Source organism: Dromiciops gliroides, chromosome 1 (assembly GCF_019393635.1).
Source record: "Dromiciops gliroides isolate mDroGli1 chromosome 1, mDroGli1.pri, whole genome shotgun sequence".
NCBI classification, from domain to species: domain Eukaryota; kingdom Metazoa; phylum Chordata; class Mammalia; order Microbiotheria; family Microbiotheriidae; genus Dromiciops; species Dromiciops gliroides.
In genome coordinates, this window is record NC_057861.1 from 642396191 (window position 1) to 642972906 (window position 576716).

Below are 576716 nucleotides of genomic sequence, written 5' to 3' on the forward strand. Positions count from 1 at the left end.
TTTATTTGTCTGTCCCTGTGGTTTCATCAGTGAAGGAAGCTCATAAGAAAACTTCTTACACCATTACAGATAGGCTACAGCTGTTGTACCATTTATAGTTTTAAAAAGTTGCATGGGGCAGATAGGTGGCGAAGTGGATAAAACACTGGCCCTGGATTCAGGAGGACCTGAGTTCAAATCCACCCTCCAAACACTTGACACTTACCAGCTATGTGACCCTGGGGTAAATCACTTAACCTTCATTGCCCCCACAAAATTAAATAAATAAACAAACAAACAAACATTTTTAAAAGATGCCTGGGGATCTGAGATGTTAATTGAACTTTCCGGAGCCACATAGTGAGGGTGCTCCAGTCCAGAGACTTAACCCAACACAGGTTATGTAAGGCTGACTCCAAGGCCAGCTTTCCATCCAATATGGAAAACTAAGCTCCTGTAACTCTATGGTCGTCATTATGCCCATTTTATAGATAAGGATTTTGCAATTTGTTCCCGTGAAGTCCTCCCTTTTATCTTAGATATAATGCAAGGTCCCTCCCCCATCTGGGTTCACATTCTTCTGGACACTTCTAAACATGTAGACCCCCCCAAAATGTAGCGCCACTGCTGCCGCCCCCCCCCTCAGCCCCCGGAGCACTAGGCCCTGAGTTTTTACAATCCTTTATTCTCTGACTTTAGAAAACCTCTGTTGACTCAGCAGGGAAAAGGAAGGGAAATTTTGGGGAGTGGGAATAAGCTTTTAGGGCTTGGAATGGTGGAGATGGGCCCACAGGACTTGAATAATGTATCCTGCCAACTGAGGTAGACACACCATTCCTATCAATGGGCATCCCCTCAATTTCCAATTCTTTGCCACCACAAAGAGAGCTGCTATAAATATTTTTGTACATGTGGGTCCTTTTCCTTTTTTTATGATCTCTTGGGGATACAGACCTAGTAGTGGAATTGCTGGGTCAAAGGGTATGCACAGTTTTATAGTACTTTGGGCTGAATGGTTGGATCAGTTCACAATGCCACCAACAATCTGTTAATGTTCATATTTTTCCACATTTTCTCCAACATTTATTATTTTCCTTTTTTGTCATCTTAGCCAATCTAATAGGTGTATTTTGTATTTTGTGTATTTTGGTAAATCATCTTCTAGATATATGATGTATTTTTTAATTATAAAAAGAATTAATCTTTCTATCTTTTTCTAATTTTTGTTACTGATATAGAAAAATGCCTATGATTTTTTGCATTGTTTTGGTATCCTACTATTTTACAGAAGTTATTTCTAGTCTTTTTGTAGATTCTCCAGGGTTTTCTAAGAAAACCATTATTATTGTCCAGAAATGGAGATAGTTTTGAATCCTCTTTGCTTATATTTCTTTTCTCAATTTCTTTTGTTGTTGATTTGTTTTTATTGCTATAGGTAACATTTCTTGTACTATGTCAAAAATAATAGACTTCTTTTTTCAATGAACTGAGGAAAATCCATCAATGTTTTTTCCATTGTCTTCACCACCTATTTTAAATAATTATCTTGTCAGTTCCCTAATGAGAATGACATTCTTCCTTATCACCTGAGCCTGTTTATTTAGGGCTTGGGTCAGTAATAAAAGCTGATTTAGCATCATGTGTTCCCTAAGAACCTTCACAGATATGCCAGATGGTGTCCTCAGCTTAAACAAAGATATATAATTAATTACACATTTTCTAGTCAAATTTGAGTTTTCAGAGAGTCATTTGGGTATTTGGGGTTTGACTTAGTTTGTTCTATCCTTGTTTTTCCCATTTCTAGTTCAAAAGTTATATTGGGAGGATTTTGTTTTTCTTTCTTTTTATGTTCTGAACTTAATAAACATCAACACACATCAACATCCATATGCAAAGAACAGATAAGAGGATTATATATAATACACTGAATCTCTAGTAGGCACATAGTTTTAAAAAATACATATATGCATATGTCTGTATATAATTTATCACAATAATACCAACATTATCTTTTTCATCTTTCTCCTTTTTTTAAAAAAAAATTTGTCTTTGGCTTCTCCTTAACTTCCTTCTTTTGATGTATTTTGAAAAATGCTTCACTGATACTTTCTTTTTTTTTGGCATCATTGGTTCCCCCCGCCCCATTTCCCCCATAAATCTACCCCCCCAACCCAATAAAAGCCCTCCTTTGTAATAAATAAGTATTGTTGCACATACCAAATTCACACAGTTTAGGTCCTGTCTGAAAATGTAGGCCCTTTTCTGTACTTCCAAACCATCTTCTCTCTTCCAAGAGATGGGTAGATTGCTTCATTATTCTTCTAGTATCATGATTGGCTATTGTATTGATCAAAGTTCTTAAGTCTTTCAAAATTGTTTTCCCTTAAACTATTTTGTCACAACATAAATTGTTTTCCTTATGCTGCTCATTTCACCATGCATCAGTTCATGCATGTTGTTGTAGGTTTCTCTGAATCTGTCTTTTTGTCATTTCTTATGGCACAATAAAATTCCATTACCTATATATACATATATAATTTGTTTATCCATTCCCCAGTTTATGAGTATCTCCTTTATTTCTAGTTCTTTGCTAGAACAAAAAGTCTAGCTATAAATATTATTGTACACATGGGTTCTTTCTGTCTTTGACTTCTTTGGGAGTGTATGCCTCACAGCAGTATTACTGGGTAGCAGGGTATGTACAGTTTAGTGACTTTTGGAGATGGTGAGATTTTCCTCACCCCTTTAGTTATAAGAGATTTAAAGAGATTTAATTATGATAATAATCAGTATATCAACTAAAAATTGTGATTTAATATATTTAGATATTTTATTGTATTGTATTTTATTAGTATATTAAGTCAATAATAGTAGATACCAGTAGAGCTAATTCCAATTTCCTAAGATTAGTAATGTCAGATGATATTATGGTCAGCAATATGACATGACTAAGTCTTGCTAGAAATTGAGTTACATGTTCAACAAAGGGTCATGTTTCAGATTTGCAGAAATGTCTCTTTCAAAAGGTACATTGTGAGGGGCAGCTAGCTAGGTAGCGCAGTGGATAGAGCATCTGCCCTGGATTCAGGAGGACCTGAGTTCAAATTCGATCTCAGACACTTAACACTTACTAGCTGTGTGACCCTGGGCAAGTCACTTAACCCCATTTGCCTCACACACACACACAAAAAGGTACATTGTGTTTAACCAGAACACTGAAAATAGCATCTACTGAGCTGAAGGAACCAATCAACATCGAGAGTTATGACCTGTTGTTGCTAGAACACAAAAAGATGGATAGGACTGTTGGCTGGGTGGGGGGCAACTCCAGCAAGAAGATTGAGAAGATTGATGACAAATTGTTATGCGTAGTTTGTCTATACTGTGCTTATTAGCAAGTAAATTAAGTAATAAGTTTGACTTCTCAACTTATGTTTGATAATTAACAGAAAATTGTCTAAAATTAGTAAGCCCTGTTGGGGTATAAAACCCTGTTGAGTCCCTAACTTGGGGTCTTTCAGGTCCTACCCCTTTGACTGACCAGCTTTATTGTGAAACTAGCCCTCTCTCAATAAACCTATTTTCTTCAACTTGGAGACTTTGCTATTTCTTTCCTTCGTAGGACTTAGAAATTTTCACAACAGGATGTAGCTCCAAATTGCTTTCTAGAATGGCTGTACACTTTCCCAGCTCTACCAATAATACATTATATAAGGGCAGCTAGGTAGCACAGTGGACAGAGCACCAGCCCTGGAGTCAGGCGTACCTGGGTTCAAATCCAGCCTCAGACACTTAACACTTACTAGCTGTGTGACCCTGGGCAAGTTACTTAACCCCAATTGCCTCATTAAAAACAAAACAAAAAATTCATTATATAGCATTTCTTTTCTCGAATAGCCCCTCCAACAACTACCATCTTTCTTTATTGTTATCTTTGCCAATGTGAGAGGCATGTGGTAGAATTTCTGTGTTTTAATTTTTGTTTCACTTCATTGTGATTTGGAGCATTTTTTGGTATGGTTGTTGAGAGGTTGCATTTCCTCTAAAAACTACCTGTTCATGTCATTTTACCATTTGTTTTTTGAGGAAGAGGGATTTTCAATATTATTGGACATATTTCTTAACATATACAGAAACTAAATATGTCCTAATTCATTTAGTCTCTTTCAGGGTATGTCTTCATATTTAGAATGTAGCAAAATGGGACAGCTAGATGGCACAGTGGATAGAACACCAGCCCTGAAGGCAGGAGGACCTGAGTTCAAATCCTGCCTCAGACACTTAACACTTACTAGCTGTGTGACCCTGGGCAAATCACTTAACCCCAATTGCTTCACCAAAAAAAAAAAAAGAATGTAGCAAAGTAACATCCATTCTTACCCCTCCAGTTGTTAGTGTTCCCATAACTCCAAATTACTGTTTTTACCTTGTATATATATATATATATATATATATATAATACTTCCTCTGGGCTATTTCCTTATATTCACATTTGGCACTCTCAGGTTAGGTCCCCAGAGGGGATGACTGCTACTTTGGGTTCTAGAGGGTAATCCTATGGGGAGTTACTTCTATTCTGTGTCTCACCGAGCCTCCCCTCCCCCAAACTGGTGTTTTCCATTAATGATCAGCCAGTAGACTTAATTAGCTCTAATCCAGGGTTAACCTGGGATCTGTGAACTTGTTTTATTAAAAAAAAATTATGACGACTACATTTTGGCATAATTGGTTTCCTTTTGAATCCAATGTATTTTATGCATATAAAAACATCAATCTGAGAAGGGCTACAAAGGTTCCACCAGACTTTCTTTTTGTTTTTTGGTGAGGCAAGTGGGGTTAAGTGACTTGCCCAGGGTCACACAGCTAGTAAGTGTCAAGTGTCTGAGGCCAGATTTGAACTCAGGTACTCCTGAATCCAGGGCAGGTGCTTTACCACTGAGCCATCTAGCTGCCCCCACTAGACTTTCAAAAGAGGGTTCATGACACAAAAAAAGGTTAACCCCTGCTCTAATCAAAGGCAATTAATTCAAATGTCATGGCAAGAACAATGATTGCAAAAACATTTCCATAAACTGGGGTGCACTTTTCCCACAAATAAACAGCATCCATTGGAAGAGTAGGTTCAAACTTAGGGTATAACGCTAGTAAGATACATATGTTTTTTGTTTGTTTGTTTGTGAGGCAAATGGGGTTAATTGACTTGCCTAGGGTCACACAGCTAGTAAGTGTTAAGTGTCTGAGGCAGCATTTGAACTCAGGTATTCCTGACTCCAGGGCCAGTGCTCTATCCACTGCACCACCTAGCTGCAGGTCAGTGCATTGCCCTGGAGTCAGGAGGACCTGAGTTCAAATATGACCTCAGACACTAGACACCTACTTGCTGTGTAACCCTGGGCAAGTCACTTAACCCCAACTGCCTCACCAGAAAACAAACAAACAAACAAAAAAATAGATGCTGTATCCTCCAATAGAATGTAAGCCACTTGAGGGAAGGAAATTGTTCCCATTTTGTCTTTGTAATTATAGGACCTATCACAATGCATTACATATACAAATGATGTGGGATGGCAAATTAATCATGAGGCATCCCAAAAGAATTACAGGACTCAGTGACTCAGTTTCCCAAGTTTTATTAAAAAGACTGTTGACCACAGGGAGAGAACTAGAAGAGATATAGAAAGGTATCTCTCAAATAGGGAAAGGAAAGACAGTAATATTTATAGTATGGATAAATTGATTATCAGTCTCATTATAATAATCCCCACCTTAGGGAGGTACATGGGAGGGCTTATCCTAATTTGGAGTTCCTAGGGACTTGAGCCAACTCCTGAGGTGGGTACCTTTTTCTGTGGAGGTGTGTTTTGGGGGTTTACACGTCATAAAGTAAATCTGGGGCCAAATCTGGCCTTTTCTCTGCATGTCACCTTTTCATTCCCATGCCTAGTTTCAAACTATTTTCATTTATCAGTTAGAATTTCTATACCCTGTCTGTTTAAGGTCTCTATGACCTGCCTCTTTATGTTCTTGTTATGGGTGGTGATTAATGTGGGTAATGAGAACCTAGGCCCTGACTTGTATTAATGAAGACTCAAGTCTTAAGTTATCCATTAACTGGGGTCTGAATCCCTCTTAGAGCTCAGATCTAAATTAGAGCTTGGATCTTGGGTTTTTCTATTAACCCCTTTTAGGTACTATTGACAGCTACTATTTTAAAAAATCAATTAATCCATCAATTAATCAATCTATTTATTTTTTTTTTGTGGGGCAATGAGGGTTAAGTGACTTGCCCAGGGTCACACAGCTAGTGTTAAGTGTCTGTATTCAGATTTGAACTCAGGTCCTCCTGAATGCCACTGAGTGCTTTATCCACTTTGACACCTACCTGCCTGGCCCCGCCCCCGCCCACCCCCCCTACTATTGATAGGTTGTCTGTTAACTCTTTTGGCCTCCTCCATCACATTGATGGCACCTACTAAATACTTAATGGAGAGAGAAGAGGGCGGACCTTGGGAGTAATGAGGAGAAAAGAGGGTTGACAGTGTCAAAATCTGCCAAGAAGTCAAGAATTTTGAGGACTGAGAAAAAAAATCAGGCTTTTTACTCCTGACCAGCTTGCCTTTTCTGATTTTCTTCAGATTCCGGAGTAGTTTTTGCCACCACCATACTTGGTCTTTAAAGGCTCAGTGAATTTGCCTTCCCAGCATCCATTCTGAGTAACTTATTGGAAAATTTCTTTTGAGTTTATTCAAGATAAAGTTGGCATTTTTCAATAGAAACTTTTAGTAGTGCGCTAGTGAAAAACAAACCAAAATACAAAAGAAGAGACACAAATTAATTTGTAGCACACAGGCATCTGATCCTAATTCTAATGTTTACCTGAAGTTGACTAGGCCGGCACAGAGTGAGACTTCCAACTCTTGATTCCTTTCTCTCACCACAATTTTGTCCGGCCAGGAAGTTGAAAATACTAAAACTTGGGGCAGCTAGATGGCGCAATGGATAAAGCACCAGCCCTAGAGTCAGGAGGACCTGAGTTCAAATGTGACCTCAGACACTTAACACTTACTAGCTGTGTGACCCTGGGCAAGTCACTTAACCCCAATTGCCCAGCAAAAAAAAAAAAAAAAAAAGAAAATACTAAAACTTTTAGCCCAAGGTGGAGTTTTGCTTTGGCAGAGCTTGCTGCCAGGTCAGATGGCATCCTTAAACTTTCTTGGAACCTATTTTCATGTTTTCTCTCCAACTATGGGGCCCTGAGCTCATCTTGCTTTTGTCTCATTTCTACTGTGAAGTCACTCTTGGTCTCTGTCCTCTCTGACCTCTCCAAATCCTTTATAAAGATTTTTCTTTTGAAATTTAGGCAGTCTTGCACTTCTAACCTTATAGTAGCCTTCTCCCCTACTCCTGTAGCAGGCTTTTCAAAGTCCTATTCTTATTCTTCACCTATTTATTTCTGACAAATTTAGTTTACCCTAACAGTATTCACCAGATGGCTGATTCTACCCCTTTGTGAAGCTGTAATTTAGTCACCTATTGTTCTTGGGTAAAACTTTCACTGGCAGGCACTACCTTTATTTTGTGAAAGTATACTATGGGGGCAGCTAGGTCTAGCTTATGGGGAGGCTAAGTGGCACAGTGGATAAAGCACGGGCCCTGGATTCAGGAGGATCTGAGTTCAAATCCAGCCTCAGATACTTGACACTAGCTGTGTGACCCTGGGCAAGTCACTTAACCCTCATTGCCCTGAAAAAGAAAAAAAAGAAAGAAGGAAAAAAAAGAAAGTATGCTATGTACCTCTCAAAACCCCACCTCCCATTTAGGTGTTTTGTGGTTGTTCTTTTTTTAGTCCTGTCTCTTTGTGACTCCATTTGGGGTTTTCTTGGCCTAGATACAGGAGTGGTTTGCCATTTCCTTCTCCGGCTCTTTTTTTTTTTCTTTACAATTGAGGAAACTGAAGCAAACAGGGTTGTGACTTGCCCAGGGTCACCCAGCTATTCTGTCTGATGCCAGATTTAAACTCATGAAGAGAAGCCTCTTCTTCTTCTTCTTCTTTGGGGCAATGAGGGTTAAGTGACTTGCCCAGGGTCACACAGCTAGTAAGTGTCAAGTGTCTGAGGCCGGATTTGAACTCAGATCCTCCTGAATCTAGGGCCGGTGCTTTATCCGCTGTGCCACCTAGCTGCCAGAGAAGTCTCTTCTTGACTCCAGGCCCAGGCTCTATTCACCATGCCATCCAGCTGCCCCCAAAGTATGTGTCCCCTCCCCCCCACCTTTTTAGGTTATATAGTACAAATAGGCAGATAGGTGGTGTGCTGGATAGAGGGCTGGGCCTAGAGTCTGGAAAACCTGAGCTCATATCCAGCAGAGATTTTCCATCTGTAGCAGAGTGCCTTTTCTGATTTTCATGAGCGAATTCCCAATGCAATGGATAGGGCACTGGTCCTGGATTTAGGAGGACCTGAATTCAAATGCAGACACAGACATTTGACACTTATTGCAAGTCACTTAACCCCAATTGCCTCACCAAAAAAAAAAAAATCCCAATGCAAAGTCTCTGTTACTTTTTGTTTCAAAATACAATCCTTTGGGCAGCTAGGTTGCACAGTGGATAGAGCACTGGCCTTGGATTCAGAAGGACCTGAGTTCAAATCCAGATCAGACACTTGACACTTACTACCTGTGTGACCCTGGGCAAGTCACTTAACCCCAATTGCCTCACCAAAAACAAAACAAAAACAAAAACAAAATACAATCCTTTGGAATCATCTTCTTACTTTTCATTTCTTGTTTTAAGAAATTCTCAAGTACTCAGATTCAATTCAATTCAACAAACATTTATCAAGTACTTGCTAGGTTAAAGGCCCCTCTGAGGTGCTAAGGATATAAAAATAAAAACAACAAAACAGACCTTGCCCAGGAGAAATTTACATTTAAAAGGGGAAAAAATGTAAATACAAAAGAAGTAAATACAAGATATTTGAGGAGGTTATGAGCCTTTGTGAGGGTGGGAATGTAGAATGAAGGAGGTACCAGACCTGCTTTGATAGGTGGCAGAAAGGAAGAGATATTCATTGGTAATACTGGAATAAAAAATGTACTTGGGGGCAGCTGGGTGGTCCAGTCAGATCACCTGCCTTGGAGACAGGAGTACCTGAGTTCAAATCCGGCCTCAGACACTTAACACTTACTAGCTGTGTGACCCTGGGCAAATCTCTTAACCCCAACTGCCTCACTAAAAAAAAAAAAGTACTTGGGATACATTTTTGGTTTACCCCTGTATTAACATATTCTCTATCACTTTCTTAAGTATAAACAGTCAACAAAACAACAAATTAATCCCAGATTTGTAGTTTGATGATTTCTGAGGTGTTAAATGCTCATGCTGAAAATTTAACTATTGTCTTTTTTCTTTTTTTTTTTGGTGGGGCAATGAGGGTTAAGTGACTTGCCCAGGGTCACACAGGTAGTAAGCCTCCTGTCTGAGGCTGGATTTGAACTCAGGTCCTCCTGAATCCTGGCCCCATGCTTTATCCACTGTGACACCTAGCTGCCCCCAACTATTGTCTTTTGAAGAGCTAATATGAACTGGCTCCAGCTTAACCCTTTCATGCATCCTGGGTATGGAGAATAGCCTGTGCGAAGGCATGGAAAGAGGAGTTGGAGTGTTAAGTTTAGGAAACAGTGAGTAGGCCAGATTGGTTGTAAGTTTATGAATGGGAGTAATGCAAAATATATCTGAAAAGATGGGTTGCTTTTTTTTTTTTTTTTTTTTTTTTTTTTTTTGCGGGGCAATGGGGGTTAAGTGACTTGCCCAGGGTCACACAGCTAGTAAGTGTCAAGTGTCTGAGGCTGGATTTGAACTCAGGTACTCCTGAATCCAAGGCCGATGCTTTATCCACTGCGCCACCTAGCTGCCCCGATGGGTTGCTTTTTAAGGTCAGGTTGAGGAGTTTATATTTAATTCCAGAATCAATTGGGAGCTCCTGAAGATTTTCGAGCAGGGTCATAATGTGGAGCTATAGTTTGGGAAGAAAATTTTGGAAGTTGAGGGTAAATGGTAAGGGGAGGAGATTGGAAGCTGTTGTTCCTTCTTCATTTTCAGAGGACAAATGAAAAATCAGGGTGTTGTCTTGACTTTCCTGTGAATTAATCATCCAAATGCAGTGGCAGGGCTGCTAGGTGGCACAGTGGATAAAGCACCGGTCCTGGATTCAGGAGGACCTGAGTTCAAATCCAGCCTCAGACACTTAACACTTACTAGCTGTGTGACCTTGGGCAAGTCACTTAACTGCCATTGCCCCTCCCCCCCCAAAACAACCCAAAAAAACAAAAACAAACCCCAAAACAAAAAATGCAGTGGCAGGGCAAGAATTAGGACAACTACTGTCCTACTGATGGGATGCAGTGGGTGATTTTGGCTTTTTTAAATTAAGGTCATTCCCAAGTATTAGCTTCTGTGAAGCAATTCAGATTCTACCACTAAGGGTAAGATAAGAACTGAGACAAAAGATGGCTTAGTTTAACATAAAAACAGTATCCATCAAGGGAGGGGAAGACCCTTAGAATTTCTGGAAAACAATTGCTATTCACTCATTCTAAGTGATCAAAACCTAAACAAAGAGTAATTTAGGGTTCAGCTGAGGGCTATTATTGTACATTCACTGAAAGCCAGTGTGATTTGATTTTAAAGGAATAGTGAAATAGTTGCATTTGAATCACAATGGATATTTTAAAAGCCCATTTTTTCCGAGCTATATTTTAAGAAATCATAAATGAAAACTGCTCTGGACAAAAGTAAATTGTCCTAGCTTTTTGTTCTGTTTAAAAAGAGATTGGAGGGGGCAGCTAGGTGGTGCAGTGGATAAAGCAACAGCCCTGGATTCTGGAGTACCTGAGTTCAAATCAGACCTCAGACACTTGACGCTTACTAGCTGTGTGACCCTGGGCAAGTCACTTAACCCCCATTGCCCTGCAAAAAAGAGAGAGAGAGAGATTGGAGGCACAGTTAGGTGGTGCAGTGGATAAAGCACTGGCCCTGGATTCAGGAGGACCTGAGTTTAAATTCGGCCTCAGATACTTGACACTTAGTAGCCATGTGACACTGGGCAAATCACTTAACCCTCATTGCCCCACCAAAAAAAGAAAAGAAAAAACAAGAGATTGGAAACAGAAAGACCAATTAATAAGTTATTGTACTAACTGTGTGACCTAGGGCAAGTCATTTAACCTTCATGGCCCTGAAAAAAAAAGCTATTGCAAATAGCACAGGTAAGAGTGCCTGAAATAAGATGATGGTTATGGGAATATAAAGTAGGGGACAAATGGAAGAGATGTGGAGGTAGGCTAAATTCTTTGAGAGAAAGGATTGTTTGTAAACCTGGAACTTAAGGAAACAATCCATATAGGAGAAATAAGGTCTTTAATTGGGGCAGAGGAACTATGGCTCATGGTATCGCTAAGCTCAGAAGGCTAGAAATACCCAAATATAGAAACTGAGGACAGGGTTTTTATGGGGTAACAGAATAGAAGGGAAGCAAAAGATTGCTACAGAGTGTCACAACTACTTAATGTAAATGAAACTTTAACAAAAGAAACAATAGAACTGACCCAGAGTTAAGTATAGAAGCTATTAATTCTAAATAGAAACTACTTAATGTAGGTGGACCCTTTTTATGTAATAACAAAGTCCCTGGAGTAAGGTGGGGAAACATTGGGAGAGGATAAGTTGCTTGGGGGGAAGGTGGGGGAAGTCCATAAGTCTATCAAGAGTCTGGAAATGACAAAGATTTGTTAGCCCCAGGCAATTCAACCTGCCTGGCTAGGGGGAACTGGGTGGGGAATCAGTTCTCAGTAAATTTTATAGTTATCAAGTTACTGTATTTGTATCTTTAGATGTTGGTGTAGTGTCCAGCACATAGTAAGCACTTAATCACTGTTTATTGTTGATCCTAAGTGACTGGGAGCATAACAGTATTTTATTTTATTTTATTTTATTTATTTTATTTTTTTTTAGTGAGGCAATTGGGGTTAAGTGACTTGCCCAGGGTCACACAGCTAGTAAGTGTTAAGTGTCTGAGGCAGGATTTGAATTCAGGTACTCCAGACTCCAGGGCCGGTGCTCTATCCACTGCGCCACCTAGCCGCCCCTATAACAGTATTTTAAACAAAAATAAAGAAGTTTGGAGGAGGGCTAGTTTTAGTGGGAAAGATATTTTGAGCAAGCTGAGTTTGAGAAAACTATCTGATACCAAGGTCCATCAAACAGTTGTCAATGTGGGATAAGAATTCAGGAAATACACAGATTTGAACTTCATCTACTTACTGGTTATAATTGAAAATTGAGGGGCAGCTAGGTGGCGCAGTGGATAGAGCACTGGCCCTGGAATCAGGAGTACCTGAGTTCAAATCTGGCCTCAGACACTTAACACTTACTAGCTGTGTGACCCTGGGCAAGTCACTTAACCCTAATTGCCTCACTAAAAAAAAAAAGAAAGAAAAGAAAATTGAACCTATGTAAGCTAATGATATCATTGAAAGAACAAGAAAGGTAAAGAAAGACAAGTGAATAGGAACCAAGACAAAGCCTCAGGTAATACTGATAGTTAAGGGGAATAAGTAAACCATAGGTCCAGCTCCCACAAAGCAAGCAGGACAATTGTTTTCTTCCACCTCTCAGATTTACTGTTTCACAGACTGTGCTCCTCTTAGCCTAGAAACACCTCCTCAGACACTTACATTTCTCTGGTTCCCTGCAAACTGACTTTTTTGCTGCTCTTCATATGTGACATTCCTAACCCCCCTCTTTGTGCCTTTGAATAGGCTTTCCCACAGTGCCTGGATTGTACTTCCTCCTTACCTCCCCTTCTTAGAATCCTCAGTTTTAAAGGAATAAGATCATAGATTTAGAAATGGAAGGGACCTTTGAGGCCATCTGGTCTAATCTCCTTTTCTTTTCTTTTTTTTCCTGGGCCATGAGGGTTAAGTGACTTGCCCAGGGTCACACAGCTATAATCTCCTTTTTATTGATAAGGAAAGTAAGGCACCAAACAAGTGAAGAGTCACATGATTACTAAGTTTCTGAGGTGTGATTTCAGTGCAAATGTCCTATCCTATCCACATTGCCTCTCATTTCCTTCAAAAGATTTAGCTTAAGCAACATCTTACCTAAAGCTTTTCGCATAATTCACCTAGCTGCCTATGGCTCTGAAGGGGCCCTACCTACCCATCTTCACACCATGCAAATTACTTTGTGTCCCTTTTCCAACATATTTTGTATGTATACCTATGAACTTCCATGTTTGCCTCCTAGAAAATATAAAGCTATGACACCTACTGGCTGTGTGATCCCAGCAAATTACTGAAACTCTCAGTGGCTCAAATAATTAAAAAAAAAAAAACGTTTTTAAATAATTAATTAATCAATTATTTTGTGGGAGCAATGGGGGTTAAGTGACTTGCCCAGAATCACACAGCTAGTAAGTGTTAAGTGTCTGAGGTCAAATTTGAACTCAGGTACTCCTGAATCCAGGGCCGGTGCTTTATCTACTGCGCCACCTAGCTGCCCCCAATTTTTTTTTAAATAAACATTTATTTATAGTTTTGAGTTCCATTTTTTTATCCCTCCTTCCCTCCATCTCCTTGCCCCTCCCTGAGGCAGTAAGCAATCAGATATGGGTTATACATGTGCAATTATGTAAAAATTACCATATTAGTCATTTTGTACAAGAAAACTTGAATAAAAGAAAGAAATGAAAGGAAGTGAAAAATAGCCATGCTTCAGTCTGTGTTCCATCAATATCAGAACTTTCACTGAAGGTTGATAGTATGTTTCATCAATAGTCCTTTGGGATTGTCTTGGATCATTGTATGGCTGAGAATAGCTAAGTCATTCATAGTCAAACAGCTCTTTAAGATGATAAATTAGAGGGGCAGCTAGATGGGGCAGTGAATAAAGCACCGGCCCTGGACTCAGGAGTACCTGAGTTCAAATCCGACCTCAGACACTTGACATTTACTAGCTGTGTGACCGTGGGCAAGTCACTTAACCCCCATTGCCTAAAAAAAAAACCAAAAAAAAAAAAAGATGATAAATTAGAGAAAAGGGTGCCAATTTTCATTGGTAGAGGGAGTTTCCTGGGTATTCCAGACACTTATGCAATTATAGGTAGGAAAAAACCCAACCAAACACCAGACACTTAGGTACTGTTGGTGGAGTTGTGAATTGATCCAATTATTCTGGAGAACAATTTGCAACTATGCCCACATACTTTTTGATCCAGTAATACCCACTACTAGGTCTGAATCCCAAAGAGATAATAAAAAAGGAAAAATTATGTATGTATACAAAAATATTTATAGCATTTCTTTTTTGTGGTGGCTGTTAACCTGGAAATTAAGGAAACAATCAATATAGGAGAAACAAGGTCTTTAATCTGGGCAGAGGAACTATAGCTCCTGGTATAGCAAAGCTCAGAAGCTAGGAATACCCAAAGATGGGAACAGAGGACAGCGTTTTTAATGGGGTAACAGAACCAAAAGGGAACCAAAAGATTGCTCCGGAGTGACAAATAGCTAATTAATGTAAATGAACCTTTGACAAAAGAAATAATAGAGCAGCCCCTAATTTAAGTATAGGAGCTACTGACTCTGAATAGAAATTACTTAATGTAGGTGGACCCTTTTTACATAATAACTTAAAGTCCAGGGAGTAAGGTGGGGAACTTTGGGAGGGGATAAGTTGCTTGGGGAAAGGTCCATAAGTACATCTAGAGTCTGGAAATGACAAAGACAGTCAGCCCCAGGCAATGCATTTGCCTGAGAAAGAGGGGACTGGGTGGGGAATCAGTTCTCAAGGCAAAGAATTGGAAACTGGGAGATGTCATTCAATTGGGGAATGGCTAAAAAAGTTGTGGTGTATGAATGTAATGGAATACTATTGTGATGTAAGAAACAATAAGCAAGCAGATTTCAGAAAAACCTGGAAAGACTTACATGAACTAATGCAAAGTGAAATAAGCAGACCAGGATACCATTGTACACAATAACAGCAACATTGTGTGATGATGAACTATGGATAATTTAGCTCTTCTCGGCAATACAATGATCCAAGACAATTTCAAAAGACTCCTGATGGAAAATGCTATCCACATCCAGGGAAAGAACTGATGAAGTCTGAATGCAGATCGAAACATACTATTTTTACTTCCTTTATTTTTATTTTGTTTTTGTTTTTGATCTTCTTTCACAACATGACTAAACATGAAAATATATTTGACACTATTGTACATATAAACCTATTTAAAATTCTTACCTTTTTAGGGAGGGAGAAAATCTGGAATTCAAAATTTAAAAAAATGAGCGTTAAAAATTGTCCTTATATTTAATTGAAAAAATTAAATAATATTTAAAAATTTAAAAAACCCACAAACCACCACTTTAAAATTTTTCCTTTCTGAAAATTTTGTCTTCATCTGTGAGATAGTTAGAATTACAGGCATGGAATCATTGGAATTGAAAAGACCTTAGCAATGAGTCCAACACTCTCATTTTACAGATTTAATCAGAAAGGTTAAATAACTTGCCTCAGGCCACATATCGAGTCTCCTCAGGTCTTTCACTATGATTTTCAGCTTGGAATTGAGTGAATATCTGTCATTAAAGGCTATTAAATATATGAATAGACTTTGGAATCTTCCCTGTAGGATTTTAAAAACAGAATATATCATCACTTCCTTGTGGGCAAACACTGTCTTATTCATCTTTGTATCTCTCCTCATCACCAAGCTCAGTGCCCTGTATATGTAATATATGCTCAATAAATATTTGTTGAATGAGTAAAATGAATAACTGTTACTTTAAGTGTGGAATGGCAGAAAGCCTAGGGGATGAGCTAGATTACCTTCCAAGGGCTCTTCCAATATTCTATAAAAGATGAATTCAAGAACTGTACTGCTCTAATTTCCAATTGTAGAAATTCTGGTGTTGCTCATACTCATTACATACACCAGAACAAAATGAGCACTCTTGCTGTTTGGTAGAAATAGGCCTTAATGGTGCGAGAAAGTCCCTAGAATTAGACAGGCATTTTATTAAACACAGATAGTCTGGCCAAGCTATTTCCATTGCCTTTCTACATGAATAAAAATGTGTTCATTATTCTTTTTGAGTTTATTGAAAAGAAATCTGATGGAGGCAAAAAGGGGTTAACAGATAAACTGAGACTTGAGTCCTAATAAATAGTAATGGGAACCGCAAAATTTACTGAGAACTGATTCCCCACCCAGTCCCCTCTTTCCCAGGCAAATGCATTGCCTGGGGCTGACTGTCTTTGTCATTTCCAGACTCTAGATGTACTTATGGACCTTTCCCCAAGCAATTTATCCCCTCCCAAAGTTCCCCACCTTACTCCCTGGACTTTATGTTATTATGTAAAAAGGGTCTACCTACTTTAAGTAATTTCTATTCAGAGTCAGTAGCTCCTATACTTAAATTAGGGGCTGTTCTATTATTTCTTTTGTCAAAGGTTCATTTACATTAATTAGCTATTTGTCACTCCGGAGCAATCTTTTGGTTCCCTTTTGGTTCTGTTACCCCATTAAAAACGCTGTCCTCTGTTCCCATCTTTGGGTATTCCTAGCTTCTGAGCTTTGCTATACCAGGAGCTATAGTTCCTCTGCCCAGATTAAAGACCTTGTTTCTCCTATATTGATTGTTTCCTTAATTTCCAGGTTAACAGTACCTGAAAGGATTAACAGGTTTGTAATCTTACAGTAACCAGAGGGTTTGTCGACCCTTCACCATTAACAGAGACTAGTCACAGAGACCCTAATTGGTAATCAACAATTGAAATGTTTTAAATTAGATGACAGGACACGAAGAAACCAGACCTAAGTAAAGAGATCAAAAAGGAGACACTGACATTGGCAAGTTGAGGTATCTTTTTAGGAACATGTGCAGCAAGGACCAAATGTGTCCTCAGGTTCACCTTATGACATGGAAACCCCCAAAACACATGTCCAGGGAAAAAGGGACATGCCTTGGGGGTTAGCTTAAGCCCCCAGGAACTCCAAATTAGGATAGGCCCTCCCTTCTAACTCCCTAAAGTGGAGATTATTATAATGAAGAGATGATCAATTATTTTTTTATTATAAATATAACCATTTTCATCCCCTCATTTGAGACACCTCCATGATGCGCTCTCTGTGGTCACTCACAGTATTGCAATAAAACTTGGGAAACTGAGTAACTGAGTCTTATAATTCCTTTGGGATGCCTCACGATCAATTTGATCACCTTAATTTCATCCCACATCAAAATCAATGTAATTTTTCAAACTTTTCAAAACATTTGGAAGGGGCAGCTAGATGTCGCAGTGGATAGAGCACCGGCCCTGGAGTCAGGAGGACCTGAGTTCAAATCTGACCTCAGACACTTAACACTTACTAGCTGTGTGACCCTGGGCAAGTCACTTAACCCCAATTGCCTCACTAAAAATTAAAAATTAAAAAAAAACATTTGGAGAGACGGAAGACTATAGAGACAAAAAAAAAATGTGGAATTCCTTTACAGATATATCCATATCATTCAAAGTAAAACAAAACCAGAATAGAGGATATAGACAGTTATTGTTTCTTAATCTGTTCTTTGAGGCAATTAAAGTATTGATCATTGAATGTCTCATTACCTTAAATTAAAATTAGGAAATTAAAAAATAGAAATAGATAAAGCAGTCTTTCACTTCACATTTGTGCCTATGTGCACAATGGATTCTCATCTTATAAAAACACTACAATGAAAATGACATATACAGTTATAAACTTTCCCATTTCTTCAGGAAGGTGATGCAACATTTAACTCTTTTTGCTGGGCAATGAGAGTTAAGTGACTTGCCCAGGGTGGCACAGTAAGCTTCAAGAGTCTGAGGCCGAATTTGAACTCAGGTCCTCTTTAATCCAGGGCCAGTGTTTTATCCACTGTGCCACCTAGCTGACTCCAGGCTATTTTTTTTTTTTTAAGTAATAGACTTGGTTGTTTTGATTGTTTCTCTCTTAAACTCCTCTTCCTGATGCCCCACCATAGAATGGAGGTGCCTCTGGATTCTGGAAGACAATGACAATAGAATAAAAGATGGCTGTTAGATCAGCCTTAAATCCTAGAAGGTTTGACTATTCCAGGGCAGGTCTTTATCCACTAGGGCCATGATGTCACTGGGCTAAGCTCTTGCTTTAAAGTGACTTTCCTCTAAGTTCCACTTTCTGACAAGTCTGGTCTCCATATCAAGGCTAGTTATATAATATTTTATCACCACAGCTTGTTTAGCCATTCCCCAATTGACAGGAATTCAAGGGGGCTAATTTAAAAACCATTATTTGGGAATGTTAGCTCAGCTATTTGCAAATATTTTGCATCACATAGAAAGGCATACATGCCTCTGGGATCACATAACTAGTAAAGAGTCTGATCCAGTACTTGAACTCAGGTCTTCTGGAAAGCTAATGCTCTTTTTTTTTTTTACCACACCAAACTTTAAATACTTTTATTAGGGTATAGACTAATTAAAGATGAAAACATGGCAACCTTAAGAACTGAAAAACCATCAGAAAAATGAGATGCAAATTTTCTTTCATTATCAGAACCAGACTGTGAGATAGGCAGTGGACATATTATTATATCTGCAGGAAACAGGCACAAAGAAATTAAGAAATTAGCTGGAGTTTACCCAGCTAATAAGTGGCACAGCTGGTATTATAACATGGGTCTTTTACTGCAGAATACAAATACTCTTTCCATTATACTATAGCTGCTTCCCCTCTCAGTGCATTTTTTGCCTCATTGAAGAACTCCTATCATAAAACCTTAAGGTGAGAACTGCTAGTAACATTTCTTTTTTAAAAAAAATTAATTATTATTTTATTTAGTTTTCAACATGTTTAGATAGATTTCTTTTTTTTTTTTTTGTGAGGCAATTGGGGTTAAGTGACTTGCCCAGGGTCACACAGCTAGTAAGTGTTAAGTGTCTGAGGCCGGATTTCAACCCAGGTACTCCTGACTCCAGGGCCGGTGCTCTATTCACCTAGCTGCCCCTAGATAGATTTCTAATTTCAAATTTTTCTCCCTCCCTTACTTCCCCCCCCCCCCCTAGATAGCATGTAATCTGATATAGGTGTTATATATATATATATATATATATATATATAATAGCATTAAACATATTTTTGCATTAGTCATGTTATAAGAGAAGAATCAGAGCAAAAAGGAAAAACTTCAAAACAGAAAAACAACAGCACCAAAAACAGAAGAAATAGTATGGTCCACTCAGCATCCATATTCCACAGTTCCTTTTTTTTTTTTCTGGATTTGGAGAGCCTTTTCCATCATGAGTCCTTTGGAACTTTCTTGTACCATTGGATTGGTGAGAAGAATCTAGTCTATCACAGTTGATCAACACATAATATTGATGATACTGTGTATAATGTTCTTCTGGTTCTGCTCATCTCACTCATCATCAGTTCATGCAAGTCCTTCCAGGTTTTTCTGAACTCCTCCTGCTCATAGTTTCTTATAGCACAATAGAATTCCATTACATTCATATACCATAACTTGTTCAGCCATTCCCCAATTAATGAGCATCCCCTCTGTGAGAAAATAGGTAGTTGTCTCCTCTCAATTACCATATTCCTCCTGACCTGTTTGTAGGACAAAGGTCTCAGATCCCCTCCTCCCCCTCAGGCTAGCAAGGTCACATGGTTCAAGAAGCCCTGGTCTCAGTAAGGTCCCCTCCAGAGTTGTGTCCATATAAGGAAGTATAAGGTCACTCCTGAGTTATGCCCATACAAGGAAGAGGGGTGAGAATACTGCATTCCAATTTGCTAGGTTTTCAAGTAGTTTGTAACCCTTGAATAATTGGACTAGTGATGAAAAAGGGGAGGGTCCATTTGCATTAGGGACTAGGGTATAAAAGAGGGCCTGTGAGCCCCCTTTCTTTGCACCCACTAGCTGCACACTAGGGTGCCTCCTTCTCATGAGAAGGAAAAAAGAGCCTTTGTCACATCCCTGTTGAGTTCCTGAGAACTATTGTGAAGAGGCTGTTTTTTTCCCCTAACACCCTCAATTTCCTTTCTTTTTTTTTTTTTTTTTTGCAGGCAATGGGGGTTAAGTGACTTGGCCAGGGTCACACAGCTACTAAGTGTCAAGTGTCAGAGGCCAGATTTGAACTCAGGTACTCCTGAATCCAGGGCCGGTGCTTTAACCACTGCGTCATCTAGCTACCCCCACCCTCAATTTCCAATTCTTTGCCACCACAAAAAGAGCAGCTATAAATATTTTTGTACATGTGGGTCCTTTTCCCTTTATGATCTCTTTGGGAAAAAGACTCAAAAGTGGTATTGCTGGGTCAAAGGATATGCACAGCTTTATAGCCCTTTGGGCATAATTCCAAATTTGTTCTCCAGAATGGTTGGATCAGTTCACAGCTCCACCTACAATGCATTAGTTTTTGTTTTTTGGTTTTTTTTTTTGCAGGGCAATGAGGGTTAAGTGACTTGCCCAGGGTCACACAGCTAGTGTCAAGTGTCTGAGGCCGGATTTGAACCCAGGTACTCCTGAATCCAGGGCCAGCACTTTACCACTGCGCCATCCAGCTGCCCCCAGTTTTTTTTACCATTACATGTAAAGATAGTTCTCAACTTTTGTTTATACAAGCTTTTCAGATTTTTCTCCCTCCTCCCCCCTCCCCTTGACAGCAGGTAATCTGATATAGGTTATATATACACACACATAATAACATTAAACATATTTCTGCATTAGTCATGTTATAAGAGAAAAATCAGAGCAATGACGAAAAACTTCAAAATAGAAAAACAACAGCACCAAAACCAAAAGAAATAGTAACAGTAATAGAAACAGTTCTTTTTTTTTTTCCCTGGATTTGGAGATCCTCTTCTATCATGAGTTCCCTGGAACTCTTCTGTACCATTGCATTGGTGAGAAGAATACAGTCCATCACAGTAGATCAACACACAATGTTAATGATACTGTGTACAATGTTCTTCTGGTTCTGCTCATCTCATCAGCAGCCCACGCAAGACCCAGGTTTCTCTGAACTCCTCCTGCTCATCGTTTCTTTTTTTTTTTGGCAGGGCAATGGGGGTTAAGTGACTTGCCCAGGGTCACACAGCTAGTGTAAAGTGTCTGAGGCCGGATTTGAACTCAGGTACTCCTGAATCCAGGGCCGGTGCTTTATCCACTGCGCCACCTAGCCGCCCCCTGCTCATCGTTTCTTACAGCACAATAGTATTCCATTACATTCATATACCACAATTTGTCCAGCCATTCCCCAATTGATGGGCATCCCCTCAACTTCCAATTCCTTGCCACCACATAAAGAGCAGCTATAAATATTTTTGTACATGTGGGTCCCTCTCCCCTTTCCATGATCTCTTTGGGAAAAAGACCCCAAAGTGGTATTGCTGGGTCAAAGGGTATGTACAGCTTTATAGCCCTTTGGGCATAAGTCCAAATTGCTCTCTGGAATGGTTGGATCAGTTCACAGCTCCACCAACAATGCATTAGTGTTCCAATTTTTCCACAGCTTCTCCAACATTTATTATTTTCTTTTTTTGTAATTTTTGCCAATCTGAAGGTGTCAGGTGGTACCTCAGAGTTGTTTTAATTTGCATCTCTCTAATCATTAGAGATTTAGAGCATTTTTTCATATGGGAATAGATAGTTTTGGTTTCTTCATCAGAAAACTGCCTGTCTGTTCATATTCCTTTGACCATTTCTCAATTGGGGAATGACTTGGATTCTTATAAAAGTTTGATTTAGTTCCCTTTATATTTTACAAATGAGGCCTTTATCAGAAGTACTGGCCATAAAAATTGTTTCCCAGCTTTCTGCCTCCCTTCTAATTTTGGATGCATTACTTCTGTTTGTACAAAACCTTTTTAATTTAATGTAATCAAAATCATCCATTTTGCATTTCATAATGTTCTCTATCTCCTGTTTGGTCATAAACTGTTCTCCTTTCCAAAGATCTGAAAGGTAGACTATTCCTTTCTCTCCCATTTTGACCTTATTTTAGTATAAGGTGTAAGATGTTGGTGTATGCCTAATTTCTGCCATACTATCTTCCAGTTTTCCCAGCAGTTTTTGTCAAATACTGAATTGCTATCCCAGAAGCTAGAGTCTTTGGGTTTATCAAACAGTACATTACTAATGTCATTTACTACTGTGTCTCCTGCTAGTAATATTTTTTTTTTGGTGTGGCAATTGGGGTTAAGTGACTTGCCCAGGGTCACACAGCTAGTAAGTGTGTAAAGTGTCTGAGGTCAGATTTGAACTCAGGTCCTCCTGAATCCAGGGTCAGTGCTCTATCTACCATGCCACCTATTTGCCCTGCTAGTAATATTTCTAATGGCTTTTATTTATTTTTTTCTTAGTTCCATTAAACATTAATTTCCTTGCTTCTGATGCCCAGTTCTTACCGACTTAATGAAAAGGGTGGACTTATTGTGTTAGAAACAATAGCTTTGGCAAAACTGAGTAACACTTTTGAATTAGAGGGCACCTGTACTTTACTTTCATTTACTGTTTTTAGGTAAAGGAATTTCTTCAATACCAAAGTTTATGAGAATTTTTCAGACTGTTTTCCATGTCGGTTACTTCTAGTTTTCTTCATTTTATTTTATTTTTTGGGGGTGAGGCAATAGGGGTTGTGACTTGACCAGGGTCACACAGCTGGTAAGTGTCAAGTGTCTGAGGGTGGATTTGAACTCAGGTCCTCTTGATTCCAGGGCCAGTGCTCTATCCACTGTGCCACCTAGCTGGCCCTGGTTTTCTTTATTTTAGGGGGCAGCAGCCACCCAACCCTGAAGGAAGTCCAAGAGTTTACAACATAATAGAATGAGGGCATACTCATCCATATGAATCATTTGTAATTGTGCTTCCAGCAATATGGAATCTTTTAAATTAAAAAAAAAATTATTATAAACATTGGTAACAAATATCAACAGTAATATATGGAGTAAAGTTTTCATGCAAAAAATCTTAAATGTAAGGAAAAAAAATTGGAAATCCTTTTAATCTCTCTATTTAGTGTTTCTTTTGTTGTTAATATGGCTGCATTTAATGTGTATGTTCTTTGCATCGTCACTTCATATAGGTTTTCCCATGTTTCTCTGCATTCACAATTGTTTATTTTGCCACATTTTACAAAACTCAATCACAATTTACTGAACTTTTTCCAAAACACTTGGTACATTTCCCTGTACAAATCAGCATTCCTACAGATTGTTTTTTTTCCCCCTTTTAGCAATTTCTTTATACATAGTTCCCACCACGGGATCACTGGTTCAAAGGATAAGCAGAGTTTTATGACTTCATGTTTATTTCCAAATGGCCCTTCAAATACTTTGCACTAGTTAATATCAACAATGTAACTAGACTGCCCATTTCCTTGTAGCAAATGCTACATTTTAAAATCATTTAAGTAAAAAGGTATTGGTTTTACTCCCAAAATTCATTGAAGGATTGTTACATATGGGAATTGCACAGGGAAACCCTGACTTTCTACTTCTCCCATGACCCAGGAAGGTTCCATTAAAGTTCTTTTTGAGCTCTGATGGCCTTTTTAGGTCATTTGCATCATAATAAGTTTCAATGCATCTCTAAATACCAGAGTTGGAACTCAAAGGTTACATAGTCTAAACCTTATCTGAAGAGAAAAAACAAAACATCCCCCTTTATTCTAATATCCCTTGAGAAAGGGTCATATACCACCTTAGCAGGATCCCATCACCACATCTTTTCTTTGTCTCTCCGGAGCTTACCTAGTACGCGTCTGACACACTTAACAAGTGCTCTTTGACGGCTGACCTTCTGAGGCCGCCCAGTATAGGATCTCACAACTCTAAAAGGGACTTGGTTTTAACATTGAACCTAAGCCCTTTGCCCTTGAAGACAGGAGCTCTGCCAAAAGGAGCCAAGCGGAACAGGACCAATCAATTTCAATAAGACACTCTGAGGGGATAATTAGGAGGAATAGCAGCAATAGCAACTACAGATGTGACTCCGCCCGAACATGAGGAGGTCACTCAGAAGGGTCTTTCAGAAGCCTAGATGAAGTTGCACCGGCTCTGACGTCACAAATCTGCAGCCAATAGGCTCGCGCTGGAGGCTATTATTATGACGCGTGGTCTGAAGACTGTTAGTCCGGTCTGGTGTGGAGGGGGGCTCCACCATTGCTGACGTGCAACGCCCCAGGGCCCTCTCACTGCCTACCTCCTCTTGCCCCATCTCGCCCCAAAGGGGCCGGGACTGGGACTGGTGAGGCTTCTGGGTAGGAGTGAAGGAAGTTTGGGGAGGAGGGGGGGCAAAGTGCAAGAAAACTACGGATCAGCGAGGGTCACGTGAATCACCGGCTCATTTGCGCCGCCCTTAGCCCTGGGCCCTGTGTGGGTGGGCGGACCACGTGACCTCCCCACCTAGCTGCCCAGACTGGGCCAGTCACGTGACCCCGCACGGTCCGAGTGTGCGTGCGTGTGTGTGTGTGTGTGTGTGCGCGCGTGTGCGCGCGCGCGCGCGGTCCTGGGAAGACAAGCTTGTGTATATGTGTATGTGTGTGTGTATGTGTATGTGGGTGGCAAGGGGTGCGCGCTCCTTCCTCCTCCCACTCCATTTCTTTCCCCTCCCCATTCCCCCACCTCGGTGTGTAAGAACTAGCGAGAGATTTGGCTTGCGGCGGCGGCGGCGGTGGTGGTGGTGGTGGTGGTGGGGGCCGGGCGCGCCTGCGCAGGAAACAGCTGTCACCCTGTGCGGAACAACAAGTCATACAAACCTCCCCCCTCCCCCCTGAGCCGGTAGGCGACCTTCCTCACTCCTCTTCCTTCTCCTCGGGGGTCCCGGCCCCTCCCCCACCCCTCCCGCTGTGCCCGCGCGCCCAGGTAACCGCTCTGGCCGGGGCGGGGAGGTGGGGGGGGGCGGGGAGGGGATGGCGCTGCGGTCGTAGAGGAGGCTCCCGAGGCCGAACGTCTCGCTTCCCACAACTGCTCCACTGCACCCCGAGAATGCTGGGGGTGGCGGCTGCGGGGTCCTGTCGGCCTAGGGGAAATGGTGGGGGCTGGGGAGGATGGAGTGAAATGGGGGGAGGGATGGTGGATCCAGGTGAGCAGCGGTGTCTTCTATTACGACAGTCGTGATCGAGAAATAGGGAGAAGGAGGGGGGAAAGGATGTGACAGTCGGGGCCACCTCTCTCAACGTGCTCTTCTTCTAGCCCCTTGACCGGATCGCCCCGAGGGGGGCGTGGGTTGCTCCCGTAGTCTGAGCACTGGGAGGAGATGGCGGTGCTGGGCGGCCCCCGGTGTCGTCCTCCTTTTGGCCGGAGGAGGCTGGAGGTTCGGCGTCCTCAGGCCCCAGGCGTACGCGCTTCTTTCTGGGCCTCAGTTTCCTCAGTCTAAAATGATGGTTGGGGTGAACAGTGGAATGGGGGCTACCTCAGGAGGTAGGTTCCCCATCTTGTAGAGATCCTAGTGGATGGAATGACCACATGTCTGGGATGGTATAGAGGATGCTTCCTGTTGCTGGTGGGGGTCGACTAGATGGCCCCCTGAGAGCTTTTTCAACTCGAGTTTGGGAGCCTAGGCTCTTACCTTGTCCTGCTCCCTTCCTGGACCCCACTAGAAGGACGATAGTGGAATGCCTTCCTTCGACTAACTAAACTTGGATATGGCCCTGCAGAGTCCCATTCTATCCTACCCTGTTTCGTTTTTCACCCTTCCAGCATCCTTCCTGGCATGTTCCATTTTATCTTTCCCCTGCTTCTCCACTGCCCTACTTCTCATACGTGACTGCATGGAAAAGGTGGGGAAGTGGAGGTAGGAGACAGGCAAGTTGGTACTTTTGGCTGATGCTCGATTGTTTACTTTTTGGTTCGACCAGTGCAGCCATCCGTAGCAATACCTTTGGCAAACCCAATATGGAGTTGTTGGCCGCCCCCCCGCTTTTTCGTGGAGTTGGTTTTTGTTGTACGTGGGGAGCTTAGAGTGATTAGGTTCCTCTCCCTGGAAGCACTGCAAACTTTCGATAATTGATGAGTTCCCCCTCCCAATCTTGTTATTTCTAATGTTCAGTTCATTTATAAAATTCTGCCTCTTAAGGTTTGTCCAGAGGTTGTAGTTTATGAGCTTGTGTTGGGTGTCTCCGATTGCTTATTTTAGAGGCTACTAAATGCATCTAGCATTTCATTTGAAAGTTTTCTTCATTGCACCTGCTGTAATTTGACTTTTCTTATTTTTTAAACCATGACCAAATTTTCTGCTCTGTATGAATAGTCATAACTATTTTAATATTGAGACCATAGTGAAGAAGTGGAAAGTGCAGTCGCAGAAGGACTGCTTTATTTGGAGTCATGGGACCTGAATCGAAATCCCAGCTCTGGCACTTAATTGCTACTTGTGCAGCTTTGAAAAAGTGGATTAACCTCTCTGGTCCTCAGTTCCATTATATGTAGATCAATGGTTCTAGTATTAGAAACTACTAAGGATGTGATTCATAGTGCTTGATTTGGAGTTGGAAAATGTAGTTTCTCATTTTAAAGAAAAGTAAAAATCCCACCAAAAGTCCAAATAAGGTTGTTTTATTGAAAGTTTCACACTAGTTACTTTAAAACGTTTCAGTTCCCCCAGCTAGAAGGTTTGTTCTAGAATATCTTTTAATATTTGCTTCTTAAAAGGGATTTTGTATAGTCTTTACAGCATTCTAATGAAGGTAATAAAAATAAAAATATTACTAAGCAAATTTGCCTCAAAACAAAAAAAGATTTACTTTTTCATTAGGTTTTATATATATATATATGTATATATATATCTCAGTTCAAACTACTGATTGAGATAGTTCTTTTCTAAATTAATCTTTAGGTAATAATCTTCAGCAAATATTTTTCAGTTTAAAGTTTTTCTCATCTCAATTCAGACATTTTAAAATCACCTATATGAAGGTACTGAGTTATGACTGGAGATACAAATATTTAAAAAAATTTCTTGCCCCCAAGAAACATTCTACTAGGGGAATGCAAAATGAAAATAATTAAATATTAGGAATTTGTGGAGGGAGAGAACACAATTTGAAGAAGGGGGAGGGGGGCACCGGAGATTAGGATTAGCTCTTTACAGAAAGTAGCACCTCTCTTAGCTGAGAAGCTAAGGATTCTAAGAGCATATTATGTTCTAGGTGTGGGGGTGGGGCTCACAGGGAGGAAAGGGTAAATTGGCCAGTTTGGCTGTAATTGAGTTCCTGAGGGCAGAGTAATAGAAAGATAGTGTGGGGCTAGATTATGAAGGGTCATAAATTCAAGGCTAATAAGTTTGGATTTTACCTTAGATGCAGTAGGGAAGACACAAGATTTTTGAGCAGAGCAGTCATACCTGTGCTTTTATTTTGGTTGAAGTGGAGTAGATAGATTGAAGAGGGGAGAAGATGGATGCACACCAGTCAAGAAGCATTTATTATTTGCCCACCATGTGCTAGGCACTGTGCTAAGTAAGCATTAGGTATACAAAGAAATGCAGAAAACCCCTCAAAAATAGTCCTTGAAGGGGCAGCTAGGTGGCACAGTGAACAAAACATTGGCCATGGAGGACCTGAGTTCAAATACAGCCTCGGACCCTGAGCAAGTCATTTAACCCTTATTGCCCTGCAAAAAAACAACATCTTGGTGACAGTCAATTGAAATAGGGGACTTTGGAGAAGTGGTGGGTTTAGATTTTTCTGGGGGGCAGAAGACTTTTGAGTTTAAGTGACACCCAGGATCACACAGTGTCAAGTATCTAACGTGGGATTTGAATTCAGTTTCTCCTGACTCCAGGGCTAGTGCTCTATTCACTGTACCACCAGCTACACATAAAGTGGTGGTTTTAGAAGATAAGTTCTGTTTTGGACCTGTTGAATTGGTTTTGTGGGATTAACATTCAGGTGGAAGACTAGGGCTGATTTAGATTTGGGAGGAATATGCATAGAGGTAATTGAACTCCTGGGACCTGAAGAGATCATTGAGAAAGGCCTAGGGCAGAGTCTTAGGGGGGAACATGCTTGATTTTAGTGGAAAGGAGATTATCCTGTAGGAGACTGGACTGTCCCGGGAACCTAGAGAGCAAAGTGAGGGAGGAGAGAGTATTGAGGTAGGTTGAGGGGGGGGGGGTGGTCAAAATTGTAAAGATAAGTCAGGAAATGCCATCTTGTTAATATGTGCATATTGGTTATAAATATATTTACTATTTTAAATCATCATTTTCTCTTTATAAAGGAAAATTAGACTCATCTCTTAAACTATTCTTTTTTGGTTTGGTTTTGTTTTTTTAGTGAGGCAATTGGGGTTAAGTGACTTGCCCAAGGTCACACAGCTAGTAAGTGTTAAGTGTCTCAGGCTGGATTTGAACTCAGGTACTCCTGGCTCCAGGGCCAGTGCTCTATCCACTGCGCCACCTAGCTGCCCCAAACTATTCTTTTTTTAAACCAGAAATCTGATTATTTTGATCAGAGCCAAAATTTCTTTAGATCATAGAGTTTAAAGAGACCTCAGAAATCATTTATACCCACCCCTTTTTAAAGATAAGGAAATTGAGGCCCATAAAAATAGTGACATACCTAAGAACACACAGGTTAAACTCACACTTGAAAGATGATTTATTTAAAATTAAAATAAATTTAAAATTTATTTAAAATTATTTAAAATACCATACCATAAACTTTTTTTTGCTCTAGACAATGAGGGTTAGGTGACTTGCCCAGGGTCACACAGCTAGTAAGTATCAAGTGTCTTGAGGCTGGATTTGAACTCAGGTCCTCCTGAATTCAGAGCCAGTGCTTTATCCACTGCTCTTCCTAGTTGCCCTTATACTATAAACTTCTAAGATAATTCCAAAAGAATTCAGAAATTCATCCAGTGATGGCAGTATTCTTAGAACAAGGATATAACATTCATTTAGATACATAATTTCCAGCTATAGTATATTTCTTTTAATGTAACTAAGTGGTTTTAAAGTAAGATTTCTTTCTTTTTTTTTTTTTTTGCGGGACAGTGAGGGTTAAGTGACTTGCCCAGGGTCACACAGCTAGTAAGTGTCAAGTGTCTGAAGCTAGATTTGAAGTCATGTACTCCTGAATCCATGGCCAGTACTTTATCCACTGTACCACCTAGCTGCCCCCTAAAGTAAGATTTTTTTTTTTTTTGGCAGGCCAATGAGGGTTAAGTGGCTTGCCCAGGGTCACACAGGTAGTGTCAGGTGTCTGAGGCTGGATGTGGACTCAGGTCCTGAATCCAAGGCCAGTGCTTTATCCACTGCGCCACCTAGCTGCCCCCCTAAAGTAAGATTTCTAAAACCTATGAGGAGTTAATGGGCCTTTAGAATACTTCCTAACTCTGTAGATTAGATTAAAAGAATGTGTTCAGTTAGTGTTCTTGGGATATGGTAGGTTCTAATAGCTACACACATACATAGGAGAGTTTGAATATATAACATTGGTCTTGTTTAGAAGAGCTTTGACATTGGTATCAAACTTTAAGAGCAGATAATCTAGTATCTGAGAATGTTACATTGTTTGAATTAAAAATCCTTGTACAACAAAACCATACCTTTTTTTAAACATGGTGTTTTGTGTCTATGTAACAGGAGCACGACAAATTTTATAGTATAAAACTTGCCTGAAGGGCGATTTATTTCCCCATTGCTGTTGGTTTCATACTTAGTGCTTTAAAAAGTATAATTTATGGGGCCAGCTAGGTGGTGCAGTGGATAAAGCACTGGTCCTGGATTCAGGAGTACCTGAGTTCAAATCCGGCCTCAGACACTTGACACTTACTAGCTGTGTGACCCATGGCAAGTCACTTAACCCCCATAGCCCCGGCCGCCAAAGTATAATTTACTACCACAAATTTAATTCACAGATATTAAGTTCCTATCTTCAAACAGGTCCAGATTCCTCCTTTTCCCTTAAAAAAAATCATCTGCCCTATCTGTTGAAACTATCATCTTATATCTCTTTTCTTTCTCAGTTAACTTAGAAACTGTTTACATTCTTTGCCTCCAAATTGTCTCTTCAGCCTTTTGCAAATCTCCCTTTTTGACCACATATTCAGCTGAAACTCTTCTCTCTAAAGTCACCAACATTCTTTTATTTATTTATTTATTGATGTGTTTGTTTTTTTGTGGGGCAGTGGGGATTAAGTGATGATTGGAATGACCTTGCCCAGGGTCACAGCTAGTAAGTGTCAAGTGTCTGAGGCAGGATTTGAACTCAGGTCCTTCTGAATCCAGGGCCAGTGCTCTATCCACTGGGCCACCTAGCTGCCCCCAACCAACATTCTCTTAATTGCTAAATTTGGTGATTTTTCTCAGTCCTTATTCTCCAACTTCTCAGTTGATTTGACACAATTGAACAAGATTCGGTAAACTGTCCTCACTGGGTTTTCTTCTTTCCTAGTTATCTTTTTTAACTTGCTGTTAAATAATCTAGATCAAGTGCAGGTGTACCCATCGGTTCTGTCTTAAACCTCCTACTCTTCTCTCAGCTGTACTCTCTGCAACCTGATTAGCTCCTTGGAGAGAGCTTCATTCTTCTTACTGTTTATATTCAGTGGGTTGCCATGTCTTGTCAATTCTGCCTCTACAACATTTCCTTTATGGGTCTCCTTTTCACTGAAAGCTGCCAGTGTAGTCCCTAATTTCCTTTCATCCTAGATTTCAATAGCCTCCTAAAGTGTTCTCCTTTAGTCATTCCTTTTTTTTTTTCTTTTTCTTTTGCAGGCAATGAGGGTTAAGTGACTTGCCCAGGGTCACACAGCTAGTAAGTGTCAAGTGTCTGAGGCTGGATTTGAACTCAGGTCCTCCTGAATCCGGGGCTGGTGCTTTATCCACTGCGCCACCTAGCTGCCCCCTAGTCATTCCCTTTTAGAAATCATTTTCCACACAACTACTCAAGTGATTCTTAGAACACAGGTCTGACCATGCCATTTTCCTGCTCAAAAAGCCCTAGTATCTTCCTATTGCTTTGAAGGTCACATAAACTCTTCTATTTGACATTTAAAGCCCTTCTCAACTTGGCTTTAGCTTTCCACTGCAGGATTGTTTTCTCCTCCATAGTGTGTGATTCAGAGTGTTCAGCCACATTGGCCTACTTGCTGTTTTCTTCTACAGGATGAAAATCAATCTTCCATGCCTGCCATGTACTCCATGTACTAGTTTTTAGAATCCCTAGTTTTCTTTTAAACTAAGCTGATGTCTTTATGAGGCCCTTTCCTATTCTCTTCCCCAATCCTTCCACCATATGCCCAGCCTTCTCTCTCCTAAATTACTGTGCAATTTGTATATACTTTTATATGTACTTGTCTCCCTCAGTAGAATATTTATTTTCTTTGAGGGCAGGTACAATCTCACTTTTGACTTTGTATCTTTTGTATCCAGGGCAACATAGGCACTTAATGAGTGCTTATTGATTTGTAGTCTGGGTTAACTGCAGAATAACGGCTTCCATAAATTTTTTTTCCTATGTCATGGCCTTTTATTATTTATCGGACAGTTAATATCAGATAATTTGCTCTTTTGTGTCTAAAATAACATACGAATAATAGCCTGCCAATTACTAATTTTTTTTGTTATCAGGGTATAATTTTCTATTTTAACTATTATAATATCCTGTTCAGGTGATTAAAAATGCTCAATTAGAATTTTATACAGGTTGGAATGGAAGCATGGGGCCAAACAGTGGAGGGTCTTGAGAATTTATCCTCTGTATTTTGTTTGCACATAGTTGTTTGAATGTTGTCTCCTATATTAGACTGTGAGCTCCTTGAGATCAGGGACTGTTTTTTGCCTTTCTTTGTCTCCCCAGTGCTTAGCACAGGGTTGGGCATACATTTGGTGCTTAATAATTGCCTTTTGACTGACTAAAGAGCTTGAATTCTACTTTTTGGAGAAGTTGAAGGTTTGAAAAAGAGAATTAACAGCAGAGTACATTGAAAGACTAATCTGGAATATTGAAGCAGGGAGAGACTAGGTCTTTGTTTGAACTATTTCCTTATTAAAATTTGGAAGTATGTCTGCAGATGTATTTTATAATTTAAGTGGTATAAGTTACCACTGAGCCTTTTATATGCTACTGCAGTATACCATATTGTTTATAGTTCATAATAGTTGAATATTGGATTTGTGTTTATTATGTATTATTTGCTAGTATTTAAAGTACCTGATATCTAATAACTGGTATCTAGACTTACTCAATGTGTTAAGTTGTATCGTGGTAAACTTTATGCAGTCCAGAAAGAAGGATTATTCTGACAAGGTAGCTTGGAGCCTTGTGGTAAGCTGGGGATTTGGGATTTTATTCAGTAGGCAGGAGATGTTCAGCATTTCTGAGCAGTGGAATGAAGTGCTGAGTATACATTAGAAAGATTATTGATGTAGCTGACAGATAACATCAAGTGGTATGGACTTTTTTTTGGAGGGAGGAAGAAAACTCACAGGAATTTAGGATAGAATTGTTTATTTTCATTTTTATGTGACCTTCATTTAGATGTCAAAATATGTGGGGCAGCTAGGTGGCACAGTGGATAGAGCCCTGGCCCTGGAGTTGGAGTCAAGAGGATCTGAGTTCAAATGTCACCTCAGACACTAGCTTTGTGAACCTGGGCAAGTCACTTAACCCCAATTGCTTTATTATTTATTTATTTAAAATTTTTTTTTATTTTTAATTTAAATTAAAAAAATTGGGGGCGGGGCAGGCAATGAGGGTTAAGTGACTTGCCCAAGGTCACACAGCTAGTACATGTCAAGTGTCTGAGGCTGGATTTGAAGTCAGGTCCTCCTGAATCCAGGGTGGGTGCTTTATCCACTGCGCCACCTAGCTACCTCCTCCAATTACTTTAAAAATCTGTGGCCATCTCCAGCCATCCTGATTCTTGCCATTTGACCTGGATGGCTGTGGAGGACAGAGTGAGGTTGGAGACCTTGCACAGCCCTCTCTCACTTAAATCTAATACAGTGCAAGTCATATCACCCTGATGTCATGGTGTCCTCTTCTAGAAGGAAGGACAAACAACAACAAAATATGTAATTAGTTAGTAAACTAAATCAGTAAAGAAAAAAATGATTTTGAGAATCTTAGAATTACCAAACTTTGAAGCATAGCATATATATTTGAAACTGACTGTTCATTCACTCATTCAACTTGTGATTTCCAAATTTATTCAAGACTTGGGTGACTCATAGTGTGTCACAAAATATGACAGGATCAGGCCCTCAAGGCACTTGTAATCATGTTGAAAAACTTTGAACTAGAAGAGAAATAGTTATACAATATTATAAGACTATGGTAAGTACAATATTAAAAATAACCAAGTTACCAGAATGTCCAGATAGTGCTTGTACTAACTGCCTCTCAAGGCTATTGGGTATGCAGGAGGGAAATGTTTTGTAAAATGTAAGAAATATTATAAATGTGAGCTATTTAAAAAGTGTGGTAGGAAAAAAAAGTGTGGTAGAGTAAGGCAGTATTTATCTAAACTCTTCTTTACCTTATCTGAAAGTTTCCCAAGGCACCCAGTTACTCTTTTTTTTTTTTTTAACCCACCAACTCTTGATAGCCCAGAATCTTTAACCCAGCATGGGCTGATCTTACTATCAGGGGACCATCACATAATGTTGTATATTGCAATTATTTTGATTGTATCTTATCATTTTACTCACTGTACTGCAAGTATCTTAAGGGTGTAGTGACCTTGTCTTATCTAAACTTTGCGTTCCTCCCAGGGCAGAGTCCTGCATATAATATGTACTTGATAAATACTTGTGGAATGAATTAAAGCATGAATGGAACTGAAGATATGGCCTAAAAATACAGTACCCAGACAAGTCTCTAGCTCCAGAATTTGTGAGACATTTTCTCTCTAGTCTTCATTTCCCAAGGACTAGGGGGTTCTTGGGCAACCTGTCTGTGTGTGTGTTTGTAAATGATGAGAACTAGCATAGCATAGATAGGAAGTTGACCTTAGAGTGAGGAAGACTTGGGATCATGTCTTGCTTCTAGTATCTACTGATTTTGTCATCGTAGAAGTCACTTTAACTGCATGATTGGAGGGAGTTTCCAAACTGGGATTTCCCCATACAGATGCAAAACTTGTTTTTTTCCCTATACCTCCCTTCCCTACTCCCTTCATGACTTAGCTACAAGGGAAAGGAACACTTCTTATAGATAGACAGACATACTTTTTTTTTTTTTTAGTGAGGCAGTTGGGGTTAAGTGATTTGCCCAGGGTCACACAGCTAGTAAGTGTTAAGTGTCTGAAGCCAGATTTGAACTCAGGTACCCCTGACTCCAGAGCCCGTGCTCTATCCACTGCACCATCTAGCTGCCCCAGTTTGGTTTTTTAGAGGATCATGTAATACCTGGTTTTAAAAGCTACCACAAGAATTTTAATCTTGTACATATACAGCCTGTGTCAGATTGCTTTCTGTCTTGGGGAAGGGAGAGGGAAGGGGGAGGGAAGGGAGGAAGGGAGAAAAATTTGGAACTGAAAATTTTATGAAAACAAATGTTAAAAACTATATTTACATGTAACTGGAAAATAATAAAATACTTTTATGATTAAAAAAATAATTTTAATCTCACGGTGAGTGATTGCAATTATTCACTGTACCTCGGGTTTCAGTTTCCAGATTGTACAATTTTTATTTTGTGACTTTTAGTTTGGATGATCTAAAGCGTTTCGTTGCTCACCCTTTTACCTTGTAGCAAAAAGAACAAAGCTTTTGCCTAAGGACCTTAATATTGAACTCCCTGACTTTTACAGTTCAGATATTTGTTTGTAATTGAATGAAGCACTAGTCACTGAGCCTTAGTTTCCTCTTCTATAAAATGAGGGTGTTAGACTAGATTATCATTAAGGACCTTTCCAATACTAAATCTTATCTGCATTACTGATAACAACGATTACATACAGTACCTCTGTCCCTTTTTTGACAGGCTGATAATATCTAATTGTGATTGTCTAGTCCTGTATTTTGCTAGGGCTAAAGAGCCCTGTCATAATCTGCCATCTGGTAAAAGATAGGAGATGAACACAAGCTGAGATCTAAGAGTTAATAGGCCATTTTTGATTGATATTAAACATTTGAAAAATGTTCAGACCTGTTGGGCATTATAAATACTATGTAGGAATAAATGCATATAGAATATTTATTTTAGGTATCAGTATTCTGATACAGATGTGAAATTTAGCAAGATCAGTTCAACCCTCCAACTCTCTGGGATGATATTAAGTACTGATGATATATATCTAGTGCTGTACGAATTTGTTTTCCAGTAAGTAGACTGACCTGACTACAAGGAAAAGGAAAGGAAAACACAACCAATGTGTTTTTGTTTGTTTTTTGCGGGGCAGTGGAGGTTAAGTGACTTGCCCAGGGTCACACAGCTGGTAAGTGTCTGAGGTCGGATTTGAACTCAGTTACTCCTGAATCCAGGCCTGGTGCTTTATCCACTGCGCCACCTAGCCGCCCCCAACCAATGTGCTTATTAAAAAAAATCCAACCCTTTTTATTTCCAAGTTAACATAAGCTAATTTTTCTCCCACCTATCCTTCTGTCCCCTTATTCCCAGAAAAAAAGAAACAAAACCCTTGTTACAAACATATATAGATAAGAAAGTCAAATTCCTGACTTAACCATGTGTAAAAATATGTCTCATTCTTCATTTTAGTCCCTTATCCCTGTTGGTAGATGGGTAGCTTTTTTCATCATTGTGTTAGTCCATTTTTTGTCACCAGTAGATGACACCTTGCAATTGTGCATCATATTTGTTAACTAAATTCTGTAAATTTGTAACTCCACTTCTTTAGACCAAATGAGAAAGCCTCACCTGCTTCTATTATTTAATGTAAATTCTGCTAAAGTAATTTGCTGAAGTTACTCTGTGTAGTGATAGGGATTTTTTAATTATCAAAGCAATAAGATTAAGTAGATGAATACATTTAGAACTTAAACACTAAGTTTCTTTGGACATTAAATAATAAACATGCCTATTGTAGATATGTTTGTATAAAGTAGATTACAAGTTTGGTGTTCTGTGTTTTGTTCAGAGTATTATATAAATGGAAAATTCTCATTTACATTTCTGAATTACTTTAATTTTACTCTTTTCAACAAACATTGAAAATACAATTATATAAAATTATATAAAACATTTATAAAAATTAAAGGGAGTAAAATGCTTATGATGCATATAGACATTTCTTTAATGGAATCTTGTTAGTAACTACTTAACAATACTTCTCTAAGTTACATAGGATTTTGTATACATTCTTATTTGAAACTCACATCCACTTTGTGAGGTAGATACGATTATGATTTTTTGTAAACTTGAATGACAGCAACAAATATGATCATTTCCATATGCAAAGAATAGAAAAAGAATTATTGCTTTAAAAGTATATAGTAGGGGGCAGCTAGGTGGCGCAGTGGATAAAGCACCGCCCTGGATTGAGGAGGACCTGAGTTCAAAGCTGGCCTCAGACACTTTACATTTACTAGCTGTGTGACCCAGGGCAAGTCACTTAACCCCCATTGCCCCGCCAAAAAAAAAAAAAAAAAAAGATATAGTAAGGGGGCAGCTAGGTGGCACAGTGGATAGAGTCACTTAACCCCAATTGCCTCACCAAAAAAACCCCCAAAACCCAACCAAACAGAAAAAAAATTATATATATATATATATATATATATATATATATATATATATATATATATATATATATATATATATATATATATATATAAAGTATATACTAAAGGCAGCTAGGTGGCACAGTGGATAGAGCACCGGCCCTGGAGTCAGGAGTACCTGAGTTCAAATCTGGCATCAGACACTTAACACTTACCAGCTGTGTGACCCCGGGCAAGTCACTTAACCCCAATTGCCTCACTAAAAAAACCCAAAAACCCAAAACCAAAAAAACCAAAAAAAAAATTAACTTCCCCTTTGTATGAATATAGTCAAACAAAACAAATTTGTAGTCTGTTACCTGTACGTCAAGAGGTGGGAAGTGTGATTCATTATGTCTTCTGAAGTTTTCCCTAGGGTTCTTTGACTTTAACAATTTTTTTTTAAATGGCATAGTAATTGAGGCAGTTAGGTGGTACAATAGATCTGCAGTCAGGAAGACCTGAGTTCAAATCCTGCCTCAGACATTTGCTAACTGTGAATTTGAATAAATCATTACCCTCTGTTTGCCTCACTTTCCCCAAATGTAAAATGAGGATAATCATAGCACCTACCTCTCAGAGTTGTTGTGGGGATCAAATGAGGTGGTATTTGTAAAGTGATTAGCACAAAGCCTGGTACATAAGTAGGCACTGTATAAGTGATAATTTTTATTATATTCTATAACATCGATATGTCATACGTTTAGTCATTCTCCAGTTGATAGGTACCCACTTTGCATGTCTTTGCTAAAACAAAACATACTACTTAGATTAAAAAAAAACACCCTATATGTGGGGCAGCTAGGTGGCGCAGTGGATAGAGCACCAGCCCTGGATTCAGGAGGACCTGAATTCAAATCCAGCCTCAGACGCTTGACACTTGCTAGCTGTGTGACCCTGGGCAGGTCACTTAACCCTCATTGCCCCACCAAAAAAAAAAATCTACTTCACTGCAAGTCATGATATCACCTAGATGTCATGGTCCTCTTCAGGAATGAAGGACAAACAAACACCTAGTTCTTGGTCATTAAAGGGCTTTGACTCTAACTGAGCCTTGGTAAAGACCTTTATTTATTCATTTATTTAAAAAAAATAAACAATTTTATTCAGAGTTTTGAATTCCAAAATTCATCCCTCCCTCCCTCCCCTCTCCCCATTGGTAAGCAATCAGATAGAGATTACACATGGACAATCATGGCAAAACATCACCACGTCAGCCATTTTGCACAAGAAAACTTGAATAAAAGAAAAAAATGTAAGAAAGTGAAAAATAGCATGTTTCAGTCTGTTTTCAGTCAAAATCAGTTCCTTCTCTGGAGGTGGATAGCACGCTCCATCTTTAGTTCCCTGGGATTAAGACCTTAATTTAGAAAGGCCACTGTCACTCCAGTGGTTTTATGTTTTGTCACTGAACTGAGATGACTAGAGGAGAGAGTGAGGCTGATGACTTTGCCACAGCTCTTCCTCACTTAAATCTAATTCGCTCTCAAGTCAAGACATGTCATTGGTCCTCTCCACCAACAGGAGATAGGTAACTTGCTTTACTATGGGTCCTGTGGAGACATTGTCGGTCACTGCTTTTGATCATAGTCTTTCAAAATTTTTTAATTTTTATATAATTTTTTCTCTTGGTGCTGCTCATTTCTTTCTGTGTTAGTTTGTATTGCCTAGTATGCTCTGGAATGATCTTTTGTTATTAAGGTACAATAATATGGGGGCAGCTAGTTGGCGCAGTGGATAGAGGACTGGCCCTGGATTCAGGAGGACCTGAGTTCAAATTTAGCCTCAGACACATGACACTTGCTAGCTGTGTGACCCTGGGCAAGTCACTTAACCCTAATTGCCTCACCAAAAAAAAAAAAAAGGTACAATAATATTCCATTATATTCATATCAGTTTATTCAGCCATTCCACAATTGTCTAAGAGGTAATATAATTCTAATTCCTTCCCCTCTAAGCTCCTTGTCAGGATTAAGAATTTTTTTTTGCTTGTGACTACTTCCTTCTTGGTATCATCCCCCTTCTTAGTACCCTCCTTTCCCCATCTCAGAGTATTTCTCATTTGAGTTTGATGTATTTCCACATTAACTTTTTTCTTTTTTTTTTTTTTTAAATTTGTGGAATAAAACAAGCATTTTCACAATATAGTATAAGGTGATTGCACATGAACTCTAGATGCAGATAGCATCTTCATATATCCTTTATGGTTAATTTGGGTAATTATAATAGTCAAAATAACTTATTTGTTCAAAGTCCTTCTTAAGACAATATTGCTGTTTGTTCTATGCAATATTCTCTTGGATCTGTTCATTTCCCTCTTCATTATTTCGTGCAAGTCTTTCCATATTTTTCTAAGATCATAGAGCTAATCATTTCTTTTCTTTTTTTTTGGTAAGGCAATTGGGGTTAAGTGACTTGCCCAGGGTCACATAGCTAGTAAGTGTTAAGTGTCTGAGGCCAGATTTGAACTCAGGTACTCCTGACTCCAGGGCCGGTGCTCTATCCACTGGGCCACCTAGCTGTCCCTGAGCTAATCATTTCTTATAGCACTATTCTTACAGTGTTCCATCACAATTGTATACTACAACTTGTTCAGCTCTTCCTTAGTTCATAGGAATCCCTGCAATTTCCAGTTCTTTGCCACCACAAAGAAAACTGCTATAAACATTTTAGAACACATACATCCTTTTCTTGTTTCTTAATCATCTTTGGAAATAGACCTAGTTCTGTATTGTGTGTGCATGTGCTCCACACTAGACAAAAACACCACCACTCCCACTTCTTCATATTTGTACAGTTTTTTTTGTACAGTCTTTTAAAGATTAACTTTCATTAAAATTATCAAGCATTTATTTTAATATCTCTCATATACTCCCCCCCCCCAACCTTTTAACAAATGTGCATTGTCAAGCAAAACAAATTCCCAGTCCAGTTGTTGTCTTTGACTGGAAAATAGTCTCACTCTGTTCTTATGTGAGTTAGGCTGCTCTGTTTTTTTTTTTTTAATGGCATTATTTTGGAGTGAGTTGATGGGTTTATTGGGAGCTTGTGGAAATCACAGTGTCCCCTCCACCAACTTGCCTCCGCCCCCTCCTCCATCTTTGCCAGTTTGCAAAATGTGAGATGACATCTCAAGGGTTTTTTGTTTTTCATTTCTCTTATTGTGATTTAGAATATTCTTTCTTGCAATTGTGACTACTTTGCAGTTCTCTTTGAGAACTATTTGTTCATAATCTGTGACCACTTATCTATTGGGGAATGGCTGTTGAGCTTATAGATTTGATCATTGTTTGTTTGTTTTTTTGTTTGTTTTGTTGGTGAGGCAATTGGGGTTAAGTGACTTGCCCAGGGTCACACAGCTAGTAAGTGTTAAGTGTCTGAGGTCCTATTTGAACTCAGGTACTCCTGAATCCAGGGCCAGTGCTCTATCCACTGTGCCATCTAGCTGCCCCGATCATTGTTTATATATCTAGAATATCAATCTCATCAGAGAAATTTGATAAAAAGGTTTTTCCCCACTTAGATCACTTTCCCTCTTATCCTAACTTCATTAATTTTTTCTGTGCAGAGGATTGTTGGTTCCATGTAATCAAACTGTTTTATCTTTTGTGATTGCCTCTGTGTCTTTTTTGGTTAAGAATATGTCTCTTAAAGCTGTGGAAAAATTGGAACAATAATGCAAAGTTGGTGGAGTTGTGAACTGGTCCATCCATTCCGGAGAGCAATTTGGAACTATGCCCAAAGGGCTATTAAACTGTGCATTACCCTTTAACCCAGCAATACCACTATTTAGGTCTGAATCCCAAAGAGATCATAGAAAAGGGAAAAGGACCCACATGTACAAAAATATTTATAGCAGCTCTCTTTGTGGTAACAAAGAATTGGAAATCGAGGGAATACCTATCAATTGGGAAATGGCTGAGCAAGTTGTGGTATATGTATGTAATATAATACTATTGTGCTCTAAGAAATGATGAGCAGGTAGATTTCAGAAAAAACCTGGAAAGACTTAAGTGGATTGATGCTGAGTGAAATGAGCAGAGAACCAGGAGAACATTGTATATAGTAGTAATAGCAACTTTGTGTGATGATCAACTGTGATAGACTTGGCTCTTCTCAATAGTACAATGATCCAAGACATTTCCAAAGGACTCATGATGGAAAATGCTCTCCACATACAGAAAAAAAGAACTGTGGAATCTGAATGTAGATTGAACCATACTGTTTCTACTTTTAAAATTCATTCATTCATTCATTCATTCATTCATTCATTTTTTTGGTGGGGCAATGAGGGTTAAGTGACTTGACCAGGGTCACACAGCTAGTAAGTGTTAAGTGTCTGAAGTCAGATCTGAACTCAGGTCCTCCTGACTCCAGGGCAGGTGCTCTATCCACTGCACCACCTAGCTGCCCCCTATTTTTTATTTCTTGAAGGAACATTTTTTAATTGAATCTATATGTCTTATGTGCTTTGACAAATTGATCTCTAGATAACATGCATTTTCTAGTTACTTGGAGTGGAATTTTCTTTTCTGTTATTGTCTCTTAGATTCTGTTATTTTTATAGTGTATTAAAGTTTGAGAGACATAGTTCTGGGTAATGAATTATGCCAGCAGATAATTAATAAAAGGGGTCAGTGGCAGTCTTGAATGCCAAAGACCCCTCATGGAACCCACTCAATACTTATTTGCCTTGGAAGAGTAGGCGTTCCTGAGAGTGGAAATCAACTCTGGTTGGTTAACAATTAATGAGAAAATGAATACTATAATGAGAGGTGGGCTTATTCCAATGAGGTATTGAGGGACACCACTGATCACTCAGTCTTGGACAGAGACATCCCTTATCCACACTGTCCCAACCTAGGGCAGTCTAGACAAAAGGGATTCTACCTCTATTGAGACCTGGCTGACTAAAACACAGTGGACCAGATTTCTTTACCTTTTGATCAGATCTAAGTTTTCCCAGTGCAGTACATCTGCCTAAGATTTAATCTCTATTAGCCTTGTCCTTTGAAGGCTGACTGAATAGCCTACAGGAAATGAGGAATTAGAGGAGGGGGAAAACCTTATTCTTAATTCAATAATTGGTTATTAATATGAGAGAAAATAATCATTTTTCTCAATAGGAATTCAGTTGATGGTTTATTTATAGCCTTCAATTTTGCTGAAGCTTTTTTTTTTTTTTTGGTGGGACAATGACAAGTGAATTGCCTAGGGTCACACAGCTGAATTCTCCTGAATTCAGGGCAGTGCTTTATCCACTGCTCTACCTAGCTGCCCCATAAGTGTATTTTACAGAGGAATACCTAAGGACCCCTACCACCTATTTCCCCTGTGACATTCTTTATTTTCCTTTTTTTTTAAAATCTGTTATTGTGAGAGAGAGAGACATTGAAATCTTCTGTAACTATTGTGTTGTTATGTATTCATTTTTTAAAAAATTCAGTTCCACTTAATTTTAATTTTCAAATCCTCTCCCTTTCTCTCCCCTTCCCCACCCATTGAAAAGCAAGAGAAACAAACCCTATTAAAAATATGTACAGTCATGTAGTTCTTTTTGATCTTGTTTTCCTGTAGGGTCTTTTCTTCTCTAGAGACCATAGGAATTATTTTCCATCCCTTTGACTTGATTAGGATTTGTCACATATTCCCCCTCTTTTCTTTTTTTCCCCTCCCACTTTTTATAGGTCCTGTTCTTTTGTAATTTTGTCCTGTAGGAAACATTGACTTTACTTGTGGGTAGGGTGTTGTGAGGTTAGCCCAAGGTGTTTCAGGTCTATTTCTCTACCATTACTTCCATTTGCCTTCTGCTTTCACCTTTGTCTCCTAGTATGCATTCTGTTAATATTTTCTCTGTTATTTAGCAGTTGTCCTTTGCTTGCATTTCCTTACCTTTCTCATTGTTCCACATTTTGGTTAAATGAGAATCAAATACACAATCTCTTTAGTTCTGGTTTTCTTTCTAAGACTATTTTGAATGCTTCTTTGTTATTGGCTAACTTTTTTATTTATGATTAGGTTCAGATTTGCAGAGTAGGTCATTTTAGGCTGCATCTTGAGCTTCATTGCTCTTTTGAACATTCCTATTTTTTTTGGTAGGCCCAGAATAGTCTTGTGTTATTCAGTTTCCCTTTCCTTTGTCTTTGAAATTCTCTGGGATACTGGTAGAATTTGTTGTTTCTCAGTGGAATTGTCAAATTTAATAATTATGTGTCTTGGATTTTGCAGCCTTGGGTTCTTTTTTTGAAGGTGATCTATGGATCTTTCAAATGACATTTTCTGTGTTTATTATTTTGGAGAAGTTTCTTTGTATTATTTATTGTGTTTGTTTCTTGACTTGTCATTTTTTTTAATCTGTAATCTTTGAGACTATGAATACTGTATTTGAAATGATTATTTTTTGTTTGTTTGGAGAATGGGCTTTCTTTTAATGTTCTAGCTTTTTGCCTCTCTTTTTCCAGATTGTCCTTCGCTTCTGTGTATTTACATTCTCAGTCAGTTATCCTCTTTTTTTGTTCTGCTTTCAAAATTCTCATTTCTTTTAAAACATTATGTTTGGAGGGGCAGCTAGGTGGCACAGTGGCCCTGGCTTTATCTACTGCGCCACCTAGCTGCCCCCCCCAACATAATGTCGGGGGTTTGGGGTTTTTTTTGTTGTTTTTTTAATTGCAGGGCAATGAGGGTTCAGTGACTTGCCCAGGATCACACAGCTAGTAAGTATCTAGCATCTGAGGCTGGATTTGAACTCAGGTCCTCCTGAATCCAGGGCCAGTGCTTTATCTACTGCGCCACCTTGCTGCCTCAACAAACCATTATGTCCAAAACAGCATGTTGTGGTTCTGTGCTCTCATGCCCTTTGCCTCAACAGGTTTTGAGTCCTTTTGATGCTGCTGTTAATGTCTTCCCTGTTGGTTTTATGGGCTTATATTTCAGTCTTGAGTTTTTCTTCCTTCTCAGTTTCTTCATAATTTTAGTCTTTTTACTGGGAGAATGCATGGTCAGAGTATAGAGTTGAACTATATTATTATAACCTCAGAGAAGTGTCCTGCACTAGGCTCTTTGTATTTCTACTGTTCTGAAGAGCTCTTTTGCAGCACAGAATGCTGGTGGGGGTGCATGTCTTTGGCAAATTTCCATGTTTTGGAGTTTTTCTCTAGGTACTTGAAAGAAGGAGTAGGGGTCAGGGTGTGGGGTTGCTTTCTGTTGTAGCCCACAGGTGAGTGGTCAGGTCATCTTGTGCTGGGAGTGTCCTGGAGTTTTTACCTTTGTTCTTGGTGGCCTAGACCATGGAGACACCTGAAATTGCTTTATCTATGGTGCACAGTTTCCATTTTGAAGAGGTGTTAAGTTGTTAGTATCAGAAAATGACTAGTATTTCATCTTGCTAGTTATGTGACCTAGAGACCATAGAGGTCTCCTATGACAGTGTTGAACTGTTTTCATGTTTATGTTGTAAAGTACTTAACACAGCGCCTGGCACAAAGTAAGTGCTATATAAATGTTAGCTGTGATGATGATATGAACAGGGTATTATGTACCATTTGAGAGTAATGTTATGTCTTTATGGACATAAATGTATAATTTATATAATTTTCACATATGCTTGTAAGACATCTTTTTGATGGAAAGACTTTATTATGATGTTTTGTTCTATGAAATCAAATGTTTTATTTTTCTTCCATAGTCAGTAAACTAACTACAGTAGGAACTTGTATCCTCGACATTTTTCAGACAATTGTCTGATGGTAAATATGGGGTCTACTGTGATATCACTTTAGAAAATCTGCCTAATTTCTTCTAATATTCTCATAAAAATTATCTTTATGTGTATTCATATTAATCTTGTACAATATTATTTAGCATGGAGTGAGTAGTTATAAGGTATGAGATTCTTTTCTACACCTCTGGACATTTATTTTTCTTTAGATAACTTAAGAATTGACTGCTATACACCCTCAAAGTTTTGCTGTTTTCAGTACAGATCTCCTGTTTATACTTCATCTAGAACAAGCTGCTCTTTTCCCTTTGTTTTCTTCAGTGTTATTTCCTCTTCCTCTAGAACAGGGGTTCTTTAAAAAAAAAAAAGGTTTATTTTCAGTTCCAAATTCTCTCCTTCTCTTCACCTCCTTTCCACCCATTGAGAAGGCAAGAAATATGATACCCGTTATACCTAAGAAGTCATTCAAAACATATTTCCACATTAGCCATGTTCTGAAAAGCAATGCTTCAATGTGCACTCTGGGTCCATCAGTTCTTTATCTGGTGGTGAAAAGCATTCTGTATCATAAGTCCTTTGGGAGTTGTGGTAGATCATTGTATTGACAATTGATTATCACTACAATTGGCAATCACTACTGTAACTATGTAGATTGTTCTCTTCATTCTGCTCACTTCCCTTTGCATCAATTCATATGAGTACTCTCATGTTTTTTTGAAACTTTCCCCTTCATCGTTTCTTTTTATCATTTCTTATAGTACAATTACAGTGCAGGACACTTCTTTCATCACAATCATATACCATAAGTTGTTGAGCCATTCCCCAGTTGATGGGCATTCCCTCAGTATCCAGTTCTTTGCCACCACAAAAAGAGCTGCTATCAATATTTCTGGACATGGGTCCTCTCCTCTCCTCTTTGGGATACAGACTTACCAGTGGTATTCTCTGGGGCAAAGGGTATACAGTTGTATAGCCCTTTAGGAATTGTTCCAAATTATTCTCCAGAATGGACTTGTCAGAGTTCTACCAACAGTGTATTAGTGTAATTATTTTCCCACATCTCCAACATTTGTCATTTTCCTTTTCTATCATGTTAGCCTTATGGATGAGTATGAGGTGATAGTACCTAGGAGTTTTAATTTGAATTCCCAAATTATTAGTGATTTATAACTTATTTCATATAATTATTTATAGCTTTGATTTCTTCCTCTGAAAACTGTTTAGAATAGGACTTCTTGACATTTTTTTGTTTCACAGACCCCTCTGAAAGTCTGGAGAAGTCTATGAACCTATTCTCAGAATAGTGTTTTTAAATGCATAAGATAAAACACATAGGACTTGAAAGGAAACCTTCTGCCATGATGTTGTGGCTTCACCATGCTTGATGCTACATATAGTTTAGCAAATTTCACCAAATTTTCTTATCTGTTTCTCACACACTGTGCTTGATAGCCATTCTCTGTGTCTTTCATGCATGAAATGCACCCCATCCTTATGTATACCTCATAGAATTCCTTTCTTTAAGATGCAACTCAAATTCTCCCTTCTTTCTGAGTCCCCTCTCCTGCTTTTGTCTCCCTCTCCCACTGTCTGGTATTGATATTTTCGTACTTATTTGTATTTATTCTCTTCATATTCTGTATATGCTTTGGTTTGAATGATAATTATTAAACATTTACTGTGTCAAGCACTGTACTAAATGCTGAGGATACAAATACAAAATTAAGGCCAGTAACTGCCCTCAAGAAGTTTACATTATAATGAGGTGATATAGGCATTATTGTTTCCATTTTAGTGTTGTAAAAACTGATGTCCAGAGAACTTAATGTGATTTATTTGTCTATGGATATGTAGCAGGTAAGTATTCGAAGGGGCTCTGAACCCAGGTCTTCATTTCTCTAGCCCTAACCCTTTATACTTTGCATTTACACTTATGAAATCACAAATATTCTAAAGTATTGAAGGTTTCCTGTAATTAGGTCAGAGGAAATGTTTTTTAAAAAACAATAATCATTCTTTATCACTTTAATGTGTGTAAATGCCAGTTTTTTTCTGTGTAATTTCCTTAAGTTTAAGGGAAAAAAAGGGAAAAAAAAGTCATGTCCAGGTGTAAATGAACTGAAACATTATTTTGTTTAGTCTCACTAGAACTAGAGAAATTTGAATAAGACCATTGCTAAACAAACAAACAAGAAATGATGCAGAAAACCTGTCTTACAGAAAGAAAGTCTAGGGCTGGAATAGTAGTATTAGCCTTTTCAGTAGAATTGAGTTCTTCAGGATGGCAGGAAAAACTTTGATTATAGATGGGAACTGATCCTTTTCCCTCTCTAAATGCTTGGTTTTTATTCACTCCCTAAGAACGTGTTCTTATCATTTGAATAGTCAGGAAGACTAACCAGAGTAAGAACAAGTAGGAAACTTCATTATAAGAGGAAGGACATTTGCATCACTTACAATTTAACTTAAGTAAATGCAAAATTTTCTAAGTTTTTTTTTTTCAAAATTTCCTATGTTGAGGACTGATTTGATGTCAAAACTGTTTTTACTTCTTGTTAGTCTAAACTTGAAACAAACAGCAGAGAACAGGAAAAGGATCACATATGAAACTTAATTTCTATTGCAGAGTTGTTATACATTGGGTCTGCCAATCACAGACTGAACCGGATTAAAGTGTGATTGGGAAATACTTAACCAAAGTAAATAAAAATAGTATAGAACAACCAAAATAAATAGAAATAGGGAACATAAATAATGTTAATATGTGGTTTTCCAAGTCAGTATCTGTTGGAGTTTAGTGGTGCCTTTCTGAGTTTGATATCAGTGCTTTATTGTATATAGCTTGCTCTTTAAAAAAGATGTATCAAAAATTAAGCATGTTAGTTTCCAGGATGTCGTTGCTCATCTGTCTCTTTCTCTGAACTTTGGTTCTCTTTTGTGTATTAAAAAAATTCACTAGTTATCCTCTTCTCTTTTTTGGGTCATCACCAGAAGTCTTCTTTACCACTATTCTCTTTCCTATAGAAGCAATTGGCAAAACAAATCCAAATATCAGTCATTTCAGAAAAAATGTATATCTCATTCTGCACCTCTGAGGACTGGCATTGTTAGAGCATGTATAGTGGAATTTCTTTTGCAAAATGCTTTGGAATACAGTCTTTTTAAAAACAGTCTTTAGAGGCCATGTTCCCAATTTATAAAAAAAGTATTGTATCCTTTTAAAAATATAAAGAACACTGTGATTTTTCCAATAAAATATACTTCCTTTAAAAGCAGAAATTGAAAAGTCTGTGCAGTGAGTATTTTAAACTTAATTTTATTGTCATTCATGTGAAACGAGATTGATAATAAGAGCTTGAGTTGAATAAGGGAGAAGTAGAAATGAGCAAATTTTAGGTATGATGGAATTTAATGAAAGCAAAAATATTTCCAGTACAGAAAAATTCTAGGTGGAGGGGGAGAGGAGAAGGCTGGGCTGGGGTGTGCGGGGGAAGGTAGAGGGAAAAGCAAGTTGCGTGGCATTGCACCCACTTTTACTAATTTCTAGGCACTGCCAGGCAGTTGGGGCCAGGGCCATGCAGAAGCCTATGGTGGCAGAATCTGAGCCCAGATGGTCAAGTGGGGTGAGGGTGACCTCCGATAGATTATGGAGGAGCGGGCAAATGCTACTAACATCAGTAACTGTCACTGGACTGAGAGGGATGGTTCAAACTGGTCTACTGATAAGCTGAAATCCCTGTTTCTGGCAATCCAAGTGCAAGGTGAAGAGGGCAACTGTAAGATAATAGAAGTGAGCAAGCTCAATGGAGAGGCATCAATCAACAATTGCAAAGGCAAGCTCATCTTCTATGAGTGAACCATCAAATTGAACTGGACAGGTACTTCTAAGTCAGGGGTATAATACAAGGGACATGTGGAGATCCTCAGCTTGTCAGAAGCAAACAGCATCAATGAAGTGGTTAGTGTGAGCCTGGCACAACCCTGTTGGCCTTAATGAAGTAAGAAGGTGTGACAGAGATCTGAGATGCAGTAGAAACTTATATCAGGATTCTCAAAATAGAATTTTATCTTACCTGCTCTGAATGGCGAGACAGTAGATCCAGCTCCCCAGCTGCCAATGAAAGCAGTGGAGTTCAGAGTCAAACCTGGTACTTTGACAAGTCAGCCTAAAACTGTTGCTGTCAAGATCCCTATGTGCAACATCATTTTGGAGGATACTTTCTTCACATCACCAGAGGAGCTCTTTAGGGTATTTGTCACTGTGGAGATGGTTCTGCTGTGTTAGAAGCTGATAAGGGGGGAAAGTTCCACTTGCTGGTTGGCATTATCACTGGAGAATACTCAGATTTGGTCCTGAAAACAAGATTGGGATGAAATGGATGTTTAAGTCCTGGCCTGATGGACACTTTGCTACCATTACCTTGACCTTTATTGACAAAGATGGAGAGACAGAGTTCTTTCCTCATGGAGGGCAAAGGCATCCAATTGCTGGAGGAGGAACAGACAAGACAAGGCTGGCAGCAGTACTATTCTGAGAGCATCAAACAGACCTTTGGCTATGTCGCACAGTTACTCTAATGTTAATTTCTACAGGGCTGTGGCCCACCCAGCAGCTCAGTCCAGCTTCTACTGTCCTGCCGCTGTGACTGGCTGGATTGCACCATCCCAACCACCACTGTGGGGGGCCTATGCCCCCTCCCCATTCATATATCATGGGTTTGTGCATGTTTTCTGCTTGGCAGGATTAGACAATGAATTTTATTTTATGTGTACATACTCTAAATATAACTTAAAGGGATCTTTTTGAGTTACTAGAATTTTAATCTTTTTTTTGTTGTTTGTTTTTTGGGTTGTTGAAAAAGACCATTTGCTATGGCTAGTGAGTGATCTTGACAAGACTATTAATCTCTGCTCTGCTTCATTTTGTACTCCAAGGCCAAAGTTGCCTGTTAGACCAGTTATTTTTTGATTTCCTACTTTGGTATTCAATCCCCCATGGTCAATGCTGCATCTTTTTTTTTTAAAGTGTTATTTCTAGAAGATGTTGTAGATCTTCATAAAACTGATTAACTTTGGCTTTTTTCGTGTCATTGTTTGGAGCATAGACTTGTATTGCTGTGATGTTTAACATTTTGCCTTGGATTTGAGCAGATAAATTGTTATTTTTGAGATTATATCTCAGTACTGCATTTCTCATCCTTTTATTGATTTTGAGGACTATTCCATTTCTTCAAAGGGTTTCTTGCCCAAAGTAGTATATGTAATGATAAATTAAATTCTATCCTTCTCATCCATTAAAGTTCACTGACACCCAAGATAACAATTTTTAAACTTTCTATCTCCTGTTTGACCACATCCAACTTACCTTGGCTTATAGAACTTATGTTCCATGTTTCTATACAATATTGATCTTTACTGCATCAGACTTTACTTTCTTTTCTTTTTGTTTGTTTGTTTTTGCAGGGCAATGAGGGTTAAGTGACTTGCCCAGGGTCACACAGCTAGTTAAGTGTCAAGTGTCTGAGGCTGGGTTTAAACTCAGGTCCTCCTGAATCCAAGGCCAGTGCTTTATCATCCACTGCGCCACCTAGCTGCCCCCAGACTTTACTTTCATCACCAGACACATCCACAGTTGATCTTCCTTTTGGTTTAGTCCCAGCTGGTTTCATTAGTCCTGGAGCTACTTGTAGTTATCTTCCACTCTTCTCCAGTTGTTGGACACCTTCTGACCTGAGGGGCTCATCTTCTGATGTCATATCTTTTATCATTTCAGTCCTGTCTATGGGGTTTTCTTGGCAAAGATACTGGAGTGCTTTGCCATTTCCTTTTCCAAAGGGTCACTTTTTGTCAGAACTCTCCTTTATGACCTGTGTATCTTGAGTTGTCCTGCACAGCATAGCTCCTCATTGTTCCATTAAGCTACACAAGCCCCTCTGCTATGACAAGGCATTGATCCAGGAAGGGACAGCTTTGCTGTGCATAATTGTAAGTAAGTTATTTACCATTGCTTTCCCTCAGTTTCTAAGTTGGAATAGAATATTTACTTAAATGTTATCATACTAATATTAATACAATAATCTGTATAGTACATAAATAGCGTGGTAGGTGAGTTTATATCTTCTAATTTGCAGGCAAGGATAGCTTCTTAGGTTAGCGATAGAAGGGGTCTTAGAGGTCATATAGTCCAACCTTTTCCTCATTTTATAGATGAAAAAAGGTCAGATGACTCATCCAAGGTCAAAAAGTAGCAAAACAGCATAGGTGGAATTCAAGCCCAGGTTTTCTGACTCCGAACTTGTACTGTTTTTGCTGTAGAACATTTCCCCTTTAAGAATCTAGGAAGCATGCTTACTTATAGCCTGCCTTTGAGGGAAATGATAAAAGGATGGCAGTCTTAAAGGGTGGTATGAAGGTACGGTGAAATTGTATTTTGCAGGATTTTTACTAAAATAATAAGATTCTTTGTAATAAAATCAGTGGCAAAATAATTAGTATTTCATGAATAATAAATTATGATAATTTGAAACTTATTGCTATGTATATGTAGCACTGTGCTATTGCTGACAGATTTGTACAAATCCGAAATGGGACAATTTAAAAAAAGATTTCTTAGGTAGTTGAATGCTACATTATTATAAGCAAAATGCTGTTTGCTGACTTTGTTTTGGCAATAGCTATAGATAGATATATCCTAGAGAAGTGTTTTTTGGTTTTAATTTTTTGTAGGAGCATTTGAATTAGACATTTTATCTTTAGTTAAAATTATTATTAAATCATTATTAAAATGTATTAGACTTGTCAGATGGAGTTATAAATAGGTGAAACTTAATAAACAACTGTGAGTAAGTAATGCCTAAAAGTTACTGAGAAGGAAAAATCATCTTGGAACAGAAGACTCTGTGATAATATGTAAAGAATGTTGTGTTTGGTGTCTAAGGATTTGAGTTTCAATCTCTATTCTACCCCTTATTACCAGTGTGACCTCAGGCAAGTTTAATATCTCTAAGTATCAGTTTCCTCATGCATTAAATGTTTTTTTGTTTTTTTGTTTTTGCGGGGCAATGGGGGGTTAAGTGACTTGCCCAGGGTCACACAGCTAGTAAGTGTCTGAGGTCGGATTTGAACTCAGGTACTCCTGAATCCAGGGCCAGTGCTTTATCCACTGCGCCACCTAGCCGCCCCCCTCATGCATTAAATGTAGGTATTGGTCTGTAAGGTCTCTTTCAACTCTAAATCTTATCCTATGGAAGTTGAAATCACAGAAAAGACTTTTTTCAGTCTTTTTTTTTTTTTCAGGGCAGTGAGGGTTAAGTAACTTGCCCAGGGTCAAAGTGTCAAGTGTCTGAGGTCAGATTTGAACTCAGGTCCTCCTGACTTCAAGGCCAGTGCTCTATTCACTGCATCACCTAGCTGCTCCTTGTAAGGATTGTCATTTTGTGTGTGTGTGTGTGTGTGTGTGTGTGTGTGTGTGTGTGTGTGTGTGTGTGTGTATGTATGTGTGTATGTATGTATAACAATCTATAGGAACTTAGGGACCGCATTTTTCATAGCTTTGGCCATTACTGAGTATTCAAGGGTGTTTTCAAACTATAGAGAATGTTGGGTTTGATGTCTGAGGATTTGAAACTGGAAGGGCCAGAGTCATGTGGAAATAGGGATATGCTTTCAGTGAGTCTGTGGAATATGAGTTTACATCCCAGTACTTTTGTTTAGCTAATAAAACCAGTTCATCAAAAAACCTTTGCAATATAATCCATAGAGCATTAAGTATAAAAGAATAATAGGATAGTGACTTGTTTCAGGACTGTTTTTATCTGAATTCCATTGAACAAGATGATAATAAGATAAAAATAGCTTATACAGGCTTTAAGGTTTGCAAAACACTATATAAAAGGGACAAGGCCTTTGATATTTGTGTGATAGCAAGAATGTCTGTAGCACTCACTGCTTATGCCATTCCATCTCATCAATTTTTTACCTCCATGATGGGAGTTGAAAGGAACAATGAAGGATATGTGTGTGTATGTGTATCCGTAGCTTCAAAAAAACAAAATATGAATGCATGCAGGCAGGGTAGAGGCATTTTGTTGCTTTTGAGTTAGGAAACAGGAAAGGTTACTAATCCGTAGACTAGTAAAGGCTTTGGAGGCTCTTTGTGGAAAGGGTGAAGGAAGTATTTCATAGCATTTGCCTGAGGAGTCTTTTTGGACTAGGTGGGGCTATGAGGCAGGTGAATTATAGATTTAAAAAAATGTGTTGAGGGGAAGCTAGATGGCGCAGTGGATAGAGCACTGGCCCTGGAGTCAGGAGGACCTGAGTTCAAATGTGGCCTCAGACACTTGACACTGACTAGCTGTGTGACCCTGGGCAAGTCACTTAACCCCAATTGCCTCACTAAAAAAAAAAAGTGTTGAATAGATCCAAGCTTGTGTAGAAAATCTGACTCTGAGAGTAATAAGACATCTGAGGCATAAATTTCAAATGACTTGAATCTAAAAGATCATTAAATAGTGGCTCAGTAATATAACTAGAAAGTGTCAAACTAGAAGAACGCTTATGGGAAACTCAAGCAGCAGCAGATAGTAATTTTTTTGTGTGTGTGTGAGGCAACTGGGGTTAACTGACTTGCCCAGGGTCACACAGCTAGTGTCAAGTGTTTGAGACCGGATTTGAACTCAGGTCCTCCTGAATCCAGGGCCAGTGCTCAATCCACTGCGCCACCTAGCTGCAGATAGTAATAAACCAAACTTCTTTGGATGGCAGCTAGGAAGACAGGTAAATGTGACTTTAGAACAAAGTGACAACTGGAAAGGGGAAGAAATCAGTGATTGACAGTACAGAAGGTGCAAATGAAGTATCTGAAAACTAGGACCCACAGTTCCCTGGGGTTCATAGTAGAGCCAGATCTTCATTGAAGGACAGTTGAAGGGGTAAAAAGTACAGTTAGAGAGCCTAAAGGGGGTAGATTCCCACTCCAAAACCAATGGAAGGAGGGTTGCTGTGAGTTTCTGCTGGAGCTGCTCTATGAATTTATTTCATTTCTTCCCCCCCCCCCCCCCCGGCAAGAGTTATTGTGGGGAGTTGTTGGCCATTGACTTTTTTTTTTTTTGCAGAGCAATGAGGGTTAAGTGACTTGCCCAGGGTCACACAGCTAGTATGTGTCAAGTGTCTGAGGCCGGATTTGAACTCAGGTCCTCCTGACTCCAGGGCTGGTACTTTATCCACTGTGCCACCTAGCTGCCCCTGGCCATTGACTTTTGCATGGTATGTTTCCTTGTCTGGGAAGCAGATATTCCCCAAATTATGTTGTGGTGTTCAATTAAATGCTTTGTTATTTGATCTCATTTTCCTGGTTTTTGAGTAGGGTTTGCTGTGGCTAGGGGCTAAGAATGTATTTCCACCTTGAACCAAGTTGTAACTTTGAGGTCCTTTAGGAGTAATGGGCATTAGTTTGCTAGAAATTCAATAACCTGAACACATCAGTGTGATATTCCTGGTTTACAGTTAGGGAAGCTGAAGCTCGGCGGGGTTAAGCTACTTGTCCATGTCCACATAGCAGGAAGTAGCTGAGATGAGATTAGAGCCAGGAACCTCCTGACTCCAGATTCATTCAGAGTACTGTATGCTTCAAATTTTCCTAAAAACAAAGGGAAATCTTTCTACTATATGATGCCTATATTTACATTTATATCCATTTACATGGAAATGGACATTTATATCATAAATATCAATATGTTCTATACATGAGTATATGCATTATATAAAATAAATGCATTTCGAAGGGCAATGTGTGAAATAGCTCAAATAATAACATTGTCAAAAGAGAAGAAAATTCCATGCCTCCTACTTGTGTTCTTTAAAAAAATCATACTTCCAAAATGCATGTTTTTTTAAATGGAGGTTAGAGATTAGATAGATCATTTATTAAGTTCTCACTGTGTGCCACATCTGTGCTGGGCATCCAAATACAAACAAGAATGACAGTTCCTTCCCTCAAAGAGGTTACAACAAATAGAGAGGTGCCGAAAGGAGAAAATTGAAGGAAGAAAGAAGTTAGTTAGCCATTCAGGGGCAAGGAAGTTTTGGAGAGAATATCATGAGTTGTAGGAAGAGGTGTTGCCATCTTTTGGAGGATGCTGTACCTGAGTGATTATTTCATAAGGTTTTATCAGGAGTGTTTTTGCTCTTTTTTTTTTTTTTTTACTGGACCTGTATTTTCTCAGTGTAAGGATCTGGTGAGAATCCCATCTACCAATATAGATCGTAATTTCTCTCAAATTTTTAGTTGTTTTGAGAGTTACTTGGGGATGCTGAGAGGTTAAGTGGCAATTAGGAAGCCAGTATCTGCCTCTTTCAGCTTGGGTCTTTCTGATTGGAAGACAAACTCTTTTTCCACTACACATGCTGCCTGTCTCTATATCAGGGATAGAACTCTTAAATATATTTACATGTTCTGTCTGAAGCACCTTTATTTGATTTGGTCTTAAAGGAATATAACATTACTAATGTAGGATTTATTCAGACAGTATTTCAGAATCTTATATTATGCAATGGAAAGGAAGGAAATAATCAACTGAAAGATCCTAAATATAGTTGATAAAGCATATATGACATTGAATGGTTACTCAAGGGGAAAATTACACCATATTTCACTTTCACGTTTAGATTGAATAAGAGTTGCTATAGCCCCAAGTTTTTGTTCTCTCTTCCCATATTATATTTTTTGGGGGAGAGAAGGACACACTGTTTGTACTTTTAGCTTGTACAAAATAATTGGCATCAATTGACCAGAATGCATTTGCAAGGAGATTGATCTCACCCTAAACCAGATTTAGACATTCTGCTTTCTTAAGAGAGTTTCCTGTGACCAGATGCTGCCTATCTTGTGATGTTGCTTTGACATTTGTAGAATAGACAGATGCTAAAGATGAATCTATTTCTGTAAGAGTTACCTATTCTCATTTTAATTGCTGAAGGGCCTGAGCTAATTGCCTTGTAAAATGTTCATAATAATCTTCTAAGAATGTCAGACTATGTCAAAAGGATTATAGTAAATCATAACTAATATGTGTTTATAGTGGAACAATTTGCATATCTAAAGAGTCATTGTTAAAGACGGTTAGTATTCTTACAAGACTGACTTGTCTTTTGCCCAATTTCACCTTCAATTAAGAAATCCATCCCAAAGACTGTAGTAAGGACTCACTGTGTCCCAGGTACCTTGCCAAGTCATGGGTATAATCAACAAATACAAGTATGACATGCTGCTTGTAAGGAACTTATATTGTACTGTGGGGACACATGTTCACATGTAATTATGGGACATATACAAAATAAATGTGTACATGTGTGCATTACCATATCTGTTCACAAATAAGTAAATATAAGTTATATACAAAACAAATACAGTTATTTGGGGGAGAGGAGACCCTAACTACTTGGGGGGGAGGAAAGGTGTCTTGGAGGCCTTGAGATAGTGCTCAAGCTTCAGCCTTGAAGCTCCAAGAGCTGGAGGTGAGAGGATGGAAAGCATTTCAGACATAGGTAGAAGTCTTCACAAAAACACAGAAGTAGGAGATGCACTGTTGTGTATGATAAACAGTAAATAGGCCAATTTAACTGGAATATAGAATGTATAAAGGGGAGTAAGAGGTAAAGAAAATGAAAAGTTAGAGTTTTAAGTGCCAGATAAAGTAGTTTGTATTTTATCATAATGGCACTAGTAATCTACTGAAGCTTTTTGAGTAGATGGTCAGACATAGAGGAAGATTGACAAAAATCCTTTGGATTTAGCAATAAAAAGGTCATTAGTGACCTGGGAGAACAATTTTAATTAATAGGTTACAGCAAGATTGTGGAAGGTTGAAAAAAGTGAGAGGTAAGAAAGCAGAGGTAACAAGTGTTACCTTTTAGTTATAGTTATAGTTTACAGTTAGTTACAGTTATAGACTGTAAGCTCCTTGAGCAGACTGCTTTTTGTTTTGTTTTGATTAAGTGGATCAATACTTTTTGATTCCCCCCCCCCCCCCCCACACACACAGTTTGTCTGTGAATGGAAAGCTCTAGAAGTGGTTTGAGGGGATGGTAGATGTGATTTTTATTTCTAGGATTGAGAGAAGTCTCAGTATATTTGTAGGTAGCAGAATGAATCAATAGACCAAGAGATTAAAGACTAGAAAGTGACAATGCAAAGTGAAATAAACAAAGTCATGAGAACAATTTATGGATGAACACAACAATAATGTGACAGAAAACACTGAAAGACCTTTGAGCAGCAACTAATTTTGACTCCAAATTACCTTTGATGTAATTTTTGTCAAAAAGGTGGTGGACTAGAGGTGCTTAACCAGATATTCATTCTCAGTCATGGCCAATGTGTTGATTTGTTTTACCTGAGTATTTACTATAAGGGAATACTTCAGTTTAGGCATGGGGAGGTGAGTTGGTTAGTGATGAGAGCAATGGGGAAAAATGGAAAAAAATAGTCATGACATTTTTTTCATTGAAATTTAGCTTTGAATAGTAACTGAACAATTTTAGGTGGTTGTACTGATGCTCACTATGAAGATGACAGTAAATCATTTAATTAAGATTAGAAAGAAGGGTAACTAACATGGGCCTACTCTTTGAAGAGATAAGAGTTAATGTGATCAAAGATGCCTATTGGTAGAGTTGAACTTGACTAGGAGGACCTCCTCTTTAGTACTAGAGTCAAGGAGGAGAGAATTAGGGGATGAAGTTGAAATTATTTGAAATATGGAATGGGGGAGGAAAGAGAACTTGGGAAGAGTAGCTTCATTTTTGGCCATGAGCAAGTCACATCCTGCCAGGGCCTCAGTTTCTTCATCAGCAAAAATAAAGGGGGCGGCTAGGTGGCACAGTGGATAAAGCACCAGCCCTGGAGTCAGGAGTACCTGAGTTCAAATTCAACCTCAGACACTTAACACTTACTAGCTTTTTGACCCTAGGTAAGTCACTTAACCCCAATTGCCTTACCAAAAATAAATAAATAAAAAAAAATAAACAAAAAAATAAAGAAAGAAAGAAAGAAAGATATGAGATAATGTGACCATTTAGGTTGCTCTCTGCTTGAGATCTATAATACATAACATTTTTGGCCGAAGGGAAGGATAAGAATAAAGATATGGGTGTCTAGGGAAAGTTTCAAACAGTGGTGATGAGGAGTATTGATAGTTGTTCAGAAGTTGGGGGATTGGAGTAGTGAGGGCCCAGTTGAGATGGAGTATTGTATTCAGTCATCACAGAATGTGTGATTTTCTCTGGAGCTTTCTATAGCACATTAGCAGGAGAGGAGTAGGTAGATTGTGGGAATAATCTAAAGATGGTATTTGAAAATTGATGAGCAGTACTAGGACTTCTGATGGGCCAAGGAATTTAAGGGTAGACAACAGTGCAAAGTTGAGTTGGTTACTTCATGGGGAAAAGTGAGGCTAGAGCTGGAGTGAATACTTGGAAAATCAATGAGTGAGTGGGATTAGAGTTTGTGGTGAGGACAGAGAATAGGTTTAGAAAAGGTAAAGTACACAGAGATGGAAGGACAGGAAGTTATTAATGGTCAGAAGAATTTCAGAGTTATGAATGGTGGAAGTGCAACATTTGTGTGTTGATCAGATCCAGGGTATGACCATCTTTTAAGGTGGATGTAAAGTGAAGTTGTGAATCAATAAGCATTTATTAATGTCTGCTGTGTGCCAAATGCTAAGCACTTGGGGATACAAAGAAGGCTAAGAGGATAGTCCCTGTCCTCAACTCACAATCTAGTGGATGAAGCAACAAGCAAATAAATATGTACAAACAAGGTACATACAGAATAAATAGGAAATACAGTCCAGTCTTGTTATTAATGGTACTTATGTTCTATAGTTGCCATGAACACTGAATTAGCAAATAATGGACCATTGCTCCAAGGGGAAACATAGGTTTAGGTTCATGCAGGCTTTTTTTTTTGGTGGGACAATTTGGGTTAAGTGACTTGCCCAGGGTCACACAGCTAATAAGTGTCTGAGGCTGGATTTGAACTCAGGTCCTCCTGACTCCAGGGCCAGTGCTCTATCCACTGCACCACCTAACTGCCCCTCATTCAGGCTTTTGATCACAACATTTACTTTAGCACTTTCTGGAGCAGCCTCATGTACACGCTGTAGAATTTCCTTTTTTCTGCATGTACTATATTGTTAATATTGAATTCAAAGGCAATAGCACTATAAAGAGTGAAATTACCAATAGAAAGCATAAAGGCCAGCCCCCCCCCCCCCCCCCCCCCCCCGCCAATGTAGCACTAAATAAAGCATGAAAAGTCCACTTATTCTTCACACAGGAAGACTAAAGAAGGCACCTTGTTTGAACTCAGCTGGTACCATATGTGTCAGGAAGCTCAAATTTTTTGCCACACTGCATGTGATGGTGAATGATTGTGAAAGTGCTTACACTTAGTCTTGATTTTGGGGTTACAAAGAAATTTTAGTGAGTAGGGGAATTCCCAAATATGGAGGGATTGGGAAAAGGCTTGTAGAAGGTAGAATTTTAGTTTGGACTTGAAGGAAGCCAGAGGAGGCAAGGATGAAGAGGGAGAACATGTGGTTTTAGGTTACATGGGAAGCAAGGTTATTGGCAGGGACATTAACTTATAAAATTGAAGTCTTCAGGTTTAGGGGCAGGGGGGAGGGATAGGGAGATTCTAAAGTTATTAAACTCCTTGAAAAAGCTGTAGGCATGAGAATCTGGCATTATACGGATGGAGTGAACCTCAAAGGAGGAGAGGTTGGTTAGTGGCAATTGTAGGGGGTGGACTTGGAAGTCAAAGTGAGGGGCAAAAAGGCCTCTTCTGGTCCACTATGGTATGGGGCATGAAGTACTCCTAGTACTACTAGAGAAGGTAGCCAGAGATGCAGAATTCCTTAGGGAGAGTCAAGTTTCTGTTATTATAAGGAGATGGAAAGAATATAAGAAGAGGTCTTATATGAAGGATATTTTGTTATTAGTAAAATGGGTTCCAGAGAACACAATACTAAGATAGTTCATTGTGTTTTCTTTTGGTTTTTGGTTTTTTTGTGGGACAATGAGGCTTAAGTGACTTTCCCAGGGTCACACAGCTAGTGTCAAGTGTTTGAGGCTGCATTTGAACTCAGGTCCTCCTGAATCCAGGGCTGGTGCTTTATCTACTGCACCACCTAGCTGCCCCTTAGTTCATTGGTTTTTAAGTACTAGAGTGAGAGCTTAGAGTTTCTAAATTCTATTTCCAATTGTTTCTAGCTCTATAAAGTCCTACTATGATGTTTCATCATGATACAGAGTTGACTTTGGCTTCCCAAAGGCTATGCAAGTGAAGTATAAGCTCTGGCAGATTTTACTTTGATGGGTATATATTGTTTTGTCAATAGACTGCCTTCTTTCCTGAGGAGCAGCCAGGATAAGTGTAGAGAGGTTCATATTAATAGTGTGGTCATTTGTCCATTGCAACCCAAGAAGCAAAGAAAAATACAAAATGGTCTCGGTCCTGTGTGACTCCCTTCCAGTTCTGCAATCATGGTGTTAAGAATGGCATAAGTGGAGGCAGAGGGCCCTAAGAATTACCCAATTTTTAGGCCACTATAAATATTAACTAGTGCTTGGTACTCCAAATAGAAGATTATCATTCAGTGACTACTTGAGATGTTGAAGTGTATTAGGATTTTCTTACCATAAGTAAAACCACAACACAAAGAAAGTTGCAGTTAAATGGAAGATTAGCTCATAGGCTTTATTTGGAGAGGCAAATAGAAGTTTTGTTTTCATCACATGTCCAGAGGCAACAAGAAATATAATATTATGGGACATTTGGTTTAGAAATATATATGGATTCAGTTTGGAGGGCTTTATTAGCTTGTTCTAAATGTTTACCATGAGATATGAGCACTATAAATTCTTCCCTAAAAACCTTCCTCTAATAAGGTATTCTCTATGCACAAGTTTAAAAACACATTTCCTTGGAGAATACAACACAATTTAACCTTCTGATAATAATATTTAGTGATGCATAAGTGCATTTACTACTGTCATAAAAGATGCCCAATGCAAAAGCCAGTTAGAAGAGGGATCCTGTATAAATGGTGGTGTCATTTTGGGGGGTAAAATGACATTTGGATGATTGCATCAAGACCTACAACACTGCAGAATCTTCTAAAAGAGATTCTTAATTACTAAAAAAATAATTCCCTAACTATTCATGAATACTGTCTCTCCAGATTATGATGTGTAGCCATATAGACAATTTGTAGCGCTAATCCATCAATGTCTATGTTTTGGACCCATAGTTGTCGAGTCAATAGATGAAGAACTAAGCTAGACTCAGAACCAAATAGAAAGAAGAGTGGGTTAGCTTTCATTTGTGCAGAGTAAATTGTAGTGTTTCAAATGATCCTCACAGTGAAGCAGTCTCATGTTTTTAATACTGATATTCTTCTGGTAATGCTGTGAGTCACAGAATGCCATAGTATCCAAGGAAAGTCAGCCTAAAAGCAGTGGAGAAGCTCAAGGAAGTTGTGAGCAGGTTGCAACACATTAGAAATGAAATTAGAAATTGCACAAGAGAAGCAGCATAAAAATCTATTATCAGGAAAAAAAAAATCTATTATCTGACTGGAAAAGGAAGCTAGTTGGAGGGATGACTAGAGCACAGCCTGCATGATCAAATGATATTTATGCCATGTTAAGATTAACTAGAGGGGCGGCTAGGTGGCACAGTGGATAGAGCACCGGCCCTGGAGTCAGGACTACCTGAGTTCAAATCCAGCCTCAGACACTTAACAATTACTAGCTGTGTGACCCTGGGCAAGTCATTTAACCCCAATTGCCTCACTAAAAAAAAAAAAAAAGATTAACTAGAGAAAGTCTCCCTCCGTTTTGGAGATTTTTGGAGTCACACAAAATGAAGTGTGTGGGTGGATTGTGATCTACACTATTATTTCCCACATTCATGAAATCTCTGGTCCATTGACGTGTATGTTATTTTCACTCATATGGCAATGCCTTTTTTCCCCTATATCTTTCTACCCTATTATTGAAAGAAATCCACTTAAAGAATGCAATTTGATTTATAGCAATTAGAGTTTCTGAAGTGTTTGTGCTTCCTCCCTATCCAGTTTGTCCACATTGTCATAGCAATGAAGATATTGGTTTTATGACTGAGAGGTGTTATCTGTGTTCAACTTATAATTTAGTTTTTCTTAACTTTTATTTTTTGTTCAACTGTCCTCCTTCTAGTGCTCCTGTCTCAGAATATGAAGTGTTCTTTCTAACACTCTTTTTCTAACAGTCTTTTATGGATGGGATATTCTGTTAAAAGTAATATGTATAAATTTCTGCAAGGCGTTTGACAAGTCAATCATGGTTTCTTTGTGTACTGAATGATAGTATAATTAAGAAGATTTGTTGTTGGTTGAATGGCAGTACCAAAAGTGTATTAATGGAGCTCTAGCCGCTTGGAAAGTAGTGTCCAACTTCATTTTTATTTTCATTTTTTGAGTTTGTAATAAATGTATAACAGGCTTCATAGTTACCCCTCAACATCACAGTTTTCCCCATTGTGGTTTTAATAATATATGACAGGTTGGCAAAAGAAATTAAATGGGAATTTTTTGGGACTTTTGTGGAAGCCCAAGACAACATGAGAAGGCTGGTAGACAATAAAGAAAAAGTTTGCAAACTCAGAAATGCATAAAATAACATATATTGCTTATGACCAAATACTTAACCCAAATTTACAATAAAGTACAGTAAACACACCATAAAAGAAAAAGAAAAAAAATTCAGACATCTCTGGTAAGAAGGGAAGGCCAAAATTTTTATGCAGATTTTCCAGATTGTAGAAGCACTGAGATGCTAACCTTTGTGATGTGTAAGGGATAACTGTAAATACTTGGTTGAATCCTTGTTCCAACCTGCAGTTACATTGACAAGTTGGGTTCCTCAGTTTAAAGCTGACTATATCTTTTCCTCAGAATTCTTGGCTTACCCCTATGAGGGTTGTGGAGCTTTCTTCCTTGTTTTATTTTAATGAAAAAAAATAATATTTCCCCCAATTGCATATTAAAACAATTTTAAACTTTTTAAAGTTTTGAATTCCAAATTTTATTCCTTTTTCTCTCCCTCCCCCCCCTGCCCTTTCTGAGACAGCAAACAATCTTATTTAGGTTGTACATGTGCAATCATATAAAACATTTCCACATTAATCATTTTATACAGGAAGACTCAAACAAAAAAAAAGAATGAAAGTGAAAAACAGTATACTTTAGTTTTTATTCAGACTGGATCAATTCTTTCTCTGGAGGAGGATAGCATATTTCATCATGAGTTCTTTGGGATTGTCTTGGATCATTGTACTGTTGAGAAGAGCTAAGTCATTCACAGTTCTTCAGTTGGATAATTTTGCTGTTGCTATGTACAATGTTATACTGGTTTTCCTCACTTCACTTTGCAATTTTTAACATTCATTTTTTTTTAGTTTATTATATTTATTTATTTAAGTTTTCAACCTTTGTTCAGATAAGATTTCCAATTTCAAATTTTTCTCCTCCCCTTCCTTCCCCCCCTCCCCTAGACAGCAGGTAATCTGATATAGGTTTTATATGTGTGTGTGTGTGTGTGTGTGTGTGTGTGTATGTGTGTGTGTGTGTGTGTGTGTGTATATATATATATATATATATAAACATTAAACATATTTCTGCATTAGTCATGTTATACAAGAAGAATCAGAGCAAGAAGGAAAAACCTCAAAAAAAAGAAAAACAAGAGCACCAAAAACAAAAGAAATAGTATGGTCCAATCAGCGTCCATATTCCACAGTTCCTTTTTTTTTTTTTTCTGGATTTGGAGAGCCTTTTCCATGAGTCCTTTGGAACTTTCTTGTACCGTTGGATTGGTGATACTGTGCACAATGTTCTCCTGGTTCTGCTCATCTCACTCATCATCAGCCCATGCAAGACCCTCCAGGTTTCTCTGAACTCCTCCTGCTCATCGTTTCTTACAGCACAATAATATTCCATTACATTCATATACCACAACTTGTCCAGCCATTCCCCAATTAATGGGCATCCCCATAACTTCCAATTCCTTGCCACCACAAAAAGAGCAGCTATAAATATTTTTGTACATGTGGGTCCTTTTCCCTTTTCCATGATCTCTTTGGGAAAAAGACCCCAAAGTGGTATTGCTGGGTCAAAGGATATGCACTTTATAGCCCTTTGGGCATAATTCCAAATTGCTCTCCAGAATGGTTGGATCAGTTCACAGCTCCACCAACAATGCATTAGTGTTCCAATTTTTCTACAGCTTCTCCAACATTTATTATTTTCCTTTTTTGTCATATTAGCCAGTAGGGTAGGTGTGAGGTGGTACCTCAGAGTTGTTTTAATTTGCATCTCTCTAATCAATAGTGATTCAGAGCATTTTATCATATGGGAATAGCTAGCTTTGATTTCTTCATCAGAAAACTGCTTGTTCATATCCTTTGACCATTTCTCAATTGGGGAATGACTTGGATCCTTATAAATTTGATTTAGTTCCCTATATATTTTAGAAATGAGGCCTTTATCAGAAGTACTGGCCATAAAAAATGTTTCCCAGCTTTCTGCCTCCCTTCTAATTTTGGATGCATTTGTACAAAACCTTTTTAATTTAATGTAATCAAAATCATCCATTTTGCATTTAATAATATTCTTTATCTCTTGTTTGGTCATAAACTGTTCTCCTTTCCAAAGATCTGAAAGGTAGACTATTCCTTTCTCTCCTAATTTACCTATGGTATCACCTCTTATGTCTTAATCATGTATCCATTTTGACCTTATTTTAGTATAAGGTGTAAGATGTTGGTGTATGCCTAATTTCTGCCATACTATCTTCCAGTTTTCCCAGCAGTTTTTGTCAAATACTGAGTTCCTATCCCAGAAGCTGGAGTCTTTGGGTTTATCAAACATTTCATTACTAGTGTCATTTACTACTGTGTCTCCTGTGCCTAGCCAATTCCATTAATCCTCCACTTTATTTCTTAGCCAGTACCAGATAGTTTTGATGACTGCTGCTTTATAGTAAAGCTCCAGATTTGGTACAGCTAACCTACCTTCCTGTGCATTTTTTCATTATTTCCCTTGATATTCTTGACTTTTTGTTTTTCCAGATGAATTTTGTTATTATTTTTTCTAGCTCTATAAAATAATTTTTAGGTAGTCCGATTGGTATGGCACTAACATTAATTTTTAAATAAAATTGTGAGTTCCCAATTTTATCCCTAAGATGGTAAGCAATTTGCCATAGGGGTTATATATGTGCAATCATGTAAAACATTTCCATATTAGTTATGGAAAAAATAAAGTGAAAATAGTATGCTTTGATAGTTTTCAACGTTCATTTTTATAAGGTTTTGAGTTCCAAATTTTTCTCCCTCCCTTCCCCTCCCTCTCCCCAAGAAACAAGTAATCTGATATAGGTTATACATATATAATCATGTTAATAAACATATTTCAACATTAGTCATGTTATGAAAGAAGAATCAGAACAAAAGGGAAAAACATGAAAAAACAAATAGTGAACATAGTATACTTCAATCTGCATTCAGATTCCATCTGTTCTTTCTCTGGATGTGGATGGCATTTTCCATTATGAATCTTTTGGAATTGTCTTGGATCATTGTATTGCTGAGAAGAGCTAAGTGGTGCAGTGGATAGAGCACTGGCCCTGAGGTTGGGAGGACCTGAATTCAAATCTCACCTCAAGACACTGACTAGCTATGTGACCATGGGCAAGTCACTTAACCCCAATTTCCTTAAACATCTGGGGCTATCTCCAGTTGTCCTGATATACATATTTTGACACTGGACCCAGATGACTCTGGAGGAGAAAGTGAGATTGGTGACCTTGCACAGCTCTTCCTCACTTAATTCCAGTTCACTGCAAGTCATGACATCACCCTGCTGTCATGGTCCTCTTTAAAAAACGAAGGACAAGCAACAACAATCACAGTTAATCATTGTACAGTGTTGTTACTGCGTACAGTGTTCTCTTCTCATTTCACTTTGCATCAAGTCATTACAGGTTTGTTTTTTTTTTAAATCTTCTTGCTCATCATTTCTTATAGCACAATAATATTCCATTACATTCATATGCTATAACTTGTTCAGTCATTCCCCAGTTGAGGGGCATCCCTTCAATTTCCAGTTCTTTGCCACCACAAAAAGAGCTGCTATAAATACTTTTGTACATGTAAGTCAGTCCTTTCCTCTGTTTTATGATCTCTTTGGGATGCAGACTTAGTAGTGGTATTGCTGGGTCAAAGGGTATGTACAGTTTGATTGTCCTTTGGATATAGTTCCCATTTGCTCTTCAGAACAGTTGAATTCAGTTCACAGCTCCACCATCAGTGCATTTGAGTCCTAATTTTCCCACATCTTCTCCAACATTTATTATTTTCCTTTTCTGTCATATCAGCAAATCTGATAGGTGTGAGGAGGTATGTCATTGTTTGAATATGCATTTCTCTGATCAATAGTGATGCAGAACATTTTTATATGACTATAGATAGCTTTGATTTCTTTGTCTGAAAACTCTTCATATCCTTTGATCATTTTTTGATAGGGGAATGACTTGTATTCTTATAAATTTGAATCAGGTTTCTGTATATTTGAGAAATGAGGCCTTTATCAGAGATAACTTGTTGCAATCCTCCCCTTCCTGTTTTCTGCTTTCCTTCTGATTTTGATTGCATTAGTTTTGTTTGTGCAAAAACTTGTAATTTTATGTAACCAAAATGATTTATTTTACATTTTTAAATACTCTCTATATTATTTTTGATTCTAAGTTCATCCCTTAACTATAGATCTGACAGGTAAACTATTCCATACTCTCCTAATTTGCTTATGGTATCAACCTTTTATGTGTAAATCATATACCCATTTTTGATCTTGGTATACAGTTTGAGATACTAGTCTATAGTTAGGTTCTGCCTTATTGTTTTCCAGTTCCCAGCAGCTTTTGTCAAATAAGGAGTTTTGTCCCAAAAGCTTGAATCTTTTGGTTTATCATATACTAGATTACCACGGTCATTTACTACAATGTATTGTATACCTAATCTAACCCATTGATCCACTACTCTATTTCTTAGCCAGTACCAGATTGTTTCTGATAATTAGTACTTTATGAGTTTGAGATCTGGTATAGATAGACCATCTTCCTTCTTCCTTCATATTTTTTTTCCATTGAATTCCTTTTTATTCTTTTAGCATTTTTATAGATAACTGGATAATGGTTATTGATAAAGTACTATTCTGTTTTTTTTGTTTTGTTTTGTTTTTTGGTGAGGCAATTGGGGTTAAGTGACTTGCCCAGGGTCACACAAGTAGTAAGTGTTAAGCATCTGAGGCTGGATTTGAACTCAGCTACTCCTGATTCCAGGGCCGGTGCTCTATCCACTGCGTCACCTAGCTGCCCCACAATAAAGTTCTATTCTGACATCTTATTGCGAGTGAAATTTTTGCAAGTTTTTACAAGCTAGAAAGGCTTTTTGACTTTTCATTCAGTGATGAAATATAACTTCTTTTATCTAAAGGCCAGCATAAGTAAGGCTCTTCAGTAGGTTTTTGTCACTAGACAGTTCTTCTTTTGGGCCATGGGGATGGTGGTGGTGTTTGTTAGAGAAACTCTTGAAAACAATTTGTAATAATATAGAGGCAATGTAGATAATAAAGTTAGCTGGAATTGGAACTGGTTGGATGATTAAAACTAAACAGAAGTGTTTAGTGGGTCAGTGTTACCTTGGAGGGAGGGTTCTAATCGAGTGCTTCATACATTTTTTCTTAGTCCAATTTTTATTAATGATTGGAAGAAAGTTATAGAAAGATCTTAGCAGGCTATACTAATAGATTAAACCTAACAACGTGTGATTTATGATTGATAAATGTAAAGTCCTACCTTTGAGTTAAATCAACTTTACAAACGCTATATAGAGAATGCATATCTTGACAACCATGTGGGTGAAAAAAATCTAGGGTACTTTTCCCTAGTCCTGGTTCAGCCCTGGCATGTGGTTCTAAAAACAACCTGAACAATGTAGCAGCACCAAAACACTGGATTCTGGATAAATTACTGGGGCATTTTTGTTTAAAGACAGTCTACAGGCCCCCACAAATTGGGGGAATGCCTTCTATTCATCTTCCTTTGAAAAAATACTCAAGTATGCCTAGGTGCCTAGGTGGATGGTAAATTTAGAAAGATGCACATAGTAATTTCTCATGATTGATGGCAATACTGCTTTTTTTTTTTTAAAGTGAGGCAATTGGGGTTAAGTGACTTGCCCAGGGTCACACAGCTAGTGTTCAGTGTCAGGCCGGATTTGAACTCAGGTCCTCCTGACTCCAGGACCGGTGCTCTATCCACTGCGCCACGTAGCTGTCCCAATACTTCTTCATGATTGATGACCCTCACTGATTTAGACTCTTGGTTTTATGGATGTTATCAGCATTGAGAAGACTGAATATTCCTTCTGGAATATGACGCTTAAGTGCTCTTTTGCTGTTCACTGTATCCTAGCTGAAGAGGGAGATCTTTTGGGGGCACAAATGATCTGTTAGCTATATTATCCTTTGCCCAAATTCTCTCATCAAAGCCAATCCCGAGAGGTTTAGTGACTGGCAAGATTACTGAGGTCATCAAGTTTAACACTGGTGAATTTTAGTAAAGCCATCTGAAGTACCATTAAAACAGCAATTCAGAGTATACACAGTGAACTTTTGGTTTAAAAAAACCATTTTCTATAATGTATAATATTTAAAAATTAAATGTCAAGACAGTTTTTCCTACTTTACTACCTCAAGGATCTGTGATATCACTGATTTTGGTGCTCTCTCATGCCAAACAAATTGCAAGTTTCTTCCTACTTAGCATTGTAATGATTGGAATGATGCCACCTACTGGAGACTTGCTGTGGGAAAGCTCCGCTTGAGGAAAATGCCTCAGAGGCATTGTGGCTTTTCCTTGGCGTCAGGAAATGATGTTTACTCATGGGTGCTGTCTATCAAGGCTACCAGCCAATCAACTTGAGGAGCCTCCTATTTTCTGGGAGGAGACAGGAAGGAGGAAAGGGAGCCTGCGGGTAGAGCTCCCGAGCTTTTGGGTTCCTGACTTGATGGTGGTGGTGGCAGCAGAGGACTTCACAGGAAATTTGAGGAAAGATAGGAATGCCAGGCTGTTGGAATTCTGTTCTCAATCTTTTCCTTTCTATTTTCCAATAAACCCTTAAAAACCTAAACTCGTTTTATCAGTGATTTTAGTCAATTTCCCCCAAAACTGGGGGAACAGATTAGAATCCACATTTAGAATCTTAAATTACACAGCATGTAGTAAAAGAAATAGAGATAAATGGGGGAGCAGAGTATTATTATGTATATATAAAAAAGATATAGATGTGAGGAAGTCTCAGAACCAGAAAGCGGGGCATTGTAGGTACAAGGCATTGGAGTGAAGATCAGTGGAGACAGCAATAGAAATAATGTTGTCATCAGAACACACTTATGGTTTACCTGGCTTAATAGAGAAAATAGATGAGAAGTTGGGTAAATGAATCAAAACTATGACACAGAGGCATGATGGGAAACTTGACGTTTTTGGATATCTGTTGGAGCTCTCTCTGCCAAAAGAACAGCTAATGCTATCTTGACTTGCCTTAAAGATAACTTTATTCTTTAAAAGGTGGAATAAATCTGTCCTGCATCTGATTATCACCAGCAACTGCTAGGTTGTAAATAATGGGAGCTTTAGGGAGGAAGTTGATTAATACACATGGGTCCTTGGCTTATTCTTTTGGATCTATTTAGGGAATAAGTTTAGAAATAGAACTCCTGGGTCAAAGGGTTTGCACAATTTAGTCACTTTTTGGGAATAGTTTTAAATTGCTTTCCACAATGGTTGGATCAATACACAGTTCTACCAGTAAGGTTTTTTCTGCTTTCCCGTCATTTTCCTTTGCTGTCATTTGATGGACGTGAGGTAGAACCACAGAGTTGCTTAGGTGATTCTCTATCTATCTAGCTATTCATTTATTTATTTATTTTTGGGTGAGGCAGTTGGGGTTAAGTGTCTTGCCCAGGGTCACACAGCTAGTAAGTGTCAAGTGTCTGAGGCCAGATTTGAACTCAGGTCCTCCTGAATCCAGGGCCGGTGCTCTATCCACTGCGCCACCTAGCTGCCCCGATTATTTATTAATATTAAAAATTTGTGGAATGGCTTTTGTTTTCATAAATTTTTTTTCTCTCTCACATTGAGATCATTATCAAAAAAACTTGCCATGAGGATTTTATTCCCATTTACCTATATTTCCTGTCTAATTTTAGCTTTATTTTGTGCAAAACTTTAAAATAATCAGAACCTGTTGAGTTATATGAGCCTCTCATCTCTTATTTTGTTATGACCTCTAGCCTAGTTTATTTATTTATTTGTTTTTTTAAAGTGAGGCAGTTGGGGTTAAGTGATTTGCCCAAGGTCACACAGCTAGTAAGTGTCAAGTGTCGTAATTGAACTCAGGTCCTCCTGAATCCAGGGCTAGTGCTCTATCCATTGTGCCACCTAGCTGCCCCATCTAGCCTACTTTATAAATCAAAAGTAATTTTTTTCCTTCCATTTATTTATGATGCCATTTAAAAAATCTGAGTCATCTATCCAATGGATCTTATCTGGGTATATGGTGTGAATGTTGCTCTAAACCTAATTTCTGCCACACTGCTTTCCAATTTTCTGAGGAGTAGTTTAATAATGAGTTCTTTATCATTTATTTATTTGAAGTTTTGAGTTCCAAATTCTATTCCTCTTTCATTCCCTCCTTCCCTTCCCTCCCCCCTCCTTGAGGTGGCAAGCAACCAAATATTGGTTATACGTGTACAATTAATAATGAGTCCTTACTGTAATATTTGAAATTTTTGCATTTTCTGAACACTGTGTTATAGCCTTTTCATCTTTATAATGTACATGTAATATTTTCCACCGATTAAACTTTCAATTTTTGAACCCTTATCAAATATTTTTGAGGATTATTGCTTATTGAATAGTTTGAGATATGGTACTGCTAAGCTATACTCTTTTTCACTTTTTTTCATCATTTCCCTTGAGATTCTTTTTTTTTTTTTTTTTTTTTTTTTGGTGAGGCAGTTGGAGTTAGGGTTAAGGACTTGCCCAGGGTCACACAGCTAGTAAGTGTTAAGTGTCTGAGGTCGGATTTGAACTCAGGTACTCCTGTCTCCAGGGCCAGTGCTGTATGCACTGTGCCACCTAGCTGCCCCTTCCCTTGAGATTCTTGACCTTTTGTTTCTCTAGATCCAGGAGTAAGCAGACTACAACCTGGGGGCCAGATCTGGCCCACTGACTGATAATGTGTGGTCTTTGAACCAAGAATGATTTTTTATATTTTAAAATTCTCTTTAGGATAATTTTAATATTCTGTTTAGAAATTTAAAAATTTCTATTTAAAAATATAAAAACTAGGGCTAGCTAAGTGGCACAGTGGATAAAGCACCGGCCCTGGAGTCAGGAGGACCTGAGTTCAAATCCGGCCTCAGACACTTGATACTTAACTAGCTCTGTGACCCCGGGCAAGTCACTTAACCCCAATTGCCTCACCAAATAAATAAATAAATAAATATAAAAACTACCTTTAGCTCATAAACTGTAAAGAAACAGATAAAGCCTAGATTTGGCCGACAGGCTATAGTTTGTTCTAGTTGAATTTTATTATTATTTTTTCTAGCTTTTTTTTTTTTTTTTGGTGGGGCAGTGAGGGTTAAGTGACTTGTCCAAGGTCACACAGCTAGTAAGTGTCAAGTGTCTGAGGCTGGATTTGAACTCAGGTCCTCCTGAATCCAGGGCTGGTGCTTTATCCACTGTACCACCTAACTGCCCAGCTTTTTTTTTTTTTAATGAAAATTTTTATTTAAAGTTTTGAGTTCTAAATTCTATTCTTCCTTCCCTCCTCTCCTTCTTCCTTGAGGCGGTAAACATTTAGATATAGGTTATACATGTGTAATTATTTAAAACATTACCGTATTAGTCATTTTGTACAAGAAAAATCAAATAAAAATGACAAAAACATAGCATGCTTCAGTCTGTTCAGTCAATATGAGTGCTTTCTCATTAGTCCTTTGGGATTGCTTTGGATCATTGTGTTGCTGAGAATAGCTAAGTGATTCACAGTTCTTCAACAAACAATATTGCTGTCACTGTGCATGACTTTGTCCTGGTTCTGCTCACTTCACTATGCTTCAGTTCATACAAGTCTTTCCAGGCCTATCTGAAATCATTCTGCTTCCACCACCATCATATACCATAGCTTGTTTAGCCATTGCCCAATTGATGGGCATCCCTTTGATTTCCAATTCTAACCACCATAAAGAGAGCTGCTATAATGTGAAGTGAAGAAAACTAGGAGAATGCCTGAAGCCTTTTCTGTATCTCTTGATATAATTGTAGGTTCAATTTACCTTGCCAGGCCTATTATTTTTTACTTACTTTCATGTGTTTTACAGTCCAGCCAAACTAGCCTGTTTTTTGTTTTTCACACCAACATTTGATTTCCCATGTCCTTGTTTGTATAAAGGTTGCCCCCTATGCCTTTTATAATCCTTGGTTTCCTTGAAAAATTCAGCTCAAACACTACTTCCTATATGAGGCCTTTCCCAATCCCCCATGGCCCTCTTTTTAATTGTGTGTGTGTGTGTGTGTGTGTGTGTGTGTGTGTGTGTGTGTGTGTGTGCACGCGTGCGCCCGTGCAGTTAGGGTTAAGTGACTTGCCCAGGGTCACACAGCTAGTAAGTGTCAAGAGTCTGAGGCCACATTTGAACTCAGGTCCTCCTTGACTCCACAGCCAGTGCTCTATCCACTATGCCACTTAGCTGCCCCTCTTTAAAATGTTGAATGTATTAAAATGTTAGATATTAGGGGTGTGTGTGTGTGTGTGTGTGTGGTCTGCTCAGATAGAACATAAGGTTCTTGAGGGCAAAGACTTTTTTTCGTTTTTGTCTTTATATCTATAGCACCTAGCACACTGCCTGGTATGTAGTTTTCACTTACTAAAATACTTATTGATTAGTTGATAACTACTAGTACAATGGTACATAGGACTATATATGGTCATTAAAGAAGTATGAAACACAGTGCTCTGTGAGGGTTGGGATATTGAATCTGAAAGGCCTTATTGAGCAAGAAGAGTTTCAGTTGCACTTTAAAGATTTAGCAGGTAGGGCAAAGAAAGGCAGGTATTTCAGGGTTAGGAAATAGCACCAGCAAAGATATAGAGGTAGGAAAGTATAACATTCTTGGGAAAAGTGTAAACCATTTTAGTTAGATAGGATATGACAGGAAACAGTATAATGTAAGGGTGGAAAGCTAGTGGGGCATTAGAGTGTGTAGGGCTATGCATTTCAAGTCAAGGAGCTCAAACTTTATTTGGTAAGCAAGAGGGAACTATTGAAAATTTTTGACCAGAGGAATGACTCGGCCAGACACAGTATTATGAAAGATTATAGGATTCAGAACTGGGAGGTACCCTAGGATAGACTAGAAGAAGAGTGGGGAGAGGTGCAGTATGAATGACTTAATGGGTTAGGACTTATATTCTAGTGGTGTCAATGAGATAAGAGTAAAGGTAGATATAAGAAATTTTGCAGAAGGTGAATCAAGAGGACTTGGTAATTGGCTACATATTAGAGAATAGGAGGAATCAAAATTAACACTAAGTTTTGAAAATGGGATACTGGGTGAATAAATGGTTTTATTGCCACCAAAAGAACTAGTGAAATCATAAAAAGTAGGTTTTGGGGGAAAGATGATAAAGTCTGTTTTGGACATAGTGAGTTTGAGATGTTTGTTGGGACATGGAACTGGAGATGTCCTATAGGTGTAATTCAGTTCAATACAGTAAATATTTATTAAACATCTACTATTTGTCAGGCACTGTGTTAAACCCTGGAATACAAATTTTAAAAAAGTAGGAGTTTAACAATCTAATTGACAGTGGGGTGGGGTGACAACACACAAAAGGAAACTGAAGTGTTAGGTGTAGGTGGGAGGGGGGAAGTTGGGGAAAAGCCAGGGAGTTAAAACAGAGTCAATCTGCTTGATGCTGATATTTCAGGTGTTCAGCTTGTCCTGGAGGACTCATGATGTTCCCTGGCATGTAAACCAAGCAGAAGTGCTGATAAAAAATGGAACATTACCTGGGTAACTCTTCTTTGGGACTGTTCAGATTAGGGCCAGATTAGAGATTAGGGCCAGTAGCACTCTATAGGAGCTAGCTGTATTGAAGTGATAATTGATGCTGTCAGTGTAAAGGAAATCGACCAGGAAGGAAATGGAAATTACTCAACCAATAAGCATTGATTAAGCACCTGTATTGGCCAGGTTAGGCACTAAGGATACAAAGCCAGAAATGTCTTTTTCTTAAATGATCTTATTTTGTTGGAAGACAACATGAACATATAAGCATATAGAAAACAAAACTTTTTTTTTTTTTTTTTTGAGAAAAAGACACTAGACGGAAGGAAATGAGGAAAGGTTTCATGTAGAGAATTCTTGAGTTGAACCTTAAAGAAAACTCTAGGAATTCCAAGACTAGAGGGGGAATGTGCACAGACAAGGAGAAGAGAGATGAAGTTTGTGGGAAACGGGAAGAAGGCTAGTTTGGCTGGAGCATAGCATGCATGGAAGAAGGTAATATATAGTGAGGAAAGAAGAGGAATAGCTAACATTGTCAATTGGGAGTGAATGTATTCAAGGAGATAGAAGCAGAACCAAGACAGTAATATCATCAGTCCCAAATGATACAAATAAGATCAAGAAAGATGGGGACTGAAAAAAGTCATTGGGTTTAGTTAGCAACTGGGATGTCATTTGGTAAACTGATCAGCAGATTTAGTAGATTGGTAGAGGTAGAAGCTAAGATTGCCAGGCATTGGGAGTGACTTGAATGTGAAGTTGAATATTTGGTCTAGATGACTTTTCCCAAGACAATGGGACAAAGGGGAGAGAGATGGTTCAGAAGTTAGATGGGGTAAAAGGGTTCTGGGATTGCCTTTTTTTTTTTTTTAAAGGATTAGGGAAACTTGAATTAGAATAGTAGAGTAAGATAACAGTTTACAGCTGCATATCAGATGTTCCATTGTGGTTATAGTCTAGTTGATTCTTTATAATCTACAATGCTTCAGAGATTTGTGATTTCTTCAATGCAGATATTCTTTCCAGTGATGCAGCTGGTTATGGCTGCCCGTCTTACGTGACTCTTGTTAAAACCCCCAGAGTTGTCCACCCTTTCTCTTGATGTAACCAGGATAGAAATGGACAACTCATTCTTTGCTTTTGCCACCTAAGCAGCTCACTTTTGCCACATAAACAGCTCACTTTTTCAACTTTATCTTTTTTTGATGACACCCTAACTACTACTCTTATTGTAATTTCTTACTTGTAATGTTTTTCTACCTCCTCACACACACTATGTGTCTACCTGTTGCCCTTTGGCAACATCAGTTCTTTGTAGACTATGGTGTTCCAAGACTGAGGCATATCATATAATGTTACTAAAAGAATCTTGGTATTAAAAAGATGGACCCTAGTTTCATGAGGAAGCTTGAGGTCTTTATAATTGCTGCAGTTTCTCAAAGGCTTCCCTCATCTCCCCTCTTCTCCCCCCAATCCTGCTTTGCTTCTCTCCAATAATTCCAGGCCCAAATTATTATTTACTACATTGTTCTGTCCTATCTGTCTGTCTTCATGCCTGAGACACAAATATACTTCATAGGGTCATATTAGACAACATAAAATTTTAGTATCAACTTGCTTTTTCCATATATATGGTTTGAGGAATTATAGTTCTCATTTATAGATTTTGCATTGTTAGCAGGCCTGATATAGTCTGCACAATACTAATATCCAAACAAGAGCCTATTGAAGGCTTCATCATCTGAAGGAAATTAATTTTTTTGTCTTGGATTTAGTTCTGGGTCTCTGGTGATAGTGGTGACCACCTTTGGCAAGCATATATCTCCCTATTTTCTGCCTTCTTTTGGATACTGATGGTCAGGGTCACTGGCAAAAGTTTTTTGCTATGTTTCTGTGATTCTTGTATAATTTTGATATACATATGGGGGACATCTTACTACAGCAGAGCCTCAAAAGACAGTGTTTTGCTGCACCAAATTAAATGTATTTATTTATTGCCCTAAGTACAATGGAATCTTGTTTCTTTATAACTTTCAGTCACTTGGGTGATGGTAAAGATGTGGTCTTCTATGAAATAACACTTGAGAAAGCCTACCTGTTTGCTTCTAAAACCCTCACTAATAATGCCCTTGATGCCTGTCTAGGCTTTTTCTTGTAAAAAAAAAAAAATATATATATATACATATATATATATATGAAAAATATCCTTGATAACATAGATTTTTATTGTAAAATTTTTATGTATATTGCTAGTTCTCTTGGTGGTCCCTTTTTTGGGGTTCACAAGAACTGTTTTTTTCCCCCTACAAGTTAAAATTTTCCCCTTTAAGCACTTGAATATTTATACCTTACAAAATGGACCTCCTTTGTGTACTGGACTTACAATCCAGCTCATTTTCTTATCTTTGCTTTCTTCAGTGCCATTTCTGCTTCCTCCAAAAGCACATTTGAGACTGTATTGAGTCAATGTGATACTTTCACTGTCCTTGATGGTGAAAAGTGTTTGTTGTGTAAATCTTTGTAGCTCTTTACCATCTTTCATCTCTTTGTTGTCTTCCTTTTAGTTTCATCGTTACATACTTTTATATTCTACCGGTGGTGTTATATGGCTTCAAGACATGGAACACAACAGTCTCCGAAGAACTGGAAGTGAATATCACGCAAAGGGCAATGGAGAGGTGCATGGTGGGTGTGAAAAGGCTGCTACATATAACTAATGGGGAACTTTGAAGAAGACCAGGAATAAAAGGTTTCATTGTGAAATGTATGATAGAAAAAGATGATGGACTGCTTATGTGGTGAGAGGAAGGGATGACACAGGTGGACAGCTTGAATACTCATAGATATCCTTGCTATGTTGGGAGATAACTAGAGAGGCATCCAGCACATTTGGTAGACAATTCTGGAAACCTGGAAGCCAAAATCTTACTGCAGTTTTAAACCTTAAGCCAAGTTATGTAGAATGGGCAGGCTGGAGTGGGTTACTATGTTGTTGGAAGTGACACCCAAATTAATGAGATTTCATCAACCATTTGAATATGCCTAATAGATTAATGGCTTACTTTTTTTTCCCTTTTTTCCCCCCCGTTTCCAAATGGTTATTTTATCAGATTTTGTTTGAACATTGAATTTATCCTCATTTTGCAATCCAAAATAGTTACCTGAAGTTTGTTATGATTTTTTTCTTGTTTATTTTTCTTGGTTTTTGTTTGAACTCTTGGCACAGTTTTGGAGGTGTTCAGACTGTCACAGTACAAGTTAGGAGAGAGCTTTCCCTTTGTGCTGCCAATTCTGAGCATTTAAATAATGGCTTAGTTTTTAAAACTTTTTCCCCTTAACTATATTAAGCTGTTTTTTGAGGCAATGCCATGCATTTTGTTGCACACTCTTTGTAAAGTTTTATAAATGATTTCATATTTCTAAGCAGATGTTGTCTGAACCACTTGCCAAGTAGATCAGGTATTTGCCAAGTCAGGTAGTTGTTTGGACTTTTTTTGGACTTTTTATTGTCAGTCAATTTATATCATAAAATTAGTTGTGATCTGTGTTCGTGTCTTCTGGCAATTTCCAGTATTTCATCATTAATAATTTGCTTAAATAGGTTGGGTTAGAGTTTTAATTTCATGCCATATCTTTTATTCATTTTTATACTTTTAGCTTTATATTAATTTTGATCTTTGGTCAGTTTCCTCACTGTACACAATTTATTCTGGAATGAATTTCATATTAGTAATAGATCTTTTCTTGTCTCTTAAAGTTTAATCAGTTTTACTTTTGATTTTTGGTGCTTGCCAAGGCCTGGTGTCTTCTGATTCTTTTCCTTAAAATATCCATGTTGAGTAGTCACAAATCTTATATATATCTTCTTACATGTCTTCGGCTTTTCTCATTCTGTACTCTTGAATAATGTTTACCAAGACATTTTGCTTTTTTTCCACCTTTTTTTTACCTTCGCATTGAAGTCACTGAACAACAAGGTTATTAATTTAATTTCAACAGTCTTCTTGAGTGCTTTGTAGAAGTTCTGTGCCTTTTCCTAACAGGTGTTTGTGTGTTAGCTGCTCTTCTTTTGAAGGTAGTTTTCTTTTGCAAGGAGTTGTAATGATCACTGTAACTCAAGTTGACCACAGAATCCATGAGATGACATTTCTTGTTGCTTTTATGTGCAGAATAAAATGAAATATGCCCCTTCCTCTCTTTATGTGCCTTTTTTTTTTTGTGGGGCAATGAGGGTTAAGTGACTTGCACAGGGTCACACAGCTAGTAAGTGTCAAGTGTCTGAGGCCGGATTTGAACTCAGGTCCTCCTGAATCCAGGGCTGGTGCTTTATCCACTGTGCCACCTAGCTGCCCCTTTTATGTGCCTTTCTAAGGAGAATGTGTGAGCCTTCCTGCCATGTGGTTATAGTTTCGTTTGTTTTCTAGGTTCAGTTAGAGCAGGAATACCAAGACTGATACAATTCAGTTCCTCTTGTAGTAGGTCTATTTGTTCATTGGACAAGACTTCATATTTCAAGTTCCAGCGGCCAAGTTAAAGCTTATGGATTGTCAATTCATGTGACGACCTCTGTTCCCTTTTTATCACTTGACTGTTGTTTTGTTTTCAGGACAGTGAGGGTTAAGTGACTTTTCCAGGGTCACACAGCTAGTAAGTGACAAGTGTCTGAGACCGGGTTTGAACTCAGGTCCTCCTGAATCCAGGGTCAGTGCTTTATCCACTGTGCCACCTAGCTGCCCCCCATTTTGTATTTCTTTTTAGCATGGGTTGCCCTAACCAAAGAAATCACCAATAGTTTGCCTGGCTTTTTGTGATGAGTCTTTTTGTAGTTAGGTAGGGTGTTGCTCAGAAAGTGTTCAGTCTGTTTGACTGGAATAGCACCAGAAACCCAGTGTCACCTCTGTACATGATGATGCCTGAGGGTAGGACTTTTTGAATGTTCCTTAAAACACTTTTGTGAAATAGGGCTTTTAGGTTTCCATTTTGAATGTGAGGAAACTGAGGCCAAGAAAGGTTATAGGACTTGCTCCATATCCCAGCTGTAATAGATTTGAGATAAGAATGCAGTATTCTTCTAATAAAACAATAGATTTTCATACATGGATTCCCCAAAATCTTAGTGTAGTTTTAAACCTTAATAGCCAAAAACTGCTCTAAAACTTTTGGGACACCCTAATAGTCCTTTAACGTTTTCAAAGTACTTTATGTTATCTCATTGGATCATTATGGGAAGCCTGAAGGGCAGTGTTGCAGATATTATTATTCTCCTTTTACATATGAGGAAAAAGAGGCTCAGAGAAGTGAGTGACTGGCCTCATTGTCACAAAGAGGATTTGAGCCCAGGTCATCTTGACTTCATGTCCATCACACTGTACTCTCAATGTCTAATGCAGTGAGTTCTATAGTTCACAGGAAGAAGAGACAGTTTTGGGGTGAGGATGGTCAGAGAAATCCTCATCAAAGATATGGTTATTTATTTAGGCCTTATTGGATAAATAAGATTTATTTAGGCTGAGATCATGTGAATGGTATTGAGCACAGTAGGATGATAAAAAAAAGCACATTTATGGGCATGCAATTTTCTACTTAAATTATTTTTAGCTTGGGGTACGTGGGGAATTGAACTGCACTAGGCTATGCCATTGGAGAAGGAAATCACATGGAGAGGGAAATGGCCAAGAAAACCCCACGAGGAGTTTGGACAGGAATGAAAAATGACTGAACACCAAAAAGACTGTGCATAAAAAAATCTAACCATATCATGTCAAGTCACTGAAATAAAGTAATGTATTAATAGGTACAAAATGACTGAATACTGATGATATATTAATTCATTTACAGGGCAAAACTTAGTCAACATGGAGGCAGCAGAGGTGGATAGCCCCCCAAATCTGAGTTGTAAGATCATGACTTTCAGACCTTCTATGGATGAATTTAGAGAGTTCAACAAATATTTAGCATATATGGAGTCTAAAGGAGCACATAGAGCTGGACTTGCTAAGGTAAGAAAACTTTCAACTATTCAGGCACTTTGTTGAATTCCAAATAATTTTTTGCTTATCTTCAAACTGTAGTCTTCTGTTTCTTTGTTTTTTTGTTTTTTTTTTGTTTTTTTTTGTTTTTTTTTTGTTTTTTTAGTGAGGCAATTGGGGTTAAGTGACTTGCCCAGGGTCACACAGCTAGTAAGTGTTAAATGTCTGAGGCTGGATTTGAACTCAGGTAGTCCTGACTCCAGGGCTGGTGCTCTATCCACTGCGCCACCTAACTGCTCCCTATATTATTTTTTAAATGAGCTTATACTTTAAACTCATGTTGCCTTTGGCTGCTTTTTCTTACCATTGGGAAACATCTCTGAGACTCCATTTTGGTATGACCATGGATAAATCATTTCAGTTCTTGGGTGGTCCTTTGCACATCTGTAAAGTGAGGAAATCAGATGAGATGACCTAGGTTTGTGGAACTAATTCTAAGGATTATATTATTCTCTCTATTCCCCAAAGGTTGTTTTTTTTTAAATTCCCCAAAGTTTTACAGCAAGTACCTGGTAAATAAATAGTTATGTAATCAGTATTACATTCGTGCCACTAAAAGATGAAAACAAGAGCTAATATACATGTAATGTGTTTTCTTATTGGGTTATTGAAGGATTTGAATTGCAATTGGCTAGATCTTGGGTGAAGATAGTACTGAGCATGAATTCCTATGGCCTGGGCTGCCCGTGTGTAGGGTTGTGACTATAGTTCCCAGTTAATATCCATACCTGATGCTTTGTCATTTTCCTGTCACAACAGGACTTTGAGGTAGATAAAAATGGTAAAATTGTCTGGGTGATGTTTTCTTGACTCCAGCATAAATTGGATTCAAGTTGGGCAGAGTTGTTGGCCTCACTCTCTTCCAGAGTCATTAGAATCCAGTGGCAAAACAAAGTCAAGACAATTGTCATCTCAGGATGTAGTAGATGACCATGGCATCTTAGATGTTTGGCGTCAGCTTTAGATGCTTTCATGGCCCTTGGAACAAATTGTTTTTGTTTGCTCATTCTGTTGGGAGAAGTCTTCACATGTTTGGGGTAGACATTCCACCCCCCGCCCCCTCCCCCCAAATCAATGACATGTTTGAGTCCCCTTTCTCTCAACCTGGTTTAATCTTTCTGTGGAAGTGGCTTACTGGGATTTGGTCACTGCATATGCTGTGGCTTCTTGGAGCCACAGGTGAGTGTTAGGTGAATTTGGTTGACATCAGATGTGGAAAACAGCCCTGAAAAGGGCTTGGTGATCCTCACACCAGAGGTGTATTGGTTTTCTTTCAATATACCTTACATACCCCAAAAAAGATTATAATTCATTGGGCATAGGACTAAATTTTTTTTTTGCTTAGAAAAGGGGTTTACCAAAATGGCTATTTAATGTGCAGTTTCACTGTACCATAAGTAATAATTACAGTAATAATGATGACTTGATGTATAATTTAACTTTACTTTCAGGTAGAAATTCATACATCAGTCACACCTTGAACCTTGAGATGAATTAGGCCACTCAGAGATACTAAATCAACTCTAGAATCTTATGATAGTGTTATGTGTTCTTTCCACTTCTAGTCATGTTAGTAGTTTTGCATCAGTTAAACTCCTTTAGCAAATAGTGTTATACTTTTGTCCACTTACTTTATTCCCCCCCCTTAAGTCCACAGTTTGTTTAAACAGGGAAGATTGGAGCTGCTATGATCACATAATTTTTGCCTTATCATTTTTTAATCCTTTCAGATTCTTATTTGGAGTTTATTCAGACCTTTTTTTCTGATCACCCAGCAAAATGACTATAGCTATTACAACATCTAGAGCCAGTTGGTTTCTATCTTAAAAGTTCTTAAAAGTCAGTTTCAGTTTTTGATGGTTTTGCTTTTTGCCAGCATTTGGAGGCTTTCAGGTCTATTTTCAGAGGAAGTGTTCATTATATATAGGTGTAAGGTTTCTGAATACAATCATTTGGCTTTTTTTTTGTTTCTTGGATCCTAAGCATTATTCTCTATCCCTTTTTAAAAAAAAAATTTTTTTTAGTGAGGCAATTGGGGTTAAGTGACTTGCCCAGGGTCACACAGCTAGTAAGTGTTAAGTGTCTGAGTCCAGATTTGAACTCAGGTACTCCTGACTCCAGGGCTGGTGCTCTATGCACTGAGCCACCTAGCTGCCCCTACATCCCTTTTTAATCTTTTCACTGTGCTCAGTTGTGCTCTGAAGTCATTAAGATATATGTTGGTTTAATTTGGAGAAATTTTCAAGTTCTTCTTAGGACTTTTTTACTTGCTTGTAAGCTGTGATTATTTTTATGGTAGTCTATTTGCTTGTGTGCCTCATATTACAAAAGGAGGTGAATTAAGTATCCTATTTTAAGGCCAGAGGGGTGGTGGTGGTGTTCTATTAAATCTAATCCTATACTTTGCACCAAGTGAATCCTTTTAGGAGTTTGGTTGGACTGTTTTTTCTGCTCTGAATGGTAGACTCTCTTAATTATTTCAGTTTTGACCTGGCATGCAAGGCATGATAGTGCTTACCTTAGTTTAATGAGGTTGGTCCAGTGAATAGAGATTTGCTTACCTGATAAAGATGTCTAGGCTAGATTCTCTTGGCAATTACATTAGATATAGTGAGGTCATTTTAAGTGTAGTGAGGTGATGTGCCTGGCATAATGCCAAGTGCTAGGGATACAAAGAAAGGCAAAAGATCGATACTTCTGTCAGTGAGCTCACAGTCTAATGGGAGAGAGAACATGCAAACGAGTAAGTACAGTCAAGCTCTATAGAGGGTAAATTGGAAATATTCAATAGAAGGAAGGGGGAAAGTCTTCCTATAGAAGGTAATATTTTAACTGGAACTTGAAGGAAGCCAGGCAAGTCAGGAGAAGAAAATGAGGGAGAGCATTCTAGGTATGGGGTACAGCCATTGAGAACATCCAGAGTCTGGAGATAGATTTCCTTGTTCAAGGAATAGCATGGAGGCCAGTTTCACTGGATCAAAGAGTACATGGGCATGTAAGGTGTGAGAACACTGAAAAGGTATGTGTGTATAGGGCTAAGTGATAAAAGGTTTTGAATGCCAGCAGAGGATTTTATATTTGGTCCTGAAAGTGTTAGAGAGTGGCTGTGGCTTATGGGGGGGGCGGGGAGTGAGATACTCTGTGTGTGTGTTTGTGTGTGTGTGTGTGTGACCTGCACTTTTAGAAAGATCATTTTGGCAGCTAAGTGGAGAATGGACTGGAGTGGGGATAGCCTTGTGTCAGGCAGACCAAGCAGCAAACTTTTGTAATAGGAGGCCAGGTATGAGTATGTGGTGGTAAGAGTGGTGGCAGGGTCTGGAGAAAGAAGGGAAAATACACAAGAGATATTTGGCAAGAGTTTGGTTATTGGTGGGGTTGTGAAAGAAAGTAAGGAGGTCCAGATGATACTTAGGTTATGAATTTTTGTTACTGGGAGGATGATGGTATACTAGACATTAATAGGGAAATTAGGAAGATGTTAGGATTGGGGTGTGTGTGGGGTTGATGAGACCAGTTTTGGAATGTGAATTTAAGATATCTTCAAGACATCCAGGGGCAGCTAGGTGGTGCAGTGGATAGGGGCAGCTAGGTCGTACAGTGGATAAAGTGCTAGCCTGGATTCAGGAGGACCTGAGTTCAAATCCGGCCTCAGACACTTGACACTAACTGTGTGACCCTGGGCAAGTCACTTAACCTTCATTGCCCCATCAAAAAAAAAAAAAAAGACATCCAGTATGGGAGGTCTAATAGGTAGTTAGAGATACAAGACCTGGAGTTCAGCAGAAAGCTTACGACCAAATGAGTAGAGTTGGTTGATAATGGTATCCATGGGGGCTGGTGAGGTTATTGGGTGAAATAGTATAGAAGAGAAAAGGGCGCAGAACACCCAAGAGAACACTGGGGAAGCAGTAACTTGGATAATGATCTAGCAGTTGGGGACTATTTACATGGTCATGTAAGCATTTAGAGATATAGAATTTCCCCTAAGAACTGCTTTGGCTGCATCCCATTAGTTTTGGTATGTTGTTTCATTATTGTCATTCTCTTGGATTCTCTTATTTCTATGATTTTTTGTTTGACCCACTCATTCTTTAGGATGCGATTATTTAGTTTCCAATTTTCAGTCTATCTTTCCATACTATTCTTGTGGTCATAGATAGGGGGAGAACCAGGAAGGTGTATTGTCATAAAAAAAACTCAAGGGTAATTGAAATTGGCACTTCAGAGAAAGGTGGCTATGTGGTGCAGTGGATAGAATCCTTGGTCTGGACTTAGGAAGACCCAAGCTCAAATGTGGCCTCAGCAAGAACTTTTTTCCCTTCTCTGAAGACAATTCTTTGTTTCTTGAATAATGATTTTACTGTGTTCCATTGAGATTAGAGTGATATTTGATAGGGTTATATATTTAGTAATGTTAGAAGAATCAACAGCATAGTTTTCTGGAGTTTTCCTATGTGTGGACAGTATACCTGTGCAAATGCTGATATTGTGTAACAAGAGATGGCAGGGAAGCCTACAGCTAGTTTCTTGAATGTTGAAATCCAACTGAGACCAGACCAAGTTATATTTTGAAAACTGGGACTTACAGATATTGGAGATTTAGGCTTTTAAAAAAAATTTTTTTTTTAAGTGAGGCAATTGGGGTTAAGTGACTTGCCCAGGGTCACACAGCTAGTAAGTGTTAAGTGTCTGAAGCCGGATTTGAACTCAGGTACTCCTGACTCTAGGGCCGGTGTTCTATCCACTGCGCTATCTAGCTGCCCCGATTTAGGCTTTCTTAAACCAGGTTTTCTTTAAAATAACAAGAAAGTAGATTGCTGTTTCAAATTTTTATTATATATAAAAGAAAACAGTGTCATGTTACTAAATAAACTTTTTTCTCATTTTTTTACTAAATAAACTTTTATTAAATTTACTTTAAGTTAGGGAAGCGCAATATTTATTTCTTTTCACATTCTTTTGGATTTTCCAGAAGCAACAAATTTATAGAATTGGGGAAAAAATACCTTCAGTCATATCAGTCATCCCTTTTCTTTTTTGTTTCTTTGATAGTCTTGGGGGATAGAATGTCCACATAATGCATTTTGTCACTGTCACCATTTAATGGAAGTATTGGAAATTAGTGTACACTTTAAGTTGGATAGTTTTAATAGCAGTAATTTGAGACAAAGATTGAGTGTTTTTAAAATTTTAAATTGTGTTCTACTTTCTTGTGTTTAGTTTTTTTTTTGTTTTTGTTTTGTTTTGTGTTTTTGCAGGGCAATTGGGGTTAAGTGACTTGCCCAGGGACACACAGCTAGTAAGTGTTAAGTGTATGAGGTTGGATTTGAACTCAGGTACTCCTGAATCCAGGGCCGGTGCTCTATCCACTGCGCCACCTAGCTGCCCCTAAGTGTTTAGTTTTAAATTTCAAATCTATTATGTGACAAAGGTGACATTCATGAAGGTAGATAGAATAAGACAAAAGTGGAAAAGAAAAAGATGAATAAAATGTCTTAGAGCCTAGATCCATATCTCCATTTCTGCATAATAAAGTGGGAAACATCTTATCAGGATGAATGTTTATATTGACCCAGATTGTGCTTAGTACATCAGTCAATAAATAGGTCTGGCATTAAAGTTATTCTGATTCTTTCCATAGAATCCTTGTTTTCTTTCCATCAAGTAAAGAAAAAGAAATTGTAATTTAAGGGAACCAATATTGTCTCATAGTAGTTTATATTGTTTGTGTGTTTGTGATTGGAGATTTTTTCCTTTGACATTAATATGTCATGCATTGGTAAAATACATAGTACATTTTGTTGGGATATTAGGAAAAGAAAATTGACTCTTTGAGAATAGTTTTCTATTTACTAAGACAGTACAGGAGCAGAGCTTATTTGTGGATTTTTTTTTAAACCATTCCAGACCATATTCCTTCATGAATAGAATATTCATGTTGTTACCTATGCTGAGGAAGGTGATGTAGGAGCTTATAAGGGAGCTACTAGACTTCTACAGATGGCTAGTAAGCCACCTCTTGATGGCAAGAAGTAGAAATAGACATTTTATTTTAGATAATGTTTAAATATAAATTGACTTTATTACAAGGAAGGTTTCCATCACTCTGATTGACTGAATTTAAAGGTTAAGGATAGAATTTTTTAAAAGCATTAAATTTGATGGGTCCTTCTCTTGTGTTTTTTGTGTTTTATTTGTTTTTGTGTGTGTGTTTTTTTGTTTTTTGTTTTTTTTTGTGGGGCAACAAGAGTTAAGTGACTTGCCCTGGGTCACACAGCTATTAAGTGTCAGGTGTCTCAGGTCGGATTTGAACTCAGGTCCTCCTGAATCCAGGGCCAGTGCATTATCCACTGCACCATCTAGCTGCACCAGTGTTTTTGTTTGTTTTTTTAGTGGAAATATTTTACGTGAATACTTAAAATTAGTGACAATTTAAAAACATGTAACTTTTGATTTTAGTTTGAATTGTGAAACTGATTTTTTTCATTCATTTGACACAATAAGTATATCTGATTCTTTGATATATAAAGATGAAATCAGTTCAGATATTTCTCTTGTGTGTCTGTTTGCCTTTTGGAAAAATAGTCATCACTTACCTATATCTGAAGTAAAATCTGGGCTGTGGTGTGTGTGTGTGTGTGTGTGTGTGTGTGTGTGTGTGTATGATAGGGTGAGAGGCAACCTGCTGTAGTAGTGAGAGGAAGGGTCTTGGAATAAGGAAGAACTGGGTTTAGTGGTCCCCATGACATATAAAAGCTGAATGACTATTGGCAAGTTACCTGACTACTCAGTGCCTCAGGCAATTCTTGGAAGTGATAAATTACTGATGAACTGTTTCTTTTTGTTGATAGAGAGTTTTCACACTAACATTCCTCACTGTGGCTGCATTCCCTCTGCCTGGTCCACAGGAATCATTTAATAAATACTCATTGATTGAAATATTCATGCAGATAATACATAAATTAAAAACTGTGTCTTTTACTTTGAAGACTTTGGCATGATAGGAAAAGCAGTTAATTTTTTTTGTTTTGCCAACTTGGATTTAATTATATTAATTATACTCAAGGATGTCTAAATAGAGGCCTTTGAATTAATCTAATTTCATACATGTTTTAGGATTAGATAGTATTATTTTTAGAAAAAGAAGAAGAAAGTATAATCCTCTCAGTGGGAAAAGTGCTTTCATAGTATACCTATGTATATATGCATGTGTGTACATATTGTATATAATGTATACTTTTATGTGTGTATGTATATGTGTTGCACATAGAGACTGAGTACGAGGAGAGTAAAAGTTAAGCAAAAGCATCATTTTTAGAACTTTTCATGTCCTACACTCACACACACACACACACACACACACACACACACACACACACACAAAATCTGATTTTATTCTAAAAACCCTACAAAGTTAGGAGAGGAGGTAACACTCTCCTCTTTTAGATGAGAGAAGTGAAGCTATGTATATTGATGATTATTTCTGTCATAGTTTTGCCCTTTAAATTAGATACGTGCTCATATATAGAGTCAAATAATTTTAGAGTTGGCAGAATCTCAGGAGCTACCCAACTCATGCCTAAAAAGAATTCCTTCTCTAAAATAAGGGACTAGTGGCCATGCAGTGATGTTGAGAGGAAACCAATCACTTCTAGATACATCCTGTTCCATTTTTGGACAGCTCTAATAGTAGGAAAATTTTTTTCTGACATTAACCTTAAATTTGCATTTTCAACTTCTTCCCATTGCATCTGATTCTTAGATTTAGATTTAGTTTTAAATTTAGTTTAAATCTGGAAAGGATCTTAGAGATCATCTTTTTGAGCCTCCTCGCTTTCACAACAAGGAAGTAGACACAGGATCATTCCAGGGTCACATAGTAAATAGCTAAACTGATATTCAAGCCCAGCCCCTTTGGTTTCAATGAAATGCTTTTTCATCAAGCCATATTGCCTTTTGCATACTTTACTTGCATAGTTAGCAATTTAAAAATGAAATTACTAAGACTAAAAAGAAATTTTTGTTACACCTACTTTAAAAATTTTAGATAGAAATCTGCTTCTGGCAACTTTCTAGTAAGCTTAGTTAATCTGATGTTATTGAACACACAAGTAGATAGATAACAAGACAGCGTAGTCTGCTGTACTTGAGAAAGTAGTGTTAATAAAATACAAAGACAAATAAATGGAAGGGTAAGAGGGAAAGAAGAAATAACAGTTTACAATTCTAAAATCCTATTTGTATAAGTAACTGCTGTTCTCTGTTAGAGAATAGGTCCATGTTTAAGTTGACAATAGGTCAGGAGGAAGTGGAAAAACACTTATGCATTAGTTTAAGGGAAAATTTATCCATGGCTAGATACTGGGTCTTTCCAGAGAAATTTTTTATAACTTTAATCCTACCTGGCTGTTCAATGTTCAGATAGGACTGAATCTCTCGGCAGGGGTTTTTGCCCTGGAGTCAATGAACTTTTCTTGAAAAAAAAATTTTTAATATCTATATTTCAATTGGCTTCTTTTGTAATTCTATGTAACTTATTTTAGGCCTTTAAGAACAGTATTCTGAGAAAGTCATTCCTTGACACTCAAAAAGATTTGGAACCCTTACAATAGGAGAAAGGAAAAGCATGTATGATGCTTGCTTAGTTTAATTTCTGTAGTCTTATGTTCATTTCCTTCACATTCCAGAACAAGATGAATGTTTTATATAACAAAAATTCCCTTGTCTTTATAAATGTTCTATAGAATATTTAAATTTTTTTTCCGTGTCAAAATGTTACTGGTAAGTGGAATTCTAAAGCTATTACTTTCTGTGTTTAGGTGATCCCTCCAAAGGAATGGAAGCCAAGACAACGTTATGATGACATAGATAATTTGGTCATTCCAGCTCCTATTCAGCAGATGGTCACTGGACAGTCTGGGCTCTTTACCCAGTATAATATCCAGAAAAAACCAATGACTGTGAAAGAATTCAGGCAACTGGCTAATAGTGATAAGTAGGTATATTTGATTTCCACTTGTATGTAATTTTGTTGTTTCATTTTAATACTTGTAAACCTTTGCTCCTACTGAGTTTTAACTATATGAATTTTTTTGTAGTGTATTTGCAAAACTAAGTCAAAATAATGGAAATAATTTTTATATTGAATGCAAAATATAATGTTGTTAGACAACTTTAAAATAGCTATCCTAGATGGAAAGCAGTTTGTAACACTGCCCACAAATTTAAACTGTGTCTACCCTTTGACCCACTGATACCACTCTGCACCTGGATTCCAAAGATACCAAAGAATGGGGAATATGTTCCTAGATATGCAGACATGTATATAGTAGTTTTTGTAGCGGGAAAGAACTAGAAACTAAGGAGTGCTCATCAAATGGACAATAGATGAACAAATTATTGTAGATGAATGTATACTTTAATTGCATATACGTTGATAAACATTTAATGTATAAGCTTGAATGGGATTAGATGAATGATAGCAGCATGCAGAACATTATATTCTTTAGCACAATCTTTTGTAATAGGAATCTTTTAATTGATATGAAATGCTGGAAATAGAACAACTCTAAATTGTGATTTGATTATCATGAATCTGCATTTCCTTGTTTGTAAAAGAAACTTTATTCAAAAGAAACCAAAAAATATTCATGCCTATTATGTGACCAGATCATCTTGAAAGTCAATTCCTCTTAGTAGCACCTCTTTGTGTGGTCAGAATTTAATATTACCACAACTTAAAAGTTCTTTGGAGTTCTTATAGCTGTTATGGCTCTTATTTTTATGTAAAATTTTTTTAAAATTATTTTTTATTTATTTTTGTTTAAAATTTCCCAGTCACATTAAAAAATTTTAAACATTAATTAAAAAAATTTGCCTTTCAGTTTCTCTTTAGAAGGCAAGCAGTATGATATTGATTATACATGTGAAGTCATGCAAAACATTTCCATATTAGCCATGTTGCAAAAAAAACCACACACCAAAACATAGATAGTGAAAATAAAAGAAAGTGAAAGGATTGTGCTTTAATGTATACTCAGAGTTTATTAGTTCTCTCTCTGAACCTGGATAATATTTTTCATCATGGGTTCTTTAGAATTGTCTTGGATTATTACCTTAACCCCAATAGCTCCAGTTTTCACAGTTGATCATCATTACAATATTGTCATTACTATGTACAGTGTTGTCTTACTTCTGCTCATTTCCCTTTGCATCAGTTCATATAAGTCTTCTCAGATTTTTCTGAAACCATCCTGCTCATCATTTCTTATAGCACATTAATAATGCATCCTAATTATATACTACAAATTGTTTAGCTGTTTCCCAATTGATGGGCATCTCCTCAAATTATGGCCTTTTGATAGGAAGTTTTTGTTTCTTTTTTGATTAAAGTACCATAATTTATAAAAGGAAATTATACTGGAGATTTCTTTAGTGAGATTATAGCTGATCTATATATCTGTTGTTGTTTAGTTATATCCAACTTTTTGTTCCCCCATTTGGGGACACACACACACACACACACACACGCATACACACATGCGCGCGCGCGCGTGCACACACACACACACATATATTTGTGTGAGGCAATGAGGATTAAGTGACTTGCCCAGGGTCACACAGTCAGTGCCAAGTGTCTGAGGCCGGATTTGAACTCAGGTCTTCCTGAATCCAAGGTTGGTGCTTTATCCACTGCACCACCTAGCTGCCCCCATTTGGGGATTTCTTGGAAAAGGCATTCGAGTAGCTATCATGTCCTTCTCCAGCTTGCTTTTATAGATGAAGAAATTGAGGCAAACATGGCTAAGTGACTTGTCCAGGGTCACAGATTTAGTAGGTGTCTGAGACTAGATTTGAACTCAGGAAGATGAGTCTTCATGACTCCAGGACTGATACTCCAAGTCCATTCTGCTACCTAGTTGCCCTTTGTATGCTTTATGTACTTTGAGCATATATAAATACTGCTGTGCTGAAAGAAAAACTGAAATAGATTATTTCAAGGAAATATAGAAAGACTTGCATGAATTGCAAACTGAAATGAGCAGAACCAGACAAACAATTTATACTATAGCAACACTGAAAAAAATTTGAAAAGACTTAAGGATTCTCAGTGCAGTGATCAATCATGATTTCAGAGGATTATTATTCTGTTTTTATTTTTATTTATTTTTGTTTGTTTTTGTCTTTCTAACCCCTGCAAAAAAACAAACAAAAAATCCCCCCAAAAGCGTATACTGACTTTTCTTATTTTGTGGGGCAATGGGGGTTAAGTGACTTGCCCAGGGTCACACAGTTAGTAAGTGTCAAGTGTAGGAGGCCGGATTCGAACTCAGGTACTCCTGACTCCAGGGCCAGTGCTCTATCCACTGTACCACCTAGCTGCCCCCTATACTGCCTTTTAAAATAAATTTATTTTTAATATCTTTGCAAAACTTAAGCGGTACATCCTCCTTTTGCTGTAGTCAGGGTTTAAATAATTATAAAAAATTTTCTTAACACTCACCTAATTCAATTTTGCTGTGTTCTTTTATGCATTTAAGGTTTAGACCTATTTCATTAGCCATTGAAATCGCTATATAAAGCACAAAATGCTATATTATAATTAATTGGCAATTCATTAGAAATTTCAATGAAGTTACCATTTAAATCATAAGCCGTATTTCTCTATAATCCACTTAGTCTTCTTCCTAACAACCTTACCATTTTCAGAATAGTTATGAAATTTGTGCTGAAAGCAAAATAATTTTCACAGGTAACAGGAGGTGTTCCATCTTTTTATCCATCTGTTTCTGTCCGGGAAAAGCTCTCACATAGGTAAAGGGCACGTCAGGTCTATTTCAATGGAAACAGTACAGAAGATACTCTATTTTTCTTACTCCTTAGCTAAGTCTAGCGAGTGTTGGTAGGTATTTCATATTGAACATTAATATGGAGCTGATCTTAAAAGTGTAGGTACAGTTTATAGTGATAGGTTAATGTTATTTGTAATAATCTATATCTTTATGTTAATCTTTGTTTAGCTATTGAGTACCACTGCCCCTTGCTTTAGTAAACATTATGTAATCTATAAAATACACATAGATTTTAGCAGAAAATCAAGTCAAATGGTGGTTCCTCAGGAACAGAGAAGGATTATATTGTAGGAATTTTGATTACAAATGCCTGGGGACAATTCTGCAAGAAATTCCTTTTACCAAGTTGTATTGATTTTTTTTTTAAACTGTTACATCACATTTTTTTCTTACTATGCTTTCCTCCCAAATGAGCTTTCCATTTCAGGAAAGCCAACATATTAATCGTATCTGTAATATTATATATCACCTTTTTTGTCAATAAAAGCTGCTGGTGGCACAGTGCTTAACATGGAGTCTGGTTCATAGTATGTGCTATATAAATGCTAGCTGTTGTTATTATTGTAGTGGTAGTTCCTGCTCTTGTTTTTGTTATGATTAAATTTTTCAGGGATTTGTATAGGAGGTATAAAAAATATGATATAAGGGCAGGTGTAGTTAAAAAAAGTTTATATTCATTTTATTGATTCTTGTTACAAAGAAGTACAGTTCAGCAGCATTAGACCATTAAATATGGTATTGCTGGGTCAAAGGGTATACACAGTTTGATTGCCTTTTGGGTGCAGTTACAAATTACTCTCCAGAATGGTTGGATCAGTTCACAGTTCCACCATCAATGCATTAGTGTTCAAAATTTCCCACATTTTCTCCAACATTTATCATTTTTCTTTTTTGTCATATTAGCCAATCTGTTAGGTGTGAAGTGGTACCTCAGATGTTTCTAGTCTCTTGTGGTGGCATGCTGGAGAGAATACCTGGCCTGGAGTCAAGAAGGACCTTCCTGAGTTCAAATTTGGCTTCAGACACTTACTAGCTATGTGTCCCTTGGCAGGTCATTTCACCCCAGTTGTCTCATTTTCCTTATCTGTAAAATAATAATAGCATCTTTCTCTCAGGGTTATGTGGATCAAATGAGATAATAACCATAAAACACTTACCTGGTATAGAGTACCATATTAATGTTAACTGTTACTGTTATTATCAATAATACATATTAGGGAGTTGTTGCTTTTTATCTTTAGCCCCTATTATAGTGCTTTGCACATGGTAGGTATATTATGAATGTTTGAATTGAATATTTCTAGAAAACATATGTAATGAAAAATGAGATTGGAAGGTTGAAAATTATAGTTAACTTCACATAAAGAAATGAAATTATATGATATTTGGTAATAAAACTTTCTAGAATTTATTTCAATTCTATAGATACTATAATGTTAAAAGTTAGCCAAGTAGAGGTAGAATGATTTAGAATGTATAGAAGAGGGCAGCTAGGTGGCGCAGTGGATAGAGCACCGGCCCTGGATTCAGGAGGACCTGAGTTCAAATTCAGCTTCAGACACTTTACCCACTTACTAGCTGTGTGACCCTGGGCAAGTCACTTAACCCCAATTGCCTTGAAAAAAAAAGAATAGAATGTATTAAAGATAAAACATACATTTGATGTTCATCTGAATATAGGTTACATTTAACCTTCCTACTCCTATCTTCCTCCCCCACCACAACCCCTTCCCAAAAAATTCTGGATTGTATATATAATGGAGGGTGCCTCCTATGATTGGTTCTTATTTAATTGCACATGTATAACCAATCTGATTGCTTACTGCCTCAGGGAGGGGGAAGGGGAGAAATGGAAGGAGGGATAGAATTTAGAATTTAACTTTAAATAAAAATGTTTATTACACGGAAAAAAAAGTATTGGTTCTTATTGGTAGGTTATGTAAATCATGCACAGATATGTTGCACTCCAATAACATGGTTTTCTTTTTCTTTTTGTTTTAAAATTTGGTGGAGCTGGGAGTGGGGTGGGGTGGTGGTACTTGGGGAAGAGATAGAAAGGACTCTTTCCTTCCCTGAAGAAGTCCTTCTCAGAGGCTCGGTTTAAACTGGAATCCTTAACTCCCTAATGAAAATATTTAGCAGCTAGGTTGGACCCTTTTGGATTTGGGAATATTCTCTGGTATTTAAATCTCCCATAAGCATGTTAATTTTGTTTGGTTAGCCAATCACTCTTTCTCTTCTTGAGAAATCAAAAGGACGCTAGTCAAAAGTATAAACAGACTTGTTTACATATTATATTCACTGATAAATTATTTTCATAAAATTCTCAACTTAAACATCAAACATCAAAAAAGCATTTCTATGTATGTACAGCCAAACATAAAAACATATTTTTTATGTAATATTGAGTCTCCATTTTGTACTGCTTACTTTAAAATAACTTCTGATTTCTACATATTTCTTCCATAATTGTGCTTATCTGTGCTTCCTTTGAACTTTAAGATCTCTTGTTCTTTTAAAAAAAAGTCTGATGGTTTGTTTTTTTTTTGTTTTGTTTTGTTTTTGCATTACTATTGTTAATCCCTCTTTCCTGCAGACATGGGGTTGGTGGTAGGGGGAGGAAAGAAGAAAAAAAGTCAAACAAAATGAACCTACCTAGTGCCTATATCCAGAAATGTGTATCTTTTACCAGCTCTCTGTTAGGTGTGTATGTTTCCTTATAGAGTGTCTAGATACATTGTTCATTGCTTTGATCGCAGTTTCTAAGTTGTTTTAAAAGTTTTTTTACAGTGTTGTTGTGAGTATATACATTGTTATCTTGGTTCTGCTAATTTTACTCTGTCAGTTTGTATTGCCCCAGTCACTAAAATGGTCTTTTTTGTCTTATTTTAAGGTTCAGCAATGTTCCATAGCATTTATATACCACAAATTGTTTAACATTCCTCAATTATCTAAGAGGCTCCCCATTAGAGGCCATTTCTTTTCTTCCTTCACTCCCACCCACTACCCCCTTTTAACTTCCCTTTTAGGATTAGGAAACTTGTTAAGCTTTTGAGTCTTTGCTCCCTGCTTTTATCCTCCTGCTTAATATTCTTTCTGATTCCTTGCTTATTTCACTTTTTTTTTCCATCTCCCTCACTTTATTTTTTTTAAATTTATTTATTTTTTTACATATAAGGTATTTTATTTTTTCTGTTACATGTAAAGATAGTTCTCAACTTTTGCCCATACAAGCTTTACAATTTCAGATTTTTCTCCCTCCCTCCCCTTCCTCCCCCCTCCCCTAGACAACAGGCAATCTGATATAGGTTATATCTATATATCTATAAATCTATATACATTTACACATAGATATACTATATATTTATCTATCTATATATATATCTATACACACACATATATATACACATAATAACATTAATCCTATTTCTGCATTAATCCTGTTATAAGAGAAAAAATCAGAGCAGTGATGCAAAACCTCAAAATAGAAAAAAAACCCAACAGCACCCAAAACAAAAGAAATAGTATGGTTCAATCAGCATCTATACTCCACAGTTCTTTTTTTTTTTTCTTGGATTTGGAGGTCCTCTTCTGTCATGAGTTCCCTGGAACTCTTCTGTACCATTGCATTGGTGAGAATATAGTCCATCACAGTAGGTCAACACTCAATGTTGAAGATACTGTGTACAATGTTCTTCTGGTTCTGCTCATTTCACTCATCATCAGCTCATGCAAGACCCTCCAGGTTTCTCTGAACTCCTCCTGCTCATCGTTTCTTACAGCACAATAGTATTCCATTGTATTCATATACCACAACTTGTCCAGCCATTCCCCAATTGATGGGCACCCCCTCAATTTCCAATTCCTTGCCACCACAAAAAGAGCAGCTATAAATATTTTTGTACATGTGGGTCCCTTTCCCCCCTCCATGATCTCTTTGGGAAAAAGACCTAAAAGTGGAATTGCTGGGTCAAAGGGTATGCACAGCTTTATCGCCCTTTGGGCATAATTCCAAATTGCTCTCCAGAATGGTTGGATCAGTTCACAGCTCCACCAACAATGAATCAGTGTTCCAATTTTCCCACAGCTTCTCCAACATTTATAATCTTCCCTTTTTGTTATTTTAGCCAATCTGATAGGTGTCAGGTGGTACCTCAGAGTTGTTTTAATTTGCATCTCTCTAACCATTAGAGATTTAGAGCATTTTTTCATATGGGAATAGATAGCTTTGGTTTCTTCATCAGAAAACTGCCTGTTCATATCCTTTGACCATTTCTCAAATGGGGAATGACTTGGATTCTTATAAATTTGATTTAGTTCCTTATATATTTTAGAGATGAGGCCTTTATCAGAAGTACTGGCCTCAAAAATTGTTTCCCAGCTTTCTGCCTCCCTTCTAATTTTGGATGCATTACTTCTGTTTGTACAAAAATTTTTTAATTTAATATAATCAAAATCACCCATTTTGCATTTTATAATATACTCTATCTCTTGTTTGGTCAAAAACTGTTTTCCTTTCCAAAGATCTGATAGGTAGACTATTCCTTTCTCTCTTAATTTACCTATGGTATCACCTCTTATGTCTAAATCATGTATCCATTTTGACCTTATTTTAGTATAAGGTGTCAGATGTTGGTGTATGCCTAATTTCTGCCATACTATCTTCCAGTTTTCCCAGCAGTTTTTGTCAAATACTGAGTTCCTATCCCAGAAGCTGGAGTCTTTGGGTTTATCAAACACTACATTACTAGTGTCATTTACTCCTGCATTTCCTGAGCCTATCCTATTCCATTGATCTACCACTCTATTTTTTAGCCAGTACCAGATAGTTTTGATGACTGCCGCTTTATAGTAAAGCTCCAGGTTTGGTACCGCTAACCCACCTTCCTGTGAATTTTTTTTCATTATTTCCCTGGATATTCTTGATTTTTTGTTTTTCCAGATGAATTTTGTTATTATTTTTTCTAGCTGTATAAAATAATTTTTAGGTAGTCTGATTGGTATGGCACTGAATAAATAAATTAATTTAGGCAGTATTGTCATTTTTACTATATTAGCTCTGCCTATCCATGAGCAATTGATCTTTCCAATTATTTAGATCTGATTTGATTTGTGTGAAGAGTGTTTGGTAGTTGTGTTCATAGAGTTCCTGGGTTTGTCTTGGCAAATAGACTCCCAGGTATTTTATATTATTTATCGTTACTTTAAATGGAATTTCTCTTTCTATCTCTTGCTGCTGGCCTTTGTTGGTCATGTATAGAAATGCTGATGATTTATGTGGATTTATTTTATATCCTGCTACTTTGCTAAAGTTGTTAATTGTTTCAAGTAATTTTTGAGTTGATTCTCTAGGATTCTTTAAGTATACCATCATATCATCTGCAAAGAGTGATAGTTTTGTTTCCTCCTTGCCTATTCTAATTCCTTTAATTCCTTTCTCTCCTCTGATTGCTAAAGCTAACATTTCTAGGACAGTATTAAATAATAGGGGTGATAATGGACCCCTGTTTCACCCCTGATCTTATTGGGAAGGCCTCTAATTTATCTTCATTGCATATAATACTTGCTGATGGCTTTAGGTAGATACTGTTTATTATTCTAAGGAATGCTCCACCTATTCCTAAACTCTCTAGTGTTTTTATTAGGAATGGGTGTTGTACTTTGTCAAAAGCTTTCTCTGCATCTATTGAGATAATCATATGTTTTTGGTTGGTTTTCTTATTGATGTGGTTGATTATGTTAATAGTGTTTCTAATGTTGAACCAGCCCTGCATTCCTGGTATAAATCCCACCTGGTCATAGTGTATTATCCTGGTGATCACTTGCTGTAATCTCCTTGCTAATATCTTATTTAAGATTTTAGCATCAATATTCATTAGGGAAATTGGTCTATAATTTTCTTTCTCTGTTTTTGCTTTGCCTGGTTTTGGTATCACCACCATATTTGTGTCATAAAATGAATTTGGTAGAACTCCTTCTTCACCTATTTTTCCAAATAATTTATATAATATTGGAATTAATTGTTCTTTAAATGTTTGGTAAAATTCACCCGTAAACCCATCTGGCCCTGGGGATTTTTTCTTGGGGAGTTCAGCTTATTTCACTTTTGAATTTATATGTGTTTAATCTTTCTTTGTCATTTCAGGTAATAGTGAAGTTCATTTGAAGCCTATTTCCCCACCGTTCATGTTTGTGTATTCTTGTCATGAACCCCATTATGAGAAATAGCATATACCTTACCTTTTATTTCTTCTTTCTATCATACTGTTCTCTACCTTCTACCCTCTCTTGTCTTCCCCTCTTCACACTGAAATGACTGAAAAGTCTGAGAGACAGTTTTTAGGTAATTAATAATCAATTTATTAATTTAGGCTAGCAAATAATCAATAAATTGAGGTCAGTGTTCTCTTTTGTAACCAAAGACACCTCATGGAGGTTGCTGAATGCTTAAATACCTTTGGAAAAGGGGGTGTACTCTGGATGGAAATCCACTTTGGTCAATAATTAATGAGAGAATTAATATTGTAATAGAGGTAGGCTTTTTCTAATGGTGGGCTGGGGGACTTGACTTTGATCATGTCAGCACTCGTAGATTATTCTGCCTCTAGCATCCTATACAAAAGAATCTATTTTCCACCCAGTACTAAGTGGTAAGGTAAGTACTAAGTGGTAGGGTTATGGTAGATAGATAGAATTATCTGGTGGTCTGGGTAGGGCAAATTTTTCAGCAAGGTCAGTAATGTCCTTTAGAGCCTGGACTTATTTGAATGGGAAAAAAAAAAGAGGATCTCATATATAAAACTGATTATTAATATAAAAAGAAAATAATAATTTAAAAATCCCTCAGAACAGAAGCAGTTCATGTTCAGGACCTCTGTTTCCCTTTAACTCCCTTAGTATCCAATTGAAGATGTTAAAAGTTCTGAAGGGACACTTAATTCTTTTCTCCCATTACAATCTTAGTACTATAGCTCCTCTGTTCAATTTATCTTTCTTGGTTTATCTGGACCCTTGCACTTTGCATTTATTTCAGCGTTCCTACTCGGTATTGCTCTTTAAGGCCTGGTAGTATTTTTTTTATTTTTAATTTTTTAGGGCAGGGCAATGAAGGTTAAGGAACTTGCATAGTCACACAGCTAGTAAGCATCAAGTGTTGGAGGTCAAATTTGAACTCGGGTCTTCCTGAATCTAGGCTGGTGCTTTATCCACTGTGCCTCCTAGATGCCCCTAAGGCCCAGTAGTATTATATGTAGCTTTGCAAGTAGGTTACTTTTGGTTTTAAGGCTACATCTTTTGTCTTTTGGAACATTTTATTTCAAGATCTCTGGTTTTTAGTAGAAGCTGGGAAGTGGTGTGTGATCCTGACTGTATAGTTCTTTGGTAGTTGAACTGCTTTTTTGGAGGGTGCTTTTCAGGGTTTTTCTATGACCTGAAAGATCAAGATTTTGACTGGCATTCCTGGGACTTTTTTCTTTCAGAATTCTTTTAAGGAGGTGATTAGTATTTTCTCTGTTTCAGGTTCTCATAGATCTAGGCAATTTTCATTCATGATTTCTTTATATTGAATGTCCAGGCCTTTTATTTTTTAAAATCATAGTTTTCAGTAAGTCTAGTGATTCTTAAATGATATTTCCTTTATCTATTTCCTAGGTTAATTATTATTTTTAAAAAATAAAGGTATTTTATTATTTTCCAGTTATATATAGAAATAGTTTTCAACATTTGTTTATATAAGATTTCCAATTTCATATTTTTCTCCCTCCCCCCTCCCCTAGATAGCACGTAATAGGTTATATATACATAATAACATTAAACATATTTTTGCATTAGTCATGTTATAAGAGAAGAATCAGAGCATAAAGGAAAAGCCTCAAAACAGAAAACCAACAGCACCAAAAGCAAAAGAAATAGTATGGTCCAATCAGCATCCATATTCCACAGTTCCTTTTTTTTTTTCTTTTCTGGATTTGGAGAGCCTTTTCCATCATGAGTCCTTTGGAACTTTCTTGTACCATTGGATTGGTGAGAAGAATCTAGTCTGTCACAGTTGATCAACACATAATGTTGATGATACTATGTATAATGTTCTTCTGGTTCTGCTCATCTCACTCATCATCAGTTCATGCAAGTCCTTCTAGGTTTCTCTGAACTCCTCTTGCTCATTGTTTTTTACAGCACAATAGAATTCCATTATATTCATATACCACAACTTGTTCCAGCCATTCCCCAGATGATGGACACCCCCTCAATTTCCAATTCCTTGCCACCACAAAAAGAGCAGCTATAAATATTTTTGTCCATGTGGGTCCTTTTCTGTTTTTTATGATCTCTTTGAGAAAAAGACCCAAAAGTAGTATTGCTATGTCAAAGGGTATGCACAGCTTTATAGCCCTTTGGGCATAATTCCAAATTGCTCTCCAGAATGGTTGGATCAGTTCACAGCTCCACCAACAATGCATTATTTAATTATTTTTTATATCAGATAGTTTATATTTTTCTAGCTTTTCACTCTTGATGTAGTTGCACTGGAAGAAGTTTCTTACTGGCTATTTTTTTTTTTTTTGCAGGCAATGAGGGTTAAGTGACTTGCCCAGGGTCACACAGCTAGTAAGTGTCAAGTGTCTGAGGCCAGATTTGAACTCAGGTACTCCTGAATTCAGGGCCGGTGCTTTAACCACTGCACCACCTAGCTGCCCCCTCTTACTGGCTATCTTGATAATAATTTGATTTGGTGGAAACTTTAGGCTTTTGCTAGAGTAGATAGTTTGTTATCTTATTTTGATTTTTTTGTATGTTATCTCTCCCATAAGACTGAAATCCCCTTGAGAGCAGGGACTATTTATTTTTTTATTTTTTGCCTTTCTTTGTATCCATAGAGCTTAGCATGGTACCTGGAATATAATATGGATAAAAACTTATTGACATGACTTAATATGGGAATTTAGTGTCCTTCCTCCTCTTTATATTAGTCATTACATAGAGGAGAGGTTTCTAACCTTATTTTATTATTTTCCAGGTACATGCAGAGATAGTTCTCAACATTTGTTTTTATAAGATTTATAGTTTCAAATTTTTTCGCTCTCCCTCCCCTCTGTCCCTCCTCCCCCAGATAGCAAGCAGTCTGATAAAGGGCATACATATACAATCACATCAAACACATTTCCATACTAGTCATGCTGTGCAAGAAGAATCAGAGCAAAAGGGAAAAACCTCAAAAGAGAAAAAAGAAAGAAAAAAGAAATAGTATGGTTCAGTCTGCATCCAGATTCTATAGTTCCTTTTTTCTGGATTTGGAGAACACTTTCCATCATGAGTCCCTTGGAACTGTCTTAGACCATTGCATTGCTGAGAAGAGTCAAATCTATCAGAGTTGTTCAACACACAATGTTGTTGATACTATATACAATGTTCTCTTGGTTCTGCTCATCTCACTCATCATCAGTTCATGCAAATCCTTCCAGGTTTCTCTGAACTCCTCCTGCTCATCGTTTCTTATAGCACAATAGAATTCCATTACATTCATGTACCACAAACTTGTTCAGCCATTCTCCAATTGATGGGCATCTCCTCAAATTTCCAATTCCTTGCCACCACAGAAAGAGCAGCTATAAATATTTTTGTACATGTGCGTCCTTTTCCTTTTTTATGATCTCTTTGGGGAAAAGACCTAATAGTGGTATTACTGGGTCAAAGGGTATGAACAGTCCCATAGTCCTTTGGGCATAGTTCCAAATTGATCTTCAGAATATTTGGATCAGTTCACAGCTCCACCAACAATGCATTAGTGTTCCAATTTTGCCACACCTTCTCCAACATTTATTATTTTCCTTTTTTGTCATTAGCCAATCTGAGAGTTGTGAGGTGGTACTTCAAAGTTGTTTTAATTTGCATTTCTCTAATCGATAGTGATTTAGAGCATTTTTTTCATATGGCAATAGATAGCTTTGATTTCTTCATCAGAAAACTGCCTGTTCATATCCTTTGACCATTTCTCAATTGGGGAATGACTTGGATTCTCATAAATTTGATTTAGTTCCTGATATATCTTAGAAATGAGGCTTTTATCAGATATACTAGCTATAAACAGCTTTCTGCCTCCCTTCTAATTTTGGATGCATTGCTTCTGTTTGTACAAAACCTTTTTAATTAATTAATTAATTTTTTTTTAGTGAGGCAGTTGGGGTTAAGTGACTTGCCCAGGGTCACACAGCTAGTAAGTGTTAAGTGTCTGAGGCCATATTTGAACTCAGCTACTCCTGACTCCAGGGCCGGTGCTCTATCCACTGCGCCACCTAGCTGCCCCCCTTTTTAATTTAATGTAAGCAAAATCATCCATTTTGTATTTCATAATATTCTTTTATCTCTTATTTGGTCATAAACTCTTCTCCTTTCCATAAATCTGAAAGGTAAACTATTCCTTCCTCTCCTGATTTACCTGTGGTATCACTTCTTATGTTTAAATCATGTACCCATTTTCACTTTATTTTAGTATAAGGTGTAAGATGTTGGTGTATGCCTGATTTCTGCTATACTATCTTCCAGTTTTCCCAGCAGTTTTTGTCAAATACTGAGTTCCTATCCTAGAAGCTGGAGTCTTTGGATTTATAAAACAGTACACTACTAAAGTCATTTACTATTGTGTCTCCTGTGCCTAACCTATTCCATTGATCCAGCACTGTATTTCTTAGCCAGTACCAAATTCTAACCTTATTTTTAATGTCATGGATTCCTTTGGCAGTATAAAACCTGTGGATCCTTTCTTAGAATAATCTTGGTAATAGAGTATCTTGTTAATTTAAGTAGATATATTTGATAAATTGTATTTTAGGTGATTCTTAAAACTTATTGTCCCAGATTCTTGGTTAGGCCTAGAATGGAAAGGCAATAAGTTTAAGAATCACATAAAATGCAACTCATCAAATACAAATATCTTCCTTAAAGCAGTCACACTTCAGGGGGCAGCTAGGTGGTGCAGTGGATAGAGCACCAGCTCTGGAGTCAAGAGGACCTGAGTTCAAATCTGGCCTCAGACACTTAACACTTACTAGCTGTGTGAACCTGGGCAAGTAACTTAATCCTCATTTGCCTCACCTTAAAAAAAAAAGGGATCACACTTGTGATTTTTAGTTAGCTTATGCTAACAAGACTGAAAAATCAGTAGATCTCCATGAAGAGAAGGAAAAGACTTTTGCATGTCTTAAAGGTTAAGAGAACAGTTAAATGAACAGAACAGTTTATCAGAGATGAGGACATTCCAGTCTGTCCTACAAAAATCAACGCTGGTGAATTTCATCAAATTTGTTGTCTTTCTCTCCTTCTATCTAGATCTTATTTTATGTATTTTCGCATGTCAAATTTAAGTTCTCATATTTCCCATTTAACTGTAATTCAACCTCTTACAATTAACTTCTATTCCTCTTTCCATCCTTAACTGACAACACTTCTCAATGAATACTTCTGCCAGTCTTCTGCCAAAGCCAAAGATAAGGTATATTTTGGTCTCCTTTGTAATTTCTATGTCTTCATGCTATTCACCTGTCTCTCCCTTCTTCCTCTCTTCCTTTCTCCCTTATTGGTGGGGAAGGTCACACAGACCAAGGTATTTGAAGTATAGGAAACATCTAGGAAAGAACTTTGGAAATCAATTTATTAGAAACCAGGACTGTGAGAGACTTCATAATGATCCTAGCACACAAAAGTACCATTCTGGAGGTAGCCCGTTTACATATGTAATGTATTTTGCCTTCTCAGGGCTAATGGATGTTGATGGTGAATATTTTATTTTATTTTATTTTTTGGTGGGGCAACAAGGATTAAGTGACTTGCCTATTGTCACATAGCTAGTAAGTGTCAAGTGTCTGAGGCCGGATTTGAACTCAGGTCCTCCTGAATCCAGGACTGGTGCTTTATCCACTGCATCATCTAGCTGCCCTCAGATGGGGAATATTTTAGAAAAAAATATTCCTAGAAGAGTTTATCCTTTCTTTTCTTTCCGCTCATTGTTTGTCCCCTTTAATCTTTACCTTCTATTCTCTTCCCAATATTTTTAGTCTTTTATCTAATGGTTCCTTCCTTACTATATATAAACTTTCTAGTTTCCCTTATATTTAAAAATCTTTACTTGATACTGACATCTCATAAATGTATATTTTTATTCTCTTTTTTCTCTTTTTCTCTCCCTCTCTGTCCCCCTCCATCTTCCTGTCTCCTTTTTATACTCACTGTCTCTCTTTCTTTACCACCTACTTACTTTCCAACCTGTGTTGGGTCCCACTGCCCTCTGAAGTTATCTTCAAGATTTCCATTGATCAGATGGTTTTTTTCTTTGTCTTCATCATCTTTTTCTCAGTCTGTGGCTTTTAATACTCATACTTTCCCAGCATCATCTCTCTTTTATGGGCTTCCATTGCATTATGTTGTACAAGTTTTTTACCCACTTTCCTGAATGTTACTTTACAGTCTTCTTTACCTGCCCTCTAGGCAAGGTATTCCTCGTACTCCCATCTTGGGCCCTCTTTTTTTTCTATTCTTTTTTCCCTTAGTTATTTCATTCAATTATATGAGTTTATTTCTTTATATATATGATGATTTCAAAATCAAGTCCTCTATTTCTCCCTTTATATCTACCTAGTCTGGGTTTATTTATGTGAACTCTAGTCTTACATTATTGGCTGTACACCTATGTCTGGATGTCCAGCATCATCTCAAAATCAAATCCACAAATGGTGAAGTATTGCAGTTTGAGATGGCAAGGGGATCTCAGACTCAGCATGGCCAAAATGCAGCTCATCTTCCCACCCACACTTGTTATTCTTTGAACACCTCTTTCTTCTTTGCAGTCCATAAATTTCCAGGTATGATAGATTCTTCCCTTGGCTTCACTTGTCTTATCCATCCAGTTTTCAAATCCTGTCCTTTTTCTCTCAAATTTCTTTCACATCTATCCTTTTCTGTTCATTCTCACAACTAGCATCTGGCTTTAGTCCTTACTACTTAAATAGCTTCCTGAATAGTCACATTTCTGGTCAATAACACTTCCATGCTCATTCAGCCTAAATTCAGTACTGGATCTCATTCTCATTAGCAAGGAAAAAGTTGTTTATGGGATAAAAATATTAGGAGGAAGTGACTGCCGGTTATTTCCTTTTTTTCCTAACCAGCTTCACTACTTTTGAACTTTTTCATCATGCTCCAGGAACCTTATCAGTGAGCATTATCATGATCCTGCAAGATTGATTCAGCCTTGTTTTCATATTTCATCACTGCCATCTGGCCCTCTGTTTTAATCCTCTATAGATTGGGGCAAAGAACTCCAAAACATCCATTTATGAGGGGACTCAGAGCCATAAATCTCTTCCAATTATCTGGACTGCTTTTGGCACTTCCTTGGACTTTTACATCATGCCACTGCACCAGATATCTCCCCACCTTCTTCCCCTTAGCTTACTTTGATGAGTTACCTTCATCCATTAAACTGCAAGCTTCTTGATGGCAAAGACTATCTTTGAATTAGTGTTTGTATCTAAAGTACTTGGCACAATAGAAGGTGCATAATAACTATTTATTGACTGACTTACTGACAACTTCTTGCCAGAGTTTTGGAAAGCAGAAGAAAATTGTGGCTGAATCTGACATAGCCTGGATTTTGGGAAAGCAAATTCCACAGGGTTCAGAAAAGGGATAGATAGGATGCCATGGACAAAAATTCTACAGGAAAACTCACTTGGAGTATGGGAAATTCTCAAGGGGAAATGAGAAGCTCTTTGTGGGTGTGAAACTTCCCTGCGCGGGGATGGGGATGGAAAACTTGGGGGTGAGAGTGGGGAAATGGTGAACTCTGTGAAGAAATGCTGAAGATAAAAGGGAAAACCATTCCAATTAGTTGGTTTTTTTGTTTTTTGTTTTTTGTTTTTGGTGAGGCAATTGGGGTTAAGTGACTTGCACAGGGTCACACAGCTAGTAAGTGTTAAGTGTCTCAGGCCGGATTTGAATTTAGGTCCTCCTGACTCCAGGGCTGGTGCTCTATCCACTGCGCCTCCTAGTCCGTTCCCCCCCCCCCCCCCATTAGGATTTAAAACAGGACATGTCTGAAGGCAACAATGGATATATGAAGATTCATCAGCCAACTTAGATTTTAAAAATATACCTACAGAAGATGGAAGCAATTCTAGGTAACATAAGGTAAATATAAAAAAAAAAGACAGTTGGTCCTGCAAAGTAACATCCAGAGTGCTAAAGCTCAGAATATGTAGAGGCTGGTGAGGGTAGCTAAGGACCAGAAAACAGATGTTGTTTTTGCTAGATTGAGAAGCAAGAAGGATACTTAATACTTTTAAGTCTTTACAGTTTTATGTGTTTGTGTATACACAACAGAAATGTGTGTATGATATTATCCACCATTCTTATCACTTATATATAATCTACCTCATCTACATATCCTTGATGTTTATTTTTCTATCAATCAAAAAGCAATACAATTATTTTAAAATGATTTAATATTTCCCCCAATTACATGCAAAAACAGTTTTTAACATTGAAAAAAAAATTGTGAGGACAGCTAGGTGGTGCAGTGGATAGAACACCAGCCCTGGAGTCAGGAGGACCTGAGTTCAAATCCAGCCACAGACACTTAACACTTACTAGCTCTGTGACCCTGGGCACATCACTTAACCCCAATTGTCTCAACCCCCCAAAGGAATTGTGAGTTCCAAATTTTCTCTCTCCCTCCCTCCTTCCCCCTCCCATTTAGAAGCCAATCAGTGCGATATAGGTTATAGATATGTAGTCATGTAAAACATTTCCATGTTGGTCATTTTGTGAAAGAAATCATGGAACAAAAAAAACTCCTAGAAAGAGAAAGTATCCTTTAATTTTCACCTCTCTGGAAGGGAGAAAACCTTTTTCAGCTTACATCCTTTGGAATTGCCTTGGATTATTGTATTGCTGAGAATAGCTAAGTCATTTCACAGTTGATAAACATACAATATTGTTGTTACGGTGTATAATGTTCTCCTGGTTCTGCCCATTTCACTTTGCATCAGTTCATGTAAGGCTTTTTAGGTTTCTCTTAGAGTATCCTGCTTGTCATTTCTCACTGTGCAATAGTATTCCATTAGAATCATAAAAAACTTGTTTTGCCATTCCCTGATTCCTAATTCCCACAATTTGCAATTCTTTGTGACCATTAAAAGAGCTGCTATAAATATTTCTTTACATATGAATCCTTTTCCTTTTTGTTTTTTATCTCTTTGGGACACAGATTTAATAGTGGTATTTCATGGTCAAAGGGTATGCATGGTTTTGTAGCCCTCTGGTCATAGTTCCAAATTGCTCCGCAGAATGGTTGAATCAGTATATATAACAAGAAGTAAAATTATTGCAGAAGAAAAATAACTTGTGGATTTTAATGCACTTCTGAAAGTATGTTAGAGATGTATTTGAGTGGTAGATTTTTGTTGTCATGAACATTTGAAATGTACTCATTGATTATAGAAATGTTTATTGAATTGCTTTGATTATTTTTAGGGAGATAGTAGTCAACTCAACAGATTTAAGGGCTGGCTTTGTACAACTGCTGGTGATACAAAGATGACTATTACATAGACCCTATTAGGGATCTAATATTTTTGCATGTTTGCAGGGGAAAAACATTCATTTTTGTGTACATATTGGAAAGTTTCAGGCAAAGCACTATGAAACATTTAAGGGATGAAAGAAGTTTTAGTTGATTGGGGTTGGCAAAAATGGTAATGGAAAGCTTCGTGAAGGAAAGTGGCACTTGAGTTGTGCCTTAAAAGAACAGAGGGATTTCAGTAGAAGGTGACAGGTATGGAGGGAGTCCATAACAAATTGGTGGATAGCACTGGTCTGGTGATGGGCAGCTAGATGGCACAGTGGATATAGTGCTAAGCCTAAAGTCAGGAAGACTCAGCTTAAGTTAAAATCTAGCTCAAGGCACTAACTATGTGACCCTGGGCAAGTCACTTAATCCTGTTTGCCTCAGTTTCCTCATCTGTAAAATGAACTGGAGAAGGAAATCGCAAACCACTCAAGTGTATTGGTCAAGAAAACTCCAAATGTCATTATGAAGAGTTGGACATGATTGGAATGACTGAACTACATCTGGGCTGGTGGTACATGCCTGCAATCCTTGGTACTGGGGGTGGTTGAATGGAGAATAATTCCAGCCTATATGAGATAGGGAGGCCTAAAATCAAGTACACAGGTGTGCCTTTGTTCATGTGGGTGTACACTTATGCACATCCTTTCCCCATACCTCCCCTCCTGAAGGAAACTGAAGGAAAGAACCAACACAAAGATGGCTGCATGGGAATGGAGAAGGGAAATAGAATTAGCATTTATATATTGCTTACTTTGTGCCAGGCCCTAAGCATTTTTTACAGATATTATCTTATTTGATCTTCCCAACAACCTGGTGAAATTGAGTTATTATACCCTCCCCCCCCCCTTTTTTTTTGGCAGGGCAATGAGGGTTAAGTGACTTGCCCAGGGTCACGCAGCTGGTAAGTGTCAAGTGTCTGAGGCTGCATTTGAACTCAGGTCCTCCTGAATCCAGGGCCAGTGCATTATCCACTGTGCCACCTAATTTCCCCATTGTACCCATTTTTAAAGTTGCCAAAACATAAGTAAATGGAGGTTAAGTAAGTGACTTGTGCAAGATTACACAGCTAGTGTTTTAGATAAAATTTGAACTCAGGTCTTTCTCATTCCAAGTGGAGTTTTCTGTCCACTGTGCCATCAGCTTCAGATTAGTTCATATTGTAGTTCATTTTGAAAGGAAGTAATATGAAAAAAGTTTTGAACAATAGTTTGAAGCCAGTTTGTGGTGGTCTTTGAATGCCAACATTAAGAGTTTCTACTTTATTTGGTAGTTAACTGAGATTGGTTTTTGAGTAGTGACATGAGCTAGAGAACAGTGTATTAGAAAGATTACTTAAGTAGTAGAAGTGAGAAATATATTGCTAGAATGGATGGAAAAATAGCAATTTAGAAGTTTATTATGTTATCTAGACCGAAGATAGGATTCATTTGAATAAATGACAATTTATAAATTTAAGTCATTTCAAAAAACTGTTAGACTTATTTTTATCTTTCTTACAGGTATTGCACCCCGAGATATTTAGACTATGAAGATTTGGAGCGCAAATACTGGAAGAATTTGACCTTTGTGGCACCAATCTATGGAGCAGATATCAATGGAAGCATATATGATGAAGTATGTCTGTTTTTGTGAAAGACCATTTGATATTGTCTTTTTATTTGGGGCAGTTGAGAAAAATGCTTTATATTTCCTTAGTTGATACACTATTGCTTACAAGATACAAGAAAATAACAAGATAAATATTAAGAGTGTTGCTGTTGGGGGCAGCTAGGTGGCGCAGTGGATAGAGCACCGGCCCTGGAGTCAGGAGTAGCTGAGTTCAAATATGGCCTCAGACACTTAACACTTACTAGCTCTGTGACCCTGGGCAAGTCACTTAACCCCAATTGCCTCGCTTAAAAAAAAACAAAAAACGAGTGTTCCTGTTGAGTATCTATACTAATTGATGACAAAACAATTGAGCAAATACTAGGTATTAAATAATCTTCACTTAATTATTAATTTAACTGCCTTCTAATCAAATATTATTATAAATACCTCACATTCCATTACACATTATTATGAATTACTGATTGCACGATGAATTATATATTTTATGTCAGAAGTGTCAATCATGCAGGGCTGTCTGCCATAATCCTGCATACCCAAAAGTCAAATCGAAATGTTTTTGGAAAATGTTTTTTTTTTTTTTAAAAAGAAAATACAGTTGAACATTATGTTAATATGTGGTTTTCTAAGTCATTATCTGCCACAGGGATCCTTTTGTATGGTTTGGTGGCCCCATTTCTATTTGAGTTTGACACTTTTATTCTGGAGGTTGGGCATGTGAAGATACATTAGGAGAAATAGAGTGATATTTTAGAATATTGAATTGTTTAACATTTTCAGTTACTGGTAGTATCAGTTCTGTCTAGGTGAAGCCATAGGGTGTTTATGTGTGTTCAAAGAAGGACCTCTCCAAAATGGAGTTGAAAGTTGTTTCCTGAACACACATGTTTTGGTCCTAGTTTGAATGAAGGAAGTATAACTGTATGGAAGTTACATAGAAAGGTGGAGTTAAAATTTTCACTGCTAATCACAGTTGCTATGGCTTACTTTTTTTTTTTCTTTTTAGTGAGGCAATTGGGGTTAAGTGACTTGCCCAGGGTCACACAGCTAGTAAGTGTTAAGTGTCTGAGGCCACATTTGAACTCAGCTCCTCCTGATTCCAGGGCTGGTGCTCTATCCTTTGTGCCACCTAGCTGCCCCATTGTGGTTTACTTTTAAAGGAGATCTAGGTACAGAATTTTTTGGGTAGCTGCCATTTTGGATTGTTTCCTTTTTTATTGCATATGATCAAAATGAACATGTACATGTCAAAAATGAACCGATTTAGGGTCATTTTCAAGTTGTTTGAAATAAAATGCAATGAAAATATCTCAGTATAACAAGTGAGGATTATTGAGATGTTAAGGTGAAGCTAATATTTGATTTTCAGTATTTATCCTTTTTTTTTTGTTTATAAATCATAATACCTTGATTTTATTTTGAAAGAATACTAAATTTAGGCTTTGCAACTAAGTTGCTAAAATAAAATGAAGACAAACTTTTGGTTTTTTAAACACAAAAGTTTTCAAGCATCCTTATTATTGACACATTTTGGAACAAATTCTTTTACATTTTGGTCCTCCAAGACACAGGATTCTTTTGGATTCTCCACTGGCACTTGTATATTTTTCCATAGCTGTAATCCTGTTGCTGGGAAGACTGAGGCAATTTGACAGTTTAGTTTGGGAATAGTGAACTGCCGTAGCAGTAAAGCTTATCTGGTATCCTAAGTCTGGCAATAAATATGATAAGCTCTTGAGAGGTGGTGGGCCACAAGGCTTCTTGAGGAAGGGTTAACTGGTCCAGGCTGGAAAGAGAGCAGGTCAGAAGCTTCATGAGTTTTGTAATAGTTCAGGCATGAGAAGATGAGGGCTTGTACCACCTAGTGTGGTGGCAGTATCAGAGGAGAGAAAAAGGGGTGCCAAGGGGTGCCATCCTTGGCAACAAATTGGATATGGTGAATGAGAGATTGAAGAGTGACACCTGAATTGTGAGCTTGGGTGACAGGAAAGAATGGTAGTATTGGTGCCCTTGACAGTGATAAAGAAGTTAGGAAGAGGGGAAGGTTGTTGGGAAAAAGACAGTGATTTCACTATTGGGCATGTTGAGTTTAAGATGCCTATGGGACATCCATTTAGAGATGTTCATTAGGTAGTTTGCTGGAGACACACTATTAGGTGAAATTGGAAGTTAGGAGAGAGGTTAGGGCTAAATAAATAGGTCTGAGAATCATCTGAATAGAAATGATAATTGAATCCATTGGAGCTGATGAGATCACAAAGTGAATTAATAAAGAGGGAGAAAGGAAGAAGGCCCAGAATAGAGCCTTGGGGACACCCATGGTTAGGAGATGTGATTAACGAGGCATATCAAGAATCTTCTCTTTTTAGCAGAATATATGTTATAGCAAATATTTGGCTTTCTGGGGTCTTTGTGCTGGTTTTATGATCTGCCTCAAGGAATTTATCCATTTCCTCCACCTAGCCAAGTAAACTAGTGTATTCTTATAATAATGTGACTTCTGTTTCTCCCTCCTTTCATCATAATCCAAATTTGTTTGACATTTCTACAGTTTGTAGTATATAAATATTAGAGTAGTTTTTTACAACTCTCCTAAGGGGTGTGTGTGTGTGTATGTGTATTTTTTTTTTTTTTTGGTGAGGCAATTGGGGTTAAATGACTTGCCTAGGGTCATACAGCTAGTAAGTGTTAAGTGTCTGAGGGAGGATTTGAACTCGGGTCCTCCTGAGTGCTCTATCCACTGCGCCACCTAGCTGTCCTTCTCTCCTTCTCTCCCAGCCTCCCCCCCCCCTTTTTTTTTTTTGCGGGGCAGTGGGGGTTAAGTGACTTGCCCAGGGTCACACAGCTAGTAAGTGTCAAGTGTCTGAGGCCGGATTTGAACTCAGGTACTCCTGAATCCAGGGCCGGTGCTTTATCTGGTTTGATTATTTTTAACACAGGTATATACCTTTTTGACACCAGTTCCAGCCATGCTTTCCCTTCTTTTTTGGCATTTGCCATAAAGTTGATTTGGGTCTAGCTGAACAAATTAAATTTATCACAGATCTTAAACAAAAAATACATGAATACTGAAAACACTAAAACTCAGCTTAACTTAAAATAAGACAGTCTTTGGAAATATTTTATATAATATGGATGTGGGTAGGTTCAGAGATTAATATTGTACATCTTCGAATACCATCACTTTTATTTAGTGAAGATCCCCATGAAGTGTGGCTTCATGTTGCTTAATTATCACTTAATAAATACTGAAATAATTAATGGAATGAAGTAGGGGAAAGCAGTGACTTTGCAGTTGATGTGAAGTGACTGGGAAAAAGATAAAAAATGACTTCAAAGTTTTGAATTTAGTTGCTTTGTGAGCTTGACATTATTACAATTTTAGTAGGAACCACTTTTAGTTTTGCCATAATAGCTAATCTCAAGGTACCAGGCCATGATCTTACCAGAGTATGAAGATACTGTAATGGATGCCAAAGTTAGTTTTTCTTTCTTTATCCTTTTAAAAACATTTATTGCTGGCTTTTTTTATATCACACTCACTTCCTACAGTATCTCTTCTTCCCATATCCAGTGAGCTCTGCCTTGTCACAAAGATTATAAAAAAAAGCCAAAAAGATCCTGTCTATATGCTTAAGGCTTTTGAAATAGAAGCCTCTTCACATAACAAGATAAAAGGCCATCCTATTTTTTCATACACTCAACTTTGAATTATCTAGGACACTAGTAAGTTACCCTTTGTGCTTCATATCTATTAGGTCATGTGGTTACATTAAATGATTCATAAGATAATTTCTAGCTCTAGAATTTTATTCATGATTTTGAAAAGTATTTTTTTCTATAACAAGTTACATTGACCTTTAAAGGACAATTAGAATTGTTTTAATTGGAGTAGTCGTGAATTAGATATTATCTACATTAATTAGGGGTATGGGAATCTTTTATAGTAAGACTTTTGTCCTGATAGACTAAAGTTAGTCCATATAAGGTTTTCCTTCTCTGTAATGGTTTGGCTAAAATTGTTGTGTCCACCAGATGGTGCACTTGGGCAACAAATTGTTTCCAAAAGCTTTTGTTTCTATCAGCACTAAATTTAAATAGGAATCCAGGAGTTTCCTGTTTATATATATGATCATAGGATTTCTGTTAATTCCCATACAAGGAATTAGAAATGAACAACAGAACTTTAAAATTTTTTTTAAGAAGGTATGTATAAAACTAATATCTTCTTAGCTACATTAATTGCACATTGTACACAACAAAAAAGGTCCCAATGAACTCTTTATCCTTGTTTAGGATGTTTTATTCCATTTGGGGAATTATATTTGAAGGAAAATTGACATTGGAGTCCTTTCAGTGAAGGGGTGACCAAGGATGGTCATTGAGTCAATAAGGATTTTTTAAGGGCTTATGACTATGTGCTAAGCACTCATATGATGAATCTTCCTGCCTCTATGGGGAAAAGGAGAGAAGGAGATTTTTAAATGCTGCAAATTTCTCTTGCACATCTCCAGCCTGATCTCCAACCTTTCAGACTGTGGAGTGGAGAGGTGGGCACCTTGTCACCTGGCATCTCTTGCCTGGTTTCCAGTCTTCTGTGTAAAGAGGAACCATGTCATTCCTTCTCTTGTTGATGAGGGTTGGGCAGAGGGCACCATTCTGAATTTCTAGGTTGGTTTCCTGCCTTTGGGGAAGGATAGTATCACTACTCTTTTTGCTCCAAGTTCTTGCCCTTTCACCTGCTCTGCTCAAGGCTCTAAAAGGACTCTGCTTAAGTCATTAATGCTATTGAGTTTGAAAATCTCTGAAAATTTTTCATTTAATGATGAACAAAATCCTGTTTAGTCATTCCCTTTACATCCCAGTGATGTTGAACCCATATAGTTCATCATGCAGTCCACATTCCCCATCTTCTGTACCCCTATTTTTATTCCTATCCCTTTCAACAATCCCCTCCCTTCTTGAAGCTCCAACTAGATACTACCCATCCCTTCCAGTCTGATCTCTGGAGTGCCTGTTCTATAGGCAATAAAATTGCTTTCAACTTAGATCTTTCATTACCTGCTCCTTTCTTCTGGCTTTCCTGTGAAGACACAGCTTTCCTGGCCACATTTTCATGCACTAGATTCACTTTCACTCATTCTCTTTGACTTATGCTTGGCCAGGCATTTTCCATCTGTCTGAAAGCAACCATTTCCATCTGTACCACCACAAGCCATCTCCACCTCATGCTGCCAGCTTAATCTTCCAACTGGGAGGTTGTGATCCTCTGGGTTAAAAAGCAACCCTTACCTTGACTTTAGGCCTCCCATCTCCCGCTGTGTCTTTCCTTTCAGGGTTGAAGAGTGGTGTCCTTCACTTTATGGTGCATATTTTCCCACCAAGTCATGCTCTTTACATCACAGTGACTCTGAATTCCTATAGATCATCTTTCAAACCCCACTCAACACCTTCTACCACTTGATCCTTCATTCCCATCCCCTTCAATCCTCTTGTCTCAAAATTTCATCCTAACTCCACCAAACCCTTGCACTGTGAACTCTGTAATGCCTGTTCCCGTAAGAAACAAACTTCCCTTCCTCTTAAATCTTTTCCTCTTGTATTCTTTCCATCTCTTAGCTCTTTCTGAAACCTGGCTTCCCCCTGATGGCACAGCCTTCCTGGATACCCTTTCTGGTACTGGTTGTATCTCCACTTATTCTCCTTGGCTCACTGGTCAAGGCAGGTTCTCCCCTTTCCTTCAGTACTAAGTAATCTCTCTTCCTTTACAATTCATGCTATTTATTTCTTTCAAAATACCAGTAGCTATTGTAAACAGGACCCTCTCACCCCCAGATCAATACCCTTCTTTCCTCAGTAATTTTGATATCTGGCTTAACATTTTTCTCTCCTACTTAAATCGTGCCTTCATATTGGGGGACTTCAACATACATATTGATTCTTCCATTAAATACTCTAACCAGTTCTTCAGTTCCTCAACCTATTGTCCTTCCATAGGCAACTCTTTTAAGTTTTATTTTAAGTTCCTTGCCTCCTAAGGCCAGCAAGCAATCTGATAGCGGTTTAAGCCTGAAGATGGGATACTGCCTCCCTCCCCCAAGGTGAGCAAAGCCCAACTTTAACATAAAATTCAACGTCTAGAAATTGACTAGAAAAATGAGTAAATAACAGAAAAATAACTTGACCATAAAAAGCTATTGTGGTGTGAGAGAAAACCAAGACATAAACTCTGAAGAGGACAACAGTGTGAAAACAGCTACAAGCAAAGCTTCAAAGAAAAATGCTAATTGGCCTTGGCCCAGCAAGTATTCTTGGAAGAGTTAAAGAAAAACATATGAGTGGTAGAGGAAAAGTTGAGAAAAGAAATGCGTGTGATGCAAGGAAATTGTGAAAAGAGAAATTACACCTTGGTAAAAGAGGCACAAAAATAAGCTGAAGAAAATAACACCTTAAAAATCAGAATTAGCCTATATGGTAAAAGAGGCACAAAAATTCACTGAAGAAACGAACTCCTTAAAAAGTAGAATCGACTAAATGGAAAAAAGAGGTAAAAAAAAATCTTACTGAAGAAAATGATTCCTTAAAAATTAGAATTCAGCCAGTGGAAGCTAATGACTCCATGAGAAATAAAAAATAATAGCCATTTCTCAATTGATAAATGGTCAAAGGATATAAACAGGCAGCTTTTATTTATTTATTCATTCATTTATTTATTTATTTTTCAGCAACAAACATTTATTTTATTTTCCAGTTACATGTAAAGGTACTTTTCAACATTAATTTTTGTAAGATTTAGAGTTCCAAATTTTTCTCCCTCCCTCCCTTTCCTCCCCCCTCCACAAGATTGCAACCAGGTTATATATGTACAATCTACAAGTGATGAACAGACAGTTTTGTTTGTTTTTTGGGTGTTTTTTTTTTGTAGGGCAGTGGGGCTTAAGTGACTTGCCCAGGGACACACAGCTAGTAAGTGTCAAGTGTCTGAGGCCAGATTTGAACTCAGGTACTCCTGAATCTAGGGCCGGTGCTTTATCCACTGCGCCACCTAGCCGCCCTGAACAGACAGTTTTTAAAAGAAATCAAAGCTGTCTTTACTCATGAAAAAATGCTCTAAATCATTGTTGATTAGAGAAAAGCATATTAAAACAACTACTTGACACCTATTCGAAATGATAAATGCTGCAATGGATGAGGGAAAATAGGTACACTAATGAACTGTTTATAGATTCTTAACTTGTCCAACTATTCTGGAGAACAATTTGGTACTATACCCAAAGGGCTATGAAATTGTCCATACTCTTTGATCCAGCAATATCACTAATGGGTCTATACTCCAAAGATATCAAAGAAAAAGGAAAAAGGAGCTATATGTAAAAAAATAATTATGGCTGCTCTTTTTGTAGTAGTGAAGAACTGGAAATGGAGGGGTTGTTCCTCAGTTAGGGATTAGTTGGACAAATTGTAGAATATGATTGTGATGGAGTATATACTGTCCTATATATATATATATATATATATATATATGTATCTGTATCTGTATCTGTATCTATACATGTATCTATATCTATATCTATATCTATATCTATATCTATATCTATATCTATACATACACTGTATATGCTGTGGGAAATGATGAGGGGGGTGGTTTCATATGGACACGTATATAAACCGATACAAAGTGAAGTGATCAGAACCAGGAGATGATTGTATCCAATTACAGCACTATTGTAATGATGTTTAACTGTGAAAGACTTTGCTACTCTCATCAGTCAAATGATACAAGATATTCTAAAGGACTCAAGAGGAAAAATATGCTACCCACCTCCAGAGAAAGAACTGATTGAAGTATAATTTCTTCTCTTTATTTTTCTTCTTTTCTTTGGCGTGATATGACCGATATGAAAACATGCTTTGCATGACTTCACATGTATAATTTCTATCATTGCTTGCCTCCTTAGGTGGGGGAGGGGTAGAATGGAGGGAGAGAATTTGAAACTCAAAATGAAAAAATGCTAATATTAAATAATGTAAAAAAAGATGTCTATTGGATATCCAGTTTGAGATGTATAATGGGCAAGATTGGAGATCAGATAGATTAGGGTTGATTAAGTGGGTGAGAATAATCACCATAGATATAACTGAATACCTGTGAGTTGATGAGATTAGCAAATGGAAGGATAAGAATAAGGGTCCAAAATAGAGCCCTGTAGGACATCATGGTTAACTGGAATGACATGGATGAAGATCCATCAAAGGAGATGAGGAGTGGTTAGACAGGTAGGAAAATTAGGTGAGTGGTGTTTTGAAAACCTGGAGAGAAGTTGTTTTCTTTTTTTTTTCTTTTTTTTTTTTTTTTGAGGCAATTGTTAGGAGGTGGGTAGCATGCTTCCTTAGTTCTGTGGTATCATGGTTGGTCATTGCATCTTCTAGAGTGCCTGGTACATAAAGGGGCTTAATAAATGTTTTCTTGCTTTATTGTTTGGATTTTGTTTTTTTTAAAACAAGATTCATAATTAAGCCTGTGTTTCAGGATATAGTATATCCAGTATATAGGATAGCCTACAAAGGAAGAGACCTGAGATTTCTCCCAATGAAATTGTTCTCTCCTTCATTTATTCCTGTTCTCCTTAGTTCTATTGTTCCTCCAATTTCTTGCTGGCCATTCCTTGCTCTTCTCTCTTGGTTCTTTCTCCTTTTCCATTTCTCTTTTTCATCCTCCCACCACTTTCCCTTTTGTTGGTCTATTTTTATACTCTTTTCCCACCCCCAGGGTAATGAGGGTTAAGTGACTTGCCCAGGGTCACACAGCTAGTAAGTGTCAAGTGTCTGAGGCCGGATTTGAACTCGGGTTCTCCTGAATCCAGGGCCAGTGTTTTATGCACTGCACCACCTAGCAGCCCCCTATTTTTATACTCTTTCTTGTTCTTTCTTTTCTGTTTTTTCTCAACTTATCACTAACCCTTCTTCTAAATTCTCCCCTCCTTCAAAGATCATTTAAAATAACATAATTTTTCAAAATAGATCCCTGTATTGATTGTGTCCAGAAATGGGTGACTCATTCTGCACTTCTAATTCATTATGTCTTTGTAAAGATTGTGGGATACATGCTTCACCTTTGGTCTCTTGGAATTGAATTATTCTCCTGATTCTACTTTCTTCATTTTGTATTGATTTATTTAGGTCTTTCCAGTTTTCCATGAATCTGTTCCTTTGATCATTTCTTATCACACAATGCTATTTCATTGCATTTATATTGTTTAGCCATTTCTTGGGCAACCCCTTACTGCTATGAATACTTTTGTACATATAAGTTCTTTCTTTTACCTTTTTGAGTCATAAGACTAGTAGTGTTACAGCTTTGCCAAATGGTATATAAAGTTTAATGACCTTTGGGGTCAAATTTGCCTTCCAGAATGGCTAGATTAATTCATCTAGCTGTGATATTCTCCCTAGTCTGCCTGCTCTACTTGTATCCCTCCCTTCCCTTCCCCTCCCCTCCCCTCCCCTCCCACCCCTTTGGTGGCACTGGAAACAGCTAGCATTAATTGGTAATTGTGTTGCCCATATGTTATTCTTTATCACGGGTCCATGGTGGAGAAACATGTTGAGGTTTGGTCACAAGGGAGTTGGGGCCCCAAATTGTAGTTTCAAGGTAAAGAAGAACACTAGTGCTTGTGGCTATAGGGGAATACGGGGGCCCTTCCTGGGTAAAGACCAGAGCGTAGATCAGAAGAGCAGTCACAGCATCTTGGAAACACTGAAAAGTTTGTAGCCCCCCAGAACTAGCTCTGAAAAGAGCATTATTTTAAAACTTGAAGCTTTGGACAGTGCCTTCCCACCTCACAGGTGAGCAAAGCATAACTAAAGAATTTGGTCATAAAAAGCTACTATGTTTGCAGGGAAAAGATGCAAACTCAGAAGAAAATAAGAATTAAAAACAGCTACAAGCAAAGCTTCAAAAAAAAAATGCTAATTGGACCCAAGCCCAATAAGAGTGCCTGGAAGAGTTGCAGAGATAAAAGTGGTAGAGAAAAAACTGGGAAAAGAAATGAGAGTGTAAGAAATTTATGAAAAGAGAAAAGCTTGGTAAAAGAGGCCTAAAAATTCACTGTAGAAAAGAACTCTTTAAAAAGCAGAATAGGCCAAATGGAAAAAGAATTACAAAAATTTCTTAAAAATTAGAATTGGCCAATTGGAAGCTGACTCCATGAGACATAAAAAAAAATAATGAAACTGTGCAAAGACATGAAAAAAAATAGAAGAATATGTGAAATAATCTCACAAATAGATAAGGAGAGATCATTTAAGAATTACTGGACTACCTGGAAGCCATGATCAAGAAAAGAGGCTAGGCATCATTATTTTAAGAAATTATTAAGGAAAACTCCTTCAATATTTTAGATCCAGAGGGTAGAATTGAAATTGAAGGAATTCCTCAGTCACTTCCTAAGAGAGCTTCTAAAATGGAAACTCCCAAGAATATTGTAGCTCCCAGGTTAACTAGAAAGGTATTGCAAATAGTCAGAAAGAAAGAAATAACATGGAGCCACAGTAAAGATAACAAAAGATTTAGGAGCTTCCTCATTAAAGGAGTGGAGGGCTTGGAATATGATAATCCAAGGCAAAGGAGCTAGGATTATAATAAAGAATAATCTACCTAATAGAATCTGTTTAGGGGAAAAATTGATATTTAATGACATAGATGACTTTTAAGCATTCTTGAACAGACTAGAGTGAATAGAAAGATTGACATTCAGATTCCACAATGAAGAGATGCATAAAAAAAGTATGCATGAAAGAGAAATCATAAGGGACTCAATAAAATTAAACTTTGCATTCCTATATGTGAATATGATACATGTAACTCAGGAACTTTATTATTATTAGGGCAGTTAAAAGGAGTTTACATAGACTGAAGGCATGGATGGAAGTCAATTATTCTTAAGTGATCTCCACAAAAAATAAAAGAGTGGAATGGAGTGGATAATGGGTGGGAGTGGCAATTAGTAATACTTGAATGTCATTCTCATCAATAGATATTTATTCAGCACCTACCATGTGTCAGTACTATGCTAAGCCCCTAAATCTTTTTTTTTTTTTTTTGGGTGAGGCAATTGGGGTTAAGTGACTTGCCCAGGGTCACACAGCTAGTAAGTGTTAAATGTCTGAGGTTGGATTTGAACTCAGGTCCTCCTGAATCCAGGGCCGGTGCTCGATCCACTGTGCCACCTAGCTGCCCCCCTAAATCTTTTTTAAAAAATTTAATTTTTTATATAAATATTTTATTATTTTCCAGTTACATTTAGAGATAGTTTTCAACATTTGTTTTTATAAGATTTCTAGTTTCAAATTTTTCTCCTTCCCTCCCCCCTCCCCAAGACAACTAATAATCTGATATAGGTTATGCATTAAACACACTTTATACAATCACATTAAACATTTGCCCCTAAATCTTAATATCCCATTTTGATATTATTTGTATTTTGAAAAGGGGGAAAAAATACCAGATTTAGGATGCAATCTAGTGCTACTCTCTTAAAAGTTACCAGTAGCTAGAAAATAGAACTATAATTTTTCTAAAATTGATGAATCTTGGAATGACTTATGATTATAGTTTCAAGAATCTTTTATAATCCATCCAATTTAAAAATGTCCCCTATAATAAGACTCTCATTTATTATTATAGACTTATGGTTTCAATGATGCCTTTTAAATAGAATTCCTTTATTAGAATTTATAGCTCATGAGGTCTGAATGGATTGGAATTAGGAGATTCCATCACCTAAAATAGAATGAAATATTTTTTCTACATAATTTGATTGAATAACTTTGAACTCTAATAAGTGTTTTCTTATCTCTTAGACCTATCTTTAAATCATTGGCATTTTTATTTTCAGACTTAAGTTACTGATTAGGCAGTTAAAGGGATTCTGGAATTAAATTATCTGGCCTGACACTTTGAGTTAGCTCACTTTAGGTAGTACTTCATTAACTAACTACTTCATCAATAAGTGCCCTCATGTAGCTGAAGCATTATCCATTCATTCATTCTTTAAAAGACTATTTTATTTTTTCCACAATTACATATTAAAACATTTTTTTCAATATTAAAAAAAACTTTAAATTCCAAATTCTATCCTTCTTTTCCCTCCTTTTACCTCTTCCTAAGATGGTAAGCAGTTCAGTATAGGTTATACATGTTGTTGGCATTATTTTAAGTACTACCCTTGCCCCAAGACAAACAAACTTTAAAAGTTTTCATTTTGTTTATTGAAATTTGTCATTTTTCACCAGTTGTTCTAATCAAATAGTTATCATTGACCTTTTCTATTTTTTTTTTAAAGTGAGGCAATTGGGGTTAAGTGACTTGCCCAGAGTCACACAGCTAGTGTTTAGTGTCTGAGGCCGGATTTGAACTCAGGTACTCCTGACTCCAGGGCCGGTGCTCTATCCACTGCGCCACCTAGCTGCCCCAATCGTTGACCTTTACAGTAACTTGAAAATAGTTATAAATTTAATGTCTTCATTTAGTAATGTTTTATAGTAGTCAAGTCTCATCTAAAGAGATTGTCTTCCCATCGACTGGGGAATGGCTGAACGGGTTGTGGTGTATGAATGTAATGGAATACTGTTGTGCTGTAGGAAAAGATGAGCAAGCGGAGTTCAGAGAAACCTGGAAGGACTTACATGAACTGATGCTGAGTGGGCTGAGCAGAATCAGGAGAACATTGCACACAGTATCAACAACATTGTGTTTTGATCAACTGTGATAGACTTGACTCTTCTCAGTGGTACAGTGTTCCAGGATATTTCCAGGGGACACATGACGGAACGTGCTCTCCAAATCCAGAAAAAAAACAAACAAAAACTCTGGAATTTGGATGCAGATTGAACCATACTATTTCTACTTTTTTTGGTTTTTCTTTTTTGAGGTTTTTCCCTTTTGTTCTGATTTTTTTTTTTTCACAGCATGACTAATGCAGAAATAGGTTTGATGTGGTTGTACATATATTTATGTATATGTATATATATGTGTGTGTATATGTATATATGTGTGTGTGTATATATATATATGTGTGTGTGTATATATATATATATATATATATAAACCTATATCAGATTGCTTGCTGTCTTGAGGAAGGAACGAAGGGAGGGAGGGAGGCAGAAAAATTTGAAACTGGAAATCTTATGGAAACAAATATTGATAACTATCTTTACATGTAACTAGAAAATAGTAAAATACTTTTATGATTTAAAAAAAGAGATTGTCTTTTCCCTTATTTTCCTGAAGTTCTTGAACTCAGGCTTTCCAGTTTAGTATAAGAAAATTGAGTATCCAAATTTGTTTTTAAAATTTCTAACCATTTGCCTTAAACTTTTTCCCCATTATATGTCATATAGCAATAATAAAACATCCTGTGATTGCTTCATCTACTTATTCAACATTCTTTCAACTCACCTGCTAGATTGGGTTGTTAGTTATTCCTTTACTCATTTTCATTAAATTAGGATGAATTTTTTTGTGTGCCCTTTCCATTTGTAAATTTTTCAGCTCTTCTACTGTCCTGCTCTTCTCTCTTAGTTCTTTCTCTCTTTCCATTTCTCTTTTCCATCTTCCCAACTCTTTCCCTTTTGTTGGTCTATTTTTATACTTTTCTTTTTTTTTCCAGGGCAATGAGGGTTAAGTGACTTGCCCAGGGTCACACAGCTAGTAAGTGTCAATCAGTTGTTCTAACAATTTACTTTTGTCACTGCCATGGATAAGCCAGCTTAGTAGTTTCATGAAGATGAAGGCTGCCTTCATTATCTTTGTGACCCAGTAGCAAGCATTGTGTCTTCTAACCATTCAGTCCTTTATAAATGGCCTTCGATGTTTGGATGTATTGTAAAAATTGATGGTTATTGGTGATAAATCAGTGTTTGTAGAATTTCTAAGACCCTTTGGGTTTTCTCACAGTGAGGGAAGAGGGATGGAGGGTAAAATGTGCTCTGAGATATGGCAGGCTGCAGATGGCAAAGATGACTAAACAGGTTTTCATGAATTGTGTGCCAAGGTTGAAAACTTTACACAAAAGGTGGATTAACAGTCATAGAATCTCAGAATTGTAAGGAATCCTGTAGGTCACCTAATACAATTTAAATAAGAATCTCCGCATAGTATCTCCAGCAAGTGGTCTTCCAGCTTCTATATGAAGTGATGCTTGGATTGGGACGGGGAGGGGAACAAATAACTAGAGTCTGCTCAAATTTTTGGACAATTATTAAAATAATTTTCAAATTCCATTGACAGATATTTGTTTATTTGTAACTTGTGCTCACTGGTCATCTACTCACAGGGATCAATCAGAACAAATTTCATATCTTCTCTATGTACCCTTTCCCCCCTCTTCAATTCTCCCAAGGTCTTTTTTTTTTTTTTTTTTTGGTGAGGCAATTGGGGTTAAGTGACTTGCCCATGGTCACACAGCTAGTAAGTGTTAAGTGTCTGAGGCTGAATTTGAACTCAGGTCCTACTGAATCCAGGGCCAGTGCTCTATCCACTGTGCCACTTAGCTACCCCCACCAAAGGTCTTTTTGAGGTTAAACATCCCTAGATCTGTGAACTGATCCTTATACTATGTGGTCTTCATTCTTTTTAACCATTCTAGTACTTCTCCCTTGGACATGCTATAATTTATTAGTGTCATTTCTATGATCATTAAACAATTGCTTAAAATATTCTGTTTAATCTTTACTAATATGGTCTTTTAACTTGTTTCTATCATTCTGAATCAGGCAGCCACTTGCTGAAGAACATCCCATGTTCACTAATGCTTTTCCATGCTAATAATAATCTTCAGTTAATCATGATGACTTTATGTACATGGGTTCCAAATTATCGTTTTATCAACCAATTTGAATATCTTATACATTTCCTAGATTTTGTTTTGATTAATAGCCAATTTTATACTTAGTAGTTTATTGATATTACATTTCCCCTTTGTTTCTAGGGTGTGGATGAATGGAACATAGCTCACCTGAACACCATTTTGGATGTTGTTGGAGAAGAGTGTGGTATTTCTATTGAGGGTGTAAATACTCCATATCTCTATTTTGGCATGTGGAAAACTACATTTGCCTGGCACACTGAAGATATGGATCTGTACAGCATTAATTATCTTCATTTTGGAGAGCCCAAATCTTGGCAAGTTACATATTTATTTATGATAATGATAAAGATGATATCTTGTATTAATATAGTTCTTTAAGGTTTTCAAAGTGCTTTACATATTTTAAGTCATTTAATCCTTTAACAACCCTGGGAGAGGTACATCCTGTTATTATGTTAATTTTAGAGAAACTGAAGCCTAGGGATAAGAAGTGACTTGCTCTGGGTCACTTAGCTAGTAAAAGTCTGAGGCAGAATTTAAATTTCAGGTCTTCCTAAATTGAGGGAGGGAGGGAGGGAGGGAGGGAGGGGGGGAGAGAGAGAGAGAGAGAGAGAGAGAGAGAGAGAGAGAGAGAGAGAGAGAGAGAGAGAGAGAGAGAGAGAGAGAGAGAGAGATTGATTGAGATTTTAAGTCCTTGCCCTCAAGGGCATGTACACTTTTAGGGAAAATTGAACTCAGAAATCATAGACAGTAAATAATGACTAGGAAACTGAAAGCTAATGATATACTTAAACAAATTATTTTCCTCATATCGTCAACATAGACTGGCTTAATAGAGTGCTGGACGTAGAGTCAGTAGATCTGGATTGAAATGCTAGTTTTGTTTCTGACATTTATTAAGCTTTGTAAAATTGAGTATGTAAATCTGAGCTTCAGTTTTTTCATTTATGAAATTGATATATTAATATTTCCATTATACACCTTACAGTGTTGTGAAAAAACCACTTTGTATGTCTTAAGTCACAGATTACTTATGTTGTAATCATAGTGTCTTTTTTAACGTATATCCAAACTACTTTACTTTGTTTTCTGGAAATTTACAGGGTAAATAGGATTTTTAAAACTGGAAGGGATCTAATTAATATATTATCCCTCAACCTAAAAGGGTTTGGTCTAAGGTCTGTGGGAGGAAGGCATCATGGGAATATGTTAATGAGTTCACCAGGCTTGGGGGAGAGAGATGATAAGTGAATTTTTGGTTCTTAGGCCTGCTTGATGGGGAAACATTTGAAATAAAGGTTAACCTTTAGAAATTTTTTTGATTCTCAATTCACTTTGCTTAAAGGGCTATTCTCATTTTTCACAGCATTGATTTAGGGATTTCAATTTACCATCTTGTGACTTGCAAACTTTTATTTTGCATTAGCTACATGTATGCCAAAAACCATTTATTATCTATCATTTATAATCAGTCAGCTAAATGATTGAAAATGTTTTGTTAGTCTTAATGATTATTATGTTTTTTCAGTTTTCATGAATTCATTCACCTGTAGAACAACACATATATATGAGAGTAACTTAATAGTCCAGGAAATAACTTTTCTAATATTTGCAAACAGAGTGAAGTTCTGTTCATCTTTTTACACAAGCCAAATAGCTTTTTTTTTTTTTTTTTGTGGGGCAATGGGGGTTAAGTGACTTGCCCAGGGTCACACACCTAGTAAGTGTCAAGTGTCTCAGGCCAGATTTGAACTCAGGTACTCCTGAATCCAGGGCCGGTGCTTTATCCACTTCGCCACCTAGCTGCCCCCAACCAAATAGCTTTTTTAAAAAAATAATAAAATTTAAAATGAATGTTAGTTTTCCTATCACCTCCATTCCCCTCATACCATTCCTTCTTAACTATTCATTACTTTTTGGTCAACAGAACTAACCAACCTATTGAAAAGATCTAATTTCATACTTAAAATTTCCCATTTCTCTAAAGAGGGGAAAAATCTTCTCATATCTTGCTGGGGGTCAAGCTTGGTCATAATTTGATGAGATTCAGTTTTGATCGTTTCATTGTTTTTTCCATTTACATGGACTTAAACAAAAAACCTTACAACTTTTTTCATCTTTAAAAATAACTTAATATGTGATTTTTTTTTTTTTGCTGCAATCAATTATCGCCATTTTATTTATTGTTCTAAGGCCATGTTTACTTTTTTGTATTATTTTTTAAATTCTTCCCCATGCTTCCACATTCATAGTATTCATATTTTTTCTTTTGCTTTACAAACTTGATTTTTAAAAATTCTGAATTTACCAAACACCAGATAAAATGTGCATTTACATATATATAGTAGAACAGAAAAAGAGGATATTATATTAAACTTTGGATCTCATAAAGCTTGCTTTTTCTTTCTTTTTCTTTTCTTTTTTTTTGGGGGGGCAGGGTAATAAGTGTTAAGTGACTTGCTCAGAGTCACATAGCTAGTAAATGTCAAATGTCTGAGGACAGTTTTGAACTCAGGTCCTCCTGAATCCAGGGCTGGTGCTTTATCCACTGTGTCACCTAGCTGCCTCCAATAAAGCTTGCTTTTTAAAAAATAGATATGATGAATTCATTATGTAATATTTAAAACTCCTATATGATTGGAATTTTTCTTGGACTTCTTTCTCCCTCTCTTTTTTTTGGGCAGGGTAATGAGGGTTAAGTGACTTGCCCAGGGTCACACAGCTAGTAAGTGTTAAGTGTCTGAGGCTGGATTTGAACTCAGATCCTCCTGAAACCAGGGCTGGTGCTTTATCCACTGTGCCACCTTACTGCCCCCTTTTTTTTCATTTTTTTAAAAGCTGCTTCAGTGTTCCCCTTGTCTGTCATTTTTCCACCCCAGCCTGTCCTGATCTCTCCCTCCTACCTTGGTTGAAATACTAAAAGAAAAACAAAGCTCATATAGCAAGTATAAGTAGTCTACCAAAACAATATCCCACCTTGATCATATCTGAAGATATAACTTATTCTGTATCTTGAGTCAATCACCTCTGTTGGTAGATAGATGAGTCACCTTCAGTCTTCTGGAATTTTGCTTCGTCATTGCACTGATCAGAATTGCTAAGTTGTTCCAAGTTGTTTTTTGTTATAATGTTGTCGAAGTATAAATTGTTCTATTCACTACCCTTTGGATCAGTTCATAAAAGTTTCCCTAGTTTTTCTGAAATATCCCTCTCACCATTGCCGTGATGCAAGAATTCCATTACATTTATGTGCCACAATTTGTGCAGCTGTTTAGCTATTGCTTATTACTCCATTTCCTCCAGTTATTTGGTATGACAAAAAGAGATGATTTATAGACATACAGGTTCTTTTCCTCTTTCTTTGATCTCTCTAGGTATAGGCCTAATATAGCATTGTTGGCATAAAGGACATGCAGCTTAGTGACTTTTTGAGCATGATTCCAGATTACTTTTCAGAAGTGCTAGACCAAACTCTATCAACAGAGCATCAGTATGCCTTCTTGCATGTCTCTAACAATTTTCATTTTCCGTTTTTATTATCTGCCAATCTGATGGGTGTAAGGTGATAGCTTAGAGGTGTTTCAGTTTGCATTTCAGTAATTATTAGTTATTTGGAGCAGTTTTTAATATGATTGTGTATAGCTTGGATATTTTCCCTTTGATAATTTGTTTATTGGGGAATATTTATCATTTCTTAGAGTGCAATATTATTCTGTTACAATCTTGTACTGCAGTGTATTTGGCTACTTCGCAGGAGATGGACATCTACTTTTTTTTTTCTAGTTCTTTAATACCGTAAAAGTGCTGCTATAAATATTTTAGTATATGTTGGGGTCTTTTTTATCAACCTCCTTGAGGAATATGTCTAAAAGTGAATTAATCTGGGTCAGAAGCTATGCATAATTGAATTGCTTCTTTCCCATAATTACAAATAGTTTTCCAGAATAGTAGGAACAATTCAAAGCTCTGCCAGCAGTTTCTCACTACACCTGTCTTCCAGCAGCTTTTCTATTTTTGTGTCTGTGAGGTGAAATCTTAGAAATGTTTTTATTTGTATTTCTCTTATTGTGAGTGAATTCAAGAAACATTTCAAATGCTTGTTAACAGTTCACCATTTTTCTCAGGTAATGGTTCTTTGAAGCTCTTTATTGTGCTTTACTACTAATATACTATTAAATCAGCTAAGTAGTGCTGGGCCTGGAGTCAGGAACACTTTAATTCAAATTCCATACCTGATACTGGCTAGCTGTGTGACCCTGTGTAAATCACTTAACCTCTGTCTGCCTCAGTTTCTTCACTTGTAAAATAGGGATAATAGCAATGTCTTCCATAGCCTGTTGTGAAGGTCAAAATAGATTTATTTGTAAAGCACTTTTCAAACCTTAAGGTGCTATATATGTGGTGGCTATAAACTATTTAGAACTGAAACTTAATTCTTATTATTGCCTTTTGTTCCTTTGATATGTTTCATTCACATCAAAGTTTATTTTACTTACAAGATTATAAACTTAATAAATAGCAAAATGATTGAAATTCTGATAGATTAATGAGGAAAAATCTTAGAAGGTAAAAGATGAACTATATACGTATAGTGATTGGTCAATTAACAGGGTCAAAGTAAAATAATTAAATTTATTAACTTCAATGAACCTCACAACTTTTTGCATATTTAAAAAGGTCTCAATATGCAATATGCCCTTTTTTGCTGCAGTTACTTGTCTTAAGTGATTTGATTTTTAGATTGCAGGATTTTGACACATTCTTTAATTTATTATGAAACTATACTTTTATTACAGTGGATATTGCTTGTATCAGTGACAGGCAGTCCACCTTTTAGAGTCTGTCTCTGATTTAGACTGTGAGTTTTCAATGGAGCTTAAATCAGCTGAATTCTTGGGATGTTAATCCCTATCCTGAATAAATTTCTTAACTATTCATGAAGTGTTTTATATTGGAACGTCCTGTGACACTATCGCAGCTCCATTTGTCAGTTTCTGTGACTGTGGAATCATTATATTTCATTATATTAATATATTTATCATAGTTCATAATTTCCTTAATAGTGAAAAATTTCTAGGCCCATTGGAAATGAAGAAAATCCCCAAAATATTATGCTTTACACTCTCTTAAAGATACTTCCATCTTATTGGCTAATCTGGGGTTTCTGCTAGATGTTTTGTTGAAACCTTGTATCAAAATGTGAGCTTCGGGGCAGCTAGGTGGCGCAGTGGGTAAAGTACTGGCCCTGAATTCAGGAGAACCTGAGTTCAAATCTGGCCTCAGACACTTGACACTTACTAGCTGTGTGACCCTGGGCAAGTCACTTAACCCTCATCACTCTGTAAATAAATAAATAAATTATATCCCTCTTTTAAAAAAAAAAATGTGAGCTTCACAGCTAGAATTACCTTTTCCTCTAGTGTTCAGTACAGTTCAGTTCATCCTTTGTATTGTCTTCTCAATTAAGTATATATATATATATTAGTGATTAGTATCTGTGTGTTTTTTAAACCTGGTCTTTTGACTGATCTTCCAACTTACAAAACCAATAATGTACTGTAAAAGATCAGTAATGATCCCTCCAGCTGCCAAATTTCATTGAAAGTCTTTGCTTCTTTTCTGAGGAATAATTAGACCATATCTCTGCAATGATTCATCAATTGTTGGTGTTTATTTTGTTTTTTTTTTTTTACTGCATTTTTGGGGTATGTATGGCTGATCCTGGTTCATTGTGACCTAATTGATCCTTGAAATGCTTGAATTCCTTACATTTATACCTACTGCAATTTATCTTAAAATAGCTGAACTGTATTTTTTGAGAGTTACAACTTCTACTCTTTTTCTTAGAGTTCTATAACCATTTTTGTAAATCATAAGACTTATGAAGGACAATGTATATGGCATGAAATCCATCACTCAACTTATATAGAATTAACTAAAGTTAATTTAATTTAATTAACTCAATCTGATTTCATTTTATCAGTCATTCTCAGTCTAGTTTCTGTAGAAGCACATATACACACACATTGTGATATTTAAAATTTAATGTGTGGTCACTCTATTCCTGTCCCAATTGTAGCGAAAACTACCTAGGGTTTACTTATAAATTAGTAGCTTTAGCACCAGTTTTGGGCATGAAGCATTTATTTGTGTAAAAGAGAATACCTGGGTCAGAAAGCCAAGAAAAATCCTATCTAGCCTAGTGTCTTCAATTCCTCCACCACCAGCCTGTTCCAGCAAGGAACCTGAGAGTCCCAGCTTCCTTTGCTTCCCAAGGAGAGCTGGTCCTTCCAACTGCTTCAAGCTAATTGGCTAGCATCACCCAAATCCATTGGTTCACTGGACTTGAGAATGGTTCCATGTTGAGGTCAGAGTCCATAGTCTCTGAGAACAATACCCTATTGAACACCAGGCAGGTGTGGTTTCAATTGAATTAAATTTAAGTATGTTAATTAGCAAAATCAGTCAATCTTGCTCAATCCAATCAATCTGGGGCCTTTGGGCATTGGCAAAGCTCATTATTTTCTCACAGACACCCCCACCCCCCCAATTAAGAAATATGGTTTCCTTAAATGAAGCAATAACATTACAGATACTTATGACTAACAATGTAAAGGGAATGTAAAGAGAGAAAAGAAATTAAGTGCATTGACAAAACATAAATGGGACAGTCCCCTTTAGTAGGTGGATATTACAAATAAAGAAAACTAATGGCAGCAGTCCCCTTTATGAGGTGAATATTACAGAGTCTATGCAATGGGGAAAGAAAAACAGGAAAATATCCATTTAAGTGTTTGGAAGTCTTTTCTCAGGTGATTCTTTGGTTGTCATCTGAGTGTAGTTGTAGAGTTAAAGTCTTTCAGGTGTGGATGCTGATGATCAGCCAGCAAGTCTCAGCTGGTGAGTTTTGGGTGTGGTTGTAGAGAAGTCTCTCAGGTGTTTCAGATATTGAAGATCAGCTGGAAAGTTTCCTACAAAATTTATCTTAACACAACTTTAAGGAGCTTTGTGGAGGCAGAAGAAGCTGGGACTCTTGGAGGAAGAATCGCCAGAATATGGGTCATTTGATCCCCAAACATTGAGGCATTTGCGAACAGTCCTGTGCTACATGCTCCCAAAATTTCCGCATTTACTTTATTAGGAACTCTGGAGTAAAGTGAGCAAGGAGCTGACCTAAGGAGATACAAGAGAAGGGGGATCCAAGCCCGATTTTGAATCGGAGCCAGTTTCTAAGGATAAAACACCAAATGACTCAACTTCTATCCCTTCTTCCTCTGTTTCCTCTATGCCAACCACAAAAGAATATTCACCTTTAGAGGATACAGAAAAGCCCCAAATTCTTTCCCTTCAAGAGATCCTCATCTATGGTCGAAATCATGCTATACTAAGGCTCAGACAATACTCACCTTTTGGGTGTGTAAAAAAAATTAACATTAACTAACTAATCTAACCTCGAAAAAATTATATAATTGTACTTATGAAAAATTATAAGTATATGAAAAATGATAAGTTTAGAGAAATTATAATTGGGCCGTAAGTCCTGCCACAGTCGTCATTAAAATGTAAGAATATTTTGATTTACTAGTCTAATTTGGGGGACTAAAGCTGACTGGGGTACTTAATCTGGGACTTTTGACTATTTGGCTATCTGACTGCTATTAATTTAATATGGGCTGTTTATAAAGTTCTACCACACTGCTCCACTCCCAAAATTGATAAGCAGAATATTAAGGAGCCTCTTAACTAAATAATCAAAGCAGAGTTTATTTATGAGATACTATTTAAAATTAAGAATACAGGGAAATAAAATGTACAACCTGACTGTGTTGCAGCATGTCTCTTTCTACTGCATCTCTTTCCCACCTGCTGGGCCTGGAACTTTTTTAATTCAATAAGGACCTTAGCTGCCTCTTGCCTTAGGGCACTCAGGTCCTTTATTCTAACTCCAAGCCCCTTTCACTTTGTAAATCCCCTTGCTTCTAACTTTCCTCTCCTTACTGCCACCGCTGAACCCCTGTGTTTCTCTCTCACTGACCTTCTGTCTGTCTGCTCTGTCAGTCTGCCCTTTGGCCTCTCTTTTCTCTGCTCCTAGTCCTTCTCGTCTTCTACTGCGTCCTTGTAGCCCCCTCTCTAGTCTGCTACCGTTTAGTCTTGTCTGCTGGTCCCCAGTCCTCTTCTCAGCCCCGTCTTGTCTGTCCCAACTGAGTCTAATCCCCAGGTCTATATATATATATAATCTTTCTTTTCTCCACTCAAATCTTGGGGCTTCCTGTGCCCCCACAGACCAAGCTAATCTGCCAGCCAGGGCTGAGGCTGGTGGGGGCGGGCACGCTTGAGTATCATGTACCTCAGCACAGGCTACCCCAGAGTCCGGCCTGGATGGGCCGGGTCTCTCAGATAGCTCCACTCAGGGTGGAGGGAACTGGGGGCTTTTCCCCCCCAGCTGTCTGACCTGGGGTTTCATACAGCCCACGGGGCTTTTTGGCTCAGCTGAAGCTGAGGGGGAGGGGCACCAGCTCCTCCCACACAGAAGAGAGCCTGAGGGCCTAAGGTTTTCTAATCTCAGCCCAAAGGTAGGGTCCCCAAATCAAAATAAATTTCCATAGGCGCAAAGATTTGAGTTCATGGAAATGAGCTTTCCTAAATTTGATGAGGATCCCACAACAGTTATCAACCAGTTTAAGGCAATTTTCAGAGGATATCAGCCCACGTGGGTTGATGTTATTGATCTCATGGAAATGATATTATCCCCAGGGGAAAGAGCTGATATAATAGCTGCAGTGAACTCCTTAGAAACATGAGGTAAAGCTGCTATTCAATGGCCTTTAGAAGACCCTAACTGGGACACCAATATCCCTGAGCATTTTGATAAGTGGCAGGAAGCAAGGGAAACGTTGTTAAAGGCAATGGAATCCTGTTCTAGGAAGACTGATAATTGGCAAAAATTTATAGATATTGTTCTAGAACCTAATGAAAGACCTAATTGATTCTATGATAGCTTGTGTAAGAGTGCTAAACAATATATAGATTAGACACATTAGATTCTAGAGATGCACATTTTATTTCTAATCATTTTGTTCACCAATCCTTGCTAGAATATGGAAATATTTTGAAAGGCAGTGTCCAGGTTGGAATGCCCTGAGTACTGACAGAATTAAAGAAATAGCAACATATTTATGAAGGAAAGGAGAGGGAAAAAAGGAACAGACCGCATTTTTGCTCCATTATAGGAAACCATGGGGCAGTGAGGTCAGAAAGTTGAGAATCGCTATCAACCCCTTAGATTTTGCTGTTACTACAATAGAAAGAGACACATGATGAGGGACTGTAAAATTAGGCAAAGGGAACTTATACAGATGATGACTGGTGAATTTAGAAACCCCTTCAGGGGACAAAATCAAAACAGTTATAGACCCTCTCAGAGAGGTACAGCAGGGCAGAATCAAAACAGTTATAGATCCTTTTAGGGAGATAAAGAGGACTGATGTTGTAGGGGAAGGGAAAGGACGGTGGAATCTGAAGACTTTACCTTTCCAGACCCTGAGATCTTTAACCCTCTTGTGCCAGTCTATTTGCCTCCCCAGAATAATGAACCCTATGTAACCCTTAGGGTTGGGGACACTTATTATGATTGTTTATTAGATACAGGAGCCTCAAGATCAGTCCTAGTGAGCAAACCTGACCCTGAATGTACATCTATTGGATCTCTAAATGTAGTCAGGGTCTCAGGGAAAACTCAAACAGTTGCAAAATTAATCCCTTGCATGCTATCAATGGGCCCATTAACAGTAGATTTCTACTTATGCCCGACTCTCCTGCAAATCCATTAGGTTGGGATCTCCTTTGTAAACTTAGAGCAACCATATCTTGTTCTCCAGATGATGTCATCTCCCTGGAATTGCCAGAGGACACTGTTCACTTGCTGCCAATTTCGATCACAACATACATACACATGATTATTACTATTCATAAAATCAAACCATATAAAAATTCTTACTTGTCCCAAGTTATTTGGATTTCATTGTATCATTGTATTTTTGGTAACGTTAAAATTTTTTCAAAGAAATTGATAGTCTTTAAATTGTCCCAGAAATTTTTCATGCTTCTTTTAAGGAAATGATAACATGAACTACATGTAAGAATTTTTTTGTTAAATATTTTCAGAGGAGGAGAATTTGTTTTGCTTTGGTTATATATGTGACTAGGGCTCACTTGAGTAAATTAAATCATCCCACCTCATTTAAGGTGGTTTCCTTAAAGACCCAAGAATGTCTCAACTACTCAATTAATCAGACTTTACACTAAATGAGAGAAAGTCCTTTATCAACTCAAGTTGTGAAGAATTTTTGGCTTGGCTGAGGAAGCTTGACCACTCACTAGTAGTTGTTTATAGAATAGTAAGCTATGTTAGGTTTGAGATTAGAGTGAGTGTAATCCAGGAGAATGTTCCAGCAAAATCCTTCAGGAGGATCCATGTGGCAAGGAAGGAGAGCTTTAGCTTTTGCCTTGGTCTAGTGTATACCTTCTTTCTTCCTTCCTTGACCAGAGGAGAACCAGTTAGCTTTGATGGGGATGAAGGTCTTTGGACTTTCCATTTTCCTGTCAGCACTCTAACATTGTTTTCTGAGGCATTATCTGGCAGCGGTGTCTACATTGGTACTGAGAGGAGACTGAATGCAATGTGTGAAAGGAGATTAATGACTGTAAATTGTTGTTGTTGTTTCTTTGTAAAACTGTCTATTCATATGAATCAGTAGCATACACACAGATACATATTTACATAAAATCATATGCATTTATATGCATATGTGTATGTATATATATCTTGTGTATATGTGTACATATGTATTTGTGTATGTATTTATCCATATGTATGTATATGTTTTTTAATCTGAAAAATTGTCATAATTTTTTGTCCTGGCTGCCCAATTCTTTTCTGGTTTTAACTTCTTTGTATTTGTGTAGGAACTTTCAAAAATACTTACTTTATCTTACTTGATCCTTTCTGCTAGAAAACCATTATTACTTTCTTTAGCTTTACTTTTAAATATCACTTACAAAACCCCATAGGTTTTGAAAAGGAGAGGGTGTGGATAGAATATGTCATAGTGGGAAGAACATTGGATTTATTATTTTTTATTGAACAACATTATTTATTATTAGGTTTAAAGTCAACTTCCATATAGGTTGTGTGATCCTGGGCAAGTCACTTTAATCTCATTGAATTTTAGTTTCTTCATTTATACAATGAGGATACTTTTACTAGCTACATCACAGGATTGTTGTGGAGAAAATCTTTTAAAACTGTAAAGCTGTGCACATTGATGATATCATTATTATTAATCAGGGGTGGATAGGAATAAAAATAATCATTTAGAACTATCTCCCCAATGTAAGGCATAACTGACAGTTTAAGGGAAGGTTACTTGGAGGTTGAATAAGATACTGAGATTACCTTTTAAACTACTGGTTTTGATATTCACATCAGGTCTGTAGTGTAATTAGTTTGAGAAATGGAATGGACATGTAAAGGTCATTATCAAATAAAATAGGGACCAATGAAAAGTTTAAAAAAAGACTATATTTTGTTAGATTAAAGAACAGATTATAGAAACCAAAGTCGTTTACTTTAAAGATACTGTCAATGCAAATATAATATATAAAAATTTACAGATTGCAGCCCAAACTATACTTAGAAGTAAATTTTATAAAAACCCTTAGAGAAAAGTAAGTTGTTTGTTGCTAAAAAATTTGAAAATTAAGAAGTACATATACACAAATATATATGTATGTATATATATGCACACACATACATACACACATTGTATGAGTTTGCATGAGTTTTTATTTTTATAAATAATACTGTCCCCGAATTACAGAGAAAGATAATTTTTAACATCCATTTTTTAAAAAATTGAGTTCCATATTTTCTCTTTCCCTCCCTGAGACAATAAGCAATTTGTTATATATTATGTTCAGCCAAGCCAAAAATTCTTCACAACTTGAGTTGATAAAGGACTTTCTCTCATTTAGTGTAAAGTCTGATTAATTGAGTAGTTGAGACATTCTTGGGTCTTTAAGGAAACCACCTTAAATGAGGTGGGATGATTTAATTTACTCAAGTGAGCCCTAGTCACATATATAACCAAAGCAAAACAAATTCTCCTCCTCTGAAAATATTTAACAAAAAAATTCTTACATGTAGTTCATGTTATCATTTCCTTAAAAGAAGCATGAAAAATTTCTGGGACAATTTAAAGACTATCAATTTCTTTGAAAAAATTTTAACGTTACCAAAAATACAATGATACAATGATACAATTCAAAAGGACTCATGATGAAAAATGCTATCCACCTCCAGAGAAAGAACTAATAGAATATAAACACAAATTGAAGCATACTATTTTTCACTTTGTGTATTTCTTGTGGATTTTTTCTTTCCTTTGGGATATTTCTTTTACAGCATGAGTCCTTTTGAATTGTCTTGGATCATTTTATTGCTGAGATTAGCTAACTCATTCACAACTGATCATTGTACAGTATTGCTGGTATTGTATACAATTCTCTTGGTTTTCCTCACTTCCCTTTGCTTTAGTTCATATAAATCCAGGTTTTTCTGAAATCATCCCATTCATCATATTTTATTATCATATACCACAGCTTCAGAATAAGTAACATTAAACTAAAATCAAAAGACTAAAAATCAGCAAAGAATTGGAAGAAATAAAAATATTAAAAAAACCCCCCGTGATCTGGAAAATAAGTAAAAGAGATTTAATTAAATTATTAACTTATTTATAAATCATGGCTCACCCTCATGTTCCCTGCAAAGCCTCCAGAAACCTATCCATGTACTAAATAATCAAACTCAGTATCATTCAAGACATGGCAGTTGACAACTTGAGGAAATGGAAAGTTTGGAACAGATTTCCTGTAGGGTAAAAATAGATTTTCAGTGAAATAGAAAATTTGTAAGTGCTCCTGAAAAAAGGCATGGGGGTGGAATAAGCTTTTTGAAATTGAAAAACAGGAGCCAAGAGAAATATAGCAAGATGTTCAAATGTAAGGGACTAAGTAGGGATGAAATTTTTTCATGAGAATAGAAAGGTGAGGAACAGATACATCCTTCGTACCTTAATATCTTCAAAGATCATAGAGAAACTAAATTCGATAGAGGTCATTTGGGTAGTTGATATTTGTTTTCATGATCTGAGTAGAAGACAAATGGAAGGAATAGGGGAATATAGTATAGAACAAAGGAGGAATAAGGTAAGGGAAATCATTATCACCTAATAGAGGTATACAAAATGAACAGTATTCAAACTTGGCTGGAGCAGTGGGGGGGGGGGGATGGATATCTCATGAACTTCATTTTCATCTGAACTGGACAAAGAAAAATTGAACAAAATTACAAACATTGATATAAAAGTTTTAAGTAAAGTATTTAAAAAGAACTTACAGCAACATATCAAGAAGATTGTATTTTATGACTAGGTTGGATTTATTGCAGGAAAATGAGATTGCTTCATTATCAGGAAACTACAAACATAGTAATAATAAGAAAAATCTACATCATACTAATTTGTTAATTATTTCATGATAGTAACTGTGGGTGATGCAGGGAATTGAGTATTGGTCTTGGAGTCAGAGAGACCTGAACTAAAATCCTCTCTACCATTCAGTAGTGTGACTCTGAGCAAGTCACTTAACCTGTGTCTGCCTGAGTTTTCTCATCTGTAAAATGTGAATAATAATATTGTCTACTTCCCTAGATGGTTGCGTGAATCAAATAAGATATTTGCAATGTACTTTGTAAACCTTAAAGTATTATATAATAATTATTATTATATAGCAAAAAGTTTTTTGATAAAATCAAACATTTCTGTTTAAAAACACCAAAAAAGATAGGAATTAATGGACATTTCTCTAATATGATGAATAGTATTGTGTCAAGATAATGGAATGTGATAGATGAAATTTAGCAGATACTCAGGGGCCTACCTGGAGACTGGTTTAAACTGATTGAATTGGATAAGATGACTGACTGCTGACTGGATTACTGGTTTCCAGTTTACTAGATTTGTAAGCACATCTGGCTGGTACTTAAGGATACTTAAGAAAGTAATTGTTCTCAGAAGCTAAAATCTTTGAACTTTACATGGAGACCATCTTCAGTGAACCAATGAATTTGAATGACACTAGCCAATCAGCTTGAAGAACCTCCCATTTCTGGGAGGGGAACATGAAGCAGGAAGTAAATGCTGGGGAGAGAGTTCTGAGCTTTTTGGTGGGAGAGATCAGCGTGGTGGCAGAGGACTTCAGAAGCTTAGGAAGGTTAGGATTGCCAGGTTATAGGAAATCTGTTCTCAATGTTTCTCTTTCTTTTACTGTCTTTCAATAAACCCTTAAAAAACTTAAACTCATTTATCAGTGATTTTAGTCAGTTTCCCCCAAAAATTGGGGGCACATTTAGAATTTTAAATTACACAGTATTGATCTAAGACCTAAAGACAGCAGTATATGTAATAAAAATAAACCAGAATACTTTTTGGTAAGATCAGCAGTAATGCAAGGATACCCATTTTCACCACTGTTACTTCATATAGTATCAGAAATGCCAACTACCCAAACAAAACAAAGAGATTGAGGGAATAAGCCAAACAAGAAAGAATAATTCATGCCCACTCTAGGGAGGGAAAAATGAAGGTCACCCACCAAACATGCATGTCCAAAAAAAGATTTCTTTAAGAATATTTTTTCTATATTGCTGGGCATGGGAGTAAGATGTTTCCAAATAAACACCTAACTTTCCATAGTTGTTAAGAAGATCAAATGAGGTCATATTTGCTTTAAAAAAAAAATAAAGATGCTTAGCACAGTGCTTCGCATGTGGTAAATAAAGGCTAGCTATCATCATCATCATTCTAATTTCCCATGCATGTTTGCTTCTTTTTGAAAGTATTAGGATTGTGATTAGTAGAACTTTCACTTTCAGATTTGTACTTTGACACTTTTGAGTGAAGTAATTGATTTAGTCTGACAAGAATATGAGACTGGAATGTTTCCTAATTTACTCAAGGTTAAATGTGGGTCATTAGTTCTAAAATACCCACTGATGGGGCCTCTGGACACTTTTTTTTTTGGTGGGGCAATGAGGGTGAAGTGACTTGCCCAAGGTCACACAGCTAGTAAGTGTCAAATGACTAAGGCTGGATTTGAACTGAGGTCCTCCTGAATCCAGGGCTGGTGCTTTATCCACTGCGCCACCTAGCTGCCCCCTCTGGACACTTTCTATCAGACATTTACTGGGATACAAAAAAGAGACCTTGTTGGCTGGCTTTAGTGGTGAAAAAAAAATACAAGGTGAGAGTCATAGTTACAGCAGAATTGATCTTGGACTTCAGGACTAGTGCTTGTTCCATGACACCAAACTATAGGCTCCCTTAGAAGATACAGGGTTTTTTAATGTGGGGATCCCTGGAGATAATCCATTTCTTATCCTACCTTCCTAAACATGAGACTACCCTCAGTGTATCATGTGTCCTCATTTATGGTATTTTTTCTCCATATAGTTCTCCTTGACTTATTATTCATTCTAGACATTTATTGTCATTCCTTCATGTATTTTGTCTAACATTTATTATTTCATTAGCTCTTTTGCCAGCTTTATGCTTGGTTATCATCAGTTCCTCAGTCACTTCTTCATTTAACATAGTCATCAAATCTTGCTGTTTCTACCTCCACAATATCTTTTATTCCCCTTTCTTCTGTCTACACACATTGCCATTATTGTAGTTCATTCAGACCTGTATCTCCTTTCACCTTAAATATGGTACTAGTCTCCTAATTGGTCTTTTTGCCTCAGTTCTCTGCTCTTTAAATCATCTTGCCCATACTTGCAAAAAATTAATATTCTTAGTGACAGTTCTGACCATATTTCTCTTCTTACTCAATACATACATTGCAGTGGCTTCCTATTGCTTCCAGGTTCAGATATAATTGTTTGATTTTTAATAAAGTACTTAATATCCTGGTCCCAACTGATATTTCTAACCGTATTAATCTCTTTCTAGGCTGACTGTATTGGTACTCTTCACCTGTGACACTCCTGTTTGTTGTGGTTCTCTGTTATATCTGGATTGCACTTTGAATTTAAAAGTCTTCTAGAAAATGCTTGTTTCTTTTATTTGTCTGCCCTAGTGCCACCTTCAATATTAAGTTTTTCCTAATCTCCCTAGCTGCTGTTTCTCTTTCTCTCCCCATATATTTTTGTCATTGTTCAGTTGTTTGTTACTTGTGTCTGATGCTTTGTGACCCCATTTTGGGGTTTTCTTGGCAAAGATACTAGTGTGGCTGGCCTTTTCCTTCTCCAACTCATTTTGCAGATGAGGAAACTGAGGCAAACAGGGTTAATTGACCTGCCCAAGGACATACAGCTAGCAAGTGTGTGAGGCTAGTTTTGAACTTGGGAAGAACACTCTTCTAGACACTATGCCAAGCACTCTATACACTTATTTGCTTTATGCTATTTAAAAAAATTCTTATGTACATGTAGACTGTCCTGATATAAAGTAAGCTTTCTGAGGGCAAGTACTATCTGATTTTTGCCTTTTTATCACCTGTATGGCATATCTTAAGTAGGTACTTAACAAATGCTTGTTGATGGGTTAATTATTATTAAGTATCTAACAGAGATTAGTATTAGTTTCTTTCCCCCCTCCACAAAGCTGCATTTTCATGTTACATTTTTTTTATTAGTACAAACCTTGATTCCTTTAGTTTTTCTAATTTTTCTTTGACCCTGAGCTTGCATTATTGTGCTAATTTGATTGGTTTAAGAAATGTTGTATGTACCTTGTCTCCAGCTTTTATTTGTAGATACTATGATTCCTTTGCACTGTTCATGAAAGCTTAGTGTTCATTTTAACTTTCTTTGTCATATTAGCATCAGTAATATGAGGTATGGGCAGAAAGTGCCATGCACAAAATTTCTTAGGGATAAATATGAATGGATTTAGGTTTGTTTTTTCTTTTGGCAGGGCATGAAGGTTAAGTGACTTGCCCAGGGTCACAAAGCTAGTAAGTGTCAAGTGTCTGAGGCCGGATTTGAATTCAGGTCCTCCTGAATCCAGGGCCGGTGCTCTATTCACTCCCCCTGAATTTAGTTTTAACAAGTTAATGACATACTGACTACAAATATGAAGAGGGAAGTGTGGCATCCCCTTGAAGTTCTTTCAGTGGAGTTTGGCATGAGCACATGGCCTGCTAAATTGGGGATGTGTGCATTCGATAGCAAGTAGGTAGTTCTCATTTTCAGTTGTGGCTTTTATTGCCAAATGGTGGCTGTGGGAAAACTATCATGAAAACTTTGAAGAAACAATGAAATAGACCTTATACAGCCATCATACTCTTTGTCCCATTTTAAACTTGATAAATACATGTGTTTGCCAAAAACAGGATTACCTGTAGAGGTGATTTTCTTTTTTCTTTTTTCTTGGGTATAGAAATCAGGAAAAATGTAATTAAGCTATTACTATCCTTCTTTCTTTGTAAGATGATATATGTATCATATGTACCTTATTTTATTGGAGTTGGGAGTGTATGTTTTAGTGAGGCAATGTTATGTAGTATAGATTCTTGGTTTGTTTGCTTTGTTTTGTTTTTTTTTGGTTGGGCAGTGAGGGCAAAGTGACTTGCCAAAGGTCACACAGCTAATAAATGTTAAGTGTCTGAGGTTGGATTTGAACTCAGGTCTTCCTGACTCCAGGGCCAGTGCTCTATCAACTGCACCACCTAGCTGCCCCCTGTAGTATAGATTCTTAAGCTTAGGTTTATGGGCTGGCGGAAGACAAGGTCCATGAACTTGGAAGGAAGAAAAACTTTATTTTTACTGACTCACAACTGAATTTAGCATTTCTGTAAATTACGAAGCTAAGTAACAGAATGGTATTATGAAAATGAGTATATAGGTTTTATCAGACTGCCAAAAGGTTCCAGGACAGAAAAAGAAAAAAAGGTCAAGAACACATGGTGTGTATTAAGAGGTGGCCTGCAATCCAGGAGCAATACCTTGGTATAACATTAGTTTCCTATTTGTACTGGTTGTATGAGCTGGAGCAGGTCACTGAAACTCTAAGTCAGTTCCCTGAGCAGGTGTTATTAACCCTCTGCCCTGCTCCAGGCTCGCTCTCTCCCCCCCCCCCTCCCTTCACAGACCATTTTGGTAATCTGTTTAACCTATAGACCTTTTACTCTGTTTTCAAATGCGTAAAATAAATGCATGATTACAAAGAAAATCAGTTATATTGAAAATAGTTATATGACTACTTTAAGACTCTAAATCCAATTTAAGATGTACAATTGAATTTACTATTATTTAGTTCTATAATTTCACTGAGTCCAGTTACATTTTGCACTATGTTTTCAGGAACATTAAATGCACCTGAAGTTTAATCATATTAAGAACTAATATTAATTAGGAATTCTAAGTGTAATAGGAGACTCAACCAAAAGAGATGGGAGTCTGAAAGATAAAAGAATGGATAAGTGAAACCCTGCAAACCAGAGATCTGAAACAGGTGGGATCCAAATGGGTCACCTGCATTTGAATCTTCTGGCCAGTTTGACTCATTTCTCTCATCATAGCTAACTGCTATTACCATTTATTGTTTTTTTTTATCATATATTTTATTTAGAATTTTTCGCACCTTATCTGTAAAAACAAATTGTAACATTGATTTTTATAACTTCGTATTCCAAATTTTCTTTCACTCTCTCTACCCCCTCCTTAAGAACTCAAGCAATTCAACATAAACTGTATATGTAGAGTCGTGCAAAGCGTATCAGATTAAAAAACTTTAGAAATAGGAACTAACAAGAACAACAACAAAATATACTTCCATCTTTATTCACATACTATCAGTTCTTTCTTTGTAGATGAATTGCATTTTTTTTCATAAGTCCTTCAGAGTTTTCTCAGATCACTGCACCGCTGAAAATAACTAAGTCATTTGCAGCAGATCATCTTATAATATTGCTGTTATTTTGTATGCAGTATATTTCACTTTGCTTCAGCTCATGTAAGTCTTTCCGGGTTTTTCTGATAGCATCCTGCTCATCTTTTTTTTTTTTTTAAACATAAACTACATTTATATAGTACTTTAAAGGGGAGATTTCCTTTCAAAACACCCATGAGGTTGATTATTGCAACAATAATAATAGCCAACATCTATATAGCTGACAAAGAATTTTCTTCACAGTAGCTCAGCAAAGTAAGTACCACCACCACAACCATCCTCATCCTCATATTCATCTTATATTGTTCTTGCCTCTGCTTCACATTTTTTCCCCAGTTACTATTGCAAACTGTGTTTCCTTCCATCCTAATCACTCCTCATGATATTCAGTCCATTTTCTATCTTCTTTTTCCCTATCCCTCCTCAAAGGTGTTTTGCTTCCCATTGCCCCTCCCCCAATCTGCCCTCCTTTCCTTCACCCCTCCACCCTCTCATCCCCTTCCTCTTCCACTTTACCGCAGGGCAAGATACATTAATATATCCAAATGAGTGTATATGTTACTGTTTTCAAGGAGTTGAGACAATACTGATGAGTGTGAGGTTTATTCATTTCCCCGCTCCTCTACCAATTTTCCCTCCAATCCATAAGCTTTTTCTTGCACATGCACACTCTCACACACACACACACACACACACACACACACACGCACACACACACACCACTGAAAGAAGAACTCCTTAAAAAGCAGAGTTGGGAAGCAAAGATGGTAGAGGAAAAGCAGTAAGCTTTCAGGGCTCCTGACACAATTACGCCAAAAACCTCTAAGTGATGCCATAAGACAATTCCTGGAGCAGCAGAACCCACAAACTGGAGCAGCAGAACCCACAAAAGAATAGAGTGAGATCATTTTCCAGCCAAGGACGACTTAGAAGGGAGGCAGGGAAGGTCTGTTGTACTATGGTGAGACTGGAGCCGAGCTTCAGGCTGCGCCAGAGAAAGAGGCATCCAAAGGGCTGAATCAGCTGCAGCTGTGACTAACTCAGCTCACAGTGTGGTGAGAGGGTCAAGTAGTTGGCTGTGGGGGTAAATTACAGGGGTCTCTGCAGGCACTGAGGTGGAACTCTGATGTTTTGCCCAGGCTCCCATACAGGATGGTCTTGGATGGCAGTCCCAGGTGGGGGAGGGGCACAGACACACCCACACTTGCAACCAAAGTGAACCACTGGTTAAAGAGCAAGCAGCCTCTGGTTACTTACAGATGACAACACAGGCCAGGTGAGCTGAGAATGTGCCTCTCTTTAAATCTTTACACCTTAGACCTCCTGAAGCTTGGGACAGTGCATCCAGGAAGTAGTGCCCCACTTTCAGAACGAGTCAAATGTCAAGATATAGCCTGGCAAGGTAAGCAGGCAGAAAAAGGTATTGATATAGAAAGTTTCTTTGGTAATGAGGAAGATCGAGGTACACCTGCAGAAGAGGCTAGCAACGTCAGGGCTCTTATATTCAAAGCTTCCAGGAAAAATATGAATTGATCTCAGGCCATACAAGCCATCAAAGAGGACTTTTAAGATAAAGTAAGAGAGTCAGAGAAAAAAAATGGAAAGAGAAATGAGAGTGATACAGGAAAGTTGTGGAAAAAAAAGCCAACAGCATGAAAAACCAAATGGAAAAGCTCTCTGAAGAAAATAATTTCCTAAGAATTGAACAAAGGAAATCTAATGATTTTATGAGAAACAAAGACACAGTAAAGCAAATCCAAATGAATGAAAAAATGGAGGGAAATGTGAAATATCTTCTTGGAAAAACAGCTGACCTGGAAAATAGATCCAGGAGAGATAATTTGAATATTGTTGGACTACCTGAGAACCATGATCAAAATAAGACCTTAGACATCACCTTCCAAGAGATTTTCAGGGAAAATTGCCGTGATAGTCTAGAAACAGAAGGTAAAATAGAAATTGAAAGCATCCACCGATCACCTCCTTAAAGAGATCCCAAAATGAAAACTATGAGGAATATCATAGCCAAATTCTAGAGCTCCCAGGTCAAGGAGAAAATATTGCAAGCAACCAGAAAGAAACAATTCAAGTACTGTGGAGCCCTAGTCAGGATAGCACTAAATCCATCAGCTTCTACATTAAAGGATTAGAGGGCATGGAATATGATATTCTGGAGACCAAAGGAACTGTTATTACAACCAAGAATCACCTACCCAGCAAAACTGAATATAATCTTTCAGGGGAAAAAATGGAACTTCAGTGACAGAGAGGGCTTTTAGGCATTCATGATGAAAAACCTAAATGGTGACTATTTTTTGTTTAAAAAACAAAAAATCAAAAGACCATAAAGACAAGCATTGCAACTGGATTTATTACAAGAGAAATGAACATGTATGTGGAATGCCAGGTGCCAGGTGTTCATAATCCAAACAGAAGCTTGCATATTTAGGGAATTGCAACAAAGGGACCAGGAGGAACAGAAATCTCCTAAATGGTAGTGGCATGGGAGGAGGAAGAGAGCAGTTGGGATGGGAAAAGGACTAATTCCCTTGTGAAGGGGAGAAGAAAGGCAATGACAAAAGATAGGATGGTCTGCTTCTTTACAAAGTCCCAGCTACACAAACTAGTCTCAGGCTAGTGCTGGCTGACTGGTATCTATCTTGATTTGCAAGGACACACAGGGAGTCCAGCTTAGGGGTGGAATCAACAAATTATGTCATCTCATGGTGGGCTTTGTCCTTCATGTCCTTTTATCTCTTAATCTTATGTTCTTATGTTTTTGTGCCTGTGAACGTGAGCTAATAAATTTGAGTAATTAGGGGCAGCTAGGTGGACACTTACTAGCTGTGTGATCCTGGGCATGTCACTTAACCCCAATTGCCTCACCAAAAAAAATAGAGTAATTATTAGCGTCAGAAAAACTGAAATTAAATAGTATGTTTAAATTGGGGAAATGAGAATTTTTGTTCTTTGATTTTCCTTAAACATGATAAAGTTTTTAAGATTTATTCTTTTCATATTATAGGGATATAGGTAATTAGACAGTGAAAGAATTTAAATTATATTATCTTTCAAAACTATGGTAAAATTATGGATTTACATTTTATAAGTATATTAAATGAATATGATTTTCAAAGAATTTAATAATATCGGTGGAGAGACTTTGTTCCTAAGAATGTTTTTTTTGTTTTGTTTTGTTTTGTTTTGGTGAGGCAATTGGAGTTAAGTGACTTGCCCAGGGTCACACAGCTAGTGTTAAGTGTCTGAGGCTGGATTTGAACTCAGGTCCTCCTGAATCCAGGGCCAGTGCTCTATCCATTGCACCACCTAGCTGCCCCCCTAAGAATGTTGTTAAATTATATTTGATTGAGAATTACAACATTAATAGGAAAATGTTTGCTTGTACAATTTAATTTTATTCCATCATACTTAGCAAAGTATTAAAAAGATTCTTTTAAGTCTTTTAATGGAAACATATTAATATACCAGATTCTAGTCTTAACGTAAGATAAGCAGGCTGTCTATTTTGTAAAACCAGAACGTGTATTCAGCTAAATGATCCTTTAAAAATTATTAATCAAATTGAGTTTTCTTTGAAACAAATGAAAACCCCTCTAGTCTGTTAGTCCTTTTGACTAAGATGAATTAGTTACTTGAAATTTACTTTTTGATTTATAACTATGTATTTTATTCTCTAGATCATAATCTTGAATTATAACTTTAAAAAATCTCTGTACAATTTTAGGTATGCCATACCTCCAGAGCATGGAAAGCGTCTTGAACGGCTAGCTCAAGGTAAAATTATTTTCAACATTTCTTGTCTAAATAGTTGTCAGAGCTTCCTGATTATTCTTGTGCACTTCGTAATTAAGTATAGATTGCTAGTTTATTTATTATGTCTTTTTAATACTTCTTTTATTATATATCACTGTGACATTTAACATTTTAAAAAATATCTAGCTTACACATATCTAATTCATTGAAGGGCCCTTGGGGTACCCATGTCATATTTCATTTGACCCAGTGAATCATATGACTTCAATTTTCTGATTAGAGTGATTGAAATGGTTATTTTCTCTGTCATTCAAGGGCTTCTACTTTTCTGGACCATTAGACTTTCATTGCATTGAATGAAGTTTAGGGTAAATGTGAAGTCATGTTTAAAGTTGAATCAAAATTGATAAAGTATACCTTTCTGGTTATTGATAGAATCAAGTACTAATAGCATGTTCTTTTGATAAGGTCTGTTGTGACCTCACACATGGTTTTTTTTCTGAAGCACTATTTTCAGAGAGTATAGTACTGTCTTAAGGAGAGGTGATATATTTTCATTATTACCAATATTTCAGAAAATAAATTTTATGAAGATGCTTTATTTAAGGATAATTCATGTACACTTGTTTTGGTATTTGAAATCTAATAGAACTACATGTTGATATTAGAAAAAGCATATTTTTATCATGAACATCAAGAATAGCTTTACTCAGTGAGCAAGAAATAAAATTTGATATTCACTCTCAGAAGTGATAGGAATTCCCATAAATAACCTATCATATGTTCAGAGGCAAACAGAAAGAAAAGAATTGGAGGGGGAAAACATTTTTAAAGGCAAAGATACTACTTTAAAAATGCATTTTGAAGATGATTGTTTTGTCTTTTAGAAAAACTGAATCATATACTATATATATTTGGTATGTTACAGTGTTTTCTAGCTTATGGGTTATGAAATTATTGCAAGGAATACAAAGTTCAGCAGCAAGAGAGAGAAAGAGAAATTCCATTTAAAGTAATGGTAAAGGGGGCAGCTAGGTGGCATGGTGGATAAAGCACCGGCCCTGGATTCAGGAGGACCTGAGTTCAAATCTGGCCTCAGACACTTGACACTTACTAGCTGTGTGACCCTGGGCAAGTCACTGAATCCTCATTGCCCCACAAAAAACCAAACCAAAACAAAATAAAGTAATGGTAGACAATATAAGATACTTGGGAGTCTAACTGCCAAGACAAACCCAGGAACTCTATGAACACAATTACAAAACACTTTTCACACAAATAAAATCAGATCTATGTAATTGGAAAAATATCAATTGCTCATGGATAGACTGAGCTTATATAATCAAAATGATAATTCTACCTAAATTAATTTACCTATTCAGTGCCATACCATTCAGACTACCTGAAAATTATTTTATAGAGCTAGAAAAAATAATATCAAAATTCATTTGGAAACAAAAAGTCAAGAATATCAAGGGAACTAATGAAAAAAAAAATACACAGGAAGGTGGGTTAGCTGTACCAAATCTGAAGCTCTACTATAAAGTGGCAGTCATCAAAACTATTTGGTACTGGCTAAGAAATAGAGTTGTGGATCAATGGAATAGGTTAGGCACAGGAGACACAGTAGTAAATGACTATAGTACTCTACTGTTTGATAAACCCAAGGACTCCAGCTTCTGGGATAGGAACTCAGTATTTGACAAATAATGCTGGGAAAACTGGAAGAAAGTATGGCAGAAAATGGGCATCTTACACCTTATGCAAAAATAAGGTCAAAATGGGTTCAAGATTTAGACATAGAGTGTGATACCATAGATAATTTAGGAGAGGAAGGAATAGTTTACCTCTCAGATCAATGGAGAGGAAAACAATTTATGTAATTCTATTTGCAGATAAAAATGGATATCATTGTGATAAAGTATATATTCATTTACAAGCATTCCAGATTTCATTGTCACTTTTATCCATCATTTATTTTCTTAATGGATATAAAAGTTCACTAATGTGATGGGATGGGGGCAGGGAGGATGCACAAAACCAAATACTTAATTTTTTTTTTTTAATTTCATACATTTATTTGATTTCTTCCAAGGCACCATTGTAGGCATTGGAAGTTGAGGGAGGGTTGGTTTGAAATCATCAGCAAGACAAATGACTTGCCCAGAGTCACACAGTAAATGACTGAGGCTGGATTTGAACTCAGGCTCTCTTGATTCCATCCACTGGACCACTTTGCTGTCCTAGGAGCTATTATTTTATTTAGTTTGGATATTTTCTTTAGCATCTGCTATATTTTAGAATTCCAATTTTTTCTCCCTCCCTCCCTCCTTTTAATCACCCCTCCACAAGATCGCAACCAGGTCATATATGTACAATCCACAAGTGCTCTTTTTCTTAATTCTTTCTTTGGGGGTGGATAGTAAGCTTCCTCATTAGTCCCTTGGGATTTTCTTGGATCATTGCATTGCTGAGAGTAGTTGTCATTCACCATTGCTCATTGAACAATTCTGCTGTCACTATGCACATTGTCCTCCCAGCTTTGCTCACTTCACTATATATCAATTCATGAGTCTTTCCAGGTTTTTCTGGGATCATCCTGTTTGTCATTTCCTATAGCACAAGACCATTCCACCACAATCATATAGCACAGCTTTTTTCATAATTCCTCAATTGATGGACATTCCCTTGATTCTCAATTTTTAGTCATCACAAAAGTTGTTATAAATATTTTTTGTACAATTTTTCCCCCTTTTCTCTTTTTCATGAATATTATTGTTAACTGTTTCCCTTCCATTCTATTCCCTTCCCCATGATATTTATTCTGTTATCCATCTTGTAAGATGAGAACTGCTTTGTAATATAATTTGAAATCTAGGACTGCTAGGCCACCTTCCTTCATATGGTTTTTCATTGATTCCCTTTTATTCTTGAACCTTTGTTCTTCCAGATAAATTGTTTTTATTTTTTTTAGCTCTATAAAATAATTCTTTAATAGTTTGATCGGTAAGATGAGTGAATAAGTAAATTCACTTAGGAAGAATTTTCATTTTTTTATTACATTACCTTAGTCTACCCATGAGAAATTAAAATTTATCCAGTTGTTTTGATCTGTCTTTATTTTAATTTTTTTTTTTGGTAAGGCAATTAGGATTAAGTGACTTGCCCAGGGTCACACAGCTAGTAAGTGTTAAGTGTCTGAGGCTTGATCTGTCTTTATTTGTGTGAAAAGTGTTTTATAATTGCGTTGATGTAGACTCTGGATTTTTTTGGGCATTTTAGACTCCCAACTATTTTATATTGTTTGTAGTTATTTTAAATTGAATTTATTTTTACATCTATTCCTGCTTGGTTTTGTTGCTAGTGGATAGAAATGAGGATAATTTATGTTGTTTTACTTTATATACTGTTAACTTTGCTAAAGTTGCTACTTATTTCATTTAGTTTTTTTGTCGATTCTCCAGGATACCTTAAGTATACCATCTTATCTTCTGCCAAATATGTTAGTTTTGTTTCCTTATTGCCTATTCTAATTCCTTCATTTTCTTTTTCTGATGGCTATAGCTAGCATTTCTAGTATGATACTGCATAATAGTGGTGATAATGGACATCGTTGCTTCATCCCTGATCTATTTAGGAAGGCTTCTAGCTTATCTTCATTATAGATAAAGCTTGCTTTATGGTTTTAGATAAATACCACTTATTTTAAGGAAAGTTCCATTTATTCCTATGTTCTCTACTGTTTTTAGTAGCAATGTGCTGCATTTTGTCAGAGGCCTTTTCTGTATCAATTGAGATAATCATATGATTTCTCTGTTGGTCTTACTAGTGATATGGTCAGTTATACTGATAGTTTAGCAGCTAATACTGACTGAATCAGACCTGTGTTCCTGGTATAAATCCCACTTGCTCATAGTGTATGATACCTCTGATTTATTGCTGTAATATCCTTTCTAGTATTTTATTTAAAATTTTTGCATCAATATTCAATAGAAAAATTGTTTCCATCTCTATTTTGGCTCTTCCTGGTTTAGGGGTCAGTGCCATATTTGTGTCATAAAAGGAATTTGGTAAGACTCCTCCTTTGCCTATTTTTCCAAATAGTTTATATATCCTTGGAATTAGTTGTTCTTTAAATGTTTGCTAGAATTTCCTTGTGACTGCATATTTCTCTGGGGATTTTTTCTAAGAGAATTCATTGCTGACTTGTTCAATTTCTTTTTCTAAGATGGCTTATTTAAGTAGTCAATTTTTTCTTCTGTTAATCTTGGAAATTTATATTTTTGTAAATATTTATCCATTTTGTTTATTGACATATAATTGGGCAAAATAGTACCTAATAATTGCTTTAATTTCCTCGTCATTGTTGGTGAATTTACACTTTTCATTTTTTTAAAAATACTGGTATTTTTTTCCCCTTCTGCTTTTTAATCAAATTAATCAATGTTTTATCTATTGTATTGGGTTTTTCATAAAACTAGTCCATAGTTTTATTTATTAGTTAAATGATTTTCTTTTAATTTTATTAATCTCTTTGATTTTTAGGTTTTCTAATTTGGTGTTTCACTGGTAATTTAAAATTATTAAAAAATTTTTTTTTTAGCTGCCTGCCCAATTTTTCAATCTATTCTTTTTTTTTTTTTTTTTTTAGTGAGGCAATTGGGGTTAAGTGACTTGCCCAGGGTCACACAGCTGGTAAATGTTAAGTGTCTGAGGCCGGATTTGAACTCAGGTACTCCTGAATCCAGGGCCGGTGCTCTATCCACTGCGCCACCTAGCTGCCCCTCAATCTATTCTTTATTTTGGTGATATATGTGTTTAGAGATAGAAAAATTTCCCCTAAGTACTATTTTGGCTGCATCCTACAAATTTTGGAATGTTATCTCATTGTCATTCCCTTTAATGATATTACTGATTGTTTCTATGATTTGTTCTTTTCTATTCTTTAGGATTAGATTACTTAGTTTCTAATTAATTTTCAATTTCTTTTTGTATGACTATTGAATGTAGTTTTTATTGCAATATTATCTGAAATGTATGTATTTAATATTTCTGCTTTTCTGCATTTATTTCTGAGGTTTTTATGGCCTAATACAGAGTAGTTTTTTTGGAGATGCCATGTACAGCTGAGGACAAAGGTATACACCTTTCTATTCCCATTCAATTTTTTTGAGACTTCTATCATATCTAATTTTTCTTGGGTTTTATTCATCTCTTTACCCTATTATTTATTTTATGGTTAAATTTATCTAATTCTGATAGGGGACAGTTAGGTCTCCCATTGGTATATTTTTACTGTATATTTCCTTCTATAATTCATTTAACTTTTCTTTTATGAATTTAGAAACTATGCTGTTTGGTGTATATATATCTAGTATTGATATTATGTGATAACCATTTATCAAGATGGAGTTTCCCTGCTTATCTCTGTTAAGTAGGTCTTTTTTATTGAGTCACTTAGGATTTCTTTTTCATGCATGCAGTTTTTTTTTGCTTTTCTGGAATCTTGTTTTTGAAATTCATATTTTCTATTCTTCACTGGTCTTTTCATCAGGAATTCTTGATCGGGAATATTTCATTGTAATCCTAGTTTCTTTGACTTCTGGAATAACATTCCAAGCCCTTCTCTCCTTTAATTCAGAAGCTGTGTGATACTTACTGTGGTGTTATGGTACTTGAGTAGTTTCTTTCTGGCAGCTTGCCGTATTTTCTCCTTGACCTGGGTGCTTTGGTAATTGTCTGTTTTTATTTTAGGATCTCTTTCTGGAGGTAATTGGTAGATTGTTTACATTTTTATTTTATCCTATAGATTTAGAATATAGGGGCAGTTTTCCCTTTATACTTCGTTGAAATATGATGTGTAGGCATTTTCTTTGATTATAACTTTCAGGTAGTCCCATAATAATTCCTTAATTATCTCTTTTCAATGTATTATAGAGGTCAGGTGGGTTTTTGTTTTTTTTTGATGAGCTATTTCACATTTTCTTTTTTATTCTTCTTTTTTTTTTTTTGGCAGGGCAGTGAGGGTTAAGTGACTTGCCCAGGGTCACACAGCCAGTAAGTGTGGATGGATTTGAACTCAGGTTCTCCTGAATCCAAGGCCAGTGCTTTATCCACTGTGCCACCTAGCTGCCCCCCTTTTTTAAACTATTCTTATGACTTATTGTTTCTTGTTGTTTCGTGGAGTGATTAGCTTTCACTTGCTCAATTCTGATTTTTGAGGAATGATTTTCTTCAGAGCTTTTCCACTTCTTTCTATTTGGTCCATTCTGCTTTTAAGTAGTTATTTTCATCAATGAAGTTTTGTACCTGTTTTTCCATGCTGTTAATTGTTCTTTCATAATTTTCTTGTATCACTCTCATTTTTACCCTCCAGTTGTTCCTCTACAATTCTTTTCTAGGAATTCTTATAAGGCTTGTGTTTAATTCATATTTTACTTTGAGGTTTTGCTTTTAGTATTTTTGATGTCCTTGTTTTCTTTTGAGTTAATATCTTGATCTTCTCTGTCACCATAGTAGCTTTGTAATGGTATATTTCTTTTTGTTGTTGTTTTTTCTTTCCAAAGGCATATGTTTTGGCTGAACTTTATATTAAAGTTAGGCTTTTTTCTCAAATTTTAGGACAACACTATTACAAGCTTCAGGCTTTTTTTGTGTAACATTTCAGAGTTAGTTCTGGAGGTTTAAAAATCTTTCTTTCTTTCGCAGGGCAGTGAGGGTTAAGTGACTTGCCCAGGGTCACATAGCTAGTAAGTGTCAAGTGTCTGAGGCTGGATTTTAACTCAGGTCCTTCTGAATTCAGGGCTTGTGCTTTATCCACTTAATATCACCTAGCTGCCCTGAGTTTAAAAATTTTTGATCTTTCAGGGCGGTATGATCCAGGGATATGGCTTGTCATTGCTCTCCTAGTATGAGCTCTAGTCATTACCTGATTTCTGATTACCTGAAGTGATACTGCTCCTCAGGGCCCCTGTTCCCCCTTTTTTTTTTTTGGTGAGGCAGTTGGGGCTAAGTGACTTGCCCAAGGTCACACAGCTAGTAAGTATCAAGTGTCTGAGGCTGGATTTGAACTCAGGTCCTCCTGACTCCAGGGCAGGTGCTCTATCCACTGTGCCACCTGGCTGTCCCACCCCTGTTGCCTTATGACCAAAAGTACTTCTGTCTACTTTTTTTTTTTTTTGGTCTACTCTTGAATTGTGACCCTGAAGTGGGTATTGGTAATAGAGTTGCCAAATAGCTTTTGGTCTTGTGCCTAGTGTTAACACATATGTACCTTGTAATCTCTTTCTGACCAGTTGCCAGTTCTGGTTTGAGAGCTCCTGGAGCTTCTGCCATTCAAATCCTACCACTGCTGTTGTATGTGTGCCCTGGTCCAGCCCCAGCTCAGTGTCACAGAACCTGACTTTGTAAAATTTTAAAATTTTTATTGTTGTTGTTGTTGTTATTTTTATTTGTTGTTGTTGTTGTTGTTGTTGTTGTGGGGCAATGAAGGTTAATTGACTTGCCCAGGGTCACACAGCTGGTAAGTGTCAAGTGTCTGAGGCTGGATTTTAACTCAGGTCCTCCTGAATCCAGGGCCAGTGCTCTATCCACTGTGCCACCTAACTGCCCCCAGATCTCACCTTTTGATCTCCTAAGTTGTCTTGGCCTGGAAGAATGTCTCAGGTCAGAACCTTTTGTTGCTCTGCTGTTCCAGAATTTGATTTCAGTTATTATCTTAATGTTCATTAAAGGGAATTGTTGTTTAAGCTAAGCTGAATGCTTCTTTATTCCACTATTTTTGGCTCTTCCTATCAGCTATCTTTATTATCAGTATTATTATATTATATATATTATTAACAATATTATTATTTACAAACACAGAAATATAACCAAAAATAGCCAGGCATGTGGAAGTGGTCAGTTCATATAGCTTCTAGAACAGTGTGTAATCTCTCATTTTATGTAAAAACAAAATAATTGATGAAGTCAGTAGTGTCACTCTTAGAGTCAGGAAGATCTGAATTTGAATTCTTACTCTTAACTCTTGCTGTGTGACCCAGGCAGGGCAAGTCACTTAGCTTCATTTAGTTTCAGTTTCCTCATTAATAAAATGGGTACAATAAAAGTACTTACTTCTGAGGTTCAAATGAGATAACATAGTTGAAAATCTTTACAAACCTTTAAAATTATTAATATTATTATAAAAATTATTATTGTCATTACTATTGTTATCTTTTTCTGTGGCTTTTTTTTTTTCTGTAACAAGGTTCAGCTTCTGTTGACTGGTTTTGGAGAAAGAAGGCGCATCCTTCTCTTTTCCTTATTCCATATCAGGATTTCAGAAATTTCTTTGTCTAAGTGTACCTCCTCTCATACCCTCTCAAGAATATGAAGGAGGAAAAAAAAACAAAAAAATTATGAAGGAGGAATTCTCTGGGTTATCATTACATTCAGTTTTCCAATTATGTTAGACATCCCCCTGTATACAAAAGCTTACGTTATACTGTTCTGAAATAAATAGGTCTACTACAGGAAAGCTTTCCTTTTCAGGAACACTTATCAAATACTCCAGGAAGGATATTGCATTCTAAATGAGTTGAAAATCAAGAACAGGCAGGTATTCTGTCTTCATTTATTGCTCAATCTTTTGTTATCTCTGGTTTCTCTCATTAAATGAGATAAATCAGATGTTCTTCCCTACAGTTAGGTTTTCCATCTATTACTAATTTAATAATTAGAGGGGACCTGGTAAGGCCCTGTTCATTGCCATATCAGTCTTAAAATGAAACCTAAAAGTTACTTTTGTCCAAATTAAAAAGGGATTATAAAGAAGAGTTACACAATCACACTTTTTTATGGAATTATTGAAGTTCAGGTTTCTAATAGTTACAAATCCACAGTATTTTTTATAATGTAATCAATTGCATTAAGTCCAATGTAATTGTGATCTTGAACTTTGTCTGGGACAAACTATTTTCATAAGTATTAACATGGATGAGTTCTGGGCCTGGGTGATGGATTAGAGAAGAGCTTAAAAGCTGATTACCATAATCCTTAAATACATAGGTAATGAACTTTTTGTTGAAACTATATGCTAACATCCTTCCAGTAATAATTACATCCACATTTCTTCTTATTTCATCACAGGAAAAATGTAATGAACAGGCATCTGTATACTTCATTTTGTCATTATTGAACTGCAAAAGTACTGCCAAGGTTTTTAAGTAAGCTATCTTAAAATGACATGCCATCGAAATGGTGCAATTTATTTAATCAGGAAAAGGTTAATAAACTTGAAGTTTGAATCAGACATTTAAATTTAGCTTGACTTTTAAGCAAAACTGTTTTTACTGTAGAAATGAAACAACAGAAAGCTGCCATAAGAAGAGTGGATTGTGGGTCTCACTAAGCAGCCTTCTAAGTTAACTGAATACTGCTAAATAATTAAAATGATAAAATAACAGCACATGTGACAAAGCATTGCAGGTTGTGTAGGTTAAGGCAGCACTTGATAACATAAAAATAAAGGAAGGCTAGGATACTTTCTATTATCTTGTCTATACATCATAATTATCACACTTGCCATTAATGCATGAATGCTTTCATCTTTGGTTTCCACTGGAATTTTGCTTGCCTAAGCATCTACAAATATTTTATCTCAAAGACATTAGACTTGTTTCTAATAAAGGCAGCAGTTTGATTTTGCCCTTCAGCTGCTTTCTCATTTATGTAGTTTTTTTTCAATTTTATGTAGACATAAATGTAATAAAAATCTTAAGCAAACTGTTATTGCAACTTTTAAACTCATTATGTTCTTTCACAATGCCATTGATTTCTTTAAATTTTTTTACTTTGATATCATTTAGAAAATGTAAAAGAAAATAAAATGAGAATGGATAGTATAGTAGGTTTTTAGTTAAAAAATAATTCTCCTAATAGAATTTTTATTTTGGACATGAAATTATATCTTTAGCATTCCATTATCCCAATAAATTGTGAAGCAAAGTAGTTGCATGCATATTTCAACTTAACTCACAGAGAGTTAGACACTAATATAATTAATAAACCCACTGTCAAATACTTAATTTAGTGAAAATTACTGAACTCTAGAATAGTTTATGTGTTTAAAACCTTTAAGAGCAGGTAGGTAAGAACCAAGCTATGACAGATAGGGATTTTTCTCAAGTACAATTGCCACAGTGGTCAAGAAACTGCATTTTTGTCCATCCTATATAGTACAATTTTGCTTGTATTATGTATTCCTTCCTTATTTATTGTCACACATTTTTCATTGGTTATCTTTGGCAATGACAAAAGAATTAAAGAAATAAATTCAAAACAGTCTTAAATCCATTTTACCTTCTTGGTTGTATTTTTTTGGGTAGTAATCTTAAATTTAAGCATTGTGGTGAGTAAAAATTTCCAAGAGATAATTTCTGGATTTTATTAACTACAGCTAGCAAGTAGTCAACAAAATGGGCTCATTTTTTTCCTCCGTGTGATTAAAGAGATGTAATTTGTAGAACCTTCAGTACTTATGAAGCCTATGGAAAAGGGGGTTTGCCCGAGGGTTGAAATCACCTCTGATTGGTTAAAAAGTAATGAGAGAATGAAAATTATAATAAGTATTACACAATCTTTTTTAATTTTAAAAAATTTTTAATTTTTTCTCTTTTCAAAAATGTAATAAACATTTTTATTTATAGTTTTGGGCTTCAATTTTTATCCTTCCTTCCTCTCCCCTCCCTGAGATGGCAAGCAATCAGATATAGGTTACACATGTATGATTATGTAAAACATACCATTTTTTCATTTTGTACCAGAAAACTTGATTAAAAGGAAAAAAAAGGAAAGAAAGTGAAAAATAGCATGTTTCAGTCTGTTCCGTCAATATCAGTTCTTTCTTTGGAAGTGGATAGTATGTTTCATCAATAGTCCTTTGGGATTATCTTGGATCATTGTATTATTTGGAATAGTCATGTCATTCACAGTTCTTTATCAAATAATATTGCTGTCTCTCTGCCCAATGTTCTATTGGTTCTACTTCTCCATATATCGGTTCATACAAGTCTTTCCTAGCCTTTCTGAAGTCATCCTGCTTGTCATTTCTTACAGCACAATAATATTCTATCACCATCATATACCACGGTTTGTTTAGCCATTCTCTGATTGATGGGCATTCTTTTGATTTCCAATTCTTAGCCACCACAAAAATTGCTGCTATAAATATTTTTTGTACAAATAGGTCTTTTTCTCTTTTTGGGGGATGTCTTTGGGATATAAATCTAGCAGTGGTATTGCTGGATTAAAGGATATGCAAAGTTTATAGCTCTTTGGGCATAGTTCCAGATTGCTCTCTAGAATGGTTGCATCTTTTCACAACTCCCAACTGTGGATTAGCACCCTAGCTTTCCCACATCCCCTCCAACATCCAATATTTTCTGTTTTTGTTTTATTTGCTACTCTGATAATTGTTGTAATTTGCATTTCTCTGATCAGTAGTGATCTAGAGCATTTTTTCATATGATTATAGATAGTTTTGATTTCTTTATCTGAAAACTGCCTGTTCATATTCTTTGACCATTTATCAATTGGGGAATGACTTGTATTTTTATAAATTTGATTCAGTTCTCTATATAATTGAGAAATGAGGCCTTTATCAGAGATATTTATTTCAAAAAAATTGTCTCCAGTTTTCTGCTTCCCGTGTAATCTTGGTTACCTTAGTCTTGTTTGTGCAAAAGCTTTTTAATTTTATATAATCAAAATGATGTATTGTACATTTTGTTTTATTCTCTATATCTTCTTTGGTCCTAAATTCTTCCTCTCCCCATAAATCTGACAGAAAAATGATTCCTTACTCTTTTAATTTGCTTATGGTATCATCCTTTATGTGTAAATCATATACCAATTTTGACCTTATTTCAGTATATACGGTATGAGATATTGGTCTATACTTAGCTTCTGCCATAATGTTTTCCAGTTTTCCCAGCAGTTTTGGTCAAATAATGAGTTTTTGTTCCAAAACCTTGGATCTTTGTGTTTATCACATACTAGATTACTATGGTCATTTACTATAGTGCCATTTCTATCTATTCTATTCCACCAATCTACCTCTCTATTTTTTAGCCAGTACTAGGTTGTTTTGATAATTATTGCTTTATAATACAGTTTGAGATCTGGTATTGCTAGACCACCTTCTCTCATTTTTTTCATTGATTCCCATGATATCCTTGAACTTTTTGTTTTTCCAGATGAATTTTGTTATTATTTTTTTCTAGCTCTATGAATTTTTTTTTTAATAGTTTGGTTTAGCACTAAATAAATTAATTAAGTTAGGCAGGATTCTCTGAGTCTTTTGGGGGGGGGGTGATGGGACAATGAGAGTTAAGTGACTTGCCCAGGGTCACACAGCTTGTGTCAAGTGTCTGAGGCTGGATTTGAACTCAGTTCCTCCCGAATCCAGTGACAGTGCTTTATCCCCTGTTCCACCTAGCTGTCTCTATCTCAGTATTTCTTGAAGAGACTTATCTATACCCATATCACCCTGTCTAGGACCATCTAAACAAAACGGGGTAATCCACTTCTATGGCGACCTGTCTGATTAAAACAATGAATGACCAGGAGTCCACCATTTCACTTAATCCAACTTTGTTTATCTTTTTATCAGATCTGAGATTTCCTAGGGGATGAGTTTAGTCTTGATCTTCACAGGTTGTATAACCTACAGAGGGAAAAAACCTTAGGTCCAATTTAACGATTGGCTGTTTATACAGGAGATTAATAATCATTTCTCTTAACCTGTGGAAGAAAAAACCATAGGTAGAATAGGGAAAACTGACGTAAATTTTTTAACATGTTTTTGAAAGAAATATAGGCAAAGTAGTGAAAATTCACCTTGTTTTTTGAAGAGATTCTAAATGAATTTATACCTACAGATATAACTTACACGGAACTCTCTGATTTTCAAGAAGGAAAATTTACTTTTACTGTCATCATGGTAAATACATATCCCCTTCAGCATTTATTTCACTTGGAAGTCTAAAAATAATATTAAAATGACTACTTTTGTAAAGGATAATTATAATAAAGAGAAAACTGTTCTAAATCACTAATTAGAAAGGGCCTTAAACCAGCAAAAGTGAAAAAAAATTTAACTGCCTTCTGTCACCCTTATTCTCCTCAGTACATCCTTTTGGTAAATGATAACAGTGTGTGCTATTTTATAGTATCAGTAGTCTAGTAGTGTGAAGATTGTTGAATTAAATTTATAATCTCTAAACTTAATTTTCAAGTAATTTCATCTTAGTTTGTTCTCTATCTTTCCTTTCTTGTTTTTATTTTCTCCTTGTTTTAATATAAAGCTTCTATACCATCCATACAATTGTTTGAAAATAATTATGTGTATGCCGTTAAGTACTATGTAAAGTTTAGTGGTATTGTCCTGAATATGTCTTAAGTTGAAAACTAACTTGAATGTATAGAGTTTCTATTCATCAGTAAAACAGTCAACATTGATGACAGTGGTTCATTGTGTATGTGAATGTATAAAGTGTCAATTGGACTATATGTAGGTGCTTATATATGATTTATACATATCAAGCATATATTATATATACATGTATATAATGACAGCACATCATTAATAAGTATTTATTATGGACTTATTATGTGTGAAGAACCAGGCTAAGTGCTAGAAAAGCAAAGTGAGGGAAAACCTGGTCTTTGACCTCAAGGAGCTTGCATTTTTATTTGGGAGAAGACATGCTAACAACTTTGTGGAGATGGATATATATTAGGTAAATAGGAGGTAATCTTAGAGGGAAACATAATAAGTGTGAGAGTGGGCAGTAATGGGGCATAGAATGGCCTCCCGTGAGAGGTGGGATTTCAGCTGTGTTGAAGGGAAATCTCAGGTACATGGTGATAAGTAGTGAAAAGTCAAGTGAGATGGAGTATCTGATAGGAGGAATAGGAAGAAGGCCTGTATACCTGAATCATAGAAGACTTGGAGGAAAATCAAGTGTAAGAAGACTGGAATGGGGCTGGATTGCTAAGGTCTTTGAAAAAGAATTGGATGATCCTATTTTTATATACAAGAGATGTTTCAAAGATAGAAATGACAAGTTCTGATAACAGGTTGGATGTGTTGAATGACTATGAGTGAGGGAGTTCAGCATGAGCCAGAGTGACAAGGAAGGTGCTACCACTTGATATTCATATCAAAGTTTGGAAAGGGGGAGTTTTTAGGGGGAAAGATAATAAATACATCTTTCGGATTTATTGAGTCAAGATTTCTTATACTTAAGGTTGAGACATGTAATTGGTGATCAGAAGAGGCCATTATTAGGTTTGTTTTAAGAAGATCATTGCTAACTTTGGAGAGAGCAGTTAAATGTCAGCATTTAACTTTTAGTTGGTAGCTCAACTCCAAAAGGATTAGAAGAGAAGAAGTAGAGGCCTAGAGATAGCTTTCTCAAGGAGTTTATCTGTGAAAGTGAGTAGAATAGGGTATGCAGTCATACCCTATTCTACTAACAAAGGTTTTTAAGTGCAAAGGAGACATGGACATATTTCTAAGTAAGGAAGCAGCTAGGAGACAATGCAGAGACTGAAGATTTCTCCCCTAAAGTTCTTATTTGGATGCTCTCAAAAATATAGTCACTCAAACATATTTTTTATATTCAAGTCTAAAAGTTTTGGTGATTTAGAAATAACCAGTACCGGGGCAGCTAGGTGACACAGTAGATAGAGCACCGGTCCTGGAGTCAGGAGTACCTGAGTTCAAATCCGGCCTCAGACACTTAACACTTACTAGCTGTGTGACCCTGGGCAAGTCACTTAACCCCAATTACCTCACTAAAAAAAAAAAAAAGAAAGAAATAACCAGTACCGGCCCTGGATTCAGGAGGACCTGAGTTCAAATCCGGCCTTAGACACTTAACACTTAATAGCTGTGTGACCCTGGGCAAGTCACTTAACTCCAATTGCCTCACACCCCCCCCCCCAAAGAAAGAAATAACCAAGTTGTCTTTTTCAATTAAGTTTTGAATATATATATATATATATATATATATATATATTTATATAACACTTCACAATGGTTACCTTTTTCTGACCTTTTTTCATAAGGGGAAAAAAGATGCTATTTTCCTGCAAAACATTCTTTTTTGCTGCTTAAAAATTATAGGATTACTTGCCATTTCTGTGGTATGGTGGTAGTGTGAATAGAACACAATAAAATTGTCTTCCCCATGTCTGTTACTCTGCTACTAAAGCTCTCTTTTCCCCTAAGTAAATATTCAAATCCATCTACTTTGCATATACCATATAATATCCAATTATTTTTTCTCTACATCATCTTTTTTAAAAAGAGGACAGTTTAAGGGTGTGTGTGTGTATGTGTGTGTGTATGTTTTCCTATCTTGAAAATTTAAGAATGATTATTTTTATGGGTTTATAGTTCAATTAAAAAAATTTTTTTTCCATAAAATAGTTACAAACTCATTGCTATTTTAATATGGGTAATATCACCCACCTTGTTAATTTGGATGATGTTTATTTCAGTGTGGATTGTGAGTTATTTTTAACGTGTGTTTTAATTCCTTGGTTGTATTTATTACACTTGAAAATGAGTTAAGCTAGGCTACTTTGAGTTATTTTGTATTCCTTTTTAAAAATGAAAATTCTAAAGACTTGTTTGTCTTGTTAATTGTTTGGAGTCCAGATAGAAATTTGATGTCTAAAATAGAAAAGTAAAGGAGAATAATTCAGCAACCTAAAACTCAGTAGACAATATAATGATTCCATACAATTAAAATCCAATTGCATTTGGCTCTAAAGGCTACTTTTTCATTAGAATCATGGCACCATATTTGCTTACTCTGAGAAAGATGAGCCAGGGGAAGTGGTGAGGTGAGGGCCTGGAAACCACTCATTGGCATCTAAGATAGCTTCTGCATTCTATTTCTGCTGAAATTTGGTTCTCTGTTTTGGAGAAGTGGGAGATTGATTTGAGTAAATGTGGATGAGGAAAGCTTGTAGAAATGAAAAGCAGGGTAAATATCTTATTGTTCCTACTGAATGGGGGGGGGGGATAAACAGTATTTTTTTTCCTTTAAGTTGATCAGTAAGCATTTCTTAGGTGATTACCGTGTGCTAGGTAGCCCTGTGCTCAGGGAGCCTGTAAATAATTAGGTATTTATAAGCTGTATACAGAATAGTTGAAAATCATCTGAAAACAGAAGGCACTAACAGCTGGTGGTAGGGTGGAGACTAGGATAGGCCTCTTGCAGAAGTTGGAATTGGAGCTGAGTCTTGACAGCAATCACAGAAACCAAGTGGTAGAGTTAAGGGTACCGAGGATGCAGATTTAAGATGGATTGTTGTACTCAGTGAACTTCAAGGTGGCTGGTGTAGCTGCATCATAGATTGTAAAGAGAGGTATCAGGAACAAGAGACTGGAAATATAAGAAGGGGACAGTTTATGAAGAGCTTTAAATGCCAAAGAGAAATTTATATTTGATCCTGAAGTTTACTGATTAGGGGATGGTTGGATCTAAGCTTTATGAAAATCAATTTGGTAAATGAGCAGAGGGTTGATTGGAGTGGGGCAACATTTGAATCAGGAAGACCAATTAGAATCACTTTTGTAATGATCGTCCAGGCAAGAGGTGATGTGGGCCTGTATGGGATGGGCTGAAAGTCATGAAGTGGGGTGCAGTTAGGTGGCACAGTGGACAAAATACTGGTCCTGGATTCAGGAGGACCTGAGTTCAAATGTGGCCTCAGATACTTGACACTTACTAGCTGTGTGACCCTGGGCAAGTCACTTAACCCTCATTGCCCCACTCAAAACCAAAACAAAACAAAAAAAGAAAGTCACAAAGGGGTTTCAGCATTTAATAGTTCTTTTATTTGTTGTTTCTAATTTATAATACCATGGCACCATATATAGTTTCTATAGGAATCGAATTTATACTATGTTTGAAAAATCAAATCTCAAAAATGGCAAAATATAAAGGAAAAAAAATTTTCAAAAAGTTATTAAAACATTGTGACTTGTGGCCCACCCTGTGCAAGAATGGTGGATTTGTGAGTATTAAGAAAGGGACACACACACTCTCACACACACACACACACACACACACACACACACACACACACACACACACAAGAAATGTCATGAAAGTAGAAAGCAAATTTGACAGCACATTGGAATTTTGAGGCAAGTGAAATTAAGGAGTTGAAGATGACATCTAGGCTGATAAAGAAACTAATTAATTCTGTTGGACAGCCTGTTTTGGTGGGTTGGAGATCACTATAGAATTCAAAAACATATTAGAACCTGTTGTTCTTCTCTGTCGCCCCCCCCCCCCCCAGAACATAACATCATCTGTTACATAGCAGTGACTTTGTGCATTTTTAAATGCTTTTGAAGGACTCTTAAAGATAAATTAAAAACAAAACTGCAATAGTAGCATCAGTTTGTTTATACATTTTTAGGGAATATTTTTGGAGAATTGGGCATAAAATAGATATATAATGGTAAGTTTAGTAAAAATACATTTATTATGGTGACTCCTTAGTGAGTGATTTTAAAATCATTGCTAGCCTTTAAAGAATCTTAAAAATTAGGTTAATTTATTCTCTTAAGCCTGGTGATTCTTCTATTTCTGTCTATTAATCAGATACAACATTGAATTATTTCAAGGTGCTTTAATTATTGCATGTTTGATAATACATTTAAAAATCAATCTTATGTTGTTTGATTATATTAAATTTTATTTCAAGATTGGTATGTGAGTTTTTGGAAATATATTTCAGTTGAAAGATGGCTAGCATTGAAAGTACTTGTCTAAGGATTCCACTTGTATACAGTTTTTGGGGGAGGGGCAGACAATCAAGATTAAGGGACTTGGCCATAGTCACATAGCTAGCAAGAATCTAATGTTTGAAGGCTGAATTCGAACTCAGGTCCTCCTGATTCCAAGGCTAGTGCGCTATCTACTATGCTTCCCAGCTGGCGCCCCCCCCCCTTTTTTTTTTTGGTGAGACAATTGGGGGTTAAGTGACTTGGCCAGAGTCACACAGCTATTAAGTGTCAAGTATCTTAAGGTCATATTTGAACTCAGTAGGGCTGGTGCTCTATCCATTGTGCCATCCAGCTGCTCCTCAACTATTTTGAGGTGAAATTCAGTTTTAACTCATAATTTTCATTATGCAAAATATGTTTTTTTCAGAGTGAAGTGAATCATAATTCTGAAGTTCTGTTGTAAAAAGAAATTCTAAACTATTATGAAGTACTTGATATACTGCCTATTACCTTCTTTCAGTGTATTTTTCTATTTAAGTTAACTTCTGACCAGCAATCACATTGTTCAAGCTCTTCCTATGTTTTCCAAACGTAATTTTTCTGCCTCTCTTCTTCTTCTCTGCCATTTTTACTTTCTTCTTTTCTTCTTCCTTTCTCCTCTCTATTTTTTTTTCTGTTTTTTAGTTCCAAAATGTGATGCTTGTCAGTCCTCCTTATGAGTGAGAAGTCCTAGCTAGGTGAACAGGAGAGTCAGTAAACAGGTACATTTTTCTCTTAAAGTTAATGGAGTTAATAAAGCTTTAGTTAATGGAATTCTTTCAGAGTAAGACACAAAAGATCGAAGTAGTATGGTATTTTTTGGATGTGTAATATTCTATCAAGTAAAAGTTTATTTTCCTCATTTAAAACTTACCCAAAAAGCTTTATTCGTGTTTATGAGATGTATGTACTAGGTATTTGACAGAGGCTGACACAGAAGCTGGCCTGGCTCATAATATATGCTGACCTTTCTGCCTCATTACCCTAGAAGTAGTTAGGTAGATTGGTTTTAGGTTGTGGGATCCATTGATTGACTGTATCCCTAAGACTCTCAGCTTCTTTTTAGAACTCTTCTTAGTAATATTTAACAGGTTATCTTATGCAAAAACTCATTTCAGTTCAAATTGTTACAAATGGAATCATCAAATATGATTCATTTTAAATATTTTTATGGGATCTAGTCTTAACAGTAATTTTCAGGTTAGGCCTTCATTTTATATTAGAAATGAACATATGCAGTAGAAATAGTATGAGATTTAGAATTATTTAGTTTGAATCTCATTTTTGTGACTTCTTACCTTTGTGGTATTGGGCAAGTTGCTTAACCCTGGTGGGCCTCAGTTTCTTCATCTATAAAATGATTGGATCTGAACTGTTCTATTTCTCTTAATACCACTGCCATCCTTTTGGTCACACAGGTTCACAATCCTTAGGGTTGTCCTCTAATCTTAACCTATGTAACTAGTCTGTTTTCGTTTCCACCTCCACAACATCTCTTGAAGCTCTCTCCTCATGAATCATGTAGTCATCAGATTGTATAACACGGCATTGTGTAAATGTGTTATATTTGTACTGGAATTTGGAAAAACAAAACAAAACAAACCCTTGAGCTCAGTTTCCTCAACGTAATTGAATCAGTTGTGGTTATGTTTTTTTTTTTTGCTATTTAGGATTCTTCCCAAGCAGCTCTCAAGGGTGTGATGCATTTCTTCGCCACAAGATGACGCTGATATCTCCTTCAGTACTGAAGAAATATGGCATTCCTTTTGACAAGGTATACTTCAAATCATTTAAAAATTCTACCATTATGACTTCTATTTAACATAAATTTAAAGTAGACAAAATGATATGATTTTGTACCTTTAAATTAAAAAGCTATAGTTGACATCCCAAAACAAGGCTTTTTTTAGAGAAAGTTTATCACAATTTCATATTTCAGATATTGATCAAATGTTAATTATTTTAAAGAGTTTATTTAATGTAGATTTCATGGTGCTATGGTTAAATTGAATAAAATTAAATTTGAGTAAACAGTTAAAATTTATCTTTTATGTGAGCAACATATTTTCATTTATTTGCTTTTTGGGGAGATAAAGTGTAGCAATTATTAACTTTTAGCAGTAATTCTATGATTGGAATCTTACATTTTGAAATTAGGAGCGATAAGACAAACAGCATACTTATACTTAATATGACATGAGCTTTTATTGTGCTTATACTTATAAGGAGATGTTTATTAGATATTATTTCTCCAGATTAATTTCTGCAGAATTAGATGCACACTAGACATCGTCTTTGTGCTTATAGGTTGTGTTTCACCCATTTTTTTTTTTTTTTAGTGAGGCAATTAGGGTTAAATGACTTGCCCAGGGTCACACAGCTAGTAAGTGTTAAGTGTCTGAAGCCGGATTTGAACTCAGGTACTCCTGAGTACTCCGGTGCTTTATCCACTGTGCCATCTAGCTGCCCCTATGTTTCACCCATTTTTTAAAAAGAACATTGGCATTTTAATATGAAGAAAGTAAAATAAAAAAAATTTTGCCCAGATAAATCAAATCTCTCTATGTTTGAGAATGTTTAAATACTTTACTTGCAAAAAAACATTTAAAAATTTCTGTCCTTCCACTTCTTTTTCACTTGATGTTTTTTACCACGATCCTTGCTTTTTTCTACCTTAGAAGCTTTTCATTTGTGACTAAGTCAGCATCTCTTAATTTCAGGCAGTGAAAATGCTATACTTTCTGTTGTTTTTGAAAGCAGAATTTTTCTTAGGTATGAATCATTCACTATCTTGATGTATTTTTACATAGTTTGTGTGTTTACTCAGAAACACCTAGTTCTGGGATTTTGTATATTGGGTCTACTTTGCCAATATTTTCATATTTTCTTGAAAAGTTCTTGATACGAAACCCATTTTCCTTTTCTTGTTCAATATACTTAAAAAAACAACAACACACCTGCTTGGGTATTTTGGATACAATCTTACAAATTTCCCTGCATAAAATCCCACTTTTTAAGAGGCTATATTTTTAAAAGTAAATCCCCAAGGAGAAAATAAATGATAAGAACAAGTGAGAGAAGATACATGGTGCATTATAAAATGGAATGGAATGAAGCTCAAAACCTTGAATTTGTTCCTGTTGGGTAGAGAACTGTCCAATGTGGCATGGCTACCCTTTGCTGAATCCTAATCATGTAGCACCTTAAGAATACCAGGCTCTTAGTTTGTTTGTTTTTTTCTTTTCCCCAGTCATATTTCATAGATATTGCTGTATTCTTCTTTTGGTGATGCTAAGGCCTGTGGCCATCAGGAGCAGCCTGAATATTAAAGACAATAATAATAGTAATGGTTCTATTATTAGGATACTCAGAAGGTGGTCCTTGATTACTTGGGGACCCATTGGGTACCCAAGGCAGCTTGAAATAATCAGAAACTTTTTGTGGACTAGAATGAAAAGGTGGTTCAGAGTAGGTGATCTGGCCATTCAGGATGGAGACTTTCTCATATGTTTAAATTCTGTTGTCTCTGTTATGGGGAAATTCTTGCTCTAGCTTTTGAAGACACAGAAATGGTAGGTTGCAATTTTCTAAAACCAAGTTCTTACAAGGTTGTGTGGATTCATTGGGTAGGCCATTTGATTTGATTTGATTTGATTTTTATTCTATTTGAAGGAGGTATGGGTAGTTGATATCTTATTTGTGATATCATCAAATTAAAAGAATTCCCTATATGGAAAGTCCCTTCATTGATACACAATCGTTTGTGACTTAAGTTTTAGAAAGTTGCTTGTGCCTATAAGAGGTTAAGTGATGTCACATAGCTCATATATGAATTAGAAACAGAATTTAAATCTCCAGTTCATCCTCACATTAAGAGCAGCCATTTGGTATGGTGGAAAGGGAATTCAATGTTTCTGGAGTCAGGGAACTTGGGTTTTAGTCCTCCCTTTGACTCTATATGTGTGTCCTAGGGATTGACCTTGCCCTCATTTTACTTTCCTATAAAATGAATTGTTTTGGCCTAGGTGACCTGATGGATTTATCTTTTAATTTTTTTAAGATGTGAATTAATATAGGTATGTAAACAGGATGGTATCTGTGCAGGGATGAGATGCCTCATTGGAATTTGCCTTTTAGCATTGGAACTTGGGCCTTTTTATTACTGTTAAATCTCATAATACTGGCCTTTGGAAATTAAAACTTTATGCAAGTCAACTCCTATAGAGAAGTAGCATTATGTAGTGATCAGTTTTGATGATTAGAGTTTACAGGATTTCAGTGGAATTGTTTCATGTGGTAAAGAAGTTTGTATTTCCAATAGTCTGATTTCTTGTAGTGTCTTGATTAGTAAGGTTGGGAATTACTTTGTCCTATAACAGAATCTTAGAGTTAGATTCCCTCTGACTCATACGTGTATAGGCATTGTCTCTAGATTCCCCAGACATAGCCTTTATTTTACTATATGAGAAAACTCATATGGTTTGGTTCAGGAATTTCTCTTTAGATTGAAGGCAGGAAGGGGAAGATTCATTGCACCCCTTGATTATGATATCAGATAGAATTGGAATTATCATTTGTTCTCTTGATGTGTCCTTTCTATGACTGACATTTTCACTCATAAAAATATCATCCTTGGATATACTGAGACTCTTAAAAAGTGAAAAAATAGATTTAGGGCCCCTGAGAGTAAGGTTTAAATTCCTTGACTACTCAATAAATAATCTTTTCCATTTAAAAATCCCAAAATGGAACTATACTTCATAGTTCTTAATTGCTGTAGTTTGCAAACAAAGCAGTGTTCTCTGAAGTGCCCTGATTTGGTAGGTCACTTTTATGAAAATCTCATTTCTTTATTTTACTTTGTGAGTTAATTTGTAAAATTTTAAAAATACAGAGATCTTTTTCCTGAAGTTAGATTGTAGTATATTAAGTTAAATTAAGTCCATGTGTAAACACAGCTTTTGAAATGATTTGTATTAATTCTGTGTTATTTTCTTATTGATCCCATTTACAGTTAATTGGCTTTGGTCCTATAACTGCTCAAGTTAGGGCTCTTTCAGATGGCTTGTAATGGGTTAAGTTCAGAATTCCAGTTCTCCTGCTATTCATTGACTTTTTTTTGCCTCAGGGAATTTAACTGACCTGGGGGATGTGTGGGAACTTAAGGGACTTGGGCCTAGTATCTTTATACCTCCAAGCTATTCTTCAAGGATGACTGGTTTGCTGTTCAAAAGTCTGAGCCATGGGGGCAGCTTCCTGGATCCAGGAAGACCTGAGCTCAAATCCAGCCTCAGAGACTTGACATTTACTAGCTGTGTGACCCCAGGGCAAGTCACTTAACCCTCATTGCGCTGGCGCCCGCCGCCCCTCCCCCCCGCCCCCCCCATAAGAAGAAACAAAAGTCTAAGCCATTATTAGTAACCTCTTAGGTGGACTTGAACAACGCATAATTCTTAGTCATGGAAGGAAGGAAGGGGTTGTTGCTAGACCCACACTTCTAAACTTAATGTTGTTCCTGGCAGTTCAGCTCTGTAACCATTCATATTGTTCCCTGTCCCTCAGTTATGCCATGATGTCACCGACACCGTTCTGTTCCTTTTTTGGTACTCTCCAAACCTATAAAAGAAACCCCTCTATTCAGGGTCTCAGCTTACTGAGAAATCCCTTGGTAGAGTCACACTTTACCAATAAATTGATCTTCCTGAGTACTTTTTGTGCCTTTGTTGACCTTATTTTAACTGTTACACTTTTATCTAAATCTTCTTTTGTTTGGGGTTTTTTTTGTTTGTTTTTTGTGAGGCAATTGGGGTTAAGTGACTTGCCCAGGGTCACACAGCTAGTAAGTGTTAAGTGTCTGAAGTTGGATTTGAACTCCAGGGCCAGTGCTCTATCTACTGCGCCACCTAGCTGCCCCCTAAATCTTCTTAAGGATGCATTATTTTATGGGAATGTAATTTTTGCTTTTAGTTTTATAGTATAAATGATTACTCCTTTTGTCCTTGTAGTTTGTCATAAATGATTCAGCGAAGAGGCAAAGTAAGTCAACCTTTTGTTCTGGCAACATAGTTTGACCTGGTATTTCATGCTTCTACAAACACTAGAGGATTATTATTTTGAAGTACATTCTTTTGGAACAGATGATATTTTAAACACTTGTAGGATAGGGCTTTTTTTTTTTTTTAGAGTAGGAGAACATATAAAGTTCCAATGAATAATGAAGGTGGTTTTCTAATCCTTATTTTATGAGAAGTGTTAGAAATAGTTAAGAAGAATGAATTTTGTACTGTCATCCAGTACAAGGAGCAGGCAGCCTGCTCCCAAGTGTAGTTGTAATTAATGGGATTCAGTGAGAATGCGACTATAGAGAGAATCAGTCTGTGATCTCTCTTGGCTTGGAGCAATAGAAGGAGAAACGTGCTGCACACTGATAAGCGGGCCTATGCTTACAAGGCGACAGCTGAGCTTTTACTGTTACTGCCATTGGACCCCTATTCATGTATCACTCATGAGTGGTGAGGGGCTGGGGGGATGAGGTAGATTTCAGAATTTCTGGTGATGAGATGACTTGTATTTTACTATGTTATTTTAGTGTCATTAAAATTCCATGCAGGATCACATTCTGTACACATGCTTATCATGTTATTTTTAAAACTCTAAAGAATCATGCAAGGTTATATATTTCATTTTCTTGCCTTCAGGAAGTGCTCACTTTGTTTAAATCAGTATGAAAGATGGAAATGAAGTATAAGGAAGAATTTCTTAAGATTGTAAGATAGAAAATATTTTATTGAATTGTAGTAACTTCCCCATAGTTGGGTGACAAGTTTGCATCTCATTTCCACATTCTCAAATAAAATATATGTCTGCTGATCTTTATCCTAATTATATTACTGTTCTAGTCTGAAAAATCTTCAACTTTTTATTAGGCCCCCCCAGTCAGATTTAGGCCCTAAGTTAGTTTAAAATATTTTTACAGTGATTAATGTACTTAGGCATTTTTGGTTCCCCAAAAAGTGAATGTCATTGCCCTGTTTCTAGTACTGTACTCTTGACAAATTTCGTTGTAAAAGGATATAGGTTGCTATGGAGGATAATGTGTATCTCAATAGTCACCTAGCATGGGTTAAGATTTCTAGATATGTTTAGCTTTATTTTAATTGGTGACACTGTGAGAGAAAATTTGTATGGAACTACTCATTTGACCAAAGTTTATGGCACATTCCTTCATCTATCTGGGTCAGACTAACAGAAGGCTATCCCTTCACATAAGTTCTGTGATTGTTTTGTTAGGGAATGTCTCTTCTACAGTTACTGGATTTAGAGTTGGAAAGAACCTTAGAGATCATCTAGTCTAACCCCCTCATTTTACAGGTGAGAAAATAGGCCAGTGAGGTGAATTGATATTCTAAAAGTTTGTGTGGCAGACAGGGCTAGGATTGTGACGCAAGTTCTCTGACTCCAAAGCTAGAAAAGGTTTTCCCTCTTTTTGCTCTACCATTCTGCCTGCCTCCCAGATGGGAAGTCCTTTATTATGTTACATTATATCTCAGGGTCACGTGTTTGATATGAAACTTTATACTTCCCTTTGGAGGTACCATGGATATAATCCAATTAACCTTGAGAAAGAATTCTTGATCATCAGCCAAATATTAGGTGATGTTGGGAATTTATTTTGATTTGGGGACCCTGTCTTTGGACTGAGATTAAAAAGCTTTAGGCTCTCAGGGTTTTTTTCTGTGTAAGAGGGGCTGGTACCCCTTCCCCTCTGCTTCAGCTGAGCCAAAAAGCCCTGTGGGCTTTACAGGAAGCCAGGTCAGACGGCTGGGGGAAAAAGCCCCACTTCCCTCTGCCCTGGGCAGATCTACCCCAGAGATCCCAGGCTTGTCCTGCCAGGCCCTAGCGCAGCCTGTGTGGAGGTCCCAGGCGTGCAGCAGGGGCATGGCTCCTCGAGTGCTCTGGCCGCAGCCCTAGGGTAGCTTGGTGTGTGGGGGTCTGCAGGGAGCCAGAGGTTTGAGGGGAGAAAAGGAAGATATTTACCAGGGAGTTAGAGACTGTACAAGGAGGTTGGAGAAGACAAACAGGGAGGCTGCTACAAGTACACTAAGGAGACTGAGGATATTTAAGGAGGGGGGGTGACAGAGAAAAAGCTAAGAGTGAAGAGGCTGGAGGATGCTGGAGGACTAAGAGAATGCAAGGAGGTCTGGGAGAGAGAAAAACAGGGGTTCAGTGCGGCAGTACAGAGAGGAAAGTTAGACAGTAAGGGGGGGGTCGACAAAGTGAAAGAGGCTTGGAGTTAGAAGAAAGGAGCAGAGCAGTAAAAGGGAAGCAGGGGAGCTGGAGTGAAGGAGAAAAAGAGTGAAAGTTGAAGAAAGCTGGAGCATACCCTAAGGCAAGAGGCAGCAAAGGCCCTTATTAAAAGCAGACAGGTAGTATAATTTGCATTTCTTTACCCTTATCATTTACATTGATTTTTAAAAATAAATTCTGCCTTGGTTATTTAATTAAAAGGCTTCTTAATCATTTGCTTATCAATTTGGGAGCAGTGTGGAGAAATTTTTAAATTAATAGCAGTCAGATAGCCAGCCAATCAAAAGTCCCCAGACTAGGCCCCCCAGTCAGATTTAGGCCCTAAGTTAGTTTAAAATATTTTTACAGTGATTAATGTACTTAGGCATTTTTGGTTCCCCAAAAAGTGAATGTCATTGCCCTGTTTCTAGTACTGTACTCTTGACAAATTTCATTGTAAAAGGATATAGGTTACTATGGAGGATAATGTGTATCTCAATAGTCATCTAGCATGGGTTAAGATTTCTAGATATGTTTAGCTTTATTTTAATTGGTGACACTGTGAGAGAAAATTTGTATGGAACTACTCATTTGACCAAAGTTTATGGCTCATTCCTTCATCCTAAGGTGATTATTAACACTGCTCGATAAAAGGTATAAGCCTGTGCAGTCTCTATGATTGCTTCCAAGTTGTGGCACGAGCCTTCAGTGTATGCTGGGCTCCCTCATCCAAACTCCTGCTATATAGGTTCTGGATAGTCAGAGTGCCACTTTGGACCCGGGACTGACCAATTACTTCTGATAATTCAGTACAGTAGTGTTTAAAGCCCAGAATATATGAAGAATTTTAAGCCAGTTTGATAACTTTCATTCTGATATTTATTATGATGAAAAAATATCTTTGAATAGAATAGAAAGGCATTTTTTCCTTTAGAATTGCCAAATATACTATCATCAGAAGGAAAGATAAAGTATTTACATTATTTTCAAAATTTGCACACTTATATTCTCTTTACCCAAACTTTGAATTAAACTTGAGTACATGGGTAGATTTCAGGGTGTTCTAGAACTTGGATGGAAAACACAGTTACATCTTAATTTTCACTCAAGTCTAGCTAAAATTTTTTATTTCATTTATTTAAAAACATCATTCTGAGAAGGGATCCATAGGCTTTACCAGATTGCCAAAGGAGCCTATGACACAATACTAATCTAGGTTGGTTGTTTTTTTTTTTTTTACATAGATAAAATAGATATCTATTTGTTTGTTATATTAAGCCTAGCATTGGATGCCTTATTTAAATACTTACTGCTTAGCTTTTCTATAACTCTAGATGGGGATGACATTTAGATATGAAGGGAGCACTAACAAATATAATTTATAATAATATCATTCATTTATTAAATAAAGGAATGAAATGGGCTAAATACAACTCTCTGTGGAAAAGAACTTAAATATTTTGTTAATCTAAAGGAATAAATGAAAACTTCGTAATCCAAATTTAAGTAAATTTTTCAAAATCAAATTTCTAAGACTTTTTCTTGTTCTCTTTCCCATTTTCCACATGAGTAGAACTGGTATTGACTGGTCTGATGCCAATAAAAAACTTTATTTTTCAAAACAACATTTGTCACAGCCCTCCTTGCAAAAATACCATATTTATATTGTTTTTAGAAAATCTCTTTAATTATATGCATTGTTTTGTATTATCTTTTTTTTTTAAGTGAGGCAATTGGGGTTAAGTGACTTGCCCAGGTTCACACAGCTAATAAGTGTCAAGTATCTGAGTTCAGATTTGAACTCAGGTCCTCTTGAATCCAGGGCCGGTGCTCTATCCACTGTGCCCCCTAGCTGCCCCAAGTATTATCTTTTAATAAATCTAATGATATAAAATAAAACAAATGGAATGATAAATAAAATAATAGTATAAAGTTATAATATGAAAATATAACAGCATATTATAATTATAGCATAATTAATAAAACTATAAATAAATAATAAAATACAATTGTTTAATTAATATAAAAGGAAAAATAATCTGATAGAATTATAATCAGTTTGGCAACTGAGAGAGATACATAATAGTTTATTTAGGCAGTAAGCTTTCTTATGGGATTTGAGTATATGTATACTCTATATAAATGCATACATACACAAATATGCTCACATAAACACATTTACTCTTGTATAGTTGACCTCTTGTTTAGGCATAATTGAGGACATTGTTGGGCAGCTAGGTCACACAGGGGAAGGAGTGTTGAACATGGAGTTAGAAAGACCTGAGTTCAAATTCTGTCTCAGAGTTACTAGCTGTATGACTGGACAACTGCAGTATATTGCTCAGCTTGTTTTCTTATTTGCAAAATGGAGAAAATAGCAGCACTAACTAGAGTATTGTCAGGATCAAATGAGATACCATATTTAAAGAACTTTGTAAACCTTAAAGTGCTATTTAAATATTAACTACTACTAATACTACTAAGCTATATGGCATAGTGGAGAGTTCTGGGACTGGAGTCAGGAACACCTGAGTTCAAATTTGGCCTCAGACACATACTAGCTGTGTGAATGTAGGCAAGTCACTTAATCCTGTTTGTCTCAGTTTTCTCACCTGTAAAATGAGCTGCAAAAGGGAAATAGCACACCATTTTAGTTTGTTTGCTAAGAAAACCCCACAAAAATGGGGTCACAAAAAGTCAGATGTGGCTGAAAAAGATTAACAACTACTATTACCAAGAATAGTATTATTACTAATAATAGTGGCTAGTATTTAGATAATTTAAATAATATTTAATAATAATTATTGTTATTGATTATTAAAAATGGCTTTGTGGGGGCAGCTAGGTGGCACAGTGGATAGAGCACCGGCCCTGAAGTCAGGAGTACCTGAGTTCAAATCCGGCCTCAGACACTTAACACTTACTAGCTGTGTGACCCTGGGCAAGTCACTTAACCCCAATTGCCTCACTTAAAAAAAATGGCTTTGTGGATAGCAAGGTCTAGATTATGTAAGTAGTTTAAAGCGATCAGAATTTTTCAAAATTTTCAGTGTAATAGACTTCAATTGTAGGTTCAGATCCTTTAATCAAAATCTCCCCTCTTCCATTTATTTTCTAGTTTTTAGAGTTTAAAAAATGATTTCAGGAGTTGGTTATAAAATAATTTAAAGTAATTAAGTGGATCATGTGAGCTGTAAAAGTTATATTAGCAGGAAGTTTTTCTAAACTTAAAATATACTGTGATTTGTGTTTCTTCTTGGAGATAGCCTTTTAAATTTTGACATATTACATGTTATTCTATGACGCAGGTCACACAGGAGGCTGGAGAATTTATGATCACTTTCCCATATGGATACCATGCTGGTTTCAATCATGGATTCAACTGTGCCGAATCTACAAATTTTGCTACAGTAAGATGGATTGATTATGGAAAAATGGCCAAATTGGTAAGTTATGTTACAGAAACATCATAAATTATATAATTTCTAGTAATCATGGTAACAAATTTAACATGTGAAACTTTTAAACTTTGTTATGTTTTTTAAAAAAATTTCACTTGTAGTTTATTTCAGTTTTGTTACATTTACTGCTTGCTAAATTTAGTTATGTTGAAGGGTTTTCCTATTGTCATACTTAATATACGATCTGTGTATTACACTGAGAAATAATTTTATCAAAGTAATATTTTAGTTTATTTCTGCCATTAGCCATATTCCTCCTTGATAAAAATTTTGCTTGAAGCTCTCATTCCACAAATTTTACTCTTCTAACTTACTGGAACTCCACAGTTTAGATAAATTCTTGATAGTGTAAATGGGATGTGTCTAGAAAAAATGGAGCACGTGACCAGGTTATAGAGTGGATTAAAAATTTAGGGAAAATATTGGGAAGAGAGATTTGAATGGAGGTCAAAATGTATTGATTACTCTCAGTAATATGATTTTCTCATCATTCAGGAACTGGCACATATTTTCACAACAAATCTAGTTTTATGTTATTTGGTGTGTGAAACGTTATCTTTAGCCCAGTATTTTGTATTCTAGTCACATGGTGTGTATTTTGTTCACAAGCTGCAACTTCTATTAAATTTAATTACTTCTCCCCTGCGGCTTTAAATTGAGGGTGGCTTCAAAATGATGGCTATTTCTATTAAGTTTGATTACTTTCCCCTGTGGCTTTTTTTTTTTTTTGGTGGAGGTGCATTTCTTGGCAGTGAGTAGTTTCTAAATGAATCTGTGGTCTGTATTGGATCATCTGTGTAGAATTGGCAAAAGACAAATAGGTTCTCATTTTATATAGTGTGTATTTAGTTTCCAAAGTATGGAGCATAATAATATAATTCATTGCATAGTGAAAATTGCTGAAAATCTCTTTTGAAAAACAATATGGCATTTATTTACATGCCTAATTACAGAATAAGCTTGCGAATGTTATGAAAACAAAAGACATTTTAGTTCTATAATAGTCTAATGAATTTTAAATTATTATTAGAGAAAAAAACTATTCACAGGACTTTATGTTTTAACTAATTGACTTGGAAAGATTGTTTAAAAAGCAACTACAGTTTTAGCTTTTTTAAAGAGCTAAAATACATGTGCTGATTCAGATGATACATAATAAAAATTCTGAATAGAATAAAGTTATTTGAATAATTTGAATAATTATTTAAATCATATGCTTTTAAAATTATCCACTAAAGATTTTGTTTTAATACCACACTTACATCTGCAGTGAAGTAATTGGATAGAGTCCTCATAGATATATTGAGGGTTTTTTTACATTTACTTATTTATTTAATCTGCACAATTCAATGTTTATAGAAGAATGTTTTCAATATAATCCCAACTACTGAATTCTGACCTAATTCTCATTATTCATAATGAATAATACTGTTTTTTAACTTTTTGCCTGGCTCCCCTTAGATTTGAGCTTTCCTCTCTAGGTATGATTGAGTTACTGGGCTGAGAAAGTGAAGCAGTTGCTTTAATAAAAAGCATTCTTGGTTTTATTTTGAATTCTTCAGGCTAGTAATTATTTTATTGGTTTTCTTGTTGTTTTCTAGAGTTTTCTAAGGAAAAATATGAATTATTACTTCTCCTTTTTGGCAGTGTTTGTGTCTTTCATTTCTTTTCTGTATCATTTTTATTGCTAGCATTTCTACAACTATATGGAAAAAAGAGTACATTCTTATTTTGCCCTTATGTTTGGTAGTAAAGATGCCAGTGTTTCTTTATTACAAATATTGCCTTTTGGTTTTAGTTATGATTTTTGTATTACAATAATAGTTATTTGCCTATACTTTTTTTAGCATTTCTTTATTGCCAATATTAATAGGAATTGATAGAGAAATCATAATTAAGGTAAGTACAAACCTTCACACAACATTTGGAAGTCAGTCTACAAAAATACATTTTTACAGTTAAGAGATACTTTTTGGAATTTAAAGCATATTATAATTGAGTGTATAGTCATTACTTGTTGGGATGTACCTGTATAATAATTTTTTTAAAAAGATAGTACTACTCAAAGTAATTTAAAGGTTTCGTAAAGTAAACTACAAATCAAAACTATATAAGATGTTTACTTTATAGAGCTAGAATAAGACAGATATTCCTTTGGAGGGGGAATAGGACCTAGAATCTCAAAGGATGTAATGAAGAAAATATAGAAATGTAGAGAAAATACCTCTTCTAGACATTAATCAGTAATCATCAAAATTATTTAGTACTGTGTATAGAATAGAAAAATAGATCAATGAAAGTGACTAGATTAATTAGCACCAATCAAATTGGATAACCTAGAGTTCCATAACTAGGGTCCACTAAAAAAAAGAACATAAATCTCTTAGAGAAGGATGCTTATTTCTTATAAACTGCTGGGAAAACTACTAGAAAATAGTTTGGCAAAAAATTGGTTTAGACCATTACCAAAATAAATATCAAGTTGATACTCTAATATAATGATCTCAGCATTTTAAAAAATGGAGAGAATAGATGGAGCTATCTTTCATAGTTTTTGCTAGGGAAATAATTTTTTGGGGGGCGGGGCAGTGAGAGTTAAGTGACTTGTCCAGGGTCACACAGTGTGAGATTTAAAATTGGATATTAGATCATAAATCTCCCCTACTTAACCCTTCCCTTAATTCATCTCCCAGACTAGTAAATGGAAGAAGCTTCTGGTTTTCTAGATAGAGCCTTTATTGTATATAAGGTGTTGTTGATTAGAAGGATAGGAAAACAGAAATACAGTACAAATCGTCTTAAATCTAGGCTTAGTCTATATTCCTTATAAAAACTCACCAAACCGATTTAGGCCACCTTTGGAGTGAGTCAGACCGTCTGTGCCGCGCCGCCCGGAGTCCCGCCAAACCGGCAAAAAAGGCTACTCTCCTCTTCTCCACCCCGGAAGTAAAAAAAAAACCCGGCAGGCAGTCTGACATGCGCAGCAGGCGCACTGTACCTGGCAGGCAGTCTGACATGCGCAGCAGGCGGACTGTACCCGGCAGGCAGTCTGACATGCGCAGCAGGCGGACTGTTCATCTCCTCCCCAAAAGGGTGGTCCTTGAAAAACTGGCGTCTTTCAGTTATCCTAACCGACTGTTAAAAACTTTCATATTTTACCACATTTCCCCCCTTTGCTTCCTCAAGAAACGGAATGTTTCCTTGATGGAACAGTAAAAAGAATATAATAACTTTTGCTGACTAATAATATGCGAACAACAATACAGAAAAGGAAGAGAGGAAAGTTTTGTCCAGAGGGGCGATTTTTTTTTTTTCCTCATGAACCGACGCTTTGACATTAGTCTTGCAAAGGGAGAGCCTCTGCAGAGAGTACATGTTACAGATAGTATATAACAGAAAGGAGATAGTAAAAGCTAATAAAGCAAAACAGTTCATATAAAGTCTCTGAGTTCTCTTGTCTTCTTGAAGTGGTAAGATGTCATCAGGAGGAAACTGGATTCTGGTCTGGAAAACTGGATTCTGGACTCTGGTCTGGAAAGCTGGATTATCTTCTTTAACTGTTTGAATTGCTGTATTTTTAAAACCTTAGCATAGCATTGTCAATGATCAAATTAATAAATTCCATTACATTCCCTCCTTTATATGGTTAGACTTGTAATAGAGGGTTGAGGTAGTTATGCAATGTGTAACACTTTTTACCACCATGTGTCTGGATCAAAGCCAAATTTAGTATGTGTTCATGACACCTGAAAATGTTATGGAAAGGTTATCATACCATATCTCATGGTTCTGAGACAGCCAGTGATTGTGCTAGGCCACAGGTGAATTCAACTGAGTGAGATAAAAAGATAAATAAGTTCAGTTAAATTAGGTTAAATTAGGAGGGAGAGAGGATGAATACTGGACTGTGCCTAGTAATTGTGCTCTACATAGTCACCATCATAAGCAAACCATGGACTTACGTATACCTGTCTCTCCTTTTGTTGCACATATATTCTCTCCAGGGCCTGCGTCAGAGTTCACAGCAAGTTAGTCTCTGAAATGATAAGTTTCCATATTTCTGAAATCTCATTAATTTCACCAAAGACAATATGATGGTAAAAATGTGTGCTATGCTGCATAACTGAGAATATATTAGTGATATATACAATAATTCCAAACCATACCCAGAGTATAATGACATATAAATAATAAACGAATGTAAATAGCTGATTATATTAGACATTGTTACATAATCTTCTTTTAGCAAGTAGACCACATCATCTTATACATGAATTCTCTGGTATAACAGTAGCAGATACTTAAAGTGGTGATTAATTCATCAAAAAGAAATAAGACTTCAATTAGCAAGATTCAATATTCAATGTTTTCAGTGAGGTATCAAGCAATTTCTGGTACTTTTTAGTTAAACAGAACAACATACAAGAGAAAGGAGAAAAATAAATAAATAAAACAAAACTCATTAGAACTCATGGTTCTCTCAAAAAGAAAGAGTAAATAAAAAAAAAGAAGAATTCTGGTAGCTTCTGAGGCCCGATAGCCTCACCCACAGCATATACTTAAAATGTCTTTGAATAATCACTTAGTTTACAAAATTTAGTTTTAAAGAAAAGCAAAAGAAACAAAAGTAAAAAAAAAACCAAAGCAAAACCAAAAATAAAAAATAAAAAGCAAAAGATTCGCTAAGCACCCTTTTGTGCTCTTAAAGAACTTAAAGGTGCAGTCAATTCCAGGTCTTTTCAGTGCCTTTCAAAAGTCAAAACAAAAACAAAAAAACCCAAAAATTAATAAAAAAAAAAATAGTTGAGGTAGGCCAGAAAACTAGGCCATGTACTTCAGTGCTTTTGCCTGTAGAAGGAAATGCTTGTTAAATTATAAGGTATTTAAGCTGCTAGAGTTTGGGGTATGCCACATTGTTTTAACTGGTTCCCCAATTCTCTGCATGCCAAAGTGGCAGGGGTTTCTGAATTGTCATTGATCTTTCTAATGCTGTCATAATGTTCTTTATGGTAGAAAATGTGGAGTTCTCTAGCATTAGTTTTGTCTGTGCCACTGATTTTCAATAAAGGCTGATTTAATTGATGAACCACAACATTCAGCTGATGCTGCTTAGCAAATGCTACAATTGTATCATTTCCTCCCCACTTTCCAAATTTCTTTAATTCATCAACATATTCTTCAAAAGGGGAGTCATTTACTATAAAAGACTCAAACTCTTGTCTATGGTTAATCATATAAGAAGCAGCTTCTTGTCTGTGTCTGAGATGATTTCTACAGTGACCTTCTAGCTGGTCTGCTAAAGCCCTAAAAAGGCAATTTCCGTCTCCTGATACTTTACGAAGACTGAGTCCCAAAGCATTTAACTGATCAGTGGGATTCTTAAATGGGAACTGCCTGTTTCCTCTGAACTTTCTTTGCTCTTTAACAGTTGCTATCGTTAGGGTTTTTACCTCTTTAGCGTCTACCTCAGGTCTATCTGAAATCTCTTCACCTATGAATGGTGCAGGCTTTATATGAGAGCAATGAATCCATGAGTCTTTTTCACCAATTTTAATGGCAGTAGGAGTTGTCAATAATACCTGAAAAGGTCCTTCCCAGGCAGGTTGAGTTCCACTGGTTCTCTGAAAATTCTTTACATATATTTTATCTCCTGGGTTGAAGTTATGCAATGAAAAGTCTAATGGTCCTGCCTGGACCACAGCTCCTGCCTCATGGAGTTCACGTAGCCTGGTCTGTAATTCCTGTATATAGGAAGCAACAGAAGTATCACCTCCCACCAGTGATGTATAAACTGGGGAAAAAGTTTTAGCTTGGATAGGAGGGTGACCAAAAAGCATTTCATAAGGAGATATATGAAGTTCTCCTCTTGGTCTACTTCGTAGATAGAATAATGCCAATGGTAGAACATCAGGCCATTTCAAATGGGTTTCAGTACATAATTTGCCAATCATACTCTTAAGCTCTTTATTCATACGTTCGACTTGGCCTGAACTTTGTGGATGGTAGGGCGTGTGGAATTTTGGAGTCACTCCCAAGAAAGAGTAGATTTGGGATAAAATCGAATCAGTGAAATGTGTGCCTTTGTCAGAATCGATGCGGGCTGGTGGGCCAAAACGAGGTACTATCTCTTTAAGAAGAATTTTGGCAACAAAGGCAGCTGTGGCTCGGGGGCTGGGAAAGGCCTCCACCCACCGAGTGAGCTGATCAACTATAACAAGGCAAAATTTATAATGTCCTGCTTTTGGCATAGTAATATAATCAATTTGTAAGTGCTCAAAAGGTGTATATGCTAGAGGACGCCCTCCATAAGCTTTGGCCTTAAAAGCATACTGATTATAAGACTGACATGTGGAGCAGCCCGAGCAGATTCGAGATGCTGTATTAGTCACACCTGGTGCTATCCAGGTTCTCTTAATAGAGTCTACAATGCCTTGTGTACCAAAATGGCCTTTTCTGTGAACAGAGAGGCATACCTGGTGGTAGAATTTCCGGGGAAGAAATGGCTTACCTTCCGGAGACACCCAGATGCCATTGATCTGTTTCGCCTTAAATTTCTTTTTCCACTTTTCTACTTCAGAATCGTCATAGGTTAGGTTGGAAGGAATATCCTCAGAAGGTGAAAGGTTAAATACATGTTCAGGAGCTTCTAATGCAGCAAGCTTGGCTGCAGAATCGGCTCGTGCATTTCCCTTTGAAACAGGGTCACTATTCCCTGTGTGGGCAGGGCAATGTACAACGGCTAGGGAAGAAGGCAGTTTTAGGGCATCTAAGAGGTCCTTGATAAGGTCCCCATTGGCAATAGCCTTGCCCGAGGATGTTAGAAAGCCTCGTTGACGCCAAATCATACCAATAAAGTGGCATATGCCAAAGCCATATTTCGAGTCAGTAAAAATGGTGGCACTCTTATCTTTAGCTATATTACAGGCCTGTGTAAGAGCCACAAGTTCAGCAGCCTGTGCACTAAAATGGCAAGGCAGAGAAGCTGCCCAGAGGGTGTCATAATCAGAAACTACAGCAGCTCCAGTAAAACGGGTTCCCTCTCTCATAAATGAGGAACCATCTGTATAGAGGACAAGATCAGGATTTTCTAAAGGTGTATCAAAAAGATCATCACGGGGTTTTTCAGCCATATCAACTAAAGAAGCACAGTCATGCAACGGTTCCCCCGAGAATGGTAAATTAGGGAGTAGTGTTGCTGAATTAAGAACTGTGCAGCATTTTAAAGTGATATTCTCATTACCTAACAGGGTTATTTCATACTTAGCCAGCCTTTGATCTGAAAAGGCTTGTGTCCTGTGACATAGTAAGAGAGCCTCCACTTCGTGAGGGCATTGCACAGTTAGAGGGTTACCTAGGACCAAATCAGAGGCTTTTTCTACCAAAAGCGCTGTGGCCGCCACTGCTCTAAGGCAAGGTGGCACTCCAGCCGCTACAGGGTCCAGCTGAATTGAATAGTAGGCTATAGGACGCTGGTTAGGCCCCAGTGACTGAGTCAGGACTCCAGAAGCCACCCCCCTTTGTTCATGCACAAAGAGAGTGAAAGGCTTACTATAATCTGGCAGTCCTAGGGCAGGTGCTGATAACAAGGCCCGTTTTAATTCTTTTATGGCTGAGAGATGCTGGGGATCCAACTGTAAAATGTCTGGAACAGAACTTTTTGTAAGAGCTATGAGGGGTTTAGTAATTTCACCAAAAGAGGGTATCCATTGTCTACAGTACCCAGCTGCTCCCAGAATGGCTCTCAACTGCCTCTTAGTAGTGGGGGCAGAGAGTTGTTGAATGGCCTGGACTCGCTTAGAAGAGACAGAGCGAGTTCCAGCAGCCAAAATAAATCCTAAATATTCTACCTGGGGCAAACACCATTGTACCTTTGTCTTAGAAACCTTGTGTCCTCTCTTGTGCAGCTCCAGCAGTAAGTGACGGCTATCTTCCTGACAAATTTCAGCATTAGGAGAGGCCAAAAGTAAGTCATCAACATATTGTACTAGTGTGGAGGCTTTAAAGGTAATAGAGGCCAGATCCTGCTGTAAAATTTGGGAAAATAATGTGGGACTGTCTACAAATCCCTGTGGGAGTCTAGTCCAGGTCCACTGTCTATTTTTCCAGGTAAAAGCAAATAAATATTGGAAGTCCTCATGTACTGGTATGGAGAAAAAGGCAGAGCAAAGGTCTACCACTGTGAAACATGTAGATTCATAGGGAATTGAGGAAATTATCATAGCCGGATTTGCGACTATAGAATGTCTAGGAATAACATAATTATTAATCGCTCTAAGATCTTGCACAAAGCGATAAACAGGTTTACCATCTGGCCCAGGCTTGGGTTTTTTAACTGGCAAAATGGGAGTATTGCATGGAGAGTGATGACATGGAATAATAATACCCTGGCTTTTCAAAGCCTCAATTATAGGGGTGATCCCTTCTATTGCTTCCCTAGACAATGGATACTGTGGAATGGAGGGGGGTGGTCCCCCCTTAACTTTAAAGGTAACAGGCATGGCAGACTTAAGGAGCCCCACCTCATTAGGGGATGAGGCCCATAAAGACTCAGGAATGTCAGAGGGGATTTTGGATACCTCCCCTGCTGTTCCTTGAGCTTCTGTAAGTAAAATTGGTAATAAATGAACAGTATCCTCTGGCAATTGTAAGGAGACAGCCCCATCTGGAGCACAAGATATGGTTGCTCTAAGCTTGCAAAGGAGATCACGACCTAATAAATTTACAGGGGCATCAGGCATGAGTAAAAATGAATGTTCTACTGTTAAGGGCCCCATAGATACCATGCGAGGATTCAATTTTGCCACTCTCTGGCTCTTTCCTGAGACTCCCACTACATTCAAATATCCTACAGGTCTACACCCAGCATCTGGTTTGCTTACTAATACTGATTTAGAGGCTCCTGTGTCTAGCAGACAATCATAATAAGTCTCCCCCACTTTTAAGGTGACATGTGGTTCATTACTCTGGGGAGGTGAATGGACTGGCACAAGTGCATTCAAAAAATCCGGATCTGGGAATATATGGCTTTCATTATCTATGTTCCATTCCTCCCCAAGACACCATCATTCCTGTGTCCTCTTCTGAGGGGGGTCTTGGTTACCATTATTCTGGTACTGCCTTTCTGTATTCCTCCAAAAAGATCTATTTCTATTTTGATTTCGCCTGTAATTAGAATTAGAATTTCTTCTCCAAGTCCTACATTCTCTCAATTCATGCCCCTCCTTACGACAGTAACAACACACCTTAGTGTCCTTGTTCCGGTGTCCACATGGCTGACTAGGAATCGCTGGTGCCAGAATGCTCTGTTTAGGGTGATCTGGATCTTCCTCACGTGAGTCAAAGACATAATTTGCAAGTTCCTTAATTCTATCTACTGAGAGATTTCTCCAGTCTGGACATTGTTTCAGAAAGTATCTGCGTATTTCTGGCAGTGAATTATAAACAAATGTGTTGAGAATGATACAGGAATCTCTTAAATCTACTGGATCCAATCTGGTGTACTGTCTAGCGGCCTCACAAAGTCTATCATAAAATCTGTTTGGTCTTTCATTAGCCTCCTGAGGTAGGCTTAAAAATTTCTGCCAGTTTTCCGGTTTTCTAGAGCAAGATTCCATTCCCTTCAGAAGTGTTTCTCTAGCATCTTTTAATCTTTGGAAATCCCTATCATCATTATAATTCCACTCTGGATCCTTTAGAGGCCATTCCACATCGGCCTTACCTTTCGCAACAAGGGCATTTCCTGCTGAGATAATATCTGTAATCTCAGTTGGGGACAGTAAAGTTTCCAAAAGGCAAGTAACATCAGCCCAACTGGGTTGATATGCATTAAATATAGTCCTTAACTGTGAAATTACAGTGTTTGGATTTTTCTCAAAACTAGGGATGATTGATTTCCATGCGCTCAAGTCACTTGGTCTAAAGGGGCTATATTTTCTGACTTGAATTGGCACTCCCTTCTTACTATGTTCTATAGCTTCCTGCAGAGGGAGTAGTTTCTGCTGATCTGATTCTGAATTTGGATCATCTCTAGTAGAAACAGCCATTTTGAGGTCTCTCTCCATATGTGAGAGTTTCCCCCACATCATAACAATGATAATAACAAAAACAATGATAATAACAAAAACAAAAAAAAAACAACAAAAAAAAATAAAATCCTTAGTCGTATGAACTATGGATGTGGTATTAAAAGGTATTTCAATTGCAGGCATAAAATTTCTACTTATATTAAACGTATTTTCCCAAAGATTCTCACGTATACTATTATACAAAAAACTTTTTGCTGCCTGAATGAGGAAAAAACCAATAATGTTATGAAGGACCATTGAGTAAACTATTCCTCTAAGTCGGGATGTTATGCTGTCCCAATACATTCCGATGAGAAAAATCAAAGGGATGGTAGAATATTCGAGCATCTTGCCCTTTAAACTGGGCTGGCTTTTCTGTTTAAAGCAAGACTTTTAGAGGCTTAAAGTCTTTAAGGGAGACTAGACAAAGGGAAAGTCCGCGGGGGGGGGGGGGGGGGGTATTTGGAAAATCCACCGAATTAGCCGGCTTATGGCCAAACTAGGGAGGGTGGGAGGGTCCTTAAGGTCCCTTCGGGGTCGCCAAACTGTGAGATTTAAAATTGGATATTAGATCATAAATCTCCCCTACTTAACCCTTCCCTTAATTCATCTCCCAGACTAGTAAATGGAAGAAGCTTCTGGTTTTCTAGATAGAGCCTTTATTGTATATAAGGTGTTGTTGATTAGAAGGATAGGAAAACAGAAATACAGTACAAATCGTCTTAAATCTAGGCTTAGTCTATATTCCTTATAAAAACTCACCAAACCGATTTAGGCCACCTTTGGAGTGAGTCAGACCGTCTGTGCCGCGCCGCCCGGAGTCCCGCCAAACCGGCAAAAAAGGCTACTCTCCTCTTCTCCACCCCGGAAGTAAAAAAAAAAACCCGGCAGGCAGTCTGACATGCGCAGCAGGCGCACTGTACCTGGCAGGCAGTCTGACATGCGCAGCAGGCGGACTGTACCCGGCAGGCAGTCTGACATGCGCAGCAGGCGGACTGTTCATCTCCTCCCCAAAAGGGTGGTCCTTGAAAAACTGGCGTCTTTCAGTTATCCTAACCGACTGTTAAAAACTTTCATATTTTACCACAACAGCTAGTAAGTGTCAAGTGTCTAAAATCGCATTTGAACTCAGGTCCTCCTGAATCCAGGGCCAGTGCTTTATCCACTGCGCCACCTAGCTGCCCCCAGGGAAATAATTCTTAACCAATCAAGAGTTAAAGAAGATCACAAAAGATCATAGATCTAAAACTGTAGCCATTTCTTCCAACCTCTTATTTTATAGCTGAGGACACTGAGGCTCAAGAAGGTGGTAAATTCCATAAGGTCACAGGTGTTAGAGTTGGTATCTAAACCCAGATCTTCCAATATCAGGGCCACTGTTTTTACTACTGTAGTATACTGACTCCTGGATAAAATGGTTAATTAGATAGGTAAAATAAACAATTATTATTATATAAAATTGTAAAGCTTTTGTACAAACAAAATTAGTGCAGCTAGGAAAGAGTAAATATCGATGACTATGATATTTGCAGAGTATGTTTTGTTTCTTATCATCTCTATTTTATTAATGAGGATACAAAGATTCAGAGAGAATTCATGACACAGTGAGTGTCCACAGAAGGACTCGAAGGTAATTCTATGTTGACTTCAAGTTTGGTGTACTTTTACACTGGTGCCACTCAATAATAACCCTAGTTCTACCTCTGAACTATCGTTAGAGGCTGACAATATAATATATTAAAGCTCTTTGAAAACCATAAATATCTATATAAATGGTTGCTTCTTATGATTATATTTTTAGGTTTGATCCAAACCCTCCTTTTTCATTAAATGAAATAAATATGATTTAATAATAAGAAATACAGTTTAGCAAATGCTTACTTGACACCTGGTTGTATACGAGAATTTTTTTAAAGCGCCTTCTATGTGCCAGATACTGTGCTAAGGTCTGGAGTTACAAAGAAAGGCAAAAAGAGGCCTGTCTTTAGTGAGCATACAAGATATCGAAAGGAATAGATGAAATATGAGGTGGGAAGGTAGTAGCATCTGGGGGGACTAGGAAAGACTTCTTCCAGAAACAAGGTGTGATGAGCTGCTGGAGCACCCAGCAGGCATAGAAGAGGGGACAGATCATACTAGACAGGAGGTGTAAAGATATAAGCTAAAGTCTTGTTGCAATTTAAAGACTTTTAGGATCCTCTAAATCTGTTCCTGGAAGTATAGGAGCCATTAGATTAAGGGGTTGTGGGAGGATTGTTATGCTCAGCTCTAGGTTTTAGAAAAATCATTTTGGCAGATTAGAGTAGGAGATATTTGAGACATTATGGACTAAAATCTTTTGCAGTAGTTTGGGTGAGAGATGATGAGGACCTGACCTAGTTTTGTGGTTATGTGAATGAAATGATGTATGAGAGATGTTGTAAAGGTAGAAATGACAGGATTTAGGAAGGGATTGGGCAGACACTGAATGAACACTGAATTGTGCCAGAGATTAAGGAGTAGAGCTGCCTGGCTTGACTTCGGGAAATTTCAGAGTTCTTATAATGACATGCAAGTTTCATTTCTTCCTGTAACAAGTCCCCATATTTTTCATACTGTTGTTTTTGCCTGTGATTTTGAATAGCTGTTAGTTATAGAATGCTACAGACGGCAAAGAATTGAAAGTGATTATCACACAAGAGGTCAATGGAAAGACATGTGGTCAAGATGAGCTAGGTGGCTCAGTGGATAAATTACTGGCCCTGAATTCATGAGGATATGAGTTCAAATCTGGCCTCAGACACTTCACACTCACTAGCTATGTGACTCTGGGCAAGTCATTTAACCCTCATTGCCCCACTGGGAAAAAAAAAGAGAGTTACAAAGGAGAATTACAATAAAGAATCTCATTAAAGAAGGATGTAACTGAAAAGAAGATGAATCGTTTACATGATGGAAGTGAGGGATAGCTATTATTAGACTGCTTGTTTGATCCACTGGTATTCTCATGATGTACAGGGAAAGGGTGGAAGGCATACTGACTTGATTCCTTTGAGCAAACTTATTGAAGGACATAGAGAAGTTATATGGGATGGGAAGGAATGCATGGGCTGTGATCTGTGTTTGGAGGCAGTATTCATATTGACAAAATCATAGATCCTTTCGATTAATTGAGTATTTAATGTCAGTTATATTGTGGTCTTTCTGTGGAGTCTCATTCCTTTGATGAGTTTTGTGACTTACATACTACTCATCTACATTACATTTCTGAGATGGAGATATTTTTGGCTTGGTTTGGGTTACACTGTAACAGAGTTGTATAGGAATGTTACCTTTGCAGATGGGGGCCTCATGGAGTCCTTGAGGTCTAGCAGGAGTGGAACTACATAGTAAGTAGGGATTTGAAGGCAGTGAAATATTTTCTTTTCTTGTTCATCCCAAAGTCAGAATCTCAGCTGGTGTTAGGGTGTTCCGGTAAAGGCAAACAAAAAATTAGAACTAAAATGATCAAAAATTTTGAAAATTAAATATTTGAACTTGAGGTCAATTGACATTTTGGTGTAGCCTAATCATACAGAGTGAATAGTTTTCTAGTTATACAAATTATTTTTTATTTCATTACAGAGTGTTTTGTAAATATGAGTGTTTTTTAATGGAGTTTCTTTTTACTTCATGTTTTTCAATTTTTTGTTATTGCTACAGAGAAGTACTAATAATTTTTATTGTTTTGTAGCCTACTAACTGAAAATTTACTGTAATTTTAGTTTCTTTTTTTTTTTCTTTTTCTTTTATTTTTTTTGTGAGTCAACTGGGGTCAAGTTACTTGCCCAGGGTCACACAGCTAGTAAGTGCCAAGTGTCTGAGACTGGACTTGAACTCAGGTACTCCTGAATCCAGGGCCAGTGCTTTATCCGCTGCGCCATCTAGCTGCCCCTAGTTTCATTTTTTACTTTTCCTTTCCTTAATCTTGACTACCCTCAGTTTTTTCATCTGTAAAATGGAACTAATAGAAATTACCTGATAATATAAGTGCTCTGCAAAACTTAAAGCACTATATACGTGTTATCTATCTTTATTATAATTAATGTAAATAAGTATTACATTTTGTTAAAGGTTTTTTCTGTATATATCGATTTAATATTGTGGTTTGAGTTTGTAATATGATTAATTATATTAATTAATATTGCAACATATACCATGTCTTATAGCTATTACTACCATTTTTAGGAATGTTGCATTGTAGTACAGAAATTTATGGGGAAAGCTTCTGTTATCCCATTACAAAATTGTTAGCCTTTGGGGGTGTGTATTAGCATAATGATATGGAATTGATCTGATATCATTGGTATAGGATGCTCCAATAAAGGAGTTATATATAGGGAACTTCTTATAAAGGAAAAGGAAATTCCTTCTTCTACGTACGTAGGCCAACAACTTCTTTTGCAATTTACAGTCTTAGAGTGTTGCTTAAATGATTTGTCCAAGCAGTATTGGTCAGAGGTTGGATTTTAACCTATGTCTCCCTGGCCCTGAGGTTCATTCAATTTCTACTGTGTCATCTTGTCTCTTCTTTTATCATTTTAAAAAAAGATGACCCTTCTTTGCACCTGAATTTTAGAATTTTTAGCAAAGAGGAAGATTGGTGGCTTAGTGAATAGAGTATCAGGGTTGGGGCCAAAGACCTGTCTTTGAATCCTACTTCAGATGCTTTCTTAATAACTTTGTGATCCTGGGCAAGTACCTCTGCCTCTCTTTTCTCAACTTTAAAATGGGAATGATAATAGCATCTAACTCCCTTAGATGTTGTAAAGAGAAAATGAAATAATATGTGTAAAGTACTTTGCAAATAAATGTTAGGTAATATTATGTTACATGTGTTATATTTTAAGACTTTTTCTGTATCTATTGATGCGATTAATCATATTGTTTTCCAAATATTGAAACTATATACTATTCCTTATATAAATCTAACTTGTTCATAGGAAACCCTCTTTTGGATATATTGCTGCAGTCTTTTTACAAGCATTTTGTTTAAAGTTTTTGTGTCAACATTTTTTGTAGTTTAAAAAAAGCTTTATTGAGACCTTTATGCATTTTCCCATATATTCTCCTCCTACCCCTTGATACAAAGAGAAACAGTTAAACAAAATTAGATGGCACAATGACTGTATCTTAACATATTTTAGGTTTTAGGGAGCTATAGAACTGAAGAATGGAGGAGCCAGCTTTGGGGAAAGCTTCAAGGAGGAGATAGCATTTGAGTTGGACTTTAAAGGATGGGTGTGTACGAATTTCATTGTAGATTTGAAAGTTGCTTAATTTACCTCAATTTGCTCTGCGCCTTATATATTTCATTTACCTTTATTCTTATTTAATTACAGCTCCTGTTGGTCTTGTGCTTGTTTTTCCCAAAGCTAAAGAATGAAAATAAAAATTCAGTTGAGTTCAACTCTCTGGAGGTGCATGTTCAGCAACTCTGAACTTTAGTCCTAGTATTTGGAATGACTGTCCAGTCAAGTCCTTCTATACCCTCTTGATTGTTATTGCTTCCTTATCCCATTCCCTCTCTCCTCCCCCCCCCCCCCCCCCCCCCCCGCCCATTCCCTTTTCCTGAATTCTTGTCTGGTCTTTTTACTTAATGGTAATGATGATTACTAAATCTTTTAGTGGGTTTTAATGATGATTACTAAAACTAATGGGCCTATTTGTTCTTGACATATAACTGCATATTCATCACAGACAAAATAACCCGAATTACTTAATAAATCATTTAAGAAGTCAGTGCTAAGATAGGTATTTCATCTGTTTGAAAACAACTTACCCCTGGGCTAAGGCCAAACCTATGAATAGGAATATAAACTATAGACTTCAAATGTTGCTGAGGGAATTAAAGGGAAAGCAATTATAGTTAGTTTATTATTGATATTGAGGGTTTTTTCCTTGTAAAGTAGGCTATATTTCAATATTATTTTATAGCCTCACTTTTTTGAGATTTTTAATTCATGGATTCTTGTGTGGCAACCCTAGAGAAAGTATTCTTTTTAAGTGTAATGAAAAATATTAATTCATACTATTTTATGCTAATATAAAAGCAGAATTAATAAAATTGAGATAAATTATTTGTTATTGAACTCTTTGTGATGAAACCTTTGCCATAATGTTGCTATACTTGGTGTTGTCCAAACTGGAATATTTTTTTGTGCCCTTTGGGTTGATTGAATGTGTTTCTGATATCCTTTTTTTGGGGGGGGGGTGAGGCAATTGGCGTTAAGTGACTTGCCCAGGGTCACACAGCTAGTAAGTGTTAAGTGTCTGAGGCCGGATTTGAACTCAGGTACTCCTGACTCCAGGGCCAGTGCTCTCTCCACTACACCACCTAGCTGCCCCTCTGGTATCCTTTTTAGGAACATAGGAATCAGAGATTTAGAGGTAGAAATTACCAAGATGTTATCTATTCCAATTGCTGCATTTTTTAAGTGGTAAAAGTGAGGCCCAAGATGCTAATTGAGTTACACATATTCTTGTAGGCACTAGATGACAGAAGTTGCATTTGAACCCAGGTGCTTCAACTCTCAATCCTTACTTTTTCCTCTGTAACATACTAAGGCTACAAAGATGAAAAACAAGTCGTGGTTAATTTTCACATAGCCATTTGATATGTATATAGTGTAATGTTTAAAATCTAAATGAGTGGTCACCTTAAATTAGAAGCTTTCACACCAGTCTTTGGGCATTAAGCATTTATTAAAGCATACTAGGTATTAGGGGAAAAAAAGAACACATGGAGTTAAGAAAAGGCCTATCTAGCCTAGAGTTCCAGCCTGGTTTGCTTCTTCCTCAAGCCCTCCACCACAAGTCTGCTTCAACCATGAACTCCTCTCAAACTGAGTGTGGAAGCTTTTTATAGGTCTGGAGCAGGGGCAATCCCTACACACTGCTTCAAGCTGATTGGTAGGTGGCATGCAAATCCATTGGTTCACTGGCCTGAAGGTGATCTCCAGTTGAGTTCAAAGGCCTTAGCTTCTGAGAACAATACCTTCTTAAGGCCCAGCCAGGTGTGGTTACAATCTAATTAACCTGAAGTAGGCTAATCAGCAAAGTCAATCACTATCCCTTAATTCAATAAATTTAGATTAATCTCCAGGTGAGCCTTTGAGTATCTTCCAAATCCCATTATTTTCTCACAATAAGCAGTTATGATGTATGCAGTGAGGATGGGATTAGACTATGGAGGAATGAGAATGATTGGAACAAGTGTAAACTGGCCAGGACCTGGGTACAGAGGGCTAGGCAGAATGGTATTCATTCTTCTGATTTAATGGTGAATGGTAATTGGTTTCAGGTTCTAAAAACCTGAAAATATAACCTATAAAATTCCCATTGAGAAGAATCTTGGCCTAAACCATATTACATTCTCATTTTACTTAGCATATTTTAATAAAAATGCAATTGAGAAATAATCAACAAAATAAATAAAAATACAGTAAAATACAGGCGTTAATTTGTGGTTTTCCAAGATGCAGGCATCTGTTTTTATTTGAGTTTAATCCTACAGATCTAATGAAACAATTTAACTTCTTCCCAGTTAAGTAACATTCCCCTAAAAAGATTAAGCAAAACTGCATAGGTGAATATTTGTGACTGATAGTATGTCACTTTTTATTTTTGCAATTTGTTGTGTACAGAAAGGTAGGATAGGTGTCTTAATGTTAAGAATTTTAAACTGTTGTTTATACTTCATCTGCTTTATTTGTCCTGAGTTATTGGTGGTATTTTGTGTTTTTTGTTTTTTGCCTTTTAGGGTTACCTTTAAGTGTATCCTTTAAGTTAATTGTGTCTATTGTTCTCTTGGCTCTTTTTTTTTAACCTGTTATGAGACTTGCCTGTTCCTCTTTCTTGCTTTAGGACTTCCCCCCTTTACTCTTTATAAGATCCCTTTCTTTCTTTCCCTTTGCCTTCCTATCTCTTATTTTCCTTCTCTGCTCCTTCTCCTTTCCCTACTCTTGCCCCTGCCCCTTCCCATTCCCCTTTTCCTTACCCTTTCCCTTTCTCCCTTCCTTCTTCCTTTATTACTTAATTTGAGGATCTGACCATCTTCATTTACTATAATCCTAGTCCTGTACTCGGCTAAACTCTGTGAGAAACTCATCTTCACTGGATATCTCCATTTCCTTTCCTCTCACTTCTAAATCCTCTTTAGCCTAACTCAAATGAAACTTTTCTCTACAAACTTATCAATGATCTTTAAATTGTTTAATATAAGGACTTTGATTTCTCTGAAGCCACTGACACTAGTTATCTCCTGGTGGATTCTCATTCTCTCTGACATGGCTGATGTTGGTATTCTTTTAGTTTGGTAACTGATTTTGTTTTTCTTTCTTTTTCAATGAATGAGGAAGAAGAAGGAGGGAGGGAGAGAATTTAGATTTAAAAATAAAATAAAACTGAATTAAATAAAAGAAATATGTATTGAATTGAATAAATATGGTTAGGGATAGTTTATTCCAGGAATAAGAAGCCTTGGTGATGTAATAGATCATGAGGTATGTAGAAAAATATTAACATATTTTTCATTTTGTATCTCCAGGAAGAAGGTGTGCTTAAACAAGTATTCATAAAGACAATTTGTTTGCAAGACTTTTAAATTGCATATTAGAGTTCATGACATTTTTGAAAATTTTAAAAATGAAAATGTCAAAACAGTCCATAGTGTGAAAATGTATTTTTTTTTTTAGAAAATTTTCTGTGTCTTTAGATGATCATTTAGCACCAGAAACAAGGAATATATGATCTTTCTGCATTGCTGTCTTTAGATTCTTAAACATTATTGCTTGATTGAATGAAATTAAGTTCATAATTGCTTAGCATGTTTTATTTCTGTAGTTGCTTAGAGATCTGTTTTCTGTTGAAAGGTTAGATCAAAGAGGTGGCCTGCAGGTTGTATTTCATTTTTCCCTTTGGTGGGATGAAGTGCAGTTGTTTTGATGTTAGGTTTGATGGATTTGTTTGCCACTGCATTCATTAGCTCCACATCAAAAAACTGACAGGCTGTTAAATGAAACTTTGGCTTAGATTTTCAGCTTGACTGTTTGGAGACATTCTTGAAGAGATTTTGTTTTTGTGCTGCAGTAGCCTCAAGCATTGTGACTGTCTTGAAGGGAAGAAAAATTATTTACTATACTGATTTCTGTGAGTTAAAAAAAAGAGAAACATTGTTTTGGGAACAGCCATATCTAGCTTAAACTATCAGAAGTGGTATGTATACTTATTCCTGTATATTTAGAGTGAGTGACTAAGTAAGATGAGACAAAAAAATGTATTGTTAGAAGAAATGATAATAGTTGGTGGTGACACATGAAAATGCCCCTTATTAAAAAAAAATTTAAATACCTTTTTGAATATTTTTTTTTACATCATTTATATGTCCCATTGTGTCTCTTTCCCAACTCTTCCCAAACAGCCAGTTTGAATCACAGAGAACATAGAATATGTAAACATTTTGTAAAGTCTGGCCTTATATGTATTTTTCTATACTCTAAACCCTCCGCTGTTTTAAAGAAAGGAAGATAACTTCTTATATCTTTTCCTCAGACACTTAACACTTACTAGCTGTGTGACTCTGGGCAAGTCACTTAACCCCAATTGCCTCACTAAAAAAAAAAAAAAAAGACCTTTAATTGGAACCTGAAAAAGAGTAGTAAAATAGAGGAAAACTTATCAACTATTCCTAATCAGCAACTCATCACCAAAGCTCACTACAGAAGACTGAGAAAATAGTGTCTGTAAGGTATTATTTTAGCTAAATAGTATTTCCTAATTGGGAAAATGGGTGCCTGTAATTTTCCTGTAGTGCAGCTCTGACTGTGTCATTTCTCTACACCACAAACTCCAGTAGCTCTCCATTACTTCCAAGGTCAAATATAAAGTGCATTGCCATTTAAAGTCTTTCACAACCTAGTCCCTTGCCCCCTGAATCCATGGCCGGTGCTTTATCCACTGTGCCAACCAGCTTCCCCCCCTTTCCAGTATTTTATTTCCCTCCATATAATCCATGATCCAGCTACATCAGCTTATTTATGTTGCTCTAACAGTCTAGTCTGACTCTTTTGGGCTTTTGTAGTGGCTGTCTTCCACTTATGCAATGTTTTTCTCCACTCTACCTCTGTCTTCCTTCATTCAAAATTCCATTCAAAACTCACCTTCTACAGGGAGGCCTCTCCAATGGGATCCTTCAACCTTCCCTACCTCCAGTGCCCAGTGTTCATTACATTGCATCATGGTTTTTAATGAATTTCTTAGTCTTTGGAAGCCTTAGATTCTCTGAAAGCTTCCAGTTTTTGCCTTTGGTTTCCATGGTAGCAGCTGTTAGGCCCTCCCCTTTGGTACAGAAAGCCCTCAATGTTTGTATATCTTTTTTTTTTTTCAATTTTTTTTTTTTTGCAGGCAATGGGGGTTAAGTGACTTGCCCAGGGTCACACAGCTAGTAAGTGTCAAGTGTCTGAGGACAGATTTGAACTCAGGTACTCCTGAATTCAGGGCCAGTGCTTTAACTACTGTGCCATCTAGCTGCCCCTGTATATCTTTTTAAAGTCAATTGCAGTATTGCCTATATTTATTTAAATCTTAGAATGAAAGGTAATGTATGAACTGGAGGGTCTGAGAAGCAGCAGCTGTGATACTAGTATTGGTAGTGACTGCTACTAGCATGTGGGGCAGATGGATGGCTTTATAAATTTTCCCTCACATCTCACATTTATTTAGTCTTCCTTCCACACAAATTAAGAGCAGTAAGAATAAAAAGAGTTGAAGTCAGTTGACAAAATTCAGTACTTCTGTGGTGTCAGATTGCTGAGACGAGGAATTTAAAGTAAACATCATGAATTTTTTTAGACAAGTTATAGTTCTTGGCGTTTTTGCAGCACCATATGTTGTTGCTGAAAGCCTCTATTTTCTATGCATCAAAAAGAATACCCATTATTGATGTATTCGTTGTTGATAAATGGCATGAAGTAAATTATTAATTTTAATGACATATTCCGCATATTTCATGAACTTTTTGCTTTACAAAGGCAACTAGGGGACAATGTGGGTAGTAGAGTGATGGATCTGGAGTCTGGAAAATATGAGTCCAAATTCAACCTCAGATACTAGCTGGTGACTCTAAGAAAGCCACTTCACCTTTGTGTATTTTTCCATATCTGTTATATGGGAATAATAATAGCACATACCTCTCAGGGTTGTTATGAGAAACAAATCAGATATTTGTTTTTTTTTGTTTTGTTTTGTTTTTTTTTTTGGGTGAGGCAATTGGGGCCAAGTGACTTGCCCAGGGTCACACAGCCAGTAAGTGTCTGAGGCCGGACCCGAACCCAGGCACTCCCGAATCCAGGGCCGGTGCTTATCCACTGTGCCATCTAGCTGCCCCTAAATCAGATATTTGTAAAACATTTTTGTAAACCTTAAAAGATATAAATAAATGCCATTCTTATTATTTTAGGATTTATGATTGAAATAGGTTTAACAACTAATAAAGATGTCCAGGTTGTTAAGATGCTGTTCACAACACATGTTCTAATGAAACTTGTTGAATAATTTTTAGTGTTTTTTTTTTTTAAGGTTTGTTTCTTCATATTTTTTGGGGGGCAAACATCTTAGTTTTTAAGCCTAAATGAATGAATTTTCAGGATTTTCATATGTTAAATAAATTTTTAAAATATCAGTTGACTTGTTTGTGAATTCTAGTAAATAATCAAAAGTACTGAAAAATATTATGTTTGTATCAGTTCCTTTAAAGAGAAACAAGTGTTTTAAAAGAGCTGAATGTTTATTGGAAAAAATTTCTCTTTTAGTTAAGCATAACAGGTGCTTTATAGTACAGTTTTGCTTAAGGGCAACAGAAGCACAGTGGTGTGTTAAGAGTTCACTGAACATATCTTGTTAACAAATCAAGACTTTGAAGATGAATGCGTTAGTTCACTGCTCTATTTTCATCCTTTTCATCCTTGCTGTGCACAGCAGATGGTCTAGTGGACTAGCTGTACTTTTCCATGTGACTAAAATTGTTTTGCAAAATTTCAGTTTACTTTTCTATAAGGCACTTAGTTATGAGACCCTAAAAGGTTGTTCTTTATTGTTTGCTACATCAGCAGCATGATACTTCAGATCTTATAAAGTCATTTTGGCTAAAGCAAAAGAGTTCATTGCTCTCAGTTGAAACAAAGTTCATAGATCCAGCAAATAATTAATCCATTTCACAAAGAGATAAAAAGGGAGAAAAGAAACTAAATAAATTCAGTGAGCAGCTATATGATTATATGAAATTCAAATGAGATTCTCACAATGTAAAGAAAATTCCTGGTTTTAAGAGTACCTATAAGCAATAAAAGTTGGAAAACTTTCATATACACACATATAAAATCTATGTCTATTGTGTCTTTCTGTGTATAGATAGATAATCCATAGACAATGTGTGTGTGTGTGTGTGTGTGTGTGTGTGTATAAGGGAGCGACAGACGGCTGGTTCTTTAAACATTTTTTCCTGTTAGTCTTATAAGCTCATTTTTTTGGTGATATAAGAGGGAATCTTAGAGGAAGAAATAGGTATGGCTTATCTTTACCATTTATGGCATATAGCATCGAATGAATGCTCAAGGCCAAAGACCATGAAAAATGGCACGGTAAAAAAAGCATTTCTTTAGTTCTCTTTAAATCTTATCTTTCTTTTGCAACTGAGCTCTGTTCTTCCTGATGATGATAGGTGGAAAGATTTCATGATTTACCTTATCCTATACTAGGGAATAGAAAATTTTAATGAAAAATAGGAATTTTAAAATGGTTTCATTATGTTGACCTACTAACTAGATTTTTTTGTTAGTGTAAATCAAGTTGCAGCTTATTCATACAATGCCCAGAAGGAAAGGATACTTGAATTTCATTACAGCAAGTATAATGCCATTGACTCACTTGGTATTGGTTTTCTTCAATAATAAATGTTGAGTGCTTATCTTCTGAAAATTTTGAAAATAGTCACCATGACCATCACGTTGTTTAGGGAGAATTTTATTCAGGTTCATGTATATACTTATTTTAGAATTAACATTTCATTCTTTCCAATGGAAAATTAATGTAGAACAGAGATTCTTAACCTTTTTTGTGTCATAGGCCAGTTTGGTGGTTTGGTGAATCTTATAGACCTTTCACTGGAATAATGTATTTTTTTTTTTTTTAATCATAATAGAGTGATAAGAAAATATTAGATAGAAGTTTGTGAAAATAAAGGTGTCATTTCCCTTCCTTCCACCAAATATCATGCATCCCCTGAAATCTCTCCATTGACCCTAAGTTAAGACTCTAGGTTAAAGATTCAAAACTTTCTATGATTCGACTCTTCTTGAATTTTTTTCTATCAAAATTTGATGTATTTAGAGTCGTAGACTAGCTCCAGAAAGTATGAGCTGAGGTTTCCCCTGGAATATAAAGAAAATTATATTGGTAGACTTGTTTGTAGGTTTACTCTATAACTAAGTACTTTAAGAGGTATTTTTTTTTTAAAGTGAGGCAATTGGGGTTAAGTGACTTGCCCAGGGTCACACAGCTAGCAAGTGTCAAGTGTCTGAGGCCGGATTTGAACTCAGGTACTCCTGACTCCAGGGCCGGTGCTCTATCCACTGCGCCATCTACCTGCCCCTAAGAGGTATTTTTATGTCCCTAGTCCTACATACATCCTTGAGGATGTGTTCTTCTGTCCCAAGCATTGGTGTACTTTGTCACAGAGCGTTACTTCCTCTGTGAGGGGCTAGCAAGCCTTGGTACTAGGTACCTTTGCTAAAATTGTTGAAAGCAGGCAGGGTATCAGAAGGACCAGGTTTTTAGCTATAGCCAGAAGATGAGATATTAGCATATATGTTGATCATTGTTAGTTCATAAACTGAAAATATAGGCTAAATCCAGGTATAGGAAAACTGACGGACTTTTCAGCAGTTAGATAGAAGGTAGAAAAAATTGTGGGAGGTGGAAATCTGATAATTAGACTGATTCACCTGTTTGGCCACTTGGTGTATTTGTATAAAGTGTGAATGACTACTCTTTTCCTTTAATGTTTCTTGCTAACATACTATAGCTACGCAATGATCTTAGTCAGATATAGATTCTTTCTTCCCAGTTTTTCTTTCTCAGTCATTTCCAACTCTGTGTGACCCCATCTGTGGTTTATTTGGCAAACATTTAAGTGATTTGTTATTTCCTTTTCCAGCTCATTTTACAGATGAGGACACTTGAGGCAAACAGGGTTAAGTGACTTGCCCAGGGTCACACAGCTAGTGTCTGAGTCCAGTCTGAGGCTGGATTTGAACTTAGATCTTCCTGATTCCAGGCCTGGGACTTTATTGCCGTAGTTAAGGCTTAGTGGATAAAGTGCTGAGTTTGGAGTCAGGAAGACTTTTTTTGAGTTCAAATCAGACCTTAGACACTTACTAGCTGTGTGACCCTGGACAAGTTACTTAACCCTATAATTATTTGTTGTTTTCTCATTTAGTTTAATCCAATCAATTACTAAATGAGCAACTTTCACAAGTAAACGCTGTGGTAGGAAGTATGAATAAAAATTAAGATAGGGTTCCTGCCTGCAAGACTCTTACAGTCTAATTTTGGAATGAGCTATACATAGAAACAGTGCAGAAAGAGGCAGAATGTAATACTAAGGAATATACTGGGTCTATCCTAAATACAGTAATATAAGATATAAAGAGGAAGGAACAATAACTTTCTATTAGAAATGGGTGTGGGCAGTGAAGGCTTCATGAGTAAGGTGATTCCTAAATTTTACCTTGAAAAAAGAGGCTTTAGAGAAGTGGAGATGAGGGGGCTCATGTATATCAGGTTTGGGGGTAACCAGAAAGAATTGTGTGGGTTAGAAGTGGTAGGATGATCTTAGCCAACAGTTAACTCCGGGACAGATAGGCCTGGTACTCTGTCCACCGCATCACCTAGCTGCCCTAAATGCTGGTGTTTAGGTGGCACACTGGATAGAGTGGTGACCGTGGAGTAAGGAAGACATATTCCTGAGTTCAGATCTGGCCTTACTAGCTGTGTTATGGCATGACTGACACAGAAAATACTCATCCAGGTACTCAGGAGAGAGTGTATTATGCATGGGCCTAGGGTGGAGTGTCAAACCTCCAACAATGGGCCCTGAGTCTTGTAGCCCACCTGGTTGTATACAAAAAGAGTAGGCATGGTATAGTCATCATTACAGGACAACAAGATACCTACAAGTGTATCAAAGAAGGATGAGGTCAGTGATTACTAGGGACAAAGGAGAGACAGGCCTGCAGCTGCAGCAGGAACACAGCAAGGGCAGGGCCTGTCTGGGACAGACAAGGTCAGAGTTTATGTGTGATTTTCCACATCAGCTCTGTGACTCTGGGCAAGTCACGTAACCTCGTTTGCCTCAGTTTCCTCATCTGTAAAATGAGCTGGAGTAGTGTCTTTGCCAAGAAAACCCCAGATGGGGTCACAAAGAATTGGACGTGACTTTTTGTTAAAACATAGACTGCAGGAGGGGCATAACATATGGAATATGGACATATGGAATAAACCTGGGGAAATAGGTTGGAGCTAGATCATGAAATGCCATAAGTGCTAGGGTTAAGGCTTTATATTTTGTCCTGTAGGCGTTGGGTATCAGACATACATTCAGTGGAGCCAATGTGGCTTACTTGACACTGGAGAATGAAATTATTTAGGTAAAAAAGTTTAACCTACATTTTAATAATACTTCACATGTTTAGAGTTCTGTAAGGTTAAATTCCTTTATATATACATGTCCTAGTAGGACCTAACTACTTGCCTAATATAAGTTAGTAGGCGGGGAGTTAGGTCCTACTAGGACAGAATGCCACCAAATGTCATATGAGACCAATACACATGGATATTCTGATCCTTTGTTCTACTATTGAGAAAACTTAATGTATAGGAAAATTATTCTGGAAATAATGTGTAGGATGGATTGGAGAAAGGAGAGACTTAATACAGGGAAATTAGTTGGGAGGCTATTAAAATAGTCTATTTTTAAAGAGATGACTGTTAGTGTGATAAAATGTTGAATTCGTTTTTAAAGGCAGTGTAAAATAGTAGCATGTAATAAGAACTCTGTTATTTTAATAATCCAGATGTGTATATTTATTTCAAGTGACATTTTTTGCATCATAATCATATTTTAGAATTTAACTAGTTGTGTTTTCCATTCCCTTTAGCTGGCATTCCTGAATTAATGAGCTTTCTTTTGTTCAGACTTTATTGATGTAAGATCATTCTTAAACAGAACTAAAATTTAGGTTCTGTTAAGATATTATTTGTATAATGTTTTTTTCCTCAAAATGGAGAAATAAACCTATTAGGATCCTGTTTGTTACCTTATATTAGTTCTGTACTATTTTCCAGCAGAAGGAAGTATGATTTCAGACATTTTATTGCTCTAAATATTTGAGGAGTTTATTTCCTCCCCATTCTAGCAATGCTGTCATTTAAAGACTGTGTAAATATTGTGTGATATTAAAAGAGCAACATTTTCTATTAATTTCTAATAATTCATCACTCCTATTATGTCAGTTTTTCATATGTGAGATTTTATTTATATTTTTAAATTTAGTGATGATTCAACCTTGATGTTACTGAATGGTTTCTACCCTTGTTTTACTCAAAGTTTTAATTAACTTGTAATATGCTTGATAGTTTCTACAGAGTTGGATTCTGAAAATGCTTCTGGTTAATAGATATTAAGAGTTACTTAGTAAAGGGAGAACCTCCCTTGGAACTGTGCTTGAGTAATGGCCTTACATGTTGCTGCACTGGGTGTGGTATAGCATGTATTTTTCTTTAGCCCATAGGAAAAAGCTGTAGTCCAATATCTCATTGGTAAGTTTCAGGGATGATCAATCAGTTGACAACATTTATTTTTATAGTAGCTAGTTTTTATATAGCTCTTTAGGGTTTATGAGTCACTTTAGATATTATCTTACATAAATAGAGACCTTTTAGAATTTATTCAGTAGTGGAGTAACCTGGTCAGATGTACACTTAAGGAAAATTCACCTTGGCACCAATGTTTAGGATGCACTAGAATAGGGAGAGACCTGAAGCAGGGAGACAAATTAGGAGACTGTTGCAGGTATCTAGGCAAGAGGGGATTAGGATTAAACAAAATTGGTAGTTCTTTGAATGGAGAGAACGTCAGATGAGAAAAATGTTTTGTAGGTAGAAATTAACAGGATTTGGCAGTTGGTTGGATTTAGAGAATTAAGGAGAGTGGGAAGGGGGAGGATATTGACCAGATGAGAAACCTGGGAGTAATGCCTTTGAAAGAAATAGGAAAATTTTGGAACAGTGGTGGGGTTTGGATGAGTTTTGTTTTGGTCATGTTAAATTTGATATGTCTATGACACATACAATTTGAAATACCAATAGGTCGTTTAGTATGTGGACCTTAGAAGAGACTGGGCTGGATTTATAGAGCTATGAGTCATCTGTTTGGAGATGATAATGGTACAAAAATAAACAAATTAATGTACCATCGTGATGATTAATGATTATAATAACCATTTGAATTTGTTATAACTCCTTTATTTTCCCGAAGAAGTGTATGAAAACCTAGGCTAACATATGAAAAGACCCAAGGCCAATAAAAAGCAAGTAGGAAGCAGATCTAGAGACATTTAGGAGTTTCCTTATCCACAGACACTTCCCTCCCTAAGCCATTTGGCAGTTTAGAGGCACTGTTATCTGCAACCATTCCAAAGACTTCTGCTTCACATCCTCTATCTCAAAGTTTCTTAAACTCTGGGTCGTGACCCCATATGGGTCTCGGTTGTGAAAACTTTGGCAGCAAATGTTTGATTTGCATTCCTATTTCATATACCTATATACCCGGGGTCATGTAAAAATTTCTTGGGTGAAAAGGAGTCAGCAGTGGAAGAAGTTTAAGAAGCTCTTTTCTACTCTTTGCTTTCCTGGAGGGGTAAGCTGTCAGGCTAATTTGCATTGTGCAAATGGAATGAAGAGCATCCTATTGCAAACCTGGAAGCCTGGAGTTAATCTGGACCTTGTTCAGGGACTTCATAATACAACCATCATTCTCTCTCCTCCCCCCGCCCCCATCAACATGCCTCAAAGGCTTAAAACTCACCTAAGTCTGATTTGAATTTCTCTTGGGAAATTCCCATTCATGCCTGTATTATTTGGTCATCAGAATAAAAATGGGTGTTTGTCTTGCCACACTGTAGCTCTGTCTGGTTTTCTGTGTGTGTGTGTTTATTTTTATTTATTTTTTGGGGGCAGGGCAATGAGGGTTAAGTGACTTGCCCAGGGTCACACAGCTAGTAAGTGTCAAGTGTCTGAGGCCGGCTTTGAACTCAGGTCCCTATCAGCAGAGTACCAGAAATGCATCCAAAGAGGTAGCTGACCCAACTGCATGCCTTTACCTTTGTCTAAGCTGCACAAACAATTGATAGTCAGTAGACAATAGCTAATGTCTATTTTCTTACTTAAACATGAAGCAAGATATGAAGTTGTGTTGGTGGAGATTAGAATGGTATTGAAGCTTTCAAAAGAGAATGAAAAGCTTGAATATAATGGGATAGAGAATCAATTATGAAGTGTTAAGGAATTGCCATACTTCAGTGAGTGCCCAAGTCAAATTCAGCAATATAAATTTGTAATTCATCCCGGTTGTGTGACTTTTCTTTAACTCCTATAACCTAAGAATATTGTAACAGAAAAGGGCTATCTCCTTTTATTTACCCATAAAAATATACACACATCAGCTTTGTATATATATTTGCTAAGAACTGGACCAATCTAAATTGCCTACAGTTGGTGAATGACTGATTAAATTGTGCTATATTAATACAAAAGCATACTTCAATGCCATTATAATGATAAATATGAGGAAATGTTAAATAATTTGGAAAGATCCTCATGAAAAGGAAAGAAAGTGTGTGTGCTTTGTGCATATTAAACCCTTAATTGATGTTTGGATTTAATTAAATTTATATAATGTACATAGTATATAAAAATAGAAATATGTATATATGAATATATAGACAAATGAGCAGGCAGAGAAGAAGGAAATATGGAGGAAGTAACTATTAGGCTTTTATGAATATATTATATCTAAAATTAATTTCTCTGTGCAAATTGTTATTTTATATTTATTTGGTTTCCTTGTAGTTAGGGTCAGACTAAATTCTTTAAAAATTAATTGAACTACTGTGTAATAAAGAAAGAACAATATTCTCAATGTGTATTGATTTTTACTTTCATTGATGTTGAAATAAGAGCTTAATGCTGATATACACTTTTAATGGTAAATAGTTTGAATTTTGTCACTGGAGGAAAAGGTTTAATAGTAAACTTTTGAGCTTTTTCTTATAATTCCTCCTTCCTTTTTCCTCAAAGGTAGTGGTGAATTTGATAGTGTTATGGTATAAAATCATCCCCCACTCAAAAGACATTTTTAGGTTTTAATGGTCATAAAAATCTGTTTTCTCATTGTTATGAGTGAATTTGCTTTCTCTGTGCATCACTGATTTTTGCTCAAAGTTAGTGCTTATTCTCTGCTGGAATAGACATGAAAATGTTTCATGGCATAGAGACTTGGAGAAGAATTTTTGGAGTTATTTAGACCATTTTCTTTTTTATATTTCTCTAAAAATACTGGAGCTAGGATTATTCTGGACTGTCTCTTTAGAACTTTTTATTCCATGGGTTATTGTCAGATTATAGTGTAGTGTAGTCTAGTACAGTACAGTGCTGTAGGCTCTGGAGCCTACAGTATTATAACCAGGATAATACCCAAACACAGATATCTAATAGTATACAATATTAACACCAGTAAGTACACCAGAAAATTATGAGACAAAATGTGAGGAGAGATACAGTTGATTCTAATGCACTGTTGGTGGAACTGTGAACTGATCCAACCGTTCTGGAGAGCAATTTGGAACCAAATTTCAAGCCTAAAAGGCTTGAAAACTGGGCATACCTTTTGACCCAGCAATCCCATACTAAGTCTATATCCCAAAGAGATAATGGAAAAGAGTAAAGGACCCACATGTACAAAAATATTTATAGCTGCTCTTTTCAGGATAGCAAAGAATTAGAAATTGAGGGAATGCCCACGAATTGGAGAATGGCTGAACAAGTTGTGGTATATGAATGTAATGGAATGCTAATGCGCTGTAAGAAATGATAAGCAGATGGATTGCAGAGAAGACTTACATGAATAGATGTTGAATGCAGCAGAACCAAGAGAACATTGTACATAGTATCAATAACATTTTGTGATGATCAGCTGTGATGAACTTGGCTCTTCTCAACAATACAGTGATCTAAGATAATGCCAAAAGACTTATAATGGAAAATGCTCTCCACATTGAGAAAAAGAACTATGGAGTCTGAATGAAGACTGAAGGATACTATTTTCATTTTGTTGATCCTTTTTTATTATTGTTCTGGTTTGTTTTTTCTTGCGTTTTCCCCCCTTTTGTTCTGATTAATGTGAAAATATGTTTCACATGATACTAATTTATAGCCTATATCAGATTGCTTGCTGACCTAGGGAGGAGAGAGGGAAGGGAGAGTGGGAGAAAAATTTTGGAAAAAATATCTTTACATGTAATTGAGCAAAAGTTTTTAAAGAAAGAGATAGTTAATTACCACTAAAGATTAAAGAAGCTGCCCCAAAAGGGGTGGTATGTGTGATAAACATTAATGGATGTTTGAGAATTAATCATGTGCGCATATATAGCAGGAATTGGGATTACCATAAGCAAGGCAAAGAGAAAGAACATTGCAGACTAGGTTCCAATACAGATAGTAGTCCAGTGTAGCTTTAGTAAAGGGAAAGAAGTAATATGAAATAGCACTGATGGAGGTAGACAAATTCTGACATCCCTTCTACTCTTTAAGATTCTATGATTCTGTGATTTTTTTTTTTTAAAGAAAGGTGGTTGACAGCAGATTGCAGAGAATCTATGCCAAGGAAAGAGTTGGAATTTTACTCATTGGACTACAGGAGAGTGTTGAAGATTTTTGAACAGGTGGTGCATGACCAGATTTATATATAAGGAAGATCACTGTCAGTATATAAAATGAATTAGAGAGGAAAGAAACAGGATATGCGAGTTTTTGTTAGAAGGCTGTTGTAATAATACAGGAAGATAGGGGGCAGCTAGGTGGCGCAGTGGATAAAGCACTGGCCCTGGATTCAGGAGTACCTGAGTTCAAATCCAGCCCCAGACACTTAACACTTACTAGCTGTGTGACCCTGGGCAAGTCACTTAACCCTCATTGCCCTAAAAAAAAAAATACAGGAAGATAAAAATAAGGATATATTCTTTTTTTTTCTTCTTTTTTTTGCAGGGCAATGGGGGTTAAGTGACTTGCCCAGGGTCACACAGCTAGTAAGTGTCAAGTGTCTGAGGCTGGATTTGAACTCAGGTACTCCTGAATCCAGGGCCGGTGCTTTATCCACTGCGCCACCTAGCCGCCCCTAAGGATATATTCTTGAAGGACAAATAAATACAGAGGGAAGGTGATATAAGACTTCTAGTTATTTTTCACAGTATTCATATAAGGTGCTTCCTTTCTTCCTGGTTTCATCTTTGATTTTAATATTTCTATTTCATTTTTTTAGATGTATTTTCACTTTTTATTACCAGTTACATGTAAAATTTTTAACATTCCCGTTTTTAAAAATTTGGAGTTTCAAATTCCCTGCTTTCCTCCACCTACTCCTTAGCATCTCTCAAGAAGGCAAGCAATATTATGTCACTTATACATGTGAAATCATGTAAAACATTTCCATGTTAGCCATGTTGCCAAAAAAGGCAAAAAAAAAAAAGTTTTTAAAAATTATACTTCAGGGGCAGCTAGGTGGCACAGTGGATAGAGCACTGGCCCTGGAGTCAGGAGGACCTGGGTTCAAATCCGGCCTCAGACACTTGACACTTACTAGCTGTTTCACCTTGAGCAAGTCACTTAATCCCAATTACCTCACACAAAAAAACAAACCAAAAAAATTATGCTTCAGTCTGTACTTTAGGATTTTATTAGTTCTCATTAGGTGGATAGAATTTTTTTATCATAGGTCCTTTGGTATTATGGTGGATCATTTTCTTGATCAGAGCAGCTAGTTTTCTACAGTTGCTCATCATGTGTTCTGGTTCTGCTCACTTTACTTTGTTGTATCAGTTCATATAAATCTTCCTAAGGTTTTTCTAAAACCTCTTTGAGACATGGACTTGGTTCAAAGGGGTTGTACAGCGTTATAGTCAAAGTTCCAAATTATTCTCCAGAATCATTTGACAGTCTACCACTCCACCAACAACAGTGCATTAGTGTCCTGATTTTTCCACATTCCTCCTACAATTGTCATTTTCCTTTTTTGTCATGTTAGCCAATCTGATAAGTGTGAGGTGGTAGCTAAGTATTATTTAATTTGCATTTCTTTCATCAGTAGTGATTTAGAGGATTTTTTGATGTGTCTATAGATAGCCTTGATTTCTTCTTCTGAAGAAATTCATATACTTTGACCATTTGTCAATTGGTGAAGAGCTTATATCTATAGCTAGAATTTTAGCCCCTTACATATCTTTGTAAATCTGACTCAGTTCCCTGTATATTGGAGAAATGAGGCCTTTATATGAGAAATGTACTGTAAAATTTCCCCCTCATTTTCATGTTTTCCTTCTAATTTTGGATTCAGTAACTTTTTTTGTGAAAGTTTTTTAAATTTCATGGGACTATCTATTTCTTTATTGGTCACAAACTTTTCCTATATCCAAAAATCTCTTCTTCTTCTTCTTCTTTTTTTTTTTAAGTGAGGCAATTGGGGTTAAGTGACTTACCCTGGGTCACACAGCTAGTAAGTGTTAAGTGTCTGAGGGTGGATTTGAACTCAGGTACTCCTGACTCCAGGGCTGGTGCTCTATCCACTGCGCCACCTAGCTGCCCCCCAAAATCTTACAGATGCATTTTCCATCCTGCTGTAATTTACTTATGATATCACTCTTTTAATCTAAATCATTTATCCATTTTGACTTTATCTTGGTATACAGTGTGAAATGTTGGTCTAGTTTCTTCCAAAATGCTTTCAGGTTTTCCCAGCAATTTTTGCAGATGTTGAATTCTTACCCCAAAAGCTTGAATATAGTCTTAGACAGGGATATGGAACTTTGGAAGACATGTGTTTCTTTATTCAGAGACAAAAGGCTTAGGTTTGTTACAAAGAATACAGGATATGGTTATAAAATAAAATCACTCATAGAGTAAAATAATATGTAAAATGCAGGATCAATGATTAATTGTCAGAATTTTGTTAAAATCTTTTTCTGCAACTATTGACACAATAAGGATTTTTGGTTTTTTTTGTTTGTTTGTTTTTTGTGGGGCAATGAGGGTTAAGTGACTTGCCCAGGGTCACACAGCTAGTAAGTGTAAAGTGTCTGAGGCCGGATTTGAACTCAGGTACTCCTGAATCCAGGGCTGGTGCTTTATCCACTGCGCCATCTAGCTGCCCCCGGATTTTTGTTGTTTTTGTGATTAATATAGCCAAAATGTTGATAATATAATATTGTCAAATTTCCTGGTATTGAACCCATCCTGCATTCCTGTTATATATCCCACCATGTCATAATGTATGATCTTTGTGATATTGCTGTAATCTCCTTGCTAATAGTTCATTTTATAAATTTCTTAAAAATTTTTTTCATTTTAATCTTAAATGCAAAATGAGAAAAGAAAAAAAGGAATATTTCCATATACACAGCAGAACATGGAAAGCATTCAATATAAAACAATAAATTTCCATTTCAAACTGTTTACTTTAAAAACATACCTATGTAATAAATGTTATGTCTTGTTTTCAAACGTTCTCACCTTTTCTGTGCTTCCTTCTAAGTTTTCTTTTGTTTTCTGCTGTGTAGTTTTTACTTTATTTTTCTCCCTCCCTCCCTACCGTGATCTAGAGAGGACTATAATTAAACCCTCACACACAGACATGCACACACACACATACACATGCACACATATAACATATGCACATACACATCATAAGACCATATTATACCTATTTCTGTCACTTCTTTTTCTAGAGATGGATCACATCTTCCTTCTTACAGCCAAATCTTTCTGTGTTTTTGTAAAACTATCCGGCTCATTTATTATATCATAGCTGTATTCTATCACAATCATATACCGTGACTTGTTTAGCCATTCCCCAACTGAAGGACATCTGCCATTTTACTCAATCTGATATGTGTAAGATTTTAGTCAATCTGATAGGTGTAGGATATCTCAATGTTGTTTTAATTTGCATTTCTTTACTCTGTAATGATTTAGAGCATTATTTTCTTGTGACTAAATATAATTTCTGATTTCTTTATGGAAAACTGCCTGTTCCTATCCTATGATAATTTCTCAATTGGAGAATTGTGCATTCTTAAAATTTGACAATTTCTTAATATATTTGAGAAATTAGACTTTTATTTGAGATTGTCTATAAAAGTTTTCCCAAATTTCTGCTTTCCTTCTAATCTTTGTTATATTGATTTTATGTATACAAGAACTTTTTAATTTAATATAATCAAAACTAACCATTTTATACTTCACAATGCACTCACTCTTGTTTCTTCATATATTATTCTCCTATCCTTCAGTCTAATAGATAGTATTTTCCATGTTCTAATTTTCTTGTAATATCTACCTTTCTATGTGTTATGTATCCATTTTGTCTTTATCTTGGTACATACTTGTCCATGCCCAGTTTCTGCCAGACTGCTTTACAAATTTCCCAGTAATTTTTACCAAATAATGAATTCTTATTCCTAAAACTTAAATCCTGACTCCAGGCCCTCCACTCTATCTACTAAGGTACCTAGCTGCCCACCTGGTATATCATAAGCACTATAGCTATTATTGTTATCGTTATCATGATAATCACTCACTTATTTTCTGTACATGTTATTCTCCCTCTTGTTTCTATGCCTTTGCATTAGCCTTCCTCCAAATTCATAATGAACTTACCTATTACTCCTACCCTGGAAAATCCCTTCTTCCCTCCACACTCAGCTTTGGACTTTCTACAGGAGTCCTTTCCTGACCCCTCTCCCACCACCCTAGTTATTGATACTATCTCTATTAAAGTTATTGACCTTCTCATTTATTTATTTATTTATTTTGGTAGTTTTAACCCCAGCATCTAGAAACATGCCTTATACATCTTAACTATAGAATCAATTTATTTTGATGTATTTTCTTTATTTTTCAACTGAAGAATTAAAAAAAAAAACTCCTAAACTATTTAGTAGTTCTTTGAGGATTTGTAAATTAAAATAAAATTTAAAAAACATCTTAATTTTGGTCTTCCATATTTTGAAGATTGTAAAATTTTTATTCTGTCGGGGGAAAGGTATTATAAACACTTTAAATCATTCCTAAATTGAGACTGGCCTTCTTTTCTCGGTCCCATTCCCATAAAGTTTTGCAGTATATAATCCTTCAAAATAGGGTAAAAATCAAGATTATTTCTAAGTTTTATTAAATGATTACTTTATCATAGTGTAGATAGCTAAAAATTCAAATTAGTCCTCTAATTTGGGATTGATTTTTTTTTGGTATCACATTCAGTGTGAATTTGTAGGATATATGTAAATGTCCTGTTTTACAGCTTGTAAAGAGTGGCATAATATTTGCTAGGCACCTTTCTAGGAAATTTTCTTAGCTGAAAACTAAACCATTTTAAAAGGTAAATCATCACCATGAGATATATTTTTGCCTAGTATGTTTTAGTGTTAGTCAAAAACTCAATTTTATTTTGGTCCAGAAATGCTTTAAATTTCTCCAATATCATTCATATTATGTTTTGTCTTGAAGTGCACCTGCAGGAAAGACATGGTGAAAATTTCAATGGATATTTTTGTGAAGAAATTTCAGCCAGATAGATACCACCTTTGGAAACAAGGCAAGGATATATACACCATTGATCATACACTGCCCACTCCAGAAACAACACCAGAAGTCAAATTGTGGATGCAGAGGAAGAAAATTAAAAAGCCATCAAGAAGGTAATTACTTTCCTTCCATCTACCCATTGTGAAATTTATGTGTGAATGAAGGATAATGAATTTTTTAAAGTGCTGAAGAAAGTGCTGGAAATTTTTCAATATGAAAATTGAGGACATTGGGATCCGTGTCACGTGGACTTTCTTGGGAGTGATACAAACCTCTGGGGATGAACTTAAGAGTACAGTGCTTAAGTGTCCAAAAGAGTCCATTCCAAAATTTAGTGTTTTTAGTTCTACCCATGACAGGTGGGACTGTAGTTCATGTAAGGACTGACAATAGAAACAGCTTAGCTTCTCACTTTGAGACTGTGTATTTTCTATCTGTCCTCTTTCTTCTTATGCCTCCCTTACAATCTCTCCCTCCTACTAAGTGATAGTCAGGGTGTTTGCACAGAGTTCATTCCTGAAGCATTTTCCCCTACCTTGGCATAAATCACACAAGGCAGGGTATATGTACTGGCCTAGAGGAGTCTCTGGTATTGTGTCTTTTGTTTTTACTTGTGTCTCTCTTCCTGGGTATAGGTTAGTTTTCCAGACTTGGACATCTACAAAATGAGAAACAGTTTGTTTTCTTCCCCAGATGATTAATTTTTTGAGGTTAGATATAGATTGTGTCATGTGTGACTTATAGACTACTTTAAGACACTCTTTTGTTGCTACCTTTTTCATATAGGCATTTAATAAATGAATGTTGATTTCTAATTTGCCTATAACCTTTCTTTTAATGACTAATTTTCAATATTGGTTAATTAAAGTAACTTGAGATTGCTTTAGCTTTATAATTTGATAATCTTGTCCCAAAGAATAGTAATTAAAGGGGTGGAGGAATCTAATCAGGCTTTTTTTTTTTCCCTATCACTTAATAAACTGCAAACTCAGTGCAAAGAATGAAAAATTGTCAGATTTTTTTTTTTCCTTTGCTACTTTAGGTAGTTGAAAGCGATATTTATATTGGTAGACATTTTTATCTTATCCATGACAGCCATTCTGCTTTGACAGCAATATCTGTTATAACAGCCTCCAGCATACCAGATCTCGATCTAAAAAACTTAAAACTCCAGAGGATGAAAGAATATCAGCCATGGTAGTTGGTGCAGAAATTGTAGCCACTGACACAGCTACAGATGGCTTCAAGGTCAGTGAAAAGCCAGAAGAAAAAAAGGAGTTGGTAAACACAGGAATGCCTTCTGGGGAAGAAAACACGATTAAAAGGATGCAGGTGGATCAGAATTTATCGGATAATATTCAAGGCTCAGGTGAGATAACGACTGATTATATTTCACTTACAAGTTGTAGGTTGTTGATTATAGGATTCCATAAATCTGTGTAAGATTAGATAGATATTGTAGTGTTGCAAATGGAATATCTTGTAAACTCCATTTTGAAGTTAAGGAGGAAACATGTAAAGAAGCGTGGGAAATGAAGTCTATCAGTATCAGGAGCATAACCATCTTCATAAAGTGAAATTATTAACAAAATGAGAACGAAGCTCTATTACTTACCAATTGTTTCAGTACTTTGATCACAGAATTTATCATTTCCATTTCTCATAAATATTAACTCCTTCAATGGGCTAGCATTTGAAATGTGTACTACTTCAAAGGTCTGTCATTTCATTGGCTTGTGTGTTTCCTCTACAAATATAGATCACAATCTTTTGTTTTTTAGTAGAAAATATTTTCAGTTTCGGTAGCCAAAATGTGCCATCACCTAGTTGCCAACTTTATTCTGATGAGTGTTAATGGAGAAATAAAATAACAAACAACATAAGCATGATTATCATCCACATATAAAAATCTGTATTGTCCTGCACTTTTCTTGTAGTTGCTAATTCAATCCCAATTTCTTAAATTAAACAAACTTCTTTAATAGTTGGGAAAATATTTTATCACTATTTTTCTCCCTTATCCTTTAGCAGAGAATGTTTTCTTATTCTTTGAGTGAATTTTTTAAAAAGAATTTCTTCGCAGTGGATAAAGCACTGGCCCTCGATTCAGGAGGACCTGAGTTCAAATCTGGCTTCAGATACTTCACACTTACTTGCTGTGTGACCCTGGGCAAGTCACTTAACTCTCATTGCCCTGCGCGTGCGTCTCCCCCCCCCCCCTTTTTTTTTTCCTTAGCTTTCATATTTTGTAATTTACTGAATTTTAATTTGAACATAATGAAAGAAGATAGTCAAATGGCAATATTAATTTCATGGATTTTTTTGCAAATGCAAATTTCTAGTTAAATCACTCTTCAGCAAAACTCAATATTTTGCTTACTTTTCTTTTATAATAATAAATATTCATATATATATGTATATATTTGTTCATCTTACATAGAAGTTTAAAGCATACAAATAGTTTTTTTTTCAGAAATCACCCTCTCACTTAGGGTAAGTATCTTAATTTCTCCAGTTGAGAAAAATACTGAGCTGTTACAAGGTGATAGTCATATACATAGCTGGTAAGTATTGGAGCCTGGGTTTCCATTTAAGGATAAATTTTTTAGGTTTACCAATGTGATTTTGAGTCACTTTCCAGGACATGGGGCCTTTATTTTAGAGAATTTTAAACAGTCTCTAAATAGAATAAATCAGAAGGTAGAAGACAGTGTTTTACACAAATATTGTAATTTCTTCATTATTGAGCAGCTAAATTTGGATGCCACGAGCTACTGTGTTCTAAATTATTCCCATTTCAGAGGAGGATATTTTTACTCCTCTTTCAGAATTGATTGTCTTTGTAACTTTATTATGCAAAACCATTTTGTACCTTGTCCTCTGATACATGGCATATAGTCTGATCATTTAATCCAAGAAAATTTAGTCTGAGACTGAATAGAATTATAGGATCTCCCATTGAGAGAAGAAAGGGAAGTCATCTATTCTAACTTCCTAAATTTCCAGTTGAGGAAACTGGGACTCAATTTCCTATAAGTTGTATAAATTAACTCAAGGGAATACACACAATATGGTGACAGAACCTAAGATTTGAACCCACGTCTTCTCACTTCAAATCTAGCACTTTCTACCAATGTATTATACTGTCTCAGATGACAATACTGACTTTATATATAAATGGGAATGGAGAGGGAGGGATTAAGAGAGGGTAGGTGTAAGAGGGAGGACAGTAGGGAAAGAGAGGGGAAGGGAGGAAGAAGAGAAGGAAGGATAAGGAAACTACATGAGAAGAAAAGATGGGAAAAGTACAAGGGTAAATAATATTTCATTTTTTCAGACCATTTCTAGGAAATACATAGGTAGGGGCTGACCTTGTATCCCTTTATCTATCCTATTCTGTCTTCATCTTCTATGCTGAACAGTTTTGATACTTCTTTGTGTCACTGATTATGAAAAGAATTCTGTGGATCAATGCCCTTTTTAAGTGTAAAATCATAAAATTTTTACTGTGACAGCTTTGGGAATACAATATCTAGGAGAACCTCTTCTTGTTCTATTATTTTCTGAGTATAATATTCCTCTTTTGTTCTCCCTCTAACAAACACTAACAGCATATATAAACAGTAAAGCTAAATGATGGTTGCAATCGTAGTCTACAGATCTGGGGTATGGGGCTTTGTTGCCTACCCAAGCCTTTAAAAATTAAAGACTTCCTAATTAGGGGCAAAAAGAAAAGAAAACAGAACTCTTAAAATAAAAACCCAAAAAGATAATACCTCAAAATTAATACCATCACCACCAATTTTCAAGTTACTGAATGTCGGTATGATAGCCATTAAGTATTTTACTTTCTTAGTTTTTTATTTACCAGCACATTTCCTAATAATAAATTTAACAGTAACACCTTAATAGTCCCCAAATCATTTGCCGTTACTTTAATCTTTTCATTAAAAATGGATTGTTCCATCTTTTCATCTAATATACAAAGGAATCTTTAGTGAAATAACCTTTGATATTAATAAAACCAAGAGCAACAAAATTGATATTGAGGGGGTAATAGTATAAATGCTATGTTATAATAACAGTGCAAACTTTATTAATAACCCATTTTCTTCATCTCTAGGAAGCAGTGGCTTAAGCACATCTTTCCACTCTGATTCTGTAAAGCAGGAAATAGGACCTGAAGATGACAAAGTGGATTCCACTCTTGCTGGTTCTGATCCCATGGAATCTGCCCCTTTGCCTCCTTCTTTTGAATGTATAAAAGAAGATAATTTAAAATCTGAGAGGGAGTGTGATCAGACTGTTTCACGACCAAAGTCCTGTGAGTCTGTCTCTTCTGAAGCTGAGAGCCTGGAAAAAGAAGAAAGTAGTAGCATCTCCACCGAAGAAGATGACAGTGACCTAGAAAGCAGCGAGAGTGGCTTAGAACCGGGAGAAATCCCAGCTGTAACCAAAGGAGAAAGAAATGGCTTGAAAATTCCAAGTGTATGTGGAAAATTCTCTGCTCTTACTGCATTTATAACCTAGTGAGACATTTCTGAAATGTTTGAGATACAGAAAAAAAAATCTTTGCCAAATATATTTTTCAATTGTGAAATAATTAGGATTTTCCATTTGCAATATCAATAGCATATTAATTATATTTCCATTTGTTTACGGAAATTAATTGTTCTGAGTAGCACTGATTTTATGCTCAAAGTTAGAATCGTTCTCTTATTTTGATAGTTATATTTGATAGCTGTTCCTTAATTTCATTTCTAGTCAACAAATATTTATCGAGTGCCTACTGTATACTTTGTTTAGGCACTGCCTTTTTTTTTTTTTTTATGGTGAGGCAGTTGGGGTTAAGTGTGTTAAGGGCTAAACTGTCTAAAATATCTAATGAGTGGTCGCCAATAAATTATAAGCGTTAGCAAGAGTTAGAATTTTAAGCATTTATTAAGGAGAATAAGAATTTGGTAAAGAGAGAAAGAAAGGCCTAGATTCCTATCTATTAAAGGGAGAGCACATTTCTAGCTCCGCTCTCTACCAGAGTCCAAAGGAAAGAGAGCAAGACAGAGTGCTAGTCCCTTCCTTCTTCCTCTCACTAGCCAACGTCACGTCCTGATGCTAAAGAAAAGACTCCTGGTCTTGCCCTCAAAGACCTTGGCTTCATGGGCAGAACTCTTCTACAGTAAGTCTCTAGCAGGTGGCATCATTCCAATCGTTACAAGTGACTTGCCCAAGGTCACACAGCTAGTAAGTGTCAAGTGTCTGAGGTCAGATTTGAACTCAGGTACTCCCGAATCCATGGCCGGTGCTCTATCCACTGCGCCATCTAGCTGCCCCTTAGGCACTGCCTTTTGAACACCTTCCACAAAAGCACAAATTGGAGAATATTTTTAGTAAAGACTTATTCTGTCAATTCAGCTCTTGCTCTCTCCTCCCATGTGTGCAGTACTTATTTTGGGTATGACACCTAGCAATGCAAAACATTGTAGTTGGTCTTTCTAATTAGTTGCTTTGCATTTCATATTTTTTCTTCTCTCAGCCTTCCCACTTTTTTTACCCTTTTGTTCTACAAGCTAGAAATTGCACGTTTAGGGGATTTCAGACTTTGAAGACACCTTTGAGTTTACATAGTCCAAAATTCTCAATTTTGAGAAGAGGAAACTGCGATCTAGAGAAGTGGAGGAACTTGTTCCAGGTTACCCAGGTAGTGACAGAGCCAAAATTCTGACCTGTGTCTGAGATCATGTTAGCTCCTGGCTGCATTTGGGAAGAAGCTAAGTCTCCCCTTCCTGGGATAGAATGGTTCCTGAGAATTGCTCCCCTTTTAATTAAATTTCTTCAGCCTGGAGGTGGTATTTTTATCAGAATTGTAATAACCTTAGAATGAACTTTAACATTTTTCCCCCTAGTTTTTACAAAACTTAGCCAGCAATGTGTAGGGGCCAGCAGCCAGAGATATTATTTCCTGGTCTGCCACCTTTCAGTAGCACAAGGGCTTAGGGCTATAACTACTTTCTTTTCGCTTTCTCAGTTCCCTGTGAGGCATTTAAGAGTTGTCACTTTATCCCCTTATATCCCATGATGAACAGGGATTAGATCTCTGTTGCAACTGATCTCTTCAGTGGCACATAAGGAGGATACTTCCTGTTAGCAAATGCTTTTTTAATATTGATAGTTTTTAAAAGAATAATCATCATCCATCATGTTGTATTTTGGCATAGGCATTACACTGAATTCTTGAAGACAATGGCCATGGTGCAGAAGTCCAAGCAGCAGGTTCTACCAAGCTCTCTTTTGAGTATCAGCCGTATATCTTATCTCTGTCTGAGGTTTAGTCTAGTTAATTCAGAGAGACATTCATCAGACGTTTCACTACCAGTTAATGATTTTTTCCCCCCTAACCTTGGAAAGCCATGAATACTGTCTAAAATTGAGGTGTAGGGAAACTATAATATGTGTAACATTGAAAAAAATGAGATCCATAGTTGAGATGCAGGTCTAGCTTTTCTGTCTCAGAAATACTGTGGGTGTTATTCTTTCACCAAGTTGCTCATAAAGCAAACTGGCATATGTGTTATATTCAGTAAGATTTACAGAATTTGTGGTTTCAAGTTATGAAGACCTTTGTTGGATTGATCTGTGGTGCACATGGGCACAGTGATTGTTCTCCTCTTGATAAAACAGTCTCTTTCTCCTCATTTTCAAAGAATTTAGAAACATACATTCATCATTGAACGAAGCTAAAGTCATCGAATCTAATCTCCCATTCAGTGGCAGATTTCTTTTTATAACATCCATGATGGTCAGCCAACCTCTTGTGAATTTTCAGTGAAAGAGTCCTCACTACCTATCCTTTATAAACAGGTCTGGTTATTAGAATGATCCCACGTTGAACTGAAATCTGCCTTTATATAGCTTCAGCGTCTCATTCTTTCTTGTAGAGCTATACTTCAAATGGGTATTGTGCCTTTTTTTATCCACCTTTTATTCTTCGTATGATATACTTTTCAAACACTTCTGTATATGTATTTAGTTAACTTAGAAAAATAATCTTTCTGTGCTCTGGGCCCAAGTATAAAAAATTGGAACATTATTTTTTGGTTTAAAATACAAGCGTTTGGTATGCAAAACATTGCTCATTGTAGTCAGAGGATCAGTGACTTTGTTTGCCCTTAGTTATTGTCTCTAACTTTCCTTTCTCATTTTTCCCATCTGTCAAAGAGAGATAATAATCCCTTTGGTAATGTATGTAAAGCAATTGGAAAATCTTAATCTAAATAACGATTTGCCTCATCATCTTCACTTTTTTATAACTTAAAATATAGAAGTATAGACAAATTAGGTAACTTTTTTCATAGTCATAAAATTATTAAATGTTATATTTAGGATCCAGACTCAGATCTGCAGTTACAGAGTGCTCATTGGCTGAAAGCAAGTAATTAGATAATGTCACAGGTGACCATTCAGAAAGTAATTTCAGTACAGTACTGGGGCAGAAACAAGTTTATAAGTGAACAGTTGAAACTGAGTGGTGAGGAAAGAGGGACCTAGACTATAGACAGGGTTTATAATTAATCTTTTGGAGTATTTAACTATTTCTTTAGTGTGTTTGTATGTAATTTATAGATTACTTGTAGACATTTTTATGGCAATTGGGGTGAAGTTTTAAATTATAAAAGGATCTTTAAGTAAATGAACATGCCTAGTATCACTTACTTTTCACCTGTGAAATCATCTCCAGGCATTGACCTTGTTAAGAAGAGCCTTACAGGGGCAGCTAGGTGGCGCAGTGGATAAAGCACTGGCCTTGGATTCAGAAAGACCTGAGTTCAAAGCCAGCCTCAGACACTTAACACTTACTAGCTGTGTGACCCTGGGCAAGTCACTTAACCCCAATTGCCTTATCAAAAAAAAAAAAGAAAGAAAAGAAAACAAGACACTGTCATATCATGTGAAAAGCAACTCTTTATTATTTTTATCACCAAAAAAAAAAACAACAAACACCTCTTACAACAAACACCTCTTACAACAAACACCTCTCATTCTTTATTATTGTTGTATAGTCTGTCCTAGAGACTGTTCCAATTCAGTTTGTGAAACATCAGCACTTTTCTAATTCATGTAAATATATGTAGATTATGGTTGGTATTAGACTTTGGTCTTGAATAAAGAGGAAATTTCACAAAATTGTTGTAGCCTGAACCTCTTGTTTCCAGTGCTTCATCAAAAAAGAGAGCCACAAGAGGTATGGTTTACTTAATAATGTTACTGTGGCATGGAGTTGAGTGCCTGAGAGAACTAGCTTTGAGCAGACTATAGTTCTTTTTCTTTTTCAACTCACAGCAAGTTCCTAAAGTGAACAGAGTGAACACGACAGCCTCCTTCATTCTCTTTTGGCTATAATTGAACATTCAGGGGCAAAACCCCTAGTAACTTGAAGCCTGTTTTGGAATCCAAGTACAAGGCAATTTCTACTCTGTGTAGCAATATATATTTCCTATGTGTGATCTCCTTATTTGAAAGTTAGACCCATATCAATGTCCATTTTCTGAGGACAACCAAGAATCTGAAGAAAGGGAGAAAGAGCACTGAGAGTTTTTGAGAAGGCCATGCAATGATACCAGTGTATTTTCTTTTGTAAGAGAGGCCCTTAAGATTTCATTTAGAAATTTCTCTTCATTATTTAATACAAAGTTTTAAAGCTTGGTTATCTGGTTTCCCAGCCCATAGAAGGGAATGAATTGAAAAGGGAAGCCTAGAAGGGTAGAAGAGGAGGTTTCAGAAAGGGATTCTTAGGGAAAATGTAATCTTTTCATTAAGGGAGAATAAAGGAAAACTAAAGAGTTAAACCCACAACTGTTAATATATAAGCGTCTAGAATCATTTATTTTAGAGATAAGCAGTTCTATACATGTTGGTCATCCTTGAAGAAGACATTGTTGCAACAAATGCCAGTAAATGATGTCATAATAATTACGCCGTTATCGATAAAAGATTAAACCATAGTGTGTACTCTGATTTAAAAGGCGGGGAACTGTATGATATACTTTTGAAAAATTTAAGTAAGATAAACTAGTTGAAATTAAATACTGTCACAGGATTATAGAATTAGAACTAGAAAGGACCTTAGAGGCCCTTGAACCCTGGCCCCTCATTTTACAGATGAGGAAGTTGAGAAATATATCAGTGATGTGACTTGCCCAGGGTTATGTATCCAGTAAATGTCAGAGGCAGCTTTGAACTCATAGCTTCTTGACTGCAAATTCATCACTCCATGCATTATTTCATCTATCTGCTAATAATTTTGGTACATAAATGGATTTGTTTGATTATTATTTCTAGCACCTATTTCTATTTCGAGCTCCTTCACTGACATTGCTGAAAAGATGAGGTATTAGGAGTAAAGTGTTTTCTATAGGTTCAGTGGAAAAGGTAACTATTGTTTTCACTGTCACTATTGTGTAGAATGAATGAAACTTTTGCTCAATGTAGGAAATTGACTTAGTCATCCTATTTGATGCAGCATTGACAGTTAAAAAGACTTGATTAGCTCAATGTATTTTTTTTTTAAATTTCTAGTCGTTATTCCTTTATTTCTTTAGACTACATATGGCATCTGCAGGCCCAGGTATTTTACTAAGTAAGATACAAAAGGTCAGAAGCAAGCAGCCTCTATCCCTTCATTAGGATTAATCAATGAAAGTCATTTCTGAATGCTAATGTTGCTAATTCTGATTTCCTGAAGTTAACAACTGGCCAGGTCCAGCATGTTAAGTGCTATTATGTAGCAGACACAGTACTCGGTGAAAGGAATACAAAGAAAGACAAAACCAGTCCCTCCTCTGAGAGACCTAAAGGTCTCATGAAGAGACAACATACATCTATGTAAAAGTCAATAGACAGGATAAGTTGAATATTTTCACAGAATTGACAGGTACTAGCATCAAAGGGGACTGGGAAAGTAGATAGTTAGATTTTATTTAAAACTTGAAGAAATCCAGAGAATACAGGAGGACGAACTGATGAGGGAGACATTTCTAAGAATGAGTGACAGCCAATGAAAATTTATGGAATCATGAGATATAGTGTCATGTTCATGAAAAAGCAAGAAAGTCTATTACTGGATCATAGAATATATGGAGAGGAAGAAATCTTTTTTGTTTGGTTTTGGTTTTGGTGAGGCAATTGGGGTTGTGACTTGCCCAGGGTCACACAGCTAGTACATGTCAAGTGTCTGAGGCAGGATTTGAACTCAGGTCCTCCTGAATCCAGGGCTGGTGCTCTATCCACTGTGCCACCTAGCTGCCCTGAGGAGGAAATCTTAACAAGATTGGAAAGGTTGGAAGGGATCAGGGTTTGATGGCTTTAAAAGTCAGTCCGTCAGCTTGGTGTTGCTTTTGTTCAGTTGTTTTAGTCATGCCTAACTCTTTGTGATCCTAATTGGGTTTTCTTGGTAAAGATACTAGAGTGGTTTGCGGTTTCCTTCTCCAGTTCATTTATAGATCAGGAAACTGAGGCTAACAGGGTTAAGTGACTAGCCCTGGGTCACACAGCTACAAAGTGTCTGAGACCCAATTTGAACTCAAGAAGGGTAGCTCCAGGCCTAGCACTCTACCACCATCTAATGATATTGCTAAATGCTCACCAGAAATTATATTTGAAGATGTTTTAGAACAAATTTTATATCAACATGTAGATATAATTTGGTATTGTATGCTTAAACTATTTTTAACCACAACTTAATTTCAACTTGGTGTTTTTCCTCAGGTTTTTATTAGATTGTTATAATTTACTCTTTTCTTTCTTTTTTTTTTTTTAAATGTGGGACATTGAGTGTTATGTGACTTGCCCAGGGTCACACAGCTAGTAAGTGTCAAATGTCTGAAGCCGATTTTGAACTCAGGTCCTCCTGAATCCAGGGCCAGTGCTTTATCCAGTACAGCACCACCTAGCTGCCCCCTATACTTTACTCTTTACCAATTTCAGGTCACTAAAATAATTTCTGCTCCTCTTCCCTTTTACCACTTGTGATGACTTTGACTTAATTGATCTCCCATTTAGCTCATTTCCCCCTTGCCTTCTTTGTGGTTGAAGAAGACAGAGGAAAGCATTATGTGCTTCTCTTTCTAGTCTGAAGGAAGCGATTCATTGCTTTCCTATTTAAAAGTATGAAACCTCATTCTATGTCCCATCAGCCATTTCTTTCTTGACTGGAACTAATGAAGAGTTGTAACTTCATTTCGGTTTGATTCTTATTATAAGCACAAGCCTGGATTCAAAAGCTTCTCCTAATATAAAACCTCTAAGAAAATATTTTTGAAGAGATTTTATCCTTTTCCCCAAATACTTTCAAAGAGAACTTAACCAAAGTTTTAGAAAAGAAATGTAAACTGGTGTCATGGCAGTAAAATTATGCTTCAGTTCTTGTAGTGTTGTTAATTAGTTTTTATCTCTGTGTAAGGATGGCACCGATGTTAGAACAGGAAACAGGTTTCCAAGAGCTTTGTGATCACCCAGTAGAAAGATAAAGAGAACCACAAGATGTCATGAAGACAACATTGTCTCTTGCTCAATGTAAAATAGGGATAACACCAAACATAGTTATTTTGACTAATTTTATTTGAAAAAAAAAAGAAAGCTATGAATTTTTTTTATTCTTAGATTAGAACTTTGAGAAATTGGGAGCTTCTTAGTATATTGCAGGTGTGAGAAACCTAATCCACCCTTCAGTAAGTTTTTGATTATGAAATGAAAGGTAGGTTAAATGTCTTCTTGGTAAGATTGCTACTGAAAGATTCCTGATTGAATGTGAGCTAGACAACTTGTACTTCATTTTTCTTTCTTTTATCTTAAGCCTGCTTTTCTAATAATTATTTAAAAAAAGGCACTAACTTCTATTCCTTAAAAGGGGATTGAAGTAGTAAATCAAATGCAATCCTTTGTTTTCTTGGCATAATTCTCTACTGGCCAGTTTTAAAGTAGATATTTATTAATCTGACTTAAACTCTTCGGTTTTTCCTTGTTTTAGTTCTGTAGTCAGAGAGGAGAAGGGGAAACAAAAACTTCCAAGAGTTGGCGCCATCCACTCAGTAAACCCCCAGCCAGATCACCAATGACCCTGGTAAAGCAGCAGGCAGCCAGTGATGAAGGTAAGTTTTTTACTTACATGTCAGTGAAAGTGTTTGGTAGAGAGATATGCTTTGACTTTTCATTTGTGGCAAATTTTATAAAACTATGAAATAATTTAAAATCCTAGGTTATCTTTGAACGTTCTTTACTTTGGAGATGAAAAGGTTTTTTAACTTATAATGTCAATAAAAATCTGTATTATATGAAAACAATGTGTGATTATATAGCTCTTGATTAAAAACCAAAATCCACTTTTGCTGTATGTTGAAATAGTGACATGCTTCATGTCTTATTACATAAACTGTTATATTTAAAAATAGTGCCAATCATTGATTGTTGAAGAAACTGATATTTCTTGAAATCTTGATTTTCAGGATTTTGGTGTGTTGGTCCCCCTGCCCCTCCATTTTTGTTTCACATCACTTTTTCCAAAAGAAACTACTTAATCCAATCCATATTTATTAAGTGCCCACTTTTTAAAATCACTGCCAATACCTAGAGATATGGCTGAAAGAAAATATTTGTTGTATATCCATATCTGAGAAGTTTGGCAGGTTAATCAGAGACATATCCTAGATTTGGGGTTTTTATTCAGTTTATGAATATGAGTGCAAATAATTAGAGATAGGGAACTGCTCCGGTGATTTAATTGATTTAAGGAGCTCCCATATGAGCAATCTTTCTCTGCCAATGCTGTCTGGCACCTTCTCTACATCTTATAGTCTTAGGGGATTGCCTAGAGTACTGAGATGTAATGTGACTTGTGTAGGTCTCACAGTCTTTGGGTGGGACCTGAACCCCAACCTTCTTCTTGCATTTACTAAGCCAAACTGCCACCATGCATGAATGGAAAAGAGTAAATGGACTTATTTTAGAGATCTAATGTTATTTTATTTACATGTCTATGAGAGGTGGGTAGAATGGAATGCAGATACTAGGTAAGATGTCCCTTCTAATGTATACAACTGACAAAGGGTAGAATTTTCTTCTGATTATTTGATGGTGAAGAGCAGACCCTTAATTTCATTACTTTTAGGAGTGCTTAGTATTGAAACTTTTTCTACCAAGGTAGGATAGTCAACATTCTCTGCAAGTTAAAGTCTTAGCAAGTTACATAGGGCACTAAGTTAGGTACTTTGCCCACAGTCATGTATCTAGGTCTTAGTCTGACTCTCTACTCACTATGCCACTCTCCCTCTTTTCTTACTAATAAAAATGTTAAAATATATTCTTTTGTCCAGTTCATCATGGAGCAAGATATTATCAGGTAACAAGGACCTCGTAAGTCACTACAACTTTTGAAAAAACAACCACTACTGCTGCTACTACCACTATCACCATCACCACCACTATAAATGTTTAAACAGCTCTTTAAAATTTTCGAATTCATTTGAATACATTATCTTATTTGAGAGCCATGATAACCCTGCAATGTTGATCTGTTATCTCCATTTTGTAGATGAAGGTACTGAAGCTTAGAGAGCTAAAATGACTTGTTCATGGCTATGAAATTAGTAAGTGTCAGATCGTCAATTTGAACAACCCATTCCTGAATAAGTCTTCTACCCTATCCAAAACAGCAAGGCGATGCCTCTCAGAACAAGGCAGGTCTGCTTTTTATGATCCTGGGAGATATCCGAAGATCAATGATTAAATCTGTGTAGCCTTTTAAATTTATGAAGATGGCCTATCAATAATTAAAACATCAAAAAATTACCTGATTTTCCAACAACTTTACTCCAAACTATTGATAGAGACTCTTCTATGGCCTTGATTAAATTAGATGTTTCCTTAAACTTTGACTGTTAACTCAGTACTTGAAACTAAATATGTAATGTATCTTTCTCTTTGTACTGTGTCAAAATATGAATAATTTTGGAAAGGAATTGAAACTCACTGAATAGGAAATGTTTCTTCCAGGCTATATTGGGCAATGAAGTTGCTTCTCTAAAGCGACTTTCCTACATGCTCCAAGTTGCAGTCTCTGTTTCAACCCTGCTGAATTTCAAATGCTGATGGGATGTAGAAGGTGTGCAGAAGGCAGATATTGTGGTTCAGAAGATAGGTTAGGGCTGCATATGTATATGGACAGGTCATAGATAATTGACCTAATGATCTTTTAGTTGTCAAATCCAATTGCATTTTCTTAATCCTCAGATCTCTCTGCAGCCTTTGATACAGATGTTCTCTCCTTGATACTACCAGTTTTGGGGACACCATTCTTTTCCTGGTTTTCCTCCTACTTATCTGACTGCTCCTTTTCTGTCTCCTTTCCTGTCTCCTCCTCTAGACCATTCCCACTATCCCTGTTCTCTCTCAGGGTTCAGTTTTGGGCCCTCTTCTCTTTTACCTCTATTCTACTTGTTGATCTCAGCAACTCCAGTGGACTTAGTTACCCTTTCCATGCTTATGACCCTCAAATTTGCCTTTTCCTGCCCCTTTCTTCTTGCTGACAGTCTCACACCTCCAAATACCTTTCAGACATCTTCCACTGGCTGTCTCTTAAATTCTTAAAGTCCAAAATAGAACCTATTCTCTTCCTTTCTAAACCCTGCCCCCTTCCTACTTTCCCTATTACTATAGAGAACAACACCATCCTCCCTGAGACTCTAGATTACAACCCAGGAGTGCTCTCAGGATTCCTCACTATGTCTCATCATCCATGTCAAAACTCTTGCCAAGGCCTGTGGATTTCATCTTTGCAGTATCTCTTGAATATGTCCCCTTTTCTTCTCTCACACTGCCATCACTCTGTTGTAGGCTCTCATCACCTTATAATTACCTTGATTATTGCAGTAGGCTGCTGGTGGGTCTGCCGGCCTTAAATCTCTCCTCACTCTAATCCATCCTCCATTCTTCCATTCAAGTGGTTTTCTCACAGCACAGGTCTGACCATGTCACTCCATAAACTCCAGTGGCTCTGTACTGCCCTCAGCAACAAATACAAATGCTCTTTTAAGACCACCATAACCTGGCTCCATTCTATCTTTTCCAGTCTTCTTAGACCTTAGTCCCTGACATGCTCTTTTTTTTTTTTTTTTTGGGTGAGGCAATTGGGGTTAAGTTACTTGCCCAGGGTCACACAGCTAGTAAGTGTCCAGTGTCTGAGCTCGGATTTGAACTCAGGTCCTCCTGACTCCAGAGCCGCTGCTCTATCCACTGCGCCACCTAGCTGCCCCTCCTGACATGTATTCTTTTTTATTTGTTTTGTTTTTGTTTTTGTAGGCAATGGGGGCCGGATTTGAACTGAGGTACTCCTGAATCCAGGGCTGGTGCTTTAACCATTGCACCATTTAGCTGCCCCCTGACATGTACTCTTAAGTGCAGTGAAACTGGTCTTCTGGCTGTTTCACTACCAAGATATTCTATCTCTTGGCAATGCATTCTTTCTGGATGTCTACCATGCCTGGAATGGTTTCTTTTCTGCACTTAGACTCCAGACCTCCCTGGCTTGCTTTAAGTTCCTACTAAAACCCCAACTTCTATAGGGAACCTTCCCCAATCCCTCTTAAATTCCATTGCCTTTCTCTGTTATTTCCTATTTATCTTTTATATAGTTTGCTTTGTATTTATCTGTCTGCATGTTGTCTCCTCCATTAAATTGTAAGCTTCTTGAGGGCAGGATCTTTTTTTTTTGTTTGTTTGGTTTTTGTATCTTCAGTGTTTAGCACAGTACTGGTAACATAAGAAGTGCTTAATAAATGTTTTTTGGTGTGTATCTATCTATCCAGATTACTATTATGTTTATCCCATAATTTTTTTTTTTTTGGCGAGGCTATGAGGGTTAAGTGACTTTCCCAGGGTCACACAGCTAGTAAGTGTCAAGTATCTGAGGCTGGATTTGAACTCAGGTCCTCCTGAATCTAAGGCCCGTGCTTTATCCATTGTGCCACCTAGCTACCCCTATCTTTTTTTTTTTTTTTAAGGCAGTGGGGGTTAAGTGACTTGCCCAGGGTCACACAGCTAGTAAGTGTCAAGTGTCTGAGGCCGGATTAAAAGATTTCTTTTTCTTTTTTTTTTTTTTTTTTGGCAGGGCAATGGGGCTTAAGTGACTTGCCCAAGGTCACACAGCTAGTAAGTGCCAAGTGTCTGAGTCCAGATTTGAACTCAGGAACTCCTGAATCCAGGGCCAGTGCTTTATCCACTGCACCACCTAGCCACCCCAGCTACCCCTATCTTAATTTTTAATAGTTTTCTACTCTAGGTCCCTCTATTTCTTCTCCTCTGATTTGATTTTGTTGTTGTTGTTTTTGGATTTTTAATTTAATTTTAATTTAATTTAATTTTTGCAGGGCAATGGGGGTTAAATGACTTGCCCAGGGTCACACAGCTAGTAAGTGTTGTGCCTGAAGCCAGATTTGAGCTCAGGTCCTCCTGAATCCAGGGCCGGTGCTTTATCCACTGCACCACCTAGCTGCCCCACTCTGATTTGATTTTAACCCCTCCACTAAATTTTGGTTTTGATCTCATTATTCAGCTGAACCTGTTCTCTCCAAAGCTATACATGATTTCTTAATTTCCCAATATAAAGGTCTTTTCTCAGTCTTCATTCTCCTTTACCTCACATCACCAATGTCACTGTCTTCTTGGCTTACTCTCTTTTCTCTAGGTTTTCATTACAGTTTTGTACCGGTTTTCCTTCTCACTGACTGTTTTCATTTAGTGTTCTTTGATAGATCTTCAGCAAGGTCAAGCTTATTCATAGTGGCTGTTCCCCAAGGTTTTATCCTGAACTCTCTTTTCCTTATGTGCTTTATTGCTTATTGATCTCATCACCTCCGTTCTGTAATGATTGGAATGACACCACCTGCTGAAGACTTACTGTAGTAAAGCTCCACCATGAGGTGAAGGTCTTTGAGGGCAAGACCATGTGTCTTTTCTTTGGTGTGTCAGGAAGTGACGTTTGCTTGTGGGAGGAAGAAGGGGGAGCCTGATGCTCTGACTCGGGCTCTTTTCTGTGGACTCTGGTGGAGAGTGGAGCTAGAAATGCGCTCTCCCTTGAATAGATAGATGAATGTAGGCCTTTCTCTCTCTCTTTACCAAATTCTTATTCTCCTTAATAAATGCTTAAAAGTCTAACTCTTGCTAAAGCTTATAATTTATCGGCGACCACTCATTTGATATTTTAGACAGACTAGCTAGAATTTTAGCCCTTAACAGTTCTGATATGTATGTGGATCATTCCCAGATTAAATCTCTAGTTCTAACCTCTCTCCTATCTAAGGGATACCTGAAACTGGATGTCCCAGAAATATCTAAAACTTAACGTGTCCAAACTACCTCATCATCTTTCCCCTCAAAACCCTCTCCTCTTCAAACTTGGCTATATTGTTAAGGGCACCAGTTTTCTCCTGCTACTCAGGCTTAAAGCTTTGGTGCCATTTTCAATTCTCAAACTATTCCACCTGTGCAGTGTATTGTCAAGTCTTGTTATTTCAAACTTCAGAACCTCTTTTATCTATATGCTCTTCTTTTTCTCCTACATCTCCCTGTACCTCGGTGCAGCCCTTCATCTCCTCTTTCCTGAACTATTGAAGTAGCCTCCAAGTAGATTTCCCTTTCTCAAGTCTGTCTTCATGCTGGTTGATTTTCTGTTCAGCTGCCCAGAAGGCTCTGGGCAAAGTGCAGGCCTCACCATGTTACCTCCCTCCTCAGGAAGCTCCTGAGGCTCTCTGTTAGCTCCAGGAGCAGGGAGAAATGTGCTCCGTTTGTCTTTGCAAGTTCTTCACCCCCTTCCCAATCTCCTTACCCTGTGCCTTTTCTTTGGCTATTCCCTCATCCCTGCAATGCCCTCCCTACTCATCTCAGCCTCCAGGCTTCCCTGGCTTCCTTCAAGGCTCAGTTCCAATCATACCTTCCCCAGGAGTTCTTTCTTGGATTCTTCCTCCTTGTGCCTGAGCTTACCTTTGAGCTTACCTCTCATAGGTACTTTATGTATTTTATCCCTCTTAAAATTTGAGCTTCTTGAGGGTATGGACAATATGACATTTTTTTTGCTTTTCTTGTTTACCCAGTACTTAACACAGTGCCTTGGCATTCTGTAGACAACTGATAAATGATTGCTTCCTGATGAATATTCTAAACATTGTTCCACAGTTGGCTAAAATAACTTTTTTATAGTTTAGTATTAGGATATAACCTCATTCTTGGAAGGTTCACTGAAAGCATCCTTGGCACTGTTCTTGTAGCAGACAGGATAAAAGGGATCGTGGTATATTAGGATGGATGGATAGAGTTCTAGGCTTAGGTTTTTTGTATTTGTGTGTGTGTGTGTGTGTGTGTGTGTGTGTGTAAGTAAGGCCATGAGGGTTAAGTGACTTGCTCAGGGTCACACAGCTAGTAAGTGTCCAGGGCCAGTGCTTTATCCACTGCTCCACCTAGCTGCCCCCTAGGCTTAGAATTAAGAAGACCTGAGTTCCAGGCCCACCCTTGACACTAGCATTATAATTTTGCACGAGGCATTTAATCTTTCTCAGTCTTAGTTTTCTCATCTATAGAGTGGGAGTGTCTTTAATTCTGTGACTTCTCAGGTCCCCACCAGCTCCAAATCCAATGACACTTTATGTATTTCATTCTGGTTGCACAAAATTTTGGTCTCCTCTGCTAAATCTCTGTATTTTGACAGATTTCTGTTCCCTGTAGTTTGGAGATTGTGAATGTTTAAAATGGCAGCATCCATTTGAAAACATTGTTCTTATTTATTTGGTGGGTCTTGTTTTGTTCAGGCTTATGAGGGCCACAATTATGTCTATTCCAGCTCATGGATTGAATTCTCCAGGATATTTCAAGATCTGAGTTTGTAATATTAGGATTTGTTGTTTGTCATTCCTTGAAAAATAACATCTTTCTGATGTATAGTTTTAGCCCCTAGGTCTTAACTTTTTTTTTTTTTTTTTTGCGGGGCAATGGGGGTTAAGTGACTTGCCCATGGTCACACAGCTAGTAAGTGTCAAGTGTCTGAGGCTGGATTTGAACTCAGGTACTCCTGAATCCAGTGCCAGTGCTTTATCCACTGCTCCACCTAGTTGCCCCATAGGTCTTATCTTGCTAGGTATAATATCCATTATTTATCAGGGTTCCAACATGAGTTAGCTTAATTTTCCCCTGAAGGATGACAAAGCTCTCCCTGGGACCTTACTGGCCCCAGATTCACTGCTCCAGCTGTACTTATTCTGACATAGCTTCCTGGAAGCCTCTTGTTGGCTTCCTGCTCACTTAAGGGAATTTAAAAAAATGAACACCCATATAGAATCAGGATCTTTCAAACCTGATAGTTGTGCACGGAAAGCATGAGTTACCACACCCTTGCCTTGCTAACCAGATGCATTTCCAATATGGTGACAAGGTGCCCACTTGTACCCAAATTTAATGTTGCAGTTTTATTTTTGAATATCCCGTTTATTCCATGGCTAAGTTAATCTCCTTTATTAAAAACTGCTTAATAAGGCAGCAAGTGCCTCATTTTGTGCCAAAATGAAAGCTGCTGGCCTGATTCTGTCCTGCCTCACTTCTTGGTTATGTGCTATGTATATAGCCTCTTCAGTAATGTATTGCATAGTTTCTACCTATTCCTTATGTAGTCTACATTGTTCACTAAACCTATACCCCTTAGAGATAACCATTCTGTAATTTCTGGTGGCTTTGACCTGGGCCTGATGTGCTATTATCATAAACACTTGTATTTCTATAAGGAAATCTTCTTGACAGCCACTTGTCATTATATTCTTTTTTTTAATTCATGGAGATGGTTATCACGGAGGCCTTTTTAAAATCTTGGCCATTTCATAGGTTTAATGTACCGATCAGCCATTTTTCAGTTGGCTTCAACAAATCCATTGTACCAATTTACAGCATTCTCATCATTCTTATTGTTTTTTTTTTTTTTTTAAGTGAGGCAATTGGGGTTAAGTGACTTGCCCAGGGTCACACAGCTAGTAAGTGTTAAGTGTTAGAGACTGAATTTGAACTCAGGTACTCCTGAATCCAGGGCTGGTGCTCTATCCACTGCGCCACCTAGCTGCCCCTTCATTATTCTTATTGTTGTCATCTCATTCTTTTCAGATTTTTATAGGGTTCAGATCAAAATGAACTTGGACCAAGTAGCTGTCTTCCTATTTTTCTTTTTATTTCATGTTCTGACTGCTATATAGGTGGCCAGAATACTTATTTTTTACAGTTTAATATAAATATTAGGTTGTAATCTCATCCTCAGTGTTTCAATGAAAACTCTACAACATTATTGTAACAGTACTGTAAAAAGACCTATCATTATCATAATTATAGAAAACTTTTGTCACAGGGAAATTGCTGGTGTGTCCTTAGGAATTCCTCTTTAAAGAATTTCATTCATCCTCTCGCACACAAATCCCATTAGAATAAAATAAGATTTTATTTGAGTGCTAGAGAAAGGAAACCTTGAGACAAGTCTTAAGGAGAGATAGATACAGAGATCTTTCTCTGAGATACCTATCTCCTCAGGAAGTGGAAAGGCAAAAACTTTTATAGAGGATGGATGGTGGAAGGACAGATGGGGTGGAACATCCTCCAATGGAGGTGGGCTATAGGAAGTTGGGTGAGAGTGGACTGCTATCTCTTGAGCCATCCTGTCCCCCTGGCACCACACAGACAGTAGCTTCACTTAATAAAAAGGCTTATCTTTCTTGCTTCAAGGTGTGTGTCTGTCTTCTCAAGGAGAAGACCTGTGTCAGCTGGCCAGTTTAAACTTTAATCATCCTAACCCCATAACACTTTGGTAGGTCCTTGAGCATTTACCAGGTTCAGAGTATACAGCTTTGATGTGAAAATGTTTGAATAACTATAATTCTTTATCTTTGCCTCCACTTCAGTAAGTATAGTATTTTAATTAACTGTTAAGCATTTCTTTTGAAATTAGAGACATTTTAGGCCTATGATCCATATCTCTGTAATGTTTGCATGCCTTCAGGGTCTAAAATGAGAGTGGATTTTAGACAATGTTCCAGTAATTTGTTTAAAATAAGAGTGCCTATATTAATATTAGAATTCATCTAGTAATGCAATTAAAGATTTAAATATGTCAAAGGGATAGATTGAAAGGACTGTATTTTTAATTAGAGGTTATTCTGGGTATGTGATGAATATTCTTTACCCTTATTTTTAGCTACAGTGAAGAAAAATGCACATTTTATCACTTTCTAGTTATATATGCCTTGAAAAAGTTTTGTGAGCATTTAATTTCGTTTCATATCCCATTTGTTATAGTTCTCTTAATTTTTGTTTAAAGGGATTGTGCAAGTTGTATACAGTTATTTACCTCAGTTATTATAACCACTCATTTCTTGTTATTTTTTGGTGTGCATGTGTATGTTTTAAATAGGATTAGTTGCGATTTTCCACCAGGAAATTTTTTTTTTAATAACTACATTTTCAAGTTCATTCTGAAAAGGAAAAAATGTCAAAAATTTCCTTTTCATTGGGAATGGGTACACTTTGCACTTCCAAGTACAATCTGGTTAGTGGCCAATTTGTAGTTCTATAACCAAAATGCTGTGATTTGGAATTAGATTCTTTAATTTGCTTCTGTTAGAAACAGGTAAGCTGAGGCACGACTCCTAGTCTGTTTCAAAGAATAAAGGCCATTTTATTACAATCTTGCAAGAAAAGGTAGGCACCTCCAGATGAATGGTGTACCTTCCCAAAGTGAAGTTCCCCTTTTTATCCTAGATCTAACGCAAGGTCCCTCCCCCATCCAGGTTCACATTCTTCACACTTCTAACCATGTAACACCCCCTTCCCCCCAATGTGGTGCCACTGCTGCCCCCACCCCATGGGACAACAAGACTCTGAGATTTTATGATTCTTTGTTATCTAACTTCAGAAAATCTCTGTTGACTCAGCAAGGAAAGGAAGGAAAATTTTGGGGAGTGGGGATAAGCCTTTATGGCTTGAATTACAGTAGTCTGTTCTTATTTGAGAGGAACATACTCTACTGGTTAACTATTAACTCAGCAGGAAAAAGGAATGGTGGAGATGGGGGGCTGGGGGGCTGGAAGAAACCCCCAAGACTTGAATAATGTATCCTGCCTTCTGAGGACACACCATTCCTCTCACTTAGATAAGTATTTTGTAGTAGCATTATGCCCTTCTCTTAGTATACTGCAACCATGTACTTTTACCTGTGGGACAGATATGTTCATTTAGGTTTATTTTCGCTTTTGTTTTTCATGCCCTTTGATACATATGGACTTGATGTCTAATTGATGTGGGGATCTTGTGGTATAGAAAAATCCCCCCATTAATGCAGATCTGCATTTTCTTGTCTGTTACCATCTAAGGGAATTTCCTGGAGTACTGAAAAGTTAAGTGATTTGCCTACAGTCATACAGTCAGTATATATGAGAGGCAGGACTGGAACCGAGTCCTTGAGAGAAGTGCTGGCTTTCCAAGCACAATGCCATGGTGCTACTTAAGGTCCCTAGTGGAATTGTCCACTTTATACTACAGTACAATTGAGTTCAGCTTTTGTGATTTTTTTGGAGGATTCATAGAATCTCAAATATTTTAAGTTTTGAAATTGTATTAACATATAGGTGAAGAAGCACCAGAAGGAATAGAAATTTCATCCTTTGTTGATTAGTGCCTCAGCTAGATGGCCTATTAATATTTTTGTTATTTAATGGTTTCCTTTGTGGGGGGAAAACATATTATCTGGAAGAGCATACTGGGCTTTTAAAGTCAAGAGAACAAGGTTTAAATTCAGACAAAGATTCCTAATATTTCTGTAAAAATGGTTAAGTCATTTAACTCCTCCAAACCTCAGTTTGGTCATCCATAAAAGTGGAAAAAATATAACAGTAGATTTGAAATCAAGAGGAACTGGGCTTGAATCCTTACTTCGACATCCTTACTATCTTGACTTTAGGCAAGTAACTTACTCTTTGTGGGCCTCAGTTTCCTTTGTAAAATACGGGATTTGGGGGAAAAGAAATTTCAGAGGTGCTTTGTAGCTTCAAAATGCTCTGAATATTTGTACTACTTCTATCTTAAGGTTATTGTGAAAAAAAGTACTTTTTTATACTTTAAAACACTATTGGAAATGTGTGCTTCTCTTATTCTTTTTCTGCTTAGTTTTATTAGGTCTATATATTTGGAGTCATAAGTCTCACTTCTGCCACTAACTTACTTGCCTTTTAATGTCTCAGGTAACCTGTCTGGGCCTTTATTTCCTCATCTGTAAAATAAGAGAGTTGGACTAGGATGATCTCTTGGGTCCTTTCCAGCTTTGACATTCTATGATTTCCTGAAAAAGCATGAGAAGAAGAGTGTCTTTATCCCCCAGCGGGGGCCCCCCCCCCCCCGCCTTGTTCATATTGGAATTTAATTTGAAAACAAAATAGTGAAGAAAAGGAATATCTCCTACCAACAAGCCTTTCTCCTTCTCAGAAAAACTTATTCGGCAGATTTTTTTTGGGGGAAAAAGTACTATGTCTATATTAATGTTATCCTCCAAATGTTAATATTTTTACATAATGATCTCTATTTTGTTCAATGCATTCTTATTAACTTATGATAATATGGTTTCATATAAAGTTATGTTTCTGCACATTTAGGTGAGAAAACAGCAAATTCAGCAGAACTACTTTGTATATTGACTTAGAATGTTTATTGATTGGTTGCAGATCATATTTTCCTGCATTATGTAGACATAAAACATTGGACACTACTTGCAAGCTCAGATAGATCATGTGTTTCATTCAGCACTATACATAGTTATAAAACCTAGCCTTATTCCATTCTTAAAGTGCTTCTTTGGAATCTCTAGTGGAATTGTCCACTTTTTACTACAGTACAGTTGAGTTCAACTTTTGGAAATTTTTTGTGGGGATTCATAGAATCCCAAACCTTTCGTTATTTTGTAGGACATTATGGACAAGGGATTGAATTATGTAGGTACTTGGGGGAACTACAATTCTGCTTAATATTTAATATTATAAATAGGAGCCAGTCTGGACTGGGCATTCTTGTTATATTCATTCATTCATTCATTTAGTTATCTGTCTATTTTTCTATCTATCTCTCTATTTAGAATTTTCCCCAAGTTGCATGTATAAAGAAATTTTCACATCAATTTTTAAAACTTTGTGTTTCAAATTCTATTCTTCCCTCGCTCCCCACCCCACCTCAAGAACTTAAGCAATTCTATAGAAGTTAGGGCTGGATATTCTTGGCATTTCATTTGCTTTCTGAGCCTCAGTGTCTTAATTTGTAAAATGGGGATCATACTATTAGTAGTACTTTTCTTACAAGGTCATTGTGAGGATCAAATGAAATAGCATATATGAAATATTTTGTAAGACCTAAACCATTTTACAAATGTCAACCATTATTTTAAAAAATAATCTTCCTTTGTTTTCACATTCTGTTGTCCAACTATACTGACTTAGTCACATTCATTTATCTAAAAAAGCATGTGAATGAATTGAATGTTATATTCATTTTAAAGAAAAATGATTGCTATAACAATTATTCTTCTGATTCTTCTTCTTCTTACATCTGACATTTTTCTCAGCCTTTTCCCCGCAATTACATGCATCAGGATCCTTTGTCACTGATTATTCATTTGTTTCTAGTCTTCAAGGAAGTTGTTATTTAAATTATTACAATTTACCTTTACCTTACAATGTATAACTTTTTCTATGCCCATTCAATTTTTTTGTAGATAGATTGCGTTCCCATCCTTGGTGACCTGACTACCCAAAGGTGTTGATGAATTATGAATTGACATTCCCCCAAGGCAAAACTTCTGTTTCCTCAATGTAACTCCTTAGCACAGTGAGCTCTCATGTCACAAAGAAAAGAAATCATGGAAATCTGACTAAAATAACCATATCTATTCACATAGGTAACATTCTACTCCTTTAATCCCCAAACTGATCTGCTAATTTCAGAGACCATTACATATTTTTTTGTTGTTTTTTTTTAGTGAGGCAATTGGGGTTAAGTGACTTGCCCAGGGTCACACAGCTAGTAAGTGTTAAGTGTCTGAGGCCGGATTTGAACTCAGGTACTCCTGACTCCAGGGCCAGTGCTCTTTCCACTGCGCCACCTAGCTGCCCCAGAGACCATTACATGTACATCAGAACCAAGATGGATTACTACTCTTAATTTTATCTTCATTGCCTTTTAGTGTTGTTTTTTGATAAAATTGTTTTAGTCATCATGTATATTGTGTTTGTAGTTCTGTGTATGGTTCGTGTAAGACATCCCGAGTTTCTCTAAGGCCCTTATATGCTTTTTTTCTGGCACAGTAGTTTTCTAACCCTTTCACACACTGCAACTACTTTAACCATTTCCCAATCAGTGGGCACCGTGTTAATTCCAGTTTTGAGGTACCACAAAAAGTGCTATTGAAAATATTTTGGTCTTTATGGGACTGTTCTTTCTTTCATTGTCCTCTTGAAATTAAATCTCAGTGCTTGCAGTTCACATTTCTATTATCCAGAAGTTGATGTAGCTAAGTGGTACAGTGGATAGAATGCTGTACCTGTAGTTAGTAAGAACTGAGTTCAAATCTGGCCTCAGACACTTGATACCTGGTAACCCTGGGCAGGTCATATATCTTTCACTGTTTAACTCAGTTTCCTTTAGTGTAAAATGAGAATTAATAACATGTACCTCAAAGAATTGTTGTGAGGATCAGATAAGATAATATTTGTGAAGTGGTGTTTTGTTTTGTTTTGGGGGGATTTTTTGCAGGGCAGTGGGGGTTAAGTGACTTGCCCAGGGTCATACAGCTAGTCAATGTCAAGTGTCTGAGGCTGGATTTGAACTCAGGTCCTCCTGAATCCAGGGCTGGTGCTTTATTCACTGCGCCACCTAGCTGCCCTAATTTTTAAAGTTTTTAGCACAATTCCTGACTTGTAGTAGATGCTTACTTAATTACTTATTACCTTCCTCCCTTTTATTAGTGCTTTGAAGCATTTTTTCATATAGTTGCTGATAATTTAACTCATGTAGGGATTTATTCTTTATATGTGTGTGTGTATATGTATGATCTTTTATAGTTTCCTTTTCCCCATAGTTGAATAAGAATTACCACCTAATCATAGATCTGAAAGGCTCTTCTTTCTGTTACACTTTAATTTTTGTTATGATACAATCCCTTATGCTTGGTTTGTATGTCTATCTGTAGGAAGACTTTTTATTTTCACTTTTGGTCCTGGTATTTTAAAACACTTTTTGCTATTAACTTATCTTTAGTACTATCTTCTCCCCCCAAAAAATATCCCAATACAACTCATAGCTTTATTAATTCAGTGGGTTTATTTTTTGCTTTGAATTTCATTCACCTATCTTCTGATTTCAAAGATTTCTGTTTTGATGTTAAATGGAGAAAGTTAATTTGTTGATTTTTGTATTCCAGGCACTGTGCTAAATGGGCTTTGTTTTTGTTTTTCTTTTTGTTTTGTTATTTTGATTGGTACTTTTGTTGTTGTTCAGTCAGTCAGTTGTGTCTAACTCTTTGTAACCCTGTGGACCATAACGTTTATGGGGTTTTCTTAGCAAATATCATGGAGTGGTTTGCCATTTTCTTCTCCAGTGTATTAAGGCAAACAGAGGTTAAGTAACTTGTTGTCCAGGGTCGCACAGCTAGTATGTGTCTTGAAGCCAAATTTGAACTTGGTTCTTCCTGTACTCTCTCCACTGTCTGCCTCCTTTGATTGCTATAACACTATGTAAAATTATTTTCAATAGTATCATAATTTATTATGTTGGTTCAGACCAACTAAGAACAATGACTATCTCTCCAATTATTTGCCTTTTATTTTTGTCTATAGTAATTTTGGTTTTACTAATATAAGTTCTGAGTATCTTCATGGGTTATTTATTTTGGACTAGAATTGTTTGGTGATTAAAATAAATTTATATTTTTTGTATTTATATCACCTTCATTTTTTCGGGGGAGTGGGGGCATTGAGGGTTAAATGACTTGCCCAAGGTCACAAAGCTAGTAATTGTTAACTGTCTGAGGCCAGATTTGAAATCAGGTCCTCCTGAATCCTGGGCCGGTACTTTATCCACTGGGCCCCCTTCATTTTTAATTATATCCCTCTCTCATTTCCTACCAAACAAACCATTCAGGCAGGATAAAAAAGAGGGTGAACAAAGCAGTTCAGCAGTGTTTACACTGTTACATAGTGTTACTCATCTACTGTTTCTTTTGTCAACAAAAAGGGAGATATATTCTGATATATTTGATTTGGTACAAGCTTGGTTACTACATTTCACAGCATTCTGTTTTGACCTTTTCCCCTGTTGTTCTCTTAATTAACATTGTTGTAGGGCGCAGCTAGGTGGCAGAGTGGATAGAGCACTGGCCCTGGATTCAGGAGGACCTGAGTTCAAATCCAGCCTCAGACACTTGACACTAGTTGTGTGACCTTGGGCAGGTCAGTTAACCCTTATTGCCCTGCAAAAAACCAAACCAAACGTGGTTGTAGTCTTTGTATGTATTATTTTCATGGTTCTGCATATTTTCCTTTGAATGAGTAAATTTAGGGTTTTTGTGTGCTTCTCTGTATTCTTCATATTCATTGTTTTTATAGCATAATAATATTCCATTTAATACATTTACCACAGTTTATTTGGCTTTTCTTTAAATAATGGACATCCACTTTGTTTCTAGTAATCATATTATCATTGATCTCTTTGTTGTAAATATTTATAAGAAGGATTTATGAGTCAAAGTTTACAGATATTTAAGCTGATTTTGTAGCATAATTACAGATTGCTTTGAGAATTATTAGATCAATTTACAGCACCTCCAATATTGCTTCTTCCTATCTTTTGTTATTATTCTAAATTACTGGATGTGAGCTGAAACCTTAGACTTGTGTTTTGGTTTCAATTTCCCCTTAATATTAATATTAGTGATCTGAAAAAAATTTAAATATGATTTTTAATTGTTTGAAATTCTTTTTTAAAGTATGGTTTTTTTGTATTCTTTGAATTCCTATTGAGGAATGAATGATTCACCTTTATATGTTTTTGTGAATTACATATCTAGGATATTAATAACTTTATCAGTGATGTTTGATAGAAAGATTTTCCCTCCAATTTTTCCCATCTTATCCTTTTTATGTCGGTTTTTTTATGCAAAAATGGTCAATTTTATGAAATTTTAATCCATTTTTCTTTCACTCAATTAATATTCTGTTATGATCATATGCATTATTATGATCATCCATATTCTTTGTGGGATCAAGAATTCTCCTAATCATTTATGTGCAGGGTCTTTGATTTAGTTTTCTTTTGATTAATAAAAAATCATGTTTTCCTTCCCAAGAGTTTTAAATACCAACAAAATAATAGTTCTGAGGAACAATGGTCAGAACAAAGTTAGGAACAAAAATTTCTAGAACTGAAAATATCCTGTAAAAAAATATTCCTTTTCCAACTGATTAAAGAATAGAAAAAATATGATCAGAGGAATAGACTAGTTGAAGAAGAAGAAGAAGAAGTAACAAATCTACCTAGACTCAGGAAGACAAGTTCATATCTGACTTTAGGTACTTAATAGATATATGCTCTTGGGCAATTTTCTTCACCTCTAACTCTGTGTCCTCATCTGAAAATAGGGATAATAATATCACCTAGAGTTGTTGGGAGAATCAAATGAGATAATACTTGTTAAAGTGCCTGGCGTATTTTAATTTGCTATATAGATACCTTGTTATTTTATAGTTATTTTGAATTGTCTATCTTTTTCTATCATTAACTCCTCTTTTTTTTGCTTGTATTGAATAGAAACTTCGATGATTTCTATGGGCTTAATTTGTATAGTGCCTTTTGGTCAAAGCTATTAAACACTAACTTTTAAGTTGCAACTTTCACAGCTTTATAGAATAGACTGTTGTATCATTGACCCATCCCATTTATGCTGAGGAAAGGACCATTTTATTTATTTATTGTTGGTGTTTGTTTGATATGAAAAATGTGTTTGTGAATTTAAAAATTATTTGTCTTATGCCTGTGTTTTCTTCATTTAAAAAAAATTAACTTGATTCTACCATCTTTGCTAATTATCATTCTATAGTTATCTTTCTCTTTTTGGCTAATTTCTTTGAGGCCATTTATATCAGAGCCTCCAATTTCTCTTTTTCCATAGTCTTTTTTTCTATTTTTCTCCTACTTTTAAAATAACATTTTATTTTCAATCAGTCGCAATTTGCTTTCTTGGCTTTTCCCCTAGTTGATGACAAATGAAAAAGAAAATAATTGTTCCAAATATGTATAGTAAAGTGAAACAAACTTTTATACAGTCCATGTTCATGTGTGTGCGTGTGTACACACACATGCATACACGTATGCATACATGCATGCATGTATACACACATTATATATTGTGTAGTTGTTTAGTCATTTCAGTCATGACCAACTCTTTGGGCCCCTATTTGAGGTTTTCTTGGCAAAGATACTGGAGTGGCTCCAAGTCTATGGTGCCTTTTAATGACAGGATCTGAGCCATTAAAGCACCCCTTTGTTTTACCAAGTGGAATTCTTTCCTTTTTAATCAACAAAGGACACATATAATGGCATCTTTATCTCAGCAAGTCCACAAGGTGTGCCATTACAGAGATGACATTGACTGTAAGAAATGGTAAGTGACAGCATGCTGATTTTCATCTCAACCATTATTGAGCTCCTTTTAGTTTGTTGTCTGCGTCATACTTATAAAGATTACAGAGTCAGCTTATAGGTTGGTAGTGATTGACAACGTCTTTCTGTCCTCCTTTTTGGGTAATATAACCTACACTATATTTCATTCTTTTGGTATCTTTGCAATTGGCAGTGGGTGTTTTTGAGGAGGGAAGGATTTTTAAGATACATGGATCTGATTCTATCATTTTTCAGTCATGTCATACTCTTTGTGAGCCCATTTGAGATTTTCTTGGCAGAGATACTGAAGTGATTTGCCATTTCTTTCTCCAGCTCATTTTACAGATGAGGAAACTGAGGTAAAGGGGTTTAATTGATATGTCTAGGGTTAGACAGCAACTAAGTATCTGAGGCCAGATGTGAATTCATGAAGATGAGTCTTCCTGATTCCAAACCCAGCACTCTATCCACTGAACTACATTGCTCCCCAGCAGTCTACCATTATCTTCAATGTAAATCGAAAAAGACATCTAGCAAGAAAGCATAGTAACAACTGGCTAGGTACACAGAGCATTCATTTTTTTTTAAATAATAGAGGAAGAGAGCCCCAAATAATTACATTTTGTTTTCTTTTTAAATTTCAAAATATCTTTGTTGTAGGGGAAGGACGATCATGGAGATTCTGTAGCCTCACCTCACTAAATTGTTTCTCATAAGCATTCAAGCTGTATTCTTCTTTTCTTAAGCCTTATATTTAGAAGGTATAGCAATTCACTGTGTGCCATCAATAACATGTGCTTAAAATCCAGGTGGGAGGTTGACAAAAGGAAAAAATGAAGGAAGTAGATAAATAGTGAATTGAGAATATGAGCTAGGAATAAATGCTGTATTGATATTCTTTTCCTTCTCTGAGATAGAATAAAACATTCAAGTTCCATTAGCATTGAAAAGGGGGAAAAAGTATTTTCTCCACTCCTCACTCTTCTCCTTCCTGCCCCCCTACTTCCCCTTTCCCCCACTCCTATCTTCCCTGCCAATACTTTGCCTTTAGCTACAAAATAGATTGGTATTCTTATAGTCTGCTAACAGTGGTTACTGTTTCAAAGTGGGGGAATAAAAGGAAGTACATGAGGAAAACAGTTTTCTTCATTTTCTTTTTTTAAATGGAAGTTCTGGGATACTCAAATGAAAATGTATAGAAAATAAAATTTTTGCAAATGAATACAGTTGTTATTAATTGCTATTAGTAAACTAGAAGGCTAGAAGGGACCTCAGTCACTGTCCCATTCTTCATTAAAAGTTCCTTGGCTGATATTCCCAACAATGGTTAGGTATAATTATTCAAAGGTTTTTCCTCCCCAAATTCAAATTTGCCTCTGCCGTTTCTACCCACTGTATTAAGTCCTGCCTTATGGGACTAAGAAGAACAAATGTAAACCCTCTTCCACCTGACAATCCTTAAAATACTTGAAGACAGTTTTCATATCCCAGAGCCCTTCCCCAAATGTTCAGTTCCCTCAGCTTACCCTTTTATATTTCCCCCTTCCTCCTGTTTACCCTTTATCTGGGCATGATTTACCTAGTCCTTCTTAAAATGTCGTGCCCATAATTGAAGACAATGCATTGGAGCTAGTCTGATGAGGGCAGACTATAGCTAAATCGTTAGCCATATTGTTTGATAGAAATTGCTGAGTGGTAACTAGAGAACTGGGCTGGGAGTCTGGAAGACCTGAATTCAAATACAGCCATGATCCATGGGATTTAATTTAAAAGCATTGGGAGCTGATGAGATCACCAGGTGAAATAACATAGAGGAAGAAGAGAAAAGGACATAGGACAGAATCCTGAGTGACATCTCAGGTTAGAGGTTATGATCTGGAGGAGGCTCCAGCAGGAGAGAAAGACCAGTGAAATGGATGGAAAGAGTAGCATCAGGAAAACCTGGAGAGTAGAGAGTATGAATGAGAGTCATCAACAGTGTCAAAGACTACAGACAAGTCAAAGAGAATGAGGATCAAGGAAAAGCCATTGGAGTTGTAGATAGCAGTTTCAGTGAAATGATATGGTTGGAAGCCAGATTGTAAGGGGTTAAAAAGAGAGTGAAAAGAAAAAGTAGAGGCATCTATTCTCTCCTGCCTTTTCAAAGAGTTTAGCTACAAAGGGCAAAAGAGATTTAGGATAATAATGGGGATGGGGAGACTGAAAATAAGTGAGAAAGTAGGGATGACAGGACGTTCTGTTGGAAGAGGTGGGATGGAATGGGATCTTTTGAACACATAGAGGAGTTAGCCTTGGTAAGGAGGAAGGTCACTTTATTAGGGGAGATATCAGATGAAGAAGGAGAAAGTGGCAGAAGGCATCTGAGTGACAGGAAATGTGGAAGAGGGGAGCCTCAACTCAAAGGCAAAGTTGTTCTTCTTTGCACCAGATTCTCCACATTCCAATTGGGAGATTGGGTGGCAGCAGGAGATAGAAGATGGCTTGTCCTGATCTGGATGGAAGTGGTTGCTTTGGAGCAGATGGGAAGATGCCTGGCCTGGTCCCAGCAGCCTTTCCTCAGGGGACATGCTGCACCAGTAAGAGATGAAAGGCTTAGGGCACAAATGCAGGTGTGATCTGAGTAGCAGCAGGAAGTGGTAAACTCCCTGTATAGATGGAAGACACCTGGCTTGGCACTTGGCAGACTTTCCTCAGGGGACACTGTGCCCAGGAGGAAATGGAATGTTCCAGGCAAGTTGCTTAACCTGTTTGCTAGTTTCCTCATCTGTAAAATCATCCCATCTCCCAGCATTGTTGTGAGGATAAAGTGAAATATTTGTGAAGAGCTTAGTATTGTGCTTAGCATATAATAGTCCCTTAATAAATCTCTCTCTCCTTCCCTTCCTTTCTCCCTCCTTCCTTCCTTTTTTCCTTCCTTCCTCCCACCTTCCTTCTCTGTTTCCTTCCCTTCAATGTGACCTAAGATAACATTCACTTTAGTGTTTCCATGTCACACTGTTTCCTCCCATTGAGTTTGTAGTACATTAAAAATCTCAGGTTGTTGTTTTAGGAACTATTCTCTGGCTCTTCCTTTCCCATCTATCTTTCTTTCATTTGTTCATTCTATCATTCGTTCATTTGTTCATCCATCCATCCATTCATTTATTTATTTTTGATAGCCCAGTTATTTAATGGCATTATATAACAACTTCTTTGCAAACCATAGTGTTAGATAGAGTGTTACCTCTATCACTGTTAAGTAACTTTCTCAGGATCACAGACTCTATTTATGTCAGAGGCCAGACTTTATCCCAGACATTCCTGATTCTAGGATGTCTCTTGATTCTACACCAAGCTGTCTCTTTTCCTTTGTTTATGAATTTGATTTTTTGAATCCTTGTTAAAGTTTTCCATTCATCTCCACTCAGATTGACCCATTGTTCTAGACTCTTGACATCTTTCTGGTTTAGAGTCCTGTCATCCCTTATGTTACTAGTCCTTCCAATCTTCATGTCCTCTCCAGATTTGACAAACATTCTATCTTTGCATCCTTAGGCATATCTGGGATCAGATATCATTTTTGACTCTTGCTAGCTTTGTGACTTTGGTCAAATCATCATTCTGTATGACCCTTGGTCTTCTTTTATAAAAAATTCAAAGTTATAATATTTGGACTCCCCCCTAACCCCCACGTCAGCTGAATTTTTCTTATTCCTTGTAGGGTCATTAAAAAAAAAACAACCAAACAAACCATTTAATAAACTTCAAAGCTCTACATACTTCAGTTTGAAAATAATTATTACAAAGCAATTTGGAGGGGCAGCTAGGTGGCACAGTGGATAAAGCACCGGCCCAGTATTTAGGAGGACCTGAGTTCAAATCTGGCCTCAGACAGTTGACACTTATAGCTGTGTGACCCTGGGTAAGTCATTTAATCCTCATTGCCCTGCAAAAAAGCCCAAAACAAAACCAAAACTAAGCAATGTGGGATAGTCTAGAAAGTCATGATGCTGAGATATCATTTTCAGTGTCATGTCCAGAGTTTCTTCTTTTCTTCATCAGTGATATTTGGGAACCCAATGATTAGACATTTTATTTTAGCTCTTAAATAGTTTTTGCTTGCAGTTATATAGGATGAAATGGTTATAAAAAACTAAAATCCTACAGGTTTGCAAGTAAAATTTGAATTTAAAATCACTATCAAATGCTGAGAACTCCTTGTTCGAATCCAGTTGCTAAATTTATGTAGTTTGATTACTGAGATATAAAAATGCTCTCAAATTACTGCTCTTATCACATCAAATCCATGTATAGTCATTGTTTCCATAACATATTGTGTACTGTGCACACATAGAAGTACAAAACAAAGCACCTATCCACAAGGACCTTTTAATCCATTTGTGAACGTAAGGCATAATCTTTCCCCTCCTGGCTATACTTATGGCTCCTAGTCTTTAAAACTATGCTGTCTTTTCATGCAATTTTCCTCAATCTTTGGGTTCTTCTCCACCAGGCACATCCAACCAACCCTTCTCAGTATGAGCCATTAGTCTTCTCCTATTGGTCAGTTTCCTCCTGGAGCCTCCATTTTATGGAGGGGCCTGGGCTAGTTTTACCTTTTAGGCCTGGCTCTTGGCTTCTTGACTTCAAAACCAACACCCCATACCCACAAGGAATCTTCATTCCCTTCCCCTCCAACCTTCCCCTTTTAAGCTCTTTTTATTTTTATTTTATCTTTAAGCTCCAAGAAGGCAGGGAATGTTTCTTTTTGTTTGTATTCATATTCACCAGAACTTTCAGAAGTAAGCCTTGTACATAGTAAGTTCTTGTGTCTTTCTTTCCTTTATATTTTGGATCCCAAAATAGTAAATGTAAATTTTTTGAATGTTTTGGTTCTCAATACAATCCCTACAAAGGTATCCAAAAGAACTTTGGGGACTTTGATTCAATTTAGACATTTCTGTGTACATCTTATTATTTTTCCAAATGTTGCAGCCCTTACCTAGTTTCCTGTCTGAGGAAATTGAAGATTCAGATAAAAAATGCTTTTCCTTGTGTAAGGGCCAAATTTAATATGAGAAGAGTTAATTGGGCAGCTTACCTTATTATTGAGGTAAGAAAAGAAACAGCCTCTTTCAAAAACAAAACAGGTTTATTAATGGGAACAAGTTTAAAACAATATCTGAATCACACAAGTGAGATTCATAGAACTAGAAATAATGTATAAATCTCTGGAGTAAAAAGGCCCCAGGCACCCGAACCTGCCTCCAGCCTAGCCAGCTCCAGAGATAGCTTTTCCTCAAAAACAAAACACTCAAAACTCACCACACCTGAAATCGGCAGCTTTAAGGAGAATCAGTTGTGCAGTCTCTTCTGTTTTTGTCCAAAGGTCAAACACCAGCAGCTCCTCTAAAATGTGTCTCCTTTCCTTTTTCCCTCAGAACCCTCTCAAACTACCTTTCTTTTCACTGAATCCCTAAGCCCTCTAACTGAATCTCAACTGTATCTCCAACTGTCTTTTCCACAGGAAGGGGAGGGTCAGTTCTTAGCCATGCTGAGTCCTTGATTGGTTCAGCACACCCACATGGTCTGTCCCCATTATAATCTAGCCAGACCCATGTGGGTGTGGCAAAGCTATTATAGGAATGCTTAGTTACATAATTTCAATAAATGTTCCCTGTGGTCAGAGTTCCTCTTGTTTGTTCAATTACCTCCCAAAATACACACCCAACCTTACATTTTTTTCATCCTGACCATAATAAAGCAAAGATAGGGTTATAAAAACCCCAAATCACAACTAATTCCTTACACACGGAAAGCACTGTAGACGTTGCCTTCATTTTTTTCCTGAATGCTGTCTTAACTCAATAAAATTATTATACTGAAAACCCAACATTTTTGAAAAGGGTTTAATCAAGTTTGTTCTTTGAAACTTTGTATATTATAATTTTTGAAATTCTGCAGTAAAAAGAAAGAAATTCTGTATTGAAAACCTGGTTTGTGGACTAAAATTCTAAAGTGAAAACTTCTTTTCTGTCTTAGTGACTCATTACCTCCCTTTATTTCCTCCAGGACATTTGAAACTATATATAATGCCTCCCAGGACTGAGATTTTGCTCAAGTACCTGAAAAATAACAGATGCTGCTGTGTTCTTCATAGCAGAGAATGGTTCTATACCCAGCCAAAAAGCATCAGTGGAACATAACCCCAAGCAAGAAAATCATTGTTGTGATTGGCAAAAGAAATTGTACTGTATTAGAGTCTATGGCTTTTCACATCTGCTAGGTTAGCTCAGCAAGTACCAGCAGGAAGCAGGCCCTTCTACAAATGGCCCCAGTGTTTTTCTTCTGAGAACTCCACCTTATTTTAGCAAGCAAAATTTATTGAGAGAATTTTAGGTATTTAAATAATTTCCACAAGTTTTTAATCTAAATTTAATTTTGGGGTCATTCTTCATTCTTGTTTACTTAATCCTTTTTTGGGATTTGATATTTAACCATCTGCATATATTTAATTTTTAAGTTGTTTTTTTATTTGACTTTTATGAATTTTATTACTTTACTTGAAAGTTAGTGATTCTACTTTGATTTTTCTTTCTATTTTTTTAGATTAGCATTAGGATAAATCATAAGAACAGTACAAAAATACAATCAAATTATCATAAGCTTATTTAAAAATAATTTTATACTACCACCCACAAACATAATTTATACTTGAGTAACAAATAAAACAAAAAATATTTTGATTGATAAACATATTAATTTAAGGGGCAGCTAGATGGCACAGTGGATAAAGCACTGGCCCTGGATTCAGGAGTATACCTGAGTTCAAATCCGGCCTCAGACACTTAACACTTACTAGCTGTGTGACCCTGGGCAAGTCACTTAACCCCAATTGCCTCACCAAAAACATAAAAAAAAAATTAAAAAAATATTAATTTAAGATAATAATATTAATTACTTTTATATCTCCTGATCTATTGTTTGTTTATGTTTTATTGTCTTTTTAGTATCATTTTCATTATAGTTATTAATCCTATGTTAGCAGTTTTTCTGAGTACCACTTAGTAATTCCATCTTTGAAATAATGTGATTTTTATGTAAAATGATTTTGTTCCTTTTTTGCGATTGATAGCTTCATATATAACAAAATAATTTGTAGGATATTATTTTGAACACAATTTACTTAATATTCCTTTTGTCAAAGCAGGGGCTGAATGGTGCAACATTTCCTATAGAATAATATCATCTATAAGGGATTTGACATTCTTCTGTTCTGAATTCTACCTGAAGTGAGAAACTCTAATCCTAATTAATCATAGTATCGTGCAAAATTAGTGAATCATCTGTATTTCTTAACTTGGGGGGGTTCATGTCAGCAGAAAATTTCCTTTTATTCTATTTATTTATTTATCCATTTATTTATTTTTCACAAAAAACAAAAACAAAATAACCAAGAGGCTTGATTTCTTGTTTTATTTATTTCTGGACATTTAAAAGGGAGGGAAATATAGTACTAGTGCAGATTAAAATTTAAAATAAATTGTATGATTTCACACAATAGATTGTTAAACTTTTACCCAGTCACTCTAATTGTATGCAAATTAAATGCTGGGAAATAGGATAGTTCTGCCATCTTTACCTAGAGCAGGTGGCTTTTCGCTTTGGAGAGAAAATTTCCTTTCCTTTTCTTTTCTCTTTTTTTAGAATTTAGAATTTTAATTTTTTTCCTAAATTACATGTAAAAACAAATTTTAACATTGACTTTTAAAACTTTGTGCTCCACATTCTTTTCTTTCCTCCCTCCCCACCTCCCCATAAGAATTCAAGCAATTCAATGTAAATTGCAATTTTTTGCAATGCAAAAAATTTTGCAATGCAAAACATCTCATTAAACAGACAAAAAAAAAACCTTTAGAAAAATAACTTAAAAAAACTACACTTCAATCTGTATTCAGATACCATCAGTTCTTTCTCTGTAGATGGATTGCATTTTTCATAAGTCCTTCAGGGTTGCCTTGGATTATTGCATTGCTGAAAATAACTAAGTCATTCGCAGCAAATCATCTTACAATATTGCTGTTATTTTGTATACAGAACATTTCACTTTGCATCAGCTCATGTATGTCTTTCCTGATTTTTCTGATAGCATTCTGCTTATCATTTCTTATAGCACAATAGTGTTCCATCACAATCTCATCCCATAATTTGTTCAGCCATTCTCTAATTGATGGACATCACCCCAATTTTGATTTCAACCTTTTTTTTTTCTTTTAGAATATCAACCTATTAGTGGTATTAATAGGTTGAAAAGTATGTATGATTTTATAGCCCTTAAGCTATAGCTCCAAATTGCTCTACAGAATGTTTGAATCAGTTTACCAAGAGTATAAAAATAGTACTTTTTTCCAATTACATGCAAAGACAATTTTTAATAAAATTTTGACTTCCAAAATTTCTTCTCCCCCCCCTCCCTTCCCAACACTTGGCATTTTATATAGCACTTTATTCCCCAAGGGTAAGCAAGTTGACTTGCCCAGGGTCACACAGCTAATAAGTGTCAAGTGTTTGAGGCTGGATTTGAACTCAGGTCCTCCTGAGCCCAAGGCCAGTGCTCTATCTACTGTGCCACCTAGCTGCCCCCATGTAAAACATTTTTAAGAAATGGGATATAGTCTTTATTAAGATAATGGCAGCCCCCATTGCAGTCTTATAATGGACATATTTTTGCCATACTGGTCTCTCTTTCTGACAATGCCTTTCGGTTTTCAAGGGTGTTCTCTATGAGTTAGAGTTTGTGAGGACATTTGGTGATCATCTTTGAAGCCCTCTATGTCATACAATATAACTCCATTGTGCCTGATGTGATAATTAAAAGATAAAGTCTCTATTTTCTGACTGGCTTTTCCTAGGGTAGTAAGCACTATTTATTCCATGAGCAGTACCAGGTTTAATATGTGTGAAAGTGGGATGGGAGTGGGTGTGTGTGTGGGGGGGTAGGTGTTAATGCTCTGTGCTTGTAATTGGTAAATTAACATTTAAAGTTTTAATATAAAGCCTTTTTCCTTTGTAGTAAATGAATAGAGATCTTTTGCAATATTAAGCTACAGCTACAAAACTAGAATCTGTTATGCCAATGGAAGATGTTCATCTTGTAGTCTCTTTGTTCAATTTAGAATAAATTACCATCCCTTTACATATGGATAATTTAACACTGGTCATAGTGATTAAAGGCTCAGTAATTTTACTGATGTTGAGGAATGGAAACATCTTGCTGGCCAGCTCAGCCAAAAACCATGTTTAGTTTGTAGAACTAGCATTTAGAAATTTCTATCAATCATATGAGCTTTAAGGAAGAAACCTAAGCATTATGATAACAAATAGAATGTTTTGAGAACTACAATGCTGAAACCCTAAGGTTCTCCCCTACCATTAAAAACTATTTTTTGGGTATTGTGCACCCTAATTCTGAATGGTGCAGAGAGCACATTATAGGACAAAGCACATCGAAAGAATACCAAAGAATTGGGTTTAAATTCTAGGTCTGCTACTTAATCTTGGGCAGGTCATTTCATCTGTTTAAACCTCTGTTTCATCATTTGAAAAAATGAAGAGATTGGATTAGATGATTTCCAAAGTCCCTTCTATCTTTAATTCTATGAGGTAAGGTGATGATGTGACTACACTTTCAGAGAGTTTACAGTTCTATCAACAACAACTGGCATTTTATATAGCACTTTAAGGTTTATATAGTATTTTAGAAATCTTATCTCATGTTATTCTCAGAACAATCCTGGGAATTAATTTTTAAAATTTGATTTATAGATAATAGCAACAACTTTGCTTTTATCTCCATTTTATAGATGTGAAAACTGAGACAGACAGAGTTTAAGAGATATGTTCAGTTTCACACATTTAATAAGTGTCTCAGACTGGATGTGTGAATTCAGGTACTTTTGATTCTAATTCTTGCCGTCTGGTTCACTCACTACACAGCTGCCTAAAATATAGATGAATGGATGGTTGGGATGGATGGACAGATAGGAGACGTTTTGTGAGGGATCTAATTTTGGAAAGTACCCTTGGGAAAAAATAAAGTGGGGAGAGAGATTGAAGGCAAGGTTCACCAGTGAAAATTAGACTGCAGTAGCTATACCCATGATTGGGACAATTAAAATGTAAGAAGTTTTTACTAGCAGCACCACTCAGCTAGTAAAATGATGAAAATGTATTATCTACTTATTTTGTAACTGTTTAATCTGAAAGCATAGTTCTGATTCTTATATTTTCTCTATGCAATTTAATCTAAGTAAAAGAACTCTGTTTCTTCATTGACAGTATGTCTGTTGAGCTGCACCTTTCAGCATTTCTGTTCTAACTTTCTGTATTCAAGGACTTATACTTAGGCAAGAAACATTTGGAGCCAAATGGCATCATTGGCGTATTCCTGGGAGAAAACTTTCCTTTCTCCTATCCCTTCCCTTCCCTTTCCTTTCCCTCTCCTCCCTTTCTCTCTTTCCCTCTTCTTGCCTCTCCCTCTCCCAGTATACTAGCAATATTTTTTTTAACTGCCCAATTGTGTGTTCACCTGATTGTTTTTCTGACAAACAATACACTTTAAAGCTGATATGGTAGTTCTAGTTGAAGTTGATGTTCTTTCTTGACTTGTAATCTGCCTCCTATGTCTTTATTTCCAAAATAATGTGAGTAGTTTCTGACCAGTGAATTTCTAGGCTTTTATCATTAAGAAAGGGATTTAAAATGGCAAAACTATGTCACAAAATACCATTTCCCCCCTAGAAACTGGCAAGCTCTGTGGAGCAGTTGTAGTCTAGTGAAAGGCTTTTTACTGTAGAATCATATTATATTTTTTGCTTAAGGATCATAACTTGAATGGGAAAAGCATTTTAGTAGAAGAGTTGCTTGGTAGCCATGTGAATTTTCTTTATTCTTCCCCTTGTTAGCACTGACCATGTGAAATGGCTTTTGAAATTAAAACTTTTCTAATTTATGCTTCTTCCTCTCTGTGCCCCCAGCTGTCTTCATACAGAGCTGATTAATTTTTATAGTGCTAAAAGAATGGTTTTCTAAAAGGATATTTAACAAACTAATTGGCTGAAGGGGTAGCTAGATAGTGTAGCGGATACAATTCTAGGCCTGTTGACTTGAGATTAGCGATAGCTGATAACACACTTACTAGCTGTCTGTGTGACATTGAGCTACAAACAATCTCTCTCTGACATAGTTTCCTTAACTATCAAATGTAGATCATAGTAGCACCTACCTCACAGGGCAGTCATGAGGATCAAATGTGATTGTACTTGAATGCTTAGTATATTGCATATCCCATAGTACCTTAATAAATGCTTGTTTCCTTCCCTCCCTCCTTTCCTTCCTTCCTTCCTTCTTTCCTAGCAATTCTTAAAGATATATTCTAGAAAGAAAAAGATCCCCAAATCTCTATCCTCACCACATTAATAAAAGTCTCCTTCCAAGATGCACTCTGATGCTATAAAGTCTGGTGGTGGAATACAAGATATAGTAGGTTTTGCCAAGCTGGTGAAACTTCCAGTTCTAACTCAATGACAGATTTTATGTCTTAACCAGGTACCAGCCTCTCACCACCAGAAAGTTAGACACCGGGTAACGAAATTTTTTTTTCTAGCTTCAGAAATTCACAAAGAATACACACAGACACACACAGACACAGACACACACACACACACACACACACAGACACACACACACACACAGACAAAGAGGTTTTAAATACGCTTTTATTGAGGGAGTACCTATGCTGTTGAATTCAAATCCTTGGATTGTTAGAAGATAGCATAAAGTTTGCTTAAGAACTGTGTTTGATTCCACTTTTCCTCTTCTGATTCTGAAATAAATGACAGCGTTCAGAGTGATTTCCGCAAGCTTTTGATTTAAGGATGATAATATCCAAGAAAAGGAAATGTTAGAGAATTAGTTTTGCCATTCATTAAATAACCACAGTATCCTTTGCTTATATTCTTAATAATTGTCCCCTTGCCTGCCTGCCTCGTAGAGATGTTATAAGAACTAATTTGATTTTTAAACCAAACAAAAACTTCAGAAACTGAAATGCAGTATGGTATATTTTTATTCCATATTATTTTATAAATTGTTTTATATAGTGAGATAATTATGTGTTTTGGAGACTATATTAATTTTTTTAAGGAAAAAATTCAGCTTGAAATATTAAGGACAGAAGTAAAATTTGCTGGTTTTGTGCTCCAGAAAAAAAAAAATCACATCCTTTTTTACCCCTTTTAGACATCAGAAGATAGGAGAATTAGAGATCTGGGCAAAGTTCAAAACAAATAATGAATGAGAGATGGCCTGACTGAATAGAAATCAAATGAGAGAAATAAGACATTCTTATAGGAAGAAAAGAGAATAGTATTTCTTTCGATTTAGAAATGTGATAGGCATTGGAAGAGATAGGATACCACCCAGAGCCAAGGAATAATTTGTTTAGGGAAAACATTATTTCTTTAATGACTTGAGACCATGGATTTATAAAATTGGAAAATCACAATAATAATATAAATCCACATTTGAGAAGCAACAAGGTCAAAGATTCAGAATGAAGTATAGAAAAATCTGGATGATTGTCAGAGGCAAATTTCAGGAGAACTAATTTTTTAGGGCTAAAATGGTTCATGAAATTAGAAAATTAGGTCATGTAGTGCAACTCAATGTAGAAAGCACCTATATTAATGTTCTAATGAATGGCTGTACCTTTTGCAAGAAAGTAATATTCAAAATACTACTGCCTCTATATTCAATTTAACAAGTCCTTTCCTTCTCCATAGTAGTCTTTACATTATATTTACCTCCAATTGAAAGACTTAAGCACAGGAGCTTTTCCAAAGTCTTCTCAATATCCGTAAGCCTTTCCTGATAACCTCATCTATTTAACTGAAGAGATTGAAGCTATGTATCTTGAGAGGTATTGCCTTTCTTCTACACCTCAAAACCTCCCTCTGTCCGTATTAGTTCTCTTTCTGTCCAACTTCAAAGATAATTTGTAATCTTTTCTCTCTTTCTCTCTCCTCGCTTTCCCTCCTCTCTCCTTCACTCCTCTTTCCTCCTCTCCCCTCCTCTCTCTCTCTCTCTTCTTCCCCCCCCCCCCCCCAAGCTTTTCATACCTGGTTCCAGCCTACCTTTCAATATTTATTTCTTCTTATTTCTCTAAATGCAGTCTGTATTCCAGCCTAAATGGTTCTCAAACTCTATAATATACTCCCTCCTCACCTTTATCTCTTAGGATCCCTGACTTCCTTTAAAGCTCAGCTCAGGTCCTTCCTCTTACAAGAAGCCTTTCTTTGTATTCCCCTGCCCCCAATCCCCTTGCAGTAGTGCTCTCTCCTTCCTCCTCAAATAATCATGTACATATTACCCCTCTTCTTACATTTTATATTCACCAACAGACTGTTCTTGAGTACAGGAACTATTTCTACTGAGTTTAGCAGAGTATCTACCAGAGTGCTTTGCTTTTAATAGGTATTTAATAAACGCTTGTTGGTTTGGGTTAAATCAGTGAATCCATCTACTTCCAAACCTTCAGTGATCTTTTCTATGACTTTTAGATCAAGTAGATATCTAGGCCATATCTCTCCTCCAGCTATTGTGCTTTCCAAATGCCTCTTGGCTATCCCCATTTGCATGTTTCACTGGAACCTCAGATTCCATATATTAAAAAGCCAATTTAACAATTTCCCCTCCTAAAATCTAATCCTCCTCCTATCTTAATTGTTTTTGATATGATCTTACCAAATCACCTAATTTCAGTCATCTCTAACTTTTCCTTCTCCTTTATCCTCTGTGTTCATTGAATTTATAAATTATTACCTTTCTGCTTCCACAACATCTCTTACTTTAATTAAACTCCTTATTGCCTTTCACTTGCGCTATAGTAATGGCCTCTCTACTGCTCTCCCTGTCTTTGGCCTCTTCCATTCTCCAATCCATTTTTCACTCACCTGCTGAAATATCTCACTAATGGAGAGGTTTGACTGTGCCACAGCTACTCAAAATATTTCAGTTAGGTCTTTTTATTGCCTATGGAAAGAAATGTAATCCCATATAGACTTTGTTAATTTAAAAGCCTAAAACATAATTCTGTTTTCTCTTGTACTTAAGAATACTGTCTCCAACCTATTTCTAGCCTTATTTTATAGTGTTCTTCTTGAAATGTTCAGACTATTAGCCAGTCCCTGATTTTTTCTGTAATCTGTACATCGTATGTCCTCCATTGTAGGTGTTGCTTAAAATCAGGATACCAAGATTGCTTTCAATAATAAAGAAAAAGAGTATTATGTGCAGACAAATGTAGTTGGATGCATAAAGCCAAATGAATAAATACAAGTAAAAGCTTAAAAATGTGATTATTACTTTTAAAAAATGTGATCTTTTAAATTTCAATGTAATTTATAGGCTCTCAAAATACACAGTTTTTAGACTCTATCCAATCGTGTCACTTTGAATTACAAAAAAACTGCTTTGTGTGCTTCGAAATAGATCACATCTATCGTATGGTGAACTTGTAATGTGTGAGCATATTAGTTACTCATTTAAATTTAGCAAATATTTAATAGTCAATCAACAGATATTTTAAAGTTTTAAATTTCTGCTATGTGGTCTCTGTTACATTGGGGATTCCTCCATAGGGTAGGTGGTTGGTCCGATTGATTCATAAAATATTTTTCAATTATAAGGTAAGAATTTTGGTTACTTTTCAACTTTATAATTAAATTCAGGAACAAGGACTTTCCATTTTCATTGAAATTGTCAAAAACTTTTTAGTTAGTTCTATCTTCCTACAAATCTTTTCTCATGATGAATACTTGTTCAACTTTCAAGTCAGCTTCGTCAATAGCGCCTATGTTGAATAGAAGGATTATCAAGAATATCTTTCTGCTAGTTGCTGAGCACATTACAAACATTTTACAAAATCCCTGGTTCTTATTGGTTGAAGAATCTGCTAACTAGAATTATTGAACACATAACAGTACAAACATTAACAGTGCTGAGATTGTTCTCTCTTCTGTTTACCTACATGTGTGCATCATGTCCCTTTAATTATGCTAGGGCCTAAGAAGGCAAAGAGCATAACACGTACATTCTAATTTTTTTCTAGCACCTTAGGTCTCCTGCACATAGCACACGTTGACTTTGTGCTTGGTAAAGTAGACTGATTGCCATCACAGTCTAGGACAGACCATATCACTCCCCTCCTTCCTATTCAATGAACTTCAAAGGCTTTTTGTTACCTCCAGGATCAAAAAGACAATCTTCAGTTTGGATTTTAAGATCCAGCCCCTTCCTGCCTTTGCAATGTTCTTACACCTTACTGTCTATTCCACAATACAGTGACTGTAGTCTCCTTGGTCTTGCTCATACAAGACATTCCTCCAGACCTTGTGTACTTTCATGGGCTGTTTGCCAAGCCTGGGGTGCCTACCTGGTGATCTCTGTCTCTGGGACTTACTGGCTTCTTTCAGGCTTCAGCTAAAATCCCACCTTCCTAAAGATGCCTTCCTGGGGCCTCTTCATTCAAGCATCTTCCCTCTGAGATTACCTCTCATTTAGTGTGTGTGTGTGTGTGTGTATGTATGTACATACATATGCACACACACATATAACACATATATCTTGTATGTATACACACATATATAGACATATACATAATGTAGAATCTTCATAGTTGTTTGCATGTTGTCCCCTCCATTAGATTGTGAGCTTCTTAAGAGTAAGGACTGGTTTTTTCCCAATGCTTGGTACATATTAGGCACATTTTAAAAGCTTGCTGACTTGACTTGATGAACTTTTCCTGCCCTTTCTGGCAAAGCCATATATGATTGATACCTTCCCCGATTGTATGTCTTTATAGTGTTTTGATCCTCTAAATTTAGCATATCAATCCCTTTAGGACTGATATCTTTGTGCCTTGCTTGTAAAAATAGGTTCACTGAATACTTTGGGTTTTTTTGTTTTGGGGTGTTTTTGGTGAGGCAATTGGGGTTAAGTGACTTGCTCAGGGTCACACAGCTAGTAAGTGTCAAGTGTCTGAGACCAGATTTGAACTCATGTCCTCCTGACTCCAGGGCTGGTACTCTATCCACTGCACCACCTCACTGCCCCTCACTGAATACTTGGAGTAAAGATTTATAGTTTTTATAATTACTTCAAATAGAAATGAAAAGTAGGAAGATCCTGGAATTCGTCGCTTATTCTGTTGATGATTATGATTTTTACCATTTAATATTTTATGAAAAATTAAACTAAATTTACTGCATGGCATGGTTAATTCATGTCACATACAGATCTTACTATTTCAAGATCAAGATATAATTACATTTTTTCTAATTAGCAAGAATCCAGTATTTCTATGTGTTTTCTTTTCTTTAAGAATTGCCTGAGGTTCCGTTGGTTGAGGAGGAAGTACAAGAAACTGAATCCTGGGCCAAGCCTCTTGTCTACCTTTGGCAGACCAAAGCACCAAATTTTGTGGCTGAGCAAGAGTACAATGCAGCTGTTGCCAAAATGGAGCCATACTGTGCTATTTGCACTCTCCTAATGCCCTACTATAAGGTAAGAAAGGTTTAAGGAACCCATGTAAAAAAATGCTTACAGTCTCTGGTGTTTTGGACTGAAATTAAAGTATTTTGATAATATTAAGGTTGATATCTGTTAATTATATAGGTAAGGAGGATGTAATGCACATATATATATATATATATATATATATATATATATATATATATATATACTACTCACTATTTGAGTCCATTTCCATGTCAGTGTTTTTTCATTAAAAAAAATTTTCTTAAGTAAATTTCAAGCAAAGGTCAGTGCTTATTTAATTTTATAATTCCCCCAATCTCTTCCTTTCCCCCTGTCTTTTTAAAAATTTTAAACTAAAGCAATCTTTTTTTTTTTAATATGAAGTTGAAGTTTAACCATCTAAAAACTTGAAAAGGCAAAACCAGACTCATTTCATGATGGTTATTTTGAAATTTTGAAATTTTATCTCTTTACTCTGAACCTTTAATTTTAGTATTGTTTCAGTATCTTCAAAAATTTGAACCTATGGATATACTAGTTGCTCAGTAATTACTACCTGATTGATTTAACATTTTAAACACCTTTCAAGTGATCCTGTTCGGGGTATAATTCAGTATAAGTTGGACAGTTTCTACCTTGTAGGAGTTCAAGTTCTAAAATAATAAAAACACAATAATTCATAATTGATATTTAACAGTGACTCATGACACATTTTCATAGGTAAAGGATATTTATAGATAAAATATGAAAAACATTTCAGGCATCCTTGTTTCTTAGACTTATATGTTGGAAAATTGATTCTCTGCAGACATTTTCAGAGTATAAAAATGACATGTTACTCTTCTAAATTTTCTTAAGTAAAGTAGATACTTTACTCATACACTGTATCTTGGACATATCTTAATGCCTCGAAAAGCTTTATTTCTGTTCATTTTGCCACAGACTATATGCTAAATGTGAGACCAATCATGTAACCTCTCTGCAATTCCATGACTCTTATTAGTTAGGTTTTTTCATTTCTTCAGCTGTTAAAGGTTTTTTCCCTTCTCTCATTTGTCACAAGTTGAAAAATGCTTAGACATAATTAGATAAGGTCCTTGGGTATATGAGAGTTATAGAGATCGAAGAGAAAACAGAAGGCATTTAAAAAAATAATTTTCCCAAAACTTTTATTTTTATCTCACTTACATTTCACATTGCATCATTCCTTCACTTTCCAGATATCAAGGCAAGGACACAAGCATTTAGTAAGGACTTGCTATGTGCTAGATATTGTATTAAACCACTTTGCAAATTTTATTTCATTTGGCTCTATTTCAATTCCTTTTACTAAATAATATGCTTTTAAAAGTCAATATTATAGACAATGTTCTTTATATATAGTTTCCTATCTCTATAAATAGGACAGGAAAGAGAGGCTTCTTATATTTCTTCTTTCAGGCCCACCTTGGTCATTATAATTTTGCAGCTTTTATTATTTATTGTTTTATTTTGTTATTCCGTTCACTTACCTTATTGTAGTCATTATATTTGGAATCCCCTGGGTATCCAAGATTCACAAATCAGTTCCTGAATAGAAGAATAAGATCTATGATGAGAGAAAGTCTTGCTGCCTTTCACTGAAATATAAACATTTTATTTTTCAGCCAGACAACAGTAATGAAGAAAATTATTGTAGGTGGGAGACGAAATCCAATAATGCAACTTCTGCCTTGGAAAAGACCAAGCCACTCATTCCAGAGATGTGTTTTATTTATAGTGAGGATAACACGGAACATTCTCCTTCCAATGCCTTCATTGAAGAGGATGGAACAAGTCTTCTGATTTCCTGTGCAAAGTGTTGTGTACAGGTTCATGCAAGTAAATAATGGATTATTCAATAATTTATAGGCTTTTCAATCTCTGTAGATAAATATAATTTTCTTCTTTGTTGTAGTTCTCAAATATTAAAAATGGCAATTACTCAGCAATTTTTAATACAGTCATCAATTTTTCTGAGTCATTTCCTTAAGGAGAAATTATTTTTTACTTCTTTTGAGAGGCAGTGCATATCAGGCTAATTTTATTTCTCCATGAGGCCATAGTTCTAGAGGACATGTTGAATTTGTTAAGCATTCAGAATTGGCTATATGCCCAAAGCAGTTTTGATTTTTATATAATTGGAAAGATTAGTGATTTGTGTTTTCATGGAACATAGAGTCAGAGATCTACAGCTAGAAAGAACGTCAGTGGTCATTCATCCAACCCACTCGTTTTACAGATGGGCAGAATTAGTCCTTGAGAGGTTAGGAGACACAAGTCATAAGTGGTGAAACTGGATTCAATTCCTAAGTCTCCAGTGCAAATATGAAATGCTGATGCATCATGTTGAATAGGTATTGTTTGATGTATCCAGTATTCATGATCTATTAGATGATCTATTAGTATTATTTCTTTTATCATATTTTAATTTAATCCCTTGAGACTGTCTTGCACAATAAAGAATAGACAACTGCATATTCTCAAATCAGTTACATACTGAGATTAGACGGTAAATAACTAAACCTTGACAGTTTAGAAATTGTGTATTTTCTTTTAAGTATTTTCATTAGCATTTCAGATGCTGAACTTTGAACTAAAGTTTCTTTTCAGTCATTTAGTTTTAGGGCAGCAGTAATCTTTAAAACCTATGCCATGAGGGATAGGAACAAAATTCCTTTCTGAAACCATTTCTTCATTTTTGCTATAATAAATAGCATCCATTTTTACTAATGGAGTGACTTATGTGACTGCTGTGCATTAATAGCTCAGGTATGTGAAAGCTATTAGAGATCTCAATGAGCTAACGCATGGATATGCCTGATTTTTAAAAACAGGTTGCTATGGTGTTCCTTCTCAGGACATCCGTGATGGATGGCTTTGTTCTCGCTGCAAGAGAAGTGCATGGACGGCTGTAAGTAGCTTACCTCCACTTTCCTGCTTGTGCCTAATTTAAAAGATCTATTTTTGTGATTTTTCCTTCCAAATGGAGAGTTCTTTACTTGTAGCATTTTCTATTCCAGCTCATCCTTCAGTTGCCCCAATATTTACTTGAGTCCTTCAAAGGTCCATGATTTCCTAAGAGTGGGTGTGCTTGCAGGAGGCACAGATTGCAACAACCTTTGCCTCAACATATTCTATCATGAGTTTCTGTGGCTTAAAAAAAGTCATCATTTTTTAATCATCAACCTTCTGTCTATAAGCCTTTCTCAACTAAATGAACTATACAGATCTATTCTTTAAGCCCTTTCAGCTTGGTGTTGGACATGCCAGAGTTAGTACACTTGCATGGCTTCTGAATGGGTTCATTGCCCATAATTAAAGGGTAGTCATTAGTACTGATAACTGTCAACTATAGGATGAAATTTAAAATTCTCTCTTTCATCTTCAAAGTCCTTCATTATTTGTCTTTCTCTCCTCATGTACTGTGAGATCCAGTGACACTAGTTTCCTTTATGCTCTGTGTACACCAGCTGTTCACTAAAATGCTTCTTGTCTCCATTTCTTGGCCTCCCTTCCTTTGTCTAATTCCCAGCTAAAATTCTAACATCCTTATGAAGTCTTTTCTGATCCTCTTTAATGCTAATGGACCTTCTTTCTGTTGATTATCTCTAATTAATCTTGTATGGTTTTTGTTTGTACATAATTGCTTTCATGCTGTTTTCTCCATTTAACTCCAGCTCCTTGAGAACAGGGATTAGTTTTTTTTAATCTTTCCTTTGCATTCTTTGTATCCCTAGTATTTAAAAAAGTTCCTGGCACATTTATTGTTTAGTTGTTCAGTTGTGTCTGACTCTGTGACCCTATAAACCATACTGTCCATGGGGTTTTCTTTCTTTCTTTTTTTTTTTTTTTTGCAGGCAATGGGGGTTAAGTGACTTGCCCAGTCACACAGCTAGTAAATGTCTGAGGCTGGATTTGAACTCAGGTATTCCTGAATCCAGGGCCAGCGCTTTATCCACTGTGCCACCTAGCTGCCCCCCATTGGGTTTTCTTGGTAGATACTGGAGTAGTTTGCCATTTCCTTCTCCAGTGGATTAAAGCAAACACAGGTTAAGTGAGTTGTCCAGGGTCACACAACTAGTAAGTGTCTAAGGCTGGATTTGAACTCAGCCTTTTAGCCATGTTGCCACCCAGTTGCCTTGCCTGGTACATAGTTATTTAGTAAATCCTTGTTAAATGTCTTATTACCTCACTAATGACTTCATGTCATCTTTTTTTTTTTTTTTTTTTGGTGAGGCAATTGGGGTTAAGTGACTTGCCCAGGGTCACACAGCTAGTAAGTGTTAAGTGTCTGAGGCCGGATTTGAACTCAGGTACTCCTGACTCCAGGGCCGGTGCTCTATCCACTGCGCCATCTAGCTGCCCCACTTCATGTCATCTTAAAAATTAGTCTGTAGCAGATTATCCACAAGGTCTGTCCTTGGATACATTTTATTCATCATTCTTATTGATTTAGATGTAGATAATGTAGATGAAATTAAGCTAGGGAGGAGAGGAGCTGATACTAAAGTTAGGTCTATAATGTTAGAATCAGAAGGAAACTCAGAGGACTTCTTTGAGTCAAGTCTCCTAATTTTACAAATAAGGATGTTAAGGTCCAGGTTACACAGGTCATTAACACCCGAGGGATAACTTGGTGTCAGGCTCTGATACCAGAACTTGTGCTGGTTCCACTACATTCTGCTGTCTCCCACAGGGAGTGGGAGAGTTAAATAGGTTAGAATGTTATGACTGGGGGCAGCTAGGTGGCGCAGTGGATAGAGCACTGGCCTTGGAGTCAGGAGTACCTGAGTTCAAATTCAGCCTCAGACACTTAACACTTACTAGCTGTGTGACCCTAGGCAAGTCACTTAACCCCAATTGCCTCACTAAAAAAAAAAAATTAAATTAAAAAAAAATAGAATGTTATGACTGATTTAGTAAGATAAAATATTGTACATGGTTCAAACAATAAACTTTAGGAACTACCAGCTAGCAGTTCATCTGAAAACAATTTGTGGGGTTTAGTACACTTCAAACTCAATATATGTCAGCAGTGTTATTTGGGAATAATAAAAGCCTATCCATTCCAAGTCACAGCTGCTATTCTAAGGAAGCAAGGGAGTACTAGTAGTTAGGACTTGAGAGGTGATAGAGTTTCATATGGAAGAGGGATATGTGAACATTGCCTCAAACTGCTGCTATCCACATTTTGCTAAGCCTTCTTTTAAAAAATTTTTTTTATAAAATTACCTATTTTCTCCATTTCCATTATTTTAGTTATTGCATATTGTTTTCCTTCTTCTATTTAACTTTGCATTAGTTCATATAAGTCTTTTTTTTCCAGGGCAATGAGGGCTAAATGACTTGCCCAGGGTCACACAGTATTCAGCATTTCTTAAAGCACAGTTGTAACTCCATTACATTTATAAACCACAATCTGTTAGTCCTTCCCCAGTTATTTTGTTTCAAATATTTTGGTTCATGTGCAGGTTTTCTTTTTATCACTGATGTCTTTGTGTGATGTGCTTTCAAATGAAATCTTTGGGGCACAAGGAATGGACTTTGTAGTCACTTCTTATAATTTCCAAATTGCTTTTTTCAGAATGTTTATCAATTCACTCTTTCCATTAAGAGTGTATTATTGTGCTTGTGTTTACATAGTCCTTAAAACAATAACTCTTCCCCTTTTTTGTCATCTGTATTTGGCTGGATGTGAAGTAAAACCTCAGAGTTGCTTTGATTTTCATTTGTATTTTTAGAGATTAAAAGTAGTCTTCCATATGGTTCCTAATAGTTTGCCATTCTTATTAGGAAACTGTTCATATCCTCTGAATACTTCTTTGTTGGAAAATTACTTTTGTTCTTATATTTCTATTAGCTGCCTCTATATCTTGGATATTAGATCTTTACCAGAGACATCCGATACAAATATTTTTTGCTTAATAACTTCACTTCTTATCCTGGTTGCATAATTGTAAAAGGAAACAGCTGCTTTCCCTCTGTTTTTGTTTGTTTTTTATGCAATGACCCTTAGTATTCTTGGCATTTATCCTTTTATAGTTTATTGTTCTACATCACTCATGATGTTAATCCAAATGTAATTTTTGACTTACTGTAGTTTTTCCAGTAATTTTTGCCAAATAGGGAGTTATTTTGGTAAGTCAATTATGTTTTAGGTTTTATTATAGCTTTTTGTGATCCACCTTTGTCTCATTTGTTCCATTGATCTACTTTTTATTTTTTAATCAACACCAAATAATTTTGATGAACCTGCTTATCCTTTCAAAGTCCATCTCAAATTTAATCTCATTCATGACACTTGTCTTTAATACTTTGGTACAGATAAGTACATTGTCTTGTCATTCCATTGTATTATTATTCACCATGCATTCTCACACTTAATTATATTCTTTTATTCCCTAATTGTTTCATACATATAATTCTTTTGCCCATTAAACCTTTCACATCTGTTCATTAGCATAAGCTGTCTCCTTTGCCTAGAATATATTCAGTCAGTCAACTAGCATTTAGTAAGTGCCTACTATGTGCCAGGAAAGGGAAGGAAAGGAAGAAGTATTTATATAGGATTTACTATGGGCCTGGCACTTTGCTAAGCTCTTTTTGTTTTTTTGTTTGTTTGTTTTTTTGTTGGGCATTGAGGGTTAAGTGACTTGCCCAGGGTCACACAGCTAGTAAGTGTGAAGTGTCTGAGGCCAGATTTGAACTCAGGTATTCCTGAATCCAGGGCTGGTGCTCTATCCACTGCGCTACCTAGCTGCCCCTTTGCTAAGCTCTTTTTACAAATAATATCTCATTTGATTCTCAAAACAACAGTATGAGACAGGTGATATCTTCATCCTCAATTTCCAGTTGAGGAAAATGAGAAAAACAGATTTTTAAGTGACTTGTCCAAGGTCACATAGTAAGTATCTGAGACCATATTTAAATTTCTCCCTGATTCCAAGCCCAGTGCTAGGCACTATGCTAAATGTTTGTGATACATAGAAAGGCAAAAGACAGTCCCCACTCTCAAGATGATTGTAGTCTAATTGGGAAGGTAGCAAGCAAACAACTGTGTACAAAAATTAATATAAATAGATTAATAAGAAATAATCAATACATCGAACACCCTAGAATTAGATGGAATTAGGAAAGGCTTCCTGTAGAAGGTGGAATTTCAACTAGGAATTGTATGACTTCAGGGAAGACAGGAGGTAGAGATGAAGAGAAGACTTTACGGCATGGGAGACAGCCAAAAAAAAAAAAATACTCAGAGCTAAGAAGTGGGGATGAGGTGGTTGATAAGGAGTAGGGTAGACTGGAAAGATTCAGGGACGGTAGGCCTAGGGAGACAAATCAGATGATGAAGGACTTCGATGGCATACAGTGGATTTTGTATTTGATTCTAGAGATGGTACATGAGTATGTGAAATAGTCAGACTTGTACTTTATGAAAAGCACTTGGGTGACTTGATGGTGTGAGTCTAAGATGACTCCTAGAGTAAGAACATGAGGGACTGAGAGGATAGTGGTGTCCTCTACAGACACAAGGAAGTTTTTTGGGTGGTGTAGATATTGGAGGAAAAGGTAATGAGTTCTGTTTTGCACATAATGAATTTAAGATGTCTACAGATTATCCATTTCAAGAGAACGACTAATAGGCAGTTGGAGATGTGAGACTCCTTTTAAGCTCAGCTCTGATGCCATCTCCCTAGTGAAGCCTTTCTTGAATCTCTCACCTGAAAGTGATCTTTTCAGACTTTCATGTTTTTTCACATTTTTATTTAAAGTTTTGAGTTTCAAATTTTATCCCTTGCTCCCTCCATCGCTTCTTCCCTCTCTGAGATGGTAAGCAATCAAATATGTTATATATGTGCAATCATATAAAACATTTCCATATTAGCCATTTTGTACAAGACCCAAACAAAAGACAAAAATAAAAGAAAGAATGAGGGGAAAAAGAGCATATTTCAGTTTGTGTTCGGTCAATATCATTTCTTTCTCTGGAGGGTGGGTCATTCTGTGCTTTAGGAATTGTCATGGATCATTGTATTGTTGAGAATAGCTAAACTGTTCACACATCTTCATCAAACAGTATTGCTGTCACCGTTGAAAACATTCTCCTGGTTCTGGTTACTTCACTATACAATTGTTCACACAAATCTTTCCAAATTTTTTTGAAATCATCCTGTTTTTCATTTCTTATAGCACAATAATATTCCATGACAGTCATATGCCATAGCTTATTTAGCCATTCCCCAACTGATGGGCATCCCTTCAATTTCCAATTCTTAGTCACCTCAAAAAAAGCTGCTATAAATATTGTCTTTGGCATATAGGCCTGGCAGTGGTATTAGAGTACTTTTTCTTGATCTGTCTTTCACTTCATCTCATTGGCCTTTGTATATCATTTACAGCCCCCATTAAACTCTTTGGGGGCAGGAATCATATTGATTCTCATCTTTGTATTCTCTAGATCTTTCCTGGTGGCCAGCATATGGTAATGGTAAACAATTGTTTCTTGGGTGAATGGCTAAATGAAATTAATTATAAAAGCTCTTTGTCACTATTTCTCTCCCCTCCTGCCCCCACCCCCAGTTTCTAATATCAGAAAAGGCTGGACTCAATAACCCACTCTAATAAATCTTACTTAAGTGCCTAACAACTATTTTTGAATTGAATTGATTTTTTTTTAAGTGAGGCAGTTGGGGTTAAGTGACTTGCCCAGGGTCACACAGCTAGTAAGTGTTAAGTGTCTGAGGCTGAATTTCAACTCAGGTACTCCTGAATCCAGGGCTGGTTCTCTATCCACTGTGCCTCCTAGCTGTCCCAAATTGAATTGCTTTTAATTAAATTTTTAGATACTTTTGTTCTCCTGTTTTCATTTTAAAAAAATGAAATCTTTTTCTTTTCTCTCTCTCTCTTTTTTTTTTTTTTTTTTTAGTGAGGCAATTGGGCTTAAGTGACTTGCCCAGGGTCACACAGCTAGTAAGCGTTAAGTGTCTGAGGCCGGAATTAAACTCACGTACTCCTGACTCCAGGGCCATTGCTCTATCCACTGTGCCACCTAGCTGCCCCAAGAAATGACTTTTTTTATATGTGAATAAGGTTTTTTATAAAATCATACATTTCACTGACATTTTTGAAAGAGCTTCTTAAAGATTTTATAGTAAAAATAGTAATATTAGCTGACAAACATATTCTAAGTGTTGCATAATGCTTTGAGTGCATCCTATCATTTGTTTCTTTTTTTTTTTTTTTTTTTTTTTTTGCCGGGGCAATGGAGGTTAAGTGACTTGCCCAGGGTCACACAGCTAGTAAGTGTCAAGTGTCTGAGGCTGGATTTGAACTCAGGTACTCCTGAATCCAGGACCAGTGCTTTATCCACTGGGCCACCTAGCTGCCCCCACTGTGTTGACTTTTAACTCATTTTATATCATTGCTGATGAGCTGTCTTGCTCTTTACATATCGTGGGAGAGTGAGAATCATAACTCTGTAATACAAAATTTCCTATAATACATAGAGAAGAACCTATTTTGTAGCCAGTAAGTGTAATGTTTCTAATTGTGATGTTATTTATTATGACCTTTTTGACAAGGTACCAAAATAACAAAAATAAGAACTTCATTTCAACAAATGTTCATTAAGACTTTGTACTAAGCATTAGTGCTATATCAGTGAAACAAAATATAGCTCCTACCCTTAAAGAGTTTACAATTAAATAGGGGGAATATAAACAAAGCATAACACAAGTTAGAATGCAATAAACAAGGGGCAACTAGTTGGTGTAGTGGATAAAACACTGTCCCCGGATTCAGGAGTACCTGAGTTCAAATCTGGCCTCAGACACTTGACACTTAACTAGCTGTGTGACCCTGGGCAAGTCACTTGACCCATATTGCCCTGCCAAAAAAAAAAAAAAGAATGTAATAAGCAAAAACACCCCGTCATGGTTTTAGAAGAAAATATATAGAACACGAGGCTCATTTAGAATAATATAAATAGGTTTCATATAGTATTTTGGGGGTAGGGTGGGGCAGTGAGGATTAAGTGACTTGCTCAGGGTCGCACAGCTAGTAAGTGTCAAGGACTGGTGCTTTATCCACTATGCCAGACACTTGACACTTACTAGGTGTGTGACCCTGGGCAAGTCACTTAACCTTCATTGCCCTGCAAAAAAAAAAATTAATAAAAGGAAACCACAAATGGGCTCATGAAGAGTCAAACACAACTGAAACAACTGAAAAAACAACATCTCTTTGATCAACTGTGATAGACTTGGCTCTTCTCAGCCATGCAAGGACCCAAGACAATTCCAAAGAACTCATGATGGAAAATGTTCTCTATATCCAGAAAAAAACCTGTGGATTTTGAATGCAGAGTGAACCATACTGTTTCTGCTTTTTTGTTGTTGTTTTTTTCTCTTTTTTGAGGTTTTCCCCTTTTGTTCTGATTCTTCTTTCACAACATGACTAATGTAGAAATGTCTTTAATATGATTGTTCATATATAGCCTATATGAGATTTCTTTATGTCTTGGGAAGGGGAGAAGGGAAGGGAGGGTGGGAGAAAAATTTGGAACTAAAAATCTTATGAAAACAAATGTTGAAAATTATTTTTTACATGTAATTTGAAAATAATAAAATGCTTTTATGATTAAAAAAAAAAACAAAAAAAGAAAAACAGATCTCTAGCAGTGACCTATATCTGATCTGTGTCAGTGATTATATTTTCCACAACTTTTCTGCCTTTCTCTAGCACATCCTACTTCTTGAATTTTTTCATTAATTTTAAGTTTTCTGCTAACATTGAATCCTCTGGTCAAAATTTTCCTTATTACTTGTTTTCCCAACCATAGTCACCTTTAAAGCAATAAAACTCTGTATGGGAATGGTTTAGTTCCAACTTTAACAATGTATCTCTAATTTATATTATAGGAACTTTGAATCTATCAGTTTTGTGCTTTGTGCAGTTGCAGGATATGAGTAAATGCCTTTGCAATGGTTGAGGTCACAGTCCATTCCTACCTTCATATCCTTAGTATCCCCCTGTTCCATATATCTTCCAGAGGAGTGTTCTCCACTGTCTTGGATGTCTTCCTCTAGATTTCTTGATATTGTATGTTTAGCATTGGAGCATATGGACTATTCATTATTATCCCTTACACTGTGCATCGCCTATCTCCTTTTTAAAAATCATTTAAAAATGCATGGTTTTTCTAGTTTGTGCCAGCCACTGTTCTAGATGCTGGGAATCCCACAGTAAATAAAAAATCATCTCTGTCTTCAAGGAGGTGGTAGAATCTTTTCGTGGTAGAACTATGTGTATAAACATAAGTAAATATAGAATATATACAAGATAATTGTGGAGGAATCAGGAAAGGCCTTATGAAAGAGGTCTCTTGTGGACAGATTTTAAAAAACTTTAAATGCCAAACAGAAGTCTCTGTAATTTGATCCTAGAGGCAAATAGGAGCCAGTTAAGGTTCTTGAGAAGGAAAGTGAAGTGGTCAGGTTTGTATTTTAGGAATATCAATTTAGCAGCTTCTTGGAGAGAGACTCGTAAAATAATGAGGAGGCTGTGGCAATCATCCAGATGAGAAGGTGACAGCAGTGAGCAGCAAGTAGTGAACCCATTACTCTTCCTGATCCATTGTGTTGGGAAGCTTAAAAGAAGTATCTTACCATCATCTTCTTACCACAACCCATCTCCCAGTGGAAGTTTGTACTTCTCCCCTTGGCTTGGGTCAGGTGAGCTTCCCCCTTTTCTTGCCTAGACTACCCCCCCCCCTCCCTTTATTGTTATCTTCCCCCAACAGAATGTAAACTCCTTGTCCAGGACTAATCTTTATGTGTATCTCCTGTGCTTTGCCTATTGTCTAAAAGGCAGGAAGTGCTTTAGTAAAGGCATTTTTGCTTTCACTCCCTCTCTATCATGATGTAGTTTTTGGAAGGAAAGGCAGTTTTCCATGATTACTATAAGTATGAGAGGAAAAGCTTTAATATGATCAATCGTTGTTAGATATACAGTGAGTATCCAGCCCGTGGAAGGATAGGGTGGTATGTGTTGGAGCTGTGCAAGTATAGGGCTAATGGAGTAGGGAAGGGAGTTTTCTCCTAGAGAGACTTCAGCTCTGAATCACAGACAGCTCTCTAATGACATACTTTTCATAGCTGTTTCTGGTTGGAAAATGGTATTATTTTGCAGCCATTTCTTTCTCACTATTGTCCTTCAGGTGATGTCTAATGTTGATTCTTTGAAGATTGTGATGTTTTAGCCATGAAGTATCATCAGAAGAATAGTGCTATTAAAAAAAGATATTTGTTTCAGTGAGAAGTTTAGGGTCATTCAAAGCACTCGATCATTTCTCAAAAGCTTTCTAGCCCGCCGGCCTTTCTCTTCTTATTTCTAGGCCCAGATAATTTTCCATTCATGATATATGAACAAGATACATATATAGATGGACCATCTCTAGAGGTTACTCTGACTGACAGGCTTTTTCTCAGTGGACAGGATGAACTTTGTGGAGTGATTTTGGACCTCATTTAGGAGGTTTTGCAATGCTTGGTACCCAGTCTACTTTTGTATATAGAGTTGCTGCTCCCTAGCAGCCTATAATTTCTCTAACTATGACCTTTTCCCCGTGACCTCAGTACTTCTCATTTGAAAAATGAAAATTAATCTGAAAGCCAAATCATTAGTTAATGGTTTGTGATTAAACCTTTATAAATTTTGGGATCTCTTTCAGGAGGTGATCAGTGGATTCTTTCAATTTCTATTTTACCTTCTAACCTTTATAAATTTAGCTGTTGTCAGTTCTATTTGATTTAGACTCTTTTATTTAAGGTAAATATTAATAGAGTTCAGAATTAGTTTTTTTGTGGGGTGAGGAGGAGGAGAGTTGGAGGGTAAGGGACTTTAGGACACATTCTGAGTCACAATAATTTATTTTATAAAAAAATTATTTTGGGATGTCACTAGATTCTGCCATAATCTCTAGCAATTTTGACACTCATTTGAATCTCTTCATTTCCTAACTTGATTACTCTTGTTCACTTTTATCCCTTGTTTCAGATAGCATTGTCAATAGATAACAGGCTGCATTAATTAAAAATATCATTACCAGGGTTATTGCCTTGTCTTCAGAAATGGTAAAATCCCATTATTCTCTTTTTCTTTTCACTAACTTGTGATTGAGTCTTACACTTATTTTTTATTTTTTAATCATACTTCTCTGTGATCTCTTACATTTCAGTTCTCTCTGAAAAATACTTTAGGGATAAATTTCTTATTATGAAGGAGTTAAGCCAAATGAGGGGAATAAACTGGTCACTAAAGAGATATGAGTTTGGCTAACAATTTAACTAGCTAAATGCTTAATCTCTATCGAGAATATAAACAAAGTAGCATATTAATGATTAAAAGGAATATTTCTCATGTAATGTGGGAAAAGTTGAAGTATAAGCAAATATTTGTAGAACCATTCCTTTTGAAATTTATAGAGCTTCCTGTTTGATTTGATTTAAAAGTTTCTGCCTAAATTCATACATTGATGGGCTATGGTTATACAATAACATTGCATTGTTTATGTTTGTGTTTATACATTTTTTCTTCACCTATTTTGTTACTTTATATCTAGTGATGTTTTACACAAAGGTTATTGTTTAGATAAATAGATTGAAAAGTAATATTTTTGTTTATTTAATTTTTTCCACAAATTTTAATTTAATTTATTTCGATCTTTTGTCCCTATTAATAGGAGTGAAAGTGCACAAGGAAGCTAAAACTTTAGGATAATACCTGGCACATAGTAGGTACTGTATAAATGGTTAGAGAAAGAATTTATTAAGTACCTACTTTGTGTCATTTACTATGTTGAACACTTTACAGTATTATACCAAAAACCTTTTGAGGTGAATAATTGCTACTATGACCCCCTTTATACAGTTGAAAAAACTAAGGCAAACAGGGATTAAGTGATGAAACCATATTTGAACTCTAATCACTTGTTCCTGATACATAGCTAGGTACTCTATTCATTGTACCACCTAGCTATCTATTATAGAAACACAAATCACAGTCTTCATTCTGTCCTTAGGGAATTAATCCCCCCATCTATAGCCAAAAAAGAAAATTATGCTATGATTTTTTAGCATATAGTTAAAAATACATTTCTATCTTTTGCATACCTTTAGAAGTATTATTAATACTGTAAGTAAGCTATGAACATAACCACTAGCCAATGTGTTTTCATGGCCTTATTTTAACGTAATAATTGGAGTCCAATTACATGTCAGTTAGATTGTTATATAAATATCTATATTTATGGCAACTGAGAATATTTACTACAGGCAGGTGCTTATTCATTCTTAAAACTAGCACCTACCTCCCAGTGTTGCTATAAGGATAAAATTAGATAATAGATGTAAAGCACTTTATAAACCTTGAAGTATTATACAAATATTAGTTATTATTTAACTAGTAGTAAGGGAGTAATAAAAGGCAAAACCATTAACTAGAAGGTGTCAGAGTAAGGATCATTGTTGGCAAATATAGGATGCAATACTGCAGCTCAATAAAATTTTTGTGGACTTAATTCTTTTATGCTTTGCAAGTATGAACTGAACCATTAATCCATATTCTTGTATACTCAAACTTCTCTCTTCCAACCCAGTTTTGGATAGTTAAACAGATTCATTATTTTTCTCTGATAGAAACCCCAAGATAGAAACACATCTCTAATTCTTTGTGTTCTTAGAAGAAGTTGTCAATGTTATGAAAAAGTAGAGTTCACAATTAAAAACACCATTATATATTTGAATTCTTATTCTGTATAATGAAATGCATAAACCAGGTAATTGCCTACATTTACTATCTAGCCAAATTCATTTATTGTACTCTGCAGAGTGATAAAGGATGTTTTATTGTATAGTGAAAGTGCTATAATGAATACATGTAATAAACAATCGCTTTCCTTTTAGTCATCGTGCTAAAAAATCCCCAGACAGGATTGGAATTCATCTTACACCTCTGCTTTTTCCCTTTCGGGATGTTATTTTCAAGGACAACTACTAATGAATAAGTAAAATGTAGATGTTTGGGTGCTTCTCTGAATAGGACTGCAATGTATTTAGCTTTCCCCTCATGAATAAAGGATCAAAATTAAAATGAAAAAACTTTTGTTTGTAATTTTTCATGTGCAACAATTGATGCAGGGCTCCTTAGTCTTCTTTATTACTAACAACAGTATCACTCGATTGGGTAGTGATTGTAGTTGATATGATGCAGATCACAACCCTATTTTAATTTTGCTTCAAAAAATATTACATTTTCTTCTTGTTTATCAAACATTGTAAAGAATTCAGATTTCTATATTTGCCTGAATTTTCATCACTAACTAGAATAATAAAAAAGGTGTTAACCCTCATGGATTGCCTGAAAATTATTTATTAGCGTATTCCTCCTCGTGGTTTCTCCCACTGGCTACTTCATAGTATCTCACTTGGTTTTTTCCTCTGTCATGCCTATGACTCTAATGAGCCTTAATCATCTCACCCTCAAATTGTCTTTTTGGGACAGGAGTAGCCCCTAAAAGTAAAGGACTAGTGGGAAAACTTTAAATCCAAGACTTAAAGATACCTGTCCGTTTATCTTATTTTCTTATATCTGTCTGTTATCTGTCAAAGAGTAATGAAGTCTTTGAATTGGAAGGAACTCCAATGCCAACCTAATCCTGAATCCCCCTTAAAAAAAATGCAACAAGCCCCTTTTCAAGCATCTCAGCTTCTTCCTGATCACTTCTAGGCAATTCTTTGCCATCACAAAAAGAACAGTTATAAATATTTGTGTACATGTGGGTCCTTTTTCCTTTTTAATTATCTCTTTGAGATATAGAAATAGTAGTGGTTTTTTTGGATCAAAGGATTTATCTGTCAGATCTATGGAGAAGGGAAGAATTTATGATGAAAGATGGGATAGGGAACATCATTAAATGTAAAATGGATAATTGTGATCACATTAAGTTAAAAATTTTTGCAAAAATAAAACCAATGCAACCAAGATTGAAGGAAAGCAGAAAACTGAGAAACAATTTTTACAGCCAGTGTTTCTCATAAAGGCCTCATTTCTCAAATATATAGAAAACAGTCAAATTTATAAGTATACACCATTCCCCAATTGAGAAACAAAGGATATCAATAGGTAGTTTTCAGACAAAGAAACCAAAGCTATCTATAATCATATGAAAAAATGTCAGTCACTATTGATTAGAGAAATGCAAATTAAAACTATGCTGGGGTACCACTTCACACCTATCAGATTGGCTAATATGACAAAAAGGGAAAATAATTAGTATTGAAGAAGATGTGGGAAAATGGAAATACTAATGCATTGTTGCTGAAGTTGAAGACTGATCCAACCATTTTGGAGAACAACTTGGAACTATGCCTAACAGGCTATAGAACTGTGCATACCCTTTCACCCAGCAATACCACTATTAAAATGAGTATTGATAAGTTGGAGATGGAGAAAAACCTCGAGTTCATGACTTAAGAGAATTGGTTTAAGGAATCAGGTATAACCTGGAGAAAACAGGGGTAATATTAGTTGTGTCTATGTAGTTGAAAGGCTGTTCTATGAAGGAGAGATTAGACTTGTTCTCATTGGCTCCATAGGGCAGAACCAGGATGCAGGTATAAAAGTTAGTGGCCAAGTTACTCTCAACTTCATGAAAACCCTATTAAGAATTAGAACTGTCCAGTAGTAGAAAGTCTTTTTGCCTTTACAGGTGCTTGACTCCCCATCCTTGGAGGTTTTCAGGCAGAGGTTAGGCAGACCCTTGGCAATTGTGTCCTATATAGTGGGTATTTCTTCATGTATTAGAAAAAATCAACATTGCCCCCACTTCCAACTCTCAAGTCCTAGGAGTCTGTGTTTTAGGCCTGGGGAGATATTAAAGATCATTTTTTCCAATTTTAAGTCCTAAATTATCCTGTTGTAGAACCTGGATTCAAATATGGTGGTCTTTGAATAGATCAAAGGTTGAGCATCCACTTTTTCACTTTCTTCATTGCCCCCTCTTCCTGAGGAAAAAGAAACTCTTCCACTATCTTTCCTGGTTTCATTCCTTCTCTGGTGCTGAAGTTAATGATCCAGTGGTGGATAACTCACCATAGTTATGTGAACTGTAAAGGAATTACATGAGTTTGACAGAGCCCAGTCTTTCAGTGTTAATCTTTGGTGTACAGGTAGAAAAGAACAGCCATTGTAACTTTTGAAATACAACAGGAACAGAACTGGAGAGGGCCTTAGAGATCACGTAGCCCAATCTCGTCATTTGACAGAAGAGACTGATTTGTCCACAGGTGATTTGTCCACAATCACACAGGGAGTCAGTAGTAAAAGACTGGTCACCTGCCAGTCAGGTCCAGTGCCGTTTCCTCTATGCTCTGCTATCTTTTTGTCATTGTATATGTAAACCCTTCCGAGAACTGCGGATTTGGAATTACAGTGATAGTGTCAGTCGTGGTAGCGGGTGGTTTATATTGTCCTTTTTCAGGGTTTCCTGTGAGAGCGTTAGAATTTGACTTGTGTCTAGGTCTCCACATATAAAAAAGAAAAGTGCCATCAGTTCCCCTATGAAACTCAAGCTTAGAAAACATTGTCTGTATAATGGATTCTATTTAACCTGGCAAAACAAAACAAAACAAAACACCCCCATCAACTAAGAATTCACACACTAAATTTCTGCCCTTCACCTTTTAGTCACAGGGACCTCTACTATCTTCCAGCCTTATGTCATTATGAAGGCTGTTGTTCTCCCAACTTTTTCCTTCTCATGGGACCTGTACAGCACCAAGTAGAAGAGTGATACCGGTTGTGTCTCAGCGTTAGAGCTTCCTACTGCTCACATCTTTCTTCCCCTCAAAACCTCTACCGAGTGATTCCTTTCATCATTGAGGGCTTGGCGGGGAGAGGGTGTGGATGATCATGCCTGTCTCGATGCTAGTATTTGCCTCCCTCGCTGATTTCTCCTTATTTTGTCCTCATTTGACATTAGCTCCTTTTTTATCATACCTGGAAAGGAACCTAGGCATGCACAGGTCTTTCTTAGGGAAACATCTTCTGTGTGTACCCCTTCTTTCTGTCCCCAGCATCTCTCTCCTGTTTAAAGTTCAAGGACATAGCTCATATATGTGATCTGGGCCTTGACTCAGTACTTAAAGGATCTCATAAATGAGACAATGAAAACTCACTACAAGGAAAATTCACACTTTGTTTCCCAGACGCCAGGGGGAGGAAAAACTTAAGAATGCCTTCTGGGTCATACCTCAAACACCTGCTACCCATAGTAGGTCCTAAACAAATGTTTGTAAATTTGTTGAAAGTATACAGCAGATTCAGGGTAGGAGGTAAAAACCAGAAAGACATTATTATATGGGTTTCATCAATATCTTCTTTTCCCCACCTATGGTATCTGCTATAATAAATCTGAGTATATTTTATTCATTTTTCTAATTTGCCCCAGAATATTCAGCATCCCTAAATAGGTAAAAGATAGCTGAACAATTTTTTGTCTCTTTTATGTTTGCTTTAGTTTCTGCCCAGCAAACCTCTCTACCGAAATCAGTTTGTCCCCCTTAGAAAAGTGTTGGCATTTCCTCATGTGAAAACTTTTCTGTTGATAATATGGAACATGGCACTTGGTTTCTAGATAAAATTGACATAGCTTTGAGGGCCATGATGGCACTGCTACTCTCTTGGATCAGTTTTGGCAGGACTAGGCAGTAAGCAGCAGTCAAGGCTAATTTGGATTGTCTTGGATTAAAACAAAAATAGGGGGTAAAAGTGTCTGTTATTAGTGAAAAATATATCCTTCAGGGATGAAGAAAGCAAACACGTAGTTAGTAATGCTGTTGTTCGTCCAAAAGCTGTTTTTTGTCAGTTGAATAAATCATTCAGGATGGATGCACACATCCTCTTTGGCTCACAAAGGTCAGTGTATTATTTTACTTCTCATCTTTGTGTATTAGTTATGGTGATTAGTTAACAGTGACATTGAGGGAATTAATGTTAGGGAAGTAAAAGTCACAATTTCCTTTTCTCTCCCTGTCTGCTTCTCCTATTGCCCCCCACCTCAAAATAAAAAGACTTTAATGAAAGAGAGGGAACCTTCCACCATAGCCCTTTGAGTTGTATTCATAAATAGTTTCTTGATTGGGAACAAATGTCTAATTAATCTTACATGTTGCAACTACAAAGCACCGGTAATGTCATGAGGAAGAATGACTGACATTAGAAGGAGCAAAATGTACTGTATGACACAGCAGAGTGTATTCACCTTTGGTCACTATTTTATAAAAATAACTAAGAAATGAGGAAAAGATACTAGAAGAAAATGAGAGAAAAATATTCTGGGAAGAAATATGCTGTAATCATACCTGAAAATTACCTAGTTCTTTAAAGTGAATGTTGGTCTAAGCAGAGCATGATGTCCTATTATGTAAAACGGGTTAGGTTGGGAACGCCAGTGCACTGACAATATACCTTTGACACACCATGAATTGTTCCTTGTTCAATCCTCTTTAATTATGCTAGTGAATAACTACTACTTGCTTCTTCCCACTGAACAAACTGAGGATTATAAAATCATGGGCTACAAGTTACTTAATAGCTACGGTGCTTTAGATCTCCTGGTGGATCATTAATAAATTTACTGATAAACTTGAGTCCTTTTCATACATGGCATCTTCTTACACTTGAAGAAAAATGGCTGTCTTTGGACCTCAGACATCCCTGGCCATCCTCTCCATGACTGAGTCCTCCTCACATGCCCCAGCACTGGGGCACACTCAAGACCACCCCATCCTCCCTCCATCAGTCACTTAATGACTTTTTTAAACACATTTTTTAGACTTGGGTTAGATCTCAACCACTATAGAAATCTTTATTAAAACATGCCCAATAAGTGTTTAGCCAACCTGTCCTTGAAGATATCTGTTGAGAAGGGATAGCACTAACTCTTCCAAGTCTCTTTTTGCCTCTCACTGCACTTAGCTTCATTCAAATCATCCCCTTCTAGGACTGCTTGCCTGTACTCTGTGTGTCCTCCAATTGTCCTCCGCATATCTTCCTAGATTATATTCCCAAAGCAAACACTGCTCTGATCATGCCCCTCTTTTCCTGTTGCCTGGATCACAAACTACACTCATTCAGTGGCTCTCCAAAATCTAGCTCTGCTCCACCTTTTCAGCCTTCTATGTTGACATCTTCTCTACTCATTTATCTGCATGTCCTCAATATTTTTTTGTCTTGTTTTGTTTTTGTTTTTGATTTTTTAGTGAGGCAATTGGGGCCAAGTGACTTGACCAGGGTCACACAGTTAGTAAATGTAAAGTGTCTGAGGCCGGATTTGAACTCAGGTACTCCTGAATCCAGGGCCAGTGCTCTATCCACTGTGCCACCTAGCTGCCCCATATGTCCTCATTTAAACTCATTTTTCTTCTTGCTGAGATCTTTGATAATTTCATTCTTTTTTCCTTTATATTCTTCTGTCCTCACTTATCTCTTTTCCCATAGATCTTTAGAGGGCTGGACCTCAAAGTCGTCTATCTCATCCTCCTCCCAAGTTGGGGCGTTCTAATTTCACTGGCCTTAATCCCTGCCCCAGTGACTTCTGTGGTCATAGAATTGGCCTCAGCTGGTTTCCAGTCTTTTTTACTTCAGATTTAGTATTGTCTCCTTAAGCCCCTTCATCCTACCACCACCCTCTCAAACAACAAACAAACCCAAAAAACCACACACTTCAGTTCCCTCTCTTCTTTAGTTTACTGGCTCAGTGCTGCTGCCTCACAGAGGGGGGTGCTGCTTTGGACAGAGTATTCTCCTTTTTCATACCTCTACTTTCTTTGCAAGATGCAGGAACAGAGGTTGGCAAGTTGAGGCTTGTTACTTGTTGCCATAGAATGGCCATGGCAGGGGCAGGGGTAGGCTGTGGGTAACAACTGCAGCAACAACAAGGAATTTGCCCAATGGATCCTAGAGCACAGTTCTGTGGATCAGGTTGTGTAGGGGAAAAGGCACTGCTGAATGACTGTGTTTGAAATTAAATGGGGAAAGAGAACAAGTATTTATTGCATGCTTGCTATGTGCCTAGCACTGTGCTAAGAGCTTTACAAATATTACCCCATTTCCACCCTCTGCTCCCATACATTTAACCATTCTTGTAGTATCTGCCTTCGGAACATCACTCATATATTCCCCTTCTTTCCTCTTAATACTGGCAACTCTGTGGTACCGGCCCTCATTACTTTATTTCTAGACTACTGCAATAGCCCTCTGGTTGTCACCTCACTATTCAATAAAGTCAAATAGCTCTTTATTACCTACAGGATCAAATACAAAATCCCTTGTCTTTTAAGGCTCTTCATAACTTAGTGCCCTTACTTCCTTTCCCATCTTGTTCTACCTTATCCACTTCCACATTCTCTCTAGTCCAGTGACACTGATTTCCCTGCTTTTCCTCCTACATAACACTCTATTCCCAACTCTGAGCATTTTCACTGGCTTTCACTGGCTCCCTCCCCCCCCCCCCCCATGCCTGGAATTCTCCTTATCCCTGCCCTGAGCTTCTTTGGATTACTTCAAATTTCAGCTAAAGTTGTATCTTCCTCAAGTGTCCTTTCACAGTCTTTAATTTTTTTCCTTCTGAAACTATCCTTTTTTTTTTTTTTTTTTTTTTGGACATAGTTGTTAGTATGTTGTCTACCCTATTAAACTGAACTCCTCAACAGCAGGGACAGTCTATACATTTCTTTGTATCCTCAGCTCTTAGCACAATGCCTGGCACATAGTAGGTGCTTAATAAATGCTGTTTGAATGACTAATTCATCAGTTTGGTGTCTTGTCCTATAGAAACAGGTGTGATTAGTTTATGTCTTTTGCAAAATTCTTATATTGGCGATTTTTGAGAGTCGATTAGAATTGGAGAAAGTGTCTATTTGTTCTTGTTGATTTCAGGCCCCAGAAGTCCTTGCCATACTAAATGACATACAGTTTCCATGGTACACTCATCAAAGTGGAATTAACTGGGGGCAGCTAGATGGCACAGTGGATAAAACACAAGCCCTGGATTCAGGAGGACCTGAGTTCAAATTCAGCCTCAATCACTTGACACTTACTAGTGTTAAGGGCTAAAATTCTAGCTAGTCTGTCTAAAATATTTAATGAGTGGTCGCCAATAAATTATAAGCTTTAGCAAGAGTTAGACTTTTAAGCATTTATTAAGGAGAATAAGAATTTGGTAAAGAGAGAGAGAAAGGTCTAGATTCCTATCTATTAAAGGGAGAGCGCATTTCTAGCTCCCTTCTCCGCCAGAGTCCAGAGGAAAGAGAGCCATACCGAGCGCCAGTCTCTTCCTTCCTCCTCCCACTAGTCTGCGTCACTTCCTCCCCGCCAAAGAAAAGACTCCTGGTCTTGCCCTCAAAGACCTTCGCTTCATGGGCAGAACTCTTCTACAGTAAGTATCCAGCAGGTGGCGTCATTCCAATCGTTACACTAGCTGTGTGACCCTGGGCAAGTCACTTAACCCTCCTTGCCCGGGGGGCGGGGGGGCAAAAAAAAGTGATTGAACCAGAGCAAGATCCAAAAAAAAAGTTGAATTAATTTAAACTTTTAAAAGTACTTACTGGGGCAGCTAGGTGGCGCAGTGGATAAAGCACCGGCCCTGGAGTCAGGAGTACCTGGGTTCGGATCCGGCCTCAGACACTTAACACTTACTGGCTGTGTGACCCTGGGCAAGTCACTTGACCCCAATTGCCTCACTAAAAAAAAAAAAAAAGTACTTACTATATGATGAGCACTGTACTTGCTTCTAAATCAATGAGCCACAGCTTTAATGTGGATTTTTTTTTTTAATATTTTGATGGTTAGTATTATTTAAAGTGGCCTTCTTTAAAAATGAGTACTCTTGGGGCAGCTAGGTGGCGCAGTGGATAGAGCACCGGCCCTGGAATCAGGAGTACCTGAGTTCAAATCCGGCCTCAGACCAATGTCGTATGATGATTAACTGTGAATGAAAGTTATTCTCAGCAATATAATATTCCAAGACAGTTTCAAAGGATTTGCAAGAAAAAATGCTATCTACCTCCAGAGAAAGAACTGATGGAGGTTGATTGTAGATCGAAGCATACTATTTGTCACTTTGTGTTTTCTTTCACAACATGATTAATATGGAAATTTCTTTTACCTGATTGCAAATGTATAAACTATATAAAATTGCTTACCATCTTTTGGTAGCAAGAGAGGAGGGAAGGAGAGAATTTAGAATAGAATTCTAAAAACTGAATGTTAAAATTGTTTTTAAATGTAATTAGGGAAAATTATTTTAAAAAATTCTCAGCAGAGGCTATACTCAATGTGAATTTCAGTGAAAAAATCCAGGCTGTCTCCAGTATCTTTATCCCTTTCTCTAAATGCAAACCCACATTCTTTCTTTTCTTGTATCTCTTTATCAATATCTTTTATACTGCTTTTTGTCCGATTAAAAATATGCACTTTTGGGGGCAGCTAGGTGGTGCAGTGGATAGAGCACCGGCCCTGGAGTCAGGAGTACCTGAGTTCAAATTGGCTTCAGACACTTAACACTTACTAGCTGTGTGACCCTGGGCACTTGCCACTTAACCCCAATTGCCTCACTTAAAAAAAAATGCACTTTTGTTGATGCCTTTTGTTTTGATATCACATTAATTTCTGAATCTATCTCACCATCTCCCCAACCCCATTGACTTTGCCCACTGTAACAATGATTAAAAAGGGGGGATAATAGGTTAACAGTCTTAGTCAGTTTAGCAATCACATCTAACAACATATGTAATATTTTATACCATTGTTCAGCATCTTTGTAATGAAAGAAGGGAGTGAATTTTCTCATTTCTTCTCTGGTGTCAAGCTTGATCATTATAATTATATAGTATTCAGTTTCATATTTATTGTCTTTTTGTTTACATTATGGTAGCCATATATATTATTTTCCTGATAATGATTAATTTACTCTGCATCCATTTATTTAAGTCTGCCAAAGCTTCTCTGATTTCTTTATATTGGTTGTTTCTCATTGCGTAGTGATAGCCTGTACCTTTAGATTTCTCAGCCTTTCCCCAAATTCTGGTCTCTATTTAGTTTCTATTGCCTTGTTACCACCAAAAGTGATGTTATTAATATTTCATTGTATATCAGGCCTTTCTTTTTCTTTATTCTCCTTGAGGCATATATCTAGCAGGACAATCACTTTGGTCAAAGGATATGGACATTTTAATCTTAATATTAGAATAATTCTAAATTGCTTTTCATAACAATTGAACAACTTTATGGCTTTGCCAAAAATGAGTCATAGTGCCTGTCTTTCTACAAACTCTTAAACACTGCCTATTCACAACTTTTTTCACTTTTCACCAATTTGCTGGATGTGAGATGAAATTTCAGAGTTGTTTTGATTTGATTTTTTTTCTTTTACTAGTGATTAGAATCAGTCTTTCCTTTGTTTTTTAAAATTCTTTTTAGAACTATTTTAATTGTTTTAATTCCACACAGATCTTGAATAGTATGCTCTTAGTAGGATTACTCAGTGCAGATATTTTCCACAGTTTCCCAGTTCTCTTAGCTCCTATAACTTTTTTTTGGTATAAAAACGTCAATTTCATGTAAAAAATCATCTATTGGGATAAAAATTCCCACCACCACACCTAGAGATAGTTTTGAAAGGCATCTGATATTGTTGTTGTTTTTTAATGGTACAATCTTTCATTTTCAGTTTGAATATTTACTTTAAGCGTATTGCAGTAAATATTGTAAGATGCTGAGTTAAAACCAATTTTTGCTAAACTGCTTATGAGTTTTCTCAGCATATCTTTCCATTTAGGGAGTTCTGCCTCTATTAAAAAAAATTTTGTTTTGGTTTATTAACTACTGGGTTACTGAGTTTAATGTTTTCTGATTCTGGCTTATGAAGTTTGTTCCCTTAATTCATTTTCCTTTTTTTTTTTTTTACACCAGTAGCAAGTACTTTTGATAATTAATGCTTTATGAATTAAGGGCTAGAAGATCCATTCCCTCTTGTTTTAATTTTTTCCCATTTTTCCCTTGAAATGAATTTTGTTATTTTTTCTAGTTCTATCAAGTAATCTCTTTGTAGTTTGATTGGCATTGTACTTATTTCATAAATTATCTTAGGCATATTGACATTTTTGTTTCATTGGTATAGTTGAACCTTGAACATTGACTATCCTCAAACTATTTGTCATTTGAAAGAATGTTTCATAATCAAATTTGTTATAAATCTTCAATGTATTTTTGTAGATTAATTCCTATATATTTTAATATATTTCATAGATATCTTGAATAGAATTTCCCTCTCTGTTGTTTCCTCATGAATTTTGTTGTTATAGAAAAGCATTGCTAATTTTTTTACTCTTATTTTTTATTCTTCTTTGCTGATTGTCTGAGGTTTTCTAAGTAAACCATTATGTTTTGTTCAAATGGAGTTAATTTGTTCTCCTTTCCCTCCATTTAGGATTTTAATTCTTTTTCTTGTTTCATTGCTATTGTTAACATTTCTAGACTCAGTCTAGTGATTATCTGTGGATTTGTTTTTTTTTTTATTAAGCCCCTAACATTAGAGCTTGATTACTGAGCTTTGTAAATTTATTCCATGTTGTATAGTGGCCCACTAGCTTTTTTGTCCCAGCATTTTTTAAAAATTAGATTTTAAATGCTTTTGACAACATTTAAAGGGATTTTGTCAGCAAGAATAGCATAAAAGATTTAACTTAATTTTGATTTTTCAAATATAGTCATAGCTTCAGAATGCCTTCTTTTTGATTCTTTTTTGCCCCAATAAAGTTCAATTTTGTCCCATAAGAAAATTAATCCATTGAAATTCCTTTGTATTACATCTTGCAGGAGGCAGGACCAACAGTTTTTGTATATACAAGCTAGTTGTATTTTAGAGGTTTATTATATGTTCCATCTCTGCTTTGAGGGACATGAACTTGCTGAGAAATTTGATAATGAATAATGAATCATGTTCTAAAGGAGTTTTATTACAGTTGCTAATGTTAGGAACTAATTGGCATAGTGTATAAATTGTCAGGCCCAAAGTTAGGAAGACTCATCTTTCTGAGTTCAAATCTGACCTCTGTCTCTGGGCAAGTCATTTCACCGTCTCAGTTTCTTCATCTGTAAAATGAACTGGAGAAGGAAATAGCAAACCACTTTAGAATCTTTGACAAAAAAAACAAACAAACAAAAAACCCCAAAATGGGGTCAGAATGAGTCAGATACAACTGAACAACAACAACAATACATCTTGTTATGGAAATCTCAGAATAGAGTCGTATAGGCAATAAACATGGAGTAGAGAAGCACTGGTTTTGTAATGGATAGGATTTGGCATTGGAAGAGTTAGGTTTATATCCCTCTTTTGCCACATCCAAGCTGTTTGAGCTTGAGCCATCTATTTTGTGTGTTTTTAGGCCTTCATCTAAAAAATGGGAGCAATTATATCTGTACTCAGTACTTCAGAGAATCATGAGGATCTAATGAGATAATACATGTTAAATACTTTTTAAACTTTAAAGCACTACATAAATCATCACCATCATTTTCAAAGTTTCCAGAAAAGTAGTATTAATTGTTAGATTATTACTATACCCCCTTCCAACCAAAGGTTAGCAAGAACAATACTCCCAGCTTCTCTTAAGCTATCAATCATCAAGTACTTTAATAGACTTTGTGAAGTTCAAGTTGAACAGATCCTTGCCTTTCCTTAGGGCACTTCCTTTGGTGATACAGATCATAATCTCCTCCCTGCTTTAGTATATAGGCTTCAAATGTTATTATGTCCAACTGTCTCATGATGTCTTTTTACTGCTAGTTTGTTTGCATTTCTGCCAGCAGATCTATCCTCAATGCCTTCCATCACATGCACTTCTAGGAAAATTTCCACAAGTTCTGCCAGAATTTGTCTTCTACTAGCAAAGCCCCTGGGAACTTAAGGTTATCCTCATTCCATCACAATAGGGCTAATGTAAAGGAGAAAAATAGCATACCTGAATAATTGCCTTGCATTACCTTGGCTTCTATAATACAATAACAGGTGGGGACTGTTAATGTGTTTAGAAATTGGAGCTATTGAGCTCCTTGTGTCCCTCCTTCTTTTCATATACCAACAATTAGCCTCCAGTCTAATAGTTTTATTCTACTGTCTGTCAGATATAAAATAATTTTAGTTTTATTGTTATCATCACCAAATTTTCAATCTTAGTTCTACCATTTTTCTTGAAGTTGGTGATAAAAACTTTCCTTTGCTTCTGAATTCTCTACTAAAACTGAGGCTGGTTTTGTTTTTGTTTTTGTTTTTCATTCATAATCATTCACCTCTGTAGTTTCCTATGTGGCTTTAATATTGACATAGGTAATATACAAAAAAATTTGTAGCTGAATGCTTAGGGGACTTCTGAAGCACATGAAGAATAACACTATTGTTGGATATTTAGTTTTTGTGCCTTTGGTGCACTTTTTTGCATGTCTTTAGCACCACAATCCTTAGTATAAAGGAAGGCTATATGGTTTTAAAACTCATTATAAACGAATTGCTGAAAAATGAGAGAGAGACCTGGCAAAGAAAGATAAAATGATTAAACACCATTTAGAGAGATGACCTTCCTCAGAAACAGAAGAGTTTTAAGATATACAACAAAGAGAAGAGTAGAATACTGTGATGTTTAAAATCTAATGTGTGTCCTTACCTGCCCCCTCCCTCCCACTTTTGGGAGGGAAATGGCTAAGATTACTAATAAATTCAGCAAAAGTTTAGGCTTTTAAGTATTTATTAAAGTGTATTAAAGGTTAGTGAAGAAGGGGCAGCTAGGTGGTGCAGTGACCCTGGATTCAGGGGGATCTGAGTTCAAATCCAGCCTCAGACAGTAGACACTTACTAGCTTTGTGACCCTGGGCAAGTCACATGGGCGGGGGTGGAGGGGGGGGAACGGGGACGGGGGACTTAGTGAAGAGAGAGAGGGTGAGAACAGATCTCTTATAGAATGGAAAACCCTAGCTTAGATCTATTCTGTACAGCCAGAGAAAAAACCTTGCCTTTCCCTAGCAGCCCATGTGAAGTTCTGCCACCATGCCAAAGTCTGGGATGAAAAAAGAGGCCAATCCTCAGTGGTTTCTCCCAGAAGCTGTCTGTGAAACAGGAAGCAGGGTTGTCCATACACACAGCTCCAAGCTAATTGGCTGATAGCTTTGATTGACATGATTACAGGCGGTTCTATAGATGCTAAGTCACATGCTTTCTCCTCAGGGCAGAGCTGCCCTGGTTCCCACAATGTCTTTCTCAACAGGGGGTGGCACCCTGATTCTCACAGTAGAGAACATGTGATCAAAGCCTGAAAATATTTTAAAATGTAATGAAAAGAATTTTGCCAACAAGTTTGAAATTAAAAGATGGAAAGAAGTAGCTTAGACATCTAATTCACCAACAGCCATGGCAATGGCAAGCAAGGAATTGATCTCTGTGCCAAATTTATCTGTCTACTTCATACAGATGAAGAAATAACCAGTGTTTAATACAAATATTCATAGTAATGATGAAGAAAAGGAGATGAGCATTAGCCCCAGATACATAGAAGACAAAGTACTATTATTCTTATATATCCATATATCCATCCATCCATACATAATACATATGTGTCTGTGTGTATACACATATATGTATATATCGATATCTATCTATGGGGGAAAGGACTAAAAATCCATCATTCTATAATTATTTGAGACAAGAAAGTGGTGTTTACTTGTTGTTTGGCTGAGAATCTGATTTTATTGCTGTGAGGACTGTGTAGATCATGTCCGTAACTTACAACACCTTGAGCACTAAAAGGTTATGTGACTTACTTGTCTTGGGTAACATAGATGGTATATGTCCAAGGCAGATTTAGAACCTCAGTCTTCCTGAATCCAAGAGTTAGCTATGAGCTGGTGTTTTACATTGCCTTGAAGATCATGTATATCAACCAGAAAAAGTCATTTGAAAAACATTTTGCCCACCAAAAATAATATTACCCCAAAGGTTACTTTAAACAGGAATGATGTGTTTTTAAAAAGTTCCTCCCAGGGGGTGGCTAGATGGCACAGTGGATAAAGCACCGGCCCTGGATTCAGGAGGACCTGAGTTCAAATCTAGCCTCAGACACTTGACACTTACTAGCTGTGTGACCCTCAGTAAGTCACTTAATCCTCATTGTCCCACAAAAAACAAACCAAAAACCCCCATAAAAATAAAATAGTTCCTTGCCTCTCCCAAATTGATAAAAATGGGCACTTTTATCAAAGCGAAATATCTAAATTGACAAATTATCTTTACGTAATATAATGTTTGTCTAACATGGTTTTTCTTCCCCCTTTCTTCTTCTTTTCCCCCAACCCAGGAATGTTGTCTCTGTAATTTGAGAGGTGGTGCACTCAAGCAAACTAAGAACAAGAAGTAAGTGGTAAATTTTTCTTGCTTATAGACTTGGGAATGCATTTCATTTGACTATTTGCTTTATCATCATTAAACCTATTGTTTCAAAGTGTTTTGCCTCTCACGATTAAAAGTTAAATGTCTGCATTTTTCCTGTAACAACTGTTGACATCATTTTAACTTCTGCTAAAGGAGGCAGTACTCATTCTTTCTACTGTGTTAAATGCCTATAATGACTTTCAGATTAGGCCACCTATCCACCCCACCCCAAAAAATCCTGAACTCAAATGATGACAGTATATAGTGAAGGCAATTTTTCATTTGTTTTGAGTTTGACTTATGAGCATGGTGATTTTTTGTTTGTTTGTTTGTTTTTGTTTTTGTTTTTTTAGTGAGGCAACTGGGGCCAAGTGACTTGTCCAGGGTCACACAGCTAGCAAGTGTTAAGTGTCTGAGGCCGGATCTGAACTCAGGCACTCTTGACTCCAGGGCCGGTGCTCCATCCACTGCGCCACCCAGCTGCCCCATGGTGATTTTTAAGAAACATGTAGTATGGGGGCGGCTAGGTGGCGCAGAGGATAGAGCACCAGCCCTGGAGTCAGGAGTGCCTGAGTTCAGATCCGGCCTCAGACACTTAACACTTGCTAGCTGTGTGACCCTGGGCAAGTCACTTGGCCCCAGTTGCCTCACTAAAAAAACAAAAGCAAAAACAAACAAACAAACAAAAAATCACCATGCTCATAAGTCAAACTCAAAACAAATGAAAAATTGCCTTCACTATATACTGTCATCATTTGAGTTCAGGATTTTTTGGGGTGGGGTGGATAGGTGGCCTAATCTGAAAGTCATTATAGGCATTTAACACAGTAGAAAGAATGAAAACAAAAACAAAAACAAAAACAAAAAAAACCCCATGTATTATGGCCAGGTTTCATCAAGAGGCCCTTCATTAATGGTGATGGCAGTTATTTGTCCTATTGTTATATAACTTTCAGGAGAAAGCAAAGAAATGTTAAACCCAGATAAATGTTATTTATCGGATCACAAAATTAAAATAATCATATAGATCAAAATTCTTTATATACCAAAACAATCAGGTTTATGAATTCAAAAAACACTTTGCCAAATATGGATTCAGATTTTTGTTTTTTCTTTTTCATATTTAGTTTTACCTCAATTTCAAAATTATGATTATTTGATCAGGGGTGGCACATGATTTGGGGCAAACTCAAATTTAAGACACATCTTATTCCCATGTTTCAAGAATAAGGGCTTTGGAGGCTTAAGAGTAAAGGGCCCCTTGGTTTGTTTGTGGGGCTGTATGAAGAAATTGGGTTGCTTGTATAAGACTGCTCAGGAGGGGCAGCTAGATGGCACAGTGGATAAAGCACCGGCCCTGGATTCAGAAGTACCTGAGTTCAAATCCGGCCTCAGACACTTAACCACTTACTAGCTGTGTGACCCTGGGCAAGTCACTTAACCCCAATTGCCTCACCAAAAAAAAAAAAAAAAGAAAAAAGACTGCTCAGGAAAGGAAGTCAGCTGAGATTCTATAGAACAGCTATATTTCTTTTATTAATTCACCATTTTTTTGGATAGGTGGGCCCATGTAATGTGTGCAGTTGCCATCCCAGAAGTTCGATTTGTTAATGTCACAGAAAGGACACCAATAGACATTAGCAGAATACCTTTGCAGAGGTTAAAATTGGTGAGTAGAAGAGCTTCATGTATTCCTTACAAATGATTTTCCTAGACTCAAATTTTTTCTATTTTAATACATATTTTATCAGACTCATTGTAAATTTTCAAATTAGATTAAATTTAGAGATTTAAAAATTTACAAATTTGAAAAAAGAGTTATGAGGAATGGACTGTTCCTAGCACGCGCGCGCACACACGCACACACACACACACACACACACACACACACACACACACACACACACCCCTCTCTTTTTTCTGTTGCTTCCTTTCTATTGTCTAGACTTTAGTCTTTTTTTTTAAAAGGGGAAATAACCCTATTCCATTGTCTTGTTCCATAAACAGAAACTTTCTATGAAACAATGTAAGATTTTTTATTATATCTGAGGAATTTCATGTCTTAAGATGAAAGCAGATGATTTCCTGACTACTTCAGAAATTATTTGAGAAAATCATTTCACTGGTTCCCTTTCATGTACTTAACATTGTTACAGCCTTGCAGGGTTGTTAAATTGTACGTCCCTAGACCATTAGCTTAGACTATTATGCTTTTTATTTAGTGAGAATTTTTCCTGCTGTTGAATTTCCTTACTTTAAAATGCAGAAGCCTGTCTTGATAGTTTGTTTAATACTCTGGATTTCTTTAGGTCTTGTCCTATTTAGTCTCCATTTTTAAAACTATATAGAACATTTAAAACTTCTTGGCTATGACTCATTATTTTAGATTGTCACTAAAATTGGACTTAAATATTCTTGACACCTGAATCTCTAGTTGATTCAGTTTGTCTAGTTATCTTGGATATGCTGTACTTGGGGAACAGAATCATAGGACCATAGGAAGTCAAGATCTATTCATCTAGTCAGGTCTTTTTGTTCAAATTTGGCAAATGTGACTAAGTACAACGAAGCACTGTGCCAGTGCTGGTGAAGATATAACATTTTAACAGAACATGCCCTCATCAAGTGTGGCATTTGGCATTATGGTGTGGACACTAATGACAAAAATATTAACAATACCTGATGTATGTGTGTGTGGTCCCATCATGGAATGAGTTACCTTGACTATATAGACAAGGGAAATGATAACAATTTCTCCTTCAGGAGGGGTAGGTAGGAATTCTCTCAGAATCTCCCGTGTTCTTGAACTACTTGAAGAAGGAAATAAAAAGAATTTGGAAATGTTGTTTGAGATGTGTCCAAAGGGTTCTTAATGTCAAAAGGCCAAGTAAACTCTATGGATTGCTATCTTTGCAGCTGGGGAAATGGGAAATATTTAAATCAGACTTTGACTAAGCTGCTTAATTTTTAAAAGAAGCTAATCAAAGTAGATTTGCTCCTTTCCTATGCTATAACGTATATTGGGTGGCTGAGATTTACCTATTTTGTGTCCCTGCCTAAGAATGTGAAACTTTAAGGGACCCTGACAACCCTTATGCTCACCTCAGAAAGAGATGAGTAGTAGATAGAATAATAGAGAGGGAGGGCCCATCCTATCTCTGGTTTAGTGCTATCAGGAGTGGCCCTCCAGAAATTGTCATATAGGTATCACCTGGGAAAGGGTGCAATGCAGATGCTGGATAAACAGGAGAATAGTATCTAGGTGGAAGAGTCTTTCTCTCCTTCCCTTTCCATAAATAGCTTATGGAGAAGTAGGCCTTTTAGAAAGGCCAAGGGTAATAAAGGGAAACAGCAACCAGCCCCTTATGAAGGATCATGCCTTCCTAGAGGTATTGCTATTTCCCCCAATCCTATGTCCTTGTCATTTTCTCTAAGCTTTGCCTTCTATGCTCTTTCAAGACCCCCTGGCATGGATATAGAGGGAGCACATAGGGGAAAGTAGGATGGGATGAGTTGACAATTAATAATAGGATTCTATCCAGCCTCAAGATCTTGATGGACAAGTTCTGGCTGCCTTGTGGAAGGGGAAATTTTTTAGGCCATTATCAGCATAATCTTCTCTGGCAGGGTGATATGGGGGGGGCACTTGAGGCAGTGCAATGAACAAACCTTTATTAAGTATCTGTATGTGCCATGAACTGTGCTAATAGTGGGACCAGAAAAGGAAGAGGGCACTCGAACTTGTGCTTCAGGGTTATATCTTGTTATTGTCAAGAAATACAGAGAAAAGTAGGGTAAGCCTGGTGTCAGGCTGTGTCTAGAAGGATTGAGAGCCCCGCAACTCTCTGCTCCATTGTTTATTCTGTTGTGAGAGGAGAAGTCCAGGAAGGCTCAGTACTGCCAATAGAGGCCAATAGAGGCCAAATTCAAACATTTGCCTGAAAGAGAGCAGGACTAACTGGTAATCCAGAGACCTGGTGTCTAGTCTGTTCCTTGATTTTAAATCTGACCTCTATTTCCTGCTCTGCAAAATGATAGTGTTGGATAAAGAAGTCTCTATAGTCTCTTCCAGATCACATGACCTCCAGATCTGTGATATTTGGGGATCAGTTTGGCTTTGCCTCAGTTCAGCCTCTATTTTAGTAAGAAGTGAAAAAGCTTCAGTTTCTTCTCCTGTTAAATACGGAGTTGGGCTAGATGCTCTCCAAGGTCCCTTCCAGTTCTACCATCATAATTTGAAGGTTTGGGTATGAATTGGTTTTATGTCCCCTTATTCTCTTCCCCAAAAGAATCTATCAAGGGTTACTACTCCACCCCTTCCCCTAATAATAAGGCTTCTTAGATATTAGGACCTAATTTTCTTTTTGTCTTTTTTCTTTTTCTAGCTGAGACTGAGAATAGTATCCTTCAGTCTTTTATTTTTATTTATTTATATATATACACACACACATATATACACACACAGATATATATATACACACACACACATACACCCCCAACCCCTATCATATTACATGTAAAAACTATTTTTAACATTTTTTTTAAGTTTTGAGTTTCATATTCTATCTGTTCCTCCCTACTGCTCTCCATCCCTGAGATAGTAAGCAATCTGTTATAGGTTATACATATGCAGTCATGTAAAACATTTCTATATTAGTCATTTTGTTGGAAGAAAACTCAATCTAAAAAAAGAAAGCAAAAAATAGTATCTGTCAGTCTGTATTCAGATGCCATCATTACTTTCATTTTTTATCATGAGTCTTTTGGGATTGTCTAGGATCATTTTATTGCTGAGAATAGCTAAGTCTTTCATAGTTGTTCATTGTACAATATTGCTATTTTTGTGTACAATGTTCTCCTCGCTCTGCTCACTTTATTCTGAATCAGTTTGTGGAAGTTTTTCCAGGTCTTTCTCAAATCATCCTGCTTGTCATTTCTTAGAGCACAATAATATTAAAACCTAATTTTTAGGGGCAGCTAGGTGGCGCAGTGGATAAAGCACTGGCCTTGGATTCACAAGGACCTGAGTTCAAATGTGGCCTCAGACACTTGACACTTACTAGCTGTGTGACCCTGGGCAAGTCACTTAACCCCAATTGCCTCACCAAAAAAAACAAACAAACAAACAAAAAACTAATTTTTAAGCACAATTAGATAAAATAGGAAACTTCCTAATTGGTCAGTCTTCCAGTGGTTAAGATAGGGAGTGGGAGAAAGCTTCCCTTTTACTCTCGTAGCATTGATTTCTTCCATTTTTGAAATGGAGCCTTTCCCTTCCTTGTCACCAGCCAAACAAGGGCACCTTCAGTGTTGCCTGGCCCCAGATGTTAAAATGGTTCTGCTCCTTTCCCCTGAGATGCCCTTTATTTTATTGCCACATCTTGAAAGAATACATTTCAGGATTAAGGCTAAATACCAGAATAGCTGAGGATGAGTATTGTGTTGGGTAAAACACAAAAACTTGTTTTCAGTGAACAGAACATGACAATCACTGTTGATGATAACTCCTATTTTTTTTGCCATTAAGTTAATAATTTTTTTCTAGAGAAGTTTTATCAAATGCTCTCAAAATAATAAAACTTAATTTCCAGTGCTTGATACATAATAGACACTTAATAAATGTTTATTGATTGGTTGACCATTTCATGCAATGCCTAGATAGGTCACGAATGCCATTGGGTGCTTCTTTAAAGAGATGCATGTTTATTGGGGCAGCTAGGTGGCGCAGTGGATAGAGCACCAGCCCTGGAGTCAGGAGGACCTGAATTCAAATGTGGCCTCAGACTTGGCCTCAGATGCTTGACACTTATTAGCTGTGTGACCCTGGGCAAGACACTTAACCCCAATTATCTCACAACAAAACAAAAGAAACAAGAGATGGGTGTTGAAAAGCACACTCCTTTTTCTCAAGGCTGTTGTAGAGAGAAAGAAGATTTTGCATGGTAGAGTGAAAGGGTTATTATCTTAGTGAAAGAATTTAACTGAATTCAGTGAAATTGGAAGCAGTTTCTCAAAAGCTACTGTTGTAAAGGCAGCATTATAGCACACAGCCTTATTGTGAAGAAGACTATCATGTTGTCTTAATTTGAAATTTCACAACTTATCTCTGTCACGCTTTGTTGATTGCATTCATTCATTTTGAAATTCACAATCATTCCTCTTAACACTTCATTTGTATGGGGTTGCTTCATGGCAGCCATTCTCCATGAAAGCTTCTGTAATGATTTGATATCACTGAGTCCAGGACACTTCCTCCATGGAATGATAGCCAGACGTGGCATGGAATGCGCCAACCAAATTATGTGGTCCCTCCCTAAAAAATTAATGCTTGCATTTGAAAATTCAGAATCATTATTTTAATTATTATGCTTAATTGTGATTGCATATCATGAATTTTTATGGAATTTCCTTGGTCTTTTAAGACGTATTTATAGGTTGTGAATGAATTTGAGGGAAGAAATAGCAATATTTCTAACCACTGGCTGCAGGGAAAAATTAATTTAGTTCTAATGCCTTTTTTTTTTTAAAGTGAGGCAATTGGGGTTAAGTGACTTGCCCAGGGTCACACAGCTAGTAAGTGTTAAGTGTCTGAGGCTGGATTTGAACTCAGGTACTCCTGAATCCAGCACCAGTGCTCTATCCACTGGGCCACCTAGCTGCCCCAGTTCTAATGCTTTTAATAGCTAGTATACCATATTGGTGGTAAAATGAAATTATTTGTAAATTAGTACCATCTTTTTAGGATACCAGGATACCAGAACATCTAAAAGGCAAAGGCAAACTCAGAATCTCATCTTATCCCACCTTCCCTTTTTCCTTAATAGTGACTGTTGTTACAGTCTACTCCTCTAATTTTGAATTTGAGGAATCTAAGGTCCAGAGTAGCCAACTGATTTGCCATTCAATGCCAGGCCCTGTGCTGATAAAAACTTGATCTTTTTTCCTAAAGGAACTTACATAGCCTCTTTGGAAAAATACAGATAACACATATGAAATGATAAAAGAAACGTGCTCTTGTGGGCTCTATCTAGAAGGTGAGAGAAAGGGGATAGCATTGAGGAATGGAGAAGGTGCTAAAGACTTCATAAAGGAGATTGGACTAATTTTAGATTTTGAAGATGAGAAATATTCAAGTATTGCCTAGTTTTTACTAATATCTAAATGTGATATGGGCCAGTTCTCTTCTATGGATGAGCATTTGTAAACCTCATGGATTCCTCCCACCTCACTTTACCCCCTATTTGTGTTCCAGCCAAACTGGAATACTCTGCTTTGAAATATACCTGGTGCTTTCTGGCCTTTTTCTACTTTTGTTTATACTTAAAATGTCCTATGCTCACCATCTTTACCTGTTGTTCAGTTGTTTCAGTCATGTCCAACTCACTGTGACCTTATTTGGGGTTTTCTTGGCAAAGATAGTAGAATGGTTTGCCATTTCCCCCTCCAGCTCATATTACAGATTAGGAAAATGAGGCAAACAGGATTAAGTGACTTGCCCAGGGTCACACAGCTAGGAAATGTCTGAGGCCAGATTTGAACTCTATCTATTACATGACTTAGCTGCCCTGCCCTTGAGGATGCAAACTGTCTTTTTGCCATTATTTGTATATCCAGTGCTTAGCACATAGTAAACACTTAATAAATGCTTGTTGATTGACTGACCTGCCCTTTAAAACACTTCTTTTGTGAAGCCCTTCTTTATGTCTTATTTTGAACCTCTAGTGCATATATTATATAATAATGTATATTGTGTCTTATCTCTCCAGTAGATGGTAATTCCTTAAGGGGTGGGGATCTCAAGCTTAGCTCATCTTTTCTCCAGTGCCTAATTATGCAAAGAGAGGAGGGCAGAGAGGGCTAATGAGTGCAAGAAGGAACTAAATAGGTATCTAAAGAGAAGGGTGTGAAGATGTACTGGCTTCATTCAGTTGAGTCACTGGCTCTTGGGAGGCAAAGTCTGGTAGAAACTTGTTGAGAGTATCAGTAGTATGACATTCCTTGTGATTCATCCTTTGGATCATTCTCGAGGTTAAAATCTCTTTATCTTGCTACCCATGCTGTGGAGATGAAAGATGAATCTTATCAATCCCAAATAGAATTAAAGGGCAGTTTTTAAAAGTTTTTGTGAGTATAAGACAACTTGACTCCTTATGGGGATAAAATGGAAGATAGACGAAAGAAGAATATTAGGTTTTGTCTATCATTTAAAACCCTCCCATATCTATCCCTCCTTTCCTTCAATTCTAGACTTCTTGAATGAATACTGTGCACATAACACTTTCATTCCTTGATCTCATTCCTCCTTCCATAAACACCTGCATTCTAGACTCCATCTACTAGTGAAATTACCTGTTCTCTGTTTCTGAAACATCCTCCCTCACTCTCTCTGAGTTGTATTTCTTTGTCTCCTTTGATTAACAATTCAGATGCCTCAAATCAATTGAATTTATTAAGCACTTAGTATGTACAAATCACTGTGCAGAGAGCTGGGAGATAGTGATACTGAAAAAGAGGAAGCAACAACCCCTTGCTTCAAAGAATTTGCATATTTACCCTTTAATAAAGCCCTCCATGGGTTCTTCCTCCCTGTTTGGATATTATAAAGGACTTGGTGTTAGTAGCTTTCTAATGTGCCTAAAGATTATATCATGTACCATAGCTTTCTTTATTATTGCCTTTGCCTTTTCCCCTTGCTAGATTATAAACTACATGAATCCAAGAATTCTTTCTCATCCACATTCATATCTTTTCCAGCGCCTCCACAATGCTCTTGTATATAGGAATGTTTGATAAATTTTTGATGAATAAATGAAAAAAATTTTTTTAAATTTTCTTTTATTTGAATCCATAATTTGACACTGTTGGCCAATTTTCTCATGGAATTATCTCCTTTTTTGCCTTCTTGACATCACATTTTTCCAGGGTTATCTCTCTAGTCTCTTCTATCTTTGAAGTATCAAACCTCAAATAAAAAAGGATTCCCTGGATACTGACTTCAGAAAACCCCAATTTAGCATTTTAGATTTTGTATTATATTTTTATTTATTTTGTTAAATATTTCCCAATTACCTTTTAATCTGGCATGGGCTTTTGGTGTTCTGTTTTGTACCATCCTCTTCAGTATACTCCTCTGTTTCCCAAGCTTTAACTAGAACTTCTGTGGAGGTGAATTCAAAAATTATATCTTTCTCCATGATTTCCCTTTCTGACCCCAGTCCCATATTTTTAACTGAGTACTAAAAATGTCTCTTGGGATATACCCTGAAAGTTTGTTTAAAACCAAACTCATTCTTCTAACTATTTTAGCTCACTTAAAATATTCTTAAACTATTTCTTTGTCGCATCAAATCTTTATAGAAAACTTTGGATCTTTCATGTACAACATCATACCCTATCTTATCTCTGTACGTGTTGTATCCCCTTACTAGAATATAAGTTCCTTCAGGACAGGAATTGTGCCCCCCCTTTTTTTTTTTTGTCATATAATTCCTAGCAGAGTGCTTTGCACATAAGTGTATGTACCATGTTGAATTGATGGTCATTATCTTCCTAGTCAACTAACTTTAAATCTTGGTGCCATTTCTTCCCTATCATTTGGCCCACAATTTTTTTTTGGGGGGGGGCAGGGCAATGAGGGTTAAATGACTTGCTCAGGGTCACACAGCTAGTAAGTTTCAAGTGTTTGAGGGTAGATTTGAACTCAGGTCCTCCTGAATCCAGGATTGGTGATTTATCCACTGTGCCACCTAGCTGCCCCCCTGGCCCACAAATCTAATGGTTGAACAGTTTTTTTTTTTTAATGGTATATTCTTCTGTATCTATCCCTTTACTTTCTTTTCTCTTTTGCTTCTAGAAATAGGGTTATTACTTTGCATATGGACTATTAGAAGAGCTTCTTCTTCGTTAGGCAAATTACGGCCAGATTGTTTTTCCTAATGTATAATTTTGATCATGACATACCTCTTCATTTATTGAATATTCCTGTATCAGTTGCTCTTACTTTTCTATCGGATCAAATTTAAGATTTGTTATATGTACGTTTAAGGCCTTTTACCACCAAAACAGTATGCTGTAATGCAAGTAAGAATGGACTCTGGGATTCATGAGACATGGGTTCCAGTTCTTTCTCTGGTACTATTTCTGCCTTGTGTAGAAAATTTAACATCATCAGACAATATAAGAGAATTAACTAGATGAAGTGCAAAATTACTTCTGACTCAAAAATTCAAATTCCATCTTTTCCCCCTTTTCTCTATCCAGATTGCTCTTCTCCTTTGTCACCTGAACATACTTTACTCCCACTTCCAGGTTTATGCTGCTACTCTTTACTTACATGAAATTCCCTTTTCTCCACTTCTCAGATGAGCAGATCCCATGGTTCAATGGGAAGAAAACTCTATCACAAGTCAGAGAAGCTCAGGTTAGAATTTTAGCTCAGCCATTTCCTATCTTTGGGACTTTGGGCCAATTACTTCATTTCTCTGGAACTAAGTTTTCACATCTGTAAAATGAGGGGGATGGACAAGATCACCTCTCATGTTCCTTCAGACTTTAAAACTAATTTCGGTGCCACTTCCTTTATGAAATCTTTTCTGATTAATATAGCCCACATAATCTCTAAACAGCTAAGCTTAATGTATTTTCTCAACCAAATATTGGGTTACACAATCTGACAAAAGATGTCTTTTTGTAGTCTTAAAATAAAATTATTTTTCTTTGAAATCAAAACTATCCATGAAGACTAGGGGTAGGTAGTCACTATAAATATAACAATAACTGTCCCTATTGCTCATTTGGCACTTCTGTGTATTGGGGTTTGAGTGTATACATGCCCGTGTATGTGCATGTTTGTATGTATATACATGTGTATTTGTGTCTTGGCTTCCTAGTGTATTTTAGGATCCTTGAAGGTAAAGATTGTATTTTATGCTTTTTAATTCCTGCATAGAGCTACTTATATGATGAATTCTCAGAGGATAGTTTGCCATTTAATTTTTGTCAATTTCAATTTGGTTAGAGAGGGTTTTATGCTGAAAAAATTAGCCAAGAAAGGAGATGAGTCCATGTGGAAAACACTTTACCAATTTTTGTTTCTGCTTTGCTTTCTTTGACTTCTTAACTCCCTTACTACCTTACTCACTGTGAAATAAGAAAAATTTTAATTAAGCATTTGTCCTCAATAATTAAAATATGACAGAAGATACTTAAATTGATTTTTAGCTAGTTAGATATGATTTGACATTTTTGTTCATAAAAGTCTTAAGATGAAGTGAAGAAATCTGTCAGAATACACTTGAAATCTTTACTATACCTAATGAATAGATTCAGAGCAAATCGGTATCTTTATACTTGTTCAAATTCATAGTCTGAAATTGTTTTGCTAATAATCACTCTCATCTTGTGATGTTGCAAAGTATTCAATGTTGTTTGGTCACTATGCACTTCATGTTGCAGAATAGCTTTGTGAACCATTCGAGTTTTATTTCTAAGTAATAGATGATGAGTAATCCATAAATGTACTATAAACATGAGATTGATTAGTTCTCTGAGGCGAATGCCTGAGAGGAAGCATTTGTGTGAATTTTCAGGCCCAGTAATAATTTTTGAGGACTGCGAACTACCCTGCATAGTCTTGTCTTCTATTGGCAAAGGAGTTCTGTGAAAGGAGTTCAGATACTGAAATCATCAGCAATTTTGTTTATGCCTTCATGAATGTTGAAAGCTAGGTTGTTGGCTAGTTTCTGTGATGAGGACAGATTACTCATTCAGCTGAACCAGAGCATCATTGTGACCCAGAGTATTTCCATGTTGTTCACTAGGTGGCGCTGCCCTACCAGTCTCTGAATCGAACCCTTAACGTCCCCATCCCACCTTATCCAAATTAACATCAGAGCTTGTCTACATTATGCTAAAGCAGCTGTATCTGATTATGTTAAGGATATTCCCTAATTCGGCGGCAAGGTGGTAAAAATCAATGCAATGATGTGGAAGTACTGGATTCAATATATTTTTTTATTGTTTCTACTTTTAATTTTTCATTTAAAAAGAATAGTCATCTTGAGTAAGTCGCAGACATCCTAATTTATTCACATATACATGAGAAAAGCAACAACATACTAACTTTTTGCTGCAGGTGATTGGGCAGAGTAACTAAAACTGTTGTAAGGATCAAATTCTAAATTAAAAAGCTTATTAATAGCAGTAACAAATATTTTCTTGAGCTATTTTAGTGTTTTTTTTTTCTGTTGCTCTTTTGTTCAGGAATATACCATGTAACTTTTGTAAAGCAATTAAAAAAAAAACTATCTCCCCAAGAATATGCAACGATAACATGATGAAAAGTATTTGTTTAAATTAGCAGATTTTTCTTATTTGTATTTACAATGACAAAATAAAAATACACTAATCGTGTATTACAGAATGATGAAAATAAAGTAGATGCAGTGCCTGTTTGCCCTCAGGAAGTTAGATTCCAAAACGATAGTTTCCATGAATAGCCTGAATCCTACCTAGCTTGTTAATGTCCAGTGGCCCTATCAAATATTAATAACAAAATAAGACTGGAGTTCATACTCTTTGAGGAATAAAATGAACATTAATAATAGGGAAGCCTGATGTGACTGAGCTTTTAATGCAGTTTTTTGCCTGATGTTTTATTTATACTGCTGATCATTTCACATACTTTAATCAATGGTTCTTTTTATTTTTCTGTGCCCCAATACTTTTTAAGATAAGAATACAGTACCTAGAATTGAAAACACAAAAGATATAACTGAATAATAACAATAAAAGGAGGTTCATGATTACCTCTTTTGTGTATATAGTAACTGACTGATTCAGTACCTGTAATAATTTCCATCCAATCAAGTTATTCTTTCTTTTGTTTTTTAAAAATATTCAGGCCTTGTGCAAAGTTCTGGAGCACAGAAAAGTTCTGGAGCATCTTAGTGGCAAGTAATTGTGACCCATAACTAGCAAATACCAGAAATTACTAAACAGGCCAAAAGACTGCATAATGTTATCTTGCTGGACAAAGGAGATGGCTTAAATTGAACAAGGACAGAGCTAGATGTATGCATGCTAAAAGGATGTAAAGGATCCATTTTTTTCTCCAGCTTGAATGTTATCATAATTGAGTGATACCTAATCTAGTATATTTTGCATTAGGTTCCATACCAGCTAACTGTAGTGAATTCTTTCTGCTGTGAGAGACTACTATACTAGTGACTCCTTAAACTATTTTTTTATTTTTGGTGAGGCAATTGGGGTTAAGTGACTTGTCCAGGGTCACACAGCTAGTACATGTCAAGTGTCTGAGGCTAGATTTGAACTCAGGTCCTCCTGAATCCAGGGCCAGTGCTCTATCCACTGCACCATCTAGCTGCCCCTCCTTAAACTATTAAGGTGAGGCAGCACTGCCCTTAAAGGTATGCAGAATTAATGGTCTCTTTTATGAGGTGATTTGAAGGACAGTGAGATGTTCATTTTTTCTAGAATAGCATTCCACAGCCATAACACCATCACTGTCATGTATCATAATGCCTCAAGTTCTTCCGTTAGCGATTAAAGCATCCTATTTTTTAAATGAAAATACCCTTGAGCAACTGAATGTGAATGAATTAGGCAAATTATATTTTCCATGACAAGAATGGAGACAGTCAGAAAACAAGGGTACTTTGAGTAAATGAGGATATAGGGAAAGAAAGACATATACACATAGTTATATATACACATACATACACACATACACATGTACACAGATAGGCATGCCTGCATACAGACAGACAGATGGATAGTTCATCCGTTTTCATGTCTGACTTCACAACTCTGTGGACCTTAGGTAAAAGTACAGAAAAGGAGAGAGAATATATACAAAAATTTCATTAGGATACCCAATTCTCATTTTTTTTGTATTGAGAGAAAATGCACTTAAAATTGAGAAGAGAATGCTGAGAGGGGGGATGTATGGGATAAAAGGAGGGCAAAAAGGAAGAGGCATCATGGGAACAGTTTAGTAGAGAAAAGTTGAAAATGATACCAGTAAGAAAAACACAAGATTAAAGAAAATTTACAGATCTGTTTATAGAATTGTGCCCAATCAGCAGGACTACCAAGTTTAGTACTACCTCTGTGTGTGCACTATTTTTTGAACCATTTTGTAATATCTCCAGGCCCTTGTCCACAGGTAACTAATATTTTTGTTTTCTCTTTGCCCACTTGTTAACTTGGTAAATATTAAATCCAACACTAGCCAGCTTGCTCACACCTACATAAATACCATGTGACATTTCCTACAAAATACTCTTCTTCCTATTAATTAAACAGACTTTAAACAATATTATCTTTGTACTAGTTTTCAAAATATCATGTGTCAATTCAGTATAAACCTTATTGTTCACCCTGCCTACAAGGCCTGAATATTATATTTTAACTGAATACTCAGGCATGTATGGCAAGCTTTCCCATAATGTACCATTTGTTTCTTTATCTGTAGAACTTTCTATTATTTTTACATTTGAAATCCTATTTCTGCTGCAGAATTGAAGTAGGAATGAATTTTGGAATAGCTGGAGTTGCCCCTAGGCATTTGATGACCTCAAATTTATATTTGACAAGTCAACAGAGTATAAGCACAAGTGTACTCTGAGTGAGGAACATTATTTTGAAAAGGAATTTACACTGCTATGATGACTGATCTACAAGTCTTTCAGTATCTGGCTGAAACTATACTATTCTGTTTGGATGCTTCTATACACTTTAAAATTTGTACCTGAAGGCAAATAATAGTGAGCTTGAAAGCCAAAGATTATAGTTTTGAAAGGTACATCAATTCTGAAAATAGAGTGGTTTCACAGTGGTATTCCAAGAGAAGAGTTGAATCAAAGGAGAAAAAAAAAGTAATCTTTCTACTTCTACAAAGAAGGCACTTGTTCAGTTGCTAACTGGTGTGTGTTAGACTTGCTAAAAGTAGAATTATATAAAGATAAGGATCGGGTTTTCCTTCTGAGTCTTAATATTACTATCAGACTCATTTAGTTAATTTTACACCTATGTTAGGGGATAACTCCAGCTTTCCTTTCCCAGAGGAATGAAGATCTGTATTTGAAAACGCCACTGTTAATGCATTTCTGGAAATGTAGACATATTGATTACCTTTCAGCACATATAAAAAATGTTATACAGGCAATCAAGAAAAGTCATTATGTTCCCCATTACCTGATACTGATTTATCCACATTCCTACTTTTATTTATTTATTTTTTGCAAAGCTATAGATAAATGCTAAGAAATAATGAGCAGAGACAGACATAAGCAATCTTTGTGGTTTTAACATTGTTGAGGAGATGCCTGTAAATATCATTGATTCTTTTTTTCCCTAAATAATAGAACAGGAAGAATAGGAAGAGAGTACAAATAATGAAATAATTGCTTACTGTCATAATTTATAAGACCAGTTAAAAGTTTACTAACCCATTAAGATTACGTTGTCCAAATTATAAACACACGCGCACACACACACACACACACACACACACACACACACATCTCTATCTTTGTGAGATTTTTAATAAGAGTTGTATAAAAAAAGTACATTACCAGCTGTATGGTCCTTACTGTCAGAATGATTTGCTACAGTGACAAGATCCTATTGCAAGCTGTCAAATTTGTATATTGCTGTAATACCAAACCATAAAATCCTTTGAGTAAAATGGAAAATGTCAGAAATGCATGACTACAAATAATACTTTCTGAAGATTGTGGATGTCTATAGGAGAAATTGTGCAAGTGTATAAAGTGTTATCTTGTTACTATAGATTTGTTTTCTTATGTACCAGGAAAAACTGCTTGCCCACAGGAAATTGATTTTATACTGTAAGATTTTAATTCTGCAATCTCTCTTTTTTTCATGAATTGTTTAAAAACATTTTTGGTAGGTGGTTTGATAGTCTCTGATTAATGAATAACTGAGAAAAACAGAAGTAATGACGTTTACACCAATTTGCTGTATTGAGATCTTTTTTCGATGGATTTGGAATCAGAGTACATGGACTTGAAGGTGGGGTCTACTGGTTTCTCCGTGTAGTATAAGACCTTGGGCAAGTCACTTAACTTTCTGGGCTTTCGTTTCCTCTATGTAAAATAAGGGATCTGGAAAGGGTCTCTATGGTCCCTCTTAGCTCTCCTATTACTGTTTATGTGTGGAGACTGATCATTAACAATATGGTCTAGTTAAATTGGCTCTTACTTGGGCTGCTGGAGATTATGCACACTGGATTGTTGTTGGCGCATCAAGGCAGCAAACTGGAGCATCATTTTGGCAACATAATGATAAAGATGATGACGATATGTGCCTTGCTAACGTAGCCATAAATAGAACAAGACAAATGGGGCTTTTTTGACCACATTTGTATTTCTTTAGCAGGTAGAAAGAACTGAGTTTAACACCTAGTTAGGAATACTTAAACCAGGAAACTATAAGATGGTGAACTTCTTCTCCCCTCTTCCCACCTTGGTGCTCTGGTTTTGTTTTGCTGCTTCCTCCAGGAGTAGCTTACCCTGAGCAAGGTCCTGAGGTCTCTATCCGTGGACTCAAAAGTTTCTGTTTCTCACCTATGGGGCTGTGACTTAGGATTTGTCTCTGCACAGGTCCAAGACCTCCCCCTAAAGTCCCTTTTCAGACAACTTCAGGCAGCTGAATTTGAGGCACCTTTCTTGCCCTGAGTACTAGAGGTTCTACTTAACACTCTGCATTGCCTTTTCTCTAAGTCTTAGATACTCTAGTGTGGCTTACTGGTGTTCCAAGTTGGGGCTGATAACTTGAGCTAAAAGGGAATGTGATCAACTAATCTCTAGGAAGGAAAATAGGTCACTTACTAAACTTATCTTCCCACTCTTACTCCCTACCATTCCCCAATTCCTTCACCTCCCTCTGTTGTCCAGGGTACAGACCCTTCTCCATTCTGAGCTGGATAGTAGCAGCTACTACCCATAATGGTAGCACAAGTGTCACTGGAGAAATTATCCCTCCTCAGCTCCCTACCCCTTTTCTCATAGTTGTTGGCAGGTACTCTTGTGAAAGTGAGATTTTTAATGAAGTGGGCAGGAGAGCAGGGACCTGTGAGAGCCCCACCTCTGATTATTATTTGTAAATAAAAATGAAATATAAATGAATAAGTAATAATAGATAAAAATATATTCAGCAATATAGGTTGCCAGAGAGTCACCATTGTATTATTGAGCATATTGAGTGTTTGCAGTACTTTGAGACAACCAGACAATAAAAAAGGATTTATTATATACCTACCATGTGTCAGGCACTGTTCTAGGTTCTTGAGATACAAATATACAATGAATGAAAAAAGTCTTACACAGTATCTACTTCTGTAATGGGGAAGATAACTACACATATCAGTGCATACAGAATAAATATAAAGAAAGTAAATGTAGTTTTTGGGAGAGGGAACCAGCTGCATCAGGAAAGGTTTATAGAAAGTGCCACTTGAGCTCCTTGAAGGATGGTAAGGATTCAGTGAAGCAGAGGTGAGGTGGGAGAGGCATTGCAGGCACGAGCGACAGCCAGTACTAGGCACAGAGAAAGAGACAGAGTAAGCTAGGTTGGAAACAGAGGAAGAAGTTTCATGGGGTCACTGAATTCTGGTAAGGGAATAACATCCAATAGCCTGGGAAGATAGATCGGAGCCAAGTTTTTATTTTTGTTTTTGTTTTGTTTTGGTATTTTTTTGTTTGTTTGTTTGTTTTTTGTTTTTGTTTTTTGGGTTTTTTTTGTGAGGCAGTTGGGGTTAAGTGACTTGCCCAGGGTCACACAGCTAGTAAGTGTCAAGTGTCTGAGGCCGGATTTAAACTCAGGTCTTCCTGATTCCAGGGCTGGTGCTCTATCCACTGCACCACCTAGCTGCCCTAGAGCCAAGTTTTGAGGGAATTTAAAAGAGGAATTTATATTTTATGCTAAAAGTGAGAGTGAGCCACTGTTTGAGTACCTGAGTAAGATGGTCAGATCTTTACTTAAGAAAATCACTTTGGGGGCAGTTAGTGGTGCAGTGGATAAAGTACCGGCCCTGGATTCAAGAGGACCTGAGTTCAAATTTGGCCTCAGACACTTGACGCATACTAGCTGTGTGACCCTGGGCAAGTCACTTAACCCTCATTGACCTGTTAAAAAAAAAAAAAGAAATCACTTTGGCAGTAGTATATAGGACATGGCCGGAGTGGGAGAGATTTGAGGAAGGGAGACCAATTAGGAGGCTATTGTCATACTAGGCAAGAGGAAATGAGGACCTGACTAGAGATGCTATAAAGAAGTGGAGGTGGAAATGGTGAGATAGGGCATCTAATTGTATATTTGGCTTGAGGGAGGAGAGTAAAGAGTGGAGGATAATGATGAAGTTTCAGTTTGTGGTTACTAGAAGGATGGTGGGAGTCCTCCCAGAAACAAGGTAGTTTGGGAAAGGGCATAGTTGGGTCTAAGTGAAGGTTTTCTTAAGGATGAAGGAAAGTTGGGCATATTTGAATGTAGTTAGTTAAAAAGGAGCCTGTGGGCTTCCATTTCCTTAGATAGGATGAGGTCGATGATTAGGAGAGAAGGTATGGTTGAAGTTGCATTCTATTTCAGAAGTTGAGAGAGAATAGGATCCAGAGCCCATATTAAGGAGTTGATCTTGGCAAGGAGAAAGGCCATCTCCATGTTAAAGATGGGAGTGGGGGGAGGGGAAAGAGTGGGAGGTAATGTCTCAAGGGGTTTTGAAATTAAAAGAAAGGGAGAAGAGGGCTTCAATTTTCTTAGTAAAAAAGCATGGCCCTCAACTGGGAGAGGTGGAGGCATGAGAGAAATGAAGAGGGAAAACAAAGTTTGGAACAGCTTCTGTGGGGACTGAGATAGGGAATGCATTTTGTGGGGGGAAAAAGCACATCCTTGCTGTAGTGAGGAACCAACTCAAGCTGGAAAACATTAATCTGTAACATATCCAGTTAGCATAATTGTGTGACCTCTTCTAGCTCTATTCAATAGCACATGAAATAGGAGCAGAGGAAGATGAAGGTGGGTGTGTGTATTCCAGGGCTGATATTTGGTAAAGAATGTTCAGTGAAATCTTAATTTTGGTGCCTTCCCTCTTTGAATTATTTCCAGTTTATCCTCTGGATAGCTTGTTTGTTGGCTTGCAGCCTTCCCTATTAGGTTGTGAGCTCCTAAAGGGAAGGGACTATTTTTGCCCCTTTTTGCATTCCCACCACTTTAGTTCAAACTTCTATCACCCCTCACTAGATTATAGCAAAAGCCTTCTAGTCTTTCTGCCTCAAGCTTCTTTTCACTCTCTTCCATCTTTCCCCCCCACAAAGCTATTTTCCTAAAGTACAGGCATGATCATGCCACTCCCATAGTCATTAAACACTAATGGCCCATTCCTACAAACTCCAAGACAACTATTCACCTTTATCTAGTCCTTATTTAATTTTTTTGTCTTTATAATATATAATTATTAGAATAGGTAATGAAAATATCACTCTGAAAATCATATGATGTTATACTTAGAAAATCCTAGAGAATCAACTAAAACTATTTGAAATTATTTACAACTTTTGCATACTTGCAGGATGTGAAATAAATTCTCATAAATCAGATCTAAACAACTGAAAAAATATTAATACCAATTAAACTATCAAAAAATATTTTACAGGGGCAGCTAGGTGGCACAGTGGATAGAGTACCAGCTCTGGAGTCAGGAGTCAGGAGTACCTGAGTTCAAATCCAGCCTCAGACATTTAACACTCACTAGCTGTGTGACTCTGGGCAAGTCACTTAACCCCAATTGCCTCACTAAAAATTTAAAAAAATTTTTTTTACAGATTTAGAAAAAATAATAAATTCATCTGCAAGAACAAAAGTTCAAGGTTATCAAGGGAATTAATGAAAAAATATGACAGATGGTGCTCTAACAGTACTAGATTTCAAACTGTATTATAAAGTGGTAATCAAAATAACCTGGTACTGGCTAAGAAATAGAGAGGTGGATCAGTGGAATAGAATAGGTGCAAATTATAATATAGAAAACTACCATAGTAATCTAGTACATGATAAACCCGAAGATCTAAGCTTTTGGGAAAAAACAACTCATTATTTTACAAAAACTTCTCAGAAAACTTAAAAAACTGTATGGCAGAAACTAGGTATAGACCAACATCTCACAACATATACTAAAATAACATCATAATGGTTACATGATTTGCACATAAAGGGTGATACCATAAGCAAATTAAGAGAGCATGGAAAAGTTTATCTTTAACATTTATGGACAGGGGAAGAATTTAGGACCAAAGAAGATAAAGAGAGCAAAACAAAATGTAAAATAGATAATTTTGATTATATGAAATTTAAAAGTTTTTGCACAAAGAAAACTAATGCAACCAAGATTATAAGGGAAGCAGAAAACTGGGAAAGAATTTTTGAAACAAGTATCTCTGATAAAGGCCTCATTGCTCAAATATATAGAGAACTGAGTCAAATTTATAAAAAATCCGAGTCATTCCCCCCAGTGATAAATGGTCAAAGGATATGAACAGGCAATTTTCAGACAAAAATCAAAGCTATCTATTAGTCATATGAAAACAATGCTCTATATCACTATTGATGAGATCTCACACCTATCAGAGTGGCAAATATAACAAAAAGGGAAAATATTGGATGTTGGAGGGGATGTGGGAAAACTGGTATGCTAAACTTTTGGTGGAGTTGTGAAGAGTAATTTGGAACTATGCTCAAAGGGCTATGAAACTGTGCATACTCTTTGATCCAGCAATACCACTGCTAGGTTTATATCCCAAAGACATCACAAAAAAAGAATAAAGACCCACCTGTACATAAATATTTCTAGCAGCATTTTTTGTGGTAGCTAAGAATTGGAAATCAAAGGAATGTCCATCAATTGTGGAATAGCTAAACAAGCTATTGTGCTATATGAATGACAAGCAGGATGATTTCAGAAAGGCCTGGAAAGACTTATATGAACCTGATGTATAGTGAAGTGAGCAGAACCAAGAGACTGTTGTGCACAGTGACAGTGACTAATGACAAAGGATACTATTTACCTCCAAAGAAAAAAATGATATTGGACACAGACTGAAGCATGCTATTTTTCACTTTCTTTCTTTTTTCTTTTATTTATGTTTTCTTATAGAAAATGACTGATATGGGAATGTTTTATGCAATTGCACATTTATAACCTATATCTGATTGCTTACTTCCTTAGGGAGGAGGGAGAGAAGGAAGGGAAGGAGGGATAAAATTTGGAGCTCAAAACTTTAAAAATGTTTATGTCTATATATATATATATATATATATATATATATATATATATATATATAAATTATTAGAGCATACTAATAGTATAGTACATAATTTGTAAATAAGTAAATTATACATTTCAAGCTATGTGCTAAAATATTTTTCATGTTAGAGATATATGGTTAAAACATTTAAAGTCACTTAACCCCCATTGCCCAGTAAAAAAACAACAAAAAAAAGAAACTTAAGAAACTTAGTTTAAGTTAAGATCATTTTCTTACTTCCAATTGCTTTTAAATAGGTTGCCTTTAAACATACAGCTTTAATAACATAAACCTTCTCTAACACTTTTGGACTAGACAAGATGCCATGTAGCTATGGCTTAATAGCACACAAGGACTAATGTGGGTTTTGCCAGTAACAGTTTTTAATGATCTTTGAATTTGTTGATCTAAATTTCAAAGCACATCTGTTTTTTGTCTTCACGTATCTTGCTACCCTAGAGCATTTAGCTATATAAAATCGAATGGAATTGATTCTTTTGATTTCTTTCCAAGGCCAGAAATAATTTGGCTGAATTTTGAATAGCCTTTGCTTGAGGGTAAATATAGCTTTAGTTATACTGAGATTATCTCTTGGGAAATGCAAAAACAGCAGTATTCTGTCACAGCAATGGAATCTTCTTTCTGTAGGTTTTCCTCCCTTTTGTATTCACCATTTTGTCATCAACCCCCAAGTTCCTGCTAGAAGCCCATGGCTTTCTTTTATTTACATCTTTATTATTAGATCATCACTTTGGACCTCTTTTTGCAAAATGGTTTATCAGTCATGAGGAACATTGTCTAATTTTATTCACAGACCATTTCAAAGGAGTGATTGAAAAGGAGTTTGCTCAGAATGATTGTTAAGTCATTTTTTTGCATTGTGACATTTCTGAGTGGTTTAATTGAAAATTTAAAGTGAGATAAGAGAGGGTAGAGCCTGGAAAACTATTAGTTTCTGGGCTAGTTGGAATTCCTTCTCTTCTTTCCTTCCATTCTTAGCTTTGCCTCCCACACACTCTGAAGAAATTGATCTGGCCTTTTATTCATGGGGGCAGGGGAAGAGGGCAGTAGTGATAGTGTGATGTATGGGAAAGTAATGGACAGGGTATGAAGAGATTGACTTCTGTGCTTGATTTGTCCATGCTATTACCAGTAATGTGACTTAGGCAAATCGTTTATCTTTCTAAGCCTCAGTTTCTTCATCTGTAAAATGAAAGGCTTGGAATTAAGTGATTTCTGAGTCTTGCTTTCAGCTCAAAAATTTTATAATTGTGTGATTTTTAGTTCATAATTTCTTGAGGTTTTTTTAATAACAGTGAATTTGGGGAAAAAATAATTCCTTTATTCTTCAATAGTCACAACATTAGTGCCTTTGCTTCCCACTCCTACCCCCACCCCCTTTCTTTTGCCTTCTTTTTTTTTTTTTTTTGAGGCAATTGGGGTTAAGTGACTTGCCCAGGGTCACACAGCTAGTAAGTGTCAAGTGTCTGAGGCTGGATTTGAACTCAGGTCCTCCTGAATCCAGGGCCATTGCTCTATCCACTGCGCCACCTAGCTGCCCCCCTACCCGCTTTGTGTAATTGCGGCTTTTGCCAAAGCTTCTGTTCATGTCTTCAAAATAGGTCAACATTACAAAGTAACATATAGAAAATAAAAATTCAACGACATAGGCTGACATAGAAGGGTGACACTATGTAGTAGAATGAGCCCTTAATTGAAGTCAAGAATAATTGGGTTCACATTTTTCTGATACTGACTAGCTTGTGACTGTGAATAAATTGCTTAACCTCTCTGAACTTCAGGCAGCTGCCTAAGGATATATTAGACATGGATTGGGAATGCATCTGGGAAGGCAGTCCTTCCCATTACACCAAAATCTTAGACTCTTCAAAGTGTATCACAGATAGGAGATCAAGTCTTGGATTTGTAGTTGAGAGCACTGGGATTTTGATGCTTTGTGTTCATGGGCAAGTTGCTTAACTTAGAGTTTCAGTTGCTTTGAAACAGAAATGATACCTACCATACCTCTGTCATAAAATTGTTGTGAAGACTGAAGGGATAAGGTATGTAAAGCACTTTTCAAACCTTTGGATGCTTTAGCTAGATGGGGAAGTGAATAAAGTGTTATACCTGGAGTCAGGTAGATCTGAATCTTGCTTCATATCCTTATTAGCTCTCTGACCCCGGGCAAATTACTTAACCTCTGTCTGCCTTAGTTTCCTTATCTGTGAAATGTGGATAAGAATAGCAATCTAGCTCCTAGGGTTAATATATGAGAATGAAAATATTTGCAAAGCACTTTTCAAACCTTAAAATATTATCTAAATGTTAGTGAGTATTCAGTAATATTATGATACCATCTGGAATTAATTGCTGATTCAAAAGTTGAAGTCCCATAAGGGATTCTTAATATCTTGAACTTTTCTTTTAAATGTTTATTGATTTTAGACTTTGCTTTCTTTTGCCCATAAGTAAGATTCTAAAATTCTTAAAAGAAAAAGTTAATCCTGTTTTTCCTCCATAGATATTGTATATATATGGCCATTATTGCAATGGCCATATTTTTAGAATTTGAATGAACAAAGTTTTTCTAGCCACTTATTATACATGATATACACTAAAATAATCTATTTCAACAAAAAAATTGTTCTAAATCATGCACAATAAGAGAAATGTAATTTAAGACAACCTTAAGGTACACCATGTTGGCAAAGATGACAAAAAATAGGAATAGGTAATACTGGGGAAGGGCTGTGGAAAGACTGACACACTATGAATCAATCCAATCATTCTGAAAAACAATTTGAAATTCTGCCAGGAAAGTGACTGAAATGTCTATATCTTGTTGATATCTTTTTTGATTCCACTGATAGGCATATATAGGCATAGAATATAAAGATGGAAAGGCCCTATATAAACCAAAGTATTTATAAGCAGTATGTCAATCAAAAAGCATTTGATTGTAAGTGCTTATATATAATATGCCAGGTATTAAGGAAGGGGAAAAAGGAATAAGCACATATATAGCACCAACTATGTGCCAGGCACTGTGCTATGCCTTTTTTTTTTAAATATTATTTCATTTGATCCTCACAATAACCCTATGAGGTAGGTGCTATCATTTATCTCCATTTTACAGTTGAGAAATCTGAGGCAAACAGAAGTTTAGTGATTTGCCCAGAGTCACACAGTGAGTAAGTGTCTGAGTATGGATTTGAACTAAGGTATTCCTGAATCCAGGCCAAATGAGGTATTCACTGTGCCGTCAGCTGCCTCTGTGATAAACAATGAATCTTTATCTCAATCTCTCTCTCTCTCTCTCTCTCTCTCTCTCTCTCTCTCTCTCTCTCTCTCTTTTTTCAGGGAGGTAGGGTTGAGAGAGAGAGAGAGAGCTAGAGTCTTAAGTCTAGAACTTAAGTCCTTGCCCTCAAGGGGCTCATCGTCTCATGGGAGAGACATGTAAATCATTAGATACATACTAGATATATGAGAATTATCTTAGAGATGAAGGTGAGAAGAAGCTGAGGCTACTATGGAATTTGTGCTGAGACTTGGAGGAAGCCCATGAGCCCAAGAGAAACAGGTGAGGAGGCAAAGCATTCTAGGCCTGGAGGACAGAGAGTTGAAAGGCACAGAGATGGAGACTCTTGTGCAAGGAATAGCAAACAGGACAGCACTGCTAGGTTGTAAAGAGCATAAGGAGGTGAATAAAACAAGAGTTTGGAAAGGTGAGGAGGAGCCACTTTGCCAAGCGTTTTACTTTCTATCTGGTCTAGTTAGAGGGAGGCCACTTAGAAGCCTGCTCATCATTGGAAAAAGTAGTGGAACTAGAGTGGTAGGTGTGTTGGTGAAGACGGGGTATATGTGAAGCATTCTGAAGGTAGAAAAGACAAGATTTGGCAGCAAATTGGATTTGTGGGATTAACAAGAGGGAAGAGCTGAGGATGACACCAAAGTGGCCAGGCTGGGGGACTATTGGCTCTTTCAGTAGTAGTAAGTTATAATCTAAAACCTATAAATATCTTAGTGACTAATAAATAATTGAGTGGCACATCTAAAAATGGTTTTGAGTGCAAGTATTGTTTTATGTCTATCATGATTTGATTGTCTGTGTGACATTGTGGCCTCCATAAAAAGAATTAGAAAAAGATGTCATTTGCTTTTCTTTATAAGCTGATTCTGAACATCTGTTATGGTAGCAAGGATCATTTTTTCTCATCTCAACATTCTGACAGATAACTGAATGTAAAACCAACTAATTTGACCATCACTGTCATTTTCTAAGACTTCATGAAGTGAAGTTACAGATTCAGGGTCTAAGTCTAATGGTGCATTTCCACAACCTTTTGCACCAGGCATGCATCCATCTGCTAACATTGCATTTTAGACACTCAGCAACTAATTGAAATATCTGAAGTATTTTTGAATATGAATGTGTGTATATATCTCAAATAAATGTGTATATCTGAAAATATTTTTAAAGATCTATATTTTGAATATTATGTTGTACCCCAAGTTCACATAGCATGTTTGCTCATAATAAAATAGAGAACTCTAGTAGCTCACATTTCCATAACACCTTAATCACTTCAATTTAGCAAGCATTTATTAGTCTAGACATAGCATTTTTCTTATAACAGCCCTGTGAGATAGGTATTATAGAATTTTTAGTCCTATTTTGTTGAGGAAAGTTAAGACTCAGATGGGAAGTTATTTGCTAAAGATCATAATGCTTATAAAAGTTAGTGCCTTTACTCAAACTCAATCATCTTGAATCTTAAGTTCAAGACTCTTTAATTTTTCCATGTATTGGCTAGTCTATACATATACATAGTACAGTTAGTAGATTATACTTCCATGCTTAGTGCAAATGTTGAAGAATCAACAAGTGAGATTGAAACATTATGCATATACATAAGTATGTACATATTGTGGGGAGGGGGTGGGAAGAATATGTTAGTCGATATATAGCCATCTATTAAAAATTCTCTTGCCCATTTTCTGGCAAAATTTTTCTATGGTCAGTCTTCAGAATAAGGGTTTCTTTTTTTCCCTTTGAGATACATAACGTCACATGGTTCTTCCTTTTTGTATAATAGCTATCCGGAAATGCAGTTCCTACAGTTTCTTGTCCATCAGGCTTTGTCATTTAAATCTAATGGATATTAAATTGAACTTTTCTTTTATAAAACTTAGTGATGGCATTAGTAATAGTTGCTCTACTAAAGCACTGTACTGAATCCAAGACTTATCTAAATGCTTTCTATTAAACAAATATAGTTACTTTCTTCATCCTTTGAGGCTATGTTCTAACAAAGGCAATGATAGGGGTTCCATCTTCTTCCAATCATTTTCATTGTAACATCAGGTTTTATTAGTAATGATGTCTTCAAAGTGAGGGTTCCAATTGAGATCCTTTAGGGGTTTTTTTGTTTTTTGTTTGTTTGTTTGTTTTGTTTTGCCCAAACAATGTTTTCTGTGAATCCACATAAAATTTACAGTTGTATTTATAATGAGGTGAGGACCCTTACTTTAAAAATTCTCTTCCTACACATTTATTGTCCATAAAAATGGAGCTAAACTAAACCTCTTGGCCCTCCTTAACTGTACTGGATAGGATCCCAATTCTAACCCCAATACTTATTTGCTCTGTGATAGTGAGCAAGTTACTCCCTATTACTTCTTTGAGCCACAGTTTTCTCATCTGTAAAATGAGGGTAATATCACATTGTCATACTCAAAGGCTCATTGTAAGGAAAGTGCTTTATAAACTTTAAAACACCACAGTGTGAATTATTTTCTAGATTTCTCTATTTTACTTATAGGTATGTTCTAGAACAGAGATGTCAAATTCATGGCTACAACACTCCCAAGTATGGCCTGAATCATATTAAAATGTTAGGAATCATATTACAATATTAGGAAATATTTAACAAAATGAATAAAAATATAGATAATGTTAATATGTGGTTTTCTAAGTCAATCTCTATCCATAGAGATCTGTATGTATGATTTAGTGGCCCCATTTCTATTTGCGTTTAACACACTGTTTTAGAGAGTGTACTTATTTCAGGAATGGGTTGATCTAATTGTCTTTTGAGTTTCTGTGATTCTGTGGCTCTTTTTTTCTTTTTTCTTTTTTTCTTCTTAATTAATTAACCTTTGACTTCAACTTTGGATTAAAAAAGATTAATAAATAAGGCTGCCAATTACCCTTTGCCTTATGGTGATTGTTTTTAATAAAAAGAGTAGCAAAACCCTACTCTAGTATAATTTTAATAAAATAATGAGCTTCCAGCCTAGAGCAGACTGAGCTTTGTCTGATTTTTACAATGATGAATTTACTCTGTCAAAATTTGCAATCTAGACTGGTGAAATATTTTGCTATGAAAGTTTAATTCTCATTCTTTATTTATGAAAGCAGTGGTAGTGTCACAACATGTTATAATGCTCAGGCTATTCTGTGTGATTTATTTTAATGAGTGTCACTTGTTGATGTGTCTAGTGATTGTTGACCCATATTTAATTCTAAAAACTGTGAGCACTCTGAAATACAATAAATCAGCCATCATGATTTTTAAAACAACAACAAACCACTGTCACTGCTCTCTGCAGTTGAGTTGTCTTCTACTATGGAAGCCACAAGTGATGGCACTGATGTCCTTTGTGTGATAACCGTGGAGGAGGAAGGAAGATACATACAAGAAGGCTCTTGTTCTCACTAATAACTTCCTTCCTTTGAAAAGTCTTCCTATTTTAGATAAAGCCATGGGTCGCAAATGCCATAAAATGCTCTTTTCCTCTAGTCCTATATAACTCCAAGGCTGTCAGTGGGAGAAGTATATGGTTTAAAAGCATGGCTTCGTATAACATATATGCTTGGTATTATTATAATTGCCTATCACCAGGAAGTGGTTCATAAGATCAGAGGGTTTGTTGTTGTTGTTGTTGTTTTTTGTATAAAGGTGTGTTAGTTGGTTGGTAGGTGAAGTGAACCCACACAGATAAATTATGGTTACTTGAGCTGCTGAAATAGTATTTTTACTACCAATAATGTAAAATTTTAAATGTTGCTTTTTAGCCATCATCTCATTAATTTCTCACATCATTTGTGTGAGTAGGACAAGTTATATTAGCACCATTTTGCAGATGAACAAATTCATTCTCCATGAACTGAGATCTCTTCATTTTATTGGTTTTTAAAAATGTCATTAAAAAACACACCTCAGTATTTCACTAAGAGTTTTCTGTTGGAAAAAGTTGCACACATCTTTTGGTATAACAACTTTCTTCCAAGTTTCTCAAAATGATTTACAAAAGATTTTTAATAAATATTTTATTGTGAGGATTCTGGGAAGATGGTGGAGTAGATCAGAAAACTTTCAACTCTCCCAGTTGCCTCCACAAAAAAAAGACAGAAGAACATCGCCTCAGAGCACCAGAAATAAACCCCTGGTAAAGCAGATGTCCTCCTAAGATAATTTGAGAAGACTCTAGGAAAGACCATACCTCTTTGGGCAGAAGTTAGGCTTGAGTAGAGAACAAACACCTCCAGTTAGAATCAATAAACATCAAGCCCTAGGGGCAGCAGGGTTGAGAGGCAGCCAATGCCTTAGAAACTTTCATCTCACACAGTAAGGGGGTCTGACAACTGAGTAGGAGAAGATTGAAAGATCTTCAGCTGTGGAGAGATATCAAGTACAGCTGTGCTGACCAGACTTGTTCTGGGCTGTGCCTACAGGAGAGAAAGTGCTAGTACATATCTTGTGAGTACGGTAACAAGGAGTGGAAATTTGGTGGCTATAGGCAATTGCAGGAGAACAGAGTCCCTGGTTTCAGTTCCAGGGCACAGAGGACAGCTGTAGATTGCAGCCACTAGAAGGACCCCAGGGGATAAGATCATTTGTAGGGCAGTGTGGTTGGGGGCCTTAACCATAGCTTAGGAATGAAGAGAGCCCAAGGTGAGACATCTCAGAAAATAACTGTTAAAAACAGAATAAAACCAAACCAATAAATTAAAAATGAGAAAGCAAAGGAGAAAGAACCCAACCACAGATATTTACTATGGGGATAGAGAAGATCTGGGTTCTTATTCAGAGGAACATAATGGAACTAAAAAGCTACTCCATTTTCAGTGAGAAATATCAAATGTTCCAAAGCACAAATGGAGTTCTTGGAAGAGCTTTAAAGTGACATTAAAAAACAAATAAGAGAGAACAAGGAAAAATTAAGAAGAAAAAAGGGCAAGTCATTAAAAACTAGAATTTGGTGTTCTTAGACACCAAGAAATCATTGTTGTTGTTTGTTCTTCATTCTCCAAGAGGACCACAACATCTGGGTGATGTCATGATGTGTGCTGAATTGGATTTAAGTGAGGGAGGGCCCAGCCTCTCTCCTCCAGAGGCATTTGGGTCCAGTGGCAAGATATACATCAGGATGACTGGAAATGGCCCAGGATGTTTGAGACAATTGGGGTCACACAGCTAGTAAGTGTCAAATGTCTGAGGCTAAATTTGAACTCAGGTCCTCCTGACTCCAGGGCCAGTGCTCTATCCACTGTGCTAACTAGCTGCTCCCCACCCCCAATAAATCATAAAACAAAACTAAAGGAATGAAAAAATAGACGAGAAAGTGAAACATCTTATCAGAAAAACAACTCATCTGTAGAACAGATAGAGGAGAAATAATATAAGAATGATTAGACTATCTGAAAATTATGACTAATAAAAAGAATCTTGATACAATATCACAAGAAATTATCAAGGAAAATTGCCCTGAAGGTTTAGAGAAAGGTAAAACAGAAATAGAAAAAAATCCACCGATCACCACCTGAAAGAGATCCCAGGAGAACAACTTATAGGAATATCATAGCCAGTTTTCAAACCCCCCAGGTTAAGGAGACAATATTAGAAGCAAGAAGAAAAAAAATAATTTAAATACCATGCAGCTACAATAAGGATACCCAAGTGCTACCAGCTACTAAGTTGAAGGACCATAGGTCTTGGAATACTGTATTCTGTAGAGCAAAAGAGCTGGCTGTTGTTCATAACCAAGGGTAACTTGGCCATCAGAATTAAGTATAATCTTGAATGGAAAAAAAAATGGATATTAACAAATTGAAAGACTTTTAGGTTTTTGAGACCAATCCCCACCCCCCCAAACCCAAAAAAACCCCACAACTTAAAAGAAAATTCAACAAATAACATCCAGGAAAAATATAAAGTAAATATTAAAGACCAATTATAAGGCACTCAATAAGGACAAAGTGTTTACTTCTTTTGTTTAGTATCTTAGCAGTACTTATAACGGTCGTTATTTGGGTAGTTTGATAGCTGGGTAGATAGATTGGGTAGCTTTGGCTCACCTGAGTGTGATTGGGGTGGGGGTGGGGGGATTCTAAAAAAATAAAACTCTATAGGGAGAGATTAAAAAAGAGTATCATACAAATGAGGTATAAAAGGAAGAATTGGTACAGAAGAAGCTAGTAGTGCGGGAACCTCTTTGGAAATGGGTTAAAGAGGGAAAAACATAGATATCTAGAAGTGCATAAAAATCTTCTAAATTCAGAAACACAAGAGTGCAAGGGGTTGGGGGGGCATGGAGAGGATGGCCTTTTAGAAGGGTAGGTAGGTTAAGGAATAGGACAACAAGGCAGAGGGTAGATATAAAGCAGAGGAGTGAGGACGGATAGGGTAAATAGGGTGAGAAGGATGATGAGAAAAAATAGGAAGGAAAATACACAACAAGTAATTGTAGTTTGGAATGTGAATGGGAAGAATTTACCTATTGTGAGAATGATTAGTAATGGATTTCTAAGAGCAACCCAGAATTTAGTTTGCTCTCTCCCTTCACCCCGGAAGCCCTGCCTGGGATGAGTTCAAGTGAACAAAAGGAATGCAGATTGATTCTTTTGTTTAGCTAGGGGGAGAAGCACCTAAACTTTGGAATTTGCTCTCTCTCTAGACCATCCCCCAAGTCATGTCAATCAATGGAACCTTATAAGGCTATAACCAATTAGCTTAGATCAATTTGTGGTGACTCACCTCTATCTAAGGGAGATAAAACCCCAACAAACAAGGGTCAGACTCTCTTTTAAGAAATCTGTTTCTTAGGTGTATGTAATTGTTTAGGCCTGTAAGCCTGTGGCTAGTGGGGAAGTCAGGGAGACATGTGGTCAATACTTTAATAATATGTAATATTTATCAATAATAAATACTGCCAAAATGGGTGCGATAGCTATAAATTTATAAGTAGCAAATAATTTTGGAAAGCACAGCCTAGCCACAATAATTTAGCTAACACTATAAAACAGAAACAGAAAGCAGATTGAAAATTTGAATTCAACAATATGTTGCTTTCAGGAAACATAAAAATGAGAGATACACACAAAGATAAAGGGAAGGAGTAGAATTTATTATGTAAAAAAGCAGGGATAGTAATCATGATCTCAGACAAAGTTAAAGTTAAAAGAGATTTAATTATTTGAAAGATTACAGCTTTATAGTATAGTTTGAGATCTGATACTGCCCGGACTCCTCCTTTCCCAATTTTTTTTCTGCTGATTCCCTTGATTTTTCTTTCTCTTTCTTTCTTTCTTTCTTTCTTTCTTTCTTTCTTTCTTTCTTTCTTTCTTTCTTTCTTTCTTTCTTTCTTTCTTTCTTTCTTTCGGCACTGAGGGTTACACAGCTAATAAGTGTCTGAGGCTGGATTTGAACTCAGGTCCTCCTGAATCCAGGGCTGGTACTTTATCCACTGTACCACCTAGCTGCCCCACCCTTGATATTCTTGATCTTTGATTCCTCTGGGTGAATTTTATTATTACTTTTTCTAATTCTATAAAGTAATTCTTTGGTAGTTTGGCATGGTACTGGATAAGTACATTGATTTAAGTAGAATTGTCATTTTTATTATATTGGCTGGGCCTACCCACAAGCAGTTAATATTTATTTGATTATTTAGATCTTTATGTGAAGAGTTGTTTTGTATTTGTGTGCATATGGTTCTATCAATATCTTGACCGGCAGCCTCCCAAATATTTTATAGTGTCTGAAAATGGTTCAAATGAAATTTATCTTTTCCTAATGCATTTTGTTGGTAATCCAGAAATACTGATATGTGTGTTTATTTGATATCCTGCAACTTTGCTGAATTTTATTTTCAATTAGTTTTTTAGTAATATTGCTAATACCATTTTACATCTGAGGTGAAGTAACTTACTTGTATTCCCATAACTATTCAGTGTCAGAGATAGAATTCTTTGGTAATTTGGCATGGTACTGGATAAATACATTGATTTAAGTGGTATTGTCATTTCTATTATATTGGCTGAGCCTACCCAAAAGCAGTCAATATTTATCTAATTATTTAGATCTTTATGTGAAGAGTTGTTTTGTATTTGTGTGCATATAGTTCTATGTATGTCTTGACCAATAGAATCTACCAAAATGCTCATCCCACCACACGCTAATAGGATAGATTTCTTTTAAGCCAGAGTTGAAAATTTTTCTTAGCTAACTGAGTGTCTTCCTTTTTCCTTTTGTGAATGAGCTCCACATGTGCATTCCTCTCACAATCTCATAGCAACTGTGGTTCTAAATCAAAATCTTTCCAAGGAACATCGTGTTAATATATTTTGTACATCGTCTGATCCTCTTCCCTAACATAAAGGCATTTTGTAAGACTGTCAGAAGTATCATTGTTAATATTACAGCACATCCCAAGCCTGGAGGCTGTTGCCTGGGGAATCTACTTTGTCTCTCTCTTCCTGAATCACAGTTTCCTGCTGCACTTCAAAGCATTTGAGCATCCTTTCAGTTTAGGTGAAACCATCACTCATTCATCAAAGTTCTGTCTGTGTGATGAGCATTTTTGAAAACAGATGTGGAAACCAGACTGACAGATGTTGAGAATGGACCTGTTGTTGAAACTCATGTTATCAAACATGCTGCTGGAAGACAGGTCATTAGCACTAAAAATGAAATACTTGAAATCTGGTAAATGAAAGGTGTCTCTTCCTTTGAATTTTGATATTCAGTAGCTCTTTGGCACATTAGAGTTCTGTTAAGCCTATTGAAGTGCCTATCCCTCACCCTATGCCACAAAAATAAATAGAAGATAGTGTTGCCTATGCCTAAACGCTGTGGACACCTGACTAGAAGGAATAGAAAGTGCTGGTGGTAAATGGCACAACTGAGTGAGTACTCATTAAGACACCAAGACAGACAAGTTTATTATGTATCAGTGGTGTCATCAAACACACAGCTGAAGTATTCATTGCTGCTCTCAGTGTGCTCAAATCAGATTAAAATGTAATTGGGAATTATTTAACAAAATAAGTAAAATATACAAGAGATACATACAATAGAACGTTGATAATGCTAATATGTGGTTTTCTAAGTGAATATGTAGCCCATGAGGAGCCTTAACTATGGTTTGCATTTGATACAATGTTACACAACATTATGATAAGTGCATTAAAGTTACAAAACTCCTGCATGAGATTGGAAGGGGACCATTTATCACTTACTTGTGTGACCAGGGAAGGAATATTGAAAAATGTGCTTCTTCAGTTGAGTTTTAAGGGAGTTTTAAGGGTAGGAATTCAGTTGGCCAAAAATGGGAAGGAAGGCAGCCTGATCAAAGACAAAGATTTTGATAACTCAGTGTGTTCACGGAACAAAAAATGCCCACCTTCCCAGGGATATAGAATTTGTGGAGGAAAATAATGTGAGATAAAGTTATATAGGTATTGCCAGAGTTTGAACTTAGTACGTTAGCAGGGAACCACTGAAGATATTTTAGCAGGATTGCTGTGACCATTTTTATCCACAAATATGCTGTTTTTACATGTTGTATAATAAATAGATTGGAAAAATGTATAGTTTTTATTTTATATGATAACTGACACTTATATAGTTCTTTAAAATTTGCAAAGTATTTTATCTAAATTATTAAATTTCATAAAATATAGAAATTTTTTTTCCATTGCATCCTCTAGGAATAACTGACAGGAACTCTCTGTTTTGCTCACCATCAAAAAAGTGATTTTTATTACAGTGAAAGTTTTAGTTATTACTTGTCAATTGTTTAACTTACCTCACTAAGCTTTTTATAAACTTCCTTGTGGAATTCATAATCAGGTAAAACATTAAAATCAATTCATGATACACATTTTCCATCCTTCCCTATAGTCGTTTTATTCTTAACTTCCTAAAAATTGAGCCATGGTTTTTGATCGAATGATAGCTATACATAAAGAAACGAGAAATAAATTTGTATTTAATACAGATAGTAAGGATAGCTTAGTAGAGTGACCAACTACTCTACCTTCAGGAACTAGGCTTTGTCAATGACAACAGGGTTGTGAGAGTAGTGAATTATTTTGATGTTAAGTATTTGAGGGACATTTTACTAGGAAGAGTAGGAGTTGCTGATTATGATGGGACAGCTCACCTTTGGTGTCAAAATAACATTTGTTCATGACCCTCTTCTGGAACATTGGCTTTATAACCCTGGGGAAAACACTTAACCCCTTAGTGTTATGAGCAAAATTCTAAGATTATTCATCAATTATTGACAGTTGCTAATCTGCTTTAGTAGACTATATGAGAGGCATCATGGTATAGTATAAAATGTGCTGAATTTGGAGTCAGAGGACCTGAGTTCAAATCCTGGCTCTGTTACTACCTTTTTTTAGGTGAGGCAATTGGGGTTAAGTGACTTGCCCAGGGTCACACAGCTAGTAAGTGTTAAGTGTCTGAGGCCGGATTTGAACTCAGGTCCTCCTGACTCCAGGGCCAGTGCTCTATCCACTGAGCCATCTAGCTGCCCCTTCTGTTACTACCTTTTTGATACAATGTTACACAATGGACTCTAGTGACTTAACCTCCCTGTACCTCATTTTCCTCATTTGTAAAAAGAAGGCTTTTGATTCGATCTCTCTAAAGTCTCTCCCAGCTACAAATCTATGACTGATTTTGACTTTGAGATCGTCTTCCCCACCCACCCCCCTTCACCTCTGCTTCTTTCTCCTTTCTTTACTCCCCTTTTCCCTCCATGCCCCAGCTCTGTTCATGCATGAATGTGTACACGCTGATTTTACAGGATGCTTATTTACCAATATCTCACTTTATGTTACAATATTATATTGTATCATAGAATCATAGCATGTTAAAACCCTGAGGGACCCTAAAATTAATTACTATAATCATCTAATAGATTCTAAATTCTGTAAGGACAGTGGTGTCTTTTCTTTGTTTTTCTTCCCTAGTTTAACATGATGCCTCATAAGTAGTGGGGACTAAACAAATGTTTGTTCATTGCATGAGTGTTTAGTGGGTTTGAATGATTAGGAAACTGAAGCTCCAAGAGTTTAAGAGGCATGTGTGTCCAAGGCTTGACAGGATTTTGTGACGAATCAGGTTTGGGATTCAGGTTTTCTGGTTTGTAGTCTGGAGCTATTTACTGGCCAGTTCCTAGGAGTTCTAGTTCTAGTGGGAAAAGTGGACAAAATTATTCTCCCCAGAGGCCCCCTGAAGCTGGCAGTTTCCAGTGAGCCTCTTCAGTGCCCTTGCTTAATATCTCTCATCAAAGCCCCTGTTATTGTACCGTCAACTTCCCTGATGTCTTTATGTTACACATGGACCTCCCCCTCTTAGAAGCAGCCCTGTTTCAAGGCATGCTGACCCCATCTTGTATCAGCCATTTTGCTGTAAATGACCACTAATAAGTGAACTGCAAGATCAGCATCAGTGTTTTTCTCTTACTGATACAAACAGACTGCTGCTGAAGGTGGAGGATGCCATAGTCCCAGTGGGCCACTTTCTTTGATTTAGCGAAGTAGCTCTACTAAGATAACTGCCTTATGTCTCCTATAACTAAGCATATACATTTTTCTTCAAGTAGACCTTGTATTCTTTTTGTATAAGCACCTGTGTTTTATGAATAGCCATCCTTCTTTTCTTTGTTTCATACTATGATATAATGGATACTGTGTGGCTTGTGAATGCTGCCCTGAAAATTGTGTATAAGGAAACTTTTTTTCTTTTTTTGTATTTTCTTTCTTTATTTTTTTCCGTTACATGTAAAGATAGTTCTCAACTTTTGTTTATACAAGCTTTCCAATTTCAGATTTTTCTCCCTCCCCCCTCCCCTAGACAGCAAATAATCTGATATAGGTTATATATATAACATTAAACATATTTCTGCATTAGTCATGTTATAAGAGAAAACTCAGAGCAATGAGGAAAAACCTCAAAAGAGAAAAACAACAGCACCAAAACCAAAAGAAATAGTATGGTTCAGTCAGCATCTATACTCCACAGTTCTTTTTTTTTTCCCCCCTGGATTTGGAGATCCTCCTCCATCATGAGTTCCCTGGAACCCTTCTGTACCATTGCATTGGTGAGAAGAATATAGTCCATCACAGTAGGTCAACACACAATGTTGATGATACTGTGTACAATGTTCTTCTGGTTCTGCTCATCTCACTCATCATCAGTCCATGCAAGAACCTCCAGGTTTTTCTGAACTACTCCTGTTCATCATTTCTTACAGCACAATAGTATTCCATTACATTCATATACCACAACTTGTCCAGCCATTCCCCAATTGATGGGCATCCCCTCAACTTCCAATTCCTTGCCACAACAGAAAGAGCAGCTATAAATATCTTTGTACATGTGGGTCCTTCTCCCCTTTCTATGATTTCTTTGGGAAAAAGACCCAAAAGTGGTACTGCTGGGACAAAGGGTATACACAGCTTCACAGCCCTTTGGGCATAATTCTAAATTGCTCTCCAGAATGGTTGGATCAGTTCACAGCTCCACCAACAATGCCTTAGTGTTCCAATTTTTCCACAGCTTCTCCAACATTTATTATTTTCCTTTTTTGTCATTTTAGCCAATCTAATAGGTGTCAGGTGGTACCTCAGAGTTGTTTTAATTTGCATCTCTCTAATCAGTGATGGAGCATTTTTTCATATGGGAATAGATAGCTTTGATTTCTTCATCAAAAAACTGCCTGTTCATATCCTTTGACCATTTCTCAATTGGGGAATGACTTGGATTCTTATAAATTTGATTTAGTTCCCTAAATATTATGGAAATGAGGCCTTTATCAGAAGTCCTGGCCATAAAAATTGTTTCCCAGCTTTCTGCCTCCCTTATAATTTTGGAAGCATTGCTTCTGTTTGTACAAAAACTTTTAAATTTAATGTAATCAAAATCATCCATTTTGCATTTTATAATATTCTCTATCTCTTGTTTGGTCATAAACTGTTTTCTATAAGGAAACTCTTAGGCCAGACTCAACCTTGGTAACTACCCCCAGCTACTGGAAAAGAAGGCTTCTTGTTTACCTCTTAATTGTCCCCTTACTGCTCTTATCTGACCTCCAGCTTGGTGAATACTGACCCTCTTGGGTCTCCCCCAAAATTTCACTACATTCTCATTATGAATGAAAATCAAAGGTCTTTTTCTTCCTCGTTTAAAACAATGTAAAGGTTTTATACAAGTGAAACTTCAGTTAGTAACACCTGGCCTTGAACCTTTCCCAGGACTCTCCTGACCAGTGATTTTTCTTTAAAGTATTAATGGGGTCTCATCAAACAGATGAATAGAAGAGTTGAAAAATATCCTCTCTTTTTGGCAGCTTGCAATATTTTCTTCTTGACCTGAGAGCTCCGGAATTTGGCTATAATATTCCTAGGAGTTTTCCTTTTGGGATCTCTTTCTGAAGGTGATTGGTGGATTCTTTCAATTTCTATTTTAGCTTCTGCTTCTAGAATTTCAGGGCAATTTTCCCTGAGAATATCTTGGAAGAGAAAAATATCCTCTCAAAGGAAACACATTAGGATCAGTGGGTGGGTAGCAGTATTTCACATGCTACCTCAATCATGGAAGACCTCCTCACCCCCCAGCTCTGCCCTTTCCCCATTAAATACCAAATATCATCATTCTCAGCCTTTTCTGAATTTTTTTGGGTGCATTAAGGTGATACATTCACATGGGATGAATGGGAAACGAGCCAAGCATTTTTGGAGAGAAAATGAAGAATAACTTATCTAACAAAAATGCTACAGGAAAGATTGAGTCTAACAGAATGTAATTACCTGCATTTAGAATTTGGCAGTCCTGCCATCCTTAGGGTTTTAAACAATTCGAGTTGACTGTATATTCTGACACACATACCTGGTCTCTACTACAGCAGAGTGTGAAACAGCAGAAAGAGGCCTGTGACATTGTCACTCATTATAAGCCTGCTAAAATGTCATGGAAAATTATCAGATCTCACACTGAGGTTCCATGTTTTCTGACTAAAAATGTCTCTAGTGGCGCTACATTGGCATTCCTCCACTGTCAACATGTTGGCAACCCACAAATGCCAGAGAGACACCTGGCATTTTTACTGGGGAAAAAAGAAGCACCCCCTATGGGCTTCAAGAGTCGTGGGGGAGGCAAGGAAGTAGAACAAGCAGCAGCACCCCACTTAATTAGGAAGTACAAGGACAAACTTATTAATGTGCTTAGAGAAAATTCTGTTCAGCTTTAAGAGCCAGCAAGGGAAGTTGACTGAAAACTTAGGGAGACAAAGTAGTTAATAAATAAAAACAAGTTACAGAGAAAACAAAAGATTAATGATGGAAGATCCATGAAATCCCTGTTCCCATAGTGTTTCCTTTTGGATGTGTTTTATCAGAAGTATGTTGGAGAAGATGAAAGGAGCAGATGAGAGCCTAGAACTCATTTAGTGACTCTTAGTGTATGCAAATTGAAGCTGTTTAATAGCCAAAATCTGAAAATGCTAGCTGCTGACTCAAAATGATACTATTAAATTTGAGGTGAAATGTAAGTGTTTTTAGGATAACTGATGATATCTATAAATCCTTGAAATTAAAACGAGGACTGCCAATATGAGCTCCAAGCCCAAATGTTTAACCTCAGAACAAATACCTCACCTGTATTCAGCCAGGAGTTCAATATAATGAAAAATTACCTAATAAAGGGGGAACAGCTTATCATATTAAAGGGTGAGAGGCAGGGTTGTATAAATAGAAAAGCACTGAACCAGGAAACCTCAAGGACCACAGTTCAAATCCCAGCTCTGACACTTGTTGGCTACTTGACCTTGGACGTCAGTTTCCTTATCTGTTTAAAAAAAAATGACAAGGAAAGCACTTTGTAAACCTCAAAGTATTATATGGATGTTGAGTTCTTACTATCTCACTTGAGTGTTGTGAAGCCTAGGATAAGTATAGGCATCGAGGTACCAATAGTCATTTACCTACTGAGAATGCAATCACCACAGACTAGATTGGCGCTGTCAGTATTAACTATGTCTTCCACAGCAATTTAGTCAAGTATACACCCTGGTGATGAAGAAAGCAAAACTAGGACTTTTCTTATTGCTGTTTTTAGGCCTCAAATACTAAGTCCTTTCTAACTCCTGACTTCCAGGATCCATCTTTTGGAGCTGCTGTTATCCTTTTTCTGAAATACTCACTATTGCTCCTACAACATGTATTTGCTTGATGACTGACAGTTCTCAACACTACACAGTTGTCATGTGGAGCTGTAGATCTCTCTGTGCTTTAAATCTGCTGCCTGGAGGGTAAAGGGACCTACAGGGAAAAAAGATTGAAGTTGGTCTTTTTGTCAGGAATTTGCAGTAGCAAAACACAAACCAGATAAAATAGCATTAAGTTCACCGCTCAATAGAATGGTCAGGTTATATACAATAAAAGAAGGAATTTGTCAGATTTAGGAGAATATTTTTTTTAAAATGCTAAACATTATAGACTTTCATTCTTAATGTTAAGACCTTGAGCAAGTTCTGTTGCTTGATTAGTGTTGATTTCAAGTCCGAAGTGACTTAGATAATCTATTTTCAGAAGGAACATTCACAATATTTATTTTTCACAAGTTCGTGTATTTCACAGGGTGACTACAAAGTATGATTGGAAAGCATGTTCATTTTCCCCATTACATTTTGGAGAAAAAAACTTCTTTGGTTATATAAACATTTTTCCCTTTTGATAATTAGAGAAATCTGTGCATTTTCAAAAGGAGATTTTTTGGAAAAGTTTTTTATTAGTTCAGCTAAGTTAGTTTTACCCTTGCTATTGGCTAATGCAAACATATAATAAGAATATTAATGAATGGTTTTTAAAGATGCTTTCATAAATTGCATGCAGATCAGATATTTGTATAACCGAATGTCTTTAAAGCACATGGGTAGGTTTTAGGCCAAGCATGTATAAATATACATACTAATAAATCTAACAGGTTCCTGACAATTTTGCTTTTCATTTTAACACTTTAGCTTACCCTAACAAAGGAAGTGGTCACTTGAGAATGATTAGCTCTTGAGCTCATTATAGTTTGGTGTTCTTTTCATCATGGACAGATTGTAGACAATTTTCATGAGTTACTGTGAACAAAACAATTTATCATCTGGTGACCAGGCTCCTGGCAATAAGCCTCTGCCCTTAGCTGAACCCTTCATCAGACAACAGGCACACAGTCCATCATCTATACTTCCATGTTAGGCCTTCCATGTTAATGTGGGACCTGCCAGACCTTGAGCTCTGATAATTCTTTGAGATTCCATGTCCAACTCTGTGCCATGATGAAATATCAGAGATAGCCTTTCATACAGTGTTGTAATACAAGCCTTGGTTTTACATGGCCTTACTGTGACTTGGAAAAGTAAGTGCTCATGTCTATTTCTAATAAACTAGAGACCAGTATCTTGCTAAATTTTCTGCTGCTGGTTATTTGATTATAGGAAGTTTGGGTTGTATCATTTGCTGTATTGATGCATAGTAGCTAGATTGCTGGACTAGCAGTAAAGAAAACCTGGGTTTATATCCCACCTAAGATGCTTCTTAATAGATGTGTGACCCCGAGCTAATCATCTAATTTCTGCATGCTTTAGGGCATTGAATTTGTTGACCTCTTAAGGACCCTTCCAGGTCTAAGTTTGATCTTCTCATTTCTTTGTCTTCAGTTTTCCTAGTAAGGTAGAGATAATTATGCCTTCCATATATAGACTTTAGAAGTAATGAATTATTGCCAATAAATTATTGCCTCAGGAAGTAGACATTTTATCTGTAATAGTTATTTTAAAATACAGTAGAATTTCCACTTCATAGGTTGTTGTTAAGGAAGAGCTTTGCAAACTTTAAAATGCTATACAGGGGCAGCTAGGTGGCACAGTGGATAGAGCACCAACCCTGGATTCAGGAGGACCTGAGTTCAAATCTAGCCTCGACACTTACTAGCTGTGTGACCCTGGGCAAGTCACTTAACCCCAATTGCCTCACCCAAAAAAAATGCTATACAGATGTGAATTTTTATTATTTCTTTGTTGGGCAGATAATACTTTTACCCTTTTAGGACCTAGCAAACTGCCTACTTACATTATTTCAGTCTCATTGCCCTTTTTTTGTTTGTTTGTTTGTTTGTTTTTTGCAGGGCAATGAGGGTTAAGTGACTTGCCCAGGGTCACACAGCCAGCAAGTGTCAAGTGTCCAAGGCCGGATTTGAACTCAGGTCCTCCTGAATCCAGGGCCGATGCTTTACCACTTTGCCACCTAGCTGCCCCCTGTTTTTTTTTTTTTTTCTTTTTTAAAAAAGGGCAATGAGGGGGCAGCTAGGTGGCGCAGTGGTAAAGCACCGGCCCTGGATTCAGGAGGACCTGAGTTCAAATCCAGCCTCAGACACTTGACACTTAACTGGCTGTGTGACCCTGGGCAACTCTCATTGCCCTTAAAAAAAAAAAAGAAAAGAAAAAACAAACAATTTCTAGGACTAGAAAGAAGAGGGAAGACTCTTGAGATAAATATCCCAAGATACAGATCAAAGTTCCATAGTGGACAAATCCAGTGGCAGACTCCTTGCCTTTCCAACTTATCTCTTGTTAGTCCCCTCAATACAATCTAACTCTTGCCAGATCATATGTTCTACTTTCCTTTTTTTTGTTTGTTTGTTTGTTTGTTTGTTTTTTGCGGGGCAATGGGGGTTAAGTGACTTGCCCAGGGTCACACAGCTAGTTAAGTGTCAAGTGTCTGAGGCCGGATTTGAACTCAGGTCCTCCTGAATGCAGGGCAGGTGCTTTATCACTGTGCCGCCTAGCCGCCCCCTCTACTTTCTCCCACTACTTCTTGTGTTCATCCATCTCTGTGATTTTTGTTCAGGCTATTTCTTATGCCTGGGAGAATTCTTTTTTTGTTTGTTTTTGTTTTTTGTTGTTGTTGTTGTTTTAGTGAGGCAATTGGGGTTAAGTGACTTGCCAAGGGTCTCACAGCTAGTAAGTGTTAAGTGTCTGAGGTAGATTTGAACTCAGGTACTCCTGACTCCAGGCCTGGTGCTCTATCCATTGTGCCATGTAGCCACCCCAATGCCTGGAAGAATTCTACCTCCTTTACCTCTACCTTCCCACACTTTGAATTTTCAGCCATAATTTAAAACTCAATTCAAATGCCACTTCCTAATACCCTATTTCCTAACGACTTTCACCCTTGTACTTCACAAAACACTTTATTATACAACTATCATATAATGGTGTTTATTACAGTTACTGTTTGTGATTAACCCTCTCTTGGACAGTAAACTCCCTGAACTTATGGACTGTGTCTTTTAAAAAATTATCTCCTCCAGCTTCCAGGACATTATTCTGCATGAAAGAGATGGTTAATAAACCTCTTTGTTGTTGTTGTTATTGTATAATCCATTTTAATATAGTGGGTTTTTTTTCTTGAGCAATGACCTTCAGTAAAATAATATGCCTACAAAAGCATATATTAATGTTGCCATTTTATCTTTGTGGTATTTTTTAAAACTGTGCTCTTTGCTCAGAAAGAACAGGTCTGACCATTTAAGGCAGTTCTGAAGTGATTTGAAACTTTGGTAAATGTTTGAAGTGCATTGAATCTTCTAGTTTCCTCTCAATCCTTCTGGTTTCTTCCCTTTTACCATGTAACAATTTAACTCAACTCCTGCTTTCCAGTCTAAAAGGCTATACATTTTCTTTTTTTTTTTCTTTTTCTTCTTCTTTTTTTTTTTTTTTTGGCGGGGGTGGTGGTGGTGGTCCATTTTCTTCTTTTTTTTTTTTTTTTTACAGGGCAATGGGGTTAAGTGACTTGCCCAGGGTCACACAGCTAGTAAGTGTCAAGTGTCTGAGGCTGGATTTGAACTCAGGAACTCCTGAATCCAGGGCTGGTGCTTTATCCACTGCACCACCTAGCTGCCCCGGTCCATTTTCAATAGATTATAATTTCTTTTGGCAAAGTAAGAGGAAAAGAAGTTGTTCAAGCCTGACTGTTTGCAGCCTAATAGCTATTAGTGACCAGCATTTTAAAATTGTTAAAACAGGGTCAAGTGTGCCAGTGACCTGCCCTTGAGAGCATGTCCATGTCACTTACCCTCTGGGGCCTGATGTCTAATGCAGCTTTAAGTGGACTGAAGATGCCTTCTTTGGACATAAGTATGATTTTAGGTTTCATGGGATATTCCCCTCCCCCTGGCCTAGTCTAGATGTGGTTGTTTCTTTGTTTTCTCCTCTTCCTTAGACTTCCTAGTGTGATAATTTTAGCATTTATAGTAAATGGTGCTCCCTGCTGGGCTTGAAGGTTAACACCTTCTGAGGTGAATGGAGGATATTATGCAGTATCTTAATCTTTCTTGCCTTTTGTAGCTTTTATTTTTTTTTCCTCAATAAATCTTGCTTTTCTTCAGTTTGAATCTTAGAGCAGACAGAAAAAGTTTATACAGTGATATAAGGAGTATAGGAAATTCTGTATTTTTGAGCTCAATTTTTTTCCCCCCAGTCAACCCTAATTGTGAAATGTGTGTGTGTGTGTTTTTAAATAAACCCTTTTACATAATCCCTAATAGAAGCAATTACATAGAGCTTTAAGTTTTGCAAAGCACTATTGTGACATTTAAAAATATGAGACAGTTTCTGGGTAATTTAATAATTTTAATTAATAAGGCTGGTGGGTTATTAATAAAAAGAGGTTTATGGCCATCTCTCTCAGATCAAAGACCCCTTCCACCTACTCAGGTCTCTCCATATACCCTGTTAGCTGTAGAAGGGCCATCACACAGCAATCAGATCTAATTAGTTGATCTGATTGGAGGTGGGTTATATTAAAATGAAATCCAGGGATGACACCAGAGAAAGAATTAAGATGCCCACCCAAAATACTTTTCCACCTAGGTGTGGTTTAATCTCATCTCCACCCAAGTTTCTTTGTAAGCTTGGGGTTGGGTTGAGTTTGACCCAGATGAGATTTGAAGGAATCTCTCAAGCAGACCTTGCCTTAAAAGAAAGAAGGGGTGATCTCTAGGTCTTCCAAGATATTAATTGTTAATAATTATTTCTCACACTATGAATGTATTATCTTACTTGCATCTCACAACATCCCTATGAAGTAGGTGCTATCATTATTCCCATTTTACAGATAAACTCAGATTTAAAAAGATTGTCTTGCTCAAAATTATATAGCTAGTAAGTGTCTGAGAAAGGATTTCAATCCAAGTTTTCCTAACTTCAGGTCTGACCACTGAAGCACTTAGCTGCTTTATTGACATAGATGATCATAATCCCTATTTTATAATAGTAGTTGTTCTGGTGAGAAAGTTTACAATAAATCACAAAAGTTAATAATGGAATCTCACTGAAAGTATGAGTCTTAAGAAATAACAGAGCTTACATTATAGGCTCAATCTTAGATTAGGTACCTCCTTCCTGTGCCACCCCAGTTCTCTTATCACCAAGAAGACCATGCTTTCCCTTGGGCTAGTAGGTAGGGGTACAACATCCCTCCCTCTTAGCCTATGGTCCATTTTGTTCTTCTGTCATCTTATTTTCTGCACCTGGATTATGCTTCCTTAAATCACTTGATGCTCTTCTCACTAGAAAGTCCATGCTTCTACTAGATATGGCTTACAGTTGTGATGGAATGGGAGGAGCACAGGACTTGGAGTCAGGAGGTCTGAGTTCAGATGTTGCTGGCTTTGGCACCAGGGGTAATCACTTGCTTAACCTTTCTGAACCACGGTTTCCCCATCTGGAAATGGCGGTATAGTAATACTTCTGTTACCTACCTCAGAGGATTGTTAGGAAGAAAGTGATTTGAAAACTTTAACATGCTATAGGGGCAGCTAGGTGGCACAGTGGATAAAGCACTGGCCCCGGATTCAGGACACCTGAGTTCAGATCCAGCCTCAGACACTTGACACTTACTAGCTGTGTGACCCCGGGCAAGTCACTTAACCCTCATTGCCCCACCAAAAGGAAAAAAAAGAAAAAGAAAAAAAAAATGTATCTTCCTAACAGGCAAGTAGGTAATGGGAGTGAAAATAAGCCACTATTATGGGCAACAGTGGTAGATAAAGTTCCATAGCTGCTGAGGAGCCATTTTTGCATTGTACCATTCACATCCTTTCCCTGTCAGGGTCCACCACATACTATTTTTGCTATTTTACTTTCAGTTTTAGTTTGGGGGATGATAGAATTTTCTTCATGTTATCCTAAAACATGGAGATTCAGCATAGGCTCTTATTGAACATTAGAATTTACCAGACTGCACTTTTTCTCCCATGATTAATATTAATCTAAGATTTATTTGCCTAGTGTTAAGGGAAACAGAGAATTGAAAACTTGTGTGACGTAGTTTAAAACAAAGTCAGCAGAATGATAACAATAATACTCACTGTCAACACACAAACAGCAAAACATGAGGTAAGTAGTAAATGTTAAAATAAGAGTTAGAAGGATATAGGCCTTTTTTGTTATTTTGGTTAAATGTGCAATTATTTTGCTTAAAGGAGTGCAAATAGTTCAGATTTTCAAATTTTATTCTGAGAATTGTTCCATATTCTGCTTAATTTATATTTATTTTTGAGTGCCTAGTTTATTTTGATTTTTTTGTAAAAAAATGAAATGCTGATTTCTAAAATCATTTGACTAAATTTAAATTCAACAGAAATTTTAAACCAATCTGCGATATTTTTCCCTCTTCCTAGGTCACATAATTCTAAAATGCCTTCAAGATGAGGCCATCAATAGGAAAAATGAAATAGTGTAGGAATTGACTTATTGAGCCATCCTGGCTAAAAATTGCCCAGTGTATTTGTGTGTGAAGGTGAAGGGTGTCTTTTCTTATATCTGTAAGAAATTTGTAGACTTTTCTTGATTTCAACAAGATAAATGAACTCATTTACAATATTTTCCATGCCTCATCTGTCCACTCCACAAGCTGTCATTGAACTTGGATTAAGAGCTTTTATGCCAATAGTGCACAGCAAGAAGTTGTATTATCTTGAAGTAACACTGCTGTTTTCATGGCAGGCCTGAAGCTCTCCTGTCCAAGTAGACCAGTTTACACATTTGGCAAGTTTGTGCAAGAAGGATGTTGTTGTTGTTTAGTCATTTCAGTTGTGTCCAACTCTTCACAACCCCATTTGGGGTTTTCTTCGCAAAGATACTGGAGTGGTTTGCCATTTCCTTCTCCAAGGAAAGAGAAGACATTGGTCATTTATTTATTTGACCAAGATGAAATACATTAACTTCTTTCCATCTCTGCAGTTGAACTCGTAAACAAGGTTGGGATTTAGAAGACAAAAATTAATTTTGTATCAGCATAACAAATCAATTGTATACTTATAACATTTTTTGCCATTTTTTTCACATAGGGATATAGAGACAGCAAAGCAAAGTGAATAGAAGACTGGGTGGGCCTTAGGAGTCTGGGTTCAAGGTTAGTCTCTAGTGTATATTAGGTATTTGACTATCGACAAATGCCTGGTATGTACTATACTTCCTTAGTGATGAAATCATAGATCTCTGCTACCTGGAAGCCAAGGATTAAAAATATTAGATAAATTATAATGAAACCTTTGTAGATTTTTATTTATTTATTTACTTTATAGTTAGCATTTTACAACATTTAATATGGAATTGCTCTAGTAAATTTTAGATTACAGAGTAAATGTGAGAGGGGAGATGATTTGACCAGTGTTTTCAGTGCTATATGACTGGGCTGCAGTAATGGAATTTGTGCAGAGGGAAGGCAAGAAAAATGAAAGCATTTTTACTATTTCTAAGATCACGCTAACTGGATGCATACAGATTTTCTGAACTTGATATTTCATTCGTTTCTTCCCTCCACCCCACTTAATAGTATTTCATATTTTCCCCAATTACACATAAAGATAGTTTTCAACATATTTGTAAGACTGAGTTCCAACTTTTTTCTGCTCCCTACCTTCCCTCCCCCCTCCCCAAGACATATTTGAATGTGTTTTTGAGAGGGAAGTCATACCTTAACTAAATGCTTATCACTGCTATCCGATTATTTGACACAATTTTTTTTTTTTTTGGTTTGGCAATTGGGGTTAAGTGACTTGCCCAGGGTCACACAGCTAGTAAGTGTCAAATGTCTGAGGCCGATTTGAACTCAGGTACTCCTGACTCCAGGGCCAGTGCTCTATCCACTGTGCCACCTAGCTGCCCCTTGACACAATTCTTTATGAGGTAAAATATTAAAAAGCATCTCTAGTAAAAAAGGGGGTTTGGACTTTTAGCCAAACATTGAGCAGATGACCTTACCTTTATAAGTTAAATATTCCCATAAGCTCCTTAAGACTAAATTTTTCTTATTTAAAAAAAAAAAAGTTACTGGACATGATTTGCTAAGGGGTGGGGTTCCAAGGCCTCTTTAAATTTGCCTTAAATTTTTTTCCCCTGGGTTTTGCTTTTGCTGGACTTTTGATTTCTGTGGTTTGATGAATACTTATACACATAACTGTGCAGGAGCATAATATAAGAGGTTCGAGTTTGATTTTCCCTATCTAGGGAGACCATGGCTTTTCCTAGCATATGGCCTCAATTCTTAATGCTGCTCTTCTCTCCCCTGCTCTCTCCACTCCCCCCCCCCTTTTTTTCCTTTAACCCCAGCTTTTTGTAATCAACTGAGTCTCTCTGCAGGAGAGCCTAAGCAGGAGAGCAGCTGCCTACCCAGACATGGCCAACACAGCTTTACAGATGTGCCATTGCAGGGTGTCTCTCCAAAGCCCAAGTCTGTATAATTGACCATGACCCTTTTTTATCCCACAGCTCTGAAACTCTAGCCTTTCTGAATTCTTTACTGCATCAGAGCAACATTCTGCTTCTTTGTCAATGAGGCCAGCCTCAAGGTAGATGAAAATTTGATAGGAGGACTTGTATTCTTATCAGAGCTTACTGTAAGAAGTTGACAGGTAGATTTCCATTACTAAATATTTCAGCATGCAACCTTTAAATGACATATACCTCTTTGAGGACTATTTCCATCATGGGTTTGTGTTAGTTTGATTTTTATTTTACTTTAAAAATACCTTTTTAGAGTCTTATAGGAAAAATAAAATATTTATCTTTGTGGCTTGTTGATATCAGCAGGAAAGGATAGGTATTCTTAAATGGATGGAAGGTTTATTGGTGAAGAGATGAAGGAAGCTATTTTGTGATAAAGAATTTCTTTGCATTTTTTCCTCTAGTCAAGTAAATTGCTTGCAGCTTCTTACTAAGAAAATAATCCCTCTGGTGCTACTTTTTAAAATTTGTCTGCTTTAAACTGTTTTCAGAAGGGTTAAGCTTTCTTTGCATTAGTAAAGTATGGTCAAGTGAAGGAAAAACTTTGGAGCTAGGTTTTTATAATATATAGTTAATTCTCATTATCTATACCAATGAAGTGGTCTAATCCACAATAACATATAATTCAGAATTACTCCATCTGACTTTGCCATGTATGTCTGCTCTCCTTAAATTGGTCTCATATTTAAATTTGTTTGTATTCCTCAAACATATACTATATAATTGTGAATGGGAGGTCATTAAGTTGACAGGAAGAAATTGCTGTGGGGATGGGGTCAGAGGACCTGACTTGGAACCTTGTTCTGCCCATTGGTACCTTTCTACCAAACAGACTTAGGAGAAATTTAGAGAAATTGGTGAACCTTCTTGCGCCAAAGTTTCTTCACCTGTAAAATGAGTGTATTGGACAAGATGTCCTCTGTGATCTCATCAGTCTAAATCTAATACTGTGACTGAAATTTTGTTGTAAACTAAGAAATAGTTGGCTGCAGTTGTAAAATGTTTAGGATTCTTAACCTGTTTTCTGATGTTATTAGAATATTAAATTCTTGAACATAGAGACTGTGTACCTAGCCCATTGTAAGTGATTAATGAACTGCTTTTTGAATGACCAATGTCTTTTATGTAAACCATTGGTTTAGTCCCTATTCCTGTATGTTTGGCTGTCCCTGTCTCAAGTCTTCCCCAATCCCCCCTCACCCCCAACACACACACACACACACACACACACACACACACACACACACACACACACACACACACACACACACGCGCGCAGCTTTATAAATTATTTACTTCAGGGACACGTGATTTTATTAATATTAGTCACCCTTCCACTTAGGCAGCTCTCAATTCCCCAACCCCTTTCCTTAGTCACTGTAGCTGAAAAAAGCACCTGTTAGGCCATTCTGTGGTAAGAAGCCTCTTTAGAATGAACTCAGCTGATCCTCCCTCCTCTTGACAGACTGACCACATTTGATTGCTGAGACCATACTTGGGCTTTTCCAAGTGAGTAGAACCTTTCAGAGATTATGCTTCTTTAGCACAGGTCACACCCGTGCCATGATAAATCATCAGAGGACTTTATGGGCAATTGCTTGTTTCAACACTAAAGCTTCTAATTCATTTAATTATTTTCTCAAAACATTTGATTAAAACTGCCCTTCCTGCTCTAAATCCTGTGATCCTATGAAAAAGTCTTAGTTTAAATTCATATTTTCTCAGGTAGCATAAACTTTAATAACTCATTATCAAGCCTCTTCCTCTTTAATAAGGTTTTTGTTGAATTTAAATATAACTTATTAGATGTGAGACACTGAGTATAGTACTGATGACACAAAGTTTTGTTGTTGTTGTTGGCACAGTTCCTGCCCTCAAGGAGCTCATAGTTTAGCAGGGAAAATTTTGCAGAATAGGGAGAACTATATGCAGATACATATGGTACAAAGCAAAATGTGATAAAGGCAAGGGAGAGATCCACACAAAATGGTTTGAGGATATTTAAGGGAGGGATCACTTTGATCTGAGGGACAGCAGGAGAGGTCTCATGGAAGAGAAATAGCATGTGACCTAAGTGACCTTTTTCTTTTTTTCTCTCTCTTTTTTTTTCTTTTTTATTTTGTGAGGCAATTGGGGTTAAGTGACTTGCCCAGGGTCACACAGCTAGTAAGTGTTAAGTGTCTGAGGCTGGATTTGAACTCAGGTCCTCCTGAATCCAGGGCCAGTGCTCTATCTACTGTGCCACCTAGCTGCTCCGTGACCTTTTCCATAACTTAAAAAGTAAGTCTTTGTATCTAAAGCAAGGTCAGACTAGTGTCCGGTTTACTTGTTTATTAGCAAAGTTCTGTGGAAATTGGCATTGGTCCTTAGAATTTTGAGGGACTGTGGAGATCATTGAGTTTGTTCCCCTTCTTTTACAGATGAGGAGGGTGAGGCCTAGAAACGGAAGTGACTTTCTGCAGGTAGCAAAGAGCAGGCCTGGGACTTGAACCCAAGTCCTCTTCCTCCAGGCCAGTTCTCTTGCACTAGTCAAGGGCCACTGAGTAAGTGATAGAAGCACTTCAGGAGTGTGCAGAGTTATGAAAATTCCATAATAAAGTCTAAAACTGAGCTGTGGAAGGACTCATCTGGTCAGGGATACTATTTCTAACCTGAAGCTAAATAGATTTAGTAGTATTTCAGATGAAATTTGAAACTTTTGTTTCTGGGGAAAAAAAACAACTGGGAAGTTTTGCAGTTATGTAGGTGTGCTTTTAGCTCAATTTGAGATCATATTGGAGAGCTTTTACTGACAACTTTAGGTTTCTAAAAAGGCCCATGAATACTTTAAAACCATAAAATCTCAATACTGATCTCATTTTGATAGCGCCCTTAGACTTATAAAAAGCTGTCCTCACAGCAGCCTGAAAGATGAATTGAACCCCCATTTTATATTTATAGATGGTCAAACTGAGGCCCAGAATTTACTGTCACTATGCCACACAGCTGGTAATTGTTATTATTCCACGTTGCCACTAGTAACAGAAAAAGAGAGCTCTGTCAGGTGAAATTCATAAAACTTGGCTAAGAAATTAGACATGTTTTAGATGACAGCTCACACTCCCTGCCCTCAAGAAAGTTACAACCTGCTCCCTTCCAAGTGGCCTAGTTGATGGAGACCAGAACTTAAAAGTTGGGAAGAACCCTAGTTTGAATCCTACCTTGGACACTTGCTAAGTATATGGCCCTGTGAAGGTGACTTACCTTTTCTGTGCCTCTGTTTCCTCATCTGTAAAATGGGGATAATAATCGCACCTACCTCATGGGGTTGTTGGGAGGATCAAACAAATTAACATATGTCAAGCACCTTGGAAACCTTAAAGCCCTATGTCACTGCCAGTTATGATGTTGATGATAACGATACAGTGTTTGAGAACCTAGAATCACTTCCATAGGAAAATCAACCAAAAAAGAAACACATTTTCTAAGAAAAAAATTGTAAAATAGGTGCTCTCTAAACTTTAGCATTAGTTTTACTATCAGAAATGCACATCGGGTTCAGATGTGTCTTCCTTTTGTTTCCTTTAGTAAAATTTAAAAGTTGAAGTCCCTTAAAAAAAAAAAGCCTACTAGATGTGACTGTAGAGCCCCAAATGAAACCTTGAATATATCAGAACCTATGATGAAAGAATCCTAAAAGATGAGTCTGCTTATATGAAGAAAACACATTGCACTAGAGTGGAGAGTGCACTGAATTTGGAGTCAAAAGACCTGTGTTAGAGTCCACACTCTGGCCCCCACTTCCTGTGGGACCCTGGACAAGTCATTTCACTTAAGCAGCCTTCAGATTCCTTATCTCTAAGGATTTTTAACCTGGGGTCCATGAGCTTTTTTTTAAAAATAAAAAAAGTATTTTTAATATAACTGCTTTCTTTTGTAATCTTCAACATTTTATTTTATGCATTTAAAAACATTACTTTGAAAAGGGACCCATAGGTTTCATCCCACTGCCTGAGGGATCCCTGACTCAAAAAAGGTTCTGAATTAGGGAAGCTAGGTGGTACAGTGGATAGAGTACTGGCCCTGGATTCAGGAGGACCTGAGTTCAAATTCGGCCTCAGACACTTGACACTTACTAGCTGTGTGACCCTGGGCAAGTCACTTAACCCCAATTGTCTCACCAAAAAAAAAAAAAAAAGTTCAGAATCTCTGTTCTAAAAGGAAGGGCCAGGGGCAGCTAGCTGGCGAAGTGGATAAAGCACCGGCCCTGGATTCAGGAGGACCTGAGTTCAAATCCGGCCTCAGACACTTGACACTTACTAGCTTTGTGACTCTGGGGAAGTCACTTAACCCTCATTGCCCTGCAAAAAATAAAATAAAAAAATAAAAAGATGTAAAAGGAAGGTCCTCAATAGTAGTGGGTGTGAGTCATACCGGATGATGTCTAGGATCACCTGGGGGCCTCAAATTCAATGATTCTGTGAAAATATTTGACCCAGGATGTCAGGACCTCATTAATTTGACACTTGGTAGTATTTTGGTTTGATTTTTTTCAAAGAATGTTTTTTGATTATTTGCAAAAAGCTGAATACCTTTTCCTTTGGCCTTGAAGTGGTACAGTATTTCCTTTAGAAAGCCAGCTTGCTCCAGTTAGAGTTGGATTATCCCTGAGGGTTCTAGGATTCTGAATCTCTAGGATTTGGTACCAACCAGTGCAGTCTCATATTTGTCTGTCTTCCTTCCTTCCTTCCTTCCTTCCTTCCTTCCTTCCTTCCTTCCTTCCTTCCTTCCTTCCTTCCTTCCTTCCTTCCTTCCTTCCTTCCTTCCTTCCTTCCATCCATCCATCCATCCATCCATCCATCCATCCATCATCCATCCATCCCTAGAACTTGGAATGATGCTGGTATGTGTGTGTATGTGGGGCCCTTTAGGAGAAAGGAAGAATGGTTTTTTAGTCAGTTTGGGGAACTTGCTCAGACCACCAACCAATATGAACTCTTAAATATTATCCCTGTCATATGGCACTGAGAAATGACAGGGCCCTTGTAATTTTCTATTCCCTTAATTCTCATTCCTATTGCTGGGTCTTTTATGCAACATTGCAAAGAATAACATTTTGATTCCCATATTTTCTGTTTTATCCCTAAAATTTTTTGAAACCAGAAAACTTTCCATTTTTCCTCTCTCTCTCTCTCTCTCTCTCTCTCTCTCTCTCTCTCTCTCTCTCTCTCTCTCTCCCCCCATACATGTTCACACACAGATTTTCAACTTAGTATCAGTTTACATTTTAATGTATAGAAGATTTAGCAAAAATTTTCAGCATCAAAAATACAGTTTTGTATACAGGGAGAGAAAAAAACCTAATTTTACTTACAGGACTATGCAGATTATCTTCATTTTTAAAAAGTAATTTAAATGATAGAAGACTACAATTTAGTTTTATGATTACAAATGAGACATAACACAAGCAGTAAACTTTTCTTTGAGTGTGAACGTGTTCCTTCACACATCTGCTTGGGTAATTCACTTCCCTGTTTGAAAAGGATCTCACAGAAATGGAATTTTTAAATATTGAGGAAATAGGGATAAAGTAAAAAAATTACTCTGCTAAGGACAAGCACGATGCATTCTGGTACCCAGTACATATTTACCTTTTAATTTAAATGAATTTTAACGAGTCAGTGGTCTGACTCGTTTACGTGTGTGCCACTTCACCATATCTGGTTAGAAATCACACAACTAAGAGTAAATGTAGGGGGCAGCTGGGTGGCACAGTGGATAAAGCACCAGCCCTGGATTCAGGAGGACCTGAGTTCAAATCCAGTCTTAGACACTTGGCACTTACTAGCTGTGTGACCCTGGACAAGTCACTTAACCCTCATTGCCCGGAGGTGCACCCCCCCTCCCCCCAAAAGAAGAAGAAGAAGAAATGTAACAGTAATGTAATTGTGATAGGGCTGTTTATTAATAAGAAGGGTATTCTTGTTCTTTTTGTTCCATCTTACCAACAGATGGTAATAAGCATTAGAAATATGTATAGTTTTTAGTTGTAGTAGAGAAAAGAAGGAAAATACAGTGTTATAGTTTGGTCCATCATCTGCACAGTACAGAGACTTGGGTTTGAATTCTGCCTGGGAAAGTCATTTCACTACCCTTGAGCTCTACTACCCTCATCAGTAAATTGAGGCTAAAAGAATACTTGTTTTATCTTCTTGTAAGAAAAATGTTTTGTAAACCTTCATGCACTACATAAATGTGAATTGCTGTTATTGTTGTGAACAATACAGTCGGTGCCAAGCTGACAAATGTTTGTGTATATATAGGACCTTTCTTTCTGTGTTTGACTCTTTTAGTATCTCTGGGACCAAGCGAGGGAGCATTTTGGTTATCTTTCCCCCACACATCACGTTTTCAAGAATGGTTAGACCAATTCATAGCTTCATCTGTAGGGTATTTGTGCTTGTTCTTTCACTTCTCTTCCAACATTGGCTATTTCCACTTGCAGATTTTCTGGATATAAAGTGAAATTTTAGAATTTTTCAGGGGATAAAGGAGCTGAAAAGTAGTCACTGTGTAGGCACCACTGTTCTCTAAAAAATATTCTTTAATTCCTCATCTGTAAGATGAGAATCATAATACTTGGACTGCCAACTCATTTGGGCTTTTTTCAGAAAAGTGCTTTGTAAACTTCAAAGCAATATATATATATAATTGAGCAGATTTTTTTTGGGGGGGGTGAGGCAATTGGGGTTAAGAGACTTGCCCAGGGTCACACAGCCAGTAAGTGTCAAGTGTCTAAAGTCGGATTTGAACTCAAGTCCTCCTGAAGCCAGGGCCTATGCTTTATCCACTGTGCCACCGAGCTGCCCTGAGCAGATATACTATTAAAAATAATAAATGAATATAAGTAGTCCCCCACTCATGCAGACTACAACCTTTCACATAATAGTATATGGTTTCATGAACTATCTTGGCCAAGAATTCATCACCTGGTGATAAGAATCTCTCCACATTCAGCTAAGCCAGTCTTCTAACAGCCTGTTACCCAGATCAATACTTGAACCCCATCCAGCTTGGTATGCCCTTGCCAAGGCTTGGGCTGTGTTGGCATAATTCAGACTGGAGTCTGTGTTCAGCTCCATGCCACCATGAACCAACAGAACAAAACTGGAATGAAGGATCTGGCACGATTGCCAAAACTCTAGATAAAATGTTTAAATTAAATTCATTTTACAGAGTTTTGTACTTCTCAAATAAATAAAGGTTTGGTTTACAGACAGGGAGAGTAGACATTTTTTTATCCTTGGTATGCCTTTCAAGCATTGTAAGGCAGTGCTGCTAGTGTGTTTAAAAAACCAGTAGGTACACAGGAAAAGGAAGGATGCAGACCAAACAATTCATCAATGATGGTTTTAAATTAGGATCACTTATAGTCAGGGGCCTCCGAACAACAAATAGGCTGTTCATTGTGTGAAAAGCTCTTGCGGCACAGCAAATGCTTATGTGACTTGCTTCTTTTCTCCTCAATCACTGTACTAACCTTGCTTTCCCCACTGTTATTATCGGTGCACATTGTAATAGAAGAGACTCTCTGAAACCTCACTAGAGACCCACTTGCTAGTCCATCTTTGATACAAGTGCCAAACGGATATTCCTAAAGCACAAATTGTGTTACCCCCTTGCTCAGGAAGCTTCAATGACTCCATATTTCTTCTAGGATAAAATAAAACTGTTTTAGCACTTAAAGCCTATTACAATAGGACTCCAGCCTATCTATCCTGATGATTGCGTGTTATCCTCCCTTTCACAACCTACATTTCTGGCAAATTAGGTACCTTGCTGGGATCTCCTTCCTCAGTTATGGTTCTACCACTGGCTCAGTGAATTACCCAGAGCCTGAGGGTTCAGATAAACAATTCTTTTAATAAAAACATTAAAGAACTCCTAGGTAAAAGGTCATTTTACTGGGCAGTAAAAGGCAATCCAGACATGTAAAAGCAGTGAAAAGCTCCCACCAGACCACCAAAAGCAGTCAGCAGAGAATTTCCCTGGAGTCTCAGGAGTTCTTCCTCTCAAGTTCTAAAACTACCACTATAGATTTTCCTTGTTGTCCAAAGGTCCTACACCTGGGGGCCAAATCAGCACACCTAGGGAAAAGTTAACTCAGATGGCCCTAGATGGGGCCTAGAGAGTCATCCCTCATAACAGCTTCAGCTGGCATTGGGGGAGGGGATGACTGTCACCTCTACAGTCCCACAGATATCCCATACTATTTTTCACCTTTTTGCCTTTCTGTATGTTGCTCCCTGAGAGGGTAAAAGCTCTCCTTCATTACCTCTGCCTCTTGGCATTTCTAGGTCCCTTCATTGCTCAGGCCAAGTACCTTCCTTCTATAGAAGGATTTTTCTGATTTCTCCCTTAATGTTTCTTCCTTCATACTACCCTACAGTTATTGTGGATTTATTTCACACATATGTATACACATGTACATACACACACATGTATTGCTATATATATATATATATATATATATATAAAATATGTGTGTGTTTGTGTGTGTGTGTATATATATATATATATATATATATATATATATATACACACACACAAACAAATATGAAGCATATATAGTGTTTCCTTATCTCTATTCATGCTGTTTCTTTCCAGTAAACTATAAGCTCCTTAAAGACAGGAACTGTTTAATTTTTGTCTTTGTATTTCTAGCTCCTACCAATATTTAGTAGGTGCTTTATATATATTTCTGTTAAATTGAATTGAATTAAAATGCCTCAAGGAGTTTGAAATAGAAGGCTATAGCTTGAGAAGGGATAAAAATATGCTATTCAACCATTATAGTTTTTTTTTTTTTTTGCAGATTCTCTACAATTTGCTAAATAAAGCATCATGGGGAGTCGGGGAGGAAGAGAAGGGAATAAGCCCTTATATAGCACCTATTAGTTGCCAGGCACTGTGCTGTTTTTTTGTTTTTAACAAATATTATCTCATTTGCTCTTCACAACTACTCTGCTAGGTAGATGCTGTTATCTTCATTTTACAGTTGATGAAACTGAGGCAAACAGAGGTGAAGTGACTTGCCTAAGGTCACACTGCAAGTGTCTTCAAGCAGATTTGAACTTTTCTTGATGACTCCAGGCCCAAGGCGCCCCCTAGCTACTTTCCTTCCTATCACTGTCTTTCTCTACTCCCCTTTTTGTTTCAGATATATACTTTTTAACATATTACAAATAGGTCTTTCTCTGCATATGCCTTGTATGGTTTTTAGCATAAATGAAAGTAACAAATGAAATTCCAAGAAACAGAGTTCTATCTATTAAATCTGTTTATTGGCTAGGTCAGCAATAACCAATAAATCGAGGTTGAACATCCCAGCTCTCCTTAAATCCAGGTCCTTCCTTCTGTCAGTCTATCATTGGGATATTGACAATTGAAAGGCAACCGTGGATGGTGGACATGAGACTCAGCTGCCTCTAGCAATCCCAGTGGGGAAAACCACCCCAATCAGGCTGTCCCTGGCTTAGTTTTCCCTTTGTAGAACTGGTTACCACCAACTTTATTAAAGAGCAAAGACCCAAGGGTCATTTCTTGGTGTCTTGGACAAGTTAAGTATTTACTCAGTGCCAGGCACAGTGCTAAGCATTGGGAATCTATGAAGGAACATTAAGCTCTTACTGTGCCCTAGATTCTGTTTTAAATGGTAGGGATACAAAAAGAGGCTACAGGCAGCCCTTGTCCTCAGGGAGCTTACAATTTAAGAGGTGAGACAACATGCAAACAGATATATACAAAGTAAACCCTATACAGGAGGAAGGTGAAAGCGTTTACTGAGGAAAGCACTAGAATTAAGAGGGAAGGTTTCCTATCAGTAAGTGGAGTTGAGGAAGGAGAGCCTTTGAGGCTCGGGGGCTGGGGACAACGACCTCCCAAAGCTGTGAGTTGGAGTGTCCCTCATAGAACAGCCTGGAGGCCAGTGTCCCTGTATCTAAGAGCACATGCAGAGGAAAGCATAAAAAGATTGGAAAGGTAGGAGGGGACCAGATTATGAAGGACTCCTGGAGGCAGGACAAATAGGAATATAAGCACAGGCAAAAAGAAAGAGGAATCCTTCACTGCCAGTAGCTTACGTTGGAAAAGACTACACAGAAAAGGAAAAGTAAGTTAAAAAGGGGATAGGAGGAGGAGGAGGTATCTTTCTGATGGGTCCCGATGAAGTCTAGAGTGAAACCTGGTGTGAAATTTTTTTTAAAAAAAACAAACAAAATGTCTGGCCTGGGGGCACCTTCTTTAAACAGAGGTTCTAGGAGAGAGAGGGGCCCTAGGAGTGAGAGTGCTGCCAAGGTGTGAATTCCAGTTACCTCTCTGTGCTCCTGAGCTAAGTACATGCTGCTGAGTTGGAAAGGCCCAAAGTACAGATCTAGAAATGGACCGTGTTTTGCTCATTTGAGGATAAGACTAGATAACTTCGGAGAGATTTGTCCTCAGCACACCAGGCCACCAGGTGATGTTTTTGGTCATGGCAGCTCCCTCAAAACTACTGTGGCCCGGAGTGTTTAGACCCATGTCAAGAATTGCGCTCCAAGGAAATGATAGTTTTTTGAAGGATGAAGCTAATGTTTTGGGTGAGTGGTTTCAAACACTATTTCCAATAGTGATGAAAGTAGACAAGTTGCAAAGATTTTAGGAAGCTGTTACTTCCTACCTAGAGCAGGGAATTTAAATACTAAGGTGGACAGAAGGCTATTTTGGAAAAGATAATGTAGGGAATTCAACACATAAAATGCTTTATAAATACAAATTCAGGAGGAGTAAGAATTTCATTGCGCTCCTTGGTAAACAATAGTTTCAAATAATGAAATTTCTGTGAAACAGGTGCTACTTAATATTAAAATGAAAAAGATAAAGACTGCAAATGCATAAAGGATGTTTATTTTGTGACTTCGATTTCTTTTATCTAATATCAGCCAAAAGATATTTCATGACTCTTAATGAGTGAAATTTGTTCTAAATCTCTCAATGCTTACTAATTGTGTGCTTCCTTTGCCCTTTTAAATTTTGTGAGTGATTTGAAATGAGGATTGTAACCAAAACAGACTGGAAAACAATCAGAAATGATGTGTGATTGAATTTTCTAACATAGAAAGTGTTTCCTAGAGACCTATTTTATGATTCAGTCACTTGGTCCTATAAACTATGAGCAAAGGGTCTCCTTGTTTGGAGAAAAAGATTACAGTGTGAGCTCGAGTATTCCTTTGTTTCTTCTTTGGGCTTGCCATCTGTTCAAGTGAACCTTTTGTAGCGCTATAGAACCTGAGCAAAGATTCGGAAGCTGAGGCTAATGCTGATAACTGCACAGAAAGGAGCACTCCATTGGAACTGAAGTCTAGGCTCCTCTTCTCTCCCCTCCCATACCACTATAGCTACCATATAGGGAAAGAGCATCAATGATTCCCCTTTTCCTCTATCCCCCAAACAATGCACAGGTAGAAAGGTGGACCTTACTTTTATATAACAGATGTATTCACAAAAAGATGCATGCAAATTGAATTTCTCTAAACTGAACAATTATACCTTCAAATATAAGGTCTAGCAGAAAGACAGATAACTGGTTTGGGATTCAGTACACCTGGGTTCAAGTTCTGACATTGCCACTTAAGGCACATTACTTAACTCCTCTGACCTTGAATTTTCCTCTTAACCTTTAAAATGGGTATAATAATCATAACTGTACTACCTATGTCTTAGACTTTTGAGGATCAATAAATAATATGTGTAAAGGTTATTTTAAAGAATATAGTTATAAAGACATATTTGTTACTAGAGAAATGTTAAATGAAAGAACCCTACAATGAAACCTTCAGTAAATCAAAGAATCCTTTTGTAGAACAAATTGTCACCTCAAAAAAAAATAATCTTTTAAAATTTTTTGTAAGTCCTGATTTTTCATATATGTAATTACCTTTGTATTTGTTTTCTTTTTGAGGGGTTGGGGAACCCATGTTTACATGTGTTAATCTTAAGGGGAAGAGTCTATAAATTGACCTCTCTGTAAATTTAGTGGTGTGGAAAATGAAGGATGAGTCCATCTATCTGGATCTCTCCTCCCTAGAAAACGATGCTACTAGCATTGTCATACTGTGACTCTGACCCTGAGCTAAGGCACGTGGGCCAAGGTAAGCAATGGTGTGTTTTCACAAGTTTGTTAAATGCCTGACTTGGCCAGACTTTCCAAGGGAATTTACTGGAGTGCTTGGGGTGTGGGGGGTGGAAGGGAAGATGACCACTCAGACGTGGCTTCTTCTGCTTCATTCCCTAGTAATGTTACATCATAGTAATTTTATGGATCAATTTTCAATGTCTTTCATAAGGATTTCTTGACATACATTATTTTTGTGTCATTAACTTTGTATGTCTAAATTATTTTCTGTATTGGCACTTCTCTCAATGCCTGGCAGTTTTTCCTCTTTTTGTAAGTGCAAGTTTTTAACAACAATGTTTCTCAAGTTCTTCATCTCTTACAGTAGCATAATTGTATAAATCATCCTTCTAGACACTTGAACTTTTGTTGTCGTTGCAGATATTAATCTCTTCGGGGAGTGGGTCCCTACTTAAGTAGCTGATAAAAGGTTACATTAAACTCAGATAAGCCATCAAGATGCTTTGCCTGCTCTAACATCTCTGCCCCTTTCTCATTTTGAACTCCTTCATTCTTTGTATATCTTAGCACTCTGGATATTAAAGAATTATTCTACTTGCCACTCACTACTTTTTATCAATGAGAAAGAGGAGAAAGAGGAGAAAGAGGAAGGAAGACCAAGACTGCTTTATGGGCCTTCCAGGTAGATTGAAATAGTTAGGCATGCTTTCCCCCTAGGTCACTTCCTATCTTACCTCCTCTCACTTCACCACACTGCAGGCTGAGAAAGGTTAAGTGACTTGCTTAAGTCACGTAGCTGGTATGTGTTTGAGGCAGGATTTGAACTCGGGTCTTCCTGATTCCATGTCCAACACTCTATTAGGCCACCTTGCTGCCCCATGCTGAAGGTAGTTGTGAGGAAAGTACTTTTGAAAACTAAAAGACTATAGAAATATGCATTTAAAAAAAATAAGAACATAATAAATCCTTCAGAAAGCTACAGAACACCACCTACCCTTTCCCTGGGAAGAGTATTAAAGAGAAAAATGGAAAAGGTAAAAACATGATCAAAAGGTTAAAAAAAAAGTTAAGTAATCTAACAGGATTCCAATGGTTTGACAGGTTACTGTATTCAAGTCATTGAATTGTGGATGATTAGAACTGGAAGGGACCTTGAAAATCATCTATACTATGTAAACATTTTGCAAATGAGGAACCTGAGTCACAGAGAAAGGAATTGACTTTAGTTAGTTCACAGAATTAGTGGCAAATCTAGGACTTGAACCCACATTTCCTACTCTATATCTAATGCTCTTTCTACTGAACCATGGAAACACTATAGTGAGGTTGGAGAATATTTATCCATTAAATAGGTCAGTGCTGTTTTTAATCATTTCAATATATTTAGTCACTTGCTCTGGCCATGTTTGGTGCTCTTGAGTTTCCTCTTTGTTTTTTGGTGTTTTGGTGTTGTTGTTTTTTTGCAGCAAAAAAAAAGCCACTCCTGCCCATATCTTCTCTTTGTTTTTCTTTAGTAGAAATATATTAAAATTTAGGACCTAAATTATATTTTTCAGAGGCATTTAGGACACCAAATTTTACTTTGCTTGATAAGAATTGTTTTTACTTATTTTTACAATACCAATTTTAAATGAATATACATGGATTTAAAAAACAAGTAGCTACAGACTTTCTCTTCTATGGAAAATATGCACATGTGAGTACATGCACACACAGACTCTCATCTATAATTCTTACTTCACAGGACCTGTGGCTATCTCTGTTTCCTTGATTCAAAAGTACAGATCAGAGCGCAGCCATGCCTCCCTCTGGTTCTTTAGTCCACGTCCTCCCATAAATCCTCAGGGTACATAGACTGCTGACATCAAACTCCAGGATTCAAGGACATCAAACTTAGCTTTCCTTTAGTAAGATTTGTTCGCTTCCTTGTACAACAGCAGCAGGATCATGTAACTTTAGTTTTTTGGATACTATAATTACCTGTAATTCACAGCTTTATATCTCCTCCCACTTTAGAAATAATGATAAGAAAAGATGGTCTTTTGACTCAGGGAGCAGTCTTGGGGAGTAGTTCAATTGACAAACATTTAGTACCTACTATGCACAGGGGGCATCTGTGCTAATGATAGCCAATATTTATTTAATGCTTACTGTGTGCCAGGCACTGTGCAATTATAGGGGCAGCTGGTGATGCAGTGGACAGAGGAAAACTTGGATTCAAATCTGGCTTCAGATACTTGCTAGCCGCATGACCCTAGGCAAGACACTAGCAACTACATCCCAGGCTTGTTGTGAGGATCAAATGAGATTATATGTATATCACATGTATATTAGACACATGTACATGCATGTGTTATATATATATATATATATATGTGTATGTATCTATCCATATAGCTATCATAATGGACTCTGAGGCATCTATACAACCATGTAATCTAGATAATGGGCATTCCTCATTCTCCCTCCTCTCTCCCATTTTCCCTATGTGAATAGTCAGGTCTCCCCCATTTTCTCTATGTGAATAGTCAGGTCAAACTCCCTGGCATGATTACGGCTGTCAGTATACAATATTCTGAAGCCTGATGCAGTGAGTGCAAATGCCTTCTGGAAATAGCATTTGGAGGACCTCACAATGTATTGAGAATCCCTCAGATATCCTCTATTACAGACCTACAGCATTCATCTACCTGGTTTTTGCTTTTCTTCATCTGAATCATCAGGAAGTTGTCAAAATTGGCCGGGTTACATTTTTCAAACCTCCTTATTTTGCAGATAAGGAAACAGGGTTCTAGAGCTGAAAGAGCTTACTTATACAAGTTCTTACAACTAATTAATGGCATAACCAGAAATGGAATTCAGGGTTACTGATGTCTGCTCCAGTGATCTTTGGATATCATGATTGCTTCTTCTCTTCTCTCACTGTCTACATTATTGTCTTATTGGTCTGGGTTTCTAGACCTTGGGCACTCAGAAAATTTAAATAACTTCATTCTAGTCACATGGGAGTAGCTACCACTTACAGAGTAATATACCACTAGGGAGTTAACCTTGGTAGAGCACCACATATAAAGTCAGAAGATTCAGATTTGAAGTTCTTCTCTGCCACTTACTAGCTGTGTCACCTTCGACAAATTATTTCCCTTTCCCTAAGGCTCTGTTTTCTAATCTCTGTGTAGCATCTTCTCCAGGGCTAATTCCAAACCTCCATTCATTTTGGTGAACCAGGTCTCCAGAGATTGGCTAACAGTTTTTATCCTTGGGGTTCTAGAAGTAATCCTGAGACGTTGTGGAATTTTTCTAGTAATACCATATATGGATTCCTCCCCCCTTCCCATTCTTATTCCCATTGTTTTTCTTATTTAACATTTAATCACTACCAGGTTTATTCTGCAAGTCATCTCTGCCAAATCTTCCTTCTCCAAATCCTAGCCCTGCTGAGCTCATCTCATTGACCTTTCTTCCTTTAGCTTGCTCTCTTGACTTGGTTCTAGTTTTCTCATTCAAAGCTGGGTGAATTTAGCCAAATAGAAAATGTTAGGATAAATGGCTTGTGACACCCATCATGAGACATTTCTTTTTAATACTTTGAGCTTGAAATGTTGAAATTTTTTTTTTCGGAGGTAGAAGACTTCCTACTATGAGTGGTTGTAGAATTATTCAGAACTGTATTTTACAAGGTAATTTCATGTTGTTTGTGTTTTGGTCAACCCCTTACACAAAAGAGACCAGAAGAATCTCCCCTTCACCTCTTGAAACCCCTAGTTCTCTTTCAAGCTCACCTCAACTGCCAGTTATTAGTTCCTTCTATTGTAAGTGTCCTGCTTCCTCCACTCCCGCCCCCGGCCAAACAAATCACTGTATTTAATTTTTATATGTATGTATGTATGTGTATACACACACATGTATATACACATATATGATATATAGATATATGCAATATAATAAATATATAGAAGTAAAAATGTATGTGAACTATTATCCCTGCATGAAAATGTCACTTACTGTAGGCTTCTAGGTAGCACTGTGTGGATAGAGCACTGTGTCTGGAGACTGGTCAACCTGAGTTTAATGTGGTCTCAGATACTTACTAGCTGTGTGACTCTGGGCAAGTCACTTAACTTCTGTTTCTCTCAGTTTCCTCAGCTGTAAAATCAGGCTAATAATAGCACCTACCTCCCAGGGTTGTTGTAAGTATTGCTTGAATTGATCTATTTAAAGAGTTTTGCAAACCTTAAAGCACTGTCCAAATACCAACTTCTCTCAACAAGAAATTAAGCTGTTTGCAAGCTAGATGACAGGGATATAAAGATGAAAAATGACACAATCTTAGTGTTGGAGCAGTTACAGGTAGGTAAAATGCGAAATATCTAGTGATTTATGTATGTGTGCCTGTATATTTATATGTATGTAGGTATTGGTTGACACCTGTGATTTCATCATAGTGGGGAAGGAAACTTCCCTCCACCAATGCAAAACAACAACTCCTTTTTAATGTATTATCTTACCTGGAGCACTGAAAAGTTAATTGTTGCTAGCAATGTTGCATGCAGTAATTTAATACTAAAGTATGAGTGGCCTATTTGAAGTCATTTATTTAGAGAAGAAAACAATAGTTTGGCAAGATAACTAAAACAATCACAATATATTACAAATTAGACTTGAAAAATATGAAAACAACAAAGCAACTGCTTTTCATTTAAACCTTCCCAGCTCGTCTTTTTTTATTGCTCTTTATAGCGGCCATGCTGTGTACTCAAGGAATCTGAAATCTGGCGATTCACAGATCATCCAAACCATCTACTTCATTAGCTCTTGTATCCATTACTAGCCTTAATAATCTATGCCATGGTAATCAGTATGGAAAGCTGCAGTCCCCTGAGTCAGTACAGTGCTATATAAATCATACTCGCCCGAGGAATCCTCACAGCAGTTGACTTTGGAAGAATAGGTGTGGGGGAAAAAATTAGTTCTGTGGTTTTTTTAACTTTGGAGGTTCTCAGAATAGCTGACACAATTGAAGGCCTTTCTCCTCAAATATCCCAGTGGAAATGGTGAGAAAGGTTCCTATTTTGTTCTTGGGAGATGAGAGATGAGAGTTCATGAAACGTAGCCCCAGTACACATTATAAATCATATTTATTATTAATTGATGTTTGGATTTATCTTGGATTTATTTTTCATATCTTCTCTATTCCTTGGTCTCTTCCTTCCTTCCTTCCTTCCTTCCTTCCTTCCTTCCTTCCTTCCTTCCTTCCTTCCTTCCTTCCTTCCTTCCTTCCTTCCTTCCTTCCTTCCTTCCTTCCTTCCTTCCTTCCTTCCTTCCTTCCTTCCTTCCTTCCTTCCTTCCTTCCTTCCTTCCTTCCTTCCTTCCTCCCTCCCTTCCTCCCTCCCTCCCTCCCTCCCTCCCTCCCTCCCTCCCTTCCTCCTTAGATGGTAAAGCAATTCAAGCTAAGGGTCTCTAACAGTTAATGGCAAATAATAGAAAACAGCCATTGCCATGCCTTCTCTTCTTGTGGTTCACTTGTTTATCCTGCTATAAAGAGAAAAGCAAATCACTCTCTGAAATATACCTCTTAAGTGTAGCCTTCCATATTCATCAGCACTCATTCATACTTCTTTACTAGTCTTTCAGGACCCTGCTTCCCTGGCTTAGACTATCACATTCCAGTGCTTTCCTCATCGCTCCCACCTCCCATCTTGTCCATCCAAAAATTTTCGGGGAGTAAGAGTACCTTCTCATCCCCCCAAAAGTCTCCTGACTTAGAAGAAGTAATCATTAGCCAGACAATGAGTTGAACAAACAATGAATATAACTTGAGGGAAAAAAAACAATTCTGCAGCAAATTGAAGATGGTGTTCAGATTATTTTACCTAACAGGGTCCTTGCTTCTTGATGGAATTTTATAATTTTATTGTGAATCAACTCTGTCAGAAAGATAAGATCGTTGTTTCTTGTTTCTGTTTTGTCTAAAATTCTTCAAACACTGAATACTATGTATTCATTGAGGCTTTTAAAAAGATAATTTCAGGGGCAGCTACGTGACATAGTGGATAAAGTACCAGCCCTGGATTCAGGAGGACCTGAGTTCAAATCCGGCCTCAGACACTTGACACTTACTAGCTGTGTGACCCTGGGCAAGTCACTGAACCCTCACTGTCTCCCCCCCCCCCAAAAGATAATTTCTATACGTGCACAATATTCCAAAGAATGGTGTTAGTTATTTTATTAACAAATAGTCCCTTTTCTTATGGTTGGTTTAGAGTTGCCAAAATCTTTATTTACCCCCATTTCTACCCTTTGCCTTTTTCTAGTTTGTAGAAGATGAATTTCTTGGAGGCATTTCCTGTTCCTTCCCTCAGGTTTTCACCAAAGCTATGCTCCATTCTTCTTCTCTCCTTTGGGAATGGTTTGCTGTTTAGGACAGCTGGATCCTTCAGAACAAATGAACCCAAGCTAGAATAGAGAATCCAAAGTCCAAAGATTGTGGTGGATAATTCTTTCAGAGATTAATTCCACAGAAGATGTATTGGGACATACCTGAGCAGGCATTAGGGAGAAAGGAAAAGGGAGAATGATTTTGACTCTAGAATCTAGAATTAATGGAAAGGGAATTCTTGATTAGGGATTTGTATCTGCTACACAACAGGGAGAACTCCCTAGGTTCAATAAAGTTCTGAAGCCACACGTTCACAAAATCTGGCCTTCCTCTTTTTGTCACCATTCTGAGCAGATGTTCCAGATTTTCCTTGCACCTTTCACTGGACCTACAACAATCGTAAATCCTCTTCAGTTAGAATTGACTAAAGTAAATGCTTAGCCAAGAGCAGCCCATGAATGGGCAAGTGAACTTTCTAAGGGAAGATTAGGGTATGTTTTTTTTATGTACATTGTGAACCTTAGAGCAGATACAATTCACTTCAAAGCAAGTGAATCTTCAACAATAACATCTGGGCTGATAATGAGTAAGTAATAGAGTCACATATGTTTAACATTGCTAGCTAGGATATGCGAGGTTTTTCCTTTGTTCATAAGTTAATAGATTTAGAGCTGGAAGGCAACTTATTACATCTTCTAGTACAAAACTTTCATTTTGAAGAAGAAGAAATTGAGGCCCAGGGAGAGGAGATATCTTGTCTGGAGTCACAAAATTAGAACATAGCAGAGCTAGAAAAAAAAATTCAACAATATTTCTACTGTACCATAATGTCCAATTTAACATTGTTTCATTAAGTAATAACTTAGTCTCTTTGGTTGCTTTGTAATAAAGCAGATTATGTTTAGCTTTTTCAGATTTGACATTGGTGCCTGCTCTGTGAATGAAGCCTCTCAGGGTAGTGGTACCCCAGGCTGTGAAAACATTATCAAATGGCTAAAGGCTGACAGATATTGGTCATCCTATATTTTCTGTGCACATTGGCCATGTTCTTAGGCCCTGGTCAGAACATACTTAAGGCTCTAGTGTTCTTTGCCCCAAAGCTATAACTGTAGTTCATGTTAGGCTTTACTACTTTAAAACACTGAGAAGAAAAGAAATGAAACTTGAGAGGACTTCTGTTAACTTATTACTCAGGTCAGTGAAATCTCGTATTTGCATATAGCTCTATCATCCTTTATATTGAAAGGTAAAAAGAGTAGGTTCAGGGGGCAGCTAGGTGGCACAGTGGATAAAGCACCGGCCCTGGATTCAGGACTCCCTGAGTTCAAATCCGGCCTCAGACACTTGACACTTAACTAGTTGTGTGACCCTGGGCAAGTCACTTAACCCTCATTGCCCTGCCCCCCCCCCAAAAAAAAAAAAAAAAGAGTAGGTTCATAGTGTCTGTAGTGACAGTTGACATCTCTACCAATTTCCCTCTGGGAATTAAGGAGCTGTTTTTCTGGCAGTCATTACCTGTGTTACCTACCACAGGCAAGTCATTTAACTTCCCTGTCTCAGTTTCTTCATCTACACAATGGGGATATTAATACTTGTAGTACCTAATTTACAAGATTGTTGTGAGAATGTAAGTCTTAAAATATTGTAGCAGTATGAGTTGTTATTAGTGCTACAATCTCCTCACCTAAAAAATCCCTTCCAGTTAGTGTTTATACTTTTCTCTGTTGCTTTCTTCCATAAATTCCAATGGAAAACCTTTTTATCTTTTAGGATCCTTCTCTACTCTGTGATGATCTTTTAATTACTGTTCTGTGCCTTAGCTTCTTATGCTTCTAATCAAGCTTTGACTATGTTATAGAATATGTATTCCGTTATAGATCATTGGCACATAAGGAAAAAAAATCATTCATGACATACACAAGATTAGAAAATTAGATTGCAATTGACATAGCAGCACAAACATAATATAGCCACCCCCTCTACTGACATGTTTACATAAATAAATATCATAACATTTGAACTAACTTTAATGTAAAAATGTTATAAATACATTATTTTTAAAAATTACTTGCCAATGTTTGGATATTAAACATTGCACCTGATCAGCCCCTTTGTCCATAGTTTACCCACCCCTATTCTATTGTAAGGAATTGGTTGTGATTTGGGGTTTCTATGACCCCATCTTTTGCTGGGATTGGAGGCCCAGGTGTGCGTACCTGTGTGCTCTGGTATTGTGCCAGACATCCTTGTGCCTGCATGGACCTAGCCAAATTTTAATGACTAGAAGCCCAGTGGAGACAGGTCAGGTGATCTTCAGCATCCAGAAGCTGGGGGGACTGGTGTTTGTAGAGTCGCTTGTTAGTTCTCTCAATCAGGGCTGCCAGCCAATTAGCTTGAGGCTACGTGTGTGGTCGGCCCTGTTTCCTGTGGGAGAGAGAAGGGAGGAGAGGTTTCACTTTGGAGGCGCAGGAGAGGGAGTGAGACACTGAGCAACTGGTCCTTTTTGGAAGTGCTGGTCCTGGGTGGTGGTGAGTTTGTGAGTTGTAATTTTTGCCTTTCCCTATTCCCTTTTTCATTGTCCCTAGTTCTATTAACTTTACTTGTGTTTTAGATTTGTTCCCATTAATAAACCCTGTTTTGTTTTTTAAAGAGGCTGTTAATCTCCTTTCTTAACCCAATATTATGGCTAGCCACCCAATTAACATTCCCCATATTAAATTCAGCCCTTACACTATGGACAGCTAGGTGGTAAAGTGGATAGAGTGCTGGACCTGGAGTCAGAAAGACTCATCTTCATGAATTCAAATTGGGCCTCAGATGCGTAGTAGCTGTGAAACCTGTTTGCTTCAGTTTTACATTTGTCAAATGATCTGGAGAAGCAGATAGCAAACCATTCTAGTATCTTTGCCAAGAAAAGCCCAAATGAAGTCATGAAGAGTTGTATACAACTGAACAATGATTCTCCACTTTAAATTCAATCCCAGTGATTTTAGTGGAACCTATTAATTTACTATTTTTGGACCTCCTCTTATGCCCCATCATAGTATGAAGGTAGTCATGGCTACTTAAAAACTATGCTGTTCTAATATAGATTCTGTCATGAATTATAATTCTTCCAAATTAGAAAGGCTTTGCATATGTATCTAGTGAATAACTGTATTTCTGTCGTCTCAAGGACAGAAGTTAGGAGAGACTCATTAAAAGAAGGTTAGTGTCCAAATGATTAATTTTTCTAAACTGCCATAAACTCATGAAATCAACTCTTGAAGTATGGAGAGAATGGGAACTGAACCAGTAGAGAGGGTACAGGGTACCAACATGACAAAATCAAGCATTTATCATAGTAATGAAGTACTTTAAGGACTCTTGTTCATTAAAGGCAAAATAAGAATCATAATTCCTTCTCTCAATACCAGCTGCAGTTGTGTTTTATAGTATACTTATAATTTTAGAACTCAGGTGAATCTATTGTGAACTTTTAATAGTAACAATATTATAGGACAACTAGGTGGCTCAGTAGATAAGGCACCGACCCTGTATTCAGGAGGACCTGAGTTCAAATCTGGCCTCAGGCACTTACTAGCTGTGTGACCCTGGGCAAGTCACTTAACCCTCATTGCCCCACAAAAAGGGAGAGGGGGGAGGAGGGAGAGAGAAAGAGAGGAAGGAAGAAAGAAAGAAAGGAAGTAAAGGGTGACTTAGAAATTCATAATTAGTTACTAATATGTCACAGGAAAATTGGTTGTGGTGGGGGTCCTTAGGTATTCCTTTTTAAAGAATTACACCCTCTCATACACAAATCCAATTAGAATAAAAACTATTATTACAATATAAATTTTGTGCCAATAGAGAAAGAGATTATAAGTACAACTTCCTTCTGAAATGTCAAAAACAATTATGGATCTCTATTCTGAAGATATCTAATGTGCTATGAAACTACCTCAGCTGCCAAAATAGCTAATGTTTTTATCTTTTCTTCTCACATTTGCTTTAAATATTCAGTTGGGGGTAAATTTTTATAGGTGTATTTAATATTTCTGCTAAAGGAGTACAACTATAACTGTAATATTTTGTATAATTCTTTCCTGTTTTATTTCTTGTTGTATCTAAATGTGTATGCTATCTTTTGTTTTTACAATACTTTGATTTCCCAATATATCCCTCTAGACAGACAGACATTATAACAAATAATTTTTCAAAAGAAAAAAATGTTCATCAAAGCTAATCAATATATCAGCCAAGGCTGACATTTCACTTTGCTGTGTTCCACATTGATAGGTCCCCACCCCTACAAAGACGGAAGGTACATTCTTATATTTCTTTTTGAGAAATTTATTATTATAATTTCACAGCATTCAATTTCAACATTTTTGTTGTACTTCCATTTATATTATGGTAATATATTTGTTTTCCTGTTACTGCTTACTTCACTTTGCATCAGTTTATGTATCACCTTTTGCTTCTTTGCTTCTTGATTTTCTAAAATTTATTTAGCCTTTCCCTAGTCTTGATGGGCATCTATTTTGTTTTCAATGCTACTAAAAGTATTCTGTCGTTTATGGCACCTTTCATTTTTTTTTTTAATCATTGTCTTCCTAGGCAAGACAAAGGGCATGAACATTTTAGTTACTTTCTTAGCATAATTCTCCTTACTTTTCAGAATGATTGGACCAGTGCACAGTTCCTCCAACATGTATCTTTCCAAAAACTTTTCTTCCTTCAACCCTCCCAACACTGACTATTCCTATATTTTGTCTTTGGAGCTAATTTGTTGGGTATAAGGTGACTCTAGAGTTGTTTTGTATATTAGTAATATTTAAATCTCTATCTTATAATTCTGTTCCAAATTCCCTATTTTGCAAATGAGGAAAATGAAGCCCAAAGAGAATGTTTTTTTCTTCTAATTTCGTTTATTAGCTTCTCTAGCTTTCTTGCAAGTATAATTTAGGGGTAATCTCTTAAAAAGACTTTCTGTTCATGCTTTCTCTCCAAGTTACTTTGTGTTGAACTTCAATATTTATTTTGTATTTATGTAGACTATGTACATATTGTATCCCCAGTCCACCAAAGAGATGTCAGCTTAAGAACTGTTTTATTTTTGTCTGAATCTCCTAGAACAATGCCTTGTACAAAGTAGGTGCTAAATAAATATCTAGTTGCTTGAATGAAGACTTGCCTGAGGTCTCACAAATTAATTAAATGACAGACAGAATTTGAACCTGAGTCTTTTTTAATCCAAATTCAATCTTTTTTCCCCACTACATTTTGTTATGCTTTTTTCCTTCATCAACTCATATTTGAGGGATAATTGTAACTATGTAATCTCAATAGGGTTATCATGCTTTCTGGTATAACTCAGTGATACAGCATTCATTCACCTGGCTCACCATTTATGTAGCATATACTATCTGCAATTCTAGAAACTAATTGTCCTTTTTTATGTACTTGCAATTATTTTGAGTTATTCAGATCAATCTGGTATTTATCTGGAATAAAATCATCTTTATGTGTATAGTATGAAGTTTGGTTATCATTAAAGTCCTGTACTTAAAAACTGCTTTCCAAAGTAAACTCCTCCATTTTAAAAGATACATTAGCCCCGGCTCTCTCCCTCTCACATGCCAGAATGGAGAATCTCCTCCCTTCTCCTTCCCAGAAAACCCCTGGCAGTCCGCACACAGCCCCAAGCTAATTGGCTGGCAGCCCTGATTGACAGTCACACGACTGCCCTTACTGGGCTTCTAGTCATTATAATTTGGCTAGGCCCACGTAGGCATCGGCGTGTGGTGATGACGTGAGCTGCAGCACCATGGGGAAGGCTACAGCCAGTGGGTGGAGCACCGTGCTAGCACAGAGGTGGCTGTGCCCATTGGGGCACACCACAGGGCTTCTAATTTTAGCCAAAGATGGGGCCATAGAAACCTCAAATCACAATTTTTTACAAGCAGTTGGTCTTCCATTTGGTCTGTATATGATTCCTCTTCCCCATCCCACCCCCACTTCAAGAATTCTCTGTTGGCTTGTTGATCCCAGTTTCATAACTGGCTGTTCATAGATATGGAGTTAGAAGGAGCTTCATGGAATATAGATAGGTAACTAGGTCAGTAGCTGGCACAGTGGATAGAGGACTATACCTGGAAGCAGGAAGACCAGCCTTAGACCAGCTATGTGACCTTGGACAATTCACTTAACTTCTGTTTGTCTCAGTTTTTGCAACTGTAAAATGTGGATAATAATAGCACCTGCCTCATAGCGGTGTTGTGAGGATCAAATGAGATCATATTGATAATGTGTCTGGCATAGTGCCTGGTACACAGCAGGCACTGTATAAATGTGATAATGATTATGATGATTACAGTTCAGTGCCCTCATTTTACAGGTGAGGTAACTGAAGCGCAGAGATAGGAGATGACTGTGGACACTGAGTGGGTAGTAGGTGCCCGAGCCAACATTGGAATTCCCATGCTCCTATTCTAAATCCATCCTTCTTTCCAGCCCACCACACCACTTAGCAAGTTCTCTTCTTTGATTGGATACTAATGTAGTTCTACGGATTACTAACCCTCTGGTTTTCATTCACAAGGCTTCCATTACATAAAATTGTTGGATTTTCTCTGACTCTCATAAGAAATGTGCTGACATGCTATAGGACTAATTGTCTGCAATTTAATTTTGGAATTGTGATAATCATTATTGCTGTTTTTATTTTCATTCTAGCTTCCTTGGGCACAGTCAGCTACAAATATTTGGCCAAATTATGCCCTTTGGGGTGATTTTCAATTTATTCACTTCAGGAGGCAGGATGTTAGGGTTCAGATTTGGATTATTTAATACTTGAGTCCTTAGTTGCCACATTAGACCATTTAACATTCTGAATTTCCTTGTAAAGAAAATAATTTTTAAAAAATCCCTAGCCATCTGTATGTTCTTACAGTATTTTTGAAGCACTCCCTTAGGATTTAAAGTGTTTGTTCCTACTCTCTAGACATATTTCTTGGTTAAACAAAGATGGACTGGGTATTCTAGGCTGATTTGTAGAAATGGATACTAGACAAGTGTGGTCAGATATGGTTGGCCTTCCTCACCACCAGAAGAATCTAAACATACTTCTTATAGTGTGACATGTTTTCTCTAACATTAGGCAGATCATGTTGCTATAGCTGTTTTCACCACTGTGATCCCTTGAGAGAATGGGCTTTGTTGATGGTATAATAGATCTTTTTTCTTTTTCCATTTTTTTCCCCCCAAAATAGCTTTTATCCCCTGGTATGTGGGAATCAGCAGAACTACTGTGCTTTCATTTACATTATTTTCTGTTTTGCTCTTTCAGAAATGCATCTTCTGTAGACAGAGAGTTAAGAAAGTTTCTGGGGCCTGCATCCAGTGCTCCTATGGACGCTGCCCAGCTTCCTTTCATGTAACCTGTGCCCACGCCACCGGCGTCTTGATGGAACCTGATGACTGGCCATACGTAGTTAATATCACATGCTTTCGACACAAAATCAACCAGACTGTGGTAAGTACTTCTTTCTATCTGTGGCTTTTATGGGTTTTTAGCATTATATTATATTATATTTATTTTTCACGAATAAAAATCAAATCAAATTCCTAAAGCAAAAGCACAGTTAATATTGGGACTAAAACCATCTCCATACTAACTTCCAGAGACTGATTTGTTTTCAGCTTCTCTTTCTAATTGTTTTCTGCCATACCAGGAGAGAAAGAAGCAATGTAGCCTATCTAATAGTGAAAAACTATATTTAGATTCAGAAGGTATCAGGTCAAATCCCGGCTGTGCTACTTGTTACTTAAATGGCCTTGAGCAAGTTACTTTTCCATTTTGGACCTCAGTTTATTCATGGATTCATTATTATTATTATTATTAATTTTTATTAATTTTATTAATTCTTCCTTGATTGACTCTATCCCACTGATGTTTGAAACCTTCTTTTCTCACCTCAACACCACTCTTTTTCTCAGTAAATGCTATAGTCTCTTATTTTATCAGAAAATCAAGACTATCCTCTGTGAGTTCTCTCATCTCTACTACTTCATAGCTCAAAATCCTTCTACATTGTCACCTATCATCTCCTCCTTCATGCCTATATTGGAAGAAAAGTATTTGAGAAAGCGGCGATCCTTCTCTTTGCCAAGACTATTATGTGCTTTTGATCCCATTGCTCCCAAACTCCCATGAGTTTGCTCTATGAGTTATCGTTACACACCTCCTCCATGACTGTCTCACTGCATTCCCCTTCCCCGCCCTATACATTCTTTCTCTGTGTACTGGCATCTTTCCCATAAATATGCTCTGGTCTTATGCAATACTTAAAAAACCTTACTTGACCCTATTATCTTCCCTAAGCTATTATCCTATTTATTACAACCAGATTCCTAGAATTATATTCATTCCTTGCCTTATTTATAGTAAATTATTTTCATATCATTATACTTGCTTTCTTACTACTCAAGTACTTCTCAACTGTTTGCTTTTTTTGTTTTCTACCACGTGACTGAACCTGGACCTCCAAGTTGTTTTAATTATTCAGTTTGGTTGATTTTTCTCAGTCTTTATTCTTTTTTGATACTGTTGATACACACACTGTCCTCTTGGATATTTTCACTTCTCCATTGGTTTCTGTGGCAGTATTCATTCTTTGTTCTCCTCCTACCTGTCTCACCATACTTTATTTTTCTTCTTTGCTAAACACTTAGAATGGACCTGGACCAGTTTCCCTTTTCATTTACTCTTCCTCTTGGTGATCTCATCTGCTCCCCAAAATTTCAATGCTATCTCTGTAAATGACTCTTAAATCAATATAGTCAGCCTAATAGCTCTTCTGATCTCCTGCCCCATATTAAAAAATGCCTGTTGCTATCCCTTCCTGCATACCCCGTAAGCATCTCAAATTATGGGTTGGAAAAGGACCTGCTAGAACAGTTGAAAACGTTACTTTGTTTCTGGTTGGTTGTCCCGAGTTCTTATAAGAATAGAGACCATAGGGGGCAGCTAGGTGGCACAGTGGATAGAGCACTGTTCCTGGATTCAGGAGGACATGAGTTCAAATGTGACCTCAGTCACTTGACATACTTACTAGCTGTGGGACCCTGGGCAAGTCACTTAACCCCAATTGCCTCCCCCCCCTCCCCTATATATATATATATATATATATATATATATATATATATATATATATATATATATATATATAAGTACTTATGTATCATAAAAGCTAATTAAAACCAAATTGACTAATTAGAGATTACAAGGTTAACTTCAAAGTTAAATAGGATAAAAGTTACTCCCCTCTACCTCCATAATCAGTCACCAGGTTACAGAACTCAAGAGAAGAGCTAAATTTTCCTCAGCAGTATTTCCTGATCCCCATTCTTCTTATGTTAGACCTTTAGCCTGACTCCTCACCCCTTAAAGGAGCAGGTCAGGCTACATGCTGCTAGAGCTTTATGGTTGAAGAGAAGAGAAAGGAGAAGGGAACTAGAGGGGCTTTTATGAAAGAGAAAGGAGGAAAAACAGGTTCCCCTTAGCCCATTTCACCATCAGAAATGTGGAGGCATAGTCACTCTTCCCCAGTAACAGCTTTCTAATTCTCTACCAGATAGTCATATAGAATCAGTATAGTCTACCACAAGCACTTTCGTTTATTTATTTATTTTTTTTAAAAAGACAAAATGGATTTTAGGCAGAAATTGGTAGTTGCCTACTTACTATAGGGCTGACCTTATTCAGAAATCTCTTTTCTCCATTCCCATCCATCTTAACTTAAAGGATTCTGTCCTCTAGGAGTTTCACTTACAGAGAATGAGACAAGAGACAGGCAATTTTTGGAGGTTGACTAGAAGGTGGGAAGAAAAAGAAAGGTTAAGTCATAGAATCCTGTCTGGGAGAGAGTGACTGGTGTAGAGTGTCCTGGAAAATGAAGGTATTATGATGGCACTGAGGTGGGGGTAATACCTCTAAAAAGGGACCAGGGGTTTTACAGTGGGGTGGAAACATGCTGTAAACAAATTGATCACTGCTCATTCTAACTGGGAAATTAGTGGTTTTGGCAAAATTCCAAAAACAAAAACAAAAAAAGACAAAATGGATTTTAGGCAGAAATTGGTAGTTGCATACTTACTACAGGGTCGACCTTATTCAGAAATCTTATTTTCTCCATTCCCTTCCATCTTAACTTACAGGATTCTCTCCTCTTAGGAGTTTCACTTACAGGGAATGAGACAAGAGACAGGCAGTGTTTGTGAATGCTACCAAAAGGCATGTAATCATGTTACCCACTGTTTCAAAACACTTTATATTTTATTTTTTTTCCCCATTATTGGATCTTTCATAGTATAGGATTAGTTAGAAGATTTTTTAGTTTCTTGAACACTTTCTGAAACTTGAATACTTTCTGAATACATCAGCTTTCATAACATGTTCTATATTCTACAGACAATATATTAGCAACTTTTTCATGTTATCTTGAATACAGTATTCCTTTGGTTCTTTAATCCAAAAAATAAAATTATTTTTAAAGTTTTCAAATAAAAGTTTGCTTGGGATTATAGAGTCCCATTTTAATATTCAAATGTTCTGTGACTATTGATAATAGGATTGAACTTACCAGGAAAATGAACCAAGCATTTAATCAGCATCTTTTTGCTTCTGAGCTTTGGTGTGATTCTGTCATTGGCGATTACTGGGAAATTTAATAAATTATCATGAAAAATAAAATGTTTTTTATATATAATTTTAAAAAACAACATCTAATTGCTCCCTGCCCCTTCTTTTCCACCTCAGACTTATTATACTTTGCAAAGGATGAAAAGAAATCACATAGTAGCTTTTTGAGGATGAGGGAAAAAAATCTTTTTTTAATTTTTATAAATTGCTTCTTTTAACTTTGTATGGGGAAGATAAGTAGAATACTATTCAGAAGTATTTACAGAATTCACAAACGTCCCCTAGAGCCATAAATAGAGGTTTGAGGTGTGTGTGAATGGAAGGTGGATAGAAAGTGACCAACTGACACTTTGATTGCATAATCAATGGAACGTTGCACTTAGATAGCAAGAATAATTAATCAAAATAGTAAGTTTACTGCTAGATTTCCAGCAGTACAGTCTTTTTGCTTCATATCAATTTCTGCATACCCCACCTGATCACTCCCCAAATGAATTTGTCTTTGAGGGTGAGTTTATGTGTCTGACCCAGGTGCAAAAATCACTAGATTCTGGCATCCACTCACCTTAAATGAGTGTGGGCAATTCACTTTGGTGACTGAATGGAGGATGGATTGAAGTGGAGAGAGATTTGAGGCAGGCAGACCCACCATCAGGCTATTGCAGTAGTCCAAGTACAAGTTGATGAGTGGTGGGCAGTGTCAAAGGAGAGAAGGGGATTTATAGGAAAGATGCTGCAAAGGTGAAATTAAAAGGCCTTCTAACATATTCTCTCAATAGTTGGAATTCCCCAAAAGATCCTAGGATATGAGAAGAATATAGCTGATCCCTATTGTTCTAGTCTAAGGCCCAACATTTACTGCCTCTGTTTCTGTTAGGCTTGTTCTTTCACTTATAGATTTCACATTATGCACAAGTGTTCCAGTTCTCTAATTAGAAACTCTGATACTCCTGTATCTGATCATATTCTGTCATTCCTTCTCTCCCTCTGCCTCACTTCTAACCCTACTCATTGAGAACTCTAATTCTTCTGCCTCTTAGGACTTTCTTGGGCTTAAAACCTGCTCAGATTTCACTTCCCTTCTTCTCCCTATCCTCTGATAGTTAGCCACTGTCCTCTCAAATTTCTTATTCCCTTATCCTAATGCTGCTTATTCCTTGCCAAAACTGAGCCTTCGTTTACTTCTGTTTCTATCTGTTTCCTTCACTATTACCTGTCAAAGGGAGCTAGAAGTCACAACTGTGCTGACTGGCTACATCATTTGTTTTTGTTGTTCAGTTGTGTCTGACTTTTCATGACTCCATGGACCATTGCATGCAGGCCCTTTTATCATCTACTATCTCCTGAAATCTGTCCAAGTTTATATTTGTTGCTTCTATAACAATCTATCTAATCCTCTGCTATTCCCTTTTTCCATCAATCTTTCCCAACATCAGGGTCTTTTCCAATGAGTCCTGTCTTCTCATTTTGTGGCTAAAGTATTTAAGCTTCAGTTTCAGTATTTGGCCTTCCAATGAATATGAATTAATTATTGAATGATTTGATCTTGATGTCCAAGAGACTCTCAAAAGTCTTTTCTAGGGGCAACTACGTGGCACAGTGGATAAAGCACCAGCCCTGGATTCAGGAGGACCTGAGTTCAAATCTGGCCTCAGACACTTGACACTTACTAGCTGTGTGACCCTGGGCAAGTCACTTAACCCCCATTGCCCCGCCAAAAAACAAAAACAAAAAGGTCTTTTCTAGCACCTCAAATTGAAAGCATAGATTTTGTGAAGCTCAGCTTTCCTTATAATCCAATTCTCAAAGACATACATTACTACTGGAAAAAACATCGCTCTCACTATATGGATTTGTTGGCCTGGTGATGTCTCTGCCTTTTAGTTGATGGTCCAAATTTTTCACATCTTTCCTTCCAAGGAACAAGTGTCTTTTAATTTTGTGGCTAACATTGCTGCTTTCAGAGATCTTTTAGCCCAAGAATATGAAATCTGACACTACTTCCATTTCTCCTCCCTCTTTTTGCCAGCAAGTAATGAGACCAGTCACTATTAATGTTATGCTTCAAGCTAGCTTATGCATTCTCCTCTTTCATTCTCATCAAGAGGCTTCTCAATTCTTCACTTTCTGCATATCATCAGTGATATTGTCTGCATGTTTGTAAGGGGGTGATCTGTTCTGCTCTGATTATGCCAATTGTAGGGTGGCAGACAGCCCTAGAAAATACTGAGATGCCAAAGAAAGATGAGTGCTTGGCAGTTTGGTAGTAATTGGGTTAATTGGAGGAATTTACTTACGAGATCAGCACTAGGCAGTAATAAGACAGAACAGTGAATCTTTCCCTACTCTACCCTCCTCCCCTCCCCCATCCCCCGCTTAAGCCAGGTCAGTCATTATATAGAAGCAGAACCAAGAAGCCATAGTGCCAGGGATGGCCCAGGGTTACATGCAAGTTATACAATGGGATGGTTGGAGCTTCTTTTGCTTGTTCTAGGTAGTTTACATTAACTATGGATTCATAGGTCACATTCTCATACTCTAGCTCCTACTGTACAATACCTGAGATTTGTTTATTTGTTTGTTTTTGGTGAGGCAATTGGGGTTAAATGACTTGCTCAGGGTCACACAGCCAGTAAGTGTTAAGTGTCTGAGGGTGGATATAAATTACACAAATAAATGAACAACATACAGCTTTGTCATACTTCTGTCCCAATCTTAATCCATTCAATTGTTCCATATTTGCTTCTAACTGTTGCCTCTTGACCCAAATTATAGCTCCACAGAAAACAAATAAGATAATATGGTACTTGCATCTCTCTGAGGACTTGCCATATTTTATTGTTATATTTTCTTCTCCAGATTACAGTCTCAGTTATACCGTAACTCTTTCCTCTCCTTGCTTACTGTTTCCTTCCTTATTGCCTTTCAAGTATGCCAAATGCTCCTTCATCTTCTTCTTGGGTTTTTTTTTCCCCCAAAAGGTCTTCATTAGATCTGACCCACTCAAGTTTTCATCCTATATTTCTCCTCCCTTTTTTATTCAGTCTTAGAAAAAGCTGCTTATATTCACAGCCTCCATTTCTTCTCTTCTCTTTCAATCATTCTAGTTTCCAACCTCTTCTCTCAATTAAAACAGCTTTCTTCCAATTTTCCAGTGATCTCTTAATTGCCAAATCTGATGATCTTTTCTCCATCTTTATCCTTTTCCACCTCTCGGCTGCATTTGACATTGTTGAGCACTCTCTCATCTCCTCAATATTCACTCTTCTGACAGTATTCTCTCCTAATTCTCCTTTTTCTTTCTGAGTAGTCTTTTCCTTCACTGACTCATCATCCACATCAGACCCCCAACTGTTCTCCAAGGTTCTGTCATTGATACTTTATGTTTCTATCTAAACTCTCTCTGCTAGTAACTTCATTAGTTCCCATAAACTTGTTATCTTTATGCTGATGACTCCCTGATCTATATATCCAGCTATAGTCTTCTCCTAGACATCTATCCACCATCATCAATTATGAATTTGAAATTTAAAACTGGATGTTCCAGAGATTTCTCAAACTCAATAGAGCCAAAATAAAACTCATTATTATCCCCATCCCCAGCTCTCCCTTCTTCCAAACTTTCCTATTTCTGTCAGAGGTACCACCATCTTTCTAATCTTCCAGGTGCATATTCTTGGAATTATACCTGATTCCTCATTCTCCCTCACCTCACATATCCAATCAGTTGTCAAGTCTTGCTCTTTCTCCCTCCACTTCCATTTTTTCAGATCTTCCCTTCATTCTACTCACACTTTAGTTCAGGCCTTAATTAATTCTCACCTAAATTATTACAAAAGCATTGTAATTGGTTTCTCTGCCCCAAGTCTTTCTCTATTCTAGTCCACCCTATATACTGTTGTCAAATTGATTTTTCCTTATTATCTCCCTACTCATTCACGTCCAGGAATTCCCTATTGCCTTGAGTATCAAATATAAACTCCTATGCTAATTTTTATAGGCTTTTGCACACCAGTCCCAAAAATCTTTCTAATCTCCCCAAATCTTTCTAATCTAATTTCTAATGCATTAGAAATCTCCCCCTCATCAAACCAAATTGGCCTTTTCTTTATTGTTCAATGGCAACACTCCATCTCCCAGCCTGTGTACAGGCTGATCTCAATGTTTGGAATGCTGTCCTGCCCCTGTAACCTACCCCCTTTCTCCAACTCCTTTCTTTCTTCAGGATACAGCTCAAACATCACCTTCTACACCCTGTCCCCCTCAATTACTCATGCCCTTCCTTTCAAACTACCTTGTAATTAACTAATGTGTTTGTATTCTTTTTATATTTATTTGTATATACATGAACTTGTCTTTCCTGTCAAAATTCAGGTTTCTTGCAAGTAGGGATTGTTTCATTCATTGGATTAGTATCTTTAATACCTAGCACAATGCCTGACACATAGTGGGCACTTAATAAATATTTTATTTATTGATTGATAGATATGCTTCAACTGTTCCATTTCCAGACTCAATTAAGTGTAGTTGTGCAGACTGATATATAGAGTTCCATTCATTATACTCTACTTTTTATGTGAGGTGCTGAACATTTTCAAGAGACAAAATGGATTTTTAAAAGAAACCGGTAGTCTTGAAATTTAAGCCCTCAAAACCATATCTGTGTCTTCAAAGTAGGTAATCCATGAATTGCTCAAAGCAGATTTTATACTGTAATCTGTTAGCTATAGCCACTAGAGGGAGATCTAATATTTTCTACCAAAGTTGGTTTGACTTGCTTTCAAAAAGGACATTAAGAAAGAATATCTATTGAAGGCCCAAATGATGGTGTCAACATATTGTAGAAGCCACAAAGATACTTCTTCCACCTTTCTGCTTTTGCTTTTGAAAGTGCATATAACTTCCAAGATACACATAAAGTAAATTTTCTCTCTTAATCTATTAGTGCAAGAGAATATGGCATTTGTTGAATTTATTTTAGGTGAGGGTCATATTCCTCTATAAATCTCTCTCTGAATTGTGTATATCAGGGAGAAAACAGCTTTTCCATTTGCCTTGTAAATTGATGTATCCTTTAAAAAATATCCATTCTGGCAAGTAATAACCTCAATTCAAATTATTTCTCTTGTTCACTTCCACAGTAGAATTTCAGGTCCCGTGAATGCATTTTAATATAGGGAATCATTACTAGGTGTATCGATTACTTTGTATTTACCTTCTCCAATGCTTTCTCCACTCAGGAAGGGGCTTCACGTGGTTCATTGATGATGCTCAGAACATTTTTCCCTTCTCATGTTTAATTAGACCCTCTTCTTTACACTTTTGTTTCATCTTCGTGTTCTAGCTAATTTTACTTTGGGGCGTCCCCCCTCCCTCCCTCCCCCCCAGGGTATGCTGAACAGCCAAACTCTCTACCTTACTATCTCAAAATCTCAGGCTAGCTCTTTTACTGGAGAGGCAGCAAAATGTAATATACAAATTACTGGCTTCCTAGTAAGGCATGAATTTAAGCCCTGGATCTACCACTTACTAGCTCTGGGACATTTGGCTAGTCACTTACTGTCTCTGAACCATAGTTGTATCCTCAACTTGACAACTGGTTTACTTCTTTATATACTCAAAGGATTGTTTTGAGGATTGAATAAAATTGTGCGCAGAAAACTTTGCAGCCAAAGTTTCCTCACCTATTAGATCAGACAATCTCTGAGGTTCCTTTTTGCTCTAATTCCTAAGACTGCATTTTTTTTTTAAGTTATTACCACTGGATTAAGTTAAAAAGTTCTGATTAGCCAGAACAGATTTCACCAAGTCCTGGCTTTGGAGACCTCTTCCAGCCATTATTTGGAGACTGTCTAGCCTTGTTTTAAGCTCCATTTTTTTTTTTTTTGTGAGGCAATTGGGGTTAAGTGACTTGCTCAGGGTCACACAGCTAGTAAGTGTTAAGTGTCTGAGGCTGGATTTGAACTCAGGTCCTCCTGACTCCAGGGCCGGTGCTCTATCCACTGTGCCACCTAGCTGCCCCATAGCTCCATTTTAAGCTGGCTTTTCTGGTTTTCTAACACACAAAGGATCTTGAAGCAGCACATTAGAAGTTAACGATGGGAAGGCTAACAGTGGGAATTAGAATTTACAGGAATTTAAAGAAAATTTTCACCAGCAGCAAGTGTTAATCAACAGTTATTTATGTAGTACCCACAATTTGTGATACACTCATACTATATGTGAGGAATACAAAGAGTAAAGTGAGTTGTTAGAGGAGGTGAGCACTGGTGGTTACAGTGAGGGGGTCAGGACAGGCCTTTTGTAGGAGGTGACTCGAGCTGATAGCTTTTTAAGGATCTAGGAATTTGCAGAAGTAAAGTGAGGAGGATGTTCATTTTAGACATAGGGGAACTGGCTGCAGAAAAGACATGAAGACTCAAGATGCAGGGCTGTATGAGGAAGTAGAGGGCAAGAAGTGGGGTATTGTGTAATAAGACTGGAAAGGTAAGTCACAGCCAGACTGTGATTGTGAATGACTTTGAACAACCAACAAATGGATTTGTATTTTATCCTAGAAGCAATAGGGAGCCATTGGAAAGTTTTAAGCATAAGAGTGAGGAGTCAAACCTGTACTTTGGAAACATCACTTTGTAAGTAGTGCAAAGGATGGACAGGAGAGAGAGTGGATGCAGAGAGACCATTTAGGAAGTGATGAAGCCTTGAAGTAGGGTGGTTGTGGTGTGGGTAAAATAAAAGGGATAGTTATGATAGATATTGAAGACCTGGAATTGATAAAGATTTGGCAATTGATTAGATGTGTAGAGAGCAAAGTAGATTGAGGATGACTCTGAAATTATAAACATGAATAATTGGAAGGATGGATTACAATATGACAAGTAGAAAAATTATGAAGTGGTAAGGAGTTGAGGTTAGAGTTTCAGGGAGAAAAAAATGAATTCTATTTTGAACATGTTAAATTTGAGATGCCTACAATGGGAAAAATCCAACAATCAGTTTTTTCTATGAAAGTATATGGTTTAGGAAAGAGAGCTGGTCTGGATTCAAGCACCTAAAAGCTTATCAGGGAAGAGACCCACCAACACCAGCTTCTCTGCCCATACTCCCTCTCCCCACCCCAAAATAAATAAAATCCTGACTATAAAAATCCAGGGGGAGAACAACAAAAGTCCAGCTGTCTGAGGCTATTTAACACATCACAAACCCACCTCAAGAATCCCTGAGGACATCACTGGATTAAAAAATTTAATGGCTATTCATAATGCTGCCCCTGAGTCATCAAGAAAATATTAAATCACCAATATATTCTGTCTATTGAAAGGTCTAATAATTTAGAAGGGATACAATTTCAAATGGATTTTGGGGAGGCAGCTTATAACAGTGCAAAAAGTGACATTTGGAATCATAAGACCTGGGTTGATATCTTAGCCTTGTTCCTTATTCCCTCTGGCCCTTGGTTTATAAAACAAGGGAATCAAACTCTATGGCTTCTAAGCTTCCTTTTAGCTCTAAGTTTGTGATCCTCTAGTCCTCAAAAATTGCTTTAAAAATAGCAAAAAAAAAAAAAAGATTAACCTTTCTTTAACCTCTCTGAGCTTTAGTTTTCTCCTATGTAAAATGGAATTTACCAATACTTGTACTACCCACATAGGATTATTAGTAGGAAAGTGCTTCATACAGCATTTTACATATGTGACTTTTTATCATTACTCATCTGCCATGTTGACTTTTAAACATCATCAAATGATAGGGAATAAATGGCTTGTTACTCTTCTAGTCATACAAGAGAAGAAGAGAGAAGGTGGACTCAGAATTGAACATCAATAACAACATTCTCTAAACAGTAATTATCACACATAGGAACAAGATGAGACAATACATTTTTTCCACATGAAACAGAACAGTTTAGTCTGTCTGACCTTTCCCTTGGAAGCTGGTATGTCAGTGTGAACACTTCAGTTAAGGAGTTCATAGAAGTGAAGGAATTTTTAATTGTATAAGTCTCTGGAAATCACTCTACAGAGGTCCTTTGTTGATTAGTTACAGCAGCCTCTCATCTGCTTACTATGTATTCACTGTACTAACTCAGGTAAGGTCTTTTTTCTTTTCACAATGTAACCCACATTAAAAAAAAAAAACTAAGAAAGGAGAAGTGTGTACATGGAAAGTAAATTCATAAATACTAATTGAATTTACATTAAAATTTTGACAACTGAAATTAAGAGGAATAATACTTCTTAGGTTTTGCATCAATGCAAAACAGTCATTTTCCCAGTATTCTTTATTAGCATATATTTTGGATAGGAGAGAAAAAACAATTATAAGATGATTTTTTTCAAGAGGTAAAATAAATATTAACATGATATTATAATAATAGGAAAGCACACCCAAAGAACTATATGTGTTTCCTTTTATCAAACCATACATGCATACATACATACATACATACATACATACATACATACATACATACATACATACATACATACATACAAACAAACAAGTTCAGAGTGATCTGAACTCATAGGTAAGCAATGAGAGCTAGAACATGATATAATGGAAAGAAAACTGGATTGGTCCTCAGGAGATCTGACTGTTGGTCCTAGGTGTGCCACTAATTCTGTTTTGAATATGTTAAATTTGAGGTGCCTATAATGGGAAAAGTCCAATAGGCAGTTGTTGATAAAGTAGTAACTGTCAGGAAAGAGACTCACCAAACTCCTCCCCTCAACAAAAAAAGAAAATTCTCACTATAAAAATACAGGTGAAGAATAACAAAAGTCCAGCTATCTGAGACTATATTTAACATAGTACAACCCACCTCAGGAACCCCTGAGGTCATCACTGGATTATGTACAATGTAAAACAGTAATGGATGTTCATAATGCTGCCCCTGAGTTGTCAAGAAAATGTTGAATTATTGATATATTCTCTTTATTAAGAGGTTAGGGATTTGAGATAGCATACTTTATAAAAAGGCCCTTCTAATTCACTGTATGACCTTGAGCTAGTCACTTAACTCCTCTTGACCTAAGTTTGCTCAATCATAAAATCAGCATTCAGATGTATATCACCTCTCTGGTCTCTTCTTGCACTCTGTGATTCCCTCTTTTGTTATACCTTCCTTCTTTAGATTCTTTTCTCCCTTCTGGAGCTCTAATCCTACTGTGCCATTATTTTAGTTAAATAAAAGTGGTGCTTAGCACTAGAACATAAACAGAATCATTGACACATACCACAAAAGATAGCTGATGTCATATTCTTTAACTAATAACTCCAACTTTATCCATACCCATCAAGAAATGTGATATCTGAACCACCAGAAAGTTAGCTTGCCTCACAAAGGTTATATCAAAAGGCTGTAGGGGCAGCTAGGTGGCGCAGTGAATAGAGCACAGGCCCTGGATTCAGGAGGACTTGAGTTCAAATCTTACCTCAGACACTTTACACTTACTAGCTGTGTCACCCTGGGCAAGTCACTTAACCCCAATTGCCTCACCAAAAAAAAAAAAATGCTGTAGCCAAGGAAGAACAATTATATAGGAGAACTAATGTCATGACCGTGCTTACTGTGGTGCTAGAAGAATCAAATCTTCCCCTTTCCTCTGCCCTTATGCATTAAACCTCTCCTGGCATTGTATTTTAGCATAAGTAGGTTTTATTCTCATAAGAAAAATCTATTGCTAAATTTTGCATTTCATGATGTCAGTATCCCTTCATTTGCATGAACCCTGACTAAAAATCACTGATAAAACGAGTTTAGGTTTTTAAGGGTTTATTGGAAAATAGAAAGAAAAAGATTGAGAACAGAATTCTAACAGCCTGGCATTCCTATCTTTCCTCAAATTTCCTGTGAAGTCCTCTGCCGCCACCACCATCAAGTCAGGAAACCAAAAAAGGCCAGCGCTCTCTGTGCAGGCTCCCTTTCCTCCTTCCTGTCTCCTCCCAGACCATAGGAGGCTCCTCAAGTTGATTGGCTGGTAGCCTTGATAGACAGCACCCATGAGCAAACGTCATTTCCTGACGCCAAGGAAAAGCCACAATGCCTCTGAGGCATTTTCCTCATGGTGGAGCTTTCCCACAGCAAGTCTCTAGTAGGTGGCGTCATTCCAATCATTACAACCCTCATGCTTATTAGCAATATATTCTTTGTGCTGATGTTATGATTGTTGTTAATACAAGCTCTACTGTTCCATGTCCACTACTTAAGAAAATTAAATAATGGTTCTATATTCCAATTTTTAAAATTAGTATTGCAGTCAAGCACTATGAACATCATAGAGAAATGGGACATGTCAACCAAGGTACAACAAGCAAAGAATATTTAACATTTCAATATCTTGTAAAGTATAAGAGGCAGAATTTTGTTATTCCCTCACATAAAGAAAGCAATCATTAATTAGATAGAATAGTAATAATGAAATCCATAGGTACTGAAAAAATATGATGAAATGTACCACTTCTCCTTTAGGCCATCACCACAAACGACCAGAAAACAATGCCAACAACAACAACAAATAAATGAGTTGGATTGTAAAGGAAGAAGGCACATTTCAATCCAATAAAGTACTTACTTGGTACCACACACAAAAGAATCCAAATTTACATAAAGAGAAATTAGGGATTATTCACTTTACAAAATCAGTCACAGTAGTTCTTTAAAAAGTGAGTTCACTTAGTTCATTTATGGCATGTTTCTATTTACCAAACTTTAATTTACACAGAAATATTTAGAAATATTTTAGCACCTCTAGAATGTTAGGCTAGAACTTGAGAGGACCAAAATTAATAATAAAGAGTTTATTATTTCAAAAGCTATATTAACTTTTTCTTACTTCTCTAACTGTGGGAAAAGTAATATTAGAACCTCAGTTTCTCCATATATAAAATAATGTTCATATCATCTCCTTCACAGCTTCCTTAAATCACTGTATAAATGTGAGCCCATATGCATATTCCACTTTGTAAATCACTCTTCTGCTTCCTGGAGGGAAGTGTGTGTCATCATTGTTTATTAAACTGAAAATACACCTAGAAGATTCCTTCTATATACAAAGATTTGCCCATCTTGACCTTTTGGGGGAAAGGGTTTTCTATACATGTGAAATAGTATTCCTATTTAATGCATTAACTCACTCTTGTTGACTTTTTCATATACTATACTATTCTTACACACTGATGGCTTAATGTTTGTTAAGTTGAATTGTTCAATTTACTTCAAGTAAAGGAGCATTTAATATTTGATCCAATTTTTTCTTGAGGGCACTTCTCCCTTAGCCAAATAATTGTATGATGGTCTCAAAGATATTTTACATTTTGATTACCAGTGATCCATTTTGCAGTGTGTAGAAAATGTTTCTGTCAAATAATGAAACAAATCCCACTCTTCCTGAATCTCATTCTTTAAAATGTGCCACCACCAGAGGATACAAACTAATATTGCTATTAATCATAATATGCACCTTAGGCTCTGGTGTATGTTCCACATGGAGAAAACACTTCCCACTACATTTAAAATAAGATCATCCTATCTGTGTAACTTCTAGATTTCAGTTTCTTCATCTGTAAAGTTAACAATAATGCTTATGTATGAGATGCTCTCCCAACTTTAAAACACTATGTGAAGTCGTATTTGTTGTTGTGGCAAATAGATTAAAGTATATATAAGATCCCTTGCAGTTCTAAATTCAATGAAGGATATTATAAGTTTCTGAAGCTCAGTTAGTCTTCTTTTCTATGTGAAATTCTTAAAATTGTTCATTCTGAGACTTCTTAAGCAATTCCTCTATCGAGTCTCCTTCCTGAAATAGGGATGGCCTGTCAACAGAAATTATAGGTTGCTGTATTGTAAGAAATCTAGGAAATTGCTGCTCCCGCATTTTTTTATTTAAAAAAAAATCTTTATTTTTCTTTCAGCCAGTTGCTCTATAGTTAGAACTTTTAGGGGTGCAGCTAGGTGGCACAGTGGATAAAGAACCGGCCCTGGATTCAGGAGGACCTGAGTTCAAATTCGGCCTCAGGCACTTGACAGGTACTAGCTGTGTGACCCTGGGCAAGTCACTTAACCCTCATTGCCCTGCGAAAAAACAAAAACAAAAACAAAAAAAGAACTTTTACCCAAAGCAGAAGGCAGAAGGGAAAACAAGCCTTGCTACTCTATGAATATATGGATCACCTGGATTTGATGGAAGTGCCTTCTTATCCAAAAGTATTTTTTATGAAACCCTGGATTAGTAGGATTAATAGGAACAAAATGTCCTTCAACTGAACTCCAAACTGAACCCAGATAGCAGATAAAAGACCCTATCTGGTGACTTCTTTTCCCTCAGGCTAGTAAGTCCCTATCTTATGGTGAAATTTGGGTGTCTTGTAGGAGGATGTGATCAGAGCTGAGAAGTGATAAGAACTAAGGAGGTAGCAGTGTGAATATAGAAAAGGAGGTCAATTTGAGGGATGTTGTAGAGGTAAAATTGACAAGATTTGGTAACTTAATGAATATGGGCTATGCAGGGAAGGGTCAAGGATGTGAACCTTAATGATTGGAAGGAAGGTGATGCTTAAAACTGAAATAGAGGATTTAACAGGAGAAGAGAATTTAAGGAGAAGATTCTGTTTTGGACATGTTAAGTTTGAGAGGTGTTATAATTTGGGAGATCACAGAGATGGTGAATGTAGCCATAGGGTAATAGTTGACATGGCCTTACCAGAAGCAGTGATTTGGTGCAGAACAAGAAGTGGGAAAGTGGGGCCAGTAAAGCATTACATTTTTCTGATAAGGAAGTGTGTGTGCTTTCACTTTAATCATTTAGAACCAACATGGTCAATTCTGCCCTGAGTGTTGCTGCATTTTAATATGGTTTCATTTACATTTTTGAGATCATTGTGTGCATTGCTCTTTAGCAATCATTATGTATATTGTTCTTTTGGTTCTGCAGTCTTCACTGGGTCAATTCATTGAAATTTCGCCATGCTTCTCTACAGTCTTCATCTTGATGCATTTTGTTTCATGCCAGTTTGTGCTGATTATTCCAGAAACTTTCTTAGTGATATTCCAAATGTTTGTAACCTTTTGGTCGACCAAGTGTGACTTCTGTCTTTTCAATTCTATAGATAGGAGCACCATGCAATGACAGCCTTGGGATCTCTTAACTCCAGTCAGTCATTGTCCATCAAAATGAATTTAAAACATCTTATTCTTGCCCATATTAAGTAAATATTTATTAAGCACACATTGTATGCAGAGCCTGTGCATTCTGTGATGCAAATGATGCAAAGGTTAGATAAGTCAGAGTCTTTTTACCTTCATAGAGCTTATCATCTGGGGAAGAGATAACACACAAACCCCTTGAAGAAATAATGAGGGAGACTTTTCAGGGACTTGGATTGCCTCATCAAAGAAGTTAAATCAGCACTTGACTCTTGGCTACTTCCTTCCACTATTGAATGAGCTAATTTGAGGGCATTTGTTCCATTTCATGCTGGAGAAGTCAGCCCTATTTAACTTTTAGTTCATTATCATTCTAATGAGGAAAGTTTCTATTATAGATGGAGAAAGAAAAGGGCATGTACTGGATAAATGTTATCTTCCTTGGGTCAGTCCTTATTATACTCATGATACAAATGCTACTCATTTCCCTAACATTTTTACTTATGGGCAAGAATTAGTTTTTCATCTGTGTGTGTATGACAGAAATTTGGGGTAATGTAGAAGTAATGAATTTCCAGCAACTTAATTCAATTGGAAAATGAAATTCTTTTCAAAATAAATGCCCTCTGGGAAATCTTCCTTTCCCTCCATGAGAACCACCTTATTTAACAAACACTATTTTTATAAATAAAAAAGAAGAAAAAAATAAACAGAACTGATCTATACATTTAAAAGTCCAAAAATATGTGGAATATTCCATACTTGTGTACCTCCTAAATCTGCACAGGATTGGGGTAGGAATGTGGTTGGGGAGTTCTTTCAGTTTACTGCATTGTAGTTATTGTGTATGATGTTACTTGGCCCTGCTTACTGCACTTTGCATCAAATCACATAGATCTTTCCATGTTTCTCTGTAATTCATCAAAATCTTTATTTCATACAGCAGTGATACTCCATTACATCCATGTTATCACAGTTCATTTAGCTATTCTTCAATGAATGGACCTTTATTTTGTTTCTGATTCTTTGCTGACATAAAAAGTGTACCATGATTATTTTGATATATATAGAAACGTTATTATTATCAATGGTATCTTTGAGGTATGTAGACTAGTAGTAGAATCTCTAGATAAAAGGATCTGGGTGATTTATCACTTTATTCACATAATTCTAATTTATTTTGAAAAATAGTTGTACTCTTTTTTTGTTGTTGTTGTTTTTTTGAGGCAATTGGGGTTAAGTGACTTGCCCAGGGTCACACAGCTAGTGTCAAGTGTCTGAGGTCGGATTTGAACTCAGGTCCTCCTGATTCCAGGGCCAGTGCTCTATCCACTGTGCCACCTAGCTGCCCCTCTTCTATAACCTTTAAAGGAGATACTTGATAAAAGATATTTTCTTTTTCAGCTCCTTCCCTTCATATGTGCAGCACATTAATTTTGATTATATAAAAGTTTTCAGTTGCATGTAATCATTTACCCATTTTATCATTTTGTAATGCCATCAGTCCTTTGTTTGCTTAAGAATTTGTATCCTACCTATAGCTGTGAAGGGTATGTAATCTGTGTCATTCCCCTTTCATTTATACTTTTTTCATTATTTCCTTTGCTACACTTGTAATTTTCCAAGTGAATTTTGTTTTATCAATTTCCATAAAGTATCCCTTTGATAATTTGATATACCATTGAAAGTGTAGATTGAATTTTGTAACATTATCATTTTTATTATGTTGGTATGGCACAAGCAATAAGTACAGAATATTCTTCTAACTATTTTAAGTTTTTTTCTCTTTCCTTGAGGGGCACTTTGTAATTGGATCTATACAAGTTAATTAATGGGCTTTAATAAATTTTATCTATTTTATAGTTATTTGGACAAGGTCTCTCTCTCTTCTCTCTCCCCCCCCCCCACCCAATTATTGGCTCTTGGATTTTGTTGTCATTATATAAAAATGCTATTTATTTTGGAGGGTTTATTTTGTAGCCTGCAACTTTGCTGAAACTTAATTAGTTTCTTTGTGGATTTCCTAGGATTTTCTCAATAAACCATTATGGCATCAGCAAATCTGGATAACTTCCCCTTTCTTTACACTTTTAATGTTTTTTCCTCTTATTGCTATTGATAACTTTTCTAAAACTATATCAAACAATAGAGGGGAGAGTAGGCATATTCTGTATTTAGAAAGCTTCTAAGCTATCTCCCCTATAGATAATGCTTGGGGTTTTAGATAGACACACTTTAAATGACATTAGTAACAAATCTAACTCTTCATGACTTTATTTGGGTTTTTTGTTTTTGTTTTTGGGCAAAGGTAGTGGAGTTGTTTGCCATTTCCTTCTCCAGCTCATTTTACAGATGAGAAAACTGAGGCAAAGAAGGTTAAGTGATTTTTCAAGGGTCACAGTGTTTGAATAACTGATTTGAAATCAGGTCTTCCTGACTGCAGGCCTGGTGCACTGCACCACCTAGCTTTCCTGATGATTTAAAAAAAAAAAAAGCCCTTCTATGTATGTCTGCGTATTGTAGGGTTTTCATCATAACTGAATATTGTACCTTAGCAAGGCCATCTATTGAGGTAATCATGTCATTTGGGGTGTTTTTGTTTTTAATGTGATTAGATTGATTGTGATTGTTTTCCTAATGTTGAACCATTGTTGCTTTCTTGGTTATAAATCCATCTTGATAATGATGGTGAATGCTTTCTTGGATGAATCTCTGAAATCTTGTTTGACCAGATTTAAAATTTCTTATTTAAACTTTAAAATTTAATATTTAGTGATGATATTGGTCCATAGTGCTCCTTCCATGGTTTATCTTTCTCTGGTTTACATATTAGGACTATGTTTGTCTTGTTTGTTTTTTTCGTTTTTTGTTTTGTTTTTCAGGGCAATGAGGATTAAGTGACTTGCCCAGGGTCAACACACTATGCTTGTCTTAAAAGGAGTCTAGTAGGGCATTATTTTTCAATTTTTGAGAATGATTTGTATAATATTGTTACTAACTATTCTTTAAAAGTTTTATAGGGGGCAGCTAAGTGGTGAAGTGGATAAAGCACCTGTCCTGGATTAAGGAGGACCTGAGTTCAAATACGGCCTCATACACTTGACACTTACTAGCTTTGTGATCCTGGACAAGTCACTTAACTGTCATTGCCCCACCCCCCCAAAAAAAAGTTTTATAGAATTCTTCTTTGAATCTATCAAGACCAGGAGTTTGTTTAATAGTTCTTTTTTTTTTTAAGATATCTATTTGGTCTTTTGTTAGTATTTTATATTTTAGAAGTTTTTCCTCTATTTAGTTTAATAATTACATTCCCTACCTTTTTTGAAGATTCTTTTTTTTTTTTTTTTTTGGTGAGGCAGTTGGGGTTAAGTGACTTGCCCAGGGTCACATAGCTAGTGTCAAGTATCTGAGGCCAAATTTGAACTCAGGTCCTTCTGAATCCAGGGCTGGTGCTTTATCCACTGTTCCACCTAGCTGCCCCTAAGATTGATTTCTTTATAGCTTTTAAAAAAAATATTTATCTTCCCTCTATCTATTCTAAGGTATCTAGTTTGGGTTCCTTTTTTTTTATAAATAGCTTCTATGTTATTGCCTTGTGACTCTTTTTATTGTCTCACTCTTTGAAACAATTCTTTCAAGTGATAGAAAAGATATAAATATTTTCTATATCCTTTGAGTCATTACACTCTTTAAATTCCACTAGTAACATGATTGTATGATTGGGAAAAAGGGGATGGAGATTTTCTCCTTTATCATATCAAATGTCATTCCTTTATACCTGTATTCCAAGATTCTCCTGCCATTGATGCTTCAGTTACTCATGGAATTAAGTGTGGCAGACAAGATTTATGCCTTTTTCAAAGTTGTTTCCAAAAGTTCCTTTAGATCAGAGATCATATAGCTAGAGCATCCATAGCTTGTAGGCCCCTACATGGCTCATGTAAAATAACATAATTAATTATATGGTTAGTCAAATTAAATGTCACAGTTTTTATCCTTTGCTTATGTTAACAATACTTTCTACCTATTTTCCAAAAATATCTTGAGGATTAAAAAATGCCAATGTTTTGAAGATATGAACAAAGGTGGGAATAACCCCCTCTTTTCTGGCCATTCAGAGATATTAACACTCCGCCCCCACCCCCCTTCTCCTTTCATCTTCTCCTTCACTCCTGTCTTAAATGCAGAGATGACACGATCAAATTCTTTCCCCTGGAACTTCACATGAATAACTAGCATTTAGGATCATTCATCACCTGGCCTTCTTATGTAGTCTAAAGTTAAAACTGTGGTCAAGTCAGACAATATTTCTTCAGTAACTATATTGTAGAAAATTAAATATAGTTTAATCTGCCTGTCTCCTACAAAAAACTTAATAAACAGATCAGAGAAATTAATCTTATAATACCTCCTACAATTTGTTTCTATACCTGTACTCTTACAAAAAACAGATCAGAGAACATAAGTCTCCTACCAAAAAAACCATCAGAGAACATAATGTCTCCTACAGGATAAACCAGATCAGAGACTGACAGGAAAACTTAATACCAATTTAATTTTGTCCCAAGAAGAAATATAACATGATCATGTTGGAGACTCCTTTCCAAACGAGCTTGGGTACTCCCTCTTTTCTGAGGGTATATAAGGTTTATTTGTCCAAAAAAGAGTGGTATAAGTTTCAGTAGTATGAATCAACCCAGAAGCAAAGGGAGTTTAACAATTTCAGTTATATCAAGTATGGAAGAAAAACAGACGCATCATGATAAGATTATAGGATTCCAAAAAAGGGTTTGGCAAAGATGAGGATGCCCAAATTTCTCCATAAGATAGGGACTTACCATCCTGAGGAAAGAAGTCACTAGGTAGGAACTTTTATCTGATAGCTATCTGGGTTCAGTTTGGAGTTAAGTTGAAGGACATTTTGCTCCTATTAATCTAGGGTTTCATAAAATTTACCTTTGGATAATAAGGTACCTCCATCAAATTCAGGTGATCCACACATTTATATTAACAGTATCATACATATTATGTGCTATGTACTTTAGTACCAAGAGTTGGAGGGGGACTTAGAGATAAAATGGTCCAATCCCTTCATTTTACAGACCAAGAGAGATTAGGACCTTACCTAGGTCTCCAATTTAGTTTTAATTCTTTGACTCCTAAACCAGAATTCTTTCTAATACATCACACTGCCTACTATGTGCCTAAAGTTTGCTAGATTTTGTGGGAAATAAAAAGAAAGAAAAGATGTATCTTACTACTTTTTATATTTTATGTTATGCTCCTACTTAAATATAGTGCACAATTTGATCATTAGAATTTTTGCAATTGCCCCTCTAAGGTAAAGTAATATGTTTTTAATGTAGCATGAAAAGCAGGGCAGAGCCAGATGTTTTACATGCTAAACTTGTAAAACCAGATTCATGAACTGCTTTACCTATAAGGATAAGGGAAAGATTTCATCTGTAACCTTTTATTCAATAAGATTATTTTAGATATTTTTCATTTAAAAGTGCATTTCATTAAGGAAAGCATTGCTGTATTTTATTTCTTTATGATATATAGCTGGTCTATTAGCCTGTGATTTTATTGAGCTATAGAAAATTTTTTTTTACATTCAACAACTAGAGATTGTGCCATTATGTTCTGTGGGACCCCCCAAAAGGATTTAATTCCACAGAAAGGGGACACAGAAGGAGAGGGAAGAAACCTCTAACCTTGAAAATAGATGGCTTTGATAGTAATAAGAAAGCCTCAAGAATCAGTAATCATTAAGAAACAGAAAAGTATATCTTTATTTACAATACAATAGACATTTATTAAGTACCAACTATATAGCAGGCTCAGGGGAAAAAAGAAAAAGTAGTATAGTCCCTCCCTTCAAGAAGCTTACAATCTAATGAGAGAAGGCAATACATGAAAGGGAACTGAAATGGTGGCCCACTTTAAGAGGGCTTGGAGAGTGTAATGATGTTGGTGAAGTTGAAACCAAGCAGAACAGCTACTACAAGATTGTAGGAGTGGCTGGATCTTCTGAACCTTCTATAAAGGAAAGCTTTGGGAGGGTTTTATTTTTGCTTTTACCCTCCAGTCAGAATTAGGAGCAGTTGAGGGTCCTCAAGAAGTGTGTTACAAAACTGAAGTAATCTCTATGATGATGACTTCCTGGTGATGAGCTTATCCTTGGAGAAAACAAGATGTTTGTGGAGTCAAAATTAAGCAAAGCCACTGGTGCTTATGAATGGTAGTGTTAGACAAAGGTAGTTATTTTGTCATTGCTTGTTCTGTTTCTCATTCCACCAGACCAGAAAGATGATGGAAAGGGTTTGAAGGCTACACTCTTGAAGTAACATTTGCCTATCAGTTTATGGTTGCTTTAGTTTTTGTTTGTTTTGTTTTGTTTTGGTGGGGCAATGAGGGCTAAGTGACTCACCTAGGGTCACACAGCTAGTAAGTGTCAAGTGTCTGAGGTCATATTTGAACTAAGGTCCTCCTGAATCCAGGGCTGGTGCTTTATCCACTGTGCCACCTAGCTGCCCCATGCTTTAGTTTTTAATAAAAGGCTCCCATTTCCTTAAACTAATAAGTTTAAAACCAAAAAGAGATTCTTTCTCTCTTCTCCCCCCCAATTAAAGCAATAGGGCCAAGAGGCTTTCCTAAAACTTCAGGAAGCAGCCTTTGCCGAGCACTTATCAAATAGATCTAAAAGTTTAAAAACAATTATATCTGAGATTATAGTTGTCAGACTTAAAAATAGTGGAATGTTTATGCCCATTTATCTCTATATATACTCAGGGATCTTCTGGGGATACCAAAGTCTCATATACTGAAACATGGAGCTCACAAGACAGTATAACAAGTCTAAAACAAAACAAAGTTCAGTCAAAGAGAACACCGGAAATAGGTCAATCATTTGTAATGGAGAGCTGTCTTCCAAACCAGTCAAGTCTGGTAATTTTGTATAGGGGTTCTTATCTGGGTCTAGCAGGACCTAGGTAAAGGGTGCTAGAAGCCTAACCCTGGAGAGTAGTATTGATCTATGCCAATAAAAGGAAAAAAAGACTCCTGAGGTATTGGAGGCCAGTGGATATTCAGACTCCTTGCTGGGAAAAGGGGGTTTGAGGTCCTTACTCTTGATCTTACACTATGACTGGGTGACTCAGCGTCTTTGTCAGGGCTTTGGCTTTGTTTTAAATCTTTCCCAGTTCAGGAGGCCTTTGTGTTTTTTACACCACCAAAGTTCCATTTGCCTGTAGCATATGTCTTCAAAATTAGCCACAGTCATGGATTTCTATGAAAACAAGAAAAGGAAGAAAAAGTTTCAGGAGACCCAAAGCTTTTTTTTTGTTGTTGTTAAATCCATATTTCTTTTAGTGTATAGTCTCACAACAGGTAAATCATTCCTGGTAACAGAGGAGGATTTCATGATGAATACTGTCAGCTTACATTTCTAAGGACTTAAAGCACTTTCCAACAGCTCAGGAGGTCAGAGGGTTTCAGGAATCAGAGCTTAAACCTGGGCCTTTGACACTTTCCACTTTGCTGTTTTGCTTCCTCATTTCCTAAAACTTTTGTTCCTTCAGTCTCAAAATTCCCACAGAAATGTTCTTGGTTACAGTATGCTGATGTCCTCAAGAAAGCTCCTTTGAAAAGTGTAATCTTTTAAAAATGTGATTTTATTATTGTGGTTAGCTCACCTCTGCTTAGCATGCACTAAAGAAAACTGCTTTAAGAAGCAGAGGCTGCACACTAATCTCCGAAATACCATAGCCATCCCTTTAATCTGATAGCGCCTCTTGCATAACGACTGTCTTTTCTGATCAGAAATGACATTCTTAACATCAATAGGCTCTTAGACTTTTCTGACAGGAAATATTTTCTAGGACGTATAATCAGTTATAGGGTGTGCTTGTCAATAAATTTTCCTGCAGAAATAAATCAAGAATCCTATCAGAATAGCATTATGGAAGCAGCCTTTCCCCTTGTGCTCCTCATGAAATGGTCATGCTTGAGGCTTATGAGAATTTTTATTTTGATGAAGGTTGTGTACTTAATTTGTTTTCTGGCCATCCCCATCAACCAATGCACATAAATTTCATATCCTCAACAGGAAGAAAATGTTTGTGACCTAAACACAACATTTTTTTGTTTAAGACTGCCTACTCTGTGTTGTTTTTTTACCTTTGCCTCCTCCAAGGTCTTGTGAATTTTCCCACAAAATTCCCTCTGACTTTGTGCCCCTTTTTTCAACTCAGGAAAAATCATTCAGTGTACTTTTTGCATTACTGTTCTTTACTAGGTAAAGACTGGACACAATTTTAACTTATTCAACTTCTGCCCTTCTTCATGGAATTTAGACTTAGAACAAATCTTAGAGGCCACCTTGCCCAAGTCCCTCATTTGCAAAATGAGAAAAATAAGGCCTTTTGAGGTTGTGACTTACTGAAGGTAGCAGATGACCAACATGGTTATTCAAACCTAGATTCTTTTTACTCCAAATCCACTGTTTTTCCCCACTCTACCATTTTAGCTAGATATCTAACTTCTTCCCACCTCAGCTTGACTACCTGAAAACTATTTTTAACCTATTATGAAAAAGAAACCACACTTATATGCACATATTAATTATGGGTGCTTGAATAAGAGATCTTGCTCAAACAAGAAGAGCACACAATACCAAAACAAAAATAAAATATAACCTATGATACAGATTCCTATTTTTTAAAAAGGTGAGAGAAGAGATCATGAAAAAGAAGCAGAAAAAACCAGACATACAACATGAGGGGAAAAGAAAAAGGAAGGAAGTTACAGCAGCAATTAAGTCCAATGTTCTTGACTAGTCACCTATTTTATGTAGGTTTCCTATAGTTATTTTTTAATGGCTGTGAGGTTTTTCCAGACCTCAGCAGTAATGTGTTCAAACATCTGTTGATGCTGAGTTCTCCCAGCAGGAATCAGATGGATAGAAGAGGGGTCCCTGATATTGTACAGAGCCAACCATTTATCTTTGAAATGGACAACCTAAGTGGTGGTAGCCAGGCATGACAAATTTCACCCTCAGAGAATTTGGGGGTAGCAACAGGCAGGCAACCAAGATAAGCTTATACTTCAAACTTTTGTCTATCTCCATAGCTACTCCATTTAAAGTTCAAATATATTTGAAGAAATTATAAGAGTTTTCTCAGACGATGGCAGAGTGAGAGAGACAGAAAGTCTGTGTGTTGTGGGGAGCCTAGATCCCCTTATTCATTGAGAAATAGCTAGAAATAAATGTACCACATAGGTAGATTAACAGCTCAAAGAGAAAAGAAAAGAATGTCCTACAAGGAAATCCCCTTAGAAAAGAATAGCAGAAGCTAGTAGGAAAGCTAGACAGACAAAACAAAGAAAAATTTCTAATAAAATGACGATATACAGGCAAATCTCAGAGATATTGTAGTTTAGTTCCAGACCACTAAAATAAAGTGAATATTGCAATAAAGTGAGTCACATGAAAATTTTGGTTTTCCAGTGCATATAAAAATTATTTTTACACTGTACTGTGGTGCATAGTAGTATTATATCTTTAAAATGTTCATACTTTAAAATATTTTATTGCTAAAAAAATGCTCAAAATCATTTGAGCCTTCAATGATTTGTAATCTTTTTGCTGGTCTTACCCGATGTTGCTGGTTGATCAGGGTGGTGGTTGCTGAAGGTTGGTGACTTGGTAGTTTCATAAAATAAAACAATGAAATTTGCCACATGGATTGACTCTTCCTTTCACTTGAATACTTAGAGGCCAATATAGGGTAATTAACTGGCCTAGCTTCAGTATTGTTTTTTCACAAGAAAGAGAGAGACTCGAGGAGAGGGAGAATGATGGGTAATGGCTGGTCCACAAAGCAATCAGAACATATACGACATTTATTAAGTTCATCATCTTATATGGGTGTGGTTTGTGGTGCTCCCAAATCATTACAATATTAACATCAAAGATCACTGGTCACGGATCAGAGCAACAGGTATAATAATAATGAAAAAGTTTGAGGTATTGTGAGAATTAACAAAATATGACACAAAGACATGAAGTTTGCACATGGCTGTTGGAAAAATGACCTTCTATTCTGCAATACAAGATTGCCAGAAGGGAATAATTCTGAAACCCAAACTAGAATCTGAGAACAGAGAACAGGATGATGAAGATAATGATAAATAGTTAGCATTTATATAATACTTTACATATTTTATCTTATTTGATCCTCACAACAGCCTTAGAAATAGGCATTATTGTTATTCCCATTTTACAGATGAGAGAGGTTAAATGACTTACCCAGGAGCTAGTAAGTATTTGAGGTATACAGCCCCAGACTTCCTGATTTCAAGTCTGGAAATCTCTCCACTGAACTATTTAGTTGCTGAGAGTAGTTGAAAGACAGTAAAAGAAGTAAAGAAATGAAGAATGAAATGGGAGGTTTTATGCTTATTTTCCCATAAGCCATCCAACATTTATGATATTCCTCTTTGTTGGTCATTTTGGACATTCTTTGAGAAAGAATCTCAAGATTGCTTTAATTTTCATTTCTTTAATTAGTAGTGATTTGGAGCATTTTTTTTTTCATATGAATACTGATAGTTCCCAAGGGAAGAAACTCAGGCTATCTCTTCATTTCTTTAGATAATTTATCCATTGGGGAATGATTCTTTTCCTAATAGATTGGAATCAGTGCCTTATATCTTAGAAATTAAATCTTTATCAGAGAAGCTTGCTGCAAAGATTTTTCCCACTTATTTTTTCCCTTTTTATTTTTAGCTTTATTAGATTTGTCTGCACAAACCCTTTTATAATTTTATGCAATCAAAATTATCTATTTTCCCCTTGTATTCTTTTCCTTGTTTGGTGTGTGTGAATTTTATATATATATGTATGTGTGTGTATATATATACACACACACATATGTATATATATAACATTTTACTATTAACTCATTATCTAAAATATTGTTATGCTATATTATTGTATTTATGTTATATGATATTACATACACACACATATGTTAGGAAGGAAATAAATGTTTATTTCCTTTATGAGCTTTTCTTCGATCCATAGATTTGATAGGTATATTTTTCCATGACACTCTAATTTGTTTATGATATGATCTTTTATATCTATATCACAGACCCATTTGAAGTGTACTTTTGTATAAGATGTGAAGTGTTTGTCTAAATTTAATTTCTCCCATTCTGCTATATAAATTTCCCAGAAGTTTTTGTTGAATAGTAAGTCCCTACACCAGTAGTTTGGGTCTTTGTGTTAATTAAATACTACTGTATTAGATTAGTTTCTGAATTTTGTATACCTAAGCTGTTCCAATGATCAGTTTTTTAAACCAGTACCAAATTGTTTTTAGTAATTACTGCTTTGAGTTATAGTTTAAGATATAGTTTGAGATCTGTCACTGCTAGGCCTGTTTTGTTCTCATTTCCATTTATTATTCTTTACTTTTTCCCCCTCTATATGAATTTAAATTTTTTTCCCTATTTCTATAAAGTAAATCTTTGGTAATTTGACTGTTATACCAGTGAATAAGCAAATTGAGGGAATATTGTCATTTTTATTACATTTGAATATTTGATATTTTCATAATTATTCAAATATATTTCTATAAACAGTTGCATTGATGTAGTTCTTGTGTGTCTTGGAAGGTAAATTCCCAAATATATTTTATTCATTCTGTAGTGTATACTGTTGGCAGACCTGTGAATGGGTAGGATCATTCTGGAAAGCAAGTTGGAACTATACTTAAAAAGCTAAGTAAACAGTACATGCTCCATTATACCATGGGCAGAGACTTTACCCAAGTGACTGGGGTAATTTTCTTAACATTAAGAGGATACCTGGGGACAGCTAGGTGGCACAGTGGATAAAGCACCAGCCCTGGATTCAGGAGGACCTGAGTTCAAATCCAGCCTCAGACACTTAACACTTACTAGCTGTGTGACCCTGGGCAAGTCACTTAACCCTCATTGCCCTGCAAAAAATAAAATAAAATAAAATAAAATAAAATAAAATAAAATAAAATGCTAGTGCCTAGCAGTTTGCTTAGGATATACTATGCTAGGTCATAAATGTTCATACTTTTTTTTAAAAAAGAGGGAAAGGTCCTTTATTTTAAAAATACATATATTTACAACAGCACTTTTTGTGCTTGCAACAGTTCCCATTGAGGGATTTTTTTCTTTACTGTGCATATTAAAACAGATATGAAATGTTTGCACTCTCAGATGAGGTCACTGTATTATTAGCTTTACTTAACTGTTTTACTTTGTTACAAGTTACTGAATTATCTGTTAATATTTGGATATAAAAAGGAATATGAGCTCTTCATAAATAACCTTGAAAGGAAAAAGGAAAAGTAGTGGTATAAAACAGAAGATTCAGAAATCTCATCAAAGGAGTGGACATCCTAGAAAATATAATGGAGGAAAAGAGTTTAAAAATCCAGTGATACAATATATAGTAGAAGAAAGTTGAAGGCAAAATTTTAAGAAATGAGGAAATATCTATAGCAACAAAAATTGACCTGGAGCATAGGGTTCAACAAACCACTGGCTTCTAGAAAACAAAATGAGGAAACAAGAAGGGTAAGTGGTGTGTATTTCAGGAAGTAATTTCTTTAAATACCCACAGGTAGTGAAACCAATGGGCAAAACTACAGATCAGTTGAATCCTTAGGTCACTAGTTGAAATGAATCCCATATTATAGTCATCTCGAAATATAGTTTTCAGACACTATAATTCCCAATATGTATTATGTTTGAGGAATTTATTCTTTGGGTTAGAGTTCAATCTAGTCATTCCCAACATCTAATGAAAATGCTTTCTAAATGAATAGTTATATGATAAACAGTATTGTCATGTCAGTAAAAAGTGAAAGCAAAACCCAATGTGCAATTCATATATAATTCAGTGAGGTTTATTGAAAGATATGTTACAACCAGACACATCAGGGATACTGAGTAGAAGGAAAGTACATCTTGCCAAGGCGAAGATAAATAGTCAATGTAATCTGAGGCTGGCTTGTTCCTATATAAACACTTGTCTCTGATGCTGCTTCTTAGTCTTATTGGCCTTGAGGCTTTGGGAAACACTGGACAGAATTTATAATTTTTATTTTGGGGAACTTGGCCTTGGCACACATTCAGCACCTGCAACAACTGCTAAAGTGAATGCCCAGAGACAATGCTTAGGAGGAGCTAGGCTACTCACCCCTTTACTCCCTAGAACCCTGGGAGCCTCATCTTTACCCCTGCCATTTACCACCTAGCTGTTGCTACTCTTGTTATTGATCACTGCCCTATCTACCAAACTGGACTGTCATAAACTAACTACACTTAGAAGGAGCTAAGGCACTAGGTCTGCTCTCCTGGGAACCAAGATTCTTTATCTTCACACCAGCCACTTTTTATGCCACCACCAGGAAACTTCCCTCAAGCTTTCCTTCATCCATGCTTTCTCTAAGAACCATAATCAAGTACAATCAGTTCAACACTGGGAATGACATTGTGCTCCCCTATTATTCTATTCATCTTTGTGACTTTCAGACTTTATCTACCCTGGCCACCACTCCCCTTTGTGGGTTGTGGGTTGTGGGTTGTGGGTTGGTTCCTCCATTAGAAAGTCTCCTTAAGAACAGGGACTACATCATTTTTGTATTTGTATCCCCAGTGAACACAGAATAAGTGTTTTTTAATTTATTAATTAATTAGTTTATTTATTTATTTTAGTGAGGCAATTAGGGTTAAGTGACTTGCCCAGGGTCACACATCTAGTAAGTGTTAAGTGTCTGAGGCCGGATTTGAACTCAGGTCCTCCTGAATCCAGGGCCGGTGCTCTATCCACTGCACCATCTAGCTGCCCAAAGTAATATACTCTTTTTTTTTTTTTGAGGCACTTGGGGTTAAGTGACTTGCCCAAGGTCACACAGCTAGTAAGTGTCAAGTGTCTGAGGCTGGATTTGAACTCAGGTACTCCTGAATCCAGGGCTGGTGCTTTACCACTGCACCATCTAGCTGCCTCATTTATTATCATAACCTCATACACAAAAGTCTGTTATCTGAATAGGAGGCCTGCACTGAGCAGTTTCTTATAACTAACATAAAATTGATGGGCTTTAATTTGGAGGGGGGATGTTATATAAGAGTGATCAGCCTGTCCAAGGCAGATTCTGATAGCTATACCGAGAATGACCTTGGAAATAGCATTTGCGTTGGGGGTAGGTAGAGATAAATAATAACTTTGTTTAAATGGGGTAAAAGAAAATTTGTTAAATGTTTAATGGGCAGACTGTGATGGTATAAGAAGTTGTAGATCACAACAGTCACTTAAGATAATGGTCAATAAAATCGTCATGCTAGAAAATATTGCAGGAAAAGGCAAATTATTGCCATAGAATTCAACTAAGAATCATACAGGACTACTAATTACCAACAAGAAAAAAGATGGTTTCTACTCCAGATTAATCAATCCTGGGAATTAGAGCATAATCTGACAAGAATAAATAAGGACTTCAAAAAGATTTGATGACTTCTAAACGTTCCTTTTGAGAGAATCAGAACTCTGCACAATTTGTGAAAGGCCAAGAAGGCAAAAGAGACACAGCTAGGAAGGATCAGATTGATGATCTTTTTTATCATAAAAGACTGCAGCCCATTGGAAATTACACCTAGTCTAAGGATCAGTGAGAAAAATCTGGACAATTTCTTAACTTGGGTGTAAAAAAAATTTCAGAAAAGAGAAGGAAAAAGAAACTTTGTATTGCTTATTATTAGGCTTCTTCATATGAAGTCATTCAAACACAGAGGTACATGTAGAGGATGCCATGTCAGAAAGAAAAAGCCTTAAACAGAAATCTGATAACAAAATGGGGGAGGGAGAGGGATTTGTGATATCAATGAAGTAGGGATTAAGCATGCACCTATTATATTCCAGGCACTAGTGATACAAAAACAAAGAACAAAACAATTCCTCTATTATGTGAGCTTAATGATCTTGCATTTTAAGCAAAAAATACAAAGTAGTTGAATACAAGGTAAAATTAAAAATTTAATTTAAAAATTAAGTTTAATATTTAATTAAAAGTAAATATTAGTGAGGGATAATTGGGGAGTTTAGGAAAGGCTTCATACAAAAGATGCATCTTAAAGAAAGAGGGGAATTATGAGACCTAGTTAAGGAGGGAATGCAATCTAAGCATGGGAAATGGAAATTACAAAGAAATGGAGACAGGAGATGGAGTGTCCTGAGTGAGGAATAGAGAGCAGTCCACTTTGGCTGGATTGCATGCAGAGTGGAAGAAAAAGAGATAATGTCCAGTGAGGCTAGAAAGATAGTTTGAGTTCAGGTGGGGCAGAGGAGTTTATATTTTATTCTGAGGGCAAGAGGAAGCTACTAGATGAGAAGGAGAATCACATGGTCAGATACGTGCTTAAGGAAAATTACTCTGGTAGCATATGTAAAATGGACTAGAGCAGCAAAGAGATTTGGGACCAGAAGTGGGAGAATGCAATAATCTAGGGGAACGGTGATGAGTGTCCAAACTGAAGTAGCTGGCAGCTGTGTGAATGGATACCAGTAGTAATATGCAAGAGATATTGGCAAGATTTGGCAACTAATTGGATGGAGGTAGGGTAAGGAGTCTAAGGTAATCCTGAGATTACAAACCTGAAACACTGGAAGTGTCACAGGGGGTTCCTTAGATGTTCCTCTTTAAAGAATTATACCCTCGGGGCAGCTAGGTGGCACAGTGGATAGAGCACCGGCCCTGGAGTCAGGAGTACCTGAGTTCAAATCCGGCCTCAGACACTTAACACTTACTAGCTGTGTGACCCTGGGCAAGTCACTTAACCCCAATTGCCTCACTAAAAAAAAAAAAGAAAAGAATTACACCCTCTTGCACACAAATCCAAGTAGAACAAAATAATCTTTTATTTAGGCACTAGAGAAAGGAACCAAGAGAGATAGACTCTCCAGGGGAGAAAATGGTTTAGATATGATTCTATGAAACACATTTCTCCTTGAAGAGAAGAAAGGCAAAATATACATGGTAGAAGGGGTGGTCACCACTGACTATGGAAAGTTCCATTTTGGGGGTAGGGAAAGCTTGAGTGAGGGGTGGTGGGCCAGACTTCTGGAGTTATCTCTATCCCCTGGGGCTGATTAGGCCTAATGGTCTTATCTCCCTTGCTTCTCTAGGCCTGTCTGTCCTTTAGTTTAGCCAGTTTAAACTTTAATAGTTCCAAATTCCTGTATGTCCCAATCCCATAACAGGAAGGATGGTGATACTTTTGTCAGAAATATGGACAGTTTCGAAAGGGATCAGTCTTGGGTAAAACTAATAAATTCACTTTTAGACAGGTTGCGTTTAAGATGTTTCCAGTACAAGGAGTTCGACATTGATGATGTGAAGCTCAGAGGCTAGAAATACAATTGTGGTAGTCATAAAATCCATGGAAGCTGATGTGGTAACCAAAGAAGGGAGGAGGGATCAGGACAGAATCCAAGGAAAACACCAGCAGTTAGAGGGCATAATGTGGATGATGATACAGTAAAGGAGACTAAGAAGGAGTAGTCAGATGGGAAGGAAGAATCAGGAGAGAATAATATCATAAAAAACTGACGATGAGAGACTATTCTCTCCTTGTTCCCCTCCTTCCCATCTGAATGCTCCTTCTCAGGTCAACAGCTCTAGTGAAGCCAATGGGTCAAGAAGAATTAAGAGTAAGAAAAGACCATCAAATTTGGCAGTTAAGAAATTATCAATGGCTTTAGAAAGGCCAATTTCAATTGAGTGATGAAGTCAACTATAAAGGCAAGGAGAAAGGGGAAAGGAGGGGAGGGGAATCAGATTGTTCCAAGACATACTACTTGTGGAAATTTAGAAGAAGTCACATAATCTCTCTGTGCCTCCTGTTACACATTTGTTAAAGGATGGGGTTAGATTCAATGACCTAGAGATCCCTTTAGTTCTAAATCTGTGAGACTATGAATACTAATAGCAAATCCTTGGTGCTAATTTCTTTCTATTTTTTCCAAAGGAAAGTGATTATATAATAATAAGATTTGTGGGAGGAGAATAAGTAATCATGAATGTGAATGGGATAAATTTACCCATGAAACAGAGTGGTAGAATGAATTTTAAAGCAAAATCCAAGGCAAATTAAAACAACTCTGAGCTACCACCTGACACCTATCAGATTGGCTAATATGACAAAAAAGGAAAATAATAAATGTTGGAGAAGTTGTGGAAAAATTGGAACACTAATGCATTGTTGGTGGAGCTGTGAACTTATCCAACCATTCTGGAGAGCAATTTGGAATTATGCCCAAAGGGCTATAAAGCTGTGCATACCCTTTGACCCAGCAATACCACTTTTGGGTCCTTTTCCCAAAGAGAACGTAAAAAAGGGAAAAGGAACCACATGTACAAAAATATTTATAGCTGCTCTTTTTGTGGTGGCAAGGAATTGGAAATTGAGGGGATGTCCATCAATTGGGGAATGGCTGAACAAGTTGTGGTATAAGAATGTAATGGAATTCTATTGTGCTGTAAGAAACAATGAGCAGGTGGAGTTCAGAGAAACCTGGAAGGACTTACATGAACTGATGATGAGTAAGATGAGCAGAACCAGAAGAACATTATACACAGTATCATCAACATTATGTGTTGATCAACTGTGATAGACTAGATTCCTCTCACCAATCCAATGGAACAAGAAAGTTCCAAAGGACTCATGATGGAAAAAGCTCTCCATATCCAGGGGAAAAAAAAAAAGGAACTGTGGAATATGGATGCTGATTGGACCATACTATTTCTTTTGTTTTGGGTGCTGTTGGTTTTCTGATTTGAGGTTTTTCCTTTGTGCTCTGATTCTTCTCATTAACATGATTAATACAGAAATATGTTTAACGTTATTATGTATATATAACCTATATTGGATTGCCTGCTGTCTAGGGGAGGGCGGGGAGGGAGAGGAATTGGAAATTGGAAATCTTATATAAACAAATGTTGAAAACTGTTTCTACATGTAACTGGAAAATAATAGAATACTTTTATTTAAAGCAAAATCCAACACCTTGCTATATTTAATATATACGTGACAACACAAAGAGTAAATTTGAGGGTTTGAAGTTGAATCTTCTATGCTTCATTTGAATCAAAAAGACAGGAATGGAAATCATGATCTTAAAGATTTATTAAAAAGAAGAGGTATGTTCAAGAGAGACAAGGAGAGAATCAACTTTATGCTTAAAGGCACCATAGATAATGAAACAAATATATATGCTTCAAATTACAGTTTCTATGTAAATCAGTTTTGCAGTAACAAAGCGTTTCACTAAAAATCATTGCACTATTCAACACTGTACAATAAAAACCATGTTAGGGCTAAAATTCTAGCTAGTTTGTCTAAAATATCTAATGAGTGGTCGCCAATAAATTATAAGCTTTAGCAAGAATTAGACTTTTAAGCATTTATTAAGGAGAATAAGAATTTGGTGAAGAGAAAGAGAAAGGCCTAGATTCCTATCTGTTAAAGGGAGCGAGCATTCCTAGCTCTGCTCTCCCCAGAGTCCACAGGAAAGAGCAAGTCAGAGCGCCAGCCTCCCCCTTCTTCCTCCCACCAGCAAACGGCACTTTCTGATGCCAAAGAAAAAATGTATGGTCTTGCCCTCAGAGACCTTCACCTCATGGCGGAGCTTTTCTACAGCAAGTCTCCAGCAAGTGGTGTCATTCCAATCGTTACAACCACATGACTTATAGCAAATATGGGGTTAGGGAAATAACACTCAAAAACTTTCTCAGTGACATAGAAGGGGGCAAGAACCTGATAAAAATTATAGTACAATTTTATATTTGTTAAATAGCTAAGAAATACAAAATTACAATAGTATTGGAGTCCCTGGCCTTGGACTGCTGTTCCACCCATATCTCAGGGCCCAATTGACTTAATTGCTAGGAGTCAGAGCCACCTCTTCAGGAATGGTGGGATAGAGTGGGATAGAGGACACGAGTATAGACCAAAACTAGCCCTCCTCTGCCCACAGCTGCTACTGCCCCAGAAGATATACAATAAATGACACTTTACCTTGAAAGAGACCTGAACTTTGCTGGTGGAAGTGAGAGAAGATTGGAAGCTTGTGAACTATTATAAAGTGGCATAGTTTTCTACATTCTTATGGTTTCTTGGAATAAAATCATGTAAACATAAAATTTGTGTTGTTCTCAAATTGTTCCCTAATATATCAATTACATTAGAACAAATTCAAGTTTTTAAAATAATTGTTATAGCAGAACTGTAATTAAAGGAAGAGTTCATTGATTTATAAGAAGACCCAGATGGCAAGACAATCACAGGTGAAGTCAACGTGCTTCCTTTAGACTTCTAATAAATGTATAAAAAAGACTTTAAGGATCTCACCAAAATATTGGAAAAATTAGATATGATATGGGTTTGATGATTATAGAATCATAATTAGGGAGTAGGGATCATAAGGAGTATGCTTATTTTTAAAAATATCATACTACTCCTTTACAAAAACTGATCATGTGGCAGGGCATAAAGAATGCATAAATAAGCACAAAAAGGGCAAAATAGTAAATAAATCACAATATGATACAAATTATAATTAATAAAGGAAATATAAATAGTTGCCACACATGGAGACTAAATGACATTTTCTTAAAGAATGAATGAGTCAAAGAATAAATCATAGATAAAACAAATAATTCTAATAACAACGCAACAACATATTAATACTTAATGGAATCCAACTAAAGTAATCCTTAGAGGGAAATTGATGTCTTTCTTTGCTTTTATTAACAAAGGTGAGAAAGAGAAAACCAATGAATAGAAAGTATCTAGCTAAAAAACTAGAAAAATCAACATGATAATTCATAAATAAGCACAAAGTTATTTTGAAAATTAAAGAAAAGCTTAAGATGATTGAAACCCAAAATTAAAAGTTGGTTTTCTAAAAAAAAAAAAAAGAATTTGACAAACCACTAAGAAACAGAAAAAGTAAATTACTGAGATCTAAAAAGAGAAGTGAAAATTGCTGAAGAATAAAGAGGAAGTAAATTATCAGACTTTACTACACCCAATTATATGCCAGCAAATCTGAAAATGAAATTAATAATTTAAAAACTGTAATTATCCACACTTACAAAATAGGAAATAGAGAATCTAAACTTCCCAACCTCAGAAGAGGAAACTGACTAAGCAACATAAATGAACTTCCAAAGAAAAACATTTACCTGGATTATATCAGTGTAGTAATCCCTCCAGGACTCCTTACCCAAATGCATTGATGGGCTGTGTTCCTGGACAGCAGATGACTACTACTTCTCAGGGCTCTAGTGGTAACACTGAGGGGCTGATGGTTCAAGTATTATATGAGTTCCTAGCACTCACGAGCCCCATTAGTGTCTTCTCCACTGAATTAGACACACAATATCCCCATGTGCACACAAGTTCCCTGAAGAAAGTTCTGTCAAACTTAAAACATTTGCCCAAAGGGTAAACTCATAGCTCTAAGCATTAAAGTACTTTTCTCCATTCTTGGAGTTCTCATGAAATTCCTCTTAGGTATGTAACATTCTGCTATGTACCAGTATACCTCTGTCTTTACTCAGTGTATCTAATTTGTGATCAGTGTGACTCTAGCTCCTAATTCAGATGCTGCCATTAGCTACTGATGCTTCAGGGAAACTATTATCTACATTTTTGGTGTCAAACTCAAATAGAAATGGATCCCTGCTGCTAGATGTTGGCTTAGAAAACCACCAACTAACATTATCTAAGTTGTATTATAATTTTTCTTTATTTTGTTAAACTTTTTCAATTATATTTTGATGTGGTTCCAGGGAAACCCACGATGAGAATTCCACCTTTTCCAACCTTCTGAAGTTCAAGAGGTTGTTTCTTGATTATGGGAGGGGTGAGAAGGAGAGAAGAGTCCTTCACCATAGGATTTGATCACTACTAGAATGCATTATTCCAGACTGACTTGCTGAATTATACAAAGTCAGATGGCTGAGTAAATAGACCACTGGACTTGGATTCAGTAAGATTTAAATTCAAATCTTGCCTCAGAAACTTAATAGCTAAATGGTTAAATTAGATGGCCTTTTTCAGGTTCCTCCTAGCTCCAAATCTATGATCATATGATCCTAAATACAGAATATCACCCCATTAATAAAATTAGAGGAGAATGGAAGACTAGAATTTTCACAGTTATAGCTATGGGAAAAATTTGTATCCAGACAGCATAAAAAATACCATCCTAACTATATAATATTTTTGTTGTTGTTGTTGTTTTTTTGGGGGGGAGGGGCGGGCAATGAGGATTAAGTGACTTGCCCAAGGTCACACAGCTAGTAAGTGTCAAGTGTCCGAGGCCCGATTTGAACTCAGGTCCTTCTGAATCCAGGGCCAGTGCTTTATCCACTGGGCCACCTAGCTGCCCCCTAACTATATAATATTAAAATACTTTTGTTGGAAATAAATATAGCAAGAATTAATAGAATAAATGAGGTTTGGGGAAAACAATTTGATTTATATATTTGATAAAAGTCAGATATACAAAATCTTTGGGGAATTCACACAAACCTGAGTAATTTTCTAATAGACATGTATATCCAAAGGATATGAACAGTTTTCTAAAGAAGAGGTTGCCAAAACCAGCGGAAAATGTTTAAAATTGCTATAGTCAAAAATTAAAGTAAAAATATTCTAAGGTATTATTTCATGCCTATTAAACTGTTTAACGATGGGGAAAATGTGTGATAGTTGTGGGAAGACTAAGACTAGGTTCAGTAAGTCATTGTTGTCAGAGTGGTAAAACTTGGATCCATCTATTCTGGAACCTATTGGATTCTTCTATTCTGGGAAATGATTTGGAATTTTGTAAGAAAAGTTACTCTTTTTTTTTTTTTTCACTTCTGGGATTACACATACCAAGGAAGTAATTAGTAGCAAAAAAAAAATGCCATGTACAAAGACATATTTATAGCAGAGTGCTTTTGATGTTTTAAAAAAAAAAAACACCCACCTGGAATCAAAATATGTTGGAATAGCAATCAAAAAAAGGAATATAATATGCTTGTACTATACTTAGGAGAGGTTGAAGTTCCCAATTCAGTAAATACCAACTTCCCCATAAGTCTTCTCTTATCCCCTAGATCAATAAGGACCCTCATCCTCAGACCTCAGCCCTTGGTTTTGTAACTTTATAGTATGGTATTGTTTATTATATAGTAAGACATGTGAGCATGTCTCCATCTTCCATTACTAGATTGTAAACTCTTCGAGAGTTTACAATCCCAGTTTTGTATCCTCTCTAGCACCTAATACAATGAATACTGATTGACAATACTGATTAGATTTTAAAATCATAATGATTTTTAAAAGTATATAACATTGTAGGTATTCATATAGCAATATATCAAGTTGATTTAGACTGTATGGTTGCCATAGTTTTCAAAAGTCAGGGTAGAGTCTAATGGGTCTATCTCAGTTTCATGAAATTTAAAGAAAAGATAATTTAGAGAAAGGATAATTTAATAAACCTAGAAATAAATTACCATCTGCTTTATCCAAACTTCAAGCAGATACATTCAGATACAATAAATATCTAATGGATGGCAGTTTTAATCAAGCATGTGCTGGGAAGGAGAAATGATCTAGATTGGATACAACAGTTATACTGTAAATCTTAGGTCAATGTGAATATCTCCTAAAGAGGAACATCAGTTTGAAGCAAATACTACTAAGTTGAAGCACTGACATGGACTAACTCCAAGCCATTGGTTTTTAAAATTTACAAATGCAAAGATTTTATAATTTTGTAGACATTCGTAGGTACTGATATTTATTATTGCATTTTTGTGGTCTTTTTTCTTTTTTTCTTTGTAAGGTTAGAGACATTCTAAAGGGTGGAAAAGAAGAAATTGGGTAATTGGTTTGGCATCTGTCATCCAGTATCTTCAAGCTGTTTCAGTAAACATTTCTAATTCAAAACATTTGTTCCGAAAAAGACATAGCATTTAAATCATTCCAGGCTTATTAACATCTTCTTTTGTCACAAAGTTTACATTCCCAGCTGCAAGAGGCCTATTGAATTTTACCTAGCCAACCCAGCAACCAATAGGAAATGATATATAGCTCACACCCCCAGCTTAGGGAGAAGGTAAAGGGAAGAGTGGGGAGAGGGACTCCCTCCTTTTATTAGCCTGGTAAGATACTTTTGATTTTATTCCTCCAGATGACAGGGTCCATTGTGTATGTAGAAGACATATTGTAGATGCATTTCCTGCATGATAGTGATGTAGGAGGCAAAAAAGGGTTAATAGAAAAACATAAGACCCAAGTTCTAGTACAGATATTAGCTCTAAAAGGGAGTCAGCCCCCAGTTAATGGGTAACTTATGTTAGGTTCTCATACCCATAGTGATCAACATCCATAACGGACCAGAATGGGTCAGGTCAAAATAACAATAAAGGAAAAAGACAACCTATAGAAATTCTAATGAAAAATGGTTATATTTTGAAACTAGCCATGGGAATCAGAAAGAGACATGCGCAGAAAAGGCCAAATTTGTCCCCAGATTCACCTTATGACGTGTAAACCCCCAAAACACACCTCCAGTGAAAAAGGTACCCGCCTTGGGGGTTGGTTTAGGACCCCAGGAACTTCAAATTAGGATAAGCCCTCCCTTGTAACACCCCTAGGTAGAGAATATTATAATGAGGACAGGCCCTCCCCTGTACCTCCCCAAGGTGGAAATTATTATGAGACTGATAATCAATTTATCCATACTATAAATAAAACTGTCTTTCCTTTCCTTATTTGAGAGATACCTTTCCACTATTCTGGTTCTCTCCCTGTGGTCACTCACAGTATTGCCATAAAACTTGGGAAATTGAGTCACTGAGTCTTGTAATTCTTTTGAGACGACTCACAATCAATTTGACCCCAAATTCCAGCCCACATCAATAGCAGGCACATTTTTCTAAGTCATGTGTATATTTCATCATATATTCTCTTGGTCTCCAACAGTGAGCATTTGACCACTTATGATCTCCCCCTGCTGACTTGGGAATGCTAATTATAGAGAGCATATAGGAGAGATTCTCCATACTATGAAACTATCTTTTAGGTATTCTTTTTGCTTTAATACCACAAGGATCTATGATCTCACTGGTATGTATGCCCTCCATATCATAGTAGATAGTCTTGGGATGCTGAGCCCAGCCCTCAGGGTGATGAGTTATTCCATCTTTAGGAATGGTCTTGGATAACAGACACTTTATCTCTCAATCCAAACTCAGAGTCATTCCAGCTTAGTAAGACTTGTCAGGCCTTGTATTTCAAAGGCATAAATAGCTCTAGAGGGGATAGGGTCACATTCAGTTTGTGATGAGGCATCAAAGTCATATTTCAGCACAAAATGATTGTTGTTATTTTAACTAATGATTCATTTCAGCATAAAACTATTCTAGATTATCATTTTCCTAGTCCAAACCATGAATCCTGTATACTGTTAACCTGGCTTTGTTGAACACCTTAAAAAAATCTCTTTAGCTGGGTATGCTGACACACACTTCTGTTACTGGAGAGGACAAAGCTGTTGGATTTCATGAGCTTTGGAATTCTAAATTTCAGTAGGGCTTATGGTGATCTGCTCTCTGCACTATCTGGCACCAATATGGTAGATCCCCAGAAAGAAGGTCAGGGCTAACTAAGGTAACTAGGCTGCCCAAGATGGGGCAAATTAGCTCAGGAAAGAAACAGAGCATGTCAAAACTTCTATTTTGATGAGAAGTGAGATTTTGAGTAGCTGTAACACTTCCCGCCAGAGTGAGACAGGGAGACAAAGTCTTTTTAAAAAATCCAAAACATTTCTTGACCATAGAAATGGATATTTTTAATGACTTGGCAGAATGTAAGCTCCTTGATAGAAAGGACTATTTAATTTTTGCCTTTTGTCATTCCCCAGTGTTTTGCACTGTGCCTTGCACACATTGAGTGCTTAATAAGATTTGTTGATTGATTCTCTTTCCCTTTCTCTCTCTTTTCATCCACATGGAAGAGATCCAAAGCTTGTGAAAAGGCAATCACTGTCGGTCAGACTGTCATCTCAAAGCATCGGAACACACGATATTATAGCTGCAGAGTAATAGAGGTGACGTCCCAAACCTTCTATGAAGTTGTGTTTGATGATGGCTCCTTCAGCAGAGATACTTTCCCTGAAGATATTGTGGTGAGTATGTTTGCTAAAGTAACTCTCTTTTCGTGTGTGTGTGTGTGTGTGTGTGTGTGTGTGTGTGTGTGTGAGTGAATTTAAGCAAACTCTATTCCTCAAGAACATTTCTTATGACCTTATAGAAAGATCTTCGACTTAATATTCAGTTCATGTTTGTGATTTTCTACCACAGAGAATTATTATTTTTTAAGTCTTCCCAGACTTCTTTTTCTAGTTAGTATCCACTCTTTCATGGAAAGAATTTGGACCAATCTTTCAAATTCCTTTAGGTAAGTGAGAAATGTGTTAAGTCAAGAAAGGTGAAATAAGAGTTCACCTATTCTCTTTTTTCGAATATTCACATTTATTAGTTGTTTTATTGTATTGGATGATACAACTTTTATTCATCTTTCCTGAAAGCACATTTGTATCTAGGGATGTTCTATGTGAAATGATAAGAGGGGGAAAAAACACAAAGGAAAAGTAATGTGCAGTTTATTTGGTTCCATCAATGCAGAGCAGGCCATGATTTCCTCAGCGTTTTATACCTCCTTCCCTTAAAAAATATTAAATGTCTGTGGGCACATGGTATGCTTATAATAGAGGAATTCACACTTTGGCAAGCCATTTACCAGAAGAATATTTGTAATGGAAAACATTTGAAACTAGCATCAAATTAATTATATAACAGAAAGCAAAATTTATTAGAGTGATCATTGTGTTACTCTTTTTTAAAGTCACCTTTCTTGTAATCACAAAACTACAAGGCATCAGTCTCAGGGGGGAAAAAGATTTTTACTGATGTTTTCATATTGTTTGTACTTTAAAGTAGTTTCTTAGTGATTCTTTAATAACACATTAGGAGCAGTTGAATATTTAATGTGACCTTACACGATTGTTTGTACTTACTTCTATGATTTGTCTCTGAGGAATTTGAAATATTGATCCACTCACTTTGCTGTGCTAACATTTTTAAGCTTTTAAGAAAGACAAGTACATAAACAAAAGTGACCTTATTTAAAAGATGGGAAAATAAACAACCCATGCAATACACTAAAATCATTCATTTGCATTTCTTTTCTAAGCCTTAGACAGTAGTTTAGTTCTATTTCCACATGATCAGCAGCTGGTGGGCAATAAATTATTCTCTATTTATTAGACTCAAAATTGGGATTATGGCAGTTAGCTGCAAGAGGAACTGTGTCCATTTGTTAGCTCAACATAGCGATTTACCATTTAAGGTACAAGCATGTTACAAAAAAAACCAATAAAATAATGGGTTTTCTGTGGACTCTAAGTACAGAGACAACAGTGCTGAGGCTACAGCAGAGATAAAACAACATGAGGAAAATTTCTGAGATACTAGCCATGAATGATGGAGCAAGGGCTCCCTGAGGGGAAAGACTGTGCTGTTTATAGAGAAACTCACATTTTTTCTTGGATGAAATTGGTTCTTTAGCAGCTCCATTCATTTTGGTAAGGCATTTCAACAGAAGAATGTTTATGATGGAAGACTTTTGAAATCAGGAGGATCGAATTATATAACTGAAACCCAAATTCATAGTGTTATTTTTTTAGTCACCCTCATTGTAAACCCAATAGGAAACATTTTGGGGAAACAAGCGAGCGAATGTGTCATTTCTCATGACACATTTATCCCTAGCAGATTAACAGTGCTTTGCTTATTAATTTTCTTCTTAGGGAATTTAATCAAGTTGCATGAAGGGAAACAAACAATAGAACTGGAATTGGAGGAGGTGGGTTTGAATTTCACTTGTTTAGTCTGTGTGACTTTGAGCATGTCACTGGGTTTTCTGAGCTATAGTTTCCTATTCTATAAAAGGAGTCAGTTGGATTAGGTGCTCTCAGGTGTTCCTTAAAGCTCCAAATACTATTATTTTGGGAAGCCCAACAGTGAGGCACAATGAATGCTCAAGTGAAAGGCTATTTCTGGTATGGATACATTCGTGAGTTCAGATTTTCATCTCGAACCTCCAGACCTTTTTCCTTCAGGCAGCCTCCGTCAAAACCTTTTCTATTACTTCCTGCATAACCCTAAAAATGCCATAAGAATTATTCTTTGACTAGCACTTTGGGAAAAAACAAAACAAAACAAAAACATTTCTATGTCCTTTGTACTTCCTTCCACAAGTCTCTGAATTAAAAAATAATATGAAACTCCTTGTCTGTTCCTTTGTACCATCCTTAAAATAGAACAGATGTTTGCCCATAAACAGCACCCAGAGATCACTGTGTCTTTTTTGTTTGTTTGTTTGTTTGTTTGTTTGTTTGTTTGTTTTTTAAGTGAGGCAATTGGGGTTAAGTGACTTGCCCAGGGTCACACAGCTAGTAAGTGTTAAGTGTCTGAGGCCGGATTTGAACTCAGGTACTCCTGAATCCAGGGCCGGTGCTTTATCCACTGCGCCACCTAGCCGCCCCGAGATCACTGTGTCTTAGTGATAGGAAGAACTTAGAAAGTTTCTGGGCATTGTGGGGAGCAGAGGCTAGAGTTCAAAATAAGCTATTTGAGGGGAAATATCTGTATGATTTTAGGAGAGAAATATAATGTTTTATTGTGTTGTTTGGAAGTCTGTGAAGAAATGTCTATTGTAATTTTTGGATCTTAAATAATAAAGACTTGACTGTTCAGATCTTAATATATTCATGATGGAGGTAGGACAAGAGAGGCAGAAAGACAATGAATGGCTACCACTTACTTCTAGTGTCAAACACAAACTTAACCATTTGGCATTTAAACCTGACTCCAGAAGATCTTTGCAGCTTCATTATATATTATTCCCATTTACTTATTCTTCAGTCCAGCCAAACTGCCTTTTATGTTGTACTTCATACACAATATTCCCTCTCATCTCTATGTTACTCAGAATGTCCCCTATGCCTAGAATGTACTCCCTTCCTACTTCCACCTCTTAGAATCCATAATTTCATTCAAAGCTCACCTATAGCACCACTTTGTACATTAGAACTACCCTGAGCCCACTCTGCTAGCATCAAGCATCAAAATGACCAGTTATGTGTATGTGTGTATGTATATAATGTATACATATACATACACACATGCATATTTTATCTGCCCTGATAGAATATGAGCTCCTTAAAACCAAGGACTTTTTCATTTTTATCTAACATGGTACCTGGCATATTGTAGGAGCTTAATAAATGCTTATTGTTTGATAGAATGTACGTTGAGGTCTTTGAAAGACATTATTGTCCCCAGTATAGTTCTGTTATGTGCACAAGCTATAGGTTGGAGAACTACTACCCAAAGCTGCTTGAATGAATGAATGAATGAAAAAGCATTTAGTAAGTACTTTCTATATGCAAATCACTGTGCTAAGCATTAGGCATGCAAATCGAAAATATAAGATAGCCATAGCTCTTAAGAAGCTCACATGCAAATGACATTTAATTAGAGATTCAGAATTTTCCTATACATTCTGGGTACCTTTTTATTAAATCCACCAGTGCCTTCCTTCCCTTCTGCTATCCATCTTCCAGTCTCAGCTCTGATTGCCCAGGCTGCCACAATAGTATCTATTGTGTGCCTAAAACATTATTACTATAAAAGCAACATTTATAAAAAACTTGAGTTAGCTCAAATATGGGATAATTTTATACCAACCAAAATTCCCTAAATCTAAATCATTTGCCATTTATCAGCTATGTGCTATATTATACCACATATTTTTAACAAAATCAATAGAACCTTTGGGAGAATATGGAGTGCTTTTTAATGACTCCAAACTTGTATCTCAAAAGAGGCCCATCTGTTTAGCCTCAGTACGGAATATCATAATTTCTAAAGAATTAAAATTGTCCATCTCCCATAGGGCAATAGAGTGGCAGATGGTGGGCTTAAGAAGGCAGACTATATGCTTTTCTAAACTTTGAAATATACTCTCCTAAAATCTAAGGTACAAATTAGTCTATATCTAGTATTTCTCTCTTCTATTATGAATTATATGACAGAATGGCAACTTTTCCTGTAAGTTTCTATTCTTGCTACTTCATCTCACTTGATCAGTCAATCAACAAGAATTTACTAATGTGCCAGATATTTTGCTAGTGATAAAAATAAAATGAATGAAACAATCCCTACTCACGAGTTAGTTCATTCATTCACCTATTTATTTATCTATTTACTTATTTACTTATCTATCTATTTATTTATCTATTTACTTATCTATCTATCTATCTAGGTGAGGCAATTGGGGTTAAGTGACTTGCCCAGGGTCACACACCTAGTTGTGTCAAGTGTCTGAGGCCAGATTTGAACTCAGGTCCTCCTGACTCCAGGGCCAGTGCTCTATCCACTGCGCCACCTAGCTGCCCTACGAGTTTATATTTTAATGGAAATGACCATAAGTACATATATAATTATATGTTCAGAAGAAATAAAGAATGTATCTTGAAGAAAGAGGAAAAAAATCAGGGTCTAATTAGTAATTTTCCTATACTTCTTCAACATTTTGAAAAGTGAAAATATAATTAAGGCAAGTTAGTGCTTGTGCTTTTGGCAGAGAGTGCTGGCAAATATCCAGATAGATGAAGTCCACTATTACTACAGTGTCCTACTTTAGAATTGGTTTTGTACCCTTCATATCTCCAGAGGTTAGCACAGTGCTCATATAGCAAGTGCTTAGTAAATGCTTGTTGACCAGCTAAATGATATACAATATTTTAATATGCCCTTATTTATTGTTTCTTTTCAAGTAAAATAAACCCTTTTAAGTCCAAATTCTATTGGGGTCTTGTTCCACTTAGTCTCAATGATAGTAATGAGGTCAAATTTTCTTCCATGCATTAGATTCTCTACGCCACACTGCTTATTTAAAAATACCTTGCATATTTACTTATAGACATCTCAGGCCATGGGTTTTACTGTTATCTCTTCTTAAAGAAGTAATTCTCATGAATTACTAGTCCTGTCTCCTACTGTTCTTTCTGTATCATACGTGCTACCCGACTTTTCAGATCTATGTGGGCACTTTTCTGTCTGCCCTTCCATCTGCAAATCAAAGCTCCTTTGATTAGATTTGGGGGGGGGTATTTTTGGGGGGGAGTGGGGTGATGAGGGTTAAGTGACTTGCCCAAGGTCCACAGCTAGTAAGTGTCAAGTATCTGAGGCTGGATCTGAACTCAAGTCCTCCTGAATCCAGGGCTGGTGCTTTATCCACTGTGCCACCTAGCTGCCCCCCGATTAGATTTTTAAAACTGCATGCAGTTATGTGTTGTTTTTTTAACAGGTTCAGTTATTGGTACACTTCATTCCTTGCCAAGAGTCCACTATTCCTGTGTTTTAATCAGTCATCCAGACATCCAAATCCCATCTTTTCATTATTTCAGCTAGCCATTCAGCTTCCATATCTGCCTCATTTAGTTAGCAGTACCTGGGACCTCAAGGTCTTACATTTTTGTTTGTTTTCTTTGGGGAAGAGAAAAGTTTGCCCTAAATCTTTAACAATGTTTTCTAGTTTCTTTCAGATGTTATTATCTGTCTTGTCTTTTATTCACCACGAGGGGCCATCAAGAGTTGCTTCCTCTCAGGAGGCCCTTGGTCAGTCCTTTATAGATGCCCCAGGAAGACAATGGACTTTTGCTAACTTTGTTACTCCTCAATAGAGTCACCAACTACCCTTGCTCTTCTCTTCTTGGAGCATCATTGAATATCTTCTCCTCTGATGGCCCCTGTAAATCTATAGCATCATCTCTTGAAACTTAAGAATATACCTTTTCCATCAATAAACATTTGTTAAACTCATACCATATTCGAGGCGCTGTACTGCCTCTAGACAGGGTCCAACTCACCCTGTATCCTACTTACTATATAGTTTAAAAAAAAAAAAAAGAGCATCCTACTTATAAAAAAATCCCAGTAGTCAGTGCTTCTTCTTTCTCCCCCTTTTCCCTCTGTATCACAGTTATCTACCATCTGATTTCCTGACAGGTGAAAATTCCCTTCTAACCTCATCTTTCTTCAAATACTTCTGTTCTTTCAAAAAATACTTCATTCTCCTTGAAAGTTTAGAGAGTTGGAATGCATTCTCAGGTCTTTTGACTTTCTTCTCTTCAAGGACAGAGACCAACTTGCACTTTGTACATACATGAGTGTTACATGACACAGCTGTAGCCATAAGCATAGTGCCCTGCAGGTCACAAAAAGATTCTCCTTGTGCTCTATCTTTGCCTGAAGGCAATTCCATAGGTTTCCTGTGTCTTCTTAGTACCTCTGTTGACTAACCTTTGTGGTTATCAGCTGTGATAAACAAACTCTTTTCAAGACCTGTGGCTCAAGTCATGAATGTAATTAGATCTCCCCATCTCATTCTAATTTCCAGTGATTTAGAGATATTTCCTTTTACTTCCCTGGACCCTAGGTTATCTTACTCATCTTGGGAAGCAAGACCTAATTTATTTAACAGACAGAAGTAGGCAAGACACAAGCCAAAATCAAATATCCAGGTGTTTTACTTCTGTGTCATCCAGAAATTGTCTAAAAAATTTCCACTCAACAGAACACCTGCAGAATGTGTATATCAGTTCAGTTAAACTCAGCATGCCATCTGAAGCTGTCAGATGAAGTAATAAGAGATATATTGCTATACGAATCAGCCTGTCAGTCTCAGAAATTTCGACACAGGAACTGATGATTTTTTTTTTTGTCTCCTACTATTCCCCGAAATGGAAGTGTCTCCACCTGAAAGAACTCAATAAGCATAGAAATACTAGGGCCCCTTTTTTAACCAACAGACAAACCCAGAAGCCTTTAGTATGATTATGCTGACACTAATGTGAATACCTCCTTTTAGTACCAGCCCCAAGAGAACATTCAGTGTGACGAGAATGTTGAAGCCTGTGCTCCATCACTCTGTGACACATTAAAGTCACCGCTGGCCATGAGAAGAACAGGGCCATTTAGAAATTCGACAGCAAGAGTCCATCACTGGAATTTTCACAGTGGCCTGCTGCAGTTTAGCATCTGTTGAAATCTAAAAGAAGCACCTAGATGATGAACTAGGGCAAGACTGGAGCTTTGTCAAGTTACTCTACACTAGCACAGAGCAAACTTTTAGGCCCTTCAGACTTCTATGGTTTTCTGTTTGTGTTTGTGTGTGAGTGTTAGATATGGACTCAGCTTCTTGCTTTGGAACCCTCCCATCTCCTAACCTATACTGTCCTCTTCTGGTCTTACTGAAACTTGGATAGGAAGACTTGTAGCGTCTCTAGAGACTTGTTACAACACTGGACCCTGTATGTATGATTTCCTGCCCAAATAACATTAAAACAAAGTTCGCTGGGTTAACAAGGTTTTATTTTTTCCCTATTAGCAGTTCTCAGCCTATTACCATTTCTACTTAATTTATTTCCCACAATTTTCGCTATTGCTTGCATGTGAAAGAGCTTATAGTTGTGTGTGTGTGTGTGTGTGTGTCCCCTTGGGGGTGGAGGGACAGTATTGAACCTGTGATTTCATTGGTGGTATGGAAACTTCTACCAAGGCAACTATTCTGCAACTCGGATAACTATTTGTATACTTACCTGTTTACATGTTACATCCCCTCAGTGGATCATAAGCTCTTTGAGGGCAGGGGCAGTTTTTCATTGTTGTCATTGAAAAATGTTTACCACTGTGCCCTGTATATTCCCAACTTTCACCCATATCCACCTCTGCCCAAATTAATGTAGGGAACCTTTGGTGTGAAAATTCCCTGGTGTCATACACATCAGCAACTTATAGTCTTAGAGAATTACCTAGAACACTGAGAAGTTTGGTGACTTGCCCAGGGTCATAAAGCCAGTATATGTTATAAGTGGAGCTTGAAAACATATACTACAGATATTTCCAGGAAATGCTGGTAGAATATATAATTTTCCACCAAAATTCTGCTCTTGAGTCTTATGCATCAAAGTGGTGACAAACTTTTTAAAGGTTAGAAAAATGAAAATAAATTGGGGCAGGTGTTACCAAGATGGAAAAATTTGGAATAAGGGCTTGGTGATGAATGTATTTGGTGTTTGTATAAAGTACCAGCCCAGCTAAATACAGGGTGCCAAGTTTCAAGGCTCTTATTCCAAGTCCATTGCTCTTTCCACCAAACCACCTTGCCTTAGATGACCTATCAGATCTATTCCAACTTTAATCTTCTATACTTTCAAGAAGATTCTTGTCAACTGATTTTTTAACAAACAGTCAAATCACTACCCTCTCAGTGACTATGCTCAGTGGTATATTTAAATCCTAAAGGATCCCATTGTGGTACTGTAACACACACACACACACACACACACACACACACACACACTCTCACTCACTCACTCACTCACACTCTGAACTTGAAGTCACAGGCCTTTAGTTAGAATTCCTGGCTTTGTTACTACTTATATGACCTTGTACAAATTAATTAACCTTCCTAGCCCTCAGTTTCCTCATTTGTAGATGATGAGATGCTGAGGCATCACCAGAAATATCACATTAGGCACATTATATTGATTTAGTATTTAGCATATATGCCTGATAGGCCATTTACCCACTCAGAGTGATTGCCTTCTTTCAGTACTGTGGCCACAGAGCCATAAATTCATTATTAGGTTTCCCTAATTCTTAAGCAAGAGTCCTTGCCTACAACAGATATTACCAGGAAATGCTGACAGTTTATTCAGGAAAAGCTCATCATTGCCCTCATAGCTTGCACTATAGTTTAAATGGTTACAATAAAGACATGCTCTCATTTGTGTTTTTCGTCACATTTATCCTACCTTTATATCTCTTTACTTTGAATTTGAAACATTCTTAGGGGACAGGTATTTTGCTGTATCTCTAAGCTTGGAGGTTCCTCAATGTGTGGAGTCTCATCTTCAATTATTGAGAATAATACTGATTGTACTGTATTGAGAGTAGTGGAATTAATTTCCAGAACTTTATTCACCATATCTAAAGCAAGACTCAAAGCTCCAAAGACATTAACCCAAGATGTTTCAAGCCTATTGTGATAAAATAATGGGATTTGGAGCTTCCAGTCCAGTGAACCAATGGATTTGGATGACACTAACCAATCAACTTAAAGCAGTGTATAAGAACCGCCTCTGCTCCAGACCTATAAAAAGCTTCCACACTCAGTTTAAGGGAGCCCATGATTGAAGCAGGCTCGTGGTGGAGGCCTGGAAGGACCAGCCCAGGCTGGAACTCTAGGCTAGATAGGCCTTTTCTTAACTTTCTGAACTCCACGTGAATATGCTTGAATAAATGCTTAATGCCCAAAGACTGGTGCTAAAGCTTCTAATTTAAGGCTACCACACATTTAGATTTTAACCATCACACTACTAAATGTATTTGTGTTGTGGAGAATACCAAAAAGTGGAAGATAGTTCCTATTCTCAAAGAATTCATAGTCTACCATGAAAATTAATTAACAATTCAAAATAATACAATAGATGCCATAAGGCAATATATAATTAAATGCTAGAAGTAACCCATGGGTGAGAGGGCCTGGCCCCTGACAAACTTTAGGGGTTTGCCACAGATCTCTCTGGTCCATGTGTTCCCACCCAGGGAAAGATTAGGAACTTCAATATATGATTCACTTCAAAGACTTTAGCTTATGGCACTTTTCTCATAAATCTGGTTTATCTGGCCTCAACAGGGTAGCACTTAGGAACTTCTCCCCAAAATGGAATACTTAGTTCCCCTACAAGCACTCAGAGTGACATGGACATCAGGCAAAAATTAAGTTGTTTTGTTGTTGTTTTTCCTAACATAGAACCATTATCAAAGTCAAAGATAAGTCAAGAATCCTTCTCCTTTCCAGTGGGCCTCTGTCTTCTCTTAGCACACTATGCACTTAGAATACTAGCCTGAATCAGGCTCTCCTGACCCCTCCCCTACCCCCACCCCACCCAGCAAAGGAAGAGAACTCAGGGACATCCACTGGCCAATCCAGCAAATGGATTTTAACTGCAGTGGGTAGTCTATGTCTCAAATGGAGCCCTTCATATAGGGGACTACTAGATATGGGGAGATACCAGATTATAGAACAGGCAAGGAGTTTGAACTTTGTCCAGAAAGTAATGGGATAGTACTAGAAATTTTGAAACATGAGTGGGAAATAATGAACAGGAGATATATTCTGGCAGTGTTGTAAAGAATCATTTGGAAGGGAGAGACCAGCATCAGGGAAACTACTTAGGAAATAACAGCAATAATAGATAGTATTCTATATAAGACTACTGTTAATGGGACAGTTAGGTGACAGAGTGGATAGAGTGCTGAACCTAAAAAAGAACCGAATTCAAATGTGACATCAGACACTTGCTACCTGTGTGACTCTGGGCAAGTCAGTTAACCTCTGTTTGCCTCATTTTCCTCAACCATAAAATCGGGATAGTTACAGTATCTACCTTGCTGGCTTGTTGTGAGGATCAAATGAGATAATATTTGGGAAGTGCTTAGCATAGTGTGCCTAGAACATAGATTATTCCCTTCCCCTTATTGTTAGATTAGTCCCTTCCCCATAACTTGTACAGATTGGCAAAGGCTTTGAATTTCTTTTTCAGTAGAACTGATGGTTTGAGAGGCAGTGTGCATAGTGGCAGAAAGCAGGCCTCAAATTGGGGCAGAACTGGGTTGTTGAAGTCCTGCCTCTAACATTCTGGACATAGAAATCCGGAGTGTCCCAGGAAGATCTGTAATACCTTAAGTTACAGAACAGGGTACCAGTCCACAGTCATGAGTCTCCTCAGCCGGAGCTCCCTATACCTATGAAATAAGAGGCCTAGTCAGAAAAGATAAGAAGAAGATGCTCTTTAGGTCCCTAGCTCTCAGTATTCAGAAGGATCTGTGGTCTCATCCATGTAGATCTTTCCTCTGGTAATGCAGGACATACATCTATGAACATCCATCCTGCATGACTCCTGTCAACACCCTCCCTGAAGTCAGCCACCTTCTGGTGCTCTTTTATCATTCCTGATTTGGGGAAAGAAGACTAGTGTACCTCATGGTCTAGGTACAGCTTATCTCCACTTCTTACCACATAATCAACCCGTCTTTATTTTAATCAGGCCTCTCTAATGATATCCTTTCACATGTTGTAACCCACATACATTCATCATGTGATTCTCCATTGTTTGCTGAGTGATACTCTATTTAGCGTTCCAAGATACTCAGGCATAATAATAATAATAATAAATAATAAACGTTTATTAAGAACCTGCTATGTGCCAGGCACTGGGGGAACAGAAAGACAAAAGACAGTCTCTGCCCTCAAGGGGTTTATAATCTAATGGGAAGACAAGAAGCAAACATGTACCAAAAAGTCATATAAAGGATAAATAGGAAATAATTTGAAGGGTAAGAGTTGAGGGGTTAGAGAATGTGTAATTCCCATCAAAGTAATTTAGCAGAAATTGTGTGTGTGTGTGTGTAAGATAGTTACATGAAATAAAGCTGGAAGAGTAGGATGCCACCAAACTATGGAGTGACTTGAAAGTTAGACAAGGGAAATTAAACTTTATTTGGTGATCCATAGGGAGCCACCAAATTTTTGAGCAGAGGAGTGACATGTCTAGATCTATGTGTAAGAAAGGGTTGCTTACACTGATATAGCACTTTAGCATAACTTTGGGTATTATTTTCAGATGAAAAAACTAAGATTCTTAGAGATTGTGACTTGTCCATGGCCAGACTCCTATTATGTCAGAGATGAGATAAACAGAGGCCTTCCTAATTCCAGTACTCTGCTTACTACCATGCTATCATATGAAAGATAAACTAGAGGGTAGTATGGAAGCCCATACATGGGATTTTAGTTGGGACTTATAGGAAGCTGGGAAAGTCAGTAGGCATAGAAGTGGAGATAGATCATTCCTGGCATGATGAGCAGCCAGAAAAAATGACAGCGATTGAGAGATGGGATGTCTTGTTCATGAAACAGCCACGAGGCCAGTGTCACTGGATCAAAGAGTATGCAGTGGAGAGTAAGGTGTAAGAAGACTGGAAAGGAAAGGAACCTCGATTAGAAAGAGCTTGAATGCAAAACAGGATTTTGTATTTGATCCTGGAAGCAACAGGGAGACATTGGAGGTTATTGATTAGGCGATTGCCATGATCAGTCTGCACTTTAGGAAAATCACTTTAGTCAGTGAATGGAAGATAGAGCAAAGAGAGACTTGAGGATAATTCCAAAGGACTCATGATGGAAAATGCTCTCCACATCCAGAAAAAAAGAACTGTGGAATCTGGATGCAGATTGAACCATACTGTTTCTACTTTTGTTTGTTTGTTTTCTTTTTTCAGGTTTTCCCTTTTGTTCTGATTCTTCTTTCACAACATGACTAATGCAGAAATGTTTAATGTGGGAGGCGGCTAGGTGGTACAGTGGATAAAGCACCAGCCCTGGATTCAGGAGTACCTGAGTTCAAATCTGGCCTCAGACACTTGACACTTACTAGCTGTGTGACTCTGGACAGGTCACTTAACTCCCACTGCCCCGCAAAAAAAAAAAAAAAAAGAAAGAAAGAAATGTTTAATGTGATTGTACATATAGAACCTATATCAGATTGCTTTCTGTCTTGGGGAGGGGGGAGGGAGAAGGGATGGGGAGAGGGAGAAAAATTTGGAACTAGAAATCTTATAAAAACATGTGGAAGCAGAGAGACAGACTGACTTGAGGCAGGCAGACCCTCTAGTAGACTATTGCAGTAATCCAGGTGTGGGTGATGAGGGCCTGCACCACAGTGATGGCACTATGAGAGGAGAGAAAGTTGAGTATGTGAGATGTTGCAAAGTCATACAACATTGATAAAATACAGTTAGTAAAAAGATGCCTCTGTTTCTGGGAGATGTTTGGGATCATTAAAGGAGCTCTACAATTCCCCATTCATACAGGAAATCCTAAGTGGATAAAGAATCCCGTTTATTTGGATTATACTGTACATTTATGAACCATAGAATTTGTAGATACTGAGACAGAAAGTATAAATGAGTTGGGGGCATAATTAAACAGGCAGGGTACAGAAGACTAGACTTTCTTTGGTGTATAAACCACTCTTAGAAAATATTGTTATGAAGTACTTTGAGAAACTGCATTAACTACTCAGACCATGAGAGGACCATCAAAGTTTACTATCAAAGTACATTAAACATTTATTTACCAAATGCTACTCCAAGACAAATGCGTTTCTGAAGTTTCCAAAATAACCCAGTTTTCTGCCAAAAAGAAGTAAAAGTTCAAAAGCATTTCTTTTTCCATTATTTAGATTTCCTCCAATCCATCTATTTCATCCAGCTACCGTCCCTTTTCCCTCATAGGTGCCATAGTTCTTTAAAAAGTCATATATATCTTGATGTTTCCTTCCTCATCAGCCATCCCCTTCTTTTGTGGTCCTTCTTGCTTCACAACTTAACTAAAACTTCCTTCTTATAACTCAGTAATGACCTTTGAATTGACAAACACAGTGACCTTTTTTCAGTTCCTATCTTCCTTGGCCTCTTGAATTTGCCTCTCAACCCACCAGTGCTTCTGGAAACCAACACCTCTGGATTCTGATAGGCCACACTCTCCTGGTTCTCTTTCTACATTTCTAACTAGACCATCTCTGTCTCTTTAGCTCCATTCTCTTGAACTTTCAGTGTGTTCTCCAAGCTGCTGTCTTCAGCCCTTTCCTTTTTTCTCTGAATGGTTTTCCTTGACAAACTCATTTATTCCCACAATTTCAACTCTTATCTCTACACGGATAATTCCAAAAATCTCTTCCTTCAGCCTTCTTTAAACTCTAGTTGCACAAACATGCAGATGCAGCTAAAAGTTGGACTTTTGCATTTCTGCCTAAGATCAGCACCTCCAATTCAGCCTGTCCACAGTTTCTCTTTTACTTTTTTACTCCTTCTGAATTTACTCTGTCAGTAACACCACCTGGTTTCCCATGTTGAAAAAGTTATTATGGCATTTTTGGCTCTTCTTTCTCTGTCACTTCATTAATTATCAAATCAGTTCCTCTTAGTTCCACTTGGGTCAAATCTCTCTCTCTCTCTTTTTGGGGGGGTGTGTGTGTGAGGCAATTGGAGTTAAGTGACTTACCCAGGGTCATACAGCTAGTGTCAAGTGTCTGAGGCTGGATTTGAATTCAGGTCCTTCTGACTCCAGGGCCAGTGCACCACCTAGCTGCCCCTAAGTCAAATCTCTTGATCTTTCCATTCCTCTGTATCCTCATAGCTACTGTCCCACTATAGGATCTAATTACCACCTGCCTGCAATCAGACTCCTAACAGGTCTTTGCCAACTCTATTCCATTCCCCCTCCAGTTTCTCTTTCACATATCTTTTTTTTTTTTTTTGTGGGGCAGTGAGGGTTAAGTGACTTGCCCAAGGTCACGCAGCTAGTAAGTGTCAAGTATCTGAGGCTAGATTTGAACTCAGGTCCTCTTGAATCCAGAGCCAGTGTTTTATCCACAGCGCCACCTAATTGCCCCCATCTCTTTAACATATCTTAACATCATGGGGTAGTGGAGAAAGCACTAGGATCAAAATGACCTCTGTTCAGATTTCACTTCTGACACTTAGGAGTCCAACCATGGACAATTCACTTCATCTCTAAAAACCTTAGTTTCTTCATCTGAAATAGCACAGGTGTGAGGATCCAATGCACTAAAGCACCCCACAAATGCGAAAGTACCATATCATTGCCAGCTACTGTTATTCTCTAATCTTTCTTACACATAGATATAATCATGCTACTCTTCTGCTCAAAAATTTGCTATCACAATCCAAATATAGATCTTCCCATTGTTTAGAGGCAAAATAAGGGAATGTTGCCCAGAGAGGATTATGTTGGTTTAGAAAGTTACAGAGATGGTAGAGTAGATTCTTAGGAGAGTAGATTGACCCATTCTTTCCAGCGGCATTGCCAGATTTCATAAGAAAATAAATTTAGAGCTAGAAGGGACATCAGAAACCATAAAGTTCAACTCCTCTATTTTATAGGTGAGAAAACTGAGGCTGACCAAAGTTAAGTGACTTGCTCAGGGTGACACAGCTAGCTAGTGAGTCTAAGAATCAAACTTGAATTCAGGTCTTAGTGATGCAAGGCCCAGTTGGTCTATCCACTGCACCACCTAGCTGCCTAGGTTTCAGTTTCTCTTAATAAGCTTATGGCAAGTTGGGTGTTTGTACAACTACTGCATCACGGATGGATTTTAATGGGTAGGTAGGAGGGTTGGAGACAAGCTCTATGATTAGGTTCACAATGCAACTGTTCTTCTCACCCTCTATTTGATTGATCACATCCCCTGGGGTCCAAATATGCCCCTTTGGGATCATGCATGGAGGCTGGGCTACTCATTTAGAAGATGATTCTCTTCTTTACTTGCTTCTTACCTAGCAATATGACCTTGAGTAAGTTACTTTTCTGCATTTCAGTTTCATATTTCTAAATGGTAAAGGTTCAACTGGGTAATCTTCCAGCTATAAAAATTCCATGATTCTGCATTGATGCAAAGTACTATAATACATTTGCTGTATGTATTTGTTTGAATCTGCTTCTAACATGGGGTATGCATGAAGGCTGGGAGATCAATAAGGGCTCAGTATTCTTTCACTGTCTTTAGAGCATTTAATGAATTGACCTTTCACGGGCAGGGAAAGTTAGTAGTAAGAATGGTTTCAAGTAATTGATTGGGCAAAGTTGTAACACATTGCATGTAAATGACAAAAAATAACCAATGCTGGAGTAGTGTACATTCTAGGTTTCCTTACATATTTTCCTATGGCCATTAGTTCCATTTGAAATTTACATGCAGCGTAATGAGCATGATATAATGTGATGTGGAACTGGGGTCAACCTGACTTAAGCTGCACAGCTGAAGCACAGCAAATGTCTTTCTCGGTAGTCATATAACACAAGACTATATTTCTATGGAAAAGCAGAATGGATAAAACTTTATAGGAAATAGTTTAGATCAAAAATAGGAAGTGGAAAAAACCACCACTGTCATTTAGTAACTATTATTCTCCTCATAACTGACAGTTACATTCAACTTTGTCCAACCAACATTTATTAAACACTTGTTAGGTGCTAGATATTGTGCTAGGCACTGGAGACAAACATGCACGCGCGCGCGCGCACACGCGCAAGAGAAAAGCCCCTGCCCATGAGGAGCTTATCATCTACTTGGAGGAAGCAACATGCACATAGATAAGTGAACAGGAAGAAAAAATACACAAAGTAAAACCAAAATGGTTTGGGGTGCCTTGTGTGAAATCAGGAAAGGCCTCATAGCAGAGGAGGAACTGAGCTGAATCTTAATGGAAGGTAGGGATTCTAAGTGTTGGTTGTGATAATGAGCATTCCGATATCCTGTGCAAAGGCATGCAATCTGGGTGCACGAGGAACAGCCATTCAGCCATTTATTAGCAGTTACAATCCATGCTCCTTCATATTTGTGGCTTCCTGTTAAGATTATTTTCAGGTTGTCCTGCATGCATTTGGTTTGTACATAGTGGAATGCACAATGCTTCTCTTCCAGTCCTCCCATTATGTTGTGAGCTTCTTGAGGGCAGGAACTGTTTTTGCCTTCCTTTGTATTCCTAGCATTTAGCACAATGCCTGGCACAAAGCAGACTCTCTGTAACTGCTTGTTGAATTGTCTTGGTTTTGACTAGATTGAAAGTAGTAATGGGAAAGAAATCTAGAAAGATGTATTAGAAACTGATTGTGAAGGGCTTTCAAGATCAAATAGAGGAGCTTTTATTTTAGCCTAGTGATACTAGGCAGCCAACTAAAGCTTCTTGTGCCAGGAGTGATGTGGTTGTCATATGCCTTTGGCAGCTGAGTAGAGGATATATCAGAATGGGGAGAGACTAGAGGCAGGGAGAACAATTAGGAATCTAAGTAGCCTGGAAAGAAGTGATGAAGGTCTGAACTAGCAAATGACAAGGGATATGCGCCTTATGCTGCCTCTCATTAGCCTAAAAAACAAAAATATATAGCTATATTCTATAATGGTCCCAAACTACCTAAAAATTAATGCATACCATTGCTACATAGAACCTTCATGGTCTAGTAGGTGACTTATTACATATTACACATACATACACGTACATTGATATACATAATTCAGACTTGTGATCTCATTGAGGAAATGGAAAATAAAGATAGGCAACTAGTCTTCAACTCAGAGTTGCCTTGGAGAAGGGAGAAGTTTTGACTGGTGGCTCAAGGCCACAGGCACAAGATCATGCGCCAGTATATAAATTATTTATTTATAAGTTATAGGATCACTATATGTGGAGCTGGAAGACACCTTGAGGGGATATAATACCAATGCCCCTTAATTTTACAGAGAAGGAAATTTATCAGTAAAGCAACTGAGAATTCACAGGGAGTAACTCAGCTGAGAGCAAAACTCCTCTATTCTGTATCCATTCAAGTTACATGTTAGGAGACTGCCTCAGCACCCTTTTTTCCTCTTACAAAATTATAGCCAGGATCATAAAGATTCCTTTTGGATTTGTATCTGAATGTGAAAGCATGTTCATCAAAGGTCTCATTTCCTGTTTAAAAATTCATTTTAGGTGAAAATATTGATTTAAACAAAAACAGAAGATATTCTCCAAAAGCCTATTCTGATTAACGTTATGCTTTGTTTCAATTCCATGACACTGACAAATCCACCATTTGTGACATTAATAATAGCAGTATAAAGAGAGGGCCAAATGGAACAGGGAGTTCATGCTATTACCTCTCATTTCTAATGACCCAGGTTCAGGCAGTAGCTCAAGTGAAAGGCTTTTTGGTGACCTCATCATACTCTTCTGTGAACATTTACAATGAAGCTGTGACCCAGTGGCATCATTTTATGAATCCCTGCTTAAAGAGAGCCTTAGGAGTGGATTAGTTCTCATTTATCAAAAATAAAAGCAGAATGAAAATCATTTAGTCCTCATCCTAAATTCACTGCCGGAAAACATGGCCACATCCTATTTATGTAATGTCAGAAAACCTCAGTGATCCTTCTGTTCTTCCTGAAATGAGAAACAATGTATTTACTAAGAAGTACGATTTTAAAATCTCTGAAATCTTCTTACTCCCTCTGGTTTCCACCCTTGACAAGTAAGCATCACTTGCCTGGCTGCAGCCTCCTTGTTTATCAACTGCCTACTTTCTTCAGTGGCTTCCTCTTTCTCTGATATAGATAAGCACAATGACTTAAGGGTATGAGATTCCTGAGGTGAGTCGGCAGTGGTCTGTTTACAAGTTATTTTACATTATCTTCCAACTCCATCCCACCCCCAGGTACTAAAGCACTTGTCTCTATCACCTAAATTGATGACATTTCCCAGAAGATAAGGTATCTACAAATCAGTCACCAGATTACATCTATTCTCATTTAAAGGCAGGTTTATAAATATATTCAACATAGATTGAACTTGGGTTATTGTTGTTTAATATACATGCCAAATAGGTGTCAATACTATTTACCTATAGCTTATAAGTAATAGTCTTCACTTTATTTCCCAGAATATTTAGTTTGAAAGAGGTCAACAGATTTTCATGGAGTGAGCAGAGGGACCATCAGTTAATTTTACTATTTTACTCAAGTTGGATAGCAAAGCCAAAGCATATTGTTGAAAGTGATTTAAAAAAAAAAAGGAGGTAAGGTGACAGGAGAAATTGTATTTATTTTTGATTTCTTGGTCACTCTTTTTTTTTTTTTTTTTTTTTTTTTTTTTAGTGAGGCAATTGGGGTTAAGTGACTTGCCCAGGGTCACACAGCTAGTAAGTGTTAAGTGTCTGAGGCCGGATTTGAACTCAGGTCCTCCTGACTCCAGGGCCGGTGCTCTATCCACTGCGCCACCTAGCTGCCCCCAGAAGTCACTCTTAAAAAATATAGAAAAATAAGACTAAAATGCTTAAAAGCTTTTGTCTCAGCTGTAATCATTAGCTTGGTTTGTCTGCTCCTGCAAACCATTCATCCTCAGTGTATTTTCCTTGTCCTTACAAAAGAGAAGATAATACTTGGCATTCTCCTAAATCACAGGTGTTTTAGATTTTTAACTAATTCTATAAAAGTACTTTATATTCATGGAATCTTTGTGTAGTCTAAACAGTGTAATTATACAGTATTATAATGATAATTTCTACATATTCACAGCTTTTAGACCCCATAATTTCAGGCAAAGGTAATTTTCTCCAGTGAATCTAAGCATATGTGATATGTGCTTTAGAGAAAAAAAAATATTAACTAAGGTGCCCTTTGTGGACTCAGAAGCAAATGAACAATAAGCATAGTGTAGTGGGTAGGGCAATGGTCATGGGGTCAGGAATATCTGGGTTCAGATTCTCCCTCAGACATTATGAGACATGTGACCCTGGGCAAGTCACTTAAATTCTTGGTACTTCTAATGTCTATAAAATTAAAGGCTTAGGCTCAGTGGCCTCAAAGGTTCCTTCCAGTTTTAAAGCTATGATTTTTTGACCCTTTAATAAAGAAGTATGAAGCCCTGCAGCTCATTTATTAGTTCATTCTTTCTTTTCCAGAATCGAGAATTAAACCGAGTCTTTTATTTAACTATTTTGATTTATTACCTTAAAACAAGTGATTGACAAATATGTCAAGTTTTAGCTTTTGCATTATAACTTCAAATAGCTAAGATGTTAAAAACCGGGGGCAGCTGGGTGGTGCAGTAGATAGAGCACCAGCCTTGGATTCAGGAAGACCTGAGTTCAAATGCAGTCTCAGACACCTGACACTTACTGTGTGACCCTGGGCAAGTCACTTACCCCTCATTGCCCTGGCCTCCCCCCTCTTTCCCCCCCCCACAAAAAAAAAATGTTAAAAACTGTAAGACCGGGTCTATACTAGAACTACTGAACAAACCTGAGATCTAATGACAGAGATGCTATAAGGAAATCAGATGCATTTTAAATAGAAGCTCTTACTGTTATAGGCCTAATACAAATAATACTTTGAGGGCAACTATACATATCTATATTAAACCCAGAAACTGTTTTTCTTCTTCTTGCCTATTTTCATAAAAAATTGCGCAAGAAAATTAATGTTAACTTTTCATATGTGATTTTTATATGTCCTGGTTTATTATTTCTAAAACACTTTTTGGGGGTTTTTTTGGTCAAAGTGGGGGAGGGTTGGGGGCAATTGGTCCTGGGACCAATTGTTACAGGGAAGCTCCTACTACCAGTGGACCTGCTCTGCCACTTGGAGAGCTGTCAGTAGCAATTACTTCATTAAGTGAGTTGACCAAGCTTATACAACCAGTGTGATTGAGAGGCAGGATTATACCCAGGTCTTCCTGACTTTGAGGCTGGCTTTCTACCCATCTATTATGCCATACTGCCTCTCACATTTCATAATACATTAAAATGAATTCATTTTACTCTTTAAATTGTATTCTTAATTGAAGCTAGTTTCTGAATTTTAAATATGTCTGCCTACACACACACACACACACACACACACACACACACACACACACACCCCATATGTATATGTGTGTGATAGGGACTGGAATTCTTAACCTGATGGATTTCAGGAAGTCCTTGAACTTTCATAGAAAAGGTTCCATAGACTTCATTATGCTACCAAAGAGAGTTCCTGGCTAAGCATCCTCCTTCTACCAAGATAGGTAGTTACCTTCTCTGAAGCTATAGTCTTAAGAGCTGCCTAGAACAGAACAGCTCTCTGAGAGGTTAAGGGATTTGTCCAGGGTCACATAGTCTTTGAGACTGGTTATCTACTGTCATGCTGATTATTGATTCATAAGAATGTTACAACCTAGAGGAAATAATGATCACAGAATGACATCATTTGAGAGGTGAAAGGGACCTAAGGGACCATCTGACCCAACCCATACACTCAATGAGTCCCCGTTATAATACTTTACAAGTTTGAAGGCAGCCACACGAAATGCTAGCTTTGGACAGCTGTTATGGTTAGGAAGTCTTTCCTGCTATCAAGCCTGAATTCTCCTCTTTTCACCTTCCCCCAATTGCTTCTGGCTCTTCCCTCAGGCCAGAACAGGATAAATCTAATTCTTGTTCCATATGACAACTACCTTACATCCACGGAGCTAGCTATCATATTCTCCCTGAGTTTTCTCTTCTCCATGCTAAGAATGCCTACTTCCTTTAACCAATCCTCACATAACATTGACCTAAAGTCCTCCTGGTTGCCCTACCCTGGACATGCTCCAGTTTACCAATGTCCTTCTTAAGCCAGAGTGCTCAGGACTGAACACAATTCTCCAGATCAGGTCTAATGAGCTCATTAGGGATGCTTCTCTGAATGAATCCCCAGTCCTAATTTCTTTAATCCAGGTAGCCTATTATTGATGTTCTGAATTGAAAAAAATTAGGTCTAATAGATGTGGGGCTGGGGTTGTGCAAAATAACAAAACCAAACCCAAACCATTGTTTTATACAGCATACCTATAGTTCAAAATGCAGTATGTTGTTAGGGGACAAAGAGTTGGTCTTGCTGTCAGAGGTACCTTTGAATTAAGTCTGACTTCTGAGACATACCCTGGACAAGTTAAGTTAACCTCTCAAAGCTCAAAGCCAGCTCTCGGTTCTAGAAAAGATGCTGATTTTCACTGGTCATGGGTGATTTTTCACAATGAAATCACATGTCCAGACCTGTCCCTAGTCATTTATCACTCAGAATGCTCTGCACAATGGGTATACTGTAAAAACCAATTCTGTTTTTTTGAGAAACAATACTTCATTATTTTGTGCTCAAGCACTTGGTTTTTTGATTGAAGTTTTACCTAAAAGAGAAAAAAATATTTATGTGTAGTTGGGAGGTCTTTTTCTAATCTGAAATTTTATAGGAATTTTTTAAAGCTAAAGATTACATTCTGATTGTTAGTGATGATTGTGACCATTTTTTACCTTCTTCTTGTAAGTCAGTTAATTGTCACTTTTTTTCTTCTCTAGGACTCCTTAGTCCTGAAGACTGAAGTCCATAATGTCATCCCTGATATTATGTCTCTTCCCTTCCTCACATTAAAATACAGGTTAAGACATTTCTAATCTAACCACCAACACGTGCATACAGACACATTCTAACTTAGACTTTACATAGCCATTTGGCAGACTTTGGCTTTTGTTAAAGTTGTCTGCACAGAAGTCACTGCCAATTTGGTTCTGTTGGGGTTTTTTTGGTTTGTTTTTTGTTTTTTTTTAAAAGAAATTAACTAACTTTTGTTTCCAATATGCCTTCTACAGCAGGTTTGGCAAAAGGTCATATTAGTCAACACGGCAATTGAATTGGCTGTTCAGTGTTCATTGAATGGCTCAGATTAATTTAGCAAGTGTCATAGATCACTGTTAAGTTTGTCATGTCCTAAGTAGATAAAACAGAATAGCAAAGAATATTCTCCAAAGGTTTATTAACTATCAGAAAAGGGGCAAGATGTAATTCTTAACATAGTTTTGCATGACATGTTCTAGACGTGAGTGTGTTCAGTAAAGCTAAATGTAAGCCTTTGTGGATTAAAAACTCTTGTCTGGCTAAAATCTGACAGTGGTACGTTATCTGCAGCTCATTTTCATTCACAATGTCTTCAGATATGCAAAAAGCAAAAATCTCCTTAATGGCACATCACATTTTTCACTGTTTGACAGGCTTTTGACAGAATAAAAATCATTCGGGAGTTTCCCCAAATTTTCCATCCCTCAAAGGGTAGTAATGTTGAGTAAATAAATTGATTCATTATCTTCTGTTCAACCATCTTATTTATCTGTCTGCTCTATGTGACAAACTTGTCTCAGTTGAAGATGTTAGTAGTAATTATATGCTGGTCCTACTCTTTATGAGATTTACAAATGTGACTACGTAAATCTTTTAAACTGAAATTAATGTAGACCAACCTACCATCAACAGATGCAGCTTGAATTAAGAGCATTAGTAGAATGGACCTGCTCACATTTTATTTCTGGCTTTGGGGATGTATTCTCTACATAAGGAAATCCTTGTTCCCATACTTCTACATAAAGAATGCCAACATCTCACTTCTACACCCCCCCCCCCCCCCAAACAAAGCCATCATGATATAATTGTAGAGCTGGAAAGGACTTTAGGAATCATCACATTCAATTCTTTGATTTAATGGAAGAAGAAACTTAGACTCCAGAGGAATGGAAGTGACTTGTCCAAGGTCACAAAGGAAGCCTCATCCAAAATTTACTGAAATTGAGGCAGAGCTGAAATGGACTCCAATAGAGGAAAAATCTTATGGAATCATATACTATTAGAGCTTTGAGAGATCACAGTGATTTAATCTCTAAGGTCCCTCTCATTTCCCACTAACATTTATATAGTGCTTTACAAAGCACTTTACAAATATCTCTTTTGATCTCTACAACCACCCTAGGAAGTAGATGCTATTATCATCCCCATTTTATGGTTAAGTAAACTGAGGCAGGCAGGTGTTAGATGATGTGCCCAGGGTTTCACAGCTAGCAAGTACCCAATTTGAACAGAGGTGTTCTTGACTCCAAGTCTAGCATTGTATCTACTTTGCCACCTAACTGTCCCTTTAAAAAACTGGGGCAGCTAGGTGGCGAAGTAGATAGAGCACCAGCCCTGGAGTCAGGGGTACCTGAGTTCAAATACAGCCTCAGACACTGTGTGGCCCTGGGCAAGTCACTTAACCCCAATTGCCTCACTTAAAAAAAAAAAAAAAGCAATGACTTGCTAATAAACAGGAAGATGAAAGACTAGACATTGTCTCCGATCCTCACAGCCTCCAAAAACTTTACAGCATAAGAATTATGCACAAGAGCTAAAGTAATTGCAGCTCTCTTCAAAGGCCAAGACACCAAGAAGTCTAACAAGGTAACAATCTGAAGGTTTACTGGCAGAGAATGCTGATCTTTAATGTATACTAATGTCTACTCAGTACGGTGACCTCAAGCAGCTCCCAGACTTGGGGAGGGCCACTCAATCACGCCCACAGGTATGTGGGCCTGATTTTTGAGCTCAGCAATTTTCTTGCTACTGTTTTGGTTTCTGTCAACACACCCAGCCCCTGCCCTCCTCACCCCCACCATTCTGTGGGATAAAGTAGCAGAAGTTAACTTTGTCCACCTTCCCTCTACCCTCTGTGTATTATTTACTATTATTTGATGTTGTACTAGAAATGCTAGCAGTAACAATAAGACAAAAGAAATAGCTTAAAAAGAGATAAAACTATACTTTGTAATTGACATGATTGTCTACTTAGAAAATCCTAAAAAATCAGTAGATATACTAATTCAGACAACTAATAGCTTCCACAATGCTGCAGGCTACAAAGTAGGCCCTCAGAAATCAACAGCAGTACTATAAAATAATAATAAAATGCAAGAAGCAATAATAGAAGGGAAATACCTTTCAAAATAACTCAAATGCTTAAAATATTGGGGAATCGGTCTACCAAAGCACACAAAATAATTGTATAGATTCATTCCTTTTAAAGAAAAAGAATAATTTAAATAACTGTAGGAATATTCAGTGCTCATGGTTGGGTTGTACCATTTTAATAAAAATTACTATAATCCTAATGTCATTTTATAGTTTTAATGCGATGTCAATCAAATTATCAAATAAATACTTTATGGAACTTGATAAAAATAATAACAAAAATCATTTGGAGAAACAAAAGATCTAGACTATCAAGGGAACTAATGGGAGGAAAATTAGAGATGAAAAAGGACTAGCACTTCCAGACCACAAACTATATTATAAAGTAACATTCTTCAAAATCACTTGGTATTTGGTAAAAGAGTACTAAATCAATCCAAATAGACCAGAGAAAATCAGAAACATTGAAACCCAATAACCAATATTCAATAAGCAAAAAGCCCCCCTACAGGTTTTTAAAGCTCTCCTTATTTGATAAAAATTGTTGAAAAATTGGTGCATAGTGTGACAGAAATGAGCCTTAAAAACCTTATATACCATATTTCACAATAAATTTAAAATGAATATGCAACCTGAATATTAAAGTTCATGCCATCAAATATTAGTAGAGAAGCAGATTATATACCTTTCATAGCTATAGATAAACTAAATAAAAAATAAAAAGCAATTACAGAAGATAAAGTAGATAATTTTGATTCCATGAAATCAAAAGGCATTTGCACAAACAAAATAAATGAATATATGATAAGATGTGAAGTGGGGAATGGGGAAATAATCGACAAATATCTTGGGTAAGGGCAGGGCATCCAAAACATGTAGACAACTAAAATAAATATATATGTACACAATGCATATATGTATTAATCAAACCAAAAGCCATTCCCAGTAAATAAGTGATCAAAGTATATAAGCAAACCATTCTCAAAAGAATTGTAAAGTATTAAAAACCATATAAAATGATCCAGAACACTAATAAAAGCATACTAAAAAAAATTTATACCACTTTTTTTTGGGGGGGCGGGGCAATGGGGGTTAAGTGACTTGCCCAGGGTCACACAGCTAGTAAGTGTCTAAGTGTCTGAGACTGGATTTGAACTCAGGTCCTCCTGAATCCAGGGCCAGTGCTTTATCCACTGTGCCACCTAGCTGCCCCTTTAAAAAAAATTTAAAAGGAGTAGCTAGGTGGTGAAGTGGACAAAGCACCAGTCAGGATGACCCTAGTTTGAATCTGGCCTCAGGCACTTGACACTTATTAGCTGTATGACCCTGGACAAGTCACTTAACCCTCATTGCTGGGGGGGGGGGCAAGTAAACACCTAAGGCTTCAATTCACACCCATCAAATTAGCAAAGATGAGAAAAGATGGGAATAGTCAATTTTGGAAGGGTTTTGGGGAAAAGTAGGTACACATCACCATGTTATTGGTGGATGTGTGAACCCATACAACCATTTTAGAGGACAAATTGGAATTATGAAAATAAAGTTACTAAAGCATTTATATTCTTTGACCTAAAGATTTCAATAGTAGGTAAATACCTGCTAGGAGGTCTTTGATCAAAATAAAGTCCCATATACACAAAATGCTTATACTAACATTTTTTGTGGTAGCAAAGAATTGGAAACAAAGTAGATGTTTATTGATTAGGGAAAGGCTAAGCAAACTGATGTGGATATAGAGGAATATTATTGAGCTGTATGAAATGATGACTTGAATATTGAGAAGCATGGAAAGATAAATATGTATATATGAACTAATGCAAAGCAAAATAAATAGGACCACAAGAACAACATACACAATGTCTACAATATAAATGTAAAGACCACTCCCAAAGAATAAAAAATCTGGGTGTTGCAACATTATAAAGAACAAGCACTCAGTTTATTGGGAAAAAAAAGTAGGTAAATGACCTAGGATTTGATAGATAAATTACCAGAATCGTGAGTGATTTCATTTGGATTAAATGAACTTCAAAGCAAACTCAAAGAAAATTTGACTGTAAGGATATCTAGGATAGATGAGCTATAGATGAGCACCAGCTGTGGCCACCAGTTTAAAATGTGCTTCTTCCTTACCATTATCTTTTAAGGTGTAAGTCCCTACTTCAGGACTCATTTCAAGTACCACCTTCTGCATGAAACCTTTCTTAATATCTGCTTAGTTCCCTCACTCTCTAAATTATCATATTCATATATATATATATATATATGTCTTGTGTATTTATTTATTCAGTGTGTACATGTTCTGTATTGTACATTCTGTATATATGTACACATTTCTATGGGTACAAGTTATCTCCTGTGATAGAATGTAAATTATTTGAAATCAATGAATGTTTTATTTTTTGTCTTTGTGTATCTAGCATCTTGTACTTATGTGGCATATAGTAAGCATTTAATAATTACTTATTATTTGATTGATTGATGAAGGAAAGAAAGATCCTTCCTTAGGATCTCCAGATGGGGAGATTTCTATGCCCAAAAGTGTGTGTATGTATTAATACAGAATTATGTAGACATATATGTTCCCTGGACTCCAGGGAAATCTCATTATTATGCTGAATGAATCAGTGTTGGATACTCAACACCTTCTCAACTTCCTCAGCGTCCTCTCTCCTCTTATTGGGGGGCTGGAGGGTGGAATCCTAAACTCTCCCAGAGCTTTCCTTTATAGAGGGCTAGGGTCTCAACTTTCCAGCTAACCCTTCTTTCCATCAGGTGTTCTGTTTGGTCTCTATGGATCATCACACTTCCAGGTAGCTACCCAGTCCCTACCCCTACTTTCTGCTTTTCAGGTCCTTTTTGTGTGTTGTCTCCCCCATTAGATTGTAAGTTCCTGGAGAGCAGGAGTTTTCTTATTTGTATCTCTAGTGCTTAGCCCAAAGCCTGGAACATAGTAAACACTTAACAAATGTTTATTGAATTATCGAATGTAATATAGAGGGGGAAGGGTTATGAAAATAAAGGAGGATAACCTATGGGCACAGGAAAGGATGATGTGGAAACTGTGCTTATGGTTAGTATTTAATATCATATAGGCTCTTTGGGGGTCAGAAGAGTTGAGCTCCTCTTGGGGGGGGGGGGCGATGGTTAGGCCACTCTCTCTATGTACTACACAGGTGAGGGCAGAATAAAGCTGTACTAGCTGCTTCCAGCTTAAAGTGTTTTAATTATTCTGCTTCTCACGGTGGCATGACCACAGCTCTTGAGAACAAGTCTGGGACTGACATCATTGCCCCTTAACTGCAAGTATTGCCTCCTGACGATAGCTTCATGCTGAAAACAGATGAAGACAATATCTGTTCAAACTAGAATATGAGAGGTTTGGGTAAGCTTCATGAGAAAGACTATCTAGACACGTTTGTTAAACACAAAAGAAGTTGTGGTCTTAATCCTCTCTGCTCTTTTAAAAAACAGGTTGTGGGTGGCTAGGTGGCGCAGTGGATAAAAGCATCGGCCCTGGATTCAGGAGGACCTGAGGTCAAAGCCGGCCTCAGACACTTGACACTTACTAGCTGTGTGACCCTGGGCAAGTCACTTAACCCCCATTGTCCCGCAAAAAAAAAAAAAAAGAAAAAGAAAAAAACAGGTTGCTCTTCCAGAGCTAGAGCCTCACTATAGGCCTATTCTAATCCATGCTATGAAACTATGCTAGACTGTAGGAATCTGTACTAAATATAGGCATTCTGGTAACTAAATACTCACAAGGTGGCCTCCTTTGTCCCAAATCCAGTAAAGAAGGATATAGTACATTGTGATGAGGCTGCAGAGTAGCCTACCCAAAGCAAGTAGATGACCTTATTAATGTTCCTTTCTACCCCATGAGTCTGTGATTTGGTGCATCATAAAACATTTTTAGAGCTGTTTCTCTTCATTGCCCTGAAGTGAACTCTGCCATCCTAAATCCCTTTTTCAGTGACCCATTTAGGTTGGCTTATTAACACTACTCTTATCCTAACTTTAAAAGAAGCAGCCCAAAATTAATTTTAAAAAAATTAACCTTAACAATTTATTCTTTTTAAAGATTGAGTATGTAACATCCGTGGTGGTTTTTTTTACAATGCCAGGTTGCTTATCTTTTTTTTTTTTTAAACAAGTGTACTTTCTGGGGTGTAGTGCTATATAATATTAAGGATCCAAATCTATGGTGTACGGAACTCCTTCCAGTAATGCAGACTGTAACCTTATTTCACTGAGAGGCCATGTGACTTGCCCGTGGGCACAGAGGTACAATGTGTGAAATGCAGATCTTGAAGCCAAGTTTTACTGCTCCCAAGTCTGACCCTAAGTATTCTACAAGACCTCTAAAAAGTTCCTGAATAATATATCAGCATAAAAATACCATCATTCTGACATGTACTTTTAAAACCTTCTGGAATTTCTAAAGCATCTTGTGGAAAGCTAAAGGAAAATTGTTCTCTAACTAATCAGCACATGGGGATTTGACCAATAAGTTTTAATGTATTCTTTATGTGAGGAAGAAAATATATTTTAGAAAATGAGTTTTGTCAAGTGCCAAATGACACTTCTGGAAAAAAACAACAAAAAACTAAAGATCCCCAGCTGAATGCTTTAGGAAGCCAAATGGAAGTCACTGTAGCATAGCATCTCTATCCATGGGACCCGGTTTGAGTAACATTAAATGATGTTCTTCTTTTAAAAAAAAACCAAAGAAACAAAAAACTATTTAAAAGAAAAATAACAAATCAGACTTAGATTCTTCCAAAGATAATTAGTGTCTTTGTGGAAGCACTTTGGCTGTGATCCATTAATCTAAGGCTTAAAAAGACATTATTTCCTAAGCAGTAACAAATACATTTAGATACTAAAGCATGAAGTAGATGCATTCAAATTTTCCTTTTCTAATATACCAGAAGTATAGAAATGTAAAACTGAGATACACTATCATGGAAAGGTGGCCAAAAAAACCAAATTAATCATTTCAACCTGACCAACAGATATTAGGTATTCTGGATTTATGTAATCTAAGAGACACTTGAGAGAAACAATTCTAATGACTGAGTTAAATTCAGCTATTAGGTGTCTGTTTTTGCCTCTTTGTATATATGAGGTGTGTCTGACAAAATATGAATAAATCCAAATTAGATTTATCCCTAATAAAGTTCTTAAGTAATTCCAAATCTGTTGTCATTGTTGAAAACACTTTTTGCCCTTTTCTTTGGGGGATGCTTTTAGAGCATATGACATCTATTTTGGAATCTCCTCAGTGGTCACCAATCTTATTCCTTTTAGAGTGGATCTAGTCACTGGGAAAAGCCAGTTTAGGTATTTATGCCGGTTTTAGTATTGTTTTAATAAGCAATGAAATTTGTTTTCTTACTCCTGGCCCTGAAGGCAGTTTGTAAAAGAACTCCAAAAGTCTTTTGGACTGGCAACATTGTTGGGGAAAGGGAGCTTTGAAGAAGACCTTTCTAGTATTTATTTCTCTATACTTTATAACCACACTTCCTGTTTGGACCTGCTTTACTCCTATTTAATTTTCTCCTCTGGTGACTCTCCTTTTTCCTCTCAGGGTAATGTATGTAATCTACAGCCCAGCATGACCCAGAGGAAAGGGAGTTTTAAGTGACTCAAGGAGATTACTGTATCCTGGAGTACCTATTTGAACCACCAGGAAGAATCTGTTAAACACTTAAGTTCCTCAAATATTTTAGTGGCACACCTGCATAGGGAAAATTAAGTTAGCACAAAAAGTATCCATATGAGAAGTGGCTTCATAGATTGCTAATGGGACATAGTAGATCAGGATAGAATAAGTATATTTAGTGCTTTGTGTTAGGAAATGTCTCCACTGACTTACCAGCTGAAGGGACAGTAGGTAAATCACTTAATCTCTCATTCCATTTCCTTATCTGTAAAATGATAATAACAATTCTTGTACTACCTAAAGGCCTCTAAATGGCTTAATGGATAAAACCCTGGGCCTGGGGTAAAGAAGACCTGAGTTCAAATCCATCCTCAAATACTGGTTTAAATCACTTAACCTTCCACTTGCCTCAGTTTCTTCAACTGTAAAATGGAGATAATAGCACCTCCCTCTGATGATTGTTGTGAGGATCAATATAGTGCCTGGCCCATAGCAGGTACTTAATAAATGCTTATTTCCTTCCTTCCTCCCAACCTCAATAGCGTTCTTAATTACTCTATAAATTTGAGTTAGCCTCGGCCTCACGTAAAATGGAGCAATTGAATTCATATTATTATTCACATTATCCTCAAACTTCCTCCTTCATGAAAGAAAAGTAATTGTGGGTCCTTGAAAACTATTCTAGCAAGGCACAAGCTGATCTTTCTTCATGTGTAGTTCTGGTTCACCTACCGGATGAGTTGCCTTAAGACCAGAGCAAATCTAAGTTCAGGAAGCTTCTCTCTCAGTACTTTACTGTAAAGCGATTTTTTCTGCCACAAAAACTCTGGAACACCATCAGCTGTCATCTATGTAGGTAGCAGGTCTACAATATCCATAAAACCACAGACCCTTGAAGTACTGAAATAAACATTCACCATGCCACAGATGTGACCTCAGCAAGCCTGTTTTCCTGGTGCAAGGATGTAGTTTGAGGCAGGCAGTGTTGCTGCTCTTTCTTTGCAGGTAGCACCGAAGTCTATGATATCCAATCATGACATCAGCCTCTCCTTAGCACTGATGATACAAGTTCTTTTAATTCTTCTTATTGTTTTAACTTTGAGCTCTTGGGTTATTTACAACCTTACTTGTTCAGTCCTTGCCAAGGATGCCCATCCTTCTTTCCTTCAGAAGCCTAGAATTGTAGCCAGTGCTCTTTGACAGCTCTGACCAGTTCAGAAGGGTTGGTGTGCATGGCCTCCTCCATTTTGTTTCTCATCCTTATGCCATTCTAACTGTATTGATGGTTTGTAGTTGGTTAGGGCTAGAGGATCAATCTTAGAACTACTTGAGAAAGATTTTGTGTACATGTGATAAAAAGTTTAAATCTCTGTTCAAAAGTTTTGTTCAATTTTTTTTTTCCCCTCAGAATATTCAGGTCTATATAAAGGAATACAGGTACTTGCAGAAAGCAATTTTTAGCAAACTGAGACCATGTGTGAGCTGAAGCTGTTGCTAGGTGGAACCAATTAAAGAAGTATTATATGTGAATCACACTCCAAATAACTGTAACCAAATCTTTTGTTGGGGGCATATGTGAAAATGCCAACTTTTGTTTGGATTTTTTTTTTTAAATGTCATGGTGGCGAAGGGGGGACAATTTTCTAAGCAGCAAAACTTTTCCCTATATAGATTTTTTTTTTCTTTCTCTTCTTCCTCCTTAGTACAGAACTCCAAGGGACAGGATGGGCTTTCATGTGATTAATTTGAACATTATGATATAGTAGAAAAAACTCTAAACTAACAGGTAGTAGAGACCTGGATTCAAATCTTAGCTTTAATGCTTTAAAACTGTGTGACTATGGAGAAGCTGTTGAATCTAAGTGCCAGGTTCCTCTTCTGTAAAATGAGATTAACATTACATATGTTAACCACTTCATAGGGTTATAAAAATGAAATAAGATGTATGTATGTGTGTATGTATGTATGAAGCTCTTTGTAAACCTTAAAACACATCATAAATGCCAGCTACTTTTATTATTTTTTGACAACCTTGATATGGTGCTTAGACATCTGTGACTCCTAGAGAAAAGTTAGCCAGGCACTGAAAAATAAAATGCTTTAGGTGTGCTTAAAACCATGAAATCCTGAGGACAAAATGCTAAGAAGAGAATTTGATTCCAAATTTATATTCAAGATGAATCGATAGGGAAAAGTAAGGATTGGAGAGTGAGGTTTCAAGTTAAATACTAAGCATTTTTGAAGGCTTCCTCCAAAAGAATTCTCTTCCTTTTAGTAGTTAAAGCTGCATTTTGCTACTTTATTGAAGTTCTATTTTGTTTTTCATCTCTTTTTGTTATTGTTTTTGGGACTAGAACAGTGATTTCTTCAATATAAAGAGCTCCTAGTGATGGACTACCCTTATCAGTAGATTGTCACCTTCTCTGCAAACTGGAGAGTTGCCTGTTGACACTTAGAAGCTGCCTGATTTACCTAGGCACCTCAGCCAGTGTATGCCAGGCACAGGACTTTAATCCAGATGTTGCTGACTCTGGGGCCAGCTCCTAACCCTCTATTTCATACCACCTCTCTTCTTTAAAGGGAAATATCCTTGGAAATCAAAGGAATGCTCATCAATTGGGGAATAGCTAAACAAGCTGTGGTATACGATTATAGTGGAATATTATTGTACTAATAAAAAATGACAAGGAGGATGATTTCAGAAAGGCCTGGAAAGACTTATATGAACCGATGTGTAGTGAAGTGAGCAGAACCAGGAGAACATTATGCACAAAGACAGCAATATTGTTTGATGAAGAACTGTGAATGACTTAACTAATCTGAGCAGTGCAGTGATCCAAGACAATCACAAAAGACTGGTGATGAAGCATACTGTCCACCTCCAAAGAAAGAACTGATATTGATTGAGAATGAACTGAAACATGCTATTTTTCACTTTCATTCTTTCATTTTTTTCAAGTCTTATTATACAAAATGACTAATATGGAAATGTTTTGTATAATTGGACATGTATTATGTATATCTGAATGCTTGCCGCCTTGGGTGGGGGCGGGAATAGAATTTGGAACTAAAAACTTTAAATAAAAATGTTTATTTTTTTAAAGGGCAATATCTTAGTTAAACAGATCTAGGACTTATCCCTTTATTGCTTAGACTTTTTTTGCTATGGCACGCTACTACCACCTGGTGACATAATATCTAAACTAACAGGAAGAGCTTTCATATTTGAACTTCCAAATTTAAAACAGACTGTCTACTATAGTAAATGAGCAGTTGGTGAACGATGCTCTCACATCCTTTGTCCAAAATAAATCTTAACTTTTCCACACAATAGCTAGTTATCCACTCAGTCATACCAAAATTGAGATAGTGGCCAACATAGGAAATTGTAACATATGTATTTCAGAAACTATAATTTCTGATGGTCTTAACAGAGTGCTTGGGACATAGGAAGCATTTAATAAATACTTGTTGAATGATTGAGACTATGTAAACTTTTAGAAATGAGATAGAGAAGAAGGAAAAAGGTGATAGATCCTTCAGCATTCACAAATTAAATTTCCATTCACTTTTTCCTCCAGATTGCCATTGCCCAGAAAGACTGTGAAATAAAATACTAAATTTGTTTGGGGGCTTGGGTGTCATCATCCCAGTTTCCTCGCTCTTATAGACTATAGACCTTTGAACACAGCATTTTTTTTTTATAGCCCCAGCCCACAATAATCTAAATCCATTCTTGTGTTTGATCTACAGTCAGAGAAATGGACCACCAAATCTTCCATGCATGACATGAACCAAACAATAATACTGTCGCCTTTTTTGCTGATAAATAGGGTCTCTTCTATCATGCGGAATTTCTGCTAATAATAAAAAGCAATACATGGCAGACTTCTAGTTGTAAATAACCAAATATTTCCTATGTGTGCCTCACAGTGAAATCGCAAAGCTAACTCACAATCTCTCCATTTATAGCTTGACTGGTCAAGTGTGCCTTTCAATCAGTAAAATTGGCCTCATCAGAAAAATATCACTATTAGCAAAATGTGAATTGCTAAATGTGCAAAAAAAAAATCTCCCAAACTAGTCAACTGCATGATTTCACTATATTCAGCTTCATCATGTTGCCCGGTATACTTTGAATTTTTAATTCTTTATTTAACCCATTTGCGAAGTATTCCTAAAGAAGTATGGTACTCTTGGAAGGCTGTGTTGGCACTTATGTGAAAGGCACATTCCAGGATAAGGTTATATACTGAATCAGTGCTGTCTCTCAGTGAATCTTTATTCTTAAGCCTATTTTTGTTATCCTCTGAAAAATTCCTTGTCAAATACCAAATGTAAATAATAGCTTTCCCTAGCTCGAATTTCTGTGGCTTCTTTGAAACTTTATGGCACCAACTGTAGCTGTAAGTGCTCCTGTGGCTCCTGCCTCCTCCCCCTAAAGACCAATACAGGAGCATATTGCATGAAGCACAGAGATAACACTCTTCTCTAATTGTCAAGAAGTTGATAATGTGGCAAATTTCAAAGGCAGTAACTTAGTCACTTACTTTAAAAATCCTCCTGTCTTTCTTTGTCAAACAGAGCAGAGACTGCCTGAAGCTGGGTCCACCTGCTGAGGGAGAAGTTGTTCAAGTGAAGTGGCCTGATGGAAAACTCTATGGAGCCAAGTACTTGGGCACCAATGTGGCTCACATGTATCAGGTGGGTGAGTTCTCTGGGTGAACCAAGCTGACCCTCCGTACCAAGGTGGCACTCTCTTGTCCTGAAATAAAATGAAAAGCCAAATTGTAATACACACTATCCAATACAATGATGAAAACACAATTGAAAAATAAACACATATTAAAAATGCAGTTACTATGTGGTTGACAATGAGAAACTACACTAGAGCTTTATCATTTGGTGCCAATGTACCAAATAAAGTCTTTTCCCCCCTAATATTGAGAAACACCAATGAAAGTTTAAGTGATGTTTTAATTGGAAGGTGTAAGGTAATAGAAAATAATCAGTTGAAATTAATCTAGCCCTTTTCTTACAACTGTTCTGTGAGATGGGCATTATTATCCCTGTTTTGTAGCTGAAGAGACTGTGAGTCAGAGAGGTCAAGTGACTTGCCCAAAATCACATTACTAGGAAGTGCTGGGACCCCAGCTGAAGTCTTTCTGAACTCTGGTCCATCATTTTTTCCACTATATTGCTGGGCCACTTACTATGAAGCTGTCCATACTGCAGAAAGTCAAGTTGATTTAAGTTGCTGTAACTCAGTGCAGTACTGCATAGTGGAAGGAAGGTTGAGGGACCTCAATTTGAATCCTGGTTCTCCCTCTTACTACCTGGGGCAAATGACTTACCTTCTCTGGTTCTCATTTTAACTTATCTAAAAATTATGGAATTAGATTAGATAGATCCCTAAAGTCTCTTGAACTTTAAACCTATGCTCTTGTGTGTGGATTATGGCAGCTGCCTATATTACAGACATCAAAGTGTAAACTGAGGCCCAGGGTCCCCAAAGCCTGAGCTCACATAAACAATTTCTGATCTTGGGAGTGTCCTTCAAAATGTCATATTGTCTTTAGCTTTCTATTGTCTTCACCTCCATCCAGCGTTTCCTCTGGAAAGTCTCTGTACAGCTTGTGTCTAGGTTTCCACAGATTTGGGTAACAGAGCCCCCATTGCCTGTACAATCATTCAAGGTAAGAAGTGCCATCAAAGGGGCAGCTAGGTGGCACAGTGGAAAAAGCACTGGCCCTGGATTCAGGAGGGCCTGAGTTCAAATCCGGCCTCAGACACTTGACACTTACTAGCTGTGTTAAGTCACTTAACCCTCATTGCCCTGCAAAAAAAAGAAGAAGAAGAAGAAGCATCAGGACTCCCTTTCTTTCACCCCACATAAAATGCAGAAGATGCAAAGAACAAAAAGAAGTCCATAAACAAAGAGACAATATATAAATGAACAAAGCCCTTAAAATGAACACAATTCTCTTTCTTTTCCTTTGGGTCCTGCTTTTTCACCAAGGTCCTAAAAGACATAATGGCAATAGGCTAGGCTCCTAAACACTCTGCCATCCAGTATTTTCAATTTCCTTTGGCAGAAGATTCAAGTTGGGAGATATGAAGGGAGCTCCTGACTTTCTGGTGAATCCCTGTATCCCACATGGTCTTATCCTCTCCCCCAACTTTTGGACTTTTCCCACAAGGCAGATACACTTTCAGACACCCAGACAAACCTCTTCCCAGTGAAACTGTCATCTTAATAACTCATAGTAATAGAAGGGAACAAAATACAGGTCTTCTGTTCCCTTTTGTGGCTTCACTCCCTTACCAGTCCTTTAGTTGCTGGGGCTATGAGGCTAATCCTCTTCTCTCTTTAAGAGGCATACTGCTTAGGTACAACTTTGTCTTTCTAAAAGGCCAGATCTTCGAACTATTGAATTTAGACTAACTCTTGAGGCAATCTTCAGGTCTGAGAGTACTCAGAAAATCTCCCTTCTCTGACTAGATGCTTAGATGTCATGATTAAGCTACTTAGAAGTTCTCATCCCCTAACCAGGAATGGTGCAATGACACTTGTGTAGGACACTTGGGCAAGCACATGTAGTTTTTATGTGCTTCTTCAAGATATTCCATAATGGCCCCAGCTGCTTGGGACATTCTGGAACTGAGAAAACTCATTCTCTTGTCTCTGGTCTCTAACTTGTTCTCAGGAAAAAGAAAAAATAAAATAAAAGGACAATGTGTTGTTTTCATGTGCTTCTGCATTGGGGCAGTAAAGTGTACCTAGGATTGGGGGTGAGGAATAGATCTACCCCCTCCATACTTTCTCTCTCTCTCTCTCTCTCTCTCTCTCTCTCTCTCTCTCTCTCACACACACACACACACTCCCCTCCCCGGTTCTTTGCTCATTTATTTTATTTTTTGTGGAGAACTAAGGGTTAAGTGACTTGCCCAGGGTCACACGGTTAGTAAATGTCATGTGTTTGAAGCCGAATTTGAACTCAGGTCCTCCTGAATCTGGGGCTGGTATTTTATCTACTGCACCACCTAGCTGTCCCCTTTGCTCCCTTATTTTAAAAGCGAACATAAAAGGTAGCTCATCTCAGATGAGTCAGCCTATTATTTATCTGTGATCTGTATGTTACTACATAGCATATATACACATAGAGATAACATGAGGGAGTTTTGTGTCACACCCAGCAAAATCATCTTGCTTCAAAAAAAGCCAATGATGTTGTTCACTAGTGTCCAAGTATGACCAGATATTCAGTGAAACAGTAAAAGGACAGAATTATTCTTAAGCTAAGGAGTAGTATGACAATAGGGAGACTTAGGCAAAGAATGAAAAAAGCTTGAAGTTCCAGGCCTGTTAAGTTAAAATCCAGTTTGAGAGTGATAAGGCTGCTTATATCAGCAAAGACTTCGTGTCAAGACTGATAAGGAGTAAAAGCTTAAGTGGAAAAGTGGGTTATACAGAACTGCATCTGGCACTGGAGCACAATGCCAGATGCAGTAATTAATGATGTTTGGAGATGTTTGAAAAAAATGGAAATAAACTTTTTCTTGGTTTAATGGAAGACACATTGAAAGGAATGCCTTGCTTCATTGAGAGTACTCATATAAGCAGATGGTGCTTAGGAGAAATGAGCATTTAGGGAGGTGACAGTGAGGAGGTGAGTAGAGAGGAGCAGGAAGGAGGGCAAGCCTCTTTTCCAGCATGGCAGGGATAGTGTCAAGTTGTTAGGACCATGATCTTCTTTTAATGGTAATGGTGCCAAGACTTCAGGGCAATGAGAAAATTATCGGGTAAGAGGCCAAAGTCTTACATTGAAAAAAGGTAACTATGTTCAGTTCCACATAAGAGTATCTCATGGGGAGGGGGCAGAGCAGGAAGGGGGGTCACAGAGGAACACTAAAAATTCATTCTTCTATGAAGTCATCTTTGAACTTTGTGACTTGCTTTTCTTACCTTCTATATCGTGCACAGAATAATGTGTTTCAAATATGGCATGGGAAGTTTTGATGTGTTGAAATATACACACTTAAATACAGCAAAAGGTTTCCTGTGTTTTATTGACTTCAGTCTTTTCCTTGAAACTCAAGTAAAGGAAATGGTATTCAGAGACTTGATGGAATTCACAAGATAAGTACTGGTATAAGTGATGATAGTTAACAGTTCACATTTCTGTAGTACTTTTTCACTAAAGTTACTATTAGCTTTTCCTCATTTTCATTTTTTCTTTACTCCAAGAGGTAGGAAGTTTAACTGTTTTATAGATTTTAAAAAAATGAGTCTCAAGGAGTTTAGGCGACTTGCCTTAGATCACATGGCTAATATGTAGTGGAACTGAACTTTTATTCAGATTGTCTGATTGCCCAAGTCCAGTGCTCTCAATATATTGAGCTACTGTTCTGTTACTTGACTTAAAGAAAATTGGGGTACATTAAGTATTTCAAAGAGGTCAGAGTGCTGTGAAAATTCTAAGTGCTAATCCTAACTCTTATGAGAATTGCTATTATTAAAGAGCAGAAAAAAGAAATGAGTATGAAACTTTAATTCAGCAGCGAATGCAAAAGTGAAGAACACACCATGAACTATTCTGCACAAAGACACCCCATCTCCCATTTCTGTGCTTTTCACCCTGACTGGACTGCTATGCCTTCTGTCCCTGCCTGTTAACCTTCCTCATTTCTTTCAAGACTCAGTTCAAGCACCACCTTAGACATTAAAATATGTTGCTAGCTTTCGGATTAGGTTCATCACCAACTATGATGATAGATACCATTTGTTTGCTACATTACAATGTGCGATTCTGCATAATGAATGAGTGGCTTTAGTGTCTAGATGATTTTATGATCCCTTCATTGTGGGCACACGAATGCAGATCAAACATGCAGTCAGTCACCAAGCATTTTTTATACCTATGTGCCAAGCACTGTGCCAAGCAAATGCTAGTGATAACAGTGTCAGAAAGGGTGGAGTACCAAAGCCTGCCCTTGTAGAGGGCAGAAACTGGACTCAATCCACTTTGCATCTGCTGGCCTACCAGTTTTTTGGAAATTCCAAAGCACAGGATGCCTCGATGCTGGGTTTTCCCTGATGTTCCCTCCCCTGCCCTTTCTTGTCTCTTTTCATGTGTCATTCTCTCTCCCCCGGCCCCCTTCCCCCTTTAGATTATAAGCTCCTTGTGGGCAGAGACTGCCTTTCTTTTAGTATTGGTATCCCCAGCACTTAGCACAGTGCCTGCCATATAGTAGGCCCTTAATAAATGTCTACTGGATTGGATTCCTTCAGAGGCTGCTACTTACATGCATGTGTTTCTCCATCGTTCTTTGGATCGCCTATGGTTTTGATTTAATCTGAGACTGGTATTTCTTGTTTTTCAGCCATGTTAGAATCATTGTGAGAAATTTGTTTGTTTGTTTGTTTTAATTGCATTTGCCTCAAAGGGCAGCCTGTAGTCGTTTAAAGTGCTGTACAGTTTCCGAAATATAGTCTGTTCCCATATCCTCCTATCCAATTTTGGAGCCAGCTAATGATCCCCTTGAAACATCTGTCTGAGATATATGTAATATTAGATTAATTTAGGGGGCTGATGTTATAATTTGGGCGTTACACATGTCATTCACTTTGTTTTTCCACTGTGAATGGTTGAGCTGAACTTTTTTGAATGACTAGGGATTTCATTGAGGAGTCATCCTAGCTATTAAGGAATCAGTCTAATTAATACAATGCCCTTTGCAAATGACATTTGGAGAAGCTCAGCACTGATGGGAAAGAACTCTTATGTTTGGACATTTGGCACTTTTCATGAGCATCTTAATCTTTTAGTGTATTACATTGATTCTCAGCAGATCATTAGACAAATTTCTCCTTGTGGTAGCAGCTATCATAAAATCTTGTATGACTCTAATGTTTCTATAGGATATGTTTTTGTTTGATGGGAACATTTAAGGCTGCCTTTTGTTCCACAAAATCAAATCTTTTATATTAAATCAAAAGACGGTAGACAGAATGGGATTGATCAATAAATGAAAAAGCATTTATTAATCATTTACAGTATGCCTAAACACCAGAGATACAAAAACACAAGGAAACAGTTCCTGTTCTCCAAGAGCTTACTATCAGGGAGAGCATGTATACATATGAATACATGCAAAACATATACAGAGTAAGTGTAAGGTCATTTGGCAAGGGGGTGTTAACCACCCAGTGAGTCAGACAAGGTTTCACATCAGATCTGGTACCGGAGCTGGGCTTTTTAGGAAACGAGTGATTCTAAGAGGTAGAGGTCAGTGGAGAGCCCAGTCCAGGCTTGGTGAGTAACAAAGAAAAAGGCACAAAGGGAAGAGGTGGAACATGGTGTATAGAGAACAGCAAAAAGGCCAGTGTGTTTGGGTTTTAGAGTGCATGAAAGGGAGTCCTATGTAATCTTTTTTTAAAAATTTTTTTTGGGGGGTGAGGCATTTGGGGTTAAGTGACTTGCCCAGGGTCACACAGCTAGTAAGTGTCAAGTGTCTGAGGCTGGATTTGAACTCAGGTCCTCCTGAATCCAGGGCCGGTGCTCTATCCACTGCGCCACCTAGCTGCCCTGGGAGTCCTATGTAATAAGGCTACAGAGCTAGGCTGCAGCCAGGTTGGAAAGACCTTTAAATGCCCAACAACAGTTACTCCCTCCTCCCTGCTATTACTTTATTACATTAGTGTGGATATGTCTTACCTAATAGAATCAGAATGTAAGCTTCTTGAGGGCACTTAAAAAAACCCAAAACTATCACAGTGCCATTAAGTGCTTAATATTTATTGCTTGATTGATTGGTTGATCCTAGAGGTAGTAGGGAATCACTGGAGCTTATTGAGCAACTGAGTGACTTGGGGTCTTCTAATCTCTATACTGCAAATAGTTATGTGTCTGTGAAAATGTGATTAGCTATAGAAAACCATCTGTTAAAGTCTACCTGCTCCCATTTCATTTTCAAGGATGCATGCATAAACCATTCTCATATTTTATGGAGGTGAAAATTCTTAAAATGAGTAGCTTGTAGGGGCAGCTAGGTGGTGCAGTGGATAAAGCACCAGCCCTGGATTCAGGAGTACCTGAGTTCAAATCCAGCCTCAGACATTTGACACTTACTAGCTGTGTGACCCTGGGCAAGTCACTTAACCCCAATTGCCTCACAAAAACAAAACAAAAAAACCAAAATGAGTAGCTTATATATTTAAGACCAGTGATCATCAGGACCATCTTCAGCTAGGCTATATAAAAAATGGCTTTGTGTGTATATACTGATAGCTTAAAAATTAAAACTAAATCAACTCAATAAAAATATATTTTATCAAATCTCTACTCTTGGCAGAGCCCTGGGGTAGCCACATAATTTAGAAAGGATACATTCCCTGCCTTCATGGAGTTTACTGTCTAATAATAAAAATTACCTCCCCTACAAAAGTTGTTTTGAATTCCACGGAGTTCCCATTTTGTTATTATCTTTACTTTTATTTTCCTGCCCAATCATTCTCACCAGGGAATGACCAAAGGGGTTCATAGTTAATAACTCACTTTTTGGTTTTTGAAATCTCTAAATGATCCAAAACAAACAAACAAACAAAACCTTCCCAGTCATTTTGTTGAATTGAACAGTATATCCTCTTTCACATGAAAGCATTTCAAGTACTAGAAAAACAGCTGTCATGTCCCTTCCTAAATTTTCTCTTAGTCAGGAAAAACATCGCCTCGTCTTAGCATATTCTCCAAGCTTCTCACCAAATTGATTGCTTCTCTTCTGCTCTATGCCATTTCCTATAATATGATAACAAGAACTCATTTTAATAATGCATGTGACCTGGCCAGGCCAAAGTATAGCATAATTATTGGCTCATCATCCCCTCCTCCCCAAGCAGCAATTCCTACGTCTAACTTTGTGTTTATTCTTATTTTCTGCAAAAGGGATGCTATTGGACTAAATCAGAATTTAAGTATGATAAAGCTCTTCACCTGTGATGAGCATTTTTAAGAAAATGCATCAGATTCAATATAACTGGTCTTTTTTTCCATTCTCCCTTTCTCTGCAGTGGCCTTCTATAACCGTGAAATGTGGTATGTTGAAATTAATTTCTGCCCTCAGTAAATTGGAAATGATGTAAAAGTATCTCCATTTTAGATGATGTTCATTCATTTAACAAATCACATACAATCTAATTTACAGATAATGGCAAACTACCGTAAGATATTCCCAGCCACTTAGATAGAGCTTGGCTAACATGAGGTTGGAAGGTAAAATTTTAATGTGGCTGCAACTGAAATAAGAATTTGGTTTAGGTGGATTTTTACACCATGATATACATTATCTTTTTCCTTCTGAAAGAAAAACAGCTCCCCTTTTTACGTTGTCATAGCTTGTTAAAGAAATAAATGACCCAGATGGGCTAACCCAGCCTGTTTGCAACAAGTCTGATTCCTAAATTTGCTATAATCATGTATTCTGAGAAATAATTTGAGCTGCAACTACTTTTCGCCTTTGTTTTTGCTTTAGGGAATGCAATTTTCATATCTCCTCTTCCAAGAACCTAATTTTCAAGAATTTTAGTCTGAGAAAATGAATTTTTGTTAGGAGCTAGGTAAAGTCAACCAAGAAGATAACAGTGACTTTCACTTCTTTTGCCATGTTCATTGGTGCCTGTATTTCTTTCTTTTTACTGTCCTTCTTATGAATTGTAACTGTTCATTTTTTTTAATTTACATTTTTGGTTAGGTTGAATTTGAAGATGGATCCCAGATTGCAATGAAGAGAGAAGACATCTACACTTTAGATGAAGAGTTGCCCAAAAGAGTGAAAGCTCGATTTGTAAGTGCTAGAAAATGTCTGCCATAGCTACTTGTGTTCATTCTCTCTCTTCATTTCCTAAACTCACAACTAAGAATCCCTGACACTGATAAAATTACAGGTCTGGACTAAATTCTCCCCCCCAGAAAAAGTTCCTTCATACTACCTTTGACTATGAATAGCAAAATGGCTTCCTCATTCATGAACTGATTCAGTCAACTGGTTCTTTCAGAGGAGAATTCCTTTAAAAATAGTGCAGTCAAGAGAATTGAGATTAACAGTAATGCCATTCACCCTGTGCAAAAAAATACATCCTTGGAAAAATATAGACAATCTACATGAGCAAAAGAAAACTCATTTGTAGGGAAGGAGGTACAAGAAAAAAGAAAATCAACTGCCCCATTTAAGGCATTATCCAAACATCCCATCAAAGGTCCAGCAGGCCTGAATGACCTTTTAGTGTTGTAAGTCCTCTATAGCCTTTGAAAGGAATTCTCTTTTAAGCTGATAGAAATGGTTGCCTCATTTTCTGTGGTTTTGCCTTTTTTAGAGCCTGTTTTTAAAGACCTAGTTTACTTGATGAGGACTAGAGCAAATAACCTCTAAAATTATTTTCCAGACCTTTTAAAAAAAAATCCACATTTCTATACAAGGCACAACAGCTGAGTATTTTCGACTTAACGTACCATCCCCCTAATACCATTAAATGAAGTGTTTTCTTTTTTTCTTCCTCCTTGGATAATTGCTTTGTTCCATAATAGATTTGGCCTCAAATCCTTCAAGAACCCTTCATAGTTGACATCATCTCAAATCAACTTCAAAGAGTTATTCAGAGCAATTGACTCAAACATCCACCTTTGCACTTCCTGCTTTCCTCTTTCTCAAAGAAAACATTTCAGAACCCTGCCGCCCCCCCCCCCCCCCCCCCCCCCCCCCGCCAAAGACAAAAACATGGCAAAGAGAATCTATGTAATGTCACATATATTATAGGTTGGGTCACTGACCTATTTGGAAACACATTTTATGTTATACAATTAAGCAGGGTCAGAAAAACAGACCTTCAGAAAGAAATGGACAGGAGCTCATTGAATATCTCCAATGGCCAAAGAAATATCCCTAAATTGGGTTTAGTTCAGTTTATTGACTCACATGATTACATGTTCCCATTGTTAAAAACCTTTCCTTCTCTTTTGTATTTAACAAATGACCAGCTGACATTATAATAACATGCTTCACTGAGATGAGGTCCAAGATGTGTTTTTTGAGGATGTCAGACTTCTAATTCATTCTCTCTCTCTCTCTCTCTCTCTCTCACACACACACACACACACACACACACACACACACACAATTATGGACTCTAGAAGTATTACAGATACAGTGGGAGGGGGCTGAATCTGGAATGAGAGGGGTTGAGTTCAAATTCTGGCTCTATTTCCTCCTTTTGTGACCTTAAACAAGTCACTTAACCTGTATAGGCCTCGGTTCCTCATCTTAAATTAAGAGAGTTAGATTAGATGTCTTCTAGCTCGAAATCAATGAACCTGTGATCCTCTGAAAGTACTATGTGGACCGTTATGCTCCATAAAAGGTTAGTAAGCTATATGGAGATACCTTCAGGTTCTGATTTCTACTCTCTCCTCTCACACAAGCTCATCTGAGGAGACATTTTTCACAAGCAGCAGCAGTCCACCTCAGTGATTGTGATGGGTTATTTTCTCCTAACTTCAGAAACAGCCCCATTACTTTTTATTGTCTCAGAGAATTACCATAGCAACAGTGCATAATTAACTGTAGCTACTGGTAAATTGGTTTTATTATTGCATTTGAGAAGCTGGCTTTTGCTGTGCCTTCACAGTGGTAACACTTTCAGAGATATTTTATTTTCTCCTGTGATAACTCTAGCCTTTATAAAAGTGAAAGATAGTTCAGCAGTAGCATCCTGCCAAAGCAAAATTAAAATGCTTGTCACTGATTTGGGGAGGAGAAAAGGGAAGCAAGCCACGGACCCCCCTCTGTTTGATTCTAGCATTTGCATCTTGGTAAGATTTGGCAATCTCCCACGGAAGTGGATTGCTTTTGAAAGACAATTATCTTATTACACAGCAGGGAATAGTTTTTAATTCCCTTTTTTGTCACTTTATTATTTAATTGCCAGCAATGGTCCCTCAGTGGCTGCTCTGTTATTTTTGGCTTTGCCATCTCTTGGCTGCATTTGTCCGAGGCCTCTAAACCATGCATCCATCTCAGTCACCTTGAATAAAGGGTTATATCATATGCTCCTTCATGTACTTTGCCATCATTAAATATAATGTCTTAGGTTACTTGAGCAAGCAGCTCTGGAAAACTGATTGAGGAGGCTAAGAAAGCAAACCTAAAATGTGTTTGTAGCCCTTAGGTAGCTCCCTTGGAGCGTCATGGAAAAAGCCACATAGTCCACTTAACCCCTGTGGACCCTAATTTCCTCATCTGTAAAACACGGCAAGAGTATCTTCTAGTTCTGAAATCCTGCTGTCCCAGGATTGAGGACTTCATTAACATGTCTTTTCTGTTGTCCCCAGTGCACTCTGACTCCCATCTGCATAAATCAGATCAATTTCCATTCCTGTGGGTGGTGTTTGCCAAAATGTCATGGCCTTTTGGAAAATGAAATCTTCAACCTGAGTAATGCCTGTTTTTAGTCCACAGCTTCTGATATGCGGTTTGAAGACACATTTTATGGAGCCGACATAATTCAAGGAGAAAAGAAGAGGCAGCGAATGTTAAGCTCCAGGTTTAAAAACGAATACGTCGATGACCCTGTGTACCGCACATTCTTAAAGAGTTCATTTCAGAAGAAGTGCCAGAAGGGTCTAGAGAATAACTAGGCCACCCAGAGAATCCTAGCAATGGCCACCAAGGAAGTAGAGATGTGACAACGGATGCCCAGCCGTCGTCGCCGTAGCAACATGCTTCAGTGAGATGAGGGTCAGGCTGTGTCTTTTGAGGGTAATGAGTCAGACTTCTAGTTTGGGGCCACAAAGAAAGTTTGAATGCACACTGTGGATTTGGCACATCAATTGAAGATCATTCCCAGTCTCCCTCTCACCCACAAGCAGTAATTTTGTATGATTCTGGATCAATTTGCCCGAGTGAGAGGGAATCATAGTCAATACAGACATCATCTAAAAAGAAACCCCAAGCACGGAAGAACTCTGGACAAAGCCTGACTTAGGGCTTTCAGACAGGAAACTTTTGTTGGACTCTCTATCTTACCCCCTACCTCCCCCCCCCCCCCACTCCCCTGAGGGCCAGAAGTCTTTATACAAGGTAGGAAGAGAGAGATTTGAGTATTTTCCACAGTCAGGGAAGGACTTTAACTTGTTTGTTTTAAATGGAAGTTTTTATAAAACATTTTTAAAACAAAGACAGCACGTCTGGTGCTGAGACATTATGCACCTGTGCTGTACTTGTACAAAGCTGTTACATTTTTTATATCACTCTTGCTCTTGATTGTGTCTGATGGGGACTGCATTGTTGGCCTTTGTGAATGTTTTTTTGGCTTTTAGGGAAGAATTCTTATGAATTATCTGGACTTTGGTTTTGGTTTTGGTTTTTTGTATATTTAAAGAGGGAAATTTGGGGCAGTTATTTTTAAACACTTTTTTTTTCCGTAATGCTTATTCCAAATAGATATTTGTAAAATACAGGTTTCTTTCATTATGTGTTTGTAAAATTAGAGTTTAAATATATATGCTTACATGGCTAGTTTTGAACTAATATAATATGATTTTCCTTTTTAAACAGCCTGCAAATGTACTAGTGTTTAAAAATAAACAATTCCATGTTGCTCCAGCCCACTGTCCTCTGGTGTGGTTAGTTACCTCCCTGACTCTGTTTCAGTTTAAAAAAACAATCAGTCTTGAGAAGAGGTTCTAGGTTGATGGCTTTATGAACTGCCGCAGACCACCTGTATCAGCATGTGACTAGGGATTTAATGTTACTTTATAAAAAGTAAACAAATCTGCTTTCCCAAAGCACCAACTTAACCTGGTGTCTTTCTTAGCTTCTCCTTTGAAACAGGGGTACTAAATTTGAAGGTGTGACCCTTATTTACACTGGGTTTCCCTTTTTATTAGAAGAAGCATAGTGTAGTGGATAGGGCATGGACTTGGATTCAGGAATATGTGGGTTCAAATCCAAGTCCTGTTACCTATGCTGTAGGCAAGTCGCCTTTCCTCTCTGGGCTTGTTTCCTTATGTGTAAAATGAAGAGGTTGAGCTAGAATAATTCAAAGCAATCCCTGCAGCTCCAAGTCTGCGATCCTGTGAACCTTCTCTGTTGTTGCTCATATGCTGCTCAACCACTGAAGGGTCACATGGCCACACTGAGTAGGCCCTCCATATATTTATGTTACCGTATCTTTCTCTCTAGTACTCTTCCTCAGAACAGTCATTCTAAAACTTTTCTTCTCTCTTCAAGCTTCCTGTATCGCATCCTCCCCTCGTCCTCAGGAGAGGACTTTGTCTATACTTTACTGACAAAATAAAGGCCCTTTGGTATAAATTTCCTTTTCTCTCCTGTACTATATTTCCAAACCCCCCAACATAATCTTCCATCTTGTCTTGCTTTGTTCCAGCCTCTGATGAGTAAAAACTTTTGGTAAAGAGACCCTTTACCAGTGCCAAGCCATCTATTTGTGCCTTTGGTGCCATCTCCCTGACCCTAGTCTCTTTTGAGAGCTTGCACCTTCAGCCATCCCTTTTCTCATCTTCAATCTCCTTTTAGATACCATTTCCTTCTTTATAGACTATAGGCATGTGGTATATCCTCTATCTTTACAAACTTTCACTTAATCCTATTATGCCCTCAACCTATTTAATAGGTGTCTACTATCTGTTATAGCCAAACTCCTAGAAGAATCCATCTAGAGTATCGGAGCTATAAGGGACATTAAAGGCCATCCAGCCTAACCCCCTCATTTTTCAGATGAGATAGCTGAGGTGGAGAGAAGTGAAATAATTTGCCCAAGGTCATATAGGTAGTGGGTGGGACTTGAATCAAGGTGCTCTGACTTAAGACCCCTTGCTACTTACATTGTATTATGTCGTTTTCATTTCTCTATCTCCTATTACTCAACCCCTTCCAATCTTGCTTCTTCCCCCCTAATCCTCTGAAGTTCTTCTCTCCAAGTTTACCAATAATCATTTAATTGCTAAATAAACAACAAATTGCTATTGCCTTTTCTCAATATCCTCTTTATCCTTTCTGTAGCTTTTTAAGCTGTTGAGCATCTTATATACTTCTTTTGACTTCTATGATGAGCCTCTTCCCCAGTTTTTCTCCCACCTGTCTAACCACTCCTCAGTCAGTTTTGCTGGATCTAGGTCACACCACCATGTAGTGGCTATCTTTGTAAGACTGTTCTGAACTCTTTTCTCTCTCTCTATCTCTTTTTTTCTTTTTCTTTCAAGGCAATGAAGGTTAAGTGACTTGCCCAAGGTCACATAGCTAGTGTCAAGTGTCTGAAGCCAGATTTGAACTCAGGTCCTCCTGAATCCAGGGCTGGTGCTTTATCCACTGCACCACCTAGCTGCCCCTCTATATTCTCTCTTGATAATCTCATCAGCTACCCTAGGTTCAATTATTATCTCTACAAAGATGCCTCCCAAATATATATATTCATCCCTAAGCTACCTTCTCAGGTCCATTTCTGCATCACCAATTGTTTACTACATATCTCTAATCGCCTGATTCTAGGCATCTCAAATTCATTTTGTTCAAAACAACACATTTTCTTCCACCACAAACCTAACCTTCCTCAACACTTTCCTATTATCTTTTGAGGGCAGTACTCAAGTTCAAAACTTCAGGTTTTTGACCCTTTACTCCATGTTAACACACCACATACAATTAGTTAGCTTTTCTCTATTCAGACTCTGCATCAACCCTTATATTGGTCTCTTTCTCTTCACACATACAGCCAGCATGCCAGCCAAGCACCTAGGGGCAATGCATATCACCTCTGTCCTCAACTATTGCAATACCTTCCCAAATGATCTCCCGACCAAGTTATTTCCCTGCTAAAGAAGTTTCAGTGGTTGCCCTTTTCCTCTGGGAAAAAATGCAGACTCCTCAGCTAGCTAGTCCTTGAAGGCCTATACAATCTGATTCCAGCCTCTGGCTTATTTCACGCCACCCCCTTTCACCAAATTGGCCTACTAGCTGCTTCTTGAAACCAGTGTTTCAGGTCCCCTCCATGTGTAGGATACATATCCTCCTCCCCGTTGTCCCAGAATCCTTCATTTCCTTCAAGGCTCAGCTCAGGTGCCATCTCTCAAGGAAAGTCTTTCCTAATCCCCCTAGTTGCTAGTGCTCTCTCCCACTTCCAGTTATCTTGTATTTATCTTATATCTCCTAGTAGGATGTAAGCTCCTTGAGGGCAGGGACTGTTTCATTTTTGTCTCTGTATCCCTAGTGCCTTGAATAGTGCTTTCTATATAATAGGAACCTAAGAAATCCATGTTGGATTGAATTGAGTTGCATGATTTTAAGTGCCAGAGGCAAGTTATTGACAAAGACAGGATTAGAACCTAGGTTCCTTACCTAGCTTTGATTTAGTGGAAGGAGTATTAGATTTATTGTCAGGGGATAAACATTTGGCTTACTACCTATGACCTTGGTGACCCCGATTAAATCTGTCAGCCTCTCTGGGCCTCAGTTTCTTCTCTTATAACATGAAAGCATTTGATTAGGTGACTTCTAAAGCCCCTTACCGCATTAAACCTAGTGAACCAAATCAGAAGTTCTTCCCTATGTGAAGTTTCCCTTTGAACTGTGCAAATGGCAGAACAATAGGGTTTTTATATTCCTGAACAAAGAACACCACCTTTACCACTTTATTTTTGTACCACATCAAACTACCCCATTCTGTCCTCTTTCTTTTGATTTTGATTCTTGCAGATTTTGAATAGAGCCAACCTGAATCTCCCGGTTGTTTGCCAGGAAAGTAGGTCTGTGTAAGGCATTAGAGGGCTTAATCAAAATAGGATTATCCATTCTGAACAAGTTGGCCTGTCAACAAGATTTCTGATTGGCTGCCACAGGAAGAAAATGAGCAGAGTCCATTTTAATCTTAAATACAGCTGTTTTTCATGGTCATACCTAACAAATGGTCTCCTAACTGAGTACAGCTGTATACAGTGCTAGAAAAAACAGTTCTAGGAATAATGAGCTCCTTTGCTGTTGAGAAACCCATCTCTTTACTTCACTGCATTCTTTGTGAAGTGGTTATTAGTTCTCAGACCAGACCGTTAAAGCTTTTCACTTGTTGTATGACACCGTAATTGTAATTTTAATTTCTTGGTGTTACACTGACTGCTTTTTTATTTTTTATTTTTTGGTACCGTGAAATGGGTTGAAGTCCCCTTAGCCTTAAAAAAAATTGCTTAGCTGTGACAATTCTAATGTAATTCTAATTGCCATTTCTTTCTCATGAAGTTGGAGGGTTTCATAAAATTTGCCTGGCATATATCAAAACAGTTTATTTAAGTATGTTTGAAATAAAAGCAAAATTAAATGGATCTTGTTTTCCTTCTTAGTGAATTTTTTCCCTTCTCTTTACACAGCCAGAGAAACATCAGAGACAGATCAATTATTAACCTAAGTCTCACAGATAAGTATATAATGAGTTGCAATAATGGCTGGAATTTCAGAGACAGAAACGATTTCCCTCAACGCTGTTAGTTGATCCTAAACTGAAAATGAATTACTACAACAACAAACCCAGCAAGTAGTCATCTCATGTGCAATGGGACACGTCTGGATGGGCTGTATGGAAGTTCAAATGCTAACTCTGTTGATTGCTTGCTCTGTACGTTGGGCAAATCACTCTCTGGGCTTCAGTTTCTTCTTCTTCTTGCAAAATGAGAAGGTTGGACTGGATGACCTCTTAATTTCCCTCTAAACCTCTATTTCATGAAGCCTCCACTGGGGGGCCCCACTACCTCCCCAAAGAGCCTATTCCACTTTTGGGTAACTCTCATTGATAGAAAACTTTCCCTCATACCAAGCCTCAATTTATATGCCTTTTTGCACCTTCCACTCATAGATGTCAGCTCTGCCTTTTGGGTGCAAAGCAAACAAGTCTAACCCCTCGCCCGCATGAAAGGTATAAGACCGTTATCATATACCTTGCGTCTTCTCCAGTCTAAATATCCCTAGTTCCTTCAAATGATCTTCACATGACATGAAGACTTCATAAAAGTGTGAAGACCTAAGACAGCTAACTATCCAAGAGTGAATGCCATTTCTGCTTGGTGCTGTCCTCTTGCTGCTGCTTCCCACTCAATATGGCTCTGACTGGGACTGAGAACATTATAGTAAAACTTACAGAGGTTAGAAGAATAATGGTGGGCAGCGTTAGCCACTGTAAAATAATATTGCCATGCTGCTCTTGCCTTTAAGCAAAGTAGGTATAGAATGATACAGTGTTGTCCTCGGGCATCTTAAAGCAACCTATAAATCTGAGTATAACTCTGAAAACCTGAGCATAGGCATGAATAGGGCATGGCCTGGGTCCAATGGCACACCTAACTCATTTTAGATACATACCAATGGTCTGAAGATATTTTCATTATGCAACATAAGTGGCAAAGTTTGGGCATAGCTAGATTTTTTAGCACCAACAATTAAAAACCAAGGGATTCAAAAGATCCACATGTTCTTACACACAATCCACCCAGCTGTCATAAAGAAGTTTAGCCCTTGTTGACTGAAAGAATGTTTCCCACACCCTCTGTGAAAGCATAAACTCTCCCAAAGCCCAGAGAGTGTTGACAGATTAGAAACATATGCCTCTCTCTTCTAAAGGTATAGTACACCTAGGGAATAGAAACATGAGTGAGACCATATGTTTACCTGTGTTTCCTCCAGGGTCCAGCTTTTAGTGAGTGGCCCAAGGCCATAGCCTTAAGTTGGCCTTTCCAGTCAAATGGTTGTTAAAAAATCAACTACCAGTAGCTTTAATAGTTCACAGATATTGCACTTATTGTTCCCTGGGATGGGGACCTTCTATGGCCTTTATTGAATGCAGTTACTAGGGTTGTATTGAGGACTTTTATATTACCACATCACCAGATGCTATTATTGGGCATGTGAAAGGACCCCATGGTATATAATGCAGTGGTGTTAAACTCCATTGAAATGGATCCCTGCTAGCCACCTACTGACTTAGAAAACCACAAATAAACATTATCTATGTTATATTTTTACTTATTTGGTCAAATATTTCTCCATTACATTTTAATGTGGTTGGGACCATACTTGGGAATTCTGTGGGCCTTCGGTCACAAGTTTGACCCTCTGTTTTAGCAGCAGATAGAGAGCTTAATGTACAGTTAGGAAACATGGATTTCATACGTTCATTCATTCAACAAGCATTTATTAAGTGAGTCAGCCATTAATCATGTATTAAGTGCTTATAAAGACAAAAGTGAAATATTATCTTCAAGAAGTTTACATTATAAAGGGGGAAACAGCATTTATGTGGACCTATGATTTTACTGGTATAGGAAACTTACATATACAGAAAGTCCCTTTGCCAGTGCAGGTAAGCGTCTTCTCCACAATTTGCAGTCTTAGAGAGCTGCCTTGGGAACTAAGAAGTTAAATGACTCACTCAGAATTACACAGACAAGTGGGATTTAAACCCTACTGCTTCTGAGGCTAATAACCACAACACCATAGCAACGTATTCATATATAATTATACAGAATATATACAGAAATGATACAAGGTAGTTTGGGAGGTGGCAGCTAGGTGGAGCAGTGGATGGAGCACTAGGTCTGGAGTAGGGAAGACTCATCTTCCTGAGTTTAAATCTGGCCTCAGACACTTACTAGCTGTGTAACCCTGGGCAAGTCACTTAACCCTACCCTGTCTGCTGAGTTTTCTCATCTGTAAATGGTCTGGGAAAAAATGGCAAACCACCCCAGTATCTCTGCCAAGAAAACTCCAAATGGGGTCATGAAGAGTCAGACACAACTAAACAACTGAACAAAAATAATAACAAAAAAAGTTTGGAAAAAGAACACTAAGAGCTGGGGTAGGTGCTAGAGCACGGGGAGGGGGATGAATAGAAAATAAAGGGTTCATGTAGAAGGTAGTGCTTGATTTGAGTCTTGAGGAAGACTAGGGATCTGAAGAGGCAGAGATGAGGAGGGAGTGCAGTACAGGAAGGGGGATGGCCAGTGCATTACACCAAGATGGTATATAGAGCATCATCAAGCCTCTACTAAGCACCAACCATGTGCCAGGCACGTGCTAAGCACTGGCAGCATAAAACAAAGAAAAATACAAGGACAGTCCCTGCCTTCAAGGAGCCTACAGGCTATAAAGGGGGAAACAGTATGTAAATAAGCAGGCATCCAAATGACAGATGGAACCTTAGAGGGGAAGACTCAGTTCTGTGTAAAGCAACAAATGAGCTAGTATGGCTATCTACAGTGTTCCAGATTGCTCTAGATACTGGAGCTACAAAGACAAGAATAAAACTGTTCCTGCCATCAAGGAGTGCGAAGGAAACAGCATGAATACAAGTAATTCAGTCCAAAAGATGCACAAAACAAAAAGTATTGGGGGGAAGGGAGGGCAGGGCAAATTAGCAAGTGGGGCTTTATGAAGGAGGTGATACTTGAGCTGGGATTCTACAATGTGGGGGGTGGGGGTGGGGAGTGCATTCCAGGCATGAGAATAGCCTGTACTTGGCCATGGGAGATGGACACTGGTTCCTGTAATAGGACCAGCAAGTAGGTCAGTTCGGCTGGAATGCAGGTGTGTGAAGAGTAACGTACCACCAGCCTTAACAGGTAAGGTAGAGGGGGCAGCTAGGTGGCGTAGTAGATAAGCACCAGCCTTGGATTCAGGAGGACCTGAGTTCAAATCCAGCCTCAGACACTTGACACTTACTAGCTGTGTGACCTTGGGCAAGTCACTTAACCCTCATTGCCCCACCAAAAAAAAAAAAAAAGTCATGTAGAGCCAGCTTGGGAAGGGCTTTAAAAGTCATGCAGAGCATTTCTATTTTGTTCTAGAGGCAGGTGGGAGCCATTGGAGCTTCCTGAGCAGGGGAGTGACATAGTCTTATCTATTCTGTAGACTGAGCAGTGGATAGAGTATGGGACCTAGAGTCAAGAAAATCTGAGTTCAAATCTGGCCACAGTCACCTACTAGCTCTGTGACCCTGGGCATGTAACTTAATGGCTGTTTTGTCTCAGTTTACTCATCTATAAAATGGGAAAATAGCACTTCCCTCCCAGAATTGTTGTGAGGATCAAATGAGATAATAATTGTAAGCACTTAGCACAGTGTTTGGCACCTAGTAAGTGCTGAATACATTAGCTATTATCATTATCACTATTATTGTTATTATTATTTACAAATGTTACTTTGGAATCTGTGTAGAGGAAAGATTGGAAAGAGGACAGTCTAATAGAGGGAGACCAATTAGGAAGCTATGGAAAAGTCTAATCTAAAGGTGATGAAGGCCTGAACTAGAATGGTGGCCACGTGAATAGAAAGAAGGGAAACAGGTGTGAGAGCTGTTTTTGAATCATATCTATGACCTGTAGGTCACTCTATGACCTTCAACAAGGTACGTACCACCTCTGAGTTATGGTTTCCTCATCAGGAAAATGGTTATAATAATATACTGTTTTTCTCACCTCTCTGACTTTTAGGTCACTCTATGACCTTGGACAAGGTATGTAACACCTCTGAGTCAACAGTTTCCTCATCTGGGAAATGGTTATAGTAATATACTACCTTTATCACAGGCTTGTTGTGAGGAAAGTACTTGTACTTAAAGACAAAAGTTTTTATTTGGGAGATGAGGGTTTTGGACCTCTTATTTCATCAATGTAGTGAATTCCTGGTGTAAAGACTTACCTTAATAATGTAGATCAGCACTCATCTAAAACTTAAAATCTTAGTTGTTTGGAACCATGAAGGGGATACGTGACTTTTCCATGTTCACAAAATGGGGAAGAGTCAAGAGTCAAAGAATGATGCTAGTTACCAACCTAAGAGACTGCAACAATGGTGGTGCCTTCCACAAAAATAGACAAAATTTGGAACAGTCTGAAGAGAAAGCTAGTAAGCCCTATTTTGGACAGGTAGAATTGGAGATATGTCTGAGACACCCAGTTCAAAATGCCCAATAGGCAGCTCTGAAGCTGTAGAGAGAGAGACCACAGATCACAATTATCCACATAAAGAGGAGAATGAAACCCAAAGAAGCTAATGAAGTTGCATAAAATTCAAAGTTAAGAGCCAAGGGCCCAAGATAGAGCCTTGAGATACACACAAACTTTGAGGGTATGATAAGGATGATGACTTAGCAAAGGAGACAGAGGAACCATACGTGGAGGAGGAGAACCAGGAGAGCTTAATATTACAAAACCTTAGAGGAGAGGGTGGTCCGTGGTGTCAAGTCTAGCACATAGGTCCAGAAGGAGGAAGCCTGAGGAAAGATCAGATATGGTGATTAAGTGATCATTAGTTACTTTTTTGTTGTTGTTTTTTTGTTGTTTTGTTTTTTAAGTGAGGCAATTGGGGTTAAGTGACTTGCCCAGGGGCACACAGCTAGTAATTGTTAAGTGTCTGAGGCCAGATTTGAACTCAGGTACTCCTGACTCCAGGGCTGGTGCTCTATCCACTGGGCCTCCGAGCTGCCCCCCATTAGTTACTTTGAAGAGAGCACTTTCAATAGTATAGACAATGGCCCCTTCTAGAGGCAAAGCTTCTGCTGCAACCTGTGCTGCATGCTCATTTCAGACCTAGATCCCACACCCTTCCTACAATCATCCTAGCAAGTCTCATCTTGTTAATACATGTTGCATTTGGTGCTTTAGCTTTATTTCTGTAGAGCTATTTTCCTCTCCCACACATACAGTCCCCCAGCTGAAAGTGACCTCTGGAAAGAGAGTGGAGTGGGTAAAAGACTGGGTCCAGAGTCAGGAAGCTTTGGGTTCAAGTCCTGCCTTGGCCATAAAGCAGCAATGTGACCCTGGAAAAGTCACTCAACCTCTAAAGGCCTACAAGGTCACCCTGTAAGAGTCTAAGTTGCAGAATTTCCCTCACCAATAACATCCTACAGCCATGAAAGCAAAGGTCCACCACACTCTCTGCTATCTCTCAATTCTTTAATAAGTTCCCTCTTGAACTATGATTTAAATGGATTCTACTCTGGATAAACTCAATTCAACAAATGATTTATTTAAAGTTTTATTATTGTCTTAGTTTTTGTTTCCTAGTCATTTATGAATATACCAACCTTCTCTCTCTAGCCTTTCTTGATAATAAAGAAAAAAAATGGCCTAGCAAACATTTATGAAATGGTTATTATAGAGTGTCACAAAAGTCTTGGTACAGCTGCAGGCATTCATGGTAATAGCCATGTATAAATGCAATTTTGAACACAGAGTTGAAAGGTGGAGTGCCAGGCTCCGATAGGAAGTATACTAGAAGTATACTAGAGCTTGCTCTACTGGACCCAGAAACTTGTTCATTGACTGATCATAACTGCACTGAATATATGTGTGTGTGTGTGTGTGTGTGTGTGTATGAGAGAGAGACAGACACAGACACAGACACATTTGGAGCCAGCAGGAAAAAAGAGATTATTTCCTCAAAGTTAAAATCTTAATCTTTTAGTTCCATTCTGACCAATATAGCTTAGGTAACGCTAAAAACAAGGAAGGAAAGCTAAGTATACAGTTGCTTGAAACCACACATGGTCATATTGCTTTCATAACAAGGCAGTCTGGACCTTATAGTATCTTTGCATCATGAAAAGAATTGAAATTTCTTTTATGCCAAGAGACTTCTATAACTGAATTACCCTCTAATCAAGTTATAATGTAGCTGAAAAATACTATGAGAGTACAGGAGCATGTGAATGACAAGCAGGCAGAGTTCCCACCTATAAGACAGCAAGAAATACAATGATGCAACTTGTTTCCTGAAAACTTCCTTCCCCCACCTCATAGTAGGACGATCTCTCGATTTCTGTCTGATTAAATAACAACAACAACCACCACCACCACCACCTCTTGGAACAGTTTGCTGATACAGTTCCATTTGTTTTTGGTCACTCTTCTAAATATTCCAGTTGAATAGTAAAAGAAAAAAAAAATGTAAATCTCCATTCAGTTGGAGACCTTTGGCAAGCTATTGCTAAAATGGAATCAGAGCTCTTAAAAAAAGTTGGTGGTAGAAATGCAGATTAGGAAATCATCTGCAAATAGCTGATAATTGAAGCCATTAAGGGCAGATGGACCTAATAAGGGAAAGCATATAGAAAGAGAAGAGTTGAGCACCTTTGAGCCTGGGTTCAAATCCCTATTCTAACACAGTGTTTACCATTAGACAAGTCTTTTAACCTCTCTGAGATTCTATTTACTCATCTATAAAATGGACAAAAAAGATACTTGAACTATCTGCCTCACCAAAGTCCTTGTGAGGAAAGTACTTTATAATCTGGGAGAGACAGTATGGTATGGTAAAAAGTATACCGGTTGGCTTTGGAATCAGAGCACCTGGGTTCAAATTCTTCCTTTTATTCACTGCCTGTATGACTTTGGACAAACCCTTTGAGCCTCAGTTTCTTCATCTGGAAAATGAGAGGGTTGGACCACTGCTTGTCAGGTATGTTATGGTGGGAGACTCCTTTGATGGAAAGGTTGGACCCAAATGCCAGGTAAGATCAGATCCAACCTTTAAATTCTACGATTTTATGATCTGATTAGAGGGCACCTTAGGATCCATTTCAGCTCTAAACATATGACCTTAAAGCACCAAACAAATGTGAGTCATCAGTAAGATCACAGCTCATGTGGTACTTAGACTCTACTGCCTGGAATTGTGGATTCCTGCCCTGTCTCCTCCTCCTCTACTTCCTACCATCCCAACAGCACCTGGCACAGAGCCTTACTGAGGATATTCACTCAGGGAGCATTTATTTGCTCATTCCCTGATGAATTAGGAGGCTTCATATAGAAGCTGAATCTCAGAAAGCTGCACTGATTCTCCTGGGACCTGGCAAAAGTGGCCCTCTGAGCCAGGGGTAACTCAGCCACACAGAACTTGGATGGATTACAATGCTTCCTTATATTTGGGAACAGAGACACTGTCAAAAAGCGGTCAGTAGGCTGGGCAGAGGATGTCTCTTCTTTGGTGTCATGCAAAGGCTCTTCAACAAGGGAATGGGAGATCATTTGAGAGGCACCAGCTTTTCTGTGTGTGATTCTTAGAGTATCACCTCTTAACAGCAGCAGTTTCTGAGAAGGCTCCAAAGTGGTGCCAGGCACACATAACTGGCCGTCAAAGGGGAGGACATGTAGTCTTATTGTGCATGATAGGCTATTTTCCTGTCCCCAGTCCCCTGACACAATTTCATGTTCCTTGTCTCTGACAACCCATCTACAGCACCTTTTGTCACTGTTCAGTCGTTTCAGTCATGTCTGACTCTTTATTGACCTCATTTGGGATTTTCTTGGCAAAGATACAGGAATGGTTTGCCATTTCCTTCTTCAGCTCATTTTACAGATCAGGAAACTGAGGCAAACAGGGTTAAGTGACTTGCCGAGGGTCAGACCGCTAGTAAGTGTCTGAGGCTGGATTGGAACTCAGGAAGATGAATCTTCCTGACTCCAGGCCCAGTTCTCTATCCACTGTGCCACCTAGCTGCTGTGCTGAGGGGATGGTATCAGAGTTGTGGCACTGTCTGAGGTAGAATTTGAACTCAGGTCTTCCTGACTCTAGGCCCAGAACCCTAGCCACTGCTCTATCTAGCTGCTTAGCAAAATGCTTGTTGACTTGACTTGAGTCTCCTGCAGACAAGTTGTGATCTGGAGAGGAGATGAGGGCTGCTAGTAACCTGGAGTAGATAGCAGTGAGCCAAATCCTGGGTTTGCTAGTAAAAGAAGAGGACCCTGGCAAGTAATACCACAGTTTATCTAGCAATACCTCCAACGTTTCCATGATTGTTTTACCCTTCCCAAGAGCAAATGGAGTTAGGACCTGAGTTTGAAATTCTGCTCAGTTTTTTTTTTTTTTTAATACCTATATCATTATAGCACTTAGCTTTTCAGGGCCTCAGTTCCTTCCTGTGTGAAATGAGGAGCTTGGGTTAAATCTTCAAGGTCCCTTCCAACTCTGACTCCGATGGATCCTATGGGCCTATAGGCTGCACAGATATACAAAGACCACTGCTACATGCCCTGACTGGGAAGAGAAAGGTCGGCTTTGTTGTGAAAAGCAAGCTTTGGTCTTCAGAGACAGCCTGTCATCAGGCCAGGCCTTGCCAGGGTGGCCGGAAATTGAAATGTCTGTCTAGACAAAAGAGTACCCTCAAGTATAGCTTTGGGCCACCACCTGCCCGCTGCCAGTGAATGACTTTTTTGAGATATGATTATGAGGCTATTTATTCTATGGTTTTTTTTCTCCCTAATAAAAGGCATCATAATAGAGAAGGGGCCTTATAATCACATCTGTGTACTTTTCTAACAAAGGAAATGGCGGTTGGTGATGATAATAATAATAAAAAAAATGATGTTCATACATTTGCAACCTTTGTTGCTGGGTTATAAAAGACGCCTTGTATCTCCAGCTCATTAGCAGTTCAACTTTATTTTGTCAAAGGGAAAGAGTCAAGAGAGATTATGTTTCATCTTTAATATGGCTGTACAACAACAATGCCATTATCCTGAATTTCAGATGAATTTAATTGAACTCTAATGAACAAAATTAGTTGTTTTATGCAATTAGAATACCATTTAAATTAGATAGAAAATGAATAGATGGTAATTGTGGGTGACTTGATTTTCCAAAAGACAATCTCTGGGCCACTTTCTGCCCCGGTTTTCCCCTGGACTTCTACTTCCCCTCCCAGAAGAAGACATATTTTGGTTTGTCAGGTCTTACTACTGGCTTTCTAAAGTTAATGCAAACTAGAATCCAAAGAGAGAAATAAAAGGGAAAAAAGGTATAAGATTCTCATCTTCCCCTCCTTCTTGATCCTGGCTCTGATCTCTCCTCTGATTTCTCCCTAAAGGAGATAACAAGGAAGACAAAGACGAAGGTGATGATGACGACAAGGATGGTGGTTGGTGGTGATGATGATATTAATAATGATAACTCCCTTTTCCAACAGGGATTTTAAAAACACTTTTTTACAAAACACTTTTCTATATAATATCCCTATGAGATAGAGGTCAATCATCATTATACCTATTTTACATATGAGAGGATTGAGGCTTTGTGGAAGTAACATGCCCAGAGCTGAGATTTATCAGTGTCAAGGATTGAAGCCAGGACTTGAGCCCCAGGTCTCCTGGCTTGAGGTCTAGTCTACTTTTTCCCTAGGCCATGCTGGGAAAGAGGCAAGTGATGTTTCTGACATGGAAATAAGGAAGCCAACAGGCTCCACCACCTCACAGCATTTCCAGACAGCTGTAATCATTCCTAGGCATCCTGTGACATTCATCGGCCCTGTCATAAAGGTGAAGGAAAACTCACCTACTCCTCTTTTAAAATTTGATTTGAAGGTCATCTTCCTCCAGCACGACAGATCTCCCTGGTCTTTTCCATGACCTCACCTAATGCTTTATATTCCTAGTAGAATACTGGGAAGGGAGTAATGGCTTCATTTTTTATCTTTTACATCCAATACACAAAACAAGTGCCTTGTAAACTGTAGGCTGTACTGTACTGTACAAGTACTGTAAACAGTGGAGGGGGGGGGGGGGGACAAAGAGCCCAGGAGGTGGAGTCAGAGCATCTAGTTTTGAATCCTGACTACTATTTGCTACCTTGAAACATCAGAGAAATCACCCTCTCTGGGTCTCAGTTTTTTCACTGGAGGTAACTGGACTAGGTGATCCCAAAAGTCCGTTTTAGATTTAAATATATGAGGGGGCAGCTAGGTGGCGCAGTAGATAAAGCACTGGCCTTGGATTCAGGAGGACCTGAGTTCAAATTCGGCCTCAGACACTTGACACTTAACTACCTGTGTGACCCTAGGCAAGTCAGTTAACCCTCACTGCCCCGCAAAAAAAAATAATAGATTTAAATGTATGAGTCTATGAATTTTAACCACATTTATGTATATGCATACATATGTATATATATACATATATATGTGTATACGTATGTATGTATATGTGTATGTGTGTGTGTATATATATATATATATGTATATATATATATATAGTCATATTGTATATCAGAGTCCTCCATATGTGTCAGATCCCCCTACCACACTGTAAGCACAAAGGCTGATATCACTGTGTGATATCTAAATGTGGCACTCACTAGGCACTGAACATGTCTTGAAGATAAGTGAGTATAATTCCTCCATCTGTAAAATGAGAGAGCTAAGCTGGATAATCTTGAAGGGGTCCTCCCAGTAGCAATAATAATAATAATCATACATAGCTTTTTATAGGGCTTTAAATTTTATAAAAGCCCTTTTTTCCTACAACCACTCTGTGAGGTAGGTAGTGAAAGCAGCGTCACCCCAGTTTTACAGGTGAAGCAACTGAGTCTCAGAGAAGTGAAGAGACTCACTTTGCCGAAGGAATTCTCTGGCCTTGAATTTTTATTTATTTTTTTTCCCCACAATCCCCACTGCCCCCGGGAGCCAGCGGTTTGGCCCACAGGTGTTCTCACTTTCCATTTGCCAGATAGCTTCCTACAGGAAAGTCAGAGACAGCAGTTCCTAGGGCAGCCACGCTCTCCATCATTCTTTCTTGCTGGCTCCTCAGAGAGCTGGGTTCCACCAGAGGGCCTGAGTTATTGGTGAGGAAGTTTTTCAATTTAATTTTGAAGGAAAGTTGAATCTCTAAAGCCCTACAAATAGAAATGGAGCGAGCAGTGGAGGGAGCGAGCGCAAGAGGCTTCTAACATCTAAAGCGTCAGTCAGGTAAGCAGAGTAGAAGAAAAGGCAACACTGGACCACAGGAGACCCAGCCAAGGAGCCAGAGCAATTAGGCAAGAATTGGATAGAGCAGGCTTGGCTACTGTCTGGAGGAGGAAAATCATTACCCTCTCAGAGCTGCCATCTGGCTCTCTGTGCCGGGAGGACTGAATGAGCCTCTTTAGACTCATTCCTATCCCTGTGGAGATCGAATGGAGTCATTGCCTTCTAGCTGAGCACCACACGGTAATGCCCCATTATCCACATGTGAATTAGTTATTTTGTGAATTACAAGTTAATTCCCATTAGGCGGAATATTATTATCGTCATCGTCATCGTAAAAATGATTTTATCATCATTATAATAAAGCAGCATGGTGAATAGAATGCAGATAGAGCTGGCCTTAAAAAGCCAGACAGGCCTGGGTCCAAGTGCCACCTCAGATATGTACTGGTTGTGTGACCCTAGGCAAGTCACTTCTCAGTGCTCTGGGCAATTCTCTAAGACTGTTAAGTTGCAGAGAAGGTGCCAGGTTGTATTGGTAAAAAGGTAGGGAGGGAATAAGCATTTATAGAGCACCTACTATGTGCCAGGCACTGTGTTAAATACTTTTATAGATTTTATCACATTTGATCCTCACAACAACCCTGTAAGGCAGGCGCTGTTATTATCCCCATTTTTCTGCTGAGGAAATTGTATGGCCAGGGTCATAAAGCTAGTTAAGTGTCTGAGGCTGGATCAGAACTCAGGTTTGCCTAACTCCAAGCTCAGTGCTCTATCCATTGTATTATCAGCTAGCTCAGAGGAAGCTATAGAGGGAGTTTCTTTGCTAATTAAATCATAGGTCTACTTCCTGTATTATTGTTATTTTAGTATTATCATCATCCTCGTCTCATTCTTTTTCTGAAGGACTTCAGATAGAAGTAATCCTGAGATAAATTTCTATCCTCATCTTATCCTTATATGGTTAATGTTCTGCTAATTACTGCATAAATTAATAAAATAACGGCTTATTCAGTTGACAAGTATTATTAGCCTATAAATATCCTCTATAAGATCACTGAAAGCATCCTGGGTATATCTCTCTCCCCTTTTTTAAATCAGACTTGTGATTCCAACTATACTAGGAAATCCTAATGAGGAACTTCTACATGAGGACTTCCTCAAATCACAGCTCTGATCCTACCTTTTATAAGAAGTCCTTCCTAGACCCCTTTAATGCCACGGCCTTTCCTTTATCGTTATCTCCAAGTTATTCTGCAGGTATCTTGTTTGTACATTGTTGTTTGCAAATTGTCTCCCCTATTAGACTGTGAGCTCCTTGAGGACAAGTACTGTTTATATCTTTCTTTATATCCATCCCCAGTGCTTTGAACAGTGCCTGGAAAATAGAAGACACTTCATAAATGCTTGATTTGTTGACTTACCAAAGCAGATCAGCACTCTCTGCAAATTATAGTTCTAGGCACTGAGATTAAATGACTTGCCTAAGATCACATAGTCAATGTGAGAGGAGGGGAAATGAACCCAGGAATTCCTGACTGTTGGGCAGCTAGGTGGCAAAGTGGATAGGGTCCTTCCAGGCCTGGAGTCAGAAAGACATCTTTCTGAGTTCAAATCCGGCCTCAGAAACTTACAAATTGTGTCACCCTGAGCAAGTCATTTAATCTCGTTTGTCTCATTTTCCAAGAAAACCCCAAGTGGGATCATGAAGAGTCAGACATGACTGGAATAACTGAAGAAAACGAAAAATTCTTTACTCTGAGGCTGGCATCCACTAAGCCCAGCCTCATCTCTCAGAACAATTTAAGTAGCAGAGAAAACAATAGGAATGATTTGTACTTCGTCTTCCCATGTAATTTTGACCCTCTCTCCTAAGTCTCTCTATATTTTTTAAGTATGAAAGGCTTTTTTGTTCCATGTATCCTAGACATTATGAGTATTGGGCAAGGTGGCTTGTATTAAAAACATTGCTTTTAAGTTTTTAAGAACAATGGTCCAATGTTGTATCTGGACAATTATGGACAATAATTGGTCTATGAATAATGGCCTTGTTGAGTTCTCCAGGATATTTTCAGATCTGTATATGTAGTATAGGGATGTGTCATCTGTCAGTCCATGAAAGGTAGCTAGCTATCACTGCATGCCTGGACTACAGCAATGGCCTATTAGTTGGACTCCCTGACTCGTGTCTCCCTACTCCAGTTCAGCCTCCTCTAAGCCATCAAAATGATCTTCCTAGAGCAAATGTTTGACCATGTCACTCTCCTATTCAAGAACCTCCAGTGGCTCCCTCTTATCTCCAGGAACAAATATAAAAATCCTCTTTTGGGCATTCAAAGCCCTTCAAAATCTGACCCCTTCCTATATTTTCTGTCTTCTACCTTACTCTAATCTAATCCAATCCAGTTAACATTTATTAAGCACCTACCATGTGCTAGGCACTGTGCTAAGCACTGGGGATACAGTTAGTAAAGGAAATACAGTCCTCAAGGAGCTTACAATCTACAGGGGAAGACAACACACAAAAGGGAAGAAAGCAAGGGAGGGGGAAGGAACCCCAGGGGGTACCCAGTGTTGGGCATCTTGCTTTGTGAAACTGAAGCCAGGCAGAGCAACAGATGCAAAGTGGAATGAACTGAGAGTGCAGTTTTTGCCTTCTGTAAAGAAAAGCATTGGGAGGAGTTTGATATTCAGCTCTCCAGCCCTCCAGAGGAGAAAAGATGATGAGAGAGGTGGCATTATTCAAGGCTTGAATTAGCAGCGTGATGGTGTGTTTAGAAGTGATGAGCTTAACTTGGGAGGGACATCTTGTTGTGTGGAGTTTAAACCAAGTAGAATAGGAGATGGAAAATGGAGTGGTTACTTCCCTCCTCCAGCTACTCTGCAATCCAGTGACAATGTTCCTCATCCAAGATGCTTCAACCTAATTCTGGGCAATTTTCACTGACTGTTCGTTCTCATACCTGGAATTCTTTCCTCATCTCTTTCCTGGCTTCCTCAAATCCCACTTTCTGCAAGACATCTTTCCTAGATCTCCTTAATCTAGTGTCTCCCCTCTGCAATTATATCTAATTTATCCTGTATATGTCTTGTTTGTACATAGTTGCTTGCATGTCATGTCCTCCATTAGACTGTGAACTCCCTTAGAGTAGAGTTTTTTGCCTTTCTTTGTATCCTCAGGGCTTAGCACAATGCCTGGCACATAGAAGGTATATAATAAATGCTAACTAACTTTTTTTTTGGTGAGGCAATTGGGGTTAAGTGACTTGCCCGGGGTCACACAGCTAGTAAGTGTTAAGTGTCTGAAGCCGGATTTGAACTCAGGTCCTCCTGAATCCAGGGCCAGTGCTCTATCCACTGTGCCACCTAACTGCCCCAAACTAATTCCTTTCTTTTCATACCTTTTGATGGTATGGTTTTTGCCATCTGATCATAGTTATTTAGTAAGTACCAAGTTTTTATAAACTGCAGCGATATGTTGGTGAGTGATTTGTCTTCCTTTAGAACAATTTTTTATCAAGCTGGAAGAAATCTTACCTCCCTAACATGAGAGAATAGGCACGATTTGAAGAAGAATCCCCAGCCCAATGTATCTTTCTCACTTGCCATCATGGTGCCTGAAATTTCACTATTAGAAATTTATATTATGTGTCATGTAGCTGACAGCAAACTCTTAAAGGAATGAGGCATAGGATGGATTATAAGATTTAAAACTGAAAGGAACCTTAGCTGTCATCTAGGCCAAACTCCTTATTTTATAGAGGAGGAAACTGAGGCCCAGAGAAGGGAAGTGATTTGGCAGAGGCAGGATTTGAACCAGGTCTTCTCACTCCAAATCCCGGTTCTTTCTTCTATATGGGGATAAGGAGGGGTGGTCAAGAGCAACAGAAGGAGGCAGAGGAGAGCGTGCCAGAAGCTTGCTTAGCCTCTTTGGCAAGTCTCGAAAGGTCAGTCCTGTCTGATCATGACAATTAACACAGTCCCCCGAGTGTGAAGGAAGTGAAGTTGGATGAAAAGGAAAGTAGACTGTGTTGGTCAAGTGAGCATTTCATTCATTCATTCATATATTTATTCTGTCAACAGAGGTTTGTTGAGTACCTACCATGTGGCTAGATGCAGTAGGAAATACAAAGAGTAAGTCCATTTCTGCCGAATTCTTACCGCTTCTCCTAATTTTGCTGTGCTTACATGATTATGGTCTGTGGCAATCTACACTCAAGAGCTTCCTTTCTGCTTGATCCACTACATGGCTGAGGCTGCCAGGTACCCTTCCCCATAGCTCCAATGGCGAAGCAGATTGAGACTTGACAGTCCTTCTCTCTCCTCCCCTCTCTCTCCTCCCCTCTCTCACCTTCCCTGTCTTCCCTGCTCCTTTCTCTCCTGTTTTAACCTTTCACTGTCAGATTCCATTGTTCATAAGACTTTGAGAAAAATTAAAGGTAAAATTCCCTTTGCTACCATTGAAGACCCCTTGTGCTTCTGACAGACTTTCCTTTCTCCCTTCCTGTTGCCCTTGATCACTCCCTCGTTATCTCCATGCCAAGGCCCAAGGGGCCAGATAATAGAGGTCTGACTCTTTCAGGGAGTCCTTACAGCTAAAAGTTACCCAAACCATTGGTATAAAGCTAAAAATGTCCTTAGTAATCACTAACTTAACACTCTCATTTTAAAAAGGAGGAAGCTGAGGCCCAGAAAGGTTAAGTGGCTTGCCTGATATCATGTAACTAGTAAGTAACAGAGTCAGACTTGCTTATGTCATCTAATTACAAATATAGGGCAGCTAAGTGGTACAGTGGATAGAGCCTAGGGCTTGGAGTCAGGAACACATATTCTGGAGTTCAAATCTGTCCTCAGATATTTACTAGCTGTGTGACCCTGGGCAAGTCACTGAACCCTGTTTGCTATAAAATGAGCTGGAGAAGAAAATGGCAACCCACTCCAATATCTTTGCCAGGAAAACCTCAAATGGGGTCACAAAGAGTCAGACAGGACTGAAATCAATGAACAACAACAAATACACCACTCTCTGCTATACTACTCTGTCTAGTCAATTCTCTTGCCTTCAGGCAGAACCATTCTCAATTCTCCTAGATCTGAAAATCAATCTTTTTTTTTAAAGCCCTTTAGAGAAGAGGCTCCCATAGCTTCATTCAGGCACTTCACATTCTGTAAGTCTTGTCTAATTGCCGTCCCTTTTTTTTTTTGTCACTGAGGCCAATTTCTTCATGTTCTCCTCCACTCAAGTTATCCTTAGATATTGTGGGGGTAAAAAGTGACCACAATTCCCTGAAAGCTATTCCAGGAGGCTCTAAACTCTGGCAAGCCATATAAACTTGGAAAGACTTCAAATATGACCTTGCTTGGCGATAAATGAATGGCACGCCTGTTGCCTGAGACCCAACCTAGCCATATATGGAAGGCCTCATCATCAGAAGTCAGCCACCATGAAATGCATTGCTGTACCCACAGCAGCTCATGAATATCATCTACCATTGTGTCAATGGAGGGAGAACCCACTCCAAGGAAACAACAGATCCTTCATGTATTCTGTCTCCTATGAACAGGAAGAACCCTTGATCTGCCTTCTCTATCCACTGTCTACTTGAAAACTACTATTAAATTACTATAGATGAGATTAGATTCCGTGGCCTCTAAGGACCTTCCAGTTCTGACATGCTATGATTTCTTAGCCTTCTTTTGCCCAAACTGAATCATCCCAATTCCATTAGGTTTTCTTCATGTCTGTTAACTCACCAGCCATTAATCACCATGTAGTTCTTGGAACTCTTTCCAATATCATCCACATCCTCCTTAGCCTGGAGCTCACACCTGGATTCAGTGTACCAGTGAGGTGCTGACAAGTGCTGGGCATAACAATAATGACCCCTCAGTTCTTGCATTTGTGGATTTTGCTTCATGCACGCTAATTCGTGGTCATAAGCTACTTCCAATGGAGGAGACAGAGAAAAGATTTCCTCTGTGGGGTCTTGATGGTCTTATGGTTAAATGACCTTCCTCCTTGTGAGTCCAAGAGGTTCCATATCTGTGAGTCCCAAAATTAACTCCAGTTTTTACCACAAACTGTGACTGATATTCCCAGATAGGGCCTGCTTTGGCTTAACAAAATTCAATTCACCAAACTAAGCAGCTACTTGATTATACACCTGTGATATGTAAGACACTATGTTGGGCACTGGGGAGACAGATAAAATCACCTAGGCCTTGCTCTCAAGGAGCTTTCATTATAGTGGGAAGTCATGGGTGGGAAGAAATATGGCAGCATTATAACTAGGGGAGATCCCAGGAGAGCCACAAGGGAACGAGTGAGGGCCTTCATAAATATTGCTCCACCGCTGCATTGTATGGAGGGAGCATCAGCTGGGATGGTTAAAGAGGTGAGGCAGTATCGAAATACATTGAGCCTGGGACTTGAAATCAGGAAGACCAGAGTTCAAATCCTGCATCAGATACTTTCTAGCTAAATGATCCTGGACAAGTTGCCTAACTTCTCTGTACCTCAGTTTCCTAGTCTATAAAATGAGGACAACAATAGCACCTACCTCCCAGAGTTGTCAGGAGGTTCAAATGAGTTAACATATGTAAAGTACTTGACAAACCTTAAAGCACTAATTTTTTTGTTTTTTGCAGGGCAATGAGGGTTAAGTGACTTGCCTAGGGTCACACAGCTAGTAAGTGTCAAGTGTCTGAGGGCAGATTTGAACTCAGATCCTCCTGAATTCAAGGCCAGTACTTTATCCACTATGCCACCTAGCTGCCCCTAATTAAATCTAAGCTATCTCAGTTAACACAGTGGGTTACTATTGCTGGTTGATATAAGACCAGCCACCACCCTGTTACTTTTGGGCAAAACTGGCTTAGTAGAAAAGGAACTGACACAAGTAAACTATTAGCACATTGAAAAAGGCAAAGCTTCAGCTGTGGGAGCATCACAGGGTTTTCCCTTTGTTGTTATCCTCCACAAGTGTCCTAAACTAAAAGGGAGGGGGGCATTGCATGTCTTTATCTTCACTTAGGCATCTCACAGGTTTGGCTGTACATGGTACCTTGCATTATGGTAGAGGCATGAGGAGGATGTGTCTGTGAAAATATATCTGAGGTTGGGCAGCTAGGTGGCGCAGTGGCTAAAGCACCAGCCCTGGATTCAGGAGGACCTGAGTTCAAATTCGGCCTCAGACACTTGACACTTATAGCTGTGTGACCCTGGGCAAGTCACTTAACCCTCATTGCCCCACCTATATATATGTGTGTGTGTATATATGTATGTGTGTGTATGTATGTATGTGTGTATGTATGTGTGTATGTATGTATGTATGTATGTATCTGAGGCTGAAAGGAAAATGAGACTCCGCTCTATCTCTGCTATCAGGGGTGTCCAAGAGTCCCAAATAATACAAAATAATACAGAATTTGCTATGTACAACTAACTGTATGACAAATTAAACGACAAATAAATGGCACAGTAAAAAGAGTTGTGGTTTGGGAGACAGAGACCCTTGGTTCAAGTCACTGACCCCTCCATCTCCACCTGCCATTGTCCTACATCTTTCCTCCCTTTCTGAATCAAACTCCTTGAAAAAATGGTCTACACTCTACTGGTCTTTTCTCAGTCCTCATCCTTCCTGACTCCCCTGCACCATTTGATACTGTTCTCTACCAAGGCCCTCTTCTACTCTCTTGGCCATTGTCTCATTCATGAGTTTCCACAATAACCGGTGACATAGGTGTACCCTAAGACTCTATCCTGGGCCAGGTCCTTTTTTATCTTTATACTCTCTTAGTGATGACATCAGCTTCCATAGGTTTCATTATTATTGCTAGGTTAATGGTTTTCCTATCTATGTGTCCAACCTTCACCTCTTTTCTAAGCTCCAGTATACATCACCTGTTGATACAACATTTTGAACTGCATCTGCTGTAGGCATTTCAAACTCCACGTGCCCCCAGACAGAACTCTTTAGCTTTCCCTCCCACATTTGCTCCACTTCCAGACTTCCTTATATCTGTCAACGGCAACACCATCCTTCTAGTAATCCAGGTTCAAAACCTTGGAAGTAAGCTGTTTTCTTGTTCTGCTTCACCTCCCATAGCTATTAAGTCACCAAATCTTACTGATTCTCTCTTCATGGTATCTCTTAAATCTGACCCTTTCTCCCTACTCACATAAGCACCACCCTAATTCAGGCCCTTACCACTTCTTTCTTGGACTATTGGCAATGGCCTTCCAATGGGTTTCCCTGTGTCAATTCTATCTCCATTCCATGGTTCCCCCAGCTATGAGTGCCTTCTCAAAACAAGGTTGCTGAAGTCATCCTGCTCATCATTTCCTACTGCACAGTAACATTCCACCACCATCATACACCACAGTCTGTTCAGCCATTCCGTTATTTATAAAATAGTTATTTAAATATTTAAAATACTAAGTTATATGAATTAGAATATATCTAGGTATATCTAAATGTAAAAATGTAGAAAATTTACATTACATATCATATGTATATGTATATATTATATCTATGTTTGATAATAAAATATAATTATATCACAAATTAAAATTTTTTTAAAAATGAAAAAAAGCAAAACAAGGTTGCTATTTATTTGGTTTCTAGGTGTCTTATAAATACCTTAACATGCATACGTGTTATTTCTTCCATTAAAATACAAGCTCCATGAGGACACCAACTGTTTCAATCATTTCAATGTTCCTAGTACCTACTCTAATACAATGTCTTACATATAGTATATACAAATTCATGTTGATTGACTGAATGAATAACAGTAAAAACAACCTGGATTTATAGCATCTTTGGACCATAGAACTAGAAGGGAACTTAGAGATCATTTAGTACTATTTAGTTCAGGTCCTGTGGCAGCCAAATGGCTCAGTGGATAGGATACTGGGCCTAGAATGAGGAAGACTCATCTTCCTGAGTTCAAATCTAGTCTCAGACCCTTGTTAGCTGTGTGACCCTGGGCAAGTTACTTAGCCCTGTCAGCTTCAATTTCCTCATCTGTAAAATGAGCTAGAGAAGGAAATGACAAACTCCAATGAGTCATGAAGAGTTGGACATGACAGAAATGACTGGACAAGTTCAGTTCTCAGTCAGTCAGTCAATAAGCATTTATGAAGTGCTTACTATGGGCTATCTTATCTGAGGATACAAATACAAGTAAAAGTCCCTGGCCTCAAAGAACTTGCATTCAAATGGGTAAAAACAATATATAAAAAAGAAGTTGAACTCTGGCTGTTATATTTTTCTTTGTAGAACTTAGATGGACAAGGTTAATTTTGTCCCTAAAACTCACTGACATTCATATGTAGCTGTAAGGTAGCAAATGTGAATGTTACATGTAACCCATATATATATATATATATGTACATATATATGTATGTTTATGTATTTACATATAATAAATAAGTATATATATATATATGTATGTACACACACACAAAAGAAGTTGAACGCATGGGTGGGAAGATGGTGGTGGAGTCCAAATTATAGTCTTGTAAGAAAAAGAAAAGATGGCTAGCTTAGGCAGCCTCCTTTTAAGGATGGGAATACCGAGACCCAGAGTAGAGTGGTGGTCTGCCCAAGGCCACCACACAAGTAGTAAATAGCAGAGCAGATGCTCCCACTCCAAAAGCAGTGTTGTTGCCTCTATGCTATATATTTCTTTCAAAGAAGTTATAAGTGCTTTCATGAGTATTGTTCCCATGGTCTTCAAATTGTCCCTGTATACTCTCATCATTCTTTTTTTTTTTTTTGGGTGAGGCAACCGGGGTCAAGTGACTTGCCCAGGGTCACACAGCTAGTAATTGTTGTGTCTGAGGCTGGATCTGAACTCAGGTCCTCCTGGATCCAGGGCCGGTGCTCTATATACTGTGCCACCTAGCTGCCCTTTACTCTCATCATTCTTGGGAGGCCTGGAGAAACTAACCTTAAAGATGAACAAGGAGGATTGGTGATTGGACCAAGATAGCCAAACTGGATTTAGCTTTGAATGTCCCAGCTCCCAGCTCAGAGGTCTTTCTACTTAGATTTTTGTCATCTTGAATATTCATTAGAACTGCTACCTTTGTATCAGTCTTGTGCATTGTTCACATGCAATGTACTGGGTTGTAAGATCCCCTCCTCAAACTCTGTTGACACCTTCTTCCTTCAAGGTCCAGCTTAGGTGCCATTTTCTCCATGAAACTTTCACACACCCTCTCATAATGGGGCTCACACTCCTTACATTTTCCTGGAGTGTGCTGGTTGTCAGAATTACTCCTTTGTCCCATCAGAGTGTGTTACCTCCCTTCCCCTCCTCCACTGAATTGGGGTTTTTTTTGTTTTTTTTTTCAGTGAGGCAATTAGGGTTAAGTGACTTGCCCAGGGTCACACAGCTAGTAAGTGTTAAGTGTCTGAGGCCGGATTTGAGCTCAGGTACTCCTGACTCCAGGGCCAGTGCTCTATCCACTGCCCTCCATTGAATTGTAACCTCCTTGAGGACAGGAACTATGAAGTTGTTTTGTTTTTTTAATTTTTGTATCCCCAGCACCTACCATGTTGTCTGGGATACAGTGCTTTAAAAAATTTGTTGAAATAAATCGAATTGAATTTGTGTATCCCTCACTATCTCACAGTACCCTGTTTTACAATGGGTACTTATTATTAATAATGATAACTCTCATTTTTCCTAGACCTTTAAGGGTTCTTCACAACAAGTCTGTGAAGTACACAGTGCAACTATTATTATTCCCAATTTATAGATGAAAAAATTGACATTCAGAGAGAATACATACTCATGCTCACAACTGGTAAATATCCTCATTCCTTTCTAGCCTGCACTCCACACTTCCTCTCCCAGGGCATAGCTCTTCATTCTGAAAGCTCATTCCAGTCCTGGCATTTCCACATTAAAAGTACCCTTCCATTCAGGGAAAGGCAGGTAAATGTTTAACAAATGGCTTTCATGATACAGTTTGAAGTTTACTCTGCATTTTTTTTCTCTGCATTTATTAACATTTTCTCCATGTATTTCTTTTTTTGTTAGTTTTTTTGTTTTTTTTTTAGTGAGGCAATTGGGGTTAAGTGACTTGCCCAGGATTACACAGCTAGTAAATGTTAAGTGTCTGAGGCTGGATTTGAACTCAGGTACTCCTGACTCCAGGGCCGGTGCTCTATCCACTGCACTACCTAGCAGCCCTTCCATGTATTTCTTAAAGCAAGATAGTCAACAAAACAAAAAATCAAGCCCTGATTTGTAGCTTTTTCTGATTTCTGAGGTGTAAGCAAATATTCATACTGAAAATCTAACAATTGTCTCTGGAGCTAGCTCTAGTATACCTAATGTCTCATCACCTGATTGAACTTCTATTCAAGGAAGACATTCAGGACCGTCAGATCTTGTCTAGCAATATCCACTTTCAGCTTCCTCTTATTTATTGTGATCTCCCATTAGAATGAAAACTCCTTGATTTGGGAGTTTCCTCTGAGACTGCTTCATGGACCTGAGATGCCCAAGACCCTCCCTTTTGCCTGCAGGCATGAGTGGTTCCATAAAAACCCTATGTACCTCCAAAGCTGACTCTTGGAAACAATGGAATAGATATGGGATTAAACAAACAAAAAAAATAGAGATGGGATTATGAAAAGAGCAATAGACTTGGAGCCAGGGGATCTTTGAATCTGGGCACAGTCACTAACAACCTGTCTCACCTTGGACAAGTTATTACATTTCTCTTGGCCTCAATTTCCTTACTTATAAAATTAAGGAGTTGGATTAGATGGTCGCTAAGAGCTCTTTCAGAGGCAGTTGAGTCCCTCGGTGGATAGAGTACTGTGCCTGGGGTCAGGAAGACCTGAGTTCAAATTCAGCCTCAGACACTTAACATTAGCTGTGTGGCCCTGGGCGAGTCATTTAACTTCTATGTCCCTTAATTCACTGGAGAAGGAAATGGCAAATCATTTCAGTATCACTGCCAGGAAAACCCTATAATGGAGTCATGAAGAGAATGGAATCATGAAGAGTATGACATGACTGAACAAAAACAACAAGGAGGCAACTAGGTGGATCAGTAGATAGAGTGCTGGGCCTAGAGTCAGGAAGACCTGAGTTCAAAACCAGCCTCAGGTACTTATTAGCTGTGTGACCTAGGGAAAGTCACTTAATCTCTATTTCCCTTAATCCACTGGAGAAGGAAATAGCAAACCATTCCAGTATCTGCCAAGAAAATCCTGTAATGGGGTCATGAAAAGTTGGACATGACTGAACAAACAAGGGCTCTTTCAGTTCTAAATTTTGTTCCTATATCCTGTTTCTTTGTTCTTTTCTCTTTTTCCATCCACTTCTCTTCAACCTCACCAATCTCTGTCCTCTCCTTTCCCTTATCCCCCATTGGCTCAGAGGATTCTCATCATGGCCTATGAATATGAGAATTTTCTAATGTCACTGAAGAAAACAATGCTATTAAGTAATTCAGACTAATGTATTAGTGAGTGATCGTAATCCAAAGGAATCAGTTTCTAATGGTGTAATTTTAGACTCTTTCTAGCCCTGGTGGGAAAGAAATATTCAGTTAGAGAAGATCTTTCCATGCCAATAGAGGTCATAAGTAATTCCCACCTCCACCAGACAGTTCAAACCTAAGTCTTTCTGACTAAAAAAAATACTCTAAGAGAGAAATAGATATATCTTTCATGCTAATTCTGGCTAACTATTCATCTTATTTATCCTCTCATTTAACAATTCACAGAACCATAGAATTTCAGCATTGAAAGGGTTTTTAGAAGTCATCAAGTCCAACCTGTCCCTCATTTACTTTGGATTAATTCTAATTGTTAGGAGGGATTTTTCCCTTCTAAATTGAGACAAACCAGTAAGAAGTTACAGAGAACAAATTCTACCCACTGGTCCTACTTCTGATTTGTGGGACCAACCAAAACAAGTCTATTCCCAAACACTTAAATCTTTTCTCTTCTGTCTCTTCTTCTCTAGGATAAACAACCTCAAGTCATCCTTGGACTTGTCCTTTATCCCTATTAGACTACAAACTCCTTGAGAGCAGGATTGCTATCAGAGTATGAAGCACAAGGCCTCTCTGCATGTGGCTTAGTGTTTTGAATTGAACTGAATGAAGTCATTGGTGACTTCATCTTGTCAACTGGCCAGCTGTGAAAAGAAGCCAGAAGTTGGGATGACAAAGTGGAGTTCTGTGGCCATTCCTGGTAATTGCTTAGCTCACTCCAGTGAACTCCATTGTTCTTGGCCCAATAGCTCTCGAGTGAGTACATAGCCAGCACTTTGCCTCAATATGGCTTTATCACGTTGAATTCTTTGCTTTATCAATAACTGATCTTCTGGTATCAGATCATTTATGATGGTATTTAGCTTGGGTTTAATGTTGCTGATCCAAATTATCTCCAAGAGTTTAATTAGATTTTGCTCTTTTAAGGGTGTACTTTTCCACTCATTGTATATGCATAGCTTCTGCCATTGTTTGTCCAAGTTATATATGTAAGCACTCCTAAAAGATTATACACACCACAGTGGAGTCATTCTGTCTAGTACCTAGACTGGGTGGAGAAAAGCATCACATTGAAAGAGAGTAGCCTAAGGGTTTCATAGTTTCATATAATCATCTCTTAGGAGGAAGGGTTAACTCTTTCATTCCCAGCAAAGCTATAAGTAGGAATTTTTTTTCACCTAAGGAAAATATTGTTGAGCTCAGGATGGGTGGAAGGAGTAGGGGTAGGGGAGGGTAGCCCAAGACTATATGACCATGGGGAGCAGTTATGCCAGAAAAGATGCCAGTACAACCCTTCAAAGAGACTTGTGATCCCAAACCAAAGAGAGTTAGAGCTGCTCTGTTACCTCTCCTGGTGAAACCATATCCAAGGTAGGCCCACGGACAGTTGTTCCATTTTAGGTCAAGGCTGTAGGGCACCATGAGGAACAGGGCAGAGATGACAGTTCATGAAGGGTGGAAGTATCACGCTGGGGCTGTGAAGTGAAGCCCTATTTGTTCTGGGCTGGTATATAGGTATGTACTCCAGGAATTGCCCAATTTCTAATTTAAAATCTACCTAAAGAAGACTTGCCCAGGGTCACACAACTAGTATCTAAGGTGAGATTTAAACTCAGGTCCTCCTAACTTCAGGGCCAGTGCTCTATCCACAGTGCCACCTAGCTGCCCCCAGGATACAAATACAAATAAGAAGATAGTCTCTGGCCTCAAAGAGCTTACATTCTAATGGAGGGGGCTGTGTGTCTGAAAACTAGAGGGTTAGGAGTAGGTGGGAATGAAGATACCTTATGTGAATGGGCAGTGGTTTTGAAATCCAGAAACCAGGAACAGAGCTGAGAGGGGAATGAAGGTCAGTTTGCTCCCCTCCACAAAACAGAGGCTCCAGGAAAAACTCACCAATGGGAGGAGTGAGCCTTAGAGAAGGAAGTTCTATGTTGAAAAGGGCAGCAGGAGTAGTTAGATGTTTCCGGGCAGAAAGTCTTTAGACCTTGAGGGAAGTTGCAGGATGAGACAGTATGGTTTAGAACAGGGCTTTGTAAACTTTTCCCACTCCTGACCCCTTTTCACCTGAGAAATTTTTATGGGACCCTGGGTATATAGAGGGGTGTGTGTGTGTGTGTGTGTGTGTGTGTGTGTGTGTGTGTGTATACACACACATACATATGTATAAATGTATGTAGACATACACACACATACACATACCTAACTATGTATCTATCCATCTATCTTATATAGATAGATTTTTTAATGTTGCCAAATTTTTCACAATCATCAAATTCAGTTACATGACTCCATCCAGGGTCACGACCCATGGTTTAAAAAGCTAGGGTTTAGAAGTCCCCAAACAATCAGAACATTCATAGTTTTAAAAAAATTGCTATTATTTTTCTGGGTTGTACAGGCTGATTCTGAGAGTAAAATAAAGAGTTAAATTTGCAAAATCTCTGGAGAAAATCATGCTTTCCATATAAACCTGAGGGATTGTAGCACACACCAAAATATACTTCTGGTAGCTTTTTGTAAATAGTCCATATCCATGTACAAAAACGGAGTTACCTGCCGTTTTCACCAATATGCTTGGCTTAATCAGTAAGGAAAGAGGTAACCCTCAGTTCAGGATCATGCTCCATAAAGCTGCCTCAACAAATGTTATTGTGGACATTTAAAAAACATTAAAACCAAGCCCTTCTCTAAATTCAGGGTTCTCTGCTTGAACACTTTTCAGCCAACCTTGCTTAGCCTTGATCCCCAATTTGAGTCCGCTTTTCACTTGGGTTGTCAAATATTACTCAGAGGTGTTGAGCACTGTATATAAAACCATTCACTTATAAAGGTAGGCCAATACAATAGAGCCCTTTTCACAACAGAGGCATCGATTTAATTGCTCCATGTAGCTACTTCTAAAATATAAAGAAAAAAGAATCAAAGAAAAATTGGCCACCTCCCACTGAAGTTTTCCCAATCTCTGGCCTCACCCAAGATTTTTTTCAAGAGATCAGGAATCCTGTGCTCCTTGTAAATTGCAAGCCCGTATACACCTTTGACAAGAAGTTAGGTCATGGTGACACCAAAGCCATCAGCACTGATGTACTTCTGATGGGTCTACAGTTTCTGAAGAGTCCCCAAGTCCCCTTGTCCCAGATTGCCTTTATCTGTCCCAACATATTCTAGGTTCACAGTTATGCAAATTCCACAGGACTACTTTTTAGGCATTTATAGGGAAATGGGACTAAGAGAGCCAGATACCTTTAACACAAAGGCTAGATTTGCAAACCTTAAAATGCTATAGAAATGGAGGTTTAGTTGGAGTATGGAGTGCATGAAGGAGAATAACATAAACTAAAGCTAAGGGGGTATGGTGGTTGGATTCTAGAACGTCCTGATACCAAATAAGGAAATTTGAACTTTACTTAGGATGTTGTTGGAAACAATGAAAGGCTTTATTTCTTTACTTTGAGTAGAGCATTTCCATAACCAAATCTATGTATAAGAAAGATTATTCAGACACATGTGCAGAATAAATAGGAGAAGAAGAAAAGAATTAGGAAAAATCTATTGAGAGGCTATTTTAATAGTCTAGGATTAAACAGAATTATTTATGTTATTTTCCTTGGGCTAATTTTAAGAGAAACTGAGCAATTCTGGTTAGGAGTATAATCTGTGGCCTAGAGCTAGGTTCATTTTGGGTGGTTACCTGGCCCACACAAGGATACTACCTGTCATCTCAACTCCTTGAAGCCTGCTATGTCCTAACCAACTGAGCTAAGGTAGACAGCACTGGAGACTTAAAACAAGTAAGGCAGCATAATTCAGGGCAAAGTAAACTGTGTTGGACCTGGGTTCAAATTCCAGCCTTGCCACTTTAGTTGTATAACCTTGGGCAAATCACTTAACTTCCCTGGTCCTCAGTTTCCTTAAGAGGGAATTAGACTAGATGGCTTTCTAAGTGCCCTTCCAGCTCTAAGTCTTTGATCCCAAGTCCATATACCCAGTCCACATCTGCCCAGTGCTACCATCTGCTCCAGTGGTCCCAACTAAAATGATGGTGTGATAACTCATGTGGCTATAGAGACAGAGTTTTTCAAAACAATTTTCTCACAACTTTATGAGGAAGAAAATACAGGCATTACCACCCCCCCACCATACATTCTTTGGTCAGAGGACTTCACCATCTTGTGGACAAATTTGAGAAAATAGATCTTACTAGTTGGGGCAGCTAGGTGGTACAGTGGATAAAGCACCAACCCTGGATTCAGGAGGACCTGAATTCAAATCCAACCTCAGACACTTGACACTTACTAGCTCTGTGTGACCCTAGGCAAGTCACTTAACCCTCATGGCCCTGCTCCCCCCTCCCCCCAAAAAAGTAGATCTCACTAGCCTAGTCTTAGATTTCCCAGAAAATTGAAAATAAAAAAATTTTAAAATCTATCAAGGGGGTTATTGAATGGCACAAGCAATCAAAGAAAATGTCTTCCTGATGGTGATGAGGTGATTTCTTTAAGTGATAAATAAAATGATTGCTGAAGTATAATACGATACAGAAAGTCTTAGGGAGCCCACACCTACTCATGTCCAAACTAAAATAGAAGAAAACATAAACAGTAAAAAAAGCAGCTTCACTAAGGGCTAGGTAAGGCCTTTTGTCTCAAATAAAAAAGGCTAAAAGCTGCTAGCAGGTACCCTCGAGCAAAGGAGCTAAGGAAGCTGGATTTCTTTCTGGGGAAGAACTTCCTAAGGGGCTGGATGGTAGACTAAAGTCTCCATTCAGAGAGTTATGGGCAGAAAGCCCAGAAACTGAAGCCAGAGGCTCATACCAGAGGCTCAGGCCTCAGGCCAAAACCTGTATGTTATTATATGCCTGAGATGTGAGAGACAAACTGCTAGCAGGCATAGAAAGGCACAGTTGCCTCCTCAATCTGTCCCATCCACATCTAGAATGGCTAAATCTAGAATAAACACTCAAACGAACACTTGCTCCCTTTCTCCCTGACTTTCTCCCTCTCCGTTAGCTTGGGCCTCAGGCCCAGGGGCTTACCTAGTATAGCAGCGAGACCCACTGACTACAGACAGAGCAGCTGGAGCTGGAGGGACCAGAAAGATTGGGCTGGTGTAATAGAATCCTCTCCATTTCCAAATTAGGAAACCAAGGCCCATGGAGACAAGGGCAGTCAGGCCGAGCCAGGATTCAAAACCGACTTCAAATGCAAGCGTTTTGCACTGAGCGACAGTGCCACATGATTAGCTAAGTGCGAGTCATGCCCTACACAGGGACTGCGTGCTGAATGGCACCTCTGTGGAAGCCTCTCCAATCTTTGGGCTGCACCATTGTTTAACGTACCTCCAAGACCAAATACAAAACTAACTTTAACAGCACTACTCAAGGCATATTATCCATATGATGGCAAGTGGCTTACTTATAACATCAAGCTTTCTTAAAAATTATAATTTAATATATAGATCATTTCAAGCTTCTTTTCCATGGTCATATGAAAAATAATACAGTAATATAGCTAGCATTTATACAGATAGCGCTTTAGGGTTTACAAAGCACTTTACAAATATCTCATTTGATTTTTTTTTTTTTTTTGCAGGGCACTGAGGGTCAAATGACTTGCCCAGGGTCACACAGCTAGTATCAAGTGTCTGAGGCCAGACTTGAACTCAGGTCCTTCTGAATCCAGGGCCAGTGCTTTATCCACCACACCACCTAGCTGCCCCTCATTTGATCTTTATAACAATCCTGGACTTATTAAGTAGGTGCTATTATTATCTCCATTTTACAGTTGAGGAAACTTAGGTAAACAGAGGCATGATTAAAGCAGACTGGAGACAGAAGTCCTGGGCCTGAGGTTAAGAAACTGAGAAGTGCCTTGGTATTGGGGTGGAGAAGACTTATTTTGTTACAGAGGAGAAAGGAGGGAGGCCTGAAGGTCCATCTAAAATTTATTATGTATTTTAAAACAAAGCAAGTGGTACTTATCTGTTGACATGTTGTATCCCAGTAGAATGTAAGTACCTTGAGGACAGGGACGGACTGTTTTTCATTTTTTAGTTCATGTTCCTAGCACCCAGCACAGTGCTTTGTACTTAAAACACTTGTTGAGTTGAATTGTGGCCTCGTTGCCTGAAAGGCAAAGGCATGTCCTATTTGTCTTGTGTATACAACAAGGGGATTAGCTCATATTTGCTGAATTAAATTAAATAGAGAGCTCAGAATCTCAGCTGACGAAGGCATGGTAGAGACCATCTGGTTCAAACTTCACCTGAACAGAAATCCCCGCTACGACATCTACAGCAAGTGTTCACCCAGCCTCCCCTTGAAGGAAATCCTCTAGTAACAGAGAACTCGTTACTTCCCAAGGTAGTCATTTCATATTTAGACAGCTTTAACAGTGAAGCAAAATCTTTCCTTATAGCAAATCCAGATCTACTTCTTAGAAATAACCCCCCTCTTTAAATGTCCCTAGTTCTGAAGCCAAGCAAGGCAAAAATAAAGCTATTTCCACATGATAGCTTTCAAGTTCTTGAAAACAACTGTCATGGCCCCATAAGTCTTTTCTTCTTTAGGCCAAACCTTCCCACTTCCTTCTACCAGTTCTCATATAACAAGACCTCTCTACCCCCCCCCCCCAACATCCTGGTTGCTCTCCTCTGGATACTCTCTAGCTAATTAATATCCTTCCTAAACTGAACATAATAGTCGAGATGTCATCTTACCAGGCCAGAGGACAATAAGATTATCTATCACCTTCATTTTGGATGCTTACTAATTAATCTGTATTGGTGGAGGACACAGTAGAAAGAGAACTGTATCTCATATCAGAAGACCTGGGTTCACATCCCTGCTCAGTCACTTACTGTTTGTGTGACCCTAGATAAGTCAATTTACCTCTCTGGTCTCACTTTCCTCATCTGTAAAATGAGGTAATTGAACTTCTAAGATCTCTTTTAACACTAATTCTATGATTTATCATTTATTATCTAAGGATTTTCCTCACTGGGAGTTCCCTTCACAGATGCATCCTCCCAAAAAAGGTCAAATTAGCCTTTTTAGAATACAAAATTGCAATGCTGACTTATTTTTAACTTGCCAAATGTATCCTCACTCAAAAAAACTCTGTCATAAGCAAAACAGTAAAAATGGTATACACGATGATGACAAAAGTGCAAATGCATCACAGATCACTGGACCCTATATCAAGAGGTAGAAGGAGCTATCTAGTCCAGGGGTTCTTAACTTGGGATCCATGAACTGATTTTGTTAAAACAACGTTTTGATAACTATAATTCAATATATTTCATTATAATTTTCTATATTTTCTTTTAGGAATTTAAGAACATTGTTCGGAGAAGGGATCCGTAGACTTCCCCAGACTGCCAAAGGAGGCTATGGCACAAAAAAGGTTTTTTGTTGTCGATATTCAGTCATGTCTAACTTCGTGACCCCATTGGAGGTTTTCTTGGCAAAGATACTGGAGTGGTTTTCCATTTCCTTCTCTAGTTCATTTTACAGATGAGAGAACTGAGGCAACAGGGTTAAGTGACTTGCTCAGGGTCACATAGCTAATAAGTATCTGAGGCCAGATTTGAACTCAGAAATATGTCTGACTCTAGATCTAGCACTCTAACCACTGTACCATCTAGCTGTCCCCAAAAAGGTTAAGAACCCCTGATTCAATCAAAATCTTTTAATTTACAGGTGAAGAAACTGAGGCTCAGATAGAATAGTTGATGTCCATTTCTTAAACCGTCCAAGGTGATTTTTCTTCCTAATAAAAGAGGATTTCCTGGCTTGCTCTTGTTCATAAGAGCTGCTTCTGTTCAATGCACAGTAAAATATAGGGACCTGAGCCACGAAGTGTCATAAAAAGTGTTTGGCTCATTTTGCTACAAGGAACCAACTCCATAGGCCACAGTGATTATGGTGTAGCAGGGACAGGAGAGACTTTTGGGGTGACTGTCACCCTAGTGCAAATGAGACAGCCAGTGATGTGCCATGTCATGAAGTTTCTGGCTGACCTACTGGCTTTTCAAGTGAGTCCAAATAGGCTCAAGTTCAAGTACTGGATTGGATTGGAAAGAGCAATGGTTTGGGAGTCACAGGATCATAGATTTAAAGCTGGAAGGGACCTTGGAGATCACCTAGCCCAATTTAATTCAACAAATGGGAGCTAGAAGCCTACAACATATCATGCTGCTTTCTGTCACCTCAGCAAGTCCTCTCAGCTCATGCCCCTTTTCTTTTCTGCCAGATTGAGTAGCTGGAGGACCTCTTCTTGCTCCATAGGAGCAGCCCTGTCAAGGGCTAGACATCACGTACAATCCCTCTGAGAGCTTAAGCTAGCTAAGTGTGGACCATGCCCTCCCCAGGGACTGTGTGCTGAACTGAACCTCTGTGGCAGCTTCTCCAACCTTTGGGCTGTACCATGTGCTAGCCTACCAATGAGAACTGCAAATCTAGTCTCATCTCCTCATTTTACAGTGAAAGAAACGGAGGTAAATTTAGAGAACTTAAGTGACTTGTTCCCCAAGGTGAGTTAGAAACTAAATAGCAGATCTTGGGTCCTCTGACTCCAAATACAGAGCTCTTTTCACTACATCTTATTCCCCACCCAAGTGGGGATACCCCCCTCAGTCAGAAACCTTGGAATCAACCTGCTACTTACTATCTCTTGTGACCAGAAGAAAATCACTTTCTCTCTCTAAGACCCAGTCTTATTATCTGTAAAATAAGATGTTGGCCTGGATGATATCCCAAGTCCACTGGACTTTACATTGTATCAGGCACTGGGAGGAGACACAATAAAATAAGACAGAGTTCCTGTCCTCAAGGGGCTTATCATGTAGTTGGTTGATAAGAGACTAACATATGGAATTATATGTTATGTACTGTCATTAAAGAGAGTCAAGTGTAGGATGATGTTTGAAGGGAGCTAGGTGGCTCAATGGATAGAGTGCTGGGTCTGGAGTCAGGAAGACTCATCTTCCTGAGTTCAAATTTGACCTCAGACACTTACTGGTTGTGTGACCCTGGGCAAGTTACTTAACCCTGTTTGCCTCAGTTTCCTCATCTGTAAAATGAGCTGGAGAAAGAAATGGCAAATTGCTCCAGTATCTCTGCAAGAAAACTCCAAAATGGGGGCAACAACAACAGAGGTTTGAGGCCGAAGTCAAAATGCTCTGAGGCTGACAAAAGTTCGTTAAATTGAAGTGGGAGGAAAGTTATTGACTTTTGTTATTATTGGGCTGACAGAGGGCAGCCAGAAAGTTCTGTCTCTCCTGGAGGCAGGGCAGGGGGTGGCATCAGGAATAGAGGTGAAATGGGGAAGGGAATAAAAGAAGTCACCAGCTTCAATGACTTCTCGAGTAGTTGACCTTCACCCCTCAGTCTTCTGATCACACTCTGCCTTGGAAAGAGTGCCAGGCTCTGAAAGTGCCAGGGTACCACTGATGACCCCAGGGATTCATTACCTATACAATGAAATGGCTGGCAAAGATGGCAAGCCTTCTGGGGGGTTTGGGCAGGGACCATTAGCCTGAAGGGGAGCTCTGGGACTGGCAGTTCTGGCTTTGCTGCTGGTGAGGGGCGGGTGGGAGGAATTGCTGTGAGTCACTTACTTTGGTTGGCAGAGAGCCAGGGAGCCAATACCTTTCTCAGGGGGCTCCTGGCAGCTTGTTGGGAAGGGTGAACATTGTTTTCTCCACAGGAGCTGATAACCAAGCAGAGGAAATGTAATGAGACAGGGCAGAAGCCAGATGACTAGGAGCAAACCAAGGGGGATTGGCATCAATGAAAAGACAAGGGTAACAGCCCATTTAAAATGGTTGCAGAAGCAAACAGAATTTTAATTTTGCTCCTGCTTTCTCCGTGTGTCTCTCATTATCTCTCATCCTCTTTCCCTCTTGCTGCATTACCCATTATTGTTTACAGGAAAACAGGCTCAGCAAACCCCAGAGTTTTTGGTCATTTCCTGGAAGAATGAATGTAATAGCAAAGATGTTTAAAAATAACCCTCCCTTGGATACTTTGCTTCCCATGATGGTGAAGGCAAGGGAAGGCATAGATGCAACCCTTCTCTGCCGATACAGTCTTCATGAGTATTCAAGACCAAACTATCATCTTCAGGGGAGGTTTAAAATAATAGCAACACTATAATATTATATATATATGTATGCATATATGTGTATATATGTATGTGCATGTGTGCACATGTCCCTATGTGTGAATATGTATCCTTTCTCATCAATATCTCAGGACTCAGAAAATCATAGACTTGAAAAGGTAGACTGAGACATCAGAAGTTATTTAGTCCAACCTGCTGCTTGACAGAAATGCCTTGACACATTGTCATCTAGCCAGCACTTGAAGACCTGTACTAATGGGGAGGGAACTCAACTCTTCCTTTGGTACCCCATTCTACTTTTGGATAGCTCTAAAATGACTAGGAGAGCAGCTGGATGGTACAGTAGATAGGGCATCAAGCCTGGAGTCAGGAAGACCTGAGTGCACATGTGGGCTCAGACACTTACTAGCTGTGTAACCCTAGGCAAGTCATTTAACCCTGTTTGCCTCAGTTTCCTCACCTATAAAATGAGCTGGAGAAGGAAATGGCAAATCATTCCAGTATCTCTGCCAAGAAAACCCCAAAAGGGGTCATGAAGAGTTGGACATGACTGAAACAATTCAACAACAACAACAACAACAACAACAAATGACTAGAAAGCGTTTCCTCACATTAGGCTGAAATCTACCTCCTGGCAACTTCTACCCAGTATTCTTAGTCCTGCCCTTTGGGGCCAAGCAATGTAAGTGTTCCACCTGACAGCCCTTCAAATACAGGGAGACTGCTAGCATGTCCCAGTGCCGCCCTCTCCTCCAACCCTAGTCTTTTTTTTCTCCAGGCAAAATATCCTCAGGCCATTCAACTGATCTGCATTTTACCTGGACTCCAATGGCCTCACCTGAAATCCCAGGCCTCACCTGAAATCCCAATCAATCAATAAACATTTTTTTAAAAGCTTGCTATGTGTCAGGAACTGTGCAAGTGCTAACCGTATTCTTTTGGATGGCTCTAGTTTGCCAATGCTGTTCTTAAAAATGTGGCACGTAGAAATGAATAGAGTTCTTCAGATGGCCCCCTCCATAGGGGGACAAATCCCATAAAGAAAGCTGGGGGAAGTCTCCACACATTATGAAATCAGCACCATTTCCCAGAGTAAAGGTTTTAGAGGGAAGGCCATTACTGTTGCTCCTTTCCTCACCTAAAAGTTCTTTATAAACTTGTTATTAACAATAACTCATAATTTTGTTGAGCTTTACCATTTATAAAGCACATTCCCCTCAATGAAGGGGCAGCTAAAGAGAGCAGCAGACAAAGTGCTGGCCTGGAATCAGGAAGGCTCATCTTTGTGAGTTCAAATCCAGCCTCAAACACTTACTAAGCTGTGTGACCCTGAGCAGTCAATTAACCCAGTTTGCTGAGTTTCTTCATCTGTTCAAAAAAAAAAAGAAAAAAGAAAAAAAAAGAGCTGGGGAAGGAAATGGCAAACCGCTCCAGTATCCTTGCCAAGAAAACCCCAAATGGGGTCAGGAAGAGTCAAACATGACTGAAAAATGACTCAGCTAAATTCCTTTCAATGACACTATGAAGTAGACAGCACAGGTATGGTTATTCCCAATTTATACCTGAGGAAACTGAGGTTCCAGAAGAGAAAGTGATGCCACATAGATTGTGAGAGGGAGAGGTGGGATTGGGCTTGAGGGTGGCTCCACGGATTCCGGGTCCCCTGCTTTTCTGCTCCTCCATGCCCAGACATCATCATGCACATGCTCAATGCCCTTACACAAAGCATAGAACTCAGGCCTAGTTGAAGGTCACTCTATTTTCTGAAAAAATAAAGAGAGGGCCAGATAGATGACAACTCTTCCTTTTCTAGCCGTATATCATTCTGGAATCATCAAATCCAAGAATGTTGGGGCTGAAAGGGAACTTGCAGGTCCTTTAGCTCAACCTTTCCCTTTTCAGAAGAGGACACTGAGACCTGGAGAGCTGAAATTGGGGGAGGCCCAGAGGTGTGTGCCTCTATAGACACCCAAAATGGGTACTGGCATCTTTTACATAATCTCTACTCATCCATCTATGATTTAGCTGGCTACGTAGACTTCATTAACCTCCCTTGGAACACATATGAGTCATGCAAAAGGTTTTACTTTCATCTTTTAGTATCATAGAGATAACACAACATAACTATCCATTTAGAGAGCACTTGTTGATAAATGTAGGGGAAGGAGAAGCTGCTTACTTCTTTGAGCCCAGGGAACTTGTGATAACTGCACAAGAACTACCTGGACTTATATCCTCTTCCTTCTCCAAGGAACATGATGTATCAGAAAATCTCTCTCAAAAGGTCTGATCTCAGAACTCTCAAATCTGAGATTGCCCACAAAACAATCTGGAAGCAGCTAATGGCACAGTGGATAGAATACTGGGCCAAGAGTTAGGAAGACTTGAGTTCAAATTTGACCTCAGACACTTGATTTGGGATCCTGGGTAAGTAACTCTATTTTTCTCAATTTCCTCAACTGTAAAATGGGGATGGATCAATAATAGCACCTTCCTCACAGAATTGTTGTGACAATCAAATGAGATACTATTTGCAAAAAGTACTTATCAAAGTGTGTGGCATAGAGTAGGCACTCTATAAATTCTTATTCCTTTCCCTTCTCACTTCCTTCCCCCTCCTGGCCCTTCCAAAGCTGGCACTACCCCTAAAATTTCCCTTTTCAAGTCACCTGGGAAAGTACATACAACTTGTCATGCCTGTTCTCTTGCTGAGAGTCACCATTACTAACAGAAATCATAATCCTTATTTGTAACAGCAGTGTTGGAAATGATGTTAGAAATTTGAGATCAAGGGAGGGAAGTGTCAGAATTTGAGAGTTCTGGCCTAATTCTAAGTGGTGGCAGAAACTTGGGGGTGTTTAGTTGGAGAGCGGAAAACTTAGAGGAGACATGCCATTGGAAGAGCTGTCATATGGAAGGATGATTGAACTTGTTTCCTGGCCCTACAAAGGACTAGGAGCAATAGAGGGAAGCAAGGGAGGGAGCGTGGGAGCGAGAAATCTGTTAAATGCATATATGCAAGTAAGCACTCTTCCTAATGATACTATGGAGGGTGCTATTAGATGTTCTTCCCTTTGTGATCAGCATGGCAAATCATGTGACCAAGCTGCCAGGTCTTGGGGCTCCATAGGGTGGTGACAGCTTTTGAGCTCTTCTATACTTTCTTGGGTATGCCTGAAGCAGAATTTCTGAGACCCTCACAAATAGCATCAAAGAGAGAGAGAAATGAGAAAGATCCCAAAGGAAGGGTATTCCTAGCTCAATCAGTACGAGCTCCAGAAAGCCACAAAAAACACTGATGATGGAAAAAAAGAAGACCGATCTACAAACCACCTCATCAGTCCTCCAGTGAGGGCTTCAGCTCCAGGGAACTGGGCAATTTCCCAGAAGATAGAACCTTTCTTTCTCCTTAAATATACATACCCTGCTCCTTAAATCCTGCACTTACTAACATTTTTGAATTAAGCTCTACAGATAGTCCAATAACACTTTTCAGGCAAGAGCGTCTGATAACAAAAGGCAACCCTAGATAATGGAGTGTGTGTGTATGTAATATATAAATATAAAACAATGTTTAGGCATACCCTGCATAATGCCTCAGCTAATATCATTTTACAATAGAAATTATTAACATATTATGACCAAACCTTATAGTAAGCTGGAAAACCTAACTGTAACATTATTCAGTCAATTGCCCAAGATACAACTTGGATGGTCCATGATATCTCAAGTGAATGCTTGGCCTGCACAGTATTAACTCCCTTGAGTATCACCACTCTGCTTACCATAGCCATATTTCTTACTGCTTTTGCATAAACATCGTTCCTATGGAACTAACTCCCCCCCTGTTATGTTGTTTCACTTAATGAATTTTCATGAGTCAATTAATGTTGGGCAATGAATAGCTATATATAAAGAAAGCAATACAATATGCTTATGAAAAAGGCTGTGGCCTGCAGTGTTATCAGTGATGACTTGCATGAGAGAAATCATATGATAGGTATCATTAGGGAGATGTATTACCAGAAAATGTAGTGAGCCAGTGAGTCATGTCTATGTAACAGATGGATGGCTTGAGTTGTCCACTAATATCCACAGAGTCTTAACCAGAGAAAAGGCTTCCAGTCTGTTGTATGTATTCTCTATGGAGAATTTATGGACATACACAAACAAGAATGGTACATGGTGAGTTGGCAACGAGAGGTTGTGATCTGTACTTGTGAAGCATTTTTCTCATATCAATAAGATCTTTGATCCATTTAAGCATGGAAGTAAATACATATATGTTTATATTCCACAATGGGGGTGATGAGTGAGCATTTGTATATGCTCTGAATTCTAGTCATGTGCTATCTCTTTCTTCAAATACTGTGACTGACAAGAAGGAGATAGATCTCTGTTAAGTCAAATTTGGAGAGAGAAATGTGACATTGAGAAAAGGAAAAGGCATGCTGAGTCCTATGTTGAAGTTGATAATATGGGCCAGTTTCCCACTGTAAATAATAATATAAATTTAAAGACCCATGCACTTATATTTGGGTAATCTTCCCTCGATCATCCACATTGGTCTAACCCATTTTGATCTTCTCTTCTTTACCAGCTCCAGATGGGCCTAGGAGAAAAGACTGCTGGAGAGTAAAAGGAAAGGGGATGGTCATTGTCCTTTGAAAAAGCTTGAACCAAACTGTCAGCAGCTTGATTGAAAACACCAGTAACAGGTATGAGAGCTTTACGTTTGTTTTTGAATAACTGATCTGACAAAGAGTAATATGGGTTATGATCGGAAATTTTGAAAACTGGCAGAGAAGCCCACAAGAGTAAAATTAGATTTCTTGAAAGATGAATGGAAAAGAAAAGCTACGCATGAGAACAAAGCTCTTAAGATGCTAACATATGCAGTTTCCCCTTCTTCAGTCACTCCAATATTTATTTATTTACTTACTTATTCAGCCACCCACACAAAGACTGAGTTCTTTGGCCTAGTGTCTATTACGGCAATGGATGGATTCAATATCAGGGCAATGGTGTGTTCAAAATGAAAGCCACATCATTAAATGTCACAGGCGTTTATTAACACATTTTCCTCCTTAGCAGAATAAAATCGGCATTATCCCACCAGGTACCCCACAGCCCACTTTCCTGCACAGTGCCTTGCCTGTCTTTGTGATTCCTGGGTCCCTGTGAGAAGCAGCAGGGATTCAAAAAGAAGGGCACTTGGTAGGTACCCATGTAAACCCATGCAGATTTCCCTGACATTGGTCTATGTGTGTGATGAGGGAGAGTCTGAAAAAAAAGCTTGGATGTTGCATAGAGCCTGTTGCTTTGTGGCTTCAGAATGATGGCAGAGAAGCAAGGAACCTATGCAAATGTGTGCCATCATTTCCCTATGGTTTTTTATCCCTCACTTTACTCTTCTGTGTATGTAGGAAATGAATGAGACCCAGCAGTTGGAGGGAGCTGTCTGTTGCTTGTAACCTTGTCACCGAAGTCAGCAGGGGGGACATTGGAACCTTCATCTGTGAAAAGTCTCTGAACTATTCCATGCCTGGAGCTACTCCTGACCAAAAGGACTTCACATTTTGAATACAGCCCTCCAATGGAAAGAAACAGATTTGGAAGAAATGACATAAATCCCTTATTGCCACGAAGAAATCTCTTTCTGCTCCAGGCAGAGAAGATAAATTGCTACCCAAGTGATACCAAGTTAGTTTGATTATTTCATTGGATCAAATAATGTCACGCTGTCTCAAGATCTTTCCTCTTTCAAGTTGAAATTAGAGAATTTTAGCAGACCTATAATGGGCATGATCATTTGCATATATTTCATCTCAAAAATGGACTTCTGAAGTTATATAATACTAAAGTATTTAACTGTTCTTCACACTAGAGAAGTATCAAATTATAGCCTAAAAAGAGAGGATGTAAGATAGTGAAGACTGACAGCTAGTCTGACAAGGAGTGCAGTACAAGTCATCTAGGGAAAAGGCACCATTGAAAGAAACACTGGGACATTTCTTAATGTTGTTTGACAAGGCAGATGAGTTGTCCTACATAGAATTTAAAGCAGAAATCTACATTTCATGTTCTAAAATAACTGGGCAACCAGTTCTAATCTCTTACCCATATTGGTCTTGAAATACAGAAATCCCAAGAACAAGCCAACCAACTCACAGAATTATCAGTGGTCCTTCTGGGTGAAAACACCAATCCCTCTGCTTTTGTGGTAGCCAGGTGGTACAGTGAATAGTGTTGGGTCTGGAGTCAGGAAGACTCATCTTCCTTGAGTTCAAATCTGGCCTCAGATACTTACTAGCTGTAAGCAAGTCACTTAACCTTGCTTGTCTCAGTTTTCTCATCTGTAAAATGAACTGGAGATTGAAATGGCAAACAACTCCGGTATCTTTGCCATGAAAACCCTAAATGGGGTCACAAAGAGTCAGACACTTCCTATAACAACATCTTCCTACTCTTCCCAATATAATGGTATGATTTCTGGGGAGGCCACTTGTGGTTCAGGGAAGGGTGGGGCAGCTACCATTTGATAGCTTCCAATTTTGAAAAAATTTATTTTTGTTGATATCTTTTATTTTTACATGATCTTCATTCCTGCATATAATAATTCTTTTTTCCCCTGCCAAGACATCTCTTCTGACAAATATTTTAAAAGAAAGCAGGAAAAAGCAGCTCAACAACACCAATTCACATATGGTCTCTGTGTGAGAGTATTCGTAATATCCTATACCTCTAGTGCTTCAGCTCTACAAAGGATGAAAGCAAGTGTATTTTCCTAACCCTTCTCTGGGGCCAAGTTTAGTCACTATACAATTATACAATATTATTGGTTTCTTTTTTTTTTTTTTTGCTTTTTTTTTTGCAGGGCAATGGGGGTTAAGTGACTTGCCCAGGGTCACACAGCTAGTAAGTGTCAAGTGTCTGAGGCCAGATTTGAACTCAGGTCCTCCTGAATCCAGGGTCAGTGCTCTATCCACTGCAAAGCACTTTTGCAAATAGTATTTAATTTGATCCTCATGACAATTCTGGGAAGTAGGTGCTATTATTATCACCATTTTACAGATAAGGAAACCAAAGCAGACAAATGTTAAATAAATTGTCCAGGGTCACACAGTTAAAGAGTATCTGAGACAAGATCTGAACTCTATCTATTGCACCACTCCACACATTCTTCATTTGAACAACTCCTTCCCCATGTCCCCCATCCTTGGACAAAGTTTCCTGGTGGCCCTGAGGGGTGGTGGTGGAAATAAAGATATTTTCTTCCACATTGCTGGACATTATGTTGTCAATGTATAATCCTTTCTTTGCCCTTGGAGTTCAGAGAAGGTAGCTTACATACAGATCTGTCACAAACACTGGAACACAATGTACCTCACTTTAAACATGAGATCCACACCACAGAACAAAATTGTAATGGGGATGTCCTTTTTCCACACCCAGCAAGAGAGCCTTCAATAATATTCCCCAGTCAGTTCTGCATTAGAAGGCACAATGGTTGAACTAAAGGCAGCAATAGAATCATAGCTTCTCCAGAAGTAGAAGAGACTTCAAAGGGCATATAGCTCAACCCAGCCCTGAGCAGTAAAATCTGCTCTGCAATATTACTATTAAGCAGTGCCTGAAAACACCTGCTACCTGTAGTCCTAGTCCATTCCATTTTGGGAAGGCTCTTGTCTTAGAGAAAGAAGGAAGAACTTGGACACTATGAAAGGTAGAAAGACCTTGGATGCCATCTTGTCTGGCCCTGTCCTTCTCAAGATGAGGCAACTGAACCTTAGAAAGAGGAAGTTACTTGACTAAGGCTATATAGATTTAGTGGCAAAGTCAGGACCAGAAATCAGGAAGCATTTTGGTACAGTAGAAAGGGTATAAAGATTTCAACTTATAGAACATAGTTCAAACCCCAGCTCTGGGATTATCACTTGTCTATCCTTGGGCAAGCCATACAACCTTTATGGGCCTGATTCCTCATTAGCAAAATAAGTTGATTGGACTAGAGGATTTATAAGCTCCTTTCCAGCTCTAGACCAGTTCTCTTACCTCTCAAATTTAGAAGATATAAATTACTATTCTTTATTTGTATTGTAATTTTTGGTAACTCATTGTTCTCTTGCAAAAACTGTGAAAATTGATGAAAAATGTCATGGAATGACAACATGGATTAGTGGGAAAAGCCTTGGTAGAAGAGAGAGTTGGGTTCAAATCCTGTCTGATAGTTACATTGTGATCAGTGACTAGCAAATCACTTAACCCCTCTGAGCTTCTGTTCCCTCATCTGTAGTACAGAGATAGTAATACTGATAGTACCTACTTCACAAGTTGGTTTTAAGGATCAAACAAGACAATGTATATAAAGTGCTTTGTATAAATATTAGCTATTATTAATCATAAATAAGATTAATAACAAAAATTAATGACGGTTGACTATTGCATGCCTGAATGGATCACTCTTCTAGACAGACAATTCTCTTCTCCTACCCCCAGCACTCTATTTTAGAATGATGGAAAAGGTGGCCCAAAGTCAACTGGGATGGAGGAGAACAACTTCTTGAAGTAAATGTAGCTAGTCTCTGCAAAGTCAATGAGCCACAGGTGCAAGCCCCACAATTTTCTGAAACTTCAGCTTTGGGGCTGAATTTGCCCCTCCTTCCCTTTTACTGTCAAACTGCACTGCTTCTTAACTCACTGTTAAAAGGTTTCCCAAGGGGCTATCCTTAGAATAGAGAATAAAGGCGTAATACTAATAGAATGCATTTCTATAGGCTTGAAGGTTTACACGGCCCTTTCTTGACAGCAATCCTATACGTTAAGTTGTGGTAGTTTATTATCCCCATTTTACAGATGTGCACATTGAGGTTTAGAATGCTTAAGCTACTTGCTCAAGATCGCCACAAAGTAATGGAGATTAAATGTGAGCCCAGGTCTTTTGAACCCCAGTCTGATATTCATTCTACTATACCAACAATGACCCTGTAAGATCCTTTTGCTAGCAGTAGGTGGGCTCTTGAGGCCAAAAAGCTTGTGTCTATTAAGTTTGAGGCCCTGGCATGAAAGATCCCATGGAATAACTTATCGAGAGTGACAACTGAAGAAAAATAGGCCTGATATTTTGTTTGATATACTTTGCTGGGGTGTTGACAATTGCTGAGCTTTTCACAATGACCTTTGCAAAGTCAGTCCCTTCTTCAAGGATGATGTTGCTCACTCCAAGTCCTCCCTGAATCCACAAAACACAAATCTCAGAGTTGGAAAGGCCCAATCTATGCCTGAACAGGCAACCCCTTTATAATATCCTTGACAAATAGTCATCTAATTTCCATTCAATTAAATTCAAGAAACAGTGATTAAGTTACCTATCATGTACAAGACCCAGAGCTGGGTGCTGCATATACAAAAAAACCCCAACAACACACAACACAAATGACACAATGCCTGCCCTCAAAGAACTTATAATCTACTAGGTGGGATACATGTAGACAAATAAGGCACACATTAGTGTAATAAAAGAAAGAATTGTTATAGTGTGTAATAGAGCAAAAGAAGAGATCCAGGAAAAATGCTCTAGAAAAATTTGAGGAGGGAGAGATCACTATGAAGGAGTCAGGGCTTCATGAAGGAAGTAGCACTTGAACCAATTCCTGAATGAAGAAAATTATTTCAACAGAGAGCAATGAGAAATGCATTTATAGAGGAGATTGGTTTGCATGATGGGAGGGGGAGGAGAGGTGGTGAAAAAGGGCATCACAAGAGTGGAGAACAGCTAGCTGACCTCCAGTGATTAGGCAGCTCATTCCACTTCTGGGCATCTCTGATGGATGGGAAGTTCTCACAGACAGTGTGTTGAAAACCTTCCTCTCCACAACTTTTGGTGACTGTGCCTCTTCCTTGAACTTGCTGCTTCCTTTCCTCAAAAACAGGCAGGGTCTGCCCTACATCAGATGACCTATGGCATGTGTAAAATTTTATGTGGGGAGCAGAGAACTCCTACCTCCTCTGGTGTTTGCCCTTTTCAGCTCCATCCACCCCTAAACTCTCATGTACCAAGTGTCCCCACATGCCTCTCCTCATAACCAACCAATTGGATGAGCATGGTATGGTGGGAAAAGCACTGGATTCTCAGTCAGGAACCTGGGTTCTAGTCCTGACTCATTCTATGACACAAGGCTTTAGTTTCCTCTTTTATAACATAACCCTGGGTTCAAGCCTGGGGCATTTGCATAAGACTCCTCTTTGGTGAAGAGAATGGAGGACAGCAGGGGGAGGAAGCTACCGAGAGCTTGGGAGAGGAGAAAGTGTCTTCTTGACAGAAGATGTGAGTGCTTCCAAGCTCTCTTTAGGGAGACACCTCTGGAGAAAGAGCGAAGACTTCAGGAAGCAGCAGATAAGGAGAGGATCTGGTGATTTTATACATCCCTGATTTCCAGCTCACCTCCCGAATATGTCTCAGCTCAATCAGGAGAGGGAAGCAAGAAGAATGTTTGTTTTCAAGCTCTCACCAACTCCTCCATACGGGAATGCAGAGAAGCTATGCCAGCCCATTAGCAGGGGCAGTGGCTAGAGTGCAGAACCTGGAGTTAAAGGTTGAATATTCAACAATGTACCATTTGGATTTGGGAGATGTTTCAAAATTGATTGAGATAACTTACTTTTCTCTTTCAGACTCTACCATGTAAGAAGTCACCTGTTCCACCTTTTTGTTTTTGTTTTTGTATTTATTTTTGTTTTTAGCAACAAACATTTATTTTATTTTTTCCAGTTACATGTAAGGGTAGTTTTCAACATTCATTTTTATAAGATTTAGAGTTCCAAATTTTTCTCCCTCCCTCCCTCTCCTCCCCCCTCCACAAGAATGCAACCAGGTTATATATGTACAATCCACAAGTGTTCTTTTTATCAGTTCTTTCTATGGGGGTGGATAGTAAGCTTCCTCACTAGTTCCTTGGGATTGTCTTGGATCATTGGATTGCTGAGAGAATTAAGTCATTCACCATTGCTCATTGAACAATACTGCTGTCACTATGCACAATGTCCTCCCAGCTCTGCTCACTTCACTATACATCAATGTTCATTAGTCTTTCCAGGTTTTTTGGGGATCATCCTGTTTGTCATTTCCTATAGCACAAGACCATTCCACTACAATCCTATACCACAGCTTCTTCAGTCATTCCTCAATTGATGGACATTCCCTTGATTCCCAGTTCTTAGCCACCACAAAGAGTTGCTATAAATATTTTTTGTACAATTTTCCCCCCTTTTCTCTTTTTCATGATTACTATTGTTAACTGTTTCCCTTCCATCCTATTCCCTTCCTCATGATATTTATTCTATTATCCATCTTCTTTCATCCTATCTTCAAAAGGGATTTGCTTCTGTCTGTCCCCTCCCCCACTCTGCCCTTCCTTCTTTTGCCCCTCTCTCTTTATCCTCTTCCACATCTATTTTCCTGCAGGGTTAGAGAGATTACTATACCCACTGAGTGTGTACAAAATTCCCTCCTTGAGCCAATTCTAAAGAGATTGAGGTCTTTGGGCCAATTCTGATGAGTGTTAGGCTCACTTACTGCCCAGATTAAATAGATTACTCCACCCAGTTGGGTGTGTGTGTGTGTTAGTCCCTCTTTGAGGCAGCTCTGATAAGTTTAAGGTCTTTGAGCCTTTTCTGATGAGCGTAAAATTCATTTATTGCCCTGCTCCTCTCCCATCTCCCATATAGGATTTCACCTCTGCCCTCTTCCCCCTCCCCCAGTGCATTCCCCTCACCCCTCAATTTAGCCCTAAAGATGTCATCATGGGGCAACTAGGTGACACAGTGGACAAAGCACCACCCCTGGACCCAGAGGAATCCCAGCCAAAACCCAGCCTCAGACACAAGACAGTCACCCACTGTACGATCCCAGGTATTCCCCCCAACTGCAATTTTTTATAGTTCTCTAGGGTCTTGTATTTGAAAGTCAAATTTGCCATTCAGTTCAGGTCTTTTCATCACATATATCTGAAAGTCCTCTTTTTTATTAAAGTCCCATTTTTTCCTCTGAAAGATTATGATGAGTTTTGCTGGGTAGGTGATTCTTGGTTGTAATCTCAATTCCTTTGCCCTCTGAAATATCATATTCAATGCCCTCTGGTCCTTTAATGTAGAAGCTGCTAGATCTTGTGTTATCCTCACTGGGGCTCCACATTACTTGAATTCTTTCTTTTTGGCAGCTTGGAATATTTTCTCTTTCACCTGAGAGCTCTGAAATTTGGCTATAATATTTCTAGGAGTTTTCCTTTTGGGATCTCTTTCTGGAGGTGATCTGTGGATTCTTTCAATTTCTATTTTAGCTTCTTCTTCTAGAATTTCAGGGCAATTTTTCCTGAGAATATCTTGGAAGATGATGTCTAAGCTCTTTCCTTGATCATAGTTTTCAGGTAGACCAATAATTTTCAAATGATCTCTCCTGGACCTATTTTCTAGGTAAGCAGTTTTTCCAAGAAGATATTTCACATTGCCCTCTATTTTTTTTTTATTCATTTGGGTTTGCTTTTTTGTATCTTGGTTTCTCATAAAGTCACTGGCTTCCATTTGTTCAATCCTAATTCTTAGGCAATTATTTTCATCAGAGGGCTTTTCCACTTGGCTTTTCAAGCTGTTGGCTTTTTTCTCATGTCTTTCCTGCATCCCTCTCATTTCTCTTTCCATTTTTTTCTCTACCTCTCTAACTTAATCTTCAAAGTCCTTTTTGAGTGCCTCTATGGCCTGAGACCAATTCATAGTTTTCTGGGAAGCTTTAGATATAGGGGCCCTAATGTTGACATCTTCCTCTGAGGGTGCATCTTGGGCTTCCTTGTCACTAAAGAAACTTTCTGTAGTCCTCACCTTTCTCTGTCTGCTCATCTTGCCTTTCTTTTATTTGACTTTTAGCTCCTTAAAGTGGGGCACTGTTTCCAGGCTGCAGTATCCCAAACTTAGTAAGTCCCAGGTGGTATGATTTAAGGAGGATCAGGTTCTTCACTTGCCTGGCCTGTTCCCTGGTCTGTAGATGACCCTAGACCAACTTGCTAATCAACCAGCAGCTTTGTGTATTGTGGTTGTTAGCTCCGACGAGCCTGTGCCCCTCCCCCACCTGTGCCCCTGCTACTCAAGCCTACCTCCTGTTTCTCAGCAGGGGTGAAAAATCCAAGTTTTGCCTCAGCACCAGCAGAGACCCCTATAGTATCCTCCCTGCCAAGGGCTCAGCCCTCTCACCAGACTGTGAGCTTAGTTCCAGATGACACTGGTGCTTCAGCTGATTCAGAAGCTCTGGGGGTCTTCTTCTCTGGTGAGACCTTCCTGGGACTGGATCTGTGTCAGGGTGACTGTGAAGTTGGGCTTGACTCCTGTATCAGCACAGCAGCTCCCTCCTTCTGACCTTCCAAGCCGTTCTTGGTTAGAAGGTGATTTCAGCACATTCTACAGTGAGTTTTGCTGCTCCCGACATTTTCCTATGGCATTATTTGGATTTTTTTTGGAGAGATTGTGTCATGATTTTGAGAGCTCACTGCCTTTCCTCGGCCATCTTGGCTCCACCCTGGAAGTCTGTTCCGCCTTATAAGGTTGCTATTTTAAGGGGCTAAAATTCTAGCTAGACTGTCTAAAAATCTAATGAGTGGTCACCATAAATTATAAGCTTTAGCAGGAATTTAGACTTTTAAGTATTTATTAAGGAGCATATGAATTTTGTGAGGAGAGAGAAAGAGGCCAAGATTCCTTCATCTATCTATCTCAGGGAGCCAGCATCTCAGCTCCACTCAAACTGAGGTCTCCGGGGAAAGAGAGAGACCCTTCGCTCCTTCCTCCTCCCAGAAGCCTCCCTCGAAACTGGCAACAGAGCCGTCCACACACAAACACAGCTCCAAGCTAATTGGCTGGTAGATTTGATTGACAGAACTAACAGGTGGCTCTACAGCTGCAAGCCGGCCAGCTTCCGGACACTAATGTGGCATGGTTTGTCCACACATGGCTTCTCTTCATGGCGGAGCTTCCCTACAGTATCTCTCCAGCAGGGGTGTCATTCCAATTTTCACAGACTCCACATAAAGCTGACCCTGTTCTTTCTAAGGGACTGTCCTAGGCAGAGACTTTCCCTACCACCTTTCAGTGACATTACAGCTGAATGTGACAGAATGACCAGGCCTTAATTTCTCCCAGCTTGGCGGTCTGAAGGGATCAACACTGTGAGATTGAGAGGCCTATCCCTAATACCACCATGTCAGGAAGAGTTAAATCTTTTTGACAATTCAATGGTTCCCTTTGGGTTTGCTCAAATGGTACCTGTTGTTGAAGCCAATAGAGCTTACAATTTAATTTCATCTGCCTGCAAACAATCGCTCTCATTAGGGGGTGAAATGATGATAGAATTCACTGAGCCATGCAGTTTCACTTTCTACAGGGCGATACATAAGTACAGTCATCATTTTCTGCAAAGAGAGGCTCAATTATCTTAAAAAAAAAACTGATTGTAATGAAGAAGTGTGTGCATGTGTCTATGTGGGGAGGGAAAGCGGGGGGTGGGCGGGTGATGAGCTGCACAAAGGCTTCATCAAGAGACAGCTTGTGTGATTTCCCCACACTGGTTGTCGGCTGCCCATTTGCAGGCTAATTATTATGTTTAACAGGATCTAAGCGTGTCCAGCACCAAATGACAGCAAAATGGCTTTTCCATCTATAGAAGGGAACTTACAGCTCGGGTATCAGGGGTACTCAGTGCAGTTTAGCTTTCAAACTAATGGGTCCCCCTGGCTCCAGCTCTATCCTGAGAAAATCTTTGGGGTTCAAGTTTACTGACCATGGCTTGCTTTGCTAGAGACTAGATCATTGGTCTCTAGCTATTTTCTTCAATGATAAGGTATGGTGAAAAGAGCACTGGATGTGGAATGAGAGGATGGTGGTTCCAATTCTGTCACTGCTAGTTACCATCTCTGTGACCTTCAGCAAGCCTCTTCACTCTTGTCAAGATGGTGTAGTGGGTAGAGTTCTGGTTTTAGGAAGACTTGGGTTTAAATTCCATGTCTGAAATGTTCCAGCAGAGTTACTCTAGACAAGTCAATTAAATTCTCTGGGCCTGGGGACTAGGTCCCTCATAGTTTGAATATAATGGAATGCAATATAATACAATATGTATTTATTAAGTATCTACTATGCCAGGCACTGAGCTAAACTCTGGGGATGCAGATAAGAAAAAGGAGGACAATCCCTGCCCTCAAAGAGTTTATAATATAATGAAGGAAGACAACGCACGAAGGGAAGCTGAAAAGCTGGAAGGGGTGGGGAGTGGGCATCATGATGGTCGAGTTGAAAGCAAGCAGTGAAACTGGTAAGAAAGGAAGATTTGGATGAACCTTCGAGCTGTTTTTAAATGGGGGCTTTGGGAGGAGTTTTTGCTTTACCTTCTGGCTCACCAATCAGAGGAGAAAAGACAACTGAGGGTCTTTGAGGAGGTGTCACTACCAAAGTGGATTAAATCTCTACTATTAGGAGATTTTTTGTGATGAACTGTGGGGGGTGCAGGGGCATGATGTTGGTAGGGTCAAAACCAAGCCCTGCACCTGGTGGGAAATAAACCTCTCTGGGTTTGAGGATTGACACAATGGCCTCTAAGGCGCCTTATAACTCGAATGAAATGTGTGATCCCAGGATACCTCTCAGGACTCCAGTTTCTTCATTTGTAAAAAGGGCAAGTTGGATTAACTGATGATCTCTAAGGCCCCTTTCAGTTTGAAATCCCGTGATCAAAGGATTATGCCCATGGCAACCAAGAACCAGAGCATTTAGACAGACTGGCAGATGTACACAGGGGCTCTGGGAGTTTCTCTTGTAGAAACCTGCAACAAAGATTCTGTTATTGAATTTCCTTGTTCCATTATGAGGTATGAGTGATAGAGAGCATGTGTAAAAGTAAGGGGGGAAGTGTGCGTATACATGTGCATTGGCCTTATTAGCAACTCATGAATGACCTGGTTCTTCTTAAAATGAGAGCTTTAGCAAGGAGTCAGACGGGGCTATTGCTTGGTCAGTGGGAATACAGGTGTCAAAGTTGGACCAAGTCTAGCGTGACGAAGGTCACTTCAAACTCTTTGCTCAGGAGACACACATGCTAATGGGAAAAAGTGTTCTTTCTTCACTTTAGGCCAAACTCTGTGGGAATGTATAGGTCCTAAGAGTCAAGTACAAAGGGAAGGAAAGTGCAAATATACCATGCACAGAGATGGATGGAACTGGCATTTTACATCCTTTTTATTTTGTAGTCTATATGATTTAATCTCGGTGAAGGAGATATAAGGGGAAGTTCACTAAATTGGCAGGTAGAAGACCTGGATTCTAGGCCCAGCTTTGTAACTACCTGTGTGACCTTGATCAAGTCCCTCCCCTCTCTGGGCCTCAGTTTCCTTATTTATTTTTTTTTTTTTAGTGAGGCAATTGGGGTTAAGTGACTTGCCCAGGGTCACACAGCTAGTAAGTGTCAAGTGTCTGAGGCCGGATTTGAACTCAGGTACTCCTGACTCCAGGGCCGGTGCTCTATCCACTGCGCCACCTACCTGCCCCTCAGTTTCCTTATTTATAAAAGGGAGCATTAGACTAGATGACCTCTGTGGTCCCTTCCAACTACAAAGCTATGGTCCTATGAACTGGATGATCTCTAATGCCCTCTCTAGTATTGTCATTCTTTAATTCTCTTATACACCACCAGCCTGTGCCCTAGCATCTCCAGTCAATTAAATGGGCAGGAAAATGCTCCCTTTCTTTGATAGTTCTATAGCTTAATGCAGACCTTCTATTAGACTGCAAACTTTTTAGCTCTGAGAACAGTAGTGTGCTGGCAAATATTTAACAACTGGCTCAGAAAAAAAAAACGCGTGTATAACACACTTTAAAGTTTAATCTGCCATAACATTTTTAAAGTCTAGACAAACAACACTAAATCAAGCCAATTTGTATTGTTTGTGATATATGAAATGCAATGCTCACACTGCAAATTTAACAGTGAGCTCTCCTGAAACAGAGCTGACTCAATACACCAGGGAGATGCCTGAGAAGCACCAATAAGGCATAACATGAACAGATTCATAGTGGGGAGAAAGCAAAAAGAGAGAATTCAGGGAACAAAAGAGAAAAGACAAAGGAGAGGAAGATAAAAGGGGAAGATCCGATTCATTCTTGTCTGTCTTTTTATTCATCCCTTTTACTGTATTTTTCTGGAACCTCTGTCTCATTGGCACCAAACTTCCCTACATTTTCTATCTTTCTAATAGAATGTAAACTTGCTGAGGGCAGAGACCATTGTTTTCATCTTTCTAACCCCAGAGTCTAGCTTGTGCCCTGGGCTTAGTAATTACTTAATAGGTGCTCATTGAACTGAATTTAATTTTCCACCGGCATTCCTTCCTGCCCAACTTCACTTGATGCCACTGTGTCCTTTAAAATACATTACACACTTTTACAAAATAACTGTATTACAAAGGACAAAACCAAAGTGCTACCTTTACTCTGAGGGGAAAGGTCATTACCAATCAGGGGAGATCAAAGAAGGGTTTATGGAAGAAATGGTATTTGAGTTGGACTTTAAAAGATGGCTAGGAGGAGTTCAAAGGAAGAAGAGGGAGAAGAAAACCCATGGGGGACAGTGAGAACAAAGTGATGACAATGGACAATATTCAGCATGGCTGGAACATTGAGAAGTAGGGTAGAGAACATGGAGAGATGTATGAGATGAGGCTGGAAAGGTAGGATGGGGCCAGCTTGGGGAGGACCCTCAATAACACACAGTGGAATTTGAATTTTATTCAACTGTTAAAGAAAGAGCTATTGAAAGTGTTGGAGGAAAAGAGTGGGAGAGGGGGAGGAGGAGTGGGGTGGGGGGGGGAAGGGAGAATGAGAGGGAGAGGGAAAGAGAGAGGGAGAGAACACATCAACATTTATTCAGTACTTACTATGGGCCAGGCACTAGCTAAGCTCCAAGGATACAAGTACAAACAAACAAACAAACAAACAAGACAGCTTCTACCCTCAAGAAACTTACATTCTTTTTGTTTTTTTGCAGGGCAATGAGGGTTAAGTGACTTGCCCAGGGTCACACAGCTAGTAAGTGTCAAGTGTCTGAGGCCACATTTGAACTCAGTTCCTCCTGAATCCAGGGCTGGTGCTTTATCTACTGTGCTATGATAACACATAAGGGGTAAGTAAAAATGGGAGGTGAAGGAGGAAATCCATAGGCAGGGACAAAGCTGGTGGCCAGAAGATGAAGTCAAGAGAGTGAAGACTGGAGCCAGGAGTGAACAACTTTTGAGCCCCTATTAAAATTGTGGCCCAGGCCAGGGATTTACCAATCTGGAGAGAGGGCCTCAGGGCAGCAGTATCTTTAGGGTTAGGAGGTGTTTTTCAGAGAGTAAGGGGTGAGGCCAGGAGTGAAACAAGCATAGTTTTGTTGTTGTTGTTGTTGTTTTTAGTGAGGCAATTGGGGTTAAGTGACTTGCCCAGGGTCACACAGCTAGTAAGTGTTAAGTGTCTGAGGCCGGATTTGAACTCAGGTACTCCTGAATCCAGGGCCAATGCTGCATCCACTGTGCCATCTAGCTGCCCCTGAAACAAGCATAGTTTAAAGTACCTCATAAGAGAATCATTGAGCCAATTTAATGTTAGCTAATCTTAGCTACCTCCCCCCTCCTTAACCTTTGCAATATGGCTTCCACCCTTACCAGTGTACTGAAATAGCTATCTCAAAGATGATAGGTGATTTAATCTTCAAATTTGCTGGCCCTGACTTTGATCAAACTCTCTTTAGGCATCTTTTTTTTTTTTTTTTTGGTGAGGCAATTGGGGTTAAGTGACTTGCCCAGAGTCATATGATCAAACTCTCTTGACTTTTTAAAAGTCTCTTCCTCACTGGCTTTCATGGTACTGAATCATTCAAGTTCTCCTCCTCCCTCTCTGACTGCTCCTTTTTGTCTCATTTTATTCTCATCCACCCAGCCATCATATCCCTTCATTTGACCGCTAGACAGTGTTTCTTCAATTCCTTCCCCTCTTTGCCATTCTCATTGCTTCCCTCAGTTCAGGCCCTCCTTACATCTCACAGGGGCCTAAAACAGCCTCCTAATTGTGTCTCTGCCTCTGAGGCAGATTGAGAGGAGGTGGGACCCTGGGGCAATGCAGAGGGTCCCTCAAAGAAAAATCATTATTTACAGAGATATTGATAACTTTACCTCTTGCCTATATTAATCTACCTCTATTTTGCTGCCAGTCTTTCCCCTTTGGCTGATCTTTCTGAAAGTACAGTCTGCCCACATCAACAATAGGATGATAAATTTCAAGCTGGGAGGAACTTCAGAGCAGAGTTGTCAAACATGGCCAAAACCAAATTAAAATGTAATTGGGAAATATTTAGCAAAATAAATAAAAATACTATAAATCACAAGTAATATTATACTTTAAAACTAAGTCATTATGCAGCCCCCCAGGGATGTGTATGTACATTCACACACATATATGTGTATGTATGTATGTATATGTATATATCTATATATGTATACATCTCTATTTGTATATTTCTATCTATGTCTCCATCTATCTATCTATATGGGGGGATATGGATTAGTAGCCCCCTTTTCTAAGTTTGCTACCACTGCCTTAGAGACTGGTTTATTTTGCATATGAAGAAACTAAGTCCCAGAAATGTTAAACAATTTCCTCAAAGTCACAGAGGATATGTGTAGCTGAGCTTAGTGGTTGTAAAGCTGAGATCCAAACCTAAATACTTGGATTAAAAAATCTATAACTCTTCCCACTGTATCATATTACCCCCCCACCTCCATTCACAAACTTTCAATGGCTCCCCATTGCTTCCTAATGTCCAAATAACTTAGTCTTACATCCAAACCCTTCAATTTTCTGTTTCCAAGTACCTTTCTAACCTGATCTTCACTACTCCTTTTCAAATACAGTTTATTGACTACTATACAATTTGAACTATACTACTTCCCATTTCCCAAATATTCCTTGAAACTTTCTGCCTCTGTGCCTTTGCATATGCCATTCCCAAAGTCTAAAATGCCCTCCTCTATCTTCAACATTTGATATCTTCCCCAACCTTCTGTGGAAATTTATTTTGATTTGGGGATGCTACCTTTGGGCTGAGATTAAAAAGCCTTAGGCCCTTAGGTTTTTCTTTTTTTTTTCTGTGTAAGAGGGGCTAGTGCCCCTCCCCCTCCACTTCAGCTGAGCCAAAAAACCCCGTGGGCTTTACAGGATGCCAGGTCAGACAGCTGGAGGAAAAAAGCCCCAGCTCCCTACGCCTTGGGGGGATCTACCCCAGAGATCCCAGGCTTGTCCTGCCAGGCCCTAGCACAGCCCACGTGGAGGTCCCAGGCACGCAGCAGGGGACATGGGTCCCTTGAGCCCCACTGGGCACAGCCCTAGTGTGGCCAGTGGATTAGCTTGGCGTGTATGGGGGCTCAGGGAGCCCGAGGTTTGAGGGGAGAGAAGGAACAAGTATACAGGGGAGCTAGTGAGACAGGGGAGTGGGGGATGATGGAGGACTAGGAGGACACAAGGAGGCTGGAAGATTAAGAGAACAGAAGGAGATGGTACAGGAGGTTGGAGAAAGCGAAGTTGGAGAAAAAGAATGGACGGACAGAAGAGGGGCTGCTACAAGGATGCAAAGGAGACTGAGGCTATATAAAGAGAGGGGCTAACAGAGATGGAGTAAAAGCTAAGAGCAAGGAGGCTGGAGGATGCAGGAGCACTAGGAGAATGGAAGGAGAGGTCAGTGAGAGAGAAACAAAGGGGTTCAGCACAGCAGTACAGAGAGTAAAGTTAGATGGTAAGGGGGGGCTCGACAAAGTGAAAGGGGCTTGGAGTTAGAAGAAAGCAGCTGAGCAGTGAAAGCACAGGGAAGCTGGAGTGAAGGAGAGAAAAAGAGTGAAAGCTGGAAAAAGCTGCAGCATATCCCAAGGCAAGAGGCAGTAAAGGCCTTTATTAAAAGCAGACAGGTAGTATAATTTGCATTTCTTTACTCTTATCTTTTACATTGATTTTTATAAATAAACTTAATTAAGAGGCTTCTTAATCTTTTGCTTATCAATTTGGGAGCAGTGTGGAGAAATTTTTAAATGGCCCATACTAAGTTAATAGCAGTCAGATAGTCAGCCAGTCAAAAGTCCTCAGATTAGGCTCCCAGTCAGATTAGTCCCCTCAAATTAAGTAAATTAAAATATCTTGGGGCAGCTAGGTGGCGCAGTGGATAGAGCACTGGCCCTGGAGTCAGGAGTACCTGAGTTCAAATCAGGCCTCAGACACTTAACACTTAATAGCTGTGTGACCCTGGGCAAGTCACTTAACCCCAATTGCCTCACATAAAAAAACAAAACAAAACAAAAAACAAAATATCTTTACACTTACTTCTAAACACTTTTCACAGCTACCCCTAAATTAAGAGGACAATTTGGATTATAATCTGTTCAAAGCCATCACTTGGAACCCCCAACAATATATTAACATACCAAATCTTGGCAAGATTTTAAAATAAGACTTTAGAACAAAAAGGTATTATAATGAAAAAAGGTAGTAAGGTAAATAACAAGGAATCAAATGAGGTAGGAAACATTCTCCTGCATCCATACCCAAAGATTGCCATCCTCTAGGTTAGCTTTAAGCAAAACCCAACTAATCTTCCTGTCCCTCAACACAGTAGAAAAGTAAACTAATCAAATCATTTATGGCACTGGTTTTCAAGAGCAGAATCCAAAGTATCACTCATTAATTATTTCCCTTTCCATTTCAACACTACTACTACTACTAATCTATTGTCTAGATTGCTCTAACTCCTCATAAACTGGATGAACACCAAAGCCTATTTCCACAGATCTCATTGGTGTCATGAAGGTCTAGGCAGGATGCTAGAATTTTAGTGCACCCTGGCCAGGTTTCCCTGCCAGGAAGAGAGCTCTCTCTCTCTCTCTCTCCATATCTTTCCCCTGTATTTCCAATCCTACTACCCAGTGCCCACCTCTCTCTAAGACCTTAGCCTTTATTTTTATTTTTTGTGGGGCAATGAGGGTTAAGTGACTTGCCCAGGGTCACACAGCTAGTAAGTGTCAAGCATTTGAGGCTGGATTTGAACTCAGGTCCTCCTGAATCCATGGCTGGTGTTTTATCCACTGTGCCACCTAGCTGCTCCCTGTTTAGCCTTTAAAAAAATTTCTTTACCCCACAGAAATGGAAATTCTTGTTATAGAAGATGTTGAATGCAAAAAAGAGGCATATATGTGGGAGAGCTGTGGAGTGGAATAAAAAAATGATATCAACCATCATGGAAGATTACAGGATTTAGAACTAGAAGGGACCTGAGAGATCATCTAGTCCAACCATTGGCAGCTAGGTGATGCAGTGGATAGAGTGCTGGGGATGGAGTCAGGAAGACTCATCTTTCTGAGTTCAAATCTGGTCTCCGATACTTACTAGCTTTATGACTCTGGGCAAGTCATTTTACCCAGTTTGCATCTGTTCCTCATCTGTAAAATGAGCTGGAAAAGGAAATGGCAAACCACTTCAGTCATCTTTGCCAAGAAAACACCAAATGGGGTCACAAGGAGTCAGACACAATTGAAAAACAACTGAGGAGTCCAACCATATCATTTTAAGATTAGGAGAATGGGGGGCAGCTAGGTGGCACAGTGGAGAAAGCACTGGCCTTGGATTCAGGAGGACCTGAGTTCAAATCCAGCCCCAGACACTTGACACTTAACTAGCTTTGTAACCCTGGGCAAGTCACTTAACCCTCATTGCCCTACAAAAACAAAACAATAAAAAAAAGATTAGGAAAATGAAATCAAAAGAATGGAGGGGGCAGCCTAAGAGCCGTAGGCAGTACGTCATATAATAGGGATTCAGACTCAGGTCCTTTAGTTCCAAAGTATGTTCTTTTCTTGACACTCCACTGACTGAACCATAGTTTGTGGTGGCCCTTGTTCCCCAGAGATGTGTTTATTTTGCCACTGACAAAAGCCCTTGCCTGAAATTTCTTCATTGAGACCCAGAATTTAGGCTTATGCCACTGATAGAAAGGCTGGGTACATTTGGTTCTATCCTCTCAATATTTACACTTGGCTGCAGAGTTATTCAGAGCCCCTGGAATGGGTTATAGCCCCTACATTGAAGTTGTCTTTGATTTCTTTTTGCCCACAGAAGACTTGTAAAGAGAAATAGGACTACTTGGGGAATAGCTCCAGATGAAAGGAAATGTTGTTTTTGCTCACATTTTGGAGTAACCTCATTCCCAAGTCATCTGACTGTGACTTGCTGCCACATCATGACAGCATCTGTATAGAATTATTGAGTATCTACACAGGCTTGTCCATGGGAAAACTGTACCCTCAGGTTTAGGGCTTTGGAAAGGTGAGCAGGCAGCTCTGGGCACTGATTACCCTTGACACCTATGAGGTTTCTAGGGGATTGTCAATCAGGGCAACAGCTTTAGGTTCATATTTAGGGGTAGGAAGAAGGAAGGGCCCCCCACCCCAGTGGCTTTAGTAACATGTAGCTGTATAATAACAACCACGCACATGGCTATAATGCTTTAAGGTTTACAAAGCGCTTTACTCACCGTAACTCTATGAGACAGGCAGTACAAGTATTATCCTGATTTGACAGATGAAGAAACTGAGGTTCAGAGAAGGAACTGACTTGCCCAACAGGAACGAACTAATAAGTGGCAGGCCGGAAATTTGGACTGGAGTCAGATGCAGTGCTTTTGTTGTTGTTGTTGTTTTTTGTTTTGTTTTTTGTTTTTTTTGTCAGGGCAATGAGGGTAAAGTAACTTGCTCAGGGTCACACAGAGCTAGTAAGTGTCAAGTGTCTGAGGCCACATTTGAACTCAGGTCTTCCTGACTCCACCATCTAGCTGCCCCCTGCAGTACTTTTTACAATACAAAACACTAATTCAGGGAGAAGACTGAGGAAGAAGGGGTTTGGCTTTGGCAGCAGGTGCCAAAGAAATAGAGGTGAAAATGCATGTGCATGGTCAGCTTGTAAATCTCACCTCTCTCCTTCCTTCCCATTCCCCACAGCTTCCCTGACATGTCAACATCAATCTGCACAAGACCCTTTTCTTACTTGTGTTCCCTTCTATGCTTCTTAGCAATTCATTTGAAATTGACATCACCTAGATACATATGTTTTGGTAGAAAGGGGAGTATTAGAGCAAGTAGAATTTGTCAAGCACTGCACTTTCTTCCCAAATCTTGCTTGCATAAAACCTGAATGTAACCTATACTTTAATATTTCTAGAATCTATGATTTCATCAGTGTGACTACTTCCTCTACAGGTACAGATCATTGAAGTCCAATGGCAAGACAGAAGTTGAGACATTTGACAATAGCCTGCTGTGCATACAACAGTTTCTTGGTGCCACAGGCAAGTGTTGGGTGAATTAGGTGGACATCAAAGGTGGAAGAGCAGCCCTGAAAAGGCTCAGCAAGTCCTCACAACAGAGGTGCTAGTCCCCCTGAATACTCCCCATATTCTCCTCTATGCCCTGTGTAAATGTTGACAAAGTGGAGACTGCCTTTGGTCAGGTTTCCAATTTGGTTTGGATTTTAGTTGAAGATCCACCATTTTGTGATATGAAGACAAGTCATTTAATCTCTTTAGATAAGCCTGGTTTCCTCATTTGTCAAATGAGCCTTATAAAGTTTACTTTCCCTAGTTCACCCATGATCTGGTGTGGTCTAGCTCATGAGTCAAGCATATACATGACAACTAGAGTGATGAGGAAAGACCATGTCATACAAAGACTGTCTGAAGATTCTAGAGGTGATGCCAACTTGAAGAAAGGCCTGGGGCTTCAACATAACTGTCTTCCGTGACTTTAAAAACTACCATGTACAAGAGACATTAAACCTACTCTAGTCAACCCTAGAAGAACTAGGGTGGAGTTTTAGGTCTTATGTGAGAAAAAATTCTAAACATGTATAGCTATCTATCCATGGAGAGCTGTCTATCCATAAGTAAAATGGTCTACTACCTCCAGAAGTCTACCTCCCTCATTAGAGGGGATCTTCAAGCATAGGCCACTATGCACATTGTTGAGAAGATTCCTGTTCTGGTATTGGTGGGACAAGATCACATTTGGAATCCCTTCCAGCTCAAAGCTTTGGTAATTAGTCATCACTACTATCAAAATTATCATTAAAAAGTAATCTTGGGGCAGCTAGGTAACACAGTGGATAAAGCACAGGCCCTGGATTTAGGAGGACCTGTGTTCAAATCCAGCCTCAGACACTTAACACTTACTAGTCGTGTGACCCTGGGCAAGTCACTTAACCCCAATTGCCTCACCAAAAAAAAAAAAGTAATCCTAAGTATATAGGCATTGGGAGGTATGTGTTGCTATCTGCTCTGCACTGGTGTGATGCCAGGATGTGCCTTTATGTGGGAATAGTTTGAAAAGTATCTTTGCCAAGAAAACCCCAAACGGGCTCACAAAAAGTCAGATACAACTGAAAACAGACCAAACAACAATTTTGAAAAGTATGAACCAATATATAAATAAACATATATACACATGACAGTGGTTGGCATCCAGTTGTCCCTCAGGTACTGCATATGAAGGAAGCAATGATGAAGAAATAAATGAAGGAAAACCATTCTCACGCCTTTCTTGCTCTCCCTTCAAATTATATTGTATTTACTCATCTGTTTACACATTGTATTCCCTCCCCCTCTGCCCTGCCCCGCCCCCCAATGGATTCTTTAACAGTTACTTAGTAAGTATTTACTACATGCCAGGGACTGTGTTAGGTATTAGGGTTATGCCAAAATAAATGTGGAACAGTTCCTGTTTTCAAGGCCCCTAGGATCTACACAGAGGAGACAAATTGCAAATACATATAGAGACAAAGTAGATTCAAGACAATTTGGTGATGGTTGGCAAGACACCAACACCTGGAGAAACCAGAACAGCCCACATGTAGAAGATGGCATTTGAGCCAACATTTGAGGAAGCTAAGTGTTCTAAGGGGTAGTGGTGAGAAGAATGTACATTCCAGACAAAGCCTGGAGATGGGAGATGGAGTACAATAGAATGTAAGTGCCTTGAGGGCAGGGACTATTTGTTGTTTTTGTTTTCAGATGGCATAATGCATTGCACATAGTAGGTGCCTGATAAATGCTTGAATTGTTAAACTGAACTTCTGGACTGAATCCCAGAAGTAGTGAGCTCATATTATAAGGCTGCATTCTATTAATAGTTCACAGGGTAAAAAAAAAATTCTCTCTTTACCCATTGTTTCCTGAAACCTTCTTTTCTTCTAGTCTTGACTAACAAACATCACTATGGAGTCTGGGTTGCTGGGTAGCAAAGAACAGTGATAAACTCTGTGGTGATAAGGCATCCAATAGAAAGCAGTTGCTCTGAGTAGAGAAACTGATGGTATCTCATGACCGGAGGCCACCACATCTCTATCTGTGCCCACTAAAACATCCATTTCTCCTTCCTCCAATAATCACTTCCACGGTACCTCTTTCCCCAATAAAAAGCTATTCAACAACACAACCTGGATTCCTCTCCCCAGAGCGTTTAGCACAGGGAGATTCGGACAGGGCCAAGAATAGGGCAGGGCAATCTCTCCTCATTATCACCTCATTAAGTTCCTCTTGTCATTGTAGAATTGAAGGAGTGAGGCTCCTGGAAGAACCCGGTAACTGCAGCTAATGGGGAGGAAAAGGCTTTGAATTTGCCCCAGGGACCCCATTCAAAGGGGATAAAAGCAGGAGACTACATCCAAGTCCCCAAAGCTAGGACTGCATGATTTTTAGTACTGCTGGAGTTTGTTTTTCTTTTTCTTTTTGTTTTTCTTTTTCTGGTAGATGCATACTCTATGTATGTATTTATATCAATTCTAAGTAATAAATTGTCTGTATCAGAGGCACCACCACTAAGAGATTTAAATATAAACCAGAGACAGATTAGAATCTCCTGGGAAATGTTTTCAACTTGAAATAAAGTAAAAAGGGTTTTTTTTTTAAATAAAAAGTTTTAAAACTTTTTTTTTGGTTTGTTTTGTGTGAAAAATTTGTGAAGATGGAACAACAAGCAACCTATGCATCCCAGCTCCAAGGAGAGTTTTTCTATCACTGAGGCAGAAGGGACTGGGAGGGGAGGGGGCATTCTGGAGTAGGTCAATCAATCAGTTAGTGAGTCAACAAACATTTCTAGAAAAGAGAGAATTGTTAGCTACTTCACTAGAAATATTGGCATCTGAAAGATGGGATAGGTATTCATTTCCTATAAGAAAAAGAAATGCTAAACACAGAATATTCAAAATTCACAACCACACATCTAACAGAAACATATTTTTCAGAGACTATGGAATTCCATAGTGGAGCCATACAATATCACCAGAAGAAGTTAGGTATTAAAAGTGACAGTAATAATTTCTACTATACTCTTTTAAGATGTTGATACTTGGGGGCAGCTAGATGGCGCAGTGGTTAAAGCACCGGCCCTGGATTCAGGAGTACCTGAGTTCAAATTCGGCTTCAGACACTTGACACTTACTAGCTGTGTGACCCTGGGCAAGTCACTTAACCCCCATTGCTTGCAAAAAAAAAAAAAAGAAAGAAAGAAAAAAAAGATGTTGATACTTGAATTTCATCTGAACATAAGGAAATGTGTGGGACTAATGAGTAGGCATTTTACATTTCAGCTTGGCTCTGTACTGTCCTCCTCAAGGTAGACATCTTCTTTCAAGTCATGGAAGAACTTGGTCTTATCCTTTTCTGAGTGGTCATTTACTCCAAAGAAAGTAGCATAGTTCCTGAGGACTCCTCTGCTTGCTGCTAGTCAGCTCTGAACAAAGGATCTAGTATCACTCAAACTCTCATAAGGCAGCCTCTTGGCCTGGACATGGACATCTTAGGATTGATACTTGTTGACTTAAGATCAAGAAAGACATCTACGTGGTGTAGTGAATTGAGTGTTAGACCTGGAATTTGGGGGGATAATAATAGTACCTACCTCTCATGAATGAAATAAGGATAAAATGTGATAATATTCATAAAGTGTTTTACAAACCTTAAGGCACAATATAAATGCCAGTTGTTGTTGTGGTAGTGGTTATTGTTAATGATGATGGTGACAATTATGATAATGCTGCTGCTGCTGCTCCTGTTGAAAGAATAGACACAGAAGAGGCAGTCAGAAATCTAGTGTCAGCAGTAGCAAATGACTTTAGTAATGTACTGTTTGATAAACTCAAAGACTCCAGCTTCTGAGATAGGAGCTCAGTATTTGACAAAAACTGCTGGGAAAACTGGAAGATAATATGGCAGAAACCAGGCATAGACCAACATCTTATACCTTATACTAAAATAAGATCAAAATGGGTACATGATTTAGACATAAAAGTTGATACCATAGGTAAATTAGGAGAGGAAGGAATAATTTACTTCTCAGATATTTGGAAAGGAGAACAGTTTATGACCAAACAAGAGATAGAGAATATTATGAAATGCAAAATGGATGATTTAGACTACATCAAATTAAAAAGATTTTGCACAAACAGAAGCAATGCATCCAAAATTAGAAGGGAGACAGAAAGCTGGGAAACAATTTTTATAGCCAGTATTTCTGATAAAGGCCTCATTTCTAAAACATATCAGGAACTAAATCAAATTTATAAGAATCCAAGTCATTCCCCAATTAAGAAATGGTCAAAGGATATGAACAGGCAGTTTTCCTCACTCTATTCAATTCTGGACCCAGCTCATAGCTAAATAGTTCAAATAGTATTAGCCCCATTTTTACACATAAGGAAACTGAGGCTAAGAGATGGCAAATGAAGGAAGAACCCATGAGCTAAGTGGGTAAAGGATCATCTCCTACTCTAGGAGTTCCATAGACCTGAGGTTCAATTCCTAGATCTATAATTAACTGTGTGACCTTGGGTAAGTAACTTCACTCTAAACCTCAATTTCCTCATGTGTGAAATCAGGAGTTTAGACCAGATCATCATTAAGGTACCTGCTAATGCTAATAACAATCCTTGACATCCTTGGATCTTTGATTTGTCTGCCTTCACAGAGCTCATGTCAACAAGCCATGCTGCTTTTGCATGTGCTTATATGTCTACAAAGCTATCTAAAGGCAAATGACAGCAATATAAGCCTTGAATAACTATTGAAGAGGAAAAATCCCACAGGAAAAAAATATAGAAACTTAAAAAAACCAAAAAACCTAAGGCAGTCAGAGAGTCCTGAGTTATAATATCATATTGGATCCAGAACACTGGATATGGAGTCAAAGGTCGAGGGGTCATGAAAGTGAAGGGAAGATATGTTTGTTGGTAGTCTTCTGCTCATTTCTCCTACTCTCCCCCACCCCAAACACTGAAAGTCAAGAATGCAGAGTGGTAGGAGTGAAAATCCAGAACAGAAACTGCAGTCTCTTCACTAATGTTATGTATTACTTTATAGGAATGGATGGGATGGGAGAAAATTTTTCCCTAGAGGGGCATGTTTGCTAATTGGTTGTTAGCAGAGGAACCTCCAGGGTTTGTAATCTATGTGCTTATTTTTCTTAATGCCTGGGATGTGTTGCTATTTCAGCATCCGCTCTCCTGACTCTGTTTGTCTTAGACTCCTCCCTGCTCTTGCTAACTATTTGGCTCCCCAGTGCTGTGGTGGCTATTAAATTAGTGCAGACAGCAGGTGGGCTCAAAGCATTTGGAAAACAACAGCTGATCTAAGGCAAAGCAGGCTGTGGAATCCTGCTCCTGGATCATGAGCTATGGCCCCGAATCCATGAAGCTGCTCCGACACTCCCCGCCCCCACTCCAGCAGAACAACCTCAACACCAACCTCAACCTCACCCTGAAGCCTTCCAAAGCTTTCTGTACTTTTCTGCTGTCATCCTTTGTAACCTTGGAACATACATTCTATATGGTTGCTCTGATGGCCTCTGAATGCTTGCCTCTAGGAGGCAGTAGAGAAGATGTTGGGAGGAACATAACCAAAATTCCTGCTCTCTGACTGGAATGCCAGGCTGAATACAGCCAGGTTTCAATAGTGCAAGGTTATTGCTGAGGAGGAGAGGGAAGGAGAGAGGGAGGAATGAGAGGGATTGCTTTAAGAAGGCAGGTGAGGTTGGGAGATCATATCCATTTCCCTTTCCTTGTTTTCTCCCAACCCTTTCTAAATTATGTACCAAGGGTCAATAATGTCTTTCTGTTATAGTTGTTGAGTTGTGTCTGACTCTTTGTGACCCCATTTAGTGTTTTCTTGACAAAGATACTGGAGTGGTTCGCCATTTCCTTCTTCAGCTCATTTTGCACATGAGAAACTGAGACAAAAAAGGGTTAAATGTGGTCACACAGTTAGGAAGTACCTGAGGCTAAATTTGAACTTAGGTCCTCTGGATTCCAGACTGTGCCACCTTAACTGCCCCCAATGACCTTGTTAGCATGAGTATAATGAGACTAAAGTCTATGAGGTCACTCAGTACCCTTTAAGCTTAAGAAGGCAAAGGTATTCTCTGTAGTGAGAAAGGTACTGGCTTTAGAACCAGAGGACCTCTGGAATCAGAGGATATTGTGATAATAGAAAGATTTGTCGACTGATTAGAGTCAGGAGACCTCAGGTCAAGTCCTAAGACTTTGCCATTTCTGAGCTGTATGACCACAAACAACTCCTTTAATCTCTCCGAGCCCCTTTTTTCTTGTTTGTAAAAGTGAGATAGTAAAACGTGCACTATTTATCAATCAATGGACCATTCACAAACATTTATTAAGTACTTACTATGTGTAAGACATTGTGTTAAGTACTAGGGATACAAAGACAAAAAGTTAAACAATTCCTGTTCTCAAGAAGCTATCTATCAGTAGATGGAGGAGTAGAGCCAAGATGGTGGAGGAGAGGCAGCAACCCCAGCTGAACTCTCATAGCATTCCTCTCCAAACCACTTCAATGCCTCAAATCAAATTTTGGAGGGGCAAAGCCAATGAAGGGTCAAGGAGAGACATTTTCTTTCTAGTCTAAGACAACTAAGAATGCCAGAAGGAGAGGTCTATGACAATAGCATGGGGGCTGGTCCAGAACACAGGAGGCAATAGCACTAGCTGCAGGCCTTGGAGGCAGCTGTGACAGCAGCAACAACAGGAGCTCTCAGCCCAGAGATGGTAAGGGGGTAGAAGAACTGGTCAGAAAGAGATTACAGGAGACTCTAGTGCTGACTGGCAAATCTATTGCCCACAAGAAATTCTGGGATATAATTCCAGAATGAAGAGGAGCACTTGTGGTCAGTTACAAGAGGGAGGTGGGGGGGGAATCCTAGTCACAGTTTTGAGGAGCACTAGTGCTTGGGGCTAGAGGAGAGCAAGAGACCTAGTCACAGTTCCAGAGTCAAAAGAAGCATTATTCTTGCAGTTGAAGAAGAGCAGGAGCCCTTCCTGGGTAAAGACAAGACCAGGAGAGCAGATCTTTCCACACTACACCATCTTGGAAGCACCAAAAACCTTGAAGATCCCCAAAACTAGCTCCATAAATAGAAACACAAAAAGCCTAAAGTTGGGGTACCATCCCCAAATAAGGAGAGCACAACTTTAAGATAAAGTACAAAGTAAAAAAAAAAAATAGGGTGGAAAAATGAGCAAACAACAAAAAAAGAACTTGACCTTAAAAAGCTACAACAGTGGCAGTGAAGACCAAGACATAAACTTAGAAGAAGAAAACAATGTGAAGCAAAGCCTCAATGAAAAATGCTAATGGAACCCAAGGCAAGCAAGAATTCCTAGAAGAGTTAAGGAAAGTGATAAAAGTGGTAGAGGAAAAATTAGGAAAAGAAATGAGAGTGATGAAAGAAAATTATGCAAAGAAAATTAATAGTAAAAGAGGCAGAAAAATTCACTGATGAAAAAAATTCCTTAAAAAACAGAATTGAGGGCAGCTAGGTGGAACAGTGGATAGAGCACCGGCCCTGGGGTCGGGAGGACCTGATTTCAAATCTGGCCTCAGACATTTAACACTTACTAGCTGTGTAACCCTGGACAAGTCATTTAACCCCAATTGCCTCACTAAAAAAACACCCCCCCCCCCAGAATTGTCCAAATGGAAAGAGGTACCAAAGCTCACTGAAGAAAATATTTCCTTAAAAATTAGAATTGGACAAGTGGAAGCTAATGACTCCTTGAGACATCAAGAAGCAGTAAAACAAAGTCAAAGAAATGAAAAAATAGAAAAAAATTTGAAATCTCATTGGAAAAACAACTGACCTGGAAAACAGATCAAGAAGAGATAGTTTAATATTGGACTACCCAAAAGCTTTGACTGAAAAAAGAGCCTAGACATCATATTTTAAGAAATTATAAAGAAAACTGGGGTGATATCTTAGATCCAGAAGTAAAATAGAAATCAAAAGAATCCACCAATCAACTCCTGAAAGAGATCCCACAATGAAAACTCCCAGGAATGTTATAGCCAAATTCCAGAGTTCCCAGGTCATGGAGTAACTATTGCAAGCAGCCAGAAAGAAACAATTTAAATATCGTGGAGCCACAGTGAGGATCACATAACATTCAGCAGCTTCCACATTAAAGGAGAAGAGGACTTGGAATATAATATTCCAGAAGGCCAATGAGCTAGGATTATAATGAATAATAAACTACCCAGCAAAACTCAGTATACTCCTGCGGGGAGGGGGGGGAGGCGGGGGGAAGGATATTTAATGAAATAGAGGACTTGCAAGTATTCCTGATGAAAGACCAGAGCTGAATAGAAATTCTGACATTCAAACACAAGACTCAAAAGAAGCTTTAACATGAAAGAGAAATCATAAGGAATCTAAAGTTAAATTGTTTATATTCCTCTATGGGAGTATGATATATGTAATGTCTAGGAATTTTATCATTATTAGGGTAATTAGAAAGAGTTTACATAGACAGAAGGCATAGGTGTATGTATATTATGTTGGAATGATTTTAAAAAGTGAGAAAGAGAGGTGTTTGGAGAAGGAGGAAGGGAGAGATAGAATGAAGACAAATTTCTCACATAAGAGGTACACAGGGAAGAGCTTTTATGGTGGAGGGAGAAACTGGGAGATTACAGGCAATGCTTGAACCTCACTCTCATTAGAATTGGTTCAAAGAAGGAAGAATATGTGTGTAAACACACACACACACTCAATTGAGAATAAAAATCTAGCTTATCCAACATGGAAATGGTGGGGGAAGGAGAATAAGAGAAGGGGCAGGCAGAGGGCAGGGGAATGATAAAATGAAAGGTAGATTAAAGGAGGCAGTGATCAGAAGCAAAATAGACTTGAGGAGGGTAAGGATAAAAAGAGAGAGAGAAGGATAAACGGAAGGGAATATACAGTAATTATAATTGCGAATGTGAATAGGATGAGCTCACCAATAAAATGAAAGTTGATAATAGAATGGATTAGAGGGGCAGCTAGGTGGCACAGTGGATAGAGTACTGGCCCTGGAGTCAGGAGTACCTGAGTTCAAATCCGGCATCAGACACTTAACACTTACTAGCTGTGTGACCCTGGGCAAGTCACTTAACCCCAATTGCCTCACTAAAAAAAAAAAAAAGAATGGATTAGAAACTAGTATCCAACAATGTATTGTTTATAGGACATATACTTGAAATAGAAAGATTCACACAGTTAAAATAAGGGGCAAGAGCAGAATCTATTATGCTTCAGCTGAAGTAAAAAAGATAGGAATAGATCTAATTAAAGAGATAATCAGGGAAACTACATTTTGCTAAAATGTACTATGGGGGGCAGTTAGGTGGCACAGTGGATAGAGCACTGGCCCTGGATTCAGGAGGACCTGAGTTCAAATGTGGCCTCAGACACTTGACACTTACTAGCTGTGTGACCCTAGGCAAGTCACTTAACCCTCATTGCCCCACCAAAAAAAAAAAGTACCATAGACAATGAATGAAGTAATATAAAAAAAATTTACAGCAAATTTCTCTGATAAAGGTCTCATTTCTCAAATACATAATGAACTGAGTCAAATTTATAAGAAATAAAAGCCATTCTGATTGATAAATGGTCAAAGGATATGAACAGGCAGTTTTCAGAAGAAATCAAAGCTATCTTTACTCCTATTAAAAATACTCTAAATGACTATTGATGAGAGAAATACAAATTAAAATAACTCTGAGGTATCACCTTATACCTATCAGAAATGACAAATGCTGGAGTGGATGAGGGAAAATAAGTACATATCATCTAACCCCTTCATTTTACAGTTGAGGAAACCAAGACAAGGAGAGGTTAAGTGACTTGCTTAAGGTTATGTTGCCTAAGGTAGTGAATGACAAAAATCAGGATTTGAACCTAGGTTCTTTGACTTCAAATCCCCAACTCTATCTACTGCACTATGCTTCCTTTCACATGGGCAAACACAGAGAACATAGGACTGCCTGAATTAATATGGAAAAATAATTCACAAATTATATGATGATTGCTCACATTTATATGACACTTTGTGGGGATGGTATAAAGAATATAGTCTAACTGTCTACACAGGAAAGACCAGGCAGATGAGTATGTTTATTATAACATTACAAGTACATTTGGATGGATAACCTTTAGATCTTATTCATTAGCATATATATCTGGGACAGTATAGCTGGACACTGAGGTAGGCTCAGGTTAAACAAGAGGAGAAAAGTGTATTGGATCGTGTTTAAGAAACTGCAAAACTCCTTTAATGATTCCAAGCATCCCATGAAAGCATAAGCCCACATTTTTAATATCAGCATTCTATTAGTATTTCTGTATGGCAGCAAAGAATTAAAAATTAATACCACACAGAGGGTAATGGAAAAGGTACTTGGTGAGAGTGAGGAGGTTATAACATATAACTAAGAAGGAACTTCAAAGAAAAACACCCAAAGAAGATATTTTTAAGAAATTCCATGATAGGAAAGAAGATGGACTGGTCAGGTGTTGATGCTAAAGGATGACAGGTAGACAGCCACGGTGCTATTCAGGAGAAAACAAGCAATAAGTACATTGAGCAGATTGCTGTGGTACACTTATGGGAAGGAATTGACAAGAGTTACATAGTCTGGGCGGGCATCATTGGATTGTAATCTGCATGTTGGAGATCTCAGATCCATTTGAATATTTGAATGTGTTAGGTATTCGAACTAAGTCCTGGGGTTTACAAGGACAAAAATGGAAGAGTCCCTGACCTCCATGTGTTTGCATTCTATCAGGAAAAATAACATAAAAATAAGTATATTAAAATATAATTAAAATAAATACAAAGTAATTTGTTGTTGTTGGAGAGAACTAACAGCTGGGGGAGGGAGTAATCAGGAAAGGCCATTCTGTAGAAGTTGAGTTTTGAATGAAACAAAGAATTCTAAGAAAAACACAATTAACAATCATAGCTGTGAATATGAAAGGGACAAACTCACACATAAGACAAAGGAGGATAGCGGAATAAATTAGAAAGAAGAATCCAACAAGATGTTGTTTACAAGAAACATGTGGAATATAGATTCATACAGATTTAAAATGAGGGGTTGGAGCAGAATTTATTATGCCTCAGGCAAATTTCTAAAAATCGTGGGTGGCAAACATGATCTCAAACAAGGCAACAGGAAAAATCAGACATGGTTAAAAGAGAAAAGCATGAAAACTACATTATGCTTAAAAGCACCATGGATAATGAAACAGTATCAATACTTGATATATACACTGAATGGAATAGCAAAAGATAATCAGATTACATTAATAAATTGACTATATATACATACATATATACACATACATGCATACAAACATATGTGTGAATAAATAAAAAAAAAACTGGGACCTAAAAGTTCCTCTTTCAAACTTAGACAAACCTAGCAAAAAGATAAACAATAAGGAAGTTAAGAACATGAAAGAGAATTTCACAAAAGCTAGACAGGACAAATCTCTGGCAATTACTGAATGGGAACCAAAAGGAATACATATATATGTACATAAGTAGACATATGTGTGTATATGTATATAATTTCTCTTCTGTGCCCAGCATATTTACAAAAATTGACATGTTAGGGGAGAGGTAGAAAACGTGTAGTCTACAACACTTCCAAGTCAGCCTGAACCAGATTAAAATGTAATTGGGAAATATTTAACAAAAGAAATAAAAATACAATAGAATATAAATAATGTAAACGTGTGGTTTCCTAAATATGTAGTCCATAGGTATTCTTACATATGATTTAGTAGCCCCTATTACTATGTGAGTTTGACACTACTTTGCCAGGGCATAAAACCCCCCATAAACAAATGGAGAAAAGCAGAAATATTACATACATCCTTTACTGAAAATAAAACAATAAAAATTATAATAAAGGGCATTTGCAGAATAAATCAAACTTAAATGGGGATTAAGTAATTAAATCTTGAAAGATGTGGGTAAAAGAACAAATCATGGCAAAACAGAAACATTTTATCAAAGATAATAATAATAAGAAAATATATAAAAAATTTTAGGATGCAGCCAAAGCTGTTCTAAGGAGGAAAAAAATTATATTTCTCAACATCATCATGAGTAAAAGAGAGAATTAGGCATGTAACTAAAGGAATGAGACAAGCAACCAGTTAAAAATTCCCAACTAAAACAAAAATAGAAATTCTTAAAATAATAGGGTAGTTAGGTAGTATACTGGAAGAGCAATGGCCCTGGAGTCAGGAGGACCTGAATTCAAATCTGGCCTCAGACACATACTAGCTTTGTGACCCTGGACAAGTCACTTAACTCTGATTGTTTCAAAAAACCAACCAAACAAACAAACAAACAAAACCAAGCAGAGATAAACAAAAAAAGCCATTAATTAAAACTAGGAGCTTCTTTGAAGTGGGGAGAGAAACAACTAAAATATACAAATCAGCTAATTTGATTTAAAGGTGTGATGTTTAAAATCTAAATGTGGGTCCTAATCTCCCCCCCCCCCAAACGGGGAAGGGGGGGGACTGGCTAAGATTTACTGATAAATTCAGCAAGAGTTTAAAGCTTTTAAGGATTTATTAAAGAGTAAAGACAACACATGGGATCCCGTAACACCAGAAAAGTTTATCTACTTTCTATCTACTTTTCTCTCTTTTTCCTCTGTCTGCCTTTTCTCCGTCTCCCACCAAGCCAAAGTCCCAAATGAAAAGAGGAACCCTCCTTTTCTCCGTCTGCTGCCACACACCGGTTCCTGAACCAAAAGAGAGAGATCCAGGGAGTCAGCCTCAACTTCCTACTTCCTGTCTCCCTCCCCAAAAGGGGAGGTCCTTCAAGCTGATTGGTTGAGTGTGGTCTCTTGTTGATAGCATTGTCCACAGCCTCTGAGAACAACACCCCACTCAGGGCCAGCCAGGTGTGATCTCAATTTAATCATTCTTAAGTAGGTTCTCAGTCAGTTTCTCAGTCTCATACAATTCATTCAATTCTAAATCAATCTTCAGGTGGGGACCCTGGGCATCTACCAAATTCCATTATTTTATCACAAAGGAGAGATAGCAAAAGTCAAATGCCAAAAGGAAAAAGGAAAAAAGAATACTTCACAACAGATGAAGAAATAAAGGAAATTATTAGAAGCTCTTTTGCCCAAGTATATGTCAACAAAACTGATGACTCAATAGAACATAACTATTTATAAAAACACAAAAAGTCCAAAATAACAGAATAAGAAATAGAGAGTTTGAATAACCTATTATTGGAAAAAAGAAATTGAATAAGTCACATATCAGCTATCAAAGCAAAAAGAGAAAAACCCAAAAAACGCAGTACCATAGAGATTTACGAATGAATTCTATTAAACATTCAAACAATTAAAGAGCAATTATTTGGGGGTGGGATTGTGAGATAAGTGAAAAGTAATGGTATAGAAAAAAAAACCTAGAAAGAACACTGGTGAAATTTTTAAAATTCTAAAATTTAAAAAAATTAAAAAGAGAGCTGGAGGAAATTTAAAAGGACAATCAGGGCAGTGCTGGTGCAACCATGTAAGGTTTTTTTGTTTGTTTTTGCTTTTTTTTCCTTTCTGGGCACTGAGGGTTAAGTGACTTGCCCAGTATCACACAGCTAGTAAGTGTCAAGTGTCTGAGGCAGGATTTGAACTCAGGTCCTCCTTAATCTAGGGCCAATGTTTTATCCACTGTGCCACATAGCTACCCCTCCCCCCATGTTAAGTTTAATATATACTATTATGGTTTTTTTTTTTTTTGTGGGGCGATGGGGGTTAAGTGACTTGCCCAAGGTCACACAGCTAGTAAATGTCAAGTGTCTGAGGCTGGATTTGAACTCAGGTCCTCCTGAATCCAGGGCCTGTGCTTTATCTACTGCGCTACCTAGCTGCCCCTTTAATATATACTTTTAAACAAAAACTGCTTCTAGACTCATAATTCATATGTAAGCCTGCCTTTCTTTCTCTCTCTTTCTTTCTTTCTTTCTTTCTTTCTTTCTTTCTTTCTTTCTTTCTTTCTTTCTTTCTTTCTTTCTTTCTTTCTTTCAGGGCAATAAGGGTGAAGTGACTTGCCCAGGGCCACACAGCTAGCAAGTGTCAAGTGTCTGAGCTGGATTTTAACTCAGGTCCTCCTAAATCCAGAGCTGGTGCTTTATCCGCTGCACCACCTAGCTGCTGCTCCCCATAAGCCTCACTTTCTATCCTTTGTATGTGGAAATGTTCATGTTTGTTGATGATTTTCAAGTATGTCAAAAAATGTATATTTTAAAAAGATAAAATTTAAGAGGGCAATGGTAAAAGAATGATAAAAGAACTGGAGACTATGCTATATAAGTATCTGCTATAGATGGACCATTGAAGGGGAAAAAAAAAAACCACCTAGAAATGAGCCATTCCTGAACTAGCTAACTGACATTTTCCTTCCTGCCTAACTACTTTGTATTTAACTGCTTTATATTTATTTGTAGTTTTTCTTTTATATACATACATACACACACGACACACACATGTACATGCATCATACACGTGCATAGATACACATATGTACATGCATACACATAGACACACAGAGAGACACAAACATATATGCACAGACACACAGATGCATGCATGTATACATATATAATTGTTGTCTCCCCTCCATAATAATGGAAGTTCAGTTAGAGTAGAGATTGTTTCATTCCTTGTATTTATACTCCTAACACCTAGCACAATACCTGGTCCATAGTATGTATTTCATAAATGCTCAATTGTTTATGGAGATATAATAGCTAACTTCAAGTATTTGAAGAGCTGTCACATGGAAGAGGGTGGAACTATTAACAATGGGTGAAAAAAAGCAAAGAGGCAGAATGTGACCCAATGTAAGGAAAACTTTTCATATAATTAGAGCTGTCCAAAAGTGGGATGGCCTATCTTGGGAGGCAATAAGTTCATCACTGGAGGACTTCAAAGAAGAGAAGATGACTGTTACATGGCCTTAAGAGGTTGTAAAGGGAAAGAATATCTAGGAAATACTGCAATTCTCATGTGGGAAATGACTCCACCACCACCCAGTGTTTTAAGTGTCAAACAGTTGCAATCATTTAGAGAAATTCAAGCTTAGTGTAAGGGCCTGTTCACCACTCATTTTTAGGACTCACACATGACATGAAAAAGAGATTATCCAAACCTGCCCAATTTGTAGAAAAGTATCCCCAGGGCATGGCTAAGTATTTGGCTCTCCTGTTAGCCATTAAGGCAGTGTAATTATGCAATAGTTGGTGTATGTAATATTTAATGGTCTTTTTAATCTTTTGAAAGTCTTAAAAAGAATTTAGGGAAGGCAGCATGGTGCAGTGATAACAGCCTTGGATTTGCACTCACTGGACCTGGTTTCAAGTACTAGCTTCACTTTGTACTATTTATGTAATGTTGGGCAAATGATTTCACCTCTCTGGGCCTCAGTTTCTTCATCTGTAAAAGAACATCTCTGGGGGCAGCTAGGTGGCTCAGTGGATAAAGCACCAGCCCTGGAGTCAGGAGTACCCGAGTTCAAATCCGGCCTCAGACACTTAACACTTACTAGCTGTGTGACCTTGGGCAAGTCACTTAACCCCAATTGTCTCACTTAAAAAAAAAAAAGAACATCTCTGAGATGCCTTCCATCTCTAAATCCTATGATCTTGGGATCTATGTAAGATTAGGCTGGTTTAAAATTCCAATGAATGGATGGAGAAAAGATTTTACGCAAAACAATTTTTTGTTGTGTTGGAAGATAAGAGTTAAGCCTGGGATTGCAGGGGTTTGAGATAGAATAAATAATAACTCACACCTTTGTAGCTTTTTATAAATGATAGAGAACTTTCCTCATAACAATCCAATAAGGTAGGTAGCACAAATATTAATATCTCCATTAAAAATTGTAATATTGAAGCTCATGGGGGATAGGGACCTGGTAGTTTATCCAGTTTTATTGTTTGTCTTCATTATCAAAGAGAACCATGACAGATGTCATGACTTGCACTGAATTGGATTTAAGTGAGGGAGGGCTGTGCAAAGGCACCAACCTCAATCTCTTCTCCAGAGACATCTGGGTCCGGTGGCAAGATATACATCAGGACAACTGAAGATGGCCCCGGATGTTCAAGGCAATTGAGGTTAAGTGACTTGTCAGATTTGAACTCAGGTCCTCCTGACTCCGGGGCCAGTGCTTTATCCACTGTGCCACCTAGCTGCCCCTTCAGTTTTATAATTTCTAAGTGTCATAGAAAGGAATTGAATTGAGGTCTCCTGATTCTAAGACTGAGAAACAACATTGGTAATTCATTTGAGGGGCAGCTAGGTTCACAGTGGATAGAGTGCTGGGTCTGAAGTCAGGAAGACTCATCTTCCTGAATTCAAATTCAGCCTCAGACACTAACTAGCTTTTCTGACCCTAGGTAAGTCACTTAACCCTGTTTGTCTCAATTCCCCATCTGTAAAATGAGCTGGAGAAGGAAACAGCAAACCACTCCAGTATCTTTGCCAAGCAAACCCCAAATTGGGTCACAATGAGTTGGATACAACTGAACAACAATAACTCTTAAAGGCTATAAATACAGTGTATATATATTATAATGTGTATACTAAATGGAGGATAATTATTAGCTATTCTTTATTTGTACTAAGAAAAGGGCAAAAGAATATGACAACTCCAAATGAGGCAACAGCAGATAGAATATCACCAAGCAGGATGACTCTTAGAGATCATATCATCCTATCTCCTCATACTACAGACAAGGAAACAGGCCCAAAGAGGAGAAAGCCAAGTTCACACAGTTAGTTTGAAGCTATCACCTTTTGAATAAAGTAGGTAACCTTCCAAGGCAATGACTTTGGAGGGGATGGCACTCTTTTGAGGAACTCTAACTGTTAAGTGGTGAAGTAAGTGGGAATTTACTCTTGGGCACTGAATCCAGGGGGCTTTCCCCCCTCTTTCTCCTGTGGGGATGTTATCACTCAAGGAGGGTGCTCTTTCTTACTGAAATGTCTCCTATCCCTGTCTCTTGTATTCTGCCATCCCACTGGTGGTACCCTGAGATAAACCACCTCAAGACCCTCCTCCTTGTGATTCTTTTCTGTAAGTATTGCCTTTTTCTTCCCATCCCCAACCTGGGGGACTGTGGGACTAGGGGACAGGGGATGGACAGTAAATACTCGACTGCTTCATCCTTTCTATTGTTTTTGCCCAAGGTGAAAGAATTCCTAGTTATGCCTCTGCTCATTTGCATACTTAAATTCTGTACTTTTGTTTAAAAAAAACAAACAATTTTATGAACCCAATCTGTATAATAATCGCTTGTTTTCCTGGGATTTAAAATGTTTATAGAGTATTTTCCTTGTATCAACTTATGAGATATGTTCTCCTATCCTCACTTATAGGGAAACTGACAATAAGCTACTTGCCTTTGGTAGCAGAGTTAGGTTCAGTCCCAGATCTCCTTACTTCGGGGCCAGAGCAAGCTCAATGAACTACATTGCCTGAGTATAGATCACCAGCTCATCTCTAACTTCCATTTATGGTTCCCTGGGTCTACAGAACACCTTTACCTGCACAAATCTTGTGTATGCCTTAAACAATAACAGAGAGCTGTGTCTCCTTAGTTATCTTTTCTTCATACTAAGTCAATTTGGGTTACCTGGTGAAATGAAACTAAAGGAAACTGCTAAGGTTGGGCCTGTAGTGTTAGTTTCAACCCAGTAAGTATGAGTGACACCAAATATGAACCGAAAGCCCAGATGGTGAGGCGTCCTAGACTGAAAGAGAAGGAAACTTTGATCAAAATCCCCATGAAGCCAAAGCCACCATTTGCAGGGCCTTCATGAAAACCTATCTGGAAACTGAAAAGGTGAAATTTCTACCCTAGAACTAGACTTTTTCTTTTATATTTAAAATTTTTTTTCAATATCACCTTTATTTCTGAACTTATGCCCTACTTTCCCTTGCCCCCACTCCCTTAAATGCGTCAGCCCTTGTAACAAAGATTTTAAAAGGAAGAGGGAAAAGATTATCAAAACTAACATACAGGGAAGGTAAGTAGTACAGTGGATAGAGCACAAATCCTTGGAGTCAGGAGAACATGAGTTCAAATGCAGTTCAGTTACTAGCTGTGTCACCCTGGGCAAGTCACTTAACCTCAATTGCCTTAAAAACAAAACCCCTAACATAGCAATCAAATATAACAGTATATGTAATATTCCATACCCAGAGTCCCCCACATCTACAAAGGGAGCTACATTTTTAAGCCTTTCTTATGGTCTTATCTATCAGTCCATCCACCCATCCACCCATCTACCCATTCATCCACAAACAGGCAGGTATTAAGCACCTATTATGTGGTATTTACTGTGTGTTTGTACTGAAGATATAAAGCCAAAAGTGAAGAAATTTCTTCAATGTAGAGCTTACTCTGTCTTGTAATCATACAAGTTTTAGTTCCCTTCTTTGTTGAGTTTTGCTGGAAAGGCACTTTAAAAAAAGCATAATAGGGGCAGCTAGGTGGTGCAGTAGATAGAGCACCGGCCCTGGATTCAGGAGTACCTGAGTTCAAATGTGGCCTCAGACACTTGACACTTACTAGCTGTGTGACCTCGGACAAGTCATTTAACCCCCACTTCCCCACAAAAAAATAAAATAAAATAAAAAAAAAAGCATAATAGCCTCATTTTGAAGCTAGAGAAGTTAAGGACCAGAGAGAAATGAGTTATACAGGGTAACATATACAATAAGTGGCAGGGCTGGGGCCAAAAAACAGTCTCCTAATTCTGAATCCAATGCTCACTCTGACTCATTGCTGCCCCTCCTATTTCTGTGGTATAAAGACAGAGTAGGGGCAGTGTGTATAATGGAAAGAATTCTGGCCTTAGAGTCAGGAAGACCTGTATTCATGTTCTGCCTCTGACTGTAGCTGGGTGACCCCAGACAAGCCACTTAACCTCTCTAGCCTCAGTTTCCTCATGTAAAACAAGAGAGCTGAAATAGGAGACCTCTGAATTTCTTTCCATCTCTAAAACCAAAATCCTATGACATTTACCAAGTTACAGACAAGCTGCAATATTCTCGGTGAAAAAAGCAAAGTTCTTTTATAGGTTTACAATATAACCAGGTTCTATGAGGAAAAAGTCTACTACTTTGAAGAACGCCTCTTTCTTCCAATCTAGAATTACATCTCTGGTCCCTAGGGTAGACAGTCTACTTTGGAGTATGACTATGAATAAAGTGATAGAAAATTTAACCAGGCAAAGGAGAAGTACAGGACAGGCATTTAATTATATAGTACCCCAGAATGACTGAAGATTAGAATTGGAGGGAGCCCCAGAAAGTATCTGGTCTATCTCATATCTAAGCAGGAATCAACCTTATACAACCCATTGATTCCTGAGGAAACTCATTCTAATTCTGAACTGTTTGAATTTTTAGATTATTCTTGTATGGAGCCTAAATTTGTCTCTGCCTTCCAGAGCTAAGCAGAACACATTTATTCTTTTTTACTCTTACTATAACCCCTAAGATCCTTAATTGTCATGCCCTCTGTTTCCCTTCTATAGGCTAAATATCTATCTGCACCACTTTCTTCAGCTGATCCTCCATTTTATGACTGGAACCAAAATCAAACGACCCTAGAGGCCATTTGGGTAAAGTGCCAACAGAGATGGAAAGGAGATTATTTCTGCTATTAAGCTTAGTTTCCCTAACAATATTTCTAGAACTATTATTAGAACAAATAGGTTCAACACCCAAAAGGCTTTCCTCTAGAAGCCTGACTTTGGTTCCTGTCCTCATAGGAATCTGGCTAATCTACTGGGTAAAAGTAGCCCAGTGAACAGGGAGGGCCCAGCCTAAGATGGCCTATTTCCCCAGAATTCTGAGTTCTAGACTTGCCCCAGATCAGGTTTAAGGAAACCGGCTTGGATGTTGCTTTGGAGGTCCAAAGTCTCATGGATTTGCAAGCTAGCTTAATCAAGATCATATTTTCTCTAGTGCATGAATAGACAGTTGTGGTTCACAATGCTTAAATAAAGATATTCTCAATCTCTGGCTAAAATGGGGTTTCCAGTAATTAAAGAAAATAGGAATTTTATTCAGATTCAACATTTCCCATTTGTAATTATCCTCTTGAAGTCCCTTTGTAATTATTCTTTTTTGATGATTCTCTGCATTAGCATATTCAATCTAAATTGTTTAATTAGATCATAGTTTACCAAAATTACAGATGAATAAGTTTCCCGTGTAGTACTCTAGAAAGGGAGCTTTTGAGCTGTGATACATTGAGACAGAGAATTGCAATAACAATAACAATAACAATAACAATATTTTTCAAAAACAAGAATGAGAGAGAAAAAAAGAAGGAAGAAAAAAGTGAAAAGGGAAGGACTGAGAATGGATGGAAAGAAGGCATGTTAAAAGAAAGGAAAAGAGGGAAAACTAAGGAGGAAGAAAAGGCTGAAGACAAAGAAAGAGGGAGAAAGACAGGGAGGGGGGAGAAAGAGGAAGGAAAGAGGGAAAAGAAGGAAGGAAGAAAAGGAAGGGAGAGGATTGGATGTAGAAAGAAAAAAGAACAGGAGAAAGAGAAAGAGGGGAGGAAGGAGGAATCGATGTAGAAATGAAGAGAAAAAAGAGAAAGGGAAGAAGGCAATCACAAAAGCAGGGAAGGAAAATCTGTACACAGGCTACCAAAAAAGGAAGTGTATCTACTATAAAATCTTTCTCTTGTTTAGAACCCACTGTAATGATTCCCACTGCCTCCCTTGATGTTGGCCAGCTACCTCTGAATAGTCAATCAACCTGGACTGCAAAACCTCACACTAATTCATATTTTTGTGTATGACCCAGAGCCATGAAAGTTGAATTTCGGAGTAGAGGAGATGGCTATTTCATTTCTCCATCATCATCACTCGATGCTTTGTGGCTTTTATTCTGCTGCTAGCCTGGCAAAAACACACTGGCCTTTCCAGAATGGATGGTTAGAATCCCTTCAGTGTGGTATGGGAATGCCGGCAGGAAGTTTACGGGGATGACAAAGCACTCTGGCTGAGATTACCTGCATCAAGAGGCAGTAAATTACCACTTGACTGTTGTAGTGGCAAAGGTGTTCTCACCTGTACTTCTCACCACCTTCTCTCTCCTCACTGAGGCTACAAAGAGCCTTTGACAGTGCCCACAACTTGTGTGTCCAAGTGAGAGCAGTACTGCCATTCAGTCATTTTTTTGAGTTATTTTCCTCAACCACAGGGAAGAGGGGACAAGCCACCAGCACTTTGCAAGTCATATTTTATAAATATTTCAAAGTTGTCATCATTGTTAACCTCCTGTCCCCTTCAAGCTGAATCAATCACCAAGGCCTGTTTGGTTTTTTCCAACAAAATGTCTCTTCTAGGTGGCCCCTTCTCTCCATTTCCCTTGCCATGAGCCTAGCCCAGGCTCTCAGTGACACCTGGCTAGCTTCTCTAGTTGGCTCTCTCTTTTCCAATCTAGCCTGCAAACTAAATGAAGATTCCTTAAACATCACACATAAGTGTGACTCACCTGCACACTAGCCTACAGCTATTGCCTGTTTCCTCAGTAGCTCCTATGTAGGCCTGGTCTTGGGAAAACACAGGGGTACCATTCTGTGTCTCTTTCCTAATCCCAGCTAAAATGCTGACAACCAAGATATTAAAGGACAAATGCTTTCATTCATTTATTCATTCATTCATTTTGAGGTGGCTGGGGTTAAGTGACTTGCCAAGGGTCACACAGCTAGTAAGGATCAAGTATCTGAGGCCAGATTTTAATTCAGGTCCTCCTGACTCCAGGCTGATGGTCTAACCACTGCACCACCTAGCTGCCCCATAAATGTTTTTAAATGTTTTGCCCCATTAGGGATTTTTTATTGTCTCATGGCAGCTATACTTCTAGAAAAAAACCATCCATTCTTAGACTTCACTTCCTTTCCTTTCTTCTCAGCACCAGAATTTTGGCTTCCAACCTCATCATTTAAGAGAAATTGCTCTCTCCAAGGGTACCAACAATCTCCTTATCTCCTAGTCTGATGAGGTTTTTTTTTTTTCATCATTTACTCTGACCTTTATGTGGCATTTGACATTGTTGTTGTTTTTTTTTTTTAGTGAGGCAATTGGGGTTAAGTGACTTGCCACAGCTAGTAAGTGTTAAGTGTCTGAGGCCAGATTTGAACTCAGGTACTCCTGATTCCAGGGCCAGTGCTCTATCCACTGTGCCACCTAGCTGCCCCCGACATTTGACATTGTTAACCACTCTCTCCTAGATACTGCCTCCACTGGATTTTGGACACTGCTCTTTCATGGTTCTCCTCCCACCTGTCTCACTGTTCTTTCTCAGTCTCCTTTGCTGATTCAGCATCTATTTCATGCCCACTAATTATGGGTAGACCCCAAGGTTCTGCCCGAGGTCCTTTTCTCTTTTTCCCCTATACTTTCTCTCTTGGTGACCTCGTCAGCCTTCATAGTTTTGATTTTTTTGTTTGTTTTTTGCAGGGCAATGAGGGTTAAGTGACTTGCCCAGAGTCACACAGCTAGTAAGTATCAAATGTCTAAGGCCAAATTTGAACTCAGGTCCTCCTGAATCCAGGACTGGTGCTTTATCCACTGCACCACCTAGCTGCCCCAGCCCTCATGGGCTTAATTGTTGTTTCTTGTTGCTGATAATTCCTAGATCTATCTAGCAACAAAGGTATGAGCTATGGTACCATACATGCATCATCTCATGCCAGGCCTATTATATTAGCCTGCTAGTAGTTGGTCTTACTGCCTCAGGTCTTTCCCCACTCCAGTTTGTCCCTCACTCAGCTACCAAAATAATCTTCCTAAAGTGTGGGTCTGACCATGTTACCTCTCTATTTAATAAACTCCAGTGGCTCTCTGTCACCTCCAGGATCAAAAAAAAAAATCTTCAGTCTGACATTCAGTTGTTCAGTCACGTCTGACTCTTTGTGACCCCATCTGGGATTTTCTTAGCAAAGATACTGGAATGGTTTGCCATTTCCTTCTCCAGCTTATTTTATAGGTGAGAAAACTAGGGAAGACAGGATTCAGGGACTTGCTCAGGGTCACACAGCCAGTAAGTGTCTGAGACCAGATTTGAACTCAGGAAGACGTGTCTTCCTATCACTACCACACCTCGCTGCCCTTTGGCATTCAAAGAATCTCATAATCTGGCTCCTTCCTACATTGAGTCTTCTTCGATCTTATCCTCCTCTCCTCACCCTAATACTCTGAAATTTAGTGGCCCTGGCCTCATTGCTGCTCCTTGCAAAGATACTCCATCTCCCAACTCTAGGTATTTTTTCATTGCCTTTCTCCTAGGCCTGAAATTCTCCCCCTTCTTATGACAGCCTTACCTGATCCCCCTTAATGGCACTGTCTTTCCTCTCTTGATTACTTCCAATTTCTCCTCTATCTAGCCTGTCTGTATGCAGTTGTACATATTGTCTCCCCCATTAGACTGGGAGTTCATTGAGTACAAGGCCCATTTGTTGCCTTTCTCTCTTTGTACTTAGCACCGGTGCCTGGCGCATTGTAGATGTATGATTAATGTTAACTGACTGACTCCCAAAGAGATGTGATGGTAATAGCAATAATGGTAGACTGGACGAAAGGGAAAGAGTAGTTCACAGAGAGGCAGAAACCACCACAAAGAAAGAGCCCATTAGGTGTTGATTGGGCTGTACTGGGGGTGCTGATGAAATGTCAAACAGCTAATAAGCAGCCCAGATGTGAAGGTCCTGACAAGATGCTTGTGTACTAGTGTCTCAAATAAGGTGAATCGTTGTAGGCTTCTTTATTGCTCACCACGGCCTTTTGTGTAGGATTATAATGGCCTGTCTCATACGTGATTCTTACTGTTATTCTGGGGGCCGTTATTTAGTTTCTTCACTCCACTGCCTTCCTGACCAAGACACCTTAGAGCTAAAAATAGAATTATTCCTCAAGAAGCTGAGGTGAATGTGCAATCGGAGCAAGGGAAAGTCTAGGTCCACTACTGAGTGGACAAGCAACCTCAGAGCACTGAACTCAGGGCAAACCATGAGGTCAGTTAAAGGTCAGGGACTGGTTAAAAGTGGGCTGGCCGCTCCTGTGGCCTAGTGTTACCAGGCTAGCCATTGGGCTAGCTTTGCATAAGTCACCGACTTGGACAAAAGGAAGCAGGGGCTCAATCTATAGAAATTAAAGCTTAATCCTCAAGCCCATGTAGCTATGGGAGCTTCCACTGGATGACACTGAGAGGCAAAAAAATATTAATTCCACCCCATCAAGAGGGCAAGAGAGTACAACAATTGGGCATCTTAGGGGAGGGGAGGAGGAAAAGGTGAAGGCGGATATGGCAGCTTTGAACCAGCTAGAAGGAAAGGTACTTCTATGTCTAAGGGACTAGAAGTTTTCAGCTCTTCTTGCACGTTTACTTGGGACAGAGACCATAAGAACTTGAACCCGACATGACCTGTCCCTATTTCCTTCAGTTCAAGGACGGTAAGGACACTCAGTTTGTGTGTGTGTGTGTGTGTGTGTGTGTGTGTGTGTTTGTGTGTGTGTTTGGTGAGGCAATTGGGGTTAAGTGACTTGCCCAGGGTCACACAGCTAATAATTATTAAGTGTCTGAGACCGGATTTGAACTCAGGTCCTCCTGAATCCAGGGCCAGTACTCTATCCACTGCACCACCTAGCTGCCCTAGGACACTTAGTTTTGAGGGAACCACACAGTAGAAAAGAACCACCTGTGCAGCAGAATGGAGAAGAGTCAAAGAGCACAGGTAGAGACAAGCTGCTGACAGAAGGCCCTTCAGCTATAAAAGAATCTCAGTTGGAATAACAGAGGATTTCTCCACAGCCAAGAGAAATGAGAGAAAAAGAATAATAAGATATGCTTAAAAGCAAAGCAGCACAAGATGCAGCCCCAAAGAACATAATCTGCCAAGCTGAGCCTTATTATCAATGAAAAAAGATGGACTGCCAACAAAAAAGACGTATTTGAGGCATTTCTGCAAAAATAGAAAAAACAAAAAGCCATAAAATAACCCAGAAGTGAGTGGCGCATTAGTCTTGCAAAATTCCAAACAAGAGAAGCACAAAACAGATAAGTATAGTTATCAAGAAGAGATTAAGAAATGAAATCAATTTTCTCATGTTTCTAGGCTATTTTTTTAATTTAAAGAAAGTGAATTGAGGGGTGATGAACAAAGAGTGAGCATCAGGGGACAAAAAGAACCTTGGAGGATAAAGATTTAAGGGAATCTTAAAGTTAGGAGAAGGGAAAGAAAAGATAACTCAGGCAGAGTGATGTAGTGGAAAGAGCACTGGAATTAGAGTCCGAAGACCAGGGTTCAAATTTAGCTCCGCCATTTAAAACTGGGTGATCTGGATCATGTTGTTCAACCTCCCTGTGCCTCAAGTGTCTCAGCTGAAAAAGATTAGATGACTTTCAAGGTCTCTTCTTGCTTTAAATAGATGTTATTGTTCAGTTGTTTTTCAGGTCTAACTCTTTGTGACCCTATTTGGGGTTTTCTTGGCAAAGATACTGGAGTGACTTGCTATGTCCTTCTCTAGCTTATTTTACAGATGAAGAACTGAGGCAAACAGGGTTGAATGACTTGCCCAGGGTCACAAAATAAGTGTTGGAAGCTGGATTTGAACTCAGGAAGATGCGTCCAAGTCCAATGCTCTATCTATTGCACCACTTAGCTACTCCTTTAAATGGATAATTATATAATATCCTATGGATTAAATTTCAGGTTCTCCTATAACTTACTTAAAACCTTTGTGGGGCAGTGCAGATAGCTGTGGGAAGCTATTTGATCAGGAAGAGAGAAGGCAAGGTATAGAGGGGAGCTGGAGATAGACCTTTACTCACCTGAAAAGTGAGAAGGGGCTGTAATTTCTTCAGCTTCTTATCAAGCATGGAAGCTTGGAAGAGAGAAAATGGAATGGAGGAATGGAAAGTGGGTCCCACCCTATGAAGGGGAATTGAAAGGTGCTATTAAATAGCATTCCCGTGGCATGGTGAGGTGTATGTCAATGGTGAGAAAGAAGAGCCTTTGGGGGGGGCAGGGCAATGAGGGTTAAGTGACTTGCCCAGGGTCACACAGCTAGTAAGTGCCAAGTGTCCGAGGCTGGATATGAACTCAGGTCCTCCTGAATCCAGGGTTGGTACTTTATCCACTGCGTCATCTAGCTGTCCCCAAGAAGAACCTTATAATTGGTTTCATCTGAGTGTGAGACCACCTTTTTCTGAATAAGAGTTGTGTTTGTCAAGAATGCACTTCATTTCAGAAGAGAGATTGTATGATTCCTGGCATTAAGAGTAGTGAGTGAGTGGGCATGGTAAGGGTAGGAGACAAGCCAGAACTGGCCTTTATGATTTGGGACATAGAGTGACTCATGCCACATAACACTATTTCCTTCATGAATTGATATTTCTTTTCTTTTCTTTTTTTTGTGGGGCAATGGGGGTTAAGTGACTTGCCCAGGGTCACACAGCTAGTAAGTGTCAAGTGTCTGAGGCCAGATTTGAACTCAGGTACTCCTGAATCCAGGGCCAGTGCTCTATCCACTGCACTACCTAGCTGCCCCTATGAATTGATATTTCTAAGCAATGATGTTCAATACAAGGTCCTGCAAAACTAAAACCGAGTACACATGTACAAGGGGACGGACACTAGGTGGTATCCACAAATGCATTAATGCTGAAATGAGATAGAGGAGGGACCTCCAGTTTGGTACTCCAGAAGGAGTGCCAAATGCCTCATGAGGGATAGAAATGAATGGGAGAGGACAATTCAGAATAGGCCAAAAGAGGATAGAAATGCAGAGGAGAATAAAGTAATTGAAAATATCTTGGAGGGGCACCTAGGTGGCGCAGTGGATATAGCACTGGGCAAGTCACTTAACCCTCACTGCCCTGCAAAAAAAAAAAATTCTTATGAAACTCCAAGAAAGTAACCTAAAAAATACTTAAAGAAAAAAAAGAAAAAGTCTTGGAAAAAGCACCACAAACAAAAGTTACTTACGCTATGAGGATGGAGGTATGGAGGTGAGGCAGGAAAGATTTTGAATTGCACACTTATCTGGGAGGGAAAAAGGAAGGATCAAGAGGAAGAAAATGAATAAATAAAAATACAGAGAAATTAATAATAAGTAAATTCAATGAACTTGAGATGGGGCAGGTAACTCAATAGAAGGAAAGCCTGTGGGAATAGACTAGCATCAAATTAGTGTAAGCAAAACTAAAACTAATGGCACTGGCAAAGTGCTGACTTAAAGGAGGTAGAGATGAAAATCAGCACAAAAGAAATAAATGGAGGAAAACACAGATCCAACTATCATAAACTTAAATGTGAATGGATTAACCAATCTAATAAAATGAAACAGAATGAACAAGAAAATTAAATCCCCCAATTTGTTCCATACTAGAGACACAACTTAAAAATAAACCCACAGAAAAACGAAGGAGATCCTAGAACTATCTCCTGAGCTCTGGTCCTTTGTCACCATCTGCCTATTGCTTATTTCAAACTGTAATTTCCACAGGATCTCAACTCAATGTATACATATCAGAGGGGCAGCTAGGTGATGCAGTGGATAAAGTGCTGGCCCTGGATTAGGAGGACCCGAGTTCAAATCTTACCCCAGAGACTTACTAGCTGTGTGATCGCAGGCAAATCACTTAACCCCAATTGCCTTAAAACATCGAGGGCCATCTCCAGTCATCCTGATGTATAATTTTGCCACTGGACCCAGATGGCTCTGGACCTTGCACAGCCCTCCCTCACTTAAATCCAATTCACTTCAATCCATGACATCACCCTGATGTTAGGGTCCTCTGAGAATGTAGGACAAACAACAACAACATATGAGAACTCATTATCTCTGCCCTCAAACCCAATCCTCCTACGAAATTCCATGTTTCTGCTTAGGCCACACTTGGAGTCCTCAATGACTCACTCCTCATATCCAATTGCCAGCTCTACCCCTAGGACATCTCAAGCATCCATCTCATTCTTTCTACTGACATGGCCACCACCCTAGTTCAGGCTCCCATCCCCTCTTACCCTCTAACTGGTCTCCTTGCCTTAAGTCTCATCCTTCTCCAAACTATTTTCCACATGGCTGTCAAAGTGATTTTCTTTTTTTTTCTTTTTTGCTGGGCAATGAGGGTTAAGTAAGTGTCAAGTGTCCGAGGCCGGATTTGAACTCAGGTGAATTCAGGGCTGGTGCTTTATCCACCTTGCCACCTAGCTGCCCCCCAAAGTGATTTTCTTAAAGAAAAATTTTTTTATTGCAAATTGTATCAAACTCAAACATTTTAATATACAAAGAATAAGAAAGAGGATTATATAAAAGAGACTGTGAACCTATGTTATGCACAATTTGATTTTTAAGAAGTTATCACGGGGCAGCTAGATGGCGCAGTGGATAGAGCACCAGCCCAGGAGTCAGGAGTACTTGAGCTCAAATCCAGCCTCAGACACTTAACACTTACTAGCTGTGGGACCCTGGGCAAGTCACTTAACCCCAATTGCCTCACTAAAAAAATTAAAAAAAAAAAAGAAGTTATCACTACAAAGTATCCCAAAAATTGTACTGTACTTTTAAGCTATTAAAGTTTGAAACCTCACTGAGACTTTTGGGACACCCCATATTGATACTTCTTAAAAAACAATCTCTTTAGCTTTAATAACTTAAAACTGTATTAAGACTTTTGGGATATCCGTCATATTTAAATTTTAAAACAACAAAATTGTTCTGTGTTCCCCATGACACTTCTTTTTGGTTTCTTCTATACTTTAAAATTGTTTTATTTATGCTTTTCTGTTTATATATTACTACTCATTTAACCCCTTCCTTCTTCTGAGTTCTAACCCACCTCTTCCCCGACCACCACCAAACATCCAGCTCTCTCTTATAATATGGATTGTCCAGCAAAACAACTCAACACACTAAGTCTGCACTTACTAGCTGTGTGACCCTAGGCAAGTCACTTAACCCCAATTGCCTCACCAAAAAAACCCAAAACATACTAAGTCTGAGGATGCTTGTCACATTCTGCATCTCTAATCTATCACCAATCAGTGAAGAGTTGGCAGGTATACTTCATCATCAGTCTTAGGAAGCCACTGTTATTCATTGCTTTAACCAGAGTTCAGAAGTTTTCAATTATTCATGTTATTGTTGTCTTCACTTAAATTATTTTGGTACTGTTCATTTTACCGTGTCATTTTAAGTCTTCCCAGTTTCTCTGCATCTACCACGTTTATCATTTTTTAAGACACAGTAGTATTCTATTACATAAAAGTACCATAATTTGGATAAGCATTCCCCAATCAATGAATACCTATTTTATTTCCAGTTCTTTGGTATAAGTCTGACCATGTCACTCCTCTGCTCAATAATCTCCAGTGATGCCCTCTTACTTCTAGAATCAAAGCCATTGGATTTTCACTCTCTCTTCTTCCCTTCTCACAGCCCAATAACTTTACCCCTTACTATTTCATCTTTTATTCTAGCCTGTGATGAAAAGGCCTTGCAAAGGCCAACCTTTTTATATGTAGCTTTGATCCTCTCCTCTCCTTTCTCATCCTCTACAGAACTATCATCCTTCCTCTTGTAATCTTCAATCTCCCCCTACTTACAGGTTACTTTAAAAAACATACCCAAGAGGGGCAGCTAGGTAGCACAGCGGATAGAGCACAGGCCCTGGATTCAGGAGTACCTGAGTTCAAATCCGGCCTCAGACACTTAACACTTACTAGCTGTGTGACCCTGGGCAAGTCACTTAACCCCAATTGCCTCACTAAAAAACAAAACAAAACAACAACAAAAAAACCATACCCAAGGCTCTCCAATGTTCAAGAAAACCCTCACTAGATCTTACTATCCCAATGAACTAGTGCCCCATATGTCTCCTTCCCTTCTCAAGCAACTCCTTGAAAAAAGCTGTCTATACTAATGCCCTCCTTTTCTTCTGTTTTCCTTTCTTCCAAACCTCCTGCAATCTGACTTCTGAACGAAAACTGTTCTTTCCATAAGTGAAGTCTCTTACTTGCTAAACCAATGAAGTCTCCTTGGTACTCATCTTCCTCGAACTCTCTGCAGCAGACCACCCTCTAATGGCTCCCTTGAGGATCAAATGTAAACTGCTCTCTTTGGCATTGACACACCAGCATGTGTAGCCACCCCCCCCCACCCTACCTTCCCTGCCTTGTTAATCATCACTCCTCTACACATCCTCTATGCTCCAGTTGTACTGGTTTATTTGTTGTTTCTTATCAATAAATGACATTTCGTCTCCTCTCTCTGTGCTTTGTTCAGGCTGTCTTTCATGCCTAGAATGTTCTCCATCTTCATCTCTTAGAATCCTTGGTTTCCTTCAGGACTCAGTTTTAGTGCTCCTTCTGTATCACATCTTTCCAAATAGTTTTTTCCCCTCCAAGCTTTGTAAGTGTTTTATATGTGTTTTTACCTCTTGGGTCATGTAAGTTATTTGGGGAAAGTAATAATTTTAATAATCTCTCACTTTTGTGTCATAAAATGGTCATATATGTATACTTGTAGTGACACTAAGATGACTCAGAACACCTGAACTTGGCATGGTAAAGCCGAATTGAGCTGGTTTCCTCTCTATTAGTTTGCTGTCAGTTGAATGATGGATTTTGTGCAAGACACGTGCTCTCTCTTGTTGTTTTAAAAAAAATTTGGTGGTTTTCTGGAAAGACTTAAGTGGACTGACGCTGAGTGAAGTGAGCAGAACCAGAAGAACATTGTACACAGTAACAGCAACATTGTGTGATGATCAATTGTGATAGACTTGGCTTTTCTCAGCAGTGCAATGATACAAGACAATTCCAAAGAACTCATGATGGAAAATGTTCTTCACATCCAGGAAAAAGAACTGTGGATTCTGAATGCAGATCGAACAATACTGTTTCTACTTTTTGGTTGGTTTTTTTCTTTTTTTCAGGTTTTTCCCTTGTGTTCTTATTCTTCTTTCACAACATGACTTACGCAGAAATGTGTTTAATGTGATTGAACATATATAACCTATATCAGATTGTTTTCTGTCTTGGGGAGGGGGGAGGGAAGGGAGGGAGAGAAAAAAATTTGAAACTAAAATTTTATGAAAACAAATGTTGAAAACTATCTTTACATGCAACTGCAAAATAATAAAACACTTTTTATGATTAAGAAATGTAAAAAAAAAAATTGGTGGTTTTAAAGGATCGCTATTACTCCAAGGAATGTATAAAAGTTGTAGCTCTTAAAGAACACACTTCAATTGTAGTTAAAGATATTGCAATATCTATTATTTAATCATTTCAAAATCATTCAAGCCAGTAATCCCCTCTTCTCTACTACACTACCTATAAGTAGCCATCCAACATTTCCTTTAAAAATGTTAGAGAGAAGTAACTTCCTACTTTCTGAGCTAGTCCTTTCTATTTTTGGAGAGCCCTAAATGTTAGGAAGTTTATCCTTATATAAAACTGATAGTTGCCTCTCTTCAACTAGCACCCATTGCTCCTAGTTTTGGCCTGTTGGACCCATCAAGAGAAGTCTAATTCCTCTTCCACATGGCAGTCTATCAAGATACAAAGACTAAATCTTCAGTGATACTCTCGGCATTACCCACTGAAGGTATGCTGCTTCATTTTGTTAGATAACTTAGCCTGTATCAGGTAAAGAAAGGGTAGACACAGTTAACACACTTGAAAGGATGTTATTTAAGGAATCAATTTATCTCCAAATGGGAAAGTAACAATAGGACCAACTGGAAGTATGAACAAAGATTTCTTTTACCTTTTCAAATTCTTTTTAGGTGCTATTTCTCGACCGGGTGAAAAATATCTGAATAATTTGGAAATGCTTTCTAGTCAGAACTTGAATAAGTAGAGAATTTTGATGACAGAAAGCAGAAGCAAGTTTCTTTGCTTTGAAAAAACCTAGTTAAGGAGTCAGCTTGAGAGAATTTTCACAGAAAGCTCCTCTCTAGAAATGGTCTACAATTCACCCTTAACTGCAGGGAATCCCTAACAGAACCAGTAAATAAGCAACTCTGGAATTAAATTAGCCCCTAGCTATCTTAAGCAAATAACCTACAAGGGAAATTGTGTTATCTAACTGGCCAGTTGATGCTTGGCTTTTTCCAGCTTTAAGGAAGAAATTAAATGGGATCGTAGTGTATTACTCTCATTTCAAATCCTCTGGAGCAGATAAAGATTATCATGAAACTGGCCAAGGATGAAATTTAAATAAGTAGTGATTGGAAAGGATGACAGTAAGAGTTTCCAACCCACAAAAACAGACAAATTAGTTTAATTAACTGCAAATTTTGGAGTACAAAGATATGGGGGGAATTATTTAGCTTGATGTGTAATGCATGCTCAATATTTTTTGTAAACAAACAGATTAGAGAAGAGGAAACTCACCATATAATTATCCTTAAACACACACATCATCACCATCGACACCATCAAAAACAATTTGGAAGCGATAACACATTTTTCTCGTTAAGTCACTGTCTCTTTTATAACGGCAGTGTGGATAACAGATACTTAAGGTCTAATCTATGGTTTTCAGCAAGATAGAACTAATTTTTCTCCTGTCTACTATTATTCAGCATCATTCTAGTTTTGGCACAAAGGTCCTATGCAGTATTCATGTCAAAAGAAAAAAAAAGATTAGGACTGCTATCTAATGTGGTTATATTCCTTGTTACCTGAGAAAGCTGTCTTCACAAAGATACTGTCTTGTGTGAGAAGCATTTGCGCCCTCTGACCTTTGGTGAAAATCAACTATGCATTAACAGCAGGCCTGGAGCCAACCAGACAGTTGAGGACAAGCCCTGCTTGGCAAGCTCATGGTTTGTCCTTTTCCTGATACTGGATCAGTGGTGACTTCAAGACAGTGGTATGTAAGCAGAACGCCTGCATCACATAAATCATATGATGAGTTGACCTAACAGGAGTCTGATACAGTGGACCAGTTGAGAGACAATGAGGACCTAAATTGGGGTGGTGACCATGTGGGTGTAGAGAAGGGAACATATATGAGATATTGTATGAAACTAAAATAAATAACACTTGGCAACTGGTGGTTATGGTGGTAAGGGATAAGGAAAAGTCAAGGAGAAACAAAGTTGTGAACCTGTGTAACTGGAAAGATAGTGGTTACCTCAAACTAAACAGGGAGATTTGGAGGAAAAGTGAGATAATGTGCATAAAGAATTTAGCATAAATATTGTTATTATTGTTATTATTACATCCGTATTGAGATGCCCAATAGGCAGTGATGTGGGACTATAATTTAGCTGATGAAATCACTCATGGGGAAAGGTGTAGAGAGAAAAAAAAAAAAAGGTGGCCTTTGCAATACCCTACTGTCCATTCATTAATCAGTATCCTGTTTTAATTTTGCTGTCATGGGAGCATAGCCAGAACCTCAAAGTACTTCAGAAGTTGTCTATTTTATTGAATGAAAAACTTTTCACTCCATGTGCAATTATGTCCTTATCATGGGAAAAGTAGGTTTATCAACTGGATCTTTCCATTAACCACTGCTGGGACTGGTCTTATATGTAGGTTAAATAGCAAATTACATACTTATGTTACAGGATCAAAGGATTTCAGACCTAGAAGGAACCTTAGGAGTCATTTTATAGATGAAGAAACTGAAGACCAGAGAGATGATTTGCCCATTGTCATACAAATATTAAGTAGCAGAGCAGGCAGCATTTGAATCCAGATTCCCTGACTCCAAATACAACAAACTTAGTATGGTACCATACCATTTTTACATGAAAAAGGTCCTCTTACTCCAAAATAGCCCCACTAATTTTGATCCACAGCCTGAACATTCTATCACTAAATTAATCTCATTGTTCAAATAACTTCCAGTGCTTCAGTAAGGGGGTAGATTGACACACCAAGCCATTATCAGTCACTAACATGTTCACTCAAATAAGTCTATTACTATCTAGCCACCTTAAGAAACAAGAAGGACAGTTAAGAAATTAGATGGATATGGGACAAATAAGATTTGAGCAAGTGGAACCAAGAAAAGACTAGAGAATACTGTGAATCTCAATCCTGTTAAAGAGTCATAAATAAAAAAATGTAGGGCCCCTTTATTGAGATGGCCAAAATTGAGCCACTAGACACAGACAAATGGATAAAAGTGTTGTGGGTTTTTTTAAGCCATTTGCTGGGTTTCTCTCAAGGTAGTCTTGCTTCAATTTGTTGTCATTCAGACATTTTTCAGTGATGTCCAACTTTTTGTGGCCCTATTTGGGATTTGTTGGCAAAGATACTGGAGTGATTTGTCATCTCCTCCAGCTCATTTTGCAGATGAGGAAACTGAGAAAAAACTGGGTTAAGTGACTTGCCCAGGGCCACACAGTTAGTGTTTCCAGCCAGATTTGAACTCAGGAAGATGAGTCTTCCTGACTCCAGGCCCAGCAGTCTATCCACTGTGCCACCTAGCTGCTTCAATACCTAAATCAGATGACCACAGTTCTAGATGCTGAGCTATTAAACTCAGTTTTTTGATGCGTAAAATGGGAAGAAAAATATCTGTACATGTTTTCAGGATCAAATACATAGTATTTATAAAACTTTTCATAATCCTTAGAATGCTATCTCTCCATGAAATCTTTGTGATTTCATTGATGTGATTTTTCTCTCAATCAGTGCAGATCATAATACTTCCAAGTCTTCTCACACTGAATGATTTTTGACCTTATCTTTCTGCAAGTCCTCCACAGAGGACCATGCCAATTTGCTGGATGCTTTCCTCTGGGCTTTTTTGGACAATTTGGAAAGATCAAAACAGTACTCTTGCTGTCGATCCTCATTCTTCATGTATGACCCAAACCGTTTATGATAATTATAATAGCTAGCATTCATATATAGCTTGAAGTGATCATACCTGTCACTGATAACGTCTTTTATCATGCATCTTCTGGAGTACAGCATCATTGGTAATATGGAATAGATTCTTTACACCCCCATTTCATGATCCTATTATCACATCAATATTGGTTAACATTTTAGATTTTTCTGTCAGTAGTGTCTTTCATGATTTGCAGATATATGTGTATATATATATGTATATATATATATATCACTACCATATTGGTGTTAAAATATATAGATTAAAAAAAATAAAAGTATTTTATTATTTTCCAGTTACATGTAGAAATAGCTTTCAACATTTGTTTATATAAGATTTCCAATTTCCAATTTTTCTCCCTTCCTCCCCTTGCTTCCCCCGCCCCTAGACAGCAGGCAATCTGATATAGGTTATCTATACATAATAACATTAAACATATTTCTTCATTAAGTCATGTTATATGAGAAGGATCATAGCACAAAGGAAAAACCTCGAATCAGAAAACCAATAGCATAAAAAAAAAGACAAGAAATAGTATGGTCCAATCAGCATCCATATTCCACATTTCCTTTTTTTCCTGGATTTGGAGAGCCTTTTCCATCATGAGTCCTTTGGAACATTCTTGTTCCATTGGATTGGTGAGAAAAATCTAGTCCATCACAGTTGATCAACACATAATGTTAATGATACTGTGTATAATGTTCTGGTTCTGCTCATCTCACTCATCATCAGTTCATACAAGTCCTTCCAGGTTTCTCTGAACTCCACCTGCTCATCGTTTGTTACAGCACAATAGAATTCCATTACATTCATATACCACAACTTGTTCAGCCATTCCCCAATTGATGGACATTCCCTCAATTACCAATTCCTTGCCACCACAAAAAGAGCAGCTATAAATATTTTTGTAGATGTGGGTCCTTTTCCCTTTTTTATGATCTCTTTGGGAAAAAGATCCAAGAGTGGTATTGCTGGGTCAAAGGGTATGCACAGCTTTATAGCCCTTTAGGCATAATTCCAAATTGCTCTCCAAAAAATATAGATTTTTAAAAAAGCAGCAAGTCATGTGATCATTGAAAGTGATGCATAATCTCCCAAATGTGACCTCATCTTGATCTTCTATACCATAATGGGACCATAAGACTTAGAATAGGAAAGGACCTTAGAGATCATCTAGTTCTATCCTCTCAATTAAAAAGTAAGGAAACTAAGGCCCACAGATTAAAATGATTTGCCCATGGTTGCATATGTAATTGAAAGCAATGACAGCATTGGAACTCAGGTCATCAGATTACAAATTCAGTGCTCTTTCCATTACACCACACTATGTAGTTCAATGTCCACTACAACTCTCATCAGTCCATACAATGGTGAGCTAATAATAACAATATTTATATTCTGGACTAATGTATAATTATAAAAGGTATTATTCACACACACAAAAAAACATTTTCTGATCAAGTGGCTCAACTTCAAAGCCCATACCAACAATTCATCTGTACCAGATTCAGACCTAAAGACCCATAATTAGGTTGGGATGAACATGGTTTTGTCTCAGGGTGCCAAATGAAGAGAATGTCAAATTTGGTCAAAATTGGCAGTCCTTCAGCAGTGCTGAAACATCATAGTTTAGCAAGAGCTAGTGAGAATAGTTAAAATAGGAAGCTACCAGATGGCAGGTTGGAGTGAGCCCTTGCCCTACCTTTCCTCTCCATTCCATTCCCAATTGAAGCAGTGTTTTATACTGTTTGTCTTGGGGGCAAAAATTGCCAGTTCTTGTGCCAGCCAGGTCCAGGGCAGATTTATCCTCCAAAGTAGCCTTGGGCAGCAGGTAGTCAGGAAGCAATCCCCTCTGTGTGCTCAACCCAGCTGGTCATTTATCCTTTTTATTGGACAACAGGGTATAAAAACAAGAAAGGCATCCAACCATATATTAGGAGAAAGACAACTTGGGCCCAGCCTGGGTGAGGGCATCGGGAAAAGCTTTGTGCATGCTGGCAATGTGGGCAGGTGATGTGCTGCATGTGTAATCAAATCAGTTCAGAAAAAACCTTCTTCTAGGAAGAAAGGTCATTGCTATGATTTGACTGCTACTCTTTGTCAATATGCTTTTCTAACTAACTACCACATAAAGACCGCATTATATGGGCTTCAGAGCTATGTCTGCAAGCCAAGAGACACGTAGCAATTCCTATTAAATCGACCATTTAACACTCGCTGAATCCGTCTCCATCCTCAGGCCTGACTTTTGTTTACTCAAGTTCTAATTCCATGGGGGAGGAGGAGAAAGTGGGGAAATTAGTTTAACTAGAAGTTTAGGGTCTCATAAAAGACTTTAACTAGTTTCATGAAGATATTCACAGATGGCTGCACCGTAAACACACACACACACACACACACACACACACACACACACACACACACAATCAAGGCCCAGAGAGTGTGGAAGGACTGTGGGATAGAGTCTTAAAAAGAATCTTTCAGGATTTGTGTTGATTCAAAGTCAGGCACATTCAAATTTCCCATTGTCCCCTTCACCCCATGCCATCCCAGTCTTCACACCAAGAAAAGTAAAGAAGCCTCATAGTATTTAAAGAAGAAGCCTGTGTCTTTAGGGACTCTTTCAACAACAATGATAACTCATGTCCTCAAGCTCTTTTAAGCTTTTTTCACACATAGCATTCTTCACAATGACACTGTCAGTAGACTATGCAAATATTATTATTTGTTTCACAAGTGGGAAAACCGGGTCTCTGAGTAGTGACTTGACCAGGGTAATACCATTAAGTAAATGTCAGAGGCAGCATTTCCAGAATCACAGACAAACTCCTGCCCCCTTCTCACTAAGTCAAGCTAAAGTCTTATCTTCCCAACTGAGCAGGTAAACTTCCTGATGACAGAGACCAGGTTTTGTACTTCTACATTCTCAACAACTGCCTGGTGCAGCAGCATTGAAAACATAGTAAGTGCCCGATGAATACTTGTTGGTTGTCTGAGATTTCCTCATCAATGTTCTAGGTAAGATCATACAAGGACAATTCTACCTTAAACCAGAACCATATATTAGCCATCTGGATTCCCAGGGAAGTCAGCACAGAATGTACCACAAATCAGCTTTTAAAGACAAAAGGGTGGGAGGAGACACCAGGACATGATCTGTGAAGGGGATATTGATAGACCCTAGGGCACATTGATGCTGCCATGAGGGTAGGACTTGTCTGGGGTTTGGATATAGGGTGTGGCCCTCTTCAGGTTCCTAGTTTAATTATCTTTGCTAACTAGGGACTAAGCTCCATTGGCTCCACATCACTAGAGTATAATTGGTGTCAGTGCCCTCTAAATTATTGACTCCACCCTTGTTCCAGCTTGAGTCCTGCTCTTGAATGGGCATAGCCTCAGGCAAACTGAGACCTATGAAAGGCCTTAGTTTAAAAGGCCTAGGTCTCCCACTTAATCCTGGGCTATCTCTAGCTGTCCTGATATATATCTTCTTCTTGAACCCAGATGGCTCCAGAGGAGACAGTGAGACTGGTGACTTTGCACAGCCCCACCTCACTTAAATCCAATTCATTGAAAGTCATGGATTGCATTTTTCATAAATCCTCTAAAGTTGTCTTGGATCATTGTATTACTGAAAATAACTAAGTCATTCACAGCAGATCATCTTACAATCCTGCTGTTATTTTGTATACAGTACATTTCACTTTGCATCAGCTCATGTAAGTCTTTCCAGGTTCATTGCAAGTCATGACATCACCTCCAGATGTCATGGTCCTCTTTGAGAATAAAGGTCAAACAATAACAACCTGTGACATTGAAAATAATTACAATAGACATCAGTTTGGGGTAATCGTAATATTAATTTATCAATGATATGCGAGTGAGGGATTGACCACGTCTCCCTAATTCTCATGGTCCCAGGCCTCTTGATAGTGGAGGCAGAGAGAGAGCTACAGCATGCCAGTTATCTCAAGCAGGAGAAAAGTCCCCAAGAGACCCATGTGGTCTCCCAGAGAGACAGCATGAGGTCTCAAGGAGACCCAAGAGAAAGAACGTAGAGAAAGAGACCATGTGGTCCCAGAGAGTTTCACATGGCTACCTATCCAGGTTTTTTTATCCCTTTTGTTAAGAGTAGGGTCATATCAATCAAATCTAATCAAGTCATTATATATCAAACAAATCTAATTGGTTAGCATTATCAAATCTATTGGTTGATATGACTTGAGGGTGGGCTATATTGTAATGAACTCTAGGGTTGACGTCAGGGAAAGGGATGCAAAATCCCTCACTTAAATTGGTCAGGAAAAGTCCATTATCCAGGTGTGGTTCAATCATCAATTCTTCAGTAATCTAGATAAAAGAATTTGTCTCCATTGCTTTTGTTTCCTTGGGTTTGTCCCAGAAGAGATTTGATGAAATATCTTAAAAAGAGTGGGGGGAAGGGGAGGGAAAGAAAGGACTGATCCCTGGGTCCCCCAAGAAATTGATTATTAATAATTATTTTCTCACAAACCTTTACTCTGAGGGGAATATCTAAGCTTACAAAGGGACAAACATACTGTGTGTGTGATTTTTTTTGAGCTATGCAGGACCAATAAAGAGGCTTTACATCATACCTATGAAGTATAAATACATTCTAGAAATCACAACCTTTCACTTATTTGGCTTTACACTGGCTTTACACCATACCATAGGACACTGGCCCTCTAAATTTTTGGTCTTTGAACAACGCATGTGGGGCAGTCAGTAATTTATATTTTTTATAACTGTCATGTATAACCTAGCTCCAACTGGTCTGCCCACCTTTATGAACTATTACTCATCTTTCCAGCACTCTGTGTTTCAGCCAAACTGGATTACTCTCCGTTTCTTGTTTTTAATCCTCCTTTCTAACTCCTACCTTTGCTCACATTGTCTGCCATGTTTGGAGTCCACTCTCTGCCTGTCCCTCTCCACCCCACTTCCCATCTGCTGAAGTCTCTCCCTTTCCTTTAAGGTTCAATTCAGGTGCCCTCTTCTCTTAGAAGCTTCCTGGCTGAAAAGGGAAGGGAGGGGTGGAGAGGAGAAGGGAGCAAGCATTTATTAGTTGCTTATTATGTGCCAGGCACTATGCTAAGCATTTTACAAATAACTCTCCCTAAATCTCTCAGAGTTATTTTGAAGCAACCTTTGTCTTTCACTTACATTTCTCTTGTATTATGGCAAGTTATATATTGTCCTTCCTTCCCTTCCTAGTAGATTGTAAGATCCTTGAAAGCAACACCTGTGTCCTACCTATCTTTGCATCCTAACTGCCTAAAACAGTGGTTAAAAAATGTTTGTTGCCTTGAATTCCCCACTACCAATCAATCATTACTTATTAAGTGCTTATTATGTGCCAGAAACTGTGCTAGTCTCTAGGGATGCGAAGAAAAAGCAAACAGCCCCTGCCTTTGATTGGCTTCAACCTCAAATACTATGTTGGGGTGGGTGAAGATCCCAGAAAAAATGTAAGCCATGGCCGTTGCCCTCAAGAAATGTACAGACCATTGTGTGACTCTAACAGACCACTGAGGGGCAGCATCTTGTAGTAAAAAGTACATCAGCTCCAAGGTCAGCTTTGAATACATGCACTATTTCTTAGGATTGTTATAAATAAAAAAAAGGATTTTTGCAAGCCTTAAAATCTGTGGAAATGTATGTTATCAATAAATTCCTCTTCAGCCTGTCTCAAATATACAAACTATTTCCCCTGTATATTTATATAACAGAAGCCCAACATCTCAAAAATGATAATTGTGACAAGATTCCTCACAATTTAGCCCTAGAATCCAATGCCCTCTGGCTGTCAGTCAAAGGAATATGGGTGGGGCCCAGTCCTAAAGAAAGGGGGAGATTTTCTGAGTACAGGCCAGACTTTCAGATCCATGTTCCTCTTTTTCCTTCATTTATGTGGCAGGGAAGGGTTAGGTAGAAGAAAAGGGCATGAGAAAAAGAAAAGATCTCAAAAGATATAGGGACTAAAATTTCCATTTTCATTCAGTCAAGCTAATTGAAAAAGATTGAGTATTTTTCTCCTTCCTCAGGCTCCTAGGTGTCCCCAGTGGGGATTCTGCAGGTGTGCTGCAAGAGCTAACTCTTTGGCAAGCTAGCAGCACTTAGTAACGGGCCGAGTGCCTCCAAACAGTGCTGCCAGCCATCACCCTGGCATGGCCAGCATTGAGAAGAACAAAATGGAGTGCTTGAATTCAGAAACCACTGCTTGCTCTTATCACCACACTCAGTGGTTCTCTGCGTGGAATGTATACTGTTTCAGAGCCTTATTTTTATTATTGTGCCAGTTGTTGGTAGAAGAATTTTTAAAAAGGCCCCCCAAACCACTGATAAACCTGTAGACTACAGTAAACAAAGGGTTACTATTCCCTCAGGAGATGAAGCCTGACCAACCCATTTCCCTGGACATTTACTCCTCTGCTGGTAGATTAGATTCTGAGGCATCTACTTATTGTCAACCAGCTCAGGCCTAGCTAGGAGACTCAAAAGGAAGATCAGCTGGGCCATAGGGAATTTGTCATATGAGAAAAATCTAGGGAGGTGTTGTGTCTCAATTAGACTGGATAGCTTTCAGTTTTTGTTTTGTTTTTCCTTTCTTTCTGTCCTGTTGTTATGGTTGTTATTCTGTGGAGAATAGCACTGGAAGGATTTGTTTTGCCAATCAGACATTTCTGTGATTACAGTTGGACTCAAACATTTTGTTATTAGAATTCACTTACAAGAGGGATGGATAACTTTTTTAAAGTCAGGAAGAGGCATTGTTGAAAAGCTGACTTGCAAAGTATTTTTGACAGTAAATCTCTGAGAAAAAAGAATATTTTGAAAAATTGATTGGGAATGACTTGGAATATATTAAATTGTCTTTATATCTTGTGGAGCAAAATGTAGGCCTCCTTTAATTAAAAGTGTTAGCATATAGATGTCCACTCTCAGGTTGGCTCCTGCAGTGAAATGTGACCCTTAGGAAATTTAATCATGCTTGTGGAAATGCAAATACATTTTCATTTACTAATGACTGCAACCATGCAACAGAACTCAACTCTACCCACCTTATTCTCCAGTCAGTGCCACAAAAAAACAAAAGGCAGATGTTTTCTGGGTTGTGATAGTAGTAGAATAGCAATAGGTGCTATAATAGAGTTCAACCAGACAACTAAGGAAACAGAGGGAATTGAGGTAGGATACCAGCCCTATATGGCTGTGTGACACTCTTTTAAGACTGAGGGAAAGAGCTCAGCATCCAGGTGGGGCTAGTTCTCTTCCTGCTAAAAGTCACTCTGGGATAGAGACTGAGGCCTGTGAAATGTGAATTTGTCCATCATGGGAGAAGGCTGAGAAGGCTTTGAAATCTAGCCCTTTGGAAAACCACCAAGGGGGAAGGAATAAGAAAGGGAATGATATGGGAATGTAAGGGGTGTGGGGGGGAGATGAAATTACCAAAGATCTCAAGAGGAAGAAAACTCAATTAAAGACCCTAACATATGCAGATAAACCAACCACAAAGTTATTAATAACAAAACAGCTAAATGAGTCTAGATATCTATGAATAAATATTGCAAGACAAAAGAAAATGAATCAACACCTCATGATGCAGAGCACCCTGAGGATTCCCCCAAAAGCATGGAACCAAATCAGGCTGATCCAAAATGGTTTAAAAGAAAATAGTAATTGTGAGAGAAGAATTTCTAGCTAACAAAGCAGAAATAATCAACAGGAAAAAATTGAATCCACAGTGGCAAGTTTCACCAAAGAAACAAACAAAAAAAAGGATAATTGATCGGGAATGCAAATACATGAAAATAAGAGACAATCTGGAGGAAGAGAAGCAAAAAGCAATAATATTAAAATAAAGCAAACTCTCCATACAAGCTAAGCATATTGATCTTGAAGACAAGATGTGCAGAAATAATTTAGGGATTATGGGTTGAACAAATGGTGGTACATGAATGTAATGGGATATCACTGCCTTTTAAGAAATAAAAATTTTGATGAATACAGAGAAGCATTGAAAGACCTACTGGAAAAAAAAGGAAGACCTACATGAACTGATGCAGTGATGAAAGCAGAACCAAGAAAATAATCTACAGCAATATAAATGGAAAGAACAGCCATTAAAAAAATCAAAACTGTTGTAAGATTATAATGGACAAGAATAGTTTAAAAGAAGGGAAATGAGGGGGCAGCTAGGTGGCACAGTGGATAAAGCACAGGCCCTGGATTCAGAAAGACCTGAGTTTAAATCCAGCCTCAGACACTTGACACTTACTAGCTATGTGACCCTGGGTAAGTCACTTAACCCCAATTGCCTTACAGAAAAGAAAAGAAAAGAAAAGAAAAGAAAAGAAAAGAAAAGAAAAGAAAAGAAAAGAAAAGAAAAGAAAAGAAAAGAAAAGAAAAGAAAAGAAAGGAAGGAAGGAAGGAAGGAAGGAAGGAAGGAAGGAAGGAAGGAAGGAAGGAAGGAAGGAAGGAAGGAAGGAAGAAAGGAAGAAAGGAAGAAAGGAAGAAAGGAAGAAAGAAAGAAAGAAAGAAGGAAAGGAAAGGAAAGAGTGTTAGAATTGGAGTCAGAAAGACCTGAATTCAAATCCAGCCTCAGATACTTACTGTGTGACCCTGGGCAAGTCATTTAACTTCTCTTTGCCTCAGTTTCTTCAATTATAAAGAGACAATAATAGTGTTGTTGTGAGGATCAAATGAGATTTGTAAAGCACTTACCTAGTGCCTGGCACATAGCAAGCTTTATATAAATGCTTATTCCCTTCCCCCTTCCCCTTCTCTGGATGAAAAGATCTGGGTTGGGGCTTTGCCTGGACACTTACTAAGTGTATGAATGGCTTCCATGTGCTACCATGGCTGAGTTGGTCCTCTTGTTCATCTGGAAAGCAGTAAAGGGTACACAGTGATCTTGGGAGATCAAGTTCTGACAGAAGTCATCTTCTCTAATACTCGGTGTTACTATTCTGTCTACAGATCATTAGAGACTGCAGTAAATATAGCAAAGAGATTGAATAAACTAGGTGGAAAGGGTGCAAGAGTGCCTTTTAATCTCTCTTGGTCATAAACTATAAGATTTATTAATATCAAATTACATGTATTGAATCCCTATTTGTTCATAATGTGGTGCTAGGGCACTACTAGAAAAGATACCCATGGACCCCTGTGAAACCAACCCAGTTGGGTTAGGGTGAGGCCCAGTGATTAGGTGATGACCTAGTGCATCTTATCCAGATGACTCCAGAAACACTGGGTTGGGATTCAATCAATATCAACAAATTGCTCCTATTTGTTTAGTGCTTTATGATTTATGAAGTGTTTTCCTCACAGTGAAGGCAATAGCCACTGTTATATTATCCCTATCTTACAGATGAGGAAACTAAAACTCAGAAGTAAAGTGATATGCCTAAGGTCACATATCCAGGCATTGTTGGTACCAGGACTCCAACTCACATATTCCTGATTCTAATCATAGCATCAAGCAGCTAGGTGGGCATATTGGATAGCAGGGACTTGGATTCAACAAAACCTGAGTTTGAATCTTCCCTCAGACACTTATTAGAAATAATGATAAAGCTGTTGAATAAATAACCATGACAAGGCACTTAACCTCTCTGGGCCTCAGTTTCCTTAGTGGTAAAATGAAGGGATTAGACTTAATGACCTCTAAGATTCCTGCCAGCTCTAAATCTATGATCCTTCAGTGAAGCAAAGAGGGAAGGGGCATTGTTACCATGCCACTGTCACAAAAGAAGGCTGTCTTTGATGGTAAAATTGGAACATCTTTCCAGAACTGTAATTGGGAATGCTGGTACCTGGGGCAAATTCAGTTCAGGTTAGGAAGATTATATAGACCCCAGAATGTTCTGAGGCATTTATGCACTGCCATCATTATTAACTCCACCATTGATCCCAGGTATCCTTTGTATAAGGGTTCCCAAGTCAGGTAGTCTGTGGACAGTCCACCTCAGTTGGGTAAAATCATACCAGTATAGAACAGAGATTCCAGGCTTGTCCTGTGCCAGGTAAGAGATGGGAAGAAAGCATGCCTTTCCCACAGGCCACCAACATTTACCCGACTTGATTCTTCCTCAAACGGTATTGATCTCTGAGGTTGCACTTCTTCCCATCAGCATTGTCCAAGTCCTCTATCAGCCCTATGCTCCACAGTGCAACCACCACAGTATGTTAGTGCCCTGAGGCAAAGCCACATATATTTGAAAGTATCGCCCACCTTTTCCTGGTCTCATATGTCTTTCTGACTGTACAACATAAGAAAGCAAAAGAAAGGCCAGTTGATCAGAATAGTTGTGTCTATTAGGACCTGTTAATTTCCCCAATTACTGGAATTTGATCAGTAACCCACAAGGATTTAACAACCAAAAGCTATAAGGTCTGCCAATGCCTATAAGGAGCTTGCCAGATAAGATGAGATAGAAGAATAAAGTTTTTTTAAAAAAGTTTAAAACAATAAAAGGTGACATTTACTAAGTGCTAAATGAGTGGTACTAATGATATGGCACAGGAGTTCAGAGGAGAGAAAGGTCACAATAAACTAAGGTTATTGGGGAGGGAATCTGGGAGGGATTCTGAGGCATTGGCTATTGTGAGGATTTGTAAAAGGCCCATAACTAATTACCAGGAACACAAATATTTCCAAAATAGTTACCATACTGTGGGAAGACCCATTGTGGAGGGAGGTTAAATCCACAGAAAGCCCAAAAGATCATGAAGTGGTGCTGTTGACAAAGTGCCTGTCCTTATTCAGTGAAAAGGGTCAAGTGCTGTCAATATACTCACTCCAGGGGTTATGCCCTCAACCCAATATCAGAAAACATTTATAGCTCCGAGAGCTAGCTAGCTCTTTTGACCTGTTCAATCTCTTTTGTGGGTGGAAATGCTAATCTTGTTGGAGTAAAGGCTTAGGGAACACAGAGTGATCCAAATGACTATCTCAGTCCCTGTTCATTAGGAAAAAACACCACAGTCCTACCATCTTTACTAAAATTTAATAGAATTTAATTACACAAATATGCTATATCTTTAATCATGATAGAGGCAGTTAGTTATCACAGTGGAACTTCAAATCTAGCCTCAGACATTTACTAACTGTGACTGAGCAAGTCACTTAACCTCTGTTTGCCTCAGTTTTCTCATCTGTAAAATGGGAATAATAGTAGCACCTACTTACCTGAATTGTCATGAGGATCAAATAATATTTGTAAAGTGCTTTGTAAACCTTAAAGTGCCATATAAATGCTAGAAAACTGAATAAGGACAAATATGTTGAACATTTAGTATGGATTTAGTATGGTCCTTCAACTCTACTAAGACCAGGCCACCTAAACCTCTTGTTTACAGGTAACCATAACCCAGGAGCTAAGAGATATACAATCCAGGAGGTCAGATTCAAATCTTCTCTTTGCTTGCAGATAACCCCAAAGCCCATGATTTCTTAGAAATGTAGTATGGATGTTCAGGTTCAAACTTTTCCATTGTCTGCAGGCAAATTCCAAACCCTGAATTCATAAGGCATGGTGCACTGTCATCTCACATTTTCTGAAACTGAAGTGAGAAGATCTAGATTTGATTCTCTTACCAATAAGCTGTGTAACCTTAGGCAAGACACTTCACCTCCCTAGGCTTTGGTTTTCTTCTCTGTAAAAGGAGGGGGCTGACCAAGGTGATGTCTAAGATCCCTGCTACCTATAATATTATATGACCAACTTCCACATTTTATTACTGCTTCACACCTCAATTAGAACTATTCCAAGTATAGACCTTTGGGGATTCTGGGGATAGAAATACCTGTTTCTTTAGAGCAGGGATTCTAAATCTTCTTTATGTCATGGACCCCTTTGGCCGTCTGGTGAAGTCTGTGCTTGTTGTGGTTGTTGTTTTAGTCATTTCCAGCTCTTTGAGACCTCATTGGAGGTTCTCTTGGCAAAGATATTGGACTGCTTTGCCATTTCCTTCTCTAGATCATTTTACAGATGAGAAAACAGAGGCAAACAGGGTTTAAGTGACTTGCCCAGAGTCACACAGCTAGGAAGAGTCTGAGGCCTGATTTGAACTCAGGAAGATGGGTCTTCCTGACTTGAGACTGGGTACTCTATCTGCTGTGCCACCTAGCTGCCCAAAGCCTATGGACTCCTCAAAACAAAAAGCACGAAAGAAAAAAACATAAGATTGATTACAAAGGAACTCAGTTACAGTGAAAATAAAGATGAAATTTCCCCCTTCTTCAATTTCAGACTCCCCCAAATCTATTTATCCACAAACCCTTTGGGTTCCATGGACCCCAGTTTAAGAGCTTTTGCTTTAGAACCATAGGGAGATAAAGACCTCTCCACAAATGCTATGTTGGCCTGATCATTAGTGGTTATTTGTTTATAATTGCCATTTGGTTCTTATGCTTGGATTGGAGCCACAAAAGGAGGAAGGATGTGCATGTTGTGCTCTCCCTTCCCTAAAGATGGAACAGCTGAGCTGGCATTTGGGGGCCTCACTTTCAGAAGTTTCCCTTGAAGGGTGGGAAAAGGTCCTAGGTGGAAATGTTTTTGCCTACTCTGATCTTTCTCTGAGAGGGAAGGTGATACCTGCATTTTTAAAGAATCACTTGGCTCAGGCTCAGATTTCCACATGGGTATAAATAATGGTTGAAAGCTAAATATAAGTACACCACCAGCATTTTTAATAGGACATCTGATTGATTTTGCTGAACTCTTGCCAGTTATTGCAAGGAGTTACCAGAGTAGTTGGAGGACATTTTGCCATACCCTTTTTCCAGGATAGACAGGTACTTTTAAAGCTGTCTCTTCAGCACTTTGGAATCTCAATTTTTCTTCTAAACGTAGATGGTCGATAGCCAAGACTTAGGTATTGGAAACAATGAAAGGGTTGGCAGCTTGGACAAGTTCTGATGTAACTCAAAAGTTAGCACTTGGCATTTTTTTAAACCAGAAACAGGCCTCTAACATCTAGTCACAAGGAACTAGTAACTCCCCCTGAGTTTATAATACCTTTTGGCTTTAATCTTGTAGGAGGCACATGATATGCCTCAAATTTATCCAGATTTCAGAAAAGGCTTCCTGGAAATGGTATCACCTGAGCTGAGCCTGGAAGGAAGAGTTTTTTTTCAGGTCAAGATGAGAAATGTGTTCTAGGAGTGGAGGAGAGCCTATTCAAATATATAGATTTGGGAGATGGCAGGATAAGATTCAGGAATAGACAATAATCCAGTTTGAATGGAATGTAGTGTATATGAAATGAGACTAGAGTCATCAGCTAAAGGTAGATGAGAAATTTTATTGAAATCCATAATGTTCCTCCCCCTTCATAGAGTCTAATGACATCAGTTCATGCCAACAAATCACTGTCATCGGTTGTGTATCTTTTTTTTTCCTTTACTGTCTCATCAGATGATATAACAGCATAAGAAAATTACTTGCAATGAAGTTTGTGTACTAATGCTATATTCCCATAAAAAGAAGACATTTTAATAACTCAAATTTCTATAGTAAGCACTTTATGGTTTACAAAGTACTTTTTTTTTTCTTTTTTGCAATGGCCACAAGAGGAAGGTAGTAGAACCATGATGCTAATTTTAAAGGTGAAAAAACTGAGGTTCAGAGAAGTGAAGTGCTGATAAAGAGTTAGGGTTCAAATATTGAGCTTCTAACACCATCAAGGACAACAGGTCTTAGAATTCTCAGTCTCAAATTTCTCAAAATACAAAATAAAAATAAAAAAGAGTCTCAAAATTCTTAGGGCAGTTTTAAGCTTCAATAGCTTAAGGATTTAGCATCACTGTTAAGCTTTAATGGCTTAAAACTTCCTTAAGACTTTTGGGACACCCTGTATAAGGCACAAAATTCTTCCTGTAGAGAGGATGGAACACAATTACCGTTCCTAGACCCATGTGGGCATTCCTGGGCATGAGGCCATGTGAAATTCCTGATTAATAGCAGAAAGAAAAGAAGAAGAGCAAGGCATACAAGGCCAGGTTCCACTCTGGTTCATCTCCAGTTTAGAGCAGAGACAGGTCAGAGGAGCAAGTTAAAATGCATTACTCCTCTGTGGCTGCCCAAAAGGCAAGAAACCTGGAGAGCACCTAAGAAGCCACCAACTCTCCTAGGCCACTGGAAAGGAAAAGATAGTGTTGGAGCAGTAGCTAAGACTGCTGTTTTTGCCACAGCCTAGAAGGAGACGGTGTAAGGAAAGACAAGTCTCCTGAAGGCCTATCTGGAACCAGGACTACCACTTCTGGTAAAATCATTTCACAGGGTCATAGTCATGCACCTTCATGCTAAGACCCAAGACTGAGGCAATGCCCACTTCTGACAGCAAAGGCACTAGTTTATAACGAAGGGAGGCAAAGCCTATCAATGAACGGAAAGTTGACTACATTCATCCAGTCTGCATGACTCATCAAGGCCAACATCTTTGGAACAAGGGGGTCCTTTTACCATGACAGAAAGAAGCTATACGCTCGATTTTGACACTAACTCCACCTCCCACATACTATTCACAGGTAAGTGGAGAAGGTGGTTTATTTTATCATCTCATCTCCCATGCTACTAGCTAGAATTGTCAAATTTGACCAATTATAGTGCCAAGGGGCAGCTAGGGGGTGCAGTGGATAAACTACTGCATCTACAGTCAAATCTGGCCTCAGACACTAGTTGTGTCACCCTGGGAAAATCACTCAACTTGATTACTTAACTATAAAATGGGGATAATAATAGCAACTATTTCACCTATTTCTTGTTGTGAAAATCAAATAAGATAATATTATAAAACACGGCACTGTGCCTGCCACATACTAGGGGCTTGTTCCCTCCACTTCCCTTTTCAAGGATGATGGGAAGCTGAAAAGGCCTCCTTATAATGGTTCCATTAAGAGTAGTCAGTTGGAGGCTGAGTGAGATGAGCAGAACCAGGAGAATGTTGTACACAGTATCAACAACATTGTGTGTTGATCAACTGTGACAGACTTGACTCTTCTCAGCAATACAATGGTCCAAGCTAATTCCAAAAGACTCATGATGGAAAATGCTCTCCAAATCCAGAAGAAAAAGAACTATGGAATCTAGATGAAAATTGAACCATACTGTTTCTATTTTTTTTACTTTTTTTTTCTTTTTTTGCTCTTATTTTTCTTTCACAGCATGACTAATGCAGAAATATGTTTAATGTGATTCTACATATATAAACTACATCAGATTGCTTGCTGACTCGGGGAGGGGGGAGGGAGAGAGAAAAATTCGAAACTAGAAATCTTATAAAATAAATGTTGAAAACTATCTCTACATGTAACTGGAAAATAATAAAATACTTTTATAAAAAAAGAAAAAAGTAGTCAGTTGTAGGCAATCAAAACTATTTGGTACTAGCTAAGAAATAGAGTGGTGGATCAGTGAAATAGATTAGGCACAGGAGACACAGTAGTAAATGACTATAGTACTCTACTGTTTACTATCATAATCGACTGTTTGCTTTAAGACTCTAGCTTCACTATTTGACAAAAACTTCTGGGAAAATTGGAAGATAGTATGGCAGAAAATAGGTATAGACCAATATTTTAAACTGTATACCAAAATAAGGTCAAAATGGGTACATGATTTAGACATAAAGGGTGATACCATAGGCAAATTAGGAGGGGAAGGAATAGTTTACCTCTCAAATCTATGGAGTGGAGAAGAATTTATGACCAAATAAGATAAATAAGAAATGCAAAATGGATCGTTTTGATTACATTAAACTTAAAAGGTTTTGTACAAACAGAAGCAATGCAGCCAAGATCAGAAGGAAAGCAGAAAGCTTTAAAACAATTTTTATAGACAGCTTCTCTGATAAAGGCCTCATTTCTAAAATATATAGAGAACTGAATCAAATTGATAAGAATACAAGTCATTCCCCAATTGAGGAATGGTTAAAGGACATGAACAGGCAGTTTTCAGATCAAGAAATGAAAGCTATCAATTGCCATATGAAAAAATATTCTAAATTTCTATTGATTAGAGAAATGCAAATTAAAACAACTCTGAGGTACCACCTCACATCTATAAGATTGGTTAATATGACAAAAAAGGAACATAAATTTTGGAGATGTGGAAAAATGGAACACTAATGCATTGTCAGTAGAGTTGTAAACTGATAACCATTCTGGAGAGCAATTTGGAACTATGCCCAATACCCTTTGATTCAGTAATTCCACTACTAGGTCTATATCCCAAAGAGATCATAAAAAAGGGGAAAAGACCCTTGTGTACAAAAATATTTATAGCAGCTCTCTTTGTGGTGGCAAAGAATTTAAAATCAAGGAGATGCCTTTCAATTGGGGAATGGCTAAACAAGTTGTGTTATATGAATGTAATGGAATATTATTGTGCTATAAGAAATGATGAGCAGGCAGATTTCAGAAAAACCTAGAAAGACATAATTGGACTGATGCTGAGTGAAGTAAGCAGAACCAGAAGAACATTGTACACAGTAATAGCAATGTTGAGTGATAATCAGCTGTGATAGACTTAGCTCTTCTCAGCAATACATTGATCCAAGACAATTCCAAAGGACTCATGATGGAAAATGCTCTCCACATCCAGAAAAAGGACTGTAGAATCTGAATGCTGATTGAACCACACTATTTTTACTTTTTTTTCTTTCTTGATGTTTTCCCTTTTTGTTTTAATTCTTATTTCACAACATGGCTAATGTGGAAATATATTTAATGTGATTGTACATATGTAGCCTATATCAGATTGCTTGCCATTTTGGAGAGGAGGGAGGGAAAGGAGGAAACAAGAAAATTTTGGAACTCAAAATCTTTTAAAAACTAATGTTGAAAACTATCTTTACATGTGACTGGAAAAATAAAATACTATTAATATTGGGAAAAAAAGGAGTAGTCAGTTATAGTTAAAAAGATATAACATTGGGGCAGCTAGATGGTGCAGTGGTAAAGCACCGGCCCTGGATTCAGGAGTACCTGAGTTCAAATCCAGCCTCAGACACTTGACACTTACTAGCTGTGTGACCCTGGGCAAGTCACTTAACCCTCATTGCCCTGCAAAAAAAAAACCCCAAACCAAAACCAAACAAACAAAAAAAGATATAACATTAATACCTTCTAGATGGCAAATATGTTAGATATCCAATCTTTGAACTGGATTTGGCACATTTTTGAGAAGGGATAAGGGTTTGAGGTTATTAGAACTGATCAATGGAAAAATAATCATTAGCTTCCAGGATTGAATTTAAATAAGGTGGTTCATATTTTCCATTAATTTCCATAATATCCATATATTTCTTTAAAATTAACAGATGGTATAGAGTACCAGAATCTATGTTACTCCCACTTCCTTACATTTTTTTTTTTTTTTGCAGAGCAATGGGGGTTAATTGACTTGCCCAGGGTCACACAGCTAATAAGTGTCAAGTGTCTGAGGCCGGATTTGAACTTAGGTACTCTTGAATCCAGGGCCAGTGCTTTATCCACTGAGTCACCTAGCTGCCCCTCCTTACCTTTTGTAAAACCATGAAGTCTGGCTTATTATCCTTTAGTCAGGTGCCTCAGAGGATTTGGCTACTTCACTATAATATACTGGCCTTATTTCAGGATCAAGGAAGACCATTTTGGCCAAATTCAAGAGGAGGACTTCTGTGTGGATAAGAGGAATAGATGGCAACTCACATGGTATGGTATGACTGGCACTGGAGTACACCTCAGCAACAAAATCTCTCTTTCACTCATTTGACAAATTCCACCACTGCAGTCATTCCTTTAAGTCTGTCTCAGTGGTTAAAAAATCCTTGATTAAAATGCTAATAACCCTAAGAGGCACAATACCTCTCAAAACAGGGGTTGGCACACTGCATGGATATGTTTTTGTACACCCTTTGAGCCAAGAATGGTTTTTACATTTTATATTTTAAAATGTCTTGATAGGAAGTTGGACTGGGTTTAGAACTCAAGCCCTATGATTATTAGACCAGTGTTCTTTCCTCCATTTCAAACTGTCTTGTGAAGCATAGGGGGAAGAGCCTTCTGGGTAAGACCAAGTATAGTGCAGGTAGGCTGCTGATTACACATGTAGGGGCATTGGACCACACAGAGCTTAATAAACTGTGCCAAGATCCAGCATCAGTTGTAGAGTCAAGCTAACACCTGAGTAGCTCTGTTTCTAGCTAGTGCTCTGACTGGGATGGAAATTGAATGGATGAATATTAACAAGGGAAACGAGGGGTTGGTTTCTATTGTCCTAAGACTTATACAGTAGAACATCTGAGAGGACATGCTGATATTTTACACGTTAGCTGAACAGCACACATATTACAAAATGGAATTGCAAAATACCATTAGCTCTTTGCAGGTATGGCATATGCAAAACATGCTCTCCTTAATAAACTTTCTCCTTATGTCAAATGTGACATAACAGGCAAGGGAAATCACCAAGCCTGCAATAAGCTGAGCTATCGGCACCTTTTTGATTTGTGCAGGATTGGCTCCATCTGTAGTATTAGGCTAATGTGAAACTCTGTCAGATATGTGCCATGTTTAACAATGAAATGTTTGGGAAAATAGCCAATCCAGCATTTGTCTGTACAGTGAATGTGGAAATCTGAATTTGGTACTCTCCCATTTACAAACCTGGGCATTGTCAGAGGTGCTTTTAAATCCCTTCCTTTCACGTTTTTCTCATATGTGAAAAGTTGTGTATGCAAAATGGATGGATATTTTCCAGGCAATATGTCTTGCATTTGTAGTGACTGAATAGCTGAGCAAATGTAGGAATGAATTTATATTTGAGGATGCTGACTCTAGCATAAAGCACCAAGTACATTTTGCAATCCTTCTGTTAGCATCCCCTATAAGTATCTGGAGGAGAGTGGATTTGACCTTTGAAACAGCTTACTATGCATGCCAAAATGGAAATCATTGCTTCAATACTTTCAGAAGCTGTGATTTAATGAGTGTAGGTCCTCCTTCCCCCATCACAGACCATAACCCTTGTAAACTTGAGTAGATAGTCTTCATGGGGTGCTGTGACAAAAAAAAAGATCCCTCAGGGACCAACCTTTTGGTGATGAATTTCCTCACTGAGCCAGGCTGGACTGCAGACAAGAAATGTATAGTCTGTCCCTAAACCCAAATTCTTTCCATCTCGTTAGGCCCTCCTAAGGTTTATACTTCACTGGAATAGCCAGCTTTCCATATAATGAGAAGTATTTGGAGGAAGACCTTTGTGGAGGACAGAAATAACTCCTTGTCAAATAAAAGTCCCTTGAACCATAACTTTTAACTGTAAAACTTAAGGTTTATCTAATGGTCACCAGGGCTCAGGGAAATTTTTGTGAGGATGTGGACAACCTAGCCAGCTACCAACTCTGTCACTTCATTTTGTTTTTGGCAGTGTGGTGTAGTAGTAAGCATGTAGATCTTAGAGTCAGAAGACCTGAATTTAAGGGTCAGCTCTGACACATCAGTCATATAACTGTAGGCAAATCACTTTATCTCCCTAGATCTCAGTTACCTCAGATGTAACATGGAGACAGAGAGCTGTTCTTGAATTTGGAAAGATCTGGGTTCAAGTCTTACCTCTAATACATTATAGACTGTGTGAACCTGAGCAAGTCACTTCACTTCTAAGTGTACCAGTCAATTCTCTAAGGGTTTAAGTTGTAGAATAGTTGCTGATCTGTATTGGCAGAGAGAGCTTTCTCATTAGGGATCATAACGTAAACAGAAACACTGAAAAATAGATGAACTGTGATTAATAGTTATGCCCAATCAATCCAGAATAATGACTGCTAAATCACAGTTCCTACCTTTCTACAGAGAGCTGGGAGCACAAAATGTTTCATGGTCTAACAGACAGTTGCTATGTTAATTGGTTATGACTTTTTTCTTTCTTTTCTTTTTCTTTCTTTCTTTTCTTTTTCTTTCTTCTTTCTTTCTTTTCCTTCTTCCTTCTCCCTTCTCCCTTCCCCCTTCCCCCTTCTCCCTTCTCCCTTCTCCCTTCTCCCTTCTTCCTTCCTTCCTTCCTTCCTTCCTTCCTTCCTTCCTTCCTTCCTTCCTTCCTTCCTTCCTTCCTTCCTTCCTTCCTTCCTTCCTTCCTTCTTTCCTTCCTTCCTTACCAAGGAAAACTTAATGGGGGTGGGCATATTGGGAAATGATTATGGTATCATCGATAAAAAAATTTTTAAGTCTCCTAGTTTGCAGTTGTCAAGCAGATATTATATTTACAAAAATCAAAAGTGTTAGATATAATTGATTTTTTATTGTTGGATCCAGTGTGACAAATTCTATAGACTGAAGTCCCTTTCTTTCTCTGATGGGTCATTTCTTTCCAAAACCTCCATTTTAAGAAGAGAGCCCAGACTAGTCATGTCTACATTTTTCTCTGGGCTCCACTCTTGACTTTCCAGACTTTTTCCACTATAACCCACTATAATCCACTATAACATTCTCTCCCTCCCTCAACTCTGAATTTCAGCTTCCTTTTATAAGTTGTCTCTTGCCATTGGAATGTAAGCTCTTTGAGGGCAGGGTCCAATTGTGTTTCTGCTTATATTTATATTCCCAGTTCTTAGCCTGACACATGGTAAGTGCTTAATAAATGCTTATTGACTTGACTTGAGGTTTAAATTTTTAATTGAGGGATTATGCTTCAAGTTTTAAATTACTGGATCTGTTTTGCTTTGATTGGCCACTCTATAAAGGGAGACAGCAGCCATCCATACTTGCACCAAAGAGTTCTGTGTCGTCCATCAAAGTGCATTTCTCCACTTTATTTCTTGCATCTACCATTAACTTGTCACTACAGCCTGCTTTTATTTTTTCCCATGGTGTGTGATGGATTAAACTAGTTAGCCACCAGATAGATTATACAGTGTACATTAACACTTAAGGTTTCTGATGGAGGACAGAGCAAAACAAAAGACATTCATTAGAAAAGACAATTAAGCACGCTACTGTTGGCCATTTCTTGTTTCTCAGACTTTGTGGGTCGCACATTCCCTGAGTGGGCTGATAAAAGCCATACAATCATTTTAGCATGGACACACTTAATTAGTTTCTTTCTTTAGAGAAACATAAGAAAGCATAATGGTCAGTCCTCTGAAGGGCCTGCATCAGGGTTCTATCCATCCCTTCTTCCTTTCCCTTTAGTAACTGTGAATCTATTTTTGGCAAAATGACTTAGAAACTCCTGAAGCAAACTAAATGCAAAAGTTGAGTTTCTAAGAAATGGGCTACCTGCTCTCTGGGCAGCTCTGTGCCCAGAGAAAGTATTTTCTTCCCACCTATACTGTTTAATTTACCATGGTTTTCATTGAAGAGAGACCCCCCAACCCCCACCCCAACTCCCACCCCTAGCCTATTCTTCCTGTATCATTTGAATATGACAATCATAGAATTGTGGAATATCAGTTGGAAGGGACATATGTAACTTTTGTTTTTGTTTTTTTGGTGAGGCAATTGGGGTTAAGTGACTTGCCCAGGGTCATACAGCTAGTAAGTGTCAAGTGTCTGAGGACGGATTTGAATTCAGGTCCTCCTGAATCCAGGGCCGGTGCTCTATCCACTGTGCCACCTAGCTGCCCCGATATGTAACTCTTTTTTTTTTTTTTGTGGGGCAATGGGGATTAAGTGACTTGCCCAGGGTCACATAGCCAGTAAGTGTCAAGTGTCTGAGGCCGGATTTGAACTCAGGTACTCCTGAATCCAGGGCCGGTGCTTTATCCACTGAGCCACCTAGCCGCACCCCCCCATATGTAACTTTTAATAAATTCTTTAGCCACCCTGGATCTTTGGTACCCCATCTATAAAATGAAGAGTTTAAACCAGATCAGTGGTGTCAAACACAAATAAAAGTGGAGGCAAAGAAACCTAAATACAAAAGGATCCCTATGGGCCATATATTCACTTAGGAAAGCACTTATTAATGTTATTAATATTTTATTTTTTCATTTTGTTAAATATTTCCCAATCAAATTTTAATCTGTTTCAGGCTGTACTTGAGAGTGTTGCTGGCCATGTGTTTGACACTCCTGAAGCAGATGATGGTAAGATTATAGATTTAGAATGGGGAAAGAAACTTAACAGTCATCTAGTCTCATTTTATAGATGAGAAAACTGGGGCTAGAGAGGTTAAGTGACTTGACAAAGATTACACAGGATGGCAGAGGTGGGATTTGAACCCAGGTCTTGACACCAACTCTACTTTCCACTTTAAATCTGTTGATCCTCTCTGTATCCATATGTAGCCATATCTGTAGTTGAATGGGAAGGACCTCTACAACATACCTAACATCTAGCCTCTATCTAAAGACATCCAGTCATAGGGAGCCCTTTACTTCCCAAAGTAGTCCACTCTGCTTTTGGACAGCTCTAACCGTTGGGAAATTTTTTCTCCTTATGTCAAACCAAAATCTGCCTCTTAACAAATTCTACCTATCATTCCTAGTTCTTTCCTCTGGGCTAAGCTCTTTTCAAATGCTTCATTGTGGCAAACAATGCATTCCCCTCTACTCTAAGTTTTTTCTTCTCTATATTGAGTATCTCCAGTTCCTTGAATTGATCCTCTCTTATGGTTTTTAGTCTTCTCCCCATCTGGGTTGTCCTCCGCTCAGCTTTATGCTCATAGGCCTCTGAGGACAGGACCCACCTATGAAAGGTACTTCTCTAACAGCTGATCAGACACCAGTTGAGGACAGAAGAGAACAACGGTCTTCATGTCTTTTAGTTTCCCTATGTGGAAATGTTACGGGATATTCCTTCCTGCTCATTTATTAAACAGGACAGTCAAGATGTGGGAGCCCATGAAATCAACTCACTTTAGCCTTGACGTTCCTTTAAAAATGCCTCACTTTACGGGGGCAGCTAGATGGGCAGTGGTTAAAGCACCGGCCCTGGATTCAGGAGTACCTGAGTTCAAATCTGGCCTCAGACACCTAACACTTGCTAGCTGTGTGACCCTGGGCAAGTCACTTAACCCCCAATGCCCTGCAAAAAAAAAAAAAAGCCTCACTTTGACAGTTTTCCCCAAACAAAAGCAAAGGATCCCCTCCCTTTGGTATCATTTCCTATGTCTAATTGATGCTGAAGCTTTGGGGTCTGGATTCTGAGGTCATTTTGGCACTCTTCAAGGACCACCCAGGACTAAAGATTTATACCTTTCACCACTGAGTTACACTGAAGATTCCTGATTTATCACTTCCTAATCCTTAATCTTGACCATGATCTTTTATTATCTTTGTGATCTTGGGAAAATAATTTTACCTCTCTGGGCCTCAGTTTCCATTTCTGTACAAACTAGAATATCTTTAAATCCCCTTCCCTCTCTAATGATGCATGAACTATCTCCTCTAACTACTGTTGACTTCATAGCCAAGAAAAGAAGGCAATTGTTGGAAAGGCAGGAAGTTTTTAGCCTTGGCTCAAACCTTGAAGAAAGTTAAGTGGTGAGGGACAAATTTAATTTAATTCACACTTTTAATCTGGTTAATTGGAAGGAAGCACAGAAAACACTCCAGCTATTAGCTAATTAGCTGCCATTTCCCCTGGCCACCCTTCCCCAGGCCAGCCACCACTCATCACTTGGGGCACCTTCAAGTCATTCTAATGCCAAGAATAATCTTGCTAAAATATAGTCATAGAAAACCTGAAAGTGAAGGTGCTCACTGGACTTACTGTTTTCTAGAGGATCTGTTACTTAATGATGACCTCTATAGACCAGTTAACAGAGAAAAGCTACCATTTGTTACTACATAAGGAAATATCAGATTGTATATTTTAGCACCAGAAAGGACTTAGTGATCATTTGGACCAATCCCCTCATTTGACAGATGAAGAAACTGAGGTTCAGAAAAATCAAGTGACTTGTCTAAGTTACAGAAGGCATACATACCAGAGCTTGAACTAGAACTAGTCATCCGAATCCAAACCCTGTGTTCTTTGTATTTTATTACACCTCCTCACAAGGGACAATTTCAGAAGTTATAGGTAAGGTTAACAATAATTGGAAAAGTATAAATACAAGGCACTCCCTGCATGCTCCTTCTTAGTTCATTTCAATTTAACAAATGACCTCTATTTCCCCCAGTGGGGATAGAAACAAGGAGCTCCAAACCACATCCAGGGCCCTGTTTGAATTCATCCCCAGTTCCAAATCAATTCCCATGAGCTTTTCTCCTTTCTTTCTGAGTCTCCCCACAGTCGGCCCCAATCTAGTCACGCAATATATAAGAGTGAGAAGAAAAGCCATCTACTTAAAAGAGAGAATGCAAAATGAACAACCCGGGGTTCAATGGAGAGGAAATCACAACCCCCACTACTTACCCACCTCTTCCTTGGCTTGCAGTCCCTGGGGTCCCTGATCTCCTCTCCCCAAGGGTCAGAAGTGGTGTGATGACATCAGGGTTGGAAGAGGGGATTGTTCCTCAGCACCAAACAAGAAGGGAAATCTCAGTGTCCGAAAAGTGGTTTTTTTGGGGGGGGCTGCTGGTATGTGCATAGAGCCTCCAAGTCGGGAAGACCCGGCTTCACAGTCCACCTCAGACCCTTTACTGGCTGGATGACTCTGGGCAAGACACTGTGCTCTCCAGGCCTCAGTTTCCTTATCTGTAAACTGAGGGGGGTTAGAGTCCACCACCTCTAAGTCAGGTCTAAATCATTTAGATCCACGACTACAATTCCTCGGTGGTGGGGATGGGGTGCTGGTATTTGTTTTTGTTTTTGTTTTTCTAGCTCTCTCAAGGCTTGCATCCTGCCAAGCCCTTGCAAAGCATTCTGGGACAGATGGCCCAAAGACCTCTGGGAATGTGTCTCCCAATGAACAAGGCTCTCTGGGCCCCGAGGCATTATGGGAATAGGGAACTGCCATAAAAGGGGGGGGGGGAGGGGAAGCTCTTGACTCAAAAGTGAAAGTGACCCAGGGCCCATGTCCACAAATAAAGGCCTAATTCATTCCAATAAGTAATGAGGAGGCAGTCAGGCTGTGAGGGCAAAGGGGATGGGGGGCCTGAGGAGGATGGGGGGAGGGGAAACTCCCCAGGGTTGGGGGGGGCGGGGGGGGGAATGCTGAATGGGGATCCCAAGCAGGGCCCAGAAAGAAAAGAGGGATTAAAAATAATGTTTTTAGAAGTGATTCTGAGAAGTAGAGCCCCTCCCCTGCTGCTTGGGGCTCTCCAGGTCCCAGGCTGGGCCTAATCTCTTCCATCTCACACTGCCCTTGAACTGCAGGGGAGGTGAAAGAAGAGCTGCTTGATCAGTCAGTCTCTGCTTTATCTCCTTTACGGCTTTCTTGGACGGCCGCTGATCTAATTATAGCTTTTCCCCAGCCTCAGCTTCTCCCTCGGCTCTGCCTGCCTGGCCTAGCAAGCCTGGGTCAGGTCAAGCAGCCAGGCGGTATCCAAAGCAAAACTTGGGAGTCTAGGGATAAAAGCCAGGGTGGAAGGTCACACCTGGGGGTGGGGGGCAGGAAGAAGACTCCAGGCCTTAGAGTCGGGCATTTGGGGTCTTCCTATTCCTTAAGGATAAAATAGAATCTCCCTGCTCTGGCCCATTTAAGGCCTTCCACAAACTGGCTCCTGCCTACCTTTTAACAGCCTTATTTCACCTTGATTTCTGGGAAAACAGACACAAGCAGGTGGCCAGAAGCTGACATTGCCTCATCTGCCTTCCTGCATCTGCATATCTCCTCCCAGGCCTGGAGTGAACTCTAAGAATCCTTATCTTCCATCCAGGCTAGCATTTCCTCTAGGCAGTCTTCCTTGATTTCCCCCAGGTGTTCACACTCTCTCCCTCTTACAGTTTCCCGGTGACCCCGGGCTTACTATATCAGAATCAGATGTACTCTTCATGCTTCCTCACTCTCCATCTCTCATCAGTTGCTGAGCCCTGGTGATTCTCCAGGTGATACAGATCCACAACCCTCTTTTCTTCTCTCTTTGCTCATGCTACATCTTGCATCTTTGCATCTTACATCAACTCTCCTTCAGGCCGTCATCACACCTCACCTGGACTGTTCCAACAGCCTCCTAATTGGTCTCCCTGTCTTTAATCTCCCTCTCCAAACCATCCTTCACACACCTGCCAAATTAATATTTCTACAGCACAGGTCTGACTGTGACATTTCCCTGCCGAAGAAGCTTCAGTATTTTCTCATTGGGTCTACAATAAAATGCAAACTCTTCCCTGTTGAGCATTAAATACCCTCCACACTCTGGGGCCATCCTCCCTTTTGAGATGGATCTTCCATCTTTCTCATTTATTCTCTCTCTCATTGCAGGCAAACCCATCTATTTGCAGTTCCTTGTTCCAGGCATTTCAATCAATCAATATACATTTATTGAGTGTCCAGCCACTGTGCTGTATGTAGCAAACTGCCTCAGTTTACCCAAATAACTCTAGGAGACCACCAAGTCAAGCAGAGACAGATTTATTACATTCCCATAGGAATGGGCAAGTTCAATACCTGAACCGCGCCAGCCAATACATTCCTTGACCTTATATAGGAATGTTGGTCAGAGGGGAAGTCCCCACACACACTAGGTCGAGCTCACCATCTAACATCCAATCCTGTCTCACCCAGGGTGCGTGTTCAGCTCATGATCAATGTATGGAGACATGCATACGTGTTCCAGGAACAAGGGGGAAAAGGGGAGGGGGAACAAGGTCAAACCAAAGGAAGAGGAAACAGCGGAGTGACAGTCAGATGTTTCAGATCTCACAGTTCCCACTGAGTCCCCTCTCCCGGCCCCTGTCTCTAAAGATATTCAACCTGAATAACAGGAAGAGTCACTCAGGTGCTTCAGCATTGTTAAGGATGACAGGGTTAAAATTTATCTTCGGTTATGTTGGGAAGTCAAAGAAATAGAATAAAGAATAAAAGAATAACACATTGTTGGGACCCTAGGGTCAAGGGGATTCTGCTCTGAGAAAAAGAGACATGTCACTTAACATCTGGTCTCAACTCAATTGCTGCATCTTGTGCCAAGCCCCGTCCTTTCTTCTTGAGTCCCGAGTATTGAATTGGTGGGCTAACTCCCTGACCCACTGACTGGGGTTCTGACACATGATGGATTGCAGACAAAACTAATATGTAGCTGACAAATGGGGAGACTGAGCAGAAGTAAAAATACTGTTAATTGGCAATAAAATGTAAAGGAGACAGTGAGAATTTGACAAGCAATAAACTTCTAAACGAACTATACTGGGGCAGGGCTGGGTACCTTCCAGACCCCATCCTCAGAGTTTAATCTGACTCAAATCCATAATCATATCATACAGTGCTAAGCTCATCTTCTGCCTCCATGTCTTTGTAGAGGCAGTGCCCTTTTTCTGGAATGCTCTCTCCTAAATGCTGCTTCTTAGAATCCCTAGCCTTCTTTAAGATTCAGCTCAAGTGCCCCTCCTATATACTTATTCCAAGCCTATTTTCATCTTCTGGCCCACCCCCCAGACAGGGCTCTCTCCCATCCTGAAATGATTCTGCATACATTTAAAAAATTTACTATATACATATTATTCCACTCCCTGCCCAAAATATAAGTTCCTTGAAGGCAGGAACTGTTTTATTTCTATCTTTCTGTATCTAGCACAACCTGGCACACTGTAAGCATTTAAATAAATCTTATTGATTGTTGAATTGAATTGAGTGTGTTTATTTGTATATATTTTGCGTGCCTCCTACCCAACAGAATGTAAGCTCTTTGAGGAGACTGTTTTATTAAATTTTTTGTGTCCTCAGTGCCTAGGAAATTTCCCTTCACTGAGATACAGCTTAAAAAATGTTTGTGAATTGAATTGGATTGAGTTGAATTGAATTGAATTGAATGTGGAAGATGCAGTGGACCAAAGTCAAAAGAGCAGATATCATTTGTGGGAGATCAGAGGAGTTTGAAATGAAGGTAAAGCCTGTCTCAGTGATGAGATTCTCTTATGTTCTTCCTTCTGTAGCAAGAGCCCAAAACTGCATGATCCACCGTGGGACTGGATGCTCAGGATAGCAGGCCACTATGGTTTAACAACTACCCATACCATCCTGAAACCAAGCAACCTTTTTAAGCTTACTACTGTAATGATTGGAATGATGCCACCTACTGGAGACTTGCTGTGGGAAAGCTCTGCCATGAGGAAAATGCCTCAGAGGCATTGTGTCTTTTCCTTGGCGTCAGGAAATGACATTTACTCATGGGTGCTGTCTATCAAGGCTACCAGCCAATCAACTTGAGGAGCCTCCTATTTTCTGGGAGGAGACAGGAAGGAGGAAAGGGAACCTGTGCGGAGAGCTCTCGCTCTTTTGGGTTCCTGACTTGATGGTGGTGGTGGCAGCAGAGGACTTCACAGGAAATTTGAGGAAAGATAGGAATGCCAGGCTGTTAGAATTCTGTTCTCAATCTTTTTCTTTCTATTTTCCAATAAACCCTTAAAAACCTAAACTTATTTTATCAGTGATTTTAGTCAGTTTCCCCCAAAACTGGGGGAACAGATTAGAATCCACATTTAGAATCTTAAATTACACACTTCTCATTATCCTTGGAAAAGGACTCTCTACTCCAGGCAAACTGATCTACTTGTCTTTCTAGCTCATTTTGCACATTCCACCTTTGTACCTCTTTCCAGACTGTTTCCTGTCTATAGCGGGTGTGCTTTCCCTCTTGTTCTTAGTATATTCAAATCACCCTCCTCTT

At 37.7% G+C, this 576716-nt stretch overlaps 1 protein-coding gene and 1 pseudogene across 7 annotated transcripts; both read left to right on the top strand.

Annotated features, from left to right (window-relative positions):
- Positions 1 to 24284: 24284 nt before the first annotated feature.
- KDM4C (lysine demethylase 4C) lies at positions 24285 to 454512 on the top strand. 7 transcript variants are annotated; one of them, XR_006353225.1, is made up of 24 exons: positions 24289 to 24316; positions 76249 to 76369; positions 79523 to 79683; positions 88533 to 88708; positions 108687 to 108801; positions 123786 to 123979; positions 146427 to 146476; positions 165962 to 166065; positions 175886 to 176023; positions 212011 to 212201; positions 213219 to 213457; positions 216212 to 216576; positions 224111 to 224231; positions 258269 to 258450; positions 260070 to 260283; positions 261279 to 261355; positions 287913 to 287968; positions 289547 to 289655; positions 362326 to 362511; positions 403956 to 404126; positions 438733 to 438852; positions 446219 to 446243; positions 446899 to 446991; positions 449652 to 449683. XR_006353225.1 is itself a non-coding variant. In XM_043966024.1 (23 exons), exons 2-23 carry the CDS (start codon positions 76303 to 76305, stop codon positions 449835 to 449837), a joined length of 3315 nt encoding a protein of 1104 aa, XP_043821959.1. In that variant the 5' UTR covers positions 24285 to 24303; positions 76249 to 76302; the 3' UTR covers positions 449838 to 454512. The 7 variants fall into 7 exon arrangements, 6 of the variants coding, with proteins under 6 accessions (XP_043821959.1, XP_043821921.1, XP_043821942.1 ...); XM_043966024.1 differs by lacking the exon at positions 446219 to 446243 and having other exon boundaries at positions 24285 to 24303; positions 449652 to 454512; XM_043965986.1 differs by lacking the exon at positions 446219 to 446243 and having other exon boundaries at positions 24293 to 24316; positions 449652 to 454512.
- Positions 48051 to 49018, top strand: LOC122753182 (annotated as a pseudogene).
- Positions 454513 to 576716: the final 122204 nt, after the last annotated feature.

What these genes read in the sequence shown, in the direction of transcription:
- KDM4C (XM_043966024.1), top strand. Translation starts at nt 76,303, where the DNA reads ATGGAACACAACAGTCTCCGAAGAACTGGAAGTGAATATCACGCAAAG. An exon ending in CAACTGGCTAATAGTGATAA is followed by an intron (nt 88,709 to 108,686) that starts GTAGGTATATTT and finishes TCTTTCTTACAG; the next exon opens with GTATTGCACCCCGAGATATT. An exon ending in TTTGGAGAGCCCAAATCTTG is followed by an intron (nt 123,980 to 146,426) that starts GCAAGTTACATA and finishes GTACAATTTTAG; the next exon opens with GTATGCCATACCTCCAGAGC.